Here is a 576,716-nt window from a genome sequence, read left to right as displayed (position 1 = left end):
ATCCTAATTCCGGACTTCAAGCTCTATTACAAAGCTGTCATCATCAAGACAGTATGGTACTGGCACAAAAACAGACACATAGATCAATGGAACAGAATAGAGAGCCCAGAAATGGACCCTCAACTCTATGGTCAACTAAACTTTGACAAAGCAGGAAAGAACGTCCAATGGAAAAAAACAGTCTCTTTAACAAATGATGTTGGGAAAATTGGACAGCCACATGCAGAAGAATGAAACCGGACCATTTCCTTACACCACACACAAAAATAGACTCCAAATGGTTGAAAGACCGAAATGTGAGACAGGAGTTCATCAAAATCCTAAAGGAGAACACAGGCAGCAACCTCTTCGACCTCAGCCGCAGCAGCTTCTTCCTAGAAACATCGCCAAAGGCAAGGAGAGCAAGTGCAAAAATGAACTATTGGGACTTCATCAAGATAAAAAGCTTTTGCACAGCAAAAGAAACAGTCCACAAAACCAAAAGACAACTGACAGAATGGGAGAAGATAATTGCGAATGACATATCAGATAAAGGGCTAGTATCCAAAATCTATAAAGAACTTGTCAAACTCAACACCCAAAGAACAAGTAATCCAATCAAGAAATGGGCAGAAGACATGAACAGACATTTTTCCAAGGAAGACATCCAAATGGCCAATAGACACATGAAAAAGTGCTCAACATCGCTTGGCATCAGGGAAATCCAAATCAAAACCTCGATGAGATACCACCTCACACCTGTCAGAATGGCTAGAATTAACAAATCAGGAAACGAGAGATGTTGGCGGGGATGTGGAGAAAGGGGAACCCTCTGACACTGTTGGTGGGAATGCAAGCTGGTGCAACCACTTTGGAAAACAGTGTGGAGGTTCCTCAAAAAGTTGAAAATAAAGCTGCCTTACAACCCAGCAATTGCACTACTGGGTATTTACCCCAAAGATACAAACGTAGTGACCCGAAGGGGTATGTGCACCCCGATGTTTATAGCAGCAATGTCCACAATAGCCAAACTGTGGAAAGAGCTAAGATGTCCATCGACAGATGAATGGATAAAGAAGATGTGGTATATATATATATATATATATTATATATATAAATGGATTATTATGCAGCCATCAAAAGGAATGAACTCTTGCTATTTGCAACGGCATGGATAGAACTGGAGGGTATTATGCTGAGCAAAATAAGTCAATCAGAGAAAGACATGTATCATATGATCTCACTGATACGAGGAATTCTTAATTTCAGGAAATAAATTGAGGGTTGCTGGAGTGGTGGGGGGGTGGGAGGGATGGGGTGGCCAGGTGATAGACATTGGGGAGGGTATGTGCTATGGTGAGTGCTATAAATTGTGTAAGACTGTTGAATCACAGATCTGTACCTCTGAATCAAATAATACATCATATGTTAAAAAAAAGAGAAGATAGTAGAAGGGAGAAATGAAGGGGTGGAAATCGGAGGGGGAGATGAGCCATGAGAGACTATGGACTCTGAGAAACAAACTGAGGGTTCTAGAGGGGAGGGGGGTGGGGGAGGAGGTAGCCTAGTGATGGGTATTAAAGAGGGCACGTGCTGAATGGAGCACTGGGTGTTATACGCAAACAGTGAGTCATGGAACACTACAGCAAAAACTAATGATGTAATATATGGTGATTAACATAACATAATAAAATAAGAAAAAAGAAGCAGTATGACAGTCTGCTTGAATTGGAATCCTGATTCTCCACCACTTACTAACTGTACAACTTCAGTTAACTTACTTAACCTCTCTTTGCCTTAGTTTTCCCCCTTTGTAAAATCGAGGCCGTAATACATGGTTTCTACAAGAATTAAATAATTCATTCCTGCATTATACTTAGATCACTGAAGTAATACTAAATGCTGCTATTACTATCTATCACCAAACTGGAGGCAATTAAGATTCAGAAATTCCTCCAGTTTGGAGATAAATGTCCTAGACAGATACACAAACCCACACCAATACTCCAACGTGTACACATTCACACCTCCTCCCCCAGCACTTAGCTCTAAGCTGAGAAACCACCAGAGAGAAGTCTAGGAGAAAAGAGGCCACTTAGGCAAAAGGAATCTTGAGGGCTTTCCACAATCTAGCCTCACTCTGCATAGGTTTAAAGTTTCACTTTGGAGCCAAAATCCCAGTAGATGTTTCTTTCCCTAATATCAATTTCTATCCACATACCTCTCACAGGGATCTGTGGGAAGGGTGACTATCTGGGAATAGAATTCATTCCTCACTTAGATATGCTGATCAAATACCATAATAACATTTCCCTGTTTCCAACAGAATGTGTTACTGATCTTGCCAGTTAGGCTAGTGTTATAATGATAGCAGTCCGTATGGCTGAATGAACCAAAACATTACCCACAATCACTTGCTGTTCATACTGTGAAGTCAAAATAGAACTGATCCACCCCTCCCTTGAAGCCAGCTTTTTTCTTGGCTTATGTAAATGACACCCCTAATTTTTCACTTGCTCAGACCTCAGACCTCAGAGTCATACTGAATTCTCCTTTCCTGTCTCACATCATATCGGTTGGCAGCCTGTTCCTTAACCATCGCCAGTTCTCTAGCACTCGCCTAGAATCTGGCAACAGTCCCCTGGGTAGTCACCCAGGTCCTCTCTCTTCATTCCATCCATGCCATTCCAGATGAAGCTTCCACGCACAGCATTGGCCAAACTACTTTTTTTTTTTTTTTTTGCTTCAAACAGGGAGCGCATTGTGAAATTTTATAACCTATTGTTGTTGGTACACGTAAATCAAAAATGTTAACTTTCCAGTCCTTCTTTACTATTTAATTGGCATCCAACATATTAAATTTTTAATAATTTATTCCTATTTTTGCCATTATATGTAACAAAGCATCTCTTTTGTCTATAACCTCACTCAGAGCAAAAATGGCTTAATAAATCTCACTGTGTTTAGAGAGTGTTGTATGTAAATGACTATAAATGAAAAACTCACTTTGGGGGGGGTCAGTGTAAGTACTTCAAAAAGACAAGCCAAATTTCTCCTGAGTAGCTGCAGGTCATGATTTGTGTAATTAGGTGAATCTGGTTTGAATGCCCCTGGGTAAGTAGAAGATTTTCTTACCTCTAATCTGCTCTTTTCACTCATTTATTTTCATCCCCAGAATTAAACACACTTCTCTACCCCTTTACCATCTCTTCCCTTTATCACAGCACTGTAGCGAATCATTACTTTAATTTATTAGTACCTGTGTCTCCCTGTATTGGAATGCAAGCTCCTTATTGGTAGGATTGTGCCTTGCTAACCTTGGTGCTTAGTCTAGAATGGGCAAATGATAAATATCTGGATAATTCAATGATTGCTTGGTAGGGTTTTTTTTTGCCCCATGACTGATTCTCGCAATCATATGGGACAAATAAACCTGGGATCCAAAATACTTCCCCGAATCAAAGTACTTTAATAAAGCTTTTTAGCTGAATGCTAGAGAAATAATTACACTAGGATGCAAAAGGGAAATAAAATAGATACATAATAAATAAAATGGTTGTACAGAGATCAGTGTGATACGTTTAGTTTAAGTCTACCAGGGAAGATTTATAAATAATCTATGGATATATACAAAATATAATAATCATCTATTATACTGAAACACCTAATCTTGCACTTATATAAATGATTTATTCACTTGCATAGCAAAGTGCATAAACCACTTTTTTCTTTTTCTAAAAAAAATCTTATTTTTGCTTTAAGTAATGAAAATAAGAGGTCACTTTTAGCTCACTTCGGAATCAGTGAAAAATAACAGAGAACTTTAGACAATCAATTGGTTTGGTTTCTAAAAACCCCAAGCTTATCATTGTTCCTTATAACACACCGAATTAATTTAAAATTCTCTAGCATAAATATTCAAAGACTCCTTTCAATAGGGCCTTATCTTTCTTTATACCTGTTATAAGCATTAGTTATGCTGAAAAATTTCCATTCCAAAATGTATTCTATGTACTCATGATACTTTGTGAGTTTCCTCTGCTATTGAAATCCTACCCAGCTATAATGACCTAAATATCACTTCCTCCATGTGGCCTTTGTAGATTTCCACAACTGGAGGTAAGCTGTATGTTCTTTGAGGTGCCATAGGACTTTAGTTATTCCTTTTACTACCACCAACTTTCTATAATCCAGTGTTTCCTATCATAACAATCACCAGAATACTTGGTAACATACTGACACTAAAGCAGCAACTTCAGGAGAGGCCTGTGGGACTCTGTAGGTTTACTAAGTGCACCTAGAGGGGTTATATTGTCGGGGAAACTGGGCAAACACTGTTGTTGTGCATTTTAGCCATTTGTCTAAATCTTATCCCTCAAAAGATTCATTTCAATGTCTTATTCATTTATTTTGGTTGTAATCTTCCAACCTTTCTTATGCAATGTTTCTACAGATTAGTTAATAATAAAAAAAATTGTCTGCTTGAATTCAAAATTATCACATGTGGGGTATCCATTTCATATGTACCTAAAATCCTACCAGAAAAACTAGACACAAATTAATAGAGACAAAAAGATATTCAGGACAGTCAGGCATGACGTGCGATTCGAGAAATAGCATAATGAGTTTGGAGAGTGTGAATATCAAAAGATCTGGGTTTGGCTTCTAGCTCTGTGGCTTATCAGTTATTTAAATGCTTCGATTTTAAGGCTGCTTATCTCTAAAATGAGGGTGATAACAGTTATATTTTCTATTCTGTCACATGAGACAGCGTGTTTAAAATTGCTTTGTATTCACATAAATGCTAGTTATTACTATAGAAGCAACGATCTTTTGAAAGTTTATGAGTCCCAGGAGTTGCATGTTTAAATGGGCTAAGATCGAGTACAAAGTCCTTGAAAAGTGGAGTTGGAAAGGTGAAAGAGATCTTAGATGATTTGACTTCATCCACTTTTCTAGTTCTGCAGGACTCTGTAAATTAAAGGCCTTGGTGACTGAGGGATTCTTAAACCTTTCTGCCAACTCACTTTGCAAACTATTGGCCAACATTTCTGAACCAAAATTTTTCCATCTTTCAAAAGCCACATTTTCTTCCTTTCCTTCGTGAAGTTCAAAACCCATGCCCTGACTTTATTCAGCCCTTTGTCCTATCCTACAAACCAAATATTTGCATACAGACATAATGCTATAGATTGGAGAGGCTAAATGTGTGTTAACATTTTTAAGCTTCTTAAAATAAGGGAGGATGGATGGCAAGGATGGGGTTTACCATTCTTAGCATAGATTAATTAAAGCCCAAGGTCAGAAATTCATAAAAGAGGATCAGAAATTAACTTAAGCCGAGCAGGCTTTAAGTAATACTAATAAATGTATTTCGTCTCGGAAAGAATTAATACTTGTGAGTAGAGCTGTAAAGCCACGTAATCTAGTTGAGCAAGTTTGGCTTTAGGAATAAAAGGATATTTAAGCTTATCTGGCTAGACTGTGGAGGGAATCCTGGGCAGTGGGGGGGATATGTGATAGGTAGATATGGGTAAGGGTGATCCAGAATGGTATATTCTTTTTTTTTTTTTTTTTTTTGGTATATTCTGTTTTAATACTAGAGGCTTACACTGAGAGCCAGAATGAAATAGATAGATCACTAAACTCTTTTGTGGTGGGGATTGATGGTGGTGGGGATTAGGAAGACACATGCAACAGAAGAAATGGGGAGTCAGGGAAAGTTACCTAACTGAAGGGAGTTTAGGGCTACCCTGTCTGAGTAGAGCCCGGAGCCCAGAAACCTGAGGAATATTCAAGAAGTAATCCTGCACTTAGTTGTAGTGATGGGAGTTTGCCTTTGTATATATGGAGCTGATTCTTAGAGGTTTTTTGATTATAGAAAATGCCATTAGATGTTGTGGTATTCTAGGGACAGGTTTAACTTTTTTCTTTTTCTTTCTTTCTTTTCTTTCTTTCTTTCTTTCTTTCTTTCTTTCTTTCTTTCTTTCTTTCTTCTTTCTTTCTTTCTTTCTTTCTTTTTCTTTCTTTCTTTCTTTCTTTCTTTTCTTTCTTTCTTTCTTTCTTCTTTCTTTCTTTCTTTCTTTTCTTTCTTTCTTTCTTCTTCTTTCTCTTTCTTCTTCTTCTTTCTTCTTCTTCTTCTTCTTCCTTCCTTCCTTCCTTCCTTCCTTCCTTCCTTCCTTCCTTCCTTCCTTCCTTCCTTCCTAAAAACTGAGGGGAGATTCACATAACATAAAATTAATCACTTTAAAGTGCACAATTCAGCGGGGTTTAGTACATTCACAGTGTGCTACAGTCACTGCCTCTATCTAATTCTAAAACATTTTTATCACCCCCAAGGAAACTCCTATGCCCATGAAGAAGTCACTCTGGACTCCTCTCCCTCTGCCCCTGGCAGCCACAAATCTGCTTTCTGTCTCTGTGAATTTGCCTATTTTGGATATTTGATATAAATGGAAGAATACAATATGTAACCTTTTATGTCTAGCCTCTTTCATTTAGCATAATGTTTTCAAGAGTCAGGTATTTGTAGCATGCTATCAGTAGTTCATTCCTTTTTATTGCTGAATAATATTTCATTGTATGTATATACCAACTTGTTTATCCTTTCATCCACTGATGGGCATTTGGGTGATTTCCATATTTTGGCTATTGTGAATGGTGCTGCTATGAACATCTGTGCATAAGTTTTCGTCTGAACACTTGTTCTCCTTATGTCAGGTTTATGCCCAGGAGTGGACTTGCTGGGTCATATGGTAATTCTATGTTCAACTTTTTGAGGAATCAACAAACCTTTCCACAGTGGTGCATCGTCCTATGTTCCTATTGGCAATGTCTGAGGGTTCTAATTTTTCTACTTCCTTGCCAAGACTTACTTTTCTTTTCCTTTCCTTTTTTAGCAATGATATCTATCCTAATGGCTGTGAAGTCTCATTGCAGGTTTGATTTGCATTTCTCTAATGTTTTGTGCTTGTTGGCTATTAGTATATCTTCTTTGAAGAACTGCCCACTCAAGTCCTTTGCCTATTTTTAATTGGGTTGTGTGTCTTTTGTTGTTGCATTGTAAGAGTTCATTATATATTCCGTATGCTGGACCCTTATCAGATATATGATTTGCAAATATTTTCTCATACACTGTGGGTTCTCTTTTCACTTGTTGATAATGTCCTCTGCTGCATAAAAGTTTTAAATCTTGATGAAGTCCAATTTATCTCTCTGTTTTTCTTTTGGTAATTGTACAGGTAGTGTCATATCTAGGAATCTTTTGCCAAATCCAAGGTCATGAATATTTTTCCTTATTTTTTTCTCTAAGAGTTTCATAGTTTTAACTCTTACATTTAGGTGGTGGTTCCCTTTGAGTAATTTTTGTATATGGTGTGAAGTAGTGGTCCAACTTCATTCTTTTGTATGTGGCTATCTGGTTGTTTCAGCACCATGTGTTGAAAAGACCATTCTTTCCCCATTGATAGGTCTTGGCATCCTCATCTAAAATCAGTTGACCATGGAAGTATGGGTTTATTTATGGACTTTCAATGCTATTCTATTGGTCTATATTTTTATTCTTATACTGGTACCATAATGATTCGATTACTATAGCCTGGTAGTAAGTTTTAAGAGGTGTGAGCCCTCCAACTTTGTTCTCCTTTTTCCAGATGACATAATTTAATCCTAATTATTTCAATATAGACCCTGGCTCCAAATATAGTCACATTGGGGGTTAGGGCTTCAACATATGAATTTTGAGGGAACACAATTCAGTCCATAGCAAGTATGATGTTAGCTGTTAGGTTTTTCACAAATGTTCTTTGTCAGGTTAACGAAGTGCCCTTCTATTCCTAGTTTGCTGAGTGCTTTTAATCATGACATTTGCCAAATGCTTTTCTGCATCAGTTGAGGTGATCATGTGGTTTCTCCCCTTATTCTATTGATGTATTATTCTGTGATGTATTACACTGGTTGATTTTAGTATTTTAAACACCCTTGTATTCTTGGGATAAAACTTAAAAAAAAAACTCACTTGGACATGGTGTATAATCCTTTTACTATGCCATTGGATTCAATTTACCAGTATTTTCCAAAGGATTTTTACATCTATATTCATAAGGGTTGTTGGCCTGCAGTTTTCTTTTCTTGTGGTGTCTTTTTCTGGCTGTGGTATCAGTGTAATGCAGACTTTGAAAACTGAGTTAAGAATTGTTCCCTTTTCTTTTAATTTTGGAGTTGCTTGAGAAAAGTTGGTGTCAATTCTTCACATGTTTGGTAGAATTCAACAGTGAAACCAATTGGGACTGGACTTTCCTGTGTTTAGTGGTTTTTGATTACTGAGTCAATCTCATTACTTGTTATATAACTATTTAGATTGATTTCCTATTTCTTCTTATGCCAGTTTTGGTAATTCATGTTTCCAGAAATTTGCCTATTTTATTTAGATTCTCCAATTGGTTGGCATACACATTTTTCTCATAGTATTCTCTTATGATCCTTTTTATTTCTGTAAGCAGGGTTAATTTATGATTTGACACACACTTAAATCCACTCTATGCAATGTTTGCGTTATTGAATCATGGGTTATATTGGTATGTTGGTCATGCTATCTTAAAGTGACAGTGCCTAGAAATAAAAAACTTACACCTTCTTTGCTCAGCACCTGGCTTCCTGGGACATTCAAGTAAAGTGTTATCATTTGGAGAGACCATAGTCTCTCCATTTTATCATGCATGCCTGACAAACTGAACTCCAGGATATCATGAAGGATGTAATGAAATAATGAAGCAGAAATAATGACAAGATCTGCCATTTATGGGACTCTGAGTATATTCTAAGCACCACACTGAACCTTTTTTTATTTAGTCTGCATCACAGCTCTCCAAGGTAGGTACTACTTTTATCTCATATTTACAAATGTGGGCAAGGAAATTGAGCCTAACTAAAGTTAAAAAAGAAAAACAAGACTTTTCCAAGGTCACAGAATATAGGGCAGAGGTGAGGCTCGAACCCAAGTCTTTCTGTTACCAAGATCTGTTCTTCCTTTAATCTGACTGCACAGAAACAATAGAAATTAGTCTTAGTGATTTTCTATAGCCCATGGAGATTTTGACATTTATTCTTCATAGGAGAGGAAGTTTCTCAATTTTTCCAATGACTAGGTTGGATTGAGAACATGTCTGAGTTATGGTTATTTCCTGCTTTCAAAAAAGAAAAATGTCACAGGATTTTAAAATTATTGACATCCTTGAGACTTTCTGGAAAGAAGGAAGACTATTTGATAGCAGAACAGCATTGTTATTTCAAGGTAAAAAAGTTTACAAAATTCTAAAAATTTCAATGTACCATGAAGTACATGAGCTCAAGTTATAGAAACAAATATAGCATGTTTCAGTCTTTAATGACTCAATAAGGTTATTATTCCAAAGTGGATTTGCTTAGGCCAATAAATCCAATAATCTATCTAAAATGTTCCTTTATTTTCTTTTTATGGCTAAACAATAAAATAAACCCTACCTAAAGATAAATGCATTAAAAGAAGATAAGCCTTTTAAAGAAGAAGCTAAGCAAAGGCTCTCCATGTTCAAAATTATCAATGTCCTTGCTGTAGATGTTGTACAAAATTATTTCTGATATTTTTGGTATAAGAAAGGAAGTTTTATAAGTCTTAGCCTACTGTATAGCACACACTTGATCTCACAGTTCAGGGGAAAAGGATGGTTGCAATAAAAAAAATCCAGGCGCATTGTAATTTGGAACATTTGGTGCCTGATTTAAGCTATTGCCATCCCATTAAATTGTTAGATTTATGATTCACACTCCAAATGATAATGGAATAACTAAAAAAAGTATTATAATCTGGCATTAAATCAAAGGCTAATAATAACACAAAAACACATACATGAGACAATACAAAGGAAAAAATACCTCTGATATAATTTTAGGCTGCATAAGTTAGCACTTAATGAAATTTCTCTCTTAGAGAGCAGATGGGAGACAATTATATTTTTATGATATACACAAAACTCTTATACTTTTCCTCCAAATATTTCTAAACCTAATTAGGAGAGCAGACAAATTGCTCTAAGCAGATTTTGATGAAGATGGAACTTTGTTCCGTCAACTGGATGTGGGGCTGTAAAACACAATAGTCTCAAACATTATTATTGGAATCCCTTTCATATAAATTATTCTCCATATAACACTTTCCCCAGGAATCACAGACCATAAATGATGGTAACTTTGTAGAAGGAAATATAATTTTTCCTAGAAAAATTCTCCTGTGGAAATTCTTCATGCTTTCTCTGCTCTTGTGGTTACTGAGAACATATGGCATGTAGCATAGTTAATCACAGTTGAAATGATAATTCTGAACTCAGACTGTCTGGTTTGAGGCCTGTCTTCACCGCTAAGGTGTGATCTTGCAAAGATCCCTTAAGCTCTCTCTTTCTCGAAGAGACATTAATAATAATAATATCTACGACATAGAGTTGTTGTGAGGATTAAATGGGTTACGTTAACTTCTTGGAATATCACCCAGCACATGGAAAGCAACCAAAAATATTATTTGTTATTATTATTTTCCTCCAACCTACCTCAGTGATCTTCCACCAAGTTTTCCTGACACCAGTCTTACCTGTCCCCCTTCCATCAGCTATAGTTGCCTACAGGGAACTTTCTCTCAGAAGCTCACTAACACGTGACCTCTCTTTGAGGGACATTTAGCTCTTTCCTCCTTCTAAAAATACTTTAAACATTACTATAATAAGCATCCCTGTGTATGTCTCCTAGAACATATATTGAGCATAGGTACATCCAACTGTTGGTAAATGACCAGGTCATAAGATATGTGTATTTCCCCAACATTCCCTCTTGTCTGCTTACTTTTTCTTCAAAGCACTTATCTTCATCTACTACATATTTTTCACATACATATATATCTTTTACCTATACATGTGACATGTTTTACAGATCCATTTTCTTTATTTCCTTTTCCTGTTTTTCTTTTTCTGAATGGAATATGCACTCTCAGGGCAAGGATTTTTATCTGTTTGGCTCAATACAGGCAAGGTGTGTGATAGCAAATATTACAGTGTCATGCACTATGGATGTAAAAGTCAGACTTTATTGGGGACATGTGAAAGCCCAAGATCATTAAGGGGAGGCATACCTCATTCTCTCAGTGCGTCCCAGAGAGGCATCTGAGATACTTCTGGACATACCATAGGGCTGTGCTCCATAAGATGAAGTCTGGTCCCTTGTCATGTCCTTTATAGTGAGAACAGCCTTGTGTATGCCTATTAGTCAGCAGGGCTCTGGCACCAAAAAGCCCAAGGAAGGGCAGTTTCAGATAGCACCAAGTGTTAGTACCTGATGGTCTCATGAAAAGAAGTTTCAGGCTGAAGGGGAAAGGAATCCTCTTTCTGCCATTCTCATGGGAAGTTAAGCTCAGTGGTTGCGTTCAGAGGCAGCCACTTTTACTGAGAGTGAAAAGCTCTCTCCCTACACCTAAGGGAGGCAAAACCCAGATCTCAAGGGGCTCATTGACAGGTAACCTGAGATTCCAGAATAATTCACCAGACAAGTGTGCTTGTTTCTCTTCAAGTGTAACATAAAAAGGTAGAACTTACCCCTTTAAGGGCTTGCATTTTAATAGGGGCAAACAGCCAAGAACAAGTTTTAAGTTATAATCATAATAACAAGAACAACCATTCTTTCCAATATGCGAGTTGCCAATTTTGACTAAGCCCAGAGCAAAATTTTTCTGTATATTATTTCACTTAATCTTTACAAGAACCTTAGGAGGTATTATAAATCCCATATCACATGAAAGAAAAGTGAGGTTGAAAGGGGTTAAGAAGATTCTGTAGGATGCCATAACTGCAGCTTTCAGGTGAAAATGTGAATTGGAATCTGAACCCAGAACAGTCTGACTCCAAAGTCCATGGTATTTTTAGAATAATACCACAGTGCTCTACCTCAATGAGATGCAGGATAGACATTTGAGGAGAAAGTTATTTAGAGATAACAAGGGTTAGAAAGAGAGTGAATGAAAGAAGAGATAGGTAAATAGGAAGATAACAGACTGAGTCCAATCAAATGACCTGTCAGTTTAGGTTTTATTCCTCTGGCATCATGGAATGACATTAAGAAAAACTGGGGTAACTGGGTGGTTGTGTCTAACTCTTGATCTCAGCTCAGGTCTTGCTCTCAGGGTCGTGAGTTCAAGCCCTGTGTTGAACTCCATGCTGAGTGTGGAGCCGAATTTAAAAAAGAAAGAAGAAAGAAAAAAAAAGAAAGAAAGAAAGAAAGAAAGAAGAAAAAGACGAAGAAGAAAGAAAGAAAGAAAGAAAGAAAGAAAGAAAGAAAAAAGAAAGAAAGAAAGAAAGAAAGAAAGAAAGAAAAAAAAAAAAGAAGAAAGAAAGAAACTTTAAAATATTATGACAAACCCTATTACCCTTGTTTCAGCTGGTATGTCTCAAGACAGGACCCTAGAATCATGACCTGAACAGAAGGCAGACACTTAACCGACTGAGCCACCCAGGTGCCCCAATGTTGCAATATTCTATTTGTCAGAAGCAAGTCACTATGTACAGCCTAGTCACAGGGAATGGGGATTTGAAGGAGAAGTATCAAAGAATTTGTAGGGATGGTTGGAACTAGAGTGTATTATGTTAAGTATTTGTCAGAGAAAGGCAAAAACTATGATTTCACTCATATGTAGAATTTAAGAAACAAAACAAATGAACATAGGGGAAGGGAAGGAAAAATAAAATAAGATAAAGACAGAGAGGGAGGCAAACCATAAGAGACTTTTAAATTTGGGAACAAACTGAGGGTTGCTGGAGGGAAGTGGGTGGGAGGATGGGGTAATTGGATGATGGGCATTAAGGAGGGCACTTGATGTAATGAACACTGGATGTTATATGCAACTGGCAAATCACTGAATTCTACCTCAAACTAATAATACACTATATGTGAACAAACTTGAATCTGAATAAAGTCTTGAAAGAAAAAAAGAATTTGTAGAGATATTTTAATACCATTATACTTCTTAAAAGAAATTCTCATGCTAGAATGCATCTTTCATCACATTACACATAAAACATTTTGCTTTAACTGAGTATAAATTTTTACAGCAATGTCTATCATCATAAACACTGAACTTAGTAAAACTTTGCTGCAGTCTAGAGAAGGATTCATTTTGCTACAGGAAATATTCAATAAATATTGCAAATAACCTCAGCAAGAACTTTGCCTTATGGGTTCTTTTGTGAGTGTGGTCAAGGCAACAGTTATTTCTTTCTAAACACCAACAGTGCTGAATGGTAAGCAAGTGACTAGTGCAAGTAACTATAGGCTGTGTTATGGTGTGGCAGTGATATCTTTCTAAATATGCTGACTTGTTTAGTTTAATTTTGATTTTTTAACATCCTCATGAATACTGCCAAAACCTCTTTTACTAGAAACAAAAATGTTGAGAATAACTCTTTAATTTTTTATGATTTCATTTCTCAATTACTGGTTTTACTTTAACATGGAAAAAAAGAATATGTGTTCATTTTAGTTAAGAAATCATAGTTAATTAAGTCTAATCAATATGATAGTTACCCTCTGTTTCTTTCCCAAAATAATATATATGTTGCTCAATCAATTAAAAAGTGTGCAAAAATCAGTTTACCAATCAGTTGTTTTGCTATTATAAAACACAAAATATCATTTTGACATTTTGTGTGTTTTAAGTCCATCAGTGTGATGTTTTGACATCAAATATACAACACTTTCTCTCTTATTCTCTTGGGTGAAATTACATTCAAGCGAAATGGTTCTATTTAATCTAGTTTCTTTCATTAAAAGCAAATAAAGCCCGTCTAACAGTGGGGCCAAATGCCCACCCTGACACCTGCCACCGTACTCTATTGTCAGCATGTGATGTGTTCCATAAATAATTCCGTGAGTTACTCTCTTTGAGAAATCCGGGGGCTGTATATGAAGATTAACTTCCTATTGCCAGATGATGAGCACATTCAAGATTAAACTCCAAAACTGTTGATTCATCATTGCTGATTGGAACTTTTACTTAATGTCTTTGTTCGTGTTGGAAAAGTTTCTCCTGTGTGGTTAGTAAAGGCTGTGAGGAATGTAGTGCTCTTTGGTAGATGGGTCCCATTATGGGTTTCTGCCAGCCTTCTTCTTGGGTCTGTGGGATTCCCAAAGAGACACAGGACAGCTGCACAATCCTCTTAAGCATCACATGAGAGACCCTCTAATAATACTAAGCCATAGTATTTAACTCATCAGTAATAATCGTTGGGCATCAGAAATACAGTTGCATTGTTTAACCAACATAATTTCAAGGAGTCAACTGAAAAGCATAATTACTAAGTTCTAATCTTTCAAACATATCTCTGCATGTTGGGACTGTAGATGTAAACATAATAGCCTTTTCAAACTCTGGGAATGTGTGTGTGTATGACTGTGTGAATTTCAACAACCCGTTTATATTTTCAGGGTTATTGACATCTTTTTCTCTGATGATATAAGGTCGGAAGTAAAGGTATTGCAAAGGGAATTTTTAAAGGAAATAAGAACTCCAAATAAATAAAATGTGGATATGTTCACTGTAACTCTAGCTTCCAGAAGGGGAAAAAAAAAAAAAGACTCCGAATAGCTCAGGTGAGGAGCCCCTGATGTACTTAGCTACGTGCAGTGTGCTGAACTCCATTGCCACAGTGCTGGCCCCAGACAAATCACTTAACTTCTCTGCTCTTCATATGTACCTGAGGATAGAGTAGTAGAGGCTCATATAAAGTACTTAAAACAGGTTTTGACATACAGTAATTCGTCAATAAATCTCATCTATTATTTTTTTTGTAGAAAACAGAAGGAGAAAAACCAACACTTCATAGCTATTTGAATTGTTGATCTTTAAAATTTCTCAAAACTTTTTAAGGAGTTTCAGCCTTAACTATGCTGCCAGGACTTTCTGGCATTTTCCCTGCAGTATGACTTAACCTCAGGGATGCAAATGCAGGCTACATAATGGCAGCTTATTTTCCTATAAACCTTGGAAGAAAAATCGTTAGTGAGCAGCAAAGTTTTACTTATAAAAATCATTTAAAATAATCTGGACAAGATTCGATTCTATACTTTTTTTAATTCTAAGGTTATTGTTGTTGTTTTTTTTTCTTATCCAAGGTTGGTGCTTCTTTTAAAACAGTTGCCTACTTTATGTAGACACCAACGCTATGCATTCATATTTGTATTCTGGTTGCTGTTCAGAGAGCAGGCTGAAGGGGGATAAAGGTAGATGCAGAGAGACCTATTGGGAGACAAAAGAAGGTGGTGGCACAGGGACCAGGTGAAAGGTCAAATTCTGGATAACTGAATTTGAGCTTAGACCTAGTATATATGATGATAAATCAGCTGGGATGTGAGAAGGGACATGCGTCAAGATGACTACATGTTTTGGGTTTGGATAATTAGAAGAATGGAGTTGCCTTGCTCTGAGATGAGGACTACTCTGGAACTGGTGTGGGAGAGAGTGTCAGGAGCTCAGTTTTGGATACTTTATATTTGAGATGACTCTTGGGCATCAAAGTAGAGACATGAGATATTGGGTGGTAGCATTGTCAGATAAAGCAGAGGACACCCAGTTAAATTACAGTTTTCAATAAACCCCAAAACTAGTTTTAGATAAATACAAAACAAGTAATTTCATGGTACATACTTCTACTAAAAAATTATGCTTCGCTAGTCGAAAATTCTAATTTTACCGGATGTCCTCCATTTTTACTTGATGAGTCTGGCAATCCTATCAAGTGGGCAGTTGAATAGTGAGGAAGAGGTCACAGGCTGGAGTGACCGACCTAAAGACCATCTTTGAAGTAATGTGATTGAATGAAATCATCAAAGGAGTAAACTCCCACAGCAGTGAAACTGATCCAAGGTTGGAGTCCTGACACTCAGGTAGAGGTCAGGTGATGAGGAGAAATAGTAAAGAATGCCAAGGAGAGGACAGAAAGTTAGGAGGGAAACCAGATGAGGGTAGACAGGAAACCAAAACAAAGCAAAGGTTTCAAGTAGGAAGGATCACCTGAATCTGTAGGTGTTGATAGGTGAAGGTCGATGAAGGTGAGAACCAAGAAGGGCTGATCAAGGAAGACATCCTTAGTGACAAAAAAAGTTCTTGCTGGATTGAAGATGGGAAGTGCTGATTAAGCCTGTGTTCAGATTTCTTTTGGAGACTGCGAATAGGGACAATTCTTTCAAGGCGTTTTATAAAGTGAAGAAAAGGAATACGTCATTCCTGGAGAGGAAAATGAAGTCAAGAGGTTTACTTTTTTTTTTTATAAAAGAAATATCAGAATGTTTGTGCGCTAATCAATATGATACAAAGAGAAAGAAAAAATGATGCAGGAGGCAGAGGGGAGAACGGCTGGAGAAACGTCCATGTAAGGAAAGAATGAATGAGTTCTAGAGAGAAAATGGAGGGACTGGCCTAGAGAGAGGTACAGGTCATCCACAGTGACTGGGGCCAAGGGGGGTGCAGGGATGTGGACAGAAGTGGTGGTGGTACTTAATGGCTGTTCTCTTCTGGTTGCTTCGTTTTTCTCAGTGAAGAGGAAGCCAGGTAGCATTTTGCTGAGAACGAGGATTGATGGGAAGGAGTAAGAGGGCCTATACCTCTTTGTCTCTTATCTATCTCTCAATATTTTTGCAGTTTCATCTTTTCTAAATTTGTTCTTTTGTCTGTTATAAAACCTTGATTTTTTTTTTTTAACAGAGAGAGAGAGTGAGTAGGGGGTGGGGAAAGGGGGGAGAGTCAGAGGGAGAGAGAGAATCTTAAGCAGGCTTCATGCCCAGTGTGGAACCTGCCTTGGGGCTCCATCTCATGACCCTGAGATCATGACCTGGCCAAAATCAAGAGTTGGATGCTGCTAACTGAGCCACCCAGGTGCCCCTAAAACTTTGATTTTCTATCTTGTTTCTAACCTGTTTTCTATCCGATTTGATGGTGCGTGTGTCTGATCTTCCCTCAGAGTTGGTAAAGTCTCTAAGGGCAATGTTCATGTCAGTTCCTGTGTGAATTCTTATGCCTTGATCATAGCAGATGAGCAATGAAGATTTATTAAGAGAATTAAGATTTTTTTAATGAAATGCACTGTAATCACCAGAAACTCTTTTATTTAGGCTAAAAACTATTTCTTTTTTCCAAAGATCCACTGTATATTGTGGAAGATTCAGATAAATAGATCAATTCTTTCATCTAGCAGTTATAAAAATGTGCACTGTCGAAAACATTGTAAAACTATCCAGGCAAGGTACACTGAACCAAAAAACCACTTCAGTGTGCATAAAATTGTTAAATAGCATAAACTAGTAATTATGTTCAAGTGGAAAGAAAAAATTTTTGAAACAAAGCCTTATCGATTGCAAACAGTAAGCAATATATTCTACAAAGAACTTTAAATACAATTTCAAAACATGGAATTTTAAAAATGTTGCCAGCCGTATTCTTCTAAAATATTAACCAGGTGAAATGATACAGATATTTTCAAGAGAAAGGGAATATAAACAATTATTGTCAAGAAATCACCAAATATTAGTGCTAAAAGTGTTGATATGCTAACATATTTACAAATAAAATAATAGAGAGTTGTATTTGGTAAAAGATTAGACATAACTTCAAAAGTACATATAATTATGGCTCTCTTTATCTTAGAGTATAGATTTAACCACACACTAGCAAATTAAAAAGATATTATATTCAGTGTTTATGTAATTGTGTGGTATTTCCTCTAAAATTATAGTGAAATATCTATAATTAAATAAATGCTCTCTCCAATTTACTGAAAAGTCTCATAATCTTTTGGCCTCTATAAACAAAGACCTATTGTAACATCCTTAGAGAGTTAGCCATTCATGACAATTTTACACATTTCCACTCTCTTTTACTTTAAATTTTTTTCCTTTCCCCCATTCTTTTATAGAAAGAGGAAATACCAATTAACTCTGTGCAGTTGAGTTTCTACAGAGATACACTAATCTTTAATAATTAGTAACAATGCCAATGTATTCCTCCTCTATTACCAAATAAGTTAATCGTTTTTTAAGTTTACTTATTACACCTTTTTTGGAGAGAGAGAGAGAGCACAAGTGGGGCTCATGGGGAGGGACAGAGGGAGAGGGAGAGAGAGAATCTTAAGCAGGCTCCACACCCATCGTGGAGTCCAATGCAGGGCTGGATCTCATGACCCTGAGATTATGACCTGAGCCGAAATCAGGAGTCACATGCTTAACCAACTGAGCCACCCAGGCCACCCCTACATATTATACTTTTAACACTAAAACTATTTTCAGATATTTCTAACATAAGATGAGATTTTAGTTATTTTTAATCAAATCATCAATCTCCCATTTGCACATATATGCCCAATAATGCCAAAGAAGTTCTACATCTGGACCCATTTTCCAAACTATTTGATGTAACTATTTTCAAAAAAAACAGAACAATAAATAATTCATCAAGTTAAAGTTGAAGCTTATTATAAACAGCTGACTTGAAAACATGTGACTACTGAAAACTATCATCCCTGCTCATTTCTTCTTTTTACTCTCATTCTATTTGCAAATTCATTTTTTTCATTTCTGGGATTTTTCCTTTTCTTTTAAATTTAGGAATAATTTATTTTGGTATGATATGAGTCTGAGACTTCATACTTAAGTATACTCCACAGATATTATTTCTAAATCTTCAACATCTATAATGTGCCCACTGGCTATGCATCCTTTGGGGCCTGACCTTGTTCGGGGCTGCTACCTTACTTCTGAATTGTAGAGGTGAGCACTACTCTGCCATCTCTGACTGTGACAGTTTCACTAGAGTTGCATATTGTTATTGCTTTCCAGGACTAAGACATGGAGTCAGAGAACACAAGAGCTGGAATGGTCTTCAGAGTCCCTCCCTGGCTACCCATCTCGCTTATGGCTGAGGAGTGAGGTCCACAAGTTGGATTTAACTTGCTTTATATCCTGAGTAGGGAGAGAACCAGGATGAGAACCCAAATCATAAGACTCTTACCTGGGTCCTCACATTTCTATGTGCTGTAGTTAAATTTTACTTTTCCATCTCCTTTCTATATTAATTGCCCAAGGTTATTCTTTTTTTTACTCTCCACAAAAAATTTCATGGTTGAGTATCATTTTTGTTTTCCTTCTTGGGATTATATTCATGCCTATAAGCCCAGCTTGGATCTTGCATCAATGCCCACAATATGGGCAGAGCAGCCACCTTCTGGTGACCTGTTTTTACTTCCCCCTTCATGCCCCTGCCCAAGCAAAGACTATCTAAGCAGTGGAGTTATTTACTTATCTTCTGTGTCCCCTTAGTGCAATGTATCATCTCTATCATAACGCTCATCACGCTGGACTCTCATTATTCATGGAGTTGCTGTTCCCCCTTAGAGAAAAAGACAAACACCTAACTGTGGGTTCTTTGTGCCCCGGAAGCCCCCTCAATACTTCCCAGCATTGTTCAAAGGCCCACGCACATCCACAGACCACGTCTGAAGGCAATAAAATGTGGCCACCCGTGTTTTTGCCTCATGAAGCAAGAGTTATCTCATCCACTGAAAGAGTGTCAGAAAACTTCATCTTTTCCCCAAGTCAGAGGGCTGTAGAAAATCAGACAGTTATTTCATTTGTACCCAGGGGCTACTTTTGGAGTTGTCAGAGTGCTATTGTTTAGTTTCTTAAGCTTTTCTCTCTGTACTAATTCAGAGCCTGCAATCCCAGAAAATGTTCAAGGCAGAAAGAATGGAAGAGGCTGATGGCAGACTGGGGTATTCTGGGGAGTATCATCTTCCCCAGTATTGTGTTATCAGCAAGAACAGATGCAGGAAGAGTCCTGGAAACAAGGTAAGATGGCTATTATCATTTCTAATATATATCTGTTTTTTGGAACCTCAAAGAACCAAACAGAAAGCAATGGAGAAGATCTGTATCAGTTCAACAATAACCCAAGGCCTGTGCCATATGTGAATTGGCAGGAGCCATTCCCATTAACCTTCCATTTAGTTGTAGAAGGTTCTTTGGTAATATGTTTCATGCCATCCTAAATGCCCAGAAAAAGCTGACTTTCCTGAAGGAGGGATAGGGTGGGAAATGTGTTTCAGATAGAGGAATCTGAATGCAGTTGCCTGGTGACAGTTCAGCACAGTGGTTAAATATTAAGCATCCTGTTTATCTGGAGTCATTTGGCCTGGGTTTCAATCTCAGATTTACCACTTTTTAGTTACATGGTTTCAGATAGTTAGTTGGTGCCTTAATTGATGTTGCTCAGTTTCTTCTCCTGTGAACTAAAAATAATAATATTCATATTTAAAGTGACAATGAAGAATAGACTCTCACTCTATGCCAGATCTCTGGGTCTAGAACATTATACAATTGTTATTTTATTTTTACAAATACTTTATGAGTCAATTCTAATACTTGCTCCATTTTACATAGGAGCAAACTGAGGTTTAGAAAGTTAACTAACTTGTCCAAGATCATACAGCAAGAAAGTGTAGAGCTGGGGTTTGAACCAAATCTACTTTACTCTAAGCCCCTACCCACTGAGCTATACAAGTAGCACCAGCAGAGTTAATGCGGCAAACATGTAACCCCCCAGCACAGCCCTCACACTTGCTAATATGCATTCCAGTGCTAAGAGATATTATTTTGGCATGATTTTGAGATCTACACATATTGTGTTTCTCTAAAATCATGACAAGGAGATTACTGAGTGGGGCATAGCTCAGTTGCTCTTGTTTTGCTTCCTGATATGCTCTAATTACCTACATTGTAATGTTAGGCAAAGTTTTTACCTAATTGTATTTCCTTTTCCTCATCTTAAAAACAAAGTAATATGAAATAATAGCAGTTGGTTATCTTATAGTAAATGTGGGCTTAAGACTTAAGGGTCTTCTTCCCTTGCCCTGCATTGGACCGCAGGTCTCATTTCAAAGTGGAAAAGCATTTTTGCCTTACAGTTTTTACAAGATAACATGAGTGAAGTGGTATTGAGAGTGTTTATAACTGGTATCATTTAAAAATATTATAAAAGCATGTGTTAGAAATAACCACACTTTTTAAAATAATGGAAAATGTTTCACTATTTGAGGATAGTTGTGTATTGTCATTTTCTTGTCATAATCCAAAGGACCATGTTGGGAGCCAGAATATAATAGATGTTTCTTTAGAGATATGTGCTACTGTTCAAGAATTAGGCTGGAATAATAACAAAAGAAGAATGCTAGGTGAAAGATGCTTCCTAGTGTAGCAGTTTATTTTGTAATGATGAATCTTACAATAAGATTTTCAGGATCTAAGGATAACAGATACAAGTTGGCTAGTAGTGCAAGCTATATAACTTATTAGTTCTTAGTTTAAGCTTTGGAAAGTCCTTTTTAAAAAGCGAGGTCCTTTTGAAATTTTATTAACACATTAACATAAAATGAATTGAAGACTTGATTCAAAATTTTTACTTGTCTGAGTACAAAAGGGGATATTTTTATAATCTTTATATATTAATTGGAATGCAATTATTATTTGCTCACTAAATGACCACTGTTTCCAAAGTTGTAATATTTTTAAAACCACCTCTAGAAACCAAGCAAGGGCCAATTAAATAGCATATGGTGTGTTAAGGAAATCACGCTGCTCTGTTCCAAGGTATTACTTACAAAAAAAGAAACATTTATTTAAATGTCCCATATGAATAGCCTGTCTTAAAAACCAGTGTTACAGTCTGGATATACTCGAGCAATAATTTGGTGATAATTATTAGATTGGTTACTCTCACCAGATACAAAGGAAAGCCTTTAAATTTATTTCCAATTAGGCATAAACACTAATTTATGTTTATCACCTTTCTTCCAAATTGATAAATCTTACTTCTCATAAACTCTGTTTTGTATGATAAAGGACAGACCTGACCCAAACCCAAAACAACATTCAAACAAACAAACATTCTTTCTGTAGCCTCTGGAATTAATCAGATATGTGGAATAGACCATTTTGGAAACTGAAGATATTAACATGCTTTCTAAAAGATACTTTTGTTCCATCTACATTTATTTTACCATCACAGGGGAATAAAACTAGCCAGAAGTAAAGTAGCCAGATCACTCAAAAGTAGTATTTCTCAATGAATGGTCCAGAGGTAGGAATCATCTGAGAGGTTAAAACTGCCTATATCTGGGTCTCACCCTAAATTCACTGAAGCCTCATGAAAATAAAAGCACAAAATGTGACCCCATGGGAACCAGGAGCCATAAAGTTTGGGTCGGGGGGGGGGGGGGAAGTTGATTGTGTAAGCAGTTTGCATGTATTAGTTTGCCTTTTATTTAAAAAGGGGGATTAAGTCTAAATACCTTACATCGTTATTAGCTAGGTCATCACCTGGTATATAGTGAGAGCTCAAATCAGGTTAAATGTTTTAACTACAAAGATCTTAGAATGTCTGAGAGACATATAAAATCATTACCAAGACCAAGGGATGCCAGGAAATTTGAAATGATTAGGATAGGAAATACAATGCACAATGAATTGATGGTTCAAGGTAGGATCTCAATGTTTCTTTGATGGGGGCTGCTGGAGCTTGGAAAAACCGACAAGCATCTGTGGGAAGTGACCTTCTGGCCTTACAGCTGTTTTCTGGGGTCCTCTTAACAAACAGTTAAAAAGAAATGGAATCCTGTCTACTTGCCAGATTTAAGAGCACATCTCCCTGCACATTCTTTCTGTAAAGGAAACTTGCTTGAAGTCAGGATTTAAACAATTTTATATTTTACATGCTAGCCAGTAGTAATAAGACCTTTTGTTAAGTGAGATAGTAAAATTCTTTAAAAAAAAAAATCTACTCAGAGTTTGGTCTTCTTTTACTGTGCACTGAAAATATCTCAACTGATATATCAAGCTTAAGGGAATAATCAGAAACAGATTATACAGATATGATTTTTATACAAAGATTGCCATGTTGATTATAATACCAAAGATGGAAATAGCATTAGTAATTATGGCATGACATGGACCCTAAAATCACCACGGGTAGTCCCAACAATATTTAATGGCATTAGAAAATAATACTATAATATTATTAGAATTAAAATTATAATATTTTCTCAATTCTGAGTTGATTATAGAGGATAGGACCTGAATTTTTAAATATACATATATATTTAAATGTATGTTAAAACGGAGATAAATATAAAAATGCAATTCTTATCTCTTAATTTTAGATAACTTAAAATTTGTTTCTCGTTATCTTTCTAAATGTTCTAAATAACATACAGTGAATAGCAACTCTTTTATAATCAGGAAAACGTGTGTATCTTTAAAGAAACTCTTCAGGAAACTGAAAACTTTATGAGAAAGTAACTAGGAATCCAGTTAAGAATAGTCGGGATGCTGGAAGAACATACTGAAAAATTAGTGATTAATGGCGACATCTTCATCACTTTGCATAAAGTTAGGGGAGAGACCTGTCCTTCCATGCCTGGCATGTGATGAGGGATTTCCATACTTACGTGGTAGGAAGGAGAGCAGAAGGGAGAACTCTACGTCTTTAGATGACATTCTTTTTTCTTTTCCTTTTTTGCAGGGGACAGAGAGGGAGTATATGCAATTGGGACTCCGTTTCAAAGGATAAGGAAGTGGGCACAATGAGATTTAAGACTATGTGTAGGATCACAGCACTGGCATATTCAGCAAGGCTAACCTGAGGCACGTGACTCAGCCCCCAGCTCAGCTTTCCAACTGCAGTGTTTCCTGGCCCCACATCCCTGATGCCCGAGAGTTACTCTCCTGTTAAAGTGAAATATTGAGCCATGTGCTTGAATCATATACTTTCCTCTCAAAATATTTGACCAACAAAACAGGATTAAAATTGTGTTGGCAAATATGGGTTATAATGATTTTACCTATTAGGAGCCATTCATCTGTATGTGTTTTGTTTTGTTTTGTTTTGTTTTTATCATTTCAGATGTTGTTTGTGGAAGGAGAATGTGATTACTTGCCAAAATCTACATTATGTCATCTGCTCTGTTCTATAAACAGATTACACACACCGTACAGACATAAGCTGTGGGCTGTGGTTAGTTAATTATGTTTAATGCAAATACACACACATGTACAATTCATTTTAAAGGGATCAGTTATAAGCGCTATATTTTAGTTACAAGAGCTTTTGGAAATACCTCATCATAGCAGTATACTAGAGTCATTTGACAGATTTTTTTTTAATTAACATTTTAATACAAACCATTTGGAATATCGTACACAAAACTGATTTTTGAGAAAGTATTCACTAATTACACAAATATTACACATAGGTTTAGTCCAGGTGTATCTGTTGCCAAAACATAACATTTCTATTTTTATTTCAAATCTAGCATATTAACTGTTTCCAAATATACTCATTTGACTATTAAAGCTAAGCAACGAAGCATAGCATTTGCCCTGACAGCATAATTGAGACTAAAATGAGGCGAAAATGGATTCCTTCCTGACGGGAGGGCCAATGATGATTGTTAGCAGAAGTTTATTGTTTAGTAGATATTGTTAAAGTCACTTAAAAATCGATTGTTCCCAATTTATGAAACAAAGAATGTTTGGGTGACTCAAAAATCTCAAGACTTCCTCCTTCTCACCACCAAACACATTTATCTTTTGGCTTTAGAGGAAGACCTTTTACTTCTGAAGACTATTTTTCTGTATTACAGACTCTTCTTTATAAACCATGGTTCCTTAATATAGACATTCATGAATGGGGTTCATGTATCCTAAAGTTGTCTATCAGCTCCAATATTGTAAAAGACATTTAATGCCATAAATTGATGTTTATCAGAAGGTGTTCATGTTCCTCTTTAAAAGAAAAAGATCTCAGGGGTAACCAAGGGCACATGTTCTATTCTATAGCCTAAAGAAACTTAAAAGGATTTCCATTGGAATTCATTCCTAATATGAAACTCATTGAATTAAAACATCTGAATTCTCATATCTGATTCATAAATTAGTTATTAAAGCCCAGAAATTTAGTGAAATGTCAAAATCAATACTTATATGGATAAAATTTAAATGTACTTTGTTCAGCATCTCCTTGGAGAAATCACTGGACACCATAAAAATGGAGATAATGGCTTTTATCCTTGTCTACCATAATTACTTTATGTTTTATAACTATGCTTCAAGATCAAACTAGGCAAAAGCTAGGTTTACAGACTAAATTAATTCTGAATATTTCTCTGTATAATATTGGTTCTCCTGTTTTTTTTTATCCTGGAAATACATATAAATTTACTTCTCTATTAATTCACATTCAGTTTTCTCTTATATCAATATTTTTAAAACTGCTTTGTTCATCACATTTAATCTCCTAATAATTTGTGCAATGCTTCACTACCATCATCGTTACTAAACATTTGTGATGTAATTGGATAGTCCTGGTAAGTGACAAGAAGGGGGACCACAAAGCCAAAATGAGGAGTGAAGGTGTGCATCCCTTACTTATCATCAGCATTTCGTCTTTCATACATCTATCAAAGGCAGTATGGTGAGTAATTTCAAATGTCAGATTTAAGTGTGCCGGGTGAGAATTGGGGTAGGTTGGATGTTTGGAATTACCAAACATATAGAGAAAGTATTAACCTTTAAAAGCTTTCATTTATGTATCTCCACTTGGATCACATAAAATATGTTCTATTGCCCTTTTCATGCAATTTCCTGGAACTCTGCTGGAATTGTGCTAATTTTATATTTGAGTGAGGTATCAATAATAAATTATTTGAAATAAAGCCTTAAGCCTGGGTATTGATTGTGAATGAGATCCCTGAGAATGAAATATGCCTAAATCAGTATGCAGAGTTGTGCCTTTATAAGAACAATGTAAATAATGCATAGTAACATCACTCCTAATTCTCAAATCATCTTTCTGTCTGATCTTGTTACTGCCGGCCCCCCATGTATTGAACAGTCTAAGATGAGAAAGCTAGAATCAGGTTTGGCTTAAGAGCTGATGCAGAGTCTAGAATAATCTAGCAGATAAAGGGTATAACCAAAAACACCACACTTGCTCATGGCTATTGTGTCATCAATTATTCAAAACAAATTATCTGCTCATTTAATGAAAATTCACTTTATATCATGAAAGATCTCAATCTCAGTATTTAGTTTTCTCTCCTATGGATTTTTTATCCCATTGTTAATCAACTTTACTGAGGTTGATTTTATATACAATAAATGTATGTATAAATAAATAAATAAATAAATAAATAAATAAATAAATAAAAGTATACAGTTTAGTGAATTTTAACTTATATATACATTTAGATAACCACCACCTCAGTCATGATATAAAATATCTCCATCAACACAAAATGTTTCCTTGTGCCTCTGCAATCTTCCCAGCCCCTGTCCCAGGCAACCACTAATCTGTTGTCACTATAAATTTATACAGATTTAAAATTTCATATAAAGGAAATCAGACACATTTTTGTCTTTTTTTTTCCTTCTTCTTCTTCTTCCTTTTCTTTTTCTGCTTGGAATAATGATTTTAAGAGGTATCTATGTTGTATGTAACAGTAGCTTATTCCTTTTAGCTGAACAGTATTCATCATACGGATAAACTACCGTTTGCTTATTCATTCACCTATTTATGGACATATTGATTGTTTATAATTTGGGGCCATTATAAATAACACTAGTGTGAATGTTCATGTACAAATCTTTGTGTGGGCATATGTTTTAATTTAGCTTGGGTAATTACCTAGGGGGGGGGATTGCTGGATCATATGGTATGTTTAATTGTAGAATATCTACCAAATTGTTTTCCGAAGTGGTTGTACCATTTTAAATTCTACCAGTAATATGAGGTTATTCCAGTTCCTGCATACCCTCGCCACCTCTTGATATTGTCAGATTTTTTTTATTTTAGATATTCTGGTGGCATATAGTGAGAAATTGTAGTTTGAATCTGAATTTCCCTGATGACTGCAGATGTCGAGCATGTTGAACTGATAGCACTTCTACTTTTGTAGGATTCCTAATTTACAACTCTCTTTGATTAGGCATATATCAATGATATTGTTATCATCATTTATTCCTTCTTTCTCTGTCCAAACCCCTCAGTTTTCTACAGTTCTCCCAGCCTTCCCAGATATGCAATGATTGAGTCAGGATCTCTCTTAGGAGATGGTACTCCCTTAAAGGTTAACACTTCTACTACATTAGAGGGAAAAAGAAATTATTTCCTTAACATGAAAGAAATATATACTTACAAGTTCATGCAATCCACAAAGAAATAAAATTGAAGATGAAAACTACTCCATGGGCTTATTCTGGAGTGTCTATTATGTTAATTTCTAGACAACAAAAAAACCCCTCATCGCTTTTACATTTTATCAAGTTTTTGGGGGGTCATTTCCATCCATATAGTTACATAAAAATACCGTGTCTATGCTTCTGACTTGTTCTTTCCACCCTCAATCATTCTCAGTTCACCTGGATATATAATCATGTTTACCTTCAGAACTTCAGAGCCACACTTAAAGTTCTGTCCACTGGTGAACATGTCTGGGCCACTGTAGTCTCTTCCTATGTGTTCTCTAATTACTCTGGACTTTCCACTATTATGATACTTGTCAAATTGTGTAGTAAGCACCTGTTCATATATCTGATTCCACAACAGACCTGTAAATACTTAAAAGAAGGAATACATTCTACAAATTGTTACACCCCTAAATCAATAGCACAATATTTAGCATCAAAATAAATTAGAATTAAATTTTCATTTTAGCTAATAACATTAATATCTTTCTCATTTATGATTTGCCTATGTCACGGCCACAGAAGATGAGTAGAAAGAAGAGAAAAATATTTATTTTCCTTGTATTCAACTTATGCATGAATTAGTTATCCAAGTAGATTGTGAGCAGGGTCAATTTGGCATTTAATTTTGTCTTGCATAGATTTCAGTACAGTTTCTTTCTTTTTTTTTTTTTAAAGATTTTATTTATTTATTTGAGAGAGAGAGAGAGAGAGCACAAGCAGAGGGAGAGGGAGAAGCAGGCTCCCTGCCGAGCTCAATCCCAGGGTCCCAGGATCATGACCTGAACTGAAGGCAGACGCTTAACCAACTGAACCATCCAGGTGCCCCAGTACAGTTTCTTGTTTGTTATTGTAAATGGTCAATAAATGTTAATGAATAAAAGAACAAAAACTGAACAAAGAAACAAAAAAATTCAAACTGGTACTTACCTTCCAATATACTTAAGTAAAATTAAGCATAGAAAAGAATAAGAAATAATAATTCTGAGATAGAAATCCTTAAATATTTTAAAATAATTATTACTTAGATTTCAATTTATGATGGAATTTTGGAAATGAAATTTTCCTTGAGAAGGGAAATGGTTTTGGCATGATCTCAAAGTGGCTGAGAGGTACCAATTAATCTAACTTTTGAAGAGTATTTTTAGATCATGATGGATTTTATATGTAATCAGTATCAGTATTTCTCTTGTAATTATGAATAGCACATGCAAGCTTGGAATTTTTTTCATCTTTCAGTATTAGATTCAGAATATACAAAAATTTTTTATAAAAGCAATAATTTCTGTATTTCATGGACTTTAATATAAAAAGTGTTCATAAAAGATAGCATAGAAGATGAAATAAAATCTCCTGTGTAAATTCTCACTGGTCACAAAAGAGAAAGCAGGCCTACAAAAAGAATCAAGCTCAGAAATTTTTCAACATATTTATTTAGAAGACTTTCTTGTGTGACTAATTTGATTTCAATAACATTAAACATCTAGAATAAGTAATATTTAAGAGATTTCAGAGAAACACACAAAAAATAATGAAATTGTTTCAAATGTCTTTGACAACTGTAGTTCTTTGCTTTATACTCAAATTATTCTATGTTGAGAAAAACAAAATGATAAAGTAATGCAAAAATACAGAAAAGAAGAAATGGGATACTAATATAACTAAATCCTGAACATCTCTTCCATAACAAAATTTATATTCATTGCAGACTGGTATTTTATGGTTGATCTCTAGATTATATTTAATATATATATATATATATATATATATATATATATATATATAAAGTGACATAGAATATTGGAAATATACTAGTTTTTCCAATATCAAGTATAATCATTGAGACATATTATACATCAGTAGCTATTTCTATTCAAAGGCAAAAATTCCTAGTTACCTGCCCTTTTAAAATATGTAGTTCTTAGGTGGCTTTGCCATGGGTAATAACAAGACTCCAGGTCCAGTTTCACTCACTGAACTATGAGATGTTATCTACCATTAACATTAAAGGTAGCTCATGGATTGGAAGAACAAATTTTGTTAAAATGTCTATACTACCCAAAGCAATCTATACATTTAAAGCAATCCCCATCAAAATTCCAATGGCATTTTTACAGAGCTAAAACAAATAATCCTAAAATTTGTATGGAACCACAAAAGACCCCAAATCGCCAAAACAACCTTGAAAAAGAAAAACAAAGCTGGAGGCATCACCCTTCCAGGCTTCAAGTTATTTTACAAAGCTGTAGTGATCAAAACAGTATGGTACTGAAACAAAAATAGATACATAGATAAATGGAACAGAATAGAAAACCCAGAAAGGAACCCACAACTACAGGGTCAATTAATCTTTTTTTTTTAAGATTTTATTTATTTATTTGAGAGAGAGAGAGAATGAGAGATAGAGAGCACGAGAGGGAAGAGGGTCAGAGGGAGAAGCAGGTTTCCTGCTGAGCAGGGAGCCCGATGTGGGACTCGATCCCGGGACTCCAGGATCATGACCTGAGCCGAAGGCAGTCGCTTAACCAACTGAGCCACCCAGGCGCCCCAGGGTCAATTAATCTTAAACAAAGCAGGAAAGAATGTACTATGGGAAAAAGACAGTCTCTTCAACAAATGGTGTTGGGAAAACTGGACAGCAACATGCAAAAGAATGAAACTGGACCACTTTTTTACACCATACAAAAAAACCAAAATCAAAATGGATAAAAGACCTACATGTAAGACAGGAAACCATCAAAATCCCAGAGGAGAACATAGGAAGTAACCTCTTTGACATCGGCCATAGCAACTTCTTTCTAGGTATGCTTCCTGAGGCAAGGGAAACAACAGCAAAAATAAACTATTGGGATTTCATCAAAATAAAAGCTTTTGCACAGCAAAGAAAGCAATCAACAAAACTAAAAGCAACCTATGGAATGGGAGAATATATTTGCAAATGACATATCTGATAAAGGGCTAATATCCAAAACATATAAAAAACTTATAAAACTTAACACCCCCAAAATTAATAATCCAATTAAAAATGAGCAGAAGACATGAATAAACATTTTTCCAAAGAAGACATACAGATGCCTAACAGACACATGAAAAGATCTCTCAGCATCACTGATTATCAGAGAAATACAAATCAAAACTGCAGAGATATCACCTCACACCTGTCAGAATGGCTAAAATTAACAATACAAGAAACAATGGGTGCTAGTAAGGATGTGGAGAAAGAGAAATCTTCTTGCATTGTTGGTGGGAATGCAAACTGGTGCAGCCACTGTGGAAAATGGTACGGAATTTCTTGAAAAAGTTAAAAATAAAAAAAAAGTTAAAAATAAAGTTACCCCATTTAAGAAACAGAACAAATGAGCAGAGGAAAAAAAGAGAGAGAGGCAAACCAAGAAACAGACTTTTAAGTACAGAGAACAAATTCATGGTTTCCAGAGGGGAGGTGGAGGGGAGGTTAAACAGGTGATGGGGATTAAGGAGTGCATTTGGCTGAGATGAGCACCAGGTGATGTATGGAAGTGTTGAATCACTATACTGTACACCTGAAACTAATATTATACTGTATGTTAATTAACTGGAATTTAAGTTAAAACTTTAAAAAAATTAAATTAGCCCCCTTAGATAAATGTGACTTATGACTAATTATTGTAATTTGAAAAATTATTTATACTTTGCATTTTTTCATCATATGACTGCCTCTGTAATGTGAAATGGCTTTGGTAAACACAACCCTGAGTATCAATGACATTGCTCCTGTGCATCTCAGACATGTCTTAGGTTTAGAAATTCTGAACACTGACATTTGGGAAAGAACAAGTCAGTAATACATTCTAATGGGTTGCATCTCAATATTCTGTGTAGTCTATATAACTTCATCTGTGCAAACAGCAAATCATACAGAGCCTGCCTTTTTAAAAAAGTATTTTAATATATCCTGAGTGTAATTTTATTAGAATGAACAACTTCAAGAGTAATTGCATCAGGAACTGCAGACAACTCTGCTTCCTGGAAAGATCCAATAAAGAGGGTGCAGTGTAGTGTTTAGCTAAAAGATTACCAACCCAGTGAGTCAGAAATCTAAGAATTTAATATCCTGGTCCTAATCCAGCAACGGATAAGCTAGATATCTTTCCTTGAGTGATATGTTTGAAACCTATTAATATTGTGCTTTAGTATGGACAGAATTGTTAAGTCTAGGTCATCAGCTGAGATAAATTGTACAGATCCAAACTATTATCAGTTTCTTTCAGTAGCTAAAAGTAAAGCAGAATACTTTTCTACTATTATATTCAATTCTCTTGCTACCAAAACATTCAAGTATAAAATGAGAGTTTATATCATTGACAAAGTACTCTTCTTCTCTGATTTGCAAGGAGACCACAGTGGTTTGAAAGTAATCATTGCTTTCAAGTTCTAGGTTGCTTCACCTCAATTGGCAATCCCTTAACCTCTCTAGCTATTAATTCTTTTAACTGTAAATTAAGAGTATTTCACTTGAAAACTCTTAAGGTCCCTTCCTACTCCATTTTGCTATGTGACATTGAATGTCTCCAGAATGTGCTAACACTGGAGCATTGCCCACTACATTCTATGAACAAAAACAGAGTGGTGAGATTTGTTATAGGAATAAATAAGAGTTTTAGAAAATATAAAAATGGCCAATCAGCACATGATGAGGTGCCCAACATCCATAGTCACAGGGGAAAAGAAATTAAACTACAATGAGATATCACTTCACACCCACTTGAATGGCTGTAATCAAAATACTGATAAAAACAACAAGCACTGGTGAGAATGTGGGGGAATTGGAACCCTAATACATGGCTAGTGGCAATGTCAGATGGTGCAGCCATTTTGGAAAACAGTTTAATAGATCATCAAAATGCTAGAGATGGTGTCACTATACGGTTCTGCAATCCCATTTGTAGCTATATATCCAAGAGAAAGAAAACATATGTCTACACAAAAACTTGCCCATGAATGTTCCCAACATTATTATTCATAATAACCAAAAAATGGAAACACTCCAAATATCCATCAGGTGATGAATGGATAAACACAATGCGGTATACACATCTGATGGCATATTATTAAGCAATAAAAGGAATGAAGTACTGATAATATGCTGATACAATACCAATGAACCTTGAAAGCATTATGCAAAGTGAAAAAAGCCAGTCACAAAAGACCACATATTGCCTGATGCCAGTTTTATGAAATGTCCAGCACAGGCAAATCCATGAGGACAGAAAGCAGAGTAGTTAAATAAAGTATAGAAGCCATAGAGTGAATATTATGCAGGTATTTTTTTAATGGTTTTGAGGACAACTTAAAAACATGGGAAACTGCTCTGAAACATTTAGGGGAAGAAAAGTTGGGTACAAAACTTTATACAAGAAAGAAACACTGTTAGAAAGTTATGTTTTAAAAAGATAATAGATGTGTCTAAAATTCTGCTTCAACAATTCTAGTCAATTTTATTACACTGACTTTAATGTTACTTTAATATTCTAACATTGATCTGAGGCCACATTCTTTATTATGAAGCATTTCAAAACAGAATGTGGTATCTGAAATAAGGTCATGCAGTCTTTTTAATAACATGCAACAGAAAACTTGAAAAATTTTAACAGCCCTTAATGGAACAAGTAAATGTGCTTTTTTCCCTTTGATTTGAGAAACAGTGACTATGCAACATTATTTTTATCTAAAAACTCCAGAAATGTAATTATGCCCTATACAATCAAAACCATACTTGAACAAATTTTTATTGAGTACTTACTAATTGCCAGTTACTGCTAGACCCAGCAAATGTGTACAATAGAATCACTGCCCTCAAGGAGTAGGGGGGGAAGGACACATAGAAATAAGAATTGTCAATGTGTGTGAATGGTGAAATAATGTAATCTTGTACAGCTGAGGAAAGTGTAAGGCACAGAGAAAAAGCAAAATTATTTTTGAGGGCATAAGGGAGATTGTCAGTGATTGCTTATGGGAGATGATTTTTGGACAGGGTATTTAAAATCAAGCAAGAATTCTAAAATCCAAATAAGGAAGACTAGAACTGCAAGTTCCAAGGAACAATATGAAAAAAAAAAACAGTAGGACTGAAACCATTCTAAGATCAGTATTTTGTAGAGACATGTCCAGTAGTAAAGAGATGGAATATGAAATATGAAAAGTAGAAAAGACTCTGAAAGATAGTGGATGTTACATATTTTAGGATTTAGCTTGCCTAAATGTGTCAGTAATTCAAAATAATATTGACACACACAGGACAGAAGTTGATTTCTCTCATACATAAGTTATTACCTGAGGAAGCCAGTCTAAAGCACGTTTGGAAGGTCTGATCCTTATAAATTTCAGTTCTCTCTTGCTAGCCCACTATCTTTAGCATCCCACCTCACAAGTTCAAAGAGCTGATCTGGCTCCAACTGTGATACTACAATCTATTTATCAGGAAAGAGAAAGAGATGAAGTAGGACATGCATGTTGCCTCACTTTCACGATGCTTAGCAGAAATGGTACACGACACTCTTTCTTCCATTCCATTGACCAGAACTGAGGCAGGTGGTCACAGTGAACCACGAGGGAAGCTGGATTAGAGAGGCAAGTGACAAAAACAAACCAACCAACCGATTGAGAGGTCACTGTGACCCAGTTAAGAAATGCACAATGGCGGTGGGTATAGAGAAGAGACGATGGGTTTCCAAAATAATCAGAGGATAGAATTAAAAGGATCTGATGACTGATTGCTAGAGGGTGAGGGAACGAGAGAAAGAGATAACAATTTCTAGAAAACATGGTAACATCCAATAAGACGGGAAATAATTCAAAAGTAGATTCTAAGAGTAGGAATAAATCATCTTGATTGTGCAGAGGTAATATTTACACTTGGATCACGGTTGCTATGCTCTTGTGAGTTTATATGAATTTGGATGCTTTTTCAGGGAGACTATAAATTTACTCAACTTAAACTATTTTAATCTCAGTAGAACAAATCTATAATTTTGTTATAATTTTTAATACAGATCTTTCCAGATATGGGAAAGCAGAAAATGCTACCAAAACTGCCAGTAAGTGTTTATTGTATGCCATTTAATGCATACATATTTGGTGTTAAATTCTCTTACTCAATTTTCCCAACTTGAATGAGGTCAAGCCAACTAGTAAGAGAGAGAGCTAGGATGCAAAGCTGGGTCTGTCCAATGCTTTTGAACACTCTATCACCCAGTCTACACAATGCTTCTGGGGTCACTGTATTTCTGAAATGGAGAGAGAAGAAAAAGTACACTAATGATCTTTGAAAATGTGAAAAAAAAAAAAACAAGTATTACATTCTAGAAAGAAACCAGAAAAGAAAGCCGAGACACTAATAAAATATTCCTCTCTGTTATTTCTCTATTGAAGAAATAATGTTTAATGTTTTACAATTAAATGTATTATTTGTGTACAGTACGTGACATCACTATAGAAAGACAATAGGAAAACTGGAAGCCAAGGATGTGAAGTGGAAAGTCAATCCTCTGATATCAACACACAGCACCCTGTGGCCAGTCCTGCCTCTACCCTTTAGCACCATTTTTCCTGAGCCAGTCACAGCGTTATTGCTATGGGCTGAATATGTCCCCCACCCACCACCACCCAAATTCCCATGTCCAAGCACTGATCCCCAATATGATGATGTTTGGAAGTGGAGCCTTTGTGTTTGTATGGTCATGGGAGTGGAGCTCCCTGGTTGGGGCTGGTGCCGTTATAAAGGGAGGGAGGGACCAGAGCCCCTCTCTCTTCCTCGGTACTGTGTGTGTGTGGACATAATGTGAACACTGGCCGTCTACAAGCCAGGAAGATGGCCCCCATGAAGGACCAGATATCCTGCCACCTTGATCTTGTAATTCTCAGCCCCTAGAACCTTGAGAAATAAATGTTATAGCAGCCGAGCTGAAGAACATAGTAATACAAGGGAATGTTCTTAGTTATGTTCTTAATAATTGGAAAGACATGCTCCCAATGGTGTAAATTTTCTTATGTTTACCCTCAACCCACCTTTCAAGCTGTGCCCTGTCTCAGTTGGTAGCAGAAAGTGCTTCCTCGCCAGTGTATCATCATCTTTTTTTCTTCTCTTCTAAAGAAGAGAAGTCTTTCTACCACTTTACCTTCCCCACAAGTCCTGCTCCTTTCTCCTTTTTTCAGACTCATCCTTAGGCTGTCAGTTAACCAACTGCAAGCAGCTTTTGCCTCAGGGAACCGGTAGTGGAGTAGAAGTTAGGGGTGGGAGGGTAGAGAGAGGGGGTTTGTGGCTTTAGTTCCTAGGAGGATGGGATGAAGAAAGGCTGACCCTCCAGTTCCCTCCTCAGAGGGTTGGAGACCCAGAAGGGTTGGGTGATGGTGGGAGAGACATCTCCAAACTCCCACACAAACTGTACAGAAATATCAGGCATTTAATGTGTTCTGCAGAGAAAAGGCTCTTTCCCTCTTTTGTGAGGCTGGACCCCATCCAGGAGATATGATTTTAGCAGAGGTGTTTCCTTTCAGGAGGAACACTCAGGCAGTTCATTAAGATATATATGAGTGTCTGTCCAGTTAACACTGGGATGAAGTGGCACCAACTATTTCCCTCATAATCTGGAATGCTAATTATGGCCTCCACAACTGTGGAGAAATTATTATCAGAGGAATATTTTCTGATTATTGATATGACAGAGTCAATTCCGTCCTATAATCAAAACCCTCTTATATTCAAAATCTTTCCAGAGTGCTCTTGCCTATACTGCAGTATTCCAAAAATTAGCATCTTGTCCTGAGCTTTCTGAACAGTGTGCAATTCTAGAACTTATATCAATAAACTGATTTTACCAGAGCTACATGATAGAACCATTTCCAACCACATTTTTCAGATTAAAAAAAAATTTCCCTTAAATGGATTTTCTCCTGTTTAATTTGCAACATGCCCTCTAACATCTGGGAATATTTAGCTGATATCTACAAATTAATAATAATAATAAAACAACTGACTTTTTATTGAGCACTTACTCTGTCTCAGGCATTGTGCTAATCAATTGACAGATAAATTCTCATTTAGCTTCACAATAACCCTAAGAATTGGGTAATATTTTCCCCATTTTACAGCTAAATAAATTGAGGCTTAAAGAGTTTAAGATAAATACTTGAGATAATAGAGCTATTGACCATCTGGCCCAGAGTCTAAGCTCTAAACACTAGAACTTACTATTTCCGTATTGTCTAATTAAGTGAATGCCAAACTATATCCTACTGACCCTAGTGGTACACCACTTGTATATTATACACAACGTTTAAATTCTTCTTTAAGTTATGCAATACTTAATAACACAGTCTTATTCCCACGGTTATTTCTCGGTCTTTTAAAATGCCTATTTTTTTCAACCGAGAATTAGAAATACTCATCATATACTCCCCATACAAAGGATTTTGCAACATGCTGTCTAAGAAATACTTAAAATTATGGCCATGAGTTACACAGAGCAGCTCTGAGATAGATCAATGTGCCTTTGACAAGAGAATTTGAGTCATTGAATAACTAAATGCTGGCAAGATCAGCACCAGAAGTTGATCAGAGGAAGAGAGATTCTATTGTGGTTTGGAGACCATCCAAACATATCAGATATAAATCATATTTCTATTTAGAGTCCCTCTAATGTGTTTTTGTTCTTTTCTTCTAAGCATGTAAAAAGTGTACCATCATAAAATTCCTCTGTGACTCTTAAATAAGATGATAAGTCATTATCAATTTCATTATGGGCATAAATGAATGAATTTACTCCTGGATATTTTATTATTTTTAAAGGAGAATGAAACTTCAGCTACAGAAATGTCATCTCCATAGACATTCAAAAGTAAAGGTTGAGGAGATGTTCAGTAAAATATGTTAATGTGTTAGTGTTGGAAAATTACATTTGGAGGTATGCCTCCCTAAATCTCTCTGGCAAGCATAGGAAGACCAAAGATATAAAAATATGACATCAAACTGTAGCAGAACTCTGATAAAAAAAATGTTTTTCTTACAAAGATGGCGAAATAGTTTGAGAAAATGACCCTAAACTTTGTGACAGTGCTCCTCTTTATCCTACCTGGTGAGGTTTTTCATAAAGCAGAACTTGGGGCTCTTCCTGTATATGGGTTTTCCTAGAGCCTTCATAGAAATCCACATGTGGGAGAGCTCTTCGTTAACTAATCCTATATTGTGGTCATAAAGGATAATTAAACTGCCCAATACTGACAGGATTTACAGGAAGAGCTGTTTATTTTATATAAAGTAATGACATTTACCAAGAACTGTTGCTTGAACTGAGGGACCATGCCCCATCTTTTTATTTATTTATTTATTTATTTTTAAGATTTTATTTATTTGAAAAAGAGAGAAAGAGCATCAGCAGGGAGGGGGTGGGGGAAGGGTAGAGGAAGAGGGAGAAGCAGACTCCCCACTGAGCAGGGAGCCTGACTTGGGGCTTGATCCCTGGACCCCAAGATCATGACCTGAGCTGAAGGCAGACACTTAACAGACTGAGCCACCCAGGTGCCCCATTGCCCCATCTTTATTGTACATACAGATCTGTGCCCATTTACAGTTTTTTAATTCATAACATTAAATACTGAAATTCACAAAATTCTGTCATACACTTATAGAGTTTAAAGAAAAATTAATAAATTTTGGAATAGAAATATACTTTGTGAACTTAATAAAATAATACAGAATGAAAAAAAATCTCTCCTTGACAACCTGTACAGAACAAAAAAACTATATAAACATTCATTGTTTTGATTAACAGTTTTTCACCAGAGCTTTATTACTGATCACATGACATGGTGAAAACTCACTGGAGGTCAGAGATCTCAGTTTTAATCCCAATTCTGACACACAACTTACTTCTGAGTGCCTCAGTTTTTTCACCCATAAAATAAGGATCACATTTTATAATCTCTAAGTTTCTCCTTGAGCTCTGTAATTCTGTAGTATCACGACACACCAATACTTGCTTAGCTCCTTTCTCTAGGACATAACCACTAAGTGCATTATATTCCTTAGATATATTACTTTATGTATATTGATACTTTATCCATAAATACTATTTATTTATGGTGATGGGTATTAAAGAGGGCACGTACTGAGTGGAGCACTGGGTGTTATACACAAACAATGAATCATGGAACACTACATGAAAAACTAATGATGTAATGATTATGGTGATTAACATAACATAATAAAATAAAAAATACTACTTACTGATCTTGATTTCTCTTAATTTTTCTAAAATAAAAAAATACACTTTTTAGAAAATTTTGGACAAAAGGTTAAATTTATAAGGAATCTTTGGGGAAAAAATCTAAATGCACTATTTAATTAATAGTCTACCTAAATTAAGATATGGCAAAGTTCATAGTAAATGTGCCTTTAACAGCAAAGACATATTATTCTAATGTTAAAGATGCAAAGAAAAGAAAATCCCCAGTGTTATTTATTAGTAATTTAATGGATATAGAAATATGGGGGAAAAAGTTTCAAAGGGGCCTGGACACCTTCATCAGCGGTCTCTTATTCTCCTGCTTGATGCTTCTCAGCATATATGGGCTCAAATTCTCAGCTACGTTATTAGGTAATATTTTTAATTTATTGCTCGGAAAATGTTCCCATTTCATGGGTCTCCGTGGTATGCAGGGATTGTGTAAACTTGATGCCAAAAGATGAGATAGATATCTACATACACAGTTGAGAGTCAATAAATGTTGACTGACCTTAAAAAATTTTGGCTGGCTTAAGTTTACCTCTCTTACAAATATATTTAAAGTGCAGGAATTAAATGCTGCAAATCCTATTTGCTACTGGAATTTAGCCCTTAAAGCCCTACTGGTGCCTGAGATTATTTTGAAAGGCTGAAAGAAAAATCATATGTTGGAAAAAAATTTTTAAACATAGGTCTTTAAAAAAGAAAAGCTGGCTCAGTATTTAAAAAGTAAAACTCATATGGAAGCTCAAATGGAAAAATAGAAAATAGAGGTATAAAGAATAGGCGTATAAATGATGAACTAGAAAACTATTTCTTTGCAGAGGACAATCTAAATTTTTAGTGGAATAAAATATTTCTTAAGCTACATGCAAAGATACACAACGCAGACATATACACACACACATACACACACGCGTTAAGTGGTGGGGGATGACTGTGAGATCTTAAGTGTTTTTCCTAGTTGATCAGTGTTAGTGATTTAAACAAATAAACTTGTATTAGGGGGTTTTGGGGGTACTGTGTGTGTGTGTGTGTGTGTGTGTGTGTGTGTGATTTTTTTTGCATATCCTTTTTAAAAATATATTAAACTTTTAACCCCGTTATTTCATGTGCTTTTGTGAATTTTCTAAATTCTTAACTGTTAATATTTTAATACATGTTTTAGATCATTTTAAACTAAATAGTAATTTACTGGTAGTTGAAATCTATTTTGCTCACGAGTTGGATCACCAGAATCTCTTAATGGTATTTTAAGTCTGAAGTGTTGTGTTACATCATTATCTTACTAGATTTACAATAGCCCATGAAATCATTCTTACAGCATCTCATAATTTTCTTCTTTCTCTCTTGTCTTATATACAATTAACCTTACTTTCCAATTATGAATCTATTTTATAAGTATATAACCTTTATATTGAATTGCAGCATAACTCATATAATCACAAATCATAAATCACAAAATCACGGTGTCAGTTTAATTACAAAACCAAGTTACACAATTCTTAATTATAGATGAGTACTGTAAAATATATACCTTAGTCTTAAAGGACAACATCAAAGTTCTTTTTTTCTTGTATTTCTAGAATAATTATAATTGTTTTTGATTTTAATCCCTTTTAACAAAGGAATAAGAAGCAATTCCATATTTTTGTTTTAAATGTCTAAATGCAATAAAACTATGCAGTTGGAAAAGGCATATAAAAATATTTTGTTCTATCATGAAATTAAAAAACTAGAGAAATAGTTGAGTGAATGATTTCAGATAATGCATTAATATTTGGGTATAAATAAATCAGCCCCAAATGCAAAAGCAGAAAGGTGACCTAAAATCAACAGTATCTTGCATAACTTAGAATGTTTAATTAAAATAAAACATTATTGGGGCACTCAGGTCATGATATCAGGATCCTTGGATTGAGCTCCACATCAGGCTCCACACTCAGGAGGAGTCTGCTTTACCCTCACTCTCTGCCCCTCCTCCTTTTTTTTTAATTTAATTTTATTATGTTATGTTAGTCACTATACATTACATCATTAGTTTTTTTTTTAAGATTTTATTTATTTGACAGGGAGAGCACAAGCAGAGTGAGAGAGAGGGAGACGCAAGCTCCCTGCTGAGCAAGGAGCCTGATGTGGGACTCGATCCCAGGACCCTGGGATCATGACCCAAGCCGAAGGCAGCTGCTTAACCAACTGAGCCACCCAGGCATCCCACATCATTAGTTTCTGATGTAGTGTTCCATGACTCATTGTTTGTGTATAACACCCAGTGCTCCATGCAATACATGCCCTCCTTAATACCCATCACCAGGCTAACCCATTCTCCCAACACTTCCCCTCTAAAACCCTCAGTTTATTTCTCAGAGTCCATAGTCTCTCATGGTTCATCTCCCCCTCTGATTTCCGCCCCCTTCATTTTTCCCTTCCTACTATTTTTTTTTTTTTTAACATATAATGTATTATTTGTTTCAGAGGTACAGGTCTGTGATTCATCGGTCTTAACACAATTCACAGTGCTTACCATAGCACATACCCTCCCCAATGTCTATCACCCAGCCACCCCATCCCTCCCACCCCCCCAACCACTCCAGCAACCCTCAGTTTGTTTCCTGAGATTAAGAATTCCTCATATCAGTGAGATAATATGATACTTGTCTTTCTCTGATTGACTTATTTCGCTTAGCATAATACCCTCTAGTTCCATCCGTGTCATTGCAAATGGCAAGATTTCATTTTTTGACGGCTGCATAATATTCCAGTGTGTGTGTGTGTGTGTGTGTGTGTGTGTGTGTGTGTGTGTGTGTGTGTGTGTGTGTGTATGTATGTATATATTCTTCTTTATCCATTCCTCTGTTGATGGACATCTTGGCTCTTCTGCCCCTCCTCCTGCTCATGCTCTCTCTCTCTCTCAAATAAATAAGTAAATTTTTTTTAATTTTTAAAAAATAAAACATTACTAACTTTATTGAGAGGCAACCATGGGCATTAAGAGGAACACTAGAACTTGAATTCTAGAACTTGCATACACCAGTGAATTGGGAAATCTGTTAGTTAATCCAGAAACAAGACACTGTAGAAAGCCAAAGGATGTAGAGTGAGAGGGAGTGTGATTGCAAACCCTAGCTTGGCCTCTTGCAAATACCCACACTGAGTATGTTTCTCACCAGAACTAACTAAATAACTAATTCTTCCCCTTTGAAACACTTCCTGCATGTGGATTCTGGGACACTCTGTGCTTCTCCCACATTGGCCAATCCTCATTCTCAAAAGCTTAATTTGAAATGTCCTGAGCCTTTTCCCTGGGCTGCCATTTATGTTTTCCCTGGATGATACCATGTGATCCAAGGGCTTCGACCATTACGTGTCAGCTGATGACTCCCAGATTTATATCTCCAGTTCTAACTTCTCTTTTTAATTCCAGAATCATATAGTCTCCTGTTGTTTTGGAATAGCCACTCGAATATATAATTAGCATCTTTAATGCCACCGTTGAAATAAAAGTCTTGACTTTCCACCCTAATCTGATCCATTGATACATCAATAAATCATAGCACAATCCACCCAGGTGTGTAAACCAGAAGCCTATAGCTCATCCTTGATTTTTTCCTTTTCTCATTTCCTAAAAGTCACTCTGTCAGCAAATCCTATCAGTTCTATGTCAAACTCTATCTTATATCCACTTACTTCTCTGCTTCTGCTCTCACCTCCTTGTTGAAACCACCATTATCCCCTTTGGGAATACTACAAGAGCCTTCTCACTGTCCTAATTCCTAAATCTGACCCTGTGTAAACCATTCACTGCAGAGCAGCCACTTGCCTTGTAAACCACATTGATAACTTCCCATTGTGTTTGTAAGAAAAAGCAAAGTGATTTGTAGGGTTCATTGGCCCTACATAAATTGCCTTGTCTACCTCTCTAACCTCACCTCTCCCTACCCTTTTTCTGCATCTTATTCTTGACACATTGACCTGTTATTTTCTTTTTTTAAAGATTTTATTTATTTATTTGACAGAGAGAGACACAGCGAAAGAGGGAACACAAGCAGGGGGAGTGGGAGAGGGAGAAGCAGGCTTCCCGCTGAGCAGGGAGCTCCATGTGGGGCTTGATCCCAGGACCCTGAGATCATGATCTGAGCCGAAGGCAGACGCTTAACACCTGAGCCACCCAGGCGCCCCTGACCTGTTATTTTCAAACTATACCATCCTCGGGGGGCTTGCCCTGACTTCTTCCCATGGCTGGTTAATTCTTAGTCTCTGGATCTCAGCAACAATGTCACCACTGCAGAGACCTTTCTTGAATATTCTATTGAAAGTATTTATCTGGATGTTTTAGTCTGGAAATAGTTCCTATTTCCAACATAAAATTTATTATAATCTGCAAGGATCTTAAAATTTGATTTTTCGGGCGCCTGGGTGGCTCAGTTGGTTAAGCGACTGCCTTCGGCTCAGGTCATGATCCCGGCGTCCTGGGATCGAGTCCCACATCGGGCTTCCCCTTCTCTGTGGGGAGCCTGCTTCTCCCTCTGCCTCTGCCTGCCACTCCCCCTGCTTGTGCTCACTCTGTCTCTCTCTCTCTCTATGTCAAATAAATAAATAAAATCTTTAAAAAAAAAAAAAAAAGCCTTTAAAAAAAAAAAAAAATTTGATTTTTCATTTGTTCATTATATTTCTCCTCTCCCCAGAATGTAAGTTCTTTGAGGCCAGTAACCTTGTCTATATGGCTAACTTTTCCACCCTACTAAGAATTTCCTTCAGTAAAGTAGTGAATGAATATTTACTTAATCATTACAACCTTAATTTATTCATCAACTAAGAAGAAATACAGCCTACTTCCTGGTGTTCTTAGGAATGTTAAATAAGATAATGTAGGTATTATCACAGAATCTGAAACATGGCAAATACTCCAGGAACATTACTTAAAAAGTAAACAAAAAATCCAGCAACATACAGCCATTACCAACACCAACCAAAAATCATATCCATAGATCCAAGGGTTGTTCCATAATGGTATAGAACACAGCTTGGCAAATCATGGGTAAGAAAGATTTTTACATTTTTTAAATGGTTGAAGAAAAAGAACAAGAATATTTCATTACACATGGAAATTATATGAAATTTAAATTTTAATGCTCATAAGTTTTTTGTGGAACATCGACATGTGCACATCGACATGTTTTAACATATTGTCTACATTGTTTTCTTGCTACAACAGCAGAGTTGAGGAGTTGTGACGGAGACCTCATGGTCAAGTCTAGGTTGTCATGTGAGAATGGATTATATCAGCACACACCTTATTCTCTATAATGTGTATTACTTTATCTTCATTTTGTTGATATAGAAACTGAACTTAGCAAATGAAAACTGAGCTTTACTTGGATTCTAGTGCCCAATCTCTCTCTCTATGTCATTTAATTTGATTTTTACAACAACCATATGACATAACATTATTAAAAGGTCACACAGTTCATAAAACACAGGGCCAGAATTCAACTTCTGATCTCTCTGACTTTAAGGCCTCTTCTCCTTTATTATATTATTGCTGACTTTTTCATGATTATCTATTAAATGTGTGCTATCCAATTTATTTTTCCCATTCATAGACATGGATACAGGCTTCCAACAAGCTGGTTGTTAACCTTTCTGACATTCTTGTCTATTTAACTCAATACACTCAGAAAATTACTAACGATCTTGAGGTGGCATAGAGAAGCCACTCATTGCAGGTTATGCATGTGATAAATATATGGAAAGCCCTAAAAATCTTCTTTAGAGGACAATTCAATGAGTCCATGACTCCGACTGCCAGGCTGCATTAAGAAGCTTGATCATTTATGATTTTCACTGGTTTAAAAGGTAATGACCACCTGTGTCTACTACTTGGGCATCATGACTTCCAAAAGTGGATGTAAACAAGCAGTAAAAAATAGCTTTTAAAATACCTGTTTATTTGTTGGAAGCTAAGGAACGCAAATACTTAAATTTTGCTCCTCCCTCTTCCTGCCCAGTTTAAATCATCCCAGAGAAGCTTTTCCAGCCTTCCCTCCCCACTTGCCCAGGGATCCATAGCCCTGTGTCTTATGTGGCTCAGGCCCCATGTGCATGCATGGGGCTACCATAGTATATTGTGTGGTTTTTTTGTACATCCATTTCCCCTACTCAACTCCTTGAAGGCTAATCCATCTTTCATGCATCTCTATAATTTGTACATACAGAACAATGCCTAATATTTAATGCTTTATAAATATATTTTGTTTCTTCAATGTAAACCACTGCAGTAGTGACCTAAAGCAATGTTTTGTTCAGCATTAACATACGTCTTACAACTTTATCAGGTTACGGATAAACACTCGGCAAATTGAAACAGACTGACTACAAGCAGAGCTGAGCTGAGCAATGCTGTAAAGCAGACTGCAAAACAACTTCAAATGGTTCGAGAAAGAAGTTATGTGTTAATTGTGTCCTCTCAAAAACGATATGTTGAAGCCCTACCCGTAGGTTTTCGGAATGTGACCTTATTTGGAAATCAGGTCATTGCAGATGTAATTAGTTAAAATGGGGTTGTAATGGAGTAGAGTGAACCTCTAATCCAAGATGACTGGTGCCCTTATCAGAAGACAGCCATGTGAAGATGGAGACACACATGGAGAATGACATGAGCCAATGGTGGCAGAATTGGGAGCTACACAGCTGAAAGCAAAAGGATGTCAAAAATTGCCAACAAAATCACAGAAATCTAGGGCGCACCTGGGTGACTCAGTCAGTTAAGTGTCTGACTCTTGTTTCAGCTAAGGTCATGATCTCAGGGTGGTGAGATCCAGCTCCGTGTGGGGCTCTGTGCTCAGTGTGGAGTCTGCTCTGGATTCTCTCTCTCCTGCTCACTCTCTCTCTTTCCAATAAATAAATAAAATCTTTAAAAAAAAGATCACAGAAAGCTAGGAAAAGGTAACATTCTTCTACATGTTTCAGAGAGAGAGAATGCCCCTGCTAACACCATGATTTCAGACTTCTAGCCTCCATAACTATCAGACAATAAATTTCTGTTGTTTTAAGCCATCCGGTTTGTGATGCTTTGTTATGGCAGCTCTAAGAAACTAATACAGTAGGAATGGTTAACCGGGAAAACAAAAGAAACTGGGAAAACAAAAATAGTCTGTCATGCAGCTTATGTTGAATAATAATGTTAATACCAGTTAAATGACTGTCATTGTCAGAGAACTTCCTACGATCAGACCCTGCTTTACATACATCATATCATTCAATTCTCATGGCGGTCCCATGAGATTGATTTTATCAGTGGTGTGCAAGTAAACCTTAACCACTGACCCTCAGGGTGCGGGGTGGAAGTGGGGGGGAAGTATGCCCTGATTTGAGCATTGCCGACTTCTATGATGTAACTGTTCCCACCACAGCCCACCACTGCCATAGTGACATCAACCAGCTCACAAAATTCCTGAAAATGTAACACTCACAAGAGTCTCAAGAGTCAGTGTGAATTGGCTCCATCACAACCCTGGATATTATTAATCCTACTTAACTGACCAGCGCACTAAGTTTGGCATGATCCAACAACTTGCCCAAGAGCATCAGGGTGTCCATGGTGACAGCCCCTGAGCTGCTAGACCCTGCTGACAGCACAGAGAGGCCCTGCCAAATCACAGACTCAGTCTCAGTCTGGGACACTCAGAACAGGTGCTGGGGCCTCACATGGTCTCATTCTCAACAACACTATGTTCACCACAAACACAGTCGTCCGATCATGGGTACACTTAGTAAAGTACACTTTGCTTTTCCATGTAACAAATACAGAAAACTCAGAATAACTCATCTAAAAAAGAAAGATCTGTTGCTGAACAAAAGCAACCTACTACACGTGGCAGGTCTGGCAAAGTCAGAGAAAATCAGTTTCAGAGCTCCTGGCAAGATTTCAGCTCTGTCCTGATTTCTTGATTTTGTCTTGACAAGCTTGCTAGAGCTGGCAGCACTTTTTGTCACATAACCCCGACATACTTCATGCTAACGCAGACATCGCCTGAGAATATCGGCATCGGAGGGGTGTGATCACATCCTTTGCAAACTCTCATCTATGGTTTCTGCCACACATTGGACCTTGGAGAGTTGCAGTTTTGTGGAATGATTTGGGCTGGACAGTGAACTTGGTCATCATAATCTCCAATATCCATTTTCTATATTTATTACTCTATTACTATTAATCTCCATTAGCCATTGTCCATAATCTCCATTATGGACATACCCTGACAAATATTTACTTAAAAACGGTGTGATTATTAACACAGCTTCAGGAAAAGTCCCAAGATACTCTGCCATCCAGCTGTAATCCCTAAGGAACTGCTCTCAACTAGCATAGCATTTCTGGAACAATCACTGATCCTTGATTTGGCATTGAGCCTGTATCTTAGGGAGTCAAACATTCTGATACGTGAACTGTATCACATGAACCAATTGGACCTTCTATTGGACACTGATGCTGGCTAGTTTAAAACGTATTACTATGGTGTAAAATCAACTTGTTCTAACTTAATGAGAGGTGTTTGAAAAACAAAAACAAACCAGGAAAGTAATTTTTCAGAGGCTACTATTTATTTTCTTTTAGTAGAAAGTCCATTGCAGGAGTTTAATGTATATTTCCTACATCTATAAGATTCTATGAACCATCCGTTATTACAGCTTATTTCTAAATTTAATGAGAAAAAGAATATAAGCACCTAGAGGATCAGCGTATATGTCACTACAGAGGGTTAGTTATCCAGTTCGGGAAAGATTATCAGAAGACCTAAAAGAAATCGTCTATGAAATATTGGAAAAGTAATAGATTCAAAAAACTTTACATTTTAATGGGCAGCCGAATATGCCCTTGGCTTCAAAATGCAAATTTCCAGCTTCTTCTGATAGAGATAAAGATCTCTGGGATGTCAATGACAATTGGAGGGGAAAAAGAACCTAAACTGTATGACTATCAGAAGTTTAAGCAGGGTTCACAAGTTTGTTCTAGTTTGTACCAGAAAGATCAAGTGACAAGGTCCCTAACCTCGTTAAGTAAGGAGGAAAATATAATAACATGATTTATCTTTTGTTGTAACCACTCTCTTATGTGGCCAACACATGCAGGGGGACCCACAGAGATAATGGGTGCCAGCTTACACAGGAGGATGTCCTGTGCTCCAGGAAGGCATTGTGTCACTCTCAGAAACACTAGAATGCTCACCTCTGCCAATTCTTGTCTTTCCAAGCACTTTGTAGTTTCTAATGAAATGCACACTTTTGTTAGTTTTCCCTTCTCTATACTCTTCCTTAAAGTATGTCTGTTTCATTCATCCTTGCAGAGCTAAAACTCCCTACAGTGCTATGCATCTTTAAATAAATGAAGAATCGAAGCATTCTGATATCAATAATCTAGAAGAGAATGTCCTTCTTACCCTTTGTGAGGATAATTGTCCTAATTCTTCTAAAATGCTGGTAGCTACTCTTTATTAAACCAGGAATTATGCTTTATCTTCTTTTATTCTCACAACCAACCTATGTGACAGATGTACTTTTTCCCTTTGTTTTAAGACTTATCTAAAACTTACACTTGTAAAACTCTCTGCATGAGTTATTCCATAATTAACAACCAGATTTGGGCATCATTTATATGGAAGTCAACTCTGGAATCAAATCATGACTCTGTCCCTCCCTAACGTCTGACCTTGGACAAGTTAACTCTCTTATATACCTCATCTCTTTCACCTCTAACATGTGGAAAGTAAGTACCAATCTCACCAGTACTTCAGTCATTAAAAGAAATAAGGCATTTAAACACTTATAAGATTGTGCCTGACACTCGCAAAAAGTAAGTGTCAATGCATGGGAGTATTCTCTATTTAGTATCTACATCTCTTTTAATTGAAAACAATTTCACCAAATTTTTCCTCATTCTTGAAATTCGGGCTGGGGATCTGAGACCATTCAACTCTCATTTTCAGAATTGGGCAGTTTTGGTGTTTACAGTTAGAGAAATAAAACAGATAGCATCAGATAGCATCACCATATCAAATAGCAAGATGCATAATGATCACAAAAGAAGAGCAATTAGCCTTGGTCTGAGAGGCACAGGTTTGCCACCATGGATTAAGTTGGCTGTGAAGGTTCATGGTTTCAGAGAGATTAGTTCGTTATTTAGGTCCTTGTTCCTGGAAAAGCACCTGAGAATGTATAGCATTTTTAAAAACGTTTTGAAATCTTTGAGGGTTGGCTCCTTTGTGAATTAAGGAGTAGTCTGGGCTGCCCAGGGCAAGTATCTCTTCGCGCGGAGGAAGTGCATCCTGGATCAGGCTCCACGTGACTTTTCACTTAAACCCAACCATTCTGAAAAAACCCCAAGTTTCATTTTGCACAACAGCAGATGTCCACAGGCGAAGAAGGGGGTGTTAGGAGAAGACAGAAGAGGAAGGAATGTTTGGGAAAGAGATGGCATATGACTTGGCTGCTTTGAACGCAACAAATGAGCAGGATTCCGTGGCCTGCATTGCTTTGACATCTCCTGCCCAGACATCCCATGACCTACATTCATTCTTTTTATGTTGATGTCATCTTACCCAGAAGCCAGATCTTGATTTGCTCTATAAAATGTATCCGGCTCAAGCTGTCCCTGCCAGCAACCACAGTTTCCATTTCGTGTTTGAATTCGGTGGATCTCTTCTTGTATTTTCTTTTCCAGGATTATCCCAATTTGACAAATCATGAATTCTCATTTGAAGTTTTGACCAAAGGGAGAGCATTTGAACAGTTCAGTTCAGCTGTCTACAAAGTTATGATCAATCCATTTTCAAGCCTGCCAGCAATTTATATGCTCTTAAAATCATGTTTAGCCTAGGACCATATGGAAAGAGCTATGTGTGTATATGGGGATATTCTATCTTTTGCCTTTGTTTAAGGTACTTTCAATGCTTACTGCAAACTCACATATGGGAAAATAAACAGTATTGATGCTGTCTTTTAGGGGCACTTGGGTGGCTCAGTTGGTTAAGCGTCTACCTTCGGCTCAGGTCATGATCCTGGGTCCTGGGATCAAGGCCCGCATTGAGCAGGGAGTCTGCTTCTCCCTCTGCCCCTCACCCCGTTCATGCTCTCTCTCTCTCTCTCAAATAGATAAATAAGTCTTTATTTTTTAAAGATTTTATTTATTTATTTGACAGAGAGAGACACAGTGAGAGAGGGAACACAAGCAGGGGGAGCGGGAGAGGGAGAAGCAGACTCCCCGCTGAGCAGAGAGTCTGATGCGGGGCTCAATGCCAGAACCCTGGGACCATGACCTGAGCCGAAGGCAGACGCTTAATGACTGAGCCACCCAGGCACCCCTAGATAAATAGGTCTTTAAAAAGAAAATAAAGTATCTTTTAAAGGACACTATTAAACGAATCAAGGTTTTCACTGATTTGGCATTTCCAGAAAGGTTATTAGAGCTTGTGAGTTTCCCTTGGCATTCTTAATCAATTAATCTCAATTACCTTTATCAGTTAAGGAGATCATCTCTAAGAATATCTAGTTTAAATGGGCCACAGCTCATCCAATGCTCATTTTTAGTAGGCAAATGATGTAGGTATTGCTTCTTGATCAAATATGTAGTTTCTGGGAATTCCAGTAATCAAACTGATGATTTTTCTTTTGTTTTGTAGCTTCACAGAGGCCAAAATGGAGGCAGGGTCATCTCTGGTCCTTGACAGAAGAACTTTGGTGTGTGTAGCACCAGCCATAAGTTGTTTTGAAGTGCCCTCACTGAGGTCAGGTCCTGTAATTTTCTAAAACTTTATCAACAGAGACTGGAGGAATGCAAGTTGGAAGAGGGGTTAATATTGGCGAGCAATTTGCTTTCCCTAAAAATGACTGTTCATTTGTTTTGAGAAAGTTACCCAGCCCAGCACGTTAAATATTCAGATAACAAAAATTTTTTAAAGCACTTTTATTATGGAGGGCAGAGGATCACCATTAACCTGAACACCGATGTTTTAGAATGATGTTTAGTGTTCTCTTTGGTAATGAAAATTATTGTATGGAGTTGAGAGGGAACCATTTCATTGAGGTGAGATTTTGTTTTGTGGGGTGCAGCAGTAGAGGGGAGAGATAAGAAAAGTCTGCTGGGTATAAATCCATAGAGAGCAAGTATGACAGCAGATTAAAATCACCTGGGAGTTTCTAAAACCCCTCCAATCCCGGGCCCCCCCTAGGAGGCTGTGAATCCTTGGGTGTGAGTGAGCATGAGCATCTAGAAGTCTAGATGCTAAAGGACCAGGGAAATGAGAGCCTGAGGAAGCACAGCTGGGACAAGGGAACTGGAGTCAGAGTGTCCCCATCTGAATTGCCAATGCACCCATGAGAATGGTCCATGAAGTTTGAGCCAGCACCCTAAATTTCAACTAACCCCTCACTCACACATGCCCACCAACTCCAAACCAATAGCAGCTGCAAGGAGTAGAGAGTGCAGAACCAGGAAGAAAAGGGATGCCGACTACTGACCACCCCCTCACTTACCTCAAGCCTTCAAGCTTAAAGTGACCACAAATTGGGGAAGGTAAAACTTGAAATGCAACATTAAGATGAGACCTTAATACTGACGTGAGCACTGTTCTTGAGACCGAAAGGAGCGAGAAAAGCCAAGGACCTGTCTGAAATTTTATCTATGGGAGAGTGTGATCACTAGGAAGTTAGACTTTACGCCAGAGTTACTTACTCATTTCTTTTTCCTCTGAACACAGAGGAAGGATGTCTGTCCTCAGTTCAGTATTCAAAAGACTTCTTTAAGAACTAACTAGACATCTGCAGAATCTAAGAAATGGTGCCATTGTCTCACCAAAGCCAGCCAAACTTGACCATATCAGGACCTGCTGTTTGGCTGCATAAAAATCAGTGTATTATTGGTTAAAACTTTAAGGAAATTCCCTAGTGAGAAAATAGAGACAGAAGCCAAGAGAAGCCTCAAGGTACTGGGGAAAGTATTGATGGAAGCCATGATAAAAAAGATACCAAGGGTCAAGAAAAAATAGGTAACTAGCTAAATAAACAAATGTGGTGGTTGGTCAAAGACAAAATGCTGGGATGCCTGGCTGGCTCAGTCAGAAGAGTATGGGACTCTTGATCTCAGAGTTGTGAGTTTGAGCCCCATGTTGGGTGTAGAGATTATTAAAAAAAAAATGCTCTGTCCCCCCCTTTCTTGTTCAGGGGAGTCTGGCTGGGTGTGTGTGTGTTGGGGACAGAGGTGGGAAGGGAGGTCAAGATTATTTCCTCCTACGTGCATGTATTTACTTCTGAACCATCATTTTGTTTACATTATTTTACTACTATATCCTACAGTTTTGAAATATAGAGAAGCTCCTTTCCAGTTTTTGTTTCTTAAGATAAATGTATTGTATTTGATTTGTAACATGGAAAACTTAATATAATTTTTCCCTTCTAACATTTGCAATTTAGGGTACTTTATTTTTATTTTCATTTCAGTCCCTGATGTGGCTACTCAGAAGTTCTTTGGAATATCTACTATGGGGAAAATGTAACCTTTGTAAAACGGGATGGAATCAATAGGAATGTCATAGACAATGTCAAATGCTTGGTTAATTTTTTTAAAGTTGACTTATAATCAAAGGCTGAAATCTGGAAAAGCCCAGGAAATTATAGTCATTGCATCGCTCAAAAATTTTCCATGCCACTAGGGCAGGGGAAGGTGACACATGCCCAGAAATGGCAGATAAAATAGTTCCAGAAAATAGATAAGAGTGTTTTTCTTGTCCAAGACTGTATGCCTCTCCAAGTCCTTTGTAATGACATTGTGAATTTTAATTTCAGGGGGCCAATGAGTGCTAGCAGCTAAAACACCTGAAGGATATAGTGATGACCTTGGAACAAGGAAATTAAATGGCAGAAGACAGTTTGGTTAAACACCCCCCTCCCCTCCCCACCTGAAGAGAAATATATGTTTCAAAAACCTTTTTGTGTTGTGGAATTTCAAATATTTCCTCCTAATCCCCAGGGCGTCCACATTATTATTACTGTATTAACATTATTTACATTCATGATTTTTTTTTCTTTTTGTTCTCCTTGAAGCTCCAGGTGATTTAGTAAATTTAAATTGGCCAAAGCTAATAATTCCGAAGGCTAACATAAAGACATGATACCTCTGCTGTTCCTAGTGCCTGAGGGAATATGTATCCACAGGCCATTTACATTTTCTTAACTCTTGAAGTATGGGGGTACTACGGAAAATTGCAAGGATCTTTCAATCCTTTATCGTTCTGGTGCTAGCAATATTTATAGGCCACATCTTGCCGCGCTTGTCAACACTGAGATTATGTATCGGAATCTACTTTCACTTTCAGAGTCTCAGTGAACTGCCTGAGTTGTGAAGCCAATAATTCTCTGCTTTGTGGTGAGAAAGGGTAGTGTTCTAACCTCTCCTTACCAGATAGCTGACAGAGATGTTTGAGGGGGTGGGAAGGGTGACAGACAGCCCTCAGGGAATCTGGCTTTTAAGTCCTTTCCAAGTGGGGACTGTGACACCACCACCCCATGGCTCCCACTCTCCTGCTGTTATTTTTATGATGAGCAAAAATGGCCATATTGGATAAATAAAGCCATTCAATTTTCCAGTGATTCTGATGGCTGTCAGGACAACCAAAATATTCCTAGGATGTGCTGTTGCCCTCACCCCCCAGCTTCACCTCATAAAATTTCTTGTGATTAGGGAACTCTAATTTACTTGCCTGGGATGCCCACTCAGAGCTATAAAGCACAAACTTTTACCAACATTTTAATCTACTCAGGGAAGCGCTCTCAAGGGAAGTAGTGACAAGCTTGATTCAGACTTGGGAATAAACCATGTTCTCTATTTTGACTTCGCCAAATTTTTAATTGCAGGAATAAATAGTCCTGTGACTATTTCTAAAGCTGTCAGAGCTCTCAGGGAGTAAGAAGTATGATGAATTAGCACTCCCCCAAACCAAAAATGACAATAGGATGTTTATGCTGGTCTTCTTTCCTGTAAGTCTACTCCTTTCCCTCGTCAAAGCTGGACCCATATCCCTGAGTAGTCATTTTACAAATACGTGACATGAATCCAAAGGGGAACTGGTCATCGACCCAACACAGCAGATTTACTATCTTCCCTCCCAGAACAGCGCCAAGGGATATGTGTCTCCTTACCAATGATTCAGCACTACTGTCCCCATTATATGTAGGAGAAGCCTGCTATAGACAAATAGAAATCTAAGAAATACTCAGAGGATTAGAGGCTCTACTGGAATCTATTATTGTCTAATAAGATCTCAAATCTTGCCTTCTAATAAATTAAATGAAAAAACTCATTTGCCTAACATGCTAGGTAAATGTAACATACATTACTTGCAAGCCCTAAGATTTCTCTGGGAACATAGAGTCAAAACTTATTTTGAAAATCGAGTTTGCATTGCCAATTGGTAGATTTTTTTTATTATATATGCTTTTCCAAATGCTATCTGCAATAAAGATGTATCATAAATGATCGAAAAAACACTGAAGAAAATTTCAGATTGCTAGAAAGAAATGGTTCTCAAAATAAAATCAAACGTATGCTTAAGATCTTTTTTGTATTAGGTTTTCAAAATGTTACAGTACATATTGTCCCCAAATATCTTTGATGATTTCCAATTGGTGGTTACATCTTTGTTTCTTCTGGTTCCTATTTGTGAAAAATGTGGCAAGAAGAGATAAAACAGAGAGGAAGAAACTTCAGATGAAGCAGAGAATCTGTATGGGAGATCTTTGGGATATAATTTAGCTTCAAACCGTTAATAAGTGCTGTGCCACCCAGATCAAACGACGTTTAACAGTAATAGCATCTCTGTTATTCGGATTTTTGTGCTTGGAAACTTAAGAAAAAAGCTTTTTATTCGTGGAGCTGAGCATTTCAACAGGAAATGGGAGTTCAACCGCTAGAAAAGAACTTTCTTTTCCTGACACAAATTTTGCCATTGTGCCTTGATTGACAGCCATCCCACTGTCTATAAACAATCTGCCGGTTGCCCCAAATCACCATTTGGCTCCCCGTCCAACATTTAAACATTGAGTGGTTTTGCGCTCAATAAAATTCCTTTTCATTTTGCCCTAGGTTGCCATGTCTCTTCAAACAGAGACGGGAAACCATGGTCTGTGTCAGACAGATTTTAATTTTCAGTCCTCATCCATTCGGGGGAACTAGACACAGCAAACAGACTCTACCCCAAAACCTAGCAACCTGGAGTTTAAACAGCCAATGCATCTGAATCCCGGGTTGGGGGCCTGGACCTGTTCACACATGAATAAAGAAGATTAAGATTTCCTTTCAAAGACGTGAGGCCTTTTTGACAGCCAGTGTCAACAGCGCTGTCTGCCTTCAATGTGACCCAGTCTTCTAGCACAGATTCCCACAGGGAGGTCCTGCTGATTAGCATGCTCCACACTGCTACTCCATGTCAGTATTTAATTGAAGAATAAGGGTGTAAAGTTTTGCAAACTCTTACTTATCCACAAAGAAAGGATAACTTACAGGAATTGTTGAAAGAAAATACCAGTGAACATGAACACCCACAGGGAGCATTTAAAAAGTGAAGAACAGAACGGGGAACTGAAGAACAGCAGTGATTTCTATTATCTAATTGCAGAGACGTTAACAAAAGCTTTGTAGTCAAAATGCACGTTTTGAAGTCACAAAAATCAGCTCTGCTCCTACAGAAAGGAAGGCACTAACTTTTCCTTCAAATAGGGTTATACATTTGTGTTAAATAAGAGACATTTATTCTGAAAACGTTTGACAAATACTCTCTGTCTTAATAAACAGCTCTGGGGGGAAATCCTTATCAAATGATATTACTGAAATTTGAAATACGACTTTTTGCACAAAGCACTTGGTAATGTTGAACAAAGTAAACTAGGGCTTTATTACACAGTGAATTTCATATCACATTACCTATCCTTAATAAGAGCTAAAAAGGAAAAAAAAAAAGTCATGTCTACAAATGTCAGTTTCACCAATTTAATGATCCCACTTTAATGACGAGTTCAAACACTGAAGCATGTTAAAATGGAGACCATTTCTGCTTTGAAGTTATATACTCCGATTAATTTGTGTGTCTGGATTATTTGAGGATGAGTTAGAATAACCGAGTTATACCTATTTACAACAACATAACTGTTTTGATTATTGTGACAAATGTTCATGCAGTTTGATGTCAACTGTTTATTCTGCTAGGCTGGATAAGAATGTAAAACCAAAAACATGCTACCCCCGTATATATATTTCGTGTTTCCTCACCCATGGTCCATGCACGTTGACTTGCTTTTACAGTGGTGGTGAAGAAAGGGTCACACCGATCTATCCATTTTCATTCATTTATTAAATATTTATTTATTGACCACCTACTGTGCACCAGGGACCTGGGTAGGAACTAGGAATAGAGGCTGAGGTGTCTGGGAGCAAGCTCCTACAGATGTGTGAGATCCAACTGCACTCATCTCTTCCCACCCTAGTGTTTAGTATTGTCATACAGGTAACTTGAACTTAGCTAGAGTGGGAGTATTGACACCCCCACAATCAGCAACACCATGGGCTTGTTTTTTCACAGTCAGTTGTTAAACATTTGCTAGCATATCACTGGATGAAGGGGTAAGTAAAAGGCTTATAAGGCTCCTGCCTTCCTATATCCTCCAGCCGTGTGTTGACTAGCTACCCCTTGCACACCGTGTATCCAGCAATAATGGTGCACTCATGGTAGCAGAGCAGGGGGAAGCTACAGAGGGATTGAGTCTAAAGTTTTATTTACTGGGATTTCAGCAGAGCTGGTACAAGGTGAGAATGTCTGCAAGCCAGGATCAAAACTAGACAAAATGGCGGGAACCAGAGGTCAAATCAAGGTGTGGAGTCTTCAAGGCCAGGGTGAGGCCTCAGCTATAGTAAATTCTCAATGTGTGAGACAACCATGGAGAGAATGAAGAAACACCAGGTCTGAGCCATCAAATCTAATGTGGCTTTCAAGTTACAGTCTAAACCAGCATCACTGTGGTCTCAATGAGCCTCCATACCTTGCACAAACTTCAGCTGCCAATTAACTGCCTTCTAGCATTTTCCTGATGGAAAGGGGTGCTCTAAGGGTAGATGTTCTCAAACTGATCTATATGAGAATCACCTAGAGGCTTTATTAAATTGCAGATTGCAAGATCTCAGCCCCAGAGGTTTTGATTCAGTAGGTTTCGGGTGGGGCCCAGGAAATTTATATCCCCAACATGCTGTTAGGTGATAATGATGCCACTGGTTAGGGGAAGGCACTTTGAGAACTGCTGCCTCACCGCTTTGGAATTGAATCAAACATCCCAATGTCACCTGTTTCAGAAGAGCAATGATCCAGGCTTCACTCTGGGGGCCATGAACTGCTTCTCATTATTGCAAGGGGCTCATTACTGGGTGGAAAAATCTTCCACAGTGACATGGCAGCAAATGAAATAGTTAACTGTCACACATTAATATGTTCTGTCTTCCACACCATTTGGTCTACATGGGGAATGTTATTTTGGAGGATATCTGCAGGGTCCTTTGAACTTGACATCTCAGAGATTTCCTAGAACAAATAAACACATCCTATATAAAATATAGCAACTCATACAAAAAAAAAAAAAACAACTTTATTACCAGAGCAGTGACCACGACATGCATACTTGTTCATGTACATCAGTGATTATTGTCTGAAGGAAGGAGACCACATATGAACTCAATCAGACCTCAGCAGTGCTCCGTATCCAGCCAGCCTCCCAGAGATATACTTTAACCCCAGGCATGAGAACATCACAATCAACTCTAATCACAGTCATTGCAGCATAGACCATTTCAAAGTATATTGATGACTAATAAACAATAATCTGGAAATACTTATGTCATGACTAGGAAAGAGCAATTTCATAATGCAAAAGGAGACACAGACCAACCTCTGCTGATAGGCTTTTGCATCCCTCCCCTACATCACTCCTCACTGTATTCTAGCCAGTTCAGCTCAGTGGTCATGGAATTGGGTTTCAGTCAAGGGTAATCTCATCTGTAGGAGGACTGGGTGACTATAATGTTGTTTCATTAGAGTGGTTATCGCTATGGCTCCAATAGCAAAAGAGAAGCCTATCACCTCAATACTGCCTATCGCTTCACCACCATAGCTGATTCTTTTGGCCTCTTCAGGATCTGTTCACCTTCAGAAGTAGTGTTCACCTTCTGCTGTGAATGCCCCTGGAGAGGCCACAGTTTTTGGTGGGATATTACTCAAACGCAAACATAACCTGCCTCACTTTATCTCTATCAATTTGTGACAAAGACTCAGCCACTATTAATCAAAAATTTTTCCAGAAGGAAGTATACTTTTATGGAAATCAAGTGCAAAAAATCAGATATGATATTGGAACAAACTGACTTTTATTTGGTAATATTTAAAAATTCTCTGACTGTATCTCGGATGTTATGGAGAATTCAGCAAATAAACTGAAGGAAAAAGAGGAAAGAGAACTCTGTGAACTAGAAATAAACAAAGGCAGAGAAGGATAGATGGCATTACACAAATCAACAGTGACAGCATCAAAGAACTTCCTCTGAAGTTATACTGTGCCCAGTATCGATGCAGAATCTTTATAAATGTCTGTGTAACAGATGCTGCCTGAGAAATATTTAGAGTTAGAATTCTGCTCATTTTAACGCATCCAGTATCGGCATAAAATACGTGATAAAATATTTTACAGCTTCAGTTTTCCTGGGATTCATTTTCATTTAAGTTAGCTCGAGAAAATTAAAACAAGCAGTTATTTATGTCATGAACATGTATAGGATTTCAGGAATGAAATTTTAATTGATAACATGTTTTTCATCTAATTCATATCATTTCATGTTTCACAAATAGAAGTCAACTTATATTCTAATTTACTGAAGTAAATATTTCTAGACATTGAACGATTACAGGGAAACACAGAGATAAATACAACAGATACACAAACACTCTGAAATTGATTCTGTTCTGGGATTTCAGCTATTTATAGGAGTTCATTTTCAGACTCAAGAGCAGGATCTGGGATTTGTCATTTTCAAACATAATTTCTACCACAAATAAAAGTACTTTTTATTCATTTCCATAATTTGTTCGAGTGAATTCAAACCAACTTAGAGAACCGTATGTATCGTTCCCACAATTCACATAACTTTGTAGAGCATTTTTCCTTCACTGTGGTTCATATGATCCGCCATTTGCTCATGGTCCTAGGAGAAGTCATAGCAATCAGAAGCAATGAAAGTATTTCCATCTCCCTTAAAATTGAGGCTCACAGGACTGAACGTACACGTTCCCACTTTGGAGGTTTTACAGAATGTTGGTTCTTTCCGCATAGTGTCAGAGTTTGAGTCTGTCTTACCTATACAGGAGGGCAGGGAAGAGGAGGGACGTACTGGAGCCGCCGCTTACCGGCTTCAGAGAGCTGGTTGCTCAACCCTCAGGAATTTTGCAAGCTAGTTCTTAAGCACAGCCATTACAAAGTTTAAATTATAAGAGTTTACGGGTATTGAAAATTTGCTAAGAGGATAGAGCATATGTTAATTGTTCTTACCACAGAATAAAATAACAGTAACAAATAGTAATAAAATAAGAAGGAGGGAGGAAATTTTTGGAGGTAGTAGATAGGTTTATGGCATAGATTGTGGTGATGGTTTCACGGACACATGTTTATCTCCACATGCATCAAATTGTTGTCCCTTAATTATGTGCATCTTTTTGTATATCAAAAACCCCTTAGAGGGGTGCCTGGGTGGTGCAGTCATTTAAGCATATGACTCTGACTCTTGGTTCTGGCTCAGGTCGTGACCTCAGGGTTGTGAGAATGAGCCCCACTTTGGGCCCCATGCTAGGCGCAGAGTCTGCTTGAGAGTCTCTCTCTCCCTCTGCCCCTCCTACTTGTGCTCCCTCTCCCTCTCTCTAAAAATAAATCTTAAAAAAAAACCCTTATAAGTAAATATATATTATGTACCAGCAGCAAAAGTAATAGACACACAAAATTCATCACTTTCTAATTATTTTAAAACATCTTCTATTTCGTATTTTTTAGGCTCTAAAGTACCCTGTCAACTTTTGAAGCTAGAATGACTAGCTGAATGAAGACTCTTTACTGCAAGTTCAGTGGTCATCAATGATTTCTTTTCTACACAACATTTATTTCTTTTCCATCTGAGTTTGGAGGGGTACCATCCTTTATCCTCCATCACATAATATGTATTTAAGAACACTTTTCTTTAAATAAGTTGGTTGGAGAACAAGAAGAAAGCCAAAGATACCGTTTGCACGTATGAAAGTGGATCTTTTCCTCTATTCCAAGTCCCAGCAGGAGAGTCTGCATTGGAGTTCTTGAGAAGATACTGCAATGGGTCACGTGTAGGCAGTTAGGACACCCAGTCCACCTTGTCTCACAGTTCTAAAGGGTTAATCTCATCACGATAGGGAGATGAAAATCTCAGCTATCACTTTCAGGAATTCTCAAATTAGAATTGCAGACCAAGTGCCCCTTTTCTCACCATCCATCTATTGAAGTGTATTCTCATTGCATCAGTACACACGTACACAAAGCTGCAGGTTGTGTTTATCTTCATTAGCAATTAGCTTAATGCATTTCGTGCCCTAAATGTATACTGGGTAATGGTATCGCACGCTCTCACAACTGAAGTTCATTGCAAAATATTAATTCATTCTAGAAAATATAATTCTTAAAACACTTTTAGATGCAATTCTACAATCATATCTAATAGGCAATTTAGATTCAACTTTCGATTGCATTTCTTCCTAACCAATAGTCTCTACTTCAGAAAAGCAAGCAGATTGCCTTGTATATTTGTGCGTTTGTTATCACCACCACGTCAACACGCACATTTACTTCCTGAGCCCCGACAAGACCCCTTAGAAAAGTACTATATATTTATCAATATCCTGGAGCTTTGAAACTCCCAAGTGCTTCTCCCATTTGACCCGAAACTTCCTTTCTTCTCAGATTCCTATCTCTCAACACAAAACAAACAAACCTTTGCTTAAATTAGTCCATGTGTGAATTTTTAGGGTCACTTGTTTCAGATCCACGAAGACTCCAAGTCTTTCTGTTAAATTTTGATATATCTTTACCCAAATGCCAGTAGCCTGAACTCTTAACTGTAGCTGTCCCTGGGCTCAGTATCAAAGGCTCTGTAGAACTTGGGTATCTGTATTCCATTCATTTCTCTTTTCAGAACATAGCAGAAGTACAAGAATAACACTTTTGTTGGATGTAGGCCCTAAAGTAGCTGGCACTTATAAGAATCTGAAGCTATTCACCATTCAGTCAACATTTATGGAGTTGATCATACTGTTCACATTAGCCTGGTATCATTCCTTGGCATTCAGATTCGTTTTGACCAGATAAACTTTGATATCATTTATTCAATCATAAATAGTAAAAAATAATGCAAATTATTGTTATTGAGAACTTTGAATAGAAAAAAGACAGCATGGTATATTACATGTGGTCTTTCCTCAATTTCTCAGGCTTTATAGCCTTTGGGAAAAAAAACAACACTTAGATAAAAATAGAATATTTCTTAAAATTTCTGTGATTTTCATTAGTTTTGAAGCAGACATGGTCATTCTTACAACTGATTCAGTGATTTGTATGAAATGATGAAGTCTTAAATATATTCCTTACAACTTCACCTGCCTACATATAGTACAAAATTTGTTACATTTAAAAATTAATGTTCAAAAAAAATTAAAATTAAAATTAAAGTTCAAATTTTTGCCTCCTATCACATTTTAATAACGGTTTCATTGCATTATTCAACTAAATTGTCAACAGTACATTCTTTCAACAAATATAACCAGAACCAATACACGACAGATGTCCAGAAATATATCAAGTAGAATCAGAAGCTATTTATATTCATTGCACCTATCTAAATATTTCAAATAGATCTCTCTAATTTATATGGTGTCATTGGAAAACTACACAAATGATATTCTGAAACTTTGGTGAACGTGAAGTGTAAGTCAAAATCTTCGCAGTGTTGATAAATCATTTTCTCCATGTTTCTTAGGAAAATAACATTTGAAATGGACTTTAAAAATGGTCTAAAAGTAGAAATCTGTAAGGAAGAGGGAGGCAGTTGAGAGATTCAAAATAAGGAACCATGGTCCTATGTGAAGTCCAGAGACAACTACTGAGTCAGTTTTTGGTGATCCAGCGGTTGCCATGGCCCCTCAGGGCACTCTACAGGGCCCTGAAAGTCTCCACTCCATTGGCTTGGTTAGCCTCTGAAGGAACTAGGGATCATACTGGCTGCTGAGAGACTGTGAGCTTTATCCTACCTACCTGAACTTTATGTAGAAGCCATTAAAAAAATCTTCAACAACCCAGAATGATTCATTTCTAGAGCTGGCCCAGTCTCTGAGAATCTTCTAAGAATCTTCATGCTCCCTTCCCTCTTAAATTAACACAAGAGAAAAATCCAGGGCATCCAGAGTGGACATCTTAGAGTATAATTAAAAATTAGCATCATCAGATCATAAAAATAAGCAATTTTAAAGTATTACATGTCAAGCCCATATTTTGTAAATGCCAGATATTGATATAGTAATTACAAATGAATTATATTATATTATATTTGTATAATATATGCCATTTATGCCACATGTATAATATATGCCAATATATGCCACATGTATAATATGTGCCATATTATATCTATGGCACAAGGCCAGTATAAACTAAAATTTTATGTTGAAGAATCTCCAACCTAAAAAAAGACAAACAACATTTAAACACAAAGACCCATTAATAATAATAATATTAACAATCATCTTTTATAGACAAGTGCACAAATATTAGGGAGAAAAATCAGAGTACTACAGCAATAAAAAAAATCCAGTGACATACTTCTGAAATTACTAAATATTTTCCAATTCAAAATAGCCTAATATATGGAAACAACTTAAGTCTCTATTGACAGATGAGTGGACAAAGAAGATATGAGTGAACAGGTAGAATATTATTCAGTCACGAGAAAGAAGGAAATCCTGCCATTGAGGCACCATGGATGAACCTGGAGGGCATTAAGCTAGGCAAAATAAGTGAGACAGAGGATCTCACTTGTATATGGAATCTTAAAAAAAAATGTTTTTAAAAGTCAAACTCATAAGAAACGGAATAGAGTGGTGGTTACCAGGGGCTGGGAGGTGGAGGAAATGAGGAGATGCTGGTCAAAAGGAACAAACCTTTACATATAATATGAATAAGTCCTAAGATCTAATGTAAAGCATGGTGACTTTTGTTCATAATACTGTATTATATAATTGGAGTTTGCTGAGAGAAGATCTTGAGCATTCTCACCTCAGAAAAAAAAAAGAAAGAAAGAAAGAAAAAAGGTAACTATGTGAGGGGATAGATGTGTTAATGAACCTGATTGTGGTAACCATCTCACAATGTATGCATGTATCAAACCATCATGTTGTATACTTTAAATATATGCAATTTCATTGGCCAATTATACTTCAATAAAGCTGGGAAGAAAAAAGAAAAGAAAAGAAAAACATTGCCATGTGTAGTTTTAAAAAAGATGACTTAGACTGTATATTCAAAAATGGCCTATTTTGCTTGAATAGGACGAATGGGACAATTTTCAATTCCTGTCTTCTAAAACACTAAAATTATAAGCATTATACTCCAGTTGTAAAAATGTTACTGTGCTGTTAATACTTTATTAGTAACACAGATCCACTATTAACCTTGAAACTTCTTTTGCAATTTGTAAAAAGGACATCATTAACACAAGGACTCAAACATTCAGGGTTTCATGATTTAAACCATAAGTATTCTTATGTTTCTGGTAAAACAAAATACTCAAAGTCACTCTCTGTTAGTTGATGTATATCTGTGACTGCTTCACACCTCATTTGACAGAAATATTATGAGGTCTGAGTTGGTATTTGTGGACAACTCTGTATATTTTTCTCATGGCGAAGAGCCAACAATAATTTCACATGTCTACCACTTTTTATGTAGAGCTGTCTTTGAAAAACACTTGCCAAAATTACCTCGACGGAGGTCTAATCTTAGATAACTGCCAGTGAACAGATACTATAGACAAAATGTAAGGGAGGTGGAGAGACTAAGAAAAACAGAACAAAAGTAATTGGATTTTAACAAAATTTTTTAAATAAATAAATCTTTTTTATTATTATTATGTTAATCACCATACATTACATCATTAGTTTTTGATGTAGTGTTCCATGATTCATTGTTTGCGTATAACACCCAGTGCTCCATGCAGTATGTGCCCTCTTTAATACCCATCACCAGCTAACCCATCCCCCCACCGCCCTCCCCTCTAGAACCCTCAGTTTGTTTCTCAGAGTCCATAGTCTCTCATGGTTCGTCTCCCCCTCCGATTTCCCCCCCTTCATTTTTCCCCTCCTGCTAGCTTCTTTTTCTTCTTTTTTTTTTTTTAACATATAATGTATTATTTGTTTCAGAAGTACAGATCTGTGATTCAACAGTCTTACACAATTCACAGCGCTCACCATAGCACATACCCTCCCCAATGTCTATCACCCAGCCACCCCTTCCTTCCCACCTCCCACCACCTTTTTAGGCCCCAAATCAGTAAATGGTATATTAACCAAATATGAAAGTAAAGCCAGCAGGAATATTGATGGGTCAACTTTGATAAGAAAGGATTTGAAAGTAAAGCCAGCAGGAATATTAATGGGTCAACTTTGATAAGAAAGGATTTTGCGAGTAAGACATTTCATGCATTCACCAGAAAGTTTTCAAGGGATTTCTAAAAGGACTGGATCCAGTTATCAGTCTCAACAGGAGTGACTTTTCTCTGGGTCTTCAAGAAGAGTCTTGCCTAGAACTCCTGATATAGTCACACCTTGATAAGGCATCTCCATGAAACTCGTTAGATCCTTTGATCTAGTAACTGAGCTTGACCAACTGACCCAAAACATTTCTGCTCCTTCTTTCCTCTATTTTCATTTGCTTAGCCCTTCTAACTTGAGTGAGCTGACCCTCTCAAGAGTAATTTGTTCTGAATATCAAGCTAAGATAATGGTTGTTACACTTTGGTATTTAAGAACTTCTTAGTAAATGCTAGGATAGAATTTTACTAACACATTGAAAGAGAATATTTCAAATTTTAAATAGACTCATGAGGTGATTGCTTCACTGTCAGTTTGACTCATAGGAACACGAGTTTTCTCAAGCGACAATTTGGTTGTCTGGATTCTAGCTGAGTCTTCTAAATATGTTTCCTTTATAGCTAATCTAACATGACCAGATCACATGTTCTCCCAAGATCCAAAACAGAATGATTTCTTCTTTTTCACTTTCAAAGGGTAAAACATGTCACAAAAATTTTTCCAGAAGGTTTTCCTTCAGAACTGAAAGGTTACCTATTTAGGTATTCCCCACCTTATATAAAGTATACATTCCTGAAAAAGAAACAATTATTTATTAATCCTGATTATTTTCTCATACTTCTCCACCTCTACCATGCCTCTTATCTCATGCTTCTTTGTCTATAATCCATATTCCATGTGGATCCTATTTATTCATTCAAGAAATACTGAAAGAGTACAAACTATTAGCATTATTTTAGGCATTGAGGATCTTAGTGAGCAGTGACAACAAAAAGATCCTGCTCTAATGGAATGTATATTTTAAGATAGTAGACAATAATATAAGTATATAATTGTCAAGTTGTGATAAGTGGTATATGAAAAAATAAAGATGGATATTTAAGCATGTCATTCTGCTTATCAAATCCTTCAATGACTCCATTGCCTTCCTGATAAAATCAAAACTCTTTTCCTTGGCATACAATGCAAGCAGAACTCATTGGCTTCTTCTCTGTGTGGCTAGCTTCAGCCATTCAAATAAATTCTGTCATTATTCTGTTTTCAATGCCTGGAAACTTTTCCTGCTTGTCATTTTCTAAAAAATGTATTTTCATATTCCATGTCTTATCTTTGCCTTCCCTTCATTAAGAAGCCTTCTGTGTGAAACTTTCTCACCCAAGCAGAATTTGGCATTCAATGGTTCAAAGCTCTTTTTTATACTTAAAAATTTGTACTACACAGGCACCTGGGTGGCTCAGTTGGTTAAGCATCTGCCTTTGGCTCAGGTCATGATCCCAAGGTCCTGAGATCAAGTCCCACATCGGGCTCCCTGCTCAGCGGGGCGCCTGCTTCTCCCTCTCCCTCTCCCTCTGTCTGCCACTCTGTCTACTTGTGCTCTCTCTCTATCTCTCTGTCAAATAAATAAATAAAATCTTAAAAAAAAATTTGTATTACAATGTCTATCTCTCCACTCAACATCCACTTATCTGAGGGTAGAAACAATTTTCTTTCTATTTATAGCATCTAGCCCATAACATTGAACATAATATGCTTTCATTGAAGAACTAAAGGATTTTTTAATAAAGCATGAATCATATGTTAAAAAAATCAAGTATCTTAGTTTTGTTGTTTCAAAGATTTTTTACTCTACTTACAAGCTGAAAAGATAGACTGCCAGTTTCTTGGATGCTGGAAAAAGACATGAGACTCCTGAGATAAATACAAAAGACAGTTTATGACTCACAGCAATTTCAATATCCAAGGTATCAACAATTTGCTGTTTCCTTGAGTCCCAATTTCCAGGATGATGCTAAGAGGGCCAGGTAATGCTTGTGTCTATAGAGGGTCATATTATAGGAGGAGAACCCTGAGCTTAGGGAAACTGAATCTTTTATAATGGACAGTAAGTTTGTCTGACCTTTGCCCTTAGGGAAGACTTTTCTTTATTATATTGAACAGTAAACAAACCTGTCCTTTCCTCAATCTTCCAAGGCTGTTTGCTATATAAACATCCTTGAAAATATCGCTGAGAACAAAGGCAGTCATGTACTGTTCACCAGTGTGGTTGTAAGAAGTGTAGAAATGTGAAAGACTCATGGACAACTATCTCCCAACAATAGCAAATAACTTCTTTTGTTGATATGGTTGTTATTCACTTAAAGGTTGCTATTTAAGGTAGGCTGACAAGGATACTGATGTACATAAAAGAACATCAGAAGAGAATTTCCGGCAATGTCATCCTCATTTGTCTTCTTTTTAAGTTAGAACAAAGTCCACCCTTTAAAAAAAAAAAAGAATATCATCCAAAGTAATACAAAATCTTTTAAGGAGTGTTTTCTGAAGTACTTCTTCACACTCTTGCTAAGTAATTTAAGTTACCAAACATAAGAGAACACTAACAAGGTGTCTTAGATGATAAATCACTATAAATGCATTGGCCAATAATCAGGACCTTTCAACAGTATGTAGGGCAAACATGTTAATAAATATTTTAAGTCTTAGGCTACAACAATCATATAATTTGTTTAAGCATGATAGACTTTTAATAGAAATTCTAATCCATGTTTCAGAATTGATTCTATCTGTTAAAATTCATAACAGTCTGTGTCTCAAATTCATATACCATATCCTCATGGTTTTCAGTGCTCATTTACACATCATTCTTCCAATATACATATAGAGATATTATCCCCATTAAATTAAAATTGTCACCTATTTTTTACTGTGTTATTGAGTAAATTCAAAACAACCTTTTTGAATAAGAATATATTGGCATTTATGCTTCACTATACAAAGATGAATCACATTTTAAGAGGCATATTAGAAATTGTGTCTGTCATAGGACAGAAATTGCTTTTTATAAACTCATGAACTAAACATTTATTTTGGGAAACAGAAGTAGAATATGCATAGTTAGTAATGTCAAATTGGGACTAAGTCTCAGAAAGATATTAGAAGTTACAAAATTGTTAGAGTTATTCAATTTTGTTGAAGAAGAAGACAGAGATGGATGCATCGGATGGCATAGTTTCAATCAACAGATTCAATGAGTCCAATCCATTATAAGATCTGTCATTAAAGTAGTAAAGCAGATATGGACAAACTACAATCTGCAGGCCAAATCTAGTCCATTGTTTATTTTTGTAAATAAAGTTTTATTGGAACATTATCGCAATCATCCATTTATTATTGTTCATTTATTATTATTTATTATTATCATTTATTATATCATTATCTTTGTTCATTTATTATTGTTCTCATTGTAATGGAAGAGTTGGATAGTTGTAATGGAGATCATACAGTCTACAAAACCAAGAATATTTACTCTATGACCCTTTACAGAAAAAGTTTGCCAACCTCCGTTACGTAGAGAAAAGCAACTCCAAATGTTTCCTAAAGGTCAAGGCCAGTTACTCAAGTTTCTTGCTGATTTAAACAGAAAAGAAACTTGTTAATGGCTATTGAGTGCTTACAGACTCATCAGGAGGGTTGGAGAGCTGATCTTGGCTGCCCACCTCAAGAATAATGTCTAGAATCTTGTTGGAACTGACCCAGTTAGGATACCACTGCTATTACCACCACTAGCATTAAATATTACAGTCTGCATTGCTAATGTCATTAACACTGGCCAGTGGAGCCCAAGCCTAACATCGCTGTTTATGTCCCAGTACTCAGGCCACCTGTGATTATTGCTGTTGCCAGAGAGTCTCTGAGGCAAGTGGGTCTGACTAAAGGAAACTTAGTTCATGTGCTTGTACCTCAGCTGCAAAGGATCCTAGGACAATTAGTATCTGGCATTTTCAATATCTCTCTGCCATGAAGATCAGAAGATGGGGCATTCTCCAAAAATGAGAGGGGGCTTCAGACATTGGGTAGCCTAAAATCATAACTTTAACTATAATGCCCACTTGAAACTGCCTGGAAATACTGTAGCATTGAGTCAATTAATAGACATTTTTCCTTGTATGATACAACATGAAACATAATAGAATTATTTACGGTATGAATAACAGATTCAAAAGACTTACAAGGGTCAGACAGATAAATGAAAGAGATAGACTAGGTTAAAAATAAAAATTGGGATTGCTAGTGACAGTGGCAAACAGGAGAGCATAAGATTAATCTAAAGACCGTCAATTGCAATTATTTTGCACAAGATTACTATGTAATTTTCTCCAAGTAAGCTGACTCTTTGAAACATAGATTGAATTTCATATGTAAGTCTATAATACATAATAATTAAGTCACATGACTCATGGTCACTTAAGACTTTGAATTTTTGTTAACATGTCTGAATTAGTACGCTAATAAGTTGAAAGGTTGTGAATATGGGCCAACGTTATTTATTTTGACTTTTTGCATTGGTTCATTTATGCACCTAATTTAGGAGGACCTAGATCAGCTGGACCCCTATGGATTTGGATTCCCTCTGGAAGACAAAAATATAACTAGAATATTGAACTTTTGAAAGCCTATAAATGAGCTATGGGTGTGCCTAATGGTAGTCTCTGAGCCATGAAATTAAAGTCAAAATAATGAAAATTAAAAGATTAATATAATGCATATATTTCTATGATCTAAAGTCAAATATTCTCAAGGGAGGCTTTTGTAGAATTCCTTGTTATGAAGCTGATGCCTAAGAAGTTAATAACTCCTTTCTATACCCTATGGTTTCTACCTGATAATCATATGCAAAGAATTCAACTATGATCTTGAAAGCTCACTAAAAATAAACTAATTACTCAATTTCCAAATGTAAAGTGGCTAAGTATTTTGGGAAAAATCACAGCCACCTGAAATCTGATCTAAACAATAAAATTAGTAGTAGAAGAAACGTGTAAAAGTAAGCCATCAATGGTAAAATTAGAGGTATCCTACACATCACAGTCACCACAAGTAAGATTAGGTGAAATTGAGATAATTTAAAATGTTCCAGAATCCACTTAAAATAAAATGTGGATTTTGGCAAAATCTAACTCTATGGATAATTTTTCAAAATAACTTCCAATCTTTTCCAGATTTGATCATGAAATCCATCTAAATGTATAAAGAGTTTTCTCCATTCTGCAGCAGTTTCAGTCTGAGTTTTGGTCTTTTGCAAATTATTGGAAAAGAAAACTTCATGGAAAATATAGAAAATAATTATACCATGTAAATTAACTGAGTCTCTCCAACTTGGCTGATTAACAGTGAAGTGCATATCATCTGGGTTTATGTGTTGGACGCTAAAATATAAAGTTTCTGTTTTCTCAAGTAGCATCTGGACATGAGTCATTTTTCTTCTTTGGGTTTAAAACCAAACAGAAATCTTATAGTAGGACTAGCAAGTAGCCTTGACTATCTGTTATTAGGGAAACTCAACTAATCCACATCTCCCACTGTTAGAGTCATTCCCAAGTCATGTGGTACTTGAAAGTGCTCAATTAAACTTGAATTAAGCCACATATTTAGGAACCCAGAGGATCAGTGGCATGATGCTACCTCAGTATTAGATATTAGTAACCAGATATTACCTCAGTAATATCACAAAGCATCAATAATACCACATATAGAATATTCTGAAAATGACTCCCTAGAAAAGCAATATGTACTGAGTTCTCCAGCTGATTGCTAATCAACAGAGATTCTTTGTTATCCATCTCTTATCTTTTTGTTTTCTTCCTATTGCTATCATGATTCTTGTAATTAATACCTTTTCTTTTAGTTAAGATATTTTGATTCTTAATTAAGACATTTTAAAAGTATTCCCAATATTTAAAATACTCATTCCAGCTTTATTTGGAATACTATAAAATTAGAAACCATAAAAGTGTCCATCAATAGGAGAATGACTGGGTAAATCAGGGAACAACAGTACAGTGATACACTAAATAGTTATCTTGATAAGGTAACCTTAGATGTACAGACTAAAGGTATACCTGATATATTATATTAAAAAAAACCTTAGAAGTCAATGTGTGTAATATGCCCTTTTCCCTATTTAAAAGTTACATATCTATGTGTGGTATGTATGCATAAGTCCAGAGAAAAAAATACGTGGATTGAAGAGGACAAAGGGAATTTTACTTCAGAGCCTACATAAATTTTAATATTCTGTGAGTGATTTATACTTTCTATTATGTTTATTTTTCTCTATTTTTCAAGTGAAACATCTACTACTAATTCAGGGAGTATATGCAAATAACTTTGCCAACCACTGTAAAACCAAAAATCTACTGGGGAGTTTAAAATCTCAGGCTTGGGACTCCTTTGACAATCCAAATCAAAAGAAATTTGTGTTTCCTGTTCAGCTTCTAGTCCAATATAGGGGGCTCTGTGATTTTAAAAAATCTACTCTAAAAACAGTGAATTACCCTGCCATCCTATATCATTAAATGATGTTTTATTTATTCCTGACTAGATCTCGGATTTAAAAAAAAAAAAAACTTATTTGAGCAAATGGCCTTTTCAATTTCCATAGGTTTTTTTTTTTAAGTACTTCCTACAGTAAAGCAACAGAGGTAACTTAGGGCATCCTACCTTGATGCTAGAGTACTACTGTGAAAAGGTATGGAAGAATTGACCTCAGATTTCTTTCCAGTACTAACCTATTAATAAAAAAAAATGCATTCTTTACATTTTACTTTGTTAGCAATGCTGAAAAATGGATGTTGCAATATGTATTGGTCATGGACTTTTAGAGATAACCACATACTTTCAAGTACAGCTTGCTCCGGTAAAGAAAATGTTTCAGAAAATGAAACCTTCTTGCATTGATTTTCCAATCTCTATTGAGGACCTACTGTGTTCTTAGCATCCAAATTGTATTTTATAGACTACCTCCTATGCAGGGAAGTGGTACCAAAAAAGAAGTATTCTAACAATCGGGGTGAAAAATATGGTAATTTTAGTTAGTGTCAAAATATTCATATGTCAACACCTTGACATCTTATGATCATGTTTTGGAGCTCGGTGTAGGTGTGTGGCTATGAAGCAATAATTTCCTATAGGCTGTGTTCAGTGATCCATAATAAGGATATGATGTGATATTTAATAAACAGATACAACTGATAAGAGTATAATTGTTATGTTGATTGTACTCTAGTTTCAAGGATCAAGGTCTGGCCACAAGTCACCACTCCTAAAATAGTGAGAATAATTTATACTCTGTAAGAGTTATCTGTGCAAGGCAGAATGTTCAAGAGCTTTCTCATGCTTACTGAAATAGGTGCTTTGGACTTATTTCAGAGAATTCTATGAGAATATTACTTAGAGCAAGACCAATCTCTGAGAATCTCTTTCTTCTCTTCAATTAGAAATCAAAATAATTCCTGATGACAAGACTAAATGGAAATGGTATATACCACAGGGGACTCTTCAATTCAAAACAGTGTTTCTTTTTCCAATAAATAGACTAGTTGAAGAAACTGAAGTAAGTTGTTAGGAGTAAAACTGATTGTCTAAGATATGATCAATTAGGTCTCCAACAAATCATTCCTTGAATATCACCTATAATGTGGTTTGAGTCCTTATTGCTGTTCATCACATATTTCTGGCTCTCTTTTTTGGGGCATGGAGCAAAACTGGGCCTCTCTATCTTCTTTGAAGTTAGACTTGGCCAAGTAACTTGCTTTGGCCAGTGAAATCCAAGCAGACATTTTAAGAGTCAGGTTGGGGTTTGCCAACATCCTTTTTTCCACTGTCAAGAGGAGTTATGTAAGGATGAAGCTTTTGTCATTCTAGGTCCCCGAGTAACCAAAATGAGTAGAACTCTCTTAGGCCCACATTAGGTGGGTAATGTGCATGAGAAAGAAACTTCTGTTGGGCTAAAAATTTGGGGGTGGTGTTTTTGTTACTGAAACGTAATCTAGTCCATCCTGATACAAAGAAAACACCTTCCTTTCACTTCTAACACCCATCTCTCCCATCCTTTTCTTCTATTTCTAATTCCTTTTCATGAACAACATCTGCCTAGGTCACGTCCGAGAAGACAGACTCCCTCGTGAATTTGTGAGTTTAAAGCATTACCGAGATATAGCTAACTATAATTTTATTTTCTAGGAGAATGAGGATGATAGGTTGCAAAACATATTTAAAAATTGTTCAGCAGACAACGTATTGCATCCTGAAGAAAACAGACTCCACATACTTTCATTTATTCTCTCTTAAAATGCAAACACAGTCTTATCATCCCATCTCTTTCAATTTATGTTCACAAATACATACCTGGCAAAATTACAAAATACAGCTTCCATAATTCTTCTTTTTAATTTTTTAAAAAGATTTTATTTATTTATTTGACAAAGAGAGACACACGGAGAGAGAGGGGAACACAAGCAGGGGGAGTGCAGGCTACCTGCCAAGCAGGGAGCCCTTCGCGGGGCTCGATCCCAGGATCCTGAATCATGACCTGAGCCGAAGGCAGATGGTTAACGACTGAGCCACCCAGGCGCCCCCAGCTTCCATAATTCTTAAAAAGCCTACCTCTGGGCAAAATCCATAACAAACCAGAAAGGATAAAATCTAGATTTTTGAAAATGCCATTTCTATCTTTAGTATTCGCAAAACAGTTACCAGCTTCCCTTAGACTTAAGACCATTAGAATCTAATGTTGAATAAACTGCCAAAGTGTTTTGCTGTCAGCTTAAAGAAGGTAATAAAGCATTGAGGAGGAACACCCAGCTCAGCCACAGTCAACTTTGTGTTGGTTAATGTTTTAAAGACCCAAGAGAAAGTTTACATGGAACCAGAAAACCTCTATGATATCTTGTATCACCGTGCCATTTCCCTTCTACCAAATGACTTCCCAACTGCTGTGGAGTGAAATTCAGTTTTGGACCTTTCAGACCCTTTTCTGTGTTTCATGTGAGAAAATGATTATTGTTCATAAGCCAGTTTTTAAAATGTAACTAATTTCAACACAAAATACATACTTTGATCCTAATTATTGCTTCTTCACCTAATGAGTCACAATATCCTCTACAATGCACAATAGATGCCTTAGAAAATAAAAGGAACGATATTTTCTCAGAAATAAATTTCCCCCAGAGTGTGTTCATGCTCCTTTTGAGTCTTCCCTTCTCTTCAGAAGTCATGAACCCTGATCAACGTTTCAATCTGACAATGTTTGGGAGCAGTTTTGGCTGGAATGACAATATTTTCTTAACTATATTTAAAATTGCTTTTGCACAACATGGACCAACCCACCTGTAATTTGTAACTTTGACTTTGTTAATGTGCAAGTAAATAAATAATACGTTCTTTTGTAGGCTGATTTATAAGAACTAAGTAGAAGAATGCAATAGACAAAAATCTAAAACAAATAAATTAATTCACATTATGAATACCAGGCAAAGCTTCTCTCAAGTTTTATGCTTAATATAATTCTTCCTATGTTGAAAGTAAAAGTCAATTAATTTGGTTAAGTAAAAAAATGAAGAGGAGAGGCATAGAGATGTCTTTGAAAACTCGGAAACTCTTAGGTTCACATGATATACTCTTTAGCTACATGAGAAATTAGGATGTAGGAAACTCATTTTAGTAATCTAAAAATAAATATGGAATTTAAGTGACGAAGTCATTATTAACAGTTAAGAGATTTAATTACTCAATAAATTTATCACAGACATATACTTCTAACCATGTGATAATAATGTAATTGTGATGGCAACTTCAACAATAAGTTCATATTCCAACATAAATTTTCACTGAAAATGATAATCAAAAGGAAACTGACTGAGATCAAGGTGATCATCACTTCCCCAATAGCCTCTAGAGAAACTTTACAAACAGAATCTTGTGTCTATTTTAAACATGATCATGGAAAAACTAAAGCTGATAATATTAAAAACCCCGCAGGTTGGCGGGGGGGGGGGGGTGCCTGGTATCTCAGTTGGTTAGGTGTTGACTTTTGGTTTTGTCTCAAGTCATGATCTCAGGGTCGTGGGATCGAGTCCAGCTCCATACTCAGCGCAGAGTCTGCTTCTCTCCCTCTCCCTTTGCCCCTCACCTTACTCGTGCATTCTCTCTGTCTCAAAAATAAGTAAATAAAATCTTTAAAAACCCCACAGGATTGTACTTCTTAGCTTTCACCCTCAGCTTATGTACATTCCCAAGGAAGCAATACCTAGTTTCCTCCAACTGGGGGACTGAATCTGTGGCAAAGTCCGTATTTTCCATAGCTTTCAAATACTGTTGCTAATTTAAGACATACCTTTCAAATGCAAACATTCCCTACTCTGAACCTTTAGACATAGACTCCAGAAGTGATAATCCCTTACTTTATTTCTCTTATCCCTATAACTTCCATCAGGTTGTATCTCAAAGCTGAAACATTTTCATAAGAAAAGTATTCCTTGTTTGTTTTTTGTTTTTGTTTTTGTTTTTGTTTTTAACTGGATTCCATGCTCGCAAAAGCTTTCCTGGTGCTAGTACACTTTTTTCTTAATCGGAGCAGGATCTACATTAAACATAGAATAACATGCCCTGCCTTCTCCCTCTAAACACTGTCTTATAATCTCCACTGACACAGAGTTGAACTGAATTTCAATGGATCTTGGCTAGTTAAAACCAAATAAAATGATCCTTTGATCATTTAATGATGGGTATGACAAAACAATCACCTGATATTTGAAAATGGGTATGTTTGTTTTACCAAATTAAGACAACTAAGTAAAGCAACAGTCAAGAAATCAGTAATGGATATTAAAATCAGTTTCATTCCTTATTGTTGAACATTATCCAAAGTGTTGCCCGCATCTCTCCTTTCCTCAATTCTTCACATCTTTGATAGCTCTTCTATTGTAATGAATCAGAAAGAAGGTAAATCTGAGAAGGAAAAAAGATTCTCTCTGTGCTTAAACTTTGTTAAGATTTTATTTTATTTTATTATTTTATTTCTAAAACAGAGATTGATGATCCTTGGTCTTTTCTAGTCTTTGTTCAAGATTCTTTAGCAATTGATGTGCAGGTAATTTACACATAACACTTCAATAATATTGACAGATGCAAGGAGCCCTTGGTACCCAGCAAGAAGGGAAAAAACCTCCTTCGTCTTATAAGTTGCTGGATTTACTGTGTGTATTTACAGAAAAAAAAGGGTAAAGACAAAGTTTCTTGGACTTAGTTTATGTGAAAACAGTCCATTGAGGACACAGTGACAAGCTTAAACTTTGAAATAATTTTTACAGGCACAAGTAAATCACTCACTCTTTTCTATAAACATTATACTCCTAGTAGGCTTACTGTTTGCTTATTCTTAAGGGTATGAAAAAAATAGTTATGTTCGTGGAGACTTACCATTCACATACCTTTAAAAAATTTAATATCTTTATTAAGGTATAATTTATGCAACATAAAATTCACCAATTGTAAGTATAAACGTTGGAGATTTTTATTAAATTTATATAAATATGCAACCACCACCATAATACAATTTTAGAACATTTCCACCACCCAAAAGGGTTCTTTCATGCCCATTTGCTGTCAATCCTACTCCTAGTACCAGTACAAGGCAACTGTTGATCTCTTTTCTGTCTCTATAAATTTACTTTTTTTAGAAATTTCATACAAACAAAATATACACTGTTCTCCTTTGTGTCTGGCTTCCTTCACTTAGCATAATGTTTTTGAGGTTAATCCGTGTTATTGTGTGTAAAAGTAATCCATTCTTCTTTATTAGTAAATAAAATTCCATTGTATGACTATATCACACTTTGTATACTCATTCACCGGTTGATAAACATCAAGACTGGTTTCAGATTGGGGCTATTAAAAATAATGTTGCTAGGAACATCCACATATATGCCTTTGTATGGCCCTATGTTGTCATTTCTCTCAGGTAGGTAACTAGAACAGAAATCACTGGGCATATGGCATGTACATGTATAACTTTTAAGAAACTGCCAAAGTGTTTTCCAAACAGGTTTTACCATTTTGCATTCCCACCAGAAATGATGTATGAGGTTCCTAGATTCTGTACATTCTCACCAACAGTTATTTTGAGTTATGGATTATAGCCACTCTAGGGAGTGTAAAGTGGCATCTTATTGTAGTTTTAACTTACATTTCCCTAGTGACTAATGATATTAAGCATTTTCTCAGGTGGTTATTATTAGTCTTTCCTATATTTTCTTTGGTGAATATCTATGAACATATTTTGACCATCTTTAAATTTTCTTCTTCTTACTGAGTTGTAAGAGTTCTTCTGCATTCTGGCTATAAGTCCCTTATCAGATATATGATTTATAAATATCTTATCCAAGTGTATATCTTCTCTTTTCATTTCCTAATTATGTCTTTTGAAAGATGAGATCTTTCATTTGGATGGAATCTAATTTATCCATTTTTTTCTTTTATGAAATTTGCTTTGGGTGTCATAAGTGAGATATCTTTGCCAAATCTAAGGTTACCATATTTTCTCATTTTTTTTAGTTTTATAGTTTTAGCTCTTACATTTAGGTTTATAATACATTTGGAATTAATATTTGTATATGGTATGAGGTAAGAATCTAAATGAACTTTTTCTTTTCTTCCTTTTTTTTTGCATATTGGTATTCAGTTGTCTTAGCACCATTTCTTGAAAAAACTATTCTTTTGCTATTGATTTGTCTCTGCACACGTCAAAAAAATCAATAAATCTAAAGGCTTATTTCTGACTTCTCTATTTCCACATTCTTTAAGTTAGAATTTTTCCAAAGTGTTTGGAATAGATAGAAGAGTCACAGAAACATAGTGAATTGTCCACTGGTGCCTACTTACAGATAGTTCTCAAATTACCTTTTACCACTGTTCATACCAATTTTTTTTTCCTCTTAGGATGCCTTTTTTTTTTTTTCTTTCTTGTCTACCTACCTTGTTTAATCCCAATTCTCCATCACTGGAAAACACGACAATATGTTAAGAAGTAACGAACTGGAACATCAGTTTTGGAAGAGGTAAACGTGTGAGGCAGAAAAGTCAAGGACCTTTAGACATCAAGAACCCCAGGTAGTCTGGCGTCCTGTGTTGGGACCATTGCCTCAAAGTCCTTGCCTGTATTAGCAACTTCTCATTGCATGGATCATTTTTATGTGATCTGTTTGCATATTCTTAAATGACAAATAATGTCAACACAGAACCTATGGCTTTTCTCTCAACAGGAATATGAACAAGATTTTAGTTCTCAATGTATTGCTTTTTTCCCCCGTTCTTCATTGTTTCTTATAGTATTGTTTCAAAGAAGTGCTATCTTCATTGTGTTTCACCTGTAGTAATCACAAAACATAATATCTCATAGTATCCCAGGAAGATTTTTTCTTTAAACTGAACCCTGGAATAAATAGCATTAGTTTTTCCTTGTTAAAATGTCAAAGTTGCCTTTAAAATAAGTCATTTCACTGTTGTAACCTATGAATTAATGTGCTTTATAAATATGCCTTGCTACCTGATTAATGAAATCCTTATAATTGCAAATTGTAAATTAAACTGAGGCAGAGGGATAACTAATCTATTTGAAATGTACTTCCTCTTGCATTAAAAAAAAAAAGCCCTTGATTTGGGCTTGGATAATAATAAAATTTGAGATAATTTGAGGAGATTTTCTTCCTGAAGCACTGCTCTTGCTCTCAATTAGCCTTAGTGACTTCTCCTCCCCTACCCTCAACACATTCTCTTAAAGTTGATTTTTTTTTTTTTTTTTTACTCATTTTTTCCAGGATGGTGTAATCAGCAGGTGATCACTTCAGAAAGAAAACAAATGTCTTCATTCTGGTTCTTTTCCTTTTTTCCCAGGCTCCTCACAATGATGGATTGTGATCATATGTGACTTACTTAGTGAGTTACTTAAATAGTGAGTTTCACTATGGATGTTAGTTGGATTTCATAAATGCTGCTCCCTTTTACACCTATATTTTTCTTATTCACACTTTAAAAACATTTTTTCCTTAAGAATTTAGTACCTATCGATCTTTTTTACTTAACCCTTAATTTTAAGACCTAGTTTAACCTTTTCCTTCTGATAATTTAAAATTTCTACATAAAAATACTTACTTTAGTCTATATTGTTATCATTTGTGTTTTTATATTTACAATGCCATTTTGAAAGGTTTGAAAATGTGCCATTGGAACTTATTGACTTCTGTGATTTTGTATTGTTTAGATAGTCTAGGCTGAACACTGAACCAGCACAGTATTCACTTCCATTAAAGTGGTGTCGGGAAATTGGCAGTGTCTGGTCAAATTGTGCACACTTGTAGTAAAGCAGCAGTTACAGAAAGCAAATGAAGGCTGGAGAATACGAATGAACTCAACCAAATCTTGACACTTTTCTAACAGATAAAATGCCCACAGCATTTACAGTATTTCCAGTTGCAAAAAAAGATCTTAACAAATTCCTCATGGCCTTTTTTTCATTTTTGTCCACAAACCAGGTGGGACCATTGAATTGGGGGTCATAAATAATTTTCCAGAGAATGAAGATACATGAAGCTTGATTTCAGGATATTCTGAAGTCACTAGGTCAGAACCGAATAACAAGCACAAAGGAAACACTGGCCAGAGCTGGAGTGTCTGCAAAGTTGGCTCTATGAACCCTTAACTTGAAAGCATGCTAAACTGGCCATGCCCTGCCCTTGGTACTGAGGCTAGGATGATGCAACTTTAAACGCATCTTACAGAGGTCTTATTTTGCCACAATAATTTCCAGAACATTCTATAGTATAGCACAAATGTTCCTGGATTCTCTGTTAAGCTTTATTTCCCCTTTCCCCTTCAAAATTTACAACACCAAACAACATCTGGATTATATTTCAGTCTGAGCAATGGGCAGTGTAGTACCCAGAACTAAACTGAAAGTAAGAATAACTGTTTCTGGCTGGCCTTGGAGATCAAAGGGAGACTCTGGATTTTAAGTAGGGCTCTTCAGGTTTCTTTGGAAAAGCAACATGAAGGACATTATCACATTTGTTTTATCCAGCATTCTCTGCCCTGTGCCTAGCATAGAGCCTGTCCTATAGAAAGTACGTAAGAAATGTTTTTGAGGGGCGCCTGGGTGGCTCAGTCAGTTAAGTTCCTGCCTTTGGCTCAGGTCGTGATCCCTGGGTCCTGGGATCGAGCCCTGCGTCAGGGTCCCTGCTCAGCAGGGAGGCTGCTTCTCTCTCTCTCTCTCTGCCTGCCGCCCCCCCCGCTTGTGTTCCTTTTCTCTCTCTGTCAAATAAATAAATAAAATCTTTAAAAAAAAGAGAGAGATGTTTTTGAATGAAAGATTGAGCAGACTGACTAGATTCTTTCTCCACTCAAAATAACTTTCCTCATTTGTGCAGCATTGTTTACTGAGTGCATACAAATGGAAAACGTTATGATGTGTTGGTGATGTAAGGAGATGGGGATGGTGGTCCTGCCATTATAGGGTTACCAGTGTGGGTGGAGGTACGAGTTATCTGACCATTCAAATGATATCTCGATTTTCAAAATGAACTTAGAATTCCTCAAAAACAATCTTACAGTTAGACAGATGCCTTTGAGGCAGGGACAAATCCTAAATATAGCTGTATGGGCACGCAGGATAATTGGGTCTCTCTTTCCTATTAGGAGCACAGTCTGGCCGGAAGTTAAGGACTGTCCAGGCAAAAAAATTGTTTTGATACAGAGGTAGTCTCACAGACATCCTGAGATTTACCCTAGATAGCTGCAAACTAGACAAAAATTCTCAATTCTCCTATGATTACTACACTTTTTTCTTTGGCAAATCTTAGAATAATGTCACAATTGAGCAAAAACAGCCCAGTGAGGATGCTGGTTTATGTTTCCAACACTTCAGCTCTAATACTCACAAAGAACAAAGTCTGTATTCCACACACAAAAAAAGTGACTGTTCTATTAAACTACATTGATATATAATATAGACTAACTAGAAACAGAAACATTTAACAGGATTTTTATATTCCAAATCTATTCAGGACTGCAGATAATCCTCTTGAAGTTAGCTGTCAAATTAGCTTTTTATACATATATTTCTTTTTATAGGAAAGACCATTAAGAGATAATTGGGATCTTGCCTAGAATCCATGGCTGATAAAAGTAGACTTGGACACAATTTCTAGTGATAATGGAAAATATTTAGAAATGCCAAGACTAAAAAGGATGGCTGCATAATCTATTTTTTTATTATAATGTGGAATAGCCTGATAGAAGGAAGTATTAATAACTATTAACAAAGTTCTGTGTGAGGTATCAAACCTTTTATTTATAATACATTCATTCAAGTATTGCTTGTAGTTAGAGTAAATCATTATAATAAAATAGAATACAAATTAATATGTGGCATTTTATTACAACCCAATAGAGACCATGGGGTTTTATTTCATTGCTGAGTTGACTTCGGGTACTGTTTTGATCACTCGTGAGTGTGGAGTCTGGAGTACATGAACAACTAAGGGGTCTATGTCACCCATTGGGACTCCAAAGAAAACAACAGATGCAGAATAACTTAAGTACTAATGCTGTCCTGCCCACGTAAGTTCCCCATAGTTGATTGTGTGCTGATTTAGGAAGCTCACATAAGATTAAGATATCTAGGTATTAAAAAAGAAATACTGTAGAATATATTACTTGATCAGAGAGTAGATATCAAAGAATAAGAATTAGGCAAGACATCATTGGATGTTGGCATTCCATCTAGCCCAAAGGTTTTCTGAGAAAAGGTTCTCTACACATCTTGTCTATGACATCCCGAGAGCATCTGGCTCAGCTTTGAAGGGGTGTGTGCTTTTAGCCTAGTCAGGATTGTGGAGTGTCCAGAGAGAATCTATTTATGAAGTTGCCATATACATACATTTGGATACATTTTATAAATGCTGGCACGAATAATAATCTATTATAGAAATCTATGCAACTTTTGAAATGACCTCAGAAACAAGTGAAATATTCAAGTGGCATCATAAAAAAAGGAAAAAACTTTTATTTTTATTTTATTTTACTTTATTTTTTGAGGAAAAAAAATTAAAAGCATGCTGTATGTAATACAACCAGTCAACTAAATTATCTCTGACCTCTGAAATCACTACAACTTTTGTAAAGTTTTCAGCAGTAGATTGCAAGATCATTCTAAGATAGATACATGCAGGATAAATGTGATATAAATAGTATCTAAAAGTAGATACTCCATCCAAGCAAGGCGTGTGCTTTTCAGAATGATATCCTTAGGAATGGCTATATGGAATGAGTTTTTTAAGCTATTAAAAAAAAAAAGGCTAGGAAGGCTATTTCACTTATGGACATATATTCATATATATTTTAAGCTTTTCTGCCTCCAATTTATTTAAACAGTTAATGAGCTCATAATGCTGTTTAAAGAAACATTAATTAAAATCATTTGTACTTTTGTTATACAATGGAATGCATGCAACATTGTGAGTTTTATGTCGGGTCTTAGATTGCAAAAAGCTTACAATTAAATTTTATAGATAGTTGCCATAGTTTTCTTAACATTTTTTTCTATTAGTGCAAAGAAGGCAAAATTAATTAAGCTTTGTTCTTTTTATACATATTAGAGCTTATTATATCTCTAAGTTTACTCTAAACTGCTTCAAGTAATTTCTTGAATAGCAAAGTGTATATCAATAAATATGTGTGTGCTATATCAGGCTATGTAAGTGAAACAAAAGTTATTCACTGACCTATCACTGGATATGCACTACATTTATTTCTTCTGGTAGTGGTGATCTAAATAGTTAGCCCTCTTTCCTGACACATTTGCCAAGTTAACTTGCCGAAGTTATGGGACAGTTTGAGACCACACAACAGAAAGTAGGAATCATAAGGTCTATGAGTGACCAAATTTTTAACTAGAATCTATTATTGACTGATCTCAACAAATCAATGGAATGGGGCTCTGTGAGTGTTTGATGACAATAAGGAGAGTATCTGTATTTTGTGCTAGAGAATACAGGGGTTTGGATATTTCATTTTCCCCAAATAAAATAAAAATGGCCTGGTTAACACAGCCCATAGGCATTTACAAAGTTTTTATAAAATGTCTCAACCTGGATTTTGAAGAACTAGAAGGGTTTTGACATTTTTTTTCTTTTTAAGTTACAGAGCAGTTGAAACTTGATACTTCGAAATCCTTAAGAATAATTTCAAAGATTTACGAGTAAAATCACTTGGTAGGTCATCTTACCCTTTGATGATTTGTATTTATTTTAGACCTGAAAACACAATTGTCTATTAAATACATTATGGAGACTGCCATTGTCCTCCCAAGAAAACTGCAGCATAAGTTATTCCATTTATCCTTGATGCCCAGAGAATTACTACTCAGAACATGATCCAAAAAGAGAAAAGTAGAAGAGTTGAATGTCTTTGTGAAAAACAACAACAACAACAACAAAAAACAACTAAGAGGCATAGTTATGTGCACAATAAAATTAGGAGAAATTGCTCTCAAGAACTCCAGATGAGGGGGCGCCTCAGTGGCTCAGTTGGTCAAGCACCTGCCTTTGGCTCAGGTCATGATCCCAGGGTCCTGGGATCGAGTCCCACATTGGGCTCCCTGCTCAGCGGGGAGCCTGCTTCTCCCTCTCCCTCTGCTGTTTCCTCTGCTTGTGCTCTCTCTCTCTCTCTCTGTCAAATAAATAAATAAATAATCTTAAAAAAAAAAAAGAGCTCCAGATGAAGGTAAGTTTCTGTTAAAAGAACAACATCTGCTCATCTGAAGCCAGGTTTCCTTAGCAGCCGACATGAGCTAACTTAATCTAGACATTCACATGAGAGAAACCCACGTCCAAATGCTCATCTCCACTCAGATATTGGGAGGTAAAATCAAATGAGCAAACGGCTGAATGTGCTAAGTCTCCACAGGAATCAAGCTTACCTCATGCAGGCTTACTTGTCGAAAAAGGAAAAACTCACCAAGTTATGTCATTAGGAGTTTAATTTACACACTGCAACATTCATCACCACAAGCTCTTTTTCTAGTTTCATATATGTTTTTCCACTCTGCAAAACCCAAGCCAGATACTTTTGCACACACCATGTTTTCAAAGAAAAACAAATAGTTTAAGTCAAATAGACAGGAATTTCTGCCACTAACAGTCAAGATTTATAGCATTTGTAGACAGATTACAAACTGAAATCTTTTCGATGTTTCCCCTCTTTGTATTCTAGAAAATGTTTTTAACATGCTTTACAATCATTGGAAACACTACACGTAGATTTCTTTCTCTTTTTTAAATTATTTAATTATGTTATGTTAATCACCATACATCACATCATTAGTTTTTGATGTAGTGTTACATGACACGTAGATTTCTTTTTGTACTTGTAGTCCATATATGTCTTTTTCTTTGTAATGCTTCACACACTTTCAGAAAGAAAGGCAAACCATTCAATATTCCCAAATCTATTCTAGTGCTCAAAATCGTATTGTAGAACAGTCTAGTCTAGTCTAATCTAGAGACTAGAACTGAGGGGACATGTGTGATGCGGCTCCCAAATCCTCCAGAATAACCCACAACAAATTGCCTCTGACACTACAGCAGAAAGCAACGAAGATATTTCTGTGTTGTGTAGGGTTTGCATTGCTCTCTAACTGGGAGGCTTTCAAATGGAAACACATTAACCTTAGTGACAGTTAATCAGTAAAGTAAGCAGTTTGATCTTCTAAGTTGTGAATTCCCATCAGCCTAGCACGCCTACACGATGCTTTCCTTCACAGAGGCTGTTATTAAAGCTTAGAGCTCTTATTTAATTATCACAGAAGGTATTGTGAAAGCATAGAGTTCTTATTACATTATAAAACCATTACTTTGAGAAAAGAATGACAACTTACCTTACATCTACAAATACGTCAAATTTTTTTTTTTTTTTACTGTTGTTGAACCTGTCATTTTACTGGTGACTAATATAGAACCAGTTTTATAAACAAAATATTACTCTGCTGCTTTCTCTCTTATTTACACTGTAGTTTTCTTGATAAGGTCTATGCTAGTAAAAGTAAAGTGACTCTGTCTTGATTTGTAAAGGAAATAGGCAAGAGAAACGGCTGTAACTATGGGTATTTTTCTATTAGAGTGGTAAAAAAAAGTTCTTTAATAAGTTAATAGATACAGGTATGATATTCTAAGAAATGGACAATTTTCTTTTGATTGATTGATTTTTAATTTTTTAAAAAATTTTGACCAAATATGAGTATTGCATGGGAAAGAGTTTGGATTTGAAGTCTGGGGAATGGTCTTTTAGTATCTTGTTACCAAATGCGAAGTGGCTGCTGATAAGTCATCTCATTTTATTCCCGTTAAAGCAGTATCTTTAATGTAAGAAATGAAATGTGTTTACGTTCCCTATCTTTATGGCACTTACAAATGACAGCCGCATTACACAGGTGTCTCCTTTCAGAGGATAAAATATCAGAAGCACTTTTATGTAGCAGATCATTTTGAAATCAGGCAACTGTATGTCACCTTCAGATTTCAATGGAAATAAATATCTGACTTTGAAATATTCTTTTTTCCTTGAGATAGAAGTAAACATAAAAGTACTTTACCTGTTGCCAATCAGCTGGAAGTTTCTTAACGTGGGTTTACTTCAAAAATCTTTTTGTGAGCTAAAAGATTAGCTAAAAGGTTCTCTGGATAGTCTCCAGTCATTTGAAATATCATAACCAGTTTTTAACACAACTTTGAAATAGTCCCTTTATGACAAATTCTACATACGAGCACATACTTTTCCAGCTTGTTCTTTGGGTATTGAAAATATAACTGTCATTAGATATCTTTAAAAATTCCTGTGATTATAATGGTAGGAAGTTTTGTAGCCGAGTGGACAACTACACTGCTTTCTACTCCAATTCTTTCCTAGCTCTTTCAAGCTTCTTTTCAAGGCCGGAGGGAATCAGATGAAGTCAGATTTTCTTCTTCTTCTCTTAAGACTATTTATTCACTACTTTTCTTCTTCATTTGCCTTATTGAGAAGTTTCATTATTAGATTTCTGGCATTGAATAAACATTTGTCAAGCTGTAACTAAGCTCTAGGTAGTGTGGTCATCATCCAAAACACAGGGCATATTAGTTCCAAAGGAGTATTTTCTGAGCCTAAGATGTATCTGGGCTATGAACATTATTAAGACTTGCAGTTCTGACTTCTGAATTCCTTACAGAACATGTCAGCAGCAGCTATCCCCTTTCACCATTCATGTACCCTGTGCTTTCTAGCTGGGGGGGAAAAAAGAAACGTTGATTAAGAGCTCAACATTGATCCATTAGACACAGCCACCATGTGACTGTTAGTTGGCTGAGTTTGCAGTCCTCTGCCTCTTCTCTCTTAATTTCTACACTTTGGTCATTTTGATCTGATACCTATTTGAAGGGTCAAACTTAGCCCTAGTCACTCAGTCCTCAGCATTTGTAGCTGGGGGTGGGTGTGGGGGAGGTGGGGAGGAGACTGGAAGTCCATGGAGAAGAGTAGGAGGTTTCATGAACTTGAATGTACATACTGTTAGCAATGGTTTGTTGTTGTTGTTGCTGCTGTTATTATTATTATTGCCACCATTGTTGTTATTAATATAGTGTTGCAGATCTTTTGAAATACACGTAGGAATTATTTGACCTCACACGACCTCTTGTGATTTAATATGCTAATAAAAAGCCCATAGATTACCATATCGCAAAGGTGCTTGTGAATATTTTGATAATTGCATTTCAATGTAACTTGTTTCATTTTGTAGTCCTAGATATTTTATTTGGGGAATTTAGCAACTTATTCTGAGAAAACACTTATAGTTTTCACCAGTCTGTCAGAGGTCCACGGCATAAAAGTGTAAAGCCCCCTGAGTTAGAGGGTCATTTAACAGAAAAATAGGGGAGTCTGACTCATGAGGATTTCTCTGCTGTCAAGAAGAGTGTCAACAAATGTATATTGAAGTCTACCAACCAGACATTTCCTTCATGCACAGCAGACTGAAATCACAAAGTTATACTCACAACAATCCAACCTTCAACTGAACATGAGTGACCAAAAGCCTGAAGACCAAGGAAATTGGAGTCAGTAGCCCCACTTTATCTGTGGGGTTACATTCCAAGACCCCTAGTGGATATCAGAAACAGACAATACTAAACCCTAGATATACTATGCTTTTTTTTTCTATACATACATACCTATGACCAACTTTAACTTAGATATGATGCATAGTAGGAGAGTAACAACAATACCACAACAACAAATAATAAAATAGAACAATTATAAAAATATACCGTAATAAAAGTTGTATGAATGTGGTCTCTCTCTATCAAAGTGTCTTATTGTACTCTACTCCCCCTTCCTGTGATGATGCAAGATAATGAAATGCCTGCCCGATGGGATGAAGCGAAGGCATTGAGACCAGGTGTGAAGCTATCACTGACCCGACAAAGCATCAGAAAGAGGCTCATCTGCTTCCAGACAGCGGTTGACCCCAGGTAACCAAAACCACAGGTAAGGGGGGGACTACTGTATTGAAAAAAGTTTGCTGAAATGATGGACAATGGGTTCTTTCCTGGAGAAAGAGAGAAGTGGAGAAATGGGAAGGCTAAAGGATTTGGAAGAAAGGAGGGCTTTTCAGCGGAAGACCTAAATATCCTCATAGAAAGTTAGTCACGGGACAGGTAAACAAAGGAGCGCTACATAAGGTTTTGCTGTGGAGCAGTTACATGCCCAGGTGTGACTGGGAACGTTTGGTGAAAGTGGTGAAGGGAAGGGACAAAGACTGAGGGTCCTGCGTGGGTCATCCATGTGGAGACTGAGTCATGCAGGGTGACCAAAGTGTGTGGAGACAAAGACAAGGACAAATGCCCTTGGACAGGGGAAACAGAGTCCAATGGCATGGGCTTCATAGGGATGGCTTTTAAAAGGCAGTAGGGTATATAAATTGTATTTTCAAGGAAATATTCTGAGACAAAATTTCACTGCACTTAGAAAAGGATCAAAGAGGCAGGAGAAGCATAGTGGGTGCTTTTTAAAGGCCCCGGAAAGGCCAGTTCAGAGGATCTTTTCTTTAATAAGAATGGCCACTTGGGCTCAGGAAGGGAGGAAAAGAGAGAAACAGTATGAGCTCAAACTCCTAGAGAAGCCTCACATCAAAGGCTGCAAGTGATACTGGGGTTCCCGAAGAAAAAACACTTCTCACATTTTCAAAATCTAGATTTTTCTGAGATACAACAAGGAATAACATAGTGGCAAGAATACCGAAGAGAATATCATCATAAAAGTCCTGATACTTTCAAATGTCATGTGGGTCATGAGTCAAAATTATTTACAAATGTCATGAACACTTCTAACAAATCCACCAATTACCCATTAAGTATTTTCTTTGACAAGAGATCAGCTTCACACCATGTCTATTTATGCAAAGTGTTCCACCTTTTATTCTTTTTAGTTGGAGGAACGATCAGTTTTGACAGCACTTTTTATAACTAGCCAGGGAACACTTGGGACTTGGAGATAAATATGTTATAGGTCGGCGGGAGACCTGTTTTGTTTAAAGGAAAGAGCGTGAAAAAAATACCTCCTAGTGGCCTGCAAACCTCCAGTAGAGTTTGATCATTGTATTCCTAGCCTAGGAAGAAGAGCTAAATGATCTCAACTGTCACTCAGCTTTCAGAACACTTTGACAGCCTTAACACTCACTGGGCAACTAAGAAGGCCCTTATATTTATATTTATGGTTTAAAATGTTTATATTTCCTGCACATTATTACAATCACGTAAGACCATTACTAGCAAGAACCATATCTTATAATTCTTTTGTCATCTGCATCAGCATCTAACTCAGGGCTAAAAACATACCCAGAACTCATTAAACCACTGGCTGATTAAAACTTACAAAGTTCCAAGTTAGAAAAGCAATGATCATGCTTGTTTTGTATGGCCAGGACTCCCAGCACCTCCTGGCTTACATTGGAGCTCCTGTTCTCTGGTAAGGACTGCCTATCAAAGCTATCCAAACGCACATAGGAACCCCATTATTCCCAGCAAGGTTTTCCATTGCCTAATTAATTCAACCCTACTCTTTCAAGATCACCCTGAGTAGCACTATTGAATCCCAATGACTTAAGAAGCTGGCTCTCTCAGCAAGTAGTTTTATGAACTGAGTGTGAACTAGAAGCAGTGATAAAATATTACCTGTCCCTATTGCTCTATTTGTACAAAAGCTCTTATTTTGAAATGGGCTGTTCCTGTCTAAATACCATTCACATTGAACCAGGTTTTAAATCAGGTAGATTTTCCAAGAAGACACACATGATAGATGAGAGAAGGGCAGTGAAATGATGAAGCAGAAACTGGTACTAAAATATACACAAGGCTGTTTCTCCCAGCCCCAAATCCCCCAGCAACCCCACTAAGGTTTGAGGGTTGATTCTGTTCAAAATATTCAATTGTTGTGGTTCAAATAAATAGAATTATTGAAAGGCAAACTGATGTTTCCTCATGTAATAAAGATGCAGACAAGACTTCTGTTAGCTCATGATCTACATCCGGATCATCTCGAGATTCAGAGCCCAACACTCTCTGCCTGGCCAATGGTGAGTGCTTTTACACTTAGTCACTTACTGATTCAATCCTCTGGATAAGTTTCAAAAGCCTTCTTCTCTGAGATGGTATTAATACCATGCTTCTCTTACTCTCCCCTTTGTGATAGGTTGGCTATTTGTCTTCCTGTCTCAAAGATAAAGATCATAAGTACTTGGAAAATTACCCATCTTTCCTGACAGCTTTATTATGTCTGTCACTTTTTAATGTGAGAAAGAGTAAACCCAAGACCACAGCTCTTTACAGATTTGGAACAGTCTGAAGCCCCTCAAGAGTAGGCTCTTATGTAGAAAGTTTCTCAGTAAAAAAAATAGTAGAATAAGTAACCCAGACCTGTGGAATATAGTTATACGCAAAGACATTTGAGAGGTAAAGAAAAACCTCTGTCTTAAATTTGGAAGTTGAGTAGCATTTTCCAAAGCTCAAAACCAAATCCATTTCAAACTTACTACCTGTTGAACGAGGACTTTCATTTGAAATCCCACTCAATCACTGACCTTTCAGCTTATGATTGTTTTCTCCTCTTGTCCCACCTCTAGGCCATTTTTTAATAAACTTCGTTGAAGTATAATTTACATGCAGTAAATGACATCCATTTAAAATGTATAATTCAGGGCGCCTGGGTGGCTCTGTTGGTTAAACGACTGCCTTTGGCTCAGGTCACGATCCCATAGTCCCGGGATCGAGTCCCACATCGGGCTCCCTGCTCAGCAGGGAGTCTGCTTCTTCTTCTGACCCTACCCCCTCTTGGGCTCTCTCTCTCACTCGCAAATAAATAAATAAATAAAATAAAAAATAAATTAAAAATAAATAAAATGTATAATTCAAAGAGCTTTGACAGATACATATACCGCAATCAAAATACAAAATATTTGTATCCATTACCCAAAAAGTTTTCTCACATTCCTTTGCCATCCATCCGTTTTACTGCCCCTGAACCTGGGCAACCACTCATTTGCTTTTTGCCACTTTAGCTTGCATTTTCAGTATTTTATATTAATGGAACTATGCAATATGTGCATTTTTGTTCCTGACTTCTTTCAACTTAAAGATTTTTAGATTCACCTAATTTTGTGTCTGTCCATACTTTGCTCTTTTTTTTTTTTTTATGGCTGAGTGGTATTGTATCCTGTGGATATATTACTTTTGTTTATCCATTCACTTGTTGATGATCATTTTTGAGTCATGTCTAACTTTTGACTCTTGGAAACAAAGGTTTGTGTTGCTATATTTTACTTTTCTTGGTTAGCTACCTAAAAATGAGATTGCATTTTTATATTTCTTGGTTAACTACCCGAAAGTGAGATTGCTGGTTCATGGGGTGAATAGATGTTTTTCTTTTTGAAAATCTGCCAAAGATTCCCAAAGTGCCCATATAATGTTATATCCCCACTATCAATGTGGGAGTTTCATCTGCTCCAAATCTTCATCATCATTTGGTGTATTCTTAGTCTTTTTAATTTAATTTTATTATTATTTTTAAAGAGTTATTTATTTATTTTAGAGAAAGAGAGAGAACATAAGCAGGGGGCAAGGGGGGAGAGGGAGAGAGAGAATCTTAAGCAGCCTTCATGCCTAGCGGAGACCCTGAGGCCAGGCTCAATCTCACAACCCAGAGATCATGACCTGAGCTGAATCCAAGAGTTGGCCGCTTAACTGACTGAGCCACCCAGGCGCCCCTTAGTCTTTTTAATTTTAGACATTCTAATGAGTGTGAAATGACATTTCATTTGGCTATCATATGTATTTCCCCAATGACTACACATTGTTAAGCATCTTTTCATGTGCTTATATGCCATTAATATATCTTCTTTTGAGAAGCGTTCTAATCTTTTACTAATCTTTTTATTGGGTTGTTAGTCTCCTAATGACTGAGTTGTAAGAATTCTTTCTATATACTGGCTATCAGTCCTTTATCAGAAATATATATTGTGAATATTATCTCCTTCCCATTCTGTAGCTTACTTTTTCTCTTACGAGTAGTATCTTTCAAAGACCAGTTTTTTTTTAAAGTTTAATTTATCAATTTTATGTATGTTTTATGATTCATGTTTCTTATGTACTCCTTCTTAAGCATTCATGCTATCAAAGCATTTTTGGCTCTAAGGGCACAAGGATTTTCTCCTGTGTGTATGTAATTTTTTCCAGGTCTTGTTAGAAGTAACCCCTTCTCTAGAATGATCTGGTTTTGGCCATCTAATATCTTATTTATCCAGTTTATGGATTTTTATATTTGTTTTCAGTTATTCCAGGGAAGACACAGAATTCCCAAGGGTAATAAAAGGTCCATAGGGAAATATTGAACAGAAAATTAGGTCTTTGGTGTAAAGCTTGTTTTCTTTTTTGCTTTCGTCCTTTCTTTCTTCCTTTCTTCCTTTCTTCCTTCCTTCCTTCCTTCCTTTCTTTCTTCCTTCCTTCCTTCCTTCCTCCCTTTCTTTCTTTCTTTCTTTCTTTCTTTCTTTCTTTCTTTCTTTCTTTCTTTCTTTTTCTTTCTTTCTTTCTTTCTTTCTTTCTTTCTTTCTTTCTTTCTTTCTTTCTTTCTTTCTTTCTTTCTTCTTTCTTTCTTTTTCTTTCTTTCTTCCTTCTCTCTCTCTCTCTCTCTCTCTCTCTCTCTTTCTTTCTTTCTTTTTTTTGGGGAGGGTGGGAGTAGTGATTCTAGAAACAGTCAAAATTTGCCCATAGAATTTAAACCCAGAAGGGGTCTTAGAGATCTTCTAGTCCAATTGCTCCCTTTTGTAACATAAGAGAACTGAAGCTTTTAAAAGGTTAAGTAATTTTTCCATTAACACGTGGTTAGTTCTTTGTTCTCTCTATACATTTTATATTCCTTCTCTGAGGCATAATCTGAATTCTGACATGGAATTCTAAAGTAACAGTCTTATTCCAGCTAATATTGATAAAATCACTGAGAATTTGCCATAGTTTAAATTCTAATTTCAAATATACCTCAGGAGAGCTATCTGAAATTTTCTAATTTGAATGAAGAATTTGGTTGTTTGTCTCCCAGGTAGTTTCTTTCTAAATTATAAGATGTCAGAAAAACTCCATTTATCAAAATATTCCCTATGCACCCACTGGATTAGTTATCTATTGTTACATAACAAATTACTCTGAAACTTAGCAGCAACATGTATTTACTACCTCACAATTTGTTAGGTCAAAAGTCCAGGCATGGCTTAGCTGAGTCCTCTGCTTTAGGGTTCCTCAAAAAGCTGCAGTCAAGGCCTTGGACAGGTCTGTTGTTGATCTCAAGGCTTGATGGGGAAAGGATCTGCTTCCAAGTTCACTCATGAGGTGTGGGTTGGATTCAGTTCTGTGTAGGATGTTGGACTGAGGGTTTCAGTTCTTCACTGACTATTGGCCAGAGGCAGCCCTCTGTTCCTTGGCAAGTGGCCCTTTCCATTAGGACAAACACCTAAGTTGAGCCAGAGAGAAAAAGCCATAGTCTTCTATAAGGTAACTCTGTAGGTCCAATCCACACTCAAGGGGAGATTACACGATAGTGAGAACACCAGAGACATGGATCACTGGGAGCTATTTTAGAAAGCTGCCTACTCCACCTACATATAACAATACCTATATTTCCCACATCAGAGATTCATTTTCTTAGCTTAAGTCCTAACTTTTAAGAATTGGCACTTCAAAATTGGCACTATCCAAAATGATTCAACTATGGAAATGATAACATCTTACTTGGTTATTATGTCAGATCCTTTATATGGATTTGGTATATAATTAGTAATTAGGGAAGTAGATTCTGGTACATAGGGCAATATGGATCTTGGATTACCAAGAAGGGAGTAAAAATTCCCAATTACGTATTCCTAACCAGTGGAAAAATTCAAAGAGCCAAGCAGCCTCATGGACTAAAGAAAAGAGAAGGGCAAAATGGAGTGATCGGAGAGCCATTTTCTGGGAGCCCTTGTCTAGATACAGCTTCAGCCTCAAGAAATATTCCTTCACTTAAAACAAAAAACAAATGCACTGAATTTGTGTCATTAAGTTCAATCTGTAGAATGATCACATCACTGACAAGTTGGCATATGCTCTGTATCAACTGCTCTACCTACGCTCCAAGTTTCTACTCAGGTGGGACTTTTTCAAAGCATTCTAACCAGGGTATATTCTAGTTTATGCAGCCCCTCTGGTGAGAAAACAAAATACAATCCCTTTGGGAAAAAGATGTCTCTGGCCTCACGGCTGGGAGAGCAGAGGGCACATGCTGAGAAGAAACAGTCACCCTTTTCTCGGATAGATGCAGTCCTCTATTCCAGTATCAGGCACCCGGTGCAGCCGGGACAGGATGGAGTACACTTTCAGCAAGACTTGTCTCCTCAACCGGGAATCTTTGTGCAGTGCCATATACTCCACAACCAGCTTCCGCAGCTTGAATTTCTAATGAGAGGAAACTCAGCATTTTCCTTTTCCTTTGCAGTTAAAAGTTGAATTTGGATTTAGAAGACCTGTGCTGGGTTTCAGTTTTGCTACATACTTCGATAGTGACCTAAGGCACCCATCTCCTGTAGTTTTGGTTTTCTATTTTTAGATGAGAGTCGACGTGACATAGGAGAATCTGCATGACATAATCGTTGTGGTAATTAAGTGAAACTGTATTTGGACATTTTGTAAGCTCCGAGTCTTATGTGGCAGAGTCATTTGGATTATCTTTTGGATAAGCCAATGGGATCTGGGTCTAGTGCCATGTTTTCCCTATTCACTCCAAAAGAGTTAGAGAGGCTGCAGTCCAGTTGGCCCAAAGACTAACACTGTGGGCTAGGAGGTCTTCAAACCTGTGTGTGTCTGTCATTCCTGGCCACAGTCTATACAGATGCTCATTATCATAAACTTACTGGCAGGCTAAATGTCCCAGGGCTCACAAAAAGGCCCATTTCTTCCATGTTTCAGAAAAGCTCATGTTTTTGAAAAAGAACTCACAGAACAAAAGGATTGCAAATATAAGTTGCAGCATTTTGAAAATCACAGATATTTGATCTCTGTCTAAACATCTACAAATCCTCGAAAACAACAGCTACAAAAATAAAATTGCTTTTTCAGATTACTAAAGCCTCCCACCCCCACCCCAGAGCAGAGGGGTTGTGAGAGTATTAAGTGACAGGACTCCTTCCTGGATCAGTTTTCCCACACAAATAAGTCCACACCCTCAGTTATCTTAGTTATTTCCTTCTAAACACCTCCCCCCAATCTTATCCATATCTTCATGGTTAAAAAAAAAAAAAAAAAAAAAGTGGGTGGAGAGGCAAGTTATCTTACTAATGGCAACCACACGAAAAGGAAACCAGACAGAAAGAAAGACTGAAAAGGAAAAATTCAGTTTAGATAAAAGATTAGATTAAATACTTAAGTCTCGACAAATTTGGCCTTGTCTCTGAGCCTCAAGAAATCTATGTGCTGGATCTTAGTGGGAGAGGGAAGACAGCACAAGGATGGCACATTTTGCAGAGCAAGAAGGTCTGCCATGAAGAGGCAACTGAGGCGGGATAGGCTCCGGGCTGCCCTCCCCGGTTCCCACAGGCCCAGAGTTGGACCAAGCACTGGATCTTCCTGAGAGTTTCTGTAAATAAGCCAGTCAGTCGCTGGGAGCACTGATCTCCCTTCCTATCCAAAAAGAGATGTGAGAAAATCCATTTCAACCCTACTGCAGCAGCAACAAGATTAGGATAAAAAAAAAAAAAAACCTCAGGGAACATAAAACAAAAGCCCATAAAAGCTTGTCAAACTGACTTTATCTTGGAAAACTTGAATGAAGTAGAGAGTCATTTGAAGGGAAAAGATATTTCTGTCCTATCCCTGAGCATGTCTGAAGACATTTTCTTCTACTATCAAGGCTCCTCAGACCCCAATTACAGAAACACTGGCTTAAAAAAAGGTGGAGTCCATGAAAATGGCTTTCAGTTGTGAATTATTGTTTCAGTCAGTATTTATAACTTACATGTTGTTAAATTCTCAGAATATGTCTGTGGACTCCCAAGCTTGAGAATAAAGAACTAGATATGCCTGGTGTTGAATCTCAGCACAAATATTTTTTGGTTCCATGACATTTATCAAGTTATTTAAATATTCTGAGCTTAGTGGGATTAATACAGGGACTGGCACATAGTAGGTGCTAAATAAATTTTTCCATCTTGCTAAGTGCATTTTTACTATTCACAAATGATTTCATATTCTATCTTGCATTATAATCTAGGCAAGAAGTCACTGGCTGTTACAGTTTGTAAGATATTTATTCCTTTGTTCCTTACTCTTAAATGTTCTTCCTGCTTTTCGTTTTGTGGTTAAAAATCAGATTTCAGGAAAACATACTCACATTTCTGTTTTAAGAAAGACTAAATGTTATCACTTCCAGATCTTGAAAGATCTTTATCTCAGTGATTGATTTCCAGATACTGTGGAAGATAGACATCATCTAGACGGGACCCCTTCGAAACACACAAAAATGTTGGATAAAATAGAATAAGAAAATAATTTTAAATGTATAGTCAAGGTCAAAAGAAGGAAAGAAAAATCTCTTTGTGACAGAAATGAAGAGTGAATGCAAATCAAAGGCTACAGCCACAGAGGAAGTGGACCTGGGTAAAGTCCTTTGAGGAGTAGAGTTTTAGGACCTAAGCTGGAAGAGGAGAGAAGGTCTCAAGACTGTACAAAAGGGGATAGGATAGATCACAGGGTGCCCTGAGGAAAATTGGCAGGCTTAAGGGAACATACCTTCCACAAAACCGAGACTAGAAAATTCTGCCTCCTGCCCAAGAAATTTGATATTTTTAGGAACTGCTGAGGAGAACAGAAGGAAATTAAAGACGTTAGTCAATAATATATGCAAGAGTGAGGTATGGATTTATACTATGCTATGGCTTGGAGACTAAAATGAGGGAAATAGCATAATAGCAAGTTTGATCTTAGGGCCCAGAAAAAATGCAGAAAGCGACTCAGTACGTGGCAGTCCCACATTAAGTTAACTACACCAAAGATGAGTTCATGTTAAAAAAAAAATTATTAGGGGTGCAGGAGTGGCTCAGCAAGTGGAGCACCCGACTCTTGATCTTAGGTCTTAATCTCAGGGTCATGAGTTCAACTCCTGTTTTGGGCATGGAGCCTACTTAAAAAAAAATATATATATATGTGTGTGTATATATATATATATATATATATATATATATATATATATATACACACCATAGAAGGAATTGTATCATCATCAGGAAGAGACAACATATGCAATAAACAGGAAAATGTGAACCCCAAAGTTGGGAAAAATAATGGAACAATTGGTATATTATAGCTGTTTAAAAAAAGAACTTTTGACAAAGTATCAGCACACTGAAGTTTTTAAACATAATCAAAGACAAAGGACTACTATCCAGAGTGTATGTGTGTGTGTGCACGTGAGATTCTGATATAGTCTAGAGCTGTATTGGAAGGAGATACATCGTATGGGCCTGTCATTACAGTTTTGTCTCCTCTGACCGACCAATCTTGGACAGGGAATTGATGTGGGGAACTCTCCATATAGGTGGAGACTCAAAAGATTCCTTAGTTTTATTTCAAAAGGAACTAGAAAAAATTCATACACCAGCCTAGTACAGCAGCAAAGGAATCTTGCCATCCAGCTGGGACTGTGAGTGAGGAAAGAGAAAGACACCAGCATGAAATTGAATCCGAGCCAGTTCCGTACGTAATAGAGTGGTTTAAATGCATTCAACCTGTGTGGTGCTAGAACCTTAAGACCAAATATGAACATAAAATCTATCTGAGACAAGTGAAACACAGAGGCACTGGCAGAATCCAAAAAAAAAAAAAAAAACACTGCCTATGAGAACATAGTCATCACGCAGGGCACAAAGCAATGCTGATAGATTAGCTCACAACCTAGATTCACAACCACACAAGAAAACGTGAGGTCAAATTCACATACACAACAAAGGAAAATTAGTGCCCCAAGAAATGGCCATAAGAACAATATGATTTATTGTATCTTTGAAATTGTAATGACCAAAAAGAATGGGAAGCCATAATGATTGCTCTCGTGTGTTCTCAAATATTTGTATGTAGGGGTGGGGTACAGATCATTAGACTGATTGAGATTTTAAGGGAAACCATTGAAAGGACAGAAGGAGAATGGATAACTTCCAAACTCAGAAGAGGAAAAGGAAGAGAGAGAAAAAAAAGAAGCAAAGGAAAAGTGTGCAAAGAAGATGCACACGCACACAAACAAAACGTGTAGAAATAAGTGCAAATATATCAGTAATCATAATTTCTTAAAACTGTAAAATATCCCATTCGATAGATGTTTGTAATTTATTTAACCAGTCTTACAATCATGGACATTTTGAATGTTTTTAAACACAGGTAATATCTTTGTGTAGGGGTGTGTGTGTATAAATATATATAAATATATAACATATAAAAACATCATTGTATATAATTTCAGACATTTTCTGCTAAACCTATAGGATAAATTCATAGATGTGGAATTGCAGTGTTGTTTTTTTTTTCTTGACACTTGCTGTCAAACCAATCTAACTTGCACCAGAAAAAAGAATGTGTTTCTCTACACCTTGGCCATAGCCATTTACCATTTAAAAATATATATATGTTTGCCAATCTAATGAATGACAACGGTTTAGGACTATTGTTTAATTTATATTTATATTTTAATTTGAGTTTTAGAGTCATTTGTATTTTCTGCTTCGACATTTCCCTCCCTACAGTCAATTTCAAACCTCACTGCCCAAGCAAACCAATGAAAACCTAAGTCCATTATGTCGTTCTGCTTCAGCAAACCTACCCTTGAGTATCTGGTTCGCTCAGCGAAAAGCTCCCTCTCTGAGGTGACTCCCTGACCCCTCCTCCGTTATGCCGCGGTGCCCCTCCACTTCCGGCCTCAGCCTCAGGTCTGGCTACTACTCCCTCCCTTGCTCTCTCCCTTGCACCACCCTGGCCTTTTCTATCTTCAATGCTGGCCAGGAGAGCTCATGCGTTAGAAAGTTTGTTCTGGCTGGTCGGCTTCTCCCAGCTATCTGCTTGGCTAATTCTCACCCTCTGCAAATCTTTGCTCTGATTTTACCTCTTCAGTGAAAGTCTCCCTAAATAACCTGTAAAACTGCAGTTTTCTCTCCGGCACTTATGCCTCGCAATCACCACCCCCTACCTGGCTTTTTTTTCTTTTATTGGTTGTACTATAAATGATATACTATTCACAATATCCTGTCATTTAGTATATGCTATATAATTTGCTACTTACTATTGTAGTAAAGTTTGCATACTCGTCTCCCTATTACCTTTTCTTGCTCTTTATCATTTTCCTCCATTCAATTGTTAGTTTTTAAAGCACTGATTCATAGAATATTTTTATAAATGAAAAGTGGTCATTTTATTGCTTTATGTGTAGCAGATATTTCTTCTGACTTGGCCATTTGTATTTTGATTTTTCACTTCAGGGCAAAATTTATTGATCTTATGCCTTCTGTTGTTTTTTTGTTTTAGGTTTTGTTTATTTATTTGAGAGAGAGAGAGAACAAGATGGGAAGGAGCAGAAGAACAAGCAGACACTGAGCAGGGAGCCAGATGTGGGGCTCAATCCCAGGACCCCAAGATGATGAGAGATCATGACCTGAGACAAAGTCAGCCACTTAACTGACTGAGCCACCCAGCGCCACTATGCTTTCTGTTCTTTAAGTCATAAGCGAAGAGGTCTTCCCACTCTGTATAAAATACACACACACACACACACATATATATATACATATATATTTATACAAACTCACATAAACATATACACAGAACTGTAACATCACTTTGTAGGATTTAAAACACATACACACACAATGCCTTTTGTTTTCATTGATATTGCATTTTTTTTTATAGATCAATTTAGAAAAGAAAATTTGCTTCTTTGTCATTTTGGTTCTTCCTATTGGAAAATGGTATAGCTCTTTATATATTTAATCTTCTTTGTATAAATTGGATGCATTTAAAGAGTTTGGGGAGGTTTAAATTTATTCAGATATTCTTTATTTGTTATTAAGCTTATTTCCAGGCATTTTACACATTGAGTTGCTGTTAAAAATAAGATTAAAAAAATAATAAGATTTTTCTTGCATTATCTTTTCTACTGTCTGTTATTCATACATAAGAAAACTATTGATTTATATGTTAATTTTGTACTCAGAAACTTTATTGAATTCTTTAATTTGAAAAATGTTTCAGATACGTGTTTGCGAAGGTATCATGCTGCATTATTTGCAAATAATGAAAGTTCTTATCTCCTTTACAGTTTTTCTTCTCTTTTCTTTCTTGTGAGTTATATCAGATACTACTTCCAAAATAATGTTACATCACAGTGGTGATAGTGAAATTCTTGTCTTAGTCTTAATTATCATGGAAAGATGTCTTTGGGTTGAGATAAAGTACACATTCCATGATATTAGTTTGTCTCTATTCCTGTTTTACTTAGAGACTTTCCAAAAATGGAAAAAAATGCCTTTTCAGCATCTACAGAGACAGTCATATTAATAGATTTCCTAATATTGAGCCGTGGTAAAAATGTGTATATGAACCTCTCTTGGACAGGTGCTATACTCTTGGCTGATATTTCAGATTATTAAGTTAATATCCACAAATCTTTTCCATGTGCTACATTTTTTAATTTTATGGTCAACACTACACTGGTTTCATAAAAAGGATTGAAAGTTGTGCTTGTCCATCTTCTGCAACAGTTTACATAGCTGTTTCTCCTCTGTCATTTATAGGTTTTATATAGTTCTCTTAGCAAATTATGATTCTGATGCTTTAAGGGAGATGAGTAAGACTTTTTTGCAAACATTATTTCTGATGTAAAAATGTTGGGGTTCAGAGCCAATGGCCAAGGAAGAATTCTGGAGACGTCTTTGGTGCAAAAAGGTGGTTTTATTATAGCACAGGGACAGGACCCATGGGCAGAAAGAGTTGCACTGGGGTTGAGACAGGTGACTGGTTATATATGTTCAAGGTGGGAGGCGGTTAGGGATAGCGCAAATCTAAGGAATTTTGGAAGCAAGGCTTCCAGAACTTCGAGGGGGCTAGCTATTGTTAGGAAAAGGTCATTTATTACTGTCTAGTAAAACCCTAGTCATGAGACCCTTCAGATGTATATCGGTGCGCCATATGCTTAGAGAATGATTGCTGACATATATCTTCAGGGATAGAGATAAAGGAAGTTTCCAAAGGAATTTTTATATGTTAAAGTAGACTTACAGGATCCTGGGGAGTGGAGATAATGTTAAGCTGATTGCCTTTTGCCCTTAGCAAAGTATTAGCATCGAGGCAGCTGAGCTCCTAGAGGAATGTCACTGTGCCTGTCTCATGGCTTTGTCAATGGGCTGTAAGCAGAAAGGAAATTTATTTTTTCACTTTTGCCTTTGTTTCCCACATCAATTTCCTCTTTGGAAAACTGGTCATTTTGTCAGTTTTAATCTGTTACATTTTCTTAGAAAATGATCTATTTTATCAAGGTTTTTCAAAATTTATTTTCTTCAAGTTAAGCAAGTTTTCATTCATAATTTCTTTAATTCTTCTGCATCTATGGTTATTTTCTCTTCTTACATTTATTTTTATACTTGTCTCCTTTTTCCTTGATTAGATTAACTAATAATGTTCCCTTTATATGGCTAATTATTTTTTAAAGAATTGACTCTTAGTTGAGTTAGTCCTACCATTTTTTTCTGTTTTCTTATTCATTAAGGTGTTCTTTACTTCTTTAATGTCTTCTTTATACTCCTTGGTTTTTATTTTTCATCATGTTTCAAACCACTTTAATTAAATGCTTGACCCTTTAACTTTTCATCTTTCTTATTTATTAATGTGATTATTTAAGGCTTTTCTTTATATAGCACACATAGTTCTGCTTTGTTTTCATTGTGTTTTTTTCTATGTATTTTCAATTTCAGTTTTGTTTATATCTTTGATATGAGCTGTTTAATTGGTAGGGTTTTTTTCCCTACATTTTAATTAATATGAGATCTCAGTCAGTTTGAAGTATAAGCAGAGAATGTTGTCTATATCCCAAACCATTCCAATTTACTGAGATCTCCTCTGTGACCTAATATTTGGTCAATGTGTATTAATGTTCCTTGAAAATGTGAAAAGAAGGTACATTCTCTGTTTAGATTATAGAATTACAGGTATACACATAAATTTTATTATGTCACTTAGATCTCTATCATTTTCATTTGGCTTATAAAACAAGAAGCAAGACTTCTCTTAATATCTTAATGTGTTCAGTCTATTTCTGTGCTATGTGTGTGTTTACAAGTTTATATTTTATTTTATTGTTTTTTAAGATTGTATTTATTTATTTGACAGAGAGAGAGCACAAATAGGGGGAGCAGCCAGCATAGGGAGAGAAAAAGTGGGCCCTCCACTGAGCAGGGAGCCCAATGGAGGGCTCGATCCCAGGACCCTGGGATGATGACCTGAGCTGAAGGCAGACGCTTAACCGACTGAGCCACCCAGGTGCCCCACGAATTTATATTTTAGATGATTGATGCATAGATATTGATGAAAGTCAGACAATCTTTATAGATTGTGCCCATTGCTATCATAAAAAGTGTTTTTATTTGTCTTGTCCAGTATTTTCACTCCGAATTCTACTTGCTTGATACGGAAATGGTGGCCACTATTGTTGTTTTTTTTTTTCTCTTTGCTTCCTAAAATGCTTTTTTCATCTTTTTTACTGTCTGTTCTTCTTAGTCACTTTGTTCTGGGTGTGTCCTTGATTTATGCTTTGTGAGCTTGATGATGACCTTATAATTTGGGAGGTTTGTTTTCTGTTTTTAGAACATTTAGCAGTTACTTCTGTAATTATAACTGAATATAACATATTTAATATTTTATTTATTTGGGTAGTATCAACTGACTCCACTGTGAGGCCACAAGAAATTAACATATCTTACCTACTTCCTTTCAGGTCTTCTTTCCTTTTTTCTCACTGCTACCAATACAATAGTTGATGTTATTTTCTTGGTTCTTTTATAGTATTTAGGTTTATGACATGAAAAAGACACACTTTGGTTACCTGGTTTGTCAGCTCTTAAATTGATGGATTGATTCTTGGTTATAAAGTGAATTATACTCTTCCCTAACCCTCCACCCACTTCTTTAATTTTGTCCTTGTTGCGTGTATGTGTATTTCCATTCTCTTGGTTTTAGGAGTAATCTTTAAGAGATATTCAAATGGCAGAACTGTTTATATATCACATCTTCAAAAGTGGAAATCCAAAAATAATTTGATATCTCTTTAAAAGCAAATTCATTTTAGACATTTTCCTATAGTCACCAAAGAGTTAACCAAGAATTTTAAGAAGGAATTTAGACAGAGTCAGTCCTGTACAGGACAGAAAAGAATAAGTTGAATGGTATAAGATAACTCAATTCTTACAGAATATTTTCAGTACATAAATTTAAATTGCATCATTAAAGTAGTTATTATGTATAAAATAATGTCGCATGAAAATATTGCAAGGCAAAGATAATATTTGTGAAGTGGAATAAAAATGGTTTGTTTTAGCTTCACCTGCATAGTGCCTAATATAAACACATTTCTGTTTGCTCACTAAAAAGAATTAGTTGAATACACATTCTCTGGACAGTTTGACATACAGTCAAGGGGTACAGTCTGTACTACTTGTCTAACTATACAAACTTTTCAACTTGAGTTAAGTAGAAGAGGCAGTTTCTAATGGGCTTGTCTTTTGCATGAGAACCTCTTTATATCTCATATAACCCCAGGAGAAAATACCATTGGGGTTACTAGAATTGGAATTAGGACCACCAGAATTGGATGTGAGTTTTATTTGCTGTGTCAGGGAAAATTCAATGTCTATGGGGTGACTGTGGCTATCACAGAAGGAATCCAGTGTCAGTTGCTTAAGAAGTCACATATGGGCAGTCCCAGGATGGACTTTTATATGCATTTAATCAGATCAGCCTACTTCTTGGTGCCCCCCTGGAGTACCTAAGGTTCATAGGCAGGGTCATCATCCACCTCTCTGAGAATGCGTATCACAAGGTTATCTTTACTTCACTGTCTATTATTCATTCATGCATGTGTGACCATAAATAAAATTTCCAACTGACTATATTATGAAGTAGACATGCAATATCCCACTGGCTCTCTAACACTGCCCAAAAAGAATTCTAGATGTTTCATTACAGAGGCAACATGCTCATAACCAGAGAGGTAGACACAGTTGTGATAAACTGCCCAGCAAGTCACAAGCTTCAACTACCTTGTTTGAAATGTTATCAATACTAATAATATTTACCAAATCACCATCCTAAGTGAGCCAGTCTCCTTCCTACATGCTCACTGAACTCAGTGCTTCCAACGGGGAGATGGTTTTCAATCAATATACCCACTGTGTTAGAGTTCCTGCAACTTGGCCCTCAGCCAAGGCTATGCCCAAGACGTTAATTCTGTGTTCCCTCAGTGAATTCAGCCTTTCTTATAGGATGCAGGTATTTAATCACTCATGTCCACACAATACTACTGCGAGCCCTGGGAAGCATTACCACATTTCTGTTTTTGTTTTGTCACTCACTCCCCTGACTGGTTTGTTTTTAGAGGTTTAACTGAGCCTTTAGCCTAAAGGCTGTTTCCTTTACACGTGTTCTACAAAAGCATGTAGGAATTTTGCCGAGAGGCAATATAATGAATGTTGAAAATGGGACGGGTTTTAGGGTCAGAGGGACCGGCTGCATTTGAGATCTGACTCTACCACTCACTGAGCAACCGAGGAAAGTTTACTTCACTTCTCAAAATCTTGTTTTTGCATCTGTAAGTGTACACACTACCCTCCAAATTAAATGACTATTTCAAAAATTAGAAATAAAGCCGTCTATCTAGTAGATTTTAAAATATAACTAGTTCTTTTTTTTATGAGTACATACACATTTAAAGCAAAAGACTCGCACACACAAAACTGTCACTTGTCTATACTATTAAGGAAAAAAAGGAAAGGAAAAATAGTTATTACCATAAGAGAATAAGATACTCCTGGAATTTTTTGTTCTAATATTTAAGTTAATATATTTCATAAGAAACGTCTTTCACAAATTTTGAATGATAGATAACTCAAAGCAACAGTCACCTTCAAGCCTGAGGACTGTGCTGGGTGCCATGAGAAATTCAAGATGCAGTGGAAGGGCCTTGCCCTCAATGGCCATATGTTCCAATGTTGTGAGACCGTACAAGGAATGAAGGCATTATAAACACAACATCATGAAAACTACCTGAGAGGAATTAAGAGTGCTTTGCAATTTTAATGAAAGAATCCACATCTGGTTGGGGGAAAAATTAGGAAGAACTTCAGAAAGGAGGAGATCTTTGAATTGGATCTAGCAAGATAACCTCCATGTGGGGATAAAGAAAAGGTATTCTGGGAGAATAAAATAAAAATAAATGTAGCTGCCAGTTGTTGACATTCTCCTACCTGCCAGAATTTTTAATAAATATTTTTAAACATTTAGTTGCTAAAATCTTCCTGTGAAGTAATTATATCCTTTTAATAAAATAGAGAACCAATGCATAGAGAGGGTAAGTTACTTAAGGTGAAACAACTAGTAAATGAATTTAATCTTGTTGAATTACAATCTGATTCTAAAGTCGCTCTAGGAACACCATACTAGGTAGCCTGGAGATAAGTATGGTATGTACCATGCTTATCTCCAGGCAACCTACATACTGAAGAAATTAGGTGGTAGTTCATTTCCAAGTTAAGGCTGGAACCATGTGGTAGGGTCAGATAGAAGAAAGCTTTGGTTGAAAAAATAAGATTTATTCTTAAAATGAGGAGAACTCTTGAAAGTATGAAACAAGTGAAAATTTGCCTTGAATTTTAATATGACTGTGTTGTTTAGAATAGGGACAGTGAAAAAATTAAAGATAAATAATTATTTCGGAAGCTAGTGCTGTAATTAGAGGAACTAGCCTGGAAATAAGAAATATTATCTAAGAATTACTGGATTATCTAAAAAACTATTGGATATAGAAACTAATTGAGTATTGTTTAAAAAGAAAAAAAGGATAAATCAAAGGTTGCTGTTGTATAATAAAGAATTTGATTGGCATTTATCTCTATTTCCTGGAAGGGAAACTCTAAATCCTTGGAATTTCCGAAGTAATAGGAGTATCTCTGTGATTCGTGAGCCTCTGGGATCACACTTGAATTTATGCAAGAGATGAGATGATTCAGCATTTGGACTACTCACCAGAAAGATCAACCAGGTAAACAGAGACTTGGGACTGGAGATTGAGTTCTGTCACAGCCAGTGATTCAATCATGCCTCCATAATGAAATTCCAAAAAAAGTCTGGATGCTGAAGCTCAGTGGGGCTTCCTAGCTGGTGAACACATTGCAGGAAAGTGACATGAACCTATTCCATAAGACAGCACAGAGGTTCTGCTTTCAGAACCCTCCTGGACCTTGTCCTTTGAGTCTCTTCATTTCTTACTGGTCCTGATTTATATAATTTACAATAAAAGTATAATCATAAGTATAGCACTTTCCTGAGTTCCCTGAATCTTTCTAGCAAATTATAGAACCTGAGGGGGGTCCTAAGAACCCCTGAATTTGTATGCAGTTGGAAAGAAGTGTATGAAACCTGGGGATCCCTAAAACGTAGCTGGTGTTTGAAGTGAGGGTACTCTTGTTGGAGACCATGTGGTTTCACCCGTGGAGTCTGACACAGGTTAAACCAAGTGGTTAGTGTCAGAATTGTACTGCAGTATACCAGGTGGTCGTGACACAGTGGTTGCTCAGAAATCTTAAGCTTAACTGAGAAGAAGACAATAATAAAGATAATAGCACAAATAGAGAGATCATCTGGAATTGTACTCCAAGGTATTGAAGATAATTAGAAGATTTCTAGAAATGGAAAGCTACAGCTTATTATTAGCATTGGTTTTCTAGGAGTTGCTTCAACAAAATACCAGACTGGGTGGCTTAAACAACACGAATTTATTTTCTCACAGTCCTGGAGACGAGAAGTGTTAAGGTCAGGGTGTCAGAGAAGTGTTAAGGTCAACCATGTCTTAGTCAGCAGTGTCTTAGTCTGTTCAGGCTGCTATAACTAAATGTCACAGACTCAGTGACTTATAGACAATAGAAATTTGTTTGTTACAGCTCTGGATGCTGGAAGTCGAAGATCAGGGTGTCAGCATACTTGGGTTCTGATAAACACCATCTTCTGGGCTGCAGACTGTTGACTTCTTGCCCTGTCCTCACATGGTGAAAGGAGGAAGCAAATTCTCTGGAGTGTCTTTTTTAAGGGCACTAATGAAATTCATGAGGGCTTTCATGACCAAATTTCCTCCCTGAAGCTCCACCTCCTAATATCATCACTTTGGGGGTTAGGATCTCAACATATGCATTTGGGATAGGGGGCACTTTAGGACCACAGCATAGCATTGGGATCTTCCTCTTTGCCTTGGCTTGCAGATGACCACCTTCTTGCCGTGTCTTCACATGGCTTGCCTTTTCTGTCCCATGCATTCTGGTGTTTCTTCTTGTATTTATAAGAACGAGTCCCATTGGATTAGAGACCCACCTAACAGGGTCATTTTAATTTAATCACCTCCCTAAAGACCTTATCTCTAAATATGATTATATTCTCAGGTTCTGAGAGTTGGGACTTCAAGTTGGGGCTGGGGGTGTGAGACACAATTCAGTCTATAGCACTGTAGTCTTGAGAATCATCCATAATATAAGGTATCGTTGAAATACCTAAATATAAGGTATTCTGTTGAAAACAGAAGATTGGAAGAAGTTGCTTAGAGAACAAATATAAAAGGGAACATAGGTAAAGGCTAATAAAATACTTGGGAATCCCATGTAACAAATTACATGAAGCCAGAAATTGGAAATCTAAGAATACTTTAAGATCAAAAGGGCAGGAATGACGACAAAATGCTTCACTATTAAATACCAGTCATGAATGCAATTGGTTGGTTGGTTACTCAGCTAGTGAGAACATATTACTGTGGCCACTGCAACAATTACCTAAGTGTTGAGGAAGGAGGCTAACTTGGAAGGCAGCCTCCCCAAAAGTGAATAGGGATGGAAACAAAGAATAGTGGGTACAAAAGAATACAAAATGAATGACTATAAGAATATCTGTTTCATGAAGTCTTTTATTAAAAACTGGCCTCTGATCCAAACTTGGAGGGTCAGCTAACTGCCTATCTGAATATCTCTGGTGTCCTAGGCATCTAAAAATAGCTACCTACCTACATATATACATACAACAGCCTCCTCACCTTCCTCCTAAGGTCAAAAAAAAAAAAATTTCTCTTTGATTTTGCTTGAACTCAAGAGCACTTGAGAAGAAAAAGGGGAAATAGAAATAAAATTTCAAATAGGCTGAGCATTTATGTGTATAAATAGAAGTACTACTAACTCTTTTATATTTCAGTTATAAAACTGTAGCAAATAATCTAGAAAGGAGCGATCCTTTCATTGGATCTCTAGGTATTAAAAGACACTGAGAAGTGAATAGTCTCTAGTTACGTACTCTGTCATTGAATATAGTCATTGACAGGAGCACAGCAATTTAAATCAGTACTCAGTAAGTGATTGGACAGATCCAAACTCAGTTAAGAAAAATGCATGATTTAATAAGCTCTAAAGCTATAGATTTTGCTAAAGAGAACTGTAGTCGGATCATAGCAGTGAGTACATGAAACAACTTTTAGTAGATTATGTTCTTCTAAAATGCTTTACAATGGTGTTTGTTTCCTGGGTGTTTTCCCCAAGCAAAACTATTGCATTTACCCTACCCTTGAACTGCTTCTATTCAGCCCACAGAAACAGTCGAGGTTAATTCAGAAACAGAAAATGATGCCACAGTGCCACGCTCAGGATGAAGTTCAATATATATATTTGTTCATTTTATTTTAATCAAAGGAAATAAAAGGTAACACTATACCATCGTTAACAGTATAGAATTCCTTTCCAACAAAACAAATGAATCTTGTCTGTTCCACTGTACCAAAAGACCTAACATTCTCTTTGAAAATCTGAAGAATGAGGAACTAAACCTCCTGGTTACTATTCCATTGTTTTGGCTGACACTATCCCTAGAATGTTACATGTTCATCTTTATAAACAAGAATATCATGTTGAGGCAGTAACAGTGAACAGAATCTGTATTCTAAGTTAGCTGGGAGATGGGGCTCTCGTTTTCTTCTCTAACAGATAATATAATTTCCCACAACAGTGTACACGCTTCTTAAAAAATGAGACATCTTTAGAAGGCAAATGTCTCTTCTCACTGGGTCATTTGATGCCTTTCCAAAAGCTGTAGCTCTTCGTGTATTTTTATGACCTCCATATTCTGCACGTACCATGTTTATCCACCTTCTTGAATCATATTTAGTCATTTGGTCTTAAGCAATCGTGGAGGAACTGGGTGAGGATAGGAATGTTTAAAAAATTTCTCTGCTATAAACTCATGAATAGTGTTTGTCGTCATGACTATTGTAATGCAATGATTTTAAAGTGAGACAGAAGCTGCTGTTTTGTTTTTGTGGAACTATTTTTCTTAGATGAAGAGATAAAACTAAGGATGAGGGATTCAAAATATGGCTCACTTTACTAAGCTGGCAAAGCACAGCATTTAAAGCGGTTTTGGGAAGAAGAATGGTGGTGGAAATACCATTAAACCACTAAAATGACAGGCATTGTATTATGTTTGTCTATACACATGTGTACTTTTCTGGTTAAGAAGTCCCACATTTTGAACAGCTTCTCAAGAGAAATCTGTACTTTTAAAAAAGTGACAGCTGAGTTACTGACTTTTCTTATTTCAGGTCACATCTAAAAGCACAAAAATGGTGCATTTATTCTTTGTATTTATTTAACATTTATTGAGTTCTTATCATGCCACCCCACTCCTCAGGAAACTGCAATTTAGTGGAACAGATGGTAATTATAATATTAGGGTTATATGAATGCTAAAGGATAATGCTTTTTAAAAGATAAAAAAGCATGGCTTTCAAAAATGTACCATGAACACATGTAAAAGATTTTATTAAATTCATTAATGAGGGAATGAGTAAGATGTTACAACCAGTTCAGAGCAGAATTTTCAAAAAATACTACACAACTGTAGGCAATCAGGAATGCTAAAACAAATCTATAAATCAATGCAAACTGGTTTTTCCACGGGGCAATAGTCAATTGCATTCTACTAGGACCCAATATTTTTGCATTTCCCAAAAAGAATCGTTTATGTTATATTTTGTCTTTAAAAAAAAAAAAATTAGTTAAGAGAGAGAGCAGAGCAGGAGGGGCAGCAGGAGAGGAAGAGAGAATCTCCAGCAGATTCCATGTTGAATATGGAGCCTGGCGTAGGGCTCAATCTCACGACCCTGAGATCATCACGTTCCTGAGATCATGACCTGAGCCCCAACCAAGAGTCAGACTCTTAACTGACTACACCACCCAGGAACCCCTCATTATGATTAGTCTTAAATAGTTCAGAGACAGTGAAAAGCACAGATAACCTAGAATGGTACACTGTAAAGGATACCAGCGTTCATCCCCTTCCCCCATTCTAGATCTGTCTTGTTTTTTCCTGCTATGAATTTGCAGAAAAATCATGATAAAATTTTTTTTCTGTGAGAAAAAAAGTAAGCAAGATTTGACTGAAGGAATTAAAATACGTTTCCACACAAATAATACATGAAAATTGAGGAATGAAAATGAGTCAGATAGGAAAAGGGAAGGTGAAGGGCCCATAAAGCAGATTTAACAACATCTATGGCACGAACATTGTCATTGGGTTTGTCTGACGTCTGCACAGCTGTGTGAAGCTGCTAGATGGCAATGAAAATGTAATTTAGAGTCTTGTTTGGAACGAACGATTCTGAGGTCCCAGGGAAGGAATTGGAGTTTTTATGATTTTCTAAAGTATTTCTGATAGTAGAAGAAGTGCACTTCGATGCTTGAGGGAGTCTGAGTGTGTACCCTGGGGTTTCTCAATGAAAAAGTCAAACTTATCTAGAATCATTTGTTTTATCTTAAAATTTTATGTTATGGTTTTTAATTTGAAAACTTGAGATTATAATTTATTGAGTAACGTTTATTGTGTCTGAGGCACAAGAGGCAGACAACGTATGGGTGCTGAATTTGGCTGAACGGACATTCCAGGAAGGCATCTCAGGCTTTGAGTCACAGACTTTCTGGGCACATGCTTTTGTTTCTGGGGATACACAGGCTTTTCCATTTGAGATGCATAACAAATATTTACAACAGGCTGCTAAGAGTGTTTCTTATGGAAGTAACATGGTTAGCTTGTTGGGTTTTTGGTTTTGTTTTATTTTTTTGCTTGACGGAAGTTCCTAGCAATTCCATGAAAAGAGAACTTGGATCAGCACTGATAGGAAGCAGACTGTAGAGGCAGCTCAGAAGATAGGTTGGGAAGGCAGGGACTAAGGTGGTGGCAGCTCAAGTGCAAAGGAAAAAGCTATATTAAAGAGCTAATTAGAATTTTCTAACCAACTGGCTGCAGGGGAGAAGACAGAAGGGGCAAATATATAGATATGTTGTTAGTGGAACCGGAGCTGGCTATTGAACAAGAGTTGGTGAAGGATTTACAGACACAAGTCATCTGAGAACCAAATCCTAGGTTTCTTGGGCTATTCATAGATCTTTTCTTTGATCTGTTTAGGTAGATCTGTAAAAGACCAGGCTGCTTTAGAATTTCTTTTTACCTGAGATTCATATAAGCTTTGCACTTGAACAGGGTAACAGCTTAGTTGCCTTTTTGAGACCCTAAGGGACATGAGATGAACTTCTTTGCATGATCAAAAGGCATCATCTGCTCCATCATCTGCTCCATGTGCATCTGTGAATAAGTCTTCTATGATTAAGTTCTAATAAGGAAACATTTCCATGTTCCTACTGGGATAAAATAAAGTTCATGGTAATATTACCATTGTCGTTGAAGGGGTTAATGGGAGTGTACAAAGCCAAGCAATACTTAAACTTACCTGCCTATAAAATAAGTCTCCAATCTGGCATTGTAGCAAAGAGATCTTGTAAAAAACTTCTTTTAAGTCCCTACATAACTGAGCTTTTAGAAATGCAACATAGGACCTTTCAGAGATAAGTTATATAATTACAAAGAAAACTAGATATATATGTATATATATATAAGTATAAGAAACATATATATATATATATATATATATATATATATATATATATATGTTTCATTGGGTGACAGCAGGTAGAACCCAAGAGGAGAGAGTCTGTGCTGAAGTAATTGTGCTTTCTGAGTACCAGAAACACACACACACACACACACACACACACACACACACACACACACTAGTGTTTCTAGACCGAGAGGTACAGACCTGGCTTTAAGAGCGCTAGGACACAAATCCCACCCCTCTTGTATTCCAGGAGGCTGGTCTGGTTTAAAGGGCATCTGAGGGAAATTATCATAATTTCTTTAATACCATCTGGTCCTGAACTTTCCCACAAGTCTGGTCATGGAGGCATTTCCCAAGGAGCTCTGCTTTGGGTATTTATACCATCTGACTTCTAGGAAAAAGCCAAGGAATTGACAGAGAAACAAAGAATACCCTAAAGACACGAACCAGACTGTAATGCTGCACATTTCTTATGACAACATAATATATTAGAACAGAGTGGGTTTGCTTGGATAACAATCAGAAATTTGGAAAAACAATGGCTCTGTTAGCATACACAGGCTTCACCCTACCATGGAGCCTGTTTTTCTTAGCACACAGTGGATTTAAAGTTATGGCCTGAGTGGATATTCCCAGCTCGGTTGATTTCTCATGAGCACATATATTCACATTCCCCAGACAAGATCATTTCCAGTTTTCAGCACTTGGAGTTCTGGGAAGGGAGAGCTAAATTATGTGAGAGCACTCCCAGTGGGGGAGCATGTAGAGATAGTTGTTCTAGAAGCAATAAAGCGAGGGCAATAAAGGGAATTGAAGGTTAGGCAAGTTTGAGGCCTCAGACATTGTGTTCAATTAATTATAACAGAAGGGCCTTAGCACTGATTCTAGCTGAAATCTTAAGTATATAGTGGCTGGAGAGAGGGAACACAAGCAGGGGGAGTGGCAGAGGGAGAAGCAGGCTTCCTGCTGAGCAGGGAGCCCGAGGCGGGACTCGATCCCAGGACCCTGGGATCATGACGTGAGCCAAAGACAGACGAAGAAGCTCTTATTTTCATATAAAATATTAACACCTCAAAACAACATTAATGAGTATATTCTGGACACTGGAAATACAAAAGCGAGGACACAGACCTTTCTCTCATAGAGCTCCCAGTCTTTCCACGGATTTCTTATGGATTGACAACAGAGATAAAACTAGAGAATATGTATACCCATAACCACTAAGGTAACTTTTCAGGGAGAAGAAGGATGAAAGAATATCCAAGAGAAATAAGATATTCTAAATAAAATAAAAGCTTATGCAACTCTTATTTCTAGCTGCTAATGTTTTCTCTACCAATTTTTTTTTTAAGATTTTATTTATTCATTTGAGAGAGAGAGAGACAGAGGGAGAGAGAGAGTGAGAGAGAGCACACAAACAGGGAGAGGGAGAAGCAGGCTCCCGGCTGAGCCAGCCCGGAGCCCAGTGCGGGCCTCCATCCCAGGACCTGGAGATCATGACCTGAGTGGAAGGCAGACGCTTAACCATCTGAGCCACCCAGATTTTTCAAACTGCCACCTCCCCTTAATAAGAAACTTTTATTTTCATCATTCGGTTTCCATGGTTGATGTGAGCTGATTTATAACATTCAGCTGGCTATAAAAGAAGTGGCTACTGGATTCTCCTTAATAGCTCTACGTCCAACCCTATGCAGGAACCATTTCTAACTTCCTAGTATCAGTCTCCGCATCTGCAAAATGGGTTTAACAATATATTTACCTAATGCATATTTAAAATAAAATAAGTATCCCAAAGGTAAATATATATAAACCACAAAGAAGAATAGTTTATTCATAGTAAGCTATTAGTAAATGTCAGCAACTATTATTGCTCAGCAGGCTATTTTGGTTTCCTAAAGACTCTGGGATCCCCCTTGCCCCCCAACCCCGCTCTTTACTCCTGTCTGTGGTGTGAAGAGCTGAATCGAGCAATAGCTTATGCTTCTCACATGGGAGGGGCTGACCTAGCAACAATCCTCAGCACGGACATTGGGACTCTTTTCTCCTTCCTCATCAGGTCTGGTGGGAGGCAAAGAGCTGAGTAGCGGACACACTGTGTGCATTGGAACTTTTACTTGGGTGGGGATTTCCAAGGTCTGTACAGGAGGGTAGGTGTGAACACATGCATTTCTGTTCTCAATACGCTAGGTCTCTTGTCCAGTTGACTTTGATGCTCCATCTGCTCATACTTTTTTGTCAGATTTCTCAAATCACACAGAACTTGGGAGCAGGAAGCAGCCAGAGAAGGAAGGGTGATTTTCATTCAGCCCCTTCAAAAATCTCTGTATTGTTCATAGCCCGAACAGATCAGATCGTTCATAGCGTGAACGATGAACACTACTAATAGTGTCGGTGAGGAATAAAAGCTCTCTTATTTGTCTATTGCCATAAAATATTTAATGGTCCCATTAAAAACTTCCTCTGGCTATCCTGTGTCCTACCTCGAGCTAGGCCTGGCAGTCTGGCGGGCAATAAGGTGGATGTCACTGAAAGTCCAGCAGACGCCATGGTGTATGTGTGTGCGCATGCATGCGCGCGTATGCGCGCGTGCCCATGGGTCGAAAGAAGTAGGAATAAAATATTAGAAATCAAGTTCTGGGAAGAATGGACTCAAGCTTTAGCTTAGATCAGAATCCCTAGAGGGCTTGTTAAAACAAGATCGCTGGGCTCCAACCTCAGAACTCCTGACCGCATAGGTCTGGGGTGGGGCCTCAGTGTGACTGCCCAACAAGGCCCCCGAGACTGTCTCTGTCAGTCCGGGATCACGCTTTGAGAGTCACTACGTCAGAACTATTTACAATAATGGTGTGACTGCACAGCAAAAGTACGTGTAACCTCTCTCTGTAATTGTAGGATCAATCCAATGGACAGCTTTGAATTGGAAAATACCATAGCCAAAATAAAAAATTCAGTGAATGGGCTCAAAAGTCGGATGGAGACAACAAAGGAAAGAATCTGTGAACTGAAAAATGGACTAGAAATTAGCCAATCTGAACAAAGAGAGAAAAATAGAAAGAAAAATTATTGAACAGTGCCTCTAGGACCGACAGTATTGTACCAAAAGATTAAAAAAAAAAATCTAACAGATCATCTGAGTCCCAGAGGAAGAGAAAGTGGGCAGGGCTGAAAAAGTGGTCCAAAAATATTGGCTGAAAACCCCCCACTTTTTTTTTTTTTTTACTTGATGCATTTTGGAGCTATTAAGTCCATTGACACTTAGCATTATGTCCCCTGGATGAATTGACCACTTTGTCATTAGGAAGTGTCCCTTTTTATTACTGGTAATTTTATTCCCTCTAGAAGCGACTTTGATACTAATATAACCACACCAGCATTTTTCAAATTAACATCAGCATGACATATCTTTTTCCAACTTTTACCTTTAACCTATTTACATTTTAAATGCTCCCTTATAAGGAGCATACAGTTGGAGCATGCTTTTTGTCCAATCTGCAATCTAGTGCTTTTAAATCAGTTCTTTTGACATTTGCATTTAATGTGACTTGGATATGATTTGTACCCCTATAAATATTCCAAAACTTTGTCCTCGGACATAGTTAAGTTACTGGGAAATAGGTTGATCCTTTCATGTCTTGCTTTTAAGCTTTAGTAAATAGGACAATAGTGCAGTCAGTTTTGTGTTAATTCTGCCCCACGATATGGGCAAAATCCTTTTGTCTACCTAATACAGTGAATTATAAGGTTTGGTACTCTGGTAGTAAAAGAAAATGTTCTAAACCATGTGGGAGCTCCAAATATTGTTCCCTCTAATCCTCTTGAGCAGTTCGTTTCTTAATTTTGTATAGTTTCTTCACATGCATGTGCTGATCAGTACTCAGTTGATGATTTGGAGGAAATGCTCTGGAAGTCTCTGGAATTTTCTCTTTCCAAATTTCTGTCTCTGTCTTCTTCCTTGTGAACTCAGCTTCCTCAGCCTCCTTATACTCCCAGATCTGTCTCCTCAGTTCAGGGAAATGAGCAAATCCTGCCTCGGTTCTTCCTTATTGTGCCATTGTCTAGGAACTGGAAACATTCTCCAGGTAGTAAACTGGGACAATTTAGATTTTTCTTTATTTGTTTTCTGACTCTAAGTGAGCATTATCTTTTATTGCCTGATGTCATATACTTAGTCCACTGTTTTATTTTTATTTTTTTTTCAGCTGGGAGGGTAAATCTGGTCCCTGTTATCCTACATTGCCTAGAAGTGGAAGTCCCATTACTCATTTTTGAATGAGTATAGTTCTATTTCTACTATTTGTTCAGGAATAATTTACAGAGTAGCCCTAAAGTGAACAGATTATCCAAGCAGGTTAATACAGCTCAAAATTAAGCGTCCCGTTTATCGTTTGCTAGATTACTGAATTTATTTTACTTATGCTCTATTGACTTTGATCAGGAGCTAGTATTTTCTATTTCTTCCTAACTTTACTTCATATCCAGACTCCTCCCATATAGGAGCACAGATTTCAAAGAAACCTACATCCCAGAGGGATGTTTATTACTTCAGTCCACCCACACTCCCTTAGGATTCTCACTTATTTTTAGAGAATTTTATACTTCATTCAAGATGTGAAGATATTCATTTATTTTGGCTTTCAGCAGCCTTCCTCAATTCATCTAAATTTCAGAATGTTTGGCAGATATTCTTCATAGAATTTAGTTTAAGGAAGTAGAATTTTTCCATCCTCACTGCAAATAGAATTTTCTTTTAATTTTTTTCTTTTTCTCCTTCACTCTCTCTATTTCTGTTCTTTTGGGTTGGTTTCCACGAGGGTCATAGATTTCACAAGTACATTCACGGAAAGCCCTACCTTTGTTAATGAAGCTGTAAATCTCTCATTCCTCCAAGTCTAGAACCTCAGCCACCTATTTTTTTATTTTTTTCATTTTATTTTGTTATGTTAATCACCATACCTTACATCATTAGTTTTTGCTGTAGTGTTCCACGATTCACTGTTTGCATATGACACCCAGTGCTCCATTCAATACATGCCCTCTTTAATACCCATCACCAGGCTAACCCATCCCCCCATCCCATCCCCTCTAGAACCCTCAGTGTGTTTCTCAGAGTCCATAGTTTCTCCTGGTTCATCTCCCCCCTTGACCTTCATTCTTCCCTTCCTACTATCTTCTTCTTTTTTTTTTTTTTTAACATATAATGTATTATTTGTTTCAGAAGTACAGATCTGTGATTCAACAGTCTTACACAGTTCACAGCACTCACCATAGCACATACCCTCCCCAATGTCTATCACCCAGCCACCCCATCCCTCCCACCCCACCCCCACTCCAGCAACCCTCAGTTTGTTTCCTGAGATTAAGAATTCCTCATATCAGTGAGATCATATGATACATGTCTTTCTCTGATTGACTTATTTTGCTCAGCATAATACCCTCTAGTACCATCCACATTGTTGCAAATGGCAATATTTTTTTGATGGCTGCCTAATATTCCATTGTATATATATATATAGCACATCTTCTTTATCCATTCATCTGTCAATGGACATCTTGGCTCTTTCCATAGTTTGGCTATTGTAAACATTGCTACTATAAACATTGGGGTGCACGTACCCCTTCGGATCACTACATTTGTATCTTTGGGTTAAATACCCAGTAGTGCAATTGCTGGGTCATAGGGTAGCTCTAATTTCAACTTTTTGAGGAACCTCAATACTGTTTTGCAGAGTAGCTGCACCAGCTTGCATTTTCACCAACAGTGTAGGAGGCTTCCCCTTTCTCTGAATCCTCTCCAACATCTGTTGTTTCCTGGCTTGTTCATTTTAGCCATTCTGACTGGTGTGAGGTGATATCTCATTGAGGTTTTGATTTGGATTTCCCTGATACCAAGTGATGTTGAGCATTTTTTCATGTGTCTGTTGGCCATTTGGATGTCTTCTTTGGAAAATGTCTGTTCATGTCTTTTGCCCATTTCTTTATTGGATTATTTGTTATTTGGGTGTTGAGTTTGATAAGTTCTTTATAGATTTTGGATACTAGTCCTTTATCTGATATGTCATTTGCAATTATCTTCTCCCATTCTGTCGATTGTCTTTTGGTTTTGTTGACTGTTTTCTTTGCTGGGCAAAAGCTTTTTATCTTGATGAAGTCCCAATAGTTCATTTTTGCACTTGCTCTCCTTGCCTTTGGTGATATTTCTAGGAAGAAGTTGCTGCGGCTGAGGTCAAAGAGGTTGCTACCTGTGTTGTCCTTTAGGATTTTGATGGATTCCTGTCTCACATTTAGGTCTTTCATCCATTTTGAGTCTATTTTTGTGTGTGGTGTAAGGAAATGGTCAGGTTTCATTCTTCTGCATGTGGCTGTCCAATTTTCCCAACACCATTTGTTGAAGAGACTGTCTTTTTTCCATTGGACATTCTTTCCTGCTTTGTCAAAGATTAGTTGACCATAGAGTTGAGGGTCCATTTCTGGGCACTCTATTCTGTTCCATTGATCTATGTGTCTGTTTTTGTGCCAGTACCATACTGTCTTGATGATGACAACTTTGTAATAGAGCTTGAAGTCCGGAATTGTGATGCCACCAGCTTTGCTTTGCTTTTTCAACATTCCTCTGGCTAGTTGGGGTCTTTTCTGGTTCCATATAAATTTTAGGATTATTTGTTCCATTTCTTTGAAAAAAAGTTGATGGTATTTTGATAAGAATTGCATTAAATGTGTAGATTGCTCTAGGTAGCATTGACATCTTCACAATATTTGTTCTTCTAATCCATGAGCATGGAACGTTTTTCCATTTCTTTGTCTCTTCCTCAATTTCTTTCATGAGTATTTTATAATTTTCTGAGTACAGATTCTTTGCCTCTTTGGTTAGATTTATTCCTAGGTATCTTATGGTTTTGGGTGCAATTGTAAATGGGATCGACTCCTTAATTTCTCTTTCTTCTGTCTTGTTGTTGGTGTATAGAAAATGACACTGATTTCTGTGCATTGATTTTATAGCCTGCCACTTTACTGAATTCCTGTATGAGTTCTAGCAGTTTTGGGGTGCAGTCTTTTGGGTTTTCCACATAAAGTATCATATCATCTGCAAAGAGTGAGAGTTTGACTTCTTTGCCAATTTGGATGCCCTTTATTTCTTTTTGTTGTCTGATTGCTGTAGTTAGGACTTCTAGTACTATGTTGAATAGCAGTGGTGATAGTGGACATCCCTGCCGTGTTCCTGACCTTAGGGGGAAAGCTCTCAGTTTTTCCCAATGGAGAATGATATTTGCTGTGGGTTTTTCATAGATGGGTTTTATGATATTGAGGTAGGTACCCTCTATCCCTACACTCTGAAGAGTTTTGATCAAGAAAGGATGCTGTACTTTGTCAAATGCTTTTTTTGCATCTATTGAGAGGATTATATGGTTCTTGTTCTTTCTTTTATTAATGTATTGTATCACATTGATTGATCTGTGGATGTTGAACCAACCTCAGAGCCCAGACCACGTGGTTGTGGTGAATAATCCTTTTAATGTACTGTTGGATCCTATTGACTAGTATTTTGGTGAGAATTTTTGCATCCATGTTCATCAGGGATATTGGTCTGTAATTTTCCTTTTTGATGGGGTCTTTGTCTGATTTGGGGATCAAGGTAATGCTGGCCTCATAAAATAAGTTTGCAAGTTTTCCTTCCATTTCTATTTTTTGAAACAATTTCAGAAGAATAGGTACTAATTCTTCTTGAAATGTTTGGTAGAATTCCCCTGGGAAGCCATCTGGCCCTGGGCTCTTGTTTGTTGGGAGATTTTTGACTACTGCTTCAATTTCCTTAGTGGTTATAGGTCCGTTCAGGTTTTCTATTTCCTACTGGTTCAGTTTTGGTAGTTGATACATCTCTAGGAATGCATCCATTTCTTCCAGGTTATCTAATTTACTGGCATATAGTTGCTCATAATATGTTCTTATAATTGTATTTCTTTGGTGTTGTTTGTGATCTCTCCGCTTTCATTCATGATTTTATTTATTTGGGTCATTTCTCTTTTCTTTTTGATAAGTCTGGCCAGGGGCTTATCAATCTTATTAATTCTTTCAAAGAAACAGCTCCTAGTTTCGTTGATCTGTTCTACTGTTCTTTTGGTTTCTATTTCATTGATTTCTGCTCTCATCTTTATTAGTTCTCTTCTCCTGCTGGGTTTAAGCTTTATTTGCTGTTCTTTCTCCAGCTCCTTTAGGTGTAGGGTTAGTTTGTGTATTTGAGATCTTTCTTGTTTCTTAAGAAAGGCTTGTATTGCTATTTACTTTCCTCTTAGGACCGTCTTTGCTGCATCCCAAAGATTTTGAACAGTTGTGTTTTCATTTTCATTTGTTTCCATGAATTTTTTTAATTCTTCTGTAATTTCCTGGTTGACCCATTCATTCTTTAGTAGGATGCTCTTAAGCCTCCACGTATTTGAGTTCTTTGTTCTTTCCAACTTTCCTCTTGTGAATGAGTTCTAGTTTCAAAGCACTATGGTCTGAAAATATGCAGGGAATGATCCCAAACTTTTGGTACTGGTTGAGACCTGATTTGTGACCTAGGATGTGAACTATTCTGGAGAATGTTCCATGGGCACTAGAGAAGAATGTGTATTCCGTTGCTTTGGGATGGAATGTTCTGAATATGTCTGTGAAGTCCATTTGGTCCAGTGTGTCATTTAAAGTCTTTATTTCCTTGTTGATCTTTTGCTGAGATGACCTATCCATTTCAGTGAGGGGGGTGTTAAAGTCCCCTACTATTATTGTATTGTTGTGGATGCGTTTCTTTGATTTTGTTATTAACTGGCTTATATAATTGGCTGCTCCCATGTTAGGGGCCTAGATATTTATAATTGTTAGATCTTCTTGTTGGACAGACCCTTTAAGTATGATATAGTGTCTTTCTTCATCTCTTATTATAGTCTTTGGTTTAAAATCTAATTTGTCTTGTATAAGGATTGCTACCCCAGCTTTCTTTTGGTGTCCATTAGCATGGTAAGTGGTTTTCCACCCCCTCACTTTCAATCTAGGGGTGTCTTTGGGTCTAAAATGAGTCTCTTGCAGACAGCATATCGATGGGTCTTGTTTTTTAATCCAATCTGATAGCCTGTGTCTTTGATTGGGGCATTTAGCCCATTTACTTTCAGGGTAACTATTGAAAGATATGAATTTAGTGCCATTGTATTGCCTGTAAGGTGACTGTTACTGTATATTATCTGTGTTCCTTTCTGGTCTATGTTACTTCTAGGCTCTCTCTTTGCTTAGAGGACCCCTTTCAATATTTCTTGTAGGGCTGGTTTTGTGTTTGCAAATTCTTTTAGTTTTTGTTTGTCCTGGAAGTTTTTTATCTGTCCTTCTATTTTCAATGACAGCTTAGCTGGATATAGTATTCTTGGCTGCATATTTTTCTCGTTTAGTGCTCTGAAGATATCATGCCAGTCCTTTGTGGCCTTCCAGGTCTCTGTGGATAGGTGTGTTGCCAATCTAATGTTTCTACCATTGTAGGTGTCAGACCTCTTGTCCTGACCTGTTTCAAGATTTTCTCTTTGTCTCTGAGACTCGTAATTTTACTATTAGATGTCAGGGTGTTGACCTATTTTTATTGATTTTGAGGGGGGTTCTCTGTGCCTCCTGGATTTTGATGCCTGTTTCTTTCCCCGGATTAGGGAAGTTCTCTGCTATAATTTGCACCAACATACCTTCTGCCCCTCTCTCTCTTTCTTCTTCTTCTGGGATCCCAATTATTCTAATATTGTTTCATCTTATGCTATCACTTATCTCTTGAATTCTGCCCTCATGATCAGGTAGTTGTTTATCTCTCTTTTTCTCAGCTTCCATATTCTCCAAAATTTGGTCTTCTATATCACTAATTCTCTCTTCTGCCTCATTTATCTGAGCAGTTAGGGCGTCCATTTTTTATTGCACCTCATTAATAGCCTTTTTTATTTCAACTTGGTTAGATTTTAGTTCTTTTATTTCTCCAGAAAGGGTTTCTCTAGTATCTTCCATGCTTTTTTCAAGCCCAACTAGTATCTTTATAATCATCATTCTGAACTCTACATCTGACATCTTACTAATGTCCATATTGATTAGGTCCCTGGCAGTCAGTACTGCCTCTTCTTTTTTTTTGAGGTGAGTTTTTCTGTCTTGTCATTTTGTCCAGAGGAGAACAGATGAATGAGAGAACACAATGCTAACAGGGTAAAAACGACCCCAGAAAAATATACACTAAAGAAATCAGAAGAGACCTGAAACTGGGGGAAAAGAAAGGGAAAGAAAGAAAAAAGAAAAAAAAAGAAAAAAAAAGAGAAAAAGATAAAAACAAACAAAAAAACCGGAATATGATCAAATATGATTAGAGTGGTGCATAGATCAGTGCCACACACTAGATTTTGGGTGTATTTTGGTCTGTTAGATGAAAGTGCCTCCTAAAATTTTAAAGAAAGAAAAACATATATGTACAAAAGTAAGGGTAAATACGATGAAGGGATGGAATATGATTGTAAAGATGAAAATTATAAAAGATTTTATAAAAAGAATTGATCAGATAAGAAGTTGGTTGAAAAAAGAAAAAAGAGGAATTAAAAAAAAAAAGGAGAGAATGTGATCAGGCAGGAGATAGAACAAAGCCATACACTAGAGATTTAGGGTATATTTTGGTCTGTTAGAAGAAACTGTATCCCAAATTTTAAAGAGAGAACAACTTATATATATATATACCAAAAATAAGGTTAACTACTATGAAGGGATAGAATATAACTCTAAAAATGAAAAATAAAAAACATTTTTTAAAAAAGGGATTGATAAGATGTTGGTTGAAAAAAGGAAAAAGAAAAATTCAAAAAAAAAGAAAAAGAAAAAGAAAGTTAAAAAAAAAGAATTAACTTTGAAAGACTAAAGAATGATGGGAAAAAAGCCATGAATTCTATGTGCTGTATTCCCCTAGCGCTGGAGTTCTGCTGTAAACTTGGTCTTGGCTGGCTGTTCTTGCTGATCTTCTGGGGGAGGGGTCTGTTGCTGTGGTTCCCAAATGTCTTTGCCGGAGGCAGAATTGCCCCGCCCTTGCTGGGTCTGGGCTAAGTAATCTGCTCGGGTTTGCTCTCAGGAGCTTTTGTTCCCTGCAAGCTTTCCGTACAGCTTTGGAGGATGAGAGTGAAAATGGCAGCCTCCTAATCTCTGCCCCAGAGGAGCCGAGAACTCGTGGCCCCGCTCCTCAGTGAGCCCCCAGAGAAAAGCAGTCAATCGCTCCATCTCCCTGGTCTCTGGCCACCCTCCGTGGTCACCCAGCCTGTGACCGAGCATTTCTGTCTCTGGTGCCTGACCCCATGTGGAGTCTCCAAACGCAGCAGATTCCTGCGGTGCGCTCCCGCGCCGCTCCTCCCAGGGGAGGAAGGGGAGTGTCCCCAGATCTGCCGCTTGTTGGGTCCCTTCCAGAAAGTGGTTGCTTTTCTTTTCAGAGAGTTGCTACTATTCTTTTCTTTGATCTCCTGTTGAGTTCGTAGGTGTTCAGAATGGTTTGATCCCTATCTAGCTGAATTCCTGGGACCAGACAAAATTTAGGTCTCCTATTCCTCCGCTATCTTGCTCCTCCCCCCTCAGCCACCTTTCTAAATATGGAGAGCAAAAGCAAAGGGTGAGTTAGTCATTTAGCTGTCAATATTTTTTCAACAATTTCCCTTACATTGATCTCTTTTTACCACCAACACTTGTGTAGGCTTTTATTGTTGCATGCTTGACTACTGAAGTTTTTCTTTCATGTATTATTTTGAACTCTTCTTCTTTGAAAAGAATGTTCATATTGATTTACAATATGAGATACAGGTACAAGTCTAGATGTCACCTTTTCAATAAGGCCTGCCCTGATGACCAAACTGCCATCTACTTTCCTGATACTCCCTAATCTCCCTTATCTTGCTCTGATTTTTCTTTTTTTCTTCCCTGAGAACTTATGGAAAAACACTCTAATATAGACTAGAGGCATATAATAGAATTATATACTATATATACTCCACACTGTGTAACCTCTGATATATGACATAATTTCCTTTTTTTATTATGATTCTTGTCTGTCTCTCTTTGTTAGAATGTAAGCTTGTAGGAACAGGGAAACTTTGTTTTGTATTGCTGTTTTGTTCACCTAGAACAGAGCTTGACAATTAGTAGGTTTTAAGACATGCTTGTTGAATTAATAAGTAGAACTATTAAAAAACAGGTAAGTGATGTAATGGAGCAAGAGAAACACATAATTGAGGGGCACTTGGGTGGTGCAGTCAGTTAAGCCTCTGGCTCTAGGTTTCCCCTGAGGTTGTGATCTCAGGGTCATGAGGTCGAGCCCTGTGTTGGGCTTCAGGCTCGGAGTGGAGTCTGCTTGGGTTTCTCTCTCCCTTTCCATCTCCCCCCAACCCAGTTGCTCACACACGCTCATTCTCTCGCAAATAAATAAATTTATTTATTACCTTGAAGTAAATAAATTTATTTACTCTCTGCTCTGTAAAATTAATCTTTCTCATTCCTAGAGGATCATTCTTGTTAAAGTGCTACTTTAGGGCGCCTGGGTGGCTCAGTTGGTTAAGCGACTGCCTTCGGCTCAGGTCATGATCCCGGAGTCCTGGGATCGAGTCCCACATCGGGCTCCCGGCTCGGCGGGGAGCCTGCTTCTCCCTCTGACCTTCTCCCCTCTCATGCTGTTTCTCTCTCTCTCTCTCTCTCTCTCTCAAATAAATAAATAAAATCTTTAAAAAAAAAATAAAGTGCTACTTTACTACCAAGTATAGTCTCCTATTCGAAAACTTAAGATATATTCACATTTGCTGCAAGATCAAGTTTTAACTTCTTAGTGGCATTCAAAGTCATTTTTAATCTGACCCTGATTTATTGTCCATCCTTTTCACTCTATAGTTTTCTAAATATTAAACTCCAATGTTATCTACTTACTGGTCAAATGTCAATTAAAAATAACTTTTTAAGAGTATTCTACATTTCTTCCTCTCTTTTATTTACATGATTCCTGTTGTCTTAGCTCAAGTTGCCATAACAAAACACCATGGACTGGGTTCCTTAAACAAGAGATGTCTATTTTCTCACAGTTCTGGAGGCTAGAAAGTCCAAAGTTAAGGTTCTGACAGGGTTCAGTTTCTGGTGAGAACTCTGACTTGTAGACAGCTGCCTTCACATTGTGTGTGTGTGTGTGTGTGTGTGTGTGTGTGTGTGTGTGTGTGTGTGAGAGAGAGAGAGAGAGAGAGAGAGAGAGATTTGGTATCTTTTTTAAAACTGGGACAGTTCTATTGGATTAGGGTCCTACCCTAGGGTTTCTATATATGAATTATGGGGGAACATAGTTCAGTCCAACAGCACCTTTGTATCCATTCTGGGTTGTCCTTGATTTATCAATGTCTTTTTCTTTCTAGAGCTTGCAAAATTATTCCTCAAAGTATTCCCCCAAAACAGTGTACATATCACTTATTGATTTTTTTTTGTCTTCCTTTGAACTCCTATGACAGCTGTCAGAGGCATTTATTTGGAAATTAATCATGACTACTGCATGCGATTTCTGGTGTTTTGATATTATTTATCTCTTTAACCTTTTAAGTGTTTATACCATTTCTTTGTAACTAAAGTGTAAGGTTCTTGATTTCAGAGACTGTGACATATACCTTCATATTCTACAAGCACCTAGCATGTATTTACTACATATATATCAACTTTCATTTATTTCATAGCTATTAATAATTTTTAAAGCACTTTTAAAGCTATTAATAATTTTTAAAGCACAATAATAATGTATAATAACCAATTTGAGTCTCATTAGATTATAGATAATTTGATTGATACATTTGCTTGATAGCCTCATTAGTTGATGGATAATAATCCTATTTTAAAAATGAAATGAAAACTCAGAGGACCCAGGTAACTTGTCCAAAATAACACAAGTTAGCAAAAGTAGTAAGTCTAAGCTCTAAATTTGACTCTCTGTACAGATCTTTTTCCAACCACATTTACTAAGTTATGTTTGGTAGGACAAGCTTCTTTAGCTGTTCTTCAAATAATGCAACCACAAGAAACAAAGCAATCCTCCCACCAGAGGCAGACTGATCTTTAATAAAGGGTAGTTGAATACATGATGTGGCAGAAGTCATACTCACTTGCCTTTATATAATACCATTGAGCCATCCCTTAATGCGATGTTGGTACTGGAAGGGCTCATAGAGATTCAGAGCCACTCTAAGAGCCTGTGTGCCTACCCCCAAGCTGAGGACTCAAGGCCTCCACTCTCCTCAGTATAAATGATCATTCATCATCTCTGAGGCCTGTATTACTATACTTTTCAGACACAGAACCTGACCCTGATTGATTGTGCCATATCCTTCTCATATCATTGACTGTGACAATGGGCTTCAGGCCAGGAAGGATGTTAGTAGCAAGAATCCCCTTCCAGAACCCCCAGGGGAGAGGCCGTGAGTGCTCAGAACATCATGGGGCCAGAACCCCTCAACGAACAGTAGCCACTCACTCTGAACTCCTTTGAATTCCTCTCCTCTGGATTTGATCATTTTGAGAAAGGCTGCCAGACCCATGGCAAAAACTGGCATCTTTATTCCTGGCCCAGAATTTGGCTTAAGGGAGTGCTTTATACAAATAAATATACACAAGAGGCAACCCCTTCTTAGAAAGAGATGGAAAGACTGACTTCAGAGAGAACTGGTTCTGAATCCCAGCCCTGGCCTTCACTGTAAACTTTGGCAACTTAATTTCTCTGGGTTCAGTTTACTTTTTAAATGCAGATAATCTTTGCCTTACATGGTTGAAAGAGGATTAGAAATAATGTGCGTTAAGAGACTGGAATATTGCCTCCTAGTGCTGTCACTCAGAGATGGGCTGTGAGATTCTTTCTGCTGCTTTGAGTAGCCTCAGATAGGAATGAGAAAGGTTGCAGGCTCATGGTGAATGGAACTGAAATACTAGGTCAGCTAGGATCCCCCTGCCCTCAGGACTAGGGAGCACATCAGAAATCAGACCCAGTTTAACTTCAAATGGTCAACTTTCACTACCCCAAATTAGAGACCCATTCCTTAGCTTTTTTTTTTTTTTTTAAGATTTTTATTTATTTATTTGACAGAGAGAGAGACAGCAAGAGAGGGAAGACAAGCAGGGGGAGTGGGAGAGGGAGAAGCAGGCTTCCCGCTGAGCAAGGAGCCCGATGTGGGACTTGATCCCAGGACCCTGGGATCATGACCTGAGCCGAAGGCAGACGCTTAATGACTGAGCCACCCAGGTGCCCCAGAAACCCATTCCTTAGCTTTTTAATAGTCATGCAAAAAGAGAAATAGAAACATACATCTTAATTTTCCTTGAAGCTTCCATAAAACTACACGTGTTAACCCAGAAACACAGGGTGTGTATATAATATCACAGGCAATGAATATGTAGGTTGCGTGGAGTCATCATGCCCCCTCCTCCTATCCCTAGTTCTCTACCCAGTTTGCCCACAAGAACCAAGGAACCTAATATCTCCACGCATCTGCTGTAGAGACAAAGCCAGGTGTGATGTGTGAGTCGTATTCTGGGAGCTAGTTCACTGCTCTTGGCAAGGGCCCGTTATAAACATCTCTTTCCTACTGCGTGGTCAGTGATGACATTGAAGCTTGGAATCAAGTGTAGTTAGGGTATACTATATGGAAGGCATACACTATAAATTAGGGCCTTTTATTAGGGGAGATCAGGTTGTGAAATATTTACTAACACACCACCCAAGTACAACCTTAACACATCTTTATCTCCTGCACATATACCAGCCTTAGGGTCTTTAACAAATACAGGATCACACATGCACACTGGTTATGATTGAACTTTGATATCTGCTTAGAAGGGAAAGAATTAGTATACTATTTCACAACTTATAAAGCTATATATGTTGGGTTACTGGAAGGATATTTACTTAATGGCCCTGAAAGAAAGAAAGGTTAACCCAAAAAGTCAATGTCGCTGACAGATGAGTGAAATAATAAACACAAACCCTGCAATGGTTTATACTGAGGAGGCCCACACATCACTCCAAACCTCTTTGGTCTGGCTATCAGGCTGGAAATCTCACAAACTTGAACTGGCAATGGATATTTCCAGTGTTTCTTGGGTTTGGCTCAGTGAGGGACACCACAAGCTCGGTTCACTTTCTTCTGTGGTATTGCTTTACTTCCGATTCCATAAGAGCCGTGAAGTCAAAGGATCAGGCAAACAAAACAAAGAATGTGAAAAAGAAAACAGGAAGGGAATTTGACGAATGACTTTAACCCTCAACAAGGATCTGGTTTGATTTTCATGGCAAGTGTTCCCATGTAGCGTAGACCAACTCAAGCTCCCTCTGTTCCTTTTCATCCCCTCACATTCCACTCAGCAAGATTTCAACACAGAGATACAGAGTTGATGCCATGAATGTGTTGCTTTGGCTTCTGTCAGCTCAGATGAGGAGCACTGGCAGGCAATAGTGAACCTGCTTTTGGAACCAATCAACTTGGCAGATGAAGTCCTTCAACTTGTAGTGAAAGCAAGTTTGGTGTGTTTCCCATACATCTGTGATCAGAACATACTAGACATTTTTTTCCCCCTAAAGATTATCTCTTCTGTTGAAATATGACTTAAAAAATAATCAAGGGGAAATTCTATAAGCTCATTCTGCTTTTGCCAAAGAGGTTCATCTCAGAGCAGGTTACATACAACAGAACAGAATAATAGGAGTAACTCAGAAAGTCATTCTCTCTCCTCAGTTAAAAGTTCCTTCTAGTGCAGCATTAACTTCCAACGGGAAACAAAAACTCCTAAGTATTTTACCACAATTTTCAAGGAAAAAAAAAAAGCCTGGATAGAGGCAGCCAGGAGCATCAGGGAATGAGGTACCGAGTTGGGAGTTGTACCAGGATTAACCATAATCTCTTTCTTTAGAACCATCAAAGTTCAAAGCCACCTGGCTGTGGCTACACATGGGAAATCCTTTGCTTTCATTGCATGGCAAAGAATTTGGCCCCCTGGCCTCCAGGGAGGTACCTACCATACCTTTCAGCCACAGCCTGCCTTTGAATACAACTTGGCACAACATTGGCCTGCCTTGAATTGTACATGATCCAAAGTCTGTTGAAAACTCTGAATTAAAGAAATGGAGAGGACCAGGGATTCTCTGAAGACCAGAGAACCATCATAAATCTTTACTTTTAATTCCATGCTATTCAGCCTCGTCAAAGGAAAAAGTGCTAAGTAGGCTCTTCCAGGAGGGGGCAGGAAAGCTGGGGTCACATCTTGGTTTGTTGTTCATCTGATCACTTATTCTGTGTAGCCACAGCAATGTACTTACACACACTAATGAAGAGGAGACAAAGTATAATGGTTACATACTTGGCTTCAGACACCAGCCAACTGGGGTTCAAATCTTGGCTCCAACACTTCTTGACATGGACCAAGTCTCTGAGCATTACATCTCAATCTCCTCATCCATCAGATGAGGAGGATAATAACTGATTTGTTGTGCATGTAAGACACTTAGTACAATGTTTGTCTTGCAGTAAGTACTAAAGGTGGGTAACTATTCTTTTTTGCTAAACATATCCAAAGAGACCTCTCCCAACATATTTTGGAGACAAAATGACTCTAGGCTACAATGTTTACAATCACTGGAGGCCCGTGTTTCAGGATGCCAGGCTAGACTCAACTGTTTATGGACATTGGAGCAATTTTCTTAACATTACAACCTGTTTCTTTTCTTGGTGCTCCCAAGAAAATCTGGCTCACCCCGTCGACAAACAGCAGTATCCCTTGCAGCTTTGGCTCTTTGGTTTAATTGTATTTGTTTTTAATTAACACCCAGACTATTAATATTGCTACTAATATCTTTTTATTTGTTCTTCTCATCAGCCCTTCTAACAGAAGAAATCAGCACAATTGCCTGCTAGATATTTAAGGTGATAAGATATGGTAACAGCTCTTCCAGGGAGAAGAAACTCTTGATTGCTTCCTCAAGAAAGAGCCAAGCTTAGGAAAGGAGTTAGATGCCATCATTAGAGAAGTTTCTTAAAGCCAAGTGGCTGAGACCATCTGCTCATCTCTGTACATAACTCCAGACAAGGCGCAATGTGCTAGAAGGGTGCTCTGTGTAGATAGGAGCATGACACACTCTCAGAAGTTGTTTTCCAGAATCATCAAGTCAACAATCTTTCCGTGACTAAACCATAAAGTCATAATAAGGTCTGGAAAGTGTACACCCCCATCCTGGAGGCGCAGAGTGCAAAGGCCTGGCCTTTGGAGTCTTGAGGTTCACAGACCCGCCCTGAAACCTGCTGCATCATCTCAGATGAGTTAACTCAAATCTCCCCTTCATCTCAGTTGTCTCATCTATAAAATGAGGATAATCATAGTGCTCACCTCTTAGGGCTGCTGCAAAGATTAGATGAGATAATACACAGAATGCTTAGGGAAGTAGCTGGTATGTGAGAAGGCCTCAACATATATTACTGACAAATAAATAGTATTTTTATAAAAATCTTTTTTATAAATAAAAACTTTTAAAAAAAGAAAAAAGTTTTTTAATGTGTAACTACAAATCTGTCTCATGAAGAAATTATAAGTATGCTTAACTTTTGCTTAAAAGAGAAATGGAGCCTTCAAATCTCTTTAATAAGCTACATTGCTGTTCATAGTCCTCCGGGTTGTGGTATTTCTCAGCCTTGGTTGCATATAAGAATCATCTGAGAAGATTTATAAACCCTCATGCCTTGACTTCACCCCTAGGTATTCCAATTAATTGCTCTGGGATTGGATCCCAGCCCTGAGTATTTAAAAATCTCTCTCTGAGCAATCAGTAGGCACAGTTAGTTTTGAGAATGACTTGGGTTAGAAGAATGCCAAGTACAAGTTGGTCCTTATTGAGTTAAGTTGGACCTGCATGCTCCAATCTTACGTTGTTTCTGTAGTTCAACTGCTATGAATGACTAAGCGAGTCACGATCAAGTAGGTTACTTTGCAAAACATGGCACTAAAACTGAATTCCAGCTTTCTGATATCAGATGTGTTACATTGATCATGTCTAATTGCTAGACCCTCAGAGACTGTGAAGACCCAGATTTCCATAGCAGACATCTACATTTCTACAGTCTACATCAGTAGCAGTAATACTGTGACTATCAAAATATAGTAATTACTGCCATTATTTAGCACTTTATCTGTTATGGACTGAACGTTTGTGTTCCCCAACCCCCAAATTCATATGTTGAAGCCTGATCTTTTGATAGTGATAGTATTTTGAGATGGGGTATTTGGGAGGTGATTAGGTTTTAATAACGCCATGATGGGCTTAGTAGCCTTACAACAAGAAGAAAAGACACCAGAACTCTTTCTTGCTTCCACAGGACTTGGTGAAAAAGTGGTCATGTGCCCACCGGGAAAAGAGCTCTCACCAGAACCAGACCACGCTGGCACATTAACCTTGAATTCCCAGCCTCATCTAAGTGTGGCTATGTGGCTACTACTATTCTGTAGATAAGTAAGCCCCTTGGCAAAGTGATTAAGAGCACTGGACTAAGGGATACTAGGACGGAGGGGCTGCTCCACACTCATGGCAAGAGCAGAGGTGTGGTCTTTAACTCCTCTAAGCCTCATTGAACTGTGGGGAAGATTAAATGAGATAATGCATACAAGGCACGGAAGAAGACCCTGTGAAGCATTGTAACCACAGCAACAGCAACATTATTATTGTACTGACCCTGGGAGAGGTTAGATTCCTAAATTTACACAGCTTCTGAAGAATGCGGGAGGTGTTGAAACACATACCTAACAGCAAACCACATGATCTTATCACTACAATACACTATCCTTGCCTTCCTCCTTCAACAGATGTCTGCTTGGCACAATAATACTTCTTCTAATATGAAGGCTATGTTTAAATCTGACTATCAATGGCAAAGAGTCCCTCTGTAAACTTAATTTTCCAACGACTTTTATTACTGTCAGTAACAAGAGTTTTCCAAGGCATAAATTCCAGTTTGAGAACAAAATAAACTGAAGATAAAAAGTAAGGTGTAAAAAAGGAACAGTAATGCACACAAAATTATATAATCCGTTCCATAAACCCTGGTGTCTGAGGCTAGGATCTGCCTATGGAAATGTAATATCCCCTCTGTACTTGATAAACTGTACTTGATAAACTTCAGAGCCTTGGGAAGCTAACTCCCTTATTTGCCATCTGAAACTTGGTTGTGTCTTGAGGTTCTAGAGTCACTTAAATCCAAAATCCCGGAAAGATTGATGAGATATAATCCTAAATGAAATGACATGACTGTCTTGCATATATGTTAATGTATATGAGTTAAATCTGTGATACCATAAACAAACAAAAAGAATAAGTTAAGGTAAGACTTATTTTAGATGGACATTTTATTTTATGAATGCACCTAGTTGCAATCTCCTTTTCTCAAAGTACAACTTGTAGTTTCTTTAAAAGGATCAGGATCAGTTGTACCTGCTCTAAGCTCAGGAATGTCTACAATGTCTACTGCAAATTTTGGAGCCATCATCTTCTGCAAGTAGAGAATTTGATCTAACATTATTCAAAATAAGCCAAACTATGCTGTAATAACAGACTCCTAACCTTGGGAAATTATTGTTAGACACTGTCACCTCAATCCACCTCAGTTAATAACACGCAGGATCACTGCAGCAAAGACTGTGGAGAACTCACACCTGTGCTAAATGCTCTGGACTAGAAGCTACAATCACTTGCACTGAAGGCCCATTGGTCAGAATTGATCCTATAACCCTGCCTAGCTGCAGGGGGCTGGGAAATCACCCCAAATGCCCAGGAAGAGGAGGAGAATTACATTAGGTTGAACAATATTAACCTCTTTCACAGACCCCAAGAAAGATATTTCACAAGGAATTCAAGCAACAGGTGCATAAAGATGCTAAAACCTTGGTTCATAACTTAGGTAAGATGTATACATATTTGTTTTCCACAGTGAAGCACACATTTCCACAGCTCAATTTAAGCCATTGACAGTATGATGTTGATGATGCTCTAAGGAATATCTCCTGTTTCTTCTCATTATCTTTACCTAAAAGTTTTGCAAAATACAGTAGTACAATTTCTACCAGCACAACAGTTCCCCCTCTGACTCAGAATCCAGGTGGTAAATCTTGGGCTGCGCACTCAGTGAAATGCTTGTGGTTTATAAAGGGCCCTTCAGACACAGCTGTACCTGAACTATACTGGAAAATGCAAATCTAACCAGTGAGTGGCAAGTTCTTTCAATGACTCCTTTTTTAAACTATAGGTGGGCCATTTTCCCTGAGCCATGTACACTGCACATCCACAAAACCATTCACTCCCCTTGCCATTTAGCTAGGCAGCTTCTGAGAGAAAATTGCTGTGTGACTACAGTATTTTTCAGAGAGTGGGTCATTTTACCACTGTTGTGCATGCAGCACTCGGGGATTTTCAGGCACATTTTAAATGATTCCAGTACTGAGGGGAGTGGCCAAATCATGGCTTCTGCTCATATCCAACGCCACTTATGTTGACTTCCCAGAGATGGGTTCTATAAACATCGAGGACTTGAAAGAGACAAGAAGCCATCATAGACATTAAAAAAAAAAAAAAAAAAATAGAACAGTGGTAAGAGAGCCAAATGCAAGTTGTAAAACCAAAAATATTTACAGTGTGGGCAAGCCACAATTTGCAGCAGGGGTACAGCTCTGTCCCTAGGACTGAGGAAAGATGTTCCCTCCTCTCTCTCAAAGGAGTGCCTTTTAAGACTCTGAGTTCAGCAGCCGGCAGTGGTTATTTTCCTTAAAATCAACCAAAAACTTATGTGTGATTAGTTTGAGGGGGAAAAAAAGGAAGGTAAAAATGTTACAGCTGGACTAATTCTTAAGCTTTTTCTAAAGATTTTAGTTGTCTCTTCACCACTATTAACCAAAGGAAAAGGAGTTTTCACACAAAGTAGATGCCTCCACACACTGACTAGACAGACCTCAAATTAGTAATGCCTTAGTTTTTCTTTCTAAATAAGGGAAACTCTATGTTCCTTACACACACACACACACACACACACACACACACACACACACACACACACAGCTGGTTTTCCATCTATCCACCCACAGTAAGTTTCTATAGCCTCATTAAACTAGACTACTAAAGGTTGTTCAACAAATGAACCCATGCTTTTCTCCTCCCCTGAAATCCAGCTGTGCTTACAGGAACCAGGGACCTTGAAGTGCATTGATTTTGACCTTCTACTTCCTAGAAACATTGTGTGGGCCACCCACTCTGTCCGGTGCACATAAAATCTTTGCTCTTGAAGTCACTTTTCCAGTCCTTTAAGTGCTGGTGTGTTCCTGAGGCTCTCTTCTGTTTTCACTGCACCCACTCTCATTGGATGATGCCATCTACTGCCCTGATTTCTGTGATGCGCTGTTTAACCATTTTTATGTTGATGGTGCTCAAAATCTCAGATGTGTCCCAGTCTCTTTAAACTCTACATGTCCCCAGCTGAACTCAACATCTTCCCCTCAATCCAAACATATTTCACTCCCAGGTGTTTGGGCTGGAAACTTGACCATTATCTGTAACACTTCCCACTCCTCTTTAATCATTACCCATCTAGATTCTTCTTCTATCCATGCATTTACTGTCTTTCTTGTTGACTACTGCAACAGTGTCCTAACTGTTCTCCTGGCCTCCAGTCTTATCCCTTTATGATCCATTTTCCACAGTGAAAAAGAAAGAAAGAAAAGAAGAAAAAAAGAAAGAAAGAAAGAAAAAAAGAAAGAAAGAAAGAAAGAAAGAAAAAGAGAAAGAAAGAAAGAAAGAAAGAAAGAAAGAAAGAAAGAAAGAAAGAAAGAAAGAAAGAAAAAGAAAGAAAGAAAGAGAAAGAAAGAAAAAGAAGAAGGAAGGAAGAAAGGGAGGAAGGAAGGAAGGAAGGAAGGAAGAAAGAAGAAAGAAAGAAAGAAAGAAGAAAGAAAGAAAGAAAGAAAGAAAGAAAGAGAAAGAAAGAAGAAAGAAAGAAAGAAAGAAAGAAAGAAAGAAAGAAAGAAAGAAAGAAAGAAAGAAAGAAAGAAAGAAAGAAAGAAAGAAAGAAAGAAAGAAAGAAAGAAGAAAGAAAGAAAGGTAAAGCAAAAAGAGTAATGGGAGTCAAGGTGAGTGCCAGGAGATTCAGAGTTCATGTATGACATTTGAAAGAGGAGATAGAAAAGCAACCTGGAGAAATCTCCTGATTTGGGCTCTAGCTGTTTACTGGCCTTGCCCTCTGTCCTTGGACTCCAAAAGTGATTATAGCGGTTGACAAAGAAGACAGGGCAGAGACCGTGGTGTGTGTGTGTGTGTGTGTGTATGTGGCCAGCATTGATGAAGATTCTCTTCTTGACCAAATTCTAGCCTGGTTCCCCTAAGCTCTCTTCTTGACCAGGCCTCAACCTCAGCCTATAAAAACTGCAGACTCTGAGCCCAAATTGATTCATCCACTCCAACCCACTCCCACATTAGAAGATATGAACAAACACAAACATATTTTCTAACAATCAAGGCAGAATTTCCAGGATGATGGTTGCAGCTCCCTTAAGTTCCTTCCTGAGAAAGTGGAAGGCTGCCAAAGAATTTACTGTTTGCTCCTGCCAACATGTGAAGATAGAGCCCCTGTCTTCCAGTCTCTTTGGAAGGACAGAAGTCAAACTTCAATAAGCAAACCCAAATGAGTTTCACATGAGTCAATGCCCCTATCTGTTTTTTATAAATTTCCATTTCCCTTCCTCTCCTCAAGCTCTGGCAATTCCCATCCTTACTGCCTCTCTCTTCCTTTGAAACGTGCAGTCACCTCTGCACAAATCAAAGTTGAGGTCAGTTCATGCTGGACCCTCTTCTCTATTGCAATAGTTTATCACTGATTAAAATCTATCCTTACTACTTTAATAAGTAGTGTCCAGCTTTGTATGTCTTTGGTGGCCTTGTCAGCAACATACACTCTGATATCCTGGTCAATCTGATTCCTGAGGTTGGTGTGGCACTTAGGAGAGTGACTGTCTCCATGAAAATGTCAGTGGGCAAGAGGCAGACAAACACTGACCAAGTGAAGGTTGGACGAAAATACAGCTCAGATGAAGGCATCAGAGATGACATGTTTTAAAGAAAGACTATTCCTAATAGCGAAAGCATTTTTGAAGATATTCTTTATCATAAGGACTTTTAAGTAGAGGAGGGTGCTGGTCCCATAAGCTTTCTCTTGACTTCTCTCTTTTCTGCTCAAAATATACTATTTTCTAAGCCTTTAATTTGTTTCTACCTATAAAAACCAATAAATTGTATGAAAATCAGTCTCAAGTTTCTGTACATATGAAAGTTTTATGGGAAGAAAATGTATTATATTATTTAATTTAAGAATATAATGTCATTCATACAATCAGAATTTCTTTGTTTATTCTTTAGCCATGTTCTGGCCTTTAATATTGTTTCTTTGACAGTAATACAGGCAATTTTATAATTTAACCATATGCCTTAAAGGTCCAGAAAGCAAACTTAGATTAAGACAAATAAGATAAAACAGACAATAGAGATACTCAATAGATTTACTTAGATCCATTCACTTAGCATCAGTGCATAATATATTCCAAAAGCGAGCATATATTAAATGCAAAATGGATAACGTTGAGTTCAGTAATTGGATAAATAGTCAAACAATATTCATTGCATATGCTTTGGGGCATGCATTTCATTCCTTATTGATCTGCTTTATTGAATTAACATATCAATTATTTGTTTTGATAGGAACACGGAAGATGATCATAGGAAGGAGCAGTGGTAGAGAATATGTCTCTCGCTGCTGTACAAAACACACATGGCAGGTGATGATACCAAACAGCTAACTCCCAGAGAGACCTAAATGGCACATCTTGGCACATGTGGGTAAGTATAATGTTTATTAATCTAAAAAATGAGAAAATATTATAAAAATATAAGAAGTAGAAAACCCTACACAAGTTAAAATACAGAAAAATTTTAAGCAAATTTATTTGAATCAGGCAATATTTAATGTATCAAATAGTAATCCTAATAACTAGGTATAAAGTAATCTAAACCCAGGACACTAACCATGTCAAAAGGCAGCAGACATCCTGACCACCCCAGAATCCTTTGCCAGGGTTAGTGTTCTCTGATTACACATTTAGGCACCCCCTGGTTACAAGAGTACTTGTTTATTATTGATATTATAAAAATAACCATTCTCTAAATGATGACACATAGTAAATAAAATTAGAACTATACATAAGGATTTGAATAACTGCAATTTCTTTAAGGACCACCTGCAACTTCTGCCTGCTTCACAGACCTGTAGGGGAGAAAAAAACAAAAGAAAATGTGCTCAATAATACCTCTATAGTTAGTATATTAAAAGAAAGTTTGGGACCTTAATGCTTTCCTATACCCTGTATAAACTTTTACAATGGCACTGACCTTAGGATACCACTTCTATCAACTGTATTTTGTTGCCAGGATGTCAATTTCTGGTATCTGTATAAACCCTTTTTGTATATTTAATTAGAATTAGATATTCTACAGATATCTTGGACTGTTGAAAAAGACTGGCTTCCCTCCCTTCCTATAGGAGGGAGCCAAGGGAGAAATATAGCCAATGAGAATACTTGCAAGGGATGTACACAATTACTGTCTTGGAAGGAATTATGAAAGCTTAATTTAGGAAGCTAGAGTGGCATAAGCTAGATCAGACCATACAAGTCCTTACTTCAGCACTGGAACTATGTGCCCATACTGCTTGACTGAAAAGAATTCCTTTATTTTTTTCCTAGAGAATCTGATTATGATGGCAAGGGGAAAGATCCATGCTCCTAGAATATTTTATCTGTTTTTTTCCTGCTTTGTTATATTTAATATTTGTATTAAATATTTAATATTTAATTAATATATTAATATAATTTATTATATTTAATATTTCCGATTCATCTACTAGACCATAAATACTTTGAAAGAAAAATATAAATCTCCAACTTACTTACAGGACCTGAAAGAATACTTTGCACATGCTGTTTGCTCAATAAGTATTTGTTTGATGGGAAAGAGGAAGAGGATAAAGGGAGAAAAAGAGGAAAGAAGGGAATCCAGTTCTTTTTGCACATAACTTTTCCCTTATCTGGAAAACTCTGCTTACCCCAAACAATCCCAGCTAACTCCTTTATCTAACTAACTCCTACTTCTTTAGGACTTGGTCTTCAATATCACTTTCTCTAGGCCCTTTGACTACTAGTCAAGGTAGAATTCTCTGAGGCATGCACTTATCTCACCCTAATGTTTACCTGAGGATAATCTGCGGTGTTTTATGTAAATCATGTTCAATGTGTGACTTCATCATTTAGTAAGCTTATGTCACATGTGATAGTGACATGTTATTCTCTAGCATAGTTCCTGTTTTATTTTAGGTCTTTATTGAATATGAATCAAATGAATGATTTACTTATTTAGATCTCTTGGATAGAAGGGCTGTATACCTACATGTTACACAAAAAACATGCGAAGGACCAAAGAAGAGAACAACACGATCTGTGTGTTCCTACGATGGTAGAATTATGATGTGGAAGAGAGAGAAAATTTTTGTCTGTGATACAAAAAGAACCAGAAAGAAGGTAGCTACAAGGATTCAGATTTTGGAGCAAAAGAGAATGATTTCATTTGAAGTAGGTTTTAAACATTTTGTACAACTTAAGCAAACTGTTTACTTACTTGTCTGCTTTTGTCACCATACTGTATGTTACATCCCCATGGCTTCTTTATTTCATGATTGGAAGTTTGTGCTTTTTTGACCACCTTCATCTGTTTTGCCCAATCCCTGCCTCTGGCAACCACCAATCTGTTTTCTGTACTTTTGAGCTTGGTTTTTGTTGTTTAGATTACACATATAAGTGAGATCAGATGTTATTTGTTTTTCTGTGTCTGACTTATTTCAATTAGCAAAATCTCCTCAAGTTCCATCCATGTTGTTGCAAATGGCAAAATTTTATTCTTTATGGCTGTATATGTATATTGCATTTTCTTTATCCATTTATCTGTCGATGGACACAGGTTTTTTTCCATATCTTGGCTATTGTAAATAGTGCACAGAACATGGGGATGCAGATATCTTTTCAAGACATTTTTGTTTGTAACCATCCAGACAGTATTCCGAAGATGTACATATATGATTGTGTATGTGTCTTATGCATTGTATATGACAAAAAAAATTTATTTAATATACTGTTTGGTAACTCCCTTTTTAATGGAACATTATTACAAGAATATTTCCACATCAGAATATATAGAGAGATATATAGATCCAGTTAATATCAGTATAAATACATGTATTTATCCAGTGAATATATATCTCATCCTTCATAAGATGTACAACAGTATTCTATTATATAGATTGCTATACTTTTTTAATCAATTCTCTTTTATTGGTAATTGGCTTGTTCACATCTTTTCATGTTTTCCATGTTTTAATATAAAACATTTTTTTGTTTTATTATAAAATATGTGCAATGAACATAATATTCTGATAACTACACAGCAAGGCATTGCAGAAATTATTTCTTTAGGTGACTTATTAATATAGAATTATTAGGTTAATGAGCAATTAGACCAGAATAAAATGGAATGAGAAGTCACAGGAGGTAGAATGCTTCCCATTACTCAAGATATTGAAGACTGAATGTCTATTTCGTAGGGGCATTGCAGAGAAGATACCAGCATCAGATTGGAAGAGAAGTAGATGGTTCCAAAATTCTAATTTTGATATTCTGTGATTCTGTGAGTGCTAAGGACAAACTCAACCTTTTGCTTATCTCTGTGACACACTTGAGAGAAGAAACTATGAATTATTCATGTTATATACCCAGTTCATATAGTAGCCTCAAGTCTATGGATGTAAAATTGTTCTGATATTCTGTATCTCTAAGATATATTTAATGGTGTCATAAAGTCCATGGTCTTCACAGAGTGGGGAAATGTTTTAATCTCAATTCTATCCAAAAGTGATTTTCCTGCCAAGGAGAAGGGATTTAAATTCCCATCCTACTTCCTCAGCATGGGAGAATACAGACTCAATGAGAAGCCTGAGATCCATAGAACACCACAAAAAGAGAAAGGAAACATTATGCCCAGTAGGAAGGAAATGTCTTTTTCATTAGAGGTCATGAGAACTATGCATTAAAAAAATCTGAACTTGGAGCAGTTGTAGATAGTACCCATAATTACCTGACATTGGTATTAAGTGCCCTGAGCAAACATACCAGAGTAGACCAGGGTAGGACAAGAAGAGCATGGAACACAAAGGAGAAGATCAGCAGAACCTGCACAGTGAAAGAAAAAGAGATAATATGCTGGACCAGGAAAAAAAATCTATTAAACATAATTCCCTAGCAGGTTAAACAATTTCTAGCGAAGATTAATTGAAATTAATATGAAAAACTACACTTAGAGTATATAATGAGCTGCAATTACATACAAGTTAACTGCCTAATGGTGTGTATATTCTTATTCCATTTTCAATTCAAGCTTTTGTTGATTTTTAAATAAAATCTAGGGCAAAATGCCCTCCAGCTAGTGTTTTGAATATATATATATAAACTTTAAGAAGATCTCCCATAAATCATATTCGTAATTCTTATGTCCAGCATGGGTTAGACAAGAAAGTAACACTGTTCAGGTGGCTACCCTAACACAACTTAGGCGGGATTAGATATATATGCATCACAGAATGGTGATGCTATCATATTTGCAATTTAATGTCATCATCACAAAGTTATTAGCAGATTTATAAAAGTAGTGCATATAAATACATATACACTCTATTCATAATGCCTGGCACATAACATTACATGCTAAATGTAATTCCTCTGAATGCATCCCTGGCAGGAGGGCAGTACTTAATGGGACAAAGGGGCAGGAATATTCTACTTTAAAAGAATGGGGAAATAGAATGGAGGATAAAAAGCAGATGAACTAGAGGACCAAAGGGAGATAAGCAATTCCACATTCTTGAAGAGAAAGGAAATAGAGTAAGCCCAAGTTTTCCAAAGCAAATCTTGGAATGCTCGTCCTGCATGGTGTTAATATGAATGATTCACAAAATATGGTTCTTTGGTCAAAGAATTTTGGACAGGGACGCCTGGGGGGCTCAGCTGGTTAAGCAACTGCCTTCGGCTCAGGTCATGATCCCAGGGTCCTGGGATCAAGTCCTGCATCGGGTTCCTTGCTCAGCAGGGAGCCTGCTTCTCCCTCTGCCTAACACTCCCCCTGCTTGTGCTCTCTCTCTGAGAAATAAATAAAAAAAATCTTAAAAAAAAAAAAGAATTTTGGACAGCAACATACCATATCTGCTTTTTGGAGGATCAAAATACACACCAGCATATTAAATAAAGGCTCTTAGAAGTCTTCTGTAACTTGATATTTATCAAAATTAAGTAAATAAATTTAGGTACTAAATAAATAAAACTATGTAATGATATTTATCAAAGTTATTTGATACTAGATTTTTATATAACTCATTTTTTAGAAATCTGTAGACATCCATTGGTAAGTTCTGTTTCAACCAGAGTCAAAGACTTATATCAATGCAACTGCTGTTTCAAATAATTCAGCAACAAAATTGAAAAAGCATGGGTTTTGTACTCAAACCTGAGTTCAAATTCTGATTCCATCCCTTCCTATGTACGTGACTTTGAGCAAGTTAGCTCAGCATCCCTCTCAGAGGAAGACTATAAGGGAAACACCTTTGCAAGTATCATTAAGTAGTGGATATTTGACAGTGTTGCAGTATTCAAATTTAGATAAATAGGAACTACAAAAAAAAATATGGACTGAAAGCGATGATTGTATGTGGCAAGTGGATGCTGAATAAAGCTGGAGAACTTGATAAACTTTTAGAAATCTTAAACAGGGAAGGGTTTGAATGAAATAACGATGCATTCATATTTAAATGTTCTTTACCACCCAAAGATATTAAAGGTGCTTGCAAGAGAGCAACTGAATTAATGCTTTGTATTAGTGGTTCTCAAATTTTAAGCATATTAGAATCATCTGGAGGGTTTTTTTAAACACAGGTTGCCAGACTTCACTATTAGAGTTTCTGACTTAGCAGTTGTGGAGTGGGGTCCAAGGAACTGCATTTCTTACAATTTCCAAAGTGATGCTGATGCTAATGCTGATGCGGCTGGTTTGTGGACCACACTTTGTGTATCACTATTCTATGTAGCATGGACTTTGGGTGAAGGATGAAGCCAGCTCTGGTTGGATATACTTGAAGAAAAAGTAGTGAAGTTTCTAGGTACAAAATTAGACTGAAGTGTAGGTTTAGTAGAAAATAGATAGCCTTAAGGGCAGAAGGTTTGGGACAGAGAATGGATTATAGAAATATAAGATGTTAGAGTTGGATGCTATTTCACATTTGACCAAAAAAAAAAAAAAATGCATTACTTCAGAAGATCACTACATTTGAGAGGGCCAAAGAATTATAATAGTAAAACATTGGATAAGTCTCCCAAATTGGAGTTAAATTTTCTTAATGATAAGATTGGGGCAGAGAGAAAAGCAATGAATCAAATATAAACACCCCACATGAAATAGGAGTGATTGGTAAGATTATAGTGACAAGGAAAGAAACAGGACAGCCAGACAAATGGTGTGAGCCCAAAAAGGAGAATTTCAGGTAGAATGTTAATGCTACCTCATGGTATTTGACACTTGGCAATTGAAAGAGGAGCAGCTTCTCCTGATAAAGGTAAGGGTAGCAGCTTTTCTAGAAACCATTTCAAATAAGGTAAAAGAAAGGGGGTGGGGCATGAAGAGTGTTCTTTGACTAGCACTGATGGACAGTTTGCAAATAAAATTCCAGTTCCATAGGGCCCAGTGGAAAGATCTGGGAAATAGATCCACAGTGCTTAAGAAAACAAACATATGAGGAGATTTTATTTTGATAGGGACAGTGGGGCAAGGCAAAGTGGCCAAGGATAAGAGAAATAAAAGACAGAATTAACTGATCTCAAGTTTCTCAATTGAACTTTAGCATAACACTTGGTCTTGTGTGGCAACTGACTTACGTATCCAGCCTTACACTGCTTCCCTCTGTGAAGCAGGACTACTTATACAGGGGATGGCCCATTATTACCCATACTGAGGGGGATTAAGAAATGAAGCACCTTTGGTCGGGGGAAGAAAGGGCAAGCAAGAGAGTAGCCATGAATTCTAGAAATAAAGGTAATATTATTGTTTACAGATTAGAACCTGCTTACTTTCTTCTTGAATGTTATAGGTCCAGGTCTATAGTAAAAAACAGCAACACAAATCACCTGAGGCAGTGATCACAAATACATATGAAGGGATTGATGTAAATGCTGCATTAATGCTCTATGTTCATTGCAACTCTGACTAAATTATCATTACAACAGAGGAACAACACACTGAACATATGAAATGTCATTGAACATTTCATGTTCTGTTGTGTAGACTGATAAACCACTTATTACATATATATGTCTATGTTTCTAGACATTGTGGCCTCCCTGAATAATCAGAAGATAGAGACTCAGGCTTGGCCATTTCTCAAGTGATCTTCAAAGGTCACTTAAATAATATGAACTAAATTTATTCATTCCTTCATTTGTTCAATTCATTCAGTAAATATTTTTTAAGTAAATCAATAGTGAATATATAAATATTTATTAAATAAATATGTGTTGAATACTGACAATGTAAAATAGGAACATTAAGAATAAATTTTCCCTAATAGGTTAATTTTGGGGATTAAATATGTGGAAGAAACTTATAAATTATGAAGCCTTGATTAGCTAGTAGAAACTTTCTGAAAATTATTTTAAATGTTAACAAATGGATAATCCTTTGTGTCCTAATATGAAGGAGAAAGTAACATATAACATATGTTTAATAATATAAAGAAAAGCCATGTTTTTGGTTTGAAGAATGTTTAATGATACTGAAGTTGATATATAGTTTTGGGATATTTAGTCAACATTTCAAAACAACTCATTTTTAAGAAATTTGGAAGCCTGTTTGGACAGTTGTTCTATTTTTAATATCTAACTATGGGATTTAAAATATGTTTAATGTAATTACTAAATGTTATTTATTTTGTTCTGTCAAAATTTTAATTTTTATGTTTATCATGTATGCCTCCCTTAATTTTCTGGATGACTTTGCATGTAGATAACAATTTGGAACACAGTGTAAATTTAACTAAATCAAGTTGAAGTTTATATTAAAAGCAGATTTTCTACCCAAATGTATTACTGCTGGTTTCTTTATATGTCACTTTTTCTCATTTTCATGCTCTGTAGTGTTTTCTTTATGATACCAATTCTGCACTCAGTGAAATAATTCCTCTCTTGATACTATCTATACACACATTGCCCCCCCCCTCCTTTTTTTAGCTTATAGAGATGGAACGACATTTTTGGAGTAGAACATATGGCCTTGGAGTGAGCTAGAATGTAGATTGCACTTTTAATTGTGTATCCTTGGGAAAGGATATTTAACAGATCTGAGTTTATAAAACCAGAATAATATCACCTACATATTAAGGTGTCCCAAGGATTAAAGGAAATACTATCTAGCACATACCAGCAAAAATTTAGTAAGTTCTCTTCCATTTTCTCTTCTTTTGGAGATACATGTGTTCCTATGTAAGCCTTAAAATGTCAATTACTCATAATAGGCTTTAAGGAGAAATGGAATGATATAACTCTAAGTACTCAAATAGACTTTGTAATTCTATTTTATGTTAGCTTATGTGACAATTTTCCTAATTCATTATTAAATCATATATCTAATAGAATAGACACTTTCTCAGTGAAAAGATTTATTATGCCACATTTTTGAAGTTCTGTGCTTAGAACTCCTCTTCTATCTTCATATACCCTCTTCATTATGCCTACACAAGTAGTTTCTTCAGCCACAATGCCTATCTTCAGGCTAGGATTTCTTATCATATCCTAATAACAAATATATTTCAGCTTTTATTCCACCTTTTAGGAGACTATGCTAGTCAAGTTTTAGAGCTCAGACAGTGGAAATATAGCATCTTCTGGAGAAAATAGTTTGTTCTTTGATTTTTTTTCCTTTTAGTTTGAGGTAAATAAGCACTTAAGTTTGAAATAAGAGGAAAAAGGAGAGTGAAATAATAAGGTGGGTTGAGATCAATGATGGTATGGCTGCAGTTACCCCAATTAGTAGAAATGAGATGAACTCTTTCAGCCTGGGAAAATACATAAGAACACTGCAAAAGATACCACCCATGAACCACCCAAGGGAGAGGTCACTCTTTTGGTCCCAAAGTAAGACTATAAAATTCTTCCCTCTGCTAGTGCCAAGTCATATTGGAAGCAGCAAGCTGAATGCAAAAGCCATAGAATAATTAAGAAAATCAGAAAAAATGAACTGTAGCTTCATAAGTAAAGACAGATTATTCTTGGTTAGTAAGTAAAAGGCAAAAATTATTTGGCACAGAATCTTAAAGGAAAGCATTCTCTTTTACTCCCATGTAGTTAATGTACCTCTGATGTTAAAATCTGAGAACCGAGCAACTGTAGATGCACCTGAGTATGAGCCCATTCTTTGCAATATACCAGCCTGGGGACCACAAGGATGGAGGAGGACCTTATTGTCTTCTGACTCTTAGTTTTTTCCCACTCCATCGTATGTCTAGAAAGAGAAAAGAAGCCTCCCACTGAGATAATTAAATGACACATGTGTATACTCACAGTAAAAAGGTGAGCCCATTAGTCAGTCACAGTAAGAACCCAGCAAGTGTCTGGGAACAAATTCCACACAGGAGTAAAAACACAATGTCATTAAAAATAACATCATTAAAGGTAAGCAAAAAACCTAATGAAGCAAGAGACAAGTCCTGGTGGTTTAGAAGATAAATTGTCCTTTTTTTTGCACAAATAGAAATCATTTTATATGACATATGCCTAGCCTAAAAGTAAAAACTTAGGATTTACTAATATTTAGCAAGCATATACTATATGTCTGGCACTGTTTGGCACAAATTAAAGCAGTGAAAAAGAAATGTTTTCTTAATCTTTGGAAACTAAAGGCAATTATCTGAAAATGTCCTGATTTTGCCCACATTTACTGAAATATATTGAAGTAAGAAATTTAATATCCAGGATTGGTTGGGTAAATTATTCAGACAGAGCATCAGGGATCTATCAAAATAATAAGGTATTAAATGGTCAATATCTAGGAGAATAAGAAAATAAACAGAAATGAGCATGGAATTTGGGGACATGGTTCCTCTACAGGTATCTACCAGTTGCAGAAGTCCTGAGAGACTGACAACTTGCAAAAGTTCATAGGCAGGCAGGACAAAAATTGGGGATCCAGGCTTACTGAGGAAGATAACCCAGAGTAATTTCCTAGGTTTGGGGTTGCTACTCTGAAGGGCCACACTATAAGAATAAGGGCAAAATAGAAATAAACCAGCCCTCTCAATGAATAAAGCCTACTTAAAATCTTCTCAACTTTGTGTTGAATTCAAATAATCTAGGATTACTAGTACCACAGAAACAAAGTAAAATCCTATCTGGAAGAAGATAACATCATTTTAGGCCTCAAATTATCTTTGCAATTTTTCATATACAATTTTGCACTTAATCTAAAATAAATAAACATGGTGACAAGATCATGTGATCAAAAACCAAGAGAAAATGACAGAGAATAGAAAGACCCACAAGGAATCAAATAATGGACTTAAACACAAATTTCAAAATAAGTATGGGTAATAAGAAATGAAAGACAATATTTAGAGTTTTTGGAAAGAACTAGAAATTAAAAATAAACCAATGAAAATGTTAAAATAAATACAGTAACAAATTTGAAAGTCAAGATATGTGTTAAGCAGCAGATTTGATAGCATTAAACAGAGAAATAATAAACTTGAATATAGATCAGAATAAAACATCCACAATGATACACAGAAACAAATGAATGGAAAATGAAGGTGGGGCACATTTTTCATACAGTTAGAATGCCTAATATATGTTAATTGCTGGCTGTGGTAATTTTAAAACATAATCCCCAGTCTTTTACATTTTTCCCATCCATTGACCTTGAATCTATAATCTATGACTGCATTATCAACAAAATCAATCAATTAATTAAAAAAGAGACATCATCACAGAACTGGAACACATTTTTCTAAAAGCTATAAGAGAATATTATAAATACTTTGTAAAAATGAATTTGAAAATTCAAATGAAACGAGCAAATCTCTGGAAAAATAAAGCCTACCAAAACTGTCACAAGAGGAAATAGAAAATCTGAGTAGTCACATAGCTATTAAAGAAATTAAATTCATAGTTAAAAATTCTTCACATGAAGAAATTTTGAGGCCCATATAGCTCCACCACTGAATTCCTCTAATCACTAAAAAAATAATTCAGGGTTACACAAACACTTCCAGAGAATCCATCAGGAAATATTCCCCAACACATTTTATGAGGCTAGCTAATGTTGATTGCAATGCATAACAGAAGAATTGTGTTAAAGGGAAACTTTTTTGCCCAAATAAGCCAATTGAATTATAACTATAGATATAAAAATCCTAAACAACTTTTACCAACATCCTTATCAAGGTAGGTTTTATTGCAAAATGCAGTACCAGATTAATTCTCAAAAACTAACTCATGAAATTAACCACAATAACATAAGTGAGAAAAATATTTAAAAAATGGACTAAAGAGTTTGATAAATTTTGACATTTATTCACATATAAAAAAAACTCAATGGATTCAGAATGTAAAAAATGTTCATAATCTAATAAAAGTGTATACACACACACACAAACCTATAGCAAATATTGTACTTCATGATGCAAAATTGAAAGCTTTCCTTCTTAGATCAGGAATGAGACCCAATGATTTCATTTCCTTAGAACATATATCCAGAAGAGGGCTTGTTGGAGCATAAGGAAGTTTTAGTTTTACTTTTTTGAGGAAAATCATCCATACTGTTTTCCATAATGGGTACACCAATTTACATTTCCACCAACAATGTATAGGGTTCTCTTTTTTCCACATCTTCACCAACTCTTATCTTTTTGATTAAAGCCATTCTAAGAGGTGTGAGGTTATATCTCATTGTGTTTTTGATTGCACTTCCTTGATAATTAGTGATGTTGAGCACCTTTTCATGTACCTATTGGCCATTTGTATTTCTTCTGTGGAAAATGTCTATTAAGTTTCTTTGTCCATATTTTAATTGGATTATTTGAGGTTTTTTGTTGTTTTTGTTATTGAATTATATGTGTTCCTTATACATTTTGGATATGAATCCCTTAATCGGATATATAGTTTAATAAAAATTCTCAATAAAATAGATATAAAAGGAAATTTCCTCACCCAATTATTGTCATTTATGAAACTCCCACAGGTAATATCATAATCAATGGAGAAAAATTGAAAGTTTTTCCTCTAAGATACAGTACAAGGCAAGGATGTCCATTCTTGCCACTTCTATTCAAAAGAGTACAGGAAGTACTAGCAAAAGCAATCAGACAAGAAAAAGAAATAAAAGGCATCCAAATCAGAAAGGAGTAAAATTATCACTGTTTGTAGATGACATAATCATATATATAGAAAACCCTAAAGACTCCATGCAAATACACAGACACACACACACACAAACCTGTTCGAACTAATAAATAAATTCCATAAAGTTACAGAATACAAAAACAACATACAAAAATCATTTGCACTTCTTTATACTAAAAATGATCTATCTGAAAAGGAAATTGAAAAAAAAATTCCATTTACAATAGCTTCAAAAGAATAAAATACATAGGAATAAATTTAACCAAGAAGATGAAAGATCTGTACACTGAAAAGTATAAAACAGTGATAAAAGAAATTGAAGAAGGCATAAATAAATGGAAAGATATCCTATGCTGATGGATTGGAAGAGTTCATATTGCTAAAATGTCCATACAAAGTGGTATACAGATTCAATGCAATCTCTATAAAAATTCCAATGGCATTTTTCACAGAAATAGAAAACAATTCTAAAATTCTTGTGGGACCACAAAAGACTCCTAATAGCCGAAGCAATCTTGAGAAAGAATAGACCTGTAGTCATCACATTTCCTGATTTCAAATTATATTACAAAGTGATAGGAATCAACAATATGGTACTGGCATAAAAATGGACAAATGGATCAATGGAATAGAATAGGGGGTCCGAAGATAAACCCAAGCATATATGGTGAACTGGTTTTTAACAAGAGTGCTAAGAATACACAATGGGGAAAGGACAGTCCCTTCATTAAATGGTTTTGGGAAAACTGTGTATCCACATGCAAAAAAAAGAAATTGGATCCTCATCTCACAATATACACAAAAATCAACTAAAATGTTTTAAAGACTTAAACATGAGACTGGAAACTATAAAACTCTTAGAAGAAAACAGGGGGAAAACTTTGACATTGGTCTTGGCAATAATGTTTTAGACATGACAAAAGCTCAGGCAACAGAAGCAAAAATAAGTAAGTGGGACCGCATCAAAATAAAAAGTCTGCACAGCAAAGGAAACAACAAAATAAAAAAAGTAACCTAAAGATTGGGAGACAACATTTACAAACCATCATTCTGATAATTATGTATTTTAATATAAAAATATGTAAATATAAAAATACATAAATCATGCATACTTTGAGACTTTGGGTAAGAGTTTACTCTAAAATTAATTATGTTTTAAAGAATTATAAGCTCAAGCTACGTATATTTAGTGATATGTAATTGATAGGTTAATGACTACACTCAATAACAACAAAGTTTTAAAAAGCACTTCAACAATGATTTATTTCTCCTCCTGTAAGTTGGGTTGTATTATGGTCCATGTTTGCCTTCTTTGCCTAGTAAAGAACATAACTTCTGAAAAACTTATTATTTATTTATTTATTTATTTATTTATTTATTTATTGCTGCCTACAGAGACTCATTTTATTTTCATTTTTAAATTTTTTTATTTCAAGTTTTTACTTAAATTCCAGTTAGTTAATATACAGTGTAATATTAGTTTCAGGAGTAGAATTTATTGATTCATCACTTACATAAAAAACCCAGTGTTCATCACAAGTGCCCTTCTTAATACGTATCATCCATTTAAGCTATCCCCCTGCCCACCTCCCCTCCAACAACCTTCAGTTTGATCTCTATAGTTAAGAGTTGGCTTTCTAGTTTGCTTCCTTCTCTTTTCTTTTTTCTCCTGTGTTCATCTGTTTCATTTCTTAAGTTCCACATATGAGTGAAATCAGATGGCATTTGCCTTTCTTTGATCAACTTATTTCACTTAGCATATACTCCAGCTCCATCCACGTTATTGCAAATGGTAAGAGTTCATTTTTTTATGGCTGAGTAATATTCCATTGTATGCACATACCACCACTTTATTTTATAAGTCTTTTAAAAATGGCATGTCTTAGGGAGATGATGATCTCTGTTTGAAATAGCACTAGAGCACAGGTAGTTTAAAAACGTGTTTTCTTCTCATCAAGTTAAGAAATATGTAAAGGGCCAAACACCTGGACCTCCCTATCATTTGTGTTAATGTTATCCAAAGCTCTGACTATGAATGTTCTCATCAATGTTCCTCCCTATGTAAAGATTTCTCCACTGTTTATCAATTCACATTTTTTATCCTTATAATTTGCACCCTCTGTGTTCTTTCCATGACTTATATTTCCAGACTTATTTCTCTCTGATCCCCTGTGTCTAGTGTTTTTCCCTAAAAGTATGAATTGCTAGTTCCCTGGGCCACCAAACATAACCAATGCTCTTCCTATGTTTGTGTCCTTGCCCACGTTTTATTCTTGCTCATGTGACATTCTTGTCCATCCCTGTACTTCAAAATCTTACCTATCTCAGTTCAAGCACCATTTCTTCATTAAGATCTCTCTAATTACATGTTCCTACTGCCAACTTCATGTGATATTTCCTTCCTTTGACTTCCTTAACCTTCTGTTTATCTCTTAGGAAATAGTATATCTTATGCTACAGATGCTTATGCACTTCTCTTTAACTTACTAGAGAAAAGAGATCATAACCTTTTGTTTTGTTTTGTTTTTTGTATACCCTATGCCATAGCGCCCAATATATAGCAGCTTCTCATTAATGTGTTTTGAATTTTAAGATTCATAAACATGATTCTAAGGAGATTCTAAGGAGGTAATCTGGTCTCTGGAGCATATAGGACATATTGGAGAATCTTAACTAAAAAAAATGCTAGTTTGGGACAAATATGTCCAGGTCTGTTTAATTTGTGAAGTTGAAGCAGGTCACTGTTACAAAACAAGTCAGGGAAAATTATGCAACCAGTTTGTCCGGTGTGAACACGCTGAAGTTCTTACAGCAACTGAAAATATACAGAATAAAATTCATGAGAACAAATAGGTTTTACTTGCAGCCAATCAATACATTCTTCTCATTTATGAAAGCTATATCCCGTCTAATATAAGACTGCCTATAAGCTAAATCCATCAAGGTTAGAGTTATGAACTTCATTTTGTTTTCATTATTATATTTTGTAGTTTCAGGCTACACCTAGAGCAAATGTAAGAATATTCCAAGACAAACAAAAAGTGTTTGGTAAAAGGATTAAAAACATATGCTACTCATTTATAACTTTGATTTTTATAAATAACCAAAAATTGGACGATGTATCTCCTATTTTCAGTTTTAAAGAATTCAACTCCATACAATATTCTAATCCAAAGAATTCTGAATCGCAAAAGAACTGTTCTGTTGTTTAAATACAGCCTTCTCTGATACTTGTTATGAAATGTTCTGACTACTATTATTGCATATGACAAGGAAATGTCAATAAATAAAGCAGGTAAGCTTTGTATCTATTCTGAAGCATGTAACTTTATATATTGGAGAGCAACTTGATACATTTTTCCATTACACTTAATAATAGTTTATTTGGTGAGATTAACTTTTATATTGTATTAAATATTACCCTTTACATTTTTTTCTAGGAGGTTAGTCAATTGAACCATTCATAATATCAAGGTTTTACCACAAACATGGGAAACATTTCAAAGTAAGAATGTCACATGAATAATTCAGAGGCATTTGGCCTCTAGAAATGGCAAAAACTTCTTTATAGCCAAAATAATCCTCTACAATCACTATTATAATGGAAAATTACATTTTGACATTAGAATGTTTTGCTTGCAACAGATAATTAACAGTAATTATTAACTTACTTTTATATTTATTGGTTAAAGATAAATTTTTAAATATTTATGATGATAACAGATACCAAACATGCAAATGCCTAATTTATAGGATTTATTGCCTGGTATGAGTTCAGATGCCCTGAATTTTTTAGGAGAAGCTTTAGAATATTCTGAACACTCACAGAAGATTTAATGTGAAAAGTGAGATTAAAAATCATCACGATTTCTTTTGGTCTTCAAAAATAACCTAAAAAAGTTTGCCAGAAGTTTTTGTCTTTTTTTACTTTTAGAGCTCATCTTTCTAGTTATTCTTGTGCTGTCTTTTCGTATTATTGTTATTATTATTTTTTATTCTTGGTTGTTTCCAATGTGTGTATGTCTTTTCTCTACAAACACATGTATTGTGTAGGATAATCCAGTTGACCTTTAAATCAGAACAAAATACTGAAGTCCTGTCTCATTTATCTCCTAAGGTATATATTTCTAGTCCCTATTTCTGATGCCACAACCCTAATATTTAAACTCTGAGTTCCAAGTCTCCTGAAGCCCTGTCACCTATCTATAATTGGCTATTAACTCATTTTGGTCTTTATGTTATCTACATTCCCCTGCCCCTAACAAATCCTTTTCTACTCTTTCATTTGATAGTAAGTTAGTACCTTATCTTGGGCCTGGTAAAATTATCAGCTGTGGTACAATAACACAACTGCCTCAAGTATTGCTCAAATACAAATCTTGGGAGGCTATGTGGAAAGAAGTAAGTGAGGTTAGATTAAGGAGAACAAAGGTCACACCACATCTTGAGTGGACAGTAGAATCCTGTAGCCCCATTTATTGCCCCAAACACTTTGGCTCTCAAGAGTGACAGAATAAACTGTGTCACCCCCTGGTAAGGGGAACAAAGTGAAGTCATGAGTAAAGGATGAAGCAATAAGAGTAAACATCACTGGGCCCAAGCAAGAACTCTTGATTCTACTCCTGGCATCTACTACTAACCAGGTAACATGAACAAGTCTACAATCTCTTGGAGAATCAACTTCTCCTTCATTAAATTAAGAGAACTGAGATGGAGAGGATTAGATTAGATTAGCTCTTCCTAAAATCCTAGAACATTTGTTTTTCCCACAGTTAATAGGCATTCTGAAAATTATAAGGATTCTGAAAACAGAAGATAATAAGCATTCTGCACAAAGAACTCAAGTAAATACGCAAAAACACTGCACACTATACATAGTCAAGCAGATCTTGCTGCAGAACCACCCGGTGAGTTTTAGAAAAGACTGTATAGCATGTCTTCAAGTCAACAATGGACAATAATTTCTCTCATTTTAAGCCAAGATGCTGATTACCCTTGATCTGTTCATTTAAAAGTGTAGAATTGTTTTTGCTCCTCTTGAAAAGTTGTTATGTCATTGGTATATCTTACAACTGAGAGTTTCTCAACTATAATGATATGTATAAAGTCCCAAAACTTATCTTACTACAAAATTGTTTTTAATAGCTTCTCATGAAATGAGGACCTAAAGAAACAGATATTATCTGATTCTACAGCCCATTATGAAGATATCCCACTCCCATTCAAACAAAGAGAAAACTAAGGCTGATGAAATCAGGAAAAATAGGAGAGGAGAAGCATTTCTGGAATGTGGGTATAGGAATCTCCAAAAATCTGCTCCTCTAAAAAGCAGTGAGAATATTAGCAAAAAATCACCAAAATCAATTTTTCACAACTCTAGAAATTAACCAAAGGCTTGTAATAATCCATAGAACATTTATTAAAGAAAAGCGGCTGAATCTCAATGAGAACAGTGAGCTGTGTAGGATTTTCATTTACCCAGTATCAATAACCTTCTCTCTAACTCTGCAGTAGCCTTGAAAACCAGCAGCCTCACAATGATGGTAGCTATGAAAAAAAGCAGCCTTTGATCCATAAGAGGGGACAGAATTGGGTTTGGAGTTTCCCCAGATGTCCCATATCTAGAGAAGTGTCACTATTTGATCTATATAGAAGCTGCCTGCAAAATCCTCACTTGAATGTTTTTTCTTTAGTCCTGGATTAAAGCTCACTCAGTGACAAACTCAATCCCTATGACATTTGTCAAAAACAGTTAGAGGCAACAGTTTTACTAGCAGGTGCCTGAGGCAGTGATACCAATTGAGGCAAACAAGGGGTTTACCCCCCCAAAAAAGAAAGAAAGAAAGAAAGAAAGAAAGAAAGAAAGAAAGAAAGAAAGAAAGAAAGAAAGAAAGAAAGAAAAAGAAAAAGAAAACCTCGTGGATGAGATGTCCTTAAGAAGCTTTCAAAAGATCTGACATATTCCTGAGGATCTAGAAGTCCACCCATATGTGTGGTACTATGCATCTGCCCAGGAAAAACCTAGTAAGGCTCTATGTCTCACCTCTTGTTGACCTAGAAGCTCTGTGTAAGCAAAGTTGTAAAGTTCTGGAGTGTCCATGGCATGCCTCAATACTTTGTCCAGGCATTAGCTGACTACTAAGCTACTGAGCAGAGACTTCAGTAGGTATACAAAAAATAATATAGACTTTAAAAATTAGTTCAGGAAAGTCAGTAAACAAAAAGTAGTGAGGGCAATAACAACAAGAAAAAACAATAATAGACTGAAAATAACTGACTTTGATCACTTAAAACTCTCAAAGCTCATGAATATAATTTTGTTATATTAATAATAAATTATACTCATACAACAATTAACAAAGTATATTCACTCACACCTATCATTCTATTTGATCTTCACTCAAATCCCAGGAATTCAGTGACAATTAGGTAGCACTTTGCCTTATTTTTGACTCCATACACTAGCTCTTTGGGATTAATGAAGTATTTGGACTTATTTATGTCATCACACTTTGCATCTGCAATTTGTCATATTTTTCTTTACATTTTTCTTTTGTTGTTGTTGTTTTAGCTTGGTTTTTCAAGTTTTAAAACTCTACAGTATAATTAGAGGGTGCTGGCTGGTTTGATGATAGCTATTTGTGTCCATGTATATGTTGAACCTACTGATTGGAGAGCCTGTACCTCAATTTCATCCCACATTTATTCCTTCAAATTTCAGCCTTCTTTCTCCATTCTCATATTTTACATCCAAACTTAACTTACAGATAGGAAAAGCACCCTAGAGAAATGCCCCAAATTGAACACTATGGAGACAATTCTGAAAACACAATCCTCTGATTCATTGGACTTTTCATTCCAGTAGTTCTCAAGCTTTAGAATAATCAAGGTTCACCTGAGGGGTTTATCAAAAGTGCAGAATTCAGAGTCCCATGCAGAGATTCTGATACAATAGGTCTGAATGAAGCCCAAGAATATGAGCATCAAACAGTATCCCAGTAGATTCAAAGGTCTGTGATATGTGTTATTTAGTGACTTCACACTATAATCTGAGAGATTAAAAACAAACACACTCCTAACATGAGTTTTTTAAAATTGTGATTTATACTTTTAAACAAAAGCAGAATAAAGAAAAAAAATCTATTGAATTAAGGGTTCTGCTTATCTTATTTAGAACAAAAGTTTTTAAAAGTTCCCATTTGATGATTCAAAACATCTTTTCCTAAAAAGTGTCTTTTAAAAAACTTCTTTGAGCTGTCTTATTTTAACATGATGCAATAAGAAATATGCACTACTACAAAGATCCTCTCATTATTTGGAAACTTTCTGCCATGATAATTTTGTCTCAGGAGAAATGAGAACATTCTACAAAATTACCTAGGGATAATTTATAGAAAGCTGACTCAAGACACAGGTGTTACTGTTGGAATGATGAATCTTGTCCTTTTCCTCACTCATAAATTTCTAATATATGAGCCTCTAGACTCTAAATCAGATGTTGGGTTCACATGTATTTATGTCATTAATTCTCTTTCACTGAGAAAATCAAGAGGTAGATGATCTCTACATATCTTGCCGGCTGTTCCACACACCACATGCACTGAGCACAATATCAGTGGAGATGCTGATGCCACAGTAGCTCCATCTTACACTTCTCCCAGCACCGGAATGTCGGATGCCGTTCTTGAAAAGTATTTGCATCTCTGTGCTATGAACTTGGCTGCAACATTAGCTAGCATTCCATTTCCAGATGGCTCTTGTTACTACCTAATTATTTTTAAACGCTGATTTTATTTCAAACAATTTACCATTGTCAAGGGTCACTTCCAAGTACAACATTGCTGCAATAAAATATTTTTGGTTCTAGGTCTATGGTTAGGAGAGTTCAAGAATGGCCTTTTTTAAGAGTGATTGATAGACCATATGGCAGAAGCCATGGCTAAACTATAAATCCATTATTAAAATTTTAAAAACTATAAATAATTTTTATGACAATTAGTCACAATTATTATTTATTTTATTTGTTTAAATTTCCAACTGTCTGATAAATGATTTAGAAAGAATCAAAGAAATATATTCATTCATTCATTATTCTGATATTTATTGAGGTCTTATTGTGTATGTCAATATATAAATAGATTCCTTCTCTCAAAAACTTTGCATCCTAGTGGAAGAGGAAATTATTGCAACTTATCAAAATCTTGTGAAAGTGTATGCAGAAAGGTAATATGATTAGGTGACAAGGGTTAAAGAAAGTTTTGGGGATTCTTATATATCTCCTTTGCATTATTAAGCTATTTTTTAGACTTCATACTGATTGGAGGCATTGGATTTAAGGGGAAAAATAAGGCTAAATTTGCACAAGGATTAAATACACTATTTGATTAATAATGTTTTTGCTTTTAAGTTTTAGTTCATTATAAGTAATAACACATAGAATTAACACACTGTGCATCCTATAAGGATGTTGTTTACCTGGACTTACTCACTCTGGGCAACTATGTGTTGATTCTGATAGAGCAAGATTATATATATTGTATTTATACAATACACATACACATTACCTTGAAGAGTTTGTTTTTTTTTTAAACACAAGATTTATGAAGGCCTCAAAGAATTTGGTGAAAATGATTAAATCCAAAGTGTAGAATGAGTGTTTATGTATATTAAAATGTGTGGAGAGTAGGGATGGAGTATAAGTGTGTTTGCATTTGTTTTCATAGAAGTTTTGGGCCACTATTAATTCTTTCTTACTTGGGGGATTCTCTTCTTTCTATACCATGCTGCTCTTTTCTTAGACCATTTTACTCAGGATCCCTTACATTGAAGATCTTCAAAATATTCCCTTTATTTTTGTGCTTGCTTAAAGTACAGCCCACTTTCTGAGTCTTTATCAGATGTTGTCTGAAGAAGGTGATGTTTCCCTCCAGACAATCTGTAAAATATCACCATTTTATTCTGTTTCTGAATGTGCCAGCCACGTGACACTTCAGCTCTCTGCATCCTCTTGCCTGAGCACTCTGCCTTAACGTCCCTCTCCTGGCTATGCTCCCTCTGACTACATAAGCCTACAGTTATGGAAATGGGATAAGAATATTTTTAAATGCCTTTTTAACCCAGAAGAGTAATTTCTTTGATCCCCCTGGGTAAGGAATCATAATGTTGGCTGTGTAACATAGTAGGCATTTCTGGTAGCCATGGCTTAGGGGAATTTTTAATTAATCACTTCACACCAATTATTGTGAGAGCTACATTACCATTTACAATTTTTATTTCTCTCTGCAGGCTACCATTGATTTAAAAAAGTAAATTTTGATATGTTATTTTTTTAATGATGATATTTCTAAATAGTCCAGACTCTAACCTGTCATCGATTGCTGAGCCCATATATCTGACAATGTCAGTAAACCCCTGGAAAACATGCATACGGTGCCATGCTAAAGTAGAGTAATCCATCCTTTGTTATGATTATAATATAGAGATTTAAATCAAGACCTATATATTCTATTTGTCTTAAATACTATAATATTAATTTGTTTTGTGAGCTTACAAGAGTTTCTATATACATGCACTTATTCATTTAACCAATAATGATAATCTCACATATAATAAATTATGAGATGATTCTCACATACTTAAAAATTTTTTAATAATCACAAATTATCACTGATCTAATTCCACAATATTTATAGAAGATTCACATTCCAAATGGACATTCTGTGCTGGTCTTTAGGAAAAATAATTCCTTTGTTTGAGGTGTTATCTACCCTTCTTTGCAAAGTCAGTTTGCAGCCTCTGCACCACAATGAAAAAACATCACTGAATCAAGATTTAACCTGAAGTAGAGTGTATCTTTACACAGTCTCCCTAAACAAGCCTAAATTTTTTGCAGGCATTTAATGTTATGAAAGGGAAATACCTTCGTTGCAGATTTCCTTTGGCTAAAAGCAATTTATCAGTAAATAGCAATGTCTACTCACGTTTATCTTGTTCTGCTTCTACTCCTTCACTTTCTGTGTCACTTGGCAAGATCCATGGCTGATGAACTACTTGCAATTGCTTTAAAGATTCATCCTGCCAAAGAAAAAGTTCATTCTGGATTAAACTCTAGATCGATATCATGAATACCAACATGGGTGAACACTTCGTCTCTACGAATTATATGTCGAAGAAGAAGAAGAAGAAGAAGAAGAAGAAGAAGAAGAAGAAGAAGAAGAAGAAGAAGAAGAAGAAGAAGAATTTCCTCACAAAAGAGAAGAGTTCTAAGTTTAAATTCATTGTCAAGTCAAAGTCATGCCATAAACTGTGAACTCATTTTTTATATTCCCTTTTTAATAAGATTTAATGTTTTAATAAGAGGAAATATCTAGACTCTGTTCCTTCCTGAATTAATATTTTTATGGAAATCTTGGCAAGCATGCTTAGAAATATAACAATGAAATATTCAATATAAAATTGCACAAAATGTGCCTGTTTGCCATCAAAGTTTCAAACTCCTTTTAATGAGAATAAAGATTAGTAGGATTTAGAGAACATTCCCAACTTTACCTTTCAGTATTACTTCACTGACTTCTTCCTCTTCTCACTTCCTTATTTTTGTTAAGATATTTCTCATACTTCCTTCTTGCTCTATGCTTTCTGTCATTGCCCTAAAGCAGACCCTCATCATCTCCCACCCTGACTGCAGTAATAGCCATCTATGATGTTTTCTAGGGTCAAGTTCCTTCCTAATTCTCCCCACCAGTTTCCTGACAGAGTGGGCTTTTGAAGATGCCATATAATGTACTCATTACCTTTTCATAATCTTCCAGTGGCTTCATAATTCTCAGGCTAAAATCTTAACTCAAGGCCCCTCATGATCTGTACTTGTCTACCCCAATACACCACCACTTATATCTCCATCCCATCTCAACTAACACTTCCACTCTAGCTACAGTTAACTGGTACCTCCTCAAGTTGGTTATTCTGTCTGATATGCCAAGATGTTTTCACATATTATACTTCCTGCCTTCATTTATTTATCTGTCTCAAACATTAACATTTCTCCCAAGGCTTAGATGTCATCTCCACTGAAAGCCTTTATCAGGGAAGATAGAACTACTCCTCTATTCCTTTATGTGCCTATTGTGCCAACATAATAATTACTGCATAGTAATTGCCCTTTCATATTCTCCTGCTTCAAAAATAATGTGGAAAGTCCCTAAGGGTGTGGATAACTTTTGTCACCTCTAAATTTCAAATTTACTGAGCCATAATGTAAGAAAATCTTTTCAAATATATTTCAAAATTTTCAAACAAAATCACTATGACCTGTCAATTTACTCTTGACTTTTCAAATTCATCCATCATCTTCCCCCTCTTTCAATAATCTTTTTCTCCAACCTGAGGTATTTCGTTCAGACAAATGCTGACAAGATAAAAATAAGGACCCACAACTCCTGATTTCTAAGAAAGATGATATCACCAAGTATTAAATGTCCACTTTGCTTAAAATGATTCCTGTATGAGAGAAACATCCTATTTGCGACCTCTTGATTGTGACAGTTACCACTGGAGATGTTTAGTCCCAATCTAGAGTTTCAAAAAGTTACAACTTTTCAGGAGTTTGGGAGGGGAATAGGGGGTTGAATAGGTGAATCAGAGGGGATATTTTAGGGAAGTGAAACAATTTTGTATTATAATGGTAAATACAAAACACTAGCATTTGTCAAAACCTATAGAACTTCACACAACAGGGTAAAACTTAGTGTATGCAAATGAAAAAAAATCGATTAGAAGATTGGGGGATCCCAAGATGGAAGGCAAAATACTAAAAAAGCATCTAGATACATTACAAATGTATGAAATGTAACTGAAGACAGTGGGGGAATAAGATTCTAACCTAAGTCACTTTGAAAATGAGTGGAGTCTGTAAAACCAAAACCAAAAGGAACTGTGCACAAATACTGTGTACTAATTGATAAAGTTGCTCCCTATGTACATACATGTTAATAATTCTGAAACTACTGTACATATATTCTGGAATTGAACAATGAAGTAAATGGATGACAGATGCCAGGAGCCAAATATTTCACTGTTGAAGTGGGAGTTAATAGAAAGCACAGCTAGACTGATTCACGTATAATGTACTAGAATTGGAGCCATCAGTATGAACTCATGTTTAGCTTACTATATATGCAGAAGGCTACATAAAGAAGTATTTATGGATATTTGTATATACATGGATTACTATATACACATATATCTCTCTGCTCTGGCAGCTGAGAGGGCTTAGAAGCAATGACATCCCAATAGCAATAGCAATGAACACAACTATCACCCAGATCTTGATTCCTAATACCATTCTCCAATGAAAGAATCAGAACTCTTGAAGAAATGACTGATTCTAGGACTGAGGCAGGAAAGATACAAGATAAGCCTGAAGCATCTTGTAGTGCCAGAAAGCAAGTGTTTACATATGCATGCACACACACACACACACACACACACACTCATACACACAAACTCTCTCTCTCTCTCTCTCACACACACACACACACACATAATGAGGGATATATCAAAGGGTTAAAGGAACCAACTGAAAATCTATCAATGGCCGAAGCTAGCACAATTTATACAACAAAATAAATAAGGTAGCACTGGGTTACTATGCAATAAAAAATAAATATCTGTGAGTCCATTCTGATAAAAATAAATGACTGACTAAATAAATTAATAGGTAAGAACAGATAAATATGCCATGCAAAAGGATTTCAAATAATTTATATAGATACTCTGCTCATAAGCAGGTGGAGAATAATTTCCCATTCCTTAAATGCACACTGTGTATAGTGACTTTCTACCAGAACGCAATATGGAAAGGGAGGACAAAAAGAGTAACTTTCCCATGCAGAAACCTGACAAACACCACCAAAAGCCAAGGGATTAAGGTCAACATCAATAGCAATGATTCATGTTGGTCCTATGTGCCCTTGGTAGGATATGATGAAAATGGAATCTGACCTCTATGGTTTTCCTCCTCAAAAATACATCATCCCAGTCTAAACCACAGGAAAAATATCACACAAATCTCACCTGAGGAACAATCAACAAAATATATGCCCAATACTCTTCAAAACTCTTACCATTATCAAACACAATGGAAGTCTGAGAAATTGTCACAACGAAGAAAAACCTAAAGATATAACTACAAAATATAATATGATGACTTGGATGGGGTCTTGAGATAGAAAAGGGACATTAGAAAAAAACCTGAGGAAACTTGAATAAAATACGGATTTAGTTACTAATAATGTATCAATATTGGTTTATTAATTGGGACAAATATACTAATATAATATGTTAATGACAATTAAAAGGTCTATAGGAACTCTCTGCACTACTTGTCAACAATTCCATAAACCTAAAACTGTCCTAAAATAAAAAGGTTTATTTAAAAAGTTAAAATAATCAAAACAGTATTTTTAAGTGACTTGCAATTTTAAAATAAAAGCACATCTTTTTTCATCTTTTTTTTTTTTTAGCACCGGCAACTCAAAAATAATCTGTTAATCAGATTAAAACTTAAATTCCAGAGAGTAGATCCTAAGAGTTCTCATCACAAGGAGAACATTTTTTAATTGTATCTGTCTGAGGCGATGGATGTTAACTAAACCTGTTGTGGTAATCATTTCATAACATATGTAAATCAAACCATCTTAAACTTATACAGAGATGTATGTCAATTACTTGTCAATAAAACAAGAAAAGATAAAAACAAAACCAAAAACTTATATGGCTGTCATGAGAGATGGGCTTTGCAGTGAAAAGTCCTTGCCTGAGGGGTCAGGTATTTCACAAGTGGCAATTTCTAGGTCTAGATTCTTTAGACAGCCGGTAGAATGTGAGAACCACTAGATGGGTTATTGTAGAGAAAGTTAGCCAAGAAAAAATATAGTCAATCTTGGAATACACACTTTACGTATAAATCAGTGTTTATTTTTAGAATTTAACTTATTTTTTTCTCAGATTTATCAATTATTGGATTTGGTCTTGCACGGCCATGACTAAAGAAACAGCATAAATGCAAAAAAAAAAAAAGTCTTGGATGTAAAACTCCATAGCAGTATAGAGGACAGCAGAAATATAATTTCAAAAATTTTTGCATAACAGAGAAGAAAATTGCCATCCTGCAATTTATTAAAAATAGAACACATGATCTCTAGTGTTTAAAAAAGAACTATGAAAAATAGCTTTTTTGGTTTTGTAAGTTAAAATCAAAATGGCTAAATCTTACTCATTTAAAACATAAAATTTTAAAGTAACCCTGAAAAAATCCTTTTAATTAAAAAAGTATTTTGGTTATTTACCTTTTGGGCCCAAACACTAAAACCTGTTTTTATAAGAAAAGATATAGCTAATAAGTCATTTGTGTTACTTTTTCCCACAATGGTTCAGAATACTAAGCAATCCTACTGACTGGTTTCTGGTTTTAATGGCTTTACTCCTGAACAGATAATAAGCATTCAGTTATTCTTTTGTTTATTGCAAATTATGTAAAGTACAAACGGAACATTAGCTCAGTAAAACATGTAGTTTGGGAAGAACTTTAAAATGCTGAGTTGTTGGAATTGTAGAGATAGTACAAATATTACTGTTAATAGATCATTTAAATGCTTTATTTGGTTTTCCCTTAAATGCAATTGGTAATATAATGCACCTGTTTGCTTCATTGATGCTGACAGGCAATACAACGTATGTTCAAACTTGAGCCCATAAGACTTTTTGATGGGGTCAAGAGGCTGAAATCTTGAACATTTTTAAAAACAAGAGCCAGGGGCACCTGGGTGGCTCAGTCTTTGGGCATCTGCCCTCGGCTCCGGTCATGGTCCCAGGGTCCTGGGATTGAGCCCCGCATCGGGCTCTCGGGAAGCCTACTCTTCCCTCCCACTCCCCCTGCTTGTGTTCCCTCTCTCACTGTGTCTCTCTCTTTCAAATAAATGAATAAAATCTTAAAAAAAAAAGAGCTAACATGTTCATCTTTGCCAACTTATCAAAAAATTTTTCTACAGGAATATTAAACTAAGTCTGAGCCTAGTACAAACTGTTTCATATGCCAAGAGCAAGCTCTTGGGTTGCTTTTAGAAGAAATGCTATTCATCCTTTTTCTAAAACACTTTCACCATAAGTATGTAAACATCCAGGGACTAGGAGTGGTGAGAAATAGCGACATGCATCACATGGAAAACAGTTGCTAGCCCTAAATCAACATATCATTTTATCTGCCAACAGAATAAGTGCTTTATAAACTTCAGCAGTATTGTTATTCCACATGGATAGCCTATTTTTGGATTCTCTAAATGCAATCAATCAGTGATTTATGTCATCTGTGGTCATGGAAGTTCAGTATGTTTAGAGAAAAAAAATCCTCCTCTGCTTAAACTTTCACCATTGGATACTTCAATTTGGAGGCAACAGATAATCCTCTCCCTTTGGTTAAATACGAAAATAATGCACAAAACATGAGCTTCTATCTTTCAAAAAAGATTAATCACTTTCATTTTACTTCTATAACCATAGAATCCCTACAAAATAAAAATCCCTGAAGCATGTTGCATGTAAAGCAAAACAAAATTACCCTCCTCTTCACATACATTTAATAGACTGCTTCTACTGACAAAGAATTAAGCCTATATTTCCATTAAAATGAATTTCTCCATATATAACTTACACACTTAAATTAATACGGGCATACCTCATTTTATCATGCTTCAGATACTGTATTTTTTTTGTTTTTTGTTTTTTTTTACAAATTGAAGGTTTGTGGCAGCCCTGCCTTTAGCAAGTCTATCGACACCATTTTCCCAACAGCCCTTGCTCACTTCATGTCTCTGTGTCACATTTTGCTAATTCTCTCAATATTTCAAACTTTTTCATGATTATTATATTTGTTATGGAGCTCCGTGGTCAGTGACTACGACTTGCTGAAAGCTCAGATGATGGTTAGCATTTTTTAGCAATAAAGTATTTTTTTTTTTATTTTGTATCTCCTCAGGAAAACATAGCACTATTGAGTAACTATTACATCCTATGGAGAATTCCAATATTTGGTCACAGTGTTAAGAGCAATAAAGTATTTTTAAATTAAAGTATATACATTTATTAGACATAATGCTATGGCACATTTAATAGACTACAATGTAGTATAAACATAATTTTTATATGCACTGTGAAACCAAAAAATTCATTGGCTCACTTTATTGCAATATTCACTTTATTGTAGTGGTCTAGAACCGAGGCCACAATATCTGAGGTATGGCTGTAAAGTTTGAAAATACCTTTTTGTATTTGTTAATGAAATTCCTTGTATTATCAGACCAAAATCCATAAATTTTTAGTAAATTATACTTCTACAGCCCAGTTCTTTTGGGAATTGTAAAAGGGCAATTAAATCATAACAAGAGGGAAGTAGTAAGTTTAGGAAGCTGTAAGTTTGAACTAACAGGATTTGGGAAAAGAAAAGAGAAAAAGCAATAACAAAGTTAGAAATAAATGGTAGATTGTGAAAAATATTACAAAATAAATGCAAGGTGCTAAAATAAATTTATCTGACAAATTTGCTATACTATACTGCACAAGGGGATTACACTCCATTTTATGTCCTAATTCATTCCATTTGGTGACTTTTCTCTCCAAGGAAATTGTGGGATAAAATTGTAAGACTTTGAAATGGATGAAAGATTATGGGTATAGACAATAAAAAACAATACATTTTTCTAGTATGTCCTTCTCCTTACCTGATTCTGTGGAGGCTCTGGGTCTTTCATTGACTTTGAGCTGTTTAGTAACTATGTAATTCATAGACATTGATAGTAGTACCAATGATTCCAGTCCATATATTGTACCCATTTGAATGTAACTGATTATTACCCTATGGATATTGGTCAGCTTTACCAATTTTTGCCTCTCTTTATAACTTCATTTCAGCATCTCTTATTTAAAGGAGGGTTTAAATTCTCCCTTGAACTGGTTGTAATACTTTACTGGTTCTCTTACTAATTAGTGAGTTCAATAAATCTTTGATATATGTTCATTTTATATCTGTATAAGAGCCATGATTATAACTTTTTAAAACACTGTTATCCTTTAACATCATATACTAGTTCTTGAGGAATGTCAAAGACAAAACAGGGTTTTCTTGACAAAGTTCCTTGTTTCCTTGTTTCTCAAGTGAATAAAACCATATAATTAAATAGTAACATCAATTTTTGAAGAGCAAATCCCTGTGCATGATAAAAAAAAGTTAATCATGTCTTATTTATTATAGGATGATGTCCCGCACTTTCCACAGAAGTAGAGTTGGGAGAAACTTCACGACAGTCGTGATCACACAAATAATACAACACAGGAGAAACAAGACGGGCCAAGACTGGCATGAGAAGTGATTTGAAGATATTTTGTTGCATAGAATCGATCCCTTTTCTAGTTCAGATGGTACAGCTGGCAAAACCCACCTCAACAGATTTGGAAAAGGCCTGCGCACTTAGCATGCTTTTCTTCCTGTCTGACACCCTTAGAGACTGCGAAGCTGCCTCTTGACACCTTGAGTTAGTTCACACTCCCATGTATGTTGCCTCCGGCCTTCAGCAGCTAACTTCCTCAAGTTTCGGGGAACTGCTCTAAACTGCTCTTTAGAAAGTTTCAAAAAATCATTAAGTTGAGTCTTTAGTTCTTTATAGCTTCTCAACCATTGAAGTTGACGATACTTTTCTGATAAATACATATTTAAATTAATAAATTTCTCATGATGAGGGGATTTTTAGCCAGTGTGGTGTGCTGGTTTCCAATTATTCATCTGGAAAATGTGATATGTTAAATGGATTAGCTTCTCTACAAAAGGTGTGACAATCAAGCTCTGGAGGTACTTGATTTTGAGAAGTTCCTTCAAATTATATGTATTTTTTGAATAAATGTTAGCATTATTTCAAAACAGAAATCACTGCAATATGAAATTATTATGCCTACCTGAGTTATCAAATGTCTTTCAAGTGAAGAACACATACTTTCTTTTAAAAAGCTTAACTGTAGGGGCGCCTGGGTGGCTCAGTTGTTAAGCGTCTGCCTTCAGCTCAGGTCATGATCCCAGGGTCCTGGGATCGAGCCCTGCATCGGGCTCCCTGCTCAGCGGAGAGCCTGCTTCTCCCTCTACCTCTGCTGTTCCCCCTGCTTGTGCTCTCTCCTGTCAAATAAGTAAAATCTTAAAAAAATAAAATAAAATAATTTAACTGTAAAAATGATTTTGAAGATTAGTAAAAGTAGACTATTATAAAATATCTCATCTTTTATTTGGTCAAAAATACAAATTCTATTCTGGGGTGCCTGGGTGGCTCAATCGGTTAAAGCATCTGCCTTCGGCTCAGGTCATGATCCCAGGATCCTGGGATCAAGCCCCGCATTGGGCTCCCTGATTAGCGGGGAGTATGCTTCTCCCTTTGCCCCTCACCCCACTCGTACTCTCTCTCACTCTTTCTCTCAAATAAATAAATAAAATCTTTTAAAAAAATACAAAACCTATTCTAGAAAAATAATACATTAAAAACCAGAAAATATAGAATGAAAATTCCATTTTAGCTTTTGTAGAGGAGACTCTATTGTCTCTAGTTTTGATTTAGGTCTAAACAATATTGTCTAATGTCATGTGGTTATAATTCTGTCTAATTATAAGACTGAATTAAAAAAAATCCAGACTTTGATCTGCAAAGAGTTGCCCAAACTTTAACAAGAAATGTTAAATATATTAAAAATGTAAACACTATGGTTTACTTGAATTTTAGTGTATACTAAATAAAAGCAAATGTTTGCTAGCACAGTTTTAACTTCAATGCTTCTAACATTTATAAATATTGTTCCTTATTGTTTGCTGATTTAACTAACATGCAGAAAGAGAGCAAAAGTGAAATAAGAGCACAAGTGGGAAAAAAGCAACTATCATTTTATGGCTCACACTCTCAACATGTTCTCAATGGAGAAGAATTTGAGTATATATTTCCTAAAGACCGAATGGATTAATGTCTACAAAAAGAATCCAACTAGTAATGAGTTAACAGTTCACTAATTAAGGTCATACTGTAAAGAGTGATCATTTGTTGGTTTAAAAAAAAAGAGCTAAAATCTAAATATCAAGCAATATTAGATAAAAACCCTATGTGATACTAAATCCCCCAAAAATGTTTATGGGCAGTTCACACATACTTATAATTTTAAACTGAAAGTCAGTGATGAATCTCACAAGCTAGAGAGATTTTATACCCCTAATCAACCAAAAATTTTGTTCTTGAGAGTAAATGAATAAATAAAACTCAGAAATTTATTAACAGAATTTTCCTCTTTACCTGTATTATAAAAATTGGGGGTTTTTCATGATATATGTAGTTACTCTCTAGAAATAACATTGAAAGAACACTTTAGGGCAGTGTTTCTGGAACTTCAGGGTACTTTGAATTACACAGGCATCTTGTTAGAATACAGATTTTGATTCTCTGGATCTGGTGTGATTTTGCATTTCTTCCAAGCCCCTAGGTGTTGTCCCTGTTGCTTATCAGAGGACCACATTGAAGGAGAGTGCCCTTTCAGAACCTCGAATGCAAAGGCACAAATTCTCACCCCTGTTCTCACATTAAGCATTCACAATTGTGTAAAACAGGTACGTTTAGATTGCACATTCATAATAATGGAGAAAATAAGGATCTTTTTCCTGGATAAGAACTACAAATTTAAAATAAGATTTATTTTAAAAGTTCTGGGGTGCCTGGGTGGCTTAGTCAGTTAAGAGTCTGCCTTCTGCTCAGGTCATGATCCCAGGGTCCTGAGTTCGAGCCCTGCATCTGGCTTCCTGCAGAGGAATGCTGAGCCAAGCACGTCAGCAACCACAGAATCCTAAAGAGAAATTCTGCTGGCGTACACATTGAAAACAGTGTCTGCCTCCCTTTGGCAACATTAACTGTTTTAATGTATTCTACTCAATCTCTGCATCAAAATTCATTAAACTGAATTTTAAAGTTGGTGCTCTAACCCTCCAATTTTTTTACACCATATATTTTGTTTTTTCTAACCGGAACCCAGACAATCAACCTGGTTATTTCCTTTCGTTCTCTTCTCCATGTGCCTTTGGCAAAACTTCAGCCACCTCCAAACATGCAAACTGAAGATGTTAGAGACTTAATTGGGTACTAGGCACTCTGATTTTCCTTTCTAGGTGGTATTTGGCAACAAGTGTGAGCTTAAGTACGGGTACACCGTTCCGAATAAATTTTCAGTGGCACATTCAGTAGGCCACTCAAACTGGGTTTTGAATGGATGCATGCATGCAAGAATAAAATATTTAGAGAACAAGATTCTATCTTTCTGAGGAGCAATATTCAAACCAAATATCTGGTACTTCCATGACATCATCACCAAACTACTTCCCAGCTCCCTTCACCTAAACAGATTCAGATAGCTAATTTAGTGACCACTGTGGTTTGGCTTCAGATCAAGTCTTATGGAATCTATCCACAGATTTATCTGCAAGTTCCCAAATACCATTTGCAGACAGTCCAAAGACACATCCTGTGACACAGAGCACCCTTGAATATCTCCAAAATAAATCCAGACGTCTAAACGGTTTTCCAACAAAAATCTACCATATATTTTATTTGTCAAGACAGCACTTTGCTTAATGGCCTTTACAAGTAATGTCTTTGATGAGCATTTATCACATGAATGAAAGCCAATTTAGTACAGATTGTTCTTTCCATAAGAGCAATGATCATGTCTTATTATTTTGTGCACATGTTTCTCGTTTATTGGGATATCAACAAATGTTTGTGAGTGAAAATAAATAGCCCTAGGTTTGTGCAATTTCACCTTCATTTTCAGGATGACTGAGTTGTTATAAGGTATTCCTCTATCAACGAGGAACAAAAAACATTTTGATAACATATTATTTATTATCTTGTTTTTGTGGGCATAACCAGTGAATGGGTATAGACTGGAAACCCTACAGTGGATGGTGAAAGCCCAAGTGAATATTCATCCTATACGACAGACTGATTTCAGACTATGTTACAAGGCTACCTTAAAACTCACTTCTTCCATGTAGTTTTTCAGTGACTGTCCTCCACTGGAGGCTTCTCCCTAGAGGCAAAGAGGAAGAGAAGTTGAAAAAGTCAGAGGAAGGAGAAAGAAAGAACGATGAAAGATGAATCATGGAGAGTAGTGAAACCTGGAAACAACACCAAATCCTTACTGTTCTCCCACCATCACAGTTGATATTTATAGGATGGTCAGTTTGGCAACTTTCTCCTCTGAAGAAAATAATTTTTTCAAGGCAACAATATTTCTCTTAAGTGGATTTTAAGTCACATAAACGAATAACCACTTAGAATAGTTAACTAAGGGGCTCCTGGGTGGCTCAGACAGTTAAGCGTCACCTTCAGCTCAGGTCATGACCCCAGGATCCTAGGATCGAGCCCCACATCAGGCTCCCTGCTGAGCAGGGAGCCTACTCACTCTCCCTCTGCTCGCTGCTTTCCCTGCTTGGACACTCTCTCTCTCTCAAAAATAAATAGAATCTTTCAAAAAAAATTAAAAAAAAGAATAGTTAACTAAATCTTAGGACAGAATGCTAAAGGAGATGCATAAAATTTTGTTACTGGGTTTATAAATATGTTCTTAAAGTTAGATTAAGAAAAAAGTCACTCATTCTGTATTCTATAAATCTGTATGAAGATCTAACATACGGACTTCAAAATATTTTATGGGGAGAGTATAGATCATTAGCCTGTCCTTTTCCTAATGTTTATATGAAGGCTTTCTCACCTTGCTTGTACGTTATTAGTAAATTCTCCATTATTTGTGTTTTTCACTAGACTTTCACTGTGTGCTAATAATCACTGAGATTTAATTCATAGAAATTTAAAATGAAATTAAACATATATCCCAAATTCATCTAAACATTGGTGGTCAAAATTGTCAAACAACTCATCAGTTTGAATAAGTTATATTTTTATACTACGTGGTCAGAGACATTTGGAAATAAATTCTGAGATACCATGAAATGATAAATTCTAGGAGAACAGGTGTGTTTAAAAGATAACTAAATAAGTGTGAATAAAGCTTGCATTTGTTCCTAATTTTTCAAGGACATTCCTTTTTTACATTTCAAAAACCCTCCATATATTATCTCATTTGATTGGTTTTTCACTACAACTTGAAGGCAAGACATCCTCAAACCAATCTGATATATAAAGACCCTAAATCCAGAGCGGCTGAGGGAAGTGCTTAACTTCAAGTGGCTAGGTATAGGCAAAGCTCTGCTGGGACCGGATTCAACTCTGACACTCCTCTATCTCACTAAAATGAGAAGTTTAAAACATTAAAAAAAATTAAATGTACTTTATTTTTTAAAAATTGTGATGTATACTCCAAAGCACTTTGAGAGGGTTGAAAAAAAGCATGCTCATTTCCAACCAAAAATTAAGCTAGAAATAAAGTGCTGGTTTCCCTAAACACTTAGAAATCACAGATATAAAGTATTTTTTTCCAAATTATGGTTTCCACTGGTGAAAAATTCGTATGCTATAGTTTAAATAGTTCCAAATGCTTCCAAACTTGTGGGCTTTCCATGGATAAGACAGTCAAAGAGATAGGACAGTTATATTTACTTAAACTAAAATATAAACTCTTAGGAAAAATCAAATCCATATAAAACTTCCAAAACGGGAGGAATTTAACTCAAAGCATACGGAGAAGGCTGGAAATTTTCTTCAGATAAACTGCTTTTTCTAGTTGAACTTGCTCTACTATCTTCCTTTATTTGGACAATTAGTCTAGAAAGAATGCTGTGGGCTCTTCTGGTTTGGCTCTTCCCTGTGACAGAACCAGTCCTTTGTGTACTAATGGCCTCCCTCGCCCCCCACTTCATCTGAGTTGCTAGGGGTAAGAAGACAAGGTGGCAAATGGCTGGCTGGTACAGATCTGCTTTCTGGAAGGGCCAGTGTCGGAGGGCTGCCTGGCTGACTTCTGAACATCTGAGGGCTCACGGTGAGGTCCTGCAGAGCAGCCCCTGGGTATTCACTGAAGGGGGCTATTTGTTTCCTTGGAGCTAGAGTGCAAGGGTTTTCCCAATTTGTCTGGACACTTACAGTCTTATGCTAAGACCTGGTAATGACTGAGGGTTTTCTTGATGGTCAGATATAACCAAAGCACTGTGTACGCTATATGGCTTCTTGACAGGCTTGCTTCTTCCCACAGTGCCAGCTGCTTTTCAATATCTGCACCACAGAAAAGGAGAAACCCACACAACACCATTTGTTTCAAAGGCCACACAGACTGGAGTTGGGCTCTAACTGCCATTCAGAAATCAATGACCTGGGTGGCACTGATGAATGAGGAGCATGAAGTAAAAACAATCTGGGAAGAACATACAGAGGAAACAAACACTTTGCAGAGAGGATTACAAATTTGGCACAGGGCCAAGTGCACAAAACAAAGAACAAGATGCGGGATTTCTAATTCTTAGAGTGGGAATAGATGGCTCCCAACAAGAGGCTCCATTCAATATGTTGGTCTCAGGTTCCCTATTTCGGACGCGGGACTGTTGAAACGCTGATGCTGACGTTCCCTCCTTCCCCCGCTGGGGGCGCTAATGAAATAAAATCCCTTTCAAAGCACACAGTTGTCAATTTACGTCATCCTATTCTAAATTTTAAAGAACGGGCATTTTAAATATCAAGTCATTCAACAACATAATATTTTGATAATCACCCAGAAGTAAATCAAAATTATCCAAATGCAAAAACGCAGAGAGAGAAAATAAAGAAAACTGATATGATTACGGCTTACCATTTGGCATGGGATTACGGCTGATAGAGATGAAGGCTGTTGTTGCTCCCCTAGTTATTTTCCATTTAAGAAAATATTCTTAGTGAGACAGAATATACTAGAGACAGAGCTAGGACTAGGCCCACATTCTCCTGAAATCCAACACCGTTTTTCACAATCCCATGCTTCTCTTACTTAAATCAGTATTTTCTATTTCACCTCTTACAAATCCTTAGATAAAATGCATATAGACTTGCACTTTCACATAGAATACATTTATTTGCAAACATTTTATGTCTGAGGGCTACGGTATGAATTTCTTCCAAAGAAATTTTCATGAGAACCCTACTTTCACCAGAATGCTCTTTCTTCCCACCTTTTCAAATGAAATTAAACAATAATCCTAACACAGACAGCACCCTCTTAAGAATATGTAGGAGAAAGGGAGCTTGATAGGAATGGCCAAGGCATATCTAAACCCCAGGGACTCATAAACTTCACCCATTATTTATTCCACAAGTATGTATTAAGCACCTATTGCATGCCACATACTGTACTAGGTGTGGGGACAAAAAGGTGAACAAGAACTCATCCCTACCATAAAAAGTTTACCTTAAGAAGACAGATATACAAGTTATTCGAATATAGAGCAAATGTTACTTGACATAGGTGAGCCCAAGGTGCTATGGGGGAAAGGGCACCTAGCTTTTCATTTATTTAATAAGGTTGTATTGAGAACTCTCATGTGCTAGAAGTTTTTGTAGCCACTGCATACATGTGATCAAAAGGACAAAGTAGAGGAATTTAGGAATTTCCAAGAGGAAATTATTTTTAATCCTAGTCTTAAAGGTTTAGTCAATTAGCCAGATGAAGGAGCTGAATAAAGAGGAGAACTTTTACGAGGAAGGAAGATTTTGTGCAGGGGCCCAGACACAATACAGGAAATACATGAAACCACAAGTATTATAATGAAGAGCACTAGTTAGACTATGCACAGAAATATACTCCATTTTTAGATATAGAGGTATTAACATCATACATCATTTCCTAATTTTATGCTATAATTTCCTATAATACAGCTGCTAATATGATGGTCATATGTTGTGTTTTCTCATTGCATTATTACACAGGATTACTGAATTTGTGGCAGATGTTATAGAAATTGAAGTTCAGCTTTGCAAACCCCAGCAAATTCTACAGGCAGCAATTACCACTGATGTCCAAGAAAATAGGCAGTGATTTTTTCCAATTAGTAAAAAGCTGGGTGCAGTAGTTTGTAATTCAGAAATTTTTGGAAAGCTCAAAAGTCTTTCAAATCATTGATGGAGTCAGTAAGTTAATAGTTACACTTGTCTTCAGACTCATATATTAACAAGTGCTGTTTCTAATTGGCCCTGATGTCTTTCATATTAAGTTAATTTTTTTCTGAAAATGTGCCCACAATCTTATGAATAAATGTTGCACTATTGCAGATACCTCTTTCTCTGAAAATAACACCTTTATCCAATAGAGGAGATACCTGACTGCTTTAGCATTGTTAAGAGCTAAAAGATAGTGACATTTTAAGATAAGATGTTATGATTCACTCTGTCTTTAAGTCCCACTGATGCTGCAGGTTAGGTCTGTACTTGAAATCAGCAATCTAAGGCATGATCAGAAGCCAAATTTGTCCCCTCAGAAGGGACAAATAATACTCAATCCCTAAGCACACACCTAACTGTTAAACTAAAATGAAAACAATTTACGTTTTTCTTCCAATTTTTTTTTATGTTAAACTAAATAATTCCCTTATGGTAATGCCTTTGCCTTAGAGACTTATCTTAAAAAAAAAGTGGAAAAAGACAGGAGCAATTATGGGATTAATGATTATTACTAATAATGTTAAATTTTAAATGATTTAAGGCATTTTAGTGTTCTTTCTTATTTTCTGAAAAGTAACCATGCAGTTGCAAAAATGGGGAAAAAAACATTTTATTCTTTTCTTTCCTTTAATCTCATGTAAAACAAAAAAAAGGGGGGGGGAATCCAAAGCCAGTAATGAAAGGCTCCCTGTTTGGGAGAGTGGTAACTTTTATCAGCGGATGTTGGACAGGGGAAGGGACAGGATGAGAGGGCGCAGCTAGTGTTAATGATATTTAATTGCATTGACTTGTAGAATAGACAGAGATATATATTATTGGTCAATTGATTTTAGAAAAATCCATTTGACCTTGAACTATTATTGTACTAGTCATGTATGTCTTCTCTGATACGTTGATGAATTTATCATATCAATGATTAATACTTTTTAAGTATTATCATATGCAGAAAGTAGTGTTCATCCATTCTTTCTAAAACGGTTTAGGGCCACCTGGGTGGCTCAGTCAGTTAAGCGGCTGATTGAGCCCCATGTCCCTGACAGGACTCTGCACTCAGTGGGGAGTCTGCTTGTCCCTCCCTTTCTTCCTCTGCCCCTCCCCCAACTTGTGCACACTCTCTCGCTCTCAAATAAACAAATAAAATCTTTTAAAAAAATAAAAATAAAATGGTTTAATGTGCCAACAGAGCAAACTATCAGGCATAAGATCTTGGAGAGTCAACTTTTCTTCCGAAGCAGAGTTTCTACATATATACAGCGTAGACAACAGAACCACAGGGTTGTGTTTCATATGACATAGTGAATGTGTAAGAGTATGGGAAATTTCCACTGTAAAGTGCAGTGTTATTATTTTGCAACTGTCTGTATCTCCATTGATCCTCCATCTATTGGTTTTCCTACTTCCTACCCTGGCCCCATTACTCAAATTTCTATGTGTTCCTTTGATACGACAGCTTTATCAAAACACCTATTACGTTCTATTATAATCACTGGTTACTTGCTCAATCTTTCCTGTTTAAGTTCTTGGAGAGCAAAAGTGGTTTTTATTAATTTTTGCTTCCTATGTCCTGGCACAGGGCCAGGCAAAATGTTTGAACAATGAATGAATAAATAAACAATCTGCAGATCTTATGTGCTCTGGATCTACACAGAGCCTATAGAATTCAAAATTTATAAATACTGGGATAAAAGAAGTAAGTCACTTTTAAAAACAATGAGGAAATTATTACTGAAAGCTTGTTCAGCAAACCCACTGAAGGGATGCCTGGGAGGCTCAGTCAGTTAAGCGTCTGACTTTCAGCTCCGGTCATGATCCTAGGGTCCTGGGACTGAGCCCCATATTGGGCTCCTTGCTCAGTGGGGAGCCTGCTTCTCCCTCTGCCTGCCGCTCCCCCTGCTTGTGCCCTCTCTCTCTCTGACAAATAAGTAAATAAAATCTTTAAAAAAAAATTAAAAAAAAACAAACCCGCTGAAGAAGCTGCTGATCAATTAAGATTTGTAAGTAGTTACTGAATAGAATTTTTTACCTTGAAATATGAAAAATATGTATTAATAAGTGTATTTTTATTATTTTTTTGGTAATTGAGTGCTATGGATGATTATTTTCATAACCTGAAAAATGGAAATGTTCAAAATTGACTTTTTAAAAAATATGAGATACAGAATTAAGGAAAAACATGTTTTTATTTATTTTTTTAAATTTAATTTTATTATGTCATGTTAATCACCATACATTACATCGTTAGTTTTTGATGCAGTGTTCCATGATTCATTGTTTTTGTATAACACCCAGTGCTCCATGCAGTACGTGCCCTCTTTAATACCCATCACCGGGCTAACCCATGCCCCGACCCCCTCCCCTCTAGAACCCTCAGTTTGTTTCTCAGAGTCCATGTTTTTTTTTTAAAAAACTTTGAGAAATAAAGGCTAAAATGGAAGAGACACAAACACAACAGATAATGCCTTAAGAGAATCAGAAGGTAAAAAGAAAAGAAAGGGAAATTTTTTTAATCAAAAAGAAATTAAGAAAGGGATTTTTAAAACAGGATTTTAGGGAAAGTGATAAATACTGAAGATAGATAAAAGGTGAAATAAAGTTGACTCTTGAATGATGCAGGGGTTAAGGGTGCTAAGCTCTACTCCCCCCCACCTCCGTGCCAGTCAAAAATACATGTATAACTTTTGTTTCACCCATAACTTAACTACTAATAGTCTACTGTTGACTAGAAGCCTTGCCATAATATAAACAGCCAATTAACATATATTTTATATGTGATATGTATTATGTGCTGTATTCTTACAATTCAGTAAGCTCAAGAAAAGAAAATGTTATGAAGAAAATGGTAAGGAAGAGAAAACACACAGCACTGTATTGTATTTATGGGGGAAAAAATCCCTATCTAAGTGGCTCTACACAGTTCAAACCCATGTTGTCCAAGGGTCAACTGTCTATGGATAATAGAAGACCCTAAAGAAGAAAACAAAAGCAAGGGAACAGAATAGATGCAAAAAATTGTAATTCCAGAAAAATTCCTTGAAATAATAATAAAAAATTATATACTAAACTGCATATCTGACAATAGTTAGCCAGACAGTCTGACTACCTAAAGATAAATTCTAGCAAATTTATTGTATTTTAAAGAAAAAGAAAAAAGTCCTTTGGGCATTTAGAAAAACAGATCACATGACTTATAAGGGGAATTTAGATTATCATTAGATTTTAACAACAGCGATTTATGCCAGTAGAAAAATGAAGTATTGTATTTAAGATACTGAAGGAAAGAAAAAGTGAGCCCAGGAATCTGGTAGAGAATGAGCTTCAAAAAACCAAAATGCCTACACATAAGAATGGATGGTGAGAATTAACTACAGAGTTACCTGTCCTGAGGCCACATGAAAGGGGAGAATATATTATGTATTAAGTATATACTCTGACAATGTGGATTTTGTACAACTATTAAAAATTTGGGAGAGAATAGAGAAAGTATGTGCATTTTTTTGTTTGTTTGTTTTCAGTATTCATATTGGTAGATGGATTGGCATTTTTATCCTGAGACTGCTGGGTGTAATGCTTTAAAACAAATAAGTTACTATGTAATATTTTAATTCTAATATCACTTTTATCAATGAAGACCAAAATTGTGGGTATGGAAAAAAAAAGAGATAAAGATATAATAACAAAAGGTTAAATTAAAGTCTTGGTATTCTCTAATCTGAATTCAAAGTGTCAATATGGACTAACTGTACACTCAAAGCAGTACTCAAAGCTACAACCCTGTAGCAATGAGCATCCTTAGTGTCCAGACTATGATCCGGAAATACCATTTCTCACTAAAAGAAGGGCTTTTTCAAAAAACATTGTTTTATTCCATGTTTGGGGCAAGATATGTAAAACATAAACTTGGAACATCTTGTGCTACCCAATACCAAGGAAGCTGCCAGAGAATACCAGGGTCATAACAAAATGACCCGAAAATAAACGTGAAGAAGCTCTCAAGAGCCAATGATGGAACAATTTGAGCTTTGGCAATGACAGTAATTTCCATGGGTTAAAACATGCCAAATAAGTTTAAAGAAAGAATTGGTTATCTTCCGAAGATAATAGGGAACATATTCATTATCTCAGAGAACTAGCAAAGGAGAGAAATCAAGCATGTATCCCGTGTTTCTTATGGGAACTGTATTACTGGCTAATCAAATGGTACATGAGGGAAAGGGTCTCTTAACAAAAGTATTCTAACAAATAAACACAAAAGAAATCATTAAAGTAAAATATCACCACTTTGCAACTATCAATGAATTGACAGATTTTGTCATGATGTATCAATGGCTGTTAAGAAGGTAACATGAGAAACAGCCAGAGATATTACATGTCTCCTCTAGTTATGCCAAAGAGGAGCTTTATCCAGTTTCTGGATAATCTGCAGGAAAATACAGAGGACTGAAGAACATGTTGAATTGTACCGGGATTAAGAAGTTAGTAAAATTCAGATTGCAGAAAACCACAGATCAAATGGCCAGGGTTCTCTAACAGATGAACTCTAAGAAAATGCTAAAAATGGTGGAGGAACCTATAGGTTAAAAGAGACTTAAAGACATACCTGATTTTTAAAAAGTTTGCAAAGTTGATAATAATGTCAATAGATGCATCTTTGAATGATAAAGCTACTTTTAAAATGGAAGGAACTGATGATTATAAAAGTTAGAATAGCTGTTATTTGTGGGGAGAAACAGAGGTTGTGACCAGGACAGGGCACAGTAGAGGGACTTCTCAGTTGTCTAGCAAAATTCTATTTCTTAACGTGGGTAGTGTTGTCATTATAATAAGTCATGAAGCCATACATTTGATTTGGGTGATTCTGTATATTTGTATTTTATTTTGTAACAAAAAGTTATTTAAAATTAAAGAGTGGCCATTTCTAATATTAAACTATAAAGTTACAGGCATAATTGTTAGGTACAAGGGAAATTTAAAAAATTAGAGTGAAATGTTACAATGCTCTATTTACCGTTGGCTACAAATCCATGGTCACATATCTAATCTCTCATTGCTCCAAATCTTTTCGTGTATGTAACGAAGGAATTATTGGTTATATATCTAGACAAGTAGTTAAAGAACACTCTTATTGTTCTGATTCAATCTTAAGCTAATCTAATTATAACACTGACCTCATAAAAATCAGTTGGCAATTTTGATTTTTACCATTTGAAATAATTACGCCTTTAAATTCTCTTCCATTAAGCTTTTAAAAAAATCAATAGATGTCACTTTGGAATCTGTAAAGTACCTGTATAAATTCTCCAAGGTCAGTGAAATATGAATGTCAAAGTCATAATTTAAACCAAACATACAATGTATTCTTTTGAAATTAAATTAACTTGTGTCTTTGCAAAATGGCTAAATGACTAAGGTGACCAACTTCCTGAACTGTAACTCAAATGGGAGCATGCAGGAAAACTGATACCCAATGCTCATGAAATACCAAGACTTTTATGTCTCTACTGTTCTCAGCCCATGTTTCCTTAATTAAAAAAATGATTGATTTTTTAGATAAGTAACAATACTAGGCATTTCTCTACATTGAAAGAAACATATTTCTCTAACAGATCATGGACTCAAATAATTTTGTGTTTTCTTCAACATTATCTCTGATTTTTTAATTCAACAACAAAAAGATCAGTTTCATATTTCAGACACCCGTGCATTATTTAATAGACATCAAAGGGCTATGGAATAACTTAAACTTAGTAAGAAAAATTCTTTTTCACTGACTTGTAAATGTAAATAAATGTAGGCAGTACAGTGCAGAAGTACTGCATTAAAAGTGTATTTTTAATCCTTAAAACATTTATTTAAAGGGGGTTGATTTTTTATGTTTTAATTGATTCCTTAAGTGATCCAAGGAGAATGCTATCTGTAGAATTAAGTTTCAAACCAAATAAATAGAATGTATGAAGTAACATTATCTAGCCTGTCACAAACTTGGCAGCTGATGTCATAAACAGTGTCACAAGGAGAGTTGTGACTTGCATGGAGGAAATATGTTGGAGCATAATCAATTTTCCAAGAAAAAGAGGTGACCTCCAAATAAATAAGAAAAGTGACTTAGAGGGGAAGATAGAGGGAGTATTTATTCAAGGTATCCCAATTACTGACTCTGAAGTTTTGCCTATAGTCTCTAGGATAATTTGAAAAGACCATTCCCACTATTATGTCTGAACTCGCCACCTGTGTTTATGTACAGTATTTCTTTTGTTTAATATGAGTTGGTCACTAGACTAAGACTTGGCCTTGATTTGATGTACTATCAGAAGGTGGCAAAAAATGATGTCCTAAAGAGGCAAGAGAACAGGCTTTGGAGTCAAGCAACCATGGGCTCATACCCCAGTTCTGCCACATATACTTATATGTTTCCGGTGAATGAAAGACAGAGAAAACCAACCTGATACTACGCAAGGAAGGGAAATTAGAGATACGCTTCATTCTTCAAGGAGATAGCTGGAAAGGGGACCCAACTGTGAGGAAATCAGATGCTACTTTTTCATGTATCTAGTCTTATTTCGGTGTCACTTTCATCACAAGGATCTTATACTTTCAACGACAGGTCATTATCGAATGACTTCACCTACAAATAAATTTTCAGCAATAACTTAAGGTTGGCTGATGGTGAGAGAAGGAGGACTTTTACAAGAATTGACATCAGAACTAGCAAGAAGCAAATGACACAAGTGAAGAGAAATTGTTGAGAAAAGGGAGGAAGACAGCATCCTTAATAGGACTTTGTTCCTGACCATCTCTCCTTCAACTCAAGACCATCCCCAAATAGTCCAGTCATACTGAGTCAACTCCAGGTCCCCTACAGTCAGCACCTCTGTCTCTTGGTCTCTCTGTCCTTCCTTCTGTCCTTCCGTCATCAAGCCATTCCTTGTGCACCCCATGTCCTCTTCCTGATGTCACCTAGCAATATTCTATTCTCGGCAAGGCTAAGTGCAGTGCCCCTCATTCCAAGAGGACTTCCCTGACCCACACACTTGTGTTGCCCTTCCCATGTGTTCCCGTGACTCCCTAAAATTAGAGAATTTGCCACACTGACTGCTTTGGCCTGTCCACTACATTGTCAGCTCCATAGACACATCCTTAACATTTGTGGGCCCGAGGCAAGAGGTCAAGCAGAGGTCCACATTGCCAACAAGCTATGACATAAAATATATTCTGACTTTCAAACAGACTTGGCAGGCCAGCTTCAAATTCAGAATTCTTATGTTCCTTCAAGTTCTGCACCATAACTTGGCAGAAAAGGGACAGCGGGAAGGCAGTGCTGACCCTAGCACCATATTCTTGCCTCTCTTTTCCCCTACCCCATGCTGTACCACCAGGGGCTTTGTGAGCATATGTGTGGATATCCCTGCCTGCATCTCCAAGCTCATTTACACCCTCCCAAATAGCTGCTGCTTGTCCATACCTCAGGCCTGGAAACTGAGCTCTTAGGGAGGGATGGACAAAAGAAAAAGACCATGCAGGTTCAGGAAGCAGGCTTCAAATCATTTGGGCAGAAGATTCCAAGATCCTATATTTGGCACATGGTCAGGCCCCAGGTAGATATGTTTCCTTGACCAAGGGACTCCTCATCCCATGCAGAAGGGCACAGCCTGGGGCTGGACTAAGGATACCATGGAAGCTCTCTGACGGTAGACACTTCTATCTCTTTACTGTCTACAGCACTTAACACAGGGCTTCGCATCTGAGAGTCACTCCAAAGTATTTACTGAATGAATGAGGATTATTACAAAAGGCACAAATTCTTAATTTAAGGTGCCAAATTATCAAAAAAAGTTAGAAAATGTGGTTACAAACATAGGAAGACAAGACTGTGTAAAAGTTTTGAATATTTTAGAAATGACAGAATCCATGGAGATTCTAGTAGCAAGAGATAGGGAGAAAGGTCATATTTAAATCTATTTAGGATCCACAGAAAGTATGGTTGAAATATGAACTAGAGAAAGATATTTTAAAAATACGTTGTTTTTTTTAATTGGACAATGACCCTAAAACATAGATGAACAAAACTAAAGATAGAATATAAGAATAATAATAAATGAGTGAGATCCAATGAAATTGCCCTATCAAAAAAGAGACCTTCAGTCTCACCAGCTAAAATGGTCTGAGGAAAGATCAAAGGCACAATTCTCTCTAGGACAAGCAGAGTGTTTTGCAGCATGATTACCAGGGAAGGTGCGTAAAGCAGAAAGGAAACAAAATGAAAAAGGATGTGGAAGGACCTGTTTACAGAAGGTACTCTTGCAATCAGATTCTGCTAACTACAGGTTATACCACACCTCTTCAGCCTTGTCTCACATTTCTGTGAACTATGAAGTGATACCAAAGGAGTTTATGTGGATCACCCAACACCCAACAACCTTGAGAACCACAATTCGAATGCTTGATTAAATCTAAGGCAGGGCATAGAATGTAGAGCTCATGATGATGCTCCAAGTTTCTTTGATGCTGTACTGTTTTTTCTTTGTGGTCTAAAACCCTGGCCCCTTTGGGAAGTAGAGCCCCAAGATGTTCTATAAGAAGAAATTTCTGTGTTAATTCTTAGTCCAAAAAGTAAATTTAATGTGCCTTACAGAACAAAGCTTACTTTGGGGCCCTGAAAAGGGCCAAACCACATCATAGAGAGTAAGAAGATATCTTCCATTCTCATGAAGGTATGCCCATCTTTAGAACCAAGTTCAAAGCAAACATCTTTTGAAGTCTTACTGAATATGACTGAACATTGAGGTTTATTACAATATTTTTGCAATATTTTTGCATGTGTTTGCATTTTGTGAAAACAGCTAGGATCAGAAGCAGAGAAGCCAAAAAGATTTGCTGCCAGGTCTGAGAATCGAAAAGCCAGAAATTTCAAGAGAAAAAATAATTCTTATAACATGTGTAGCCTAATTTTACATACTCTCAATGTTAATTGAGATAAACACCTGAAATCCTGGATACTTTTTGACAATGAACTTCAGAGCCAAACTACTTAGCCCTGTCTCATATCCAGGGCAATACTGCAAGTTAGAAGTTAAATGTAACTCATCTTATGATCACTGCCAGTTAGTTAAACATATCAGTTTAATAAAGCTAAGTCATGAGAAGGCAGCCTCAGTATTTTTAAAGATCACAAATCTCCTGGGAAACCATTCTCTTTACTCCTCCAGAATGCCCTTTGAAGCCCAGAGACAACACAAATCAAGCTCTTGTCACAAAGAGTTTTGCCTTAGAATATTGGGAGGCTTTAATCTCGCTTGGCTGAGCACCAACCTCCACAAACAATCATGCAGCACTGACCACCACAAACAATCATGCAGCACATACTCCAACCAAGGAGGTGATGGAGACAAATGGTGGCCGCTTTTATGGAGGAGAAAAGCTTCAATGGCAGGTGAGAGAAAGCAATACACAACAATACATTTTCAAGTTTTTCAAGAAGCTGAAACTAACCCAGTGAAACTAATTGTAAAATAGTCAGCTATGTTATTTAAAAGATCACATATAGAATCATAAAAACATAGCCAGGTAGCAGTTCATATAAAAAAAGAGGGAACCTTTAGGTAACTACAACCCTAGTGTGTATAGCAGTGCAATGGAAACTACTGAAAAGCTATTTAAATAGTAGGCGTGGTTCATAAAAGCACAGTCAACTCCTTCAGGTTGTTAACAGCTGAATCGTACACAGCTGACTTGGTTAGAGTATTGTGCTTAGGCTTGGTATGTTGCAAGGAGAGATGATTAAAATGGAGAAAAGTCTAGGAAGAATGTCACATAAGGAATGCTTGAAGAAGTTGTTCACTTTTCATCATAAGGGCAGAAGACATAAAGAAAGAGTGAGATATTTAACTAACGGAAAATTTAAAAGATGGAGAGGAAAGTAGAGTTCTTTCTTGTTTCAGAGAGCAGAATTAGGGCATATAGATGAGTGTTTCATGGAGGCAGATTTTTCTCTCAAAATGAGGAGGCATTGTTGTAGAGCAGTAATAAAATATGGGCGGGAGCAAGAAGTTTCAGGAATGACTGTTGCCTGAAATCTTAGGAGCAAGATGAAGCAGTGAGCTACAGCAGGAGTTCTTCATTGAGGAAGAAGCTGAGCTTCTTGAGAAGCTGAGTCTTATATTGAGCTTTCATTGTGTTTCCTTCTCTTAGGAAACTTGATCTCTTCCTAGAGTTCCCAAGTTAGGTGTCTACACTGAGGCATATTGACAGCGAGGGGACAGAATCAGATTGACTTTTGTTTCCCACAATTATAACCCTGTGGCATTTAATTCAGGACAATAGGTGGAAAAACCTTCAATGGTTAGCCTTGCTTTTGACTGTGTTATCTGAAGAAAGGAAAATGGCCTTTATCTAGTAGCTACTATAGACCACACATGTGGCTCTATGCTCAATCCTCACAATATTCGTGTCAAATAATTATCTCTATTTTACAGACAAAGAAACAGTCTAAGAAAATTCCAAAGCAAAGCCAGGTTTTGAATCTTATGGTCTTGAAGCCTATGATCTTTCTAGAAGACAGAGAATGAAATCAATTGCATTAGTCAAATTGAATGTTTAGACTGTGACCGAGGTTGAATTAAGCCCCTACCTGGACACCTGGACTCCTAATCCAGTTCTCTGTCAATTCCACTATCTGTAATTTTCTACTTCCTAGGTTTGCTAGTCTAGGGTCAACCCAACAAATTATTTACACTAAACCTGAATGTAAATTCTTATTCTGGACAATGAACCCATTCAAGTACATGTAAAGTAACTTAAAGAAAAAAAAAAAAAAACCTTACTGTGAATCATCAAAGCTTGTGTTAGGTTCTTATTAGAATTTATGAAGTAGTACTGCAAAAACTCCATGCCCAAATAAATTATTTCATTTCTGCCAGGAGTAGGAAGTAAGGGCAAGTGTTAGAATCATTAAGTGTCTCCTCAAGGCTTTCAGGATATAAACATGCCATTCAATACTCCTGGGAAGCCAAGCCCCCAAATCAGTAGAAAGAGTATTGGCTTTGGAGACAAGATTGGGTCTAAATTTTGTTTTGCATATCATTCATTAGGCATGTAACCTTTGGGTCAAGTCCCTTAGACTCCCCAAGTCTCTCTGTTTTTAGTTCTAAAGAGAGAATAAAAAGAGTAAGAATGCTTTCAATTGAAAGATTAGGGGTAATATCCATAATGTATGGTGGTAGGTCCTCAATAAATCATTCCCACTTTGATTATGAGCCAGCACTCCAACACCATGGCCTTCACTCTACCCACTGCCCTTCCACCATCTAATTCTCCAGCTATGCTTAACTGCATGTGGGCTCCCAGGCAGACTTTTCTCTCCCTCTGTGGTAGTGAACCTCCCCAAGAACTGACTTAGCCATCAACCCAGAGGCTACCTTCTCCTGGAAGCTGTCTTTGATCACTCTTCACCCTGTGGGCTCCATTAAGTGGCTCCCCCTCCCATGTGCATGCTGTGTATACATATCAGAGCATTTCTGTGCTCTCACAAAGTCTGTTCATTCAACTGCCTTTCCCATCATACTGTCAGCTCTTTAATGCCAAGAAGTATATCTTTCATTTCTAGATGCCTAGTACTTCACAGAATATTTTACAGTAGAAGATGGTCAAAGAATGTTTGTTGAAAGAACAGATGCACTAAGCCCAGAAGGTCAGGATAGCGTATTATTTCAGTGCTATACTAAATTATTCTCTAAGAATAGTTTTATCTGTCAGTCTTCTCAAAATCTTATGTAAGAATTCAGCCGACTTAAAACAAATGTGCATTTACAAGCATTTTAGTTCATTTGGGCTGCTATAACAAAAAAACATAAACTGAGTGGCTTATAAACAACAAATATTTATTTCTCATAGTTCTGGAGGCTGGAAGTCCAAGGGTGCCAGTGTGGCCAAGTGAGGGCCTTCTTTTGGGTTGCAGACTTCTAATTGTATCTTTGCATGGTGGAAAGACCAAGGGAGCTCTCTTGGGTGTCTTTTATAAGAGCATTAAACCCACTCATGGGTTGAAACCCAGTCATCTCCCAAAGGTACCACCTCCCAAAGGCCTCACCTCCTAATATTATCACTTTGAGTATGAGGCTTTCAACATATGAATTTTGGAGGGACATAAAACCTCAGACCATAGCAAGAAGATAACCTGAAAAGCATTCAGAAAAATCAAAGGTTAAGTTTCTCTACATTTTCCACTGATAGTCAAATAAAGACACCACTGATTTATTTCTACATGTATGTGTAAATTCAATAGACCCAATACATATGAACAAGGTGCTTATCCACACTTTTGTAATTTCACAGCCAAGGAGTCTTTTAAGAATTTAATCTTGGGAGAACTCTCACTTCCAGCAGACTGGTTATTGAAGTTCCACATGGGGTGGGGGTTGGGGGTGACTGGAACAAGGGGACTTGTGTCCAAGAAAATTGTAACTTAAATTTTTCTAATTTTCACTCCTCCCACACAAAGGAAGGCCAGATTCTCCACTGTTGTTTTCATCTGAATGAAGGTGAAGTATTCTCTTGCAAATTTAGTAGATGTTAACTTCAGACTGATAATTTAATGTTTTTTCCTCCCTAAGTAAAATCAATGTGTATATGATGGGTAAAAGAAAAAAAAAGTGAATTTGATTATACATATGCAAATATTAGAATGGTTTAAAGAAATATAGACTGTGTGTGTGTGTGTGTGTGTGTGTGTGTACGTGCATCTATATAGAAATTTTAAAATATTGCTTTCTTCAAAAGCTCCGGCACTCTTCTTAGAAATGCAAAATAGTTAAGGCTAAAATAACTAGTTTTTATTTTTATCATTATTGTCATAGCTGTGCCAACGTTGCTAAGAATAGTTACAGGAAAAGTAACTCTAAGTTCAGTAGTCTTTACTGCTGAGTTTAAAACAAATTCCAACCTTTGAGGAATGTTATGACCATTTGGAAAGGAAGCGTACCTATTAAACACGATGTACTATTTAAGTAAGTGAGCCTAAGAACAGTACAAGAAAATAAGTCTAAGAATCATTTGCGTGCACTACGTCATCTCTGCTTTGGGTGAAAAGAAGTGTTCTGAAAGGCCCCAGGTTCCCACGCAGACAGCGAGCCGCCACAGTCCCTTATAACTCTTCCTGCCTCAATTTGGAATAAAGTTAACAGACTCTGCAAAGCTCAGTTAAAGATAGATAGTTCTTAATAGTGATACTATGCTCCCTGACTTCTCAGAACTAACGTAAGTATGTTCATGCATCACTCATTTTAGGAGAGGATAGTCCAGCCTGACAATTCCAGCCAAGAAGTATGGCTTGAATTCAACTTCATGAAGGAGTCATCCTGTGTTCCCGAGCTGACTCCAGTTTAGCTTGAGAATCCGTTGTTATTATACAAAGGGTAGGCCGACCCAAAACCACTGAGCCAACAGAAAAACAAATACGTCCACACGGGGGGTAAAAAGCAAGTCTGTTTTACTGTTTGTACAAAAAAGAGAGAATCTAAAAGCAAAAACAAAAAACAAGCCACCTTATCCCTGTGACTCTCCCTCTTGTCATGGCAGCTCGCATCCTGGGTTGGCTGAAGTACACAGTGTTTCCTGATCTCTGTGAACAGACGAAGCCCCTGGAGGACAAAGGCAGGGCCTTGTCACCATTGTGTTCCCAGGGCTGTCAGAATGTTTGGCACCCAGAAAGCACGCTGTCCATGTCTGCTGACTGACTGAATCTTATCCTGTTGGGCTACTTCAATTCAAGAACCCATGACAATGCAGAACAACTGTGACCAAGTTCAATAGCTACCATTTTTTTGCACTTTACCTATAAATGATCTCAGTTCACCCTTCATGCAATCGTAAAGAGTTGGTTTTATGAGTGAAAATACCAAGTTCAGAGAAACCACACCGCTTGCTCAGTATCTTAGAGCGAAAAACGACTAATGCCAGATTTGACCTCGGGTTTTTTAGAACTCCAGAATCCATGTTCTATCCATTGTGCATTGTCTTTACTTCTCAGAACACATATAAGATTTGGCTTGGCCTAGGTTTAAATTTTGGAAAAACTCTACATAGATTCAGCATAATGCTCAAGGCAGGAAACATTTTTAACTCTGCAAACTTCTTAAAGTCAGCTGGTTATTCAGCATCCCTGCCCCACCGTCTGCATAGCCTGATAGTAGAAAATGTACAGGGACACAGATCTTACAAAACTTTCCTACAGACAGTACAGGGTTTAACTTTCATTTTAAACGCTGGCTTAAAGGATCTTGGTTGTAAGAAAAATGCAAAAATAATAATAATAAAGTTTTGTCTTTTATCAGTTGCATAGCAAGACTTTAAAATGGAATCAAGTTTATTTCCACTCTGACAATCACATTTTGATAATGAACTGCAAATGTGAGGATAAGATGCCTTTTTTTTTTAATGTTATGGAGGAGGAATTGTTTCAGTTTGTGAATAGTATACTTGGTATGCATCTGATCACCCTGTGTGTAAATCATTTATTAAGCCCTCTGTCAACTGTGTTTAACTAAATAAGAATTCTCTTTCATCTATAGGAAGAAATATCCATATGTGAAGACTCTAGATTTTCAGAGAAATAAGCTAGTCCTGTTCAAAATCGTATCAATCAACACCATTTAAGTTATTCAAGACTTTGATCAGGATATTTATTTACATAGAATTTTTTGGAGTGCTGTGGTGTGCAGATTCACTTCCACACTTGTCCTGTTTAGGTTAACATTCCTTACTATCCTTCCAATTAACACATCACTGAACAGCAAAAATGAACAAAAACCAAAAAAGTATAGGATAGTTGACTAAAACGTTATTTAAATTTTCTTACTTTTTAAAAGTTCTTTTCCATTAAGCGGAGATGATTTTTCTTCATTTTTAAGGACTCATTTTAGAAGCAAAACTGCCCTCCCACCTCCACCCCACACCTCAGCACTGCTCCCTTCTACCTGGCATAACGGCCAGCATAGATGCTTAGCAAATATTTAGGGATTTTGATCTGAATATTGATATGAATATATCAATTTTTGATATGAATGATAATGAAGGAATTAGTGTTCATTATAATTTTTTTTAAGATTTAATTTATTTGAGAGAGAGAGATAAAGAGAGCGACAGAGATAGCACAAGTGGGGAGGAGAGGGAGAAGCGGGCTCCCCGCCGAGCAGGGAGTCCGACGTAGGGCTCGATCCCAGGACCCTGGGGTCATGACCTGAGCCAAAGGCAGATACTTAACCAACCGAGCCACCCAGGCGCCCCTCATTATAATTTTTTAGAAAAAAACTGCATTTTCTACACTTAGCATGAATAGTAGGCCAGAAATTTGCTAGAATTATGCTTTTCAAAATAGAATAAATTAGTTCCTCATTGAATTAATTCTCTATAAGTGGTCTATAGCATCTGAGTACTTCTATCTCTTGCAGGCCACGAATGTAGGGAAAATAGAGTCCCCCCCACCTACCTCATGCCTTCAAGCAGGCACACACTCTGTGTTAGGTACTGTACCTGATTCAGGGGACATCGGAGGGTCTAATGGAAAATACAAGGCTGCCGGTTACTCTCACATGCACCATCTACAGTGGGGACCCTCTTCGTTTTAAGCCGCAGATGCATGTGTGCATGCAGTTACTTCTTACAAAGCTGGGGCTCTATTTCCCCACGGGTACCGCATTGGCTTGGACAATTGTAGGTGTTGGACATCTAGAGAGAGGCAGCAGTCTACCTACCAGAAGTAAGAGTATTGGCTGCAGAACCACGAGGATCTCTGTCAAAGCTGACTCTGCTATTCCCTAGCTTTGTAATCTTGAGCGATTGTTGAGCCTCTTGACAGCATTTTCTACAGCTGTGAAACGGGTATAACAATGCCCGTCACATATGAAGATTTTATATGATAGTATCTGGGAAGACAGCACAGTCACTAGCAAATAATATATTTTCAATATAAAGGCAGCTTTTAACTTGATGCTGAATTATTATTCTATTACTGTTATTACTGACACGGCCATTATACCTGTTCCTTCTGTCAGAGTCCAGAGGGAGTTAGAGAAGATTCAATTGTTTTAGTGTCAGGAAGACTCTCAACAGGAGACCTCATTAATCTGGGATAAAACCTTTCCTTGACAGTGAAAGCATGACAGTTCTTCCAGAGCTGAGCTTGGGCTCTATTTTGAAGCCAGTGACCTTGAGTGATCCTGTTATCTTCTAGAATATTTATAATGCCATAGCACACTATTTCATCAGAATAAGCAACGCCAAAATGTATTCCACTTGTGCTACAGAATATTTAGTTTTTGTAGGTTCAGGAATTTCCTATGAGGTTAAATATTTCCAGGAAGTTTCTGAATACAGAAAAATATATTAATGTACTATTAATTAGCTAAAGGTTAAGTAACCATTAACAAAAGTTTTGATGTGTCTAGTCTATGGCTAGCGATATATGCAGTGTAGTTGCTCTGAGAAATCTGCTTTACCTTGGTTTTTATGTAAAAGTAGACATTTTATGTAAACATTTCTAAATGTGCTCTTTTACTATGATTGGTAGATTATGACGTTCATATCCCCTTAAGAGTTTCAAACATAGAGTTTATTGGAGTTGTCTTTGCATTTCTGTTTTCTTAAAACTTCCAGAAGTTCTCTGTGCAAATAGTATAGTTTCAGTTAACTCAGACATTAATTCACTGTGACCAGAAGAGCCTTGGGTATTCTTTTCCAGGCTCTAGATTTATTCATGTTCCAGGGTGAATTGGATAGGTTAAGTTTACTTAATGTCTTCTTTGGCCTCAAGTTTCCACCCTTCACCTGCTGTTTAACATTCCTTTCCAGATTCTTAAAAACCCTGTTTACATCGAAAAGGAATTTTATGCCCTAACACAAAGTAATCATGAAAGAACATACTTGTCAACTTAACTCCTGGTAGCAGGTTTTGGCTTCTTTTCCCCACTTTGAACTAAGGTAGCAATTTAACAGAGCTTTAGAAAAAAATGTAAAAGTAACACTTCCAGGATATACTTTCAGGATATACTTTTCCATTTCTAAGGTCAACAGTATGCATTATTAGTTTATAGTATGATTTATTAATTTGGTTTTTCCCCTAGTATGTAGCACCATATTTTTTAATCCGCTTGGTTAATGAAATCATTCCTGGCATTTTTTAAAGTGATTCTTTTTTAACTTAATACATGCACAGAATTGTTTGAAAGTACATGGTAACCAAATGCTAGAAAACCACAGAAACGGGAACTTGCACAGAATGTAGGAGGCGTGTTCTCAGAGCCTCCTGCTCCTGACTAGAACATGACTTGACCCCCTCCAGCAGCCACAGAAAGGGCTTGGTACCACTGACCATGACTGTCCCTTGCCAGGAACAGAACACACACAAAGAAAGGTCATGTAGAGGCCATGTATGACAGGTCAGTTACTAGTTAATTTCAATAATATGGAGCATGTTATTCATACATCAGAATCCTCTTTATCATACTACAAACCATATTCCTGAAAAAATTTTTTGGAAGTATAGTTTGTAGGACAAGGCCTAGTGAGTCATATGTAAACTATATCCTCAAATTTCTAAAGGAGGGTCATACAAAATGTCCCCGAGGCTTCTAGTTTTCTATCTTCTTTATGTCTTTACTTGGAGAGATGGAAAGAGATACTATGTCAAATAGTAAAACAGGTAGTCAAAAATGACTTATGTGGTATAAAGATCAAATTCAAATCTCTGTTAAAATCTTATCTAACTCTTCCAACCTAAAGAAAGTTCTCTTGTCTCTAAACTGACATTATGTATACAGTCTGTATCATACAATTTACTTAATGGTTTTCATCTTGGTGCATTTAGATAATCTTCCTAAGAGAACTAGAATATCTTTAGGGCTAAAACTATTTCAGTTTCCGTTTTTCTTCTACAAGGCTTTATGCAACATGTGTAGTGGAAGGGGTCATATTAATATCTTAATAAATAAATCTCAGTTGGTTAACAAAACAGGATACACAATTTAATAGTGTATTAAATTTTATACTTAATGTTCACAAACACATCTATATGATCCAAGGGTGCTCATTTTTTTTTTACAAAATAGTAATAATTTGCTCTAAGAGAATATGTTTTCAATATTCCGGTGCTATAACGATAAAATATGCTATTTGTCATTTTCTTTTAAGTATTACTTCAAGAACAAAATAATGTGCAGCACTACAGAACTTCACAAGATCCTATCATTTTAAAACATCAACATTCTCTGGTGGATTGGTCGGAAATTGGATCCATGCTATTCTCAAAGAGAACTACCTACAAATTTATGAGGACTTTCCTGATATTCAAAAAAACAAAACATTAAAAAAACCCACTGCAATTTAAGACCTAACTAAAAAGAAATGCTGGTCTAAATACACCACATAATGTTAAAATTAAGAAACATTTTCTAACTCAAACACTCAGTCTTTGATCCATAAAGTATGGCATCGCACTGCTGTTTTATTTAAGAATGGGAGAACATTTCCCCACTTTTAAATTTGAAATCCTAATCATAATTATAAACACAAAACTGTGGCAGTCCCTATAAGGATATAAGTTCCTGGGAAGCAAGCTCTGGAGCCCCAGCTGTGTATCCACAATCAAGTTTGCCAGTGATACCCCAGAGCCATGACCTGTGAGTTTTTACGGAATCCTTCTCTATGTTTCTCACTTGGTTTCCTTTTGCATGTGTGTGTTCTCAAGCTTTATTTATTTATTAACCTGTTTGTTTGTTTATATTTATTCAAGTATTATTAACATGCAGTGTTATATTAGTTTCAGATGTACAATGTAGCGACTCAACAATTCTATGCATTACTCAGTGCTCATCAAGATAAGTATACTCTTAATCCCCTTTATTTCACTCATCCCCCACCCGCCTCCCCTACAATTTGTTCTCTGTATTTAAGAGTCTGTTTTTTATTTGTCTCTTTTCTTCTTTGTTCATTTGTTTTGTTTCTTAAATTCCACATATGAGTGAAATCACATGGTATTTGTCTTTTTCTGACTGACTTAGTTCACTCATTCTGTATTTTCACCTGGATTCTTCACATCAGTGATGTGGTAATCAAAGTTTAACAACCAGTTCTACAGATGAAAAACTAGGGCTCATTAGGCAGCACTTGCTTATTTCTGTGATGTAAATATTCCCAGAGCACTGATGTCAGGCTACCAATGAGATGTCATTGAACACAGAGTTGGGAAACCACTGTGAGCCAGCTCCAGCACACTGCTCAAAACGCTAACAGTCTGGTCAAAGGAAGAGTTATGTCCTAGGTGATAAGGAACAAGCTTACAGTTATAAGCCTTGTCAAAGAAATAGTTAGAAAGGTTTCAAGGAGTTGTTCTTTCATAGAATTCAAAGGGAGGGAAATTGAATTTAATGGGACATCAATACAAACCATCTGTCGGAGGTCACAGGGATCAAATTTTGATCACTAAATAACAAAGAGCTCTCCAACAAGTTTAACGGAGATATGTTTTTCATCCTGAAGTCTTAGTTTCCTTTAACTTGGAAAAGTTGAGGTAAGATTGGAAAGCCTCAACATCAATGTTTGAGAATGGAATTGCTCTTAGGATTCTCCATACATGTCGAGCCGATGAAGCTGTGACTGCAATTAAACTAAAACATAAGGAACCTTAACCTTTTCACTTTGTGATGTGAAGGAAGTTCATGGATTGTGGGTATATATCTAAATTTACACAAGAGATGTTGACAAATTATTTGTAATATAATTTATTTTTTTAAAAAATTCAGATATTAATATTTTATATTTTTAAGACTTCAATGCAATATAAGTTCTACTAATTTCAGGAAGCAATGTCATAATAAAATAATTCATATATCTTTTCTAATCTCTATATTTTACCTATTCAAGCTTTAGTATAACCAAATATTTCTCAAAGTAATTTCATATTTTTCTAATAACTAATGGTTAAATCTTAATGTCAAATAAATCCTAACCCACAGTTTAGAGGCTGATTGTAATTCAAGCCTCTAAACCCTCAATAAAACGTGGAGTGCGAGACTTTTAGCTTTCCATTGAGATCCTGTATACAACAACTTCACATACCTACTTTTTCTATTAAGGCTCACCAAGTATTAAGTCCTTTAACCTTTGTGATGTTTTCCAGCACAAGGGTAAGCTGGTCCACTTGGCCCTCAAAGTGATCTAAAAATAATAATTCTTTCCTGAACTGTGTTGCTGTCCTGGCAGTCAACTCTAATCCCTCAGTCCAATATTAGGACATGGTTCTGCTTGAAATGCCATGTAATTGAAATTATAAGCTCTTGTGTTCTTCTTGGAAGTAAGCCAGAATATTTGAAATCAGCTTATAGTAAACATATACTGAGCTAGGAACTGTCATGTTACAATGTGGGATAAATTATGGTCATTGTTTCAGTTTACCCAGGGGTCCACTAGCATTAAACACAATGTGAATTTCCTAAAACACTGAGGTTTCCAATAATAGAGTCCCTTTCCAGGTTCTTCTGCCTTCTTCAATAATAATGCTTTGTTTCACTATTCTTTTGTGCATGATGCCTTCCAGCTAGTACATGCTCAAACAATTTTAAAAGAACAAAATATAGTATAAAATCCAAAGCCTTTAGAATAAAAGAGAAGATCTCTTGATTCACACTTCCAGCATTTGCTAACTCTGTGACTGTGGATATATTAATCTCTTAGAGCTTCTATTTCCTAATCTTGAAAATTAGGGATAATGCCTGCCTGTTTGGAATGCTATGAAAATTAAGAGATAATGTCTGTAGAGCCCTGAGACCAATGTATGGACATAGTAGACACTGAATAAGTGAGCTATGATGATAATGATGATGATTGATTGATTCTAAGGAAGAAGAGTTTCCCTTGGCATCCTGACTCTCCAAGAGCAGTGTACCAAAGCAAATCAATTTACTCTATTCATGTGGATTTAAAAATTTTTAGTTTGTGGATCATACAGAGCTTTAATCTTTTTTATTGTGGTAAAATATGCATAACATTTACTATTTTAACCATTTTAAAGTATATGAATCAGTGACACTAAGTATATTCACAGGCCTGCGCAACCATCACCACTATGTAATTACAGATGTTTTTCATCTCCCCAAAAGTAAACCCCAAACCCATTAAGCAATGACTTCCCTTTCTCCTCTCCTTCCAGCCCCTGACAACCCCTAATCTGCTTTCTGTTTCTATGAATTTGCCTATTCTGGATATTTCAGATAAATGGAGTCATACAATATGTAACCTTTTGTGTCCGTTTTCTTTCACTTAGCATAATAGTTTCAATGTTGTAGCATGTATCAGAATTTCACTTTTTTATGGCTGGATAATATTCTATTCTACATTTTATTTGTCTGTTCATTAGTTGATAGAGATTGGGATGCTTCCACTTTTTGGTTATCGTGAATAGTGCTGCTATAAACAGTCACAAAGGTTTTTCTCGGAGCATCTGTTTCCAATTTGGGGGGTATATACCTAGGAGTGGAACTGCTAGGCCATATGGTAATTCTGTGTTTCACAGTTTTCATTTTGTGCCTTTAAAAATTGCAAAGGCAAAATTTTAGAAGTTATATATAAACTTACCATATAGCACAGCAATTACACTCATGTGAATCTCCCACAGGAAATGTAAACATATTCACAGAAGTATCTGCACGTGAATCTTCATAGCATATTAATAATAGTCCAGTATCAGAAACACCTCAAATGTCTATCAACTCATGAACTTATCCAAATATGGTATATCCAGCAATGGAATACTACTATTCATTAATAAAAAAGAATGAACCTACTGATCATATTACAATATGGATGAACCTCGAAAACATTATGTTAAATGAAAGACGCCAGACACATAAGACCACGTGCTATATGTTTCCATTTATATGAAATGTTCAGAACAGGCAAATCTATGGAGACAGAAAGTAAACTGATTTGTGGTTGGCTAAGACTAGGAGTGGAAATGGAGATTAACTGTAAATGGAAGATGAGTTATCATATTGGGGTGATGATAATGCCCTAAAACCAAATTACTTTTTTAAAGATTTTATTTACATATTTGACACACACACAGAGAGAGAGAGAGAGAGTACAAGCAGGGAGAGTGGCAGGCAGAGGGAGAGGGAGAAGCAGACTCCCCGCTGAGCAGGGAGCCCAATGCGGAGCTCCATCCCAGGACCCTGAGCCGAAGGCAGGTGCTTAACTGACTGAGCCACCCAGGCACCCCCTAAAATCAAATGATGATGACGGTTGTAAAACTCATGATATTTAACAAAAATCACTGAATTGTATCCTTGAAATGGTTGAATTTTTATGGTACATAAATTGTATCTCCTAAAGTAAAAACATTTCCATAGAGGAAAACGCACAGTAAAAATCATACTATTTCTCCTTATTATCCATTGCTATTCTTGGTTCAGAAATTCGTCATCATACTCAAGGATTACAAAGACTCCAGTTGGTGTCCTTGTCATCTCTATAATGTTCTCCATTCAAATTTAACCCTATCAAGGAACCCTCAGGTAACTCCTTCTACTATTCCAAAACAAAAAGAACAAGCTCAGAGATATCCAAAGATCTCTACTTACTGCCCTCAACCTAGCATTCAGGACCCACAATCCACCATTATTTCTCCTACTCAAAAACAAATAATCTGGTGTGCCTGGGTGGCTCAGTCGATTAAGCATCTGCCTTCGACTCAGGTCATGATCCCAGGGTCCTGGGATCAAGCCCCACATCAGGCTCCCTGCTCGGAAGGAAGCCTGCTTCTCTCTCTCCCTCTGATGCTCCCCCTTGCTTGTGCTTGCTCTCTCTCTGTCAAATAAATAAATAAAATATTTTTTTAAAAAGCTATAAAAAATAATCCGCTACAACATCACAGGCTTCCGTGGCCCTCACAACAATACCACCTATTCTAAACTCCAAGACTTCTTCATCTCTTTCTCATCTAGTGTGTTTTACCCCTTCTCATAATGCATAGGAAAACTTCCCAAGATTTAAGATTTCCCTCAAGTTTTGTATCATGCAAGAGTTTTCACTTTCAAGCCTACTTTAGTGTTTTGTAGTAATAGTTGTCTTCTTGATTTGTACCCTTAAACAGAGATGCTATTGAGCTATACAAAGTTCGTGAAACAGATCACCTGGTTTGAATTATCCCTTGACCATCACTGTCCTTGAGCAAGTCTAATTAACCTTTAATTAATTTACTCATTAATAAAACAGATAATTTGTCACTAATTTGTCACAAAAATTGTATGTCATGTGTGAGAACACTTAGCACAGCAATTGGAACATTGAAAGAAATCAATAAATGTCAGTTCTTATTACAATTTATATTATTTTCTACATAAAACTGTAATCTAATTTCTAGTGAATGCCTTAATTCAGATGACAAGATGATACATTTGAGAATATAAGTTATATCCAATATGTCTGTTAGTTCTCTATAGCACTAGACAACTATTTGTTGATTGAATTATTGATTGACTATTTTTTAAAAAAACTTAAGGAAAAACAGTTTCTGTATTTATGCTGAGTATTATTATTATTATTATCGAGAATCATGTATGCCAAACCAACAACTAGTCTGAATTTTACCCAACCAGAAACAATAACGTGATCAGATTTTTATTTTAGAAAAATCTCCTTAGTTTTGAGTAGATAGACTGATGGAGTAAAAGACTGAAGTCATTATGATAATTTTTCAAAATAACTTGAGTAAGAGATGGTGAGTTCTCTGGATTAAGGCAAAAACAGGTTAAGTTTAAGGATTTCAGCTGTGATGTTTTAAGATTGAAATGCCAATAAGGCCTCTAGCGAATAGGTTCTGTGTTGTTTTCTTTTTGTGGTAGTGGTGGTGTTTTGGTTTGGTTTGGTTTCATATGTATAATTCTGAACCTTAGGGAGGGATCCAGAAGAGAGAACTAGACTTAAAGCCAACAGAAGTCATGGGTGTGAATGACATTACTTGGAGAGAGTATGCAAGACGAAAAGAAAAAACAACAGAGACAAGAAGTAGTATTGGTAAACACCAAAATTTTGGGGGCAGACAGAGGAATAAACCTAGCAAAGAGGACTAAGATAGATGGTTAGAGCCTAGATAATCAGAAGAGACTGGTATCTTAGGAAACAAAAGAAGCAGGAGCTTCAAGAAGAAAAATGCGTTAGTCAACTGTACCAATTTGCATGAAAAGACTAAATAAAATGAAGACTGATCCATCCAGATATTGGATGGAAGTTATTGAAGAAGAGAATGTAAAATATTCTTGAAGATAGCATATTGGATAGATCGGTAATGACAAATATCAAAGTCCTCAGTGAAGAACGTGAGCAGTATATTGACATTGTATCAGATAATACAAACCTCAGAGGAAGAAGAATTGTTATTTAGAGTTGAAAACAAATGGTCAGTAAGTTGCAATAAAGAACTAGGATAAACACAATACTGCCTCTTATAACTGGTATAACTAAATAATGAGTATTTGCATAAAAGCACAAGTAATGAAGAAATGTCTGGGAAAGTACAGATCTTCTTCAACTTACAATATTGTTATGAACGAGTAAGCCCATCATAAGTTGAAAATATCCTAAGTCAAAAATGCATTTAATATACCTAACCTACCAAACATCATAGCTTAGCTTAGTCTACCTTAAACATGCCCAGAACACTTATAGCCTACAGTTGGGCAAATTCATCTATTTTATAGTAAAGTACTAATTTATAGTAAAGTACTGAATATCTCATGTAATTTATTGAATACTATACCGAAAGCGAAAAACAGCCTATTTTATAGTAAAGTACTTAATATCTCATGTAATTTATTGAATACTACACCAAAAGTGAAAAACAGATCGGTTGTATGGGTACAAAATGGTTTTAAGTGTATTGGTTGATTGCCTTCGTGATAACATGGCTCACTGGGAGCTGCGGCTGCTGTATCATACATACCATATCATACCATATACTGTTAGTCCAGGAAAAGATCAAAATCGAAAATTTGAAGTACAGTTTCTACTGAATGCATATTGCTTTTGCACCATCATAAAGTAAAAACAAAAACAAAAACCCGTAGGTCAAACCACTGTAAGTTAGGGATCATCAGTTTAGGTTTCCACTAAGGACAGAAAATGGAAGCACCATAAGTACTTATAGGTACCTTTGTAGGTAAAGAGGTTGAAGATACTGGACATTTGATTTTCCATAAGATAAGAGTTCAAAAATAAGACAGTTTTAAGGATATTCTGCTTAGGGAGTGCTTTCCAAGTCTGTTTTTGAAGAAAGGACATGTCTTGGAGGTACTGGGACCTCCTGGTTTCTAATGCCAACCTGAGCAGAACTCCATTTCTTAGAATTATGCTGACATCATAACCACAATGACAATAACAATATTTCATCATATTCAAACATCTGATTAGTAGGTACTGTTACCTACTTAGATAAAAGGAGAAATTTGAAAAGAGATTAAAGGCCACAAAATGGAAATTATTCAGATCCACATCATCCTATAACCCTCAGCCTAAGCAACATGCTCCGGCAAATTGGGAGGTATCCAAGACAGGAGAACTGTGGCTTTACATGCAGTTATAAGAGTTGTAATGCTATGTTTAAGGACACCATTATGTTCCACTTAGGACATCAGACCTTTGGAAAAGATGGCTAATGAATAAAAGAACACCCAAATATTTGGAGAGTGGTTTTTCTTCCTTCAATGCAATGCAACAAGCATTCATTGAGCACCTCCTGCTCTTGGCACTGTGCTAGGTAGTGAATATCTTTAGATAAATATGACTCATTATAATAGAAATTTTACTTTCTACTTTATTATATTATTGGTAAAAATATCATAATGGTGATAATCCCAGAATCCATATCATGGAAATCTCTGGACTCATGTCAAACACTGGTAAATAATTTGATTGGTGATTTTGCAAAGCTACACTGCCATCTATTTGCTAAAATTCTAAAAGACATTCAGAATAAGCCTAAAGAAATTCTAGTTCTATGTTATTTGAGGCAACTATTCTCTCTAAGCTTCTTTTCACAAATCATAAAGACAAAGTTTGCCTTGTTACAGTCTCTCTTACCGACTGTGTGAAAACACATCAAAAATCACTATTTATTGACATCTGCACATCATGGCTGAGTGAAGACTGAAAAACCACAGATAAAATGAATACGTTACGCTTGAATCTCCAATATATAAAAGATGATTTAGTAAGTTTCTTTGCTTTCCTTTTATGTCAACAACTGTGTGAAAAAAAGTTACTCGTCTAAGAAATGGAGAACATCAGTATTCTGTTGTCTAGCTGGAAACCAGCCAACAGTAGAATAAGGAGGTTTTCCTAAGTGCTACAGAGCTGTTGTTAAATCAAAGATCATGAACTAACTCCGTTCTGTAGAAAAAGCCCCCCGGGACAGAATTTGAACAACTAAGCAGTATTATAAAAAGAGAGGAAAGTGAAAATTTGGTGTTTTAAGAATTTGGATCAGGAGCAAGACAGTTAAAATTTAATATCCATTAAAAGTGAAAGTGATAAGATTGGCTATGGTCAGTCTCTAAGTATAAAACACTTCCTCATGAATTTCTGACAATTTTCATTTATACATGACTTACTACATTTATGTGGTTTTATTTCTTTTCTTTCTCTCAAGTTGAAGAGTAATTCAAAGATGCAGTCAGATATTTAATTAAATCTATAAGGACTGAATTCATCATACATACTTGAAAATAATTTAAAGAAAAAGAAATTATAACTGTCTCATTTCTAATTTTATCCTTTTAATATCCTTTTGCTGATAAAGTTTAATTCCTTTTGCTTCATATAATTGAATGTATTTAATTGTTACTTGACCAAACCTCATACGATTTTCCAGGACCCTAAAGGCATTCAAAATCTCTAATATAAATTTCCTTGTAAAGAAATAGCTTATATAATTCTCTCAATTCTTGAGCCCTTAAAAGTGTTTAACAAAAAGACAAAACATTCACATGATGTAAAAGGAATAGCTCTATGTTAAGTTAGTGCTCTAAAAGAAAATAAATACTCATGTTTCTCAATAATCTAAACAGTAATTTTCAAAGTCAGTTTATAGCAGAACAGTTCATATTTTCAAAACAAATGTTACACCCAAACCTTATGCATAAAACAGACCACACTCGAACTACTCTACTGAAGAGGAGACGGGGTCGGAAGTCCACGCTTCTTGGTCTCCAAACACAGGTGAAAAGAAATGACTTGAATTCTCGTAGTCCCACGGTCACCCACTCTGTCTCAAGTATGACAGAGACTTGGGTTCTGTCTCAGTCTGTTCAGGCCATCTTAATAAAATATCATAGATTGGGTGGCTTATAAACAACAGAAATTTACTTCTCATAGTTCTCGAGACTGGTAGGTCCAAGATCAAGGTACCAGCAGATTCCGTGTGTTGTGTTGTCTGGTGAGAGCCCATTTCCTGGCTCACAGATGGCTGTCTTCTTGTTGTGCCTTTATAGGGCAGAAGGGATAAGGGAACTCTCTAGGGTCTCCTTCATAAGGGCACTAATCCTATTCATGAAGCCTCCACCCTATGACGTGATCACCTTCCAAAGGCCCCACCTCCAAATACCATCACATTCCGGATTAAAGGAATAGGTTTCAACATACAAATTTTGAGGAGACACTAACATTTAGTCTATAGCAGGTTCTAATCATGCTTTCACCATTAGTGGTAGTTATTTACCTTCCCTGAGACTTAATGTCTCCATTTAAAAATGAAGATAAACTTACCTCACAGAGTGGTTATACAATTTTAAATAAGCTAATGTAAACAAAGCTGAAGTACTTCACATGGTTGCAGCCAGGGTCCCTGCTCTCAAGGGAAATATATTCTAAGAGAGTTGAAAACCTCTCTCAAATAGAATCCTCCTACATATCTATTAATATCTCTAGCAGTGAATCTCAAGCAGAAAGATCTGACCTCCTAGAAGGTTTGTAGTCCACTACCTGCCAGAGGAGAATTCCTAGGTTGGACTTCCATGTGGACAAATAAACTGGAACAGAGTAGTGCAGAGATGTTAAGATGGTGAGTGTAAGTTCCCTGACCCAGGATCGAAGCAGACAGAGGGATCTAGGATGGTTGCCAGCTTCCCAGATAAGTTGACTGGGAGAAACAGTGGTGGCATTCTGTAGGAAGCAGTTTCTGTTAAGGATGAGGGTGGTTGGCCAGAAGACAAAAATGGAAGGAGAAAAGATTTGGAAGTGGAAGGTATGTTGAGCATGGAAAAGACTGCAAGCAAAATTGGAGTCCGGAAGTGTTCATGCATCCTATGCTCCACCAAAAATGCAATCTAGTGAGGCAAATCCACCAAAGAATTATTGATTTCCACCAAGTTGATCTCAAATGGTGGAACCACAGGAAGAAGACAAATGTGAGGGAATGGCATTCCTGGCAGAGATAAATGGCTTGTGTGTCTAAGATCTGAATACTGTCCACTCTCATTTTATTGTCCTTGGGCTGCAGGTCCTCCAGGCTGGGATACTTTTGTCCCTTCTTGAAGAGTAGACTCTACATGGCTATTTCTCAACTTTTGTGGTCTCCAACTAAAGATGTCTGTTAATTATTGTTTATGTTTTTTTGACCTCATTTAGAGTTTGTCTTCTTAGACCATAATACCTTTATATTTCTAATTTGATTAAGCAATCTTTCTAGAAAATCTCTTTTATGACATGCTTGCTTTTTTACTACTGAAGTGCAAATACTTTTCCAATAAATACTAAAAAGCAAAACACTTAAAAAGGAAATAAAAATTTCCAGAAATTCAGATTTAAATAAAACAAATACAGGCATCTGACTCATGATTCTTAAGAAATACAAATACTTTTTTTTTATAGTTTTGACATCACAGAGATATTTACTTAAAAAATTACTCATCTTCCCTTTTTCTCAAAAAGCTTGTGTTATTTCTGAATCAAAATGTCCCAACACATGGGACAAAATAACTGGAAGTTAAGATATCAGTTCTGTCTCCAATTTGTAAGATTCTTGTAAATATTTTTGAAGCTTTGTTTCAGAAACAGTAAAAATCACTAGGTGAAATGCTTGTTATATAAACAAACTAAATATTCTGCAGAAACTGATGGGTAGGTTCCTATATTCTGGCAAATGGTATACCAAGCTTCTCTTAAAAGATCAAACTCCTAAACCTATATTTAAAAAATGTATATATTTAAGAAGGCATGCTTCAGAGCTATAATAAAAAACAGCTAGTTATTGTATAATGGTTAAATTCTTTGATTTTGGGGAAAAAAAGAATGAAAGCAAGCGGCTTTATCTTTTCTATATTAAAACATATAAAGCTACAAGAACTAAAACAAAAATAGTATACAAGTCAACTGAGGCTGAGTCTCCACTTCCTAGATGGTAAAATGGTTAAGTGAGCAGGCCCTGATTCCGACAACCTGGGGTAAGTACAATCCAGGGTCGCTGGGTTACAAACAGAAACCCAAGGCAAGTTATCACATCTTAAAGTTTAGTCTCCCCATCTATAAGCTGGGTAATAATTAAGACCTGTTGACAAAGATAAGGGATAATGTTTATAAAGTACTTGGCAAAAATTAAAATTAAATAAATATTAATTGTGATATTGTTATATCTAGTAAATTAAGCGAAAAGAAAAAAATATACACTAATAAGAAAGGAAAGTTTCTCAAAAGCAAATGGCAGTAGCAAATTTTCTCTGAGAATATATTTAGATCTGTGCTTCACAATAACCACCAAAATGAACTCAAAATTGATAAAAGAATTTCAGGGGAAAATGTAAAGAACTTTAAGGCAAATATTTATCAAATACTGGGAAGGGAAAGCTATGTCTAAAAAGAATGAAAGAAATCAGAAAAAGTATAGCTTCAGTATAATCTAAAAAAAAAACTATCATAAACAACATTAAAAGGCAAAAAAGTTTACTAAAGATATTTACCAGGAACATAAAGTCATTATTTTTAATGCCTAATAAATACTGACAAGTCAATGGGAAAAACAAATACCCCAGAGAAATATGGCCAACAGCAAAGAAAAATAATTCATAAAAAATAGAAATAACATGAGTCCAACATATAAATGTAAAAATTGTTCATTAGAAATCAAAGAAATTTACTAGTAAATGAAGAAATCCAACTTTAAGGACCAAAAATGTTCCATTTTACATTTGTCAGTATGATAAGTTAATTTTGTGAATTTTTTGTTTATTCATTTGTACATTTTAAGAGAATACTTAATTCTGGTAAGGCTTTGGGAGATTTCTGGTTAAAATGGCAAATGAACTTTTTCTGGTTATGTATCAAGAACTTGAAATAGTTCATAGTATTTGACCCTTTTTAGAACCTAGCCCAAGGAGAACACTGAGACACTGACGATTTTGTGCATGGTTGGTCTCTAAAGCATTATGTCCAAACCCCAAATCTCAGAAGCAACACAAAGTGATTCCCAGCCCTTTTCACCTCAAAACAAACATGGAAAATAATATTTGTGCAACATAACAGTGGGGCCTGGAATAGGCTGTTTGCAGCTGAATGGGACTCAAAACAGTTACCAGGAAGACTGGAATGTCTGGATCCTAGCATATCTGTCACCAATTCATGACCATCATCAGCCTGGGACAAATTAGTTGGCCATAACCAGCCTAAAAATCTAACATTAAATCAAATATAATAACTCTGTGTTATGGTTTGACACAAAAATTAAAGTCTTAAACTTTAAAAAGAGAGGATATTTGGTCTGATACTGAAACAGGTTAAGTCTGCAGTAATATACAGGTATTAAATTTAGCTTTACAAAGAATTTTATGTGAGACTGTTGTCATTATGTTATATAAAGAAATGCAGAATGTAAAGTTGCTTGTTGACCACAGTCCAAAATTTAAATTATGATATGACATGTTTACTGATATACATGCTAAAAATACCGGCAAAATAAAATGTGACAATCATCTTTTTATGTTAATGGTTTTGGGATTTTAAATTATATTCTTTACTGGATTTTCCAAGATTTATACAATAAATAGTTTTATATTTATAATAAAAATAAACAAATTTGAAGTACAGAAACCTGCAACAGAGATGCCAGAAAGTTAAGACAAATTGTAGCTTAAAAATATTTTGCACATTGAATGTGATATTAAGACAAATTGTAGCTTAAAAATATTTTGCACATTGAATGAAATTAGTGCCCTTTAAAAATCTGTGATGCTTGGAAAAGAAGCAAAAAGACTTCACTGTCTTAAAAAAGGATGGTCATTCAGTCTGACCCAAAAGTCAAGATCTTTCAAATATAATTTCTAAAATAATTTTTTTCCCTAATGCTCTTTTAATATACATAATGTTAGGTCAACATAATAGCAGGAATATATAGTATCTTTTTTAGTTTGAGTCAGCACATTCCTGAGACTCAGACTTTATATGTGACCACTTCCTACAATAGGCAAAAAAATGACCTTGGTAAGATCACTGTGGTTCAGAGGGAAAGGAAGCCCACCAGTGTTTAAGTTTCTGTAGGAAAGCTCTTTGCATCTAATCATTTTTATGGAATCTATGTCGTTCCCTTAGCTGAAGAAGAAGATGAACACGTAAAAGAAAACCTTTTTGTGGGGATCTTCATGTTTTTTCATCTCCAGTTAGTGACTGAATATTAATTTAATGTGTTTCACACAAAACAGGCCATCCCAGCATACACCCTGCACAGTTCCTGATCAGAGTATACAAGGGTTTTTACCGCACTACACAAACTTAACCTATATTGTTTTTTTTTCCTCTTTGGTCTATTTATATACCAATCAAATGAAATTTTCAGTAGCTGGCAATCGCTTTAATAAAGAGTTAGCAATAACGTCAAAATACTGAAAATGTGAAAATGCATCTTCTCTTTTGCCCACCATATTTATAAGAATGAGTGGCCTCATGATGAGTTAGGATCCCAGGACATTAATAGCATGCTGTCAGACATCTTCTTGGGTATTATTTGTTTAGAAATCAACTTGTTCTACATCGATGGATATTAGGCCACTCTTCCTTCCAATTATCTTAAGAAGAAAATGAAGAATTTAATTGACCTTAAGAAATAATTTCTTAATTTTACTAACGGAAAAACAGTGAAATTATGTAAAGAAACTGATTAATGACAAAAGTTACAGTCAATATTTTAACATTTATCATGTCATACTTTATCCTCTTAGGCCATTTTTTTCTGATGCAAATGTGCCATTTAGAAGTTACATTTTAAAAATTCATGGAAGTTTTAAAAAATAATATTTGCGTAGATTTGGGCAAAAATTTCCATCCTCAATGTGTTAGAAATCAACAGACCTGAAATGTCAAAAGGAAAAATCTCACAAATTCCAAAACTTGGTCAGATAAATTTCCTACTATAGTACTTAATTTTAAGCAGTTTTATTAGTGTCCTAGACCTGTGAGTGATAAAAGCCAAGCAAAATTCCACCGGCTAGAAAGAAAAAGAAATGGTAAAAACCTTTAGGGTTGAGCAAAATGTGTACAAATGAACTAATTGCTGTTCATTGCTTCCATTGACCAGCTCTTTAAATCAATTCCCACAGAATTATAAACCTTCCGAAATATGTGTAACACTATTTATTTACTGTGAAATTATATTTGGGCATGAAAAAGAATTTGTTTTATTGGAAAGATGTAAGACGTCAAGTTGAAAGAAGGATGAAAAGACAAAAATTTCCTGAGGGGAGTGTTGTGTGTAGGGTGGAATAATATTAGTAAGATGGAAAGTAGGGGTATCAAAATTCATAAAGAAATAGTCTAAAGGTCCACTAACTATCCTTACCTGTAGTTTTTACTGGAAAGCTATGGTTACAACTCTTTCTATGCTTGTTTAGTTTACGTGATAATTTTGTAATTTTATATCTTTTAAATGTGTATGTCTTTTTTGGCATGCCTTATAAGAGAAGAAATAAATATCTGGGAAGGAAGAAATGGGATGAAAGGAATGGATCTCCAAGGGGACACAGGCTATTTGGCTTGAAAATAGTGTGTAGGTTTGTAGAGGGGAAAAATAAAAGGCATTTGTGCAACCTACATATTGTGAAAAATCATAGGATTTCAGCAGATTGCAAAATTTCCCTTAAATCTCAGCAATCAGTGCTCCCTTTGTGTAGCAGAAGTCTTTTTTTAACATAATTCCCAAAAGTACCCAGGATTGCTTAAAAGAAGATTCCACAGTACTAATTAACGATCAGACCAGGAATAGAAATATAGGTGGAACTCTTTGCTGACCTACGTACTTTATTAGCTGAATAAAATTTTTTTAAGTTAACAAAGACTAATTCACCTAATTTTTTCCAGTAAAAAGAAATTCATTTAGGAACAATGTCCTTCCTATCAAAACTCTTTTCTGAATTTGTACATCAGTTGCATGTGTTGCTGGAAGTATGCATGTAAATGTTTCTTTATCTTTATGTCTCTTCCAATTAGAGTTGTTATCAAAAGAGAATCATATTTATATCTAACCCAAATTTACTCTTTTTTAACTTCATATTCATGGAATATTGGAAAAATGTGGTATGTGTGGGAAATTTCAACTTCAGAAGATCAAGTATCTACCTTACTACTTGTGAGTGAAAGTAGAAAGAATCAGTGAAGAAGAGAGAGAGAGAGAGAGAGAGAGAGAGAGAGAAGCCATCCACTTGTCCCTGTATCACTAAACAAAACTTTATTTACTAATCAACAAAGCACAATAAGAGGCAAGCTTAAAAGTAATCGAAGTTTACCTCTAATCCCGAAAATTCCAGAATCCCGAGTTTCACTTTTGAATTGTTTGTCAGGGGAATTTTTTCCAAGATGTGTTATTATTTTCCTTTTCCCTTTCCTTCCCCCTAATTTTAAGATCCCCTTTCTTAGTCATGCTGCACTGGTTTCTCAGACTCCTTCAGTAATTAAGGACCCAAGAAAGATTAGTCTTTTATGTTCCAAACTTATTCATCCTTTCCTCTCATAAAAAAATTACCTGTCATAGATGAATGGATAAAGAAGATGTGGTACACACACACACACACACACACACACACACACACACACACACACACACTAGAATATTACTCAGCCATCAAAAAAATGAAATCTTACCATTTGCAATGACATGGATGGAACTAGAGGGTATTATACTAAGCGAAGTAAGTCAATCAGAGAAAGACAATTATCATATGATCTCACTTATATGTGAAATTTAAGAAACAAAGCAGAGGATCATAGGGGAAGGGAGGGAAAAATAAAAGAGACAAACCAGTGAGGGAGACAAACCACAAGAGACTCTTTTTTTTTTTTAAGATTTTATTTATTTATTTGACAGAGACAGAGATAGCGAGAGAGGGAACATAAGCAGGGGGAATGGGAGAGGGAGAAGCAGGCTTCCCCCCGAGGAGGGAGCCCGATGTGGGACTCGATCCCAGGACCCTGGGATCATGACCTGAGCCGAACTCAGACGCTTAACGACTGAGGCACCCAGGCACCTGCCACAAGAGATTCTTAACTCTACAAAACAAACTGAGGGTTGCCATCCACTTGTCCCTGTATCACTAAAGCCACAAGAGATTCTTAACCCTAGGAAACAAACTGAGGGCTGCCGGTGGCGGGGAGGGAGGTGGGGAGACGGGGTAACTGGGTGATGGGCATTAAGGAGGGCACATGGTGTAATGAGCACTGGATGTTATATGCAACTCATGAATCACTGAACTCTACCTCTGAAACTAATAGTACACTATATGTTAATTAATTAATTTAAATAAAATAATTTTTAAAAATTATCTATCATGATCCAGTACCTCAAACTTCTGCTTTTTCGCTATCTACTTAATCTAATGAATAATTCTACCTTTGATACTGGCTACTGATAATGGCCTAATTTTTATCTTTTCTATATTACATATGCTATTTAATAGTGGCCCTACTACCTTAGTAATTGTAGGAATCCCGACAAGTTCTGGGAGAGTGTGCGGCACTGGGAAATACGAGTTTTAGTTCTGCCCTGTCTATGTGACATGGACAAATGATCTTTGGAAGCTCAGTATGCTCACCTAAACTTTAGAGTACTACTGATTTCACCCAAGGGTAGTCAAGCCTATGTGTATAAGGACTTGCAAAATTCTGAGACAATTGATAGTAAGTATGTAAAAATGCTTAACAATTAAAAAGTGCTGTAGAAATGTATGATATCATTATTATCACTACTCTCATTCTAGTTAATTTAACATAACTTTTCAAAGGGATAAAACTTTTCAGAAGGAAAATGTATTAAAAGCACACTTTTAGTAACTCCTGAAAACTTTAGGAAAACCTTCCCTACTGGAGTCCTTTTTAAAATTTTTTTCTACTTTAAGGAATGATGACTAGTTACATAAAATGCTATGGGACTCTGCTTATGATAGGCTGATTGGTATTGACTAATGAATAAAATAAGAGATTTACAAAGGAGAAAGAAAAAAGTAAGATGTTGAACGTTAAATGTCTTTCTTAGTTATTTTTTCACCTTCCCATTATGCTCATATATGTGTTTCATACTTTCAAAACAAAATAGAATTGTGAAGATTAAGAAAGCTATAGAAATTGTGAAATTTAAAAAAATCATTAATATTGAATCTTTATGGATCATTGATCTAAACAAAAGTTGTGTACTATATTTATGAACTATATATATAATGAACTATATATAATGAACTAAAGTTCATTAATCAGTATCTGCTGCTTGGCATTTTCTTCCTAAGATTTTCTTTTTGTCGGTTCATTTCTAATAAATAGATGTCTCTAACAAGTCTACCTTTAATCTTCATAATATGTACATATGCTAAGAAACATTCCAGGATGCAGAAGGAGGAGGTGGAGGAAAGGGAAATTTCAAAAAAATGACTTGTTTATTTGGGGGAGGATAAAAATGTAAATCTAAATGTTCCCTTTACCTCCTTCAAATATTCACAAAATAGTCATAAAATATTTTAAACATGGGTTAAGCCCCTGGGGAAAACAGTTTTCAAGAGTCTGTTACCTACTTATTAATATCTAATACCCAATAAGGAAAGTTAGCAAATAAGACAGCATGTGTTGAAACTGCTCTAGATGAATTTCAACATTTGTGGCATGTTTATATTTTTACAGGATGTGACTCAAAATTTGCTTTGAAGTATTTTGCATTTCTTACGGTAATAAAGAAAAATATTCAGTTTTCTTCCAATTCTCCATTAATATTTAGATAAAGCCACAATTTTCTCTTTGATTAATCAAAAATACAATCCTAAAAAATATTATTTAGGGAATTTGCATCTAAAATATTATCTGACTTTTTTTTAACCCATGTTTTCTTCATAATAAAAGCAGCTGTTGTGTAGAAATTATGTTCAGGGTAGTGATATTAATTTATTTCTCCATGTATTATTTATATTCTGCAGGCTTCCAAAAAGAATTAAATAGTTATTTTGACATTAAATAGAATTGTAGAATTTTTAAGAACTCAAAACCTAATGAATGATAAGTGAAAACAAGTAAAATTGGCTTAGAACAAATTTTTGCGTTAGGAAAGCACTATGTAAACACTGAGAAAAGTAAGTAAAAATCTTTCACAGCTTGAAATCACTGAGAAGTGTTCTTTCCCTTTTTGGGTTATTAGGTATTATAAGCAAGGAAAATACTATGCACAGGATCTATCTTGATTTTAGAAAGTGATTAGGAAAAGAATCTAGTAGGATTCTTTTATATATGAGGGATATACAGGGATTTTGGTGAAATTCACAGAGGAAGAAAAAAAAATTTTGCAAAAAGTAATGAATGAAACATTCTCACAACCTGAATGAGGACATGCTTTTATCCTTATGAGATTGTCAAAACATACTGAATTTTATAAATATCAGAAAGTTCCTTTAAAAAAGTTAGTAAAATCCCAGATTATAATCCAAAGATAATTAATATTTGATCAAGTGCCTACCCCATGATACTCTCCGATGTGGGAACATTATCCGGAACCCTGGGCTTGGTTGTGGCAGAACCCACACTTTACAGGGGCCTTGGCAAACAAGAATATGCTCAGAGAAAGTGTCAGAGATACTGAAGTCTTTGAAAACTATACAATGTAAGAATTTGTTGAAAGAACAAATTGTGTTTGGGCTGAAAACGAGTCTCAGATGAGAGATGCTAACAGCTTTTAATATCTGAAGATCACTTAAGAGGAAGGAGAGAGGCCTCAGAAGAAACAAACCCTAGTACTTGGATCTCAGACTTGCCTCCAGAACGGAGAGAAATAAATTTCTCTTGTGTAAGCCACCCAGTCTGTGGTGCTTTGTTACAGCAGCCCAAGCAAGCTTATACAGAGACTATTGTTGTATATAAACCCAGTTTAAATATTAAATTTAAGGTGATGCAAGACTGCGTAGCCATTTTTACAGCAACTCAATCTTTTACAAACTTTACACTTAGAATTCACAGGTAGATTTTATTTTTTCTGTTTATTCTTTTAAAATTAAATTTCATCGAAAATCTTAAACCTAATGGTTTTTTTTTCTCAATCTACTCTATTGAAGAGATCTAGTTTAACAAAAAGAGCGCAAGGACTTCACAACCAATTAACAGCAAGCTTAAGTTATATGTAAACTTCCAGGATATGCAAAACATTTAATTTTTATCAAGATGTGTATAGTTAATGACGTTTAGGATGGCAGCTCATAATCTTTTAGAATATTCATGTGCACAAGCCAGCAGTTAACAATAGCAGAACATAGCTTTTTCCAACTCATTCAAATCATCTGCCCCTGGGGCGCCTGGGTCGCTCAGTCGGTTGAGCATCTGCCTTCAGCTCAGGTCATGATCCCAGGGTCCTGAGATTGAGTCCAGCATCTGGCTCCTTGCTCAGTGGGGAGTCTGCTTCTTCCTCTGCCCCTCCCCCCCCTCGTGCTCTCTCTCTCTCTCTCTCTCTGGGTCTGAAATAAATAAAATCTTTTAAAAAAGAGTCTTCTGCCCCAATTGCGGAATGAGCTTAGTCCTGCTTTGCTGTATACCTGTAATCAAGCACTCAGCATGATGGTGTAGGGATATACTGGACGCACATTTGAAAGTATTTTTTAATTTAAAGAATATTATTTCCTATTCCTTTTAGAATTTCCTACTGGTAATATACATCAGTTTTAGGAATTAAGAAAAAAGTTAAGTAAATGAATGTACTTACAGGTCCTATTAATTTAGATGCTTTCTCAAATTCTTCACCCTCTTCCATTAGTGCTTCTTCAGTCCCGGGTAAAGAATCTATTTTTACAAAAAGAATGAATAAATTGTTGTCAAATATTGCTTACTAACTCTGTGATATGTAAACCTATTATGAGAAGGATATGAAAGTGACCAAACTGGTTCTTGAAAAATCATAGTGTTTGTGAGTTAAAATAAACGGTAGAATGCTGTTTATTTAAGGACAACATTTGAAAAATGTTAAGTATTTCTAATTGAGAAGGACTCGATGAGATAAAAAATGTGTGACAGCTGCAGTTACGTTTGTCAGAGCAAGCCTGCTTTTGGCATATGATTTAGCTAACTGTTGGAACTTTTATTAATGTCCATTTTCTGGCTTGTAATTTTATATTTGTTTTATTTCTCCATCCACTGTCTCCTTTTCTTTTTCTTTCTTTCTTTTTTTTTTGGCTACACAATTTAAGCACCAATTTGTGTTCTCTCTATTAAATGGAATGGCAAATTCTGAAAAGTTTAGAGAAAGGTACATCCCATGAAATGGTAGTGGGTTTTCCATTTTAAGTATCAAGTGAGACGTCCTGATTACTTAGCTTGACTAGATTTGAGGAGTGGGTGAATATTGACTTTCTAATATGTGAATAAAATGATGGCAACCCTTTCCTTATATCTACTGAGTTACATTAATTACAACAACAAGGATTTCTAAGGGTTATAAATAATTCTGCAATAGGATAGATATATGGAACATTAGAAAAAGTCTGTGTTTTAATAACCTTCTATTTGAATTCCAAAAATCAGTTAAGAGGAAAGTATTTTAAACCACTGGAAACTTTTAAAATTGGTTTCTTATATTTATTAATATTTGAAAGAGACATATGAATCCCTCAAGAAGACCTTCCTTCAGATTCACATACATATGGAGGTAGATTTTTTCCACTGCATAAAATGTGCACTCTGGGAATAAAATCAAAGCATTAAATCCTTCAAAAGCTTAATGGTCACCTAAGACCAGAGAGACGGTGGAAAGTTTAGCACAAATCCATAATCATAGCTTTTGAACCGTGGAGCTCTGTCTCTAATAATTCAGAGTTTTACATTCAAGAAGAAAACTTACTAAATCCCAGGGCACATAGTTTATTTAGATGTAAATGTAGATTTTTTTTTTTTTTTTTAGAACACAGAATTCTTTCCAACATAAAACTAACTTTGGAAGAACGACATACTTTCTTGAGCCATAGATAAATTTTAAAATGTTACCTACCACCCTTCCAAACAAAACAATGACATCCAAAAGAAGCAAAATTTGTTGATAAAATCAGGACAGATGATGAGAATTACACAAGTTCAAAAATATTAATCCATTTATGAAGAATACTTGAACCCCTACCTACTAACACCCAGTTGTAAGGATGAGAAGACATTGATTCTTTAAATTAGAATGTATAAATTAGCATAATTTAAGTCCTACAAGGCTCAATTATATTCTATATAACTGTGAGCAAATATTAATGTAATTTTAGTATTCACTCACTATTTTTTGTTTCACTTATGTATTAAAATTAAGTAGAATATTGACTTAATAAATAATATTAAAATGTTCTATTCTACATTACAAAGCATATTACATATACAGAAGAAAACCAACCCTCTTGTAGATTTGTTGATTTCTTAAGTTAGAAATGCTCACTATTCTCAAGTTTTTCTCAGTGAGTTAATGATTTTATTTATTTTTAAAGATTTTATTTACTTATTTGAGAGAGACAGAAAGAGCACAAGCAGGGAGAGAGGCAGAGGCAGAAGGAGAGGGTCAAGCAGACTCCCTGATGATCGGGCAGCCCCATGAGGGGCTCGATCCCAGGACCTGAGCTGGTCAGATGCTTGCTTAACCGACTGAGCCACTCAGGCACCCCCAGTTAACGACTTTAAAAAAGTATTGTTATTCTGTTTGATTTTTTTAAATAGATTTTATTTATCTATTTGAGAGAGAGAGAGCATGAGCAGGGGGAGGGGCAGAAGGAGAGGGAGAGGGAGAAGCAGACAGCGGCCGCTCCCCGCTGAGCAACCAGCCGACTCTGGGTGGGGGGGTGCTCAATTCCAGGACGCTATCCCAAGAACCAGAGATCACGACCTGAGCTGAAGTCAGATGCTTAAACGACTGAGCCACCCAGGCACCCCTGTCACTCTGTTTGATTTTTAATGCATGTATGTACTAATCACTTCATTCATCCATTTATTTGTGTATTTGTATAATCATTTAATTCAATAAATACTGTATGCCAGGCATTCAACTTGATGCTTTCAAAACAAGTTGAGCAAGATAATTTTCTATGACTCTTTCTCTCTTGGAATATACTTGAACACCTTTACAATATGAATTTTTTAAGAAAAATGAACATTTATAAAGGGAAGGTAGTAGTAACTTTTTATGGTTTTACATTCTGTTCTGTTCTTGTCTTGGTTGAATTCTTCCTGGCTATTGGTGCCATATCCAGTGAGATCTACAATATAGTGAGGTCAATTCAACTTAGTGTAGAAGGACAATGGTGAAGTGCTGCCAGAATATTTGCAAATTTACATATCCATATTAAAAGTTGTTAAGTTGAAAGAACCCTTCTAAACAGTCCAAATCTAGTGCCAGAATATCAATCTAATATACCAGTAGGGACAATAGACATCATGAAAATAAAATCTTCATGTTTAATGCTTGGAGGAGTACATTCCATTTTTTAAGTGTTCTGAGTGCATTGCTTATTAGCAGTAATTGGTGGGTGCATATGTGTAAGCTATTTTACTCTATTCCAGAACAATTTCTTTATGACAGTATACTCACTGTACTTAAAAAGTATAAATGATTTTCAAAATTCAAGCAATGAACTCTTTGAGCTTTTTTCAATCGCATGGAGGGGGAAATGAGTATCTAAATTTCTCAAATATTAGAATTTATCTTGTCTTTTCATTTTAGAGAAGAAGAAACCAAAACACAGAAAAACAAAGTGATTTTGTCAAAATCTAACAGTATCTGGCAGCACTGGGCTGAGAAACTTAGCCAATGCGACTGACTGGGCACACAGGTAGGAACCTAGAAATCTGTAGGTTTACCACAATGTTTAACTATATCCACCTTTTTTCTCTCATTAGTTTTACTTTTGCTGTTTATGTCACAACAGAGTTTTTTTTTTTGCAGAAAGTTACACCTATTTATAGAAATATGTATGTTTATTGAGCCAAACAATGTGGATGCACAGTTGACATAAAAAATCACATCCACACCTTCAGATAATGCCAAAAGATATTTAATTACTGAATCTAGTAATCTAACTTAAGTGGAAAAGAGTGTATTGAATCAGAAAATTATATTTTGCAATTTGCTGATTTGGTTTACTAAAATTTGAAAGTAAAGAATTCAGGATATAAGCAGTTCAAGAAAGGAGCTTAATGAATATTGTCCCCCCCCCCCCCCGTGGATGCAATGAAGTATAATCAACCACATATTAGTGACAATGCGTTGTGAAAATTTTCCAAAAACTTTAAATACCTACAATACTCAGTTATTATGTAAATGTGATTGCTGAAGGATATATATCTCCTTGGTGGATTAGTGGATTCCAGTGGTTTTGAAAAAATTAAAAAATAATAATGGGCCAGTAATTAAATAATATCTGCTTTTTGTCTAGTTTTATACCAGGCATGATGGGGAACACAAGAAAGCCTCAAGAAGCATATAATCCAATGGAGCAAGAACAACACACAAGAAGTAATTCAGAAACTATTAGGGAAAAAGGAAAAAGAAAACTGGTGTGGGGTGGACACCAGGGAGACGTGACATGATCTTAGAGCATAGAATCTGAATGGGCAGAGGGGAGGAAAAGAATTCACTATGAATCAAGGAAGAATGGCTTAAGTAAAGGTACACATGCAAGACTATCAATGAAGAGAAGCCAGGCTGACTCCAAACCTAGAATGTCAAGGAATGGCCAACCTGGGTTCTCCGTTTCGCTAGTGCCACATGGTTCATCTTTCATTGTCAATGTTAAAGGTCTACCATGGGAGATTTTATTTGGGGGGGGGAGCAAGATGGCGGAGGAGTAGGAGCCCTGGATTTTGTCTGGTCTCAGGAATTCAGCTGATAGGGATTAAACCATTCTGAATACCTATGAACTCAACAGGAGATCAAAGATAAGAAGAGTAGCAACACTCTGAACAGAAAAGCGACCACTTTCTGGAAGGTAGGACGTGCAGAGAAGTGAATCCGAGGCGATATTCGGGAGGATAGACGGCGGGGGTGGGGGCCTCCCTCGGCCGCTTCTGGCAAGTGCTACAGCCGCGGAGCACAAAGTCAGAACTTTTAGAAGTCGGCTCCGCTGAGGGACGTCGCTCCAGTGGCTCAGCGGGAGGTGGAACCCTCGCGGGACAGTGTGGTCTCAGAACCCTTGGGGTCACAGAAAGACCAGGGGTGACTGAGTGCGCCAGAGCTCCCAGGTATCGGAGCAGGGAAGCCGGCTGCAGAGACGGAGCCGAGGCGCGGGCTCTCAGCTCGGGGTTGCCATAAACTGTGATCCGCAGCCCAGTCGGGCCACTGCTCCTCCAGCAGGGACCCAACAAGCGGCAGAGCCGGGGGGACTCCCCTTCCTCCCCCGGGAGGAGCGGCGCGGAAGCGCACCGCAGGGATCTGCTGGGGTTGGAGACTCCACACGGGGTCGGGTGCCAGAGATAGAAACGCTTGGTCACAGGCCAGGTGAGCATGGAGTGCGGCTGGAGACCGGGGAGACGGGAGTGACTGCTTTTCTCTGGGGGCGCACTGAGGAGTGGGGCCCCGAGTTCTCAGCTCCTCCGGGTGGAGATTGGGAGGCCACCATTTTCGCCCTGGTCCTCCAAAGCTGTACCGAGAGCTTGCAGGGAACAAAAAGCTCCTGAGAGCAAACCCGAGCAGCTTGCTTAGCCCGGACTCACAAGGGCGGGGCAATTCAGCCTCCGGCAAAGACATTTGGGAACCACGGCAACAGGCCCCTCCCCCAGAAGATCAGCACGAACAGCCAGCAAGCCAAGACCAAGTTTACCGATCAAGGAGAAAGGGAGAACTCCAGCGCTAGGGGAATACTGCACATAGAATTCATGGCTTTTTTACCATAATTCATTAGTTTTTCAAAGTTAATTTTTTAACTTTTTTTTTTAATTTTTCTCTTTCCCTTTTTCAACCAACATCTTATCAATCCCTTTTTTAAAAAAATATTTTTTATTTTTCATTTTTAGAGTCATATTTTTATCCCTTCATAGTAGTTACCCTTATTTTTGGCATATATGTATAAGTTGTTCTCTCTTTAAAATTTTGAGATACAGTTTCTTCTAACAGATCAAAATATACCCTAAATCACTAGTGTATGGCTTTGTTCTAGTCTCCTGCCTGATCACATTCTCTCCCTTTTTTTTTTCTTTTTTCTTTTTATTTTTTAAATCTTCTTCTTTCTTTTTAAAAACAACTTCTTATCTTATCAAATCCTTTTATAAAATCTTTTATAGTTTTCATCTTTACAGTCACCTTCCATCCCTTCACTGTATCAGCCCTTATTTTGTACATCTATAAGTCTTTCTTACTTTAAAATTTTAGCAGGCACTTTCTTCTAACAGACCAAAATACGTCCAAAATCTACTATGTGGCACTGATCTATGCACTAGCCTGATCATATTTGATCATATTCTGGTTTTTTTTCGCTCTGTTTTTGTTTGTTTTTATCTTTTTCTTTTTCCTTTTTTTTTTTCTCTTTCTTCTTTCTTTCCCTTTCTTGTCCCCTGGTTTCAGGTCTTTTCTGATTTGTATAGAGTATATTTGCTGGAAATGTTGTTAACCTGTTAGCATTCTGTTCTCTCATTCATCTATTCTCCTCTGGACAAAATGACAAGACGAAAAAAATCACCTCAGGAAAAAAGAACAAGAGAGAGTACTGTCTGCCAGGGACCTACTCAATACAGACATTAGTACGATGTCGGACCTAGAGTTCAGAATCATGACTTTAAATATTCTAGCTGGGCTTGAAAAAAGTGTGGAAGTTATTGAGAGAAACCATTTCTGGAGAAATAAAAGAACTAAAATCTAACCAAGTCGAAATCAAAAAGGCTATGAATGAGATGCAATCAAAAATGGGGACACTAACTGCTAGGATAAATGAGGCAGAAGAGAGAATCAGCGATATAGAAGACCAAATGATGGAAAATAAAGAAGCTGAGAAAAAGAGAGAGAAACAACTACAGGATCACGAGGGCAGAATTCGAGAGATAAGTGATACGATAAGACGAAACAACATTAGAATAATTGGGATCCCAGAAGAAGAAAGAGAGAGAGGGGCAGAAGGTATATTGGAGCAAATTATAGCAGAGAACTTCCCTAATGTGGGGAAGGAAACAGGCATCAAAATCCAGGAGGCACAGAGAACCCCTCTCAAAATCAATAAAAACAGGTCAACACCCCGACATCTAATAGTAAAACTTACAAGTCTCAGAGACAAAGAGAAAATCCTGAAAGCAGCTCGGGAGAAGAGATATGTAACCTACAATGGTAGAAACATTAGATTGGCAACAGACCTATCCACAGAGACCTGGCAGGCCAGAAAGGACTGGCATGATATCTTCAGAGCACTAAATGGGAAAAATATGCAGCCAAGAATACTATATCCAGCTAGGCTGTCATTAAAAATAAAAGGAGAGATCAAAAGCTTCCAGGACAAACAAAAACTAAAGGAATTTGCAAAGACGAAACCAGCCCTCCAAGAAATATTGAAAGGGGTCCTCTAAGCAAAAAGAGAGCCTAAAAGCAGCATAGATCAGAAAGGAACACAGACAATATACAGTAACAGTCACCTTACAGGCAATACAATGGCACTAAATTCATACCTTTCAATAGTTACCCTGAATGTAAATGGGGTAAATGCCCCAATCAAAAGACACAGGCTATCAGAATGGATTAAAAAACAAGACCCATCGATATGCTGTCTGCAAGAGACTCATTTTAGACCCAAAGACACCCACAGATTGAAAGTGAGGGGGTGGAAAACCATTTACCATGCTAATGGACACCAAAAGAAAGCTGGGGTGGCAATCCTTATATCAGACAAATTAGATTTTAAACAAAGACTGTAATAAGAGATGAAGAAGGACACTATATCCTACTTAAAGGGTCTATCCAACAAGAAGATCTAATAATTGCAAATATCTACGCCCCTAACATGGGAGCAGCCAATTATATAAGGCAATTAATAACAAAAGCAAAGAAACACATTGACAACAATACAATAATAGTGGGGGACTTTACCACCCCCTTCACTGAAATGGATAGATCATCTAAGCAAAAGATCAACAAGGAAATAAAGACTTTAAACGACACACTGGACCAAATGGACTTCACAGACATATTCAGAACATTCTATCCCAAAGCAACGGAATACACATTCTTCTCTAGTGCCCATGGAACAGTCTCCAGAATTGATCACATCCTAGGTCACATATCAGGTCTCAACTGATACCAAATGGTTGGGATTATTCCGTGCATATTTTCAGACCACAATGCCTTGAAACTAGAACTCAATCACAAGAGGAAAGTCGGAAAGAACTCAAATACATGGAGGCTAAAGAGCATCCTACTAAAGAATGAATGGGTCAACCAGGAAATTAAAGAAGAATTAAAAAAATTCATGGAAACCAATGAAAATGAAAACACAACTGTTCAAAATCTTTGGGATGCAGCAAAGGCAGTCCTGAGAGGAAAGTATATAGCACTACAAGCCTTTCTCAAGAAACAAGAAAGTTTTCAAATATACAACCTAACCCTACACCTAAAGGAGCTAGAGAAAAAACAGCAAATAAAGCCTAAACCCAGCAGGAGAAGAGAAATAATAAAGATGAGAGCAGAAATCAATGAAATAGAAACCAAAAGAACAGTAGAACAGATCAACGAAACTAGGAGCTGGTTCTTTGAAAGAATTAATAAGATTGATAAACCCCTGGCCAGGCTTATCAAAAAGAAAAGAGAAATGACCCAAATCAAAAAAATCAGGAATGAAAGAGGAGAGATCACAACCAACACCAAAGAAATACAAACAATTATAAGAACATATTATGAGCAACTCTATGCCGGCAAATTAGATAACCTGGAAGAAATGGGTGCATTCCTAGAGATGTATCAACTACCAAAATTGAACCAGGAAGAAATAGAAAACCTGAACAGACGTATAACCACTAAGGAAATTGAAGCAGTCATCAAAAATCTCCCAAAAAACAAAAGCCCAGGGCCAGATGGCTTCCCAGGGGAATTCTATCAGACATTTAAAGAAGAATTAATACCTATTCTCCTGAAACTATTCCAAAAAATAGAAATGGAAGGAAAACTTCTAAACTCATTTTATGAGGCCAGCATTACCTTGACCCAAAACCAGACAAAGACCCCATCAAAAAGGAAAATTACAGACCAATATCCTTGATGAACATGGATGCAAAAATTCTCACCAAAATACTAGCCAATAGGATCCAACAGTACATTAAAAGGATTATTCACCATGACCAAGTCGGATTTATCCCTGGGCTGCAAGGTTGGTTCAACATCTGCAAATCAATCAACGTGATACAATACATTAACAAAAGAAAGAACAAGAACCAAATGATCCTCTCAATAGACGCAGAAAAAGCATTTGACAAAGTACAGCATCCTTTCTTGATCAAAACTCTTCAGAGTATAGGGATAGAGGGTACATACCTCAATCTCATAAAAGCCATCTATGAAAAACCTACAGTGAATATCATTCTCAATGGGGAAAAGCTGAGAACTTTTCCCCTAAGGTCAGGAACGCGGCAGGGATGTCCATTCTCACCACTGCTATTCAACATAGTATTAGAAGTCCTAGCCACAGCAATCAGACAACAAAAAGAAATCAAAGGCATCCAAATCAGCAAGGAGGAAGTCAAACTCTCACTCTTTGCAGATGATATGATACTTTATGTGGAAAACCCAAAAGACTCCACCCCAAAACTGCTAGAACTCATACAGGAATTCAGTAAAGTAGCAGGATATAAAATCAATGCACAGAAATCAGTGGCATTCCTATACACCAACAACAAGACAGAAGAGAGACGAATCAAGGAGTCGATCCCATTTACAATTGCACCCAAAACCATAAGATACCTAGGAATAAATTTAACCAAAGAGACAAAGGATCTGTAGAAACAGATCTGTAGACAAAGGATCTATAGTTTTATAGAAAACTATAAAATACTCATGAAAGAAATTGAAGAAGACACAAAGAAATGGAAAAACGTTCCATGCTCATGGATTGGAAGAACAAACATTGTGAAGATGTCAGTGCTCCCTAGAGCAATCTACACATTCAATGCAATCCCCATCCAAATACTATCCACTTTTTTCAAAGAAATGGAACAAACAATCCTAAAATTTGTATGGAACCAGAAGAGACCCCGAATTGCCAGAAGAATATTGAAAAAGAAAAGCAAAGCTGGTGGCATCACAATTCTGGACTTCCAGCTCTATTACAAAGCTGTCATCATCAAGACAGTATGGTACTGGCACAAAAACAGGCACATAGATCAATGGAACAGAATAGAGAGCCCAGAAATGGACTCTCAACTCTATGGTCAACTAATCTTTGACAAAGCATGAAAGAATGTCCAGTGGAAAAAAAGACAGTCTCTTCAACAAACGGTGTTGGGAAAATTGGACAGCCACATGCAGAAGAAAGAAACTGGACCATTTCCTTACACCACACACAAAAATAGACTCCAAATGGTTGAAAGACCTAAACGTGAGACAGGAGTCTATCAAAATCCTAAAGGAGAACACAGGCAGCAACCTCTTCGATCTCAGCCGCAGCAAGTTCTTCTAGAAACATCGCCAAAGGCAAGGGAAGCAAGGGCAAAAATGCACTATTGGGATTTCATCAAGATAAAAAGCTTTTGCACAGCAAAAGAAACAGTCCACAAAACCAAAAGACAACCGACAGAATGGGAGAACATATTTTCAAATGACATATCAAATAAATGGCTAGTATCCAAAATCTATAAAGAACTTATCAAACTCAACACCCAAAGAACAAATAATCCAATCAAGAAATGGGCAGAAGACATGAACAGGCATTTTTCCAAAGAAGACATCCAAATGGCCAACAGACACATGAAAAAGTGTTCAACATCGCTCAGCATCAGGGAAATCCAAATCAACACCTCAATGAGATACCACCTTACACCAGTCAGAATGGCTAAAATTAACAAGTCAGGAAATGACAGGTGTTGGCAGGGATGCAGAGAAAGGGGAACCCTCCTACACTGTTGGTGGGAATGCAAGCTGGTGCAACCCCTCTGGAAAATAGTATGGAGGTTCCTCAAACAGTTGAAAATAGAGCTACCATACGATCCAGTAATTGCACTACTGGGTATTTACAACAAAGATACAAATGTAGGGATCCGAAGGGGTACATGCACCCCAATGTTTATAGCAGCAATGTCCACCATAGCCAAACTGTGGAAAGAGCCAAGATGTCCATCGACAGATGAATGGATAAAGAAGATGTGGTATATATACACAATGGAATATTATGCAGCCATCAAAAGGAATGAGATCTTGCCATTTGCAACGACATGGCTGGAACTGGAGTGTGTTATGCTGAGTGAAATAAGTCAATCAGAGAAAGACATGTATCATATGACCTCACTGATATGAGGAACTCTTAATCTCAGGAAACAAACTGAGGGTTGCTGGAGTGGTGGTGGGTGGGAGGGGTGGGGTGGCTGGGTGGTAGACATTGGGGAAGGTATGTGCTATGGTGAGCGCTGTGAATTGTACAAGACTGATGAATCACAGATCTGTACTTCTGAAACAAATAATGCAATATATGTTAAAAAATAAAAAAGAAGAAGAAGATTGCAGGAGGGGAAGAATGAAGGGGAGTAAATTGGAGGGGGAGAGAAACCATGAGAGATGATGTACTCTGAAAAACAAACTGAGGGTTCTGGAGGGGAGGGGGGTGGGGGGATGGGTTAGCCTGGTGATGGGTATTAAAGAAGGCACATTCTGTGTGGAGCACTGGGTGTTATGCACAATGAATCATGGAACACTACATCAAAAAGTAATGATGTAATGTATGGTGATTAACATAACAATAAAAAATTATTTAAAAAAAAAGGTCTACCATGGGAGTATATCATCTCGTTAGTACTATAAAAGATTTCAGTATAAAGAAACTACTATCATTTCTTGTCTTGTGCTACACTGGCATTGGCTTATGTTCCCACAACACATTGTTTTGTTTTGTTAAGATTTTATTTATTTAAGAGAGTCAGAGATAGTGACAGAAATAGCAAGAGAGAGCACAAGCTGGGAGGAGAGGGACAAGCAGACTCCCCACAGAGCAGGGATCCTGACACAGGGCTCGATCCTAGGACCCGGAGATCATGACCTGAGCAGAAGGCAGACGCTTAACCGACTGAGCCACCCAGGCGCCCCAACACTTTGTTTTTTAATGTTTAATGTTGTTAACATTTGACATGTAAAAAAGTATATATAGTTGACCCTTGAACAACACGAGTTTCAACTGCATGGGTCCTCTTACACATGGATTTCTTTCAATAAATACAGTGCAGTACTATAAATGTATTCTCCTTATGATTTTCTTAATAACATTTTCTTTTCTCTAACTTACTTTATTGTAAGAATACAGTATACAGTACATATATAAAATATGTGTTAATCAACTATATTATTGGTAAGGCTTCTGGTCAACAGTAGGCTATTAACAGTTAAGTTTTTGGTGAGTCAAAAATTATACTTGGATTTTCAACTGTGCAAGGGGTTGGCACCCCTAACTCCCATGTTGGTCAAGGGTCAACTGTATAAAATATATATATAACGTATATATACATATATGTATATATATATATGTATATATAGTAAAAAATATATATAGTATATTTAGTTACAAAGCACAATGGTAAACAGCTTCAAACGGCCTGCTAACTTAAGGATTAGACCATTTCCAATAACCTGCATACACCTGTGAGCACCTGCCTTATCCTATCTCCTTGCTTCCCCATCCCCCGAGGATAACCACCATTTTGAGTCTTTCATTCCCTTCTTTAAATATAATTTTATCATTTATGTATGTTTTCCTAAAGAATATATTATTTAGATTTGCTAGTTTTGAGCTTTATAAAAATGGTGTTCTATGACTTGCTTTTGTTCAATCAGTATTAGGCTTTTAAGACTCATTCAGTTGTGAGCTGTAAATTGCTCATACAGATTGGGAGACCCACTGCCATTTTCAGATCAGTTGCTTTAAATCAGCCAGAGTGGTAAGTATTTACATCATGGAAAACATCAATCTCTACAAATCAGGGCTTTCTTTTCAAAAAAAGAGTTGTTAATTTTACCAGCACACCTCTGATTTCAACCATCCTATGTGTGTATTTGAAATGCAGTTTTCTATAATGGGACAATTCCACAGTGTATCCACTTTCCCATCCACCAGCATATCAACAAAGGTTGTTCACGTTTCTTGGTACCTGAGACTTGTTTCTCTAAGATATTTACCCAGACGTGGAGTTTCTAAGCTTTAAATTATGTGACTATTCAAGACTTTAAAATAATGGAAAACTGTTTCCAAAATTGTTTAAGCCCCACCTAGGATGTATGAGTTTCTTTTCATCTCTGTCTTCACCAGCACTTTTGTTTGATTTCCTAATTAATACCAAACCAAAGCTTGTAAAACAACATCCCCCTAGGGTCTTAATTTGCTTTTCTTTGATTACTACAGTAGTTAAGCATTTTTTGTATGTTCATTTGGCCCATTTGTGTTTCCTCTTCTGTGAAATATCTGTTCATATCTCTTGCTTATTTTTCTATTGGTTTGTTGATCTTTATTAAATTGTATGGTGTTTATGTATTCTAAATATTCGTCTTTAATCAGTGACAAATATATTGCAAAAGTATTTTGCTATTTTGTGGCTTATTGATTCACCTATTTCTGGCATCTTTTGATGAGAAGGAGTTTTTAACACTCTATACTTGAGTTAAATTTTTTTGTTATGCTTTGGGATTTTTTTTTTCACCTTCTTTAATATGTCCTTCTCTATCTAAATGTAAGGAAAATATTTTCCCATAGCTTCTTTTCTAATTATCCCAACTGGATGTACTGACCACATCTAGCCAGAACACTGAATGATGAAGTGGTGATATATCTTAGACGCCATTGTCATGGCCCTATATGTACTTTTTTATTTATGCCGGAAACATTTTGAAGTCCCCTGACATGAACTTAATGTGCTGTGTGTCTTTTTTTTAAGGTTTTGTTTATTAGAGAGAGAGAGAAAGCACAAGCAGGGGAAGGAGAGCAAGGGGGAGAAGCAGACTCCCCACTGAGCAGGAAGCCCTACAGGGGGACTCGATCCAGGGACTCCAGGATCATGACCCAAGCCGAAGGCAGTCGCTTAACCCACTGAGCCACCCAGGCACCCCTTAATATGCTGTGTTAAGGAGTTTGAATTGTGTCCTATAGAAAATGGGATAAAAGAAGCAGCTTTACTTTTAGAAAGGTAATAAACTAAAAAGAGATAAGACAGTACAAGGAGTACCCATTTATAGGCTTGTTCCAGTAGGCAGAGAAAAAGGACGAAAGCACAGAGGAGGTAGTGTCAGGGAAGATGAAGAGGAGGCTGGTTTGGGAGGAAATTCACTGCCACAATTTGAGACCAATTTAATAAGGCTGAGAAAGAGGGAGGAAAACCCAGCATGGTGCTGACATTTCTGCTGGAAAGTCTGAAGGGATCTATAATGTGAAAATGGGAGTAGGCAAGGTAAGTTACAAAAACAAGTTTAAAGGAGTGACAAAATTTGGGGCGGAGCCAACATATAATTGACCAGTTTGTCCCTAAATCAGGCACAGACATGAGGAGGCTGTTCCTCAGAATCCACATGTCTTGTTTGCTTTTCTCCTTTCCCTTAACCTCTGACATACACATACACGAGGGAGTGGTGGATATATGACTGACCGTTACCATGATCTGGATGATCTGGAGCAGGGCAAGATGTTTGGTTTTGTTTCTTTCTTTCTTTGTTTTTTAATCTTCAGGTGCCATTCAAATACAGTAAATATTGTTGGATTCAAAACTTACCCAAAGAATCTGGTATTTCATCTGGAGAATGAAGTGCTTGTGAAGTTTCCTCCGTCCTTTCTGCCAGGTTGTCTCCTTGAAGCCTAAATAATTAAAAATGGTCATTGAAACCTTGAATAATGTTGAATTGTGAAATGTGAACCATACACTACTGGGGACATGACTATGAACTTTTCCAACTTAAAATCAGACGCCATTCCTCAAAGTAGAAATAAAGGTTTACTAAAGCCTTTGTCATATAGTGTTTTTGTTTTTGTAGCCTTTAAGGACAAGTCTTGCATCATCTTTTTTCCTTATATAAATGGGAAGATTAAGTCTAGGCAGAATCTGCTTTTCTTCTCAGCCTGACTGGAGGAAGGTTTATAAGCAAACATTTTCACTAAAACTACAGTGGGGAAGTGAGTGGAAGAAAAGCAGGAGTCCAACACAGTGGGCTCGCCTTACTTCTGGATCCAGGGGCATGAGAGGGTTTCCATGATTACACAGAGGTTTATCAAACACAGTTCTCCAAGTCAACCAAACTTGAGCTTAAAGGCCTGCAGGTCAAGGTAAGTCTCAACAATGGAAGTTAAGATTCCTAATCTGTGTGACTCCCCAGGGTTCTCATAGACACTGGGTCTTCAGGAAGGGAAGACATGGGTACTTTTAAGACAATATATTTCTGAACTTCTGTCTCCACCCTGCAATGGTGAGACTAGCGATATCTAACTCAAACAGTCTGGATTTACCTTATACTGTGAAATCACCCTATCAAATGAGGTAGAGCTTATTAATAACTGTTGGAACTCTGTCCTAAGAATAAGCTCTGCTAATATTGGAGGACAGTATATCAGATAATCCAGAGATTGGAAGTTTCTATTGGTGCCCTTATTTTTTTCTTGTATTTAGCTGATGGCAAGTGCCCTCATGGCAGAATATTAATAAATGCATAACAAATAGCATTGATATTTTTAAAAATACAAACGCAAGTACAATCCATAACTGTACAAGGCTCAAAAGTTAAACTTTTCAACTGCCTTACATCTTTGCTTTTATATGCCACAGTAGAATGACATACTAATTTGCATTTTGCTTTTGCATATTCAAGCACATATGCATGACTTTTTACCTTTTGTGTAACTATAAATAGTATAAATTATATTCTCATCTTTATTATTTTAATATTAAGTTAATATTAATATTAAATTCTGCACATTTTTGCACACATTATATATTAATAGTTACATATTACCTTCTGTACACAAAACCATATTTACTGTATTATATAAGCTAACTAAAGAATTCTCAAGAGTAATTTGCTGATAGGACATTTTTTGGTCAAATATATACATTTTATACCTTTTTTATTGATTTTATACTTTGAATTAATTTTTAAAATTTTACTTTGAAAGAACAACATCACTTTTAAATGATTTAGCTACATACTTCTCAAATCTGTCCAACTATTTTTTATTTTGTTTATTTCTAATCATTAGAATAAATCACTAAACTGCAGTATCAAATAGTCTTTTTGCATTTCCTTTGTCTAGGACCATTTCATCAAATTTTCAAAGAGATAAAGTATGTAGAAACATGAAATACTGCAAGGTGTAAGTAAACATTATTATTAAAAATTGACAACGAAATCCAACATATTTGGGTATTTCAAATTAGATTAAAAACCTAAATGGAAAATAAATCTCCAACAAAGGCAGAAAGAAAGAAGCAAGAAATAAAAACTAAGTTGTAAATTTCTTTTTGCTCACTGCAAGCTTCAATAAGAAAGATTTATTTTGTATTTATTAATATGCTCAGTAATAAGCCTAATGTGGTAGAGATGTAAATAAGTGACAACTGATCCTGATTTCAGACTTCTCAATTTAGCTGAGTCAAAAAGACAAATGGCCATGAAAGCAACTCAACAGATTGGGTGGCCTTGAAGCTGGCTCATCTCTGTCCAAACACTGCCCTCCAGATACCTTAAGAGTTGGAGTTACCGTGACTTGGCACCAACTCCATTAAGGAATGCTTCACAGCCCTGCTATCCTGGAGTGCTCTGCCAGTGTTTCCCAAACTGTAATCCACACAGCACCACTTCTGTAAGAGGTTAATAGGCACTATGCAAACAAGGGTTATGTGGGCAAGTCCGGGAAATTCAGTCTTAATGAAAGTTAAATCTTTTTTTTCCTTTACACTACAAGAGTTTTACTTATACTCCCGAACCTTTACTCTTTGCTTTCTAAAACTCCTTTTCCATATTAAACACTCTCTTATATTCTCAATATCTAAACAAAATGTTTCCTGTCCCGCCTTGTCATCACTGAAACCCTTTTCCAAGAATACTGCACCCTTTTTTCCTCTAAGAATATGAGAGTGTATCCTCTCCAAAAGAAGCTGCGTAATTCCTTGACCTCAGATAACACAGGATTAGAAATATTAACCTTCCTTCTTTCTGCCTGTGAAGACTTTGCTCAGAATCAAAGTTTTCTTCTTCAACTCAAGCATCATTATCACCTTGAATGATTTCTGTGTTCTTGTGTATCTACCCACTAATTTGGCTCTTGATCTCTAATCTGGAAATCTTCCCTTCTACTTTACCTTCTCTCGCCCAAGGACAGATAACCCAGAATTGCTCCGTGTCAGCAATCTTTCAATCCAATGTTCTGTTCTCTGACAATAAACTTGCCTCCTTTAGGCTCTTTCACAAACTTACTGTTCTTAACACTTTCTCTTCAGTCAAATATGGATCCCAATTTCTTTTTCTCCCAGGTACCTGGCCTCTCCTCGTTCCAGTTCTGCCCCACTCAGCTGGGACTTGTGGTCTCCTCAGTTCCCGTGCACCTACATCCTCCCGTCATTACTGACCAACCAGACCCTAATTCTGCATTAATCCATCATTTTCCTACACATGTGCACCTGGAGCAATGCGGAAGAAAGTCAGACACTCTAGGATTGGTGAGTACAAGTCAATGGTCTCCAACTTTAAACTTGGGCTTCTTGGCTTCTTGGTTGTCTTTCTTCTGTTCCTTTCAAAGTCTTTACAAAACTATTATCTCTTTTTTAGCTCACCTAGAAAAATGATATATTAAGGAAGAAAGATCTGCTACTCCCCCTCACACAGCACCTACAGAATTATCTTCAGCCCAGCCAGTATTCACCACCTTTCTAATTCACAAAGGGTGGGACCCTCTGTCCTATGTAAGGCTCAGACCATCCATTTAGGCTGATGATTTGGATCCCCTCATCTCATCTCTCTCTTGGACCTTGATTTATTTTATCCATTACCATTCATTCTGTTCATCCCCATTGCTCATTTCCCACAGCATAGAAGCAAGCTCATTTCTCTTTCAGCTGTAAAAAAAAAAAAGACAAACACAAAACAAAATCCCTCCCATAATTACCTCAAACATCTAACTGTTGCTTTTTCTCGCTCATTCGTCTTTGAACAAAACTCTCTAAATATTCTTCATTCATTACCTTTGCTTCCATAGTTTTCATTCATTCCTCAACTTATTTTAATTGGTCTGTGTCTCTCCCATTCTGAAATGACTGTCTGGCCTAATTGCCATATAAAACAGAAACTTCTAATACCTTATTTTTATTTAACTTTCAACTGTACTTTGTATGCACACTCTTTTCCCAATCTCTTTTATACCAACTCTCTGAATCAGCTCATCTACTCATGGTTTTAATTACATACAGATTGACATTTTTCAAATCTTTATCTTGAGTCCTCAGCTCAAGATTGATAAAGCCAAATTTTTGTAGGACGTTTTACTTGGATGCACCAAAAACATCACAAAGGCAACATGTCCAAAAGCAGACTCATTTTCTTCATCACCTTGTATTGCTAATCAATCCCAGTGTTGCTAATTATGCCTCCTAAGGAGATTTCCTGAATCCATCACTTCTTCTTTATACACTACTATAAGTTTGCTGCTCATTTTTATTCACCTGGATTATTACATAATGTCCTCACTGATGGTCATACTTAGAAACTTGCCCTTCAAAAACCAATTTTCCATATGACTACCAGAATGTTCAAAACAAATCCAAACATATTACTCTTATGATTTAAATATTTTAGTGCAAGAGATCTTAACATGAGTATTTTTAGAGGGTCTGTGGGCAGGTTTTAGGGGAATCACAATAATTCACAGTAAATGGAATGAAAAGTTTTTGGCAGATGTGCTCTTTTTGGACAGGGAGACAGTAACTTCAACCAGATTTTCAAAATAATTCTTGACTCCAAAAAGTTTAAGAACTACCATTTTTACTGGCTTCTCATCACCTGCAAGATGAGTTATGGTTTCCTTACCAAGTCATTTGAGTCTCTCTATTGCCCAACACCTACCTGTTTCTGCAAATTCATCTTCTTTGATTTTATACACTTCATAAAGCTCACTGCTTTTACTTTTTTGCAGGTATTTTGTTATTAAGGCTCTGAACTATTATATAATTATCTCTGGCATGTCTTACTTCCCCTCTTTTATTATTTGGTTTAATCCTGGTTTTTCATTCTAGAGTCTCTTCTTTTCAGAACCTTTTCTTTCAGAAGTCTTAGCACCTATGCAAAACTTTACCATTGCTCTTGCTTTACTATATTTTAATTGTCTGTTTAGATGTCTGTTTGTCAATACACTCCAAGTGTCTTAAAGGCAGGAATTTTATTTTTCATATTTTTATGTCCCTAAAACCTAGCTTAGGTTGAGCTTGATACATTGGTAAGCTCTAAAAGAGATTTCTTAAGGCATTTTTTAATGATTAGCTCACCTTGGAGATAAGGACAGGAAAACAGGGCACACCCTATATATGAAGAATTTTCTACAGAATACTATAATAGAGTTACATTTCCTTGAAAAGAGGTAACGCTATCTGGCGTATATTTAGGGTTAGACAGTTCTTAACCTGGTTTGCCCTAATGCAGAACATGAGACAGAGGCTTATGTGCCAGTGCTTGTATGACCTGGGGAACAGGAGTGAAGGACATGGGAGTAAAATGCAAAAGGAGAGAAACACAATACAAGGATGTGTCATTGAGCCAACCTCTGTACAGATGGTTGCAGCACAATCCCAAAGAATTCTGAGGATCCTTATGAAATGTGTCCACTTGAAGGACGAAAGGGTAAAGAATTTATCCATAGGCTCCTGGTCAATGGTTGTCCTTGAGCACTGATAACTCTGAACCTATAAATTGCATATACATTGGTATTGAGTGATTCTCATTGGTTATCCCAGGGCAGGAAATGAGATATAATAGATACTAGCAAAAGTGGGATGCTAAAGATTGCACCAGCACAAAGCTGGTTGCTACAGTTAGGAATATGTGCAGGTACAGTTGCTAATAAGAAGTATCTGAAATGACATACAGGTGGGGCTGATAATGACAGGAAATGTATTTGGCTTTAAAGTAAATCAATCAGATTTAATTTTATATTGACCAGTGAGAACTGGCTAAAGGAAATGCTATTACTATACCTATTAGTAAATTCTATCTCTGAGTTTGTGAATCAAAAATCATCTTCCATGGACTCAGTCTTTTTTTTTTTTAAAGATTTTATTTATTTATTAGAGAGCGAGCAAGAGAGAAACAGCATGAGAGGGGAGCGAGTCAGAGGGAGAAGCAGGCTCCCCACTGAGCAGGGAGCCCGATGTGGGACTCGATCCCAGGACCCCGGGATCATGACCTGAGCCGAAGGCAGTCGCTTAAGCAACTGAGCCACCCAGGCGCCCCCCATGGACTCAGTCTTAATAGTGACTAAACCAATGAATGATAGCATCCTCAGAGACTGTTGGAATGTCTACCACAGAGCCTATCATAGTACCAGGCACAGATATGATCAATAAATATTTGTTAAGTAAATGTTATCAAAAATTCCCTGGGTCTTATAAAATCGATTTAAGGATGATGGACCAGTCAAGAGAAAGAAGGCTGAAGCTCATTTAGGAGATTGGTAGCTATAGCAGTGGCTCAAATTTTGGTGTTTGCAGATGTTTTAAGATTCAGTTGATCCCAATGTCTCATCCTGTAAGAAGCAGGGAAACCAAAAACAGGGTCAAATAGCAGCCCAGTTCTCGTTCAAAATGGTCAGTAAAAACACACTATTCCATATCCACTCAGAGGAGGAAGTTTTGAATATTGTAAGCAGTGGGAGAATTGAAAAGATTAGTGCCACTTTTCTTTTATACTTAAAAAAAAATCCAAAACACTCAAAAAGGAGACATACTTCCCTTTTCTTTAAATCTCTGGTATTGTCAGTCCAGTTGAACTATGTGATGTGAGGAGAGAAGATTCAAATAAGTGAATTCTTACTTTTTCACTTTGGCCTAGAAGACATTCTAGGCTCATCTAAAGATGAGCAATCATCTTTCTGTTTTTATGTTATTACACTATATATTATGTATTTTAATTTTCCTCGAATACTTTCTGGAAGAAAGTAGTATCTAACTATAACTAGAATGGACACTTATCAAATGTTTCTTTGAACCAAATTGCATACACTATGGTATGCATGAAATTAAATGCCAAGCTAACATTTCTAGCCTGTATAGTTCAGAGGACATGATAAACAAAATCTGGATTAATAGGAGAAACGTTAATAGAGTAGGTGGTATTTGAACTGAGCTTTGATAAAGCTAAAGTTTGATTAGAAAAAAAGAGAGAGTGAGAAAGGAGTATAGCTGGGTCTGGATCAAGTAGGACTTTCTACAATGTCATCTAGAAATTTGATGCTAAAATTCCTAGTCTTCTTCCCTGATGAAAACGGAAGCCAGTGGAGGGTTGAGGCAGAGTGACATGATCAGACTTCCACTTTGAGAAGGATGTGCTGTGTTGAGCATAGACTGCTGGGGAGCAAAGATGAAAGCAGGGAAATTCTTTAGGAGGTTATTTCACCAATCTTGTTGAGAGTCGAGCATGGCTTGCCTAAGGGTGTCAATGGTGGAGGTGGTAAGAAGAGGACTGATTGTGGATAAATTCTGTAGGTGGAGCCAATAGCACACCTGACAAATTAGATTTGGGGGGACAGGGGGTGGGGAAGGAGAAAGAGAGAGAGAGAGAGGAATAAAAAAAATGTTGCCATTTTTCTGTCCCTAGCAACTGAAATCACCATGTTGCCATTTGCTGAGATAAGGAACACTGAGGGGAGAGCAGATTTGTTGGGGATGAAGTGGAATTTAGTTGGGGACATGGTAAGTTTAAAATGCATTTTAGACATGTAAGTAGAGGTGTGGAGAGGCAGATGGACATCCATGTGGAGATGCTGAAAAGACTTTAAGGGGCTGTGGAAGGAGGCGTGCCCTTTCTGGATTCTACGACCTCTACAAAGGACTTCAGAATATGATATACTACTATTTAGGTCAGCTGTTTTGTTGAAGAATATGATATTGTTCCATGGGAAAATAAATAGCATATCATAATAAATAACAATTACAGCAAGTGAACCACAATAAACAGTTTTAGTTTTCAGAAATTTTGAACCATTTTCTTCAAACGGTTAGAAATTAACTTATCTCTCCCTCCAAAGTCTGCTTTTAATTCACAAAGACTCTTTTATAGAATCAGTCATTGAGTCATTTCTAAGTCTCCTTCTAAACGTTAATATTCCATTTTAGGATTCCAGTATGCGTCTCCAGAATTATTTTTTGAGAAAAATTCTAACTTATTGTCACTTACTCAATTTTGAAGTCTTAAAAAAGCCACAGTTGTCATCAACGTCAAAAATTTACTGGGGACCTTCAAAGGCCAAGCTCTCCACTAAGCCCTGAGCCCACAATGTGGCATGAGACCTGCATGGATTTGCATGATCTTTCTAATTTCTTTGCAAGTTTTTGTGAAGTTAGAGATCAGGCCTGAGACTCTGACACTGTCGGGGGCCTAGTATATTCACTTATCTTTGTGCCCCTTGAATAATGATGTAATTTGAATGGCATTTCTCTGAATTCACTAAACACTTATCGTAATTCCTTTTCTATCCTACAGCTGCTGTTCTCTGAAACTTTGCTGCCCTCCTCCCTAAGTTCTTCAGGGAATTACCTGGACATTCTTCCTCCCATACTCTTTTTGAAACCCAGGGACACCACCCGGCATTCTCCCTTACCCCTGGCCATTCCAGTTTGACCCTCTGGTGAATGATCTGCTTACTGTGACTCGGGCCCTTTGACACCATCTCTCCGACTTCTTGGCAGCCTTCTCTAGACCCCCGACAGAGATCTACCTCCCAGAGCCTCCAGCAAATACTCCTTCCAGCAGTCCCCCGATTTCCCTTCTTATTTTAGCATAGTCGTTTTAAAATCTTCCTTCCAGCATTCATCCGAGGAACTCTTGCTGTTTCTTGACTCTGGCTGTTTAGGTCACATGAGGATAAGTAACAATGCGACAGAATGAAGCACTTTTTTCCTGAAAGCAGAAGGTGGTAGAGTAACATCATCCTCCTTCACCAGAGGGCTTCCCTTAAATATTGCTTTTTAAATTCCCTACCTCATTCGCAAGAACATCCGAACATCAACCTCTAAAATAGAAAGACTGATGGTAACGCAGAGATAAAAACCATGCTCTTTCCTGCTAAATTTTCCTTTTAACTTCTTATCTTCTGAAAATGAACTATGGGTATGTAAACTCTGTGACTCTCCAATCAAGTGTAGAGCTCTCTCCTGCCGGGCCAGTTGCAGACAGGTAGCTGCCTTAGGTGGCCTCTTATCTGGGCTGCTAATTACTCTCCTGGCAGAGGCTTAAGAATTTGAAACCTAAATTTGAGGAAAGCACACGTGGAAAATACACATTTCATTTTCACTCTCCTCTGCTTTATCTCAACTCAAAGGTAAAAATGTCAACACAAAGTAAGGTGGAGAAGATCAGGCATAGAGCAGGATTGATTCTCAGACCCTTTGGGACTACTAGAGCAGTTTCCAGGCAGATGTGACCGGAATGTGGGCCACTGACTCCCACACCTTGGCCAGATTGTTACATGAACGAAGGACATTACTGGAGGCACTCCAACCGTCCCGAATCTGAGGCGGCCATGAGAAAGGATTAAAATCAAATTGCCAAATGGCTCTGGAGCTAACGAAACGTCAAGAGAAAGCAGCCAAACACAGAAGGTCTGAGCTAGAGGCAGCTCTGGGCATTGGAATTCTCAAGTTTCCTCCGGCACAGCATTCGTGCACGTTTTTAACCCGATTCCATGTCTATCGTCTGGCAAAGTGGAGGTATGCTTTCGGTCTGCCATCATCCCTAGAGAGGACTCTTTTTAAAATGTCTCTAAAGGAAACAGGCACTTAATGTACTTATTTGACTTTATAGACCAGTGGTTCTTAACTTGTAGTATGAATTAGACTCTTCTAGAGGACATTAAAGCCCAGATTGCTGGGCTCCACCCATAGAGTTTCTGATTCAGAAGGTCTAGAATACAGCCCAAGGATTTCTGTTTCTACGAAGTTCCCAGGTGATGCTAATACTGATGGCCAGGGGACTGCTCTCTCTGTAGTGCCTCCTTTCTTCACAGCTACGCAAGGACATGGCTTCCCCCATCCCCCATCCATTCTCAGGGTGGTCCTAGTATTGTGCCATACCTGGAACAACAAAAATAGAGAAGGATCTACCAGGGGTTGTTAGTATCTTTCTTTCTCTAACTTGCCAAGTATTGACTTTTTTAGCTGAACACTAAATTTTAGTCCCAGGTGTATATGATTCCATCTTATATCCATCTCTTCCATAATAGAGGTTAAAAATCCAAGTCAGATTCCTCTTGAGCTCAGGATGCTATATACTTAGCCTAACTCAGAGAATTGCCTGGTCAGCAGGCATCTAGCTCAGCAGCAGCTGTGAGAGGTCTTTTTAAAGAGCTGATTTCTAACAGGCTGAAAAATGGAATTATGGGGGCAGCCAAAACACCCTTTTGGAAAAATGCCAAAACTTTTGTTCCTTCCTTAGCCATTCCTTCCTTCAATCAGAGACCCCTTATTCACAGTACTAAAACAGAAGGCTGCATCACATATGTACCTGACAGAAGACCACCCCCTCTTTCCTATATCTCCTGGAAGCATGTGTTAGATTGCTTAGGAGCCATTCTCTCTCCCACTCTCTGGTAGTTAAAAACAAACTCAACCCTGTCAGGCTTTTTTATGCTATAGCACCGGTAGAGACAATGTGTCTTGCTGCCTTAGTCAGATGGTTTATGTTCCTTTCTTTGCTTTTTCCATTTCACAAAATTTGGAATAATTGGAATTCAGCTGTGGTAACTAGTAGAATTATGAGGTATACTGAAATTCCCAAATTATGAGTGCTATTACTTTATACCAGAGAGAGGTAATGTTTTAGCAGGGTTCTATCTGCTCACAGATGGCAATTGAGAAAATGTTGCCAGTGATATGCAGTATTACAAACTGAGCAATTTTTACTTGGTATGGAACTAGCATGAAAGAATGAACCACGGGCAGCCTCATGGAAATCCTTCTTGATAAAGTTGTACATTTTGGGGAGGATTAAGTAAAGGAAATCCCACCAAATCCTACCAAGTTCCATCTACTTAGGAGGGATGGTGGATAGAGGACAGGGAAAATCTGAGAAGATCCACTTAGAAACCACTGTGCACTGAGGTTATAGCCTAAGAAAAGTGAGCTAGCTGGCTTCTACATCATACAGAAAGGCTGCTCCGGTGGGATTTTACGACTTGACTTCCCCATAAAGGTAACTCTTCACATTCCAATAAAGGACGGTAGAATACAAAACATTTAAGCATACAAACACGGTTCCCCTTTTTTCCATGCTTTAATGTAGGCCTGATGTACCCATAACAGGCAATAAACAGTTGCTAATTGAGTCAATCAGTCTTTAGCATTATCTCTAAGTTTGAGATCTTTTCTATGTTGTAAGTTTGTTGTAGGACAGGAAGCTTGGCTTGTTTAAGTTTGTTTTTAGCAATGACCCTGTGTAATAAATGCAACCTTCGATAATAAATTTTTTTAAATTCCTCAATATTAAGTTGCCATATTTATTAGTATTTGGACAACATAATGAAATTTTCTGATAAGCAAGTTGGTGATCTGGCAAACAAGATCGGTTTAGAAAACGTTAAGTATGTGGGACCCCTGAAGAGATTATAATAGAAAAGATAAAGGCATTTCTTTTATTCTTTTAACAATGCTTTTAAAATTCTTAAGAAGGACAACACTGAATACAAATGTCTGCATAATTGGAAAAGCCAATAAGCCATAAAGATATTAGGATGATTCATCTTTTGGCATAACATTCTAAAAAAAGAAATACATTCAGTGACTTACTAGGGAATATAAATACTGCTTTGTTAAATTTTAGCTACCTTAGTCTAGAATTTATTTTTTCTGATGTGCATATTGATTGATCTCTCAAAATATTCACAGTATTTGTTTATGGTGAGATTTTTTTCTCTGTGCCTTCTGCTTTAGGAAAACAAAAATGGTTTGTATTGGTACCAAGACCTAGCTTGTACATAAGATTTTTCCAAGGGGTTTTGAGTATTTCTTAATTTATTATTGTATAATTATCATATTTCAAATCATGTTAGTATTCCACAGATTTTATTTATTTTTCTGACTTTTATATGGCATGGTTTAGATGCTCTAGAATTTCTGATTTCAAGTGAGAAAACAAATTATTATATTTAAAACTCTGAAGAAAATTCATTAAAAACCTCAAACGACTTTTCCTAAAAACACAGATATATTGAAACATAATACATCATGGGCAGTGATATCAAAACTATTGGCTTTTCTTTTTGGGAATTTCATACTCTGTTTTTTTCTTTTTTTTTTATTTTTTCTTTTTTATTTATTTTTATTTTATTATGTTATGTTAATCACCATACATTACATCATTAGGTTTTTTTCTTTAAATTTTTTATTGTTATGTTAATCTCCATACATTACATCATTAGTTTTTGATGTAGTGTTCCATGATTCATTGTTTGTGTATAACACCCAGTGCTCCACGCAGAACGTGCCCTCTTTAATACCCATCACCAGGCTAACCCATCCCCCCACCCCCCTCCCCTCTAGAACCCTCAGTTTGTTTTTCAGAGTCCATAGTCTCTCATGGTTCATCTCCCCCTCCGATTTCCCCCCCTTCATTTTTCCCTTCCTACTATCTTCTTCTTTTTTTCTTTTTAACATATAATGTATTATTTGTTTCAGAGGTACAGGTTTGTGATTCAACAGTCTTACACAATTCACAGCGCTCACCATAGTACATACCCTCCCCAATGTCATACTCTGTTTTGAGCACTAATGTTTATAACTGAAACTATTACATATTCTAAGAATTTTGGGTTTTATTCTGAAATGTTATCAGAAAATCCAGAATTTATTGACACTTGGTATTCTTTGTTTTAATAGTAATAATATCTCCAGTCTGGTTTGATTCTAAAATATTTCTTTTATATTAATGAAGCTAATTAACTATTTGACAATTCTGGAACTGGTTAATAGAAGACACTAATAGAGATAAAATTACTATAATTACACATTTGATATGACTTATGCAGGCCATTCAGGAATTGTGACCCAATTATAAAGGTAATTAGCATAACAAATAATTGAAAGTAACTGCAATTTCAATTTTACTACAAAGTGTACCAGGGAGGTCCAGAATGTCAAGCAAGTGAATAAATAAGTTTTCAGATAAAGATAATGATGTGAAATATAATTTTTCACTTTTGTTCCTATTTCTTACATAAGATAACTCATCTTGTGCCAGTAGGGAAACAAAAATGGGGGAAAAAATAGGAAGAGTCGTTTAAATCAATCTTCCATATTATGATAACAAAATAAAGCCCACAGTGCTGTTGCTATTGCAGTATTAGAAAGGGTATTTAAGCAAGACTATATATTAGCAGACTTTCAAAAATTACTCTTTTCACATCATGTTTGGTATTCTTGGTTGTATATATATGCACAAAACTGAGGAACCCATGATTTTCTGTCAAAGCAATTTCTATGATTATTTTATCCATAGAGATAGCATTTAAATAAAAATCCTTTCTCAAACAAACTGTCATCATTTATCAGATCACTTGAATAGCATGTTTTTATCCTGTGTCATTCTATCAAACACCTTGTTTTAATGTTCCAAAAGGAAAAAATGCCAAATACACTTCAGGCCTATTCTTATTTTCCTAAGGTTTTTTTAAGGTAGCCGCTTTACCTAGGAACTAATTTGCTGATGAAACAATTGCCCTCCTATGCCCAAGAGGGGAGCCCTTAGGAAACACCCAATAAAAAACCCCAAAAAACAAAACCAAACCAAACAAACAAATAAAACCTTAGTTAGAAGCACTTACAAAAAAAAAAAAAAGGTTTGTAAAAACTGGAATTTCAGGGGCATCGCTGTAACAAATCAATAGATGTTTGGGGATATTGCTTGTGTTGAGGGAGATTATTTATTTGAACAACAAAATAGCATCTTGTACATTGCAACATTCCTCTACTCTTGGGGTGCCCCACCCGATTCTTGCCTCCTTCCTAAATGAATGTTAAAAGTCATTGACAATGGTGTGGGCGCTGCAGTGTATCCAGCTTGCTCATGGATGCTCAGCCAGTAAGTAGCAAATCTGGGGCACTGTTAGAGTCTGAGGTTCAAGGCCCTAACTACATGCTTTCCTTGTTTTGCAGGCTCACCCAGCGAGATGGATCAATTATCAAATCATAGCGATTCAATCTGAAAATAAGGGTTCCACCTCATGACCTCATCACCACCTCCTAATACTATCACCTATAGGGTTAGGATTCAACATATGAATTTTGAGGAGACACAAACATTTAATTAGAGCATCTATATATTCTTTTGAAAAGCTAATATTTATGAGAAGAAACCTAAATAGAATTCGAACTTTAAATAAACCCACTAAGAAGTGGAAAGAAGGCTTCTGACCCCTGATACGAAGCACAGTAATAACTAGAATCAAGACACCTACAAAATTCATAGTTCATCATGTTTTCATTCCACAGTAGCAACTAAATATTTTTATCTTAAAACGTAGCTAGAAAAAAGATATTTAAATAACTGACGTCTCAGTTGGAAGTTATTACTACATTGATTCTAAATTTCTTGTATCTACATCACAAAGCTCATAATCTATAAAAACAGGATAATTAATTCATCTCAATAACATGGACAAAAATTTATGTTTGCTTTATTTGTACTTCATAGCCTGAAAATTAAGTTTTTAATTTCTTATAAATAACATGCCTGACTCCATTCCATTAGCCTTTTATTCTAAAAATGGATTAGGCAGTACAATAAATTATTTGAAAAATGTGTCTAATTCCAAATTAGGACCAACAATTTGACTGCTTTAAAGTTAGGAGGCAGCACCATATAGTAACCAAGAATTGAGGGCTTTCAAGTCTGATTGAGCAGGGTTCAAATTCCACCTGTGCCACTTACTAGCCTTCTGACCTCAAGCAATTTACTTCGTCCCTTTGAACTTTCTCATCTGCAGAATAAGGCTAAAAAGCATCCACTTGGAAGACTTGTCTGTGGGGATCAGAGATGTCCCCAAACATCTCTGTGTACCCACCTCCAGTGGGGTTTGGTACACAGCTGGTGCTTCGTATCAACCATAGCTTCAAAATGCTGTGGAGCATTGCTTTTGAAGCAATTTCCAAATCCATGCCACAATGAGCGTATTTGTTTAAATATTACAAATAAGGCCATTGGTCAGTTTGGCTGAATTCATCCACTGGGAATTTGAATGGACTGATTATCTGTTTTAGCACTTTACAGACATAGGATGGTTGAGTCTGAGTTGTTTGGTAAATGTCAGTTCTGATTCTGAATTGCTACATCTTTACCTTGCCCTCCCCAACTTTTTTCCTGATCACTGCACTTTGAAAATTTAACAGGCTACTTGAATTTAATCTGAACTCTTTATGCCTCTGAAGTCTTTGTGTTAACTGTAATGAAAGTGATAGTGAAGAGGAGCACTGGTTGTGAAAAATAAAGGATAGAGTGGAAAGTTTGGGATAATAATAGGTTTATACATTAAATATACATAGCATTCATCCATGGACTCTTTCACCACTTCCATTATCATAGATCATTTTCTTCCAGAAAAGCGTGTATTATGTTGCTTATGTAGTACCTTAGTTTCAAAGGGTTATAATAATAAAACCACTGGTGCAAATCTCTGAATTTTTGAGATTTACCAAAATAGGATATTTGAAATTTATATAATCATTTACATAAATAATCATATTCTCATTTTAGTTACTGCATACTAATAGAATATATAGTCATATAATATAGTAAATAATATATAACAAAACAGTAATTATTCTAAATTCTTACCACTTATTCAAGTCTAAAAGATAAGAGAAAGATGTAATGACAATTGATTGATGACTTTGGAGAAAGGAGAATGGCTAGCTATCTAAATGGCTGTCTCTGATTCAGAGCAATATACTCCTCTATAAAATTTAAGAATATTTCTCACAACTTGAATTCTTTTGCAATCCCAATATCTACCCAAACCGGCCCCTAGATCCTTCTACTTTATGCCTGTTAAAAACTGTCCTTCTATGATATGGAGCCATTTTATAGAGAAGGTATCTATGTCCTTTCCAATTTTCTTTTTCTTCTTAAGTGGTAATCTTGTGTTTTATTTTTGCCATGAAGCAGACATATCCCGGGCCAACACTCACACACACCGTCTCAGAAGAAAACCCTGTTGCACTCTATTTTTATGAGCTCATTGAACATTTGAAAATAAACAAAGGTTTGGTTGGTCCCAGGGGACTTCATTCGGATGGTGAAAGAAAAGGGAAGTAGAAACAAATAAAATAAGGCAGATGAAAGAAATAGAGAAATAAGCCAACTTACTCTCCTTTGGATGTTACACATAATGGTTACTGTTTTTATGGGGATATTATTTGGTTTGTTTTAAAAGTCAATTTAAAGTCATTAGCCAGGGTTGCCTGGGTGGTTCACTTGTTTGAGCGTCTGCCTTCGGTTCAGGTCCTGGTCCCAGAATCCTGGGATTGAGTCCCGCATCCCCGCATCGGGCGCCCTGCTCAGCGGGGAGCCTGCTTCTCCCTCTCCCTCTGCTGCTCCCCTTGCTTGTGCTTTCTCTAGCTCTCGCTCCTGCTGTCAAATAAATAAATAAAATCTTTAAAAAAATAAAATTAAACATATTAAAAATCATAATAAAATAAAGACGTTAGCCAACCTTTAAAATAGTCCTGAAGGTAGGCAGAGTGCCGCTCCATGTCTGCCCCTGCATTCTGTGAGTTAACACTGCCTGTGGGTAGAGTCAGCGCTCCCGGGCTTGTACAAGCGGCTCTGCCCACTTCTAACGTTTGTAATTATTTTCATAATTTGAATGTGAAGTTTCCCCAAAGCCCAGTATGAAAAGATAATATACATAACATCTTTTTTATTGTTGTCAAACTACCACCTATTTTTTTCTTCTAATCGTTGGAAAGATTATGTATAGATTCTGATTTTGCACTACAATGAATATTTAAACGCTTTTGGGAGATACATTTTCCTTCTGAAACTGAGACCTCTTTCCAGACTGATCAGATTTGTCATTTTGATCTCTACCCATGTTTTAGACTTGTATATGTCACAGTTTTTTTGTTTCTTCATTTCTCTTTTTGTTCAGTATCAAGAGGGGCAAAGCAAAACAGTGTAATCGCCCCTTTGTATCAACCTTTCCCCAAGCACTTTGAGAAATGGATAGTTTGTAGAGAAATAGATCAATACTCCCTGCTACAATGGGGTCTCTGTTCCCCTTCATAGGAATCAATTTTAAGCTCCTTACCATCTAATGGAAGCTGACTACTGGTTCCATTTCTAAAATTTCAACAGTGAGGAGGACCGGTATTCACAGATCAACCTTAAGCCATAATTTTGTCTAAGTCTTATAAATATCCTCTAGAGCAAAAACCAACCTGCCCAAACAATATTCCAAATGACATATGCAAAATCGTTTGACAACAGTCAACTAAGTGAGCCTGTAGTCCAGGGATCTGAGAGTCCAGAACTGTCAGTGTTCTCACTAGGGTCAAATTCAATTGTAAGACACTTGATTTCTTTCTGTTCAGTGTGATTGTACTAAAAAAAAAAAAATTCTTTGGGTCCAAAATCAGTGCTAAATCTCCATAGCCACCTTGACATTCAGTCTACCCTGCTGGCACTTGGTTACAGTGAGTCTTGTAAGCTGTGGAATCTCTAGGAGTATCTTTCCACACAGAGTGGCACAAAATATTTTTTCTCCTGAAAACTCAATGGAAATATAATGGTTTGCTTCTCAATTTGTAAAAAAATAAACAAGATTTGAAAAAAGAATTTCATGAATTGATTATAAAACTCCTTCACCCAGAAAATACTGTGAATATGTCTACGCTCTGAAACTTGCTTTTTTAATTTCCAAATTAATACTTCAGTGCAAATTTATTTATTTATTTTTAAAGATTTTATTTATTTATTTGAGAGAGAGAGCACAAGGGGGGGGTAGGGTCAGAGGGAAAAGCAGACTCCCCACTGAGTAGGGAGCCCAATGCAGGACCCGATCCTGGGACTCCAGAATCATGACCTGAGCCGAAGGCAGTCACCTAACCAACCGAGCCACCCAAGCATCCAGTGCAAATTGATTTAATTCAACACTGCTTATTTCTGACTTAAACTGCCTCTAGTACAGTGATTCTATGTACTGAATGCACTAGTCTAACTAGTTGAATCTCAAACCTCAGTAAACTGTTTAAAGAGAAAGAATTCTCTGGAAGCCTAGAATCAATTTAAATTAACTTAAAATGTTAACACAATAAGAAATAAATCATACTGTTAAGTTTAAACTCCTTAGACAATTCTTAATTATGAAATTTTTAAATTGCAAATTCAATAAAATCAAAATTATAAAATAATAAACATTTAAATTGTCAGCAATAATTTAACACAATTATAGATGTAGGTTTGGCTGAAACTAAGCTATTAATGTATATGTGATGCTGACACCATGCCTCTGCTATTATGCATGTCCCTCCACTTTTCTCCGCTTGAACTATTGAGAAATTTAGTTCCTTGAGTAAACTAAAACATATTTTGGCCTTTACTTAGCTCTAACATGTCATGGAAATACTAGCTTCAGCTGTTCTTCTTCCAAATACTTGCAACTAAGGGGCACCGGTAAATCTTAAACACCTATGAGAACTGACATCCTGTGATGGTTCTTAGGGATCAGATGGTCATCCATATGATCCAGAAAATGCTCATAGTTTCTGATTCATCTTTAAAATGAAAATACAGAATTAATTTTTAGTTTTTAAAGAAAATATGGGGATCCAAAAATAAAATGTAGTTTGAAAAACCCTAGATTCGTCTAGGAAACTTCAGTGGCTGTCAGATTTCCCCTTTTAACTATCACCCATGATTTTAGAGGTGGCACCAGCTGTGACTCTAGACGCAGCAATTCCACTTTTGGAAAGTATTGGTGCCAATTATCCATTTAGCTCTTGAAAACATTATTGAGCACATGGTATGTGTGTTATGTTGCTCTATATTTGGAAAATAAATGAGACAGCATGACAGACTCAGTCTAATTTTTACATGAAGCTCACTTTCTAGAAAGAAGAGAAAAGCCCAGTAACTAAATGGCTATTATTATCAGTAACAATTGATTTGTCACAATTTTTTAAAGTGCTATAAGAAGTCCTAGTGCTAAGTCACCTAATATAACTGGGTGACTTAACCTTGCAGGAAATTATGACTACAAGACAGAAGAGAGACCTGCTGACCAGGGAGGAGAGCCACATGCCCTCGATGCAGAAGTTCCACAGTCATGAATGGCACCAGTGCAGTCAAACCCTCTACTGGGGAAGCATGATTGCTTAGTGAACAGAGGTAGGCAGGTTATCAAGCTCATGTTACTCGTCTTCAACAATGAAAAGCATCTTTCTCAATTCTTTGGGGAAGCAGAAACTCATCCCCAAGTTGGGTAAAGGGGACCTGAAGTGACAGTGCCCCCCTGAGATGATAATTCACCTTAAAGTCAAGCTCCATCACTCAAGTTAGTGGTTTACATCTCTTCACCCTACCGATACACTAAGGCACCCATCTGGTTGGCCTGGAAGAACTGGCTCAGCAAGTGATAGATGTGTGACTTCAAGCTCAGTTCAGAGTCCTATTCATAGCTGAGAAAGATGAATAGAACATTGCCTTAGTCCATTCAGGCTGCTATAACAAAATACCACTAACTGATGGCTTATAAACAGCAGAAATTTACTTCTCATGGTTCTGGAGGTTCTGCCTACCAGGTCATCTTGCCCAATCTCTTACTCCACACAGATGCTCCACCAGAGAGTTATTTAGCATCTGCTTGCACTTCAAGCAATCAAGCAGTCACACTTGCTGGAAGTCAGATCTTCCCATTTTTCTACTACTCCAGTTGTCCCAACTGTCGTTAAGTTGAAGTAAAAGCATCTGTGTCCTTTAGTTTAGTGCCAGTACTGCATTTTTGGAGTGACAAAAATAAGTATATTTTTTCTTCCACAAGACTGCCTTTCAAATATGCATAGCTCTATTTATTCTTTTCCAATATAAACTCCCTAAATCCACCTATTTTCTTGAACCATTGAGCTGAGGAAAATTTTATATTTCTCCTGTGCTGGACAACTTGGTATTTAGACCCAAAGGCGATCTTTTTTTTTTTTTAAGATTTTATTTATTTGACAGAGAGAGACAGCAAGAGAGGGAACACAAGCAGGAGGAGTGGGAGAGGGAGAAGCAGGCTCCCCACAGAGCAGGGAGCCCGATGCAGAGCTCGATCCTAGGACCCTGTGATCATGACCTGAGCCTTAATGACTGAGCCACCCAGGCGTCCCTGCCAAAGGAGATCTTTAATGGAGGTTCAAAATTAAAAAAAAAAAAATCATGCATTTTTTAAGATTAGTTAGTTGACAGAGAGAGAGAGAGCACAAGCAGGGGGAATGGCAAGCAGAGGGAGAGGAAGAAGCAGGCTCCTCGTAGAGGAGGGAGCCTGATGCAGGGCTCTCTATCCCAGGATCCTGGGATCATGAAGGAGCTAGAGGCAGACACTTAAACGACAGAGCCACCCAGGTGCCCCTAAAATCATGCATTTTTGAGACTAACTATAGTAGCTTTTTATTGACATGTGGAAAAAAATGTTTTTTATATAAATTTATACTTGAAAATAAAGGTATAAAAGGGCCTTCCTTGATTATCTATTAAATATCTAGATTATTTTCTAGAACTTGTGAACTCTCAATTATTTCTAAATTACTAGATAACTCTGACCTAAAATTTCTGCTTTACATCGTGAAATATTTTACAAGGGCAATTCATTTTCTCTTCTGTTGTTTACTTGATTGAGTTAAAGCTGTTGGAAAGTGATTTGATTTCATATCTTTATGAAGTCTCTTTCAAAGTGTGCTCACTGACCGGAACCAGATAGAGAATTCAGGTTCCTTCATCCAAAGGAGAAACATTTACCCTAGACACTGTTCTTGTCAGTCACCTAGTGACTAGAAAATTGGCTCATTGATAAACGCCTATTCCCATATTGGGAGAATTGACTAAAATATTGGTGTAAAATGTTTTTCATTAATAATAAAAATGAGTTACAGTGGATCCAGAACAATGAACACTATTAGGCCAGTTTTTGAATCACTGTCATTGAAGTTTTTATTATAATCAGCTCATGAGACTGCATCCTGGATGAAATTTCATTTTTTCTTTAGTTAGTGCCACAGTTCCTTGCACAAGGTAGGCATTCAAAAAATATTGATTACATTTAACCAAGTTGCTGTAACAATAACAGCTGTGCCTGGACTTAGCTCAGCAGGAAAATCTGGTACAGAAGAGAAAAAAAAGTCTATAACCACTGAGATAATAACTGAACTGTTGACATTAATCTTCTGTTTAACAAGTATTTCCTAAAACTGAAATTAAGGATTTGGAAATCAGGGAAGAGGATATCTAATTTGGGCAGCTTTGGTTCTTGTCTGATTTGATTCATTCTAAAAAGAGAAAGTAAAAAAAAAAAATCTCTCTATGAAGTTCTTTTTTTAACTTTTAAGGCATAAAATCATTTGGTAAACATGAAGGAATATACATATTTTGATGAACAAAAGGAATTATAAACTTTTCAATTTGTTATTATATATATACTACTTAGCTAAGCCAATAAACAAATAGGGGGTATCCTTTTGTTTGATTTATTTGCAAGGAAAATTAATTATATTTTGCCTCTCAAAGGGTTTTTTATATCTTGTGATGGCTCATCACTATGAGTTTTGTGAGATCTCTTCTTTCACAGTTAGAATTATCCTTTCTACATGCAAAAATAAATCTTTAAACAAATGAACAATAAATCAATATAAATTATAGTGATATAGTAACCTGTATCATAAATAATACATGTATTTTCTCTTTTCTTCATTAAAATTTTATTAAAATTTAGTTTAAAAATAAAAGGTTTAAAGTTCACAGCTAAATTGAAGGAAACATACAGCTATTTCTCATAAATCCCTGTCCCCGCAAGTGTGCAGCCTCCCCCAGGATCAGCATTCCCCACAAAAGTGGTACATTTGTTAAAACTGATGAACCAGCATGGACACATCATACTCACCCAAAGTCTATAGTTTACATTGGGGTTCACTCTTGGCATTGTCCATGAGTTTGAACAAATGTATAATGACATGTAGCCATCATTATGTTATCATACAAAAGCTTTGCATTGAGTTCACATCCTCTGTGGTTTGCCTATTCATCTCTTCCAGTCCACACCACCCCTGGCAACCACTGATCTTTTTATTGTCTCCATAGTTTTGCCTTCTCCAGAAAGTCACATAATTGGAATCATATAGTGTTTAGTCTTTCAGATTGGCTCTCTTCACTTTGTAATTGTTCCTTTAAGTTTTGTCCATGCCTTTTGATGGCTTGATAGCTCATTTCTTTTTAACACTAAATCACATTCCATTGTCTGGATGTACCACAGTTTATTTATCCATTCACCTACTAAAGAACATCTTGGTTGCTTCCAAATTTTGGCAATTATGAAAAAAGCTCTTATAAACATCCATGAGCAAGTTTATATGTGAACATAATTTTTCAACTCATTTGAGTAAATATCAAGGAGCACAATTACTGGATCAAATGATAAAACTGTTTAGTTTTGTAAGAAAGCACCAAACTATCTTTCAAAGTGGCTGTATAATTTTGCGTTCTCAACAGCAAAGAATGAGAGCTCCTATTGCTCCACATCCTTGTCAGTATTTGGTGCTCAGTGTTCCAGATTTTGGCCCTTTTTAATTTATTGTTGTTTCTATTTACATTTCCTTAGTAACGTCTGTTCTGGAACATTTTTCATATGCTTATTTGCCATCTGTATATCTTCTTTGGTGAGAGGTCTCTTAAGGTCTTTGGTTCATTTTTTAATTCAGTTGTTTGTGTTCTTATTGTTGAGATTTAATAGTTCTTTGTGTATTTTGGGTAATAGTTCTTTATCAGATATGTCTTGGCAAACATTTGCTCTCAGTCTGTGGCTTGTTTTCTCTGTCTCTTGACATTGTCTTCCACAGAGCAGAAGTTTTTAATTTTAATGAAGTCCTGCTTATCAATTATTTCTTTCATGGATCATATTTTGGTGTTGTACCTAAAAAGGCATCATTTTACCCAAGGTCTTTCAGGTTTTCTTCTTTGTTACCTTCTAGGAGTTTTACAGTTTTGCACCTTACATTTAAGTCTGTGATCCATTTTGAGTTCATTTTTGTGAAGGGTGTAAGATTTGTGTCTAAATTTGTTTTTCTGTATGTGGATGTCCAGTTGTCCCAGTACCATTTGTGTAAAAGATTGGTTTTGCTCCATTTTATTACTTTTACTCCTTTGTCAAAGATCAGTTAACTATAGTCTTGTGGGTCTATTCCCTATTTTCAGGTTCTTCATTCTGTTCCACTGGTCTGTTTGTTCTCTTACCAATACCACACCATTGTAATTCATTTAGATTTATGGTAGGTCTTAAAGTAGATTACTATCAGCCCTCCAACTTTATTTTTCTTTTTCAATATTGTGTTGGCCAATCTGTGTCTTTTGCCTCTCCATATAAACTTTAGAATCAGTTTGTAGATATCCACAAAATAAACTCTTGTGGATGGGATTTTGACTGGGACTACAATTGAATCTATAGATTAAGTTGGGAAGAACTGACATCTTGATAATATTGAGTCTTCCCATTCATGAACATGGAAAACCTCTCCATTTATTTAGTTCTTTGATTTCATTCATCCGAGTTTTGCAGTTTTCCTCATACAGATCTTGTACATATTTTGTTAGATTTATACCTAAGTATTTCATTTTGGGGGGTGAACATTAAAATGGTACTGTATACTTAATTTCAAATTTCACTTGTTGACATTTGTATACTAACCAGTATCCTGCAACCTTGCTATAACTGCTTATTAGTTTCAGGAGACTTTGTCAATTGTTTAACATATTTTACATAGATGATCATGTCATCTGTGAACAAAGACAGTTTTATTTCTTCCTTCCCAATCTGTACACATTTTATTTCCTTTTCTTATTGCATTAGCTAGAACTTGAAGTACAGTGTTAAAAAGGATTGATGACAGAGAACATCTTTGCCTTGTACCTGATCTTAATGGGAAGGCTTTGAGTTTCTCACCATTAAGTAGCATGATTTTAGGCCTTGTACCTGATCTTCATGGAAAGGCTTTGAGTTTCTAAACATTAAGTAGCATGATTTTAGCTTTAAGCTTTTGTAGATATTCTTTCTCAAGTTGAGGAAGTTCCCCTCCTTCCTACTTTATTGAGAGTTTTTATGAGGAATGGGTGTTGGATTTTGTCAAATGCTTTTCTGCATCCATTGATTTGATCATATGATACCCTGGGTTCATGCCCACCAAACACATTTATTAGCTCTGTGTAGAAGTTATTTAAATTCTCTGGATCAAGTTTCATCATTTGTACAGTTGATATAAAAATTATGAAGACTGGTTTTAAACGAATTAATATCATTCAAAATGCTTTCTACAATTTAAAGCTCTCTATAAATAGAACATTTTATTGATTTTATTTTATTATGATGGTCATGCTATTATTTTGTCTGTGCTGAATCTCCTTCTTTTGGTAAATGCTTCTCCCTAACTTCTCATGATTCTGTTGAAATTATCAAATAAGGGATTTCTCTTCCCTAATACACAGGTGAGCCCATGACTGGAAGTTAGAGATCTCATCACCCCCACGCACTGCCTAATCTCTGGTAGGCACATTACTTGGGAAGAGGTTAGCAGTGTCTTTTTAAAGATTATCATATAAACCCTGGGAGAGAAAGGACATAAGCTCTAAGGATATTTTAAACATAGATCATCCAGGCACCAGGACCATCTACATGGAGTAGCCCAACAGAAAGTAAAATCTGGGGGAAAGATAGAGTTGTTGATAGAGAGAAAGAAAGATGAATCTAGAGATAGAGATGGAGATACACATGGAAAGAGACACAGAGAGGAATAGAGAAAAAGAGATTCCAGTTGATATTCCTCTAATCTTCTGTTCATCCAAGTATTTATTGACTATCTCATGTAGGTCAAGAATTATTTAAGGTACTGAGATGTATCAATGATCCAAGACAGATTCGGTCCCTGCTTTCATAGAGTTAATATTCTAATGAGAGTGAAAGAATGATAAATGCTTTAAAAAGGAAATGCAAGTTAAGCAGATTATGGTAGATCTTGAACCAATAATGCTGGGAGAGGTGAAGAGTTATGAGACATGAGGTGATTTTTGATCAGTGTAGTTGATTAATCCCACTGCCAGGGACAGTCAGTCACAAAGCCTGCTCTGGAAAGACATGGCAAACTCTTTCATTTCTTTCATACTGCTAAAAGAGAATATAATCTTTCACTCTATTAACTGTCAGTTCTGTTGCTGATTTTGACCACATATGTCCAGTAGGAATCTCAAATTTAACATGTGCAAAAACTCCTAATGCCTCATCATCCTCAACAAGCTCCTCCCATCTATCTCTATCTCAACTATATTCCAGTTACTCTGGAAAATATTTGGAATCATCTGTGAGTCTTCCCTTTATCTCATATGTATCACTTAAATTTAACGGCAAATCCTGTCAGCTCTAGCTTCAAAAAATTTCTAAGTCTGACAATATCTCACCATCTCTACAGCTACCACCCTAAGACTAGGAAATTTAGACATATGTCTTGTTGTTTTCTCAAGATTTTTATACTAGAAGCTGGGTGAATACATCATCTCAGTTATTCATGCCTGCAGATTTTGATGAAATGACATAAGCCATATTTCAAGATACTGAGTCCATGTTCCTTTTTTTTTTTTTTAATACAAGAAAGGTGTCATACTCTGGGTACTCTGGGTAGGATTTGGGCAATGCACACCCTAGGAATACAACAGGCAGCCTATAGGACATGGACAAGTTCTTATTTTCATCTTCTCTTCCTTATTTTCTTCCACTTCTAGGAAGGGTTGGCTATGATTCATACCGGGGCAGTTTCCAGACCAAAAATACTTTGTTTGGATGGAACTAGAGGGTATTATACTAAGTGAAATAAGTCAATCGGAGAAAGACAATTATCATATGATCTCACCATCATGTGGAATTTAAGAAACAAAACAGAGGATCATAGGGGAAGAGAGGGAAAAATAAAACAAGACGAAACCAGAAAGGGAGACAAACCATAAGAGACTCTTAATCATAGGAAACAAACTGAGGGTTGCTGGAAGGGAGGCGGCTGGGGGGATGGGGTAACTGGGTGATGGACATTAAGGAGGGCATGTGATGTAATGAGCGCTAAGTATTATAGAAGACTGATGAATCACTGCCCTCTACCTCTGAAACAAATAATACATTATATGTTAATTAATTGAATTTAAATTTAAAAAATAAAGAATGACTTTTTTGTTTCAGATGGAAATCATAAACTGAACCTGTGTGCCTCTTTGTCTATTACCTGTGTTATTCTTCTCACCAGGGAAAAACAAGCAAACAAGCAACCTAAAACAGGAATTTACTATTCTTGTCCCTTGGCTACTCAGGTTTTAAGATGGATTCCTCAATTCTAGGGTCAGGAGGGTATCCCAGGCCTTTTCTTTTCCTTTATTTGTCTTAATTTATTTGATTTTCTTGGTTAAATCCAGGACCAAGATGCCCTGAAATATCCAACTCCTATCTCAAACAGATGGAATCATGTATCTGTAAAGCTGTAAAAAGAAAAACAAAGCTCTTTAATTGTCTTTCTCAAAAATACCCAGTAAAGTTTGCAGAAACTCATTAAATACTTCAAGGTGGTGGGGGGCGGGGTGCCTGTGTGGCTCAGTCAGTTAAGCGTCTGCCTTCGGCTCAGGTCATGGTCCCAGGGTCCTGGGATGGAGCCCCACGTCTCAGTGGGGATCCTGCTCTCCCTCTCCTCCCTGCTCCTGCTGTCTCTCGCTATCTCTGTCTCTCTCTCTCAAATAAATAAAATCTTAAAAAAAAAAAAAGAGGATTTCAAGGGGGAAGAAATAGAAATCTTGGAGAGGAATCCTTCTCAGGAAACTCTAAAATGCCCCTAAGAGTAAAAGACCACTCCCTCTTTACAGGGACTAATCCCTGTATTACAAATTAATTATAATGCTATCCTATTAAAAACAATTACAGAGATCTGAATGTCTCAAGCATTATCTGTTTGGAAAGGTGCCCTCACAACAAGCATTTAAAATATAAAAGTTAATAACCATGAAATCTGATAAGTGAATTTAAACAGTGTTTTTGAATATAGTATGTTGATTTTGGGGGCCACAGGGTGAATACCTGTAATATCTGTAAATAAAAATGATGTTAATTAATTTTTCCACAAGTTTTTAATGATTAAATTCAAAATATAATAACCAATTACAATCTTTTGTAATACAGGTCTATTAATGAAAATTTTGGGGGAACAGGATAACGTTTTTCAAAATTGGGGTCCCCTGTCATTAAAATTGATAGCAAATTTTCATCTGCTAATGCTGATTCTGTAATGAGATCTTATAACATCTGTAATGTCTTTTCACATAGATAGGTACTACCAAATACTAATATTAATTCATAAGCATATAAAACACAAGCATAAAAAACAGCTTGACATGATGTAATTCAAACTACATTAGCTGCCATCAAAATGACTTTACACAATTTAAGGTTTCATATAAGCACTGTTTTACCTTGTAATTTTAGGTTGGATTCGTTAGAAAACATTATCAAGTCTGAAGCAAAAGCTAATTTCCAAAGTATTCAGTGTCCAATAATAGCAGTTGAGGGTGATTCTTCTCATTCAGAAAACGTTTCATATCAGCCCTTAGCTCAAAAAATTGCAAGAAAACCTGACCACTAACAGGGCATCAAACAATTGTGCAGTAGGGTAAGTCAAAATATTCAGCTTTTTTGACAAAAATTCATGGAACTGATGATGGTTCAGCCCACAACAGCAAATGAAAATTCATCAATGACGCTACCAGTTCAAGAACATATGAGAGATTCAAATATTTCCCACAAAGTACCTATAGCTGTTTCCAAGCAGACTATTCGTAGAGTCTAATTCTTCAGCCACTTTAAATGTGGTGTTGACTCCATGAATAAAGAACTGAACACCAAGAGTGGCATCTGTAAACTCATCAAGTGCTGGGGAAACCAGGTGAAATCATTTGAATTCTTATACAATTGACTCTTGGTGTTGCTCCCAACGTCCTCAACATTTTGAGGAATTATTCTTGCCAAAAGGCTAACAGTCTTACAATTATTGTTTCTAGACACGCTTCTTCAGAGACAATGCTAAGGGATTGTAAGTCACTAGAATCCTTTCCATCTTCTCTCATCAGTTCTTGATACTGTTTTTAAATTGTACACACGTCAGGCATCAGGATGTCTAGAGTGGAAAGAAGTAGGTCCACAAGCATGTTTTGCTTTTGTGCCCTTATGTTGGGTGCTATTTCTAGAGAAGGAACTTCTTTATAGAGTGTGCCCAACATGGATTTCTCTAAGTTGCTCTCACAGTTGGCTGGCTGCCCTCAGCACTAAGTCACAGCCTTTGAAGTTGTATAGAAACCAGCAGTCGCAGCAGGTGGGGATGGATTTAGTAGCTAACACAGGGGGAGCTCTGCGGTTCCCCAGGCTGGGCCTGAAGCACCCGAGCAGCAGTGCTTGAGGGGTCCCAGGAAGCTGGGAGACACTGGCTAGGAGACACTGGGCACAGGACCCTTTGACATGGTCCTGTCTGAGTTAAATTTTTCAAACCAAAAATTCTATCCTCCTCTTAGCAGTTTTAAGCTCCAAAAGAATGATTTAACTTTAGGTTAACAAGAAAAAGGTCACAGGCAAAGAATGAGAAAGTGGTCTGGGTCTAAAGCTTAGGGGGTCTAACCTGTCAAAGCCCAAATGCCAGAAGATGGGAATAGAATGAATACCTTTCTCCTTTGTTATCAGATAAATGCTGAGTTTTAAATCTTATTGCTATTGTTGTGGAGTGTTTTTCCTCCCTCCATCCAGTCAAAATCAAGGAATTTGTATTAAATGCCTTGTAATTTACAATAAGAAAAAATTATTTTGTAATGAAATTAGGTGATTTATTGGTTGCTTTCATTTTAAGAAAGCAATTATGAGTTTTACTTTGTAGTAACTGGTCTAGTTACAGCTGCATGTAATACTGGGAATTCAGAGAATGTCATTTGATTCCATGTGGGTTTAGATTTCTGCATTAAATTCAATGTAGAGCTAAAGCTATTTGTAGGTATGGTATAAACTATGAGATTTCAATTTTCATGAAAAAGTTTTGACTTCAAACAAGTGATAGCATCCCATTTTGTCCTTCCCCATTTTTCTTTATGTCACTGCTGCTCACCTTTCCTTCCAATGGGAACTTGCTGAATTTAAGCCTTCTAAAAATAGTTGGGGAACAAAGAAAAAATGCCTAGGAACGTGATACACCAGAATATAACGTATGATTAATTATGCAGATTTCCTCAGGTCAGCTAGCAAATCCTAACATAGACAGTTTGAAATTAGCTCACACTTAACAGGATTTCTCACGCACCTTTACTGCCGCCTGTCATCACGAAGGACGATCTCCTTCTTCTTTATCCAGTCAACGCACAACCAAACTCAGTATTTTAATGTCATGATGTTTAGGAAAAATGATGAACAAGTGTTGGTACAATGACACGAAGCAAATCAGTTAAAACTCAGCAGGCTATTTGGAAACACATTTCCCCTAGCATTCTCATGCTGGAGTTTCTGAGCCGGTGTCACTGTATGTTCTCTATAATCCAATTTCTTTTAAAATGGCTTTCAGTTCTTTTTGTGTGTGCACTATTGATGTTAGGCATGAATGAATACAAACACTTGCACCATCAAAAACAAATAGCATTTTACCACCCGGAATGCCCTGGCAGGAGTCCAAGAAAACAAGATTTAACTCCTCAGAATGGCAGTGGGTAGACAGAATTAATGGGTGGTCTTTTAAACTTCACTGAAATAGTAATTTGGTGTCTTCGTATCCACATTTGCCTGCTTGCTATTGGTATCTTAACTGTTGTCTTACAACAGAAATTTAGGACATTTAATAAAAAAATGTAATTTGAAACTCAAAATTTTACAAACCACTATTCTTTAAAACCACAGAAGTGTTGCTGATAATTATTGATAACTTGCATTACTGACGTACTGACACTTCACTTTTTAGTTGATACTACTTAGTGTGATTCCTAGGCAAGAAACGAAACTTGTTTTGCCCATATATTCAAGGATTTATAGCTATAATGGTGGAATTTTCTAAAAGTCAAACCAAGATACTCAATGAATATATTAAAAATCTACTTTGTAATGAGTAAAATCACCAGTTACAAGGACACCATTACACCCTACACAGAAAATTCTTATTTACTTAAAATTGCTGTTTTATAATGGCTACTTTATGATCTAAGGGGGCAAGTGAAATGTTCTGGGTTAGAATCTTGATATATCTTGGTTGGTCAGATCTCTACGAGGCAACATTTTCCTACTTTTCCCGGTGATGTCATCTCTTTGTTTAAATCACACAAATTGCAGCAGTGCCCACATCAGACCAAGGCCATCAAGAGCTATAGGCATAACACTATCCTGGAATAATTTCCCAGCTTGAAAACACAAGCCTTCTTTCATCTGTTTCTTTCCCAACCATGTGTGAAGTATTTATGGAAAAAAAAAATTCTGTAATCTTTTTATTTCTTGTAACTAGGCTAATCAATGAACTTTGTGACATTCTTGATGTTTTAGTCACCTTGTCTCACGTAAAACTTTACAGAGCAATTTAGTGTGAACTGAATTCCTCTTTTCCTGATATCTTGGAAAGTGGAAATCTCTCCAATGGTCACATGTATCTTATATCCCTCAAACGTTCCAGTAGAATGTATCAGTCTCATTACAGACTATGTCTTCCCATCAGGTTCTCAATGAGAAGGATTCTGTGGCCTTTGGCTGAATGCGCTCAACTTGATTAGAACAATAATGTTCTGGACATATCAAATGCAAACTCCCTTCCAGATACTGTGACCCTGTGAGTAGCTCATAAGTGGTGCAGTATCTGAAAAAAAGATTGAGAAAAATGGCAATCTATAGAGAAGGTTCTACCTCTTAACACTAACTTGTTCATTGATGGGTTCTTTGCAGAAACTCTATTATCACTTATGTTTCACTGATGCTCCACTGAGCTTACAGCTATAGTTTTTTTTTTTAATTTTTTATTGTTATGTTAATCACCATATATTACATCATTAGTTTTTGATGTGGCGTTCCGTGATTCATTGTTTGTGCATAACACCCAGTGCTCCACGCAGAATGTGCCCTCTTTAATACCCATCACCAGGCTAACCCATCCCCCTACCCTCCTCCCCTCTAGAACCCTCAGTTTTATAGTTTTATTTCAAGATCACAACAAAACCATTAATCTCACTTGCGTATTTTACCTCTCCAGTTCTATGGAAAAAAGTGATTTCTTGACCTTAAAACTTGAAGAAACAACAAACAAATAAACATCAAAAATATTGTCATCTTATACTGTCTTATTAAATACAGAAATCCTGGAAGACGGACATCTTTTTTTTCCCTAGTTAGAAGCCTAAGGCAGGAGAAAATTCCAGAATGTCAGAAAAATTAGGCTCTTTTTTCCTTCAATACCTGAGCACTTTAGTGCAGCCCTTTCAAAAAGATGGGGGGGGGACTCTGAAGCATTTTAAACTGTTTAAGTATTTACATGGTAATTATCCCAGTGAGTGAGAGAAAAAGAGGAAACCCCCTGTTCCTTGACAGCCTTGCACTGTGAACAATTTGCTAGCTGCCTTTGCATACATTATTCTGTCCAGACCTCTCAATCACCTCCTTTGAGGTGATCTCCAGGATTGCAAGAACTCCATGTCACAGATGAGGGACCAGATTTTCTGAATATATGCATAGTTTTTCCCACGATGATACACTAGGTAATTCAGGGTATGTAAAGATCCCTTTGTCAGACTTCGAAGGAGGCTGTCTTTCTATTTTACCTTTACTGTAAAGTCTTGAAAAGTGTTGGTAATTATGTGCTACAACTGAACATTAATTATCCAAAACTTCCTTATCCATTAGCACCACACTGTCTCCAGTCCAGTGAGATTTGGAATTAAATCCCCATCCCAAAGTGTCCAAAAAATCTAATGTCCAGTCTTCCTCTATAAAGTCTACATTATCTCTTACTATCTTCCAGGCAGGGTACCAGTGCCCACTCAAGAAGAGCAATGAGAATGGATGCAGTTCTCTAGATGAAGCAACCGTTTTCTCCATGTTGGTCTAGTCTGCAGCACTGGAATTCTGACTCACTCTCTCTGAGTTCTGAGGGATCAAGTCATCACTCTAAAACTACCATCTGCCTGCCATAATCTCCTGTGGAGAGCCTGGTACCCTGAGACAGTATCTTCTGCCTTTTCTGGGCACCAAAATCTTCTCCCAGGGGCCTGGCTAGGTACCTCAGCCTGCATTCCTCCAGTCCTGATGCATTGCTTATCATCAAAGTTCCTACATTTCTACAAATCAGAGGTTACAAAGGCCTATAGACTTTAGACAGGTAGTGTAAGTGAGTGAGGCTAGACAGACAAGCTAATGCAAACTGGTGCACAGCTCTGGGGTCTGAAGGTCTGGGGAGGAAGCTGCTATTGTGTGATCATCTGAGAATGTGGGCCCGGTGCTATAGCCTGTATGGATTTTTAAGACAAGACAGAAATCTCAATATTTTATGTAAAATTGGTAACTAATCCAGTAGGTTTTTTTTTAAAGATTTTATTTATTTATTTATTTGAGAGAGAGAGAGAGAGAGAGACAGAGCACAAGCAGGGGGAGGGGCAGAGGGAGAAGCAGGCTCCCCGCTGAGCAGGGAGCCAGATGCCCAGGACCCCAAGATTATGACCTGACGCTTAACAGACTGAGCCACCCAGGCGCCCCTCAGTGGTATTTTTAAATGTTATGGAGACGCAAGACAACTGCCCACAGGTCCTCCAGTTTATGACTTCCGCCTCAGATAATTACTCAGCCCTGGCTTAAAAAGTACAATTCTCATTCTCACAGTCTTCTTCTTCTTCTTTTAATGCTCAGAGTCTTAAAAGTCTTACTTGCAACTAGGAGAGGTGAGCCGACAATATAAATTGATGTCTGAACATTAATTTTGGAAAAATTTGATTACCACATCAATGCAATACAAAAGTAGTCCACTCTAAATAGTATTGGGAGATAATTCTCCATGAGTTTCTCATGTTACTACATCTTGTGAGCAAAGACACTGACAGCCTTTGTTTCAGACAATCTGTTCAGGGATGTTTATATTGCTAACAGCCTTGGAAGAGACATACAGAGTCTCCCTCTAGAGCAATGCTAACTTCCCATTATAAAACATTCAGTTTTCCTAAACTCAGGGTTCATCGCTAGTAGTATAACCTACTATCCTATTTGTGTCATCCTGTGAAATGTGTGGATCGGGAACCAGTGGAAGTGGTAACACTCTGGCAAATGTTACTGTTGTGAGTGCTAAGTCCTTGGGCTCTGCCCGGGTTCATAAAACAGTGGCAGACTAACACATTCAGCTGCAAACAGGGTAAAATCTCAGGTTCTTCAGAGTTCTTGACAACTGATACTAGTTTTTCTTCCACTCTGAATTCTGAGTATGGTAGGTCTCTAAAATCCACAGCCTAAGGGCTCCTGGGTGACTCAGTCAGTTAAATGTCCAACTCTTGGTTTCAGCTCAGGTCATGATCTCAGGGTTGTGGGATCAAAACCCACGTCCGGCTCTGTGCTCAGTGTGAAGTCTGCTTCAGATCTCTCTCTCTCTCTCCCTCTCACTCACTCTCTTTCTCCTTCAAATGAATAAATAAAATCTTAAATAAATAAATAAATAATAAAAGTCACAGCCTAGTGTCTTCTTCCGTACTATTTACCACATTTCCCTGAATCAATATATCCCTATCTTGCTTTTGGAAGTACAGCATTGCCTATTCTCCATTAAAACAGTCATGAGCTCCCATCATTTCAAAAACCCAAATCTCTTCCTATCCCATTGTCTCTAATTCCTTGAGGCTTCCATCTTTACCTTCAGACAACAGCTTGGTGCTAGCAATAAAATAAAATGACGAAGCAAGGCAGTCAAGCTATACTACCTGGATTTGAAACTCTGTTTTGCCTCCTACTTGCTGTGTTACTTTGGACAAGTTATTTAATCATCTCAAGACTCAGCTTCCTTATCATATGAAATGAGGATAACAATAGTAATTAACTCCCAGTGTTATTTGAGAATTAAATAAATTTATATATTTAATGTGCTTAGAATAGTATGTGATATGTAGTGAGAAAGCAATAAATGTAATCAATTATTCAACTGAATATCTCTTCAATAAATTAGTTAAAGTCTCGACCTTAAATGCAGGTTATTTGCGACTTGCAGTCTAACTCTATTATTGACAAGCTGAATGGTGGATAATTCAGGGTTAGGTAGTGCTTGGTCCTTTCTCAATTCAAATCCTCAGCAGTTTAGAAACGTATCATTTTCATAGGTTCTCTCTTCTGAAAAAACAATCTTCTACAAATGATATGACGGACCAAATACTAATCTCCCTCAAGTCAAACGGTAAATGAACAAATATACTGTTAAAAAGAAACCACAGGGCCATAATGGAGCCATTTAAGTTAAGGCCCCAAGTCAGTAAACCAAGACTTAATACTTAACCTAACTGCAGTTTCAACTCTCCAGGACTGTGTAACCTTTAACCAGTCAACATGGGAATTTCCTGGTCAGCCCTAGGAAGTTTACTGATAGACCCCTTCCGTTCCACCTAGGAGGGCAGCCTAGCCTAAAACAATGGATTCTTTGCTAACAATTCTCCCCACATCCCCCCCCCCCATACCTTTGAAAACCTTTCCTTTCCTGTTGCTCAGTGGAATTCTTTTCTGTTTGCTACATGGGATGTTGCCCGATTCAGGAATTATGTGATAAAGCCAATTAGATCTTCAAAGTTTACTCAGTTGGACTTTTGTTATTTAGCCGTACTACAAAGGTTTTTCAAAATTGCCAAACAACTTTCGCACAGATAACTCTGTACACTCAAGATGCCTAAATACCATTACATAAACAGTAGAAGTTTTCTTTGCAGCCTTAATCAAAGTCAAGTCACCCAAAAATTACTTGTCTGAAGCAATGTTTCCACTGTGCTGTGGCATTTCTAATGGTCTCAAATAACGTCCCTGCTTTTCTAAGACGTATCCTTTCTATTTTCCTAAGCCCCTGACAATTAAAATAAAAATTTCAAAAGAGTAAAGGAAAGAGGAAAAGCTACAAGAATCTGATTTGATTTTCCTACACTCCCTCCCTATTTCCAAGCAGCTAATCCCCTCTCAAACAATACAATAGAACAGCTAGACATAAAGAATAGGAGATAAAACTGGCCGGCCAGTGCACTGTTCTTGCTAATCTGCACCATTTACATAAGGGTTAGAAGGCTTGTTTTATCATTTAAACAGGCTTAAAAGCCTCTTTGCAAATGAGATTTAGTTCCTACAAAACAATGAATTCTAGCTATTTGGTGAGTTTCTGCTAGACAAGCACTGGGAGCTGACTTGGCAGTAACTTAAGCTACTTCTTTGGCCACATACAGTACATGCAAAGATTGCTTCCAGCTGCCAAAACTGAAAAGTGTCAAGCTGATTAAATTCTTTCCCGGAGGTGAACAAGATGAGGAGCAGGTTAAGAGGCCAATAATATCAGATCTTAAACTATACCTGGGCAGACTCGTCTTTACGCAGGTGCTTTAAAAGTGGCTTTGAACCTTTAGAGCCCTTAGATTCTTCCTTTGAAAGGGAACCAGTAGGGCAGACAGCAAATGAAATTCAGAGACAGAAAGACTTAAAATTTCTCAAACTGTGTAGTGAGGACAAGCTAAACTCTTTGATTCATTGTTGGTCTGAGTGGCATTGGACACAAGGATAAACTGCAGGACTAACTCCCTCGTCAATGTTAGCACAAAGGATCTTTTGAAGGAAAGGTTTTTTTTTTTTTTTAACACAGAGGAGTTACACCCTTTGCATCAAAATCTTAGATTTAAAAAAATTAAGATTATGTTTACATATACTATACCTATTATTTGTTTTACCTGGCACACCTTGAACAGATGTTCAGTGTGACCTTGGCCTGAGGTTCAGCAGGGTGAGTAGCACGACCTTGGTTAAATTTGCTCCCAGAAGGCACAAGGGTAGTTACTCCCTCCATTCTTAAATCATCAAGATCCTCTGTAACAACATAAACAATTGCAGAGAAAAAATTAGCCCTAATAGAATTAATAAGAAAAGTCCATGTTTTCAGGTATCTGCCAGTAGTTGAGTAAAACATTATTATTTCTGCTTTGCAAAAATATTACCTCATGTATCAGTTATTTTTCAAATCATTTCTAGATGTAGTTGGAGACATATATAAGGAAAGATTTACAGAAGAAAAATGGTGAGAGGCTGAATCCTTTTAGACAATGGGCAGATCATCATCTAGGACCACAGAACATGGATCCACCACCTTTCTGTAACCGTTCAAAGAAACCACACCAAAATCTCTGCTGCAATTAGCCCCAAATGGTCAGGACTTGGTCAATGACTGCCAGCTTCCCTATTTTTGCCTTTGCTTCCAACTCAGAGCCAACCAAAGAAAGACATATAGTCTTCCAAACTAATTATACAAGGTCATTTGTTTCTAATTAGCTTGCCTTCACAGCTTCCTCATGCAGCAACCTCTATTAAGCCTTCTTTGTTTTCACTCTTAACCTTTCCTTTTTGTTTTCGCATGGGGAGGACAATATACTTGGATAGTCATGACCAAGGTTCACTGAATCCCCCCCTCCAATTCTTCCCAGGTCCTCAATCAAGACTTAAAAGATCTAAGTTTCCCTTGCAATTCAGTCCTGATATAATATGTCCATGATCTCCTGTTTTATTCAGAGGACAAGGGCTCTGGTAAAAAGGATTCCATTGATTTGTTCTTATTTTTAGCAAAAGAGGGACATAAAGTTTTAAAAGATAAATTACAATTTTGCCAAAACATAATCCATTATTTGAGGTTATAACCTATATAAAGAGGGAAATCACTCTTTCCTGATAAGGCTATAGACTATCCAAACATCTTAGACCCCTCACAAAACAATCAAGAGTATTTCTGGTTTAACTGGATATTGTAACCAACAAGTATCAAATTTTCCTGAGATTGTGACAACTTTTAGTTTAAGTCATAAACAGGCTTTCTGCCATCTGAAGACTTGTCAACAGACTCCTTCCAATTAAAATCTTTTCTTCTACTTGCATATGAGCAATCTGGGCAAGCCTATGGAATCTTAACTCAATTTCATGGGCGTCGTAAAAACGTACCACCTTGACCTGGTTGCAAAAGCTTCTTCCCCTTGTTTTAAAGGCAGCAACCACCACTTCAAAACTTGGTGCTTTTGCTGAGCTAGTTATATAGCCTTGTCTCTTGATCTTATGGATCTGTGTTCCTCATACAACACAGACATTACTGCCATCTGAGAACACAGCACTTTTCAGCGAGCTATTTAGCCTCCATGAGACTCTGTTAGTGTCTCATCCTCACATTACTATTTACCACTGCAACACCTTGATATGCTGTTCTCCTGACCCTACCAGGAGAAGAGAACCTCATGATTTTCTTAGCTCAGTTAGGGAACTTACTATACCCCATTCAGTCTTTTTGAAGCCTCCTGTTGAAAAATCTGACCTAATATTATTTGTTGATAGATCATACCTCAAAACTTCAAACTGGAGCAGAATATGCTATTACCAATTTAAGCTTGACTTTAGAATACAGTCCTTTATGTGAAGTAAAATTAGTCTAGATGGCAGAACTACTGCACTTACTTGAGCTTGTCAACTAGACAAAAGACCACAGAGTAAATATATACACAGACACACTTTAAAATATATGCATATATATGAGTTTGGGATGCTTTGGAAACAAAGGGGTCAACCCTGTTGGAATCCTCATCAAAAAGGACAAGATGTTTTAGATCCTTTTACATGCATTCCTTCTTCAAAAGGAGGTAGCGATTGTAAAAGTTGGGGCTCATTAAAAAAAGAAATAATATGGGAGCTAAAGGAAATAATCTCTAGCAGATCACTTTGCCAAACAAATGGCTTTAACCAAGGTTTTGATCCTATCTAAACTCAAATGATAAATCCTTAAAGGAATTCAAAGAGACCGTTATAAAATATCAATATTTAGTCCCTCATTTTGGAAAAACATAAAATGGAAAAAATGTGGTTCTAGCTTCATTTGCATAATCTCTGGTACTCTCAAAACAGTGCTTTGTGTCACTAGATGGTTTCAAATGTATATTAGCTAAATTTCTCCATGAAACTACTCATCATAGCACAGATAAACTGGCTATTATCTTAAATTTACATGGCTGGGTACACTTTAAAAAGAGAGTTGAGGTATTTTTTAAGTCACATGGACTTGTCACCAGCATTAATTCTAGAAAAACTGTAAATGTGGGACATGGCCAGACCCAAGGTTTCAAGGGTCCTTTGAACACCTTCTGATGGATTTTATATGGCTTCCACTTTCCATGAGATTTCTCTGTTTTAGTTATTGTATGTCTATAGAATTTCAGGATAGGTTGAAACATTTCTTTGTCGCAAAGCTACGGTCTTTACAATTGCTAAAAATCTGCTCAATTCTGTGTTTCTAACCTTGGGAATATAAACTTTTATATCAAGTGACCAAAGCACACCTTTCACAAGAAATACTATTAAAAGAAATCTGTAAGGTATTACCCCTTTTTTCAGAAACCATGTTGCTCTTACCACCTACAAACTTTTGAGAAGGTGGAAAGAATCAGTGACGTCCTTGAAATAAAACTAACAAAGCTTTCAGAAACCCTTGAGCTCTTTTAGTCAAGGGGACTCCTACTCACCCTTAAAGCAGTAAGGTCTGCTCTCTCAGGGACATACTGTTTGCTTTGCTGTGAACTGGTAACTGCAAGGCCCACGTGTTTAAGGATTTTACCTATGATACTATACTCATGCACACAGACATCACAAAATATTACAGGTTAAGGGTACATTCAAATAGTCTTCTTAAATGGCCTCTTTATGATATTCAGCTATGAGGTTTCATCTATTGGAAGATATATCGGGGAAAAACTGCTCTTGAGCCTCACTGGAAGGAATTCTATCAGATATTGTTAGCAACAGATACAGAAGTAAAACTTCCTGGAATAAGTCCTTGGGTTCACATTTCATGACTAAAGAAGCAATCCAGAATCAACCAAATTGGAAACCTGACCTAATAGGGGGACATCAGCTGAAGATTCTCAGAGATTCTCTAGAAGCAGTTGATCTTCCCAGTAGACAGATGACCCAAGACTCAACTTTAGAATAATTCACTCGAGATGGTGGACAGCTCCTGCATAAGATGCGGGATCAAAACATTTGCCTAATGCCTATTTTGTTTTTATCTGCTTACTTATAATCATTCCTCATTTTCTAGAGACCCCTGGTTACTGCCCATGCATAATGGCCCTTTTTCTTTTATTTCCCTCTTACTAAAATTAGATCAGAGCATAATCATTATAACACCAATCTCAGATTACCCCAGCAATAGCCTTCAAGTTTACTGATTGCTGGATATGCTATTCCTCACTACACCCTAATGATGAAAATCTGAGGGAAATTCTAATCTATGGAAATGAGATCAAAGGGAATTATAACCAATGGTGTTTTCACTTGTACCTACAGGGACAAATGACCTTAAACAAATCAATTTGTGACTCTGCTAGAGTCCCTCTCTTACAGAAAAGGAGAGGGACATTAGCAGAGTCACAAATTGATCTATTACCGGAAAAGAGAGGGACCTTCCTAAATTGATGGGCCAATTATTTGTCATCTGGACTAAAAGAAATACAAATATGTAAGCCAGCCAATGTAAGGCTTTTGTTCTAACCTCATGTCATAAATAATTCCTTTTTTCCTGGATATCCATGTGTTCCTACCAGATACTACTTTCTTTGCAGCTGGGATAATTAGTCTTGCTTGTCTCACTAATATCTCATGCACTTTAAGAATAGTATTACAAAATTTATCTGTACAAAGACACTCTAAATCTATATATCATCAAATCTGGAAATTACAATCGAGACAAAAGCTCCAAAATGAGGCTACCCTTGATTATTAAAGCACATTATCTACAGGTTACCAATTCAGAATTTATACAATCAAAGCAGTGTTTCTAATAGTAAGAATCATACAAACAAAAGACTGTAAGACATGTGGCATTATAACTTTGGCAGAAGTTATAAAATTATACCACTTATAATCTAGTTGGAATATAGATCAATCTCAATTCCTTGGCAAGAGTAGTAATAGACAATTTAGATTTCTTGTTCACTAGTCATGATGGTATCTGTGCCATTTCTAATACTTCTTGCTGTACTTGGCTCAATGAAACACATAAGTTAGAGAAGGCAATATATCATCTTAAGGAAAAAAGCTATTTGGCTCTGTAAGATTGATCTTTATGACCTGTGGGATTATTCTCTTGGCCTTGGTTAGACATTCAGGTTTCTGGTTCTGAAGAATCTTAAATGGAATTTCAATTATTCTTGTTTATGTCACAGTGGTCACGATACCAGTCCGTTTAACTTTATCACTTAATACTTAGTGCAAGTTTTAAATGCTTCTATTAGCCACTTTCTTACCAGATGATCACCATAATGATACAACATCAAGAAGATTAAGAAGCCCTTGTGATACAATTGATTATGGAGACAAGTGAACAATCATCAACAATCATCTGAAGATGTGGATCTTTTGGCCAACTTCCTGAATAAAAGAGGAGACTTAAGGACTGAACATACAGACAGTGTAAAGATCATACAGGACATTAGAACACTATCCACAACCTCTGTTGGAATCAACCAGTGAAGCCTCAGCAGCAGTTAGCCCCAAAACATTCAGGACTTGATTCATAAAGGCCAGCTTTCCTCCTTTTATCACCATTTCTAAGTCAGAACCAATCAGAGAAAGTCAAATATGCTCTCCAAACCAAGTGCATAAGGCAGTCTGCTTCTAGTTAGCTTGCCTCCAGGTTCCCCATGCCAACAGCTTCCAATCAAAACATACCTCAAGCCATCCGTCCACCCCATCCCCTCCCGCAAGAAACAGTAGACTCTCCATGCCAGAATTCTCTTTGTACTTGCAAATTCAAGAGGGGTATTTCATAAGGCCTTTTGAAGATAGCCCAACCACCCTATCCCCATCTGGGTATCATCCTTTTTCTTTTTTAGCTCAGAATGACTATCACACTGTGGGAGAAAAAGAGAACCCTAGAGTGAGAAGCCTGCTAGAATTTACTTGCTGGTTCCTTGGAGACTTTAGGGTGCTGTAAGCTAAGGACCCGAGCAGCTATGCTGGCTGTGAACTGTCCAGTGAAGTTGTGATGATGGTAGTGCAACTGGCTCTTAAAATCTTGGGAGAAGCGTTACTCTGAGAAGTACTCATCCTTTCATTCCTTACCAATATTAGTTCTGCCACAGAAGGTCAATAAGCTCCTAAAAACTACGGAGTACTTGCCAAGCTTTAAAGGGTGATACAGCTACAAAGAATTCTGCATCCTATTTAGTCAGGGAAGAATACTAATAATCTGTGTTTAATTTGCAAAGGAAAAAAAAAATACAAATCTAGGTCTCCATAGCTCCATCTCCTTAACAACTTCATTATAGGGAGCAGGTGTCTAGGATTAAATAAATCAAAAGAAGGAAACAGAAATGCCTAAACTTTAAAAATTTGGGGAAGTTTATACAAATTGAAAGAGAGAGAAAAAAACAAATTAAGGAATTTGAGAAAGATCCTGTCCAAGGAATTTTCTTTCTTTCTTTTTTTTTTTTTTTGAGATTTTATTTATTTATTTGACACAGAGAGAGACAGCGAGGGAGGGAACACAAGCAGGGGGAGTGGGAGAGGGAGAAGCAGGCTTCCTGACATGTGGCTTGATCCCAGGACCCTGGGATCATGACCTGAGCTGAAGGCAGATGCTTAACGACTGAGCCACCCAGGCGCCCCCAAGGAATTTTCAATACCAGGTAAGTCAAGGGAAGAAATGCCGAGCACATTTTCTAAATACAGAAAACTTAGAATCTGAGAACATCAATGGTATCTGTGTTTCCTTCTTCTTTTCTTCCTTCCCTCCTTCTTCTCTCCCTCGCTCACTCTTTTCCTCCCTCCTTCTCTTTTGTCCTTCCTTCCCTCCTTTCTTCCTTTCTTTACTTCCTTCCTTCTTTCCTTCTTTTCTTCCCTTTGGGCCTTTTTTCTAAATAAAATATTCTCTAAGATATTCCCCCACAATAGGCAGCCCAGTGTTGTAGATAAAATCGATATACCATATACTATCTTTGTGGTAAGTAGATACAAATTCAGTCTACTAAGGAGAGACTTCAGGCAACTAGAAATTTCTTTAAAGCAATCAGGAATACAGTTTTCATCAGAGAATCTCATGATTCTTAAGACAACAGTGGTAGAGAAAGATTATGTAGAAATCATCTGATGGGAATTTTAAAAAATATTCTTGCTCTATTTTGATACTTTGAAATCTAACAATCTAGTAGATGTTAATGTCTACTTAAGAAGGTAGGCAACTCTAATATAATGTGATTAGTCCTATCCCAGAAACAAAACATATAAATGTTTTAAATGTTATGGAAAACAAGAAAGCAACAAACTGAGGTTTAAAAAAAAAGAAAAGACAAAACTGCCAGATACTGTCTATTAGCACTTGGCACTATTCTAATTATGTAGAATATTTTCAGTTTTCTAACTGAAATATGAATGATAAAGGAATTATTGGAAAGCTGAATACATTAAGTAAGATGTGAGTAAAAGAATACAGGCCAGAAAAGGTGGTAAAGGACTTTTTGGAAGGATGGAAGAACATGAAAATGTATACAGATTTTAAAAGTACATAGTATTTTGGGGAATGTTATGCAGCTATTTGACTATAACCTGAAACGTATAGGGATATCAGGATGCAACACTGGAAAAGAGCATAGCTTCAGATAATGAAGGGTGATAAAGTGATCAAATCTGTTTTAAAGATAACCGTAGGTGTATTTATTAAACAATTTTCTAAAGTTATACAAAATTTTTAGAAATATTCTTTTTGAACATAGTTATAATCTCTATAATATAGAGACACATATTATATGCAATACAATATATAATCATGATAAAATACTCTCCATTGAAATGAATACATTCAACTATCATATTTAGTGAATAAGTTCATAAATATATTACTCATAACTATGAATGCATTTCTCATTGATATGTTCTTACATAAGGACTTACAATTGTACATGCAACTAAACATCAAGAATATATTTGATATAGTTAATATAATCAATATATTATAGAACTGTACTACCCAATTCATTAGTTATTAGCCACATGGTGCTACGGAACACTTAAAATGGCTAGCTTGAATTACAATATGCTGTTAAGAGTAAACACAGGATTTAGAAGACTCAGTTCAAAGAAAATAATATAAAACACCTAATTTATAACTTTTATATTGACTACATGTTGAACTAATAATAGTTTGGGGCGCCTGGGTGGCTCAGTCGTTAAGTGTCTGCCTTTCGGCTCAGGTCATGATCCCAGGGTCCTGGGATAGAGCCCTGCATTAGGCCTGGGCAGAGAGCCTGCTTCTCCCTCTCCCACTCCCCCTGCTTGTGTTCCCTCTCTAGCTGTGTCTCTCTGTCAAACAAATAAATAAATAATCTTAAAAAAAAAGAAAGAATAATAGTTTGGGTAAACTGGATTAAATAAATTTTATTATGAAAATTAATTTTACCTGTTTTTTCCTTTTTTCTTAATGTAACTACTGGAAAGTTGAAAATTACATATGGTGCTCCAATTTGTGGCTCACATTGTATTTCTATTGGACAGTGCTATTCTAGAATATATTTCATGAATATGTTAATAAAAATTATATTTTTAAATAAATGAAACTATGCTGTATCTTATAGCTGTAGACTAAATTAACATGCCTTAAATTGATGCAAATAAGAACACATTCACTGAATATATGCAAAAAAAAAAAGAAGATAGCAGGAAGGGAAAAATGAAGGGGGGGAAATCGGAGGGGGAGACGAACCATGAGAGACTATGGACTCTGAGAAACAAACTGAGGGTTCTAGAGGGGAGGCGGTGCGGGGATGGGTTAGCCTGGTGATGGGTATTAAAGAGGGCACGTTTGCATGGAACACTGGGTGTTATATGCAAACAGTGAATCGTGGAACACTACATCAAAAACTAATGATGTATTGTATGGTGATTAACATAACAAGTAAAATAAAATTAAAAAAATAATATTTCTGCAAATAATATAATCATATTCATTGACTATTCAAATGATTATTTACTTTCAGTACTTGCTATCCTGTTATCTGGCTTTATTTTTTTCTTATAGCCCTTATCACTAAATGAATACGTATATGCACCTGAATTTACACACACACACACACACACACACACACATATATATATATACACACACACATATATACAGAAGACAACATACATAAATCCCTGCAATTCATTTATATTGGAAAAAATCGTTTCTTTCCTGATACCTCAAGATAGGAACTAAGTCTTTCTTGTTTCCTATCATAATCTCAGTGTTTTAGAAGTGTGTCTACCACAGGATATTCATTGACATTTGCTGACTACAGGACTTTTTTTTTAAAGGATAGCCCTGAGTTCCTGTGAGACTTTACTAAAAGCACTTATCAGACACCAGTCTCAAGGGAAGACTTCGGTATAATCTGACAAATTCGGTTAATGATTTGACAAACTGATCTTTTATGTGGAATTGGCTTTTTGTTTTTTTTTTAAGATTTTTTAAATTTATTTATTCATGAGAGACAGAGACAGAGAGAGAGGCAGAGGGAAAAGCAGGCTCCCAAGGAGCAGGGAGCCCGATGTGAGACTCGATCCCAGGACACTGGGATCATGATCTGAGCCAAAGGCAGACACTTAACCATCTGAGCCACCCAGGCCCTGGAATTGGCTTTTTGAAAATGGGTTTCTGAATACATTTGTTGCCCTTGCCTATAGCCCTTTGGAAAGGTAAAAACTGAAAACAGGGAGATGAGGCAGGAAGGAGTGCCTATCAGTAGTGAATGTATAAGCTTCTGAGGGCCTGGAGCAAGGAAGTCACAATAAGAAGCTAGAGAAATGTGTTAGAAGGTCATTTCAGAGGAAGACTCAGTAGGGTTCGTGATTGAATGTGAAATCCTAGCAGGTTTCTCCACATTACCTTTTTGGGGAATACAGAAAGAGAGAACACCTTTGGTTTGGCACACGCTGAGATGGAGCTAACTGTCTTCAAGATATCCAACCAGGTGTTTGGTAAACAGAAGGACAAGTCTAGGGCTAGGAAGGGAGTGTGGAGTGAAGGGATAGACCATATAAGGGGGGAAAAACTGATACAGTTATTAGCCTAGCAGTTAAAATCAAGCAGGGTCAATTCTTACGTTAACTTTCTCTACCCGTGAAATGATACATTATATTAATATTATATTTAAAAAGAGAGTGCTGCGTTCTGCTCTGCGTGGAGCACTGGGTGTTATGCACAAACAATGAATCATGGAACACTACATCCAAAACTAATGATGTAATGTATGGTGATTAACATAACAATAAAAAATTTTAAAAAAAGAAATGCTGAAAGCAAAAGATAAATAAATAGATAATAAATAAATAAATAAATAAATAAATAAATAAATAAATAAAAAGAGAGTGCCGAACTTATTTTTTTCATAGTAGAAAATACAAGCAGTTATTTATTTTTAAAGGTAGCCTATAAAATTGTGCTGCATCCTTTGACTCACGGGGACACTATTGAGAAAAATGAACCAATTTATGACTAAAGACTGTGAACACTTTATACAATCTAAATAACCAAGAATTAATCAAGCAAAGAATTGTTTTTATTTAATTTAAGGAAATAACAGCTGCCTAGATGAAATAATTTCAGGACTTTCATTTCATTCAAGTGTAATCCATGAAATAGTTTACAGCTGCTTGAACTAGACAATGTGGTATATGAGTGAATTTTCACATCTGTTTCTGGGAATTTTATAACAAAAATTAAAAGCTTTCCAAACATAAGTCCCTTCACAGTGATTCAGTGAAGGGTTACATAAGAATTATATGGCAGTTTTTTCCTGCATTGCAATTGGTTTGTTGATTTACGTTGATAGTGATGATTTGGTCAAATATTTTAAGCAGATGTTATATATTCTGAGTGAATTATTAAAAATAAAACAAATGTTAAGAAAATACATAAGAAATTAGACAAGTTTAAATAAAAATATTTATGAAAACTTTTGTTATGTGAAACAGCTATATTTCTTTATAAGAAGGAAAGAAAAAATGGAGAGCAAAACATAATTCACTTTGCTGGGACAAATTCTGGTTGAAAGGTACAGGAAAAATGTTAAGGCCATGCTTCTATTGGTTCTTTTTCTAAAATCATGCCTGAAATATGAGTTCAGCATTCTTTCTTAGTACATCAGAATAGTACAAGTTAACCAAATTTTTAAATAGTAAGAACAAAGTCATAGATATAAAAAATTATGGGCTGTAATTTTTTAGAATTACCTTAATTTAAAAAAATTTAACTTAGAATTGCATTTGAAAAAAAAAGTCTTATGGAATTTATATGCTGTGCTGGTTTCCCTCTTTAATAACATAAGAGAGAGCAGGTTACAGAATATTTACTTTCCTTGACCACATGAGATCAATAAACAAAGAAAGTGATTAGACCAGTAAGTTAGGGAAAATGTTTACAGAAATTTAAGTTTACCTATATTCTGTATCTTCTATTAACTGAAAGGAGCAAGAAACTTCCTGAGATATCTTTGCTAGCTACCAGTTCCTGTTTAATTTCTTTGACCTTCAAGAGCCAAACCCATCATGACCACAAACATTTGTAAAAATTGAGGCTAGAATTTGTTCACTTAGATTGCAAATGAATCACAAGACTTGTGCTAATTGAACCCATCATGATGTAAATTGTGAAGGTTTTTCTGTTAGTCAGAAAAATTAAGACATCTGGGAGTGGTTTTCTCTTTCCAGTCTGCAAGAAAATACTACTGCTTCTAGCAAATTCAAATCCAGACACTACCCAAAGTCTGGTTTCTGCATTAGTGTATCTTTATTTTTCTTAATTTTCACCCACCACAAATCAAGAGATTATATTGTGTAAACAACAACAAAAAATTGGCTTTTCCCCGAAACTTTTTACCCTTGGAAGATTTTACAGATAGAGATTGTGAACAATTCTCTTCCATAAAACTTACTGAAATTCCAGGCATGTGGACTTATGTCAGGTAAAGTTATATGAGCACAGTGGCCTGATATAAGTGAAAGCCCAGCTACAGCCCTAGTTGAAGTGAGGACACACTGTGGATAACAGAGAACTAGAGACTGTATCAGAGGAGTAGCATCAGGGACCAGATGGGAGGATAGTAGGGAGAGGCTCCAACAGATCAGCAAAGAGCTTAGAAGTAGAGGTGTTCAGGAATACAACTGGAAAACAGAATGTGAGGCAAGCCAGGCAAAGTGTGTAGACACGAGCAAGGCAGAGATGGTATCTAGGAGGTCAGAGGGAAAGGTTGGTTACCCTAAGAGACTGCGATTAAGTCAATTATTAATTTTCATAAGGTGATGAGTAAAAAGGTGTAATTTTTTCAAATATAAAAATCACCACAAAAATCTTGCAAAAGCTTATCATTTTAACTACTGTTTAAAAGTGTATTTATTCCATTTTAATTTCCTTGGCATGTGTCTCTGGCTAAAGCACTCATGTAATTTTTATCTCCCAAGAGTGAGAAGGCAGGTGCCTGGGTGGCTCAGTCGTTGGGCGTCTGCCTTTGGCTCAGGTCATGATCCCGGGGTCCTGGGATTGAGCCCCACGTCAGGCTCCCTTCTCAGCGGGAAGCCTGCTTCTCCCTCTCCCACTCCCCCTGCTTGTGTTCCCTCTCTCTCTCTGTCTCTCTCTCTCTCTGTCAAATAAATAAATAAAATCTTTAAAAAAGAAAAAGAGTGAGAAGGCATTTCTCATCCCAATGGTTTAGTTATAGAATGACTGCTGGCCGTATTAGCCACCGTTATGTTATAGGAAACATTATTTCAGCCACTAGGGGTGACACAACATAAAAACACCTATTCTTTTTGTTTTTAAACTAATTGTTAACCCTATTTAAAATAATTTTTATGTTTCTACAGGCTCTATGTTAAATAAATAAGGTCCTACGTTGAAAAGTCCCTATGTGCACTATATTAATTTGTTGATTGCTAATGAACTTTGACCATCAACCTAATAATGTTTGTACCCTGTACCATATTTGATGATATTTTGATTTTTTTAAGATTATTTATTTATTTATTTGAGAGAGAGAGAGAGAATGAGAGAGAGCACGAGAGGGAAGAGGGTCAGAGGGAGAAGCAGACTCCCCGCTGAGCAGAGAGCCCGATGTGGGACTCGATCCCGGGACTCCAGGATCATGACCTGAGCCGAAGGCAGTCGCTTAACCAACTGAGCCACCCAGGCGTCCGGTATTTTGATTTTTGATCCAGACCACAATTATTAATCAGGCTCATTTTGATGAGTGTTTCTGCATTGATTATATAAAGTAAGTCCTTTGAGAGAGTATGATAAATTTATTCACTAATTGCTACAGCCCCAAGACTAGCAGTTAAATTTTCTGTGTCCATGCTCCAAACTTATCTTTAGTAGAGTTGACTCTACCTAAAGCCAGTTTACTTTATATTCATGGTGCAAATACACAAAAGTAAATTACTGTGATATTCGTGATTAAACTCAGGATTCATTGTTAGTTTACTTTTTTCTTGGACTTCAACTGTAACATGTCTTAGGTCATTGACATCTTCCACCGCTATCCTCCTTTCTTCTTTCTTTTCTTATATCTTTATTTTTGATTAAGACTTTCAGTTTTGATTGTATTCTTCCTTCCCTAGATCCTTGACACTGCAGACTTCTTTTGCTCCAACAGTCCTCCGTTGTAAATCCTTTGTACTTTGCTTCACTCCCTCGCTCAACTTTGTGCTACTGATATTGAGATTTTTTTCATCTCATCATGTGCTATTCTTTTTTTTTTAAAGATTTATTTATTTATTTATTTGAGAGAAAGAATGAGAGAGAGAGAGAGAGAGCACATGAGAGGGGGGGAGGGTCAGAAAGAGAAGCAGACTCTCCGCCGAGCAGGGAGCCCAATGCGGGACTCGATCCCGGGACTCCAGGATCATGACCTGAGCCGAAGGTAGTCGCTTAACCAACTGAGCCACCCAGGCGCCCTCATCATGTGCTATTCTTAATTAGGCAAATTTTAAACAACTAAATGCACATTTAAGAAATTTTTAAAAGTTGGGTAAAGAAGTATTTCATCATGCTTATCACATTTGTTGGAATTCTAAATCCAAAATGGTTAATCTAAAAATAGCATTAAGTAACATAGCTACCCCTTTTCCTGTCCCCTCCAAACTCCCTTTAATTCTGTTTTATACTCAGTCCTTTGGAATAAATTTTAAAAGAATCAAATTTTAGGAAAATAAAAAAAAAATCATGGCTGGCCATATACTATAATTGCTACTGATGTATTTTGGTTGTGGTTGCCAACTCATTCTCCCTTGTGGTGTGCCACAGGCAAGAAGCAGGCACAGGACATACCTTTCCCATCACTGAGATGGGAGCCACATGCCACAAGATGTTGCCACCCTGTCTGACACACTGTAAATTCTCTTTCCATCCTATGCTGCTTTCTTGGAATTCACATGCTGTTCTCATCCTTTACACTTCAAGCCACAAAACATTGTTACCCCAATGAAATTTTACAAGACCATTTTTAACTTTGTTCCATTTTCTTGGATAGTTGCCTCTATGGAACTATTCTTTAATAACGTGTCATGTGGCATGATATCACCTAAGAACTCATCTCACATCCTATATTATATAAATGTTTTGAGTTTACTAAAAATGGATGTTTCAAGATAAGAAAAAATATAAAAACCAAAAAATGTACAAATTGGCTGTACAATATACTCCTTCTATAGCAACCCTAGCCTATTTCTGTGCCTTATGCAATCCAAGAATGTTAATGTTTTCAGGTCCCTAGACTTAACATGCTCCCTTCCTGGGTGCCCTTTCCCTAGACAGGATCATACTGCTCTGCTCAAATACTGACCTCTAATAGGAGACTCTCTTGACTATTCTATCCAAGAGAGCATCATCTATCATTCTTTATCCTTTTTATCCTTCCTTATCTCCAGAACATTTGTTACATTCTGTAAATACATCTTATATTTATTTGTTCATCATTTGATTCTCCACTAATAAATTTCCAGGAGGGTAGAGACTGTCTTACATTTCCTATACAGTCCCTGGAACATAATAGATGCTCAATAGGTATATAATGAATGAATGAGTGAATGAATCATCCCAAAACCATATCCATGCCATTGTTTTTCCATTTCATTGATAACTAAGGTACATTATAGATAAGGTCCCTTAGAAAATATGAAGCACTTCCCCAAGGCACATAATATTAACTGGAAGAGACAGTAATTGAAGCTTGATTGGTTTGACGTCAGAGGTGAGGACCAGCTTTTATATATACACATAAACACCTACAACTAATGATTTCCCAAATTAGTGCTCATATAAATTATTATTAACATAGTATTATTTACCTTCTATATTTCAGTAAACTTATATCAAGTTAATTCCATGTATGATGCTACTCTCCAATGTCAAATATTTAGAGGAAAACTATCATTTGTTCAGTGTCAATTATGTTTTAATCACTCTTTCACATGCTTTCAGATGTTACACCTTATTTTGTCCCAAACAATGACCCTGTAAGGCAATGGTTCTCAACCATGGGTAATTTATTCCTCCCCTCCCCTACAAAGAGACATCAGAAAAATGTCTGAAGACATTTTTTTTTTTTGTCATAACTGAGGGAGAGGGGGTGGTAGATACTACCAGGATCTAGTGGGTAGAAGCCAGCCTCTCACAACAAAGACTGTTAATAACGTCCAAAATGTCAATAGTGCTGAGGTTGAGAACCCCTGCTCTAAGGCTTGTATTATCCCCTTAGCCGCATTACAGGCAGGTACCTTATATGAATAAAACAGATAGGATAAGAAAACTGAATATTGGCAGGAGATTAAGCAGTTTTAGGAGTTTAAAGTATAGGCCAAACAATAGTTAAGCCTATGGATTCTAATAATTGAGTTAGTCTTTAGTTTGAAGTTTTTTTTGTTTTTTTTTTTTTGACAGAATGAGAGAGCAGGAGAGCACAAGCAGTGGGAGCCGCAGAGGGAGAAGCAGGCCCCCCGCCGAGCAGGGAGCCTGATTCTGGGCTCCATCCCAGGACCCTGGGATCATGACCTGAGCTGAAGGCAGTTGCTTAACCAACTGAGCAACCCAGGCGCCCCGAGTTAGTCTTCAGTTTGATCAGGTCACACAGCTGATATGTTGTGCAGCCTGGATTTGAACACTAAGGCAATGTTTTCTCAACCATAGCATGATACTCTATTCATACTACATTACTGATTAACTCTATGTTACACAAAGATGACTTAGTCTGCTGGTGCTATTCTCCTTTTACCTTAACACCAATCTCTCCAACATCTCTCATCATATACCCTCATTCCAAATGACATCTAATGGATATTTTTCCTGAAAAGTTCATAAGACGGTGGAAGAGATAGTCTCTTGACTATCTTTTGCTTTAAAGGAATAAAAATTTTATTTATTTAAGAGAGAGAGAGAGAGACCACAAGGTGGGGGGGGGGAGGGGGTAGAAAGAAAGGGAGAAGCAGATTCCCAGCTGAACAGACAGCCCAAAGTAGGGCTCGATCCCAGGACCCTGGGATCATGACCTGAGCCAAAGGCAGATGCTTAACCGACTAAGCCACCCAAGTGCCCTTGACTATCTATCTTCACTAAGTTGAATTTTGAACAGCAAAACTTCCCCCAAACCACCTTTAAACATTTTGGGTATTTCACCAGTTTTTGCTCCCTAAGGCTGCTCCAGATTTTGCATCCCATCTTTTTTGATTCTCCCATCTTTCCTAACTATAGCCTTATTCACAGTCCTTCTGGAGCACAACTGAACTCATTCTCAGTTTGCATCCCCACTCAACACCATGATTAATAAAACAAAGATTTCACCTTGAGATTCATCATCCTTATGAAATCATTTCTGTCATGACCATTTATTACAATGTCTTTTAGTATTACAAAAGCCCCCATCTTATGGCTGTATCATTCATCCCCTATCACTCTGCTGTATGAACAATGCAAAAAGCACATATGTTCTGGTCCCTTCTCTACTCACAACACTGATTTCTTTGTCCTTCAAGAGCACTGTATATGAGAAAGAAAACAAGAAGAGTTACATAAAGGTTAATATGCTGAACACATCTGTGTCAGGATGACTCTAAGATGATCCATAACCCCTGCTTTCTAGTTACTCATGCCCTTGTATAATCTTCTCCCATTGAAGTATGGCTGAATATAGTGACTTATCTTCTAAAGAGTAGAATGAAGCCAAGTTGATTGGATATCACTTGTGTGATTAGGTTTTTAAAAAACATGACTTTCATCTTTCTAGCACATTTCTCTATTGTTTGTTTGTTTTGGGGGGGTTTTTTGGCTTGCGCACTTTGATGAAATAAGTTGCCCTGTTGTGGAGGCCCACAACAGGAACAAGGAACAGAGGGTGGCTTCTGCCCAACACCTAGGTAAGAACTGAGATCCTCAGTCTGAAACCCTTGAGGAACTGAATTCTACCAACAACCCTTTGAACTTGAAGGGAGACCTCCCCAGTTGAACATCAGAAGAGACCCCAGGAGCCCTGACTAACACCTTGATTACAACCTTGTAAGAAACCCCAAAATGGAAGACGTACCTGAGCTGGACCTAGATACTTGACCCAAAGAGATTGTGAGATAATAAATATGTATTGTTTTAAGATGGTAAGTGTATGGTAATCTGTTATAAAGCTATCGATAACAAATACAACATTCAAGCATTTTTTCTTTTCTCCAAATTATTAAGAATAAAATTCTTGGGCGCCTGGGTGGCTCAGTTGGTTAAGCGACTGCCTTCGGCTCAGGTCATGATCCTGGAGTCCCGGGATCAAGTCCCGCATCAGGCTCCCTGCTCGGCAGGGAGTCTGCTTCTCCCTCTGACCCTCTTCCCTTTCATGCTCTCTAGCTCTCATTCTCTCTCTCTCAAATAAATAAATAAAATCTTAAAAAAAAAAAAAGACAAGCTAAGTACAGAACATTTCAAAAAAAATAAAATTCTTAGTGAAGTCTGAAAGAACTACTTTACTGGGTAGTTTTACATTAAATAACCTGACTTGCAGATTAGTTGAATTTACAAAATATATAAAAGACAAACAATTAAAATTTCAAAGGACCTTATTTTAAGACACATGGTCATTCAAATAATTCCTTAAAGTATTTTCCCAGTTTCAAAATGGCAAGTAAAATTATGAATTAAAGATGAATAGTTATCATAATTTAACATTTGGTGAAATCTATGATACATACAGCTAAGTTGTGTGTAGAGTATTTTACATAGAGTTTACAGTATATTGGAGTTCCACCTATAATTATTTTATATAATACTTTTATCCATAGTTAATACTATCATGATGTAATTTTGTTATTTTAAATTATTATAAAATTTTGTAGTAACTGAGTTTTCCCTTTGTAGTTGTAGTGCTTATGATAGCTAGGATTTGATGCTGTATCTTAAATTTAAACCAAAATTATAACATCATTTGGATAGGAAAAAATATGATCTACTCTGTGAGTCTCAGATCCAATATGTGGTTTCCATGACTACATTTTGACAAAAAAATGGAGTCAGCCTGTAGCAGCTTTTCATAGAAGGTACGCTCATATATATGCAGACAGACACACACAAATATACATGCATACAGACACACATTTATACCCATACCCATACACACATACCCATACTCATGTACACATGCACATACAAATACACACATACACACTTATACACAGACACACACACATAACCACACACACACACACACACACACTGCTGGAGGACTAAAGCATCACATGACCCATTATGTTCCACACTGTCCTAGCTCAGAATCTCCAGGATGGACTATTGCCATAGCTTAGATAAAGCCAGAGCCAGAGGAAAACTCATCCAACGTTTCTGTGTTTCATCTTCTGGAACTTTTGAAATTAAAGCACTTTTTCATATAAAACACATTGAATATATTTCCAGATCCAACTTCAATGTATTGGTGTTCCCACATTCAGACAAATATTTATATATTTCTAAGTCTATGGATCACTACTTCCTAACACAAACACTCCACTCCAGGAGGTTTGGTTTATTCACAGCCTCCAAAACACATGCAGACTGCTCCAGAACTAGTTACAAGTCAGACGGGTAAAAACTGCGGCATTCTTTATTTTTTATAAGTGATCTATAAGTGATCCATCCTTTCACATAGGGGCAAATAAAATAAAACTAAACAAATAATGATAATAAACACTTACATTTGCCTTTTAAAGGTATCTTAATTTCCTCTGGCTTAAACTTTCTTTTTCAATAAGCGTAATCTCTTTTTAGCTTAGATACAGTCAAATTTAGGTTCAAATTCCCAAAAAGGACATTTTTTTCCTTCTTTCCAGTTTCACTTTTCTCCCTTGCCAACTAAGGTAGCACCTGGATATAAAGGGAAGAGTATGTGTCCTCAGGACACTGGCTAGCAGGCAGCTACCACGTGTGTGGACTCTGATGCCCTCCTCTGTTCCTTGCTGGACACTGAGAAGACTGTGCTTATGCAGCCTGAGGTCTGAGCATGGCTTGTTCTCAACATGGTTAGGAGCCTGGCCATCATCCCTCCACCACTGATTAAGCTCCACCTCCATTCTGGGATCCTCTGAGTCCCACCTCCAAGCTCCTGGACTCAGCGTAGGCTGGGACATCACATCTCTGCTGTGGGGTCCCCTTGCCCTCACTGTGGCAGCCCCCTAACTCTAAATTCTCAGCTTTCCTCCATGTCCCTCACAGGGCATGTAAGAGCTGCTGGGCCTCCTCCTCTTGACCTGAAGCTCAGGGAGAACTGGAAGTGCCCTCTGAGGCCATCTTGCTAGTCCTCTTCTCTCTGCTCCTTTCTGTTCTTCACTGTTGGTTACATAAACATGGAAGGGAAATCAATAGCCCAAGAGCTTTCAGATTTTATATCAACCAGTCTAAGGGTTTTGAGTAAAGATTTTGTCACCTTCCTCCCCATTCTTAATTCATCTGGATGTTTCTATACCCTACACGACTGGGATTTGTATCCTGAGAGGTGAACCAGGACATTTGTCTCTGATCTCCTAAGCTGGTCTTTCTGTCTTTTCCTACTATCCAGGATTGTACGAGATTTCCTCTTTCACTCTGTCAGCTGGCTACTTTCTCTACATCTCATTTTCCATTATGAATATGATCCATGATTAAACCTCTGAGGGGTTTTGCTTTAGAGATGCAAAGGGAGCCCTTTTAGACTTTAGAAAATACCTTTCCTCTCCCCACAGGTCTTGCTTTAAGATGACTACATCCCTTTACCCTCAAGGAAGTTAGCTTTGAAAGATAAAGCTAATCAGAAATAACTTCTTTTTTTAAGGTAGTACTTCTTTTTCCATGAGGTGATAGCTTCACTGTGGTCAAAAGCAGCAGGGAAACAACTTAAAATTAAAAAAATAATTTAAAAACTTTTAAAATTGGGGGGCACCTGAGTGGCTCAGTTGGTTGTGTCTGACTCTTGATTTCAGCTCAGGTCATGGTCTCAGGGTCGTGAAACTGAGCTCCGTGTGGGGCTCTGTGCTGAGCTTGGAGCCTGCTTAAGATTCCCTCCCTCCCTCCACCCCTCCCCTCACTCATGCTCTCTCTTTCTCTCTCTCTCTAAAAAAATTTTTTTTAAATTTAATTCAATGGCAAAATATTATCCCTATTTTTCATGAAAACCTTGTTTCCCACATGCCTTGTTTATTATCATAGGTTATGTGTCCTCACTCAAATTTTTGTCTCATCTGTAAAGCCCTCTCATGGTTTCTCTATCAGTAAAAAAACAACCTCTCCTTCCAGTTTAGCTCAAATGTTACTTGCTCCATGCCGTCTTTCTCATCCCCTTAGCTCACAGACACAATTTATTTCCATTGAACTTCAATGACATATTACCCATGGTGTCTGAAACTTAATATATTGCTTTGCACCCTTATCTAATTTTTAATATTTGTCTCCTCATTCATTGACTTACACATCTGTTCTTGAGAACTGACACATACGTAGATCATCTTTTGCCCCTTCCCCACCATGTCCATTCAGCTAGTACCAGCTTGACAGGAAGCCTCCAAGCTGCAAACTGATTTTATATTTCTTAATTTCATCCATATAATTTGACCTTTTAAATGAAGTAACAGATATTCAACTTTTGGCAGAGGTAAAGAAGTATATCTAGATAAAGAAAAGAAAAAAATTTTTAAAAATCTAATAAGTATATGAATTGCATCCTTTAGTGGAATTAAGGACCTTAGATATGTGCTTCAGGAGTGTAATTTTGATCATCACTCCTGTTATTTTGTTAAAAAAAAATAAAGAGAACATGAGTTTAAACATCCCTCACAATGATTTTAAGAAAGTTAATACCTGTTTGAGACATTCAGATACAAGATTACAGTAAGTTTTGAAGATTCATTTTTAAATTGGTACATAAGAAGGGGTAGGTGGTCCAAAGGAAAAAACAGCATTTAAAAAGGCATAAAAATGGAAACACTCATAAAAAATCTTTTTCTTCACAAGAAAAGTTCAGACCATGGGACAAGAATTCCTACAGCTTTCTCCCCATTGCACTTTTGAGTTTAACTCCAATAATATCCACTATTCTTACTTTCCTTCAGTTTCACTGAAATCCACTGGGTTCAAAGTCAATTATCCAACCAATGATTTTTATCCCATTTATAATAGGTAGGCTATATGCTCACAGGTACAACTTTCTGGAAGATACAAATATTTTTAATTTTTCCCATATGAAAAAATAACCATACTTTACATTTGCAAAATCACTAAGACATATTCAAGTGGATGAAACATTAAATAGTGCTTGAAACAAACTCAGTCAATTGTGGAGTAGCCAACATTTTATGAGGTAACCTGGAATTTGAGATTTTTCTAAACATGGGCATTTTATTGTGGATGTTGACTTATCAATTCAAACAGATCTATAAGACTCACAGGAAGAACCATGTTAGCAAAAGGTGCAGACACACAGCAGAGAAAGAACTTAGCCAGAAGTAATGGAGTAAGGAAAGAAAAAGTATAATAAATGATTTATTTGTCAGTGCTCCTATTAATTTTTAAGTTCCTGAAAATCAGAAACCATAGCATATTCATCTTTGTTTCTCTAGTACCATGCACAGTTCTTGGCATATATTTAATAAATGTTTGTTGAACGTATACATAAATAAAAGTTTCTTATGGGAAATACAATTGGATGAGTAAAGTGATAATTAAGAAAGGTCTTGAATGGCAATATAAGTTGAAATGATCAGACAAGCAAAAGGTTTATTGAGCTAGGTCAGGGTAAGATTTCTGTAGTATTTCAGAACACTGGAGAGGTGAAATGGTTTAATGGTTCAGTGTTATCTCTGGAGTCAGACTACTAAAATTCAAATTCTGATTACATTTCCATCTAGCTACTAGCTGTGTGATTTGGGGCAAATCAGAGCCTCAGGTCCCCCATAAATAAAATGAGGAAAAGCGGTGGCTAACTCAGAATTGTTATGTTGGTTAAATGAGTCAACACATGAGAAGTGCAAAACAGTGTCTGGCACATAGATAACAGTCAATAAATAGTACTTTCATTGTTATTACTTCAAGAAATGATAAAAATGGATTTGAGCTGGAGACACGGCAGGGAATGGTACCAGATGATTATTCTATATCCCTAAAGCTATGGGGAAGATCATTCCATCATTCCTCCTATTCATTTAATAGGTACAACTTACTAGTATATTTCACTTCCAAAGTTGCCCTTCACAAGTTTGACTTTTCTGAACTTTTCTAGGAAAATATAAAATATTAAACTTAACACATGTCATTTGACAACAAAGCCACATTAATTTGAAATTAATGTGAAAAACAAAGCTTTTTCCTTCTGACCCACTGAAGTACAAGAATTCATTGTTGGTGATTTTACTCTTGGTGCCTTTGTTTACGGTTTGTTGTTTATAAGTACATGGACAACTGAAGTCAGAGACAAAACTAACATGCATTTTTGTGTTCTCTCTGGTAATCAAAATTGTTAGCAGACTCAAAATCTATAAACAGTGCGTACCAAGCAATATAGCAATCTACAGTGAAGATATCAATAAATTAGTTGATACTGACTTAAATTCATGTCACTACAAAGTGAAAATTTGTAAAACATGAGGAAAAGATTTCAATTTAATTTTAAAGACTAAGAAATTTAATTAGGAGCTTTTCTTCCAATCTGACTTAAAATAATGCTGTATATTGACTTTGTGAGTACTTTGTTTAAAACTGTAATTGACTTGAAAGGCTTAAAGATATTTACTTATAAAATGCATCCACTGCTTGCAGTCTCAGCTAACAATCCTATGAGAGACCTCATGAGATCCCAAGGTACTTTACCTTAGACCTAGGAGTTCTTCAATTTCTTTTTACCAAAATAAATGCAGCTGAACTGAATTGACAACTAAGAACAAGAACAAATACAGAGGTAGTTGGTTCTATCTTTCTTGTAAAAAGCTCATCAGTTTCCTCATTTCTTCCTAAACATTGCCATTTGTTTCCATCTCCACACCTTAGCTCATGCTATTTCCCTGATGTCTCTCTGTATAAATCTCTCCCTTGAAGACATGACTAAAGATTTACTATTACCATAAAACTTTGATCCAAAGTTTTTCAAATCAATTTCTTATTTATTCATCATTGGCATACATAATAAAATGTACATGACACTAATATGTCCTCACTGGGTACTTTTAATACTTAGCTTTTTTCTTATAGTTTTCAGGTATCCACCAATTAAGTTAATAAGTCAAACTAAGTTAAACTAACTCAACTAAGTTAACAATTGAGAAAGGGACAATAATAATATTCTACCTCCTCCTATAGCTCTGGCTTAATAGCCAGTTATCTCCCAAAGCTTAGTAGATACCTAACAGGTCTTGCTGAATATGTGAATCAAGGCAAGAATACATGGAAGTTTGCCTAGTTATTTTTAATGACCTAAGTCCAAATATGATTACATTAGACCTAAATGTCACATATATGTTTGAGAACTAATATAGATTTACAACACTAACATACATTTGATTATCCCCTAGGAATAACTCAGAGAACTTCTAGGCAGTACCTCATTAGAGAGAATCACTACATAAATAATATGACCACCGTTTACATACAAGTGTCAACACCCAACTCTTGGTACATGCAGTGCCACAAATAGTAATATTCTTCAATGCATTGCCCTCATGTAATTAGTTTCATGAATTACTATCTTCCTATCCACCTCCCTCTCTCATGTATCCACTCTTCCAGAACTCTTAAAAACATCTGCACTTCATATTAATAATTCCTGAAAAAATTTATGTTGAGACCTATTTCTGTTCATTAAAAACTCCTATGTTGCATATATATGAAACAAACTGAGTGCAGACATTGGAAATTCATGCTTGAAATTGGTCTTCAAATTCTATATTCTTGTACTTTTTCCTGAGTTAATGTGTAGATCACAGTGGATTTGTTTCCATGCTCAGCCTCTCAGCCCTTCTTTATTCCTCATTGCATTTGGAAGAATCTGGGAAATGGCATATATTCCCAGTAAAATAGGAGATACTGTTGATTAGTTCATTAGTTCACCTTCTTTACATCATCATTCTTTATCTCCATCTGGCTCCACTTCCCTAGTTTTGTTGTTTGATCTCAACACTTTCCACCTTCCAGGAAACTAGTGATTGGACCATACGTGGTATTTATCTGGCCTGCTTCTCCCTTGAGGCCCACAGACCTTCAAAGCTGAAGAAGGGTATTAATGGTGCAAAGAGAATGTAACACTTTCCCTGAAAGATTCATTCAAACTATACAGGAGAGTGTTCTCCGTTTTCTTACCCACCATTATTTTTTCTATTTATTGCAATCTGGATGCTGGCATCACCACACCACTGTTTTCAAGACAGCCAGTGATTTCCCAGATATCCAACCCAATGAGCCTACTCAGTTTCCATCTTAGACACCGGTGATCACCAACATTTTTAAAACTCTTCACACCCTTGGCTTCTGTGACCATGCCAATTTCTGGTTTCCCTTGTAGTTCTCTGTTAATTCTTCCTTTTGCGGACTTTGAGATCTTGAGATTCCTCAAGTTACATGCTTATTTTTCGTTTCTTCTTACTCTGTTCTCTCCTACAAAAGAACCTTAATTCCCAAGGGTTTCAACTACCACAGACATGCTAATAACTCCTAAGAACATCTCCAGTTTGCTGAGCCCCATATAGTCAAAGGGCACCTGAATTTGTAACACAGAAATTAGGGATCCATCTTGACTCCTTTTCTACCCTCAACTCCCCACTTCCCATCTTCCAACTTACCGTCAAGGTCTGCTAGTTTTACTTCCCAAGTATGTCTTATATTCACCTGATCCACTCTATCCTTACTACTGATGCCTTGGGTTAAAGCACTTAGACTACTGCAAAGGCCTTCAACTCTTCTCCTTACTTCTTGCCCTGTCCCCTCAGACTAGCTTCCACACAGCTGCCACATGATCTAGAGAATATGCACATCAGCTCATGTCATTCCCAGACCTTCCCTGACTACAGAACATATCTCGACTTCTCTCAGTGTCACAGGAGACCCTGCATGTGTGAGGAGAGGCTCTGCCCTCTTATCAGTTTATTTTCCTGCTTCTGATTATCATCTAGCTTCACCAAATAGCTGCTTCTAGTTTCCTTTCATATACAATGCTATTTCCTAGCACTGTGCCTTTGCTCATATAGCTCCCTGAGCTTTGCTGTCCTCTCTCCACCTTCTCATCATTTCGTCCTCTTCACCAAAGGAATTCTATCCATAATTTAAGGCTCTTCAACCCTGTTCTCACAGCTCTAGTGTGGTCTGGCTCACTTACCTCTATGTTCCTATTATACTCCTCTTTTTACCACATGGTATTATAATTTTTGCTTGGCATGTCTTTCTCACGATGAAAAACTTGAGTAGGGAGGCCACGTTTTATTGTTCTTTCTGTGCTCAATGTCTACTTCACTGCCTAGCACATAATAGAATAGGCTTGTTGAATAAATGAGAGAATGAATAAATTAATAAAAAGTATTATATTGCTTGCTACCATCTGTCTATTTTCTTGACCAGAAAGTTCTGTTTACTTCCCCATTAGGAACTTCATTGACCATTCTGACCACACCCAGACTTCCAAAGTTGCTTTACAATTCATATTCATTAGAGTCTCACTGAACATCTCAACCATATCCTTTTGAACATATCTTAGCCGTGAACTTCGCCAAATCATGATCAAGACTCAGTGTATGTGCTACCCTCCAAATGACACTACTCATTGAAAGTTTTTGATGCCAAAAACTTTAAGTGAGAAGTAATAGAACAGAGGTTCTGCAGATTTTGGTATTCAACAGCCTTGGTAATTCATTTACACTGCACCAGGAATGATTTCTAACTTTCCAATAAATCTGCATCTTCAAGCCTCAATGTAAATAAGTAGGTCTTATGAGCTAAATTGTGCGCTCCTCTGCCCAAATTCTTATCTTTGAAGTTCTAACTTCCAGGAGCTTGGAACATGACTATTTTTGGAAATAGGGTCTTTACACAGGTAATTAAGGGAAACTGAGATCTATAGGGAAGGCCTTAATCCAATAAGACTGTTGTCCTTATAAGAACAGGAAATTTTACAAAGATATGGGCCAAAAAAATAGGACATGAAGACACAGAGAGAAGATGGTCAACTACAAAGCAAGGTGAGAGGACTCAGAAGAAACCAACTCTGTAGCATCTTGACCTTGAACTTTCAGCCTCCATAACTATTGTTTGAGCCACCCAGTCTATATTTTGTTATGGCAATCCTAGTAAACTAATACAATAGACCACAATATTAATCTTGAATATTTCATTATAATAAGGAGTATTTATTACAGGGAAACAAATCTTGCTACCAGTGAAGCAGGGAAGAAAAAAAATTAGCCTTTCTGTTTTGCTTTTTCTGATCAAGAGAGCCTTAGGAATACCTTCAACTGTTGGTGATAACACTCCAAGAGAGCCTTAGGAATACCTTCAACTGTTGGTGATATTGAAAGTAAGAAACCACAGATGGTAGTTTTCATTTTTTCAAATACTTATAAATGGTAAACATCTGGAGATGTGTACTCTGTGTGTGAATGTTTCCTGAGAGATGCTACTATGCAAAATTTTACTCCTTTGTCCAGCAGTGCTTTGAAGGTAGACACATGGAGATCTTAAATTAGTTCCACTAGTTTACTTTCATTTCAAAATATACAAGAAAAAAGTAAAATCCAACCAAAAAAAAAATCTATCTTAATACCAGGAATTAATTGAACACAGTGGTACGAGGCATTTTTAGTTTAATAGATGTGATACATGATCCTCAACTATGCCATCCTTTATCCAATTCCCACACTGCCCCCCTCTTCATCCTACAAAAAATCTATGACCATTGCTTTTCCATTACAACATTTTTCCAACAAATTGTAAAGATTAGGAGGGAGAATATCAGGTTGCCTGTGCTGACTTAGTTGCCGATTTACTATACCACATTAATCTCACTAGATTCAAATTAAATACCAATAAATACAATTTATCTTCCTTCAGAAGTCTGCAATCTGAGGTAATGAATGATATCAAATTTCTTAAAATACAGTCAACTCCTGATTATTAAAGAATTAGCTAGTGGATGGTAAAATCCTTTATTCTGTTACCTCTCCCTAAAAGGCCCATCTTTTATCCACAAATATTTTGTTTATTTATGATTTTGTTAATAACTGGTCAGAATATATCAGAGACTATTTTTTCCACACAACAAATATTTGTTGGATACATTATTCCAGGAACTGGGATATTAAATAGAATAAAGCATAACTCCTGCACTTAGTTACTAAAGCTATGTTTCTTCATAATACTAATATAGGAGAATTTACCAAATACTATACCAAGTACAAGTCACTTTGTCAAATACTTATTAATTATAATAGTCTGTTTCTTGTTTTTTTCTCAATAAATAATAGAATTAATTCCTAATAATTATGATTTTGTTTTTCACTATCAGTTATGCTTCATATGGCATTGGTTGATAGTTACAGAAAAAATATTATACTCTTATCTTATTCCTGACTTTATGAGGAATTCCAAATTTTGAAACCCATGAAAATTGTTGTCATTAAAAAGATTTACTTTTATTGACATAAATTCACATTATGTAATGTATTAGATTATACTCCATTAATCTGGAACTTGTTTGTACTTTATTTTTACTTATAAATTCCTCTGAATCAAATGAAAAAAAAAGAAAACTTCAGCCAAGAAATAGTAGTTAAAAGAGATCAAGCAAAAATGATAAAAGTAAAAAATACAGTAACAAATAAAAAGCTTGCTGGATGGGCCAATAACAGAGTGGAGATTACAGAGGACAGAATCAGTAAATGTGAGGACAGATCAGTAGAATGTATCTAATCCGAACAACAAAGAGAAAAAATAGATTGGGGGAAAAAGAGTGAACAGAGTGTCAGGATGAATCCATGGAACACTAACAAAGAAATAGCATGTGTACCATTGCAGTCCCAGAAGGAAGAATGAGAGAGAAAGGGGGTAGGGGGGAGAGAGAATGAAAAAGTATTTGAAGAAATAATGGTTGAAAACATTCTAAATTTGGCAAAATAATAATAATAATAAACCAACAGAAACCAGAATATGAGCAAATCCCAAACAGTATAAACGCAAAAAAAATCTATACAAAGATACATCATAATTAAACTTCTGAAAACTAAAGACAAAGACAAAAATCTAAAAAAGCATCTAGAGAGAGATGACACTTTATTTAGAGAACACCAAATTACATGATGGTGGATTTCCTATCTGAAACCATGGGTGTCAGAAGAAAGTGACAACAATTTTCAAGGGATGAAAGTAAAGAATTGTCAACTGCAACTTATATCAGTCAAAATATACTTTAGGCCCTGGGATGCCTCTCCACTGTTGTGAACACTAACAGAGGTAATTGGACATTTCCCTATAAGTGTCCTGGCTCATCCAGCATGTCAGTAAGGCTCTGGTCTCCACTATGAGAGCTGCACAGCTGTGGCTGAATCTACTTCCTGTGTCATGACCTCAGGAAATAAATTTCCTTGACTTTATAAAAGTCAAAACACTTTAGGAATAAGGGAGAAATAGATATTCTCAATGGAAGGAAATTAAGAGAATGTGTTGGTAGCAAACCTACTCTTAAAGAATGGTTAAAGAAAGTTCTCTAAACAGAAAGAAAATAGTAACAGAAGAATTAAAACTTGAAAAAGGAAAGATAAACATTGGAATAGGCAAAATAGCAGGTTATCTTTACCACAAGTTTTAAAAATCATGTTTGTTGGTTGAACCAAAAATTGTAACATCACCTAATTATATTTACCATATTTTCATGTCCTTATTGGCCATCAGTGTATCTTCTTTTGAAAAATGTCTGGGGCACCTGGGTGGCTGAGTTGGTTGAGTATCTGACTCTTGATTTTGGCTCAGGTCATGATCTCAGCGTCCTGGGATCGAGCCCTGCGCTCCATGCTCAGTGGGGAGTCTGCTTGAGGATTCTCTCTCTCCCTCTCCCTCTGCCCCCCCAAAATAAATACATCTTTTAAAAAAAAGGAAAGAAAAATGTCTGTTTTTCCCCATTTTATGGTTATGTTTTTACTATTGTTATTAAAGTTATTTAGATATTCTCTTGACATATATCTTTGTGTGCATATAGATGCTACTTCTGCTTTTTAATTTTCTTAAAGGTGACTTTTGATAAGCAGAAATTTTTAATTTTGTTGATGCTTAATTTATCACTTTTTAAATGATTGGCATGTTCCATGTCCTCTCCAAGAAATCTCTGTTTTCTATGTTCATAATCTATATTCATAACCATATTATCCTATGTTTTCATCTAGAAGTTTTATAGTTTTAGCTTTTGCATTTATTCTTAAATTTATTTTTATATAATAGAAAGGAAGAGTCCAACTTCATTTTTATCAGGCATAATTCATTTAAAAACTTGCCTTTCAGACTACATTCATAAAGGTCCATTTCTAAATTCTCTGTTGTTTTCTATTGACTTATTTTCCTATTCTTATCCTAGTACCATATTGTATTTCTTACTATAGCTTGCAAATATCAGATAGTATGAGTCCTCCCATTTGTTCTTCTTTTACAATATTGTTTTTTGGCTACCTAGGACAGCTGTGTTTCCATACAAATTTTAGAAATATTTTGTCAAATTTCTATAAGGAAGCTTGCTGGGATTTTCACTAGGGTTGTACTAAAACTATATTGACATCTTAATAAGATTGATTTACCCAGTCCATGATCATAAGGTATCTTTCCATTTATTTGAGTTCACTTTATTATCTCTCAGAAATGTATGTTTAGCATTTAGGGCAGACTCGTAAACTTTTGCTAAATATATTTCTAAGTATTTTATGTCTTCAATGCTATCTTAAGTGGGTATTTTGCTTATTTCTTTTTTCTATTTTTTGTTGCTAGCATATAGCACTAAGATTGTTCTTTGTATAATGACCTAATCTTGTTTAACTTCCATTTTAATTTTCCTTTCTCTTTTCAAGCTCCATTTAAATTTCACCATGTTATCTTTTTATATTCTTTTTAATCCCTTGTTTCATAAACACCTTATTTTTTGAATATTGAGAGTGCAAAGCAAACGTTTCTTATATTATAGAAAACCCTCTCAGCTCATTAAGAGAAAATTGTCCACCTCTGTATCTTATGCTCTCCTATTTATGATCTGTAACATTTTCACTTTTCTTTAAGTTAATGTTTTGCAGATTTCTATTCAGATCTGACATCTTCTCTGAAAGAGAATTGGTAAGTCCGCATTAGATTCCTTCATTCTTCACTTAATTACTATAAGAATCCTCTTTTCACATCTGAAAAGGAAGGTCTTACAGAAGAAAATTTCTATAATCTATTCAATGAACCAACGGTCTTAGAATTTGAGAGATGCTGGAGTCACAGGTAATCTAGGAGAGAAATCCTTTCATGTGGTTTCTAGCTTCATTTTTTTTATATTTCTTTTTTTAAATTGAGGTATAATTTATATACAATATTATATTAGTTTCTGGTATACAATATAGAGATTGGACATTTGTGTTCCTTGCTAAGTGAATACTTTACTGTATTTCTGTATGGCTTTTTCCTCTACTAGTCTAGCTTCTTTTTGTTTGTTGATACCCTAAAGCTATGATCCAGATTTCTTTATCCATGTCAGCAAAGTTAGCTGTGCCATGGATTCTTCCCATTGGTGTTTTTTGCTGTTTGAGTAATTAACTTCATACACACCAGGGTTAACTCTTATATCCTATAAACCTTGAGTCCCCAAGAACCGTTGGTACCCATTACTTTTGATCTCCAGTAGCAAAAGTAATCCCAAATGGTATGCTGCTAGAATATTGTACATCTTGTGCTCCCTTTAAATATTTTGGGCATATTAATGGGACAGTATAATACTGCCTAGGGAGCAGAGTTGAAGCTGATCTGTGGAGTCTTTAGTTTGATCTCTGCTGCATTATTTCTAGCTTCAAGCTTCTAGCTTCAAGGATTATGGAATTGGTGGCCATCTTCCAAGGTTGTCAGTTATAATGTACTGTTTATTTTGATTGGTATGGGGGGTTTGACGAAAGAGAAATTTGCTTAAATATGTTAAAATAGTCACCTTAGCCTAACACTACTTTTTAATTTTTAAAAGCAACAATTAACATTAGTTTGAATTGTAAATTACCTTAGCACAGTTTTGTCAAAATGTTAATTTTCTTGAATATAGTAAAGAAAAAAAAAAGGACCGTCATAATTAAAAAGTTCTTAAATCTAAATAGTTGTGGGAAGAAAAAAACTTCTTGGTTTTAAAATATTCACCATATTCATTTTTTTATCAGTATAAACAAACTTAAAACTAAGACATATGTGCTACTGACTGTCAGACCGTGACAAGAAACAGGAATAAAGTTACTCTTTCCTAGTAGTTATATTACTTTAAGGCTTAAAGTGGGTTTAAAGGTATTATCTGAAACATGAGAAAAATTGCTCTTACAGTATCAATTTTCTAGCAAAGAGACTCCCTTTGGGGTTCTTCCTTGGATGCCAAAATAATGAGGGAAAGAATCCATTTAAATTTCCCTTATCATTGCACATGCACACACATACACATACTGATTTGGCTTATGTATTATCTGAACTGCAGGATGAATTTATTTAAGTTCCTCTGATTTCCCAGGATTTGTACTTAGAAAAATAGACAGATGAGTTTTCAATGTAAAGTTTACGCCCTTATAATTCAACTACTCTTCCAAAGCACATGGATGAAGTCCTTTGTTTAAAGAATAAAGATATTCCTAATAAATCATTTTAAAATAAACATCTTATTTCATACATAAAAAAAAAAGTCAGCCATTAGAATACTGTCAGAAAGCCAATCTGTAGGCCATAAGAGAGTGTGCACATGACCCACTCTCACATTTGAGACACCAGACACCTGCCACTTGACTGAGACTGACAATGCTTCTCTTTGTGTGACCCTCACTTCTTGTTCCATAGGGAGTAGTCTGACCTCAGGAGCATACTCATGAGAGTGGGTTCACCTAAAATCCTGTCAGGGGATATCTTCTGACATCTCTGATGTTTTGACATCAGGATTCTAATTTGAGAGGTTCCCTCTGAGTTTCATTTGTGTTTTTGCACTTTTTGAAAAGCAAAATCCTCTTTGAAATGATTCAGATTTCATTCATCTTTGGCTTTTTAAGCAAAGACTAAGTTTCTCAGAGTTCTACTCTATAGGCATATGGTATGTTTTTGAGGAGGATGGTGGCCTCGTTAAGAATTCCTACCAAAACCATAAACTTTCCACCTCCACATGAATTGCGGCTTTGAAAGAGTGAATGTTTCCATGGAGCAAGATGACTGCAAAACATAACTATTTTAATTAAAAATAAAGAAATCAAATTTCAATTCTCAGCTACAATGTAGAAAATATTTTAAAGGTTTAAATGATTCATAGCAATTATATGTACATTGAGGATCCATAACTACACATATCTTGGAAAATTCTTTGAATTGATTATTAAGATAGTTTATCCACCCATGTTCAGAAATAACTGTTTCTGCATGCCTTGACACCTTTTGTTCTGGACTGTCTTTTCAATGCATTTGTATAGTAAACAGGCTTGGGGCATAGAAAGTATATCACTAATATCTCCCTCCCGGAAAAAAGTTGGGCAGGTTTGCTTGCATTCCCATTATAAAAGACAAGAGTTGCCCTGGCTTAGGGTTAATTTCCTGTATACAATCCACATATGTGCAGGTGTCACCTGGCCTGGTGATGCCACCTGTGGGAACTGGGATATGAGGAATCACCAAAGGAAATGCTAATACCCTGGCTACTGTTATTGCTGTGGGTACTGAACTAACCTTTATCTCTAATACAGGAGTCTTGTATCTTCTGCCAGCATCCATGAAACCATAGCAGACTATCTTATTGGCCAGAAAGTAGGGCAAAAATCACTAGTCCTTCATAGTTTTGTTGTTGCTGTTGTTGTTTTTTAAGATTTATTTATTTTAGAGAGAGAGACACACACAGAGAGAGCACATGAGTGGGGGGAGAGGCAGAGGAAGAGAATTCTCAAGCAGACTCCTCGCTGAGCACAGAGTCCAACCTGGGGCTCAATCCCACGACCCATGAAATCATGACCTGAGCTGAAACCAAGAGTTGGACACTCAACCGACTGAGCCACTGAGGTGCCCCATCTTCATAGTTTTTGACATCTGCATTTTAATAACATATATATGAATGGGCAAAAATAAATGTGTTCAGAGTAAGGCCATGATACTTCAAAGATGAAAGAGGCTTTAGAAAATGAAGTATCCAAGGAATATGATCATCTAATGAGGGTGGTAATTGAGTTCATAGTACAACAACAAGGTTCTTTATCCTACCTCTATCCCCAGCTCCCTAAAACTTAGTTGGAGATGGGGACCGGGCTTTTGCCACTCTCTCTTAAGTCTCAGTCAAGTTAGTCAAAGGGAATATATAGTCACATAGAGAAAGAACTCTTATGGCATTCAAGGGGCATAAGTGCAATAAAAAGAAACACACAAACTAGATAATCTATACCAAAGTAAGTAGAATTAAAAGACCAAAAATAGAACACTATTCATAAGGAGCACAATGGAGGTTCACAGAGAGACAAAGGGAGATCTCAAAAACACATAGCAAAAACAAGTAGTTATAAGAAAAAAAGACCATTTGAATATATTGGATATAAATCAAAGCATGCAGTATTGACAATAAACAGCTGAATTTGTTCAATACAGGCATAGATACAAGCAAAGAATCAGTGTTCTGGAAATACTTTTTGGGATCTCTGCCAGAATGTTTCAGGAAAGGACAAAGAAATGAAAAGAAAAAGGAAAAATTAAAAGATGTGGAGAATATAAACAAAAGTATCAATTTCTATAGAATGGAAGTCTTAGTTGAAGAGAAAACAATATAAAAAGGAGTCAATATTTGAAGATATATTGCCTGAAATTTTCCTGGAACATGAAAATCCTCTGAATCAAATGATTTATAAGGGGAATATCTAAAGAATAGGTAAAGGGAAAGAAACTCCCCCACACATAGAAACATTACAGAGAAATGTAAAAACCTCAAGGAAAAAGAAAACTCTAAAAGCTTTGAGAGACAAAAATAGATTACAAGAAACAATTACAATACCCTCAGACTTCTCAACAGGAACAATATTCACATATTTTTGAAGAAAAACATTTCAAACTAGAATTTTATATCATCCTTGATTTAATGTAAGAGCAAAAAAATTTTAAATAATAGTTTCAGATATACAAGTCCTTACAATTTTTCACCAAAGATCTTCTTTGAAAGAACTGTTACAGAAGATATCCTATAAAGAGAGAAATGAACCAAAGAGGATGCTAAAAGTGTCTGGGAGGTGAGCATCAGTTAATCACTTAGAAGAGTTTGTTATTGTAAACGAACAAACAGAAAATGCAACTGTAAAAATCAAGAGCTAAAAAGAACTATAGATAAAAGCAGCCAATGTGGAGAGCTGAAAGCTCAGAAGGAAGTGAGAGTAAGCAAACATAATTGTGTTGGCTCAAAAATCATTAAGGAAAGACACAAATATGCATTAATCTTAAAGTCAGGGAAAATGCCAGAAGGTAAAAACAGAATGCATAAATTTTAAACCAGCAAAAGTAAAATTGATCTACCCTATCGAAGGTATGAAAGAAGAAAAAAAAAAAACAGAAAATTTAAGACAAGATAACAAAACTATTCCCTGATCAAAGAGTAATTACCATGAAGTTACATGGATTAAGTCCATTGCTCAAAAGTCCAAGACATTCAGGTTGAATTTTTAAAAGATCTGGAAATATATTGGCTAGAAACTATAAATATAAAACAAAAAAGTACAGAAAGGCAGAACATAAAGATATGAAAATAATGAACCATAAAGCTATAAACAATGACTTCTATAGTACTCATTTTAATATTAAAATATTAATATTTTATTCTAAAAGATAAAAGAACTTAATGTAGAAAGACATCTCAACAGGAAAAGGGGAATCATATTTAAATAAATGGAGCAATAGATCAAGACATCTTAATTATCATCCCCATGTATGGATCTAACATAGTCTTTTTTTTCTTAAGATTTTTTTTATTCACTCATTTGGGAGAAAGGACAAGCAGGGGGAGCAGAAGGCAGAGGGAGAAGGAGAAGCAGTGTCCCCACTGAGCAGAGAGCCTGATGTGGGGCTCATCCCAGGACCCTGGGATCATGACCTGAGTGAAAAACAATATCGGACAGAATTGTAGAAAGAGAGATATATGCAGATATTGATAAATCAAGAGGACAAAAAAGAAGCATAGTATTTGAGAGCACATTTACTACACTCGACATATGGATATAGAAAACTTAACACTCCCAGAGAATAGGCACATTTCAAACATTCCAAAAAAATCTTCCATGGCCACAAGATATTCAATAAATACCAATGTATGAACATTGAAACCCTAAAAAAGGATACCAAAAACAAAATCACACAAAAAAACTTTCCTATGTCTATAAGAGAAATGAACCACTATTAAATAACCTTTAGCTTAAAAAGAATATTTGGGAAACTTAAACAGTAGTTAAAACTAAATCAAAAAGAAGTCACTATATGTCCAAATTTGTGGGACACAATTCAGTACCTTAAGGAATATTAGACTGGAACATGTTTACTAGAAAGCAAGAAACAACTGAAACTTTAATGATTTAAGATAATAAACCTGAGGATACCAGAAGAAATAAAATGATAAATGTTAGGTCAGAAATCAACAGAACAGAAAACAAACAACAAAAAAGAGATATTAATAAAACAAAAAAATACATCTTTGGAAATACTAATAAGATAGAAAAACTCTGATTTTTCTATATTACCCATTTACATTTTGTATTTTGTCCCTTTGAAACATTTCTCTCATTTATTTCTTCTTTCATCTTGCCAAAGATTTATCTATCTAAGATACTGAACGCTTTATGCAGGAAGTAACCTTATGAAGAATTCTCAATATCTTTATGGAGAAACATGTAAAAACTCATTAAAAGTTATGTGAGTTGAATAGTTTACTACACTAAATTGGTTTATAGATTAAATGCAATTCCAATCAAGACCCCAAAAAGAAATTTTTGCGGAACTGAAAAATTAATTATGATTTTTTTAGTTTAAATGCATTACTATGAATGCCCATGTGGAGAGTGGGAAGAAAGAAAATATTAATAAAGGCTAAAGGAAAAAATAACTATAAAATAAATGGAGAAAGATATAGTAGGTGCCCATGTGAGAATGTGTTGTGAACTGAGGTAGATGATCCACTCCTAAATTTATACACTTACAAGTTAAAAAATAAAATAAAACAAAAAACAAAAATTTCAAGTAAATCAGGGGAATTATTTATCTCTTAAAGAGATTGTTTTCTTTTAGGGGTTCTTTTTTTTAACATTTTATTTGTTTGAGATAGAGAACAAGTGGGCGCACACAAGGAGGGAGGGGCAGAGGGAGAGGGCGCAGGAGAAGCAGGCTCTACACTGAGCAGGGACAGGGACTTGATCCCAGGACCCTGGAATCCCGAACTGAGCCGAAGGCAGACACTTAACCAACTGAGCCACCCAGGCACCCCGTTTTAGTGGTTCTTTCTAACAGTAATCTTACTCTGTGCATATTTTTATGAATTTCAATTTAAGAACAATCTTACTCAGGAAAGTGCACTCGGATCATGAAATGAGAAAGCTCCTGGGGTCAGTCAGACTCAAGTGACATCCTGATCATGGGCAATTCATTGAAATTCAGTTTTCTAAATCCTAGTTTATTCATCTGAGAAATGCAAATAACAACATGTACTTTATAAGTTTGTGGGAAGTACATGAGCATATATACATGTAAAAGCAGTTACGGTTTTGCCTAGCACTAATATTTCCTCACGTATGATAGGTACCATCTATATTCTCTGGTGGGATAAACTCTAGATGATCTGTGGGAATAAATTCTGATGTGTAGGGGAAAATATGTTAAGTTAGCCTATAGTTTAGGTTATTCCCCACCAAATTTGGAGGATCTGCTAATTATGAAATATTAGGTATATTTAAGTATTCCACACTGCCTCACCATAGAGGTGAAATTAATACCATTCATACCATCAGTGAGGTGAATCTCAATTATCCTAAAAGCAGCAGTTTTCAGATTTTTTTCAGAATCCTAATCTTGTGGGACAGTTAAAATTTTTACCTGATATTGCCCAAATGTGCAAAGGAAATGTAGCTTCTTTATTTTCTCTTCTAACTAGTCCTCTTAAGGTCTCTATCCTACTGGATAATAATGGAAAAAGCAAAGAAATCATCAATAATATTATTTTGTCAAATAAAGCAACTGGAGAATTTTCAGTTCAATAGTTTTCTCTTGAATGACTTAGACTTCACATATCTCAACTTATCATATTTTGCTCCCCTCCTGTTGATACTTTCAAGATGGTAACAGGGTCTCCAGGGGGACTCACATGACCACACGATCTTGAGGCAGAAATAGAGGAAGGGGCCTCAAATCTCTCTAGTACTTTCCCCTGGGTTTCTCCTGCACTGTGGCTTGTCTGATACTGGCCTTGTGTCTCTGGTATCCTTGGTAGTAGGATAGGTCTCAACTGGGTTTTTTAGAAGGTTGTGCTGGCGCCTCCTGACTCCAGTGAGAGGCCCTGCACATTATAGCATCTCATTCTAACTCCAGGTTTCTTCTGCCAGTCAGCTGTCTCAGCTGGGTGCCTGGAAGTACTGCTGGCTATGGGAAGTCAGCTGCCTCACATCCATCACTACACACTCCCTTCTGCCAGTGTAGCCCTTTGCTCCCACATCATACTGGGTTAAACTGTGAGCTAAGGGCTGGGGTTCTGGAATTTTATCCTGATTATAGATTCACAGGCTCAAATCCTTGGGGGGCTTCCATTATGTGGTTGTATGTTTTAATGATTTCATTGGTTCCAATTTTATTGATTTAACGATTTCAATCCCTTGAATTTGGCTTCAAGAGGGAATGAGAATTAGAACTCTTTCATCGACTTGTTCTCTGTTATTTCCTCCATCCTCCTCTGCCACATGTGTTTGGATTTTTCTCCTATTTCTGTGAATAGGAACTTCCTTTAATTAATATCCTGAGTTCTTGACACCTTGACTTTATAGTACAACTCCATGATCTGCTTCAAAACCCAGGCTCTTTAGGTTAATGAGGATGAAAGAGAATAAGAAAATGTTCTTTCTTAATAAAATTGTTGCTGAGGAATTGAAAAGTCATCCTCTGTATTTTAAAGGTTTTTCCTTCTTCCCTCTCTCCTACCTCTTTCGCTTTCTATTTCTTCCTCCCTCCCTCTTTCTTTCCTTCTTTTCTTTCTTTCCTTCTCTTTCTTTCCCTTTCTTTCCCTCTCTTTCTTCCTCCTTCCCTCCCTCCCTCCCTCCTCCACCCCCCTTTCTTTTTCGTCCTCCCTCCCTTTCCTTTTTTTTTTTTTCTGTATTCCTGCTATATCAATCTTAATCTCCATCATAATAACAGATATGTCTGGTCAAATAGGAGAGAGGTAACATATAATGAAATGTGAAAGAGAGGCATGGGTTTATAGATAGATACGGAGCAGAGGTGGGTCCCTGTTCTTACACTGTCCTTGATATTGAAGAAAACTTAGGTAACATTCTCTGTCATTCTCAAAAATCTGTGTAGAATGTGACTGATAGAGAGGCTACTTGTCTGCGTTTGTAGTACCCAGCCTTGTAAATTAGCCTAGTCATAGGCTCAGCAAACTGGCCTACAGGCCAAGTTTAACCCTTTGCTTAGATTACAAATAAAGTATTTTTGAAACTCAGCTACAGTCATTCATTTGCATGCCATCCAAGGCTGCTCTGCACTAACTAAACAGCAGGGTTGAGGAGTTTGACAGACCATCTGGCTTGCAAAGCCTAAAATACTTATTATCTGGTCCTTTACAGGAAGAAGTTGCTGACTTCTGGCCTGTTATGTTAGCGAGCCCAACTCTTAGAAGTTCTTCCAAATGCAGAGCTGAAATCAGTCATTAGCCACTTTCTGTCATTAGTCCTGACTCTACCCTTGAGCGCCACGTAAAATGACAGTCCGTTTTTCCACATGATAGTCCTTCAAATTCATGAAGACCTCACTATGACCACCCCTAAACCTCTGTTGCATTGACTAATATCCACAGCTCATTTTTCCCCATTCAACTGTGTTTCTAGACCTTTTAATGTCTTATTCTCATTTTCCAATAAATTCCTAGGGCAACTTGTTTTCCCTAATATTCACGCAGTACTTGTTTACCACTATATCTCTTAACCTTGAACAGTATCTAGTGGAAGCTCAATAAATATTTAATGATTAAATATAAGAAAATTTGGGGAAAATCGTTAATATTTTAGAGCATATCCATTGTTTTTATTTTGCATTAGATTTATTTTTTTGTATATCTACTGTATGCTTTTTTTTTTTTTTAAGATTCTATTCATTTAATTGACAGAGAGAGACAGCGAGAGAGGGAACACAAGCAGGGAGAGTGGGAGAGGGAGAAGCAGGCTTCCTGCTGAGCAGGGAGCCCGATGCGGGACTCGATCCCATCATGACCTGAGCTGAAGGCAGACGCTTGACTGAGCCACCCAGGTGCCCCTATACTGTATGCTTTTTTGCTGATTTTTACTACAATACTGTATCATGGTCTTTATTATTACCAACTCACATGAAATTCAGTGTCTTTTTATGTAAATAAAAAAATAATAATGGCTATCTTCGATATACACAGGCTCAAAGCTAGAAGCTGGTTAGATTTCTACTTAAAACACCTCAGCTTTTTGATGGGGAAGGGCAGATAGTCAACATATGTAAAGGCTCTAGCACAATTCCTAACATATGGAAGTATAACTATACCTATGAAAATAATCAGTGTAAATATAATTTAACTTTTCCTATTGGGGATCAATGTTCCCTTTAAAAATGGCATCTAGGGCCACTTGGCTGGCTCTCGGTCAGCAGAGCATGAGACTCTTGATCTCAGAATTGTGAGTTCAAGCCCCTCATTGGATGTGGAGCCTACTTAAAAAAAAAATTAAAAATAAATGAATAAAATATGGCATCTACAACTGAACACAAATACTTACTTAAATATGATTGGTCTGATTTGCATCCTTTGATTTGTACATTGTATGCTTTCAATGGAACCTGAGATTGCATATTCTCTCTTTCTCATAATCTTTCCACCACTCCTCTCTCTTTCTCCTTTTACAAACAGCCATGCCTTAGTTTATTCTAAGTCCTTCCAAATCTGTACTTTTATACAATGCTTATCTATCTTTCCTATCTTTGGGTCACTTATAAGTATGTCGTCTGTCACCACTCAAGTCTTGGCAAAATGGTCAAAAAACCCTAAAGGCAATTCCTCAGAATTCCACGTGAGATCTAGATTAAAGTCAATTAACCAACACAGATTCTATAAAATAATAACATAACATAATATAAAAGTTAAATGCTTATGTTCAAAGGTATCCCCATTGAATTTCTCATTTCATTCATTTCTATTACTTATAGGTCATCTGTTTAATAATTTGTCCTAAAGTTTTACCATTGTCCAACAGCTATGTACTATGTTGTACTAGGCACTTGGTACACTTAACATCTCAGCCTCAAAAAAAAAAAAAAATATCTTATGATAGACTAAAGGAGAAATGTGACTCCAAGAAATTAAGTAACTTGTTCAAGATCATAACACCAGAGAGGGCAAGAGATGGTTTAGGAATAGGTAAGTAACCAAAGTCTGTGTCTTTAATCTCTAGACCACACCGGACCACACTGTCTTCAAATTTACCTGACACTCATATATTCTGGACACTCACTTAAAGCACTCAGAACAAGGGCTGGTAAACTTTTCTTATAAAGGGTTACAATAAAAATTTATTTACAAAAACAGGCAAAGTGTCAGATTTAGCCCTTGGGCCAGTTTGCTGACCTCTGATCTAGATGACGTGTGTCTGTTTCTTTATTCACTCCCTAAAGTAAAATCGGTTTTGAGAAACTAGCTATGAAATAGGTTAAATAAAGTACAGAAGAAAATATTAAACATGCTATATTGTTTTGTTTCAAAAATAAAAGAAATTAATCTTTATTTTATTTATAAGTTAATGCTGGTGCCCTTTGTTTCTATGTCTTATGGTCACATTTTAGAGAAAGAAAATGAGGTATCTGGAGGATCAGTAGGATTCTCCTAACCTTGGCAGTCAACATTTTGTCTTTCTTCATCTGCTCTCAGTGAGTTAAAAGGTATTACAGTCTATCTGGCCAGATTAAGTGAATTAATAGATTTTATTATCCAGTTTTACTTAAGTAGCCCTCACAAAATAGATGGCTTAACAGATTTTTGGATAGAAATTACAGATTAAAGATAACACTAATAATGAAAAGTAAGGAATTAACAAGAAAATGGCAAAACTGGCCCTTCTCTTTCAAATAATACAATATCTGTGTCAACCAGAAGTAAAAAAAAAAAAAAAAAAATCACCTAGCCACGTCTGATAAGTACAAAATTTTTTACATAAGTACATATTTTTCATTGAAATATTACTGATGATAGAGAACATGTAGACAATTTGAAAATAATTACATATACATACATTGATGCTCTCCCCACCTTCTTATTTAGAGAGGAGCATAATCAAACACAGCTGGAGACCACTGTGCCTGGACCTTCAGGGCAGGGGCCATAGTGATAAGTCTAGTGCCTTGCACTGTACTGGAAAAGAGTATGCACTTCAAAATATATACTGAATGCTGAAATTAATGCAACAATACACCCTTGGTCTGATCATTCCTGTACTCTAACTCTTCAGTTAAAGACAAGGAGGAAAGTAATACAGGATTCCTTGTACAGTAAGAAATTATTCCTGGGAATATCAAGTCGACTATGCAAAATCATGGGGGTCCACTGACTTCAAGGTGAATAGGGGCATCTTATATTTATTGTTCATATGGAAACTTAAACGATACTGTATTTAAGCCCTATAAATGATCATTAAAAGTTTTGGAAATGAAAAGATACCAGATCTTTAGGGCAACAGATGTGCTATACCAGGCAGACAGTCTCTCCTCTGCTGTCCTGCCCACCTGTCCCTTGCAGTGTATTCAATAAACTTCTAGCTCCTTTAAAAAAAAATAGATGTGCTATAACACCCTAGATTCTATAAACAAATATTAATGTACTACAGTGCAAAGAAAGAAACTTTAAGGCTTCTCGGTTTAGAAAGATTTCTGTAGGATTTCAGAAGTATTTTGTATCTTTCAGCATTTAAAGCACTTAATTTTCATACACATGCCTAAACTCGTCAAATGTATAGCGTATCTGAAAATGTAGCCCATTTCAGTGATATTTCACTTAAGATTTCTTCTTTAACTACGGATTAGCTTGATTTGGTAATATTTTGCATTGTTCTCAGCAAATAGTAAAATGCAACAATGAAGGATATGTTAAATATCTAGCTCTGTAAAATCTTTCTTCTCCTTTTTTATATCTATACTTAGAATCAAAATCTCATCCATTTTCAGTTCTTAGTGTTGTATTTTGTTTTAGTATTTGTGGTAGTCAGCCTCCAAGCTGGTCCCCAGTGATCCTGTCTCCTGGTATTTACGCTCTGTTCTTTCTCACACTGTGTCACGGGAGAACTGGGTGACTCCTAGGATGCGTCAGGGGTGATGGTGGGTTACTTTCGAGGCTAGTTTATAAAAGACATCTGGCTTCTGCTTCTGTCTACCTCTCTCACTCTTTCTCTCCCTTCCTAGATTGCTCACTCTAATGCTAGTTAGCAGCCATGTCATGGGAACACTTCGCAGCTTTATGGAGCAGTTTATATGACAAGGAACCGAGGCCTCCTGCCAACAGCCACGTGAGTGAGCCTCTTTGGAAACAGATTCCCCAGCCCCTCACTCCCTCACTGGGGAATGTGATCAAAAAAGACATGACTGGATGGCATGGTCAGTTAAGCATCTGACTTTTGTTTCTGGCTCAGGTCATGATCTCAGGATCATGAGATCCAGCCCAGAGTAAGGCTCAGTGCTTCCTGCAGATTCTGTTTGAGACTCTCTCTTCCTCTCTCTCTGTTCTTCCTCCCACCCCCTCACACACACTCTCTCTCTCAAATAAATAAATCTTAAAAAAAAAAAAAAGACATGACCAACCAATTGAAGTGAGTTGCATCCAGGCCCTCAGAGACTTCTCACCTGCTCCCCTGTCCTTGAAATGCAGTTTCCACTGCCTTTCCCACTCCCAGAGGCCCCTCCAAGGAAATAGCCTTGAGATGGTGATGTGATCTTGAAAACACCTGCATGGTATGTGGCTGAGCCCTTCTAAAGCCTCTTTATATCTTTATAAATCTTTTTTTGTTTTGTTTTTTGAGAGAGAGAGAGAAAGATTGAAAGCATCCATGGGGGTGGGGAGGTGGTGGTGGAAAGGGGTAGAGAGAGAAAATCTTAAGCAGTCTCCACACCCAGCATGGAGGTTGATGTGGCGCTCAGTCTCAGGACCCTGAGATCATGACCTGAGCCAAAATCAAGAGTCAGATGCTTAACCAACTGAGCCACCCAGGCGCCCCCTCTTTATAAACTTTTAAGATTTGGAGGGCGGGTGCAGGGATCTATTTGTCTTGTTGCTGTCCAAAACAAGTCTCATATACAAGTTCCCTTTGCTATTATTAAAATTGTCACCTATCAATATGGAGTTGCCAGCCTCTTCTCTTGAGTCTTTTCCTGCCCTCTTCCACAGGGGACAGTTTCAGATTATACCAGGAAAGCTGCTGAGAGGATTGTGAACCTACACTGCCCCCCTCCATGTCAAACCTGGCTGACATCCTGACTGTAACCTCCTGAGACCTTGAGTCAAAACCACCCAGCTAATCTGATTCCAAATTCCTGACCTATTAAGACTGTGAGATAATAATTGTTTGCTGTTTTAAGCCACTAGGTTTTAGGACAATTTGTTAGGCTGTGATAGATAACTAATATAGTATTGTAACTCATGGTAAAGCAAAATACAAATTACTGCATAACTGTCTGCTCAGTATTTTACCTAATATACACCTTTTATCCAATATGAGAATCTAGTTTTTTGTTTAACCATACACTGAAAATGTCTTATCCCATCCTTGACCAAACTAAATTCATAAATTATCCCCACAAAATTCCTCCCTACCTTTCAAAGCTTTTATCATGGTTCCAGCACTTCCAAGAAGCTACATTAAACATTAAAGTTGTCTTTCTCTCTCTCTTCTACAGATGTACTCAACACACCACTATTTTCTCTACATTTTGCTCAATAAATTGAATTATAAGCACCCTAAGAGCAATCTAAATTCACATCTCAGGCTTTTAAGTTTTCTGCCTGCAAGCCAACACTGAGCATCAAGCTCAAAGACAGGATTTTAGTTAATGTAGTCAATTAAAAAGAATCTTAGTTCAGAAATCTTAATATTTGAGGTTTACAGAGAGTAAGCAACCTACATAATGACAGGTCTGCATTAAATTGTAGGAATCCTACTTCTCCATCTAGTCCAATTTCCACATCACCATGTTAAAACAAAAAATGATGTTGGTATGACAGTTAATAAACTGCAGAGGCAAAGGAAAAAAGGGTTATATCTAACTCTGTTTTCTTTATGAGATCCTTTAAGACCCATCACAACCCAATTCATGGTTATTATTTTTATCATGCCAAATATTCCATTTTTAAGCAATAAGAACCAGGTTTAAAAAAATAGAAAAGAAAACCAAGACCAAAGGAAGTTACAGTCATGATTTATTTTAAGATCTATGTTTTAAACAATGTTTCTCTTTCCAGATTTCTGGACTACTTTGTCAGAGAGAACACTCCACCTGCAGGGTTTTTACCTTGATCCTGGCTATGCTTATATGACTAATGATTCCCAGCTGTTCTCTTTGTGTTGCATTTGCTCTTTCTGTGCATTTGGTGCCTAAGAGATTAGACACTGAAGATATGGACATATGTATTTATATGCATATAAGTAGGATTTACACAGAAAGATATATACATCTCAGTTGGTGGGACAAAATAGTTCCCCCACTGAGGAAAACAGATACCCTTATGAGTACTCTGTTTTGCTCATCCTTCCTTGTTTGCATTCACTCTTTAATCAGGTTCCACAGACTTTTTTCTCCTAGAGAATTCTTTGAGGATGGAGGGCTTTTGGCAACAATCTCCAGGGACTTTTGGGGGCAAAATGAAGCAGATCTGATCTGTCTGGAGGTACCATTTAAGAATCAGGGGCAGATTTTCTAATTCTACCTATATAATAATACATTACAAACAGTACGCATATAATATTTATTGAAATATAAAAAGATTAATGCACTAAGTGATTGCCTATGAATCCACAGCTAAAGAAAAGTTGTCCTCATTATTCCACATCAGCAATTTTCAAACACTGTTAATCCCATGTCAGTAATGCCTGACAAACAGGCTTCAGCAATGTGAATTTTTTCCATGGTTGCCTTCACATGACAGATCACATTCACACAGATGACCTATTCCTATATCCATAATTTTTTTTTTTTTTTTTTTTTTTTAAAGATTTTATTTATTTATTTGAGAGAGAGAGAGAATGAGAGATAGGAAGCATGAGAGGGAAGAGGGTCAGAGGGAGAAGCAGACTCCCTGCTGAGCAGGGAGCCCGATGTGGGACTCGATCCCGGGACTCCAGGATCATGACCTGAGCCGAAGGCAGTCGCTTAACCAACTGAGCCACCCAGGCGCCCTCCTATATCCATAATTTTTAAAAAATTCCTGTACTTAATATTTTTTACTTAACAGACTTTAGGATTCATAACCATCAGTAAAAGCCACTCACAATGAATGTGGAACTGGTTACATAGGTAATGTTATGTAGCATTTCCTGGATGTCCATTTCATCTCCACCTCTTAAGAATGCAAATTGGAATGGAAGTAAGATAATGACCTTGTTTGAAAAAAAACTCTGATTTTGTTCTAATTTGAAAAAGGGCATAATTTATAATCTTAGGTTCTTTGAATATTATTAGACACAAATTACAAAATTCTTCACAGCTATTGATGGCCTGAGAGTATAGATTTACACTTTCGTTGAGAACCATTTATACATATGTCCTATTGACTTAAAAAAATGAAATTGGATCAATACACTGAAAAATACCATTGTGGAGATTTGGAAATGAGTAATAATTTAAGCATACTGGGGTCATTATTTATCTGAAGAATTCATTGAGATTAGCACTATATGATGAATAGGGAAATAATTTTTTACTCAGAGAAAACTGAGTTCAAATATTAAACATTTGCTCTATCATTTACCAGTTATGTGAACTTGTCTAAGTTACTTAAATTCTCTAAGCTTCAGTATAAATAGAGTAATAATTTAAAAGTTGTTTGAAATATTAGGGTAATAATTTAAAAGTTGTTTGGAACACCAAGTAACTTAAAAGCCCTTTAAAGTTTCTCATACATAGGAGGCATCTAATATATGTACTGTTTTCCTTCCTGCAAATTATTCTTTCTCTCCACATGTTTTCACCACTATTTCTGCTCAGCACCCCTTCCTATCCTTTTATGCGCTTCTCCAAGTTCCATAAGAGTTAGAAGACTGAGGATTACTTTCCTGAGATTCTCTTGCAGCTAGAATTCTGGATGCAATTTGGTTCTGTCATGAGATGCACTGACAAATTGGAAGACAAAGGTGATAGAGGACATTTTCCGTGTGGCAGTAGTAATGCTACTACTACACTACAGGAATGTGATTTTTTTTTTTTTTTCCATGGTGGGCTTCCATGACTGGTCTCCACATCTAGTTACCAGCTTTGGCACTGAAGGACAGGTCTGACTTAAGGGCAGTTTCGTGAAGCTTCCTGATCTCTGGGTAGAAGCAGCTGCTCCAGGAATTTTGGATCAGCAATAGAAGCTAAAGACCGAAAACCGAAAACCCTGACTTTTGCTCCTTCATCCTGCCAATAATTTTGATAGTACCTAATCCCTGTATTAAATCACTCTTCACTTGAAATAGCTAAATGGTTTTCTGCACTGGACCTTGACTAGGTTCTAAACACGTTCTAGACACTGGGAAAGGTTAGAGTAGAAAAAGATTTTATTCCTGTTTTCAACAATGTGAGCCTAAGGAGTAGGCAACTCCATCATCAGAAAAATCAATATCTTTTCATTATTTACATTAAAAGCTATCTCTGGAAAATATTATGAATTATTTAATAATTTTGATACAAATTCTTTAATTTCACATTTTCTCAGAAGTAATTAGGCATATCTTCTCATGATTTATTAGTATTAGGTACTGATTATGCTGGTAGACATAAGTTAGTAACTCAAGTTTTATGTTCTTTTTTTAAGATTTTATTTATTTACTTATTTATTTATTTGTGAAAGAGGGAGCACAAGCAGGGAGAGTGGCAGGCAGAGGGTAAACTAAATTCCCCACTGAGCCGGGAGCCTGACATGGGCCTCAATCCCAGGACCCTGGGATCATGACCTGAGCCGAAGGCAGACACTTAACCTACTGAGCCACCCAGGCAGCCTGTAACTCAAGTTTTTTACCATGTAACATTCTCATGACCTCTGTTCTCTTCTGCAACCTAATTGTTAAAGCCAGAACACACCTTATTTGAATTAACCTGATCAGGGGCTTAAGTATAATGTTATCACTGATAGCATTTATTATAAAATTACCTGGATTTTTTTCTCTTTTGTACTTCCAACTAAAGAAATAAAAATTCCAATTCTAATGATTATACATTAATGTAATATAATATAAATGAATAGAACTACTAACAAGTCAAATACACACTTTAGATCCCCTTCCTTCCTTTCTCCCATTTTCTCCTCCTCTTCTTTCTCTTCTTTTCTTTTTATAAATTTAAAAGGCAGGTCTTGGGTTATTTCTCATAACTTTTAGTGCTCTGATACTGTTTCTCTTTTTAAGAAAAAACAAGTTCTTGGTCTACAGGGACTTGGTCCAAGATAATCTTTACAGTTCTGGGAATGAATAATCCTCTCTCACTTACTACCTACATGTCAACTCTTGTCACTCATTCATTATGTATTTGTTCTAGTTTCTGTACTTACTATGAATTTATATTGCAATGCTCTTATATGCAGCCATTTATAAAGTAATTTCTCTTATTTTTCTCTAGGGGTGAACAAAGTTGGTAATCTTTGTCCAGAAAGCTTAGGTAAGTTATAATGAATAGATTTAATGTGAATCTATGTTAAGGGCTACTTAGAGTGCTGGTTTGAGAATCTGTCTCAGGAAAAGTCTGGGATCAAGGGAAAAGAGTGACATGTTCATTTAGTGATGATAGTTATTACCACCAGTCGGAATAGAGGAAAATAGTAGCACATGTGCCCTCTATTTGCCATCCTTAATCTAAAATTCATTTATTCAGTCATCCTTGCCCTTAGAATAAGCACTCAGTTAGGCATAGCCTTCAGACCACAAATGGTAATGGGATGCACATGTGCAATTCTAACAGGTTCCCAGGTGATGCTGGAGCTGCTGCTGATGATCTATAGAACACACTTGGAAAGGCAAAGTAGAGAAAGCTTCATGAAAAACAAAAAGTTTATAACTTTTCTTTAAGGGATAAGATACATCATCAGACTAGTTCTTGAGGGCAATAAAGGATAAGACAGTAATCAAAGTTTATATGACTAAGAGACTGGTATTTTCTGAGAAGGAACAAAGCCAAGAAGAATGAATTTAAAGAACTACTAGGTCCTTTGGAACTAATGTGTCTTTATATTAATGTGTCCTTATATTTATATACTAAGTCAGGTATAAGTATACCTGGTTCAGTCTTTCTAATTGCATTTTTTTAAGATTTTTTATTTATTTTATTTATTTGACACAGAGAGAGAGGGAACAGAAGCAGGGGGAGTGGCAGAGGGAGAAGCAGGCTTCCCGCTGAGCAGGGAGCCCGATGTGGGGCTCGATCCCAGAACCCTGGGATCATGACCTGAGCCAAAGGCAGACGCTTAACCCACTGAGCTATCCAGGCACCCCTCTAATTGCATTTTTAAGAATGGAGATGCTTTGAAAAAGTGAAAAAAAAATTAAATTCTGCTCTCATCAAACATTTCCATTTTGTGTTCACATAAAATTTGATAAAAATTATTTAGGAATTCTCTCATGTCAAGAATCAAGGCAAAGAAGTTTCTGCACTTGAGAGCAGCAAGACAGTTATGATCATAAAAAATAAAATCTCAGAACCTTAAAGGGACAAGAATTCAGAGGGGCAGAATCTGGAACACCAGCCCCCTAAATAGGTGTTACTCATTAATTCTCATTTGGACATTAAAACATATATATTTTCTGCACAATTTTGGAAGACCTGTGCTGTATTCTTTTAATGAGGTAGGCTTGTGCTTTATAAACATCTAAAGACCTCTACCCCTTAACAAAGAAACAGATTTAATTATTTTACATGTTGATTTACTGAGGGCTGGTACTGGCAAATACTCCAAATAAGAAAGTAAAAGTAGCATGTTTAGGAATTGTGATCGGTTGTTTGCTTTTAACTTTTAAATGATATGGTATTTTTTTTCTTTAAGCAAGATCTTCTGCCAAAAGTAGAAGAGTAATAGATCAGATTTTGATTAGACATGCAACTGTAGGAAATTCAAATATATTAGTGATATTCAAGTATAGTTTATATACTAATGGCAAAATGATGGCAAACCAAGCAAAACCTGCTAAGTTCTTCAGACTGTGATAATAAGTACTGGAGAACAGATACATATTTACATATCATATTTCATCTACAATGAACCATACATATCTTTCACAAAAAATTTTGCCATAGTTTTTTCTCTCCTGGGGCTAAATTACTTATTATCACATTAATGAAGCCTCTAAGAAACCACTTCTGTTGGCCACCAAGTTTGTTCTAGATTTAGGAAGGCAACCATATTGAAGTTACCTTCCTGATTTAAAAAGAATTAGTATATCCTGACAGAGGAACACATTTGTACTAGTTTAGGTATAGTCTCACTCAGTAAGAAATTTCTATTGAGAGAATATCTAATGTTGCACTGATTTAAGCAGGAATCCAAAATCAAGTTATGTTACTTTCCTTGTAGCCTTGGTAAATACTAACGAAGAGGAAAATTCAGGGCATATCTTAACACTGCAAATATTATTTAAACCTATTCACAAGACTTCAAATTCTTTGTTTCTTGTGTCTTTCTTACATTTAAATCATTTGTAAGTGTCAAGCAAAATTTGAGTATTAGCCCCAACATATCTTGGCAAATGACTGTTAAATCTTTTCTTCCTTCCTTCCTACCTTCCTTTCCTTCTTAATTTTTTTTTTCCTGGGTTTAAATGTAATCTCCCATGACCATGGTAAGAATATGAAATGGAAAATACACAGAAACACATAAAGAGTATAACAGTTTCCCATAATGTCAGTCTCATGCAGTAGCCACTGTTCATATTTCAGAATATTCTCTTCAATGTTTTTATGCTAAAATTTTCTCTAAATTTTGCAGAATGTTGAAAAAAGAATGGAAATATGAAGTTTTCTAAATTAATCTTTGTACATAAAAGAAACTTGTAAAATAAGTTTGATTTATAACCCAGATTTCTATTTTAATAACTTACACCATTTTGTTCTGTGTGGAGTTTACTTACATATAACACAGTCATTCTTTTTCGAAAACTTAATTTTATCTAGATGTAAAGTTTCAAATTGCAAATCAAAAGCATTAGCACCCCCTTGTGGTATAAAAAATTTTAAGCTCAAAGAAATGCTTTCCTTAAACTTGCCGCAATTTTTCTTTCATTCCATTTTTAATAATGCATAAAATAATTTAAAAATCTCATAACATGTAATTCTAAATATATTCTACTCATTTCAAAGTGAAAATTCACAATATAAATCATTTTAAAAAGTGTTAAAAGAAATATTACTAATTTAAAGAAAAGTTTAATACTTTGTTATATTCTTATATTAACACTTTATGTGAATTTTTTCTTTATGACCCTATGATAATAATAGCATATTTAAAAGCACTTATATGTATTTTTTAAAAGTAGATAGAACTTGTCAATGTGTGTATGAATCAGCTGGGCTTTGGTTAAAATGCAAATTCTGATTCAATAGGTTTGGATGGAGCCTGACATTTTCTAATCTCCCTGCAGACACTGATGTTGCTGGTCCAAACAGCACACTTTGAGAAGTAATTAGGTGGAGAAAATATTTAAGCTTTTGTATAAAGAATTTACAAATCTTTAGAAATACTTTATACAACGAGCTAAATAAAAGATATAAAGATACAGTCCTTTAGAATATGATTGCACTTTAAAAAGAGCAACAATTTATAAACTAATTGATTTGTGTGCATTTTACTATACCAGCTTACATTAATAAGTTCACAGAAAATTCCCAAATTGTTTTTTTTTAAGATTTTATTTATTTGAGAGAGAGAGTGAGAGAGAGAGAAGAGCACGAGTGGGGTGAGGAGCAGAGGGAGAGGGAGAGGGAGAGGAGGACTCCCCACTAAACAGGGAGCCCAATGTGATGCAGGGCTTGATGTAGGGCTCAGTCCTGGGACTCCAGTATCATGACTAGAGCTGAAGGCAGACGCTTAACAGACTGAGCTACCCAGGCGCCCCAGAAAATTCCCAAATTGTATTTGTGGATTTCTTTTACACTTTTTTGATTTGCGAATGTGGAAACAAAAGTCTATTTTGGTACATATTTTACTTTTAAATGTTTCTATCAGATTTTCAAGAAATCTGTGTTTGAATTAAACATCAATTAGCAGAATGAATTTTGACCCTAGAACTTCTTTTGGCACCAAATGTCATGGAACAATGCATTAAGCACTGTGTTTAACATACAATGAGAACTTTGTAAATTTTAACTACTATTATACCATTCCATCAAATACAATATCCAAACAAAGTCTCCAATTATAATACATTTATTAGTGATTCTGTAGACAGTTACACTGAAAGGACTGTACTAAGCAAAAGTAACTAGGTAGTGATGATTCCTTCTGCTAAGGATACTTAGCCTGTTACCTATGACATTAAGCAGCTATTTTAAAGACTCTTGGTTTCAATAACTTTCCATCCCTAATTTAGCACCATGCTTAGAAGAAGGAAAAAAACTACTTGAATGTTAGCTGAATTCATTTTACTGTTTGTGTTTTATACTTTATCACCGAGTACTGAAAGGTTTAAATCCTCAGGGAAAGGTTACTGTTTCTTCTAAAATATTTCCATATACTTATAATATTATTTTAATAATTTGTATTTCCAGAAAAGCAGAGAGATAACATATAGAATGATGGTTGTGCATGTATATGTGTGTACGTGTGTATGTGTGTGTGTGTAAAAAGAACACTAAACTAGAGATAAGTAAATGCCCTAACAGTTCGAATCTTAGGATAGGAGTAAAAGCAAGATTATTGCACAGGTCCTGGGAAACGCTGGGAATGACAGTCATTTTTGATGTCTAAATAACACAATTTTATTAAAAAATAAATAGAGAAGGGAGAAAATTCTCATAACCTATATATCAATCATAAAAAAATGTAAGCATGTATTATCATCCAACTTATCCAAATTAGGAAACCAAAGTTAAAAGGAGATAAATGACTTACCTTGTCACTTGGAGCCAATGATAACACTTAAGTCCCAATAAAATCACTATGCTCCTGAAGAACAGGAACTACAGCTCTTTAATGTATGTAGACCTTTTAGGACATACAGCATATGGAAGACTCATCATATTATCTCTGTTCACTCTTAATATAGAACCCCATTAAAAGATCATTCATTATTGGGTGGTCAGTGCTCATGGTAGGGGCTGAGCACTTTGTAGCCTTGAGACAGATTTAGGATGTCATCATTGTGGACAGTTCTAGAGATTGCACACCTCTGTAATGACAAAATATCTTTTTCTCCTACTTCAGTTATTTCATAAAATGAACAGTATCCATCTCTAATGCCAATTGCAAACTCCATTCAATGTATCACTGTAACACATACGGAATTAAAAATATGAGTAGGCAGTTATATACACACTTCAGGAAATGACCATATGAGGGATTAGAAACTATACTGTGCCAAAAGTAGTAATATAAACTGAAGAATAACAGCTTGACGAAAAAAGTGATTAAGAAGTAAGTGTGATAAATATTTTTAGCTATATTTAGTTTATGCGGATTTAGGTGTATACTATTTTATTGGCATTTTAATTCACAAAAATAGGAATGTATCACATTAGCTAAATACAAGTCATATTTATAAGTGAAAAATTAGGAACTTATGGCACCCCTGTGCCTGTCTCCTAATGACATTTCCAACTTTTAATGGTTTATATTCATATTTCTTTCCTTGCAGACACAGTATAATTAGTATAGAGATGTCATTTAGAGTTTAGATTTTGCATAAACTTATGATTTTACTTAGAACAGCTTCCAGCTGTGGAGTTTTTATTCAAATTTGTATATATGTCAAAGTAAGGAATTCAGATCTCCCTATTTCTTTCTTTCTTTTTTTTTTTTTTAAAGAAGAAGAAATATTTCACCGAGGAAGTCCTAGCAAGCACAGAAAATCTTCCAATATGGACTTATTTGGTCTATTTTCTACATCTGAAGAAATCACCACTGCTGTCGGATTTTTGACAAATAAAATTACAAAATCTAGTAGAATTTCAAGTAAGATCTTCCATCAAGTAAAATAGTAGCTCCTTATATGTGTGTTTTGAGTCTGTATGAAATAGAAAACAAACGTATGCACTACATTATTACATATAAGACAAACGATAACTGGGGTTCTCTTACTCTCATTTCCTCAGTGGGTCACATACTACTTAATTAATTCTATGTGATCTATAATAAGTATTTTCTACTCGGCAGTTCCAAAAATTTAAAGCACAACACAACAGAGATGACCTTTGCTATATACTAGATTTTTTTGAATTAGAGAAATATTCTGATTTTAAGACACTAGATAATATATCCTTATTCTAATTTTGTGAACAAGACGAAGTAGCATAAGATGGATGTTATGTCAGATAGATGAATACTTTCTGGTTGAACAATGATAATCAGAGAATATCACATAATCATGGGACAGATAATAAGCTGAGGTAAGAGCTCCAGTACTTTGTCCTAATACTCACTTTTCACCATTTTTCTCATTATCTTAGATCAAGATAAATATCACATCTATCAAAGACTTAAATTTTTATACAGATGTTGGAATAGCAGCTGATATTATTGGAAAATCAAATCAAAATTAAATCGATCCAATAGAATAAATTAACAACTCACAAATTGTATCGAGCAGAACACCAGCTTAATGATATGTCACTAACATGACTTGAAAATAATTCAGTAGTCAAATAAATTTGGGAAATATTGAGTAAATGAAGTTTAAATTGGTTTCCTAACTGTAGAACTTCTCAGAAGTTTTGATTATCTAATAATGATGACTGAAAATCTGCAAGACAGGAAACACAGTGTAAGTAATTTTATAAATTTATTTGACCACAAGAATTTTTTCTTAAGGAAAACTCCATAGGATTAGTATGTCATAAGAGGCACTAGCCCCCCGACCCTGTACCCTTTAGATTCCCCCAATAATCAGCATTTGACTTTGATACAGTCAAGATAAAGAAAGAACCAATCATTAATACTACCCAAAGCAATATACAGATTCAATGCAATCTCTAACAAAATTCTAATGGTATTTTTCAGAGAAATAAAAGAAATAATCCTAAAATTTGTCTGGAACCAAAACCAAAACCCAAAACAAAACAACCCAAAACCAAAGAGCCATATTGAGGAGAAAAAAGAACAAAGCTGGAGGCATCACACTCTCTGATTTCAAACTATATTATGAAGCTACAGTAATTAAAACAGTCGGATATTGGCATAAAAACAAAACACACAGATCAGTAGGCCAGAATAGAGGTCATGATATGCACTTTTGATGACCTAATATAAATGGCCAAATAACTAAATTGAAATTTAATAGGGATCAACATAAAATTACATGTTTAGATTATAGTCAAAAGGTCAACCAAAGGAGTAAAAGACAAGGAGACCTACCATAGTTGTTCTAGAGGAGCCAAGAATACGTTTGTAATGTGAACACAAAAAAAGCCAAATGCAATATTAAACAACATCCAAGATATGTGCTCATTAACACACATTCAATTAGAGTAGATCATGAAAAGATGCCAGAGATAGAAACAGCTCTACAAATGAAGATATCATGGAGCAGTCGAAGAAAATGAGAATGTTTAGCAGAAGGGAAGACTTGGCACATCCATGATAATACACACCCATGATAACTCAACTAAAGGCCACATATGAAGGAGTGCCCAGAATTATTCAGGGTTGCCCCAGGAGATTGAAATAATAGAAAGGCAAATTCCAGTCCTTTATAAACAAACAGGTCATGCAGTATCATTACCCATGTTGTTTTGAAACACATAAAATCTGTCAGATTCCAAATCAATGATCATCACAGTGTAATCCTGCTAAGCTTAGCACCTTCAGAAACCAGACAGCAGTCATTAAACCCAAACATATTGTTTATGGTGCACTAAAGTGTAGTGATCAAATCTGGACAAATAGAGTAAAATGCCTATCAGTAAAATACAACCCCTAAGAATAGTTTAAAGTGGTGCAATACTTCTACAACCTGATAAGAAATAAAAACATAATACACACTGATCAAAGACATAGATAAATGAAATAGAATTTTTTTTCTGAATCATCAGTGTCAAATATATACACACATATGTATATGTACGAACTTATATATATATATGTATACATATATACACATTGGAAATCATATCAAATATATATATTCCAGAAACACACACACATATCTGGAAATAATGATTGCAATAACATCACAACACTGTTCCAGAATATTTTATGTTTTTATAGTGTGAAAGCGTCAAATAGGTAGTGTAAGATACATAGCTTATATACTGTTCTAATGATGTCTTCAGTTAGAAAACATTAAAAGCAGACAAATAATCTCACTGGGAAAAAACAGTGATCAAATTCATTAAAGTACTGTTTAACAATTTGTTTGAAATACTACATATATACATATTTATATTTATCATTACTGTTAGTATTAAAAATCCACACATTTGCTTTTTCATAGCAGTTAGAAGGCTCAATCAGTATGTTCACATACTGAAATCAATGTAAGCAACATAAATGCATACCTAGCTATCTTTGGCATTAAAAGATAAAAAGAAAGCTAGTTTGCAATTTCCCTATGCTTCTTCCTTCTTTGATATAAGGGCTATTTATCAGTCATAATAAATAAGTTGCACACAAAAAGTATTTTTTCTTATCTCTTTTTCACACTATTCACAGGCACATGGGCTATCTGCCTACATTAATCTCAACCACTGGCACAATAAGCACAATAAGATTAAGAGTAACTTTTAAAACATTTTACAGATTGTGGGTGCTCCACACCCATTTTTAAATGAAAGGAATGATGGACAGTTCCTGATGGGCTTGACATTGCATCCATTGCTATAATTGTCTTCAACTTCAGGGCTAGAAGACTGATTACAAAGTTCCCAAGGGGTAATTTCCTCCTGGGGATTTACTTATGAACAAATTAAGCACAGTTAAAAAAAAAGTTTTAAAAGCCTAATTATGTAGGAAGCAGACATACCAACAAAAAAATGTGGCCCTGTTGCTAAATGAATCTAGGTCTAGCCAAACATACAAGGCACTCCCTCTGTAGAGAGGAGGGGTCTCACTGGAATGGTTTTCTTGAGATTGCTGAGGTCCACCACGTGCATGGGTCTCAACGCTTGAATCCCAAAGGTGGACACATTTCTGTAGGCCCCTGCTCTTTTTTCAGGGAGAGGACCATTTCCCAATGATTCCCTTGACTAGTCAAAACTCCTTCCATCAGCCTTCATGATCAAGCAGAGAGGAACAAAAGCACACATTCCCTTCTCTTAAGTAAAGAGTGAAGTCCTTTTGCCCCAGGCTTCGGAGCCAGGCACTCAGCACATACCATCTCATTTAATCCTTTTCACCATTTATGTATTATGATTTCCAATTTAATGAGAAGACTCCCAAGAATTAAGTTGGCACTTCTCATACCTTAATGTGCAAATATATGACAAGGGATTTTGTTAAAATGTACATGATGATTCAGCAGTTCTGGGTTTGGGACTAGCTCACAGGTGATGCCTATCTGCTTGTTCAAAAGTACCCACCCTGTGAGCAGCAAGGGGTTAATGACTTATTTCACAGGGCTTAAACTTAACAGAGGAAAAGTCTGTGCCATTGACAGCAGTTAAAGGTATATTTCAAAATGTGTATAAGTTAGGTAGAGGAACTGCAACTAATATTGGATGCTCCGCAAACATCCACAGTGAGGTTGGTTTGTTTTTTTTTTTTATTAGCATGAGGATTCCGCTCCCCCACCCCGCCCCGCCACCACCACCAAAGGAGAGCTCTAAGGCTACGTTGCTGAATACCAACATCACTGCCTTGTTTTATCTAGGTGGGGCATTAGTCTCCTATTATTGTTACTGTGGTTGAGGGTTTTTGGACATTATCTAGTTTCATGATGACAGAGTTAGGAAATGCTTTTGATAGGAAGCTTTCTAAGGATGAGTCAGAGACAGTAAATACAGAAAATATAACAAGGAAGATCTTCCCCAAATTTGTTTAAATGTCCTGGGCGCCTGGGTTGTTCAGTTGGTTGGGCAACTGCCTTCGGCTCAGGTCATGATCCTGGAGTCCCAGGATCGAGTCCCGCATCGGGCTCCCTGCTCAGCAGGGAGTCTGCCTCTCCCTCTGACCCACCCCCCCCCAGGCTCTCTCTACCTCATTCTCTCTCTCAAATAAATAAAATCTAAAAAAAAAAAAAAAGAATTTACTAAATGTCATTAAGCCAGATTCAGCTTCAGAACTGTATTTACTGACTAGTGATTATGTTCAAGTAATGTTTAGGTTTGCCCTCTGGTAGTGGTTCTGATAGACTGTGGTAGTGGTTCTGATAGACTGAAGAGAGGAAATTGCCTTTGATATAGAAATATGTGGGGTTCCAGCCAATTATTTTGATGATAATAGAAAATATGAGAGAATGGGACAGGAGGGAATTGGCAATGAGAAAAGACTGAGTCTCGGGAAGGCTGAAATTCAAACTGCATCCTGAATAGAAGCTTTGGTGTTGATAACCTAGTTGATGATCGCATCTCATCTTTTCTTGAAGTTATTCAACTATTGATAGAGATAAGCTATAAGTACAGAGGGAATGTCGGTGCTCTACAGAGGCAACTAAAATACTAAAGCTAGCAATATTTATCAGCAAGGCTATTTTAAAAGCCAACGAACGTAAGGGAAGCATGTTTAAATTTTAATGACACTGACTGACATTGTCCTCTGAATTCCTTGGCAAAAAATACTTGAATTCAGGGAGATTTGTAGCACAGTTCAGTAACAGTTAAGAACTGTCTGGGAGATTTGCAAAGAGGAAGTGAGGCAGGAGCAATGTTGAACTAGGAAGGCAGGTGCAGGTTCAGGTGACGTTGTGTCGGGTGCATCAGAAGAGCCTGCAGCCACTTCAGCTCCTGCCTGATGTCTGCCTTGAGGGTCTGTGACGCCTACACCAGGAGCGTATAACAAGCTCCGTGGAGAAGAGCACCCGCTCTGGGAGTCACATGTATCGCGGAAGTTGGAGGTCAAGTTGGGAAGGGGCTGATGTGTGTTCCAGTTGGTCCCTGTGGCTTTGGTTTGTCTTTGCTATCTCCCACTTCATGCCCATCTTTCCTCCTTCACTTGCTGTGCAGCTGACATCAGCCCAACACCAGACATAGAAGCAACAGCCTCACCCAGACTTTAACCAGCTCCCTCCATGTGTGTGGTCAAATCCTACAATAAATCCTTTCTTCTGCATCACTCTTAGAATTTTTGTTTCTCCGAGCAAACTCTAAGTCATGCAGGCTTAAATCCAAATTATCTTTTCTTAGTAAGGGTCAGTGTGTAAAGATTGATGATCTTGGCATAGAAACATGCACCTTATTTCTCAGAGCCAATATACCAGGTGGTTATTTTTTTTTGAAAGATAAGTGAGTGAAAGGAAGGAAAAGAAGACAGTCTGCAACACAGGTTGACAAATGAAAGTCCATAGCCCAAATCTGACCCACTGCCTGTTTTTGTAGTTTTACTGAGACACAGCCATGTCCATTTGTTTACTTATTACTTATGACAGATTTCGTGATGTAACAGCAGAGCTGTGTAATGAGAGATGGTATGGTCTACAAAACCTAGAATAGTTATTATTTGACCTTTTACAGAAAAAGTTTTCTGACCCCTGTTCTTGACCTTAAAGATGGAATCCTTTATACCAGGTTTAATATTAAAATATTATAAATTTCTATTTTTAAAAGCTTTATATTATTAGAATTTCTTATATAAAGGTCTTTCAACAAAGGATTATGAAAACTTGGGGTCTTTATAAAATATACTGATGTGGTTATAATGTAAATTACCATACATTAATCAGGTACTTTGTGCTAGACACTGTTAAATATAAAAACATTATTACAGTTGCTCCATATTGTAATACACTTTACAGACTAATAATCAAAAGTTCAAAGAGCCTATTAAATTTCCTAGGATCACACAACTAGAGTGATGGGGTCAACATTAAAACCCAAATTCTATTCTAATTTTTAATCTTAAAGTCTCCCCTGGCAATATTTATGTTAAATATTTAGTGGAGTCTTAGTACCGTGTAAAGCTCACTAAACTAATACTTCACAAAAACAAAAATAAGAAGGATTTGATAGAATTACAAGTAAAATTAAAAACGTAACTTTACAAATAACTAACCATAATATGACGTTATATCTTTGAAATGCTTAACAGATAAAACAAAAATATAATTAAAATACATATGAAAATGCTGTAATGTTTCATAACAGCATCTTGAGTAAGACTCTTATTAGCTGACTTCTCTTTACCTGTTTATGTATAATTTGTACCTTCTTCCAACCTATTCCTGTTTCTTACAATGACTATCCATTTTGAATACACCAAGATTTCACTTACAAAAAATCCTTGGTAACTATATAGCTATATTTCATTTTTTTAAAAACTGTCTCATAACAAACTAAGTCCTATTTCAAACATTCTGTTTAAAGGATAAGATAAAATCTGAGTAAATCTTAGTCCATGCTGACAGATAACAGTTTAAGCAATTTTATGATATATTTTCTGCTGTTCATCACTGATCTTCATTGAGATTAGAAAACTCTTGGCTTTGGGGTACAAATAATGGGCCCGTTCTGCTATCAGCATTATTTAGCTTTTGAAATGTACCCTGTGTTTCTATTTTTTTTCCTTTAAATGCTCATTCCCTGTTTCTCTTACTTTCCCTCACTGTGCACTGCTTTTTCCTTTCCTCTATCCCCTGGAAAGAGAGTTGAAGAAACTCCTATTTCGCAAGGTACCTTTGAAGGCTATTCAGGGAATGATGGCACTGATTCATTCTGGCTTCACCCTGACCTCTAACCACTGGGCTAGCAGCTTTATCTTTTGGAAATTGATTTGCTTCCTAAAATGTAGGGCGTATCAGTTAACTGAGTTGAATGTAAGAGAGACTTATCCTGTACAAAAACCCATTCAGAAACACTGAGGCCAACATGGACAGACAAAGGCAAAATAGAAAGGGATTAGACGCAATATTAAGCAGAGAAAAACAGACCTGAAAGTGCAAAGAAGAGAAATTAAGAAAAGGAAAATGAAGAAACAATCCACTGTGGTTCCTACCTGCCCCCATTGGGCCACATGGAAGAAAAAGATACATAAGATGATGTTTTTGTGACGAGTGGTTCTGTGATTAGAAATGCCAGGCACTCTGTCTGCCCTTGCCTCAGCTCCAAGAGCATGTCCAGGGCAGTCAGTTTCCTCCTCCAGTGGTGGGTAGGGAAACCACACACTCTTTAGTTCCTTTGCATGTTTGTTTTTCAGTGTACTTACTAAAATCTAGAAGCCCAGTTTCCCTCCGTCTCTCTCTCTTTCTCTAAGTCTCCTTCCTTCCCTCCTCACCCACTCCTTCACCACCTCCTTCTTCTTTCCCACTTGCTCTCCCTCTCTCTCTAGAACAACCTGCAGAGTCCATTAAATCCAAACACTCAGCTTATATTTCATAACTTCTATGGAATTTATTTCCACCGACAAACCTCTCTGTTTTCTTCTGCTTTGCCTCCATCCAACATTGACTCTCTCACCTTCTCTGCCTTTTGTCCTGGTGGCTGCAGATCAGAGACCAGAGGGTGGACCAATGAGAAAAACAGGCTTCAGGAGGAAAAGCAAGCGAGGTGGTTGGAAGGAGCTGCCACCTGAATCTGTTCCTTGTTTGGATTTAGGGGGTAAAAAAAAGAAAGAAAAGAAAAAAGTATTCCGAAAAGCTGCAGTCTGATCCAGGATAAGATTCCTACACTTAGCCACACAAGAACCAGGGTCAAAGAAGTTTATAGGAGAAAGATGCACTATCTCTTCGTTATATCAGTCCACACACTTCAGCACTGAAGAAAGATAGGTAAGTAACTCAGAAACACTTGCCGATTAAGTGGCTACATACACATTTGAAAATTCCTGTCTGCCTTATTCTCTTGTCTTTTCAACCCCACAGTCAGTCCGGCCGGAAGCTGGCAATGCAGTGAAAAATTGCAAATTGAAAATCTTGAAAAAGAAAGGATAATGTGAAGTGCTGGAAGTGGACTAGAGAGCACTCGGAGTCCTGTGTTTAGCCATTGAGAAATGAGGATGTGGTTGAGTTGGACCAGTTAAACAACTGAAAAAGAAAACAAGATAGGAATGGTGAGATCACAGGCCCTTCAGAAGATGAGTATTTGCAAATCAAAAGATTGAAAGAGAACCTTGGAAAAATTATCGAAGCCTCCAGATCATTTTGCAAAAGTGGCCATTTCTATGAAAGTGCTCAACAATTCAATGTGAATGAAGGATACAGTGACCATGCCAAAAAAGTCCACACAACTTACTCATTACTCTAACAATGAGTACCTAGTGGAACAGCAACCTAAATTTTATAAGCAAAATATAACATAATTTTAAAGAGAATCATTCATTTAATTTTTTAGGAAATATTCTAGTCAAACTTTTCTCCAATATTAACTATGAAATTGTGCACAGCATTTTAAATGATTTCATTTTAAGTGATCTCTTCCTGGTACCACTTTTTCTCGGATAACAATATCCTCCTCTATTAGGAAAGAACCTTTGGCATCCCTGGTCCTGTTCCCTCACTCTACAGAGAAAGAATCCAGAGCCCACAGGATGAGATGAGTTGCCTAAGGCCAAGGGGACCCAAATCAAGGGCAGGGCTGTCAATCATCCCACTGGATCTAAACTTAGGACTCCCCTCTTCCATTTCTAGTCTAGGCCCACTTCCACATTTCAGACTAACATGCAAAGTCCGTAAAAACAGAAGGTTTCCTACCATGTAAACATGTTACCCGTCCCAGGGTGCATCCTGAGTGAGCAGGTTCCCTACATTTGCCTTTTGGGATCTTTTCTAACTTCAAAGGTAGCAGTCCAGAGAGAAAAGATGACAATATATGTAATCAAATATCATTTTTTCGATTGAGTGAGGTTATAACTAAATCAATTATATTTTAATTTTTATTCTTTTAAAATAACACAGTCCGTTTTTTAAAAAGAAGGATATTGTCTGCAAATGCCATTTTGCAAAAGTTTATGAAAACTGGAGTTTTTGTTCATTTGTAAAATAAAAAACTTCAGAAATAAAATATATATACATGGCATTTTTACCACACTAACAAAATGTAGGGCATAAAGTTGTTTCCTTACTAAGAAACTATTAGCCAACTTATCTAGTTAAGTGTATGCAGTCTCCATAGTTATGTAACACAGCCTTACTTTCAAATTCAAATAAACGAATTATAGGTACTTCTTTTTCAGATATCCTTTTGTCTTATCCAGTCAATACTAAATGTTGTGTGGAAAGCTCCTAGCAGATTTTCTGAAGGTAAATTGTGTTTAAAAATTCCCCTTTCTTCTATATATCTGTTTGATTTTATTTTAGACAATTTATTCTATCCTTCCTCAATTCCTCCTAGATATTTGCACATGCTTCTGTTATATCACTCACCACGTAATATAATTATTCAATTACATACCCATTTCCTCACTAATCTTAGAAGTTTTGTTTTGTTTTGTTTTTAAAGATTTTATTTATTTATTTGACAGAGAGAGACACAGTGAGAGAGGGAACACAAGCAGGGGGAGTGGGAGAGGGAGAAGCAGGTTTCCCGCTGAGCAGGGAGCCCGATGCGGGGCTCGATCCCAGGACCCTGGGATCATGACCTGAGTGGAAGGCAGACGCTTAATGACTGAGCCACCCAGGCGTCCCTAATCCTCAGAAGTTTTAAGGACAGAAACTTTGTTTTATTATTTAAGTATCAATGCAGCATAATATAACATCAGGCACATACTGAGTTTTGATGGGGCTACTATGTCTTTTTAGTTTTTCTTAATTTTAGCTCTCTCAAGTGGATAATCTCAAACCTGAAACATGAGCCTTCTAAATCTCCTAGCCGGCTTTCAGTTGAGCTTTCCTTCTCCCCTTGTGGCACTGGGATCTGCAGGTCACCCCATTAAGGAAAAAGAAAACACTTTTTTAAAAAATGCTTTAAAAAGTTGTGTTTTTATTTTAAACTTCCACAGGCTTTTGTTAAGGTCACTAACGTGACCATTTCTTATTATGGCTCCAATAAACATAGCATTTCTTTAATGCTTTGATTTTCCTGACTCAATTTCAATCCCTCCTCTAAATAGAGCTGTGAATATTTAGAGATGCCACAACTATAAAGTCTGAAAAAGACTGGCTTTTCCATATATAGGGGAGCTATGGCCCTAGAAATCACTTCATTTTTAACTACGTACTTCTTTCGGTAAGAAACCAATATTTTAATTAAGTTTCTTATTTATAAAAGCATTTCTCTGGCTATCAAACCAGGCTAGATCCTTTATCTGAAGCTTTATGTATTAATGGCAGTATGGAGGGTGTGGCAGTGGTAGGAGTATAGAGGATTAGTGGTGTTAGAATGGGTCAAACAGGGGTGCCTGGGTAGCTCATCAGTTAAGTGTCTGCTTTCGGCTTAGGTCATGATCTCAGGGTCCTGGGATCAAGTCCCGCATCGGGCTCCCTGCTCAGCGTGGAGTCTGCTTCTCCTTCTCCCTCTGCTCATGCTCTCTCACTTGCTCACTCTCTCAAATAAATAAATAAAATCTTAAAAAAAAAATAGAATGGGTCAAACGGTCTTGGGAGACTGAGATGGATACTGGCCATTGTGTAACAGCCTCCCAAAACAACAGTTTCACACAGCTTGGAAAGGTATCTGCTTTGCTAGTACTATAACCCGAAACCAAAATGGACTATGTCATCAAGAAACATATCTTTTAAAAAAAATCATAGTGATATGCCATAAAATGCAGTTTTGGAAACAGGTCCAGCAATTATGCATAATTATCAAGATTAGGGCATGAACAGAAATTTAAATTCCTTAAGAAAAGTTCAACATGTCAACATTTGACAGGGATTAAGAGTACCAGTGGTGTTTCAGATGCCATGTTAAATTACTTGATAGAACAACAGCAAAGATCAAGTCTTTACTCTGAAGGAGCTCCCAGTCTGATTGGAGACACACACAAACATGAACAAATAAACTACATAATATAGGAATGCATCAAGGTACTTTGCCCCAAATGCTGCCCCTGTGTCTTCCACTTTCCATGCAATAAAGCATTTTACAAGAAATGGCACACAACGGATCCCCAGTATATTTAAGATTAATCAGGCTATTCTTCTTCAGTCTCTCCTGTTTTCCCCACCACTACTCCAAATAACTGTATGTATTGGAACTTTACACATTTTCCTTCCAACTTCCAAATAATCAGAGGCTCAGAGATAACAAATGGTGCCTAATACAATATCTGCAATAAGGGTGAGACTGCAGAAATGATTTACTGAACGTTGAATGAAAATAAATCCCTTTATTGACTTAAAAGAGCAGCTAAAACATGATAAAAAGTCATAAAAGAGAATGTTTCCTAAGTATCAACTTCATTTTCGTATCATGCTCTCACCCTACCAAATAGTTAAATGAAGGTAAGTTGTCACTAATTTCGGTCCCAGTTTCAGGGCAAACTGGGAAATAGTATAGGACAGTGAAAGGCAAATACTTAGAATTAAAATGGTCGGAAAGTATGACTATAAAATTTCACGCATGTTTTTCTGATATGAAACTAAATGAACACAAGGTCAGAAGTGAAAGTTCCTGTTCCTTTCCCCTACTGAGTGTGTGTGAAGTATTTCTCTATATGCATGTATATGAGTGTATTTTTCCCCACCTCTGGTCAGAATGTTTTTCCAATACATTACTAAACTTTCATGAAAAATACATAGGATCATGTGATTCCCTTGCTTATACCTTTCCAATGAGCGCAGGAGAAAAGCCAAACCATTTAAAATGAAACACAAAACCCTCCATTATCTGACCTCAGCCAATCTGTCTGCTTCATCACTTTCAACGATCTGTCTCCCACCTCGTGAACAACCCAGTATGGGTTGTTCATGCTCTCTGTTGTCCTCATTTAAAACCTAATTTTCCGCTCTGTAACTATTTGATTTTCAGAGACTCTGTTCCATCATCAGCTCCATGAATCCTTCTCTTCACACTCCACCCTCCTCTATTCATGGGGCGCTTACCCATACGTTCCCCACAGTATCACATTCTTGCTACATGATAGCACAGATCACTCGGCATGTTTTAACTGTTCACCTAACCTACTACCTTCTTAACTCTTTGAAGTTCCTGGCTATGCGTTTAATTTCATACCTAAATCACACTGGGGCTTATTTTTTAAGCTGAGATGTTTGTAGACATGTAAGAACAAAAACAAATCCAGATGATCTTTTCATGTACATGATTCTTCTGTATTAAGGCAGGTCACTTGTGACAACTAAGGAAAAATGAATATTTATCATGTGATTAATGTTGCCATTTCTCAAGTTTGCATTAGTATCCCTTCTGTTTTTACTTTAAATCTCTCTCTAAGCAGGTTTAATTTGCAAAACTAAAATTCCTATCCTACTTTCTTCATCAACCCCACTGCCAACTTATAGATCACCCATATATGCCTTTTATTTTACAGATGATGTCAAAAGAACATTTTAAAACTTGTTTTAACATGAAATTATTTCTCATTCCAAAACTGAAAATTAATTATTTTGTCTTATATTCCTTTTCTAGGTTGGTGACACCAACATTCACAGAGGCCAGATGTATGGAAATCATTTTAGATTCTTCCATCTTCTTCACCTCTCGAGTATAATCATCATGTTTCATCCAGATTCTTGCAAAGTTACCTCCGGTCTCCAAATGCAGTGATAATTCCTTTTAATCAAATCATTCCCATAACCATCAGAATTACTTCAAAAATGCCAACCTAACTTACCTTGTTGTATTCATTACTACTTTTAAATTAGTACTCAGCGTTCACTCTTAGTGGTATAACCTCTGCCACTCAATCTTCTTACAATAAAACCCATCTTTACTAGTCGAAACCCTGTCAATCTATCACTTCTATGAAGCCTTCCCTGATTCTCCCTCTAACAGAATCAATCACCCCTTCCCCTGAATTACATCTTATCTTGTACATACTTCTGATATTGTATATATCACATGGGTTTACCTATTTTAAAAAATGTTTTTGGTCTTTTTCTCTAATGTTACATTTGAGTAGGAACTGTATTTCATTTGGCTCTGTACTTTCAGCACCTAACACAGCACGGCATAGTCAATGACCTAAACAGCTAATTGGGAATGCAATCATAAACCTTGACTGGCACTGTTACCTAACGATAATCACAAAGAGAATTAGCTTTTTTTATGTTTAACAATTTCTTTTTGAAAAATCCTTTTTGAAAATTTCTTTTACTTGTGTGATCTCTCTTCCTCCTCTCTTCTCTCTCATCCTTCCCCTATTCTTAACAATTATGAAAAAAATTTTTCAAATAATTAAATTCCACACATTGTTACATTCTATGAGGAGGGAAAAAGAGAAACTATATGGTTAGGAGTTTTCTTTTAAGCTTGGTGAAAACAATTTATTATAAAACAGATACATTTTATTAATTAAAAAACTAATAGCACAAAACATACATATGCTTTCCAAAATTTAAAAAACAGCAAATTTTTTGATTTTTACATTTCAGGTTAGTTATCACAATTAGACTCAAAGCCCAAATAAAGTGAAGAAGAATTAGTTTCTAACTTCACTCTTAAATTAGGTGTCTGCACAAACTTATGTTGCTAAATAACGGACGATTTCATTCTGTTCTGTGTTGACTCAGAATAAAAATACTGAGGGCTAGTGTATAATTCTCATCTATTTTCCTACAACTTTCATTTATAAAAAATTCACAACTCAGAAATGAGGACCAGTAGATGAGAACCAGATTCATAAAGAAGCACCTTCTGAACCACAGGCATTTCAGCATCTGTTCTTATTTTAAGTGGAAAATTTCCACTTCTTTCTCCAACTATACGGGCATTTTATTCAAGTGGCCAAAAATCAAGGCAGAGAACACTCTAAAACATTTCATTACTAACTCACATCTGTTGTTAATTCTTAGCCTCTCATCTCTGACTGCCAACAACCCTGCTGCCCATATTCTGATGTTTATGCTATGAGCACCTGGTCTGAAAAGGCACCATCACTCGTATCCATCTGAATAAAATAGCACAGAGGAAAATATCCTTGTTGTTAACAAATTGAATATTAAGTAGAAGCCATAATGAAAGTCACAATATTCCCTCAGTAACAATGCCTCTCAATCACACTTTTGGAAGTGTATTTATTCGTTATTGGTATGGAAAGCTGATATGATAAAGTCACACTTTTTGTTATGGGCTGTTCTATGGCAAGGCCATTTATAAGGAAATCAAAGCACCTCTGAGAATCCACATGCAAGGTGGGGGTTTCTATTTATGTGCAAGATCTAGGTGGGCATGTAGCAAATACATACTGACTAAATATATTAAGTTTTGTTTTGATGGGTCACTTAATTCCCAGGATAAATAGACTCACTGTTAGCCTAATAGTAATTTGAATATGGTATCTTCACAAAGTAATCTGTAAATAGCTTATTTTAAAAGTAGAAATATTTTGGTTCACCTTTTGCAGATCAAGTTCAGAGTCAGTTTCCAAAGGATCAGCTAATTAGACAATTTAATTTGCAAGAAAATGATTCCCCCACAGAGAAGGTTAATGGAGTTTTCAGTGTAAAATTATTTGCCTAGAACTAAGTGCTGAGTAAGATGCCAAATATAAATGGGTAACGAGTTAATTACAAAACACAGAAGCTAACAAACTTTATTTTATCCTGCAGGGAAATAATGTAGTCTGAAGTACTGTTCAATTAGTATGTAGAGAAAGCAAGATTTTTTTCCCCTGGTTCTATGCACTGAAATTCAATAAAACACACATTTTGTCTGTTGATGTGAATAATGTTGGTTGTATGTATGGCAGAAGTGATCTAAAGGTAGAGTCAAAATAAGTTAAGAAACTTAGGTTTAGGAAAATCTGTCGTAAGCATTGTTATTTCTTATTTTATGATAAATCAAATATGGTTTGCGGAAGGTTGAATAAGAATGAAAAATTTAAAAAGGGAGTATGTGGCTACCAAAATTGAAGGCAGTGCGCTCTGAAAGGGAAATTCAATTGACCTTTAAATGGCATTTGTGGATGGTATCTATCATAGCTGCAACCTGCATTATTATAAATGATTTAAAATCCACGAGGACTTTGTGGCCCTCTATAAAAAGCACAAAATTCCATAAGGCTGACACAAACAGAGAGGACACAGACCGATACTGACTTCCTCCATGAGTGGCCACAGTTGATCTGATTCACGTGTTCCTTTGTCTCCAGCAGGCCTCCGAGACATGTTCTGCTCTTGGTCACCTCCCAAACCTGCTCCTGCACCCAGATCCTGGGGTTTGCTCTGAGGCTGACTGCATTTCCAGACTTATCCATCACACAGCAGTCAACAAAACAAGTTCATGATCTGTCTTTTTTTTTTTTTAGCTTTACAAGGTTTTTACTTTGTTTTAAAATTATTAGTAGTTTTAGCATCTTTTTCTTGTTTAAATGCCTATATACAAAATCAACAATGAGGAAATAAATAAAGTAGAAACATGAAAGATTCCCTCCCTCCTCAGTTCTGTCCCTCTGAGTTAACCATGGATAGTAGTCTGGTTTGACGCATGGAAGTAGAGATAGATACCTGTATGCTAACTTATATATTTATAGCTCATATAAATTTATATAATTTTTGACAAATTTGCTTTTCAAAAATTAAATGACATAATGTTTGCTACTTATTTATAAAAACTAATTTTTATGTGTTTATATATTTGTTGCATTTATTTTTAAATTTTTTAAAGATTTTATTTATTTATTTGACAGAGAGAGAGAGAGCACAAGTAGGGGGAGTGGCAGAGGGAGAGAGAGAAGCAGGCAGGCTCCCCACCGAGCAGGGAGCCAGACACAGGGCTCAATCCCTGGACCCTGGGATCATGACCTGAGCTGAAGGCAGATGCTTAACAGACTGAGCCACCCAGGCACCCCTATTTTTTGCATTTAAAAACTATTATTTGGATTTATTCAAATTAAACAATGTAAGTTTCCACCAATGTGACTAATTGAATGTCACAAAAGACTTTCTGTCATCCCAAACACAGAAATGCTAAATAACGTATAACAAAATAAAGTTACTTCAAATAAGTTCTAAAAGAAATGAAGTCTTTATGTAGCAGAAACAAGGAAGAACAAATCTAGAACAAAGACATCTAGTCTAAAGCCTATAGCCTACAGAGTTCTAGGACTGGATAGGTAGGCCGTGAGGCTAGTGGCAGGAATTTATGAAGTAAAGAGATGAGGCCTTTAGCTCACGTAAATCGTGGAGCTAGAATGGAGTCTTCTGAATAAAGTTAAGAACCCCCAAATGCTGTATGTTACATTAAACTGTGACCAGAAACTGGGCCAAAAAAATTCTCCTACTCAACCATGGAAGCGGTGAGGAAGCTTGTCATCCACTGATTCTTGTTGGAAGAGAAGTCATTAGAAATGGAAACACACAGATATACTACATGGTGGTGTAAAGTCCTCATTTACAATGTCCAAGTGATGAGGAAAGCCCAAGTTGAGAAATGAACATGAAAACTCGACTGAGAAATCCTCCCCCTTTCCTATAAGAGAAATGAAATAACACTTTGTATGAGTGCTTCCACAGCCCATGCTAAATGGGTGGCACTCTCCACTGAACTTGGTCACAATTCAAAGCCACAAATAGCATTAAAAAAGACAACTACCAGGAGGGAGCATAAACAAATGAAAACAAAGGAAGAAACAAACTGATACCCCAAGAACTGGAGATGATAGATTGACTTCAAAGACTAAATGTAAGTTTATTTAAAATGTTAAAGAAAGAAAACACTCAGAAACTATAATGAAAGACTGGTATATATGGGGAAGACAACAAAAACAAACAGATTTGATTTAAAAAAATAAAATTAGTAGGTATGAAAAATATAATAATTGAAAGTAAATATGTTAAAGGACAAGATAACTACAATCAAACAGAGAGAATGGGACAACATAGCTAAGGAAATCATCCCTAACCCAAAAGAGATAAATAAGGAAATAGAAAATATGGTAACTCAACTTCATTAGTTATCAGAGAAATGAAAATTTTTGAGGTAATCGAACTGACAACTTTTTTTTAGGTTGTACATAACATGATCTTTATAGGGTATACAACATAATGATTTAATATAGGTATACATTGTGAATTAATTTGATTACCACAATCAAATAAATTAACACATCCATCACCTCATACGGTCAAAAAAAATTTTTTTAATTGACAATATCATGTATAGTCAAAAGTTATAGAAAAGCAGAAACACTTATTCATTGCTGTTAAGACAATAAATTGGTGCAATCACTTTGGAGTTCAATATGGCAATCTGAGCCATATTTGAAGATGTTTATAGCTATGGCAAAAACGGCAATATCACTCCTAGGTATATACCCTCAAGTAATGAAATGTGTCTTAACAGGGGCACTACTGGCAAATTAAGTAGGAAAATTATTCAGTACCCAGAACAATCTTGCACAATACAGAATATTTAGCATTCTTGTTCCTGCACAATAAATGCCAGGAGTGCCCCCAGATGCTATGCCAAGTAAAAATTCCTTCACATATTCAGAAATGCACCTGAGTGGTGCAGCACTCTCCCTGGTTGAGAACCATTACCCAGACTCTAGAGAAACTAACTCAGGCATACAAAGAGATAAATGAGAGAAATTAAGTAAAATCCAAACTGTTGCATATACACAAATACCCATTACCCAGAAGTGCCAGTCTCAGCTATGTACCCCAAAGATACTCCAGAACAGGTACCCATGGAGACAGGATAGGAATACTCATAGCAGCACTGAAGGTAATAATGTAAATCGGGAAACTGATGAATAGAAAAATGGATAAAAAAATTTTGGTGAATTTATACAATAGAATGTAGGAGCTGAATTGAATGAATTATATCTACATGTACCAACATGGGTACATTTCCAAAACATAAAATTAATTGAAAAGAGAAACTATCCAAAATGTATGTACAATATGATACCACATATGTAAATGTTTAAAACTGTACATTATTATGGGCACATCTTTTACCATATAAACCATGGAATGAAAGAATACAAACCAACTTTACCATCCCTGGAGAAGGAGAAGGAAGAAATGAAACAATGGGGATGGAATAGGGAACTTGGCTGTATCTATGTGATTTTTGATCCTTAAAAAATATTTGGAGTAAATATGACAAAATGATGAAATTTATTAAATCTAATGATGAATACAACAGATTTGTTTGATTACTTTCCATAATTTTTTGTATGCTTGAAATACCTCATGATTACATTTTATTTTAAAAAATATTTCACAGAGATTAAGATACATGGAGTATAGAATGTGACTAAGAGAAAGATCTCAAGAGTCACTGAAATGGAAGGACATAATATGCATACAGAAAAGACAAACTGACTTCTTCAAAGTATTGTCTTCAAAATCCTGATAAGAAACGACCATCATCCTAGAAGTCTACAACAGCTGAACTATCATTGAAGAATGAGTGTGCAATTGTAAGAACTCTAAGGAAAAGAACGATTAAAAAATCTTGTTTAGACGTATGGTGATTAACATAACATAATAAAATAAAAAAAAATCTTGTTTAGAAAGAGAGAAATTGAATCCAGAAGGAAAAAACAAAACAGCAAAGATGATGAAAAATACATTGGCAAATCTAAAGAAGTACTGACTATAAAAGCAAATACTGACAAACTCTGGGGAATTTAAACACAGGGTAGAGCTAAAATCCTAGAGCACAATAAAGTGGAATATGGAGGTGGAAAATTAATAGAAAATGTTCTAAAATTTTAGTTTTGCTAAGAAGAAAGCTAGAGAGGCTGAATCCACTTAGACTTTGTTATGTCAAAAATGTATGTTAAAAATTTTAAAGAATGTAAAGACAATGCAAGAATCTCACCAGAATAAAGGAGGAAAGAAAAAAAGGAGAGGTGGATAATAGCAAACATTCACATAATGCTTATTATAACTATGCATCAAGTACTATTCTACGTATATTTACTCTTTTAATCTTCATGGCAATTCTCTGAGTGTCATCCTCGTTCTGCAAATGAGAAAACTGCAAAAGAGAGAGGTTGAAATAACTGGCTTAAGGTTGTACAATTACTAACAGGGAACTTGGGAGTCTTAAACCTTGGCATGCTAACTCCAAAGGCCATTCTCTTTACCATGCTACCTCTTTTGTTGTTTAATAAAAACTGACAAGTCAATGGAAATCTGTGGATGGGAAGTAAAGTAGTGAAACAAACAAAAACTAGGGGAAAAAAAGAGGTAGAAGAAGAAAAAATAGTATAGCAAATATAAAACACAGAACAAGGTAGCAAAATAAATTCAAATACTTTCAGACCTAACAAATGTAAATAGAATAAGCGCACCAATTAGGCAACAAGTCTCTGAGCTTGAATTTTAAAAACAAGGGACAGAACTAAAAAAAAAAAAATACTGGCACAGAAATACTAAATTAAAATGATAAAAAGATTATATGTGTGTGTGTATGGCAAACCACTGCCCACAGAACTGGATAGACAGACAGGCAGATACAGATAAACACAATTTTCTGGAGAAGAAACCCATGAGTAGAAGCCTCCATGGGAAACAGTGCATCAGTAGGTATACCTAACCTGTAATTGATGAATTGCTTGGGCTCAGGCTGGACAAGTCTGAAAGTTAAAAACTCCAGGGAGCCCAGTCATGGAGGAGCACCAATACATTTGTGAGTTTTACTTCCAGGAGCTTTACCCCATTCTCATGGTAAATACCATGGAAAAATCCCCTTGTGCTTCTGGCAGGGGGAGGGGAAAAGTAAATAACTATCTTAAAATATGCCAGAGTATTCTGTTTTTAACAAGGCCTGCCTTTGAGAGAAACTATTTTACCAGAACCCAAACTATTATGGTTTTTAAGACTTTAATTGACCTGGGGGAAGTAAAATACCTAACACAAGGGAAATACTAAACTCCAGCACCCTGTAGCCATCCTGTCTCCAACTAAGGGGTTAGGGGGAGCAAGGAGAATGCAAAATACTTATAAATTTCACAGTCCAGAGGCACCAACTCATTAAAAAGCTGAGACCTAATCATAGGACTATAGAACACTTCTCCTCCTCCCAAAAGTTACCACTACATTACAAAAGGCTTACTTACCCCAGTTGCTTTTACCAAATACATAATGCTTGGCTATCAAGGAAAAAACTACAAGATACTAAAAACCAAAAAATAATCCAAGTGACAGAGCAAGCATCAGATTCAGACTCAACACAATATAAAAGGAGAAGAACAAAGCTGGAGGACTGGCAATACCCAACTTTAAGGCTTACCATAAATCTCAGATATAGAAAGGATGTTGGAAATATCAGACCAGAAATTTAAAATTACTATGATTAAAATGCTAAGGGCTTTAATGGATAAAGAAAACAGCATGTAAGAACAGAGGGACAATTTAAGCAGAGATGAAATTCTAAGAAAGAATGAAAATGGAACGCTAGAGATTAAAAACTAACAGAAATGAAGACTGTCTTTAATGGGCTCATTAGTACACTAGACATGGCTGAGGAAAGAATCTCTAAGCTTGAGGATATGTCAGTAGGAACTTCCAAAACAGAAAAGCAAAGAGAAAAAAGACTGGAAAAAAAAATCTCCAGACTATCTAAGAACTACAGGATAACCACAAAAAGTGTAACATATGGATAACAAGAATACCAGAAGAAAGGGAGAAAAGACCAAAAGAAATATTTGAAGCAATAATGGCCAAGAATTTCCTCCAAACCAGTGTCAGCCACCAAACCACAGACCCAGGAAGCTGAGAGAATGTCAAGCAGGATAAATGTAAAAAAAAAAAAACAAAACAAAAACTCTACACTTAGACATATTGTATTCAAGCTGCAAAAAAATCAAAGATAAGGAAAAAATCTTGAAAGAAGTCAGGGGTGAGGTGGGGAACACATTATCTCTAGAGGAGAAAAGATATGAATTACTTCCAACTTCTCAAAACCATACAAACAAGAATAAAGTGAAGTGAAATGGTGTTGAGAGAAAAACATTCAACAACCCAGAGCAAACTTCAGAACAAGGAAAGTTATCAGGGATTAAGAGGAGCATTACACTATAATAAAAGGGCCAATTCCCCTAGAAGACATAATAATCCCTAATATGTATATGCCTAACAATGGAGCATCAAAATAGATGAGGCAAAACAGAAAAATGGCGAGGAAAAATAGATGGACTCATTGTTATAGCTGGCGACTTCACCATCCCTCTATCAGAAATGGACAGATCCAGAAGGCAAAAAATCAGTAAAGACATAGTTGAACTCAACAGTGCCATCAATCAATTGTATATAATTGATATCTACTGACTACTTCATCAACAACAGCAGAATACATACTCTTCTTAAGCTCATATGAAACAGTCTCCAACACAGATCACATTCTTGGTCATAAAACATAACAAATTTTACAAATAAAAATAATGAAATGTCTCCTTTCAGACCACACTGGGATTAAATTGGAAATGAGTAACAGAAAAACAATGGAATGTCAGAAAATAGTTGGAGATTAAACAACATATTTCTAAATAACACATAGTTAAAGAAGATATCAAATTTAAGAATATGTTGAACTAAATGAAAATGAAAAGAAACATCAAAATTTGTGGATGCAGCAAAAGCAGTGCATAGAAGAAAATTTATAGCACTGAATACATATATTAGAAAAGAAGAAAGCTCTAAAATCAATAATCTAAGCTTCTACTTTAAGAAACTAGAAAAAGAAGAGCAAAATAAATCCAAAGCAAGGAGAAGAAAAAATACTAACAAAAATTAGAGCAGAAAACAATGAAATTCACACAGGAAATCAATAGAAAAAAAATAAACAAAACCAAAAGCTGGTTGTTGAATAAAATTGATAAGCTTCTAACCAAGCTAACTAAGAAAACAACAGAGAAGACACAAATTACTAAGATCACAAATGAAAGAGGGAATATCACTACAGATACTGTGAACATGAAAACAATAATAAAGCAATAATATGAACAGCTTTATGAGTGCAAATTTGGTAACCTAAATTCAATGGACCTATTGCTTGAAAGACAAGAACTGCCAAAAGTCACATAAAAAAATAAGAAATAGACAATCTGAATAGGCCTATATCTATTAAAGAAATTGAATCAATAAATAATCTTCCAAAACAGACTCAGATGACTTAATTGTGAATTCTACCAAACACGTAAGATAGAAATGATACTAATTCTCTTCCAGAAGATACAAGCAGAAAGAATACCTCCTAACTCATTGTTTGAGGATGGCATTACCTTAATACCAAAAACAGATGAAGATATTACAAGAAAACTACAGTCCAATACCTCTCATAGACACAGATGCAAAAATCCTCAACAAAATATTAGCAAGTTGAATCAATTAATGTATCAAAAGGATATAAACCATGACCAGGTGAGGTCTATCCTGGGTATGCAAGGCTGGTTCAGCTTTCAAAAATCAATCAACATAATTCATCACATCAACAGACTAAAAAAGAAAAATCACATGATCAAATCAAGGGATGCAGAAAAGCATTTGACAAAATCCAACACCCATTCCTCATAAAAACTTTCAATAAACTAGGAATAAAGGGGAGCTTCATCAACTTGAGAAAGAATATCTACAAGAACTTACAGCTAAAATCCTACTACTTAATGGTGAGAAACTCAAAGCCTTCCCACTAAGATTTTACGTGAAAGGAAGGAATGTTCTCTTTTATCAATCCTTGACACTGTACTTCAAGCTCTAGCCAATGTAATAAGAAAACTAAATAAAAGGTATACAGATTGGGAAGGAAGAAATAAAACTCTTTGTTCACGGATGACATGATTGTCTATGTAAAATAAATGAAACAACTGACAAAAAAGCTCCTGGAACAAACAAGTAATCATAACAAGGTTGTAGGATACTGGTTAGTACACAAATGTCAATTGCTTTCCTAAAAAACAGCAGTAGATAAGTGAAATTTGAAATTGAAAATGCAATACCATTTACATTTGCACCCTACAAAGTGAAATATTTAGGTATAAGTCTAACAAAGAAAGGAAAATTGCAAAACTCTGATGAATGAAATCAAAGAACTAAATAAATGGAGAGGTATTCCATATTCAGGAATGGGAAGACTCAATATTATCCCGATGTCAATTCTTCCCAACTTGATCTATACATTCAATAACAGTCCCAATCAAAATCCCAGAAAGTTATTTTGTGGATATCTTACAAAGTTACTCACAAGTTTATATAGAAAGACAAAAGTGGCCAACACAAAGATGAAGCTGAAGAACAAAACTGGAGGACTGACAGTACCCAACTTCAAGACTTACCATAAACCTAAAATAATCAAGGAAGTGTGGCACTGGTAAAAAAAAAAAAAGACACAGAGATGAGTGGAACAGAATAGAGAGCTTAGAACTAGACCCACATAACTACAGTTAACTGATCTTTGACAAAGAAGTAAAGGTAATAAAATGGAGAAAATATTGTCTTTTCAATAAATGGTACTGAAATAACTGGACATTCACATGTAGAAAAATTAATTTGGACAAAGACCTTTCACCCTTCGCAAAAATTAACTCGAAATGGAACACAGATCTAAACGTAAAAGGCAAAACTATAAAACTCCTAAAAGATAACATACAGAAAACCTTAATGATCTTGGGTAAATTAATGCCTTTTTGGACATAACACCAAAGGCATGATCCATGGAGAATGAATTAAAAAGAATTAGTAAGCTGGACGTGATTAAATTCAAAACTTCTGCTCTGGGAAAGACAATGTCAAAAGAATGACAGAGAAAATATTTACAAAAGATACATCTGATAAAGGCCTGTTATCCAAAATATACAAAGAGCTCTTAAAACTTAACAATAAGAAAACAAACACCAATAAAAAATAGGTCAAAAATCTGAATAGGCAGATATATAGATGGCAAATAAGCATATTAAAAGATGCTCAACATCATATATCATTAGGGAATGTAAATTAAAACAATGAGATAATTCTTCACACCTATTAGAATGGCTAAAATCCAAAAAACTTAACACACAAAATGCTAGTGAAGATATGCAGCAAAAGGAACTCTCATTCCTTGGTGATGGGGATACAAAATGGTTCAGCCACCTTGGGAGACAGTTTGGCAGTTTCTTACAAAACTAAACATACTTTTACTATACAATCCAGCAATCATGTTCCTTGGTATTTACCCAAATTAGTTGAAAAACTCATGTCCACACAAAAACTTGCACACAGATATTTTCAGCAGCATTATTTACAACTGCCAAAACTTGGAAGCAACCAAGATGTCTTTCAAGTAGATGAATGGATAAATAAACTGTGCAGAACTGTGTGAAAGTCAGTCTCAAAAGCCTATAAACTGCATGAGTCCAACTGTGTGATGTTCTGGAAGAGACAAAACTATGGGAAAAGTAAAAGAAATAGTGGTTGCCAGGGGTTATGGGAGAGGAGGCACAAATATGGCATAGAGGATTTGGGGGGTAATAAAACTACTCTGTATGATGTTATAATGGAGGATACTGTATTATACACTTTCATAACCAATAGAATGTACAACACCAAAAATGAACCCAGATGTAAAATATAGACTTTGGGTGATAGTAATGTGTCAATACAGGTTTATTATAACAAACATATTACTCTGGTGTGGGATGTTGATAGTAGGGGAGGCTGTGCAACTATGAGAGTGGGTGGTATGTGGGAACTCTTTGTACCTTCAGTTCAGTTATCTGTGAACCTAAAAATGCTCTAATACGTAAAGTCTGCTTTGTTTTTTTTTAATGTTACATTGATCAATCTTGTAAACTTTATGCTAAGCAAAAGAAGGTCTTTACAAAAGACCACATGGTATATGATTCCATTTATATGTAATGCTGAGAGTAGGTACAGAAAATAGATTGAAGATTATCTAGAGGTGAGGGAGTGGGTGGTGTGAGAGACAAGTAGTGACTGCTAAAATTGGATTTCTTTTGGGGTAAGGAAAATATTCTTGGATAGCGAGATGCTTGCAAAATTCTGTGAATTTTGTAAAAACCACTGAAACGTACACATTAAATGAGTGAATTTTATGTCATGTTGTATATCTCAATAAAGATGCTTTAAAAAGATGCTTAAAAAAAGAATATAATCAGATTCACATTATAGTACTATACATTTTCAGTTGATAATAAGGGCATTTTCAGGTCAAATTTCCACATCTTTCACTCTTTATATCACAGGCACACTAGTGAGAAAGGTTATTTCAGTATATCAAATATATGACAGTGACCACACTGGAGGAGTACATATATTCAAAACTAGGAAATTTATCAACAAAGATCAAATTCTGCTTTTTGAAGTGCTCCTATGAAATTAAAATGACAATTTCTGTTTCTGCTTAGGATTATTCAAACATCGTACTTACAAAAGACACACATTTTTGCAAAACTTATCAGAGGTCACGGTTATGAGACATTACTGTAGTAAGGACCCATATGATTGTCTTGAACTACTTTTCATACCTCATGTGTTTTTACATGAAATTCAACCATCATTTCATTTCAGAAACAATAACAAATGTCAATTTTAATTTTAACTCCTGGAATAGTCTCATGATGTAACATTATACTGCCACAATTTTTATTTGTGAAAATTGCTGTTTTCTCTTTCAATCCAAATTTTTAGTAAAATGCATAGATATTAAATGTACCATGTAATGAGTTTTGCAAAATGTATATGTGCACCCATGTAATGAACAACCCAGTCAATATACAAAATATTTCTATCACCCCAGAAAGTTTCTTCATGCTAATCCCTCACCTGGCCCACCACGTTCAGATTTCTATCACCATAGATTAGTTTTACCTGTTCTTGAATTTCTTATGGTTAAATTAGTAGTATGTAATCATTTGCATCTGGTTTCTTTAGATCAACATAATGTTTATGAGTGTCTTAGTTGGCTTAGGCTGCCATACCGAGTATCTTAGACTGGGTGTCTTAAACAACAGAAGTTTATTTTCCCATAGTCACAGAGGCTGGCAAGTCCAAGATCAAGATACCAGCATGGCAATAACTGGTGAGAGCTCTCTCCTTGGGCTGCAGATGGCCACCTTCTCACCGTATCCTACATGATCTTCCCTTAGTACCTACACATGAGTGACACAGAGGGAGCAGAGAAGGGGAGGGAGAGGGAGAGAGAGAGAGAGAGAGAGAGAGAGAGAGAATGTTTTTCCTCTTCTAAGGCCACCAGTCCTACTAGATTAGGTAGGACTTTCTTTTTGGCCACTTTATGACCTCATGTAACCTTAATTAACCTCCCCCAAACCCTATCTCCATATACAATGACATTAGGAATTATGGCATTAACATATGAATTTGGCAAGGGAAACAATTCATTTCATAGTAATGATGTTGATCCATGTTGTTACCTGTATCAGTATTTAATTCATTTTTATTGTTGAAGAGTATTCCATTATGTGAATATACCACAAATTGTTTATAAATTCTCCTACTGATTGTAATTTTGATTGTTTTCTGTTTGGATTATTTTGAATAGAACTACTTTTATATACAAATATTTGTGGATCCATGTTTTACTGCCCTTGGGAAAATACCTAAGAATTGCTAGGTTATAGGGTTAAGTACATATAGAACTTTATAAGAAACTGCCAGACATTTTCTACAAAGTGTAGAATTTTTCATGGGCAATGTTTGAGAATTCCAGCTACTCCACATCCTTGGTAACATTTGGTATTGAGAGTCTTTAATTTTATCCATTCTAGTTGGTTGTGAAGTGATATCTCAATGTTGTTTTAATTTGCATTTCCCTTATAGCTAATGATGTTGAATACCTTATTATGTGCTCATTTACCACTTGCTTAGCTTCTTTTGTGAGCTGCATATTGAAATCTATTTTTATTAGGCTACTGACCCTTTTAAAAAATTGATTTATAGAAGCTCTGTATACATTCTAGATACAAGTCTTTTGTTGAATATATTGCATATATTTTGTACCACTCAGTAGTATGCCTTTATATTTTATTTTCTTCTTTCTTTTCATTTTCTGAGAAGCTTGTAATTGTAATGAGGCCCAGTTTATTAAAATTTTTTTATCCTTAGTAATTTTTGTTATCTCTAAGAAGTCTTTGCCCACTCCAGGATTACTAATATATTCAGCATTTTTTCTTCTAGAAGTTTATAATCTTTGTGTTTATGTTTGCACATATAATCATTTCAAAATAACTTTTGTTGTGGTATGACGTAGAAGGTCAAAATTCATTCTTTTTCTGTAGGTTTATCTAATTGTCCCAACACCAGAAGTTGAAAATATTATCCATTCTGTATCAAATTGCTTTGGTGCTTTTGTTGAAAACTAATTGAACACATATATTTCTGGACTTTAATCCACTCCACTGATTTGTTTGCCTATCCTTACATTAATACTAAATGGTTTTGATTATTGTAGCCTTATGTTGAGGCTTAAAAATCAGATACTGTAATTCCACTGATACTATTCTCTTCCTAGATGACTTCGGCCATTCAAGGTTATTATTTCCAAGTAAATTTTAGAATTAGCTCATCAATTTCTTTTTTACAAAAGCCCATTAGGAATTTGATTAACACTGTATTAATCATAGAGATGTAATTTAATAATGTTTGGTTAAGAATTTATGCATCTATGTTCATAAGAGATATTCATCTGTAATTTTCTTTCAATGTCTTTGTCAGGTTTTGATATTATAGCTACATTGCTCTCAAAACAATCTGAGAAGTGTTCCCTCTTCTCTATTTTCTAAAAGAGTTTATTACATTTGAATTTATCTCTTCCTTAAATATTTGATAGAATTCTCCAATAAAACCATCTTCACCTTAAGTTTTCTTTTTGGGAAGGATTCTGTTTACAAATTCAATTTCTTTAACAAATATTTGACTACTCAAAGGTACAACTTCCTGTTTTATGTCTGGTATGAAGTTTCACCAGAATTTTTTTTCATTATATCTAATTTGTCTAATACGTTGGCATAAAGTTGTTCATAATATTCTTTTGTTATCCACTGTGTATATATGATCTGTAGTAAAGTTTAGTCCTGTCTTTCATTTCTAATATTGGTGATTTTTGTTTCTCTTTTTGTCAGTGTTACTAGAAATTTATCAGTTTGGCATTGTTGATATTCTTTATGTTAGCCTATTTTCTATTTCATTGGTTTGTCTTATTTTTATTATTTCCTCCTTTCTTATGTAGATGCAATTTGCTTTTTTTTTTTTTAGATTTAAAGGTAGAAACTTGTATCAATGATTTAATAACCCTTGCTTAAACCTCTGAACTTCTCTTTAAGCACTGATTTGTATGCTGTGTATGTTGTATTTTTATTATCATTTAGTTTAAATTATTTTCTGAGTTCCCTTTTAATTCTTCTTTGGCCCATGTGTTATTAAGAGGATTTAATTTCCAAATTTTGGGATTTTCCTAACATTGTTATTGATTTCTAGTTTAATTCTGTTGTGACTTAAGTACAGAAAGTTGACCCAGTATAGTGTTTCTCAATGAACATTTCATCTGCATATGAAAACAATGTGTTTCCTGTATTGTTAAGTATACTGCAAATTTCCATTTACAATAAATTTGACAATGTTCAAATTTTCTCTATATATATACACACACTTTTTCCACTTTCCTGTCAATTACTGAGAGAAATGTATTAAAATATCCAACTATGAATACCCATTTGTCTAGTTTTTTTAAATTTTGTCATTCTATATTTTTAAGCTCAAATGCATACATATTTACAATTGTTATGTCTTCCTGATGAATGTGCTTTATATCATCGTGTTATATGTTCTATGCTTACTTTTTGCATGTAATATATTTTCCTATCCTTTTATTTGCAGTCTATCTGCTCTTAACACTGTGAATCTTATACTCAGCCTATATAAATCTTACTTGCTTTTCCACACTGACAATCTCTGTCCTTTAATTGGTATATGTAGTCCATTTATATTTAATGTAATTATTAACATGTTTGGGTTTAAAGTTTATCATTATGTTATTAGTCTTGTATTCACCCCAACCGCTTTTGATTCATTTCTCCTTAGCCAAATGATTTTTAGTATTCTGTTTTTATGTTCTTTATTAGCTTTTCAGCTTAACTTCTTTGGTTTCCTATTTTAAAAAATGTTTTTCTTAGTGATTGCTCTTAGGATTAAAGTAATGCATCCCTAATGTATTAAAGTCTATTTAAAATACAGTCTACTTGTTAATATTGTATCATTTTTTTGTGAAAATGTAGAAACTACAGCACTGTAACTCCATTTACTATCATCTGCTTATGCTATTTTTATATGATTTTATTTCTTTCTATGTTATAAACTCTATACTGCATTGTTTGCAGTTTTGCTTTAAGCAATCGGTTGTCTTTCCAAAAATTAACAAAAGGAATATAGTCTCACATATTTATTCACGTATTTATCATATCTGGTGTCTTCATTTTTTCCTATAAATCTTATTTTCCATCTGATATAATTTCCTTCAGCCTGAGAGACTCTAACATTTTTATAGTGAAGGTCTACTGGTAACATATTCAGTCTGCTTTTGTTTACCTGAAATTGCTTTACTTTGTCAGCCTGATATTTTCTAAACTTGTACTGTAGGCTCATATTTTTCATCAAATTGGGGAGAAAATGGGCAATATTGCTTAAAATATTTTTTCTTTTCTTTCTTATTCTTTCTCCTCTTGAATTCTGATTAAATGTTTTATCATTTTAAACTGTCCCACCAGTCATCGAAATCCTTTTCATTTTATTTTACTTTTTAAATCTCTGATCTTCAATTTGGATAGTTTCTGTCAACCTATATTCAACTTCCCTGAAACTTACTTCTACATTGTTCAATCAGCTGTTAATCTTATCTAGTAATTTTTAAAATTTCAGATTTCTAGACTTTCCTTTATATTCTAGACTTTCCTTTGGTTCTTTTTCTAGTTTCAATTTTTCTACTGAATTTCTCGTTTACTCCTTGTGTTCTTTTCCTTCAAGTCCATAAAATATGTGTAATAATTGCTTTAAAAGTATTTGTCCCTAATTCCAGCATCTGAATAAAATGCTCTATAGGTGTTTTTTTGCCTTAATTTTGGGTCACATTGTCTTACTTTGTTGAATGATTAATAATTTTTATTATATGATGGACATTATAGTTGATTCTATTTAGGAAGTCTGGTTTATGTTGTCTTCTCTAAATGACATTGAGTTTTCTGTCAGGAACTAAATGGCATACCTACTTCACCTTTGTAGGCATGGTTTTATGCTTTGTAAAGCTAGTCTATTTCAAATTTTCCTTCATTCTTAGGAGTGGCTCTCAATTCAGTGTGTGATCATTACTCCTAATGGTTGACTTTTCTAAGTCCTCCTCTGAATGCTAAAGGAACTCAGGAAGGTTTCCTTTCTCTGGCTGGGCTGAAACTCTGATGTATCCCAGCTCTGTCTGAGCCCTCTTCTTCCATTCAATTCTCAGACACACAACAACCACTATCAGGTCATGGGTGGTTTTGCTCTGTGCAAGAGCAGCACAGCCTCAGCCAAGGATGTAAGGGAACATACCTGTTGACTTATGTCTACACCCTCTGCTCAGCTTCCTTCTCTTGCTATACTGTCTCACCAATCTCAGCCACCTCAACAGCCCCAACTCCAATCTCTTCCTCCTCAAATCAGTGAGATTGCCACTCTTCACTCTCCAGTTGAGCTCCTCGTCCACACAAGTTGGCCAGGGAAGTGTCATCATGAAAAAAGCCAGTGTGAAACATAGGGCTCACCTCACTTTTTCCCCTTCTCTTAAGAATCAAGGTCTTGTACTTTTTGTCCAGTGCCTGAAAAGTTGACCTCATATACTTGGTGTAGTTTTATAATTGTTAAATGCAAGAGATAAGGCCAATACCAGTTATTCCATCATAACCTGAAGCAGAAACCCCTGATGTTACATTTTAAAATTTTGTTTATTATGTGAGAACTGCATATATGTGGCAAGTAAATATATACATGTTAATTTAAATGTGCATTTTAATGTGTATGTGTTGCACAGTTAATGTTTAGTTCAGAAGCTTAGGCATCTGATTCTTGGGTATCAACTACATAATCTAGGTAAATTTTGCTTTGCAAGGATTTGTGTCCTTTTCTATAGTGTGAGGATAATAATACAGCCTACTCCATGGTATTTTGTAATTATTAAGTAATGTATAGCAACACTTAACACAGTTTATTGCTTATTACAAATGCACATGATAATACTATTCTTCATACATTATATATAAAAATATCTAAAACATCACCAAAACATTTTAACAGTAATTATTTCTGGGTAACACATATCTCCTTTGACTTCTATAATCTCACACTCTTTACATTGAATATATACCTTTTAATAATCAAAAATAAATATTATTTTAAAGGACAGTTGACTTCCAGAATATTTGATATTAAAAGTTCCTAAATTAGCTTATATTGCCAAAAACTGCCAGTATTTTTCTAGAGAAAATTATTCTTTGTTTCTTTTTCTTTTTTTTTTTTTGCCTATCAGGAAGGTAATAAACAATGAAATAAGTTAATAGTATGCACATTTGAACAGTCAGTGGAAGAGGGAACTAAGAATGCCAAAATCCTGAAGCCATTATAAGACCAGTAATGAGCACATATACCTTTTCTTGCCCCTGAACTCAGAATTATTGAAACATCTGATTACTAGAGAAAGCAATGATATAATTTAGAAATGATACCATTTAGAAAATAAAAATGTGAAATGCATTTCTCTTTATGGCTGGAAAGTGTATTTTAAACAAAGATAACATTTCTAAAGGAACCACCATGTTTGTTTATTAGTGGAATAGTGAGCAAATAATCTAAATTTTATCACAAAAAATGTTGCTTTTTTGATCTTTTTAAATGTATGTTTTAGAATTTTCTTTCTTCCAGTTAAAAGCTTTTATATTGGAGAATAACTCCTCTCACATCCTTTTTTTAGAGAAAGAGAGAAAAGAGTGTGAGTGGTGGGGGGAGAGGCAAAAGGTGAGGGGGAGAGAGAGAATCTTAAGCAGGCTCCATGCTCAGCATGCAGGCCGGTGCAGGGCTTGGATTTCACAACCCTGAGATCATGACTTAGACCAAAATCAAAAGTCAGATGCTTAACCAACTGAGCCACCCAAGAACCTCACTTCTCTCACATTCTTAATTTTCTTTATCAGAGTGGCTAGGAGTTTGCTTGGCCTTTGGTCTTTTGTGTTTAGATTATATATGAGCAGAGACACATTTCTTATCTTAAACTACGACTTTCAGTAAAAGATGTCCTTAACTCAGCCACCGAGATGTTAGGAATTAAATGGTATCAAAATCTTAACAAGGCTATTCGAGAAAGTTTTAGATTATGAACATCAGAAGTCCACAAAAAGATTAAGAACACCAGATTGTAGCCTGAAAAAAACTTCCCTCTTCCTCTCCTGATATTTTTGTTTATATTATTGGATGTGGATTTTCTGAATCATGAGAGGATAAAAGACAGCATTATTTAAAAAAAAAAGAGAAGAATGCATTATAATATGAAAATGCATATAGCCTGCACAAGCTTTGGAAAATATTTACTTCTTTGAGCTAGTTTTGGAATGCAACAAATCTTATTCCCATGATAAGTTGGGATGCATGGGCCAAAAAGTCTCCATGTTTCTACAAACCAGGTATTTTTTAGACTACTGAAGGCCCTATGAATGTCAATGACTGTAAATCAGGAAGGTAGTAACCTGGTAACAAAAACCAAAACAAAAACATATAAAAGAAAATCAGATATAAGTTCCTAGCTTTTGATACTGTTTTTAAAAAGTTTTAATATTTCAAATTGCTGAAAATAATTTCTTCAGTCAAATTATTAGAAAAAAATGAATATTATAATATCCTCTTCTAATGGGGCTATTATCTTTCAATGGAACAAAAGGCCAAGATTATTTCTGACACACTGGGGGAAATATAGGCTCATGTGGCATTCTCTCAAGAGTAAGTTGTTTGTGATTTTTTTCAGGTAAGGGAAAAAATTAAGAATAGGACTTAAATATCAAGTGAAGAATACCTGTTGAAATAATTTCTAAATATTTGGAACATACCTATATGAGACATTTATGATAAAAGACTAAACACTTAAACCCAAGGCCAAAGTCCCATGATCTTACTTTCTTTTTCACATGTACTAAACCTCATGGGCTAGATGGAGATAGGAAAGGAATTGGTATAAAAATGATATGAAGTATAGTAACAAATCCTTTTCTTAGCTCTAATCCTTTATCAGATGCACTGAATACTTCATCTGAATGATTTATTTAATCTTCACAAAACCCTATAAGTATTGCCAAAGTTCCTATTTATCTGATGATGGATCTGATAGTAGAAAGAAAAAAGTTACTGTTCCCAAATCACAGAATTAGTAAGAGGCAATGGTGAAACTAGGCATTGGTGAACCCTAGGCAACTAGGGTTACCCGAATACAAGGCTCATGTATGCTGTTGTTATTTCTAATATCATGCTATACTATCCTCCATAAATTTAATCTCTTTAGATTAACTTTTGTTTTTACCATATTTATAATACTCTACATTAAATTCTGAAATAGATTTTATTCAAACACATGTTGGTGATTAAAGTAAATATGACAGCACTTAAAAGATGAAAAACAGCTGGCCTAATAAACTCCCTTCTGACAATTCCTGAAAAAGTAAATTTTAAAGAAACTAAAATTTTACATGAAATTTTACATTTATATTCTGATATAAGTAAATTCATTCTACATTAATATCAGGCATTGAATCATCTTTTGCAGAAAGAAACTACAATGTTGAAAAGTAAAATAAAATCAATAAATTTAATTTACCTCCATTAGAACACTGTCATATTTTTTTTCCGATTGTGTTCCTTTTGTGTTCCTTAGTGCCCTTCTATTTAAACATTTTAGAGCAACTTAAAAAAATATTTTCATGATTGTTAAGAATATTTTCTGAAATTACACAATATAAGACTATCAAAAAAAGAAAATCATAATACTTTCATTTTAAAAGAAATTCCTATATAGAACCAGTTTAAATATTTCAGATTTTAAAAAACATATTCTAAAACCTTTAAAAATCTTGAATAAAACTTTACAAAAACTATTGCTTTTAGATATTGAAAACAATTGACAAGTTCTGTGACCCTTCTATCACTGTGTATTCAATATTTCAACTTCAATAATTTTAGTTTTCTATTTAGAGATGATTAAATATCAGTGATATTGTAATATATAGAAATTTAAACAGATTACTGTAGTTAGACAAGAAGTTTTAAACAATTCAGAAGAACAGTTTTAATACCTCTTTAATGTCTATCATTTTTTATGTCAAAATGCAAATAATTGCTAAGTTAGTAACACTCTGTTGCATATTTTCAACCAAGAAAAAAATACAATAAAATAGTGATTTTGGCACCACTTTCAAATGGTTCTTACATAGAATACAAAATTAATTTAAATTCAAACTGTATGAAAATCAATACCACAGCTAAACAAATCATCTTGAAGTATAACATCACCATTTTATTATGTATTTGAAATGGGAAAGTTTATTTCAAAAGCAACAAAACCCTAATAATAGTTAACACTGATTTTTAAATTGTTTGTGATTTGATTATACAATGAATTAATGTAAAACCAGAAAATTGTGCTGTATCAGTATTTTCATATTTATCAATATAATTGAAGAGTTTTTAAAGCTTGTAGATTTTTCAACACTTTTATGGTTTTATTTACACAAAAGCATGTAAACATATTGTACAAATTTCTAGTCTTATATATCTCGTCTTTGTCTCTCTCGCCTATTCCTGCTCCCAGCTCAACTTATGCTAGTGAATATTCTTGTGTATGCACAAAACATTTTTCTTTTCCTCCTAGAAATTACACACTTATGTGGAAGAAAATTAAAGACAATGGAGTAATTTGCTCTATATCCTTAACCAAATCACATCAATGTTTGCCCCTGTTTAAATACCCATGTTAAAAATAAAAAATGTAATGCATTGTATTGATATATAAATTATTTTGGCTTGCAAATACATTTGTAGCTTCACCTCCTTTCTCTTCAAGCCTTTGATTGTATTATCTTGTGGGAATTATCAATTTTTACTATTAGTAGGTATTTCCAAAGCTACAGAAAGCTATTTCTTTTCTTTGCTTATAACTAAACAAAATGTATGTGGGGTCGGAGAATATAAATTTACTTGGAAGGAAAGTTCCATCTATAAATTCTAGTGTCTTTTTTCAAACATTCCGGTTACGCATGACAAAAAGAAAATAATAATAAAAGCGTTTTCAGAGAACATCTCATTTTTATTCCTGCAACATCCCTATGTGATAGGAAGATTGAAGTTGTTACCAGCATTTTATAATTAGTACTTGTAGCTCGGATGACAAAACTAGCAAAAGGCAGCATGAGGGCTGGAGCTGGTCTTAGAGTTTTGTAGCTCAATGCTCTGGACATAGACCACATAATCACATCACAAAGTGGCTCACACCTTTGCAAGATACTCAGTGAAAAACTATGACCTAAATATGAAAAAGCACATTAACTTATATTACTGTTATATGTCAAACAATCTGTAACTTATTTCAAAGTGAGAAATATGTACTAAACAACTTACTTACAAATATAGTGAAACAGCTATCTCTGAAATAAAGGAATTTTCATAGAGGTCTACAATTGAGATGAAGGACAATTGTCAATTATATGTCTATGGGTTTAGATTTTATTTTCAAACTCTTGACTTTATTCTGCTATGTTGATCTACTTTTACCACTAGAAAAAATTTTTAAAGAAAAAAAACATTTCTTATTAAATGCCATAAAAGTAAATCATGTAGGATGATGTATGTTTTTGGTGACATGCAAGTTTATATTTATTTAAAAGGCAATCTCTACATGTAAATGCCAGTTATCATTTGTAAATGTTCGAATATTTTGTTGAAAAGAAACACAAATGAAGAATGAAGAGAATGAATCACAAATGCAATTCCAAACACAAAACAAGTACTTCTAGAAGACTGTGAAGGGGGCTATAAGTCACATCTAACAAAAGCAAAGTCAGAATCCCAAATAAAGTTTAGAATAATAACATGATAAAACAGAATCTCAATGAAACCATGTCCACAGGTCTATGCTAGAATCGTTTCATAACTTATGTAATTTTTGTACTTTAGCATTTGTCTTTCAAGTGCTCCTATAAAATATGATATTGGGAGGGAAGACAGAAATAATTACTAATACAAACTACAGTAACCAAAGCTTCTTAGCAAGACTTTTCCTTGTTTTCAGGAGACATTTCAAAAGAGCTTGGTTAACTCAGAAACCTCTATTCCATGCTCTTTTTATTATAAAAATCACACTTTCTACAACTTTATTCCCCTTGCTTCAGGATGTATTAGATCAAACAACAAAAAAGTTCATTGACCATACCTTCTAGATTAAGAGTTTCTCATTGTATGCTATACAGATCACCTGCAACAGAATTTCTTAAAGGACAGGAGGAAGGGCATTCCTGTTGGAAAATGGTACTTCATGGGCTGTATTCAAATCTAATGAACCAAAAATTCGGGATAGAGGGGACTGGAATTTTTATTTACAATAAGCTTCTTAAGTGAACCAAATTTTAAGACTCATCAAGAATAGAGAATAGTTAATATTTCATGAAACATGCTCAAATTTGTGCAAATTTGAACTCCCAGGAATGTGCAGAGTCACTTTGTAAGTGGAGAAATTGATAAAACTATAAATGAATGAATTAACGGACTAACTGGGAGCTGAAGCAAAAATCTACAAATTGTTTGGTTCTATATAGATGCCAGTGTTCACTAGATTCACCGTTCTCTCAAAGCCCAAAGAGATCAAGTAATTAGAAAAATAAAAGATGTAATAGTCTACTGCTGTATATTAATATGAATTAGTACTGTTCACATAGCAGGTGCATGATATTTGCTGAATGAAAAAATATGTCTGAGTGGATTTACTCAAATGTTGTCACTGTAATCCCGGAGAGACAAACACAGTGCTATTCAATTCCACTTAAAAGACACTTCAGCCTGAACTTACTTGGCATTTGTGCAGGCAATGGAGGCTCTAAAGCAAGCTGAAGTTAAAATTCAAAAATATAGGACCAAACTCAATAGCAGGGGCATTTCACAGAGTTTCTGTTACAATATATCACACAGCTCAACAGCAGTTAATATTTATTATTTAGCATGTGAAAGATATTTTCATATATCTGTGTGAAGTCCTAGGTTTTCAATTATATTAATTCATTTAGTGAACATTTAAAATATATGGGCAGACTTTTTATAATGTTTGGGTAACTGTGGTCATCAATTGCCAGTGTAATTCCTGGAATTTCTGAGAGTATCTTGTATTTAAAAAAGAGAGCTACTTAGATTGAGGTGATCTGGGTGTTATTTTATTCAGTATGTTCTAGATTTCACTGACTTCAGTGGTCCTCAAATTCGCTGTACCTTAACACCCCACAAATTTGGAATATTTTAATCTCTAATACTAAGTTATTTTGGTACTATGCTGAATGAATTTCTAAGCAGTATTTAAAGCAACCTTACAGATAATATTAAAGAATCCATAAATTTAATTTTGGAAAGTCCTTCCCTTTTTAAAAGAATCTTTTCTACAAAGAATCTTCAATTTAAAGTGATAATTCTTCTATTGTCCTGATATTCCCAATGATCAATACTCAAAGGAAACAAAGTTTACGTGTGCTTTAGACTAGTTCACATACTTAATATCATTAGAATATAAGTATATTGATAGGTAGGTAGATTTTTTTTTGAAAGATTTATTTATTTATTCATGAGAGAGAGAGAGAGAGAGGGGCAGAGGGAGAAGCAGGCTCCCAAGGAGCAGGGAGCCCGATGCAGGACTCGATCCCAGGATCCCGGGATCATGACCCGAGCCGAAGGCAGACGCTCAACCATCTGAGCCACCCAGGCGCCTCAGATAGATTTTTTTTTTAATATTTATGGTCCTCTCCCCTCTTTTTCTAACATCATTGAATGACAGCATTTTTCACTAAATGAAATAGATGTTTTTATTCTGTAAATATGGGTGCTTTCTGCTTTAAGAAGCCTCCAAATGGGGGGAAAAAACAGAATAGAAAGTAAATGTTTAATTTTATTTACTTATTTTTTTAAAGATTTTATTTTTTTGATTTTTTGTAAATGTTTAATTTTAAAGATTGGTCACAGAAGAATGAAGGGGAGTAAATCATAGGGGGAGACGAACCATGAGAGAGGATGGACTCTGAAAAACAAACTGAGGGTTCTAGAGGGGAGGGGGGTGGGGGGATGGGTTAGCCTGGTGATGGGTATTAAAGAGGGCACATTCTGCGTGGAGCACTGGGTGTTATGCACAAACAATGAATCATGGAACACTACATCAAAAACTAATGATGTAATGTATGGTGATTAACATAACAATAAAAATTTAAAGAAAAAAAATAAAAGAAAGATTGGTCACAATGCAAAAGAATTTGCCAAAAGACTGCCTTAATGCAATGAGTTCTTCTTGAAAATTAAACATTTTACATCATCTGGTAAAATACTGGGGTTTTAGAAATTTAGAAATTACTGTATTCTGCAAAGAATAGCAGTATAATTACACTTGTTCTTAATTACTAAATTTAAAACAAATAAAATATAAAAGGTGATTTGTAATCACTTTGCTTTTGGTAATACAATGTTAGTTTTAATTTTTATATGATTAATTAAATTTATATGATTATACTTTCTAAGACCAGAAAGTATAAATCATGACTAATGCTGCTTTCCTTTTTTAAGCATCTCTGGAATGTGATTTTTAGATATTTGCCTCATCATCAATTCTGAGAGAAAGCCAAAAAAAATTTTTTAAGTAATTATCTTATACTAAAATGTGTAAGAATAATACTTGTGCCTTTCAAATAATTCTGATATTTTCAAGGGAGTATAAATTATATAGAAGATAAACACATAACTGCAATTAGCATTTCATCAAAAATAAAATAAAAATGCATGTAATGAAAATGAGCTTATATTTAAAAGCTGAAATATCTTTCTTAAATTAGTAAAGTTCCTAAAATTCTCTGTGAAAGTTAATGAAGTAAAAGATACCTATAGGCTTTTTATAAATCCCTTGCTGTACCACTGTAATTTGTTTTTCTACTTTTGAAAAATTATTGATTTTAATAACTTTTGAAAATATGCAAATTTAATCATGGTGATCCTTAATTTCCAGCATAGTTACTAAAATATTAGGGAATATCTTATTTTTGAAGATGAGAACTACTTACTTTGAGGTGAGTTGGTAGATACTTTATTCAATGTCTTCTGTAAATAGAGCACCAATTTCAGTGGTGCTTAAAATTGTTATACCTTAAAATTCCAGAAATTTGGATATTTTATTCTCTGTTATATATTAATTCCATTTAAACTACTTTTGTGCTATGAATTTAAAAGTAGTATTTAAAGCAATCTTACAGTAAATGTTTAATCTACTTAAAAATTATAGACGCTGTATGTACTATATTTTCATATGCCCAATAGACTTGGAATAGAAATCCAAAAACATACAATTAAACAACTGTGAAGAATTAAATCTTAACCAGTATGTGTTATCGATGATAAATTCCTTAACAAACAAATTAAGATAAGAAGTTTTACTGACTTCTACTTATTCAACTAAAAGGCTTATTTTCCCCCTTCAGTTTTACTGAAGAACAATCCTTTGTTACATTGACATTAACTAATAATGACACTTCTCATTTATTTATCACTTCACAAAGAGTACAGACTACTCTTGGGCATAATACATTTTTCAGCCAGTTATACCTGATATAGACAAGTTATACACTGAAAACACATAAGTTATAGCAAACTCATTCTAAACAATGTTGCAGATTTGCAAAAGATATTTTAAATACCAGATGTCTCTTGCCTTTTACAATGATTCTATGTACTAAAATTTCATTTCAAATAACTTTTCAGGAGCTTAGCATTTGTATTTTCCTCAAATATGTACAATCACATATGTTTCTCTGGGATCAGGGTTTCAAAAAATACTGTCTGAAAATTCTTTAATAATAAACAACATGATTGAAATCTAATATTAAAAGGGTTGGAAAAGTAGGCATTATATAGTTTCTAAATTGATTTAGCAATATCACATTAACTGATTAGTGTAGGGATTGAAATCTACTGAAATACTAATAGAGACATACATGGCTACTGAAGATATAAGGTCTTAAAATTGAATAACTTAATAATCATTGTATTTTATACCATACTCATCCATATTAATCATTCATCCATTACTATATCATGACTGAAAAAAAGTTTTAACTTTTATATTAACTGAAATTTTTCACGTACATCTGTTCGATTTCATGTAAGAGATTAACCATCATCTTAGATAAAAGCATAAGTAAAATTTTAAGTCATGAATTTATATACACTACTTTTGAAGAAAACTGAACCTGTATTTTAAATATGTATTTTCTAAATAATTGAATGGATAGGTATACTTTGGTCTTAAAGACAAATATATTTCACATCCAAATACCATTTTACATAATTAATGAACTTCTGGGCAAAACAATCTTTTGGATACAATTTTCTGCTATATGACCTTTATTCACTGAGACAGGGTTGCATATGGCATTATTTTAGAGGATAGCCCAGTGGACTTGGAACATCTGATGTCATGGCAGAAAAATCTCATAATCTAGAGACCAGCATTAGTATACTATAGCTGCCTATGCTGAGATATAAAGTCCAAACTTTCAAATATTTCTCATTCTTAAATTTGCTCAGACATTTAAAATGTCTAAATGAAAAAAAAAATGAGGACTAGCTATTAACTGTTCATATTAGATAGTCTCCAAAACCTAACAGTCTGGTCTTCAACTTGGGAGACTAGAAACTTCAGAGGAGCTGAGATCTAAGGGGTACCAGCACTGAGTGACACCTAAGTTTTCATAAAGAACTCCTCAACATCACTGAAAGTTATGATTTCCTCTACTCTGATGAGATACTCCTGAGGCTATCAGGAAATCCAAAGTTATTCGGAGCATGCCTGGATTTCTTCAAAAGATTATCTTTGCAAGTTAAGTGTAACTGCCCTCCTGTGGATATCAACTGACCAAGAGCTGTCATGTAAAGGAAGGGAGAGAAAGAACACTATCGGCACAACCCAATGTCGATGTACCAAAAAGCCAACATTGATGTTATATGAACAACCTCCTGGCCCTTCCATTGACAGTCATGGTTCAAGCCTTGCCCCCTTCACTGTTACTGACCAAAGCAAAGGAACAATTTACAGGCGCAGTTATGGAGCACAAGAGCAAAAGAGTCCATTCCTACAAGCACAAACCTACAAGGTTAATGACCACACTCTGCCTGCTGAACTTCCATCTACTTGTCCTCCAGGACTCACCTCACCACTGGAATCAGTTTCTCTACGAAGCATTCCCTGGTTACCATCCCCTACCTCCGCATTAGGTGTTATTCCTACATTAAACTGTCTGCTTAATCAAATTGGCACCTGTCGCAAAAACTACTAGAATGATGTATTTACGTTTTTATTTCAAACACTAGAAATGTAAAGTTCCTGCAAACAAGATCCAAGATTACTTTATTTTTACATCTCTAGGACTGAGCTCAGTGCTTAGTACATGGTAAGTACTTAGAAACATTGGCTGAATTGAAGCTGAATGAGGGTACTACAACATCTGGCACATCTGCCACATTAATGATTTGGAGGTGGGGAGATGAGATTCCTTAAAAAAACACCCAGACTTCACTGTTCTTAAAAACAAAAACGAAAACAAAAAACCAGATGAACATCATGAAGTGAAAATGCCATGACAGTCTCCTCAATGCTAGAATGAACACAGTATTATAAAATCAGAAAACATCAGTGACCTTGCCATCACTGAGTAAATAACACATTTGTAGGTCTATGCAAGAAGACCTATACCATTTTTTAACATGATAATATTTTACTGCCATAAACACTTAAAACCCAGGAAGCTGGTTTAGAAAAAAAAATTTTAATGTCTGTATATTTCTGGGACTCCTTATTCTATGTTAAACTTATTTGCAGCTTTCAAATGATTACATCATTTATTCACTTCAGTACATGGTTACAAAGTATTTGGAAACTGCTTTAATGACTTAGAATAAAAGAAAAGTTCAGTTTTAAAAAACTACTATCCAAAGATTTATGGTGAAATAAAAACATACATTTACTTCATTTACGATATAAAGGGTTCCCTATATATACAACACTAATAAGGTTTTTCATGAAAGTAACAAGCCTATAAAAACACCGAAATCTTGCAAACTCTCCTCTAACTTATGGAAGACATAAAACACTAATTTACTATCTGTCTCTCTAAATTTTACTGTATTTTTCTAAAACATCCTTGAAGCAACAGGGGAATATCTTGGGATGAGGGCTGAAATATGTATTTTGGATATATTTTATAGACAAAAGGTGATCAAGGCAATCATAATCAGAGAATAAAGCAGACAGACTTGAATTTTTATCACAATTGCACATGGAATAAAGCTTGAGCAAGGAGTCAGAAGGTAAAGTGCTGCATATACAAAGCACAAAATACAGTCTAATAAATACTTCACATGCTTAGGTGATTTCAACTTAGTTCTTACATGCAACTTCGTGAAAGGCTAATGTTTAAAGTATGTGTTAAACGATTTCTTTCCCCTAAGACAAAACTATTCAAAAACTTTAAAATCTCTTAATCACTATACATTTTTACAATGCCAGAGAAGAAGGAGAAATTATTAATTTTTAAAATTACCCAGCAATTCCATTGCATCATCTTCATTATCAATATCTTCTTCTGTTACAGATGGGGTAGGGCTGTGGAGAGACTCAAAAGAATCTTGAGAGAGCATTGCTGCCAGAAGTTTCTTATGTTGTTGTTGCTGTTGTTTTAATCCTTTAGTCTTGGGCTCCACCTTTAAGCTGAAGAAATATTTAAATGTTAGTTTTCAGCGATGACAACTCTATCAGTTAGCTGTGGTAAAGAAATCTACAACCAAATTTTCTTTCTTTTTTCAAAAAATATTTTATTTATTCATTTGAGACACAGAGATAGAGAGAGAGAGAGAGCATGAGCAGTGGGAGAGGCAGAGGGAGAGGGAGAAGCAGACTCCCCGCTGAGCCAGGAGCCCGTTTGTGGGACTTGATCCCAGGACCCTGGGATCACGACCTGAGCCGAAGGCAGACACTTACCCATCTGAGCCAACCAGGCGCCCCTACAACCAAATTTTTCATTCGATTATCTTGCTATGTAAAATTATAGGCATATTAGTAATATTTTCCCTAAGGATAATGGAAATATAGACTGTCTTCTTTCCTAGACATCCTTTGGTACCTCACTAACCATATCGCAAGGGGGTATAGGTGAGAAATATGGCAAACGGAAACTCCTGCCCCATTTAAGGGAGGAGGTGCTAATCAGCTCCTACCAATTGTCGCTATGTCATAATGAAAGCCCACCGTTAATGGATTTTTCTGATTTTTTTAAAAGATGAGGCAGCAAATCCAGATTATTATATGAAATTCCTTGACTTACAAACAAATCCATGTCAAGAAAAACAAATGTAATGGGACAACTATTTTAACATACTATGACAAGATTATTTTTTTAAAGATTTTATTTATTAATTTGACAGAAAGAGAGAGACAGAGCACAAGTGGGGTGGAGGGGCAGAGGGAGAGGGAGAAGCAGGCTCCCCACTTAGCAGGGAGCCCAACGTGGGGGTTGATCCCAGGACACCAAGATCATGACCTGAGCCGAAGGCAGACTCTTTTTTTTTTTTTGTTATGTTAGTCACCATACAATAAATCATTAGTTTTTGATATAGCGATCCACACGATTCATTGTCAGATTCTTTACTGAATGAGCCACCCAGGCACCCCTGACAAGATTATTTTAAATGAAAATTTTAATTTTTTTAAAAAAAGATTTATTTGAGAGAGACAGCACGAGTGGGGAGAGAGGCAGAGAGAGAATCCTCAAGCACATTCCCTGCTGAGTACAGAGCGTGACCTGAGGCTTGATTCAGGACCCTAAGATCATGACCTGAGCTGAAATCAAGAGTTTGCCGCTTAACCAACTGAGCCACCCACAGACCCCAAAATTTTAATTTCTATGATTAAAATAAATTTCCTCATTGTTCTATCATGCTGCCTATGTCTTGGGGTAGGATGAGGTAAAAGAAAGGATGGATCCAGAACTGGTAAATAAATGTTTCTCAGTTTCTTCCAGTCTAGAGAGTCTGTAAATTTGGAAGAGTTTCTTTGTGATAAAGCTGGGCTCCTTTGGGTAAATGCTATCTTTCATGGTTCTCTCTCCCCCAACTTCTCAAGACAGTGTCTGACTAGACAACTTACAAGTCCAAAGAGCAATCATATATAGTTTCAAAAACTGTCCCAAAGTTTTTCTCTTCTCTGTAATCCAATTTCTTTTCATGTTATTGCCCAAAGGAAGGAAATGCCAAATGTCACCCCATGAAAGAAAAAGACATGATATGTAGAAGAAGTCTTCCCCAAGCAGGATGGAAAGATAATCTTTTCTATATTCAGAAGGAGGGCCCATAAGGCAAATGGGTTAAATGAATTGTCCCCACTGCCACCAGGCCAAAATGCAGAGGTAGCTTAGTAAAAAACAAAAACATAGAACCAACCAGATAAATTTCAGGGCACAGACCAGAACATTTCAAACTGTCTTAATAGAAGTACCAGGTTTAACACTGTCTAAGAAGACAATGGAAAACAGCAAAATGACATTGTATGTCATCAGTGGGCAAAGATCAATGAACCCTACCTCATTGGTTCACCTCCAAGTTATGGTGAATATGTTAGAGAAGGCCAGGGGAAATAGGGATGGAGAAAAAGCTTTTATTTTTCCACATTAATGCTAGTTAATAAATGTAGAAGGAAAGACAGAATCAGAAAATCACCATTTTGCAACCACCAACATAGTAACTGTTTGGGTAAGAATCATCAGTGGATACTAATGCCCTTTGCTAAAAGATTGTTGGGGGAGGTGGACTGTCCAGAATCTCAAGGTGGGGGTGCCTGGGTGGCTCAGTCGTTAAGTGTCTGCCTTCAGCTCAGGTCATGATCCCGGGATCCTGGGATCGAGCCCCGCGTCGGGCTCCCTGCTCAGCGGGAAGCCTGCTTCTCCCTCTCCCACTCACCCTGCTTGTGTTCCCTCTCTTGCTGTCTCGCTCTCTGTCAAATAAATAAATAAAATCTTAAAAAAAAAATCTCAAGGTGTTTTCAACAGATCACTAACATTTTTAATTGTTTTTTTGGCTTTGAAATAATTACAGATTTACATGTAATTCTAAGAAATGATACAAAGAGATCCTGTGCACTCTTTACACTGTTTCCTTCAATAACATTATCTTATAAAACTAGAATACAATATTATAACCAGGATCCTGACAATGATACGATTTTCCAATCTTATTCAGATTTCCCATTTTAATTGTACTCATTTGTGTGTGTATGCCTGCATGTATTTAGTTCTAGGTAATTTTAGTACTTGTGTAGGTTTGTGTATCATATATCCACCACCAAAACCAAGATACAGACCATTTCAAACACCACAAGGCTCTTTTCTAGCCATTCTTGCTTTCTGCCATCTGCCTTCTTCCCTGTCTCTAATCCCTGGCAACTAACTACTAGTCTGTTCTCCATTCTTTTAATCTTGTCATTTCTAGAATATTATATACATGGGATCATATAATTTTAAGATTGGCTTTTTCAGGCATTCTAAATCCCCGGAGATTCATTCATGCTGTTGCATGTATCAATAGTCCGTTCCTTTTCTTTGCTCTGTAGTATCCCATGGCATGGATATACTTCAGTTTATCTAACCATTCAAACATTGAAGGACATCTAGGTTAAGTTTTTTGGCTATTATGATGGAGTTGCTATGAACATTTGTATACATTCTTTTGTGTGAACGTAAGTTTTCATTTATTTGAGACAAGTGTCCAAGAGTGCAACAGCTGGGTCATATGGTATTTGCATGGTTAGTTTTATATAAAACTCTCAGGCTATTTTCCAGAGCGACTATGACATTTACATTCCTGGAAGGGTCATCAGTTGAACATGAGGACTGAGGAGAAGTGCTGGAGGTTTGAGGAGACAAGAAAAGGCATGCAATCATCACTGAGGAGCATGGACATGTGAACAGACTAGGTGAACGCAGAGTATCTTTGGGCAGGACCAATGACTTTCTGGAGTTTGGTGGCCACGAATTCACAGTGACACCCGTCAGTGTGGCCATGTGTTCTTCTCCAGTCTATGCCAGTTCAGCCACAAAATAGGCAAAGAGTTAGATTTAAATAGGATAGTTTTACCACACAAGGAAAACAAAGGACAAGAGAGGTAAGGGAACTAGGATATATTCAATAAATAGATCACAATAATGAGCCAAAAATAAAAACTTGCTGAGTGGCAAGGGAAACTCAGTGGAACCAGTGTATTTGGGTCCCAGTTAAAGCTGGGTACCGGAGGGAATGAACTAGAAAGACAGGAGGTGTAGTCAGAGAGTGAAATATACAGAAATTGACATTAGAGTTTGCAGTTAATAATAATGAGACCTACATATAACAGAGGGAATAAGTGATTGAAGTAGGGTGGAATTCAGGATCAGTGGTGAAGTGCAGGCAAAGGAAGGAGAGGCTAGGTTTGGGGAAGAATCATCAATGTGGATATTAACTTCATCAAGATAGGAAGGGTGTTGGGGAGTGTCAGTTGAGCCGGATGCTTGCATATTTAGGAAAAAGAGAATGACCTGGGAATTGATGAATTATTGCTACAAGAAGTGGTAGAAGATTACCATGTGAAAAACATGGAATTCAGAACCAGAGACTTTTTTTAGGGGGAAAGGAGACAGCAAGGTCCACAAGCAGGAAAGGGGAGCAAGGATGATACCTTCCTCTCTTCCAGCTCCGTAACCTATAGACTGTAGAAGTGAAAATTACAACATTAGAAAATACCGCCCTGCCTCAGGGAAGCAGGACTCTTACTGCAGACAAGTGGTGAGTGGGATGGGGAGAGATGGGGTGCAGGGTCTTTCTAAGAGCACTTAGGGCTCTGGACCCCCTCTCATCCCAACCTCGAACCTAAACTTTGATGATAAGGGGATTCTTAGAACTCCTTTCTGAAGAAAGGTGGCATAGCAAAGCACTTAAGGGCACAGAATTTGCAGCAAGACAGACTGGCTCAGCTACTTAATAGTTGTACAATCTTGGGACTGATGCAACTGCTTCAGGACTTGGTTTCCTTATTCCTAAAATACAGATAATAATGTTTCATGAGGATGAAATGAAGTAAGAGATATAAAGCCCTGACAGCAGCCACTAAATGGCAGTTAATACCATTATGTGCTCAATGAACACAATGTGCAGCATCCTAGATATTTACATGTGTTTCCTTGAGCGGTATATCCCACATAGAAAGAAAGGGAATCAGAAAGGGGCCTTACAAAAAAGAAGAGCAGTTAATACTTCAATGTGGTGAATATACTCTAGAACTGCATTTTACTTTGGTTCAAAAAGATAAATTCTAAACCAGATCAAATTGAAAAGGATGGTTTAACGAGGCTACCCTCCCCGCCCCCGCCAGCTAACCTATCTAGGTGGAACATTCCTCCCACTCCTGATGGCCTACATTCTGACCATTGTTCCCCTCCTCCTGACCCCACACTTCCCTGGGTGCCTGACGCTGCTTTTTTTGTTTCATATTCTTGTTTCTGAACACAGGTTGGTAAGTATTAGTTTTATCTGACCCCAGGTGCTCTTTTTCGTAGAAAACTGGATTATTCCTCTCTTGACCCATCTCCTAAGCTTGTTTAGTTCACCACTGCAGCCTAGCAGGCAGAATCTGTGCCCTTCCTCTCGACTCTAGTCAGAAATCAAAGGACTCTCTTTGCAATAAGGCCCAGGTTGTTGAAGAGATCATAAAAAGTTTCACACTGAATTGTTGCATTTTGGTTTATGCATAAGAGCTCTTTTTTTTTTAACATGTCTAGATGTGGTGTTTTTATAATTAATTTAGCAGACATTTATTAAGTGCTTTTTATATACCACGGATTGTGGGTACTGTACTAGAGAAATAAGACATATCTCCTTGTCATTCTCCTCATTTGAAAGTAAGTACTTTGAATCTGGGATGTTCTTTTTCATATGGGTCCCACCTAGTATCTAGCACATACTCACTTTTTCTTCCTGAACCCCATTTTTTAATACTCTAAATAAAATAAGAATTTAAGAAGATGTATATGAGTCTTACAACTTGACAGATATGAAAATCGAGGGAAATATATTGACAGTGAAACAGAAAAAGGAAAACTATGTAGATTGGGATGTCGAAGATAAGGAACAAATGGCAGATTATAAATGCATAACTCCCGGGCACCTGGGTGGCTCAGATGGTTAAGCATCTGCCTTTGGCTCAGATCATAATCCCAGGGTCCTGGGATTGAGCCCTGCGTCAGGCTCCCTGCTCGGCGGGAAGCCTGCTTCTCTCTCTCCCTCTATTGCTCCCCCTGCTTGTGCTCTCTCTCTCTGTCAAAATAAATAAAATCTTAAAAAAAATAAATTAAAAAAATGCATAACTCCTATTCAACAGCCAACAATGACCAAGATCATTTCATGAAGGTTGAAGCAAGTGTTTTCCTGAGTCTCATGAAAATACATGGTTTGGTCATGAAGATAATGCTAGGCTATGAGTCCTAGACAGTAAGTCCAAGATGTTGCCTGTCTCGTAAGAGACCACCTGTGAGTCTATGAGTCCATAGGTAACTAGCAATGTGTTTCATAAAATAATAACTTGAGTTAGGATATGTATTTCCTAAAGAAATAAATGAATAAATGAGAAAGAACAAATTTTGAACATATCAAAATGACCTCATCAACATTCCGAAATAAATGCATGACTTAGTTACATACTTTTGGATTGAAAAAAGAAATGTGTGAATCATAAGGTACATTCTTTAATATATATTTTAGATATTTTTAAGGCCTCTGTTCTTTGATTCCTTTGACAGATTAATTTTTGATTAATCAATATTCTTTCTCCTTAAAATTTACATTTAGAATATCCCTAAATTACTAAACTCAATTCAGTTTCTGGCATATGTATTACATATTTTCTATCATGTCCAAAATAGCCAAAATCTGACAATATTAAGGTTCTTTTTTCTTGGACTTCTTATGTAAAATAGTGCCCTTTATTAATTTTCTTCCTTCTTATTCTGGTTCATTTTCCATCTTGCCACTTATCACTACTTGAATTTATGGTATATATTTGTATATTTGCTTGTTTATTATTTGTCTTTTGCTGCCAATTGAGGAAGCTCTAAAAGAAGGGGAACTTTTCCAGGCTTTGTTAACAGATACATCAGAAGAAATTAGGAGCTTTAATGAAAAGAAACATTTCTTAATGGAAAGTGAAGTTAGCTTTTATTTTAATATTTAATACATATTTCTAAATTATAAGATTTTCTATTCATTTTATGGCATACTTACCATCTAATAACAATGCTCACTTAACAAAGCCAATTCACCAGATCTATAATATTTATTGATATTATTCTTACTTTCATGAAGTGGTTAAGCTTAGAGGAGCTTCATCAGGTTTTCAAGGCTTGATAAGCCTATTTATAAATTCACATTACAATTTAGCTAGTAATTTTAAGAAATCCATTACCCAGCTATTGCAAAGTTTAATTAAGATGGCTTAAAATAGAAAAAAAAGATAGCTTAAAACAGAATTATATAGATCTATTACACTCAATTTTTATTTACATTTACATTATCAACGTGTGATTATTTTTAATATTTCTAAATGTGCAATAAACACAGGATTTCCCACTAAATGGCTAGAGAAGCCATAGCAGTTCATGCCCATTGGTGGTATGAGAAAGCCTTCAATTATTCCCCAATGTATTCACCTCTCTCTTTTATAAATTCCTGTTTTCTTGCTTAGATGCTTTAATTTCTTTCTTAAACTTAATAGAACCTTTTGAAAAATCTAAGAAAGATGTGTCAGGAAAATGCCCATGTCCACAGAGCCTTGTCCACAGAATTTAATTTCAGGAGATTCAGAGATCTCTTGGGTCCATCCAGAGACCATGGACGGGTCAGGGACCCCATGTCAGTCACTCTTGTCTCTAATCCCTGGCAACTACTAGTTTATGGAGAAACTATAAACTAATTTCTCCATAAACTAGTAGTTTACTAAACTACTAAACTACTATTAGTTTCTCCATATTGCCCTCATAACTGGTTTCATTTTAACCAGCACTTAACCCTTCAGGTGACAGCTCTGTGTACTAAAGTTGCTGACCCTCTTCATACAATGTCCCATATGCAGGACCTAAGGAGAAAAGTTGGCTATGTACTAAAGATGGAGTGTTGTAATAACAGCCATTCAAATTAGACTTGAGCAATTAACAGGAAAAACTGTGATAGGAAGGGGCAAAAAGTTAGGATAGACTATAAACAACCCTTCTTATAAATAAGCTTTATTTAGCAGATGTCTACTCACAGCCTTCTATGTGCCTCCTTCACTCACACAACAGATGTCTATTGGTAATGACAATGCACCAGGCCCAGTAGGGGAGAGAAAAATGGAAGAAGTCATCCTTGAAAATTAAATCTTCTCATTCCAAAGCCTAGAATACCACTTAGCCTGTTAATGTTTAAGACCGTTATACTACAAGTTCATTACTCTTTAAAGGCAAAAGCTAATGCTCTAGTTATAGCCTCTAGAGTCATTAAAAAATTTCTCCCAATCCATTTTTATTCATCCAATTCAAATCTAATGCTATGTGAGTTCCTGATATAAATTCGGAATCCTGTTTGGTATTAGAAGATGTGAGAGATACCGTTTCTAACCCATAGTTTATTGCTACTCTTTAAACTAAGTTCAGATATGCATGCATTCTTTCTGCTCTGATGGGGCATTGGGGTGGGATTTCACCTGTCTTCATTTCATACAGAATACCTCAATTCATGATTTAAAGATAGAGAACAGTAACACTAAGAAAAACTTCATAACAAATACTTGAGAGAGGTCTTCATGGGTTGAGTTTTCTTGGACAGGGATTTGACTTGGATTGAAGGAAAGATTCCCCTTTATTGGGTATTCAAGAGGGAATCAGAGCTCACTGAAGCTAGGAAGAAAATAGAAGCACTAACATTTGCAATAAATAGCTCCGATTATTATTATGACTAAATGAAAGCAAAATGAAAGTTGACATTTCTCTACTTTACATTATAGATCTGGCAATGACTAAAGATGAAGGTCTAGTGGGTTTCATAAGTCTGGTATTAAAAATAAAATTACCTTCATTGACAGGTGAAATTGATCTGGCATTTCACAAAAGAAGGTAAATGGATTTTTTAAAATGGCTTTCTTCTCCTTACATGGGACCACACTTCAACTATTTAAATAATTTAAAAGTTATTTCTCATGGAAACAGAATCAATTTTCTATATGCCTAAAGCACATTAATGAGTATTCTGAATTTCCTTCCTTCTAGCCAAGTGATAAGTCAAAGTAAAAACCCCCCAAAAGCTATTACATTGTAGAAAATACAATTTTCTCCTTGAGAAAGAACAGTTATTGGTTGCTGCCAAATTTAATGTAGGAAATACAAAGTTACTGTGGCTATGCTATGCATAGGAAAATCTCTTCTGTGGTGGTCATCTAGCAGCACCCAAAGAAAGTTGTGGCTCTCTTACATTCAATTCATGAGCATTTAAATCCATTTTCTCAGGCTCATGTAAGCCGTGCCTCCATAATGCTTTTTCACTCCAACTTCCTTGTGGAAGTTTTCATTTTGAGGTTTTACTCACTGTGGTTGGTGTTGCAAAACAAGAAAAAGGTTGTTCTGAATATACTTTTTTCTAATAAATATGAAACTTTCAAATTCAAAAATCATAAATGCTTCCAAAATTAAACAAAGAAAATGAATTATGTTCAATCATAGTTACCAACTCTAAATTTAAATGGTTCTAAACGGAAGTTTTTCTCTCTTATTCTACATTAACTCTGCTTCATGTGGTCTATTATAAATAGTTTTCTTCTTGTTGATCAACTACATCTCTCTGGTAAATGAGAAGCTCCTTCATCTCCAGTTCTTAATAGTCAGCCATTCCCTGCCCAGCATTATAGTGGGTCTTGACTGACAACCTATGTCTTTGAAATTATTTCTCTATTTGGTTTTAGTAGCAAAGAGATGGTGATTTTCTTAGATATAAAGAAAAAATTAAAACCAAAATCTAAAAGCAATCTAGTAAAACTTTAATTTTAAAAGAGAAATTAATTTGTATCTCAACCCAGTATAATCTTCTATATAAAATTGCTAAGTTATTTCATCAAAATCACACCCTTGGATTTATTTCCCTGTTAGCTTTTAACGATCAACAATATTCAGAATCTTAGAAGACATCTCATCTCACCTTCCTGCAGGGCTAGAGCTATTATCTTCATTTTCCCATTGTTCATTTTTACTTCTTGGAACTGGGGGCTGTAGCATTTCAGCGGCTAGTGGGTCAGCATCATTCTCTTCTCGACCAATCCATTCTCCAATCACACGGGGTCTCAGAAGAGAAGAATTAAACGCCACTGTTTCCTAAAGAGAAAAGAATGTACTGACTCAGACGCCTTATTCTTTTTTTTTTTTAAAGATTTTATTTATTTGACAGAGAGAGCACAAGCAGAGGGAGAGGGAGAAGCAGGCTCCCGACTGAGCAGGGAACCCGATGAGGGACTTGATCCCAGGACCCTGAGATCATGACCTGAGCCGAAGGCAGCCGCTTAACCGACTGAACCACCCAGGCATCCCTCAGATGACTTATTCTTATTAATGGGACAACAGGGAAATAATTTCGTCTAGAGTTTTGATTGCCTCTGCAAATCAAAATGTTCCTTTTTTCTTTCTGTTGACTTAAAATTTCAGGTCTCTCCATTTCTATTAGGTGACTTACTCTATGTAATTTGTGCTGACTCCTGAAGGTCACTGTGACAAAGGATCCAGGAGTGAAACCTTTGATTTGCATTTGGAAGGCTGCATATGTGTTCTTAGGAAGGAGGAGTGGAGACTAGCATTTGTGACAGAAGGAAAAGTGTGTGGCAAGGCTCCCACAGTGAAAGAGCTTAGCGTTGCTGGGAAATGGTAAATAATTTCTTAGGAGGAAACTGGTGTGAGGTCAGGGAATAAAGTCAATAGTGGTGGAAGGGTGGATTGCCTCCAATTGTGGGACAGTCTGGACTTGTAGGGATCCAGTAGAGGTTGGAAGCAGGGCAATATCAATGACAGGTATGGTGTGCTAATTCAAAAAATGCTAAAGTGATTCAACAGTCTTGCATAAATCACAGTGCTCAGCAATATATGTTAAGAAAAAAAAAGAAGAAGATAGCAGGAGGGGAAGAATGAAGGGGGGGAAAACTGGAGGGGGAGATGAACCATGAGAGATGATGGACTCTGAAAAACAAACTGAGTGTTCTAGTGGGTGGTGGGGGAATGCGTTAGTCTGGTGATGGGTATTAAAGAGGGCACGTTCTGCATGGAGCACTGGGTGTTATGCACAAACAATGAATCATGGAACACTACATCAAAAACTAATGATGTAATGTATGGGGATTAACATAACAATAAAAAATTTAAAGAAAAAAATGCTAAAGTGACCTCTTTTCATAGATTTTCAGAGGATGTGGGTCTTAAAATGATACTTAACCTATTTAAATCATTTAATAATTTGAAGGGTACTAGAATACTGAATGTGTGTAATTGCTGGAGGTATCTCAGTAAGTGGGGAAAAAGGTTAAAAGCAATGCCTACTCTATGATCTTAGGTTTGTTTTAAAAATTCATATGGGTGTATATCAAGATTTTGTGCTGGTCTCAGCCTCTCAATAACCAATGTTGTGGTTATGATTACAAGATGGCCTTCAGCAATAGCCATCAGGAGACTTTGAAAAATTAAAAGTTTATTGCTCCTAAGACCTGCAAATTATACAGCACACCTGGGGGCCACACACTGAGGTCACAGGTAGAGAGAGAGAAAGAAAGAGAGCTAGCAATCAAAATGCTGCGGTTCTGCTTTTATTGGGGTTGAGGATGGAAGCCTAAGGTTTTGTGGGCTCACTCTTTATTGGTCAATTTAAAAAATAAGAATAAGAATTAAAAGCATGGGGAGAGAAAAAACAAGTGGCCCAAATGGTCAATAATTGAAATCAACCAAGATCTCTAAAACAAAAGAGCTTCAGTCAGGGGAGGTGGCCTGGACCTTTATCTAGTCTACTATGGCTAACAATGTCAGCCATAGTAGATTTTTTGATCAGAAATCAAAAATTTCTGATATTTCTGTCAGAAATAGCCATCTTTGAAGTAGACACTTTGACAATCAAGTTTAAGTGGGGCACTTGCATTACAAAAAGAAAAAAAAAACAATTGTTAGGGCTTATACTACAATCCATCATTCATACAGTAATTACTCACTTATTAATTTTCTTATATTTATTAAGACCCACTGTGTGCCAGACACTGCTTTATTTGTTGGGAAAAACAATTGTAAGACCAAAATTTGGTGGTTTTATATGAACAGAGGGACTACAGGTAATTTTAGTTTCTTCTTTTTGTGTTTCTATGTCTTTGCAATATTATGATAAATATATATTTGTCTTATAATGAGAAAAAGTGGTTTTAATTTTTAAAATTTTATAATGTTATGTTAGTCACCATACAATACATCATTAGTTTTTGATGTGATGATTCACAATCCATTGTTTTAGTATAACACCCAGTGCTCCATGCAATACGTGCCCTCCTTAATACCCATCACCACGCTAACCAACCCCCCGCACCCAAAGCCCTGTTTCTCAGTGTCCATAGTCTCTCACGGTTCATCTCTCCCTCCGATTTCCCCTGAGAAAAAATGCATTTTAAAAATAACCTGATCTGAGAAACACAGGCTTGACTTAAATTATGTTTCCCTATAGTTTTTAGTATTACAAGAGTTCTGAATAATTCCTTAAAAATTCAGACCTGGTCTTCTGAGTCTTTACAATTCTCCAAAATATTATACAAATACAATACAATGCAAATATGGTATAACAATATGTACAATGTAATATTAATTAGTATACAAATATAACACCAAAGGAAACATGAAATATGATGACATATTTGATGAATATTTATCCAAGTCATATCAAGGGATAGAAAGTAGTTGGATATCTTAATACTGATTTCCTAGCCCACATGAAAATGTACCAGATAAGTTTTAGTAATAGGTATTTTTATAACACAGCAAATAATCTGAATTCTTTCTGTATTTATGTTCCCATCGTCAGGAAATCAAAGCACTATAATGGCTTTCAGCTGTGAAATCATGCAATCAAATTATTGTTTTGAAATTACTAGAAAGGCACATTCACCTATCACAATTTAATATCATTTGAAGTATAACAAAATTAACATCAATATTGTTAAATCTTAAACCTGTATTTGCTTTTAAAAGCAAACTGAAGTCATGTTTTAGAGTTTTAAAAAATTATAAACATATTTACAGCCTCAGAATCAATTCTTGCCTGTGTCTGAAGTGCTACTTATTTTGTGAATTTCACTTTCTCCAAATGTAAAACAGTGATGATGGGAACTATAAAACCTACTGTATCAACTGAGTTCATAGGTAAGCACAGTTAAACCACAGAATTATGTACATTTCCTAGATACAATTATTTAAGGATGTGGACTATATTAAAACCACTTCTACATGTGTGATATAACTGGGGGAAAAATGGTAAACAGAACTGCAAGAATGGCCAAGTTGGGTGAAAATAAATCCTTGGTTGTCAATATGGGCAGAGTAACAGAACAGAGACTTGATGTGACAAATTTTCAACCTCTGAAGTTTTATTTTATAGATAGAGTATTAAAAAGGTTGGATAATTGGGGCGCCTGGGTGGCTCAGCAGTTGAGCGTCTGCCTTCGGCTCGGGTCATGGTCCCAGGGTCCTGGGATCGAGCCCTGCATCGGGCTCCCCGCTCGGCAGGAGGCTTGCTTCTGCCTCTCCCTCTCCCCCTGCTTATGTGCCCTCTCTCTCTGTGTCTGTCTCTGTCAAATAAATAATCTAAAAAATTTTAAAAAAATAAAAAGTTTGGATAATTAAGTTCAATATTATTAATCTCATTTATGTAATAAAGCAGAATTGGGCTTAGAGATTTGTCCTATTATAAGCTCAACAGATAAGAATGGGGACAAAGAGACTGACCACTGTAACAACAGAAAGGAGTGGGTTTGGACACTGTAAATGAAAAATGTGAAACAGAATTTAGAGTTGAATATGATCAAAAGTTGAGAGCTGAAGAGAATCAGAAATAACTCCCTGGTTGCTTACTGGGAAATTAAATAAAATGATAGATGCCATTGCTGTTGGAAAAGTAGAGCACTGAGAGGCTAATTCGTTTGATATGCAGCCTGTTTAACACTGGATGGCAGCAGAAATTTCAGTGAGAAATAGCTGATGAACAAAACAATACAAAGAGCTGCAAAGAGGGTCAGAGGAGTTAGGAAGTGAGTATTTTACAGGTCAAAAAATGGGACTCTTAACTTTTTGTATTTTTCAGAATGATTAAACCTCTTTTGATACCTATGCTTTTTTGAAAATGTTATAGCTATAGAAATTATTGAATGTAATCTATTTACTTGTAATAGATTAAAATAGCAAATATTTCCTTGGATATATTGCTTATATTTGATTAAGTTAACATAAATTTTTATGAAAGGATTTCAATGAAGAAAAGCAGTTCTTAACACTATATACAACATACCACAAATGTCATTACAGAGCAAAAGAAATTTTAAAATGCGTATCAAAAGCAGTAACTTTTTTTTTTTTTTAAGATTTATTTATTTGACAGAGAGAGACACAGCGAGAGAGGGAACACAAGCAGGGGGAGTGGGAGAGGGAGAAGCAGGGAGCCCAATGCGGGGCTTGATCCCAGGACCCTGAGATCATGACCTGAGTTGAAGACAGACGCTTAATGACTGACACACCCCAAAAGCAGTAACTTCTTGAAAATATTTTAAGTACATGGTAAACAAATAATTTAAGGTGTCAATCTAAACAATGTAAATCCTAATTACTCTTTAAAAATGTATAAATACATATTCCTTTGCCATCCTAAGGATAGAGTCTCTAGAGGTTGAGATTCTTAAACAAGTATGTTGAAATTTAATAAAAGCATTTCTGGTCAAAAATTCAACCAAAGATTACAGATTTGCTTAGTATTTTCCATCAGCAGAAAGCTAACCTATCCAAGAAGCAATTACAGAAAACCAAGCCTACTTTCTCCAAGTAGCTTACTCTCACTGGCTAACTCACAATGGGTTCAACTGCTCTGACCACTTTATCACATTTGATCACACTCTGTGGTTTTTTTTCTTTTTTCTTTTATTTTTTAATTCCACTATGATTAACATACAGTGTTATATTAGTTCTAGGGTATAATATAGTGTTTCAACAATTCTACACATTACTCAGTGCTCATCATGATAAGTGTACTCTTAACCCCCTTCAACTATTTTGCCCATCCCCCCATCCCTCTGGTGGCTACCAATTTGTTCTCTATATTTAAGAGTCTTTTTTTTTCTTTTTTTATTTGGTTTGTTTCTTAAATTCTACATATGAGCGAAAACATCGTATTTGTCTTTCTCTGATTGACTTATTTCACTTAGCATTATATCCCCTAGATCCACCCATGTTTTTGCAAATGGCAAGATTTCATTTTCTTATGGCTAAGTAATATTACATTGTATATATGTATATATACACTACATCTTATCTATCCATTCATCTACTGACGGACACTTGGGTTGCTTCCATATTTTTGCTATTGTAAATAATGCTACAATATCTTTTTGAATAGTGTTTTCGTATTCTTTGGGTAAATACCCAGTAGTGGAATTGCTGGGTCATATGGTAGTTCTATTTTGAATCTTTTGAAGAACTTTCATACTGTTTTCCACAGTGGCTGCACCAGTTTGCATTCTCACCAACAGTACACGAGCGTTCCTTTTTCTCCACATCCTCACCACTTCTTTCTTGTATTTTTATTTTTAGCCATTCTGACAGGCATGAGATGATATCTCATTGTAATTTTGACTTGTATCTCCCTGATCATGAGTGATGTTGAGCATCTTTTCATGTGTCTGTTGGCCATCTGATGTCTTCTTTAGAGAAATGTCTGTTCACATCTTTGGCCCATTTTTAATTGGATTATTTGTTTTTTGGTGTTGAGTTGTATAAGTCTTTATATATTTTAGATACTAATCCCTTAGCAGCTATGTCATTTGCAAAAATCTTCTCCTATTCAGTAGGCTCTCTTCTAGTTTTGAAGACTGTGTCCTTTGCTGTGCAGAAGCTTTTTATTTTGATGTAGTCCTGGTAGTTTATTTTTGCTTTTGTTTCCCTTCCCTCATGAGACATATCTAGAAAAATGTTGCTACAGATGATGTCAGAGACATTACTGCCTATGCTGTGTTTTAGGATTTCTATGATTTCAGGTCTCACATTTAGGTCCTTAATCCATTTTGAGTTTATTTTTGTGTGTGGTGTAAGAAAAGTGGTCCAGTTTCATTCTGTTGCAAGTTGCTGTCCAGTTTTCCCAACACCATTTTTTTTAAAAGATTTTATTTATTTATTTGACAGAGAGAGAGAGAGCAGAAGCAGGGGGAGCAGCAGAGGGAGAGGGAGAAGTAGACTCCCCACTGAGCAGGGAGCCTGACTCGGGGCTCGATCCCAGGACCCTGGGATTATGACCTGAGCCAAAGGCAGATGCTTAACCGACTGAGCCACCTAGGTGCCCCCCAACACCATTTCTTGAAAGGATTTTTTCCCATTTAATATTCTTGTCTCCTCTGTCAAAGATTCATTGACCATATAATCGTAGGTTTATTTCTGGGCTCTCTATTCTGTTCTACTGATCTATGTGCCTATTTTGTGCCATTACTATACTGCTGTAATTATTACAGCATTGTAGTGTATCTTGAAATTGGAGATTGTGATACCTCCAGCTTTGTTAATCTTTTTCAAGACTGCTTTGGTTATTTGGGTTCTTTTGTGGTCCCATGAAAATTTTAGGATTATTTGTTATAGTTCTATGAAAAATGCTATTTGTATTTTGATAGGGATTGCATTAAGTCTATAGATTACTTTGGGTAATATGAACATTTTAACAATACTTGTTCTTGCAATCCATGAGCATGGACTATCTTTCCATTTGTTTGTGTCATTTTCAATTACTTTCATCAGTGTTTTATAGTTTACAGAGTACAGTTCTTTCACCTCCTTGGTTAAGTTTATTCCTAGGTCTGGAATGACTCCCACCAGCCCCTTTGCTCTGCAGGTCTCCTAAATGTCTCTGCCCCTCCACCACATGTTCTGAGATTAGCAAATAAATCTCAGGTACTTTCCAAACTGCTGCTTCTATACTGTATCTCAATAGGGCTGCTTGTCTGTTTTAGGGTGGGACTCAGTTTCCTATTACTCTCTGTCTCTCCCAGAGCCAAGCCCGCTGATTTTTTTAAGTTCCAGGTGTTTAGTCCCACTGACTCTAAGAACATTCAAAGTTAAGCCCCTCTGGTTTCCAAAGCCAAATGTTGTGGCTCCCAGTGCAGGTCCCTCATGCCTGGGGTGCCTAGTATGGGCTCTGCTCCTTCCACCTCCCTATGCCTATGTTGTCTCTCCCCATCATGGACAGTCTTAGGGGTTAACTTGTTTCCTGACCATGTCTCCACCCTTCCCACCACTTTCAATGTGGCCTCTTCTCTAAGTCCAACTGTGAAGAGTCTATTCTTTCAGTTCTTGGGTTGTTTTCTGCATTATTTACAGTGATGTGGGTTATCTAGGTATATCTGTGGGATGAGTTGTGCCTGGGATCCTCTTACTCTGCCATCTTCCCCAGAAGTCTGATTTCTCTTCTTAATAAATCAAGATGTTTATCGAAGCCTGAGATCACATCTTAAATGCCTTTGTTTCCTCCATATTAACTAGCATAATTATGACTTCATAAAATAAGCATAAAACTTGTGTAAATGAACTAAAAATAATTCATATAATGAAAACCAATGCAAATGTGGTTATGTTTAACTAAAAATTATATAAATGATTCATGTACAACACTGATTACATTTTTAAGCAACATAAGAAAGTCTACAAGATGTGATCTATTTAAAATCATTAAATATTTCTTACAAACTCTTAAGCTTTTGAGTACATTATTTTAATACTACCAGTTCAAAAAAGGAAAATTATGGAACACAAATCACACATTAAATGTTTAACAAAAAATTGCATTAAATGTTTAATTTAATAATCATTGTTAAGGTAATCCACACATTGAACTTGCATTAGAGTTTAAAGAAAGTAATGTAAGCAGATAGTTAAAAGTTTTTTTCCTACTGCTCCTTCTATTTTCTTCCAGCTTTGAGATATAATTAACGTACTCATCACTTCATATAATTACCATTGTGTGTGTGTGTGTGTGTGTGTGTGTGTGTGTGTGTGTGTGTGTGTGGTGAGAACTTTTTAAGATCCACTTTCTTAGCAACCTTCAAGTATACAATATAGTGTTGTAAACCTTAGTCACCATGCTGTGCATTAGATCCCCAGATCTTGTTCATCTTATAACTGGAAGTCTGCATCTGATCACTTGCACCCATTTCCTCCACACCCTCACCTCTGGCAACCACCACTCTACTCTCTCTTATTATAGGTTAGTTTTTTTTAGATTTCACAGATTAGTGAGATCATACAATATTTGTCCTTCTCTGGATGACTTATATCATTTAGCATAATGTCCTCAAGGTTCATCCACATTGTCATAATGACAATGGCAGGATTTCCTTCCTTTTTATGGCTGAATAAAATTCCATTATACTATATATATGATATATATTATTATATATATATAAATAATTACTTTCTCTTTATTCACCTATTGATAGGCACTTAGATTGTTTTCATGTTTTGGCTATTGTAAATAATACTGCAGTAAACATGGAAGTTCAGATATCCCTTTGAGAAAGTGATTTCATTTCCTTTAGATATATACTCAAAAGTGGGATTGCTGAATCATAGTTTTATGTTTTTTGAAGCACCCCCATGCTGCTTTCCACAGTAGCTATATGAATTTACATTCCCACCAACAGTATACAGGGGTCCCCTTTTCTCCATATTCTTGCCAACACTTGCTATTTCCTGTCTTTTTGATAAGAGACATTCTATCAGGTGTGAGGTGATACCTCATTATGGTTTTGATTTGCATTTCCCTGATGATTAGTGATGTTGAGCACCTTTTTATGTACTTGGCCGTTTATCTATCTTCTTTGGAAAAATGTCTGTTCAGGTCCTCCACCTAATTTTGAAAAATCAGATTTTTTTTTCTACTATTGAGCTATCTGAGTTTCTTATGTATTTTGGATATTAAACCCTTATCAGATATATGATTTACAAATATTTTCTCCCATTCTACAGGTTACCTTTTCAGTTTGATTTTTTCTTTTCTGTGCAGAAGCTTTTTAGTTTGATGTAGTCCCACTTGCTTGTGCTTTTGGTGTTAAAAAAAAATTTTAAACCACTGTCAATACCAATGTAAATGAGATTTTTCTTCTAGGAGTTTTATAGTTTGAGTCTTACATTTAAGTCTTTAATGCATTTTAAGTTGATTTTGTACTTGGTGTGAAATAAGAGTCAAGGTTCATTCTTTTTTTATAATTCTATTTTTAATTTTAATTTTTTTATGCTATAAATGCTTGTATTAAGAAACAAAGTTCATGGGGCACCTCAGTGGTTCAGTCAGTTAAGCGTCTGCCTTAGGCTCAGGTCATGATCCCAGGGTCCTGGAATGGAGCCCCACATAGAGCCCCGCATTGGATTCCCTGCTCAGCAGGGAGTCTGCTTCTCCCTCTCCCTCTGCCCCTCCCCACAGCTTGTGCTCACTCACTCTCTTTCCAAAATAAATAAATCTTAAAAAAAAAAGTTCAAATAGACAACATTACACAAGGAACTAGAAAAAGAAGAAACTTAACTGAAATTTAGTAGAGAAGGAAATAAGAAAGACCAGAAATAAAATAGAGACTAGAGTAAACCATAACATAATATTGAAAGTAATAACCAATTTTTCCAAAAAAATAAATGCAATTGGCAATGTTTTAACTACATGAACTAAGAAAAAAGAGATAAGATTCAAAAAGCAAAATGAGAAAAGGAAAACAATACAACAGATGTCACAGAAACAAAATTTCATTTTTTGTAAGTGATTATCTAGTTTTCCCAACAACTTCTATTAAAAAGATTGTCCTTTTACCTGCTGGATTAAATGTATTCCTATTTATTGTATTGTTTTTTTATGCTGTTGTAAATGGGATTCTTTTTTCTTTTTAGGATAGTTCACTGTTAATATACAGAAATGTAACAGATTTTTCTATGTTGGTTTTGTATACTGCAACTTTACTAAATTCATGTATTAGTTCTAACAGTTTACTGGTTGAGTCTTAAGGGTTTTCTATGCATAAAAACATGTCATCTGCAAACAGAGAAGTTTACTTCTTCTTGTCCAATCTGGATGCCTTTCATTTCTTATTCTTCCTCAGTTGCTCTGGCTAGGACTTCTGGTACTTTGTTGAATAGGAGTAGTGAGATTGGGCACTCTTGTCTTATTCTTGATTTTAGAGAAAAATCTTTCAACCTTTCACTGTTGAGTATGATGTTAGCTAAGGGTTGTCATATATGTCTTTTATTATGTTGAGTTACATTCCCTCTATACCCAATTTGTCAAAAGTTCTTACCATGAAAGAATGTTAAATTTTGTAAAATGTGGGTTTTTTGCATTGAGATGATCATGTGATTTTTATCTTTCATTCTATTAATGTGATGTATATTTATTGATTTACATATGTTGAACCATCCTTGTATCCCAGAGATAAATCTCATGTGATTGCAATCCTGGTATCTGATTCTTTTAATGTGCTGTTGAATTCAGTTTGTCAGGACTTTGTTTTGAGAAGTTTTACATCTATATTCATCAGAGATATTAGTCTATAGTTTTCTTTTCTTGCAGTGTCCTTACCTGGCTTTGGTATCAAGATAACGCTGGCCTCATAAAATGAGTCTGAGAGTCTTCCCTCCTCTTCCAATCTTTGGAAGAGTTTGAGAAAGATTGGTGTTAGTTCCTTAAATGTTCAGTAGAATTCATCAGTGAAACCATCTGGTCCTGGGCTTTTCTTTTTTGGGAAGTTTTTGATTCCTGTTTTAATCTCCTTACTTGTTATTGGTCTGTTCAAATTTCCTGTTTCTTTGTGATTCCATCTTGGTGGGTTGTATGTTTCTAGGAATTTATCCTTTTTTTCCTATGTCATCCAGAATTTGGCACTAATTGTTCATGGTAGTTTCATGATCCTTTGTACTTCTGTAGTATTAGTTCTAATATCACCTCTTTCACTAGTAATTTTATTTATTTGAATCCTCTCTCTTTTCTTGGTTAGCCAAGCTAAAGATCTGTCAGTTTTATTTATTTTTTCAAAGAACCAACTCTTAGTTTCATTAATCTTTTCTATTACTGTTCTATTTTCTATTTCACTTATTTCTGCTCTGGTCTTTATTATTTCCTTTCTTCTGCTAACTTTGTAGCCCTTACTCTTCCTTAGTAATCAATATAAACTGCTGAAAGCCAGGACCTCAGCAATTGGAAGTATTCAAAGTATTTTGTTTTAGTCTTTAATATATTTACTTAGCACAAGTTTTTCTCAAAAACTATATATCACATTCTGTGAAAAAACTGAAATATGTTCTGAGCATTTTGATAGATCCCCAGTGCTCTTGGCTTAGTGATCATGCCTTTAGTGTATGGTATGATGGCCTTAATGGTCCTAATTGTTCAACCTCAGTGTGTCCATGCCCCTTATCATGTGAGTTTATAGTTTCTCTTTTAAAAGTGGGACAAATTTACCCTCCACGTGATCTGTTTTAGCCAATAAAATAGGGACATTATTGTACGTCTGTTATAAACCTAGGCCTTAAGGCACCTTACATGTTTCTACTTACTCTCTTGTATTTCTGCCATCCCCATGAGAAAGATATGCCTATTCAAGTCCACTTGCCCCAAAATGAAGATAAGAAACACTTGTAACAGACCTGAATGACACCAAACAAGCCGACCTTATGTCAGCTGACAGCAGCCAACCTCCAGTCACATGAGAAACTCCAATTGAGATCTGTTGAGCCCATCTAACCAAGATCCAGCCAAGGTCAGCTGAATTCCAGAAAAGCAGGAAAAATAAATTTTACTGTTTCAAGCCTCTGAGTTTGGGGTTAAAACATTACATGGCTATAGCTAACTGAAACAAACTGATCCTAGAAGTAGAGAGCTGCTTAATAAAAACTTAAAATATATGTCATTGGCTTTGGAATATAGGGGCAGGCGTTGGCTGTAAGAACAGTGAGGAAATTATTGTTAAGAGGCTGGAAAAATGGAGGCCTGTGTTATGTGGTGTTAACTGCTTAGTAAAACTATCATCTCTGGTTAAGATAGAAAGTGATCTAATAAAGTTTCAAAATTGTACAAGGAGATGTCCAAGAAAAAATCTGTCAACATTACCTACTTGTTTTTAGCCACATACGGTTTCTTCAAGAAATAGATGAGTGCAAAAAATAACTTGCCAATTTGCAAGCAAAATTTAGAGGAAATATTAAGAGTCTGGCTGAATTTCTTATATCCAGCCTTTCTCAACAGCTCAAGATTTTTAAATTAAGATAATCCTTGTATAAATATTAAATCCATGGCCCTGCCAGAAAGACAAAACCTCAGGGTAAAGAAGAAATTAAGAATGTGGTTGTAAGGCCCTTCATTAAGACTTCTGAAAAAAATTAAGAGAGTGTCTTACTAAGGATGTTGTTTCACAACAACTTAAATACCATTAATTAAATCTAGAGAGGCATGTCCTGAAAGAATTGTGGATGTGGTTTTTGGCACAAGAAGGAGAGAGGAATCAAATACAAAGGAAACCCAAAAATTATTTAAGACAGCTGAACTGGCAAAAAGCACCTGAAGTAAAAGGGACATGGACTACAAAATGTAAATGCCCCTTGGGGACGCCATTTTTCTAAAAGAAAGAACCTGAAAAAGTTGCTCAAAGGTATCTTTTCTAAAGTCCTCTTCAGAAGTGGCCAAAGACATTAACAAAAAAGAAAGTCCTATAGGAAGAAGCCACGAGCTATGGAAAAATGATAGATGGAGACTCCCAGGGAACCCACTTTCTACTCCCACAGAACAGAATTGGGGCCCAATTAAGGAACATTTCCAATGCCTTGGAGAGGAATACCTAATGATATGTGCCCATAAGAACCAATAATTTCTATAAACCTCTCATTATTTCCCTTTTCTAGTGGGAATATTTAATGTGGTTACCTAATGTCAGTCTTATCACTTAATGGAGAGGAAGAAACAAAACTATCAGTCACATATGTTTCCCTATATAGAAAAATCAAGAGAATTCAGAGGCAATTTATTATATATGAGTTTGGCAAGTTTATGGAATTTAAGATAAAATTAGAAAAAATTTTCATTCCTACATTCCAGCAAGTTTTAAAATGGTAATTTATAAAACAGATTCCATTTACAATTATAGCCAAAAGTACACGTTATCTAGGAATCAATTTAATAAAATTTGCATGGTTTTATTGAACATAACTATATGACTTTATCATGTAACATTATAATATTTAATTAAATTGAAATATGCCAAGTTCACAATAGAATGACTCAGAAATGTAACAATGTCAATTCTCTCGTATCAATCTAAAATACAATACAACTCCAAACCAAACGGAATAACAGATATAAGCAAATAGGGCAATAGAAGAAAAAGGGCCCAGAAATAAGACAAGTAACAGAAGCATGCATCCTGATGGACAAATGATGAATTTTTCAATAAACAGTTATAGGAAATATATTATCCATATGGAGAAAATATGTTCCAACTTCTTACCATATTAAAAAAAAATTTCAAGTGGATGAAAGACCTAAACGTGAAAAATAGAACTTTTAGGAGAAAATAAAAAAACTATTTTCATGACATCAAGTAGGAAAGGATTTCTTAAAACAGTATTACAAGTTTATGTTAAAAATGTCTGTTAATAGAAAGCACTATTTAAAAAGAGATGACAAGCCTCAAACTTAGAGAATATATTTGAGACACATATAACCAATAAGAGTTGACATCTAGAATATAGAATAAACTCACAAATCTAAAGACAAAAATACCGGCAATAAAAACGGGCAAAAGAGACAAGCAGGCATTCAATCTTACTGAAAATTATAAAATCACTAATTGAATCTACAAGAAACTATCTTTCATTAAAATGTTTGATGACAGCTAGTGTAAGCAAGGATCAGGAGCAAAAAATATTATTACAAACTGTAGGTGGAAGTGTAAATGATACAACCTTTAGAAATTCTGCATTACCTAGTAATGTTAAAAATGCACATTCCACATTGGTAGATTAATTGAAGTTCATTTGGTTGTGTTTTTCTCTTTCAGTTCAGATACATTTTCATTCCTCAGTTAATTTCAACATTCCCTCTCTCTCTCTCCTGGTTCTCAGCTTATTATGTTGCTTCTTATTTCAATGGGAAAATGAAAGCAATCAGAAGAGAATTTGTTTATCTTTTCATCAACAAACCCACCAGCTATTAGCATCTTTTTTTTTAAGATTTTATTTATTTATTTGACAGAGAGATAGACAGAGAGCACAGATAGGCAGAGTGGCAGGCAGAGGGAGAAGCAGGCTCTCCGCTGAGCAGAGAGCCCGATGCGGGGCTCGATCCTAGGGTCCTGGGATCATGACCTGAGCCGAAGGCAGATGCCTAACCAGCTGAGCTACTCAGGCTCCCCAGCTATTAGCATTCTTGTCTACAGTGACAAAAGATCAACTGTCATTTCTTCTTTTCTGGCATATATAAGGTACTCTATATGTACAGTGAATAAAAAAATTAATAAAACTTAAGTAACATACGATTCAATGGTTCATAATGCTTTATCAACATTACTAGTCATTGGAATATGTAAATGTAAATCAAGACCACAAAGAAATACTACTTCACACCCATGAGGATGACTATAAGTGAAAAGACAGACAGGTACTAACAAAGATATGGAGAAACTGGAATCCTCACACTTGCTGATTGGAATGTAAAATGGTGTTGTCACTGTGAAAAATAGTTTGGCAGTTTCTCAAAGAGTTTAAACAGAGTAACATATGAGCCAGCATTCCCATTTCCTACAGATATGCCCAAGAGAAATGAAAACAAAGGTCCACACAAAAACTTAAACGTGAATATTCAGAGAAACACTATTCATAATAGCTGAAAAGTAGAAACAACTCAAATGTCCATAAATTGATGAATGAATAAACAAAATCAGGCCTATCCATACAGTAGGATATTATTCACCAACAAAAAGGATGAAGTACTGATACGAGCTACAGCATCACTGAACCTTGAAAACATTATGCTAAGTCAAAGAAGACAGTCACAAAAGACCACATTTGTTTGACTGCATTTATATGAAATTTCTAGAAGAGGCAAATCTATATAGACAGAAGGCAAATTAGTGGTCATCTAGGGCTGAGGGGCTGGGGGGATGGGAATGGGTACAAGGTTTCTTTTGGGATGATGACAATGTTCTAAACTTAGGTTGTGCTAATATACTTTGAATATAATAAAAACCAGTTTAGATTTTATTATATGAATTATTATCTCAATAAAGTTGTTATAATAATGCATTAAACCCATTTTAGCTTCTCCCCTTTCAATGTGGAGTACAGTATATAGTATAAGGGAAAAGCATGGATTTGGAGTCAGATGAACAATCAGAAGCCAGAGGGACATATTTAGTCTAGATCTAAGTACTAATTCTGAGACCTTCAGCAAATCACTTAATCATTCTGGCTTCAGTTTCCTTATCTGTAAAACAAGAAAAACACAACCACTTCATTGGACTAGTCCAAAAACTAAATTCAGTAACACATCAAAAACCCCTCAGGATATCTGCTAGCCCTAACAGAGACCCAAATTATCCCTCCTCCTTTCCCCCACGATCTTCCGTACCCTCCTACCTGTGATCTAAAACATTTTATTTTTCATTATGGGAATTTTCTTGCAAATACAAAAGTAGACAGAAGAGCAAAATAAACCCTTTGTAGTCACACACATTTTCATCAATAATCAACTCACAGGTAAACTCACTTCATCCTATCTCCATCCATGTCCCTTCCACATCCCCTCTTCCCTGCCAAGATCATTTCAAAGCAAATCCCATTCACTGTACCATGTCACTTGTAAATGGACAATCATGTATCTCTCAGAAGGGTGCTTTTATAAACAAATACCATTATCACTTTCAACAATAAAGTAAAAATATACTTTAATATCAACAAATACCTCAGTTTTCAAATTTCCTTGATTATCTCAGGGAAATTATCTGTTTGTTTGCACAAGTCAGACTCTATGCAAGACTTGATGTGTTATGACTTACTTTTGTCTCTTCTAATCTACAGGTTCTCCTCTGTCATTTTTTTCCCTGTAATTTTGTTGTTGCTGTTGTTTTTCAAAAAAACCCAAATTGTCTGTCCTGTGAGTTTTCCATAGTCTGGATTTTTTCCTATACATCCCTGTGATGTGGCTTGAAATGTCCCTCTACCCCTTGTAATTTCTGTAAATTAGTAGTTAGTTTTGGATAAAGTTTCTGTTGTTGTTCTGAGTACTGCTTCAGAGAGAATGGTTATACATTAGTCCCCCCACCCCTTATCTGCGGTTTCGTTTTCTGTGCTTTCAGTTACCTGCAGTCAACTACGGTCCAGAAAGTCGTTGATCCTTCCGACATATCGTCAGAAGGTCAATAGCCTCACAGTACGTCACAATGCCTCCATCTTTCACCTCACTTCTCTCATCACGTATGCATTTTAACATCTCACGGAATCACAAGAAGTACAGTGCGATATTTTGAAGGAGAGAGACCACAGTCACAAAACTTTTATTATAATATAGTTATAGTTGTTCTATGTATTACTTATTGTTAATCTCTTTGCATAATTTATAAATTAAACTTTATAATACATATGTATGTATGTATAGGAAAAACATAGTATATATATATAGGGTTTGGTACTATTCATGGTTTCAGGCCTCCACTGCACTGGGATTTTGGAACGTATCACCCCACAGATAAGGGAGGATGATGATAGTTCCTTCTGGAGGCACATAATGTCCTGTTGACTCTTCACTCTTCTTGACTAATGTTGGCAGGATTGATAATTATTGCTTAGATCCATTAATTCACTAAAGACTGCCAAATGGTGATTGTCTAATTTTATAAGACCATATTCATTTATTTGCTGGAAAACTTCTGTAAAGAGAAACTTCCTCAAATATTTGGTTACCCTGAAATACAATTTGTATAGGAAAGGTAGATTAATTTTTGATTCTTTCCCTTTACTTTTACCAGTTTTTGAAAGTAGTAACTTTGGTCTCCTCACATATTTTTAAGGTTAATTTTTGGATGAACATAAAAATTTTAAAATGTTAGATATAATTCACTGCATTGCCGTTATTATTATTATTCATGTTCAAATTTTCTCAACTCTTTCCAGTGGGAGACTATTTAAAGTTGGCTCCTAAGCTCTTTTGACACACCAAGTGGTCTTTTACATGTTCTTGCTTTCTGGTATGACAGGATATTTAGGCTCATTTTGCTTCCAACTCAGAATCAACCATTATTCCAAGAGACTCCGATTCATTTTAGTGGGAAATATATTTTAAGACTAGATTCTGGACACTTGGATGAACTCAAAAACTAATGATGTAATGTATCGTGATTAACATAACAATAAAAATTTTTTTAAAAAAGTTAAGAAAAAAAAGAATTTCTGTATACCTTTCATTCAGATTGCCCAAATGTTGCTAATGTAATAATGTCAACATTGTTGGTTAATATTTTGTTTTATCATTTTCCTTCTCTTTTTTTCATATTTATAATAAAATTTCCCCAGAACCATTTGAAGGTAAGTTGCTCTTTACTCCTAAACACTTCAGGGTGTTATTTCCTAAAAAGAAGGACATTTTCTTAGGTAGTCACAGTATAATTATCAAAACCAGTAATTAACATAAGTACAATACTAATATTGTATTAAATAACCTTGTTTAAATTTCCTCAATTATTTGAAAAAAGCTGTTCAAGGCCATAGAGAATCCTAGATCATATATGGCATTCAATTGTCATGTTCTTGTTGTTGTTGCCTAATTTCCTTTAACGTAGAACAGTTTTCAGTACTTCACATTTATGATCTTTATGTTTTTTTTAGGAGGTCCCTCAATTTGTCATTTTCCAATGTTTCCTATGATTATAGTGAAGTCATGCATATTTGGCAAGTATGACACAGAAGTGATGTATTCCTTTCATATCAAAAGTCACATGATACTGATTTGTCTCATCACAAGGGATAATAACATTGGCCACTTGGTTAAGGTGATGTCTTTCATGTTTCTCCATCATAAAGTTGCTAATTCTCTCTTGTCAATTATTAAGTATCTTCTGGGGAGTAACTCTGAAACTATGTAGATAACCGTAATTCATCAAAATTTCACCTACTAATTTTAACATCCTTCGGTGACCCTTCCCTGCATCAATTACTATGATGGCTACCAATTTGTGATTTTCTAATTTCACCATTCCTTCCAAATTTATTTGTTGGTACTCTATCATGAGAAAGAGCTTCCCTCTCATCTCCATGTGTGTATGCATGCATGTACATATGTAGGCATATCAGAATGGGCTTATGAATTAATTTTTTTATTCAATGGACTATAACATATTAGTATCATTATTTTTAGGTTTTAAAAAGTCCCTAGAAGGAGCGCCTACAAGTAGGCTCTGGTGTTTTTTTGAAATGTTCCATCATTCTTTGATTGCATCTTACTTCTTCACACTAAAAGACAATCCAGACACAACACATACTTTCTTAGCTGCAGCCCTAGATTCAGCCATTTCTCCAAAGAGCCCTGGTTCCTTTTAATAGAGAATGATATTTAGAAAACAGTATCTGCTCTCTAGTTGTGCTCAGTGCCAGTGGAGAGTGTGTTATACTGAACTAATGAATCACTGAACATTATATCAAAAACTAATGATGTACTATACTTCAGCTAATTGAATTGAAATGAGATACCACCTCACACCAGTCAGAACGGCTAAAATGAACAAGTCAGGAAATGACAGATGTTGGTGAGGATGCGGAGAAAGGGGAACCCTCCTACACCGTTGGTGGGAATGCAAGCTGGTGCAGCCACCCTGGAAAACAGTATGAAGGTTCCTCAAAAAGTTGAAAATAGAGCTACCCTACGACCCAGCAATTGCACTACTGGGTATTTACCCCAAAGATACAAATGTAGGGATCCGAAGAGGTACGTGTGCACCCCAATGTTTATAGCAGCAATGTCCACAATAGCCAAACTATGGAAAAAGCCAAGATGTCCATCGACAGATGAATGGATAAAGATGTGGTATACACACACACACACACACACACACACACACACACACACACACACACACATACATACATATATACACATATACATGCAATGGAATATTATGCAGCCATCAAAATGAATGAAATCTTGCCATTTGCAATGATGTGGATGGAACTGGAGGTTATTATGCTAAGTGAAATAAGTCAATCAGAGAAAGACAAGTATCATATGATTTCACTGATATGAGGAATTCTTAATCTCAGGAAACAAACTGAGGGTTGCTGGAGTGGTCAGGGGTGGGAGGGATGGGGTGGCTGGGTGATAGACATTGGGGAGGGTATGTGCTATGGTGAGTGCTGTGAATTGTGCAAGACTGTTGAATCACAGACCTGTACCTCTGAAACAATACATTATATGTTAAAAAAAAAAAAGAAGAAGATAGCAGGAAGGGAAAAATGAAGGGGGGGAATCGGAGGGGGAGATGAACCATGAGAGACGATGGACTCTGAGAAACAAACTGCGGGTTCTAGAGTGGAGGGGGGTGGTGGGATGGGTAGCCTGGTGATGGGTATTAAAGAGGGCACGTACTGAATGGAGCACTGGGTGTTATACGCAAACAATGAATCATGGAACACTACATCAAAAACTAATGATGTATGGTGATTAACACAATAAAAAAACACCCAAATAAAATATAATAAATTAATAAATAAATAATTAATTTAAAAAATTAAAAATAAATAAATAAACCAGGAAGTTTTTTTTTCAAGTTTTTATTAAATTCCAGTTAATTAGCATACAGTGTAATATTAGTTTTGGGTGTAGAATTTAGTGATTCATCAAAAAATATGAGTTCTTAATGATACTTCCTCTTAAAAACAGGATTACTGGATTTTTACTTAATAGTCATCCTACATCCTACATCCTGCATTTCCTTTCCCTTATGCCAAAAATTCTGGTTCTTAAGGATATTAACATAATTAATTCTTTGTTATGTCACACAAAGCATAGACAATAATCTCTTTATAATAATGCCAACATTATCCATCAATGACACGATTGCCAAAAACAGCTTTAGATTGCACTGCTGTTCCCTCTGTCCTTAGGGAACAGAGAACAATCAAATCACTGTGTTTATAATGACTTGGAGTAATTCATCTGTGTGTTTACACCATCAACCCTGAAACAGTTGTGCTGATTTGTTTCATTTTGCTTTTGATTATTAAAAATTACTCTTTAAAGATTTTATTTTGTTTTAAAATTATATATTTAAGTGGTCCCAAATGTATACATATTCAAAGTTCTAAGAAATCAAGCCCCTATCCCTATCGTCTCCTCTCTACACCTTTCTATAGGTAACTTTTAAAAAACAATTGTGTGTGTGTGTGTGTGTGTGTGTGTGTGTGTGTTTTACAGTATGACAAATTTTGCTCTTGTTATTTTGGCTTTCATCTAAACAAATATGTATCTATATTTTCATGACACTTACTCAGATAAATGGTAGCACACTTATAAACACATTTCCTCTTCTTGCCTCTTTCATTTAACAATATATCCTGGGAATTACTCTGAAGTCTCTATAGAGAGATGCTTTCATTTTTACAGCTATATAATATTCTATTGTGTGGAGGTACTACAATGTATCCAATATTTTTCTTTTAATGGACATTTAGCTGTTTTAAATTTTTGCTATTAAAATAGCATGACAAGGTGTAACCTCATGCATAAGTCTTTTTATATTTTTGCCAGTGTCTTTGGAATAGACTCAAGGAACTAATCAAAAAGTATTGCACATAAAGTTTTTTAAATGTTGAAAATTTTCCCTGCATAGTGTTTGTACCATTTTGCATTCTCTGAAAGTGCTTATTTCCTCAAAGAGTATTTTAATTAACTTGGGGATTTTTAAAAGTCTGATAGGTAAGCAGTGGTGTTTAATTTTCATTTCTCTTATTCTGAATGAGGCGACTAGCATCTTTTCATATGATTAAGGAACATTTTCATTTTTTTTCTGTGAACAATCTATTCATATGGCTCATTTTTAGTGGAATTTAGGCCTTTTATTCTCTATTTTTACAAGTGTCCTATAATTAGGGTCATTAAGCTTTGCCTGTGATGTAAGCTGCAAATATTTTTCCTTGATTGTCACTGTCCACGTTTCATTTTTGAGAGATAGGTTTTTAAGATAAAACATGAACAATAATTATACTGGTGGTCTCCCTTAATATATAAGGACTATTGCTTGTTATAAATCAAACATATGACCAACACAAGATATTAAGCAGTTTTATGGATTTTCCTCTACTGCCAAAAATATAGGATACACATGTAGTGGTCACATCTGAGTGGGCAAGAGATTCTGGAACACAGAAACAAGACAAAGGATCATAACAGTGTAAGTATGCCCTAAATCCAAAAACCATTCTCTAAATAATTACACAGACATGCATGCACACACACACACACACACACACACACACACACACACACACAAGGAATGTAATCCAGATTTGTTTGCTTGGGGAGAAATGAATAGAAATGGAAAGTCAATAGCAAAACAAATCTATCTGGTGAAAAAATATCTTATCTTTGAAGCAGTTAAGATTTCAGTCCTTCCACTGGTATACTTAGTAGGGATAATCATCAGGTGGCTAGAAAGCCCATGGCATATTATGTCTGTACCAGATTATGTTACTCGCATCAGATAGCCAGTCTGAAATAATAAAAAAGTCTCTCTTTGAGCTTGTTACTTGTTAGTGAGGCAACATAACATAGTATTTAAGAAAATGGGTTTTGGAGTTAAATTTGCACTCAAATCTGAGTTCTACAGTATATTATCTATGTCTGTAAATTCACACAAGTTACAAAACTCCATGGGCTTCAACTGTCCTATGTGTAGAATGGACATAAGAGCTTTCTCAAAATAGGGCTCTTGCAAATGTTAGTAAGAAAGTGTACTTACAACACCTGGCACAGTACCTGTCATACTGTATGCTTGATAAATACAATCCATTATTATGTACCTACTTAGTCTTTTGCATGGTCTCATATATACTTAACTGCCATGTTGAAACATAATTTGTGAGAATGAACACTACACTGTCGGCCTCCCTTTCTAGATTTCTATCATATTAGAACTAGAGCTCTTAATATAATAAAATAACTCAAAGAAAATGTCTTGATAGTAGGTAATAAGGTAAAAGGCCACAAAAAGTGAAACTGGATTAGAGAAATGGAACATACTTAGTTCTGGCTATTACACGATAATTTCCCCAAGGCTTAGCGCAGACTTAGTAGGCACTGTGAACAAAGAGTTTCTTTCTTTTCTAAAAAAAAAAAAAAAAGATTTTATTTATTTATTTGACAGAGAGAGATACATAGCGAGAGAGGGAACACAAGCAGGGGGAGTGGGAGAGGGAAAAGCAGGCTTCCTACTGAGCAGGGAGCCCGATGCGGGACTCGATCCCAGGCTGGGATCATGACATGAGCCGAAGGCAGACGCTTAACGACTGAGTCACCCAGGCGCCCTGAACAAAGAGTTTCTAATAAAGAAAGGAATTATTAATTGAGTGATTTTTCTGCACCAGGCACCTGTAATAGGAACTGTACTGGTATAATCCACTGGAGAGACTACAAGTATAGATTCTGGAGTATAAACTGTCTGGGTTTGAGTTCCAGTTCTTCTATCTACTGTGGGACCAAGAGGAACTTATGAAACTCTAAGAGCTCCTGTTTTGTCATCTAATAGACTGATAACTAACAGTAACTATATCACATAAATGACATAATTGTTAAGAGCATGGGCTCTGAGATTAATGTGTCTGTGTCCCACTTCTATTTTCAATTAATAAAACTTCTGATAAACTTATTAACCTCTATGCCTCCCAATTTTGTTGTTCATCAAACAGGAATAATAGTACCTAATTTCACAGGGTATTGGTAAATATTAAATAAGATCCTGCAGGTAAATAATTTAGAACACTGTCTGGCATGCAGTAAGTTCTCAACAAATGTAAGATATTTTTTCATTAGGGTAAAATGGTGTAATCTATAAGAAATGCTTAGCCCAAGGTATAGAATATAGTATGCACTAAATAGTCCATTATTATTATATCCATTTTTATTATTATTACACCTATTTAAAGATTCAAGGACTAGAAACTCGAGCTGTCATTCAATAGTTAACAAGTTGGTTAAATGAGTTGTCTAAATGATGAGTTGTCTAAAAGAGATGCAAGCCGTCTATAACCCTAAATACTCTAAAATGTATCTTTTACTTGCACCAGAACACCAGGGAGCCCTGTCGTATAACTCACTATTTAGACTTCCTGTGGAATTGTTCCAGCTAAACTTTGCTTTTGCATCATGACATCTGTCTAGTCAGCAGACAGTATTCAAAGAACTCCTATGAAACTAATGATCTTATTTACTGTAAGAATACATTGTTTTAAAATTATGGTAAAACAAATGAACCTCCTAAACCATTTTTAAGTATACATTTTAAGTATACAATTCAGGGCTGTTAATAAGTAATTTCACGATGCAGTGCAAACCAATGTTGAGTGGGCCTCTTCCACCTTGTGAAACTGAAGCCCTATACCCGCTGAACGACTCCCACGTCCCACTCCCCTTGGGCCTTGGTGACTATCATTGTGCTTTCTGTTTCTATGAATTTGACTACCTTAGATATGGCGTATAACTGGAATCAGACAGTATGTGTCTTTCTGTAACTTTTTTTTTCACTTAGCATAATGTCCTCAAGGTTCATCAATGTAGGAGCATATGACAAGATCTCCTTCCTGTTTAAGGCCGAGTAATATTCCATTGTGTGTGTGTATCACGTTTTGTTTCTCTATTCATCCATCAGTGGACACTTGGTTGCTCCCACCTTTTGGCTATTGTGAATAAGGTTACAATGAACATGGGTGTGCTGCATGTGCAAATATGTCTTCAAGATCCTGCTTTCAATTCTTTTGGATACATACCTAGAAGTAGGATTGCTGGATCATATGGTAATTTTATCTTTAATGTTTTTAAGAACTGCCATACTGTCTTCCATAGTGACTGCACCCTTTTATATTCCCACCAACAGTGTGCAAAAGTTCCAATTTCTCTACATCTTTGCCAACATTTATTATTTTCTGGGGTTTTTCTGATAGTAGCCATCCTAAGGGTTTGAGATGGTATCTCGTTGTGGTTTTGATTTACATCTCTCTAATGATTAGTGATATGGGAATCTTTTCATATATTCACTGGCCATTTGTACATCATCTTTGGAGAAATGTCTCTTCAAGTTCTTTGCCCATTTGAAAATCTGGTTGTTTTGTTGTTGAATTGTAGGAGTTCTTTATATATACTGGATATTAACCTCTTATTATATATATATATATGATTTGCAAATATTCCTACTAATCTGGAAGTTATTTTTGCACCCTGTTGATTATATCTTTTGGTGCACAGAAGCATAAAAATTTTTTAAGAATATTATTGATAGGGGTGCCTGGGTGGCCCAGTCATTAAGCGTCTGCCTTCGGCTCAGGTCATGATCCCAGGGTCCTGGGATCGAGCCCCACATCGGGCTCCCTGCTCGGCAGGAAGCCTGCTTCTCCCTCTCCCACTCCCCCTGCTTGTTCCCTCTCTTGCTGTCTCTCTCTTTGTCAAATAAATAAAATCTTAAAAAAAAGAATATTATTGATACATTATATGTATCCACTTCATGAGGATTAATGAGGGATATTTTTCTTAAGATTCAGTAGTAGGAATAGTTTCCCTGTGAACAACTAGTCTGCTATGATCCTGTGAGTGGTGATGATACCAAGTGACAAAAAGCTCAATTGTGGCTCAACCAGAGTGATGATATTGAGCCCCAAGACTGCATTTTGCACAGGGGACTCATATATTTCCTATGCTCTGTTCCCTTTGAAATGATTTTCCCAAATATTCCTTTTAAATGTTTTACATTTTAGCAATCTGCCTAAAATTATTTTTGAGTGGGAGAATAATTGATGTTATTTTCAATAGTTACTAAAACCATTACATTTCACAGAGAAGGAAACTAAAGCCCAACATCTATAAATAACTTTCTAAAGTCCACATAATTAGTAAATGGCAGGAGCCAAGTTCAATCCAAGGTTTCCTCTGTGGATTTTTCCAAAATATCAGGCAATTTCTTCAAGCAGTGAACAAAAATTTCCATAATATGAGACAAGAAGTGTCATTTGTGATGTGGTTGCTATATCCTCTAAAAACTCAGAGGAGGTAAGATCACTTTCTGCAAGAGTGATCAGGGAAGGCTGGAGCTTGAAAAATGGAAAACTTAGAGAGAAGAGAGGGAATGACAATGAGCAAAAATGTGAAAATAAACAAAAAATATGAAAAGTACTGTAGTCTAGCTGCCTTACACTATTCCTTGTTGAGCACAAAACAGACTCTGAATAGAGAAAAAGAGGGAAGCAAAGCATAAAATACAGATTTGAGTGACAAAATGGAGACCGCTTATTCTATTAGAAATTTGGACTTAATCTGAAGTAGCAGGGTGTCATGGAAAATTATTAGCAGGATTCTCAAAGTAAGTTTCCCTAGAACCAGAGGCTAAAAAATGTGATATATTCATAGGGTCTCTCAAGTGAACCTGTAAGAGAGTAAAGGAAGCAGAAGACAGGGGAAGAAACTAGGCAAACATATGGGTTCGGGTAAAGTCTACTCACAGCCTGATCTCATAAGGATCTCTGGAATGTAAATGACAAGTCAGAGTCTTATTTCAGTCAGTTACTAACTGAGGGCCAACCCAGGCATCTCTGGGCAGGATGGCTCCCAATGGATTGAGCAATCCTTAGGAAAACAGTGAGCCCAGAAGCACCCAACCCTCACAGCACTTGAAGGCTTGGTCACACTGCCCCAACGAACAGAAACTGAGCAGGCACCAGTCATGTCTCCTATATGGCATTTTAAAGGATGAACTGGAATGGTAGCAGCCTGAAGAATTAGAGACAGATATGAAAGGTAATACTATCTGAACCTGAATAGTGGCTGTGAGGCAAAACGATAGCTTCTCCAGAATGTCCACATCCTAACCCCCAAACCTGTGAATATGTTACATTAAATGGCAAAAGGGACTTAGCATGATTAAAGTTAAAAATGTTAAGATTCGATTATCTGGATTAGCCAGGTGGCCCCAACCTAATCACATGATCCCACAAAAGCAGAAAGCTTTTCCTGATTACAATTAGCCAGAGATGAGATGTTTCTGGTTTTCAAGATGGAGGAAAAGGGTCATGCACCAAGAAATAGAGCAGCCTCTAAGAGCTGGAAAAGGCAAAGACACAGATTTCCCCTAGAACTTCAGGAAGGAATGCACCCTATGATACCTTGATTTAAGCCCAGAGAGACTCATGTTGAACTTCTAAACTACAGAAACATAAGATAATAAATTTGCATTATTTTAATTTGTTACAGCAGCAATAGAAAACCAATACAGTGGCTAAGGAAAGAGGAAGGACAAAACTAATGAAAAGAAATTGACAGAATTCCCACAACTAAAAATAAAAGCTTTAAAACTAACATTAGCCTCTGTTTTGTTTTATTGTTTCCATTTTAAGTAAGATTAATCATTCTTACTACCTTTATCAGAATTCACAAACTAACTTTGAAATCCGCAGGAAAAAAAAATCATTTCAAAGAAATGACAATTAAATATAATTGGAATAGGATAGTAAATGATGGTACTTTATAAAGGTTAAGAAAAATAGATCTTTAGCAAACCCCCCAAATTTTTAATGGAAGATTAAAAGGAAGAAACTTAATTGATTTTTATTATTACATTAAAGACATAGGTGTCAGGTCAACGCAAGTTGTAAATCATTCCTTTTGGGTTTTTTTAGTATCTGCCTGAGAGTCACATTTTCTTACTGAGAGAAATGCAGGACTGTGAGCTTAGTGGTCAGCAGAGAGCGCCATGGGGCCAACTCTCTCCCCAACCAAAGCTGCTTTCCAGGCAGGCAAAGAATAGTGGCTATGGCTCTGGCAGCCTGTGTTTGCCTTTTATTATCTGGGAACTCTCAAAAAATTAGGTATGAGAATGGGAACAATTTCTTTACATTTACATAAGTATTTTTAAATAAAAGTTTATTTATGACAATTATTGACATCTTCCCAGTAAAAATTAAGAATATTAAATGTACAATAAATTTCAGCAATTTCCATGAAGTCCTCAAAAATAGGAATATCAGGTAAGTAAATGAAAAATAGCAATTTAGTTAAATTGAAACTCCTTTCAGCTAGTACTTGGAAGAGAGAGGGTATTGGGGTATGGATGTGTCCTGAGGATGATACTAATCAAGGATCATGGCATCCACTGAGGGTGAGGGTGAAATCTATTTTCAGTTGAAAAAACAATTAGTATATTCTTTAGCTCACAAAAAAGGTGTAGACACCAACCCCACTGCTAATTAGAACCCAGAAGAAAGGAAGGACAAGGGCCAAGCAAAATCACACAAGTTCATATATGGCTCAGGCAGCCAGGGCTTTGCAAAATATATTGGAAGGAGCAAATGAACCTAGAAATAGAGATGATGAGGTCTTTGTACTTAAAGTGAACACAGAATAAAAATGCAGGAGTAGGGATTATGAAATTTCTGCAAGTTGTAAGGAAGGTCATGGTATAAGAAGGAGGCCAGCTGGGGCAAAGACAATGATGGACACAAAGAGGAAGAAGACTAGAAAAGCAGGACAAAGTCAAGAGACCACATCTGCCGCTTTTCCTACTTGCTATTATTTGTAGTCAAGATCTAGTTTTGCACAGAGTTAGTATAGATATAAATTAATTTTTTAAATATTATGATGGTTTGTTAACTTACTTAATACTTATAAGTATGTTGATAAATTTTAATTATTATTTAGTCAAACAGAAATGTATTTTTATGGTACAAAATTCAGAAGGTATAATCCTATTTGGAATAGAAGAGTATTAACTTTATTGTTTTTGTAAAAATAATACAATTATTACATTATAGTTTATTATTTTAAAATGTAATGATTCACAGAATCCCATTTTTTGTATGATACTTTCTATCATTCTCTTTCTATCTGTGTATCTAGCCACCAAGCCAGCTGCAATATGTCTTCTATTTAGAGAGATTTGGGGTCAACAGTCACCAAATATTAATGGCTATTTCTAGGCGTTTTGCCCTTTTCAACCACATATCTGATGTCAGATTTTTTTTTTCAGCCGAAACAACATAACACAATGAGCGCAGAAATAGTTATGAAAATGCAGAAATTTCCAATTAAGCCAGGCATTAAAGAGACTTTTAAAAATGTAAATAATGTAATGTTCTCACAAATACCTTGTTTTGGCAAATAAAGTATTTTTCATAAAAAATGTTATCTTTGTTAATATAATGGCTTTATCACTGCTATTTTTAAAATGAACAACATGTACATTTTTTAGAAGTCTTAATTTCTTACACGGTAGATATCGATAGATATAATCTACACAAACCAAAGCCTCTTGAGGCCCTCTGTCATAAGAATGTAGAGGGGTCCTGAGACCAAACCAAACCAAACAAAAATGACAACTTCTATCCCAATGACTCCTAAATGTAAAACTAAATCAAGTCTCTCATGAGTAATAGTGCATATAAATATGCTTAATATACAACTAAAAATAAGCCAAAAGGAACTCTTACTGTTACTGCAATCTGCCTAATCTGCTTTTCTCCAGTTTTTCCTATTTTGATAAATGGCACTACAGTGTACTTAGTTGTTTATCTCCCAAACCTAGAAATCATCATTGACTGATTTCTTCCTCTTTTTTTTAAAGATTTTATTTATTTATTTGACACAGAGAAAGAGACCGTGAGAGAGGGAACACAAGTAGGGGGAGTGGGAGAGGGAGAAGCAGGCTTCCCGCAGAGCAGGGAGTCCGATGTGGGGCTGGATCCCAGGACCCTGGGATCATGACCTGAGCCAAAGGCAGACGCTTAATGACTGAGACACCCACACGCCCCCCCCTTTTTTAAAGATTTTATTTATTTATTTGTGACTGATTTCTTCTATAACTCCCCACATCGGGTACACTTAACAGGTTCTACTGACACCACTGTTAAAATACATTCCTAATGATGTCACTTCTCACCACCTTCACAACTATCACTCCAGTAAAGGTACCATCATATTCTCTTCATATCTTGGAATTTAAAAATAAAACAATACAAAAACTTACTAAGTTTTCCAAAGGATAGCTATAGAAAAGTACAAGTGTCTTCCATATCCTCATCTTCATCATCATGTACAGAAAAAAATATTTTACGTAATATAATATGATTAGTTTTCTTTTTTTTAAGTATAGTGATTCAGTGAGATTCAGTTTTCTCTAACCAAATTCTAAAACTCCTGACTCTGAAGAGTAGGTGATATATATACTTCATGCAATAACTTTCATAAAAGAATCAAAGCATATAACTGGAAGTTTTGAAAAGTTAGCACCAAATAAATTATATTTGAAGACTTTATGTTTCAGATAGTTTTTCATTTAGACAGTGAATTAAAATAAAATGTAAATTCTATATTTTCTTTTCAACTTACCTTATCGAGTTCATCTGAAATTGCAATACCTGGGATTCAAAAGAGATGTATAAAAAAGTTTTAGAAGAAGTCTTTAACAACCCAATGTTAGAAACAAAAACAAAAGTTCTATTTGTAAAATGGTACATTTTCCATTCTATTTTTGGCTTTTCTTAGTGCTTCAAAATAATGTGGTATATCCTTTCTACTAACAAAACAAATTAGGAATTTAAGTCAACTATAACAGCATGAACTGCTGAAACAGTGCAAATGTGTGACAAAAACAAAACAAGTACCATACTGCTTGCAGATTGTTAAATACAGAGCAAACATGCAAAGACAAGTGTAGAGATGACAGTCAAGTATAGCTTAGCATGCTATAATTTTGTTCCTTCTGAAGAACTGATTTAGACTCCTAGAGTGATAAAATATTATAGCAGAACAGTGGTTGGAGAACATTTATTTTAATTCCCTTATTCTACAACTGAAAAAACAGAGACCAGAGTTAAAGGGATTTGCCCCATATTCTCTTAGGCTGACAGCTTCTTGAGCCAATGGATAAATGATTCCTCCTCACAAGTTCACCTTCAAACCATCCACGCATTTCTTATTGTATATCAAATTTCTGTCTTTCCTATTCCTCCAAAATTGGTCTAAGTCAGCAATGTAAAAAGTTTTAGTCCTTAATTTATTTATCTGTGATAACACGCTCTTTTAACCTCATTCTCCTCCTTGAAATGCTGCCCTCTCTCTTCATTCTCTTTGTCGTCTTCACAGGAATCCTCTTTTTGGGGGGTAGGGAGTCCTTCCCTGAAATGCCTAGGGTTCTTTGCTGAGCTGTCTTTTCTTTTCACTAATATGCTTCCCGTGGTAATCTAACTCATACCAATGACATTTTTATTTCTCTATACGGTGATGACCCGCCGAATCTTTATCACCAGCATAGACTTTCTTCCTGAGCTGGTTGCTGAGTCCCTGTGGGCATTTCAATCTCGACATGCCAGGTTAAAGACATCATCCTCCCATCTCCTCACTTCTTCTTTTGAAAAATGGTGTGCCTATGGCTAAACACACTGTGGCCAGGCACAGGAGTAGGTGCAGGCAGCCCTCAGGTTTGAGGCAGAGGGTAAGGGGAAGCTGGTGTCAAACCCCAGTGTAGGATGGGCCAAGAGACAAGGAAAGTTCTAAGGTTTGAAGTCAAAGGAAACACAGAGAAAATAAAAAGAGCTTGAAGCCAATGTTCAGCAGGCTATTAATAAAGCCCAAGAAAGAATGAGCTGGGTTAGAAAAAAGAACCTGAAAAGAGTAGCAAGAAAATAAGTCTGAGTAAAAATCCCCTCACCTGATCAGGTACAGAATGTCTGTATAGAAGTTCTGTCCTTTGTCAATTGCTATATATTATTTTGCTCTCCACTGACCTAATAAATCAATTATACACAAAGTAGAAAAAGATGCCCTACTTCCTCTCAGTAAGCAGCATAACACTTCCCCTTGTAGATAAAACTAAAACACAGGTGTATTTGAGACACATTCTTCATTGCAATACTCTATGAAATTCTTTTTTGGTAAAAGTTATTGTAACTAAGAATTTTTATGTGTCACTATGCTAAAAAAGAGTCTAGCTACCACTATTGGGATTTTGGGGGACCTAACTTAACAATTATTCAAGGACTTGCGGTATTATAAAGACAGCTCAAGGAGAGACGACTTCATGAAGGAGCACTACAGCTGGGGTGTGCAGTGAACTCCGAGATACAGTGGTACTGCAGTAGGGGAGCATATGCTGATGGATGAGGGACCCCAAAGCTCTGCGCAATTATAAACATGTCTAAAGGCCTCACAGAAGTCACACACTTATGAATGTTTGGGTTTAAAAAATATATACAAATATGAATGTCACTTAGAATGACTATGATTTCAAGCTAATGTAGGAATTTCAGAGTATCAAGTGATTTACGTCACAGTCTATAGAAGATTTAAAATACATTATTCTGGTTTATAGAAGCCAAATATGCATTTTAAATGCTTGGTATTTACGTTTATTATAGTACTGAAGAAGTGTTCCTTTCCAGTGAGTTCAAGATTAAAATTGAACATATGGTTTAAAAATAAATATTTAAAAGACTTAATCTATTTTTAAAAAGAGAGAAAAAAGATATACAAAACAAAACTCTCTTTCTCATCCAAAGTCATAAAACTTAGCTATTTAGAATTAAATAATCCATGATTCAATTGACTGGGATCTTTTAAACTCTCTTGATTTTTTTCAACTTTCTGCATTAATGCCCTTGGCCCTGCAATGAGTTTTCTCATTAGATTGTTAGAAATTGTTCAGTTGATCCTTAAATTTTTTACCCCTCATATTTATGAAATCCATTATTCATAAAGATAATAATACTTCACCTATCTAGAATGTAGCCAAGATCTAGCAAGTAAGTCAAAAGGCCTTTGAATAATGAGAATACATGGCACAGAGTACTTACCTATCACTTATGAGCTAGCTCCTTTCAGCATCTGTTTACTGTCCATTACTCTTGATTTTAGCACACATCAGGAGGTTTTTTGCAAGAAAAAGAAATATTTGCCAGTGGAAACTGGCGATAAAGAGAAGGTTGCCATGAAGAGATATTGAAGTACGATGAAGTGACAGGTCCCAGAATAAACCTCAAACTAGCTAAACAGGAAACGTTGTTTGGGAAGGGAATTATGCCTCTAATTATTCCAGGTGTTTGGTCTTACATATTTTGTTCAAATATCTATTATTATATTTTCCTAACATTTATATATTTTGATGACTTTTCCTAATAAATTATTTAAACAAATCCCCACTCTCTTATATATATAATTCTATCAGCTCCTCATTATTTATATCAAATTGTATAGGAAATTTTTCACTTTTTATTTCATTTTTAATCAAAGCTTAAACTGATTAAAAGCAGTTGAAAGAATGCTAAAGAAATGCTCCTTTACAGAAACATGAAGCCGTGATGAGAACAATTCATATTGAGGAGCTGAGATTTTTTCTGCTAGTGCCCAGCAGAGCATTCACAGCTATTCCCTTTGAGGAGATTAACAATTTTTGGCCATTTCATTAACTCATAACAAGCCTTCATATCTTAAGTTATATTTTTTAAGTTTATAGAAGCTGAGAAGATGTGGGGAACAGAAAATAAAATACCCTGGAAAATATGCAAGAGGAAATATAGTGGGTTACTCTAATATGTTGTAAGGAAAGAAGGCCCAGAGAGCAACTCTTGATGCATACTGGCACACACGGTCTTCCTAAAAGTCAACCTTAAAGGAAACATTGTCCTATCAGAGTAGCCAAAGAGGCTTGGTTTAGGGTAGCAATGGTGTCCAACTTACAGAAGTGGGCTGCCTATAAGAAACTGGGGAAAATGAGTGCCTTCAGAAACTAAGCTTTTCTTCTAGATAAAGAAGCAAGGGCTACCACAGGCATGTCAGAGGTGGCTTCCTGGTTCTGCTGTAGTGCAACCCTATCTGGATGGATTCCATTTGTGCCCTTCAGCTTATGGGCATTTCCATTTATTCTAATCTCCAAAGAGGTCTCAAAGTATCAGAAGTTTATACCAAAACACGGTTCTCACATTCCTAAATTTGAGCTGTGCTCTATCAAGGAAACAACGGCTTTTCTGCTTCATCAAGATGTGCATCTTCCCAGGTATCAGCTTAACCCTAGAATTCAAATTCAGCTGTAGCTACAAAAAATGGAAGTAGAAACTTTTCAAAAGTCTTTACAGTTTAGTCAGTGTAATTAACTCACAAGAGTAGGTCAGAAAATTCATATGGTATGAAATGGAATGAGCTATTTCTCCAAAATTTGTTTCCCTGTGGAAAAAAATCCCAAACTGGCCCAAACTGGCTTGTGAGAACCAATTCTGCACATTTCTTCCCAACTTCTCATTCAGTACTAATTGGTAGCCTGAAATTAGCCATGTTGGGAGTACTTATACCATGGAAAGTGGCAAATGCTACAAATCAAGGATTATTTTTTGAGTCACTGTCCCAGCACACTATGGAGTAATGCATAGTGTTAAAGTAAATACCTATGTAAGCATCACACATATCAACAAATTGAACACTGCCCATACCTCAGACCTATCCCTGACCATTTGCCAATTAAAACACTCTTTAGATAGGTTGCTGACTGCTTTTAGAGCAAAGGGAATTCCTGCTACAAAGTGAGGGATTCTACTTCAATCTGATTACCAAAGAACAAAGTTGGAAAAATTTTCTGTAAGGAGTTAAATAGTAAATACTTCAGGATTTTCAAGTCACATATGGTCTGTGTCATATCCATACATTTCTTCCTCTTTTTTTAAACAACCTTTAAAAATGTAAGAAATATGCTTATTAGCACATGGGCCACAAAGACAGACCACAGGCTAGATTTGGCTCCCTGGTCAGAGTTTGCTGAGTCTTTTTCTAGAAACACATACCAATTTTTATCCTTGATTAATTGACTCTTTCAGTCTTTGAAGGACACTTCCAAACCTTAAGGGTTTTCATCAGACCCCCACACATCTCTTCACTATAAAAGACTTGCTCACTATTAAAGGACTATCAGATTTAAACTCCCTGGATGTTCTGACCCATCTTACCCCCTTAAACAAGCCATTTACACTGTTCTCTCTAATCTCAGGGATGATATGTTCTTTCCCCTAGGAAGACCCATCTCCACACCTGTTTCTTGACTCCATCCCCATCTACCTTCTCTGGTATTTGCTCCATCTATTATCTTCCTTCTCTGTCCTGAATCTGCAAGTTCTTTATTTTGGTTTCCTCTGATCATCCTAAAACCCATTACACATTTACACAGAGACACACCTATTCTCTGTAATCGCCTCTCCTGTCTCTGTTACACACACCCCCACACACACACACGCACATGCATGTGTACATGCACAAAACTAAAGAAAAACCAAACCAAAATGACTCAAAATCCTAACATCCTTTACCTTCCTCCACTAATTATGTTCTCTTTCAGACCTTTCCTTTTCTCATCAAAACTTTTCAAAGTATCATACTCCTTGTCTCTCTTTCTTACTGTCTATTCACTCTTCCAACCCCTACCTACTAGCCTCTGCTCCCATTATCCTCTTGAAACTGTTCTCTACACACATCCTGATCATGTAATCAAATGGAACCTTTTCTACTACAAAAAGATACCTATTTTATTTCACTTTATCAAGCCAATACCTGTTTATCACCAAAAAAATAGAAAGCATAAGGGGAAAAAGGAAAACAAGCCTCCATTCATAGACAAATAATGATAACAGCTGGTTGTGAACTCTTTCAAATAATTTTGTGCACATATATAGTCATGCATATAAATACTGTAGGTCTATATAGGCATACATACAAGACAAAATGAAATATACACACTTTTGTTACCTGCTTTTTACTTAGAGCATATCTTAAATATATTTTCATATACTATTTTCTATATCATTTTTAATGGCTATACAGTGTACCATTGTGTGAATGTACCATGATTTCTTTATCCATTTCTCTAATAAAAGATCCTTAATTTCCAACATTTCACTATTATGAATCCCACAGCAGTAAACAATGGAAGTGGAGCTTGGAGATAGCTGCACACACAGTGGAATATGTTTCCATCTTCTTTTTATAAACTTATCTGCCACTTCAGACACGTCAGTTTTCTGAAATATTTTCCCTCTTCGATTTTTATGAAAATTCTACCTTGGTTTTCATCCCACCCTTTTCAGTCTCCTCAGCTAGATCACTTGTCTACCTGTATCTCAAATGCTGATGGTGTGTGTGTGTGTGTGTGTGTGTGTGTGTGTGTGTGTGTGTGTGTGTGTGTTGTCTCTCCCTATGTACTGAAGATTCCCACATCTATAACCCTAACCCAATTTCTCCAAATAGGCGACTTTTATATGTATGTACTTGACTGCTGGGACCAGAGAAGAGCTGTCCAAACCACTTGGATGTGCCAACAGTATCTGAAACTGGTGTGAAACAATACTCCTCCTTTACCCCAAAACCCTTTTAATTTTTATTTGAGGTAGAGAGAGCACCCAGTCACCTTGATTATAAAAAAAAATAAATAAAACAAACACATCCTTTTCTCTTTATGTGCACCCTTCCTTCATATAAACCAAGGACTAAGCCCCATTCTCTGTTTTCTATCCCATGGCTTTTTTAGGCTCTCTTCATCTCGTCTTTGCCTTGAGGCATGGACTATAATCATTGTGCCAGAGTGATTATTCAAAAACACGGGATGATGACCTGCTTAGAAGATCCCTGTAGCACAGAAGCCCCCACCCCTGGCTCCCCTGACACCTAGACTTCCTTCTTCATAGCCTTTCTTACTCACTTCATCCTTTATGCATCAACAGTATAAAATTTTCCTCTTACACACATGCTTCTCTCTCTGCCAGGTACCTCCCTCTCCCCATGACACATCTTCATTCTCCTTTTACCTTAGCTTTATCTTTTCATCCTTCTAGACTCCATTCAGATATAGTTTCCATCAGGTTGGCCCTAAACCCCCTTGTCAGAGTTTCTTCTACACTCCCATAGCCCCTCCTAAGGCACCTTATATAAGGCTTTGAAATCCTGCTTTTCACACTTACCCCTCCTACTAAAAGGTAAACTTGAGGTCTGGGTGCACATGTTAACCATCTTTTAATGTATGAAGACTAGATAAATCTATGGGGCAATGAATGGATAGACAGCTCCACATTATCTGCTTCCATTCTCATTCACAGGCTGTCATCCTCTAACTCCTCAGGCTGTTTGTCAGACAAGAATTTCTTGGTATGTTCACAATTGACGAACTAAAAAAGTCATTTGTTATTTTTTCTTGGCTGAGTCCAGATTGCTATTATCAGTCACAAAGCATAAATATCTGTCTTCTGTCCTCTCAACAGCTGGGCTCTTTTCCTTGGAAAAGTTCCAGCCAGTGTTTCTCATGAACTGCAATCTGTAGACCGACATCTGATGGACTAAAGATACTAATCCTATCACTGCCTCGTTTCAGAGAAAACTGCCAAAAGCAGCAAAAGCCTTAGGCTCGGAAAATGCTGGAAGCACTGCTACCCTAGAAACAGAACTCTGCTAAGGAAAAGATTCTGTTGACCAATGTCATATAATATGGAACTGCTACTCTGTTGCTTTTAGTTTGTTATTTACTTAATCACTTACCTATTTATTTTTAAGCATAACTCCTTCAATAGATAAGCCACAGTCAAAGCTAAAGATCTCAGCAAACAAATCAAATCTACAAATACCAAAGCCATGTCATCTGATATCAAAGGCCCACACGTAGAGAAGTAGGAAGTAGCTCAGCAGTGAAGAAAGAATAAGGGAGGTGTCTCAGAAAAGAGGGATCAGGAAGAAATGGAATCACAGCTGGCACTCACTCAGCAAATCATAGCTGAGTTACGTGCTACATGCTGAGGAAGGCCAGGTGCAGAGTGGCCCTGGCACCAGGAAGGAGATGAGTGAAAAGCAGGTAACAGCAAGGTAATGTGTTCAGAGAAAAAACAGAAGCACAAAAAGGGGGCACCAAATCCAGTCCAGAGAAGGACAGCAACAGGAAATCATTTTCAAAGAACTGGCATTTGAGCTGAGGCTAAAAGGAGGAATAGGAGTAACTTGGTAGAAACAGAAGCCCTGGAGAGAAGTGACGGTGACATTTCAGGGAACAGGGACAGCATAAGCAAATATGTGAAATGGAAGAACTTCAGTAAGTGTGAAAAACTCCCATGTTGCTAGTGCATAAATGGCTAGTCATGAGAGATGACACTGAGACAGGATTAAGGGTCAAATCATGTAGCACCTTCTATGAGGTTTTAAGGAGACACTGAATATTTGCAAGAAGTGTCAGGTTTTCGCTTTAGATCCATCATAATGATCACAGTGAGGTACTGGAGGAACTAAGAAACAAGAACATGGGCAAGACTAGTTATTCATTCCTCAAGCCATTTTCATGTTCCTCCCGAGCACACAAGCTAGATTACATTTCCCAGCCTTATTTACACCTAGTTGTGCAATGTGGTCAGGTGTAATGCACTATTACTTTTACCTCTAGGCATTAGAAACCTCCCCCTTCAGCAGGACCATTGGAGGTCATGTACTGAAGATGGCAGAATAACAGGATGGAAGTAGTCTGCACCTCTACCACACATCATCAGGCTACCTCCTGAGTAAGAAAACACTTATATTGTATGAAGCCACAGAGATTTTGGCCATGAGACTCCCCTACATAAGGTTATTGCAATCCAGCCAGCCACTAGCTCAGTAAGGGCAGGGACTGCATCTGTTTTTCTTTGTCCCAGGACAGGAATGAAATGGAACAAAACATAACATGTCAAATGGATAAACCAATGATGTGGTTGGTGATGTTGAGTGTGAACAAGGGGGTACTAACAGGGGTGAAGAGAACCAAACCCAAGACAGAGAGAAAATGAACAAAAATGAACAAAAATGAACAAAATTTGGTAACTGGTTAGTTATGAACAGCAAGGAAGAGAAAGGAGTCTATAAGGGTTCCGGTTTGGGTGAACTGGTAAGCGATGGTGCCATCACCTGAAGAAAAGTATGCAGAAAAAAAGTCATATTTGAAGAGAGATGTATGATCTACTTCGATATACTGAGTTTTGCATGGCAGTGGGATATCCAAGTGGAGATACGCTTCAAACATTTTGTATAAAGTGTAAATGTCTGGATGGTCAATATACTCACCTGACTTAGCTGTGTAGGGGTGATAGTTAAAACTATGAGGGAGGATGACAATGGAAACAGAGAGCATTTGAAAGAACAAAGAATGACTTGTGGGAATAGTATTTAAAGTGGTCAGGAAGAAAGAAGAGCCCGGAATGAAGCCTATAAGAAATGGTATGAAGGGCATCTCAGAGGATCAAATAAATAAGGGCCAGGTCCCAGAAAGTAGAAGATGAGCATCTGAAGAAAGACAGAATAATCAATGGTGTTAAAACTATCAGAGCAATTTTGTAAGATGAGGATTTGAAAAGTGTTCATTCAGTTTGACAATGTGGATTCAACTGGTGACCACAGTGAGAAAAGTTTCAATAGAATGATAGGTACAATCACATAGCCACACTGAAGGGAGAAAGGAAGATGAACAAGTGGAAATAATAAGTGTTCATTATTTCTTTTGAAATTTTCTTTTTTAAAGATTTTATTTATTTGACAGAGAGAGACAACAGCGAGAGAGGGAACATAAGCAGGGGGAGGGGGAGAGGGAAAAGCAGGCTTCCCGCTGAGCAGGGAGCTCGATGCGGGGCTCGATCCCAGGACCCTGGGATCATGACCTGAGCCAAAGGCAGACGCTTAACTGACTGAGCCACCCAGGCGCCCCAATTTCTTTTGAAAATTTGTATGAAAGAAGAATAAATCTGATACTTTTATGAGGTAACTCAAATTCAAGAGAAGAGTTTTCATGTGTGTTTGTTTTTAACATTAATAAGAGCTGTGGTATCCAATATGGTAGCCACTCATCATGTGGCTATTGAACATTTGAAATGTGGCTAGCTCAAATTGAGATGTGATGTAAATTAAAATTCACATCTGATTTTGAAGACTCAGTATGAAAAAAAGTCCCAATAATAATTTTATATGGAGTACAAGTTAAACTGGTAACTTGGATATAGTGGGTTAAATAAAATTTTATTAAAATTCACTTCACAGGCTTCTTTTGCTTTTTTGTAATGTGCCTGTTTGAAAATATAAAATCACACATGTGGCTCACATTACATTTCTGTTGGGCCATGCTTAGCTGAAGCATGTTACAGGCTATTAAGATAAACAATAGTATTATCTGAGCTGCAGAAACTATAAGATAGTTAATATATGTGGTAGGCAGAATTCTAAGATGGTCCCCAAGGTACACATCTGTGTAATCCTTTCTCTTTGAGTCTGCATGATGGGACCATCAAATATGAAAGGATATCACTCTCCTGACTTGGTTACTAACTGGTTTACTGAGTAAATCAGAGAGAGATTATCCTGGATGGCCCTGACCTAGTCAGGTGAGCCTTTGAGCCTTTCAAAAGAAGGCCAAGCTTCAGAGAGATGCTCCCCAGTGGACTCAAAGAAGTAGTACTGAACTACCATTACGAGAAGATCACAAGGCAAGAACCTGAGAATGGCCTCTAGTTTTTAAGAGCAATCCCCGGCCAATAGCCAATGAGGAAACAGGGATCTTAGTGTTACAAGAGCAAGGACTACATTTGGCCAATGACCTGAATGAGCATGGAAAGAGACCCTGAAGCCTCAGGTGAGATCACAGTATGAACCAGCATCTTAATTTCAGCTTGCCTAGACCCAGAGTAGAGGATTCAGCTAACCCACACCTGTACCCCTGAGCTGCAGAAACTATAAGATAGTTAATTTATATTTTTTAAAGTCACAAGTTTGTGGTAATTTGTTACACGGTAATAGAAATATAATATCTAACATTTAATTAGCAATTATTATATACCAGGCACCTTATGAAGCACTTTAGATATACACCATCTCATTTCATCTTCACAAAAACCCTAAGAAATAGGTGCCATTATTACTGCAGTTTTGCAAAAAAGGTAACTGGAGACACAGAGAGGTTAAGAAATTTTCCTAAGGTCACAAAACTAATATTAGGGGGACTGGAATTAAAAAGATTTCCACATACAGAAAAGACAAAGTAATTAGTGGAATCAGATCTCAGAGGACTGGGCAGGAACTGGGATCAATATCATGAGTGGAAAGGTTGGCCTTAAACAAGAGAAACACCTTCTCTCTTGATAATGGAAGGAGAAGGGCAGGACAGATGTGGATGCACTTACATATGCAGATGGGTAGAGAGGAACAAGTTCTACACATTCTACAGTTAAGTTTTTCTATAAAGTTGAAGGCAAGCTAATTGGTAACACAGTGAGGCAGGGAATAAATAGGGGTGTGTAGATTATAGTGTGGGTTTTTCATAGTTGCAGGAAGAGTGCAGAAAAGGAGGAGCTGACCAAGATAAGTAACAGTGTTGAAAACCAAGAATTTGTAGGGTCGTGTTTAGCTGGGTCCTGCCATTTTTCTCTGGAGCTCTCAGCCTTACTGGTGAAGAAGAGCTGAAGATGGCAGCACTTATTCAAAGATGGGCATTTCACAAGGAGACACAACAGAAGGCTGAAAACAATAAGGAACGAGGATATTGGTAAAAGTGGCCCACAGTTCAGTCTGGGCAGGGGAAGAGAGAGATCAGAAGTGAGAGAAAAAGATGAAAAAGAATGAAAGGAGAATACACCGGAGATACTCCAATATACTGAAAGTCACAATGCAGGAAGAACAGAGTGAGGATAACAAAGAGCTAGAAAGAATGCAAGCAGGTTGGGTGCTGCCTGTGTGGCTCAGTCAGCTAAGCTGCCTTCGGTTCAAGTCATGATCCCAGGGTCCTGGGATGGAGGCTCACGTCCAGCTCCCTGCTCAGCGGGGAGTCTGCTTTTCCCTCCCCCTCTGCCCCTCCTCCCAACTTATGTGCTCTTCTCTCTCTCTCTCTCTCAAATAAATAAAATCTTAAAAAAAAAAAAAGAATGCAAGCTGGTTGAACCACAATCTGTAAGCCATGAATACAATTTTATTTTGGAATATAGATTCTAGACCATCAAAATAAAGACCTGTGGAAACTGGAGAGATTCTTGATGGTAATTGGGGATAAATTACTTCATTTCAATGAAGAGGAAACTTGAGGAAGGAGGTCAAATGGTATACTCACAACTAGAAGCAAGTGAGTGGCAGCACAGGACCCATGACATTTCCCACAGTAGCCCCTGCAGCTATTCTAAATGATATACATTATGGTCTCAAAAAAGGATAGAACTAAGACAGCATAGAGTATATAATATTATATATTAAAAAACACTTTAAAAATGTGTACCTAACAATGACTGATTTTACAGTTTAATTACAACCTCAGACACATGCACATGAGTGTGTGTATGTGAGTATAGTTAAATAAGATGTTATTCAACAGAGAAGGATTCAGAATAACATAATAAATGTCTAATACAAGTGTGCTACTCTTTCTTTCATTCTCTGGAAAAGTTTCCTAAAATTATTAATTATATATTCATATGTCCTTATTCCCACAAGGCATTCTAGGGAGAAATATTATTTATTTTGATGGACACTAAACCATTCCAAAGCAATAATTACTGATAGTGCTGTCTCATACTTCTACTGAAGCACAAATCCCTGGAGATACTTTGCTAGGTTTTAGAACATGTCTTTGATCCATGTAGAGAGTAAGCATAGAAAATGTAGGTAGAAGAGAAATACCAAGACCTCTTAACAAATCTGTCCCTTTTAGATTGTGGTTTCTTGAAAAAGCTCTTAAATAAATTTAACCTGACAAATTTAGCATATTCAAAGCCAAGAAAAATCAGTATGAATTAATTTTGGAATATGTATTTTATTCTCTTTTATATCAATATCCAAAGATAAATGCTTATATCTATATTCACATTTATATCCATATCTACATATACATATATCCATATTCATATCCATATGCATATCTGAATATTAGATAAAAAGAAATATGACCAGTCATGAACAAAGGTGAATAGACCTTGTTACTCTGGGGGTGGTTATAAGTCCATTTCTCCTTCTCTCCATTAAAGAAGAATTACAATGAATAAAGGAATGAGAGAAACAGAAACCATCTTTTAGAAAACCCTAGTAACAATTGTTTTAGGCAAGATTTACCAATGGATGCTAAGATTACTGGGTAAAAGTGTGAAAAAGAAACATGATATTTTCAGTCTTCAAGTATCTCTCCTAAGATATTTATTAACTAAAAAAAGGAAAAGTATTAACGGTGGTGAAACCTGACAGACACCACCTTAACCAACAGATTGATGTTAACATCACCAGTAATAAGATGATGGGCCCTAATATAATGCACTGAGAAGGATACGGCCCTAAGGCCCTTCAATCACAGCCACTAGAAGAGATACATTATTTGGGGATGTGAAGGTCTTTTATCTTCCCAATTTCCCTATTCAGTAACAGTTTTTCTTACTACTTGAAAGTCAGATGGAAACAAACACTTGAAGGAAAGGGCATGAATCCAGGCTCCTGGAATGAGAAAGTCATGTTTGAAGAATGTTCGGAAATGCTGCAAAGGGAGGGATCCAGGCACCAAAAATCCACCATGCCTACCACATCATGACTATGCCGCATTACTAGCCACTGCAAGTTTTTCTAGCACATCTACCTTTTAAGAGAATCACAGCATGAAAGTGTCATAGCTCCTGACTGACTTTAAGATAAAACATCACACTGAAAGGTTTGTAAAAATCCAGGAAAAAGAAGCATGGTACAGTTGTTACTAAAACAAAAATCCTGTTTGCAAATTGGAGAGAATATCTAGTCTTTCCTGTTATTATTTGAATCCTGTCGAGAAAGAGAGAGAGAGAGAGAGAGAGAGAGAGGGAGAGAGAGAATTTAAGTCTGGATAGGCTGACAGCTGAAGAACTGAGATAATTCTATCATTTTGAAGGATATAAATAATTTTTTGCTGTCAATCTCAGGTAAATAACAAAATACTTCCAAAATATGTCACATCTTTTGGACAATACAACAAAGATAAAGCAAAGTCCAACCTTGCGAGAGAGAATTCTATCAAAAAGTATGAAAATTAAGAGATCACTAAAAACTTTGAAATTTTCCTATCAACAGCTATGGCCCTGGAAAGAGAGGTCCACAATAACAAGACACTGAATATTCCCTTCGACCATACCTTGAAGGAAAAGTCCATTTCCAATGTCTTGCTAGTAAATAAAACAATGCATAATAGAGATTAGAGATAAAGGTCAGATTAGAGAAAGAGTTACCAACTTGAAGCTATTATAAGATCAAACAAGAACTAATGACATCCTGCTTCAGGACAACAAAAGAACTGAGTTTGTGATTATAGTTAAACAGTGGGCAGCTAGACTGCTAAATAAACATCAGTAAATGGTAAAGCTGCATTTCTACTAATTTACCCTGGCCATCTCAGGCAAAATGATAACTTGGTAGTTAGTCACATATTGGGCCTAAGACAAAAAGTTAGTATTAAACCTCAGATAGCGAAAATCACAGAAACTCAAGTCATTCCAAGAAAGCAGCATTTTGTTCCAAGAGACTCAAAAAAACTTAAAGGGAAAAAAAGCAATCCCTCCCTATGTGAAGACCTGCTCCCTTATTCCCACATAAACCCCACCACTACTGCCACAAAAAAAATTGAGCCCCCTCAAAACCATCAAGGGCAGCCAAAAGCAACTCTCCATCATATACACAGAACTGAATGTTACACCTTATTTCTGGTCAAGCTACTGACTCATCTGATAGCCTCCTCCAAAGGCCTTGACTTTGTCCAAGAATAATATCCCATATTTGCATCTCTTCTACTCTCCCAACCAAGGATTGCCCTCTGGCCATTTTTGTTTCTCCAGACTTCCTTCAAGAATTAAATGAGCCCGTGTTACAGCCCCTAACTAACTTCTGATCATAGGAATCAGTTGCTAGGTCCCACCTATAAAGCCACACCTAGGTTTTCTTGGGACAGACCATCACTTGAACCTTGACATTTCTGCTACACATTTTGGCAAATACATAAGTGAAAGGCAATCAAACTCCTTTATTAAAAAGTTTTAGGTACAGGCCAAATACTTTCTTACCAGCTAACAATGGTATAACAAGTCTCTGTTAGGCAATTATCATATTTTTTAAAGAACAAAAATTGACTAATATTCTATTTGAAGATCTGTGTAATAATTGGGCATATTCTTCAATCATCTTTCTTTCAACTCATGCTTTTAGATAAATTGAGAGGCTATAAGGAGCCACAGGCTCTTCTCAAAGGGATAAGATTTATACATATTAATATAAACCTTTGACATTTAATAGGATAAGACTTATTTCATGAACATAATATAGTAATAAGCTGCACTCATTTTATCATTATTTCTTCCAAAAGTAAATCTAGCCAAAAGTAGGGCCTTCTTGAATCCCAACCAGAAGATGTCTACTAATGGCAAAATTATAAGATCCTATGCACCAGGAAAAAGTCTCTTCAACAAATGGTGCTGGGAAAACTGGACAGCTACATGCAGAAGAATGAAAGTGGACCACTTTTTTACACCATACACAAAAATAAACTCAAAATGGATTAAGACTTAAATATGAAACCTGAAACCATAAAAATCCTAGAAGAGAGCACAGGCAGTAACTTCTGTGACATCAGCTGTAGCAACTTTTTCTAGATAGGTCCCCTGAGGCAAGGGAAGCAAAAGCAAAAATAAACTATTGGGACTACACTAAAATTAAAAGCTTCTGCACAGCAAAGGAAACAATCAAAACTAAAAGGCAACCTACAGAATGGGAGAAGGCATTTGCAAATGACTTATCTGACAAAAGGTTAGTAATCAAAATCTACAAAGAACTTATAGGACTCAGTCCCCTAAAAACAAATAATCCAATTAAAAATGGGCAGAAGAGAGAAACAGGTATTTCTCCTAAGAAGACATCCAGATGGCCAAACAGACACATGGAAAGGTGCTCAACATCACTCATCATCAGGAAAGTGCAAGTCAAAACTACAATGAAATATCACCTCATGCCTGTCAGAATGGCTAACATCAAAAACACAAGAAACAAGTGTCAGCGAGGGTGTGCAGAAAAAGGAACCCTTGTGCACTGTTGGTGGGAATGCAAACTGGTTCAGCCACTGTGGAAAACAATATGGAGGTTCTTCAAAAAATTAAAAATAGAATTGCAATATGATCCAGCAATCCCACTACTGAGTATTTACCCAAAGAATATGAAAACACTTATTCAAAAAGATACATACATCCCTATGTTTATTGCAGCATTATTTGCCACAGCCAAATTATAGAAGTAGCCCAAGTATCCACTGGTAGATGAATGGATAAAGAAGATGTGGTGTATACATACAATGGAATATTATTCAGTCATAAAAAAGAATGAAATCTTGCCATTTGCAACAACATGGATGGAATTAAAGAGTATAAGGCTAAGTGAAATGAGTAAGTCAGACAAAGACAAATACCAAATGATTTCATTCATATGTAGAATTTAAGAAACAAATGAACAAAGGGATAAAAGAGAGAGGCAAACCAAGAAACAGACTCTTTATTACAGAGAACAAGATGACAGTTACCACAGGGAGGTGGTAGGTAAAATAGGTGATGGGGATTAAAAAATACACGTATCATGATGAGCACTGAGTAATGTATAAAACTGTTGAATCACTATATTGTACACCTGAAACTAATATAATACTATATGTTAACTATACTGGAATTAAAATTAAAAACTTAATTGAAAAATTATATGATCCTATCATAAGGCAAATTAACTTGTGACATGGGTTCACCACACAAAAGTTCTAGTGAGTTATGCATTAAGAGTTATGAAAAAACTCAATCTCTTTCTATATATAAAATTATAATATAATAAAATGTAAGGTGTAAATATATATAATTATAGTATAATACAATATGCAAATACACATATATTATATATACATATGATACCTCATTATTTCTCCCAAAATATACAAAGGGGCAATTTTTTTTTCAGTTCCCTATGCTGTGCCTTTTAATCCCATGACTTATTCATTCCATAACTGGAAGCCTATATTTTCCACTCCCCTTCACCCAATGTGTTCATCCCCCCCAAGGCAATTTTATCTCTGATACATCATGAAACTAGTAAAACTGTGCTATCTAAAGAAACATATAGATCTTAAAATATAATCCACTAGAACGTGCTAGTATCTTATTCTATTTAAGAATTTTTAATATTTCATGACAGCAAAAGAAAATTTTAGTGAGGTCATGGCATTAATGTGCTTCTAAAGGTATCTAATTTTAAAATAGAGAGTTACTTCAGAATCAGAAATAGATAGCAATACTCTGAACTCACTACTAAAACCATAAGGTATATAAGTATGTCTAAATATATAGAATGCATTTATCAAATATTTGATTGTCTACTCTCATGACAGTAATATTTAAAAGTTTTTACTTGAAATATATCATTTTAAACTTTCATACCTACCAGAAAAAGGAGACAGAATCATGTCTTCCTTCTCTGGAGATGAGAGGACCAAGGTTCATTGGAAGTTTAATGATTTACTTGAGGTTATTAATAAGTGGCAGAGCAAAACCTATAACCTTGGCCTTGGATTACAGAATCATTGTTTTTACAAAAAAAGTATGTTGCTAGGTTCTGAAAGGATTTTAAGAAGAATCTGCCCCAGTTGCTACCCTTAGAAGTTTAGAGACATCAGTGGCATCAGGGAAATACAAATCAAAACCACAATGAGATACCACCTCACAACAGTCAGAATGGCTAAAATTAACAAGTCAGGAAATGATAGATGTTGGTGAGGATGCAGAGAAAGGGGAACCCAATGATAGATGTTGGCGAGGATGCAGAGAAAGGGGAACCCTCCTACACTGTTGGTGGGAATGCAAACTGGGGCAGCCGCTCTGGAAAACAGTATGGAGGTTTCTCAAAAAGTTAAAAATAGAACTACCCTATGACCCCTCAATTGTATTATTAGATATTTATCCAAAAGGATACAAAAATAGTGATCCCAAGGGGCACATGCACCCCAATGTTTACAGCAGCAATGTCCACGACAGCCAAAGTATGGAAAGAGCCCAGATGTCCACTGACAGATGAATGGATAAACACAGTGTGGTGTAAACACACACACACACACACACACACACACACACACACACACACACAGGACTATTACTCAGCCATAAAAAAGAATTAAATCTTGCCACTTGTAAAGAAATGGATGGAACTAGAGGATATTATGCTAAGTGAAATAAGTCAATCAGAGAAAGAAAAATACCATATGACTTCACTCATATGTGGAATTTAAGAAACAAAACAGATGAACATGGGGAAGGGAAAGAAAAATAAAATACGATAAAAACAGAGAGGGGGGGAAACCACAAGAGACTTTTAACTGTAAGAAACAAACTGAGAGGCGCGTGGGTGACTCAGTCAGTTAAGCGTCTGCCTTCGGCTCAGGTCATGATCCCAGGGTCCTAGGATTGAGTCCCACATCGGGCTCCCTGCTCAACAGGTCATCTGCTTCTCCCTCTGCCTCTGCCCCTCCCCCTGCTCATGCTTTTGCTCTCTCTCTTTCTGTCAAATAAATAAATAAATAAATCTTTTTTTTTTAAAAAAAAGAAACAAACAGGTTTGTTGGAGGGGAGGTGGGTGGGGGGATAGGGTAACTGGGAGATGGGCATTAAGGAGGGCACTTGATGTAATGAGCGCTGGGTGTTAAATGCAACTGATGAATCACTGAACTCTACCACTGAAACTAATAATAATACATGATATATAACTAAATGAATTTAAATAAAGAATTTTTTTAAAAAGTTTAGAGACATCAAAAACTCATGGAGGCAACAGGTGTCTTTACTATTTAGGATGACAAAACCATCAGGTTCAAAAGAGAAGAATGAGTAAGATACCATTATATGTGTGCAGCTGACCTGGGTGACAGAGACCTTGTAGAAAGACTGGAGTCAAATAGCAAGGGCAAGGGACAGGGTGGGGCAGGGGTGGTGTCTACAATTCCTCCTACTCTCTATACCTGTCTTCCCAGGAACGTGTGGAAAAGGCAAGATCAATCCTCATTTCCAATCTCATACACACTCTTACAGCCTCTCACGTAATTATAATGAGGATGTTGGAAATGGGTTACTGGCAATAGTAATAAATGTTTCTACTTTAATATTGGTTAGGAATTTCAATTATAATCAAGTAAATGAACTTACTTCGAGAAAGATTCTCAAGGGCTTTTCCCAGCTTCTTGCTCTCTTGAAGGATGTGGTTCAATTCATCAAAATCACGGCTTTCTGGTTTAATTCGCCAGTTCCACTTAGGATGATCTACTGACTTTGGCACTATGTTTTAAAAAAAATGATTACTTCATAAGCATGCTACATAATGATAAAAATTTACTATTCATCATTATGTGAAAGATTGTATCAAGATCAATGTACAGAATAAAAATGTTTGTTTTGGAAATAGTTTTCTTATGAGCAAACAGAGGGAAGTTATGAAGCTGGGTTTTAAGAAATGTTTTAACTGAACTAGTAAAGGGAAGTGTGACTGTTTATAGAAAAAAGAGAGTTCAGGCACTGATTTACAATTAATGATTTCTATAACTTAGGGGAAAACATACAAGCAAATTATATTTTATATCATCTTCTAGCAGCTTAAAAATTACCAATTTCTTCATCAGCAATTAGTATATATTTTTAAGACATTTTGCTATCTTCTGATAAAACAGAAGACAGAACACACCTACCTTCACTTCCCCCAAATTCCTACTAAAATTATATTAAATATTTTTTGGGTCAAATAGTTAGTCGAACAAGAAGAGAAGACATTATTAGGCAAGAAATAGCAAATCTTTTTTTTTTTTTGAAGATGCAGTATAAATTAAGGAGTGGTAACTGTATCTAGCAAAGTAGAGAATACTGAAATCTAGTCTCTGAGGAGAGAGAGATGCCCCAAAAGGTGGACATTTCATAACATTTCAACACTCAAGCATCAGTCAAGGAGGACAAATGTCAAAATAATAAGGATATTAAAAAACCCATTTCTCAGACTGGAATGATCCATTAAATGTCCAAAACAATGCAAACCATATTATCACAAAATTTTACAACAGTGGCAAAAAAGAAAAGATCCTAAAAGCTTTCAGGGACAGAAACAGCAATCAAGTTCTTGTCAGACTTTTTAATAGCCATACTTGCCCCAGAAGACACAGGGGAAATTCCTTCAAAATTCCAACTGAAAATTAGTTCTAACTTAGAATTTTATTCCCAACTAAGGAACCAATCAAGTTACTTATAAGGATTCAAACATTTATCTTGCAATCATTCTTGTTCAGAAAGCTTGTAATGGAGATACTCCACCAAAATGAATAAATAAACCTAAAAGCGGAAAGACTTGGGATTCAGGAGACAGATGGTCCTCCACAAGAAGAAGGAAAAGAGAATCCTCAGGATCGCAGTGAAGGATGGTCTCAGAAGACAGTTGAGAAAAAGGCTAGAAACCAAGAAGCCAAGATTAGAGCAAGAAGACAAAGGGCTACAGAAGAGAGGTCTATAATTTTTTTAATGAAATGAAATATAAAATAAAATAAGATCAAAGTTAGAATTACTTGATGTATTTGATCATATTGAGTGTTCAATACTTTAAGGAAAGGTTTAGTGAAACAGTGAGGGGTACACAGAAAACAAAGCAAATAGAAAAACAAGACAATTATTAGTTCTAGAAACAAATTAATAGTTGGACATCTATGGCTCTACTGTGAAATTATGGCTAATTAATGCAGTCATAACAACGTTGTGGGATATATATTCAACATTTGAAATACTTGTATGATTGTATTGTGAGAACAAAATGGGCCTGAGGTATGAAATCACAAGGTCTTAGAAGGAGGTCAAGAGATGATGCCTCAAATTTAAAATGTAAAAGGGAACTATGTAAATAACTTGTATGTTTGGACATGTAAACTTGTGTACCAAAAGGAACATCTAAAAGAATTAAAAGTGACTCCACATTAGAAGCCTATAATACTACTTTAGTTCTCAAACCATATATTTTTTGTTTTGATTAAAATAAAATAATTTTTAAATATTTATATGGTAATGCTATAGCAAAGGCGAGCTCAGACTACTGAAATATTTTTTCTGTCACCTTTTAAAAAAGTAATAGGAAATATTTACTATAATAAAAATATGCTGATTCTCTGACCCCACAATCTTATGTCTGGTAAATTATCATAAAGAAATGAGAACCATATAATTATGTAGATATGTACAAAGTTGTTTATTTTATCAGAAATTGCAAGATATTCATTTATTTCAGTTAACAGTTTATGGAGGCAAAACTCTGTAATCAATCCAACTGTTCTTCCACAGGATAATAAATAAATTATGGCACATTCACAGCATGCTACAGTATGTACTTATTAAGTAGTGTAACTTAGATCTAAGTTTAGCATGGAGATATATCCACAGCACATTCTAAAATAATAAAAACAAATTGCTCAAGCATGTGTATAGTCTAAAGCCATTTTATAAAGCGAATCAACTCACACATATTTTATATGCTAGTTTGTACAAAGAAAAGGATGTAAAAAGATGAAAACTATTTCAAAGGATGTGAAAATTATAAACTATTTCTGAGGAGTAGAATTTGAGGGGGCTAAAAGAAGAGAGAAGGATTAAGAATTTAAATTTTGTTAATTTTTTTAATATAAATCTCCTTTGATTCCCCTCTAAAAGATTTAATTTGCTTTTATGTACTTTATTAAATGCAGGGCTAGTTTTGCTTTGAATGTGATACAAGGCTGCAACTGAACGTGACAGGCAAGGAACCTGCTCCAGGCAGCTTACGTTCTTAAAAGAATATACTCCAGAAGGTCTAAATCAATTAAACATGCTTGAGAATATGAGTGAGTAGATATATATAAATAAAGCTCAATGTTACTGCTGAAATGAACACAACATTCATTAGGATCAATAGTCAGAAATATCAGATAAAAAGTTTGACTCCAATTCTTACCTTTTGTTCATTTTGTTAGTAACACATACTTACATATATTAAGTAACATTTGAATGACAAAGTTCCTTACATGATTTGGATTCTGGTGATGGTGGAGAAATGTTAGACACAGCAAGGTCACTTTTTGACTTTTTAGGCTTCTTTGCATTTAATTGCCAAGGCTTATCATAACTTCTGAAATCCCTTCTTGTTCCTTTATGTTCTGTTAAGACAAACAAACAATATATATATAAACTCAACAATAAGTGATTTCAAGATTGACCAAAAACTAAATCCATGAAGTCATTAGATATGCCTGGCAAAAGCTATAGGTCACACATCAAAAATAATGCAAATATTCAAAAGTATTTCTTACTTAATTTCCCATGTAAATTTTAGTTTTGGATTTGATATGATTCAATTTGTATATTAATATGATTAAGATCATTTTAAACTGTGAAAGGCTTCTGGAAAGACTCGTTAAGGCATAGATTACCATTACTTAAAATAACATTCTTTAAATGGGTATTATGGAATAAAGCACTGTATTCTAATGTAAATGAAAACAACTGGGGCTCCTGGGCGGCTCAGTCCATCAGGGAATCGACTCTTGATTTCAGCTCAGGTCATGATCTCATGGGTGGTGGGACTGGGCCAGTGCTGGGCTCTGCGCTCAGCGGGGAGTCTGCTTAAAGATTCTCTGCCTCTGTCCCTCCCCCCACTCTCTCTCTCTCAATTTCTCTAAGGTAACTAGATAAATCTTTAAAATAAAAATAAAAATAAATAAAAACAACTAAACATTTTGTAAATTTTACTCATCTGATTTTACCTTATCCATTATTCACTAAGACACATTAAACCACTGACGGTCATCTACATTCCTTCCCTAGGATCACTCATTTTTTCCACTTCTCTATCCAAGAAAAAGGGTAATTCAACCAACTTTGTTGAAAATTATAGCTCCCCTTCAAATGTGGTCAAAGTCATACTAATTCCCAAATTAAATGATCTTTCCAAGAGTTCACCCCTCTTGACATCTTTGCCAAGCATTTCATATTTTTAGACAGGCCTATGTTTGTGGAATAATTTCTTCTCTTATCCTCAGGGCCCTACATTCTCCTCATCTCCATATCACCTATTTGACTCTTCCTTCTCTGTCTCATTCACTGCTTCCTCATCTTCCTCTTTCATCTATGTGACATTCCTTAGAGTTTCCTTCTGCCTTCCTGTTTAAATTTATAAGTTGTTGAATCATTCTAGCTTTATGAATGACTTATCAATCTTTCTCTAGCCACCCACTTGTAAATACCAAATAGACATCATGAAACATTATATGGATCCCTCAAATTTATATTTGAAGGTTGTGCAAAACTAGCTGTTACCTAATTGTACTACCTCCAACACGCCATTCAATACCAAAAGAGGCATAAATATTCTAAAACTCTAGGAATAGAAATATCAGTCTGTGGTCTGCCAGAATGCAGGACATATTTCCACAGATAGGAATAAGACAAAAGATAGGCAAATCAGAAAAGGACTGGAAGATTTCTAGGCATCCATGATACTTGCCCCTATATCAAAGTCATGTTTCTGTTCTTCTATGAGAATCTGTCTTTCCACATCCATCCTAGGACCATAATATCTTCTAATGCAACATGGCTAAAGGAACAAAGAATCCTGATCATAAAACAGAGCATTTCATGATGCAAAGAAAAAGACTAGAAAGAACAAGGGAGGAATAGCATACTGGATTTTGTGGCTTTTTAACTTTTCCACTCTAGGTAAGGAGAAAAATCCACATTAATTTAAATAATCTAGCAATGATACTGTTCTTATTTAGTTGGTTGAAAACAAGATGAGACAAAGTTACTCATGAACATAGGAGAGATCCATAGGATTCAACTGATAATGGAATTTTAGTAGCAGTCATGATTTCTTCTGTCTCTCTAGAATTCTTGAAAGGGATCCAAATTGTCCTGAGCTACACGTTGAGGGGACAAAGAGTCCACCTATAATATTAACTGACAAACGTAAAACTAGATAGACTACTCCTCATTTAAATTTGAATAAATGGAAAAAATATCATTCTAAAAAAATTTCAATATGAAAAGCAAGAACACAGCATTCAAGATACAAAGAAAATTCATAGTTTTAGAGAAGATTTACTCTGAAAAACCTTTAAATTTTAGAATGTGGCTAATTGCCTTCTTAAAAAAAATAAAGAAAATGGATTCTATGAAACAAAAAGAAATGTGAAAGGAGGTAAGTTAACCAACTAACCTACAATAAAATATAACTGCAGACAGAAATGAATAAAGAAGATAAGGAAATATTGACAATAAACCAAAATGCAATACCAACATTTAAATTTGTTTTCAAAGACAGAGAGAGAAAACTGATACTGCAGAAAATTGAATCAGTGACACAGAGAGCACACTTGACAAATCTCCCCAGAAGTTAGTCAATAAAGAAAGGCAAATATAATGTGAAATGAAATGAGAGGAATGAAGAACAGCAAGGCAAAGTCAATTTACACATAGCTGATTTTCCCGAAGAAGAAATTGAAAACAAATATAATAGAAGCAATAACTAAGTACACAAGAGGAAAACAGTTTTAGGCTGAAGACCTGGATTTGCTGATTGAAAAGATTCACTGAATATAAGAAAAAAATTTAAAGAAGAAAGATAATCATCGGGATATATTCCCAGTAAAACTCGTCAATATCAGAAAGAAAAAACAAATCCTGTAAGTATTTAAGAAAAATAATTAGATATCTAAAAAGACATAAAAATAAGGAAGGCTTCAGGTTTCTGCACAGTAATATTAAATGACAGACTTTTAGATGATGCTGTGTCCTGAGTTGCTAGATACATTTGACGGGAATAAGAAGACAACTTAAGATATTTTCAAAAGATATTACACCAAAACACTTTGAATACTGAGATAATTTCTAGCTAATCAGAACATGCACCAGAAAAAACAACTAAAAATTGCAGTCAAGGTGTAAACTGGCATTATTTACTATCACACAAATTATAACTTCATCACTTATATTCATATCCAAGAATTATCCTATGCTTTCCTTCTCCCTCCTGTCATACTCTTTCTCTCTAAAATTTTGCCCCTTCACCTTCTGGGACATACATTCCACAGTAAACAAACACTCTTCTATCCTCAAGATAGAAGAGTGTTTGTTTTAAGAAACCTTTCTTGTTTCATGTTTTAAGAGACCTTTCATGTTTTAAGAGACCTCACTCTTCCCACAAGAGCGCTCCCTCCTCTGCAGCTTCCTGGGACGGAGGGTTCATTCCCCTACGTGGTACTGGCCACAGGCTGGGTTTTCCTGGCCCAACACCGTTAAGCTGGAAGTCCCTCCACTCTGGTGGTAAATGCTGCCTGTCTACACTACTCACTGCTCCTCACTGTTGCCATCACTGCTCCTTATTACTCCACAGCCCAACTCAAGACATCGGCACAGTCTCCCTTGACTTTTCAACAACTTGAATGCAACTCTGGTTTCATCTTCTTAATAGTCAGACTAATCATGCATTAAGTCTCATTCTTCCTTGTCCTCCCTAACTCTGAAAAGCTTCACTTCCCTGATAATTAAAATACCCCACAACTAAGGCTACCAACAGGACCTTCTCATCATCTGGACTCACTCCACCTCAGAAGTCTTGATCTCAAATATCACAATTTCCTTCCTTCTAATCTCTCTCATATTTTCACTGCACCTACCCCTGCATCAGCCTTCTAAAGGTCTTTATCTTCAGCTCTCTGATTTGCTTTTTTGTCTAATTCTTTTCCTATCCTTGCTCGCTACCCTCTCATACCAGACTAGGTGCTTTGATCAACTTGAATAAAATTCCTCACATATGTCCTCGACTGCTTCGCAAAACTGTTCTTCCACCCTCTACCCTTGCCATGCCGCAACCACAGTTCTCACTCAGTCCCTCAAACTGTTGGCTCTGCTCCCTTCCCACTGCTTCCGGGCACTGTTAGAGAAAATCACAACTGTCTCACGGTTTCTAAGAGTCATTCATGTCTTCAACTTCAGAGAGGACCAAGAACTGCCTCACAGTCTTTTTTTTTTTTTTTCCTTTTGCCAACTATTTTCTCCTTTTCCTTGGTGACTTTTCACAATTGGCATCACTACAATCTCCCCTCTTCAATTCCCAATCCTCTTGTTCTCAGCAAACGACCACAATTCTTAATAAAAAGACAAAATTTCAGGCATCAGATATAATCTCACACTTGCTTTGCCCCAGTCCATCTCCCACTCTAATGGCAAATTTTACAACTTCTTCCATTCTTTCACTCTCATAACTTTAACGATTATATGTATGATACTAAATGCCACTCTGTGACTCCTGCCTTGACCCAGCCCCAGAGTTTTAGACTCATATCTAACTGCCTGCTGGAATTATTTATTATGATGCCTCACAAAAACTCAGTCATCAATAGGAAGTAGACTTATTATTGTCCTCTGTTCCCATCTTGCTTTGTTAAATAAGCATTTATGCCATTACCCAAGTCAGTAAATTGGAAGTTATAATAATCTCCTCCCCTCCTTCACCCTCTCCAAGTAGTAAGTCATTAGTACTTGTGCTACTCAGAATTCTAAGATGATCCCCATGATCTCTGCCCCTGACATTATGTCTTATATAATTCCCCTCCCCTTAAGTGTAGTAGATAGGACCTTTGACTTGCTTCAAACCAACAGAAGATGGTAAAGGTGATGGGATGTCAATGCTATGATTGTTATTTTATATATGCTAAGTGGACTTGAATGACAGAAATTCCCTTGCTGATTTTAAAGAAGTAAGCTGCCATGATATAAAAGAGCCATGTGGCGAGGAACTGTGGATTGCATCTAGGAGTTGACAGCAACCCCAGGCTAAAATCCAGCATGAAAACAGGAACCTCAGTCATACAGCTGCAAGGAAATTAATGCTGCTAACAATCTGAATGAGTTTGGAAGCAGGTTCTTTCTTATTCCAGCCTCCAGATGAGACTGCAACCCAGCTGATACCTTGATTTTCAAGCTTATGAGATTAGACAGGGGATCTAGTTGTGGTAGGTACAGACTTCTGGCCCACGGAAAGTATGAGATACTAAATATGTGATGATTAAAAGTACAGAGTTTAACATACTACTATCTCTCCAGATAATATAATTTATAAACACGGGCTCATATGAGCTTCACTAGGCTCACCGATTTCATATGGTCTGCCTTTACATGATGGGTGCCATCTTTGTACCTACAAACCAGAGTTCATGCCTATATACCCATGCTATTTAGAATCTAAACCCAAGAAAGTGAGGCCAGGAAAATGCAAGAGTTCCCTTTTATATGCCAAAATCCTAGTTTCCTGTATAATGCAGATATCTTCTATATGGATAACTGCCAGCAGAGAGCTCTACATTCTTTCAGAGGATACTCTATTCCCTACCCACTTTAGTATGGCTTTGAGACATGGTCTCAAGAAGGTACCAATATGAGAATATAGCCAAAGAAGACCAAAATCCTTTCAGGGGATTTCATAAAGCATGAAGAGGATAAGAAAAGTGAAGACGTCAGGAATGCATTTGGAGTCCTGTCAGTCAGATTCCCATGGGAATTAGGCAAGGAGTTGGCTATTGACATAACAGGCATAGGAGATTTGGTTTTAGAAGTAAATGACAAACCAACAAACCACTATGTAGAATAAAAAAGCTGTCAGACACACAAACCATAAGCAAAGATCAAAGTCAGGTCTACCCAATTATCTTAACCGGTGCTTATTTGGGAGATAAGGCTATTGCAGACTTGGTAAGGTTTGTTCCCCAATGTCCAGAGTAAATGAATCTTCCTGAAGTTAAACTTACTACATAAGATAAAAATAGGCACCACAGGAAATAGAAAATAATCATCAGTTTGGGCAAAGTGAAAGGTAACTTTTTTAAAATCTTTTTTTACCTTTCTATAGGTAAGCTATAATTTAATTCAAAGTCTTCACGAAAAGAAAAGAAGCAAGTTTAGAATAATTAGTTTGAATTCACACAGAATGAAATCTTTTTCTGCAAATCTGAATCTTCTATTAAAATTGAACACAGATTCTCATATTTTGAAGCATAATACATAGCATAATATATAACCATATATTCAAATTCAAGAATATTTTATGACAATTTTTTTTTCTTTTTTGGAATATAATTCACATATAGTGTTATATTAATTTCAGGTGTACAATATAATGATTCAACAATTCTATACATTACTAGTGGTCATCAAGCTAAATATACCCTTGATCTCTTTTATTTATATCACCTCTATTCCCCCAACTCCCCCCACCTCCCTTCTGGCAACCAACAGTGTGTTCTCTGTTTTTAAGAGTCTTTTTTGTTTGTCTCCTTTTTTAATTGTTCATTAGTTTTTTCTCTTAAATTCCACACGAGTGAAATTTTAGCATATGAGTGAAGTTGCAAATGAATACATGAAACCCTTGGTAACCATCTACATTTATCTTATTATAATCAAAAAGACCTTTGTACATTTTTACATTAAATATATAAAAATCAACTGTAAAATATACTTTTGCACTTACCTGACGTTTCACTTTCTGCCCAGAGAGCTGCAGATCCAGATAAAGTTCTTTGAAGTTGTCCGCGGTTTCCTTGTTTAGACTGAAGATGGTCAATGAGAAATGGGATTGGCTGGTCAGGTGTTTCAGTTATTAATTTGGTCATTAATTCCTGAAGGCAGAATAGAGCAAACATTTATACCTAATAATAATAGTGAACACTTACATAGCACTTATGCCAGGCACTGCTCTAACTGCTTTACATACAGCAAATGATTTAATCCTAATAATAATCTTTTAAGGCAGGTACAAGTTAGTGTCCTCTTTGTGAGAAAAGTAAGGTGCAGAAACGTAAACTATGTTATACAGCTAACACATGCAAAGCCAAAATATATTTACTTATATTTATTTTTATTATTCTACTTGGCCAAAGAAATACTAGAACTTTGATCTAAATTCTTTTAAAAACTATAGCCCAAGAATTTTAAACTTCAAATTACTATCTTGAGAAATGCCATTACAAACTAAACTTTTGGTAAACCTTGGTTTACCAATGTTATTTTCCTTCTTAACCATTTATATATATATCCCCAAATGAAGAAAATTTTGTTGGAATGAAACAAGTAACAAGCCACAGACTCACAGAAACCAAAAAGTGTCTTAAACTAGTCTCCAAACAATACAGAATTTACTTTTTCCAAAAGCCCTGATGGGTATTCATTCTTTTTTTTTTTTTTTTTAATGAGTTAAGCAATGAAGATTTCTCCACCTGCTGAAGCAGCCTGTTCCATTTTTGGACAGCTATAATGATGCCTTAAATTGAGTGGAAAGCTGCCTGAGGGTAATATCTATACATTGTTTTTTTCCAGGAAGGAACACCAAAGAGCAAGCTCCAATTTGTGGTCAGTCAGAATCCCCAGATTGTTCTCAGATGAACAGCTGCCAAGCCACGTGGATATCATTTTGTGCTGTGTAACTAGGTTTATGAACTTGTAAGCACCATTGTACGTTCATATCAATCACGTTTCACTTTGCTAGTTCTGGCCGAGAATTCTAGTCTGTCAATTATCATTTTTTTTAAAGATTTTTATTTATTTAATGAGAGAGAGAAAATGGTAGAGAGAGAGCATGAGAGGGAGGAAGGTCAGAGGGAGAAGCAGACTCCCCGCTGAGCAGGGAGCCCGATGCGGGACTCGATCCCAGGACTCCAGGATCATGACCTGAGCCGAAGGCAGTCACTTAACCAACTGAGCCACCCAGGCGCCCTGTCAATTATCATTTTAAGTTTAGATTCTGTGAGAGGCAATGGTCTTATGAGTGGGCCAGAAAATCAGGTATTAGGAGTGCTAACAGAAGGAATAGTGGCAATTCCCCCATTCCATTGTCTATTTTTGTTGGTGGCCTATTTCCTTTGCCTTGAATGCTCTTCTCTCAGATGTTCACATGGCTGGCTTGTCATCATTTGTCTCTAATGATATCTTAAGAGAGGCTTACCCTAATGAATCTTCGTAAGTCTTTATCACTTTATTATCTTATTTTCTTCGTAGCATTTAGTACTCTACAGAATCATCTCATTAAATATTTGCTCATCTTTTTGTACCTGCCTCTGCTCATCCTCTACTACAGCACTAAGAACATGGGCTAGCCTGGTTTGATCTCTACTCTCTCCCTAGGGCCTGGAACTCTTCATAGCTCATAGATGGTACTGAATGAATGGATTAATTAATTAATTCTTGGTTTACTGATCCCAGGTAAATATTAGTAATTAAAGTCCCTTAATGCCCTAATAAACAACAATTAAAGCATTCATAGATTTCTTAGCCCAGCAAAATACACTCTTCAAAATTCCTATACGAGAAACTGCTGTCATGATATCTCAGGTATATTTGCTGACATTTCTAACAGTCTAGAAATACACAGATTTATCTGAGTAGAGGTTAAACGGACTTTGTAGATGACAAGATTCCAAGGTGATCTCAAAGACATGGATAAAACAATTCAAGGTATCTCAAATGTGCACATTGAACACAGAGTTGGAACTAAAAAGAGCAAAGGATTTCTAACACAAAAACACTGTGTGGCAAAATATTTATTGGACAAATGTGATTTTTTTTTAATGTTCTGAAAAAGAAGCAAACAACCAGTTGGCACAGGTCTTCTTTATTTCTGTTTTTTAAGATCTCAACTATTAGTTTTAACTAAAGAAATCATTCCTATACTGTGGTTAAAACAATGCAGGGTTCAATTAAACCCCAATTATACATCAGTGGAATGCAATTTAAAACACTTTGGATTTTGCTTCTGTAGAAAAGATGTATTTTATTCTATTTAAATTCACTGTATGTTACCAAAAAAATAGAAAAATAAATAGAAGAACCAACTAGATTACTCTTGTCACAGAAGGCCTGGGCACTCAGATAAAGCAAAATCAGGTCAAATAATAAGGCTTTAAAGCCATAGCAATTTCTATTCTGAAACCTCTGAAGATCTCATGCACTTCTTTTTACCTTTCAAATTAGATGGAAAGTTTCTGTGGGTATTTTCTTTCTTTTAAAATAAACTGAAGTGTTCCTGTATTGTCTTTAGACAATGTCTATAGTCATAATAAACCAAGTAATCACTGTTAAATTTTAAAAATATCATTAGTAACTAATTTTGGATATCCTTATATTCCATTAATGAATATATATTAACGACACAGGACAAATTCAGTCATAAATAAAATGAAAATAGTTTGCAATAGGGTATGTTGGGTACCTTGACTGTACAACAGTATAGCTTTAGATTATTGTGTTTATAAGAGAAATTATCCTGACTCTCACTCAATCCAGGTATCCACCAGCATTTGAACGTGAATAATTTTGAGGATTTGAACTGGACAGAAACCTCTTTTCCAGGTGTGAAAATTTAAATCCTCAGATTTGCAAAGATGCTCTTGGTAATAAAAAGGTTGATTTCCACCACCACGACACCGCCCCCCCCCCCCCCAAAGATTTATATACACACAGACACAACTTTAGGGCAGATAGACTGGGGAAATGAGAGGGAAGTCGTGCAGCTAGAATGTTGGGTTGGCCACAGAAACCCCACTGCTGAAAAGTTTCACAGGGATCATTCACATACGGCAAAAAGTACTCCAGAACAGCCACGGGTGTCAGGTAAGGAGGGTGAACTTCCGGGGAGGGAAAGGAGGCTTATCTACAATTCTTACCATCAGCGCAAGAGCTGTGACATGAAATTCCCTGGATGCTAGAACCTAACCAAGATGGAGACAATGCGGCTGGCCGTCCACACGACATGTGGACCGTGCTGGATGTCAGCTAACAGAGCCCGCAGACGAGCGCCGACAGCGCTGGCACCGGGGCCAAGCTCGAGACTTCCCGCTCTGCCGCGACGGCGGCTCTGCGCAGGCGCAGACACAAGCGCCAGCGCGCGATCTCCGACCGACCGGCGTCGTGGAGATACCCACCCGCCTGCCCCGGAGCCCTAACAGCGCCCGAGCGCCTAGAGAGCAGAGTCCTTGAGTAACAACGCCTTTACTGCCCCGGGATGCAGTCACCTTCGCAACTTCCCCAAAGGAGAGCCACCGACGCCACTCGTTGGACTCCGCCCCAAGCCTGTCCCGGGATGTAGACCTCCCCGGAGTCCGGGAACCAGGACACGCCCTCAAGACGCCCCCTAACCCTGTGGCCCCGAGGCTGGCTGCAGTGTATCAGGGGATCCCTGTGTCTCCCGAGTCCTGCCCCTTGCCGTAAACCCACTCCTCCTGCCCCGCCCAACTTGCGCAAGACTCTAGCCTCAGACCCAAAGGGGATGCTGGAACCACCGTGTGGAGTTGCTCCCCAGGTCTGAGGACCAGGCACCGGACCCTGCCTTACAGCTCAATGACGAAAGCCCTCCCAGAGCTCAAGCCAACAGCTCAGTGGCTGCCCTGAACTTAGGCAAGATTTGGGGAGGACCCGCCTGGGCCTCTTCTACTAATGTCCTTGCCTGCCCCCTTTTCAGCCAGGAATCAGGCCTATAGTGTGGGGCGCCCTCTTCATCTGCTGCTTCAGTGACATTCAAGTCTTCCTTCAGCCAAGGATCCCTGAGAGATGTTGGCCGTGGGAACATAAAAATTGAAACAACAATGGAAGTCATAGCACTCCTGCCTTGGAACAAAAACATTTGCAGAAATTTTAGGCTAAGGACTTGGGGATTGATAAAATGTAGGTATTAATTTTAATGTGATCAATTTGCACTTACAAGCTTAAATTTGGGGCATTAAAGTTGCAAACAAAATATATTAACTGTCACCAATGGAGGATTTAATTCATACTTAACTAATATTAATAATATTACTAATGTAAATGAAATGCGATAGAAGACAGGATAAGGTAGTGATTAGACACCAAAGCTTTGAAATCAGAGGGACACTTTTTAAAATCATCTTCTACTTACTAGCTGTAAGACTCTGGGCAAGACCATCACTTTAAAATTCAATAGGACCATCTACTAAATGTGAATGATACTACTTACATCATAGAGTGGCCAGGAGGATTAAATAAAAAGATTGCAAAGCACTCATAAAGTGCTTGGAATATATGTGGCCTACTATAACAGGCTGTCTACATTTCCTTCTAAGGCTGGGAACTGTTTCCCAAAATCTCCTTTATATGATCTGGGTTACAGTTTCCTACTGTGAGGAATTCAGAGGAGACTTGGAAAGAGCACAGAGAGGCAGAAGAAATTCTCCAGAGTTAACTGCAGGCAGATGTGAGGGTAGATGAAGAAGTCACAGCAGTTTCCCAGCAAATTTGTGAAAACCGCTGCAGACTGGGATAGCTGTGGGAGATCTGCAAAGGTACTGGAGAACTGCAGCAGCTTCCAGGCAAGCATTTGAGAGCCACTTACTTCTGTGCTCCGGGCGGAGACCTTCAGGGTCAGCTCCTCCTGCCTTTGGCGACAGCCCCACAACCTTCAGCAGCATTTCCCTGGCCTCTGTGTCCCACCTTCTAACTCACCATCACATAAACTGGTTTGTTTTAAACCCTATATGACCCAGATACATCTGTTTTCCTGACTGAACCCGTAATGATCCACCCAAAAGAAGTGTTACCTTATATTTTCATGTTTACTATTACTTTTATATATTTACATAATATTTTATATATTTATGTTTATTATTACTACTATCACATTACCATTTTTATCACATTTTATAGCATAAATTTTTTGATGCTATAAATGCATACTGCATCTTTTTATTGGCTTTATTTTTCTGGTTATAAAAATAAGAGATGTCCTCTTAATATAGTTTATTACCAACTACAGTCTTTAACTTCATAAATATACTATATATTTAGACAGTCCTCTGCATTAATATCTGTTTCCTTGTTAATTATAATTTTGTTACTGGTACCAATTCAAATATATTAATTTTAAAAATACACATAGGAAGATAACATTCTTTTTAAAAATTTTGAAAAACAATTTAAAGAACCATTAAGTAATTACTGAATGAAGATTTATATTATATAACACGTAAGGACTAATAGAATTTAGGGCTATTATTGCTAATAATAGGCAACCATGTACTATATGTAACATTAGCACAATTAATGAGCTGGAGAATGGATACTAATTAAATAACAATGATGAGTGTCTCAAAATACATTTTAATGTCCACTAGATAAAAGCAAAACTATGAATGAGGATGTAGCTCATCATAGAGTCATTATTAAAACTGGAAGAGTAATCAGTCAATAGTAGAAATTATTTTAATAAAAGATCATTTCATTTAATGAAAGCTAAGGGACTCCTTAGTTTAAAAAACAAACAGAAAAAGCACATATGTACACACAAACACCAAATTTTACATAACATTCCTGGTGTTTACCCATCCACAGGCTGACCCTCCGAGGTTCTAGGTTAAGAACCCTTGTTCTGGGTCCCACAATGTACAGATAGCATGGGATTCTGCCCCAAAATTACTTACCTAATTACTTCCTTAGGAGTAAGTTACTTTGTACTTCATTACCCTAAGAGGTAAGTACTACTTTTGTTCCTCTTAACCTCAGGAGAAAGTTATCAAGAAACAAATTTAAAGCCAGTTCTAAAATCTCAGGACTTTCTAGTCTTTTTGTTAAAGCAATAAACATGCAGGACAATTACAGTCAATAATGGAGGTGGTGTCAATCAGATATATTTCTTACTCAACATCTATAATTATCTTAAATATTAATTGCATATGGCACATTATCATTTGTAGAATGTTGTTTTAGTTCAAAACTGTATTAAGATCTGATCACTGAATTAATTCTAAATCTGCACGTTTCAATTTTCTGTTTTTAATTAGATCTCTTAAAAATTTGCATTTGAAATCTCAACCTTCTGAACGCCCACCCCACCCCCACCACCCAGCTATATGTCATAAATAGGCAGGTAATGGACATTGGGTTATCAACAAATATATGAGAGAACTCTACTTAAAATTCAGTTGTCCCAGGAACACTTTTTTCTGAAACATTTTTTTAAGACTTATTTATTTATTTATTTATTTGAGAGAGAGCAGGAGAGGGGGGAGGGAGAGGAGAAGAATCTCAGGCAGACTCCATGCTGAACACAGAGCCCCACATGGGGCTCGATCTAATGACCCTGAGATCATGACCTGAGCCAAAACCAGGAATCATATGCTTAACCGACTGAGCCACCCAGGCGCCCCTGAAACAACATTATTTTAAATCGATGTCACCAATCCCAGTTGGTTGAATTTTACTTGGTTTCTACCCACACCAGAACCCATGCTTTCCTTTCTCTCCTTCCACTTTTCTGAATGGAAGTAGAACAAGGGGGATTTTTTTTTTTTCTGCCTTAAGCTCTGTTCTGAGTTTCGGCTTTGGCCAGGAATGAGTTCCAATGCATCATCTAGGTTTCCATGCACATGTGAGAAGGGGACAGACATCTGTTTGGATGTTTTTCTGTCCTCTATTCAGAGAACTCAAATTATCTGCTGGTTATTCAACCTTCCTGCATCTCAGAACCATGCCCACACCTGCCCTAAACTCACTTCCCTCATTCCCAATTAAAACTGAGATTTCATTGGAACAGTGATCTCAACAGAAAAGGAAGCAAAGTGAATAGCAATAAGTAAAATATCAGTTATTTATTGTACTCAATATGCACAAGTATCAAGTATTTTATATAGATTTAATCATTCACTGTAAATTAAAGGCTTGCATACAAGATGCACAATCCAACTGGTATGTGCTTGTTAAATCCTTGCTTATTTCTGGTTACCTGCCCCTCACCAACAACCTATCAATGCAAACCATCACAGTCACACACCCACCCACAACAATATAAGCCTAGGGAAAAGAAAATTTGCACTCCTCTTCTGAAAGGCTCTTGGCCCTTTTCAAATATAATCTAATATAAAATTAGGATTATAATCCTCATTTATAATTAGAAAAGGCATCTAATTAGCCCTGCTGTATATTATGGAATATAATCTAGATAATCTAGGGAAAGCAAAAACTAAGTTGTTCTATAATAAAAATTAAGAATAATGAAATTACCACAATTAAAATGAACAATTCTAAATCTAAAGCTAAGTCACTGACACTGAATCCTCCCTGCTTTTAATAATATAGGCAAATAATAAGTAAATCTAACCAGTAGAACTACTGAATGATGACCAGTGATAAAATATTTATTTAATGCCTACTAATCTTTCCTCTAATACAGAAATGTCTTTTCAGATTAAATTATTTAGAATATTTAGTATTTTAGTATATTTAATATTCACTTTGAGAAAATCTTCATATAAAAGTACAAGCTTATAATTAAATTTCCAGGCAAATGTCAAGGTCCCCAGTGAAAAATATTAACATACTCTATGAAAATACTTTCAGTTAGGGAATTATATTGTTCAGCATAAAAGTCTATCAAAACAATTTATCTGGTGTTAGGAATTTCCAGAGTCTTACTTGAAAATACCACTGTAGGACTAAAATATGGGTGATACTTAGTGAAACACTTCAAAACTCAAAGAAATTATTTAAATCAACCCATGATGGAAGTAGCAGATGTATACAGAAATTACCATAAGAAGGATGTCTCTCAGTTGAGTATGAATTAATTTGTTTTAGACTTTTATCATTTGTAAAGAATATGTAACTAAAACAAAGTGCTCAGCATGACAGAATAATCAGGAAATTTCATAGTGCATGTCCAGCACTTCCCCTTAGAACTAATGATCTAAGGAAAGGATGTACACATTTCTGTCTCTATGGCAAGTATAGCTTCAAACTGGTGATGGGTATATTGGACTATCATAGGTAAACACTGCTACATAGTGAGTACATATTCTAACTGCATGCACCCCAAAAAGTCATAAAATCAAGTGGCCATATATACACGGTCTATTTCTAGAACCTACATTCTCTTTCATTAATCTATTTGCCAATCTTATGTAAGACCATTGTTAAAATATCTTAATGACTATGGCCATACAGTAAATTCTGATAGCTTGAGGAAAAATTCTTCTTATCTTGTATCAATCACTTTTCTACTTATTTTGTCAAAACTGTTCATTTTTTTTCTTCTTTGCATTAACTGAAATTTCTTCTACTTTTCCCTCTGTTAGTCTGAAAGTCATACACACTTTTAATATTCTTTTAGTGCTTATCCAGAGATTATAAATTAATACTGACTTATGTACATTAAGTATTCATTGGTCCTTTTCCCTCATCTCAGATTTTGCAAGAAACTTAAAATACTTTAATTCCACTTGTCACACCTGGCATTAGCATACATTTATATGTATCTACATATTTACTATTCTTATTGCTCTATTTCTTCCTTCACCTCCAACCATCCATCTGGGATCATTCTCAGCAGCATAAGGAATACCTTTTATTTTAGTAGTGACAAATTCTGTGTTTTGTTTTGTACAGCAATTTTTTTTTTTAGACCTGAAGATATTTTCACTGTATCTCACTATATATTGGGATTACTTTCTTCCTGTTTTCTTTTGTTTCCATTATTATTTTTGAGAATTCAGCCACATTTCTTTTTTAAAGAAAATTTGAATTTTTCTACGGATGTTTTTAATATTTTCTCTTTTTTTTATTTTTTATTTATTTGCAGTTTTTTAAGAGACTTTTTTATTTTGAAACAACTATAAATTCACAGGAAGTTGCAAAGATATGTACAAAAGGTCTCATGTACTCTTCACCCAGCTTGCCTCATGCAAAACTATACAGCATAATATCAAAACTAGGAAATTGACGTTACATTCACCAGTTTACATGCAGTGTGTGCATGTAGCTCTACACAATCGTATCACATGTGTAGATACTTAACTGCACCATTATCACAAGACTTCCTCTTGCTATCACTGTATAGTCATACCCACCCACTCCCTGCTCCATACCTAAGCCCTGGCAACCACTATTCTATTTTTCATTTCTATTATCATGTTATTTCACAATGTTATTATATAACAGGGATCATAAAATATATCTCCTTTTGAAATTTACTTTTACACTCAGCATAATTTCCTTGACATTCATTCAAGTTGTGTTGATATGCACAATAAACAATGAACAATAGTTTATTCCTTTTTATTGCTGAGTGTTATTCCATGATATGGATGTACTATAATGTGTTTAACCATTCATTTATAACTATCAATAATCATTGAAGGACATTTAGTTAATCCCAGGTTTGTTTGTTTTTTTTAAGATTTTATTTATTTGACAGAGAGAGACAACGAGAGAAGGAACACAAGCAGGGGGAGTAGTGGGAGAGGGAGAAGCAAGCTTTCCACTGGGCAGGGAGCCTGATGTGGGGCTCGATCCCAGGACCCCGGGATCATGACCTGAGTCAAAGGCAGATGCTTAACGACTGAGCCACCCAGGTGCCCCGTTAGTCCAGGTTTTAACTATTATGAATAATGTTACCACAAACATGCATGCATAGGCTTCTGTGTGAACATACATTTTCATCTCTCTGGGATAAATGCCTAAGAATGTAATTGCTGGGTTATAATGCTAAGGCCATTCTTAGTTTTAAAAGGAACTGCTAAGCCATTTTTAAAGACTCAATTTTACTTTCACAACAGCAATATATGAGTAATTTTAATCATTCTTGTAGTTTTATAGTGATATCTCATTTTATAGTGATAATTGCATAGTAGCTATACCAGTTTACTTCCCACCAACAGTGTAAAAGGGCTCCCTTTTCTTCCCATTCTCACCAACACTTATTATCTCTCTTGTGTTTTGACAATAGCCCTTCTAGGAGGTGTGAGGTAATACCTCATTGTGGTTTTCATTTGCAGTTCCCTGATGATTAGTAACACTGATCGTCTTTTCATGTACCCTTTGTCTTTTTTTTTTTTTTTTTGCAAAAATGTTCAGATGATCTCTCCATTTTTAATCATGTTTGTTTTTGCTATTGAGTTGTATGAGTTCCTTATATTTTGGATATTAACTCTTTAACAGTTATATGGTTTGCGAACATTTTCCCCATTCCATATGTTGCCTTTGATTATTTCTCTTGCCATGCAGAGCTTTTTAGTTTAAAGTATACCCAACCTTTTTAGTTTTGCTTTTATTGCTTGTGCTTTTGATTTTATAAACAAAAACTGCTGCGAAGACTGATGTTAAGGAGCTTTTCCCTGTTTTCTCCTAGGACTTTTATAACTTCAAACCTTATAATTAAATCTTTAATCCGTTTCAAGCTAAATTTTATGAGTGGTGGAAGACAAGGATGCAATTTTATTCTTCTCCATATGAATAACCAGTTTTCCCAACACTTTATTGAAAAGACTATCATTTCCCCACTGAGTATTCTTGACTCCCTTATCAAATATTAGTTAACCATATATGCACGGGTTTATTTCTGTGTTCTCTATTCTATTCCATTGATTTATGTGTCTGTTTCCATGCTGATAGGATACTGTTTTGATTTCTATAGCTTTGTAGTATAAAATATGCAATCAGGAATTGTACTACCTACAGCTTCATTCTTCTTACTCAAGATTGCTTTATCTATTTGGGGTTTCTTATGGTTTTATACAAATTGTGGGATTTTTTTTCTATTTCTGTGAAAAATGATATCAGAATTTTGATAGGAACTGTATTGAATCTATTGAGGCTTTTAGCAGTGTAGACATTTTAACAATATTAATTCTTCTAATCCATGAACATAGTATATATTTCCATTTATTGGTGTCTTCTTCAATTTCCTTCATTGAAATCTTATAGTTTTCAGTGTACAGATCTTTCACCCGCTTAGTTAAGTTATTCCTATATATTTTACTTTTATGTATTGTAAAGGAGATTTTTATTTCTTTTTCAGACAGTTCGTTGTTAGTGTATAGGAATGCAACTGCTTTTTGTATATTGATTTGTATCCTGGAACTTTACTAAATTCATTTATTAACTCCAAAAGTTTTTTGGTGGAGTCTTTAGGATTTTCTATACATAACATCATGTCATCTGCAAATAGAAACAATTTTACTTCTTTCTTTCTTATTTGGATGCCTTTTCTTTCTTTTTCTTGACTAACTGTTCTAGTTGGGACTTTCAGTACTGTGTTGAATAAGAGTGATAAGACTAGGCACCCTTGTCTTGTTTGTGATTTTAGAGAAAAAGCATTTAGCTTTCCACCACTGAATATAATGTTAGCTGTGGACTTGCCATATATGACCTTTATTTTATGTTCCTTCTATACCCAATTTGTTGAAAGTTTTTATCATGAAAGTGTGTTGAAATTTTGCCAAATGCTTTTCCTGCCTCTACTGGGAGGATCATGCGATTTTTTCCTTAATTCTGTTAATGTGGTATATCATGTTTATTGATCTGCATATGTTAAAACATCCTTACAACTCAGGGATAAATCCAACTTGATCATGGTTTATAATCTTTTCAATGTGCTTTTGAATTGAGTTTGCTAGTAATTTGTTGATAATCTTTGCATCTATATTGATCAAGGATATTGGCCTGTAATTTTCTTTTCTTATAGTGTTCTTATCTGGCTTTGGTATCAGGGTAAGCTAGCCTCCTAAAGTGAGTTCGGGGGTATTCCCTCCTCTTTAGTTTTTTGGAAAAGTTTGAGAAGGACTGGCAAACATTCTTTAAATGTTTGATAAAAATCACCAGCATCTCTTTCATTTATAATTCTTTTATTGAGTCCTCTCTCTTTTTTTCCCATTGGTTAATCTAGCTAAAGGTTTGTCAATTGTGTTTATCTTTTCAAAAAACCAGCTCTCAGTTTCATTGATTTTTTTTCTATTGTCTTTCTGGTCTCTATTTTATTTCTGCTCTAATCTTTTTTTATTTTCTCTGCTAACTTTGGGTTTAGTTTTTTCTTTTTCCCCCCTAACTCTTGTAGTATAAAGTTAGGTTATTTGACATTTTTCTATTTTCTTAACGTATTCATTTATCATCCCTTCATTTTCAGCCTATATGTGTTCCTAAAACTAAAGTGATTCTTTGGTATGCAGCATATAGTTGGAGCTTGTTTTTAATCCATTCAGGCACTCTTTGTCTTTTTATTGGAGTATTTAGTCCATTTAAATTTGATGTAATTATAGATAGGTAAAGATTTATTATTACCATTTTGTTAATTGTCTTTTTGTTGTTCCTTTATTCCTTTCTTCTCTCTTGTTGTTTTCCTTTGTGATTTATTTTCCGTAGCAATATACTTGAATTCCTTTCTCTATAGATAAATATAATAGTCTACTTTAAGCTGATAACAAGCAACCTTCAATTGCATTAAAAAACTCTACATTCACAATTAAAAAGTCTACACTTTTACTCACCCACGTTTTATGTTGTGGATGTCACACTTCACACCTTTTTATACTGTGCACCATTTACAAATTATTATAGCTATAGTTATTTTTAATGATGTTTTTAACAATTATGCTAGAGATAAAACTGATTTTCACACCACCATTATAGTTTTACGGTATTCTGGATTTGACTATTTACTTTATCAATGAGTTTTATACTTTTGTTTTCATGTTGTTACTTAGCATCCTTTCATTTCAGTTTGAGGAGCTCCCTTTAGCATTTCTTGTAACACTGGTCTAGTGGTAATGAACTCCCTTAGCTTTTGTCTGGAAATGTCTTTATCTTCCCATTTCTGAAGGATAGTTTTGTCAGACATAGTATTCTTTGCTGGCAGTTTTTTTTTTTTTTTCCTTTTAGCACTTCAGATACATATTCCCTTCTCTCTTGGCCTGCAAAATTTCTGTAGAGAAATTTGCTGATAGCTTTATGGGTGTTCATTTGTATGTGATGAGTCATTTAACTCCTGAGACTTCAAAGTTCTTTTGTGTTTGATTTTTAACATTTTGATTATAATATGTCTTAGAGTAATCTGTGTTGGAATGATTTTGCTTAAGGTCCTTTGAGCTTCCTATGCCTGAGTGTCCTTATCTCTCCCATGATTTGGAAAGTTTTTAACTATTATTGCTTATAATAAGCTTTCTTCCCTTTTCTCCATGTGAATATTCCATTTTGGTGTCCTATACCTCATGTAGGCTTTCTTAACTCCTTTTCATTCTTTCTTTTTTGTTTTCAACCCTGTCATTATATTTTTCATCTTCAGGATGTCTGTCTGTTTTTTTTTTTTTTATGGTTCCTTTTTATTAAACTTCTTGTATTGTTCATACATTCTTTTCCTGATTTTTATGTGTGTTCTCTTACATTTCATTGAGTTTAAGATGATTATTTTGAAATTTTTAGGCAAATCACAGATCTCCATTTCACTGGGGTAGGTTATCAGAGCTTTATTGGTTTTCTGTGGTTGTGTCAGACCTGCCCAATTCTTCATGATCCATGTAACGATAGCCTTGCATTGGTGTCTGTGTATCTGAAGAGCAAACACCTCTTCCAGTCTTTGAAGACTGGTTTTGGCAGATAGATCTTCTTCTGTCAATTCCCCAGACTGATAGGTTTACTTCCAGAATTTCAGGGTTACAGCTGGTTTAAAGCTGTCACTGGGACTATGGTGGGGCCCGTGTCAGTGGTCTTGTTATCAGGGGCTTAGGGAGGCATAGATCTTCTCTGGTCTCTGCGTGAGTGGGACTGCCTCCTATACCTTTCTCAGTAGGATGGTGCTGTGGAAACGGTCTGGATCAGGTTCCTCAGTTGGGTCTTCAGGTAGTGGGCCTATTGCCGGGTGTGCAGATGGCTGTGTCCCACCAGATTCATAGCAGAGCTCCTCCCTCGTCACTGGATGGGTCCCTAGGTAGAAGGATGGCCCTGGATCATGGCCGTGAGGGACAAGAACCAAGCTCTAGGACTGCTTCAGGTTCCACAGCTAAAACTAAGGTCTGTGTATCCAATTCTGAAGGCACAGATAGGTATGTCTCCTGCCAGGTCCCAGGACATGCTTGATTGCTCCCTGACCACAGCTGGAGAGACTGAAGTTGATTATAGGGCCATTTCAGGATCTCCTGAAGCATAGACATTAGTGACTCCTGCCTGATCCCTCTGCCAACCAGACTACTGGAAAATTATGGCTATGACGGGATAGAGCCAAATATAGGGCCCTTTCTGGATCTTGGAGGGCACAGACAGAAGTAGCTCCTGCTGGGTCCCTGTGCCAGAGGACTATTCACAGCATGCAGGTGAAATGGACAGTTACAGGGCCCTTCTAAAATCTAGAGTCTGACTCAATTTAATAGGCTTATCTCCAGGAGCTCCCAGACCACACCAGAGAGAAGCTGCAGCTGGTTTATGGGCTTCAGCATCTACAGCCAGGACTGAGGTCTGTATGCCTAGTACCCAATGCATGTGTAAGCATGACTCTTCCTGGGTTCCTTGGTCCATGGTACTGGTGACAGGATTAAGGCCAAATGGGGTTGTTGTGAATACTCAGAGGGTACCTAGTTATTTGTAGGGCTGTAGCTAGGATCAGGATTGGTGAGTCAGCTACCTGGGTGTAAGGCTGCCTTCACAAAATGGTTCTTCATCTTGGACCACATCAAAATTTCACAGTCTCCTACCAGATCCCAAATCTACCTCAAAGGCACTTTTGTCTGTGGATGGATGTCCAATTATTGTTGCTGAGAAGGGGATCTGAATGGAGGACATCTTATTTATCTATCTTCCTAATACCACTCCTGTAGTTGTTAGATCATTTTTATGACAGCTGTTTTAAAATCCCTATCTGTTGACAAGGGAGCTAAAAATATTCAATGGAAAAAAAGTCTTTTCAATAAATGGTGCTAGGATAATTGGGATATTGACATGAATGAAACTGGACCCATAACTTATACCACTCACAAAAATTAACTCAAAATGGATCAAAAATTTATATGTAAGACCTGAGATCATAAAACTCGTAGAAGAAAACATAGGAGTAAAGCTCCTTGATATGGGTTGTGGAAACAGTATTTTGGATATGACACCTAAGCCACTAGTAACAAAATCAAAAATAAACAAATGGGAATACATCAAACAAAAAGCTTCTGCACAGCAAAGGAAACCACTAACAAAGTAAAAAGAAAACCTAATGAATGGGGAAAAAATATTTGCAAACCATATACCTGATAATGGGTTAATACCCAAAATATATAAAGAGCTTATACAACTCAACAGCAAAAAAACAAATAACTCAATTTAAAAATGGGCAAAGGCTTGAATAGACATTTCTCCAAAAAAGATACACAAAAGGCAACAGATACACGAAAAGATGCTCATCAATACCAGTCACTAGGGAAATGAAAACTAAAATCAGAATGACATATCATCTCATGCCTGTTTGAATGGCCATCAACAAAAAGAGATAACAAATGCTGGTATGGATGTGAAGAAAAGCAAACCCTTGTGCACTGTTGGTGGGATGTAAATTGGTACAGCTGCTATGGGAAATAGTATGGAGGATCCTCAAAAACTTAAGAATGGAATTACCATATGATCCAACAATTCCACTTCTATATATCCAAAGGATATGAAAACACTATGTTCACAGCAGCATTGTTTACAATATTTACAATATTACAATTATTTACAATAGCCAAGACAACAGAAACAACCTAAGTGTCCAACAATAGATGAATGGATAAACAAGTTGTGGTACGTATATATACAGAATAGAGTAGCATTCAGTCATAAAGAATACAGAAATCCTACCATTTGCAACAACATGGATGGGCCTTGAAGACATTATACTAAGTGAAGTAAGTCTGACATAGAAAGACAAATACTGTATGACCTCACTTATATGTGGAATCTTACAAAAGAAAAAAAATTACAGAAAAGATCAGATTGTGGTTACTAGAGGTGGAGGGTGGGGGAAAGGGAAATCGTAAGAAGGCTGTCAAAAGGTACAAACTTCCAGTTATAAGATAAATAAGTACTAGGGATGTAATGTACAACATAATGGTTATAGCTAATACTGCTTTATGATATATACAGAAGTTGTTAGGAGAATAAATCCTATGAGTTCTCATCACAAGGAGAATGTTTTTTCCTTTCATTTTATTATATCTATATGAGAAAATGGATGTTAGCTGAATCTATTGTGGTAACCATTTCACAACATACATAAATCAAACCATCAAGCTGTCTGCCTTAAACTTATACAGCGACATATGTCAATTATTTCTCAATAAATCTGGAAAAAAAAAACAATCCTCGTCTGGTAGTTCCAACATCCAGTTCTTCTTGATATTAGCTTCAGTTGATTAGTCTTTCCTCATTCAAATTGTGGTTTTCCTGGTACTAGGTTTGGCAAGTGATTTTATATATAACGACATTTATATATAATCCAGGACATTCTGTTTAATACATTAGGAGACTCTTGATCCTATTTACCAATATCCTATCATTTAACATGCAGTCATACTGTTTAGGTTTAGCAGGTGGGTTCTGCCCTACTTTTGTGGGCTTTTGTTTAAAAGACAGCTTAACACATGCAGAAGAATGAAACTGGACCATTTCCTTATACCACACACAAAAATACTCAAAATGGATGAAAGACCTAAATGTGAGACAGGAATCCATCAAAATCCTAGAGGAGAACACAGGCAGCAACCTCTTCGACCTCAGCCGCAGCAACTTCTTCCTAGAAATATCACCAAAGGCAGGGGAAGCAAGGGCAAAAATGAACTACTGGGACTTCATCAAGATAAAAAGCTTTTGCACAGCAAAGGAAACAGTCAACAAAACCAAAAGACAACCAACAGAATGGGATAAGGATATTTGCAAATGACATATCAGATAAAGGGCTAGTATCCAAAATCTATAAAGAACTTATCAAACTCAACACCCAAAGAACAAAGAATCCAATCAAGAAATGGGCAGAAGATATGAACAGACATTCTTCCAAAGAAGACATCCAAATAGCCAACAGACACATGAAAAAGTGCTCAACATCGCTCGGCATCAGGGAAATCCAAATCAAAACCTCAGTGAGATACCACCTCACACCAGTCAGAATGGCTAAAATGAACAAGTTAGGAAACAACAGATGTTGGCGAGGATGCAGAGAAAGGGGAACCCTCTTACACTGTTGGTGGGAATGCAAGCTGGTATAGCCACTCTGGAAAACAGTATGGAGGTTCCTCAAAAAGTTGAAAATAGAGCTACCCTACGACCCAGCAATTGCACTACTGGGTATTTACCCCAAAGATATAAATGTAGTGATCCACAGGGGTACGTGCACCCCAATGTTTATAGCAGCAATGTCCACAATAGACAAACTATGGAAAAAGCCAAGATGTCCATCGACAGATGAATGGATAAAGATGTGGCGCATATATACACCATGGAATATTATGCAGCCATCAAAAAAAACATCAAAATCTTGCCATTTGCAACAACACGGATGGAACTAGAGGGTATTATGCTAAGCGAAATAAGTCAATCAGAGAAAGACAAGTATCATATGATCTCACTGATATGAGGAATTCTTAATCTCAGGAAACAAACCAAGGGTTGCTAGAGTGGTGGGGGGTGGGAGGGATGGGGTGGCTGGGTGATAGACATTGGGGAGGGTATGTGCTATGGTGAGCACTGTGAATTGTGTAAGATTGATGAATCACAGACCTGACCTCTGAAACAAATAATACATGATGTTAAAAAAAAAAAAAAGAAGATAGTAGGAAGGCAAAAATGAAGGGGGGGGAATCGGAGGGGGAGACAAACCATGAGAGACTATGGATTCTGAGAAACAAACTGAGGGTTCTAGAGGGGAGGGGGTAGGGGGATGGGTTAGCCAGTGATGGGTATTTAAAAAAAGCGGGGGGGAAAGCTTAATGTTTGGAGCCCTTGCAATGTTTATTTTAGTCTGATTTGTTCTTGTAGCACTGCAGGAACTCCTGCTCAATCCTGGTGTTGCAATCAGTAGAAGCTAAGATTCTTTCCTAAGCTGATTGGTATCAATGGGTGATCATGGTCAGGGGCTAAGCAAGAAGCCTCTGGCCCTTGTTGTTCTTACGCCATTCATTAGAAAGCAGGTGAACAGGACTGTAGATGAATGGAACTGCCTGCTGGTGTGCCAACTTGTAGAGCCAGGACTAGGTCAGCCTACAGCTTTGCCACCGCCACTGTGGAAACATCAGACAATCCACTAGCTCTCTAATTGTGTACAAGGGACTAGAATGGCCTAGAGCTTTGATGATGCCACTGCTGACAGATCAAACTGCACAGAGGTGCCTCAGTTGTACACTGGTTTCTGTTGGGGGTTCCTGGTCAACCTCTTAATGGCCTCTAAGAAAAGACCAATGCTCTCAGGGTAAAAGTAACCCCAAACACATGGCTTATCACCCTGAATTTTCATCTTCTCCTTGATCTTGGCCCAGTCATCTTTCACTAATTTGTTAGCTTTTTGAGGCTCTCAAAAAGATGTTTTCTATATTTTGACCAATTATTCCAGGTTTCCTTAGTTGAATGCTTGGTCTAAATTATCTAGTACACCATACTAAGCTCTTTCAATGTTATTTATAAAAATGTGTTCAAGAACAACATATGTTCTTATTCCTTCCTCTCTCATAAAAGTAACATATTTTGCATACCTCACTCTTTCATTTAATAGCATATCAGCACACGGAAAAAATCATCTGTATAATATTCCACTGGGTGTACAAAGTTTATTTAATCAGTGCCTTGAGAGACCAGGGTTAATTTCAATGTTCTGCTAAGACAAACTGCAATAATATGTGGTCCATTTTGTACATGTGCTAATATATCTATGGAATAAGTTCCAAAGAGATTTAAAAGTAAACTTAAAATTTAATTTGAAAAAAAGTATATGGAAACTCTCTGTACTATTAAAATTTTCTAAAAACCTGTACATGTTCTAAGAAATCAGGCACTTTTTTAGTCTATTAATAAAATAAAATCTATTACTTTAAAAATAATAGTCTATTGGGATACCTGCATGGCTCTGTCAGTTGAGCATCTGCCTTTGGCTCAGGTCATGATCTCAGGGTCCTGGGATCTGGACATCCGCCTCAAGCTCCCTGCTTAGCGGGGAGTCTGCTTCTCCCTCTGTACCCCCCAAGCTAGTTCTATCAAATAAATAAAAAAATGTTTTAAAAAATAAAAATAATAATAGTTTATTAACTTTGAAAATTCTAATTAGAAATAATTAAAAAAATGGCAGTTGGATTCTCTAACAGGAGCTCAAGAATTACTATGTATACTAAGTCTTTATATGAACAGTAGTTTTAATAGCAGTTGCTAAGAACTATGAGCCATTTTTATCAAGAGTGGAACTACTCCCATATGGTACCTAAATCTTTCCTCCATCCTTCCCTTCTCCCATGTCTTACGACGTCAGCTCTGAGGAAAGCAATAATATAATACTTAAGGAACAGAATAGAAAGTTTATAAATAACTGTTTTTGAAATTGATGTTAACAAATACAACACAAGTAACAGTCATAACATTATTCTAAAATATTCATTCACTCAATAAATATTTACTGATCACCTGATATGTGCCAGTCTCTTTTTGAGATACTTGGAATACAGAAGTGAACAAAACAAACAAAATCTCTGTTCTCAGGGAATTTACATTATAGTGGTAGGGAGAAGACAATGAATAAAATAAATACACAAATTATATAACATATTGATAGGTGATGAGTACTATGGTCAGAAATAAAGCAGGGAAAGGGAGGGGTCAGGTATCCCATAAATGGGAATGGTTTAACAATTTTACCCAGAAAAATGTCATAAATTAATTCATTTTTAACCAGCTAGGGGAGTTGTTTAAAGATTATTTGCGACCTTAACATTATTGTTTCTACTAAGAACCCAAAAGTTAAAATACCACCCTCCAATCATACATCCTGGTTAAGAATGAAGAAAGAAAAAAATTATCTGCAAGGCACAGTCCTAGGTGTTTAAGACATGCTTTCTTTTCATGCTCACAACAATAACCCATGAAGCAGGTATTCTTTTGCTCATGTTAGAATTAGGAAATTGAGATATAGAAATTTTAAGTGACTTTCCCAAGAGATATCAATTAATTGCTAAGTCCATCCCACAAGAATTTTTAAAAAAGGAAGTCTTTTTGAACATAATCCAGGCTCCATATGTATGTAACAGCACAAATAGAGAAGCCCTTTTGAGCAGAGTTGGTAGTTGTGGATACCATTTGCTGTAGCATATGCTAAAGAACAACTCCCCTTAATATCACTGCTAAGAGGATAAATGAAGCCATGTACTTGATGATCCCTCTGTGTAAAGTATAAAGTAGATGGAGAATTTTCTGTAGTTAATATTTTAAAATGTGTGGTTCTGGTCACCACAAATCTGATCTCTTTGGTCTGTAAGGTTTTTGTTTTTGTTTTTGTTTTACATTCCATATGTGAGATCATACAGTATTTATGAAAGTATTGATCATATAGTAGAGAAAGTATTATCTTTCTCTGTCTGACTTAATTCACGTAGGATGATTAGCAAAGGCCGGGGGTGGAGGAATTGGGTGAAAGTGGTCAAAAGGTACAAATCTCCACTTATAAGACAACTATGTCCTGGGGATATAATGTACAACATGATGATTATACTTAACACTGCTGTAGAGATTTGAAAGTTACTAAAAGAATAGATCCTAAAAGTTATCATAACAAGAAAAAGAAATTTTTGTAATTATGTGAGGTAATGGATGTTAAAGGAATTTATTGTGTTAATCATTTCACAATATATGTAAGTCAGGTCATTACGTTGTATACCTTAAACTTATATAGTGCTGTATGTCATTTATATCTCAATAAACCTGAAAAAAATAATGATATTGCCTCAAAAATTTATGGCTCAGTCAAATCTCTAGCTTGGGCAAAAATGGAGATTTATTGGCTTACAGATTCCAGAATGAGTTGAATAAACCAATCTACAGGAAGTGGAGTGATGAATGCTGGCTTTCAGGAAAAACTGGAGGCAGGCTCTTGAAGCTCATCACATGTCTCTCTCCATTTACTTTCTCTTTCTTTGCAGCTGGCTTTCTCCACATGTTGGGAATCAATTCCTGCAGCTTCCAAACCAACTGTCCTCTGCGGCTGTAGTGTGTTACATGACCATACGTAGCTAACCTAACTTAGCTCCTACATGTCAGGTCAACAAGACATAAATGAACTTTGACTCTCTGGGTTTTGAATATAAAAATTTCCAGAGAAGGGATGGAGTGGACATATTGATCAGGTTCTCATGAAGAATATTATAGCCTTTTTAATAGCCATATGGATGGTGGAAATGGTAGTTTATTAGAAGAAGAGGAAACGGTGCGAAAGTGATATTACAGATGACTACTAAATATAGCTTCAAAGAAGTGACTATCATAATAAGAACCACATGGAATTTAAAAAAAAAAAAAAAGCAGCTCTGATCAGCCCCCAAGCACAGTTGGTTAGGCATAAGAAGTATTTGAATAACATTATGAACACAGTTCTAGACAACACTCATCCCACTGTATTGAATCATGTGTTTACCAGCACAGCTCTTTGCAGAGTTCAGGAAACATGTCTTAGACATCTTTGTTTTCCAAGATCAAAGAACAGTTCTTGGCACATTTGCTACAAGAAAGAATGAGTAAATGAATAAATTATGTCAACAGCTTTACCAAAAATCTTCTGTAGCTGCATATTACCTGCAAAAACAACGACACATACCTCCTATCATGGCATTCATAAATATATAAAAACTGTTCCCAACCTGCAGTTTCATCTCTTACAATAATACGCTCCAGACTCTACAGATAGCAAAGGTTCCCTTGATAATCTTTCACTTTCATATCACATATTTATAGTAGTCTCTAGTCTCAAAATAAATTAGATGGTCTAGGGAGCTTACATTCTTTGGAAGAGTAAGATAACAAACACTCATATCAACAAATAAAATAAATACAAATTCTGGAAAGCTCTATGGAAAAAAATGGCAGAATAATATATTAGAGAAAAATGGGGGTGGGATATATTACATAGGGTGGTAAAGAAAACCTCTCTAAGGAGGTGATATTTGATCTGAGACTTGAGGGTAAAACTAGAACCAGACATTCCAGGCAGAGAGAACAGTAAATACCAAGTCCGCTGGGCATTGAAGAGCTTGATACATTCCGAAGAGCTGTCAGAATGCCAATAGAGACTGAACAGTATGTGAGTTGAAGAGGTAGGCAGATGCCAGACCTTGCAGAGTCTTGTCAGCTAAAGCACAGAGTCTGTAGATTACTTTAAATGGAGTGCAAAGCCAAGGAATGCTGTTAAGGAAGGAAGTGCCATGGATTTGCCCTTCTAAAAGGTGATCTCTGGCCACTGGGTAAAGGTCAAGAGGGGAATCCAGAAGAACTGTTCAGAGACCACTAGACTACTAGAGTGGTGGCATAAGTGGGCTGTGGCCTGACTTTACACAAATTTCAAAAGTAGAGCTGATCTGGGGAGGGAGTTGCTAAAAGCAGGCTGAGGAATGAATCTCCTAGGTGTTGAGCTCGAATGACTGAGCTGTGGTCAGTGCCACTCACTATGACAGGGAACAACGGGCAAGGGATGGTTTAGGGGCAGAAGACCAAGAGCTCCAATTTGATAAAAGGAGCTGTGAAGTAGCCAGACAAATGAGATAGTGCTCACAGCAATTTTCAAGTTAATATTTTAATGTGTCCTTTAGAATATCAATGATACTATTTATTTGTTCAGCAGATATTCAATAAGCACCCACTGTAAACCAGGCACTGTGTGTTGCAGATTGTCAGTGAACAAAAGAGAAGAGTACCCCTGCTCTATAGCTGGTGGTGTTGGTCTGAAGATTTTCTCTTCAGATCAGAGTGCTTCAGTTATCTCAGGGAAGTAGGAAAGAAGGTCAACAGCAGAAACAGAACATGGGAGGGGCACATGGGTGGCTCAGTTGGTTGAACGAATGCCTTCGGCTCAGGTCATGATCCTGGAGTCCCCGGATCGAGTCCCACATTGGGCTCCCTGCTCGGCGGGGAGTCTGCTTCTCCCTCTGACCCTCCCCCTCTCATGTGCTTTCCCTCTCTCTCATTCTCTCTCTCTCTCAAATAAATAACATCTTTAAAAAAAAAAAAGAACATGGGAGATGAGGACTGGGAGTTTTGGGGAGAGGGAAACATGTAAAATAGTGACCCAGGAGTGCATGAGAGTGATTGAACTATGAATGGGATCACTGCCTGGCCACTTGATATTTGTGGTCACAAATCTAAAGCAAGGCAAGTTAGTGTCACCACATGTTTCCCTCCCAGCCATGTTCAGCTACACAGGTACAGGCATGAAAGAGGAAAATGTTTCTATTTAGGCAGGGTTATGGTTTTGCTAATTGAATGGGATGAACTGAGAGAGGGGGCAAGGCACTTGAGGGTACATGCAGGGGAGCAATTATGACGGGCCATGGACTCCAGAATCTAAGCTGCGTGGGAAGCAGAGTCAGGACATCAAGGAGGTAAGGGAAAATGAAAACACGGTAGGATCCATGGCCTGGATGTCCAGGTAAGGTCAAAGAAATGCTGGGGTTGGAATACTAGAGGTAGTGAGCTAGAAGGACAGGAGGAGATGGTCAGAGAGAAGGATGCTTGAAGGTGAGACTATGGAGAGTCTGCAGTTATTGGTGATGGCAATAGGGGTGGTGGAAGATGGAAATCAGGTAAAAATTATTGGTTAAAAGCTTAATAAAGATACTAGGATGGGGAGGGAAAGGTCATCTACATATATACGAAAATTGTCAAGAATGAATACATGTGTAGTATTAGAAAGAGTGGTAATGATTAGGAGTTAAGACTATTGAGGAATATGGGGAACCACCCAAGGGTCTGTAGATAAAAGTAACAATGAGGGGTGGTGGGCAATATAATCGGATAACATGGAGTTGAAAGACAAGACTATATTTAAAATATCTCTTAAATCTAGCAAGTCTAAAACAGTTAAGTACTAATCTTTCTTCTTTACTAGAAATATTTTCTCAGCTATACTATTACTATTCAAATCCAAAATTATAAAACATTACATTAATATTTGAATTTATGTATTCATTTTAGAAGAAATATTCTACCTAATATGCAATGTAGAAAAGTCAATACAGAAAAAAGTTAATGGATAAGGCATTTAGTACTAAATACTATATCTACATTAAAGCAAAAGCCACGGCATTAGGCATAGACAGACATGCTTACATAAATTAATTTAGCGGCATGCTGACAATCATATATTCCCTGTGGTTTGTGACAAGTAAAAGAGCAAATTCACGTCATCAGTAATTGCTGGTAACACATTTCTAATTTACAGACACCTAATACTCCCATTCACAAGGTAGGTATTGAGCTGTTTATATTGCTTTATATAAGGTTTTGTTGAGTTACACATGTTTTGATAAAAACAGATACCATGTGTTTCAGACTAAAATTCCTTAATGAACAATAAAGAGCAATCGGTTTCAACAAACATTCAGAGTCCAACCGAGCTCACTGCAGCTGGTAAACCACAAGGTGATTCAGAAAGATTCACAACCATTCAGTAAACTCCATTTTCGGCTAAGGCAGTGAATAATCTTGCCAGCTGTTTTCAAGACTGCTTTCCATATGAAATATGCTGTGTACACTTATATACATTTATTTCACCAAAAATGCTCTCCCTCAACAGAAAATCCAGACCACAAATGCTATTTGGAAGCATGTGGTTGTGTGACATTTGTGCAACAAGTTAAAAACATGTCAGTTTCTCATGTAATATAGTGGAATGATCTTACACATCTTCACACTGACTAGTCCTTCCCTCATGCCCCAAAGTCCTATTAAAATAACAGAAAAAATATTATTTAAAGAATGAAAACACTTCATAAGAGAAAGCAAAAAAAGGTACCATCAATGGACCAGAAAGTTTGAGAAACTCTGGAAGCATGAAGAATGAAGCAGGTGGGGTAAGACTAGGGGTTCCATCAGAGCCAGAGAGACACTACAGCCCAAGACATGGGAAGTAAAGTTCTTTTCTTCCTAAGAAAGTTAGAGAGAACATTCAAGCTGAAGCATATAACCAGAAGCCAAGGGAAAGCCTTTGGTGCATTCTTTTACGAATGGCGTTCTGAGCAACTGGGCTAGTTGGGGTCCCATCTCCCTCTTCTCAGGGCTGCTGATGACAGCTGGGGCTTTTACCCACACAGTGAGGTCGGAGAACTCTTTTCCCATGGCACCTGTCTCAGAGAGTCTCCAGGAATGGTGTTAGACTCCAAGAGGTAGCAGAGCAGTAGATAACACTGGACTCTACATCTCATGAAAAGTGAGGAGAGATGCCTGTGACTGAGCTACAGAGAAGCATTCTACACTCCTCATTTGGGCAGCTGGGTGTTCCACCTACGCATTGTATGAGGAAGCCTGATTGCTAATCTCTCAAACAATTCACCCAGCCTTCCCAGTGAAGGAAGAGGTCAGATGCGGGAATCTGGTCAAATACAGAGAAAGCTATCTATAATAAGCAACCTCATTTTCATTCATATATATGAATCAACAACAAGAAATCACCAGAAATTTTAGGAAAAATTGTGCAAGTGTATAAACAAAGAGCACAACTGAGCCAAGAAGAAATAGAGCTATTTCAAGAAATTCAGCTGGAAAGACTGTGGCATTTATAAAACAGGAATTTACTGCCATGAAAAGTTAAAAATCTGAGAAAAATACAGAGTCCATGGAGATTAAAATATTATGGCTAAAATCAAAATATAAATGGAAGGACTCAATAAACTAAAGGCAATGTTAGTGACCTAAAAATAAAGATAAATGGATCTAATGATGAATGAAATAAAAATATGAAAAGAATGGGGAAATATAAATGAAAAGTTATGGAAGTGAGATATGGAAGTCCCAACAGTCTTTTAAGAAGCATTTCAGAAGGATACAGTGATAATGCAAATAAGAAAATAAAAAAAATATAATAAAATTTCTCTAAGCTGAAGAGATACCCAAAGCTTCAGATTGAAAGAGATCAGATTTAATGAAAAGACCCACAACTAAAAATATCCTGATGAAATGTTATTAGCTCATAGATAAAAATAAAATAATAAAAGATGTCAGTGGGGAAAAATATTGCCTATAAAGAAAATCTGACTATTACCAACTTCCCATCAGTAGAATTTGATGTTAAAAAACAAAAGGGCTGGGGCACCTGGGTGGCTCAGTCAGTTAAGTGACTGCCTTCGGTTCGGGTCATGATCTCAGGGTCCTGGGATGGAGCCTCGCATCAGGCTCCCTGCTCAGCGGACAGCCTGCTTCTCCCTCTCCCTCTGCTGCTCCCCCTACTTGTGCTCTCTCGCTCTCTCTCTGTCAAACAAACAAAAATAAAATCTTTAAAAACAGAACAAAACAAAAGGGTCGTACCTTTCAGATCCTTGGCTAGGGCAAGAGGGGAAATGAATGTGTTGTGTTATAATCAACTGTGTGGGGGAAAATAAGGATATTTTCAGATATCACATTCAGAGTTTATCTCCTTCACACCCTATGTAGGGGAAACAAGTATAAGAAGAGATATTCTATAAAGAAAAAGGAAAAGAAAAAAATAGAGTATGAATATAAAAATCAGAGGCAGCCAGGTATACAGAAATGTGGTAAAATGTTAGAAAGAAAAAAAAACATTTAAATATAGAATTTGATCGTTAGTAAAGCCTTTAGGTGATAGTATTTTAATAAGATGTGGTTACTTTTCAATTTTTATGGGCACAGTCCTCCTACATGGCTCTGCAGCCACGGGCAGAGGCAGCGCCTTCACATCTCCCGCTTCAGCCTCCACAACACCCTACATCTGGGGCAGCCCCGGTCTCTGGCTCCAGGCTAGCTTTCCTCTCCCTGAGCCACCCACACCATAGCTCCACCAGAAGGAAGATGTCCTCACGGTCCCTGTGCTCTAGTCCACCCAACAAAGCAGTCCTCTGACACACCATCACCACTGGGATCTGTGAGGGGAACAGTGTTGCCCAAGAAGCTCCTGATCCCGTGTGGGCAGATGACCCTCCTTCACCCATAAGGCTCTCAGGACACACCACGCCTCACATTTCTCCCAACTGAGTCATCAGCAGAAACACACATCTCTCGGTTTACCACCCAGAATGTCACACCCATAGTCTTCTGTATAGTCACAAATCTAATCTATCTTCAACTCCTCCCTATGATTCTGGATCCTTCCACTGTTCTATGATAATATGCTTCAGGGAGGACAGAAGCCACATTTAAATTTACTAAGACCAAAGCCACCAGAGAACCAGCAGATTGACTTGTCGTGCTATCCGCACCCCTCCCCCCTTTGTTTCCTCGGTTTCTACAAGGCTCTTAGCCCCGTGATTGTGTCCCCTGACCAACCTGCTTCACGTTTCAGGGCCACATCCCCCCCTCCCTCTTATACTCAACTCTCTACCCTGTAAGTTAAAATATTTCTGTAAATAATCTTTTTGCCTTTCCTACGGTAACACGGTTTTTATGTTGCTATACCTTTCATTCCTCCCCCCAAAAGCCAATTTTTTTGTGCTCTTTTGATATTTTTCATGGCGAAAGAAACCAGAGAAACTCAGGAAATCTAAAAGTTGGGATATAACAACAAAACTCTCTAACGGTTTCATTATAGCAGGAAAATAGAAGAGTTTATTTTATTTGCTTTGGTATTTTTTAAAAATTAGGTTGATTTGCCTTTAATTTCTCATGGAATTATGGGAAGAAGTGAGATTGGAAACAAAAATCAAATGTTTATTTTCTTTTGAGATAGTTGCCAAGAGTAGTAAGCAACCAGATTTTGTCTGGGTGTTTCTTTTGCCTGCTCTTTCATATGTCCGACATGGGTAGATACAGATTACAATACTCTCAGAGGTAAAGGACCCTCCCTGGATGGACTTTAGATGACATATGAACTCTAACCTATCACTCAACATATCACCCATCTATTATGTGTTCTCTGCCAGTCTAGTTCAATCCTCCACCAAGTTATTGTGGTGGGTCTGTGAGAACTGTCCTAATAAGCAATGACTCAGACTGGCCCACCCCTTTGACTTTATAGTATCTTAGGGAAGATCAGGTTAGGTAACAGACTTATAATATTTTATTTTAGGATCTGGGTGAACCCAGTGATCCCAGAGTAAACCAAATTCTTAGGTCTTAAGTAACCCCAAGGGCTCTAGGGATCTTCTGTGAGATTCAATATAGAATCCTGGTATCAAAATAAGTGACTTAGTAAGCTAACATTGATGTCAGGCTCTGATGGACAAATGATCATCGAATCACCTCAAAAACGTACAGAGTCGAAAGACAAACTGACTCACTCATACGTAGTAACTCCGAGGCTTCCAAGAGATGGGGGGAGAAAGCACAGAAGGCTAAGCAGAAGATGACCAGTGGTGAGAATGAGCAAGTCTCCAGGAGGTGGAGCATGACCCGACAGCTACAGGAGTCATGGCTGGTCTTCAAGCACTCCTACCTCCCAGTGGCCTCCTCCATGGGCACAAATGTACATTGTGGAAGAGGAGCATCTCCACTACTGCAACGATAACATCATAAAGCTCCTTACTGATGTTTGTTGCAGGTGGAATCAGGGTCTTCAAGAAGTAAGTTGAAAAATAGTAGGAAACCTCATCATCAAGGGGTTCTCTGTGACTGCAGAGGGTAGAAAAAGAAAATGTGGGACCCCTTGTTAAAAAATGATTAAGAATTTCAAGACAACAATAGCAGAGCATTAAGCCAAGAGTGGAGACGTCTGAGCCCGGGGCCTGTGTGATGGCACAAGTTGCACACCCACAGAGCCAGCCCTGTCTAAAGGAAAGTTAAGAGTTGCTGAGTCAGATACTGCTGGGATGTAAACTGCTTTTTCAGTAAATTTCCCCAATGCTAAAACTGCATATTTAGCAAAACAATTCAAATATAGAATGAATATCTCAAGAGTACTTGAAACTTTCTCAAACTGCTTTGAAATCATTTCTTTCTTAGGGATGTTGGATTATGTAAGTGAATTCTTCTGTGCCAAAACAATAACTCTATTTTGTGATGATACTACTAGATTTTCAAAATACTATTTCAGTATACTGTGTTTTGCTCCTGATGACTGTTTGATTACATATTCCTTTCAGGCTTACGTTCATCAACCTGTGACTACACATTTAATATAAATGGGATAGTCTTCACAAATATTAATTACTGGTTCAACTACAAGGGAATTTTAATTAGCTTTGTTTAAGCATACCTTTTAGGCTTTTCAATTAATTAAGGGGCCCTAAAGACTTCCAATAGTTAAAGTGGCTACAGAAAAATCATAGGTTATATTTTATATATTTGTGTTCCTAAAATCTGTGTTTCTGGTTTATAAATTGTATTATTGGCAGTACATGTCATAAATAAAAGAAAAAAATTTACTAAAAGTAACTAGTAAAAAATATAAAAAAACAGTTCACAGGACAAAAGGAATGGCTCTTAAACAGTGCAGCAAGGTATTTCAAAAGTAAAAATGTGCATCCTAATCTAGCCAATTCAAAAAGGACAAATAAAGAAGAACATTTATTTAAAGCACTATTTAAAATAACAAAGATTGTAAACAATTAAAAGTCTAAGATTTTGTCTAAAGAAATTACTATACACCACACTTTAGAGTATTTTACAATTATTAAACAGAAAAAAACAGTTTATATATACACATACCATCTTCCTCCAAGTTAAACTGCTAAATGAAAAAAAATCAAACAAGGAGTTAGCTTATGATTATTAAGATAATGATCCAGTATAATGGAAGTTAGGAGCCTAATTAATATAGCATTTAAGAAAATAATGGGATTGAAAGGAGAATGGGGAAATATCTGGGGGGCTAGGAGAAAGGAGGCTGCCTCAATGTAAATGAAAGAAGAAGCAGTACAGGTGAGAGGAGCAAGAATGACCGTCTAACACGGCCAGAGCTTGAGGAGACCTTCAGAATAATCTGGCAGAACCTTCTCACTTTACAGATGAAGGAACTGAAGAACACAGTCTACTTGTCTAAGCTAACAAAGCCCCTAAGAGTTGTACTGTATACTGTACGAGATGGAATTAGTCATTTATTTCTTACAATGATTAATTCATCATTAATTTTTTATAAATATTACAAAAATAGAAACATGTTGATATATTCAGTAAATAGATACTGAGTTCTTTTTTTTTTAAGTCACATGCTAAACTCTGTGCTAAGGGCTTAGAGATATTATAATGAATAGGACATGTCTCTTACTGTTTCGTGGCAGGGGTGATGGGGGCAGGAGTGGAGACAAAACTATGCCCCGGAAGTTGCCATTTAGTGTAAAAGTTGCTAGACTTCTATAGGTACTGCCCCCTTAGGAAGAGATATAAACGTAAAGTGTATGGTTTTATTACATGTAAACTTCCATTAAAAGTAGCAGGCACACTTCTATTTCCCTGCCTTCAGAATGTGTACGTTTCCTTATGCCTGAACACTTCAGACAAAATATGGATGTTAGTCTTCTACCCCACAACATCAAACTCCAGCACAGATAATGAATGAAGCCGATGAGTTTCCCACTTGGCCCTCCTAAAAGCCCTCTCCCACATCCCTTGCCTGCCATTATACAGTTGCTTTAATAACATAGTTCTAATATAATAGGTGTCCACATATCTCTCCCCTAAGAGACTATAAACTTCTAAACCACAAAAATCTGGGCTCTAATATGGGTGCCTGGGTAGCTCAGTTGGTTAAGTGTCCGACTCTTGATCTCAGCTCAGATCTTGATCTAGAGTCTTAAGTTCAAGCCCTGCATTGGTCTCCTCATTGGGCTCCTCACTGGGCTCTGCACTGGGCATGGAGCCCACTTAAAAAAAAAATAAAAAAGATCTGCACTCATATCTATTTCTAAATTTCTCAAAGTACATATCAATGATTTGTACTGATTAGGTCAGACTATTAACTTTTAATTTTTGTTTGTTTGTTTGACATGGTGAGGCAAACATAGGAAATATAAAACAACACGTTCCTTGACATGGAGGAGTTCATCATTAGTACTTTGACAATTGATATTCAATAGGAACAGGAGGTCCCATTCCAGATATTCAGAATCTTGAAGTGTTGGTTGGAGCATGTGTATACATGCATATGTGTGCATGTGTGCATGTGTGTGTATAGCTGGATTCAGAGAGGGCTGGAAGCAAACAGCGTATTTTGCTATCTTCCCCCAGTGAAGTTATATTTCCAGGGAAAATCCTGTGCTCTCTTTATTTGCATCCTTCAGAATATGAAAAAATTAATCTTTGGGCACACAAAAACTGCTCAGTAGGCATCTACACACTGATAGTTATAAAAACCCCTTTGTAAAAAAAAAAAAAAAGACAAAACAAATCAAACAACAACAAAAACCAACACTTTGTATCTTTTCCACATATTTGCCATTGAGGGGCATTCTATCACTTGACATGATAGGAAGGAATTTGAACTATTGCTGACTGTTTTGCTAAATTCTCCCTAAAAGTGCATTTTAAAATAAGTTGTTTGAAGTCCTACTCTAGAAAAACCAGAATACATACTACAAAATTTAACAGAATCTTCACATCACTAACCTTCTACATAATATGATTCATTCAACTATAAGGATTCCTACTGAATTTTTCAAAGAAGCTGATTCTCCAATAGCTAATATTTACTGTGGTATAGCCTTCTCTCTCAGAGCGATATAATTCAAGAAACGAAATCTTGAGCACAAAATTAAATGAAAGGTACCATAACTAATAATGGCCACTAGATGGCAACAGCAGAAATGTCATCATTTTTAGTACTAAATCATGCACTGAGATAACTGCCTTCACTTAAGATGAGAAATTGTGTGCTCACTGTAAAGCCTGAGTCCAAAACAAGATGGAATTCATCATTAAAGCTGTAGTAAATATCATAAATTTAGAAACAAAATTATTTTGCATAATACTTGGCACTTAAAAATGAGGCAATAATTGCCAGGGATGTGTGTTTCTTCCCTCAGAAATAGCACGTCTACACACTCAATTTCACTACCTATGCAATTATTCTCAAATACTCCTTCACCCTCACCCCCACAGGTAATGAAATACCAAGTTTCACTGATAACACACGGGCTGATGACTAGATCTTGAAGCCGAAGTATACTGCAAGCTGTAAGCTTTCATCTAATTATTTCACTAACCTGTTTCAAAGCCCTTCAGTGGCTTGCTATCACCTTCAGAAACAAGCCCAGGCTCCTAAAGATGGTTATATGGACCCGCATGAACTCACTTCTGCTGAATTCTCTAATATCATCTCTTTCCACTTCTCTCTTCTCCAACACTACACATTTCTGAAATATTTTGTTTCCTGTAAATCTTCTAAAGGTTCCCCTTTCTCTACTTTTTCCATGTTCTACATTTTCTTTCCCCATGCCAATCTTAGGAAGCCAGATGAGAGAAAAACTCACCTGATTTTTAGGCTGGGATATAGCTTCCAATTTGTCACTGCAGCCTAGTACTGTTCTGTTATGGTGGGAAAGTAGGTTCAATGCAAAATTCTCCACTTTTCACTGATCTAACATTCCCATGACGTATGCTACCAAAACATGTGAGATATTCATGAATTTTTTTTTGTTTCAAGATATCCTCCATTTATTTCCTGAAACAATGAACAACTCTGCTGAATGTGTCAATTCTCCATACTTCTTTATTTCATCACATCATATAACATAGACAACATTGCTTGTCATATATGGAATGAGACTGAGATTATCCCTCATTTTTAGGTGGACTGGGCTTGACCAACCACCACTTATACCCGAATTCGACTCATGTTACTCACAAAAAGCTATTTAGTTGTAGAAAATTTACTGCATACATAGACATATATCCACCTCAGTCTTCAGCATTTTGTCCTTTCACCAGCCCCAAATAATTAGTTTAAAGCATGAGTGAGAATTACAGCACTGTTTTACAAATGAAATGAAATTCTGGCTAATGGATTAAACAAAATTAAGAGAGTAATGTGTTTCTCTAACATATTCCCTTATAAAACATTTCCAAGGTCAACATTCAATCCCTGGACTTTTTCCAAAGCTTAGTCTTTATTCCCTGAAGCCAAGAACATGATGTTATCACTTTTCAAAATCATAATAACCTATAAAAGAAAACAGGACTGCAGTCCCTAACACAGGCATATTCTTCAAACCAAGAATAGATTGAGGATGAACTAGGGTCTATCTCCTTTAAAGTGGATTCTGAGAAGCTATCAATTTTTATATATTTAAATGGAATATTCTTGCATTAAGTATTTTTTTAAGTAAAGCATAATTGGGGATAAAAAGCATTTGATAAACAAAGATATTTTGTAATGAAATTTTATCTGTAATACCTTCAGAAACTTTACAAAGAAAAAAATAGTTCTGGCTAAACATTACCTTTTTATATTTGGGAATATATACAAAAAGTTACAAAGACATCCACCAAACATTCTTTTACTCAAACTCAAAATTAACATACATTACTTTTGTTTCCAGGTTTGTATGTTCCTTTTACTATAAAAAATTTAATTTGGTCTGGGGCGGAGCAAGATGGCGGAGGAGTAGGAGACCTAGATTTTGTCTGGTCTCAGGAATTCAGCTGAATAGGGATCAAACCATTCTGAACACCTACGAACTCAACAGGAGATCGAACAGGAGAGTAGCAACAACTCTCTGAACAGAGAAGCGACCACTTACTGGAAGGTAGGACGTGCGGAGAAGTGAATCCGAGGCGATATTCGGGAGGATAGACGGCAGGGGAGGGGCCTCCGCCGGCCGCTTCTGGCAAGTGCTAGAGCCGCGGAGCACAAAATCGGACCTTTTAAAAGTTGGCTCGGCGGAGGGACGTCGCTGCAGTGGCTAAGCGGGGGGTGGAATCCTCCCGGGACAGTGTGGTCTCAGGACCCTTGGGATCACAGAGAGACCGGGGGTGCCTGAGTGCGGCAGAGCTCCCAGGTGTCGGGGCGGGGAAGCTGGCTGCAGATACGGAGCAGAGTCGCGGGCTCTCAGCTCGGGGTTGCCATAAACTGTGATCTGCGGCCCAGTCGGGGCACGGCTCCCCCAGCAAGGACCCAACAAGCAGCAGATCCGAGGAGACTCCCCTTCCTTCCCGGGGAGGAGCGGTGCGGGAACGCACTGCAGGGATCTGCTGGGTTTGGAGACTCCGAGCGGGGTCGGGTGCCAGAGATAGCAACGCTCGATCACAGGCCGGGTGAGCACGGAGTGCGGCCAGAGACCGGGGACACGGGAGTGACTGCTTTTCTCTGGGGGCGCACTGAGGAGTGGGGCCCCGAGTTCTCGGCTCCTCCGGGCGGAGACTGGGAGGCCGCCATTTTCGCCCTGGTCCTCCAAAGCTGTACCGAGAGCTTGCAAGGGAACAAAAGCTCCTGAGAGCAAACTGGAGCAGCTTCCTTAGCCCGGACCAACAAGGGTGGGGCAATTCCGCCTCCAGCAAAGACATTTGGAAACCACAGCAACAGGCCCCTCCCCCAGAAGATCAACACAAACAGCCAGCAAGCCAAGACCAAGTTGATCGATCAAGGAGAATAGGAGAACTCCAGCGCTAGGGGAATACTGCGCATAGATTCATGGCTTCTTTTTTTTTACCATGATTCATTATTTCATCAAAGTTAATTTTTGTTGACTTTTTTTTATTTTTCTTTTTCCCTTTTTCAACCAACATCTTATAAATCCTTTTTTTAAAAAAAACATTTATTTATTTTTTTTTCATTTTTAGAGTCATATTTTATCCCTTCATAGTAGTTATCCTTGTTTTTGGCATATATATATAAGTTGTTCTCTCTTTAAAATTTTGAGGTACAGTTTCTTCTAACACATCAAAATATACCCTAAACCACTAGTGTATGGCTTTGTTCTAGTCTCCTGCCTGATCACATTCTCTCCCTTTTTCCTTTTTTTTTTTTTCCTTAAATCTCCTTTCTTTTTTCAAACAACTTATCTTACCAAGTCCTTTTATAAAATCTTTTATAATTTTCATCTTTACAGTCATCTTCCATCCCTTCATTGTATCAACCCTTATTTTGTACATATATGTCTTTCTTCCTTTAAAATTTTAGGAGGCACTTTTTTCTAACAGACCAAAATACGCCCAAAATCTAGTGTGTGGCACTGATCTATGCACTAGCCTGATCATATTTGATCATATTCTGCCTTTTTTGAATTGTTTTGTTTTTGTTTTTATCTTTTTTTCTTTTTTTTTTTTTTCTTTTTCTCTTTCTTTTTTCTTTCTTTCCCTTTCTTTTCCCCTGGTTTCAGGTCTTTTCTGATTTGTATACAGTATATTTGCTGGGGATGTTGTAAACCTGTTAGCCTTTTGTTCTCTCATTCATCTATTCTCCTCTGGACAAAATGACAAGACGAAAGAAATCACCTCAGCAAAAAGAACAAGAGGTAGTACCGTCAGCCAGGGACCTACTCAATACGGACATTAGTACGATGTCGGACCTAGAGTTCAGAATCATGACTTTAAAGATACTAGCTGGGCTTGAAAAAAGCGTGGAAGTTATTAGAGAAACCCTTTCTGGAGAAATAAAAGAACTAAAATCTAACCAAATCGAAATCAAAAAGGCTATTGATGAGGTACAATCAAAAATGGGGGCACTAAATGCTAGGATAAATGAGGCAGAAGAGAGAATCAGCGATATAGAAGACCAAATGATAGAAAATAAAGAGGCTGAGAAAAAGAGAGAGAAACAACTACAGGATCACAAGGGCAGAATTCGAGAGATAAGTGATACGATAAGACGAAACAACATTAGAATAATTGGGATCCCAGAAGAAGAAGAGAGAGAGAGAGGGGCAGAAGGTATATTGGAGCAAATTATAGCAGAGAACTTCCCTAATGTGAGGAAGGAAACAGGCATTAAAATCCAGGAGGCACAGAGAACCCCTCTCAAAATCAATAAAAATAGGTCAACACCCCGACATCTAATAGTAAAACTTGCGAGTCTCAGAGACAAAGAGAAAATCCTGAAAGCAGCTCGGGAGAAGAGATATGTAACCTACAATGGTAGAAACATTAGATTGGCAACAGACCTATCCACAGAGACCTGGCAGGCCAGAAAGGACTGGCAAGATATCTTCAGAGCACTAAACGAGAAAAATATGCAGCCAAGAATACTATATCCAGCTAGGCTATCATTGAAAATAGAAGGAGAGATCAAAAGCTTCCAGAACAAACAAAAACTAAAGGAATTTGCAAACACGAAACCAGCCCTCCAAGAAATATTGAGAGGGGTCCTCTAAGCAAAGAGAGAACCTAAAAGCAGCAAAGAGCAGAAACGAACACAGACAACAGACAGTTAACAGTCACCTTACTGGTAATACAATGGCACTAAATTCATACCTTTCAATAGTTACCCTGAATGCAAATGGGCTAAATGCCCCAATCAAAAGACACAGGCTATCAGATTGGATTAAAAAACAAGACCCATCAATATGCTGTCTGCAAGAGACTCATTTTAGACCCAAAGACACCCCCAGATTGAAAGTGAGGGGGTGGAAAACCATTTACCATGCTAATGGACACCAAAAGAAAGCTGGGGTGGCAATCCTTATATCAGACAAACTAGATTTTAAAACAAAGACTGTAATAAGAGATGAGGAAGGACACTATATCCTACTTAAAGGGTCTATCCAACAAGAAGATCTAACAATTGTAAATATCTATGCCCCGAACATGGGAGCAGCCAATTATATAAGGCAATTAATAACAAAAGCAAAGAAACACATTGACAACAATACAATAATAGTGGGGGACTTTAACACCCCCCTGACTGAAATGGACAGATCATCTAAGCAAAAGTTCAACAAGGAAATAAAGACTTTAAATGACACACTGGACCAAATGGACTTCACAGACATATTCAGAACATTCCATCCCAAAGCAACGGAATACACATTCTTCTCTAGTGCCCATGGAACATTCTCCAGAATTGATCACATCCTAGGTCACAAATCAGGTCTCAATCGGTACCAAAAGATTGGGATCATTCCCTGCATACTTTCAGACCACAATGCTTTGAAACTAGAACTCAACCACAAGAGGAAAGTCGGAAAGAACTCAAATACATGGAGGCTAAAGAGCATCCTACTAAAGAATGAATGGGTCAACCAAGAAATTAAAGAAGAATTAAAAAAATTCATGGAAACCAATGAAAATGAAAACACAACTGTTCAAAATCTTTGGGATACAGCAAAGGCAGTCCTGAGAGGAAAGTATATAGCAATACAAGCCTTTCTCAAGAAACAAGAAAGGTCTCAAATACACAACCTAACCCTACACCTAAAGGAGCTGGAGAAAGAAGAGCAAAGAAAGCCTAAACCCAGCAGGAGAAGAGAAATCATAAAGATCAGAGCAGAAATCAATAAACTAGAAACCAAAAGAACAGTAGAACAGATCAACGAAACTAGGAGCTGGTTCTTTGAAAGAATTAACAAGATTGATAAACCCCTGGCCAGACTGATCAAAAAGAAAAGAGAAATGACCCAAATCAACAAAATCATGAATGAAAGAGGAGAGATCACAAGCAACACCAAAGAAATACAAACAATTATAAGAACATATTATGAGCAACTCTATGCCAGCAAATTAGATAACCTGGAAGAAATGGGTGCATTCCTAGAGATGTATCAACTACCAAAATTGAACCAGGAAGAAATAGAAAACCTGAACAGACCTATAACCACTAAGGAAATTGAAACAGTCATCAAAAATCTCCCAAGAAACAAAAGCCCAGGGCCAGATGGCTTCCCAGGGGAATTCTATCAGACATTTCAAGAAGAATTAATACCTATTCTCCTGAAACTGTTCCAAAAAATAGAAATGGAAGGGAAACTTCCAAACTCATTTTATGAGGCCACCATTACCTTGATCCCAAAACCAGACAAAGACCCCATCAAAAAAGAGAATTACAGACCAATATCCTTGATGAACATGGATGCAAAAAATCTCACCAAAATACTAGCCAATAGGATCCAACAGTACATTAAAAGGATTATTCACCACGACCAAGTGGGATTTATTCCTGGGCTGCAAGGCTGGTTCAACATCCGCAAATCAATCAACGTGATACAATACATTAACAAAAGAAAGAACAAGAATCATATGATCCTCTCAATAGATGCAGAAAAAGCATTTGACAAAGTACAACATCCTTTCTTGATCAAAACTCTTCAGAGTATAGAGATAGAGGGTACATACCTCAATATCATAAAAGCCATCTACGAAAAACCTACAGCGAATATCATTCTCAATGGGGAAAGGCTGAGAGCTTTTCCCCTAAGGTCAGGAACGCGGCAGGGATGTCCACTCTCACCACTGCTATTCAACATAGTATTAGAAGTCCTAGCCACAGCAATCAGACAACAAAAAGAAATCAAAGGCATCCAAATCGGCAAAGAGGAAGTCAAACTCTCACTCTTTGCAGATGATATGATACTGTATGTGGAAAACCCAAAAGACTCCACCCCAAAACTGCTAGAACTCATACAGGAATTCAGTAAAGTAGCAGGATATAAAATCAATGCACAGAAATCAGTGGCATTCCTATACACCAACAACAAGACAGAAGAGAGACAAATCAAGGAGTCGATCCCATTTACAATTGCACCCAAAACCATTAGATACCTAGGAATAAATCTAACCAAAGAGGCAAAGGATCTGTACTCAGAAAACTATAAAATACTCAGGAAAGAAATTGAAGAAGACACAAAGAAATGGAAAAACGTTCCATGCTCATGGATTGGGAGAATCAACATTGTGAAGATGTCAATGCTACCTAGAGCAATCTACACATTCAATGCAATCCCCATCAAAATACCATCCACTTTTTTCAAAGAAATGGAACAAATAATCCTAAAATTTGTATGGAACCAGAAGAGACCCAGAATAGCCAGAGGAATACTGAAAAAGAAAAGCAAAGCTGGCGGCATCACAATTCCGGACTTCCAGCTCTATTACAAAGCTGTCATCATCAAGACAGTATGGTACTGGCACAAAAACAGACACATAGATCAATGGAACAGAATTGAGAGCCCAGAAATGGACCCTCAACTCTATGGTCAACTTATTTTTGACAAAGCAGGAAAGAATGTCCAATGGCAAAAAGACAGTCTCTTCAACAAATGGTGTTGGGAAAATTGGACAGCCACATGCAGAAGAATGAAACTGGACCATTTCCTTACACCACACACAAAAATAGACTCCAAATGGTTGAAAGACCTAAACGTGAGACAGGAGTCCATCCAAATCCTAAAGGAGAACACAGGTAGCAACCTTTTCGACCTTAGCCGCAGCAACTTCTTCCTAGAAACATCGTCAAAGACACGGGAAGCCAGGGCAAAAATGAACTATTGGGATTTCATCAAGATAAAAAGCTTCTGCACAGCAAAAGAAACAGTCCACAAAACCAAAAGACAACCGACAGAATGGGAGAAAATATTTGCAAATGACATATCCGATAAAGGGCTAGTATCCAAAATCTATAAAGAACTTATCAAACTCAACACCCAAAGAACAAATAATCCAATCAAGAAATGGGCAGAAGACATGAACAGACATTTCTCCAAAGAAGACATCCAAATGGCCAACAGGCACATGAAAAAGTGCTCAACATCGCTTGGCATCAGGGAAATCCAAATCAAAACCTCAATGAGATACCACCTCACACCCGTCAGAATGGCTAAAATTAACAAGTCAGGGAACGACAGATGTTGGCGGGGATGTGGAGAAAGGGGAACCCTCCTACACTGTTGGTGGGAATGCAAGCTGGTGCAACCCCTCTGGAAAACAGTATGGAGGTTCCTCAAACAGTTGAAATTAGAGCTACCGTTCGATCCAGCAATTGCACTACTGGGTATTTACCACAAAGATACAAATGTAGGGACCCGAAGGGGTACGTGTACCCCAATGTTTATAGCAGCAATGTCCACCATAGCCAAACTGTGGAAAGAGCCAAGATGCCCATCGACAGATGAATGGATAAAGAAGCTGTGGTATATATACACAATGGAATATTATGCAGCCATCAAAAGGAATGAGATCTTGCCATTTGCAACGACGTGGATGGAACTGGAGGGTGTTATGCTGAGTGAAATAAGTCAATCAGAGAAAGACATGTATCACATGACCTCACTGATATGAGGAATTCTTAATCTCAGGAAAGAAACTGAGTGTTACTGGAGTGGTTGGGGGTGGGAGGGATGGGGTGGCTGGGTGATAGACATTGGGGAGGGTATGTGCTACGGTGAGCGCTGTAAATTGTGCAAGACTGTGGAATCACAGATCTGTACTTCTGAAACAAATAATGCAACATAGTTTAAGAAAAAAGAAAAAGAAGAAGATAACAGGAGAGGAAGAAAAGGGGAGTATGTCAGAGGGGGAGACGAACCATGAGAGATGATGGACTCTAAAAAACAAACTGAGGGTTCTAGAGGGGAGGGGGGTAGGGGGATGGGTTAGCCTGGTGATGGGCATTGAGGAGGGCACGTTCTGCATGGAGCACTGGGTGTTATGAACAAACAATGAATCATGGAACACTGCACCAAAAACTAATGATGTAATATATGGTGATTAACATAACAATAAAAAAATTAAAAAAAAATTAATTTAATTAAATTTAACATTGTGAAGAAAAATCAAAAGCCCCTAGGCACCCAAATAAATATGAGAAATTAATATATTTTAGAGGTAGCCTTGTATATCCGAGAAAAAAATGGACTATTTTATTAAGGGTATTGGGATAATGTACTTTCTATACATAAATAAAATAAAAACTAGATTCCTAATTCAAACCCCATACAAAAACAAACTCCAGATCTATTAAATGCCTAAACACAAAAAGAGAAAACTATTAGAAGAAAATATAAAAGAAGATCTTCATGACCTCATGGAAGAAAAATATTTTGTAGATAAGAAATGGCAAAAAAAAAAAAAAGAAAAAATGGTAGTTTTGAAATCAGAATTTATATTCCGTTCAGATCAGTTACCTTTTACCAACAAAACTATCTAATGTGTTTTATATGAGTTTAAAGTTGTGTGAACCATTTGGTATTTATTAGGGATGTTCATCAATTTTCCTGGTTTTGCCCTTCTGGATGTGATAGGATTACACTTTCCCAGGTCCTTGCATTTTGGGGTGGCTATGTGATTTGCTTTGCACAATGAAATATGAGCAGAAGTGATTTATGTTATTCTGGGCCTTTAAGAACCAGTACACAATCTGCCATCTTCCTGTCCTTCTGCTGTGGTGGCCAGCCATACTTCAGAAAGCAGAAGTTTTTGAGTGAAGATGACAGAGCCCAGAACTTCCCACTGACCCAAATGGGCATGGAATGTGAGCAAGAAATAAAACTTGTGGCTTAAACTGCTGTGATGTGATGGTTGTTTGTTATGTGTCACTTTGATAGTAATGTGGCAGTATCATGCAGGACTCTGACAGCAAGTGCCAAACACCTAACTGTTGCTTAAGGAAAGAAAAGCAACAGTTAGTTAATAACGTCAAATTGTAGGACAGAAGAGACCTCTTGTAACATCCATCATCATTTCTCTGATTTTCTCTGTCATCATTGCTTCCCTGAGAATGTCAGCCTCATGCTCTTCAACCAGCCTGTTATGTGGCATGTGCGACATGGCCACCAACATGTCAGTACAGCCTGAGCATTGAGATGGTAGAGAAAATATTCTCTTTTCCCATTTGAATTGGAAAACATTTGTGACAGACTCTAGCTGACCCAGACATGACTCCCATGCTTGTGCAAATTTCAGTGGGACAGAGGCAAGTTTTATCCTTTCTAAGATAGTAAAATCTCCTCTTGTGATGTTTATCAGAATCAAGTAAAGTAATCCACGTGAACATTTAGCTCAGAGTAAGTATATATTAGCTATTATTAATATGAAAACTGTGTGATAATTAGTTTATGAGTCAATATGGCTAGGTCACAGTAGTCAGTCATTTAGTCTAACACTAATCTAGGTATTACTATAAAAATACTTCGCAGATGTGGTTAATATCTACAATCAGTTGCCTTTAAGTAAAAAATATTACCCTTGATAATGTGGGTGGGCCTCGTCTAATCAGTTGAACCTGAGAGCAAAAACTCATGTTTCCAAGAAATAAATTCTGTCTCCAGCTTGCAACACCAACTTCTGCCTGAGTTCCCAGCCTGCTGGCCTACTCTACAGATCTTAGACTTGCCAGCCTCTTCAAATGCATGAGTCAATTCCTTAAAATAAATCTCTATTGGATCTGTTTCTCTGGAGTACCCTGAATGATACACACTACAAATATACTCACACGTTAAAAACCTCCATCTCCAAAACTGAGCTATTAACTGGTACAATTTAATTCAAACTCAGATCCCCTGGTTTCAAAGCTTATGGCCTGGGGGAGATGCACAGGATAAATTTTTAAACTTGATAAATTTCCCATAGCCAAAGAAAAAGGAAAAACATGACAGGGATGAAAAGAAAGCCTATTCTGGTTTTAAAGAATCTATAAGATACAGCTTCCATTCAAAATCCCCTCTGATTTGTATTAACTTCCACCACCAGAGCATTTGTCTTTGTATATATTATTTTACTGCTAGCTATTTCTTTTTGACCCATTTATAGCTTATGTACAAAGCAAGCAGCTATTACCTTCTAGTTCCAAAAATTTCATAAATTTAATTAGTTACATTCAGCTATCCCTCCAACTTTTCCAAAGAGAATAAATTAAGTTCATGGTCCCAAATTCATGGACATGGAGCCCAATGTGCTAAACTTTTCAAACACTGGTCCAGGGGACAGACTGGCAGACTCAGAAGCAGAACTCCCATCCTTTAACCCTGACCAAGTGTATGCTCATTGCATCCTGCTTCTTTTTAGTCCTTTCCATGGCAAAAGATGCCACACCAACAGGGAAAAAAATATAACAACAATGAGGAAAAAGACGAAACAAATTCAAATTTGAAATAGGATATATAAATCCAGGGTAATGAAGGAGTCACCTATTCACTAATAGTAATGGTGATGGTGATAACTTCAAAAGTAACTGTAGCTCAAAATGCTTACTCATATGCCTTAATACATAAGTACCTTAGGAAGAGGTTAAAAGAAAAGTGGTCAGCATTAGGATTATATAAGCCTAAAAATAGTTTCCATCTAAAGAAATTGTCCTTGAACCACATTTTGCTTCTTACGTGAAAAGTAAATATATTTCTCTCCACACGAGTTCACCAAGCCTTTTAGAAAATAAATAGAAAAGAAATTGTCAAATCATCACTTCCATATATCAAAAGATCACCTTATTTCTTTTATTCAGTCTCACCTTCAGATTTTTAATATATAAACCCTTGAATAAATAAGTCTCGAAGTGCCTGATAATTCTGAGTTCCTAAGCTACAATCAAAAAAGAGACTGTCACCCATGCCCTTTATAATACAATAATTACAAAATAAATTCTTACCTTTAAAGAGGGATGCTCATGTGCTTTGTACAACAACTTGAGTAACAAGTATACTTAGGTATTGTATGTGCTCAAAATGTGCCTGTAAGTCATCACTACAATGCCTTACAAGAATCTTTTTCTTTCTATCATGGTCTCTCCTATATACACACTCTTTTTTTGTTTGTTTGTTTGTACCTCACATCTAAGTAGCACTTAATAGTATACAAGGCACTTACAATACCTCACTTAATTCATGGCAGCTATGTGAGTTTTATCATCATCACTACATCACAGATGTAGAAACTGAGGAGCATGCCCAAGATCATAGATCATGCTCGATCACTGAGATGAAAACTATGTCTTAAATTTTATAATTGCCTACTTATTATTCTTTTTCCTCAATAAATTACAGGTTCCACGAGGGCAATAATTCACTAATTAATCTACCTACAGGAGGGGGTGGGATTTGATAAATCTCTATACAATAAATGTATACTAAAATCTGGATGCCAGATCTTATTAGCAATGATAAAGCTTCAATTAACTGAACATCTGCTGGATAGCACATCTTGTAATTGGTATTTTACATGTATTCTTTATCAACTGACAATACAAAAGGGTTGCAGTACAGATCCTAATCAGAAAAGGCTAACATAAACTTGTAACACTCATCTAAAGGAAGTACAGAGCATTGGTTCTCAAAGTGGGATTCCTGGATCAGCCACATCTGAATGTTTGGGAACTAGAAGGGCAAATTCTTGGGTCTCACTTCATATCTACTGAACCAAAAGTTCTGACAATGGGACCTACCAATGTGTGCTATGACGAACCCTCCAAATTATTTATATATATATGCTAACACTCTGAGAAAGACAAGACTAGACTAGACTAGTGAAATAGCATCCATGGAAGATGGTTTGAAGGCTATGAGGTCTTTCTATTTCTCTATACCACAAGCCACATTATTTTGGCCCTCTATAACGTTGCTTTGCCTGCATTGTGTTCTGGCATCAAGCTACTGACCTGTGTCGAGAAAGAATAAGCTAAAAAAAATTGGTAAATACCCATTTGTTCATTGCTCAGTAGATTCAGTATGATAACACTATAGCACTTCAGTCTGCTAAAGTGCCTGTAGCCAAGGGAGATGGGAGGGAAAGGAAGTAAGCCCCTATTCCCAAGAAGCTTAAATTTGAGAAAAGAGGAAAAATAGTTACATAAAAATGCATACCATAATGACATGGGTGATAAGTGGTTACAGGTAATCCATACCTCAGAGGAGGGGTGGTTCCAGCTAGCTGAGTAGCTAAGGTGATCAGATAAGACATTTTATGCACTCTGGAGAGGAAGAAAGCTATGTTAGACTCCACTGGCTCTCTGAAATGAAAAACAATGAGGCTAGCAAGCTTAAAAAATGAAGTTGCTAAATACAAAATACAAGCAATTGCATTTAATCCCCAAATCCTTTATGTAAGCTTTATAAAGATTTTTCTGAATGGAATAATGAGTAAAAGAGAAAAAAAAAAAACAGTAAATTGAATGTTTACTGAAAAAAACAAAATCAGTCCTGGGGACAAAAATCGGAAGCAGTCTTCATGGAATTCATTATTAGAAATGATCAGCGGAAAATAACTATCAACAATAGGAAGCAACCAAGTATTCCCTGCGACACATAAATGGGAAATATACAATTCGTATTAATCAAAAAAGTAGCTCCCTACTGGTAGGTGCCATTTCCCTCCACCAGGCCCCAGCATACACACAGAGACACCTGGGGGAACCAGCACTGCCCCAACATTCACTATCTAACTTGTTAACAGTGTGTCCCAACCTGCATTCTCCTACAGACACTCCCCCTCAAGTTAGGCCTTGTGGTGTTAGCACAGTTTGTTCAGTTAGCTGTTGGAGGAGGTCTCCTCCAACAGCTAACTGAACAAACTGTGCTAACACCACACCTCCCAACCACTGGGCACCTCCATGGATCCACCCTCTACAACTCCTACAACCTCCCCTGCCTCAGTCCCAGCAGCTGTAGGTCCCCTCCTGGTGTGGTCCTTGCTGGTACTATGTGCTCTGCCCCTGCATTCTTCTGCCGTGTGATGCTACTGCATCTCTGGTAAATGCCTAATCTTACTCAACTTAAGCCCAATGCAACCACAGATTGGCCCACTAAACACACAGGAAACAAACCCTGTCAATAATAGACAAAGCGAGCCATTACAGACAACTGCACTGAAGGCAAACACAGCTCAACCACAATAGCAGGGTGCAGGCAACATACATAGGAGACACCCCTGAAGTGTGAGGTTCTGGTGAACAGGAGATATTCCACAGCAGGGTACTACAAGACCACTTCTTCATAAGGCCACTACTTTCATCAGCAGATGTAGCTGAATTTACTAACACATAGAAACAGACACAGAGAGTTAGACAAAATGAGGAGACAGAGGAACACATCCCAAATGAAGGAATGAGACAAAATCACAGCAAGAGACCTAAATGAAATAGAAATAAATAATACAGCTAATAGAGAATTTAAAGTAATGGTCATAAAGATATTCACTGAACTAGAGAAAACAGTGGAGGATCTCAGTGAGAACTTTAACAAAGAGATAAAAAACATGAAAAAGAACCAATCAGAGATGAAGAACTCAATATATAAATTAAAGATAGACTCAATGGAATAGTAGACTCGAGCACCCTGAAAGAGTAATGGAAAGCAATCAACCTAAACAAGAGAGAGAAAAAAAAAATGAAAATAGACTTAGGGAACTCAGCAATACCATAAAGCATAATAATATTTACATTATATGGATCCCAGAAAAAGACAGAGAAAAGGAAGCAGAAAATTTAGTTAAAGAAATAATAGCTGGAAACTTCCCAAATCTGAGGAAGAAAACAGAAATCTAGATCCAGAAAGCACAGATAGTCCCCAACAAAATCAGCTTAAGGAAGTCCACACCAAGACACATAGTAATTAAAAAGGCAAAACTGTAGAGATTTAAGAAAGAATTTTAAAAGCAGCAGAAAAAAAGAAAACAGTTATGTACAAGGGAAACCCCAAAAGGCTTTTAGGTGATTTTTCAGCAAAAACTTTGCAGGTCAGAAGAGAGTAGCATGATATATTTAAAGTGCTGGAGGGCGCCTGGGTGGCTCGGCTGGTTGGGCAGCTGCCTTTGGCTCAGGTCATGATCCTGGAGTCCTGGGATCGGGTCCTGCATCGGGCTCCCTGCTCGGCGGGGAGTCTGCTTCTCCCTCTGACCCTCCCCCCTCTCATGTGCTCTCTCTCCGTCTTTCATTCTCGCTCTCTCAAATAAATAAATAAAATTAAAAAAAAAAAAAAAAACTACAACCAAGCACTCTATCCAGCAAGGCTATCATTCAGAATAGAAGGAGAGATAAACAGTTTCCCAGACAAACAAAAGTTAAAGGCATTTATCACCACTAAACCAGCCTCACAAAAAAATGTTAGAGGAGACTCTCCGAGTAGAAAGGAAAAACCATAACCAGAAGTAAGAAAAGTAGGAAGCTCAAAAGCAGTAAAACTAAGTATATCTATAAAAATCAGTGAAGGGATTCACAAAATAAAAGGATGTAAAGTATGACACCATAGACTTAAAATGTGAGGGGGGTGAGTAAAAATGTAGTGCTTTTAGAATGGGTTCAAACTTAAGCAACCATCAATTTAATATAGACCACTATATGCATAAGATGTTATATATAAACCTAATGGTAACCACAAATCAAAAAACAGTAATAGATATGCAAAGAGAGAGAGAGGGAAAGGGAGAGAGAAAGGAATCCAAATATATTACTAATGAAAGTCAGCAAACCATGAGAGAGCAAGAGAAGAATGGAACAGAGAACTACAAAAACATTACATAAAACAAGTAACAAAATGGCAATAAATGCATACAAATCAATAATTACTTTGAATGTAAATGGACTCAACACTCTAATCAAAAGATACAGGGTAACAGAATAGGTAAAAACATAAGACCAATATATATGCTGCCTACAAGAGGCTCATTTCAGAACTAAAGACACATGCAGACTGAAAAGTGAAGGAACAGAAAAACTTTGGAAAGGAAGTAAAAAGAAAGCTGGGTTAGCAATACTTACATTGGAAAAAACAGACTTTAAAACAAAGAGTGTAACTACAGTCAAAAAAGGACACTATACATTCATAAAGAGAACACTCTAACAAGAAGATAACAATTGTAAATATTTAGGCACCCAACATGGGAGCACCCAAATATGTAAAGTAGCTATTAACAAACATAAAGGAAGTAATCAGTAGTAATACAATAATAATGGAGGACTTTAACATCCCACTTACATCAATGGAGAGATCATCCAAACAATCAAAAAGGAAACAGTGACTTTGAATGACACATTTGACCAGAGAGATCTAACAGATATATTCCGAACATTTCATTCTAAAACAGCAGAATACATATTCTTCTCAAGTGCAAATGGAAGGTTCTCCAGAATAGATGAGATATAAGGCCACAAAACAAAGCTCAACAAATTCAAAAAGAGTGAAGTCATACCATATAACTCTTCCAACCACAATGCTATAAAACTAGAAATCAAGCACAACAAAAAATCTGGAAAGAACACAAAAACATGGAGGTTAAATAACATGCTACTAAACAATGAATGGGTCAACCAAAAAATCAAAGAGGAAATAAGAAACTACAGGGAGACAAATGAAAATGAAAACACAATGGTTCAAAACCTTTGGGATACAGCAAAATCTATTCTAATAAAATTTATAGCAATACTGGGGCACCTGGGGCTCAGTCGTTAAGTGTCTGCCTTCGGCTCAGGTCATGATCCCAGGATCCTGGGATCAAGCCCCACATCGGGCTCCCTGCTTGGCAGGGAGCCTGCTTCTCCCTCTCCTACTCTCTCTGCTTGTGTTCCCTCTCTTGTTGTGTTTCTCTCTGTCAAATAAATAAATAAATCTTTAAAAAAAAATCTAAAAAAAAAAAAAACTTGTACCTCAAGAAGAAAGAAAAATGTCAAATAAACAACATAATCTTACACCTAACGGAGCTAGAAAAAGAACAGAGCACATGAATAGACTCTTTTCCAAAGAAAACATACAGATGGCCAACAGACACATGAAGGGATGCTCAGTAGCACTACTCATCAAGGAAATGCAAATCAAAACCACAGTGAAATATCTTACACCTGTTAGAATGGCTAGAATAAAAAAAAAAAGTAACAAGTGTTGGCAAGGATGTGGAGAAAATGGAACCCTTGTGCATTGTGGGTGGGAATGTAAATTGGTATAGCCACTGTGGAAAACAGTGTGACGGTTCCTCAAAAAATTAAAAATAAAACTACCATATGATCCAGTAATTCCACTACTGAGTATTTACCCCAAAATAAAACAAAAACACCAATTCAAAAACAGAAATGCACCCTAATGTTTGTTGCAGCAATTATTTGTAATAACCAAGATATAGAAACAGCCCAAGCCTCCATCAACAGATAAATGAACAAAGATGATGTGGTGTGTGTATGTGTGTGTGTCTGTGTGTCTGTGTCTGTGTGTCTAATGTATACACAATGGAGTACTGCTGAGCCATAAAAAAAGAATGAGATCTTCATTCTTTTGCAACAACATGGATAGACCTAGAGAGTATTATGTATGCTAGGTGGAATAAGTCAGAGAAAGACAAATACCATATGGTTTCACTCTTCTGTGGAATCTAAAAAACAAAACATGTGTGGGATCTAAAAAAAGAAAAAAACAAAGAAACAAACAAAAAGCAGAAACAGATCCATAAATACAGATAACAAACTGATGGGGAGAGGGTTGTAGATGGATGAAAAGGATTGAAGAGCAGTGGGAGGTACAGGCTTCCAGTTATGGCATGAGTAATTCACAGAGATGAAAGGTACAGCATAGGGAATATAGTCAATGGTATTGTAATAGCATCGTATGGTGACAGACGGGAGCTACACTTGTGGGGAGCGTAGCATAACATATAGACTTGTTGAATCATACTGCTGTACCCCTGAAACTAATGTAACTGGTATGAACTATAAAAAGAAAACATTATTCTGCAAAAAAAAAATTCTATAATTTGACTCTAGATCAATTAATCTTGTTTTCCAGTGACTCTTGAATATACCTACTCTTCTATCTTGAAAATTAAAAACTCCTTTCCTGCCTTCAGTGTTTTGGCACTTCTGTGTTTCAGCTTGGCAAGTATGGCATGGGGATCAAACCCATGGCTACTGATATTGAAGTACCTGGGTTTGAATCCTAGTCCCTCCACTTGATTGATACATGACCCTAGAAAAAGTTAACTTCTCTATGGCTCAATATCTTTATCACTAAAAAGAAGCTAACAAAATTACCACATAGAGCTGTTGTGAGAATCAAATAAGATAATACCCTAATACTGAGAACAGTGACTAGCACATCATAATTGTAGTTAGATGTCAGCTTATTAATAAAAGAAGGTACACAGTGGTTCTATGACCTCAACTGTTGAATTCACAAGGATATAACTCTGAGCCAAAAGACTTTCAGTTTATTAGAAGCATATTGCATTATTTTTTTTCCTCATTTCTTGGTCTTCAGCTTCCTCTTAATCAAGAACATCCTGTTTTATGGTGCTTAAAGATAATCCTCTTTGATAGAAAATATATTAACAAAGTAAAAGTTGAATTACTCTTTCTCCATGTCATCTGTTAAAATTTCACCATCTGCTCCCACCATGAGCTTTGTTCCATCATATTATTAGAACCTACATTTCCAATCTTTCAAAATATATGAAGAGAGAGAACAATGCCTTTAGCTGAGTGGAAATAACAGTTATGTCTATGCATAATGACCGAATCAATTTCCTTGTCAAAGTATTTTTATGTATTTAAACAACCAACTTTAGCCTATTAATCTGATAGTAATCAGCAACAGCAGAGGCTAAATTGTGCCTTTATACAGTAATTTCATACTGGCTTCTACTGAGCATCTTTTTTTGATGTGACCAGCAGTATATTGTATTTGGAACACTAAACTGGCAAAAGTCCTTGAATCCATGCTCTTTTGATCCATTGTTTTTGCTATTGATATATTTTCCTTCTATAATTAAGGATTATTAAAACTTCAAAGAAGAGGGTTAAGAACTCTAAACTGACATTGACTTGAGATGCAAACAAATTTTTTTTTGTTTCAGAAAATATAATTGGAACAAATCAAATTTCCATCTCTGAAGCATAGCTTTAGTTCAAGTTATTTTAAAAAGGTGAAACTCCCCTTCTTAATATATCTGCTGAGAAAGGGCAGTGTTGTTAAACACTTTTATAAAACTTTTATAAACAGGACACACATTGGAATGGCAGACTACTTAAAATACATCCATAGTTATCCCAATGTCTAGTGTATTGCTTTTCGTGGAACCGAAATACTCTTTCCACCCCAGACTAGAGAGATTGCACAGGTTCATTTAGACTGCTTGATGACACAAACCTGGATTCTTTCATCCAACAAATATTCTCTCAGTACCTAGTAACTGCCAAGATAATCTCTTGGGCACATGGCTGCAAAATATTTATGGAGATACCAATGACCATAGAGAGGATATGAGCAATTCTCACCACACATTAAAGAATTAGGATGGGCTGCAGTGTTGAGTGGGGAAGTTTTTTCTTATATTTTTTTTTCTGAAAGGTTCACTGTTGTATATTCTACAACTTGAAGCATTAATCTGGATGTGATAACTGAGAAGCTTATTGATCATTTTCACACTGCAAGTGTAGATGTACATATTGGACTTGAAACCTTAAAGGAACATCCCAGACCCAAATATATTTCCTCTCAGTAAACAGTCTGAAGAGAATGTGTCTCTATAGTTTATATACTATAAATTTCAATGTTAACACTGGGAGGAAAATCTTAGGATGGAGAAATGTCTAAACCATACAAGCAAGACACAGATCTCTGAAGCAGCTCATTAATGACCACAGTCACCATCATATGGGTCTGAAGTAGAAGATGAAGAGATGGAGGGATGGAGGACAGAATTTCATGTACAACAACCTCCCCAAATTTAGGCAAAAGGTTCTCTCCTTAATGTGTTCTATACTGTATAGTTGAAAAAAGTTCAGAATTTTCAATAAAATTTTACTAAGATTAGAAAGTAAGAAAACAGTTATATGAACACAGTCATGATAATGGCCTTGGATAACTTTATTTTCAACTGTGTACTCAACCTAGATGACAGTTACATCTTGCCTGTCTCATGCATTTCTGAATTCTTGGCCTGATGCCATCATTCACCTCTGCTACACTGAATAGCTCACAGGTATCCAGTTTCTGGCCCACTCTTTTTCTGCTCACTAGAATCATCCTCTCATTTTCTAGTTCTTGTCTAAGGAGCCCCCTCTTTCCCAGGAAGATGGAGCTGTCAACAAATCTAAGCAACAAGGATATAAAGTAAACATATCAGAAGACATGATATGAAGTGAAAGTATAAAACTCAAAATTTTCAGCAAACAAAAAGCATTTCAATCCAAAGAGGTGGATGAGTCTAGGATTGAGCCCTGAGAATATACGACATTTAAAGGGTTGGTGGGTAGTAGAAGCCTGAGCAGAAATGGCCTAAAGAAGCAGGGGGAAAACTGGTGTCACAGGGGCCCAGGGAAGATGGGCATCTCACTGTGTGAAATAGCTGGGAAGCTAAAAAGGATAGAAAATAGAAATACCTCTAAATCTAAGGCAACACCACCCAATAAAATATTCTGCAATGATGGCAATAACCTATTTCTATTGTGTTCAACACAGTAGCCACATGTTACTACTGAACTCTTGAAATGCAGCTAATGAAACTAAGGACTGAATTTTTAATTTAATTTAATTAATTTGCCACATGTGGCTGGTGGCTGCTGTACTGGGCAGAGTAGAGAATCTAAGGAGATATAGGGCAAACTAGCCTAGTAGTTAAAAGTATGAGCTTTGAGGGGCACCTGGGTGGCTCGGTCATTAAGCGTCTGCCTTCAGCTCAGATCATGATCCCAGGGACCAGGGACTGAGCCCCGCCTCGGGCTCCCTGCTCTGTGGAGAGCCTGCTTCTCCCTCTCCTTCTGCCCCCACCCCTTGTGCTCTCTCACTCTGCTCTCCCTCTCTCAAATAAATAAATCTTAAAAAAAAAAAAAGAAAGAAAGAAACTATCAAATGATGTAGTAATTCCACTTCCAGGTACATATCCAAAAGAAATGAAAACAGGATCTCAAAGAAATATCTGCACTCCCATGTTCATTACATAGAGCATCCATGCAGCATTACTCACAAAAGCCAAGATGTGGAAACGAACTATCCATCAACGAATGAATGAAGAATATGTAGTGTGTATGTGTATATATATATACACAATGGAATATTATTTAGCCATGAGAAAAGGGACATTTATAACAACAGGGATAAAACTTGAGGGCATTATGCTAAGTGAAATGAGTCAGATAAGTATTGTATTATCTCACTTATACCTGGAATCTAAAAAATCCCAACACGTAGAAACAGAGAGTAGAATGGTGGCTACCAGGATAGGAGAGTGGGAGAAATGAGGAGATGCTGGTGAAAGAGTACAAACTTCAGTTATAAGAGGAGTAAGTTCCAATGTACAGCTTGGTGATTATAGTTAATAATACTGTACTATCTACCTGAAAGTTGAAAAGAGAGCAGATCTTAAATGTTTGTAACACAAAAGAAAAAAGGTACTTATGCGACCTGATAGAAGTGTTAACTAATACTATGGTGGTAATCATGTTGCAATATATAAGTACACAAAATCAACACTTTGTACATCTTAAACTTATACAATGTTATAAATAGTCGTATCTCCATAAAGCTGAAAGAAATCTAAAAATTAAAAAAAAATTTAAGTATGGACTTTGGATTCAGACATATACCAGCTTCATATCATCTCCTCTAATTGTACTCTGTATATTTTGGGAAAGTTGTGTCATCTCTATAAAGCTAAGATCCTTCACACGCAAAATGGACACAATAAAAATAATAGCATTGTTAAAAGTATTAAATAACTCATGTATTTTAAGTGTTAAGGGTTATAGACTTGGCACTTCTTAAAAAACTTAATAAATGAGATAAATGGAACACTAAGCAAAAATCTATAAATAGCAACACTCAAGAGGTGAAAACATAGATATAAAAAGTCATCTAAAAAGAGGCTTCCTTCCTACATGGCTGCACTTAACAAACTAAAAAAAGAAATCTGTCAACTGGAAGGGATGATGGTCAACTATGGAAGCATAAAAAGTACAGTCAGGAGGCAAACAATGCAGTCCTCATCATTATAAACAGCAATGTTTATAATTGCAAAGATGGAAAAATGGAAAAACAAATGCCCAATAAAGTAGGAAACTGGTTAAATACGTTATGATGCTTTATACAATGAAATAGTATTAAATTTAAGTTATCAAGGGAACTTTTGTACAAGATATATTTCTAATTGAAATTTTCAAGTTGCCAGTTTGTGTAGTATGAATCACTTTTGTTAAATAAACAACATATATGAATAAGAAAGAATGGAAAATGTGTATTAAAATCTTAATAACAGTTACTTCTGATGATGAGGTTATAAAACAAATTCATTTTGATTATTTTTAATGTCTATTTTTAAGCAATGGTTATTCAAATTTTTTTTAAATGGAACAGAACACACACCATGTTTAAGACACATAACTTGTAACCCGTTTAATTGCCTATTTTAATTGCCTATTAAAGCTTATAAATGTTTTGGTGTTTTAAACGTAGGCTATAAATGGTGAAGGTCTTCCAATGATGATGGAATATTCAAAAAGCAACATTTACAAATTGGAAGATATGGTACTGACTGTACATGAAATGCAGGGATTAAGTGGACTAATTAAAGTCTGGTTAGTTAACCTATAATTCTTCTCTTTGGAAGATTTAAACTGAGAGCTGGGCTTCTGAATAAAGACTCATGAAGTTTGTTGTTTTCCCTTCTTGTTAGAGAATCATAACCTAATCCTCCTCTTTCAGATAATGTGACAAACTAGCCAATCCCATATAGTCGTTTCTTGTTGTAATTCTCAAAATATTCAGGAAAAAAATATTTAAGTATTCTTTCATTAACCTGCTCTTCTACTAAATAACTAAAATCCTTCATACTTTAGTTCATGATAATTATTCTAGAATTCTTAATTGTAATTCCTTCACCTAAAAGCCTTCTTTTCCCTAAGACAACTCATCTTAGCAGCTTTCATCTTTCTGCTTACATTTTATTATCTAATTTATTAATATGTACTCTCAGTTGAAATTTAGCTTCAAGGCACAATTCAACACATAAAAAAAGTTAATGTTTTCCCAAAAGAATCTTCTGAAGCAAGTGCCTGTGTTGTAAATCTTGATTGCCTTGGATTAAGTAATATATATATTCTTCCAAGCTTGGGTTCAACCTGAGTTTCTTTCCAAACTGTCTGTGCAAATAAAACATTTGCTGACCTCATCAGTGTCTTATGTATATCTATGTACCAAGTGATACAACTGAATTAAGTTAGTGTTACATAAAGTGGGTTTTTTATGTCAATAAAATATCAACGCATTCAGTAAACCCCAATTAGAGCCAAGAAATCTAGGGCTTGCATTCATCCAATCTAAAAAACCTATCAACAGTTTTGCTGGCTTGACAGCCACAGAGCCAAATACTGATAAAAATGCACTTGTTGGAAGCAGGAAATTATCCTAATCAAAATGTCACTTCTAAAAATATCTTTTAAAAATGACAATACTGTAAACAGAAATTTCCACAGTGACAATTAAACATAATTAAATGCTGGATTTCTCTTCAAGTTTCTTTCATTCTCTACAACTTATTTTTTTGGGCTGAACTCAATTACTCTTTCAAGCACATCTTGTTCCTGTCAGAGAAAATGTAGCTACTATTTTTTTAACTTATCAAGTGAATTTAAAGGCACGTTGAGCCATATTACAAATCCTAATGACCCTGAAGATATTTTCTCTAACCATTAGAGGAGCCTCGGATTAACATACAACAAGACAAAGGGTGGAAGGTTTATATATGTGCCCAGGAGGAACAGAAGGGTGTCCTGGCACATTTGTCTACAAAATAATAATATGATTTTTTTTTTTTTTTGAGTTTTCTAAAAAGTGGCCTACATTGTTCAGGTTTTATTTTATGTGTTTCTTTCTTTGAACATCAACAGCCTGTGGAAGGAATCAGATAACACTGCAAAGAGAAATGAAAGGAAGGTCCAAGCAATGGAAGGAAAGAGAACAGATAAAGTTACAATAGCAAGAGTGGGACCAAAGTGAGAAAGAAAAACAAGAGTAGCAAAAATGGTTAAAATGATATCCCAATATGGGGTGCTTGGTTGGCTCAGTCGGTTAAGCATCTGACTCTTGGTTTTGGCTCAGGTCATGATGTCATGGGTCATGAGATCAAACACTGGATGGAGCTCCGGGTGGGGCTCCCTGCTCAGTGGGGAGTCTGAGTGGGGATTCTCTCCCTCTGACCCTCCCCCTGCTTGTGCCTTCTCTCCCTCTCTCTCTCAAATAAGTGAATAAATGAATCTTTAAAATAAAATAAAGTGATATCCCAGTAAGTTTTATCTAAGTCAACGCTGCTATGGAGTAGGGCAGATAGAGGTGGAGGGAGATAAACTTCACGCTCAGTCTACCTGTAGGAATGTGAAAACTATAGTAGACATTGCCCCTTTGTGGGAAAGAGAACAGATGCCTTCTGGAGTATTGTTCATAAAAGTATGATTCTTCTCACCAAGAATAGGCTGCACATAGGATTGATAAGCTGAAGTAACGATGGAATGTCCTAGAGATGCAAAGTCTGATTTTCAAATATCCATGAACTGCTAAAGCATTCTATCATCTTGTTCCTTCTCCAAACAATTAGTTATAAGCTATTGTTTACAAATTAGTACAATGTTCAGTTTAATTTATCTAAAAATACATGTTTTTTAAATAAATTAGGGCATGTAAAGTATGCTTACTTTGTTCACATAGCAAGTCTTCTTTCTTTGAAAACCCTGAAGAACAACTTTAAAACACATTTAATAATATATAAGAAATTCATACAAGTGTTGAATGCCTCATTGTCCCTTTTCATTTCAAAGATAATCCTTTGCTTTTTGAAATTTATAGTATCAGATTTCTATTTTTAGTTAGACATTCTTAATATCAGTCTTTACATATTGATCCAGATTCAAACTTTAAAAATAAATGTTCCTTACAACAGACACCCCAGCCTTTTTATTGCTTATCCCTCAACTTACCCATCCTATATGTGTATTGCTTAAGATGTTTGGGGTTGCAAGTAATAGAAAACCCAATTCTAACTATATTAAATAATAAACAGGATGTATTGACTTACTTAGCTAGAAAGTCCTCAGCTTGATAGACTCCAGGTTGGTTGACTGAAGGGTTCACTAGCATCAGTAAGGAACCAGCAAGGATCTAGTCATTTCTGCTTCTCTGCTTTGATATCCATACTGTGGGCTACATCCTAAAGAAGGCTCTACATTGATGTGGGAGAAACTTAAACTTAACCCTACCCAAAACAATCAAGGCATGGAGAAGTTTAGGGGGCAAGGAATTTATTCTAAAGACTATTACCATTCAAGCATAGAATCTGAAAAATAGAGTTTTCAATAAATATTTGTTGAAAAAGCAAGTAAATGAATTATCCAGGAAATAAATTACATAGTATGATTCCAAATCAATGTTATCAGGTCTCTCTGCCTTAGCACATTCACACGTATGGCTTTTTAAAAAAAAATTGCCTTGCCAGGCCTTAAAAATAAAAATAAAAATAAAAAAACACCAATCACTAAATCACTTTACAAAATGGGGGGGGGGGGGAGTCATGTAAATGTTTCCCAAGGATTCACACTTAATATAACATAATGTCCAATGAGACTCAAAGACATTAGATACAATTGTGAGTAGCAGAATCTTAGAAGATTCTTACTGAGATTGTAACTGAAACCTGTACTTCCACCATCTGCTTTTATTCCTAATGACAGGCTTACCAACTTGCTTCTGCCTTTCTCATAATTGGACCTCTATGAGGTTCCTTTTCTCAGCTTTTATTGCTGACATTTAAAACAAGGCAAAACAAAATAGCACATTCCTGTCTTAGAATGTCTGGATTATTATAAAAAAAATACCACAGAGTAGGTAGCTTATAAATAAAACCATTTATTTCTCAAAGTTCAGAATCTGGGAAGTCCAGGAACATGGCACTAGAAGATGTGGTGTCTGGTGAGGACCCACTTCCTGGTTCACAGCTGGCTGGCTTTTCACTGTGTCCTCACATGGTGGAGGGGGTGAGGGATCTCTGTGGAATGTCTTTTAAAAGAACACTTCATGATTCACCCTCATGACCTAAACACTTTGCAAAGGCCCCACTTCCTAATACCATGACATTGGACGTCAACATATGCATTTTAGGGAGACACAAACATTAAGACCACAGAAGTTCCTTTGGAACTTTGGACCACTGAGATCCAAATCCTTAGGTTACAGACAACTTTCTACTACGGCCTTTGTGTCCAAGAGCATGGTCCCCCCGTTGACATATCGTCACTAGAAATTCTGAAATAGAAATCTGTATAAAAAAGAAATGTCATAGGCTAGCTCAATCAGATTCTAAGTCAGAAGCACTTACAATCCACTGAGTGCTATGGACTCAGTTGTAATGGTGCATACAAGGAACCCAGGATGGCTTTCCTTTAAAAGATGGGTAACATGTTAGGCAAGATTTTTTGTCTTTTGTTTTGTTTTTATCTGTTTAGTTAAAATACAGTCAAATAAACAGGCATGGTCAGAGTGAAGTAAAATGACTGAGGGTAAAAGAAAAAGACACACACAACATAAAGGGAAAGGTAGAGGAACCAAAAGTAGGTAGTGCAACGACCCTACAGGTTTTGAAGGAGCTAACTCCTGACCACTGTTGCAGCCACTTTCTGCACCATTCCTCCCTTCATTCTCTACTTCTGAGGCACACCAGCCAATATATTCCAGTGTCAAATAGGCCAAGCATCTCACTACGTCAGGGCATTCTTCCACCTTATTATGTAATTCCTCTGCCCAAATCTTGTTCCCACTCTTTCTTTCAACTTACATCTATTAACCCTATTAAATCTATGTTCTGTCTCGTCACTACCTGAAGAAATACTCACATGACCTACCTATGCTTCATGAGGTACTCATTTATAAGCTCTCACAACAGCTGTACTTTCCCTTCCTCTTCTCAATTCAATCAAAATTAAATAATTATTTATCTAAGTTTTTGTATTTAATGTCTGCCTTTTCTGATATACCAAATGATCTTCCCTCTCTTCTTTTCTTCTTTCCTTCCTTCCTTCCTTCCTTCCCCCACTCCCTCCCCTTCCTCCCTCCCTCCCTCCCTCCCTTCCTTTCTTCCTTTCCACAACAAATATATACATTGTTCTAGGTCTTGGGAATACAAATGTGAACAGAAAAAGAATGGAGACCTTGACATTGCCTCATGCAACATTATGTGTCCTCAACACCTCAGCACCTAGCACAGTCAATGGTATGTTGCAGGCACTCCATAAACTTTGAAGAGTAGATGATGGTTGGATTGATGGAGGGGATTAGGAGTATAAGTACATTTCAGGACTTGATTCAAAACTAGATGTACCTGACTCTAAAGCCCAGCCTCTTAAACACTTGGCTATCTTGCTGAACGCATGTATATATTATTTATAATACGTAGTGTCACCAAGTCTAATCATACTTTTGGAACAAATTAACACCTAGCACAATGTTGGTATATAATAAGAACTCACTAAATAGGTGCTAATTCCTAGATTACAATAGGTCCAGACATGTGAATATTTTAAGTAGTTTGTACTTTGTTTCTCTAAGCAAAATAATACCCTTAGGGACCCGCTCTATAACACATACTTCATGAATCAGTCTTTCATGACTGAAAGATCACCTTGTCTCAGGTCATCCCATTTGTTTTCTGGGCTTGAAAGACACCGGAATACCAACAGAACCAGAAAAGAACATAGGAATATCCTATATAATGAGTTTCTATTGTAACAATGCTTGTGCATGTCAACTAAATGGTTGGAGCAATGGTTTCTTAATGGAGTGTACATGACCATCTATTAGGGAATGGGAAGAAAATATTAGAACTTCTACTTAGATTTACTTTTATCTCATCTTTTGCAAAGGTCTTTGTTCACATGTTTTATTATATACAAAGTTTATTAACACAATTGTATATGCCTATAATTTATACATGCACATAAATATTATGGGTACATAAAGAAACAATTTTTATGGATAGGGTTGCACAAATAAAGCATCTGAGTTAGAACGTGATATAGGCAAAGCTCAGGTCAAAAATTCAATTTCCTATGTGACCTTATTGCACAAAAATAAAGTCTCTCTCCTATAAGGCATAAAATTAAGTCCAATTAATTCTATGTGGATGAGTCATTACAGAACTATCTCTGATAGAGTTAGAAACATCTCAAAGAATTTTAATGATGTTGATTCTATAAAATCTGTTCCTATATGGAGAAGAGAAAACTATTTATTGACTCTTATTTTATAATAGTGGGAGGGATGGGGTGGCTGGGTGATAGACATGGGGGAGGGTAGGTGCTATGGTGAGCGCTGTGAATTGTGTAAGACTGTTGAATCACAGACCTGTACCTCTGAAACAAATAATACATTATATGTTAAAAAGAAGAAGAAGAAGAAGAAGAAGATAGTAGGAAGGGAAAAATGAAGGGGAGGAAATCGGAGGGGGAGACAAACCATGGGAGACTATGGACTCTGAAAAACAAACTGAGGGTTCTAGAGGGGAGGGCGGTGGGGAGAATGGGTTAGCCTGGTGATGGGTATTAAAGAGGGCACATATTGAATGGAGCACTGGGTGTTTTACGCAAACAATGAATCATGGAACACTACATCAAAAACTAATGATTTAATGTATGGTGATTAACATAACATAATAAAATAAAATTTAAAAAAAATTAAAGGAAAAAAAAAGCTAGAGAGGAAAATTCTTTGAAGGAAATTCCTGTACGCAAAGAAAGCTGGGTTGTTTCACTCTCCTTCCATGATGCACTCCCCCAACCCAAGCCAAGAGAAAATTTATAATCTTTGTGCCAATTATGAAACCTTATTTCTCAACACATCCTCCATACTTCTATAGTACACATCCTCCATACTTCTATAGTCTGCTTCATAATTTAGAAGCTGGGATTCTGAAAACTTCATTTCCTTTGGCAGCTCGCTTCCTATTAAGTTTATACCAACAGAGGGAACTTGAGGAAAACTGGAAGAGGGGAGAAGGCAGTTACTCCATCCTGAGTTCTTGCTGTTCCTGTCAATATAACCCCTTGTCCCGCTGGGTTCCTGTCTCTAGCTTCTGTTGGCACTTGGGGAGCCACTCTCATTACAGCTCCGCAGAGGTACCAGCACCATCTAGGTTAAGATGCTTTCTGAGCAGGAGGGGCCCCCCCCTCCACTGAGCTTCTAAATTCTGATAACTACAGTTTCTTCCCTTTGTTCCCAAGGCTCTCAGCGTAGCTACCTCCTGAAGTTACCCCAAATTGGCGTTACCTCAGCTTTTCCCTATTTGCTTTTTCAGTCCTCCAATGTTGCCCTATTCTGCCAGTTCCCCATAATAAATTATCTCTGTTGAAATACTAAATATGGTTTCTGTTTTCCAACTTGCTCCTAATCAGTACTTAGGATTGAGACCCTCGGAGATGGAACTTTATGATTAGCTTGGTCATATGCTTGAACCCCAATGTTAAACTCCTTGCCAATGAGAATTATGATACTAATAATATGTGACATGTAGACACATCGCACTTTAAAATATTATCACCTATGTTTGACTGTGATAAATCATTTGGAGAAGCCTGTGCCTTGGGGAACTGAATGGCTGCTACACTTAACCACGATTGTAATAATGGTGAGCATAAGGACTGCAAAATGATCATAAGGGGGATTCTGCCTAAACTGACAGCTTATAGAAATAATGGCAAGCTCAGAGCTTTAAACTCTCAACTCAAATCACAGTCAGAGAACCACAATGCTTCACCAGCAGCTGTAAAACAATCTCTTATTTCTTATAGCTATAGATATGATTTCATGGGAATCACGCCCTTCTTTGCTAAGGAGATAGTCTTACTTTGTTCAGGGGCCCTGAACAACCTCACCTGGGCAGCTGCCTTGCAATGGGATACCTTTCTCGTTAAGACTCACTCAACCACCCTTTTTTTTTTTTTTCCTTTAAACTAATAACTACAATCAGGTATCAATTTCTTCCTGGGAGACAGGTAAAAAGGTTGACCATGTAGGAGAAAACTCATACTCCATAAGATGTCCCTAATTTATTTTGAGAAAAATATGTGTAGAAATGAATTCTAAGGATGTCCGATCAGAGCAAATGCAATAAAAACACTGGATTGGGCTGGACTGATTGATATGGAAGAATCTACAGATTCCTTATGTAAAGCGTTTGCTCTCATGTTCTAACAATTTGCTGGGTCGGCTGGCTGACACTGGGCCTCAACAGAGTCCTGCATTCGATAAGGCTGAGATGTCACCGTATATCATGATACAAAGGAAAGAATCCAAATGCTTGGGAAAGATAAGAATAGTGGAGCAAATGTATCATGTGACAACTGCACTCTCACTCACTCTTGAATCTACACAAGGACAAGGACATTCTCTTCACTAAAGCATTAGGAAATACATTAGGGAGAAGACAAAGAGGGTATCCTTCAAAAGCCCTGTGATGGCTGTCTCCTGAGGCTAGGGATGACAGGGAAAACCCTGCTACTAAGACAGGCTCTGCTTTTAACAGGGATGATGGCTTCCTGAGTAACGAAGGTCAGGTGCCACTGCTTAACTTCGCAGACAGGATGGACATATTTATTGCAAAGAGCAACAAGAACCAAATGATAAGCAAAATGTTCTGACCAGCAGTACTCTTTCATATTGCCTAGTAATTAATCATGGTGTCCCTAGAAGTGGAACAGATGGGCAGCCTACAGACTATTACTCAATCTATATAAAAAGAAAACCTGGTAAATCTGGTAGGCTAAAACCTGACTTGAGTTACCACAATGGAGAGTCGGGCTCATGAAAATTTAGGGATGTACCAAGTTAGTGAAACCTCTGAGGGCCCATTAATCCTGCAAGATTATCCCCTCCAAAGTTGCTGCACCCACACCAGCAAACACGACAAAGGGGCACGCCTTTGATATACTGAATACTTGAATACATTGAATAACCCATTAGGTTGCTGTTTCTGAGTGGGGTCCAGAGCAAGGTCCAGACTCTGCCGCAGATGCAGCTGTAGTACATGCTGTTCTAGCACTAAATCCTTATGTCCCAGGAGATCCAAGGATACTCTAAGTGCCTGGGCCAGGTGGGATGCTGAGCTGAGTGTTGAGCAAGCCTGCACAGGAGAATAAGCACAGGCCCCAAGAGATTTTAGTAAAGTCCTATGTGCTCCTCCAAACAACTGGTTTCCTTTTGAAATTTACCTCTAGGTTTATACTGAGCCCTAGAAGAACACCTGACTATTGGACATGAATTGGCCATGAGACCTGAGCTGTCCATTATGAACTGGGTATTTCTGACTACCAAACTGTAACATTGGATATATATGGCAGAAATCCAGAGCACAGTAAGTTACATATGCATGTGGCTCAGACTCCTTAAATACATACTTCTGTTACATGGCCTCCCTTCCCTCAGTCTGTATGTACATCCTCATGGGGAGTCCATTATGAGCTATGATGAAGGAGAAAGAAGGAAAAGCAAAGCAAAGCAAACCAACCAAACCAAAAACTTGAGACTGGTTTAGACCTGCATGATATACTGGCATAAAATCAAAGTGGACTGTTAAAGCATTATATGTGCACTAAGACGTCTTCTGGAAAGATAGAGAGAAAGGCTCTCCAGCTTTAAGAATATTTACTTGCCCAAAAAATGGATCTATTGCCAGAAGTAGGGATTCACTTATTTATGGACAGTGGATAATGGTGTGGCTCAAAGATCTGAAAAGAACAGAATTGGAAGATTGGTTTCAAGGATGTCTAAGAAGTATGTGAAAGAACATCTTAAAATGTGAATAAAGGATTAAGGTATTTGTTACCTGTCTGTTTAGTGGGTTGGAGTAAAAAAAAAAAAAAAAACAGAATAATGAAAAACAGCATATAAGCTGGGAAAAGTGGTGTCAAGAGGCACCGCCCTCTAAGTCCTCTGCATTATTCAGGAGGAAGGTAAATATATCACTCAACAAGCACCTTACTATTTCTGGGAAAACCACACACACACAAAACTAAGTTTAATACTTCCAAAAGTAGAGGGGGACAGTTTTAAATAACATATTAGCAATCCAAACCCAGCAATGTAAAAAAAAGATTATACATTTTGATCAGAATCAATTTCTTCCAGAAATGCAAAACTGGTTTAACATTTTAAAAATCCAATAATGCAATTCTTCCAATTAACAGAACAAAGGAGAAAAATCATATGATAATCTCAATATACAAAGAAAGACATTTAAATATTATATGAAGTCTTTTTTTAAAGATTTATTTATTTATTTATTTATTTATTTTAGAGAGAGAAGGAAAACACGAGCTGGGGGGTGGGGGAGCAGGGGACAAGCAGACTCCACACGGGGCACAGAGCTCAACATGGGGCTCAATCACAGGGCACTAAGATAATGACCTGAGCAGAAATCAAGAGTCAGACGCTCAACTGACTGAGCCACCCAGGTGCCCCATCAATTTTTTTTAAGTAATCTCCATGCCCAATATGAGGCTCGAACTCACGACCCCAAGATCAAGAGTCACACATTCTACCAACTGAGCCAGCCAGGTGCCCCAGGTGAACTCAATTTTTATTTTTTTATTTTTTATTTTTATTTTTTAAATAATCATTTTATTGTTTTGCAACCTATTGAGGTAATATAATTTTTTACATTCAGGAAAAAGTGTTTATGAATCAAATCTTTTAATGTATTAAGGATCTGGGATTTTACATGTGTGATTATTAATCATAATTTATAGCTATAAAATATATTCAGAGATCTCTCTAGAGTTGCCCTGTTCTTGCTAGCTACACATAATACACCATAAATCACCTTTCAGAAATTAGAGTCAGATAGTCAGGTCTCTCCCAGAAAGGGGCCTCGGGGAAGCTATTAGAAGAATGACTTATTTTATTTCAATGTCAATCAAATCCTGTTGTAGACAACATTATGTTTCTTCCTTTATACAAATAAGACAGAATTCCCACTGCAATGAATTTCTTTTTTTTATTATTATTATGTTATGTTAATCACCATACATTACAGCATTAGTTTTTGATGTAGTGTTTCACGATTCATTGTTTGCATATAACACCCAGTGCTCCATGCAGTATGTGCCCTCTTTAATACCATCACCAGGCTAACCCATCTCCCCACACCCCTCCCCTCTAGAATCCTCAGTTTGTTTCTCAGAGTCCATAGTCTCTCATGGTTCGTCTCCCCCTCCAATTTCCTCCCCTTCATTCTTCCCTTCCTGTTATCTTCTTTTTTTTTTTTAACATATAATGTATTATTTGTTTCAGAGGTACAGTCTGTGATTCAACAGTCTTACACAATTCACAGCGCTCACCATAGCACATACCCTCCCCAATGTCTATCACCCAGCCACCCATCCCTCCCACCCCCAACCACTCCAGCAACCCTGTTTGTTTCCTGAGATTAAGAATTCCTCATATCATATGATACATGTCTTTCTCTGATTGACTTATTTCACTCAGCATAATACCTCCAGTTCCATCCACATTGTTGCAAATGGCAAGATTTCATTCCTTTTGATGGCTGCATAATATTCCACTGTGTGTATATGTGTGTGTGTGTGTGTATATATATATATATATATATATATACCACATCTTCTTTATCTATTCATCTGTCGATGGACATCTTGGATCTTTCCATAGTTTGGCTATTGTGGACACTGCCGTTATAAACATCGGGGTGCACATACCCCTTTGGATCCCTACATTTGTATCTTTGGGGTAAATACCCAGGAGTGCAATTGCTGGGTCGGAGGGCAGCTCTATTTTCAACTGTTTGAGGAACCTCCATACTGTTTTCCAGAGTGGCTTCACCAGCTTGCATTCCCACCAACAGTGAGGGAGGGTTCCCCTTTCTCCTCATCCTTGTCAATATCTGTCGTTTCCTGACTTGTTCATTTTAGCCATTCTGACTGGTGTGAGGTGGTATCTCATTGAGGTGTTGATTTGGATTTCCCTGATGCCGAGCGATGTTGAGCACTTTTTCATGTGTCTGTTGGCCATTTGGATGTTTTCTTTGGAAAAATGTCCGTTCATGTCTTCTGCCCATTTCTTGATTGGATCATTTGTTCTTTGGGTGTTGAGTTTAAGAAGTTCCTTATAGATTTTGGGTACTAGCCCTTTATCTGATATGTCATTTGCAAATATCTTGTCCCATTCTGTTGCCTGTCTTTTGGTTTTGTTGACTGTTTCTTTTGCTGTGCAAAAGCTTTTTATCTTGATGAAAGCCCAATAGTTCATTTTTGCCCTTGCTTCCCTTGCCTTTGGTGATGTTTCTAGGAAGAAGTTGCTGTGGCTGAGGTTGAAGAGGTTGCTGCCTGTGTTCTCCTTTAGGATTTTGATGGACTCCTGTCTCACATTTCAGTCTTTCAACCATTTGGAGTCTATTTTTGTGTGTGGTGTAAGGAAATGGTCCAGTTTCATTCTTCTGCATGGAGCTGTCCAATTTTCCCAACACCGTTTGTTGAAGAGACTGTTTTTTTTCCATTGGACATTCTTTCCTGCTTTGTCGAAGATGAGTTGACCATAGAGTTGAGGGTCCATTTCTGGGCTCTCTATTCTGTTCCATTGATGTATGTGTCTGTTTTTGTGTCAGTACCATACTGTCTTGATGATGACAGCTTTGTAATAGAGCTTGAAGTCCGGAATTGTGATGCCACCAGCTTTGCTTTGCTTTTTCAACATTCCTCTGGCTATTCGGGGTCTTTTCTGGTTCCATACAAATTTTAGGATTATTTGTTCCATTTCTTTGAAAAAGTGGATGGTATTTTGATAGGGATTGCATTAAATGTGTAGATTGCTCTAGGTAGCATTGACATCTTCACAATATTTGTTCTTCCAATCCATGAGCATGGAACATTTTTCCATTTCTTTGTATCTTCCTCAATTTCTTTCATGAGTATTTTATAGTTTTCTGAGTACAGATTCTTTGCCTCTTTGGTTAGATTTATTCCTAGGTAGTTTATGGTTTTGGGTGCAATTGAAACGGATCGACTCCTTCATTTCTCTTTCTTCTGTCTTGTTGGTGTATAGAAAATGACACTGATTTCTGTGCATTGATTTTATATCCTGCCACTTTACTGAATTCCTGTAGGAGTTCTAGCAGTTTTGGGGTACAGTCTTTTGGGTTTTCCACATAAAGTATCATATCATCTGCAAAGAGAGTTTGACTTCTTCTTTGCCGATTCGGATGCCTTTGATTTCTTTTTGTTGTCTGATTGCTGTGGCTAGGACTTCTAATACTATGTTGAATAGCAGTGGTGATAGTGGACACCCCTGCCGTGTTCCTGACCTTAGGGGGAAAGCTGTCAGTTTTTCCCCATTGAGAATGATATTCACTGTGGGTTTTTCATAGATGGCTTTTATGATATTGACATATGTACCCTCTATCCCTATACTCTGAAGAGTTTTGATCAAGAAAGGATGCTGTACTTTGTCAATTTTTAATTCAAAAATCCTAGCAAACTACTAAGAAGGAAACTTTCCTAACTTTATAAAGTATCTATCAAAAACAAAAACCTACTAATGTTTCAGTGATCATTCCTCTTAAAATCAGGACCCACTCAAAAAAATATTAAGTATTACCACTTCTTTTCAACATTGTATTTGAATCCTTAGGCCCAATTAAAAAAAAAGGACATAAAAGCTATTGAGACTGAAAAGAAACAAAACTGTCATTTTTACTACTTTTCACTAATGATAGCGATCATATAATCATATGAGAAAAAAAGAAATAAAAGCTATAATAACTGGAAAGAAAGAAATAACACTGTCATTTTCACAAACAATATGGCTCTTTACATAGAAAAATTCGAAATAATTTCTGGCTAAGTAAGAATAAATAAGATAATTTAGCATGTTTCTCCATGCACATTTAAAATCAAAATAATAAACTTCTTTCATCATAATTAAATCCACTTTCTCGTCCAATCTCAGAGAATAATCCATGGTAAAACCTCCTCATTTTCAGAGTAGGCTGGCATTGAAGCCCTTTTGAAGCAGGGATTCAATGAGCTGGATGATCCTCCAAAATCACACTTTTAAGTATATTAAAATACAGCAGAAAGTAAACTAATAGATTCTGTAGCACCTTCACTAACCCAGAGAAGAGTAAAATGACCAATTTGTCTATCTTTATCTCAGCAAGGCATTTACTTTTCACAAATTAAAACTCTGCTAGATATTAAATAAAATCTCAGTATCAGTGAAAAGAAAACATCAAATTCAGAATTTCTGCAAACTATATGATTTTTATGAATAACCATTATTTGGTCAAAATGAGCCAGAAAGAAAAAAAAAACCCTCCATTTAAGAACTCCAGATGTATACCCGGGGCGCCTGGGTGGCTCAGTTGGTTAGGTGTCTGCCTTTGGCTCTGGTTATGATCCGAGGGTCCTGGGATGGAGCCCCGCGTCAGGCTCCCTGCTCAGCGGGAGCCTGCTTCTCCCTCTCCTCCCTGCTTGTGCTCTCTCTCGCTATCTCTGTCACTATCTGTCTCTCTCTCACAAATAAATAAATAAAATATTTGAAAAAAAAAAAAGAAAAAGAATCCCAGATGTATACCCTATGTGAGTGAGAAGGCAATCAATTAAACAAACAAAAAAGGATGCTATTTATTTCAGCTGCATCTTTCTTAGCCTTGCTTAGATTGAATGGAGTCACATAAATAGTTATGCTTTTACTTTACATAAATCACAATATTTTTAACCACATGGATAACTTAAGACTCTTACAAACAACAGAAAATCCAACTCAGTCCTTCTTACACACACACAAAAAAAGGGGGATCCACGGACTCCTCTACTAGACTATAGAGATTTTAATTCCTTTTACTTTGTGGATCATCTTTTACCCTTCTTTGAGGTCTTTGCATATTTTTCATTTGTGAAACTTAGAATTAGTGGAAAGGTTTAGCCTGCTTTGTAATAAAGAAAAAATTATCTTGTATTTCTGCAAGCCACAATGGCTTTTTGCATTTATTCATTCAACAAGTATTTAATTAAATTCTTATGATGCATATACTATAAATTAGATACTTAGGAGGAATATTGAGGGGGAGCCAAGAGTATAGTTAGAAAGACAAACTATAACCCAGAAAGTAGTTAAATAACACTGTGATCAACCCCTAAAGTGAGTGGCACAGCCCCTAAGTGCAATAGGAGTTCACAGAAAGTATATCTAGGGTAGTCAGAGATGTCCAAAATATTTAATTAAGAAGACAAAACATGAACCATCCGTTAATGAGCGGTTGATACTCAGATAGGAAAATGTAGATTCTGGGGTATGTGCCCAGATCCTTCCTTCAGAAACAAAAGCTCATTCTGCCAAATGCCAGGAGTGTTGGCTGTTGGAGGCCCTCACCTAAGGCCTTTTCCAGAATTGTCCTTCCAGGAAGGCAGCTGCCTCATCCAAGGTCACATTCTCTCTCTTGAGGAAGCATGCTTCTAATCACTAAGTACAAAAACCCAGCCCCATGCTTCTACTGGAACAGCCTTTAAAGGCCTCCCCACTTCCAGGGCTCTCCCAGTGAGGGTCCCTATATGATCAGCCAAAGGCTTTCTTATAAGAGCCTCACGGTTCACTTTGTTCCTCCACTCAGACCCACTGCCTTCACTCCCTTCAAGGTGCAGCTCCCATGAGCATTCTGCAATTAACCCTCTGCATGAAAATCTCCACCCAGGGTCTGTCTCCCGAGGAACCTAGTCTAAGACATTATAGAAAACAGAGAAAATACTCAATGCAGACAGAACACCAAGCAAAGACTTGACATTCTGAAAGAAATAATGCAATATATATTAAGAAAAAAAAAAAAAGAAGAAGATAGCAGGAGGGGAAGAATGAAGGGGGGGAAATCGGAGGGGGAGATGAACCATGAGAGACTATGGACTCTGAGAAACAAACTGAGGGTTCTAGAGGGGAGGGGGGTGGGGGGATGGGTTAGCCTGGTGATGGGTATTAAAGAGGGCACGTACTGAATGGAGCACTGGGTGTTATACGCAAACAATGAATCATGGAACACTACATCAAAAACTAATGATGTAATGTATGGTGATTAACATAACAATAAAAATTTAAAGGAAAAAAAAAGACTTGACATTCTAAGTTTTGGGGTAATTGGACAAACTAGCCTGGTTCACACTGAAGGCAGTGTGTGCAGAAAATGAAAAGTATGGTTAAACAGATTTTGGAGGACCCTGAATGCCACCCTCATTTGGAATTCATCCCATAATTCAGTGTTCCAAAATTCTTGCATCTTCAACGGCCCAGGACTGTGAATTCATCCTCCTGGATGTCTAGACACAGAGCTAAAAGTGACAAAGTGCAAGCATGAAAATTCTCTAAAGTTTGATTATCTTTAAAATTTACATGAATCTTGCATTTTGCCCACAGTTATCGGCATTTGTCATAATGAATGCATACTCTTGTTTAAGAAGCATGGCCACAATGAGCGGAGAAACAGTGTGTGTGTGTTTGCGTGTGTGTGTGTGTGTGTGTGTGTGTGTGTGTGTGTGTGTGTGTGTGTTCACAATTCTCAGGGTTTTCAGCTCTTTAAAGAGGGCTTCAAAGGGCTAAAAAAATGAGGGGGGATGGATAAAAATGATAGTCGGATTGTGTTTGAAAATGTTGACTCATTTCTTCCTCCTGCCCCAGCACCCATTCCTCCCCACCTGATGCTCATTTCCACACTACCTGCTCTTAGCCTCTCCTAATCATCACTTCTGATTTGTCTACTCAATGAAGAGTTTTCCTCTCATCCTCTGCCAATAGGCCCCATCAAGGTTTTAGTTGACAAGAAATTCAGTACTAATATGCCAATACAGTATGCATGTGGGAGTCAGTAGGGGCCTCAAGACGTCAAAATCATCTAAAACAAATGACTTAATACTAATAGCAATAGCTCAGTAACACAGAGAGCTTGGAAAATCAGAATGGTTGTGGGAGCAAAAACAGTCCCTTAACTTGGTACCTCGTATAAAAGCTGGATCCCATTCTTATCCATTCTTATCTTTTTGCACATGCGACAGAGTTATAATAATATCACACATACAATCTTGAATTCATCTTTTCTACATTTTTAATGGTTCCATAATATCCCATCTAGAGAAAAGTTATTTAACCTTTTAAAATAATGTTTAGTAAGAAGAGTAAGAACACATAGCTAATTGTAGGAAATGGGCTCCCGTGCACTGTGGAAACAGGTCAGAGAACAAGGCTGACCAAGTCTCTTTCCTTGTGGAGGTTTTATTTAAGACAGGGAGCCAGACACTAAACAAATAAATGAGAACCTGCCACACCTGATGAGTGCTGTAGGGGATAAAACACTGTGGCATGGTGGAGTCTGATGGGAAGCTGTTGAGACTGGGTTGCCTGTGAGGACCTCTCTGACATGTTTAACCCTGAGATCTTAACGGGAGGAGGAGCTAGCCATGTGAGTGGGGCATGCAAGGGGAAACTCCAAAGCAAAGAAACAGACCATGCAAAAGCCCTGAGTCTCAAAGCTTGCCTTTTAGGCAGCTTCGTCTCTGCTACTCATAAGGCTAACCCTGGGAGACATCATCCTGCAAATATATTCTCACTAAACAATCCAGAATGAGCCAAGCAAATATTTTTAGAAAGAAAGCCAGCTGTCATGGGTAACAACAGGAAACAGGATTCAAATATATCCTAGGATGTGCCTAAATTATTTGGACCAAGAGTAGGTCATTTTATGAGTTATAGAACATATTTATATTCATCCTTATTTCAGAAAGAAGTATTTTCCAAAGAAGTATAAATTATGATCAAATAGCATAAATAAAAAGTGGACGGAAAAAAGATAAAGTAAAAAAACGTAGACAATGTGGGGAAAAGAACGAAGGTATAAATGCTCATGAAAAAGGAATTCTCATATACTATTGGTGGGAATGTAAATTGGGGAGGGGTGAAATAGAAGAGATTAAGAATACACTTATCTTCATGAGCACTGAGAAATGCATAGAATTGCTGAACCATTATAATGTACACCTGAAACTAATATAACACTGTATGTTAATTATACTTCAATAAAAAAAAGGAAAAAAGGTTCATGATAATGGCCCACATTCTGGCTACCACTAGGTATGACTTTTCCAGAAGTCTATGCAAAAAAAAGGAAGGGAATACTATGAATTACACAGTTCAAAATATTTACATATGATTGTTTTTTTTCTTCTTTATTTTATTTATCTTTTAATTCCAGCATAATTAACATACAATGTTATATTCATTTCAGGTGTATAATGTAGTGATTCAACAATGCTGTATGTTAGTGCTCACCATGATAAGTGTACTCTTGACCCTCTTCACCTATTTCACCGATCCCCCCACCGACCTCCCCTCTGGTGACCATCAGTTTGTTCTCTGTAGTTGGGTCTACTTTTTAGTTGGTCTCTTTTTTCTTTGTTTGGTTTCTTAAATTCCACCTATGAGTGAAATCATATGGTATTTGTCTTTCTCTGACTTATTTCACTTAACATAATACCCTCTAGATCCATCCATATCGTTGCAAATGGCAAGATTTCATTCTTTTTATGGCTAAGTCATATTCCATTGTGTGTGTGTGTGTGTGTGTGTGTGTGTGTGTGTGTGTGTGTGTGTATACACCACATCTTCACATCTTCTTTTATTCATTCATCTATTAATGGACAGTTGGGCTGATTCCATAATTTGCCTACTATAAATTATGCAACAAACAGAGAAGTACATTTATCCTTTTGAATTAGTGTTTTCATATTCTTTTGGTAAATACCCAGTAGTGGAATTACTGGATCATATGGTATTTCTATTTTTAATTTTTTGAGGAATCTCTAGACTGTTTTCCACAGTAGCTGCACCAGCTTGCATTCCCACCAACAGTGCACGAGGGTTCCTTTTTCTCAGCATCCTCACCAACACTTGTTGTTTCTTTGATTTTAGCCATTCTGACAGGTGTGAGGTTCATACACTATCTTTGACATTATAAAATTGAACAATAGCTTTCTTAAGAGGATGCTGCCTAATGCAACGAACATGCCCCTCCACAACATCCTTTAACAGATGACAAAACTGTATTTTCATGGTTTGATTCTTATGACTCCCAAAGGATTCTTAAATCACTCCACTGCACAACTCAGGGAAAGAAATTCTTCAGTGGGTCACCCTAATGCTGAATGGGTGCTCAAGTCACTGTTCAACTAATTTTATCCAAAAATATGTTTGCTAATAACTTGAGAACTTAATGTATATGACCTTCATGAATTATTCACTAAATATTATTTCTCAAAATTGAACTATTGATAAACCTATTGACACTGATCTCTGTCTTAGATTCCCTATCAATCCATACACCGTAGAAGTGGATGTTGACAATTGTGCACAGACCTCAATGTCTTTTTTTTTTAAAGATTTTATTTATTTATTTAAACAGAGAGAGACAGCGAGAGAGGGAACACAAGCAGGGGGAGTGGGAGAGGGAGAAGCAGGCTTCCCACTGAACAGAGAGCTCGACGTGGGGCTCGATCCCAGGACCCTGGGATCATAACCTGAGCCAAAGGCAGACGCCTAACAACTGAGCCACCCAGGCGCCCCTAGACCTCAATGTCTTAAATGAAAGTTAAGAAAGGGTTAGATTTAAAACAATTCTGCGAAAACTAGGACTTTAAGCTTCCACAGAGTAGAGGATTTGTCATCTGTATACTTTAAGAGTGTTTTTTCATATCATCGTTATACCACTAAGAGGAAAGATAGTAAGAAGCATTTCAATAAATTTTCAGTTGGAAGAGAATAATATTCTGCACTTAATAAACTGTAGCTGGTTTTAATTACCATTTTATATAATGCTAAGCTGATTATTATACATTGTAAACAAAAAAGTACAACAGGAAAAAATGAAATAACCAAACAATACCAGGTCCTCTGGAGAGAATTCACAGAAGTAAAATAGCATTAAAATAAAAATAGTATCTCAAAAATATACGGCTACAATAAATCTTATACAATAAAGTTCACTTCATACACATAGATATATTACTTCAATGTACAGACAAATAAAATGTATTCTCAATTCAATATAGCTAGTCACTTTGAATTTAGATCATGTTCAAAAAGTGAAGAAACAGCAGGAGTTAAACACTCCTTTACGCTCCAGGCTATCTTTCAAAAAAAAAAGTTCTCTCTTTTATGTTAAAGGAACAAATTACAACCTAAAACTATCAGTGTGTTTCATGTAGAACATTACCCAAAAATCAGATCATTTAGATATTTTTAATAATTCATGTTTAGATGTCTTACTGTTGCTAAGAATTTCCAGGAACAAAGACAACAGAAACTAAGTCTATTTAACATACCTACTTTTTATGTTCTTTAATTTACATACTTGGTTCTACAGCAAATTTCTTGAAAACCAATCTCTAAATGTCAATTTCAAATATGAATTTCTTACTTCTATTAGTATAATGATGGAATGTATTGATGAGTATGAAAATGGACCAAGCATATAAACAGAAAACCAAGGTAGGCTTTTGTAAAATTACTGGAATATGATAGTTGAGAGTGCTGCCAAGTATTGCCAGTCTTTTCTAAATACACAGGAGTTTTTGAGGACAGGAAATGTTTTATTTGAATTTATATTTCTCAGTACATAATACAGCACCCAACAAATGTACCAAATAAATGTAAATGAAGTTCCAAACATCATGCACCAAAGAATTTAATAGCTGCTGAAAAGATAATAAAGTCATAATGAATTTTCAAGAAAGTGAAATCTCCCATAAACTACTGAGATATTCCCAGACTCCTAGTGGCAAATGATTATTCATACGCAAACCACACTTTTCAAATTTGATAAGTTGGTCCTGATTTTTTTTATTCATAAATGTATTGACAACTATTTAATAGAACACCTATTACGCACCAGACATTTTCTAGGCATGAAGATATAAGCAGTTAAAAAGACTGACAAATATCTTCCTGTAAGAAGCTTATGGACTAGTGCGATAAACAATATAAACTGAAATCAAAGGAAAAAATCCAATAAAACAATATCAAATGACAATAAGGTATATATATTAAAAAATCATGCTACAGAGACTGACAGGGAGGCTGGGTCTGTGTGTGCTATTTTAGTTGAGGGTGATCCAGCTTGCCTCTCTGAGACAAGACACATTCGGGATTGTTTTCTAATTACATATAATGTTTCCAAATTTAGCCAAAGTATACTTTTGTGATACAGCCAACAAACAAGACTTGCCCCCACCACTGAACAAAGAACACACACACACACACACTGTTTGGCCAAGTGCTACTCTCCTTTCTACCTGTGCCAAAATGCTTTTTCAGAGAATCCAGAGCTACAACATAAAAATGCAGGAGCACACTTTGAATTAGTCCTAATTTCAGGATACTAGAAGGTCATCCTTCAAAAGCATCTCTCCACATCGTCTGTCACTGAGGTATCAATATTAATAGGAAAGAGAAGTAGCAGCATCTAACGTGATGGCAGCCAAAATTCACTGGGTGTACACCAAGTGCCAGGCACTGGACTGGGTTCTTTAGACTTTGTTTCATCTCATACATTCCTCATAAAGCCCCTCTTAGGTATTATCTTGCAGATGAGGACATTGATGTTCACAGAGATCATCAAGCAAAGTGCTCAGGGTCACGCAGAGAGTAAATGATTGCTAGGCTTGAGATACTTCCAAAGATCACCTGCTTCATCCCATATAACTGTGTCATGAGACTTCCTCATGCAAATGCACCTGAGGTGTATGCATTAAGTCTTGCACAGTGGTGTGACTTATCAGGTCCTCTCTTAAAAGCAGATATTAAAAAGGGAAAAATATGACTGAAAGTGAATTAGGTAGTTAAGTACATAATTAAAAGTTACTCACTGTACATAAAGGGTAATTAATGTGATGAGGAATATTTTGCTCTGGGTCTTAAGGGAATAAATATGAAGATGCTATTTGCTAGCTGGTTATATCTTCAATGTACTTTTTCCATAAAGGAAAAAATACACAAGTTAATGTTTTGTTTAATTCAACAGATATCAATTAAGCCCTTGTTATAGTCTGTGCTCCATTAGACACTATAGTAGATGCACAGTAAAGAATGAGGGAAGATACTCATTTCCCACCTTCAGGAACTAAAGATCTACCTTCAATATCAAACAAGATATATTATACGAACAAACACCTCCTGTCAGCAGTTACTGATATTCATACATCCTTCACTGTAGAAGAGCCCTCTGTCTAGCTGGATAGATTGTCCTCTGGGAATGGAAGGGCCCAGAGGAATGACATGAAAAGCAGGCTCCCTATTCTAACCAATCACATCAGTCCACTTTTTAAATGTATGCATGCTAGCCTATAAAATTCCCTCTCAGCACTGCTTGAGCTGTGTCCCACAAATTTTGATATATCTTCCTTTTCCTTGTTTGATGGATTTTTATTCCCCTGAGATTTCTCCTTTTTAAGATTTTTTATTTATTTGTCAGAGAGAGAGAACGAGAGAGAGCACAAGCAGGGGGAGCAGGAGAGGGAGAGGGAGAAGCAGGCTCTTCACTGAGCAAGGAGTCCGATGCATGGCTAGATCCCAGGACCCTGGGATCATGACCTGAGTAGAAGGTAGATGCTTAACCAACTGAGCCAACCAGGCATCCCTGAGGTTTCTTCTTTGCCCATATTATTTAGAAGTATGCTGTATATTTTCACAGTGTTTTAGAAATTTTCCTGTTTTCTTTCTGTACTGACTTATAGTTCTATTCCATTGCGATGGAGAAAATACATCGTAGGATTTCAAATGAGGTTTGTTTTGTGGTTAAGCGAATGGTCTGTCTTTGTATACATTCCATGTCACTTGGAAAAAACATGTATTCTGTAGTTGTTGCAGAGGATGGTCTACAAATGTTGACTAGGACCTAGTTGACTAAGTCTACATCGAATGGTCTACAAATGTTTACTAACACTTACGACTGCTATTTTTCTTGGGTTGACTCATAATACTATATAATGATGGTTCCTATCTCTGGTAATTTTCTATCCTCTGAAGTCTACTTTATCTGATATTAAGATAGCCCCTTCTCCTTTCTTTTGATGTTTGCATATTTTTTTCTATTCTTTTACTTTTAGCCTGTTTATATCTTTGTATTTTAAATGAGTTGCTTAGACACAGCATATGGTTAGGTCATGTTTTTTAATCCACTCTGAAAATCTCTGTCTTTTAATTGGTATCCTTAGACCATTTTCATTTAATTTAATTATTGACATATTAGGGCTAAAGTCTGCCATGTTATTTTTTGTTTTCTGTTCTTTGTTTTGTTTTTCTTTTTCCTATTCCTGTGAGTTATCTGAACATTTTTTAGAACTCCATTTTAAATTACTAGAGTTTTGGGGGCACCTGTGGCTCATCTGCCTTCAGCTCAGGTCATGATCCCAGGGTCCTGGGATGGAGCCCCACGTCAGGCTCCCTGCTCAGCAGGGAGTCTGCTTCTCCCTCTTCCTCTGCTCCTGCCCCCTGCTTGTGCTCTCACTCTCGCTCTCTCTCTCTCAAATAAATAAAATCTTTTTTAAAAAATCTATTAAATTACTAGAGTTTTTGAGAGCATCTGTATGTGGTTGCTCTAGGTATGACATTCTATATATATACACAACTTATCCAGAGGAGTCATTGTTTGACCAATATAAGTGAACTATAGAAACCTTACCTCCTTTGTTCCTCTTTACTCTTCCTTGCTTATAATACAACTGTCTTAAATACTCCTCTACAGAACCACATCTGACACTGCTATAATTTTTGCTTCAACCATCAAACATAATTTAGAAAACTTGAGAAGAAAAATGTATTATATTTAGTCATATCTTTGCTCTTTCCATGTTCTTTCTTCCTTCCTAATGTTCTAAAGTTTTTTCTTTTATAATTTTCTCTTTGTTTAAAGGACTTCCTTTAGCCATACTTTTAGGGTAGACCTGCTGGCGACCAATTCTCTTAATTTCTCCTTCAATTTCTTTTTTTGAGTTTCAGAGGTAAAATTTAGTGATTCATCAGTTGTATATTACACCCAGTGCTCATTACTTCACATGCCCTCCTTAATGCCCGTCACCCAGTTACCCCATCCCCCCACCCACCTCCCCTCCAGCAACCCTCAGTTTGTTTCCTAGAGTTCAGTGTCTCTTATGGTACAGCAATGTCCACAATAGCCAAATTATGATTTCCCCTTCATTTCTAAAGGATATTTTCTCTGAGTACAGAACTCTAGGTTCTTCCTTTCAGCACCTGAAAAAGTTGCCACCGCCTCCTCATATCCATAGGTTTGATGAGAATCTGCTGTCAAATTGTTTTTCCTGTATAGGTAAGGTATTTCATTTCTCTTGCTGCTTTCAAGATATAACTTGTCTTTTTTTTTTTCCAGAAGTTTAATTATAATGTATCTTGGCATGGATTTCATGGCAGGAGTGGCCTCATTACCACTCAGCAATGTAGAAAGTCCTGACTCTTTTCTAGGCTTCCTCTGACATGACCCCAGTGGGGAGGGAGAGGAATATCTCATTATTGCCAGGGGTAAGAGAAGCCAGGCTTCCCAGATGGTCTCCACTGACACTGGTCTCACATGGTAGGGTTAACAGTGGCGCCACAATGTAAATGTAAAATAAAACCACAATGAGAGATCACACATTCTATTAGAATGACTACTATTACAAATACAGATGATACCCAGTTTTGGTGAGAATATGGAACAACTGGAACTCTCATACAATGCTCATAGGAACATAAAATTGTACATACACTTTTCAAAACTAGTGGCTAATGTCCTAAAAAGTTAAACCTACACCTACCATATGATCCAGCCAATCCACTCCAGGCATTTAACCAAGAAAAACAAAAGCATACATCCATACAGAATACTGCTCAGCATTTAAAAGAAATAAACTATCAATACATGATAAATGGATGAATTGTAAAATAATTATGTTGAGTGAAAGAAGATATACCCCCAAAAAAGTACATAGTGTATGATTTCATTTATATAAAACTCTAGAAAAGGAAAACTATTCTATAGTGACAGAAAGGAGACCAGTGGTTGCCTAGGGAGGTGGAGGGAGTAAAGGAAAGGTACAAAGGAGGAATTACAAGGGGTATTCTAGACAACAGGAAGGAGAGAAGGCATATGAGGAGCACGTCCTAAGTCCATGTATTTTAAGGCACCTTCCAGGGAATTCCAAATAACATTTCCAATATTTATCATTGCCTCTATGCCACTTATATATTTTATTATGCACTATATATAGTGCAAAGGAGATATCACTATTCATAATAAAGAAGTTCTATTATAAAGAAGGAGAAACAATCTCTCTGTCTCAGCACCCTTCCTTGTGTTCCAGTACTCTTGTGCATTTATTTTTTTAAGATTTTTGTAGATATTTCAATAAAATTTTGGAGGAAGAAGAGGAAAATGTAATAGGCTTAGTTGACCAGAATTGTTAATTTTCTTTACTCAGAATTATAGCTTGTTACTTATTGGTTTCCATGTATAAACCACTGATACAATTCTTAACTAAATTCACATAATTTAATGTTTAAAGAAAACCCAATGGGTGAACTATTTGCAAGTACGTATTTACTAGATACTCATCTTTATTTTTAATTTTTAATATTTTTCTACTTTGAAATAACTTTAAACGTACAAAAAAGGTATATGAACAGCACAAATAACTCCATATCCCCTTCACCTAAAGACCCCATTCACGTTTTGCAAAAGTTTCCCAAGAATGTCCTTCTTAGTGAAAGTATCAGTTCTAGGACCATATTTTGCACTTAGTTGTACTGTCCCATCAGTCTGAAACTTCCCTTGACCTTCATGACCTTAACATCTTTGAAGACACCAGAAAAGCAGGATTTCCCTATCAGGTTTATCAGATTTTTTTCATTAATCAGTTCAGGTCATGCATGATTGGCAGAAATATTAAAGAAGCAAAATCATGTTGTTTTAATTGCATCCCATTGGAGGCACACAATATTGATTGTCCCATCACTTAAGTAAAGCAGCATCGGCCAGCTTTCTTTACTATAAAGTTACTTTTCTCTTTGTAATTAACAACTACTTTGTGGAACGATACTAGAGATTAGGTAAACATCTCATTCCTCCTCCAACTTTCACCCATTATTTTTGGCAACAATTAATGTTTCTTGCCTGAATAATTGCTAAATGCTTGCCAAATAGTGATTTTCTAATTCCATCACCCCTTCTACTCTTATTAATTGGCATTCTACTATAAGGTAAAGCTTTCTCTTCTCCCCATAAGTTGAATATCCCATTATATTGCAGGATAATAAAATAGTCCTATTCCATAAGTAAGAAAATCTGTTACTCTCATACTTCGAGTCTCAAATTGTCCCAGATTTAGTTAACAGAGCCTCTTCAAGCTTTTGACATGTTCCTATAATTCTTTGACCACTTCCTTATTTCGCATAAGATGATCTAGGTTCATCTTGAACTTTCCCAGACCCATTTCTCCAAGGATACCTGGTTCTACTTGATGGAGAATGGTATTTAGAATGTAAAATCTGGTCACTAGGTGTGCTCATTGCTCCTGAGGTGTTGCTATTCCCAGGCCATCACAGTAAACAGAGTAAGAAAATAAATGCAGGCATATATACTTATGTATATGTTAATACATACAAATCTATACTTACTTCTGTTTCCTATTTTATAAGTAAGACAATCTGTTACTCTCATATTTTGAGTCTCAAACTGTCCCAGATTTAGTTAACAAAGCCTCCTCAGGCTTTTGACATGTTCCTATAATTCTTTGACCACTTCCTCATTTCCTGGTATAAGATGGTCTAGGTCTTGTATTTTCCCAGATTCAAGTCTAGAATCAACCATTTCTCCAAGGATACCTGGTTCTACTTGATGAAGAATGGTATTTAGAACTCAAAATCTGGTCACTAGGTGTGCTCATTGCTCCTGAGGTGCTGCTATTCCCAGGCCATCACAGTAGACAGAGTTAAGGAAATAAATGCAGGCATATATACTTATGTATATGTTAATACATACAAATCTATACTTACTTCTGTTTCCTATTTTATAAGTAAGACAATCTGTTACTCTCATACTTTGAGTCTCAAATTGTCCCAGATTTAGTTAACGGAGCCTCTTCAAGTTTTTGACATGTTCCTATAATTCTTTGACCACTTCCTCATTTCCTGGTATAAGATGGTCTAGGTCTTATACTTTCCCAGACCCAAGTCTAGAATCAACCATTTCTCCGAGGATACCTGGTTCTACTTGATGAAGAATGGTATTTAGAATTCAAAATCTGGTCACTAGGTGTGCTCATTGCTACTGAGGTGTTGCTTTTCCCAGGCCATCACAGTAGACAGAGTAAGGAAATAAATGCAGGCATATATACTTATGTATATGTTAATACATACAAATCTATGCTTACTTCTATTACATTGATATCTATTTCTGTTCTTGAAGTCATGAGATACACCAATACTTCCAATTTCAATCCAACACCACAGGGTTCGTTCTACATTTTTTCCTTTTTATATTTGTGACTCCCATCTCTAATAGCAAGAGAGCTGGCTTGCATTATTTTCAATATGTTTACTTATTCTCTCCACAGCCCCCTACCTCATATATAACAAATCTCCTGATCCTGCCAGGCAATTGCCTGATAATCTCCAGGCCAACTGGAGTTCAAGGTTGCAGACATGGCTGGAAAGTGTGGGCTAGGGTACCAGAGAAAAACAAGTTGTGCAGTAATAGGTGTGTGAATGATGCAAGCTGATGGTTGACCACCTGTTTGGTATGAGTCCACCTCATAACATATATGTCAAATTGGTTAGCATGAATTTAGCCCATGTAAGTAGAGGTACTTTGAAATACACGGAGGTGATAAAGTGGTTCCATTCTACTTGGAGTGGTTCAGACCACATTTGGAGAAATATAGTGAATTGGGTTTGCCACATCTTCAATACACAGAGATTTAAATATTGTATGGAGAGTTAATGGGGGCTCCATTATCCTGCTTTTAATAGTTTAGGATTTCACTCTCTTATAAATGTAATCATTCCTAAACCAAGATATACGACTGCCCTAAGCACCCTTCCAACCAATAATATTCAAATAATTATTCTGTTTATTTCATGGGAAATGGGAGAAGCTGATAAGTATATACTTCTCTATGTTGAAAATAAGGAATTTATTGTGATGTTCCACATCATATAATTTATTGGGAATGAAGTTTAACTGCTTACAATATAGACGAAATAGATCACTTGATCCCAATAAGCAGATATATGCCAGTTAATTATTCAGTTTTAGAATTTTTGACTGTCAGGTTCCTCAAGTATTAAGTGGTTGGTTGAGATAAGTCTTGTGTTTGCACCATGAATCTTGCCCATATATGCTGCAAAAAAATGTACTTTGGTGGAAGCCAAACCACTTCACATCTTGCTAATTAAGTAAGTTATTACATGTGGAAATCTATATTAAATAGGACCACAGTTCTAATTTATTGAAGCGATGTCCAGCATTCCTTAAAGATTGATGCCTAGGCTGTTCACTACTAACCTGTCCTGAATAAGCCAATGAGAATACTAATAGTGTTCCATCTCACAAAAATTTCAAAGAGATTGTAGAATATAAGTCATTATTACTTATCCACCTTACATCTTTCTTTATATTATTTAATTAAAATATCATTACCCAAGACTCTAATGCATTGATTTCTAAGCAGGTTTTGTAATGCCTCAAAGCATGTTAAATCATTTAAAGGCAATATAAATTTATACTCTTAAATCACCTGGAAACAAGATAAATTTTCATCTAGTTTTTGAAATACAATACTGTGTACAGTTTTATAAGCTTCTCACATGATAAAATGTTAGAAATAAGCAAATAAGCTAAGAAATAAACTAAGTAACTAAATTAAGTAATTAAGCTGTATAGGTAAAAACAGCAGGATACAAGTATTCTTAACCAGTATATGTTAATTTGCTTTTTGTTTTAAACAATATTCATGTGCTCTCTTTAAAGTGCCTTACTCCAGTAAGTTCTGTCAAAATATTCCTACCTTACAAAATCTGTAAAGGGAACATATTGTTGGGTTTTGTATATTTTCAAAACTAAGGTAAGCCTATGTCACCAACTCCAGTGCCTCAGCACAAAAAAAAAAAAAAAAAAAAATCACAACATAGAACAGATAAAACTTGGGAGTCACCTATTTCAATCTGTGATAGGTAAGAGATTTTAACTTATGTACTGTTTCTTACAATGTGGTCCAGGAATTAAATATGTAACAATCATTTGTGCCACTTCTTACTAAGTTCAGGTTTCTGGGATCTTCCTTGATTGATCTCCTGAAGCAGTTCTTATGAGAACCATTGACCAAAGTCCTGGGAGCTTTGAGGAGAATGCAAGATCAACAATATCCATTTTACACTAGTTTCACTGGTTTCCTAGCATGAGGAGAGAGAGGCTACAAGCTAGTGAGATTTTCTAATTTTGTGAAGTATGTAGAATTCTACTCAAAACCAAGCTCTGTTATGATCAAAATTTTTGCATATGAACCTGCTTTTAGAAGTTAGCTATTTTCTCCCTTCAATTATTTAAAGTGCATATCAATCCTCAAAAATTACCTACTCATCACTGCAATCCAAGCTAATGGGGATGTAGGTAATGTGTAACCCCCCCAAAAAATCAATAAAATACACACCATATAATTTTGTCATTGTTTGGTTTTCGGTGAGCAGATTTTATGATTTTATGAAAACAATTCTGCCATCACTTAAAATTCATCAATGCAGAACTATCTGGTGAGCTAGTTTTTTTTTTTAATGAGCACTTGATAAAAAACAAGTTGGATTTATTTCCTAATTATGTAGAAAGTTTACATATATCCCAAACTCTATTATTATCACTTGGAGAGAGTCTCAGGAATTTTAAAATAAGTTAATAAATCTATTAAAACAATTCACTTGTTCTCCCTGGTAAATGGTACTTTATATTTTAGGGGAGTAAATACACTCTGAAAATATTTATTTTAATATTTCTTTTGACACAATCAACACACTGTGTCACAAAGGCTTGTTAGGCTTTAGCTTTTGATTGATAGAATTATTTATAGTCTCTAACCGTTAGACTAAAGAAGAACAATCTAGTCGCTCCAGCAATTCTACATTGCTTTTACATATGGACTTCCTTTGCTAACACTTTTGGCAGAAAAAAGAATCAAGACGTGCATTATAGGATTTTATGACTATACAAAAAAATAAGTTTCAGCTGAAACAATGGCCATATCTCTCTCTAGACAGTACAACGTTAACTTAAAGTTGGGCAGAAAAACTTGAGATCTAGTTATCTGAAACCCATCCTTCCCATATCTGATCATATTCCTGTCTGCCTCTCTCTCCCTTTTTCTGCTAGGGCATTATTTCGCATTATTTTTTTTCTCTGCAGTTATTCTCTTCTCTTCAGTACTAGGAAACCAGCTCGGTTCTCCCTCCCCCCAGCGCATTCCAGCCTTATTCCGACGCCGCGGACACGTAAACCCCGAATAATGACCACAACTGCCTTTTTGAGGGGGTGGGGGTATCTTGACCCTTCCACGTCAGGTCGACTCCTATCAGTGCCCAGCTGACGGCTGAGCCGAGATGGGAACGGACCGTGGGCGTCCCTCCCCGCCGGCACCGGCGTCTGCCCAGCGCCTTGGCTACCCGCGGGACGCTTTGCCAGCGCCGGGTTCAGTCTCCCGTTCTTTTTCTCATGTCCTCCCGCTCTTCCTTTCTCCTACTGTATTTCTGTCACAGTTCTTTGATGGCGAGAGAAAACAGCTCAGAGCTACACGTCTCTTCTCATAAATACGTGTATGCTTTTCCTGAATCTTCCTCCGCCCCTTTCTCCCCCTAACATATGTAGGGTCTGCAATGCAAAGGACTCTCCGTCCATCCAGACATCAATGTCAGGGTCTCAGTTTGACAATTTCATTCAACGCTCCAGCACCTACCGAAGCCTACTCCTTACCACTTCAGTTTTCTCCCAGTTAACCATATTCCTCTCCATTGCTAAGCACCTCTTCCCCCTTTCTGGGTTCTACTATTGCCCACATTAAAAAAAAAAAAAAAAATCCAACACGCAATATAGGGTAAATTCCAGGAAGAAAGTGTGCATGTGTAAGACAGTCTAAGTGTGTGCATCTATCCGTCTCAGCCTGTCCGGGTCCTGTGCATGAGGCTGCGAGATGCAGGACGGTCAGACCGCTCAAACTTCCCTGCCAGACTGAGGCTGGGCCCTCTCCAGCTCACCTGTCCGCTCCCAGGTAACCCGCGAGGAGCCTGCCCGGCCGCGTTCCAGGACACCTGGCCCGGCCAGAGCTAATGCCAATGAACTGGGGCAGCACGGCCGCCTCCTCCCGCGCATTTTTTCACTATCCCTCCTTCCTCCGGGTGTTCTGAACCCCTTCCCCCCCAAACACAAACGGGACCGCCCTCACCCACGGCGCCTTACCTCAAACAGGGGACCGATCTTGTTCTTCTCCAGGTAAGCCTGGATCCGGGATTGCTGATGAGACGCCATGGAGAGACAGATCGGGCCGCGGAGAGTGCGGGAAAAGCGCGCGGCCGTGCGCCTCGGCCAGGGAACAGCCCTCCTTTTTCCCGGACTGGAGCCGGGACAGGAGCTCTGGAGCCTCGGCTCCCCCGGCGCGGCGCAGAGTCCGGGCCGCGGGCGTGGGCTGCAGCCCCGCGAGCCGCGAGCGCGTGGGGCGCCGAAAGCCGGAAGCCCGGGCGCGGCGCCGCCAACTCAGTCAACTCCGAGACGAGGGGAGAACTCATTCACCGCGTTCTCCTCCTCGCGCCCACCTCCGCCGCTCTCCGCAGCGCGCGGCGCCGGGGGAAATTCTAGGCAGAGGTTCCAGGTTCCTCTCTCCTCTGGGCGGCAGCAGCAGGAGCCAGAGGGCGGATGCTGCTCCGCTTGTCGCGACGCGGGGGGCGCCCTCGGGCAGTCGGGGGCTGCGGGGCTAGAACTCGCCGCGAGCGTGCGTGAGCGTGCGTGTGTGTCCGCGCGCCCGACTATGTGCGTCCCCTCTCCCGGGTTACAGGAACAAACAGCGTGGGCTTCTCCTGGGGCTGTGCTCGCCCTGCTCGCCGCTCCCTAGCGACAGCGCCGCTCAAAAAGCCAATGGTGAAGGTGCTTCTTTCAAAGTGCTCATAAATCTGGTGCTTGTTGGCTACTCTTGGCAGCTACAAATGCTGTTCGAAAGTGTCGTCCCCAAACGCCCCTTGTGAACCATTCCTCGGTACCTCGTGCTCTGCCCACTCTAGCTCAGAATCCGAGAAAAGCAGAGTTGTGAGAAGGTGCGTGGGTCTGAGGGTTTGCCGCTAAAATGAATGTCTGGCTTGGCCTGGAGCAAGTCAACGCTCAACTAGAGGCTGAGAACTCAGCTGAAGACTCCCGAAGTGTAGACAGCCAAAGGTTGGGAGCCACCCTTCAGCTTTTGACAGGAAGAAGGAATAAATTGAGCCGGCCCTCCCTTCCAAATTTGAATTCCTGATTCACATATAACTATGTGGGTTATAATCCACATGTAATTGTGCTTATATGTCTTTATACGTGAGATGCTACTACTCTATCCCACTTAAAAATGTTTCCTCTAGACACTTCAGGAAATCCTCAAGTTTAGCCAATACCTTTCTTCCTATGCAGGGATTTCCCGAGTTGAAGATGACAGACATCAGAGGTTTCTTCACAGAGCTCTCTTGAAAAACCCACTGAGGTCTCCAAAGACGATTTCCGTGGCTTCTAACCATGCTGTGCTACCAAAATTAAGATTTGTGTTGGTAAATATGAAGGTTTAGAATGAAGGGAATAGTTGTACCTAAAGCAGACTGCAAGAGTGTAGATTTATTTTTCTTTCTCATCTGCAATTCTTTCGGCAATTCATAATTTCTTTATTGGTATTGATGTTTTATTTTTCCTTCTGTAGGACTAAACAGATCTTATGTGGAAACAGTCAATAATTAAGAATGGAATATTTCAGAAAGTTCTGTTAATTTCACTTAATAATTCATATAAGAAATCTGCCAGAGAGTGAAACAAAAGCAAAAATGAACTTTTGGGACTTCAACAAGATAAAAAGCTTCTGCACAGCACAGGAAACTGTCAACAAAACTGGCAGCCCACAGAATGGGAGAAGATATTTGTAAATGACATTACAGATAAAGGGGCTGATATCCAAGATCTATAAAGAATTTCTCAAACTCAACACTCAAAAAACTAATAACCCAGTCAAAAAATGGGCAGAAGACATGAACAGCCACTTCTCCAGAGAAGACATACAAATGGCTAACAGACACATGAAAAAATGCTCAACATCACTAGCCATCAGGGAATTACAAATCTAAACCACAATGAGATACCACCTTACCCCAGTTAGAATGGCAAAAATTAACAAAACAGGAAACAACAAATGTTGGTGAGGATGTGGAGAAAGGGGAACCCTCTTACACTGCTGCTGGGAATGCAAGTTGGTACAGCCACTTTGGAAAACAGTATGGAGGTTCCTCAAGATGTTAAGAATAGAGCTACCCTATGACCCAGCAATTGCACTACTGGGTATTTACCCCAAAGATACAGAGGTAGTGAAAAGAAGGGGCATGTGCACCCCAATGTTCATAGTAGCAATGTCCACAATAGCCAAACTGTGGAAGGAGCCGAGATGCCCTTCAACAGATGAATGGATAAAGATGTGGTACATATACACAATAGAATATTATTCAGCCATCAGAAATGATGAATACCCACCATTTGCATTGACATGGATGCAACTGGAGGGGATTATGTTAAGTGAAGTAAGTCAAACAGACAAAGACAATTATCATATGGTTTCACTTATATATGGAACATAAGTAATAGCACGGATAACCGTAGGATAAGGGAGGGAAATCCAAAGGGGGAGAGATCAGAGAGGGAGATGAACCATGAGAGACTATGGACCCTGAGAAACAATCTGGGGTTTCAGAGGGGAGGTGGGTGGGGGCAGGGGATAACAGGGTGATGGGTATTGAGGAGGGCACGTGCTGGGATGAGCACTGGGTGTTATACTTAACTAACAAGTCACTGAACACTGCATCAAGGACAAATTATGTGCTATACAGTGGCTAACTGAACACAAAAACAGAGTAATCTGCTGGAATACCTAAGAGTTTAACCATCACTGATAACTTGAATTACACATGATTTGGGATGAAATGATGCCCCAGTTGTTACTTTTACAATCAGACTTAGGTGATCTGCCCAGAGGGAATTAATTGAATAGCAGTAAGGTGCATAGGGCTTTCATGTATTTTCCATTATGGATCAAAGGTATACTTACTTATATATTTTAAATATGTTCAGGAGAAATTAAATGTACATAGTGAATATCAACATTTTTATTCGCTAGAAGGTATGGTGTATCTATGACCCAGCTAAAAAGTCAAGTACTTTTGATACCACATTGTGCTGGAGAATCAGAATGATATCTTCTTCCAAAAGACATGAGGAAGATGCTTCTTTAAATCAGATAATTAACATACATAGTCTTCATCGCACTCAAAGCAACTGCACCTTGGGCCTTGAATAGAAAAAACAAAGCCTTACCGGCAAAACACTTATGTATTAAAGGGAGAATCATGAAGATGTATACATTATGTGTGTTAAAACACTGAACATCCCAAAGTTACATTTTTAAAATTAAGAAACTATTTCAGAAGTTTCTCAAGGCCAACCTCATATACCACCTCCTCCACAAAGCATTTCTTGGTTCTTTCCACTGATCCCCAAATATGACTTCACTATTACAATAAATATTTATTGCACAGCCTCTCCATGGTAGACGTTACGTTAGGGCTGAGGATTCAAAGGTTAAAAGCCTTGTCTTTGCTCTCAGGTGTTCAGTCTTGTTGAGGCAATTGGCATATACACAAATATGACATTTGAATGCATTGTGCTAATGTAGGTATATAAAACATGTTGTGCACATACTGATGATGGAAAAATTACCTGTACCAAGATTCTCAAGGAATTCTCCACAAAGAAGATGGCATTTGAGCAAAGTCTTAAAGGAAGGCTAAAATTTTTAAGTTTTCCAGATGGGATTGTTGGAGTGTGTGTGGGGGCAATGTTTCAGGCTTTGGTGTTAAAAAGTAGTGTATGCAAAGGCACAGAGCACAAAACAGGCTGGTGGTCAGAGAAACGTAAGGTCTATATGGAGGAAGATTGGCATGTGGGGTTAAAAATGGAAGCAGAGTTCAGCTCATTAAAAGTCTTAAATGCCTTATTAAGACGTGTAGACTTGCATCTTCTAGACAATGAGAAGTAACTAAAGAATTCTGAGCAGAGGAGCGTTGTAGTGAGGTAAAAGTCTTAGAAATATTGCTCTGGTTACAACATGCATGATAGATTGAAAAAGAATGATATGGAGATAGAAAGCAAATTTGGTTTACAGAATCCATAAGCAATCAGGAGAGCCAACCTTAGGATTAGGGATGTGGGGATGGGGACGATGGAATGTATCCAAGAAATACTTAAAGACTAATTTGTTGATGAACTATACATAGGATGAGGTTGGAAGAGACAATCAAAGATGATCTGATTTCTGCAACGAAACTAAGAGATTATAAATTACTTGCCCCAGTCACCCAATGAATAGTTGATAGGGTTTTGATTCAGGTTTTTCTAATTCCAAAGCTGACACTTTTCCACATTCCACACATTTCCATTCTCTGCCCTGTATCCTGAAAAGTAGTCAAGAATTTAGTTTGCAGATATCAGTGTCCCTTAGTGAGAAGAGCACCTAGTAGGTACTCAATCAATAGCAGCTGAATGAGTGAGTTAAATTTTAGTAGATCTATTCCATCCAGCTATATTCTTTCAGGCTAAACTTTGCCTCAAACACATGTCATTTATGTTCTGTTTTGTTCCATTTAATTGCATGCATATCCTGGCCCCTCTTTTCAGTTGCACACCCTCTAAATCATTAACTGTATCTTAATAATTATGTTATGCTTTATAGCATGTAACATAGTATTTTTTTCATGCAGTAGTTTCTTCATAAATACATCTTTAATTATTGTCCTGTTGCTATACATTTAAAGAATCTATTTCATTTAGTCCCTTTAAGATTAGCTGAAAAGCATCCATTGTCTTGGATTGAATTTAACAACTTTCTTCTGTACACATAATATGGTGCTTTTATGATCATTTTCCTCTTTTTTTTGTTGGCTTGAGTATAGCATGAAAAGACCATTTTCGGTAAGATTGTTTTGACCTCATTGTGTTATAGGAGTGCCTGTCAGCATAATTTACAAATATACAGAATCCAGTTTATAGAATGTACTAAAACTCTTGTCTAACCCTGTTTGTAAGATACCTTGTACAGCTCCTTAAACAAATGATTTTTGATGAGACAAGAAGAACAATGGCGAAATTCACCTGTTGACCTAATTAGGAAGTATTAGCAATGTAATTCCATGAAATTAATTAAATATTAAAATCAAAGAGCAGAGAAATTTATACAGGTTGCATATGTGCCCCTTTCCTGTATCTCTTCCACTTTTCCACTTTATAACAAACAGGGACAAATATCTTCACAGAGAATTCAATGAACCACCCGGGATTTTTATTTTTGAGCTATTAGGCGGGAAGATTGTATCCGAGACTGAAATAAAGGAGATTCTGGAAGAGATGAAGAAGAAAAATGGGGACATGGAATTGTCCTGAGTGACGGACTTCCCAAATGTATTTAGATTTCCAAGTCTGAATTGTCAAAAATAAATGATAATTATGGTTTAAACCACATTGAACTATTACATAGTGGGATACTCTATATGCGGAAACTTTCAATATATATGTTTCAGGAAACAATTCAGAAGATGCATGGGTACATTTTGATGCTAATGCAAGAATATTATCATTATATATATTATAGTATACTTTGTTATGAAAATACTAATTTCAACAAAGTGTTGGTTTTGTGATTAGCATGAGGCTTCATATCTGTGTATGTGTGAAGGGTCATGTAACTGTCCCTTGACTTTATCTATTCAGTAGCTCCTCAAGAAAATTTAGGACGTGTTTTCTTTTTTACTTGGCTAGTAGTTCAAATTCAGCTGAAAGGGAGGGACATATTCCAGAGCCTATCAAGCATGATCATTGAGAATACTGACCTTGGAGTTCTAATATGGGATAGAATCTAGGCTTTGCCACTTACTGGCCATGTAATCTTCACAAGCTTCTTAACCTTTCCATCCTCAGTATCCTCATTTGTAAACTGGAGATAAATAGTACTTAGTTCATCAGTTTATCCTGAAGATTACATGAGATAATGCAGGATGTACTCAGCACAAATCCAGGCACAGAGTAAAGATTCAATAAAGGGTAGTGCTAATATTATTATTGTCATCATATCATCATCATTATCTCCATCATCATTGTCAATTCCCTGAGATTTAGACTTGCAAAATTCACATCAACTGTATTGAACCAATTACCTGAAGATGTCCCAGGTACAAAGAATATCTTGCTAATCAAAGCAGTGAGGGTATTATAGTCCCCTTAATTAAAAGAAGGTGTTCTAGAGGCAAAAAGAGAGCTGTAAGATAAGTATAGATTATAATATAAAATGATCTACTCAATTGTAAGACTCTACATAAAGAAATTAAAATAAGGGAAGAAAGTTTTATACCCAAAGCCTGGAAAATGGGAGGCAAGAGGAATTGTGGGTGATTATTCAGGCCTTTCTACCAAGACAAAAAGCTATAACACCCAGCACATATGAGTAATCTGGCCATTAAGGGGCTGACAGTGGTCACAAAGAGTTTTCTTCGTTGCTGCCTGAAATACCTCTCACAACTAATGCAAATGATGAGCACATATATAGCATCTACTGGGCCAGGTACTGTTTCAAGCACTTTATCCACTGCCCTGACTCATTTAATTCTCAAAACAATGTCATAAAGTAGGTACTACTATTACTCCCATTTTTTTCGGGTGAGGTGACTGAGGCACACAGAGGGTAAGAAACTTGTACAAGGTCACAGCTAGTAAGTAGCAGAGTCCATATTTAAATACCACTCTTCTGCCTCCCAAAGCCTTGACTACCAAAGTCCCAGGCATACCACTTCCCTTTTCATTTTGACCAAGAGGTATTTTTTTATTTATTTTTTTATTTTTATTTATTTATTTTAGAGAGAGTGTGTGTGTGTGTGCGCGCGCGCGCAAGCAGGGGGAGGAGCAGAGGGAGAGGGAGGGAAAGTGTCCTCAGGCAGACTCCCGGCTGATCGCAGAGCCCCAGACAGGTCTTGATCTCAGGGTCCTCGATTCAGCCTTTGAGTTGAAATCAAGAGTCAGACACTTAACCGACTGAGCCACCCAGGCAGTCCTCAACCAAGAGGTATTTTGGTGACTAATTTTACTTCCCTAGTTTGTTTTTAATGGGAAAAGAGGTAGAGTAGGGAAAGATACCATGGTACTTTTCTGGCCACAGACTAAATGAATATGGTGACCAAATGGCTTGTATGTGTCCCTTGTGCTTTTGAATAATGATAATCACGTTGGGACTGATTCTAACCGCACTAATAACTGACTTACTGGACCTACAGAATTCAAATGATGCTGCCAGCTTATAAAGTCCTGCCATCCAGCTTTCTCAAGTGACATTTCTCTGTCTTTAATCTCCACATTTGAATATTGGGTTTTAATATTTAATTTTTAATATGTGGCATATTTATGAGCAATTATCATGTAAAATACTTTATGTCAATATCTTTTATCACTTGTTTATTTGAATTACATTATGAATCACTTAAAGGAAATCTACAGATATCAAACTGTGTAGATAACTTTCATCTCAATTATCAATAAACTGTTAACTCTGACATGCCTTTTGCTTACAATTTCCAAAGTGATGCTGTCTTGATTTTTCATCCCAATTACTGAGAGTCTTTGTTAGGAATTTAAAAAAAAAAAAACTTAAACTAGGAAAAATGTTACAGAATACTGAATTTATTGATAATTTACATGATAGTGTAAATTATAGTGAAAAGAAGGAGAAAATAAGAGCAACTAAGCAAACAAAAGATTACTTGGGAAGGAGAAACAATTCTACTTGTGCACCCTGGGGAACCAGGCACTCTGCCAGGACAGAATGTGCTATTGTTCCAGCCTAGCTATCAGGAGGTAAGTAAGTAACGTGGGACCTATTTCTCAAACATGCATCTCTGGAAATGGCAACTAATGCTCAGTCATGCAGCTCATCTCAACAACCCCAGCACTAAAGGTTAAAGGTACATTTTAGCAGAATTCGTGGAACTATCACCAGCTAGACCCTAAGACCTGACCTTTACTGCCCACTTGCTTATACTTACCAACCTTTGTCCCTCATTTTTCCTTAAGTTCTTCTTTACAGCTTATCTCTTAACTCAGGCAAATGAGAACCGAAACCACCACTCAGTGATAGCGACTGCCCTGACAAGACCTCTTGTCCCAGACCACCCAGAGGAGTTTGAGCCTAAACCCTGACTCATACCTGCTCAGAGGGACCATGGAGTAACATCTAGAATGACCGACAACTACCTTTACCTCATTCTAATACTAAAATCTCTGCTCAAAGACGAGAGCACAGCCTCATTTACATAACAGAATGTAGGTCTGTTTCCTTAAGGCACATGCATGGCCTTCCGCCCACCTCTACATACATCCTAAGGCTCCCCTTCCTAAGGATTCATCCTAACCCTAAATAAAAGGAACCTATTCACCCTTGCTCAGGGAGTCACAGCTATGGAAGTCATTCCCTGTGATCTCCACTTGCTGCTAATAAAGTTTACCTGTGTGACAATTCCACCTGGTCTATCTGTGATTCACCGAAGAGTGAACTCACATTGCTTCAGTTACAGACCCACCATAGCCTAGAGTGAATTTAAATTAAAAAAAAAAAAAGGATGACAGCTTTCTCCAAAAACACTCTCTTCCCAAAGCAAATGTTGACCTATTTCCTTTGGGTAATACCCTCCCGCCAGTCCTCAAATGGTTTTGGTCCTGGGAGAGAATTTTGTGATGTCTAAGGATATGCTAAGCTTCCACAAACAGAATCACACTGACTTACTAGACATCTAACACAAAAGATTTATGATGAGGTCAGGAGGAACAGCAGCTGACCCTACTAATTTTGCCTGGGAGGATTAGGAAACCAAAAATTGAATGAATGAATAGATGAATAAATGAAAGAATAAATGAATTTTAAAAAGAAAGAATAGGGGCACCTGGGTGGCTCATTCAGTTAAGTGTCCGACTCTTGATTTCGGCTCAGGTCATGATCTCAGGGTCCTGGGATGGAGCCCCAACTCAGGCTCTGTCCTCAGAGGGAGTCTACTTGTGGATTCTCTATCTCCCTCTTTCCCTCTCCCCCCGCTTCAAATGAATGAATCAATTAATAAAAGAATAAAATGATGGTAATTCATTAGGTAACCATGAAGCATATCTAATAACCAGGTCCTCAATCCCTTATGTTTAAATCACCTTTTTACATGCATAATAACATCTAATTGATTTTGTTCAAGAGAATATTTTTCTAAGTATCTACTTTTCTAAGTATTCAATACAGTGTTTCAGTAAGATAGCAGCATTGATTTGCCTTTATGTATTTCTTTAGCCTCTCCTCTTTAATTTGCCACTTGTCTTTGTCTCTTACTTTTGTCTTTTACTTTTTTTTTTTCTTAAAGCATGTTGTTCATCTTCCAGTCTAGGCCTGAAACAATTGTCAGTGATCGTTGAAAACCAATTGACTAGAATTGATGACAAATGTTTTCTGCTACATCTGTTTCTAAAATGTATTTTAAGATCCCTTTGTCTGTAAATGCTTGAGAAAGTCATATCCCTAGACATATTTTATTATCAAATCACTGCCAGAGAACCCAAGATTTCATATACCTTGGGATGGTTTTCCTTACTCTCAGCATATACTGACTCATGTAATCTGTTTTGATCAAAAAAATATTATCAAAAGAAAAATATTTTTCTCTTTTTCATTTCATTATCTTTAATAAAATGGCTTTATAGCAAAAACTTGTAGTCTTAATGAAGTGATGACAATAAAAATGTTTCAGAATTCAAACAGGCAACAAAGATATATGTCAAACCTACATTTCATTGATATTTCACTTCAAAATGGTCTCCCTCCAATAAAAAAAATTACAGTTAGGTAGTGACAGACTGGCACCTTATGAAATGAAATATGCAAGGCTAAATTTTTCTAGTATGTGTCCATCTCTCCCCAGAGTAAATGGTCTCTCTTTGTATTTGTTTAGTATTTGAGTTATTGTCTATAAGTTTTGGAGGTTTTTTGTTTTTTTGTTTTTTTTTTTTTACTATGTACAAGTTTAAGTGTCTTGATATTTTTTGTTTCCTTCAGAGTACGCATTTCTCAAAGGTAGTTAAAGTGGCTTTAGTGTCAAACCTGAGGTTAAACTATGGGTCAGCTACTTACTGACAACTGTGTGACCATGATCACCTGTCATCTGCATTTTACATATGAGGAAACCAAGGCCAAGAGCTGTTTGATAACATATACTAGTTGATTGAAAAGTCAAAATATAGATTTAAGTCTATCTTATTCCACAGCATGTGTTCTTTCATTTTATTTCTCAGGACCAGTTTCAATTATAGTTGAATGCTTTGAATACCCATTAACACCTCAATTATCTCTTGTTTTTGTAACGTTTTCATTTTCAAAGCTATTTCTATCTGGAAGAATATTCATTAATGTCTGGGGCACCTGGGTGGCTCAGTTGGTTAAGTGTCTTCTTTCGGCTCAGGTCATGATTTCAGGGTCCTGGGATGGAGCCCTGAATAGAACTGGGCTCTCTGCTCAACGGGGAGTCTGCTTCTACCTCTCCCTCTGGCCCTCCACTCACTGGTGCTCACTCTCTCATGCGCTCTCTATCTCAAATAAATAAATAATATCTTTAAGAAAATGTCCTTTAATGTACCTGTAATTCAACTGATCAGCTCATATTTTTCCAGCAATAGGAAGAAGTCTGGAGACACCTGGGTGGTTCAGTCGTTAAGCGTCTGCCTTCGGCTCAGGTCATGGTCCCGGGGTCCTAGATAGAGCCCGGCGTCGGGCTCTCTGCTGGGCGGGAAGCCTGCTTCGCCCTCTCCCACTCCCCATGCTGTGTACCCTCTCTCGCTTGTGTCTCTCTCTGTCAAATACATAAATAAATAAAAAAAAATAGGAAGAAGTATGTGTTTGAACATTGTAATACAATTTTTTGGTAATTTTTCACTACCTGTTTTAAAATAAAAGAGGCCATATTGGAGAATGTTTAAAAATATGGGCTTGGAGTTAGACTTTGCATTGTTTATATTTTTTTAATTTTCTTTATATTATGGTACTTTTGTCATCTTAAAAACCTTGCAGGTTGGGGAGAGGCTGCCCAACTCGGGGCTAGCCCATTCATTTCCAGATAAAGAGCTCAGCCACTCAACTGGGAGCATTCCTTTGATATGCAAACTAACCAATCCGGGAGCCTGACCTTCTCAATTCCGCACATACCCTGCCAGGAGGCAATATTCTTCTGCCTTAATCATCCAAAGGCCGGCTACCAGGCAACTAAAGACCATCCATATAACTCAGAGACCAAGGAAATTATTTAAACTAGTCAATCCTAAACTGTTCACCCTGTCCTGCCTTGACTTCTCCTTGGAAACCTCAATAAATATTCTAGCCTCAGTTTTCCATTTGCTCTTCCTTTCTGCCTCCTCACCACCCTGAGGCATTCCCATGTAGCCCTGTGTGGTGTGCCTGCCTCCAGTCTTGAGGGCTTGTGAGTATAATCAACTTTGTTTTCCTCAGCCTCTCCTGTGTCTGTGCCTATGGCCACATCTGACCCACCATCTCATAAAAGAACCCAGAACAGACTTCCATGGATTTGAATTCTGGTTCTAGTACATACCAACTATGTAGATTTTAAGCCTCATCTGCCTTAGACTTACAATCAACATTACTAATAGAACTGTATTGTAAGGTTGTGAGGTTCCATGAGAATATGTCAAGCATTTAGCACAGTGCCTGCCAAGGAGTAAGTACTCAATAAATATTAACTGTATTGTTGTTGATTATACTGGGAGATATTTCAGAGATAATCCATATTTCCTCCTCTTTTCCCCATTTTAAAGGTAAGCAATGACTAGCCAAAAAAACTAAATTGCTTTTTTTCTCATTAATCTTACCTCTTAGTCTAAAATAGCTCCCATTTCACCATTCTGCTCCTTATGAAAAATTAGAGACTCAAGTGATATGAGTTTATTGGTCAGAATTTAATATTTTAACAGATTTCAAATGTCAATATTAAAAAAACAAAAAAGGAAGGATTACAGATTAAAAAAAACCAACTTGGAAGTTATTGTTGACACTTTTATTAGATGACACATATTCATTACCAAACACAAACAAAAATTAACATAAGCTGCCTAGACCTAGTTTAAAACAATATATTATATTTCCTTGTGTTATAAGAAGTATGTAGATCATTTAATACCCGATATTGATGAATTTGATTTTTGTTGTGCATGAATTATATAAAAACAACTGACAGAAGTTTAGGGTGGGGTTTTTTTTTAGGGTTTTTTATTTTATTTTTTTTAAAGATTTTATTTATTTATTTGACAGAGAGAGAGAGAGACAGTGAGAGAGAGAACACAGCAGTGGGAGTGGGAGAGGGAGAAGCAGGCTTCCCGTGGAGCAGGGAGTCTGATGCGGTGCTCAATCCCAGGACCCTGGGATCACGACCTGAGCCAAAGGCAGACACTTAACGACTGAGCCACCCAGGTGCCCCTTTTTCAGGGTTTTTTAAATGAAGTTTTACCTCTAGCCAAAGCTTTGAGATCCAATTATATTAATGCATTCTTGGTTCTGTGATAATCCTACACAAATTGATGCATATTCTAAAAAGAATAAGCTTTATATTTTGACAAGGAACCTCCGCAAGCTTTCAGGCTGTTAATTTCCAGACCATGTTTCAGGCCCAGACCAGTCTTCCATACTCTTTTGGGTTCCTGGAAGAGGCATGAGAGCCCATCTGCTCTCTTTCTTTCATATTGCTAATGGTCACAACTTCTCTTTCTCCCTTTTAGTTGTTCTCAGTCAGTAGTTATAGGACAGTGTTTGATTTCCTCCAACTCACTCCTTCCTTACTGCTTCTAAGAAGAAAAGACACAAGCTCTTTTATTTTACTACTTTACCACTAGTTGTAAGAAAGTAAAAAAATCAGAAACACAGCCTTAAAAAATAATAATAACATCTTACCACTTCTATTCAGCATTGCATTGGAAGTTCTAGCCAGCACAATTGGGTAAGAAAATGAAATAAAAGTTATCCTAATCAGAAAACAAGGAGTAAAACTATATTTGCAGGTGACAGATCTTATACGTATAAAATCCTAAGGAATACACTTAAAAAAAAATCTATTGAAATTGATAAATGAATTTATTAGCTGGGTTGCAAGATTGAAGCTCAATATACAGAAATCAATTGTATTTCAGTAAACAACTCAAAATGGAATAAACACAACAATTACAACAGCCATCAAAAATAATGAAACATAAATATATTTAATAAAAGATTAAAAATATATTTAATAAAAGATTCAGGATATAAGTTTTACTTATATCCTTAAAACTTATATCCTGAAAACCATAAAACATTGTTGAAAGAGATTAAAGATGACCTAAGTAAAATGAAAGATATCTTGTGTTCATAAATCAGAAGACTTAATATTGTTAAATAGTAATACTCCCCAACTGATCTACAGATTCAGTACAATTCCCATCAGAATTCCAACTAGCTTCTTTGTAAAAATTGGCATGCTGATCCTAAAATTCAATGGAAATGCAAGAGACTGAGAATAACAAAAACAATCTCAAAAAAAAAAAAAAAAAGAGCAACATGGGAAGGTACACACTTTCTGAATTCAAAACTTACTATAAAGCTCTGCAGTAATCAAAACAGTGTGGTACTAGCATAAGGACAGACATATATCAATGGAACCAAGTTAAGAGTCCAGAAGCAAAGCCTCGCATTTATGGTGACTTGATTTAGACAAGAGTGTCAAGATAATTCAAAAGGGAAAGAACAGGATTTTCATCAAATGGTGTTGGTACAACCAGATAGCACATGCAAAAGAATGAAGTTGGACTCCTACCATACTATACACAAAAATTAATTCAAAATGGACCAAAGACTTAAAGGTAAGATCTAAAACCTATAAAAATTTATAAGAAAGGGGCACCTGCGTGGCTCAGTCCATTAAGCATCCAAGTCTTGATCACAGCTCAGGTGATGATCTCAGGGTCGTGAGGTGGAGATTGAGATTGGGTTCTGCACTAGACATGGAGCCTGCTTAAGATTCTCTCTCTCCCTCTTCCTTTGCCCCTCCCCCTCCACTCATGCTTTCTCTCTCTAATAAAAAAAAAAGAGATTCATTTAAAAAAATTTATAAGAAGGGGCACCTGGGTGTCTCAGTTAGTTAAGTGTCTGCCTTAGGCTCAAGTCATGGTCTCGGAGTCCTGGGATTGAGCTCCGGGTCTGGCTCCCAGCTTAAAGGGGAATTGACTTCTCCCTCTGCCCGTCCCCTGACTTGTGCTCTCTCATGCACTCACTCTCTCTTTCTCAAATTAATAAAGTCTTTAAAAATACTTTATAAGAAAACATAGGTGTTCATCTTGATGACATTGGATTAAGTAATGTTTTTTTCTGATATGACACTAAAAGCACAAAGAAAAATAGATAAATTGTATGTCATCAAAAACAAACACATTTTTGGGGCACCTGGGTGGCTCAGTTGTTAAGCGTCTGCCTTCAGCTCAGGTCATGATCCCAGGGTCCTGGGATCAAGCCCCACACTGGGCTCACTGCTCCGCGGGAAGCCTGCTTCTTCCTCTCCCACTCCCCCTGCTTGTGTTCCTTCTCTTGCTGTGTCTCTCTCTGTCAAATAAATAAAGAAAATCTTTTTAAAAAATTAAAAAAAAACACTTTTTTGATGCAAAGTCCACCTAAAAATTTAAAAGACAACCCACAGAATGGGAGAAAATATTTTCAAATCATATAGCTGATAAGGGACACGTATCTAGACTATATAAAGAACTCTTACAACTCAGTAAAAATGACAAATAGACAAAAACAAAAATGAGTTTAACAAAAATCACAAACTCAATGACAAAAATGACAAATGATAAATGACAATTTATCAAATTGTCAAAAAATGATCAAAGGAACTGAACAGACATTTCTCCAAAGAAGATATACAAATGGGAAATAAGCAAATAAAGAGGTAACTAACATGATTATCTATTTGAGAAAAACCGATCAAAACTGCAGTGAGATACCACTTACACCCAAGAGCATGGCTATATTAAAATCAATATAATAACAAGTGTTGGCCAAGATGTCTAAAAATTGGAATCCTCATACACTGTTGGCGTGTACTTAAAAGGGTGCTACCAATTTACAAAGCAGTCTGGCAGTTCCTTAAAGGGTTAAAGACTGAACTATATTACCCAGCAATCCTGCTTTTAGGTGTATACTCAAGAGAAATGAAAACACATAACTACACAAAAACTTACACATGAATGTTCATAGCAGCAATATTCATAATAGCCAAAAGCCAAAGTAATCCAAATAAGTCAAATATCCATTACCTGATAAAAGACTAAATTAAATGTGGTATGACCATACAATATAATATGATGTGATAAAAATGAATGTAGTACTGATACAAGCTTCAGCACAGATGAATCTTGAAAACATTGTTCTACAGAAAAGAGATCAATCATAAAACACCATATATTATAAGCTTCTACTCACATGAAATATCTAGAATAAGTAAATCCATACAAAAAAAACATACAAAAAGTAGATTCATGCTTTCCTAGGGCTGAGAGAATAGGAGGCAGAGAAGGGGGAAGGTAGGATTAGGGAGGAGAAGGTAGGGGGCAGAAATAGGGTGGGGGAATGGGGAGTGGGTATGGGGTTTCTCTTAGGGGTGATGAAAATGTTCTAAAATTTATTGTGCTGATGATTGTACAGCTCTGTGACCATTCAATTGTACACTTTAAATAGGTGAATTGTTTCGTGTGTAAATTATAACTAATAAAGATGTTATTTTAAGAAATAGCAATAATTATTAAATTTTGTTGTCTCCAATGTCCTCAACTCCAAGGTCCTCAACTTCTGTTGTGTTTTTGTTTCTTTAATTGCTTGTAGCAGAGAAAAATATTGCTATGAAACAGATACACAGTTATATAAACAGATCCTAAAAAAGGAGCCTTTTTTTGATGAACAGCATAACGGGCTAAAGATGCAAGTTTAAAAGCAAAAGGAAGTTAAGTGACTTTGCATAAGTTTGAAACCATGTGTATATGTGTGGATTCAGGAAATAAGAGACACATGGTGAGGCCAGAAAGAGGTGATGATGTAGTGTGGAGAGAAAGCAGAGTTACAGATAGATTGAGTTGATTTGAGTTTTGGTGAAATAAATGAGAATATGAGAATATTTCCTATTTAGTAAAGCCACCATTCTATCTCTCTTGACATGCTGCTGGATCTGTTTTGATGGTCTGGTCTGCAGGTAGATACTGGGCCAAACAGAAGCCAATTACATCTGCAGTGCCGGTGTGGCTTTCATTTTTGAGAGAAGTCCTTTTTGGTCTCCATCTTGAGGTTAAGAATTACAATTCTTTTTATTCTTTCTGATTCTCTACATTTCAGCTCTAAGGTTGAATGCTGCAAATACTCTGCATCTTGTCTTTCTTTTTCACAAAAGTGAAGCTTTTGAGAATTACCCCGATGATACATATCTAGAGTACGCTGATTTTCACTGCTCTGTGCATTCCATTAAACGAATATAGCACAATTCATTTATCCACTCTCCTGTTCCAGCTTTTTACTAATGCAAACAACATTGCAATAAAATCCTCAGCCATGTCTGATTTTTCCCATGGCCTAGAGCTTCTCCAACATATAAACCTAACAAAAGAATTGCTTTGTCATAAGGATGCACATATTCTAAATTCACGGGATATTGTCACATTGCTCTTCAAATAATGATGTAATGTATGGTGACTCACATAATGTAATAAAATAATATTAAAAAAATGGTTCTTCCCATAACTGTTGAGAGTTCCCTTTGCCTGAATCCTCACTCATACTGAAGGGGTAGCACTATAAAGATGGGGGTCTCAGTCCCAACTCTCTCTCTCCAAGTACTGGTATTAAATTCAAGACCCTGTATTACTAAATGTGATAAATACCTCACCGCCCCCCATCCCCCAGCAGACACTGTGTCAGCTCCGCAGTTCACCTTTCTGATTTTCAGTCCCTTCTTCATTTCTGACCCAAGGCAACTTCCTTGCCTTTCTTAGCCGTTCAGCCATGCATTTATAAGGATGTTAGTTAAAATTTATTGAGCAATTCTTGGTGTTTGTAGCTGGAGGGTTTTCAAGTTATCTGTACTGCCAGACCCTTATATGCCTGACAACATTTTCAGCACATGAGCAATCTTTAAACTTTAAGCTGCGCAGATGTTGGACATCATAAAGAAAAGTGAAATCAAGTTAGCAGCTATGATGAGCAATTAAACTCTCTTTACATGTATTCATTAGTCACCACACTGCAGCGCAGAATGACAATAAATACTAGGGACTCTAGAGATGATCTGGGTTTGATTCCCAACTCTGTTGTTCACTAGCTGTGTGACCTTGGGCAATGTATTTCATCTTTCTGGGCCCCAGTTTCTTCATCTGTAAGGTGAGGATGTAAATCATAGAACCTACCCAGAAGGGTTCATATAAGGATCCAATGAGTTAATATTTATAAAAATGCTTAGAACTATATCTGACACACAGCATGTATCATGTGATAAATAAAAAATGGAATAATAAATATTAGAAATTCATTTTTGTATTACCTATGAATATTCGAATAATGAATTGTCCTTCAATCCCCAGCAGGACGATCTAATGCTGGCAACATCATAGCTCTTCTTTTCAAATTTAATGATTCTAGTATTAAATGGCTTTTTTTTAAAGATTTTATTTATTTATTTTATTTATTTGAGAGAGAGAATGAGAGAGAGAGAGAGAGAGCATGAGAGAGGGGAGGGTCAGAGGGAGAAGCAGACTCCCCGCTGAGCAGGGAGCCCGATGCGGGACTCGATCCCAGGACTCCAGGACCATGACCTGAGCCGAAGGCAGTTGCTTAACCAACTGAGCCACCCAGGCGCCCTTAAATGGCTTTTACCTAAGAGGATCTCTGTGCCCCAGAATACAAGCAAAATCGTTGTGGTCTGTTTTGCCCCAGGCACAGGAAAAACACTGCCTGCCCAACCAAGGGGTTACCGGGACTGGGAGCAAGGATGTTAAAAGATGGTTAGATGGAGAAGGAAATAAACAGGAGGAGAAAAGAAATGCAGACACGTTCTTCCTCCCAACTTGGGACCAGACCAGAGTGCTGGCAGGATGCTCCCTCAGGGGAAAAAAAAAAAAAAAAGGATGCTCCCTCAGGGAGCCTCTTCCCTCCCCGCTGCCTGCCCCGTCCCCCCCCCCCACCCGCCACGCTCCCTGCTTCAGCCACACAGCTTCTTGCCTGCTCCCCATGTGAGCCCTGCAACTTGCTTAGGTTCAAAGAGGAGATCTGAGCAAACAGGGCAAAAAGCTTTCTCTTAGTCTAGACAATTTGCATGTCTGAAGGTGTTCAGGCTGTGAGAAATGGCATCTCAGGGATGTGACTCTGTGTTGTTATTTCTGTCCTTTCACACCATACGCACACCACAATATTTTGTCCTTAATAGATACAAAATACACTTTAAGTTGAAATAAAGGATCGAGGCTCACCACACAGCCCCTACAACAGACCTGGCAATAATGCCCCATGATAACTTGACAAGCAGTGAACTACCTTCCTCTACACAGCGTCCATTCTCCACAAGGCAGGCCAAAGTCAGTTCTCTTCTGGAGGGGAGTGATGGGAGGTGATTACCTCAGGACCATTGTGGACTTTCTCCTGCCTGGAAAGGTATGTATTCTGTTAGAAACACATAGTTAATTTCTTACACAGCTAATAAAAGTCATTGTTTCCTTTTTTTCATACCATAACTGGAAGACTGACTGAAAAAGTTTGTTTGTAATTGTAATCCCACATTTTACTTGACTAAACTTTTCTTTCTTTTTTTTTTTTAAGATTTTATTTGACAGAGAGAGAGCACAATTAGGCAGAATGGCAGGCAGAGGGAGAAGCAGACTCCCCACTGAGCAGGGAGCCGGAGGTGGGGCTCGATCCCAGGACCCCGGGATCATGACATGAGCCGAAGGCAGATGCTTAACTGACGGAGCCACCCAGGTGCCTCTTGACTAAACTTTTCGATCTCACTTACGGTTTTACAGGGGAATAGAGGAGTATTATTTTATTTCAAGCATTAAGAGAAAAAAACCTCTTACCAAAACTGGGTTATCTATATGGTGGACACATCAATTACTAATTCTATAGCTTGTCTACCACATAGCAATAGCATTCATGATTCAGAAAGAGATGTAAGGTTAACCGACAGTTGATTTCTAAAGTAAAAGCATTTAAATTATTTTTAATTTTTGAGATACTAATGTTCTAGTTAGTGAACTAGATGGCAGGAATCCTTTCAATTGTATACATATATCAAATCATCACAGTGTACATTTTTAAATATCTTATAATTTTATCTGCCAACTATACCTCAATAAAGCTGGGAGGGAAAGGACGTGGAAATACAGTATTCCTGTATATATATTTTTTGAGCTAGAGGCATAAATTTTTTCAAAAAAATAGTGTTATCTGAATGATACAATTTAACACCACTGTATATTAAATATTATTGTCTTATTTATTTACTGAAAAGTCCAATCACTTTATAGTTTACAATGGAAAAAAATTGTCTTCTAGTCTCTTCCCCACCCCTGATCTATGTTTTCCAGAGGAAAGATGTTCAACTCATTTTCTTCTGTTATTTACCATCATATTCCTAAATTATACCATGTATTATTGATTTTTGACTCTTTCAATACTAGTATCTATTGACTTCATACTATGAAAGATGAGGATTTAGTTTCCTAATATACCCTTTCTCTATTCACCTAATGTAGTTATACACCATGTTAGGTTAATATTCAATCTGACATTAATATTGTCATATAATAATCACAGCTGAACCATGCGCTCATTAACGAAAGAAGCATTTCCTTGTATAACTTTATTTCCCTGGCTTCAATCAATGCCTCTGATTTGTTTAATTCATTTCTTATGTACCTTCCACTGATTCATGCCTAAACTCCCTCCCATGGTATGACTAAAGCTCCCCAGAACATGTCCATAAACAATAGGTAAATGTGGCTATTTTGTTTCTTAGAACAATCCTTCCAGAATCCCTGGATGTTCTTGCTGTAACTGAGTGAGTTTGCTTCCTGGACCCGCTTCCCTGCCATGATTCTAGGATTTCTCTTTACCATCATGTCAGGAATTAACTTCACCTGGGTCTCTAGTTGGGTTTTCTGTTTCCCAAATTCCATATCTTTTCTAAAAATTCATTTTACTTGAGCATCATCTAGTAGCTTCCTGAGAAAGGATGAATGAAGATCAATGTTTTGTATCTTTTAAAATGTTTTATTCTAATCTCACCACTTGACTATTTGACCATAAAATCCTAGACTGGAAATAATTCTCTCAGAATTTGAAAGGCACAATTCCATCATCTGACAATAGTGTTGCAAGTAAGAGTCAAATGCCATTGTGGTTCCCAGCCTTGTTGACAACTTCTGCTGCCCTCCTCATCTCGCCCCACACCCCAGCCCCTCCCCTGCCCTATGCTTGGAAGTTTTCCAAATCATATCTTTATCCCTATTATTCTGAAATTTCTTGGTAGTGGTTATTTTTTTTCCTCATTCACTGTGTGGGGCACATAGTAGTTCAGTTGAGGAAAGCACGTTCTTTTCAACCAGTTGTTGGAAATATTTTTCTATTATCTTCTCCTCCTCCTCCCCCACCTCCTCCTCTGCTCCTCCTCCTTCTTCTTTGATAATTTCCTTTGTCACATGTTTTTAATTCTCGCTGCCTGGAATACCATTTAGTTAATGTTGCCTAATTCTCTAATTTTCTTTGTTCTTCTATTTCTCCATCTTTTTGTCTTTTGGGGAGATTGCCTCAACCTATACTTCACATCCTCCTATTGATTTTGTGCATATTTAGGAGATAGGATCTACTATTTAAGAGATTGTTGCTGTCTGAATACTCCTTGTTTAGAGCATCTTTTTAAAAAAATTTTAAGGCCATTTTCTTTCTTTTTTTCTTTACTGAAAGAAAAATGAATTTGCTTTTAATCTGGCTTATTGCTCCCATGCTCTGTCTGTCAGTGTATTTGCTACTGTTTATACACAGACATGTCCTATACTAATTGTAAAGGATCTTTGCACCTCCTTCGATGAATTCAGTCCTCTATTTCAGTTCTGTGTACTAATCTGAATAACAGATGCCTATTTTCATTTTCAAGGCAGATGGCAATCTTTCCTATAGGTCTCGTGAGATTTCACCACGTCCTGAACTTTGGTTTTTAAGGTTGAGGTAACGAAATATTGAGCAGCTAAACAGTGAAGCTCCCCAGGCAATGGGACACGGTCTCAGATGCTCTCCTGTCCTCTGCCTTCGCTTTAGGCCAGGGGAACTTTCTACCTGCCACAGTGGAAAACAGGAACTGTTCTAAAACCTGAAAACAAACTGTTCTAAACCCAAATCCCAGAGCATTTCAGTAGGCTTTTCTCTGGGCATTTTTGAAGCATTTTAAGGAAAGTACTAAATGCCCAGCTACCTCTTCAGAACAGGTCTAAAGAAAAGCTCTGCCTCCTCATACGATATTTTTCAATCCCATCACATGACGTTCATATCTTTTGCTAACCAGGGTGAAGAGCCTTAGACCAGTTTAAATAGTGCAAACTGCACTTTGGTTAATGTTAGTTTTCTCAGTTCTTCGTGCTGACATTTCCAGTGTTGGGAAGTACTAATACTGCATTCTTTGCATTACCAGAGAGTTCCTCTTTCTCCATCTTCTGAAGGATAATCAACAGCTTGGGATGGGTGTTTCAGAACACAAACTGCTGCAGGAAGACCCTCTATGTTGCGCAGACAGTAGGTGCCTTTTGCCAGATGTGTCTCATTAAAGATAATGCCCTGGTAGAGCATTTCCAGTCCCAGTAAGTAGTAGAACCTGGCCTGTCTCAGGTCCACAGATACAGTTCATCTCCGTAAGCAAGCTGGATAAAGGTTACAGTTTCTCTTCTCGGAGGCCATCATTTTTCCAAATGGCATATCTGTTCCAGTAATATCGACAGAGCCAGGTCTCAGTGGTGAATTGCAGATAGATATCCCACTGAACAGCATCTATGGACAAGCCCCAGGATGGTTTGCCTTCTTTAATTTGGCTCTTGGTCAATCAAGAAGAGATATTATGTGCCACCCTCCCTATTAACAGCCAAGCTATTATTATCACCAGCTTCTGTAACCCCATCTCTTGGTATTGCCCCTGTTCCATACATCCCATCAACTATCCTATCAGTAGGTTGAGGAACACAGAGCCTGAGCACCCCGTAGGTGAGAGCAGATCTGAGTTGTAGGTCCAAAATGTGAGATGTTTGTTTCTTTGGTGGAGACTCTCTCCTGTCAATGCAATGCCTGCAATGATTTGATTATCATGGATTTTCAAAAGAGTTTCCGTATCAAAATTGGTCATGTCAATTTTCCACTTTAATTAATCCTGAACAGCACCCCTAGAATTTCTTGCAGCCTGATTTGAGGTACAGCACTGTTTCTCTCCTTTCTGCATATGACTCTAAACTTTAACACTTAAGGATCAGTTTCTCCTTTTGAACTTTCATCAGTCTCATCTTTGCAAGATGCCAAATCAGAATCTACTAATGTTGGTATCTCTTCAATAGCTGGATTTTCATCAGAGTCGAAGACATGTAAATCTAAGCCAGTGTTAGGAAACTCTTTTAACATCTTTGTCTTCTGTTTTGTCTCCTCATTTATTATCAATTTTACCTTTACTCGAATTCTTATTTATCCTTTTGTAATTTTTTTCCTTGAAACTGGCTTTAATTTTCCATATCTTTTAAGGCTCTGAGCATGGGAGTTTCCAGGCAATTCTTCAAAATCCTTTAGAACTTCTGTTTCTTTGAACTGGTAATCTTCAAACTCCTGAACAACCACAAATAAGCTATCAACTGATTTCAGACAATAGACCTGAGCCAGGCTTTCCACCAAAACGCCAAAACATCTCACTTCATTTCTGCAGTTTGCACGATGAGCAGTTTCTCTCTCACTTCATCTGCAGCTGTCTGTGCAAAACCAGTAGGTCGTGTGGCTCCACTTGTGACCTGGAAGTGCTCAGACTCACTTCTGAGACTACTTTCTGTCTTGAAGGTTCACATCCAAGAGTTGGTCAGTGGTTTCTTGAACATCAGACCTGCTGGCAGTTCTTCCAAGATCCCTAACTTTCCTGCCAACACAGACCCTTCCAGTTCCAGCCCCACAGGCCCATGCACCCCAATGCTATGTTTTCTCTTCTCTCTCAAGATGTTGCGTATAGAACTTTTTCAAAAAATTTATTAGCAAAATATTGAAACAGAGCAAAATTGAAAGAATTTTAGAGTGAATGCCAAAATACCCATCACCTAGATTCTAGCATCAACATTTTACTATACTTGCTTTTTCACATATTTATTCCTACATCAATACATTACATGTTTTTTGTATTTTAAAATAACTTTCAGACAAATGTATGTCCCCCTAGGTACTTCAGCCTTCCTGTCATTAACTAGAGTTCAATATTTGTTTTTTTTCTTTTGTTGTAAAATTTACATACAATGTAATGCGCAAATTTTTCTGAGTTCTGAAAAGTGCAAATACTTGTATAACCCACAGCCTGTCATTATAGAACATCACTATCATCCCAGAAAGATCTTTCATGCCCTTTCCAATTACTGATACTAATCCCACCCCAAGAAAACCACTGTTCAAATTTTCTTCCATCATTGACTGATTTTGATTGTTTTAAAACTTCATAAAAATTAAATAATATAGTATGTACAATTTTTGTCTGGCTTCTTTTGCTCAACATAATGTTTTTGAGATTTAATCATACTGTTGCTTGACAATGTTGATTCTTTTTATTGCTGAGTAGTATTCCATTATATGAATATGCTCTACCTTGTTTATCCATTCTCCCATTTTAGGATATCTGGGAAACATTCCACTTTGGGCTATTATGAATAAAGCTGATTTGAATATTTTTGTACAAGTCTTTTTATGTGCATATGTGCTTTTATTTCTCCTAAGTAAATACCTAGAGATGGGATTATTGGACCATCGGTTAATGTATATTTAGTTTTACAAGGAAATGCTAGATCTTTTGCCATAATACTTGTCATGTTTGACATTCCCAACAGTAATTTATGAGATTTCCAGTGGCTGAACATCCTTACTGAAATTTGGTATTGATAATCTTTCTAATTTTATTTGTTCTGATGTATGTGTAGTGGTATGTCTATGTAGTCTTAATTTGCATTACCCAGATGACTAACAATATTGGCCACATTTTTATGTGTCTGTTCATGTGTCTATTCAATTCAAGCTATTTTGTTTTTATTATTGAATTGTGGGAGTTCTTTATATACCTTGCATCCCAGTCCTTTGTCAGATACATGTTTTATAATACATATTTTCTTCAAATCTGTGGCATGCCTCTTCAGCTTATTTTTATTTATTTTTAAAGATTTTATTTATTTATTTACTTTAAAGAGAGAGCACAAGCAGGGGGAGGAACAAAGGGAGAGGAGCAGAGAGGGAGGGAGAGGAAGGTAGAAAGAATCTTAAGCAGATTCGATGCTGAGCACAGAGCCTGACATGGGCTCAATCTCACAACCCTGAGATCATGACCCTGAGATCATGACCTGAGCCGAAACCAAGAGTGGGACATTTAACCAGCTAAGCCACACAGGTACCCCATCTCTTCAGTTTATTAATAATGTCTTTTGTTAAGTAGTTTTTAATTGACACGTTGAACTAATCAATTTTTCTATTATGGTCGTTGCTTTACATTTCAGAACTTTGCTTTTCACAAATCACAAAGATACTATCCTATGTTTCCCTTTAAAAGCTTTATGGTTTTCTCCTTCATAATTATTCAGTTCAAAATATTTTGAAATTTCTTTGTTGATTTCTTCACTGAAGAAATGAGAAGGGTTTTCTATAATTTCCGTGATTTTCCGAGATGTTACATTGTTATTGATTTCCAATTTGTTATGTTCAGAAAACCTATCTTGTATGCTTTCAGTTCTTTTAAATATATTTCAGACTTGTTGGAAGATTCAACATATGATCTGTCTCAGTGAACATATCGGGTACACTTGAAAAGAATATGTATTATGCAACTAGTTATTGAGTGTAGTGTTCTATAAATATCATTTAGGTCAAGATGTTGATAGTTTGTTCAGATCCATCTATATATTTTTTTAAAATATTTACTTATTTATTTTAGAGGCAGGGGGAGGGACAGGTGGAGAGGGAGACAGAGAATCCTTAAGCAGACTCTGAGCTGAGCATGAAGCCAGACTCGGGGGTCTGTCCCAGGACCCTGAGATCCTGTCCTGAGCCTAAATCAAAAGTTGGCTCCTTAACAGACTGAACCACCCAGCCACCCACCCCAGATACATCTACATCTTTACTGAATTTCTTTAGTTCTATCAATTGCTGAAAAATAGTGTTAAAAAATCTTCATTATGATTATACAATTGTTTATTTCTCCCCTTGATTCTGTCATTATCTCATGAATTTTGAAGCTCTCATAAGAGAGAAAAAACATTTATGAATACTATGTCTTCCTGATGAACTGATTCTCTTGGCATTTTGAAAAGTCTCTCTTTATTTCCAGTGCTCTTAATTCCTTCTTGAAGATTGAATTTCAATGTGGTGTCATTTCACTTCAGCCTGAAGAATTCCCATTAACATCTCTCAAAAGGTATTTCTGCTGGTGATGAATCCTCTTTTTCTTAGCTACAGTTGCCTTTCTCTAGCCTTCCTCATTTTTGCTGGATATAGGATTTTGAGTTGTCAGATTTTTTTTCTGTTCTTTCAGAACTCTAAATATGTGTTCTGCTATCTTGTTAACTTATATAGAATGTATTGTTTTCTCTGGATCCTTTCAAGATTTTCTCTTTATTTTTTTTTATTTTCTTTTCCGATTCTCCCCCTTCATTTTTCCCTCTTTATATTTGATATTCAGTAATATTAATCTGATGAGCTGAAGTTTGGTTTTATTTTTATTTTTCCCATTTGGAGTTCCTTTATTTTTCAAAAGCAGCCTATTGAAGTATAATTGACATACAGTAAATCAGTGCATATTCAAGTATACATTTGGATACTCTTTGACATACATACTCCAGAAACCATCACACAATAAAAATAATGAATATGTCTGTTACCCCAGAAAGTTTCCTTCTGCCTCTGTAATTTCTCCCACCTTTCATCCCATTCACAGCCTCAGTGATCTCCTTCCTGATGGTATACATTATTTGTATTTCCCAGGATTTTGTATACTTTTTTTTTTTTGACAGAGAGAGAGAGAACATGAGTGGGGGGATGGAGGGAAGGGCAGAGGGAGAGGGAGAGAGAGAATCCTAAGCAGCTTCCATGCTTAACTCGGAGCCCAACATGGGGCTCCATCTCATGACCCTGAGATCATGACCTGAGATGAAATCCAGAGTCAGACACTTAACTGACTGAACCACCTAGGCGCCCCTGTATTGTCTAGCTCTTTCAGTTAGCATACCTATGTTGAGATTCATACGCTATTGTGTGTATTAATAGTTCAGTCCTTTTCATTGCTGAGGAGTAATATACCATAATGATAAAGCACATTATGTCTATCCATTCACCTCTTAATGGACATTTAGATTGTTTCCATTTGGGGGCCATTACAAATCAAGTTGCCATGAACATTCATATACAATCTTTTTATCTCTCTTGGGTAAATACTTAGGACTAGAATGGCTGGGTCACATGGCAGGTGTGTGTTTAACTTTTTAAGAAACTACTAAATTATTGGTATTTTCCAAACAGGTTTTAGATCTCACATTCTGGCCAGAAGTGATTGAGAGGTCCATTTACTCCACATCCTTACCAACATTTGATTTGGTTGGTCTTTCCTCATTTTAGTAATAAAAAAAAAAGAGCCTAATAGTATAGAGCTTAATGGGTTTATCACCAGTGTAATTTTGTGTATGAAAATTGATTTAAATAACTTGTCTGATTACAAAATTAGTGTTTTGTAGAAAATTTCTAAAATGTGGAACTATGCAAAAAATAAAATAAAAACACCTGTTATTGTGTCAGTTAGTCATAATGCTCGTTGAGTCTAGATTTTTTTCAATACTTACATACACTTGTTTTATTTTACTTTTTATTTTTTTTTAGAGAGGGAGAGAGACAGAGAAAGTGAGAGGGAGAAGGTGCAGAAGGAGAGGGAGAGAGATAATCTTAAGCAGGCTCCACACTCAGCACAGAGTCTGATGTGGAGCTCAATTCGTGACCCTGAGATCATGACCTGAGCCAAAACCAAGAGTTGGATGCTTAACTGACTGAGCCACCCAGGCGCCCCTCATACACTTGTTTTAAAAAAATGGATTCTGGTTCACACACTGTTTTCTTTTCTTTTTTTTTTTTTTAAAGATTTTATTTATTTATTAGAGAGCGAGCAAGAGAGAAACAGCATGAGAGGGGAGAGAGTCAGAGGGAGAAGCAGGCTCCCCACTGAGCAGGGAGCCCGATGTGGGACTCGATCCCAGGACCCCGGGATCATGACCTGAGCCGAAGGCAGTCGCTTAACCAACTGAGCCACCCAGGCGCCCCAACACACACTGTTTTCTAATCCACTATTTTTTTTTAAAGATTTTATTTATTTATTTGACAGAGAGACACAGTGAGAGAGGAAATACAAGCAGGGGGAGTGGGAGAGGGAGAAGCAGGCTTCCCGCTGAGCAGGGAGCCCAATGTGGGGCTCAATCCCAGGATCCTGGGATCATGACCTGAGCTGAAGGCAGACGCTTAATGACTGAGCCACCCAGGCGCCCCCTCTAATCCACTTTTTTTTCTTAATACTGAATCATGAGTTTTTGAAGTCATTAAAATTCTTCTACAATGTATCAATTTTAGTGACTATAAAGTTTTCATCAAATGCAATGCCGTACTTCATTTAATGTCTGCTATCTATTGTTGGATGCTTAGGTTCTTTCTAGGTTTTCACTTTGAATAAAAACCTGCACCTGGGTGGCTCAGTTGGTTAAGCGACTGCCTTCGGCTCAGGTCATGATCCTGGAGTCCCTGGATCGAGTCCCGCATTTGGCTCCCTGCTCAGCGGGGAGTCTGCTTCTCCCTCTGACCCTCCCCCCTCTCATGCTCTCTCTATCCCATTCTCTCTCTCAAATAAATAAATAAAATCTTTAAATAAATAAATAAATAAATAAATAAAACCTGGTAAGGTAAAATACATATAACATATAATATACTCTATTTTAACCACTTTTAACTGTACAATTTAGTGTTAACTAAGTACATTCACATTGTTGTAGAATCAATCTCCAGAATTTTTCATCTTGCAAAACTGTAACTCTATACCTATTAATTAACAACTATCCATTTCCTCCTCTCCCAGTCCCTGGCAACCATCATACTATTTGCTGATTTTTTTTTTTTTTTGAATCATGTTTTTGGGGTCATACCTAAAAATATTTACCTAACTGAAGATTTACAAAGATTTTCTCATAGAGTTTTCCTTGAAGTTTTGTAGAGTTCAATTTTACATTTAGGTCTATGATCTATTTTGAGCCAATTTTTCAATATGGTAGAAAGATATGGATAACACTTCATTTTTATGTGTGGATATCTACCTGTTCCATTACCATATTAAAAGATTATCTTTTGTCCATTGAATTGCTTTTGCATTTTTGTGGAAATAAGTTATCCATTTATATATGGATATATTTCTGGACTCTTCAATCTATTCCTTTGATCTCTTTGTCTCTATGCCAGTATCATACTGTCTTGATTACTGTAGCTTTATAATAAGTATTAAATCAGAAAGCATTAGTCCTCCAACTTTATTCTTTTTCAAATTTATTTTTGCTGTTTTAGTTACTTACATTCCATATGGATTTGAGAGTCAATGTGTCAACTTATGCAAAATAATCTGCTGGGGTTTTGATTGGGATCGCATTGAATCTGTAAGTGAATTCAGGGAGAACTGACATCTTAACAGTATGGAGTCTTCTGACCATGAACACAGTGTATCTTTCCATGTGTTTAGGTCTTTCTTAATTTCTCACAGCAACATCTTTTTCCTTTTCAGAGTAGTATAACTCAGAATGGTAATGTCAGGCACTATTCCTAGCTCTGTGTGAGTACCAGGCACTGTTAACTCCAAATCCTTTCTGATCATTTTTTCTATGGCCTCACATGGTCTCCTTGCCTCATACATGCACCTATCAGTTCTCTGCTCACCCTAAAGAGGATCCTCTGCAATCTCCAGGAATCTCTCTCTGTAACTCTTCCCTCTTTAATATTCTGTCTTACAAACTCTAACTCTTTTGTCCTCCTCAGACTCTCAGCTCTGTCTCATCAACTCAGGGAGATGGTGCAACTGGGTTCGTTTTCCATTCAGTGTAGTCTGGAAACTCTCTTAAGGCAGTAAGCTGGAGCAATCATAGTACTAACCTTATTTCCCATCTCTAGGCATCACTGTCCTTTATTGTCTGATGTCCAGTGTCTTGAAAACTGTTGTTTCACGTATCTTATTTATTTTTTGTTGTTGTTGTTTCACATAGGAGGGTAAATCTGGCCCATGTTACTCCATATTGGCCAGAAGTGGAAGTCACCACCATTATTTTATTTTTTATATATGTATTTTTTAAAAGATTTATTTATTTATTTTAGAGAGAGAGAATGTGAGGGGGGAGGGGCAGAAGGAGGGGGAGAAAAGCAGACTCCCCACTGAGTATGGAGCCCAACTGTGATCTCACCACCCTGAGATCATAACCTGAGACAAAATCAAGAGTTGGACGCTTATCCAACTAAGCCACCCAGGCGCCATGTACAACCATTATTTTTCACATATTTTTTTTCTCTCCTTTGCTTTTTCTGTTTTCCTTCTGGGACTCAATTACACTTATACGTTAGACATTTTTTATATTGTCTCACAAGTTCCTGAGGTGTTCATCCTTTTTCCCCCTTTTTCTCCTACTTCTTCAGATTAGACAAATTCTACTGATTTGTCTTCAAGTTTACTTGCCTTTTCTTCTGCCACCTCCATTTTGCTAAATCCATTCACTGAATTTTAACTTCAAATATTATATTTCATATTCTAGAATTTCCATTTAAACTTATTTCTTTGCTGAGAATTTCTATTTGTTCATCTGTTATGAGTACATTTTCCTTTACTTTATTCAGCATAGTTGTAAGATTCATTTTTAAATCCTGCCCATTGTTTCCAACATCTGGGTCATTTTGGGGCTCAGTCTTTCCTTGTCCTCTCTTCTTTTGAGAGTGGGTAACATTTTCCTATTCTTCCTTGCTGAGTAATTCAGTACTGTAGCCTCACATCATGAATTCTATAATTTAGAGACTCTGAGTTCTGCTTTATTCCTTCAAAATAGTTTAATTTTGTTTTGATTAACTTGGTTGGTCTCTTACTGAACTCTGCTGCTTGGAGTCTGTTATACATATGCATGGATAATAAGGTTCGACCAGGGATCAAATAAAGCTTTGGAAAGCTTAAACACAGAATTAGAGGATTTCCCTCCCTTTCTCTCACCTTTTCAGGATTTCCTCCAAGACTCTCTAGTGTGTCTGGTAGCTCTGTTCTCACTTCTTCAGGACAGGAAAAGTATATGTTTTCTTTCATGATCTTAACCACTCAAAGTGGTGCCAACTTCAGACTGCTCTTAGGCTAAAACCATTTTGAAAAGGAGGGTCCCTTCTTCCAAATGCCATCTTCTCTCCCAAATCTGCCTGCTTTTATTCACTTATTAGTTAGTGAAGTAGTTGTTTCTCATATTTTGTAAGTGGAAAAGAAGTGGTGCCCCCAGTAATTTGTTTTTGAAGTTTTCTACATTCTCTCTTTTCTCCTGAAGATGTCCCTTTCTTTCACATTAAAACTGTTTTTAAGGAGTCCTTGGTTGCACTTTCTTTCTTAATAGTGACACACCGAAAGGCAGATTACAAGATCCACACTGGTGGCTGTACTTAGTGAGTGGTAGACTTTCCCTAAAGCTAACTTTGCCAAGACGTTTTCATTATTTTGATGGTGGACCCTCAAATGTGTATATCCACATGTCTTTTCTTTGGGGATGGTCAGTTATATTGTCAAATATCTTAGAAATCATTTTTATACCAAAAATCTTTCAATTGGGTGGCTGTCAATCATATAGACATACATCTTTAATACAATTCCTTCTTCAAATAAAATGCATATGCTTTATTTGTACTCTCTTGTGCTTTTCTCAGTGAACACTTGCCTATTGACTGAATTAAATATTTCAGCTTAAATGTAAAAAAAAAAGACAAGCAGAACTCCCTCAAATATTAAAAGTTTAAGTGCTGGATGGTGGCATCATATTTCAATCACCCTTTATTTTCACTTAGACTTTATTTCATCCCCAGTAAGAGAGGCTTCTTTGTCACATGTATTCTATGTTATAGACATCCAAAACTATTTATATTCTGTCAAACAGATCTTTCATGACTTTACACGGAATACACTTTCTTCTTAAAATGCCCTTTTGCTTTCTCTGTTTGGCTATAGAACTTCTACTTTCCCTCAATATCCAATATAGTGATCTCTTCTGTGAACACCTCTGACTTCTCCAGACATACACAGTATGACTTCTTCACCCTTTTTTTTTTAATTTTTTATTGTTATGTTAATCACCATATATTACATCATTAGTTTTTGATGTAGTGTTCCATGATTCATTGTGCATAACACCCAGTGTTCCACGCAGAATGTGCCCTCTTTAATACCCATCACCACGCTAACCCATCCCCCCACCCCCCTCCGCTCTAGAACCTTCAGTTTCTTTTTCAGAGTCCATCATCTCACCTGGTTCATCTCCCACTCTGACTTATTCCCCTTCATTCTTCACGTCCTACTATCTTCTTCTTCTTTTTATTTTCTTAACATATATTGCATTTTTGTTTCAGAAGTACAGATCTGTGATTCAACAGTCTTGTACAATTCACAGCGCTCACCATAGCACATACCCTCCCCAATGGCTATCACCCAGCCACTCCATCCCTCCCACCCCCCACCACTCCAGCAAACCTCAGTTTGTTTCCTGAGATTAAGAAGTCCTCATATCAGTAAGGTCATATGACACATGTCTTTCTCTGATTCACTTATTTCACTCAGCATAACACCCTCCAGTTCCATCCACGTCATTGGAAATGGCAAGATTTCATTCCTTTTGATGGCTGCATAATATTCCATTGTGTATATATACCACTTCTTCTTTATCCATTCATCTGTCGATGGACATCTTGGCTCTTTCCACAGTTTGGCTATTGTGGACAGTGCTTCTATAAACATTGGGGTGCACGTACCCCTTCGGATCCCTACATTTGTATCTTTGGGGTAAATACCCAGTAGTGCAATTGCTGGGTCGGAGGGTAGCTCTATTTTCAACTGTTTGAGGAACCTCCATACTGTTTTCCAGAGGGGTTGCACCAGCTTGCATTCCCACCAACAGCGTAGGAGGATTCCCCTTTCTCCGCATCCTCGCCAACATCTGTCATTTCCTGACTTGTTAATTTTAGCCATTCTGACTGATGTGAGGTGGAATCTCATTGAGGTGTTGATTTGGATTTCTCTGATGCCGAGTGATGTTGAGCATTTTTCATGTGTCTGTTGGCCACTTGGATGTCCTCTTTGGAAAAATGTCTGTTCATGTCTTCTGCCCATTTCTTGATTGGATCATTTGTTCTTTGGGTGTTGAGTTTGATAAGTTCTTTATAGATTTTGATACTAGTCCTTTATCTGATATGTTATTTGCAAATATTTTCTTCCATTGGGTTGTCTTTTGGTTTTGTGGACTGTTTCTTTTGCTGTGCAAAAGCTTTTTATCTTGATGAAAGCCCAATAGTTCATTTTCGCCCTTGCTTCCCTTGCCTTTGGCGATGTTTCCAGGAAGAAGTTGCTGCGGCTGAGGTCGAAGAGGTTGCTACCTGTGTTCTCCTTTAGGATTTTGATGGACTCCTGTCTCACGTTGAGGTCTTTCAACCATTTGGAGTCTATTTTTGTGTGTGGTGTAAGGAAATGGTCCAGTTTCATTCTTCTGCATGGGGCTGTCCAAATTTTCCAACACCATTTGTTGAAGAGACTGTCTTTTTTCCATTGGACATTCTTTCCTGCTTTCTCAAAGATGAGTTGACCATAGAGTTGAGGGTCCATTTCTGGGCTCTCTATTCTGTTCCATTGATCTATGTGTCTGTTTTTGTGCCAGTACCATACTGTCTTGATGATGACAGCTTTGTAATAGAGCTGGAAGTCCGGAATTGTGATGCCGCCAGCTTTGCTTTTCTTTTTCAAGATTCCTCTGGCTATTCGGGGTCTCTTCTGGTTCCATACAAATTTTAGGATTATTTGTTCCATTTCTTTGAAAAAAGTGGATGGTATTTGGATGGGGATTGCATTGAATGTGTAGATTGCTCTAGGTAGCATTGACATCTTCACAATGTTTGTTCTTTCAATCCATGAGCATGGAACGTTTTTCCATTTCTTTGTGTCTTCTTCAATTTCTTTCATGAGTATTTTATAAGTTTCTGAGTACAGATCCTTTGCCTCTTTGGTTAAATTTATTCCTAGGTATCTTATGGTTTTGGGTGCAATTGTAAATGGGATCGACTCCTTGATTTGTCTCTCTTCTGTCTTGTTGTTGGTGTATAGGAATGCCACTGCTTTCTATGCATTGATTTTATAGCCTGCCACTTTACTGAATTCTTGTATGAGTTCTAGCAGTTTTGGGGTGGAGTCTTTTGGGTTTTCCACATACAGTATCATATCATCTGCAAAGAGTGAGAGTTTGACTTCCTCTTTGCCGATTCAGATGCCTTTGATTTCTGTTTGTTGTCTGATTGCTGTGGCTAGGACTTCTAATACTATGTTGAATAGCGGTGGTGATAGTGGACATCCCTGCTGCGTTCCTGACCTTAGGGGAAAGCTCTCAGTTTTTCCCCATTGAGAATGATATTGGCTGTAGGTTTTTCATAGATGGCTTTTATGATACTGAGGTATGTACCCTCTATCCCTATACTCTGAAGAGTTTTGATCAAGAAAGGATGCTGGACTTTGTCAAATGCTTTTACTTCATCTATTAAGAGGATCATATGATTCTTGTTCTTTCTTTTGCTAATGTATTGTATCACGTTGATTGATTTGTGGATGTTGAACCAACCTTGCAGCCCAGGGATAAATCCCACTTGGTCATGGTGAATAATCCTTTTAATGTACTGTTGGATCCTATTGGCTAGTATTTTGGTGAGAATTTTTGCATCCATGTTCATCAAGGATATTGGTCAGTAATTCTCCTTTCTGATGGGGTCTTTGTCTGGTTTGGGGATCAAGGTAATGGTGGCCTCATAAAATGAGTTTGGAAGTTTTCCTTCCATTTCTATTTTTTGGAACAGTTTCAGGAGAATAGGTATTAATTCTTCTTTAAATGTTCGGTAGAATTCCCCTGGGAAGCCATCTGGCCCTGGATTTTTGATGACTGCCTCAATTTCCTTAGTGGTTATAGGTCTGTTCAGGTTTTCTATTTCTTCCTGGTTCAATTTTGGTAGTTGATACATCTCTAGGAATGCACCCATTTCTTCCAGGTTATCTAATTTGCTGGCATAGAGTTGCTCATAATATGTTCTTATAATTATTTGTAATTCTTTGGTGTTGGTTGTGATCTCTCCTCTTTCATGCATGATTTTGTTGATTTGGGTCATTTCTCTTTTCTTTTGGATCAGTCTGGCCAGGGGTTTATCAATCTTGTTAATTCTTTCAAAGAACCAGCTCCTAGTTTCGTTGATCTGTTCTACTGTTCTTTTGGTTTCTATTTCATTGATTTCTGCTCTGATCTTTATTATTTCTCTTCTCCTGCTGGGTTTAGGCTTTATTTGCTGTTCTTTCTCTAGTTCCTTTAGGTGTAGGGTTAGGTTGTGTATTTGAGACCTTTCTTGTTTCTTGAGAAAGGCTTGTATTGTTATATACTTTCCTCTCAGGACTGCCTTTGCTGTATCCCAAAGATTTTGAACAGTTGTGTTTTCATTTTCATTGGTTTCTATGAATTTTTTTAATTCTTCTTTAATTTCCTGGTTGATCCATTCATTCTTTAGTAGGATGCTCTTTAGCCTCCATGTATTTGAGTTCGTTCCAACTTTCCTCTTGTGATTGAGTTCCAGTTTCAAAGCACTGTGGTCTGAAAATATGCAGGGAATCATCCCAATCTTTTGGTACCGGTTGAGACCTGATTTGTGACCTAGGATGTGATCAATTCTGGAGACTGTTCCATGGGCACTAGAGAAGAAAGTGTATTCCGTTGCTTTGGGATGGAATGTTCTGAATATGTCTGTAAAGTCCATTTGGTCCAGTGTGTCATTTAAAGTCTTTATTTCCTTGTTGATCTTTTGCTTAGATGATCTGTCCATTTCAGTGAGGGTGGTGTTAAAGTCCCCCACTATTATTGTATTGTTGTCAATGTGTTTCTTTGCTTTTGTTATTAATTGCCTTAGATAATTGGCTGCTCCCATGTTGGGGGCAGAGATATTTACAATTGTTAGATGTTCTTGGTGGATAGACCCTTTAAGTAGGCTATAGTGTCCTTCTTCATCTCATATTACAGTCTTTGTTTTAAAATCTAATTTGTCTGATAGAAGGATTGCCACCCCAGCTTTCTTTTGGCGTCCATTAGCATGGTAAATGGTTTTCCACCCCCTCACTTTCAATCTGGTGGTGTCTTTGGCTCTAAAATGAGTCTCTTGCAGACAGCATATCGATGGGTCTTGTTTTTTAATCCAATCTGATAGCCTGTGTCTTTGATTGGGGAATTTAGCCCATTTACATTCAGGGTAACTAGTGAAAGGTATGAATTTAGTGCCATTGTATTGCCTGTAAGGTGACTGTTACTGTATATTGTCTGTGTTCCTTTCTGATCTATGCTGCTTTTAGGCTCTCTCTTTGCTTAGAGGGCCCCTTTCAATATTTCTTGGAGGGCTGGTTTCGTGTTTGCAAATTCCTTTAGTTTTTGTTTGTCCTGGAAGCTTTTTATCTCTCCTTCAATTTTCAATGGCAGCCTAGCTGGATATAGTATTCTTGGCTGCATATTTTTCTCGTTTAGTGCTCTGAAGATATCATACCAGTCCTTTCTGGCCTGCCAGGTCTCTGTGGATAGGTCTGTTGCCAATCTAATGTTTCTACCATTGTAGGTTGCATATCTCTTCTCCCAAGCTGCTTTCAGGATTTTCTCTTTGTCTCTGAGACTCGTAAGTTTTACTATTAGATGTCGGGGTGTTGACCTATTTTTATTGATTTTGAGAGGGGTTCTCTGTGCCTCCTGGATTTTGATGCCTGTTTCCTTCCCCACATTAGGGAAGTTTCTGCTATAATTTGCTCCAATATACCTTCTGCCCCTCTCTCTCTTTCTTCTTCTTCTGGGATCCCAATTATTCTAATGTTGTTTCATCTTATTGTATCACTTATCTCTCGAATTCTGCCCTCGTGATCCTGTAGTTGTTTCTCTCTCTTTTTCTCAGCCTCTTTATTTTCCATCATTTGGTCTTCTATATCGCTGATTCTCTCTTCTGCCTAATTTATCCTAGCAGTTAGTGCCCCCATTTTTGATTGCACCTCATTAATAGCCTTTTTGATTTCAATTTGGTTAGATTTTAGTTCTTTTATTGCTCCAGAAAGGGTTTCTCTAATAACTTCCACGCTTTTTTCAAGCCCAGCTAGTATCTTTAAAGTCATGATTCTCAACTCTAGGTCCAACATCGTACTAATGTCCGTATTGAGTAGGTCCCTGGCAGACGGTACTACCTCTTATTCTTTTTGCTGAGGTGATTTTTTTCGTCTTGTCATTTTGTCCAGAGGAGAATAGATGAATGAGAGAACAAAATGCTAACAGGTTAACAACGTCCCCAGCAAATATACTCTATACAATTTAAAAAGACCCTGAAACCATGGGAAAAGAAAGGGAAAGAAAGTAAAAAGAGAAAAAAAAAGAAGAAAAAGATAAAAACAAACAAAAACAGAACAAAACAAAAAAAAACAGAATATGATCAAATATGATCAGGCTAGTCAATAGATCAGTGCCACACACTAGATTTTGGCGTATTTTGGTTTGTTAGAAGAAAGTGCCTGCTAAAATTTTAAAGGAAGAAAGATTTATATATGTACCAAATAAGGGTTGATACAATGAAGGGACGGAAGATGACTGTAAAGATGAAAATTATAAAAGATTTTATAAAAGGAATTGATAAGATAAGAAGTTGTTTGAAAAAAGAAAGAAGAAGATTAAAAAAAAAGAAAAGAAAAAAAAGGGAGAGAATGTGATCAGGCAGGAGACTAGAACAAAGCCATACACTAGTGATTTAGGGTATATTTTGATCTGTTAGAAGAAACTGTATCTCAAAAATTTAAGGAGAGAACAACTTATACATATATGCCAAAAATAAGGGTAACTACTATGAAGGGATAAAATATGACTCTAAAAATGAAAAATAAAAAAATGTTTTTTTAAAAAACGGATTGATAAGATGTTGGTTGAAAAAGGGAAAAAGAAAAATTCAAAAAAAAAACTGTTAAAAAAATGAACTTTGAAAAACTAATGAATCATGGTAAAAAAGCCATGAATTCTATGTGCAGTATTCCCCTGGCGCTGGAGTTCTCCCGTTCTCCTTGATCGGTAAACTTGTTCTTGGCTTGCTGGCTGTTCGTGCTGATCTTTGGGGGAGGGGCCTGTTGCCGTGGTTCCCAAATGTCTTTGCCGGAGGCGGAATTGCCCCGCCCTTGTGAGTCCGGGCTAAGCAAGCTGCTGGGGTTTGCTCTCAGGAGCTTTTGTTCCCTGCAAGCTCTCGGTACAGCTTTGGAGGACCAGGGCGAAAATGGTGGCCTCCCCATCTCCGCCGGGAGGAGCCGAGATCTCGGGGCCCCGCTCCTCAGTGTGCCCCCAGAGAAAAGCAGTCAGTCACTCCCACCTCCCCTGTCTCCGGCCGCACTCCGTGCTCACCTGGCCTGTGACAGAGCGTTTCTATCTCTGGCACCCGACCCCGTGTGGAGTCTCCAACCCCAGCAGATCCCTGCGTTGCGCTTCCGCGCCGCTCCTCCCGGGGGAGGAAGGGGAGTCTCCCCGGCTCTGCCGCTTGTTGGGTCCCTGCTGGAGGCGCAGTGGCCTGACTGGGCCGCAGATCACAGTTTATGGCAACCCCGAGCTGAGAGCCCGCGCCTCGGCTCCGTCTCTGCAGCTGGCTTCCCCGCTCCGATACCTGGGAACTCTGCTGCACTCAGGCACCCCAAGTCTTTCTGTGACCCTGAGGGTCCTGAGACCACACTGTCCCACGAGGGTTCCACCTCCCGCTTAGCCACTGGAGCGACGTCCCTCAGTGGAGCCGACCTCTAAAAAGTTCCGATTTTGTGCTCCGAGGCTCTATCACTTGCTAGAAGCGGCAGATGGAGGCCCCCTCCCCTGCCGTCTATCCTCCCAAATATCGCCTCGGATTCACTTCTCCGCACGTCCTACCTTCCAGTAGGTGGTCGCTTCTCTATTCAGAGAGTTGTTGCTACTCTCTTCTTCGATCTCCTGTTGAGTTCGTAGGTGTTCAGAATGGTTTGATCCCTTTTCAGCTGAATTCCTGAGACCAGACGAAATCCAGGTCTCCTACTCCTCCTCCATCTTGCTCCGCTTGTCTTCTTCACCCTTTTTATGCTTAACAGAAGCAGTGCATCTACCTCTATTGAAATACTTACTGATTTCTGTTTCCATAACTTTGTTTATATGTCTCCCTTACTAGTTTGTGAATTCTATGTAGTCAGGGACTCAGACGATTTTATGAAAACATCTTACCAACTAACAGCATCACCACCGTTGACCAAAGCGGTCCACACCAATCACATTTGGTACTCTCTTATAAGAATCAGATTGCCCCAGATGAGAACTTATACTTTTATTATGGAGTAGCTTTTAGTTAAAAAAATACACACACACGTGTGTGTTCATGTGTGTACATATTAGTGTATCATTATCAGTATTTTAGGAGAGTATTAACTAAAGGTATTTTATATTCAAGTATTTAAAATTCTACGTTATGATAACTTAGAGAATCTCATCCTATAAACTCAAATGTATGCATTACCGGTAGCCCAGAGTCTGTTCTCCTTTTATCTACTATGATTTTTGCTGCGAAATTTAATATGAGAGTGATGGTTGTTTCTGTAGTGACTTTGCAATATGTTTCCATTTGGAAATACTGTGTATTCATGTGTGCAGGTGTCAGCTGGATAAATATTTAGAACAGCTTTTTAGGTATTATAGATTTTACACAATAATAGAGATGGAAACACTACTTATAAAATAATCTGTGGAAGCTTATCTTTCAATTATAAGTGACAAACCCCAGGCCTGGCATATAGAGTGAGACCTGAACAGTACTTTTTCCAGATCTTTGTGTTACTAAACTGTTTGCAGGAGAACCCAGCAGCTGTTGTGTGAATCTGATGAAGCATTAGGAAAAAATATTCTCTGAGTAAATTTAGCTTAAAATTCTATAGAATTTTTTGAGGATTGTGAAGATGCAATACCTCATCGCTATAAGAAATGTGACATGATAAAAAAACAAATGCTTTTACAGATGTAGTAAGTCTGCATTAAGCACGACTTCAGCCATCCTGGAATTAAATGCAAGAGAAATTATAAATGAATCTATCTTCACTTTAAATGTATCGAGTATAAGTTTCACAACACTCAAATGAAATACTTCTCTGAAAATAAGTGTGCCACTAATTTCCTGAGAATTTTTAAATTTTCTCACCCCAGATGTGAAGAAAATGAATATTTAAAACCATGAGAATATTTGCCTAGCCAGATGGAATCTGGAGAATCAAAGAAACAGGAAAAAAAGATAAAAGGTGATCAAAACAACTATAACATGGTGAAGTTTTGTACTGGTGAACCGGAGGCCGGATTGGGGGTGGTTAACCATGGCCGTGTCCTTGACTGCAACCCCCTTGAGACTGGAATGCACTGGCTGTGCACCGCTGAGTCGGGTGTGGGGAGGGTAGCTTTCTCCCATCAAGTCCCACAGGTAAGGACTTTGCAGTAGCCTATCATGGGACCTGAAAGATCTCATAAAATTTTGGCCTGAAGCTGGATTCCCCCAAATGTCAATCTAAATAATTGGTATTCAATTAAAATGTTCTCTTGTAAGGAATAGCTCCATCTGACCACATCTATGAAAAAAAAAGAGAGAGAGAATTCAAGGTGAGATAGGTGATTCAATAAGTTATACAGATCAGTTTATAGCCTGGTAGTTAATATTGAGCTAAGTAGATCATTACCATATTTTCAGATATTTGGTTTCAACTTTTAATTCAAATTCACTCATTTAAATATTAAAATAATAATAACCCCCACACAAAAATAGTCAATTGATCTCTGACAAAGGTGCAAGAACAATTCAATGGAAGAAGAATAGTCTTTTCATAATTGATACTGGTACAATTCCACATCCATATGCAAAAAGAAAAAAAATTAAAAATGAACCTGACACAGACCTTATACCTGTCATGGAAACTTATTCAAAATGGATTATAGACCTAAATATCAATTTAAAAATATAAAACTTCTAGAAGAAAACATAGGAGAAAACCTACAGAACCTAGGGGATTAGTTTGCTAGGGTAGCCAAAGCAAAATACCACAGACTGGGGGACTTAAATGACAGAAATTTATTTTCTCACAGTGCTGGAAGCTGGAAGTCCCAGAACAGGTATTGGTAGGTTTGGATTCTCCTGAAGCCTCTCTTTGGGTAGCAGATGGTTGTCTCCACACTGTGACTTCCTGTGGTTGTCTCTCTGTATGCATGTATCCCTAGTGTCTCTTCCTCTTCTTAGAAAGATGACAGTCACATTAGAGTAGGGCTCCAACCTAAAATCTAAAAAACTGACAATATCAATTGCTGGCAAGAGTGCAGAGCAATAGGAGCTCTTATTAATTTCTGCTGAGAATGCAAAATGATGCAGCCACTTTGAAGACCATTTGGCAGTTTCTTTCAAAGCTAAACATAGTTTTACCATAGGATCCAACAATTGTACCCCTAAGTATGTACCCAACTGATTTGAAAATTTATGTCCACAAAAAAACCTTTTCCAAATGTTTATAGCATCTTTATTCATAATTGCCAAAAACTAGAATTAAAATGTTCTTCAGTCCATTCAATGGAATACTATTTAATGATAAAAAGCAATCTGCTATCAAGCATGAAAAGACTTGGATGAATCTTAAATACATATTGCTCAGTGAAAAGGCCAGTCTAAAAAAGTTACATACTTTCCCAATTATATGATATTCTGGAAAAGTCAAAACTATAGAGACAGTAAATACATGAGGGGTTGGGCTTGGATCGGGGATGGGGAGGGTTGAATTAGTGAAGCACAGAAGATTTATTTAAGGCAGTGAAGCTATTCTTTATGGTATATAATGGTGGGCATATGATACTATGGGTTTGTCAAAACCTATTAGAACTTCACAGCCCAAAGAACAAACCTTAACTTATGCAGATTTTAGAAAATAATTTAGTTCAGAGATCTCAGAATGAAATGCAGATGCTGACAAACAATCTGACTGAATTGTTAAATGAATCAAACAAGGAGGCCATTAGACTGAGGTGGCTTTAATGCCTTAGCAGACCATGTAAGGAAACCAAAATCGAAGCCTGAAATGCCTCAAGGTTAAGGAATCAAAACCTAAGGACAACCAATCACAAATAGCCAACTAGGTTTTCCCAAATAAGGCAACTGCTTAAGCGACAGTCAATCAAATAATTTCCTTGCTTTGCTTCAGCCTCATCTCTAGACAAGTCTTTCCCCTGGCTCCTGTTGGTGGAGCACCTCCAACCATTTCCGGTTCGGCACTACCCAATTCCAATTGATTTTGCTCAAAGAAACTCTTAAAATGTTTAATAAGCCTCAGTTTAACAGTTGTGCAAATATATGACACAACCTCACTGGGGGGAATGAAAGGTATGAAACAAGCGAAACGGGGGAAAGGTGATGACCTGAATACCTTTGGAAATTAATGGTCTGTAGGCCCAAAGGCAAAGGGACAAAAGCACTGTACTCTAGTTAATAAAGTTATTTCACACAGGGATGCAGGTAATCAATTCTGAAACCTGAGTAGATACTTGAACAGATACTTCTCCAAAGAAGATATATGGGAGGCAATTCAACACATAAGGTGATGTTGAATGTCACTAGCTATAGGGGAAATGCACCACAGCACACACATTAGAATGGCCCAAATCAACGTTACTCACCAGGGGGGCCTGGTTGGCACAGTTGGTTAAACATCCGACTCAGGGTTTTAGCTCGGGTGATAATCTCCGGGTCGTGAGACTGCGCCCCGAATGGGGCCCCACATTCAGCCCGAGTCTGCTTCAGAATCTCTCCCCCTCTCCCTCTGCCCCTCCTTCTTGTGCTCTCTCTCTAAAATAAATAAGTCTTTAAAAATAAATAGGGGCGCCTGGGTGGCTCAGTGGGTTAAGCATCTGCTTCAGCTCAGTTTATGATCCTAGGGTCCTGGGATCAAGCTCCGTGGGGTAGAGGGGAGGGGTGGGTCCCTGCTCAGTGGGGAATCTGCTTCTCCCTCTCCCTCTACCCCTCCCCTCCTCCCCGACCCATGCTCTTTCTCCCTCTCAAACAAATAAATAAAATCTTAAAAACAAACAAACAAATAAATAAATAAATAAAGTTACTCACCAAACCAAAGGCTGGTGAGAATACAAAGCAACTGGAACACTCCTATAGTGTTGGTGAGAACGCAAAATAATATAAGCACTCTGGAAAACTGACTCTTTTCCATGAGGTTAAACATAGACTTAACCAGATGCCAACATTCCCTCTCTTGGATATTTACCCTACAAGAATGAAACATTGTGCTCACACACAAACCTGTATGCAAATATTTATAGCGGCACTACTACAATTGCCAAAATCTGGAAACAGCTTGAATATCCTTCACTGGATGAATCAATAAACAAACTGTTGTCCCTCATACAATGGGATACTACTCAGCAATAAGAAGAATGAGATTTTAAAATTTGGCTTAAGTTTAATTAGTGTTAATTTTAACTTTAAAAACTGATATTTGATTCAGTTATTGAAAAATTTTAAAGTATGTTTGGAACAACTTGGGTACATGAATATTCTTTTTCAACTGTGAATCTTATAACATCTAAATACAGATGAAATACATTTGATAAAATTTAAATTTCAAATCAAGATGTGTTGTAAATGTAAAATTATAATTGGATTTTGAGCCCTCATTCTAAATCAAGAATATAAAATACATTACTCATTTTTATGTGGCTTGCATTTTAAAATGACAAGATTTTGGATTTATTTGGTTAAATAAAAATCTTATTAAAATTAAAAAAATAATAATGACATGAATAGCCGTGTAAGTTATTATGCAGTGAATATAATAAGGATGCATGAAAGAATGAAATAATAGTGAAAAATCACAGAGTGCTAAAGGGCTTTGGGAAGATAACAGGAGATAAGAGAAGTATTTAAAAGGGAAGATGATTGCAATTAGCCCACCACAATGACGTTGGTGCTGAACTGATTAATTTAGGCTCTGAGGTTCCACTCACCAAGTACTAAACTAATTTTTCTTTTAATAAATTGGTCTATGGAGATCATTGAGATTAGCATCTTTTAAAGTTAATGAAGGGGAGGCTTCTAAATGTTTCTGTGCGCTCCTTCAATAAATTGCCATGTTCCTTCAGAGGGAGAAGTTGAATTAGTTAGGAGGTGACGAATTAACAGTTTAAAGGTGTAAAACCAATTCTCAAGGTCAATGCTTTGTGTTATGTGGGTCAAATTTTGCCAATTTATGAGAAGGGAATTTAGGTTGCTCTAAGACTTAACTTCATATATGCATTTTCCATTGTTTGGAGGCACCCCTTTATCTCTTTGTTTTCCTAGAATGAAGACTTTTTTTGCTTTTGGGTTGAGCAAACACAATAGTGCAGTCTGGTCTTGGAATCTCTTCCTGTCCCTTGCTTAAGCCAGAATGGCATTCTGATACCTCATTTATTATTACAGGCATTCTTTGCCGGTAGATACGCAGTGTATCTGATGAGATTCAAAGTTCAAATCAAATTTTAAAATGGGTGCTTTTGTCTGCTTCTCTGTGATAATAAGACTATTTCCTTCAGATATATGTTTTTTAATCAGTGATTAAATCTCTCTCACTTTTCCAGATTCTGATAGAAGACGGTCTGCGTCCCGGTTAATAGAGCTGGGAAAATACAAGGACAGAAGAGAGGCAAGTAGTGGACTTAGTATTTGTTAGCTTTTTCTTCTGTGTAACTAAATAATGGCTCTGACATTCTGTTCTCTTCAATGCTTCCCAGATCAGGACAGGGTCGAGGAAGGCTGTCGGACACATGCAGGAATCTTAATATGATTTATTCATGCACACATAAGGTGACCCTCCCACTCTCCTGATTACTCATGCCACATGAAAAATTTCCCAGTTGTTTCTATTTCCCCCTATAGAAAAGATTTACCCAAACACACAGACTCCAAGAATAATACGGTCAAGATATACCTTTTTTTCTTTCAGTTTTTCAGTATCAGTAACAGGTTTCATTTGATTTTATGAGAACATTTAAACATTGCTATAATGCATGACGTTATTTCTATACTCTGTGTCATTATTACATTTTTAAGGCTTTGTATTGAAAATTAATGGTTCATTTGGTTTTTAAAATGAAGCTAAAAATTAAGTAAAACTAGTTAATCTAATAATAATGAAAAGGAAGATGACAAATATTCTCAGATATTTGTTTTATTGTTATTATCTTTTGAAGCAATGAAAAAACCCTGGATATTTAGACAAGAGTGAAAAAAAATGAAGTATTAGACTCTCTGATATCTGGACTCCAATTAAACTTTTAAAACTCCTTGTCTTATTTCTCCAATTAAACCAGATAGTTCTGCTCATTATTCTCTAGAACCTGGGCACTTTTACTCAAATCATTCCCTGGGTTAAATATCTACCCCCACCACCAGCCCCCCTGACATGTACAAATCTCTGAAGCCTCGCTCCAGTGGCACATCCTCTAGCCACCCGACAGTCTCTCTGTCTCCTGGATCTACACCCGCGGCTCATACTCAGTAGTGCGTACACATTGGTGCCGCACATCCATTCTAATTGGTTAGCTTTATCTCTTTATTCACTGGAAATTATGCCATGTTGATTTTTAACTTTTAAAGTCTTACTTCTGCTGCCCATTATTAATTCAATGAATATTCATTGAGTCTCTGCTCTAGACACTGGGAATAAATAGTGCATAAAAATCAGCTCGGTTAGAAATAAAAAAAAAATCAGCTCGGTGTTTCCCCTCATGGAGCTTATACTCTAGCATTCGTTCACATATGGGACAACATTCTGATTCTAATATGTCTCGGTAATTACATTTATACAGGTATAGATCTTATAACTGTAACTATATTTCAAACACTTCTAGGATTGTTTCAATCATTGTGCCCAACATAATGTCCAGAATAGAGCTTACAAAAATAGTCAAAGGAAACTGGAAGAATCTTTGGAGATCAAAAAAAAAAAAGTTGAATTACAGAAGAGAAAATTAACAGGGAGAGAAAGTGCCAAGCCTAAAGTCACATGGTGAAACATTCCAAGCAAGTGCTGGTTGATCTGATAAACTTGAAGAAATCTCTGGTTCAAACTCTCATGAGAATCTTTGTCAAACCATCTCCCTCATTGGCTGGTTTACATTTTTCATGTCCTCAGTAGTTTATTTGGTAACAGATTTTCAGAGACATATTTTCAATGAATCTTTCTATTTTTACAAATGGGAAAATGAGCCAGGAGACAATTTGACAGTTTGATTTGTTCAAGAACATATCAGCTGACTATAGACAAGCAACAGCAATACATAAACTATAACTTGTATTTTTTTTGTTTTTTTCTGTTTTTTTTACAAGGCAGTAAGCAGAGCCATAACTTGCACTGATGAAAAACAGAGGCAAACTTGATTAATCAAAACATAGTTGTGAAATAGAGTGTAAAAACAGACACACACACACAGAAAGCCATCTGATTTTGAAGTATAACCCTCACACATTTTAAAATGCATGCTTTTGGTCAGTGTAGAACTTCTAGCCCAGATATGATGGCATCTACTTCATTTCTCTCTGCTCCTCCTGACTTAGGAAGATTATAAACCCCAGAAAGGATGCGATAGGCAACCAAAAGACAACTCTGAAAGGCCGCAAGAGGAAGGAGAACTGGTTTGTGACCCCAATGGCTGGAGGAATAACATAGCCGCCGCTTCCCACAGTTAACAGAAGAAAGTCACCCAGGTCTGGTGTTTTCTGACACCCGGTCTCACAACAGAAGGAACAGCTCAGGTAGGTTTGTTTCTCTCCTGAACTGAAGAGGAGTCCCACCCACCACCACCAGCCAAAAACAAAAACTGAGAGCCTGGCTGATTTAAGTGGCCAGGGAAAGGGTTTAAATCACAAATGCCCAGCTGCAGGAATAGTAACCAAAAAGCTCAGCGATATTCTGAGTTTTGTTTTTGAACTCACATAGCCATGATTCTTCTCACTGTACATCAGAAATTTACATGATTTGATTGGAGGTTATAGAAATGAGTATTCCACTTGTTTCCCTATTTTGAGGTCTTTTTCATCCTGGCTTTACTCGGGGACATCTCTACAATATGTCATAGTATTCAAAAGCTAAGGACTGAAATGCCCAATGATTGCTTGGCAGTGAAGGTTCTCCCCACTCTCTCAGGGTACTTCTATGTGGAAACCTGCCAACATAGCCAGCAAATATTGGATTGTGCTTGTGTTGACTATTGTGTTTCCAACATAATTATTTTTTGGAATTGATTTGTAGCACCACTAGGAAATCCTGGCATAGAACTCCACATTTTTTGTTGCGCCTACATTAAACTTTAATGAATATAATAGAGGGAAATTGGCCCTGTGATTTAAGACAATAGCAGGAATCAAAATTTGTGAGTTTACAGGTGCTCTTTCAGTGGATATATGAAGCTAAATGTTCTGAAATTTTATTGCTGGTGTGTGAATTTCTGTTAATTTTAAAATACTTGTCCCTGTCTTTAACAATTTTTCTGTAATAACACAAATTGTATGCTTCTGTTTTACCTAAGTAATCCCAGAATTGGGAATTTATGGACTTTTTTGTTCCCATGGATTGTTTTTATGCTTAAAACCAAAGGGAAGAAATAAATGAAGAGAAAAAAATGGCTAGAGTCTAGTGGAAAACACATGCATAAATGAGTTAAGTGATTTACCTTTGAGTCCTCTCTTCATTTAGTTTCCTCTGAAAGTCATACCTGATATTTTCCCATTTAGTTAGGTTAATATCAAGTCATAATGTAATATTATCCTTCGTTACCCATACAGCTAACCCTTTTAGCCAAAACTATCAAGATGTTATGAACAAAATTCCTTTAGTTAAAATGGTCTCATGTCAGGCAAAAGCCATTTTCCCCAAAGATCAGATTTGAGAAAATAGAGCGGAGGTGAGGCAATTTGGAGTTATTAAATATTTCAGATGCTAGATTCAAGATCCAAATGATCAGAGTCTCACTTTCTGCATTACACATAGTCCAAATTGAGGCTAAAAGCAATTCAGCTTATCAGTTCTGATGAGAGGAAGGATAAAAGGGTTAAAAATTATCGAAGCAGAGGCACCTGGGTGGCTCAGTCAGTTAAGTGTCTGGCTCTTGATTTGGGCTCAGGTCATGATCTCAGGGTCGTGAGATTGAGCCCCACATCGGGCTCTGCGCTGAGCGTGGGGCCTGCTTAAGATTCTCTCCTTCTTTCTCTGCCCCTCCCCACCTCACTTTCTCTCAAAAAAAAGATTAAAATAGAAATAACAATGGTAATGAAAATTAGATTTTACTGACAGCTTATGGGACTTGACTTGCATTAAATACTTCACATGTTTAAATAATTATGAACCTTATAACATAAATGATATGTTAATTCTCAGTTTACAGAGATGTTGAAACTAAAGTTTAAAGAGTACACTCAAGGACATAGAGCTTTAGGTGGCAAAGCTGGGTCGTGACCTCAGAGCCATCTAGCCTTGGAGTACATTATTCTGTCATCCCAGTAATGAAGCTGTAATGATTGATAACCTTATAGCTTTATCTACATTATTCATTCAACACTCCCTATGTGCCAGTCACTCGGTAGACAGTTATGTTTTCTAAATCTAGAGAAGGTATAATTCAATTTCAAGAATCTGCTGTTGAACAGAACAGACAGTAGCTATGCAAATATAATGAGCATTAGAAACATATCAACAAAAGGAAATGATGATTTAGAGTAAGAGGAGACATGTGAACTTGAATTACAATTCCAGTATCAGTTGTAATTTATTTCTGGTTTTCTGGTAAATTTATGAAGATCCAAGGCTCTCCTAAAAGATTGTCCAATCTTTCTAGGATTAGTTGCTTGATCTTGGCACTGTCTCAGAATTCAAATTTGGGGTGCTGATTTATGCTAACCCAACTCTCAAGGACTGGAAGTCTAAATCACAATTGTAGTTTTTAATTTATATAGAAAATTTTATTTGCCAAAACATAAGAATTTCCATTTCTGATTATCATTTTTTTCCCTCTCTGCTGAAACTCTATATTTGAGGCTAAATTGATGGAATGTTGTAAGTTTAATCATGGAGCTGGGGCAGAGAGTCATTGCTCTGATTTGAGTCTTCGGCGATATCATATTCCTCTCATGCATCCTATATTCCATAGAAGAAAGCCAGACTTTGCATGAACTTGTCAAAATACCTCATCATGCTGAGACACACAGACAAAAAGTGCCATTTGTTTCACCTCGAAGTCGACTAACCAACCTCTAATTGAGATAGTCTTTCTAAAACTATGCTAATACTCTTCATAAGGTAGTCTACAAACCCATCAGATGTGATGTTACCATTTTATCACAATTAGTTGTTATACCCCCTATATGATCATGAAATGCTTAGAAATAAAGACAAACTTCATCCATATTTTAAAACAAAGACTTGTTTTCATATACAGTATATTAATAGAAAATTTGAGGTATGGTAAGGCCAACAGATCCAGAGACAATTGTGACTGAAAAGTTTGTTACTCACAGTTCCCGAGAGGAGGGGGCATACAATGTCATAGAGGGCCACACAGGGAAGCACTGGTGTTGGTCAGGAGGCAGAGCAAAGTGGGAGGTGGGGAACGGTGGGCCAGAGTCTTTATTATAGTTTTCACAGGAAGGAACAGGTGAGGCAAGGTAAGCAGATTTAGGCCTGGCTAGTTTGCATAATTTCCACAGACTCCAGAGCATAGGGGCTGCCCCTCATTGTGTGGTAAATGGCCCTGGGGTGATTAGAGCAGGTGGATAGTGGCCTGACGTGTGAGAACCTATAAAGGAGATGATTGGGGTGTAGCCCCTGGATTCGCTGGTTTGTATTTTGAAAAGCATGACTTCAGGAAAACTGTTTACTACCTCTAGAGATTAGCTAACCCTGCAAGGGGCAATCTCAATAGGGTCAGCAAGTCCCCCAGATGTCATGATGTTATAATACGTTGAATGAAATGAAAAGACATGATTTATACGACATTATACCCTAAAATCCTAATTGGCATTGTAACCAGGGGACTGCCTTCCCCAAATGGTGAACAATTCTTAGGAAAAAAAAATACAATTCTCTTTCAACTTGTATGGTAATGACATTTCTTGAAATTTCAGTATATATTTGAGAATAAACTGTTCAGGGGCGCCTGGGTGGCTCAGTCGTTAAGCGTCCGCTTTCAGCTCAGGTCACGATCCCAGGGTCCTGGGATCGAGTCCCATATCGGGCTTCCTGCTCAGCCGGAAGCCTGCTTCTCCCTCTCCCACTCCCCCTGCTTGTGTTCCCTCTCTCGTGTCTTTGTCTATCAAATAAATAGATAAAATCTTAAAAAAAAAAGAATAAACTGTTCAAAACCACTTTGAGTCTATATATAAAAATGAGTTAGGTTCTAGGCTTAGATAATTATAGCTTTTCTTCTATGTTTATGCCAATAGGGACACAGGAAGTAACGTCCAACGTAAGAAAATTCTTGGTTTTTCCCATGCTTGGCATTGACTAGCATTCCTAGCACCAGTCCATTAGATACAGTGGTACAGTCAGTTCTCCAGGAATGTGACAGACTTCTAAAAACACCTGTCATGCAAAACTGTGCAATTAAAAAACCACAGGGCTTATGATAGGGGAAAATGGAGTTAGAGGCACAACACTCAAACATTTGGTCAGCAACATGTTAAAAACAGAACAAATCACTGAAACCTAATAAAAATGTTAGCAAAATTTTATGTGTTCAACGTTAGTAAACGTATAACTTCTAGGGTGAATATGGCACTTTACCTTGCAAAAGACCTGGAGTTTGCTTGGGGAAGTGGGGCTTGGAAAGGCTTCAGCTTGCAATTATTGTGAAGTGATGAAAGAAAGGTTTTCTGAAAGCGTGAGGAGTGGGGGGAATTGTAATATCAAATGTAGACAGGTATGACTCATCGTCCTCCTGTTGGTGATCTCTCTCCGCCTTCATTCCTGGGGCATGTCTTTTTGCCTTCGAGATGTAGATCTTTTGGAGCATGTGCTTGTAATAGATATCAACCTCATCGAAATTGAAAATTTGATTCAATGTATAACCTTAGTCTTCAATTAATGTCAATTAATGTCCACCTCATTGCTGGAAATTTTTTTCCAGCTTTCCCATCTGCATTGAGAGCTTTACCTGGCAGCTGAAGACTTTGGAAATTGTAGCGATGTGGGGAACTCCTAAACCCGACACTACTAGCACCAAAAGGATCCTTAGAAGTATTGATGATTTCCATCAGGGTCCTCCAGTGCTTTCTCTTTTGTAAGCACTACTTGGTGTTTTGAACTAGAATTCTTAAACAGATTTAGGTTGTTGCACAAGTGTTTTTGTTTTCTTTTATATATGAAATTTCACAAATACAAAAAAATAAGAAAACATAACTTCATAGGATAACACATGGTGAGCTGAGGTAGCTGGTAGATGTTTGGGGGGAGAGAGAGAGAGAGAAAGAGAGAGAGAGAGAGTGTGTGTGTGTGTGTCTGTGTGTGTGTGTGTGTGTGTGTGTGTTGTGGGGTGGAAAACTTTTTTCTTCTTCCCTTTTAGGTTCTTTGGCTGGTCTGATAAATAAATTGACATAATTCAGATGAAGAGGGGAAAAACAAATTTCATATGTACATGAGCCCCAATAAAACATGAGACTCCCCGGCAGTCAGGTAATTGAGATTTATATACCCTCCTGAGTTAAGGAGAAGGATATAGGGGTCTGGGGCTTCAAAAGGGAGGGAGATAATTTACAGGAAAAGGAAAACAGCTAATGTCTGATAAATGTTTGCCTTGTCATGCAGATAAGTCTTTCTGGAGACAAAATGTCCTCTCTGCTAATAACTCTCTTCCTGTAACAGACCACCTATCTTGATTCTTTTAGGAAGTTAGTGGGGAGGCAAAAAGCTCTTCCTTAGTCTGATGGGCCCTGCTAGTCTTCAGCTCAAAATAATCCATGTGTGAAGTGGCACATTCTGGGGTGGTGTATTCTGCTCCCCCCCAGTGCGTGTGTATTTTGTGTTTCCCCACACAGTTGGGTTCATCTGGGTGCAGTTCTCTGCATTCACCTTAGTGTTTCCTATGGATGAAATTTTGCAAAAAGCAAACTCAAAATTCGCCTTATGCTCAGCTTGTTCCCTAATATATTAATTGCCTTGGAACAAATTCACAGGTTCAAAACAAGCATTATAGCAGAAGTGACTGCACATTCAATCATTGCTATAACAAAAAACATCCCACAAACCTTTTCAACGGCCCTCTGGGAATGAGAACCGCTGTTAGATTTCTTCATAATTCTGGTTGGGGAAGTATTATGTCTAGAGTCTTTTTGTCATGCTGATGTCACGTATTAGTTTAACTCATTAGTTTAACTCATTTACACTACTCTCAGAGCTGCTGACACATACCAAGCTATATCAGAGCACAGAAAAGGGGAAAAATTAACTCAATTGTGAAAGACCAGAGAAACCTGAAGCATGAGGATGAGATGAGTCATGAAGAATAGCGAACATTCTCCAGGCAGCCTGAACAAAGGCCCTAAGGCATGATTTTGTTGAACAAGGACTAGCAAGGAATTGAATTTGTTAGAATGTGCACTGTATTGAGGGAGTGGCAGGGAAGGACTTGGGAAATTCTTTGCTATGCTAATAAGTTTGGACTTTATTCTTGGGTGATAGCCAACCATCAAGACTTGCAAGCAGAAGAAAGACATTCTCTCTGTGCATTTGGAAAGATTAGCTGTAGCAACAGACTGAGGCCATTCCTGCAAAGCTTGGTGGGACGATGTTCTCAATCTATTGCAACCATCAGCAAAGGTTCTCAAAAAATGCAAAGTATAAACTTGAGCAAAGGCAAGCATGTGTCTTTAAAAAAAATTCTGGGAAAACAATAATTGCTACTCTTTGTTAAGTAACTACTGTATGCCAGGCAGCATCTTGTGCCCTCCCAACATTTTGTTTTTAAATCCTCATAACATCCATATGAGTTTGATCTCATTTGATCATATTTTTACCTCTGTTTTACAGGTGAAAAGACTAAGACAGCACAGTTTAATTAATTTGCCAAAAATTATGCAGTTGGAAAGTGGCAGATCAAGCATTGGGCCCATGATCTGTGACCCCCAGAGCCTTCTCCCTGGTCATTACCTACAGCTGCTTTTGTTCAAAACAGCAGTAGCTCCTAAAGAAGCATGATCCAGGAAGAGAGGGGCTACATAAATAGAGTCTTCCTCTGTGCAGAACTGGTCCAATGAGTTTATGCCAATTCAGGCAACATAATTACTAAGGGTAACCATGAACCTTTTCTTCCCCAGTTTGTGGGGAAGAAAGCAAATGAAGATAAACTCTTTTGAGGTTCTTGTATCATTCAGGAATTGGTACAAGTATTTACTTAAGGTACAGTCCAATAAGTCAAGGATGCATTTAGAAATGCATATTCAACCACTGAAAGCACAAAAAAAAGTACTAAAAATTAACAGTAGAGAATAAAAGGTAATAATAAAAAATATTTGATTAATCCAAAAGAAGTCAGGAAAAGAGAAATAAACGACATCAAAGAAAGGACAGATGGAACTAGTAGAAAACAAACAGCAAGAAAATAGAATTAAACCAACTCTAGCAACACTTAAAGTGTAAGTATATTAAACCCTCAAAAGACAAAAATTATTATAGTGGATAAAAAAATGAAAACAAGATTCAACTTTCACTTCAAATATATACCTTAATTATAAAGACACCAATGGGTTAAAAGTAAGCACCAAACTATTGGCCCAAGAATGGGCAAGAAAGGAAACTTGAAGAAATGATGATGTTCTAAGAAGACAGTTCTGAGGAATGAGAAAGGGAGTTTGGTAGAAAAAAAATAGGAGCTTTCCATTTAACCTTGAAGGCCAGTTTGAACTTGCAGCTCACAAAATTTCAGAACTCATGTCTCCAATAACAAGTCAGTTAAAAAAATATGGCTATAAAGAAAAAGTTAAGCATGCAAAGTTATATCAAGACATAATGAAAATATTTTTGTTAAAAATCCAAGACTGGAAACTGGGGCTTCTAACTAAGATAGGTAATATGTTCGCTGATAATATGTTGCTCAAATATTTTACAATTAATTTAAAAGAGAACCATTTCTGATCACATTGTCACACATCCAGCTGTAACTGTTCTTAATGAAACCGCCTCACAAGAAAACATACAACGAGCAGTTTACTCTAATCTAGTTTTATAACAGTCATATCATCAAATACATAAAAGGACTTTGCAGTTGTTTAATAATAAGGAATTGATGCTTTCTTAGAGATAAAAGCATTATCTGGGTTCACAATTAGTTTCCCATCATTCCTTATATAAACAATCAAAGTTACATGAATTATATTTCAGAAAATATTTCAGTCCCAACAGCATTTTAAAATGTTTCAGTTAAAGGCATTAAAAATTTCATAGCTTGTATATATAAGTTGCTATAATTTATGCACATAGCATATATTAATTAAATTACCACAATTATAGGGATTTTTATGTTGGTTGGAGGGAATAATCCATTTTCTAAAAGGTTTCCTTTCTTCAAGTGAGAAATTAGAGAACTGGATCATTTCTCTTCTGTGAGCTCAGATATGTTTCACATGGAGCATATTACAAAAAGAACATACTACAAATCTGCACATGTCAGATATTCACTGTGTATTACTGGCTGGACACCCTGATCCACCATCCATTAAGCATGGGTTTAATATCAAAAGTTGACCTTACCCTAGGCTTTTGACCTCAGATAGAAAGATGTAAAACACTCCACTCCGAAGCATTTAAGAATATACAATGGAATATTATGCAGCCATCAAAAGGAATGAAATCTTGCCATTTGCAACGACATGGATGGAACTGGAGGGTATTATGCTGAGCGAAATAAGTCAATCAGAGAAAGACATGTATCATATGATGTCACTGATATGAGGAATTCTTAATCTCAGGAAACAAACTGAGGGTTGCTGGAGTGGTGGGGGGTGGGAGTGATGGGTGGCTGGGTAATAGACATTGCGGAGGGTGTGTGCTATGGTGAGTGCTGTGAATTGTGCAAGACTGTCAAATCACAGACCTGTACCTCTGAAACAAATAATATATTATATGTTAAAAAAGAAGAAGAAGAAGAAGAAGAAGATAGCAGGAAGAGAAGAATGAAGGAGGGGAAATGAGACAGGGAGACGAACCATGAGAGACTATGGATTCTGAGAAACAAACTGAGGGTTCTAGAGGGGAGGGGTTGGGGGGATGGGGTTAGCTTATGGTGATGGGTATTAAAGAGGGCACGTACTGCATGGAGCACTGGGTGTTATATGCAAACAATGAATCATGGAACACTACATCAAAAACTAATGATGTAATGTATGGTGATTAACATAACATAATAAAAAATAATCTGAAAAAAAAGAATATTGCTTCTTTCTTGTGTTGGAAAACAGCTATTGACAGCATAGTCAAAATAATAGTTATAAGCCCTGTTTGTACATAGAATTCATCTTCTGATTTGTGGTTGTTTGTATTTGGTGACTATCCTTTTGATTTGTGGCTATTTATAGAGCTATTACTGTTTGTACTATGTCCACTTCTCAGTGCTGAACTAAGTACATCGATTTCTGACTCTTTAGCTTAAGACTATCTCCCTGAAGTTGTTTTCCAGGACCTCATGGCTTGATTTGGAATTTTTCTTCATGGGCAAAAGTGGAAGGTCCTGAAGGTCTTGGTATTCTTTGTAATTTGATTCCCAGCTCAGAGCAACACCGAGCATTGTATAAACTGGATAAGAGCAATTTGTGGTTGGTATTCACTCTCTTGCTGAGGACAGAAAGACAGCCCATCACCACAAATCGACCAGGCTGAAAGACAATACTATCAGGCTGAACCAACAGAAAGAACACCCTCCACACCAATGCTATGAATAACACAAAACCAAACTAAACAGAATTTCAAAATAATTAAGTTCCACTTGGATTATATCTTTATATGAAAATCAAATAGCATTTCTTTTGGTTATAACTTAGGGGCCAAAGATATTGTGTGAGTTTAACAATGATACTCATACTCAAATTAACATGTGCATATATACAATAATAAAGTCCATTTTCCAGCCAAGAATGCCTATGGAAAGGTTCTTAGTTATGATACCATTTGATTTTTAACTTTGGCAAATGTATCTTTAAACATTTCAAAAATAAATTCAGTATTCAAATTATATACATAATATAATTACTACAATTTTTTTAAAAAGAAAACTATTTTGTGAATCAATTAACCAGATTTGTAATATTTAAAAAGAGTAAACCACCTTCTAAAAAAATCAAGAACAAACCAACAAACAAAACGAAACAGAAACATCCTCCATTTTTCTAAATACCTACCTGGATGTGAAATTGAGTAGAGAATTACCTATAGAATACTTAAATCATTGAATTATAGCATTCCTTAATAGTTTTAATAAAGTTGACATTCCCTTAACTATTTCTGAATACTGTATCTATTTGTCTGAGTAAAGAAATAATTATTTTTTGGAGGTGTAGTCTCCTGGAAGATTAACTTTTATGTGCATATCATAGAAGACAAAAGAACTAGATACTTTTTGCAAAGCATGATGCCAAAGACCCATGCCTATTCAACTACTCTAAAAACAAATATTTACAAAACGCTTTATGTTTTTAAGCACTTTCTGTAAACTTTCACGTAATCCCTATCTTAATCCTATGGGTGGTTCCTTCCAAAGCTGAGAAAACAAAGCCTCAAAAACTCCACCCACATTTACAGAGCTACAAAATAGAAGAACTGAGATTTTGATTCAGGTTTTTCCACTACTTTAGTATTCTTCAGGTAAAATTAGTGTTATTTGTGATAGAGATTCTTTAATAAATTCAAGTCTCTGTTATGAGGTAATTCCAAATTGTAAGATTCACTTTGCAAAATGGACAGAAATGCCCTTAAAGTCATAGGTATCTATTAATAGTGAATTATGTAACGTCTTTTTATAGTCAGATTTGAATGGACAGATGCCAATTATTAGACTTGAACCCTGAATAAAAACTGTTTTTTGCTGTCGTTATTTTGCATACTGTAATTAAGGATGGAGAATTCTCTCATTTATAAGTTCCATGCTACATGAAGCAGTTAGTTAGGCTCTTCTGTATAAACAGATAACTGGGACATGATGTGATGGATCTTATGTGTATAAAGCAATAAAATAATATGGATGCAGAAACTGAACATTCTGTATGCACATGAGAGGGAAGAAAGTACTGGAAAATCTATGGGCTAGCGTGGTCCACATTCTCTAAAATAAACAATAAAGCTACAGACAAAGGGGTAGAATCTGTAGTTGCTGATCCTTTCTCCACTCTGGTCCAAGGTTTCTGAAGGCAAAAATAAACAATACCTGCTGCCAGTTTTTTTTTTTTTTTTTAAAGAATCCCTAGAAACAGAAATTTTATGTAAAATAGCATCCACAAAGTATTTCAAATGAAAAAGACCTGGGCTCTGTTGCCCAACCCTTCCTTCAAATCACTCTCTTTGGGAAGGAACAAAGAAAATAAACTCTATTTTAAAACTCTACCTATTTAGGCTTCCCTGGCTGGCTTCTGCTAGAGCAGACTTTGGTGTCACTTGGTCGAGACAGGTGGTTATTTGCTCCTAGCCAAAGAAATTACAGTTCAATCCAAACCAATTACTACTAATGATGTCTTTATGTATGGAAGTATATATGCATTTGTTCTCATTATTGCATTCACCTCGGAAACATAAAATATCCCACAGGTCAAAAGTTCTAATAAAGATAGAACTAGATGGTGGTTTCCCAAAATAAATGGGGGGAGTGTGGAGAGAGAAAGTGGTCTCTTGAACCCTGTAGTTGCACTTCCTGAGTGGAAATCTGAAATGGCCAGAGTTGTCCTCAGAACTAGTTCTGAGGCACAGGAAGTATTTTCTCATTGCTTCAGAAATAACGGGAATGAAAACTTGCCTGTGGTTCAGTGCCCACAACATTTTCAGCGCCACAGTGGACACGCATCTATCAAGGCACCATCTGCGAACAACATAACCACCCACAGATGTGCCCATCTGACTGCAGGCAGCTACCTCTGGCCTCCCGCATCACTGTCTTCCTGGGGGACAGCCAGCTCCCTGGACGACATCCCTTAAGTAACCTGGAACTTAGTTTCCATTTCCCTATGAAGCAGGAAATGTTTTCCATTGACTTCAATTCCAAAACCAAATGATGCTTGATGAACTATTATATATGGGGGGAAGTGTGGGGGGGGGAGGAATGGTTACATTTAAGTGTGGTAAAGAATTATATAGGCTAGAAAGAAGAAGGAGCAGAGGGGGGCCTGAGTGGCTCAGTCAGTTAAATATCGGACTCTTGATTTTGGCTTAGGTCATGATCTCAGGGTCATGAGATCGAGCCCTGTGTTGGGCTCACACTCAGTGGGGAGTCTGCTTGGGATTCTCTCTCTCCCTCTCCTTCTGCCCCCACACCTGTGCGCGTGCTCTCTCTCTCTCTCTCTCTCTCTCTCGCTCGCTCAAATAAATAAATAAATAAATAAACAAATTTTTTTTTTTTTTTTTTTTTTAAGAAGTGGGAATGGAGTTTATAGGCACAGAAATCTTTCAGGGTTTAAATGGGGGCAAAATTTATGAAAAGGGAATGGAAGATACTTTATCCCTCAAGGACAAAAGCTTCGCAGAGAGGTGGGATAATGATGGCAATGATGAGAAAATAAAACTAGTCTGCCATTTTGCTCACAACATCAGAAACTGGCAAGGGCTTCACGTGGTGTCTTAAAGTATCGGAGACACAGTGTTGAAATCTGTTAGAAACTGCATAACTGGGGGCCTGAGTTGTGTGGATTGGAGCCATTACGATATGGACAGTAAACAGAAATGCTGAAAAAAGGGAATGGAAAGCTGGCCCTCACCTTCGGGCACCCCAAATAAGGTGAAAATGAATCACAAAAGCATACATGAGATGGCAAGGGACGAGGGAAATAGAGGAAATACTATATAAACTTTGCTGAGTTAGTATTAAATTGTGTATTATGTTGATTACTCTTTCTACATTTTATGCCGATGGCATTCGATACTTGTGTAGGGGGGCATACTTACCACCTGGTCATAGTGTAATATCATAAAATTTAGAATCTTGGCTCTTGGTTCCAAACAGGAAGGGGAGCATTTGGTCAAACATGTAAAAGGCAAAAGATTTCCTCTCATATATTTCACAATTATTGAATGTGTTTTTAAGAATTATGAAAAAATAGATTAATCAGAAATCTCTCATAAATAACCTGTTGTCAGTGTATGCCAATTCTACTACCAAGATAAATTTCCTTGTTTTTCCCTCTTTTCCATTTCTATATTTATTTCCCCAAGTCAGCTTTTGACAAATTCTCTCTAGAATTATTATTTTTAACTGAGCCTTGCTGCCACATGAGTATTTCTGAAAATGTCTACCTTAAAAGCAGACCAGTTTCACTACACAGCATGCAACGTATCCAATAAAACAAAAAGCAGAAACAGACCCATAAATACAGAGAACAAACTGATGGTGCCAGAGGGGAGGGGTGGGGGTTGGGCAAAATAGGTGAAGGGGAGAGAGAGATACAAGCTTCCCATTATAAAATAAATAAGCCATGGGGGGTGAAAGGTACAGCATAGAGAATACAGTCAATGGTATTGTAATCCTGTTGTATGGTGACAGGTGGGAGCTACACCTGTGGGGAGTACAGTGTACCATACAGAGAAGTTCAGGTCTACTAGACGTAGACCTGAAACAAATGTAACATTGTGTTATTAATTATACTTCAAAAAATTTTTTTTAATTTAAAAATTTTTATACAGAAAAAATGAAAAATAAAAAAGCAAGATGCTTTTCAGTCTACTTGTGATAAATAAACTTGGTAGATTGGACTTGCTAGATTCAAACTGACCTTGTTCATTGCCACGTTCTTGGTGCTCACATTCTAACCCTCACTAGACTTTGTCTCTCCTTTTGGCTTGCACCTCACCCTTTGGATTTGATTGCAGATCCTTCTTCCAGGTTTGATCCCCAGAATTCCTTGTAGAGCTCACAGATATTTCAGCAAGAAAGACTGGTGTGGGCTTGTGGTAGAACTTTAGAGCGACCACCACAAGTGTTCTGCCTTTTTAGCTACTGCAGTTTGCTTCCTGATCTCTTAAATCCATGTTCGTGGTTGTGGGAAACAGGTTATCATCGGAATGGTGAGTCTTGAGGTGAATGCAAATAATTCCAATTGTTCTACGAGATTTTATTAATGTATTGGACATTTATCTGTTTGCAATTTATGCCAAACTTGGGCACATATGATTATTACTGTATTTTGATACTCTGTGTCCAGAAAATCTTTAATGTAAAATATGTGTTATGAATTGGAAGTACTATGATGTTATTTGACTTATGAGAAACCACTTGGAAGTTAATTAAATATTAATATATTGCTGTAAGCTAAATAAAGCATATAATTTTACATATAAATATATAATAAAATTCAGAATTTTATTAATATATTGCATACATAAATATGTATGTGTAAAATATATAACTATAATATAATTATGTAAAGATGTAATAAAGTAATTCATTTAATGAATATTCTATCTTTTGAATTTTTTATAAATTCAGAGAGTAACCTTTCCTATTTTCTTTGCTGAAGTTCTTATTATATGGGGCATTTTTATAAATTAAACGGAAAAAAGAAGAAAGGTTGCAACTACAAATTAATATAACTCAATTAATACAAAGAGTTACCATCTGTGGATGCTTGCCGTGCTGCTGGACTGGGTGTTTTATATACATTTGGCATTTATTCCTTACAAGCACCATTGGGTGCCCCATATGCCTCCATTTCTCAGATGGGAGAAGTTACAGTTAATTTTCCCAAGTTAGGCAGCTTAGTAAATAAATGAAGAGAGATTCAAACCTTCTAAATGCAAATCCCATGCTCTTACCCAATGCTGAATCTTTATTTATTTGCATAATTGTTTTTAAGGCCAAACTTGGAAAGATATTTTATAGTAGCTAAGCTCATCTTTTCATAAAAGAGGTTAAATGAGGATGGTGCTTTATTGGATTTAAATGACCTCTTTCTGTAGTAATAAACTGTTGTAAAGCTCCTGATGTATTACTGTAGGAGTTTTACTGGAAAAAGTATTTCATGATTACAGCTTCATGGAGCAAATAATTCTTGGATAAAACCAGATTTTAGAAAAGAATTGTCTCCAAAAAGCACATCAATTCTCGTGCATATCTTAGCTTTGGGGTCTGGAAAACACATGCCTGAGATCCCCCAAAGACTTCAAAATAAGTAGCACTGTAAGAGGGAGTCAGAAAAGGAAAATGTATTATATAAAGTTTTATGTCACGTATCAAATGGTTTGATTCAACGCCATTTGAATTTGTGTCATAAAAATGCTAGCTCCAATGGACCTTAACACACCAACTTTGCTGAGAGTTGATAGAAATTAGAATTGATTTTTGTTAAGTTCCTAAGTTAACTGACATTATAAAAACAGAGACTGAGTAATGCTTCAGAGGTAAACTGAAGTTAACTCAAGAATATTCCATGTTTGCTGAATTTTCCATTTGAGTTTTCATTCACACTATAAAAAAACCCAGTAACTAAAGATGTGCATTTTAGGAAGGAAACATTGGCAGTGTTTTCTTTTTTCAAATTACCTACATGGAGGAAATTTCTCTAATTACCAAAGTAGAGGAAATAGGTTTTAATTGCATCTGGAAGAATTAGGTTAAAATGATTAACAATAGGGGGAAGGAAGCATATAAATTAAATATAGGAAAAATTTCTGTATGAGATAAAGGGTGTTTAACTTTATATACATAAAGTATATTTAAGACATTTGCATGGAAATATTTTTAAATAGGTCAGAATTTTGGCTACCATGACTTTTTTGGATACAATTGAAACTTTGGAAGGCAGATATCCATCCTATTTGGTGGTTGAGGATCTTTCCTGACCCAGATCCTTAGTTTTCAGCTCACTAAGATGTTCTAGTTTGTTCTTGTGAAAGCTCATCTTAAAGGCAGTGAAGGGTGGGTGTGGGGAGATGCGTATCAGCTAACTTCCAAGATGGAGGAGCACAGGGAAGGGGTGACTTCTCCCTTCAGTGTTTTCCTTGAGCCTTTCCTCTTTCATTTTCCACATAAAAAAAGGAGAACATAAAGCTCTCTGCATACATTTATTCTGTTTGAGAAAATACATTTCACACAGCTATAATACAAATGGAAATTAAAAGCTATGGATAGTCCCAGGCAGGGGAAAGTGAACTTTTTTCTGACATCAATTATTGAAGTTTCACAATCACATTTTTTTCCCCACCGATCTTTTCCTACTTAAAGTATTGGTGGAGTCATACTGGTACCTGTGTAGATTACCTTAAATGACCAAGTCAGAAGGAAAAGCTACCACTGAGAAACGGAATTACAAACTCACAGCATTATAAAAGCCAAGAAAAAATAAATCACTTCTCATAAAGAAAACCTAACCTGTTTTCCCAGTCTGATATGTGTATTATTAAAATCAGGTGCCATTGTCCTTGAGAGGGTAACATTTGGCTGCTATTTGCATCTTTACTATTTAGTCTTTATAGAGCACATTCATCTTTTATTAGATTTCAAAAGTCAATTTTGATTTGGGTTTTTCCAGATTCACCCCTCTTTTCTTGAATTCAGTTAGAATGTTTGTTTAGTTTGCTGTGCTTTGAAGGATTCCACGGAGTGGGAACCCTGTCCTAAGGATGCTTCAAGGAGACATGCCTTGATGACCCTGCTGGGGTATATGTTGAAGAAAACATACATGTGTCCTCATCCAATTCAGGGCATGGCTCACATTTGCTGTCCACCCCCGGCCTCCTCAGATTGCTCTTGAAAGCAGATAGGAGGACAGGTCAAATGTGTCTACCTCAGGCTTCACTTTCCAGAGGAGGGATGAACTTGCTCCTTTTTGGTGGGTACCATAACCTGTCACTGACATCCATATACCGTCTAACAAATCATCTTCAAAGGGCCTACATTCAAGTGGCTTCGGTTCTCGATATGTTCACAGGCATAATTGGATGGGTCCCTGCCTCTCTTGTCCTGCTTTATCACATCCAGTCATGTTATCACAAGGAGCTACCCTTGGAACTATTTAAGGAATTCTTGCCAAAAATGACAGGGCTCTGGTTCCTGCAGTTATGGCTTTCCATGGCTAGAGGAAATCCTAGTGGCCTGTGTGACCAATGCACTGAAGGACAATTGAGCTTTCTTTCCACACTCCGGGGTTCCCCTTCTGTCACAGAGGGTCAATTTGGCTTCCACTCCAGCTCCACGCTCTGAATTCTAACTGGAATAAACCCATGAACTCCAACTGATTTAGCTAATGCCAACCCTGCCCCTGCCCGGTAATCTTCAAATAGGATGCCACTCTTTTTCCCATAAACCTATTGTGCGGTCATAGAAAAACCCTGAGGGAGATGATGGTGGCTCTGTCCGGCCCAGGCAATGCTACCTTTCCACCTAAGGCCACTGAGCTTTTAAGTCAGGCAGTCAGCCCCAGCAGAGATTGTTGTCTGGACTCAGGCATAAATGAGCACTCCTGCCTGCATCAACAGGGAAACATCTCTTCATCCAGGTTCTAGTAACAGTTTTGAGATGAGCTGATGACACCAAGACCTTTATCCCTGCCACTGTTCACCACTGTCATAGGTCCAAGTCTTTCCGTCCCCTTCACAGTTCTGAATTGTCCTCCTAGATCTTGGGTTCCCAAACCCATCTTTGTTGTTTTGATCCCCTGACCATGTCTTTCCATTTCTCTCCATTGTGCCCACCTTACACCCTCAACTCCCCTTGTCCTAGACTCATACCAAGAGCCCACCACAAGTGTAATCCAACTCTACTTCATTCCGACTGCCTCACCTTGCCTCTCCTCTCTACACATCGTCATCCCCGAGCAGGTGGCCGTATTCCTCACGCTCGACACTATCACTTCTAAATCGTTTCTTGTGCCTTCTCTCCCAGGCCTTTTAGGTGGATTTTTGCAGCTGTTATTGGGATTTACTTCCCTTTTGTTTCCCAAATGGATAAAAATGACCCACCTTCTTTGAAAACGTTGGCATTAGGGCTTAAAGTTTTGACTCAACTCTTATTCCCATTATCATCCTGGATGACTTAAATATCCATGTGAGCATTCAATCAAAATCATGGCCTCACAGTTACTTGTTTTTTTCCCATTTCCTTCAGCTCCCACTCCCATGACTACACCCTAAACCATCCATCCCCCTTTCTGACATTTTACATTTCAGGATCCCACTCCCTAGCCACCTTCACTGGTTGTCTCACCTCACTCCTGATGCATTCTTCAACCTTACTGAGACTCAGTTCCCTTCTCCCCACTGGTCAGCGACCTTCTGGCTTTCTGTCTTCTTCTATCTCACCTACACTGCTTGTTACAATTATCCTTAATTCTATTTTTCCTATCAAATTTTAACCTTCGGTGAATCCAACCCTTAGACTTTTCTCATTATATACTCCAACTGGTTAATCTTAATAAAGAAACTCACAACTTAAAATTTATAGCCTCCTACCTCTGGGTTCTCATCAAGCATCGAACATAGAATCAGAAGCTGTCTTACCACACAAATTCCATGTATTATTTTAAAAAATTATCTAATTGTATTAAAATTTGGCTAAGCTTGAATGAGTAAATTGTTATTGATGTTCTATTTGTTGATTTTTACAAATACTGTTTGTGAGGCCTTTTAAATTGTAAGTATACTTTTGCATTTAAAAATGAAGAGATGCCATGTTATATCTGATGTAGTATCTCCTAGTCTAGGGATGGTAAATACACTTCTTTTGCATGATGATTTCAATTGCTTGGAGTGCCAATGACTCATTTGTATTGGCTCCTGAACACATGGTACATAAACTGATAACAGGAGTCATACATCAAGGGTTAGGGAAGGCAGATACTTTGCAGCCTAGAACAGTCTTCCAAGTAGTACCTGGCTGCCATTGACTCAAACTTTAGGTTTCAGATTAAATAGGACATCTTCAAAGACTGTCCCATTCCAGACTGGATTAGATGTTCTTGTCATATGCTTTCTTAACATAGCTGTTAAATAGTCTCTCTTCCCCAAAAGACTCTAAGTTCCCCTAAAGAAACCTGGCCTACCATACTCACCATTATATCTTACACTTAGGATAGTGTCTGGCACATAGTAAGTGCTTAATAAATACTTGCTGAATAAATAAACTGTATGGTTCCAATCTGCATGTTCACACCTGTTCTCTACCTGTTCTTCCTGTTCTAACCAGACTAGACCACTGGTTATTCCTCTAAAGTCTCCACATTTCCCAACTTTCATACCTATAGACTTATCGTGGATTGGATTGCTCCCCTGGGAATGCAAACTAAACGTGACTGATTTCCATTATGTATCCTTCATCGTCTATTCCCAATTATACTTTTCTCTAGGAAGCATTTCTTCATCTTCTCTTCCCATTTGGGATTCCTGAACATTGATCACTTTCTTTTATATAGTTTTAGAACTATATAGAAGCTACCTTAAATTTAATTTGATCCAACTCTCTGATTCAACATATGAGAAAACAGGGCCCCAAAGCATGTAGGGCCTTCCCCAGAGTGACTCTACTCAGTGGAGGACCTGAGCCTACAAGGCAAGTCTCTTGTGTTCTTTGCCCTGGACAATGCCGCCTTCCTAAGGTTGATGGCCAACTTCACCATTACCAGCTGTGAAGTCTAACTCACCTGATGGATGTATGGATATGCTAGTAAATATAAGTGATCACAGTAAGGATACTTAGAATTTTTAAAATGCTGCCAAATTTCTTTTTT

General features: G+C 36.6%; 1 protein-coding gene and 1 pseudogene across 1 annotated transcript; both read right to left on the bottom strand.

Moving 5' to 3' along the window:
- Window positions 1-135,691: 135,691 nt before the first annotated feature.
- C4H8orf34 (chromosome 4 C8orf34 homolog) lies at window positions 135,692-511,785 on the bottom strand. Its single transcript, XM_027577874.1, is given in 15 exon segments — window positions 135,692-136,608; window positions 139,559-139,618; window positions 157,858-157,951; window positions 168,983-169,030; window positions 211,313-211,389; window positions 225,490-225,572; window positions 261,158-261,293; window positions 357,842-358,008; window positions 367,539-367,711; window positions 397,248-397,276; window positions 416,090-416,218; window positions 418,966-419,097; window positions 425,463-425,610; window positions 511,232-511,443; window positions 511,446-511,785. Coding segments are annotated over 15 exon segments (1,608 nt in total). The 5' UTR covers window positions 511,558-511,785; the 3' UTR covers window positions 135,692-136,600.
- Window positions 511,786-532,745: 20,960 nt separating this feature from the next.
- Window positions 532,746-550,724, bottom strand: LOC113925810 (annotated as a pseudogene).
- Between the last annotated feature and the right edge of the window lie 25,992 nt (window positions 550,725-576,716).

The sequence above is a fragment of the Zalophus californianus genome, chromosome 4 (assembly GCF_009762305.2).
Source record: "Zalophus californianus isolate mZalCal1 chromosome 4, mZalCal1.pri.v2, whole genome shotgun sequence".
Classification (NCBI taxonomy): Eukaryota; Metazoa; Chordata; class Mammalia; order Carnivora; family Otariidae; genus Zalophus; species Zalophus californianus.
The sequence above is the reverse complement of the archived record's forward strand: the minus strand, read 5'-3'. Positions and strand labels throughout refer to the sequence as shown.